Source organism: Maylandia zebra, linkage group LG6 (assembly GCF_041146795.1).
Source record: "Maylandia zebra isolate NMK-2024a linkage group LG6, Mzebra_GT3a, whole genome shotgun sequence".
Lineage (NCBI taxonomy): Eukaryota > Metazoa > Chordata > Actinopteri > Cichliformes > Cichlidae > Maylandia > Maylandia zebra.
This window is the reverse complement of record NC_135172.1, coordinates 26,930,555-27,507,270: the sequence shown is the minus strand read 5'-3', so window position 1 is coordinate 27,507,270 and position 576,716 is coordinate 26,930,555. Positions and strand designations below refer to the sequence as shown.

Sequence of the window (576,716 nt, the reverse complement as noted above, 5' to 3'; positions counted from 1 at the left end):
TGAATCTACAGATGTAAACTGCAAACTGCTAGTGTGCAGTGAACCTGACAATGCAACAAAATTTAGCCTCTAAATGCCCTGAAGCATGGACAAAGACCACCATATGCAATATGATGCATTTGGCACTAATGGGCAAACCTGAAAGTGTCTGCTGCATCAATTTATTTGATATATGCAACAAAAATATGAACGATTCTCACTGCTGCAAGATCATATACCTGAGCCACAACCCTGTCAGTCAAACTGCTGCCTACTTCTTCCACAAAACTGAAAGGAGGAGCATTGTATCCAGAAATGTCCCCAAATTTCTAGTTTTTGAGTGCTACAGGCAACTGTTGGAAGCAATAGTTTGCGAGTGTATTAAGAAGCAAATCTGTCACAAACTGCAACCTGTACATCCAAGAATCACCCCCACTCCCCCAACTCTATATGTATACTGTTAAGTTATTGAAATGACACAGTCTCAAATCCAGCCTCAAGGGGTCACAAGCTGGTGTGCTCCCAGTGCCGGGAGTACAGGAAGGGCATCCAGCATAAAAATCTGTGCCAAATCACAGATCCATCCACTGTGGTGACCCCTTAGACATGCTGTTTGCATGTTCTCCTGTTTCCATGTTGTTTCTCTCCAGTTGCCTCCCGGATGCGCTATGATAGCTGAGATGGGCTTCAGCTCCCCCACGAACCTGAGTTGGGTAAGCAGAAGAAAATGGATGGGTGGGTGGATGAACCACATGAAAAGCAGGGACTATTGTGGAGGCAGTTATCTTAAACACTTTGTTTCTTCCCAAATTTGATCTGCAGGGCTGGAATGCAGAAGGTAAGAACAAGTGCAGTGAAAAACCTGGAACCTCTCAGGTGATTCATGCTATGTACTAATCAGCAGTTCCCCGTTTGTCACTTTGTTCTTTGGTCTGGCATGAAGGCGTGACTCTTCACTCTGTGACCAGACGAGCTGGCAGCTTTCGTGGCTGTAACGAGATTGGAGCTCGTCCATGTGGGTCAGAGGTTTGTGGCCAAAGCTTTTTACAAGCAACACATTCATGTAAAAACTGGGACTTTTTCACTTAAATTAAGGTTTTTATGTATTAATATTCTGGACACATGCCAACACACATTTTTCTCAACCCTCAATTTGATTAAAGTTCCAAATCTGAAGAGCACATTTGAAAGGATTTGCACCTAATACAACACATACGATTAATATCAGTAAGAACAGAACAGGACAGGAAGCAGAGAAAGAGCAAAAGGAGTTTGGGATCAAATTGGCAGCCTGCATGTAAATGTCAAGATGTTGCTCTTCCTTGGTAGCCATGTTCTATATTGATCTATATTTGATGGGAGGAATTTTAAATTAGTAATAAGATTATGAGTCAGGCAAACAGGTTCAGGTTCACTTTCAGGTTCTGATTTACGATGGAAAGGCAACAGTCTGGCAGAGAGCAGGTGGAAGTGAGCAGTATAAGTACTGAGGGAGTGAGTGGTGATCAAGGATCAGCTGAGCAGATCAGACAGTCTGTAAGTTGTTCACAACCCACCCAAGAAATCTACACAACAAAGACTCTGTCAGCGCTCACACAGCAACCATGACCAGACCAAACATGACACTAAGAAAGAAATCAGCAGCAGTTGGAATAATAATTCAAATAATTTAGCTCTGCATCATTTTAAATAATAACAATGTTGCCAGTATACTACTGTTTCATACATACAGTTAATATAGTTCTTTTTAATCACATTCTTTTTGATGTTTGCGAGGTCGGTTTTGTCTTCATCTTTCTGTTACAGGTAATTTCTGGCCTTCATCAACATCAAAAAAGGGGAAAAAGCTTATAAGAATTTTTCAAGACCTCCAATAATAAGTGGTTATTTTTCATGCAGACATTTTCAGGGAACTGTATGTTGCATATTGTGATTTATTTATGAAATTTGCCCCTTTTACAGCTTTTTCATGCAACCTCATTCATTCTTTATTCTCATAATTATGTGTAGGAGAAAAATGCAAAAAGGGACTCCGGGCTTTTAAGTCATAATTTCAGCTCCTCTTTTTTTATAATTTTAAGTGCTTCTTCTTTTCTCCGCTTGATGTTTCTTCTTCCTCATGACAAACATGTGCAAATTGCATAAGTGAGCCACCAGCAGATGCAAGAAGAAGCTCAACAGCAGGGTCTGGGGATTAGTCAGTTCGCATACACCGAGGATATAACAAAGCCTAACAGGTTTACAAGTTGTGTAACTGATGATTGAGATAAAGTGGCAGCTTTTATCTAACCACAGTCTAAATACCTGAAAGCCATCTGCCTCAGGTGTGTGTGCATTATATCACCGCCACGCCACTAAAATTTCATCTCTGTCTGCAAGTAAACTCATACAAGGAAACTTTACAAAGCAAATTACTGAGTGAAAGAAATAAAGTGTATTTAATTTTGACTCATTTTAAAATTCTAGGTTTATAAACACCATAAAAAAGGGCCTTTTTATGGTGTTTCATGTATTTTGCATATTTTCATGATTATTTTTGCTTTTTTTAAATTTAGTTTTTAGGTTTACTTGGAGTCAACCTTTAAACGTGCTATTTAAATAAAAGTAACTTGAGCGTTTCAGCTCTGTATTAAGAATATGTACAAAGAAACAAAATCACACTATTATAAAATCTTCATGGAGTGTATACATGTAAATTATGAGCTAAATGTACTTTAGATTCATTTTGTACCATGAGAACATCATGTAAAATCTTTATGAACTCTGGTTTTCTTCACTTTATGCATCAGATTTGATCCAAACCCTAAAAGCCAGTGTGATAGTCACACATGTAACAAATGATGCTGTGAAAACTACAATATTCAGTATGTCTACTTCTGTCCTCTGGTGATCATGTGACCTGTTATTCCATTACACGTCTATAAAGAAGTGATGACAGATTGAGGACACAGGGCTCTTGCCAAGTGCCATGATAGCCTTTAATTGCTACAGGAGTATCCTGATCCTTATAGTCTAAAATGCGATTAACTTCTTTGATTTAATAACTGTACAAGAGAGGTTGTCGTATATTCAGTGATGGAAATTCAAAAATTATCTGGTGTAGCGGTTATAGTCATGCATTTGCAGATCTCCGAGCATTTTTCATCATGCTTTTACTGACAAAGTCATCTCGAAATAGGAAAACACACAGTGTCTGTGAAGGAAGTCTCAAGTTTTAATTTCTGCCTCTGTTTATAATGTAATCATTACTTCTGCTTTGTTTATTTGCAGCACCGGCTATATGAGCGCCGGGGTCTGTAATTTTAACCTAAACTGCATCCTCTTAGAGTCTGTTGAACATTTTACACCAGTCCAAAAGGAATAAAAAATGTTCTCTTTATTCCGGTCTGTTCTTTTTCTGACTTTCTTTAGTTGTTTTTTTTTTTCTTTTTACCATCCTTCTTTCCTTTTCATATTCTCTGGCATGCTTTTGTGTCAGGAATGCTGTAAACACTGACTTTACTGACAAGCATATGGGTCTCTGTCGCAATGACTTAAAGAACATCGTGAAAATCCTGCTGGAAACATGAAGTCTTTGAGGATAACGATGAAATACGTTTCTGAATTCATGCAGATATAAAGATGTGATTAAAGCACAATAGATCGTGGCAAGTGAACTGATTTCAGAAGGTTTTTATATCAGTTCTTACATTAAATCTCCCAGAGCTGCACAACAATATGACTCTTACACTTTAGGCTATAGCACACAAGTTGGAGCGTTAGTCTTTTTGCATGCAGGATACAGAGAACCTGCTAATAACAGAAAGCGAGGAAGTACAAAAAACAAGAGGTTCAATTCTGAGTCTCACAATTCTTACTGCAAGTTAAAATTGAGGTTACAAACAGGGTACCTGCACATGCACGTCATACAAAGCAACTAACTTTATGTAACTGTAAAAAATAAACAGAAAATAAGGATGTGCAAAAGATGAGCATTGTACCCCATTATATTTAAAGAGGTAACCACAGTTTCCCCTTGTGCTGTCAGGACACCTTTCGTCACACTGTTGGCACACTAAATAATCGCACAGTGATTTGTGGGCTGTAATCTGAGGTGTTGCCTTTAGCTCTGAAGTGACAGAATAAGTATTTGTAAGAGGCTTTATTCTTACTTCTTCTTACAGTCGCCTGCTCATGCTGCGAGTGTCATGTCGCTCGTGACGTATGGATTCGCGCTATTCTCTGAAGTCATCGGTCTTTACCGGTAACTGCTGCCCTGATTTGCAGTATTAGTCTTTCCCTGCTGATCTCGAGCTCCTGTGTAAACACACATCACATACACCAGCTCGAAAACAAGCAGAGACTTTCCACAGCGCACCTTAGTTTCAGACAATTTCAGAAATTTATCCACATCTGAGTCTAATAAGTTTCCATATTATTCAAGACTTTTTACGATTACTGGTGGAAGCCTGTCCACCACTCTGGTTCAGACTGAAACATCTCAACATTGTCAGATTAAATATTTTACAGACGTCACACAGTTCATGCCTACAGGACCTGCGAGCCTCTAACTTTACCTCTGATGCAGCAGCAGATCAAAATGTCATGTGTCTTGTGAAACATCTCACTAAAATACTCCAAAGAGAATTACATTAGACCTGTGGGGATGGGGCCTAACAAAGCTTTATGCTACTTTGTTAATATTTTCTGATTGTCTGATCTGACTTTTTGGGCATTTAGCTTTCAGCTTACATGTTTGATTCTTTGTTGCTTTTTTAAGATTAATTTTTGGCGCCTTAAACAGCAACTGTCTGACTAAATTTGAACTTTTAGAAAACGCTTTTAGGAGAACTCAAAGTTTCAGCAGGAATGTGTTGGGTTCCCAGTTAGAAGAAACCTTTTAGATTTAATATTTTTAGACTTAAATGTGTTCACGTAATATTGAAGCAAAAAGAGGAAGTTTATAGGGTTCAGCCTAAACCCGCCAAACTCTGTTCCTCAAGAGTTCATTGTATTTTGGGGTTTTGAGTTTTTTCCCCCCTCGCGGTCAACCAAACTGTAGCATTCATGCAATTTTTGGCAGATTTCTCTTTAGAGGAACAAAGCCACTTGTTGAAATGTCAAGCGTCATATAAATCGTGCTTTCTTTGTTTTGTTAGATAATAGCTTTGGTGCTGTTATGAATAAATCTGTCCGTCAGAAGTATTTTGATTTTGGTTTAACATCAAATGTGAAGCAGCATTTCTGAGGTTGGTTGAGCTGCTCTGGCAATGTGGGCCTTTTTGTTTTTTTAAGGTGACAAAACGCTTCATGTGTTTTTATGTATTTTGAATTTGAATTTGAGTTTTCAAATTTTGAATTTTAATGACAATCATCAAAGCACTTCCTTATTTAGTGCACCTACTTTGCTTCTCATGGATTAGTGGTGACTGGTTTCTTCATGCAGCAGAAGTACCCTTGTAGGATTTCCTTAACTTTCTAATGCTCTGTGAGTTTTAGAGATTATGACAAATCCTTGCTGTCTTTAAAGTGTGTTTTTAAAGTAACTTAAAAAAAAGAGTTACAATTAGAAAAGAAAATTTGTTCTTCTTTATATTACTGGTTAACAAAATGCCTGATTTCAGTGTTTTTCAAATACCCCCAAAAGTATGAGGCCAAAACTGCCGTCTTCATGATCCATTAACAAGTAGGAGTTGTGTCCCTCCTGTGGCGATTCATCCAAACTGCCGCCGGTTCTCTGAACCTCTCCTGCTCACACAGGCCTGCATACACACTATTTGCAGCCTCCCTGGTTAAATTATAAGCACTAACCAAACTGTTATATTTTCATACACACAGCAGGTGTAGATGATACTTACATGTGAAGGGTGGAGTGGTTAAAGGCTGCTGCTAAACACAGGTCAAGACACAAGAAAGGGTGATGTGGGTGATGTAGCACAAACGTCTCTCTCTCTCTCTCTCTCACACACACACACACACACACACACACACACACACACACACACACACACACCTTTCACTGAATGACACGTAACTCAAAAGCCACCCGCCAAACTTATCAGGAGCACCTGGCTGATTCCCATAAAACTTCCAATCACAACTCAGAGAAGTCACAGTGGCCACACTGGGCTGCCATGTGGCGACCATCAGAGACAGAGCAGAGGTGACAAAGCTCTTTTTAAAGAGTCAAACAGCTACAGGTTCTCCTACACTTTCCTTGGTTCGCTCCTTGATCACCCACCTCACCCGTGTGAGTTGAATCACCCAAAAACATGCCGGGCGCCCTGTTTCTCTGCCTCCTAGTGTCTTCTGTAATCGCTGCAGAAAAAGGTAAACTCTTTAAGAATTCTCTTGACTCTCTTTAGTTCTCGTCACTGCTCTAAATGTCAAATATTGCAATGGGAATGTCTTCCTCTAAGTTCATAACAGTGTTGCAGATTTACTGATGTCCTGTACACGTTTGAGCTACTCTTTCACAACTGTGCTCCAGACTAGAAGACCTGTATGTTTTATGGATGGTTTACCCATTTAAAGAAAAAAATAAATAAATTCCCGTTTCCTAAAAAACTTTCCAGCTCATTTTGGTGATTTCCTGACTTCCCAGTGATGGGGATCTCGCTTGTGAGAGAGAAAGGCGTCTACAGGGTGAAAGTAGTTAAAACTGGGACACTTTTTCACAAAATGTTAAGAAAGAATCATAACAATTACAGATACTCATGTATTTATCCTTGTATCCTTGTAAGTGTATCATATTTTAACAGTTTGGGTTAGTTTTTTGAGACTTTAGCATCATCACTGTGATTTCCCCTGGAAAAAAAAGTAAAACTGGCACGATACATTTTTAAGCATTACATTGAAAAAAAACTCAGATGTCGCAAATAGGGATGGGTACCGGTGTCCGGTGCCATGATGGCACCGGTTCTGACATAAACGGTAGTAACCAGACCGAAAAGCAGCGCACATTTCGGTGCTTTATTTCGGTGCTTTTTTTCCCTGAGCTGTGATACACTTCTAGCCAATCATTTTACATTTCCGAGGATAGTAGGCGGGTCCAGGTACGTACGTTCTGTTAGAGCAGAGCTACAGATTAAAAATGCCCAAGGCAAAGCGGTCAAAAGTCTGGCTGTACTTCACAGCAAAAGATGCAAACTCAGCAGCCTGCAACAAGTGCTTTAAGCTGATACTGTGATACTGTCAAAGGAGGTAACACCAAGAATCCGATTAAACAGCTGGCGACGCATAGCGTTTTTTTTAAAAGCCGAGAAATGGCAGTATTTGATAGCTTGCTGCGAGACCTCACACCGTGCACGTCGGGTGTGGTGCCAGTTATCGGACCGGAGCAACATCCCCCAAAAACCCGAAGAATAGAGTCCTGGCCCCTAGCCCTGCCAGTGTAGCAGAAATGATGAGGATGATGATGCAGCAGCAGCTGTTCTTCTCTGCATGAGTAGCTTAATGTTGTTAGTGTGTAATTTACGTTGAGTAGGCTAACCACGTTATTACATTAATGCAGGTAAGGTGAACTAGGAAACATCATCATAGCTACATGCAGCTGTCTTCTTGTTTGATGGCAGATACTCCCTTCACCCTGGCCAAAAAGGCTAAAATGACCAAAGAAAAAGTGGAAAACAGTTAAACATGAGAGGTTTTTGGACAAAGTTTGTGTTCTTTCCATTCTTTAAGCACCGGTTTGAGCACCGTTTAAGCACCGGCACCGTTTCAAAAGTACCGATTTGGCACCGGTATCGGATAAAACCTAAACGATACCCATCCCTAGTCGCAAATATGAGAAAAAGTAAAACTCTTATATACAAAGTACTATTTCATTTATTTTATTTCATCAGAAGGTTCAATAACCTCTACATTTAAAAAAAAAACTTGACTTTTCTTGAATTATTTGATGATTTGGGGTTTAAAGGGTTAAAAAATATGCTATGCCACTTCTCTAATTCTTTTGTGTCAGATGCCATCTTCTGGGTTAAACAAACCCTAAAAATAGCCCATCACTGAAAAGATCAGATCAAACTGTACAAAGTGTTGTTTCTTTGCATTTTAGTAACACATAAAATTGCATTTCATTGTAAACAAATAGGTCACATTCTATAGCAGTTAATAAATCCACAAAGATTTATTGAATAGGTTAAACTTCAAATACAAAAATACTTTACAAAGTCTTTAGTAGAAGTAAAAGCATTATGATGAAGACTCAATTTATTATGTTTTGGTTTTTTTTCTCTGAGACTCAATTACTAAAATTCTTTATGCCTCCTAAAATCTAGCACAAAGCAAAATCAGTTTCCATCGACAAGACTCCTTTTTGGTGCCTCGTTTTTTTCTTATAATTCTCATGCAGACGCAGATTTATTGTTTCCAATTTGGAATATTGGTGGACTACCAATAAGAAGGAAAGTCCAGGACTAGCAGTCGTGGTAGTGCAGTCAGCAGGTTAAAGGTCAACCACTATGGCCTTCGACAGTCCTACTAGAGATGACACAAGCCTGTAAGGACATTTTTCTTTATAGTATAAGCACTGACATCCTATATCGGGGGTCTCCAACTCCAGGCCTCGAGGGCCGGTGTCCTGCAGGTTTTAGATCTAACCGTGGGTCAACACACCTGAGTCACATTTTTAGTTCGTTACCAGGCCTCTGGAGAACTTCAGGACATGTTGAGGAGGTCATTTAGCTATTTGAATCAGCTGTGTTGGACCAAGGACACATCTACAACCTGCAGGACACCGGCCCTTGAGGCCTGGAATTGGAGACCCCTGTCCTATATACTGTATATGTGTGTGTGTCACTAAGCGAGTGCAGACTTTGTTTCCTGGTCTTATTGAGACACTGAAAAAAGGAAGTAAAATCTCTCTGCACAGTTGAGTGTTTAGTGTGTCTCCTGTCTTCCTGCCTCAGACAGCGCCCTTCCTGGACTGAATAACACCAAAGATGTTGAAGCCTTCATCGACTCTGCTGAAGTGGTGGTCATCGGATTCCTGGAGGTCAGACAAGAAAATTGCATGTGAATAAAAAAAGGTCTCAATCATAGGCTCAGATAAGTTTGGGGATTTTTTTTAAAGCAAAGCCCACAGTAGCTGTTTTGCGGCTTAGTTTATTATGTTAACATGCATGTGGAAACCCAGACACGATGAGACAAATTAGCTGAGAGTGAGACCGTGAGGTCTCCAGAAATACAGCCTTTGTTTGCACCCTGGCCTTGGTGATGCTGCTGTCACGAATACGTTTTGAAAAAGGATCTGCTTCCCGTGACCACACCTTTGGCAGTGCTGGTGCTGTAAGGACACAGGGTGGCTGGCTGTCCCACGGTGGCGAGCTCTTTGGCCAGACTTTGTGTGCGGGGGAAGATGGCAGACTTGACAGGAAATACATAGGCATCTGAAGATCTGTGGGATTGGCTCCATTGCTCCTCTCATAAACAAGTGCAGAGACGAGGGGATGGTTCAAGAGAGGATAAAGGAGGAGAAAGACAGAGAGCACACAAGGATAGTTCATAGCCGGACCATGATGCTGAAGGCAATAAGAGACAAAAATATTGGTGCTGTGACTCACTGAGAATGAACACATATTACAGGCTGCGAAATGAGAAAACGGACTGCCAGAGCTCATGCAACAGACTCTCAGAAATAGACATGATTCACCTTCCTTTGAGTCAGCCTCATCTGTCTTTTCTCCCTGGCAGCTGCACCTTCCAAATTGTTGAGGGTTTCTAGTGTCCCCCTGGAGACACTGGTGTTCTCGCTCAAATTTTACATAAGATAGGACAAACAGTAACAAACAAATAGTGAGGGGGAGAAAAAGAAGGGAAAAAAAAGAATTTACATGGTAAGTTATGAGAGGAGGTTGAAACGGTCTCCCTCTTTGTTCCAGGGAGAGGAGAGTTATGGCTATAAAGAACTGGTGGAGGCTGTGAAGCAAGTCAGCTCTGTCCCCGCAGCCATTTGCTCCGTGAAGGAGGTGTGGGCTGAGTACAACCTCTCCTCGGATGCCATCACTCTCTTCAGAAAAGTACTGCACATATTTTCAGTAATAAACGATGTACGATGTCTGTTTTCATGAATGCGATGGTGATGCTGTGTGTGATGCTTGCAGGCAGATAACCACCAGGAGAACATTGATCTTTCTGAGGCCAAGGACTTAAAAGCTGACGGTCTTGTAAACTTTATTTCTGTGAACGAGATCCGATACATCACAGAGTACAGCCAAGTGGTAGGTCCCACTCATGTCTTCTTCACGGTCCTCTCCTTCTATCTAATATTATCTGTTAAGTTAACATTTCAAATACTTTTAATTAATTGAAAAATTAATGAATAAAAAGCAAAGATCCATCACACAAAATCCCCGGAAAAAGGTGGATTGTTAGAATTTTATTTCTCACATTTTGAACCCCACTCTTTTCTATGTCCTCATCACTCTCTTTTCTCTTCTGTTCCTCTCAGACAGCAGTGGGTCTGTTCAATTCAGAGGTGAAGACACATCTCCTGCTCCTTGCCAACAGGGGGAGCAAAGATTTTGTTGAGCTCAAGGAGCGACTGGGAGCCCTGGCACCCGAGTACACAGGCAAAGTGAGAATGTTCCTTAGTGTAATTCAGGTGTAAAAGAGCAGCTTTGAATAAATCTGAGTGCTATATGCATCGATCAGCTTCACTCTGGAGTGTGGAAATAGAAAGGGCTCATGAGAATACAATAAGGTTTGGCTTTTTTGCTTCAGTACATCATCATAGTGGATTGAAAATCAAACAATCCATAAGTGACTGAAGTGCAGACTTTCAGCTTTAATTAAAGAGGTTTAACAAAAAAAAGTATTGACTGTTTAGGAATTACTTTCATTTTTAGACAGTCTTTAATTCTCGCTTTAATTTCAAGGTAACTGGGTAAGCATAAGAGCATAACACGTTATCAAGTCAAACATGGCAATGTTATGGCATTATGGCTACTAATGGAACCGGCTTAGGTGTGCATTGCTCATGCCAAGTCAGTCACCTGATCTGAATCCAATAGGCATTCCTGTTCAGTTACTGAAGACAGTGAGGTGTCTGCAGCTCATGGCAGGAATAAATATGAATTTATGAGGTTTAAATATCAATTTCCTGCCTTTAGGTGAGAGGCAGGTTACATCTTGGACAGGTCACCAATCTATCGCAGGGCTAACATATAGACAGACAACCATTCACACATGTGGTCAATTCAGAATCCCCTATTAGCCTAATCCCATACAGTGAGAGGAAACCAAACACAGGGAGAACATGCAAACACCACACAGGTGGGAACTTGGAAACTGCTTGTTGTGAGGCCTCAGTGCTAACAAACAGCTTTAATATAAAATCGTGTTAATTTGTCCAATTACTAAATCCTAAACAGTAAATGAAATACTTTTGTTAAACCTCTTAAGCTAAAGCTCAGAGTCTGCACTTCAGTCACATCTTGATTGTTTGATTTAAAATGCGCTGTGGTGGAACACACACAAAACTGTGTGGCCTGTTTCTATACTAGTTGATCATTAGACTGCAAACCACGTGCATCCTTCATACAGCACTTTATTCTACATCCTTTTATCTATCTCACATCTACACTTACAGACCCTTTTTGAATAAGCAATTAAGCTAACACGCAAGACTTTGGACCAAGTAGAACTTATTCAATCTGGCCAACGAAAGTATAGACAGGGATACAAAATTCTTTAATTACATTCTGCCAAAAATCAAATAACTTGATCTAATCTAATTATGTAAAATGAACCGCCTGTGTTCCAGTTCTTGTTCGTGCTGCTTAATGGAGCGCTGAAGTCCAACTTAAAGCCACTCGAGTACTTTGGCCTCAAGCCGAAGGACCTCCCACGAGTTGGCATCTACGATGGTAACTCTGACACGAAGTGGCTTCTACCGGAAGGAGAAATTTCTACAGAGCGAGTGCGGGAGTTCTGTGAGTCTTTCTTACGAGGAGAACTGAAGGTGAGCAGCTGTTACTAAAGCTTAGTCACTGCTCTTGACCGAACACATCTATGGTTGCGGTGTATACAAATCCAGTTTGAAGATTTTAATTTATTATGGCAAAATGATCATTCTCTTGAACAAACAGAGGTCAGTATCCTCCAGGAAAAATTGCAATTGCATTAGCCCACACTAGTAATGTACCATGAGCCATCTTCCATATATGAGCCACACAAAAGACAGGAAACCCCCCCCCCTCTGTGTATACCAGTTTGCTCTGTTACACCCCACAGAGCTCCAGCTGGCTGTGAGTTTCCACATCACTAAACTGTGGCATTAGAAATCTGAATTCAACTGACATCATATTCATTAAATGAATCAGCCCTAAAAAAAAAAAAAGAGAGAGAAGCAAAAATAACAGCAAAACACAAGAAAGCATAATCTGCTTAAAGGTTTAATCATAATAATCTTTTAGAGAGCACAATTGCTGATGAACCTATCGATGAGTTAATGCTTCTTTCTCTACTTCAGATTATAGTTGTTATAGTCTAATCCAAAATGTGTCATCAAAAGATGTATTAAGACAGAAAGAAAACCTGCCACTGCTATTTGCTTGCTTTTTATTTTGCGTTCAGTTTCTGGTGGGCTTTTTTTAAGCTCTCAGCTGCAGATATACTTTAAAAGGAAAAGCTTTGACTCTCATCTTCCTTTTATAAATGGTTCAATCACATATTTACTTGAATAAAGGAATCCATTTAGCTTATAAATATGTTGCTTCCCCCAGACGCTGTCTTCTAAAATGCTAAAAGATGAATACATTTATAATGTTCAGGATTAAATTACTTAAAAAAAACAAACAGATGTGGCCAGCGTAAATGAAAGTGCTCATAATGCATCCGTGTAGCTGCCATGATTGTAGTTTATTCATGAATTGCAAGACTTTGAACTTTCCTCTGAATAATGCTGAATTGATAAGCTGTCTTCTGTATTTCACTTATTGCACCTTTATTTATTTATTTATTTATTTATTTATTTATTTATTTATTTATTTTCAGGGGATGAAAGAGGCTGAAGAAAAGCCTAAAACAGAGCTGTAGGACTCGAGAAGAAAATGAAAATGAGCTTCTTATTTACAAAATAAAATGAGTAAATTTGAATGAAAAAACTAGATTGATGTCTCTTTTCTCATAGGACTTATACCCTTTGAGCAGACAGGGAATTGTTTATATTTATGAGTGTCCATAAGTATATTATGTGTCCTTATTTATTTTCCAGTATTTGTTATGTTTTGCCTGTTTACACGAGTGTGAGTCCGTCTGCAGTCTGGTTAGTTGACCACAAGTCACTGGCCGCAAGTCGCAGTGATCTGGCGGAGTTTGTTAGTCTTGTCCACTAATGTTATTGTCAGAGCCACAACACACCAACCTCAGAGAGACTGACAGAAAGCATGCTGGGAAGATGTGGATGGAAGCACTGTAGTAAGTGGTAGTTTCTCGAATGATTCATTCTGGGGAACAGTGTTCAAATAAAGTGAAAAACACCATCTGTACAATATAAACTAACATGAAAATCACACACAGCCCTAAAGCGGGGCATCTAATTCAAGATTAACGTAAAGTTTCACTACAAGACATATCAGGATCTAAAAAAACGGAGCATATTTTGCTACAGAGGCTGTAAAAGTTCTATAAAAGAACAACAGATGGGCTGTAGACATCAAGAGTGAAAAAGGTTTGGGCTGTTCCCAAAAATATTCTCTCAAGCAAGAAGGGAATTTCAAGGCCCAGACTGGGATCAGTATAATTAGTGGTGCTGCGCTGCCAAGCGGATACATCCGGCGGAATCGGGAAAGCCTGGCAGGTGAACATTTCTCCAAGACCAGATGGAATATACAGTATGTGTCCCCCGCCATCTGAGTTTGTTTACGGCTACAAGTGAGACGGCTGACAGATGAGGCAGTGTTACATAAAGTGCTGGGGGCGGACAGACATGACAGCGTTTTCATCAAAAGGGCAAATTGTAAGTTAAAGCCTCTGTAGGGTTCACGTTTCCTTACGTCTGATATTAAATATTGCTGCCCCTCTCGTGCTCTTCTTAAATAAACAAGATGTTGTATCACCAGAAATTAAAGTATGATTTTATTTGCATTTATTGTGTTTATATTACTGTCATTTTTAATCAAGGTTCCTTCTGTCATCACATCAAAATACAAAGAACACATGATTTAATACAGAATCGCATGGCCTCCTGTGGTTTACAGATGATTTTCTTAGAAATTCTGCCAAGGCTGTTTTTAAATTGAAACTTTGGCGGCTGTTAATTTTAATAATTTGGTAATTTAGTTCTGGATGCAGGTGGGACAAGCTGACGAACATTTGGAGAGTATGGGTATGGGAAGGAAAAAAAACACAAATAATTCCATCATTTCCTCTTAAAAACAAGCAAAAACTGTTATTTGCTTTGTTTTCCTCAGAGCATAGAGTTTAAGTACATGTAGTTTCTGTTGCTCTTTACCTTATATGTCTTCAGTGCAGCAGACAGACTGCAGCCATGCCAACTGCAGATGTTCTGCTCAACAAAACTCACTCCCAACCAGTCGTGGCAGATGGCCGCCTGTCCATGAGCCTGGTTCTGCTTTAGGTTTCTTCCTGTTAAAAGGAGTTTTTCCTTTCCAATGTTGCCAAAGTGCTTGCTCCTAGGAGCTCCTATATGAGGAGCTCTTTTTTTCTCGAATTATTGTAACATCTTTACAATATGAAGCACGTTGAGGCTACTGTTGTTGTGATAAAACTGAATTAATTTTAATTGAATGTGTCCTTCAGTGTGCACATTAAACATGTAGAAGTGTTTTCTTTCATTTGTGCTGTGTTTATTTGTAAAATTAGAAACAGTCTAATGTATTACTTTATGGATGGACTATTGTTATTCATTTTTATGTTCTTAAAGCTTCCTGAAAATTCAGTTCAATTCAATTTTATTTAAATAACACCAAATAATAACAACAGCCTTACAATAATACAGAGAGAACCCCAACAATTATTCAACCCCCAATGAGCAAGCACTAAGGCTACGTCCACACTCATTGTTAGTCCATTTAAAAATCTCTGTGCTTTTCCTGAACATTTTGCCGCAACGTTTCAACGAACCGGAAAGTAAATAAACGGCAGACAGAAATGAGACAGGCCGAATCTTCTTGCGTTTCATGCATGCGCAGTACTGGAACGTAAGCGTTTTGGGCCTTTTCAATGTGGACGCACAGCTCTGTAAAAACGACTGAAAACGCTAGTGTGGACGCGGAGCGTTTTCAGACGAAAACACCGTTTTCAAATCTATCCGGGCTAGTGTGGACGTAGCCTAAGTGACTGTGGGAAGGAAAATGTCCCTTTTTGCTGGAAGCAAACTCCGACAGGAAGAAGACAGGACAAAGGACACACTGTGGGAGGGGGGCAGGTATTAATAATTACTAATGATTAAATACAGTGTGGTGTATAAATTGACTGAAAAAGAAATAGTCATGGGATTACCCCAGAAACCTAAACCTATTACAGCATAACTAAGGGAGGATCAGGATACCCTGATCCAGCCCAAACTATGAGCTTTATCAAAAAGTAAAGTTTTAAACGTAATTTTAAAAGTAAAGAGGGTGGCTGTCTCCCACATCCAACCTGGGAGATGGTTTCACAGAAGAGGGGCCTGAAGGCTCTGCCTCCCATTCCCAAAGGGAGTTTTTGGCAAATTTTTCTTACAACTGATTATATGATTATTGTGGTTTTCTCTCTAATATTACTGAATTGGTGCTTCATAAATATCACTGACCTGAGTTGAATCCACTGGATGTAGAAACTCTTAAAAAAAAGAATATGACACCACCTATATTACTGTAGCTGGTGATCATGGACAAGATAAGGCCACAGCTTCAGCTGCTTGATTCTGTAGTTTCCACTATTGTAGGTATTAGATTCATGAGTGAGCTCATGAGCTTGTGGGATTGATGGTATAAGCCTCAGGGCCATCTTTCATGACATCTGACATGTGAAGCAACAATCTCTTCCTCCTGCTGCTGAACCCAAACATGATCCTCTCTGTTCTCTGGCTCTCACGGTCCTGTTGGGCTAAACTAAGCAGTAACTTGGCTCTTACAGCCCAAAGTAAACCTCATAAATCTGCATCTAAAACTGGCCTCTCAGTAAGACAAGTCTCTAATAAGTAAGCAATAAGTATACTGTAGGTAACCGTCTTTAGCCAAGTGTGTAACTGGTGTTCCCCAGTTTTTCAGAAAAAAGGCATAAAATGTCACATGATGCTGTTTGTTTATTCTTCTGAAAAGAAGTGGTAATGTATTTAACAGAAAACAAAAATTCTTTACTGCACATTTTTTGATTTGATTTTGATTTTATTGATTAGGATTCAAATATCTCAATGAATACAGAACAAAGATCTACCACAAAGCAAGAAAGCATGAGACAAGGCTAATCAAAAGGTACTGGCTGAAGCATTTGCTTATTACGCCAACCCTTTTAACAAAAGATCTTTTTGCATGCAGCTCCTGTACACAGGGCAGAAAGAAAAAGACTTTCCCTCCATATATTTATAGTGTGCAATGCTCTGAAACCACATCGATGTACTTTACAGATTTAGATTACTGTGTGTATGTGTGTTTACTGCTTGTATAACAAAACTTTTATTACTCCCTTACTTTGTGCGGCACACAAAAAGCAAAAAAGCACAAGTGTTTTTCATTTTTATTATCAGTATGAAGTTATAGCTTCATATGCTTATTAAATAGATGGTATGTGTGTGAGGTTGTGTAGTAGTAGTAGTGTGTGTGTGTGTAGTGGGGTGGTGGGGGGCAGCAGTTTAATATCGATGGGTTTTTTTTAGGAAATGTGTTTTGCTGGCTTGATGAAAGGTTTTGTGGTAAGTGTGAAGACCCATCCATCCAATTTACAAAAATAGCCTTTATTTTGAAAGATGCAGATGGCATCTAAACATGCAGAAAAAAATGTAGATAGCTATAATGTATTATTAGAGCTTCCTGCAGGAGAGCTCAACCTAATACATTTTTTTTGTTCTTCCTCCTGAATGCCACAAAAAACCTTCTGTTTGTCGAAACATGACGTCACACAAGTGTCTTGTGGTGGTTTGATGGATCAGGTGACGAGAAAGAGGACCGGCTTCAGCACCATACAGACCTCGTGTGCCAAAATGTGCAGTGAGGATGTGCTAGAAGTCCATGAGATGTCCAACACCACTGCTGTGTTGGGTGAGGCTGATTTAGCTGACAGGCACCTTGAGATCAAACAGAGCCCTACTCTGGCAGTTGCTGAAGTTTCGTGATGCCATGAAATAAAAGCTCCATCCTCTGCACAACTCTTACAAATTTTTAGTCAGTGAAGGGGAAAGCATCTTCCCACCCACTCTGTATGCAGAGGGGGCAGACTGCTGTCAACCTTAACTGAGGATACAGTCAGGTGGTGGAAAAAATACTTTGAGGATCTCCTCAATCCCACTGGCACACCTTCCATAGAGGAAGCAGGGTATGGAGACAAGGGGTATGCCTGTGGCTGGGGTCACTGAGTTTTATATAAACTCTGGTGACAGGGGCCCTAAGACCTAGAGTCCCTTTGCCCTTGGATTGGTGGTGGCCCCTATTTTTAAGAAGGTGTGTACAAAGTTCAGGGAGATCACACTTCTCACCCTCCCTTGGAAGCCTCAGCCTCCCCTTGTAGACATGAGAGAGGAGGTGTAAATTTAGTTTTTATTGCTAACAATAAATTAAACTCATTCATGATGGCAGCTGGACTACTACCTAGAAAAGAATTTCTAGGTGTAACTGAGATGGATGTGGTCTCAGGATCTCATTTTGCACTGGGGCACTTTACAGCCAAGTGTGAAGCAATCTAAGGCCATAGTTCTCCCCCAAACACGGTGAAGAATCCACTTTGGGTGGGGAATAAATTGCTGCCTAAAGTGAAAGAGTGCAAGTGTCTCAGGTGGTTGTTCATGAGGGAGGAAACAAGGGATCTGGAGATTGACATTCAGATAGTTGCAGCATCAGCAGTGATGCAAGTACTGCCATCTGTTATGGTGAAAGCGAGCTGAGCATGAAAGGAAAGCTGATGACTTAGCAGTTGATCTATGTTTGTACCCTTAGTTATGGAAACAAGCACTGTATGCCAGAAAGAATGAGATCACAGATACAGGTAGCAGAAACAAGCTTCCCTCAAAAGGTTTCAGGCCATCTGTTAGACATAGGGTGAGGTGCTCAGTCAGTAGCGCCTCAGAATAGAGACACTTCTTCTCCACATCAAACGAAGGAAGCTGAGGCATTTTAGCATCTAAGATGCCTGCAGGATTATCTCCTGGGCAGAACTGTTTGAAGGGGCTTGAAACTGGGGGTGCTGAATATATGAGTGTTTGTGCGCGCACGCTTAGTGCAACACATGTGAGGCAGAAACACAGGTGAGCAAATTGATTATGAAACACTTAAAAAGTATACCAGTCTTTCAACTACGAGTTTTCTTTAGACACAGCAGTCAAGATGTGCATACACACACAATAACCTATGTGTGTGCAGCTAACCAAAACCTAAACCTAACCCTAAATAATGACACGAATCATTTTTGAAATTTAAAATACATTTATCTGTTTTTTTGCATTTGCAGGGGTTACTGTACTGTACTTCCCGCAGCATTGCTCTTAAGGTTTTTCAGCCATGTCCAAATAGGAAGAGAAACCCAATAAATGCAGGCGAGATATATCTCTATATCTTTACAGCTAGCTTGGGAATGCTTCACTGTTCTCCCATGACAGTTTGAGGAGGTGACAGGGGAGAAAGAAGGCCTCTGTTTAGACTGCTGCCCCCCCCACCCCCCCACCCCCCCAAGCCAAACTCCCATAAGTGGCAGAAAATGATGGATGGATGGATGGATGTAATAACATAGCTGCTTCATTATAAATCCATGTCCAGTATTATAATGTAATTTTAAATTTTGTGTCTAAGCACAACTAAAATTTAACTGCTAAAAATCAAAAAACTTGTTTTGCTTTTATTTAAGCTGGATAATTTTTACTGCTAATTGTTTGTTGTTTTTTGTTTGTTTAATATACTAAAGGAACAGCTAGAACTGGCTCTTGCGGTAACACTGTTGTATAACAGCACCGTGTCCGACAGTTCCTTACTCTTTTCAGATGTTACACTGTAATATTTAAATGTTGCTGAAATATATTATGGGTATTTTAGGTACCTTACTGCAGACACAACACGAACAAAAGGAAATGTCATGCTTTTCTCCGAGCTTCCACACGCAGCCTGAGGTAATGGTTTTAAAAAATGCTGAATACAGTCCTCTAACTGGTCATTTGAAAGTTGTTTGTTGCAAAGATATGAGGCATGTGCATCATGCAACAGGAATAAAGCTGGTATGGATAAGAGTTCCAGTAAGAATGGCTCTGCTTACCCATCACCCATGAGGCCATCTGTCTGATGGATATAGACGTCTTTACTAGATACTGATTCTGTGTAAACTACACAAAGCTCAAAGAGAAGCAAATGATGGTTAGCCAAGAAAAGAAATTCCAGATTTCAACCCCACTGAAGTGTCGTGGAAGTATTTACAAGAACAAAAACTGACCGTCTTGTAGTTAGAGATATTTTCCTTTGAAAGGTGAAACAAAATTTCAGCAAACTGACAATAACGAGAAATTGTCCCTGCTTAAAAAAGGGAAATGATAACTTCTCAGGAATTTATTTCTCTACGTGAGAGCATATCTTCAGACCAAATGTGAAGAGGTCATTTTCTGATTGAGATCTTTGTGCTTTTTTAAATTTGTTTTGTTTTTAAATTTAGCCCCACAGGCTGAAAATTAATTTACCTTTTTTTTTACTTAATACTTATTGCTTATTACTATTTACATACTTAATGAATCACTTTGTAATTCAACTATTGTTTCTTTGACTTTTCTTTTAGTTGTTTGTTGATATTGTAATTCACTGCTAACTATTAGCAGTAAAATGTGTTTGCGATAAAGTCAATATGCAACAGCATATGCTCTATGTCGTTTTCTCAAAAGAGTTTCTTTGTAAGTTTTTTTTTTTGTATTTTTACTGGTTATGATATGACTAAATATACTGATAATCATACATGTGCAAATAGACAATGGAAAAGTACAATGAAACAGAGAAAAATCATTGGATTTATCAAAAAAGTTCCAATAACAACAACGTAACGGATCATTTACTAAATAAAATTTTAGTGATAAGACGATGTAATCAAAAGCCAGGGTGAGGAAGTGCTTCATAGTTCGGCCTCAGATCATTTGATAGATTGTTCCAGTAGCTCGGAGCATGAAAACTGAATGAAAAAATCTTTGGAATGCCGAAATCATTCCCTGAAACATTATGTATCTCAGGGGATGTGATTTAAAAATACATTTGTAGGAAGTTCTTAAATTAAAGAAAAATATGAAAAAAGGGAAAAATGATGACATTTGACTTGTGAGGATATTACATCATCTGCTTTAGAAAAAGATGCTCATCACTGATATGACTTGACTGCTGTGATCATACACAGTACAGTCGCTATCACATGTTTTAGTTGTATTTAAATCTGCTAGATGCACAAGAGCTGGGACAACTGTGAAAAACTGAGAGCGTTACCTGATGTCTACATGATATTAATTAAAAGCCAGGATGCGGCAGCAACGAGGAACTGTGTCTGCTGCATTTCCTGCCTCCTCGGGGATGTTATCACAATTGTTTTCTCCAACTGTGTCCCCCGAGTACTAAATCCACAAAAATCCACAAAAATGGACACTGGACGAGACACTGAAATTACATGGCATGAAGTCCAAAACAAATCCTAGACACCAGGAATAACGCTAGACTACGAAGCACAAAGGACAACAAGGTCACTCTGCACCACTGGATCTGGCTCACTACATGACAAATGAAGCCATTCGGGGCTCTTTGAGATAAATATGTATATACACGAGTCAAGTGATATGTGTGTGTGAAAGTTTGGTTATCTACACAGTATTTAAGATGCAATATGGTTTAGGTCAAAGCTGCAAACTCCAATACCTTTTTTAAAAATATACAAGCCACCAAAGCCGCACTCGAATATATCGCACAAACAGAAAACTGCATCCAAACCCGCGTGCATAACGCTGTGCGTCCAACACATGGGGGTTGTCTAAATTTATCTCTCTATATGCTGAAATACGCTGACTGACACTGTGCATTGGGCCGCTGGTTGGTGTTGGTAAGCCATAGCCGTGCACTGGATCTCTCCAGGACCTGGGCCGAGATGGATCTGTAAATAGCGTTTGACTGCGGTTTCGAGTGGGACTCTGCAACACTCTAATTAAGCTCTGTCGCATAATGAGGCTCACTGCTGTTCCGTGTCACTCGATTAGTAGGTTGTGGTAGGCTCAGACTATAGTTTGGGGTTTGTGTGGGTGGGAGATCACATCTGGGGCAAGGAATATAGAAACATAACAGCAATGGCAGACCTGGCAACCTTGATGTTAAAGAGGCAGCCCTGCAGTGGGTCGTCTGGATTAAAATCCAATTAAATGTTAAGGATATTTTATAGAAATCTTGTAATAGCACCAGTTTGGACTTTCAGGGTTTGTTGTATTATTTATACTTCAGCGATGACGGATCAGGACTTAAAGGAATTTGAAGGGGATGTATAAGACTGGTAAACAAGACAAGTATATAAAAAATGATTAGTTTTGCCTTAAAAAAAAATTGCATTTTTTGTTGGAGAAAATATTACTAAATATATATATATATATATATATATATTGTGGAGTTTATCCAAAAGCAAGAGAAAGGAAGTATTTTGAGATCTCTATTCAGACATTTAACTCAAAATTGATCTACAGGTCGTTCAAGTTCTTCAAAAGTTATCTTTAACTATTTCTGATGAGTTTTTTTCTTTGTATGTGAAAAATGCATATTTGCACACGCGCACGTTGTGGAGAAAACAGCACTTCCACAAAGAGTGTAGGGAATAATTCATCCATCATTCTGTCAACATATGCTCGTACTCACAGGTTTACATGTGTTGCCATGTACTGTACGTAATGTCAAATGCCAGAAATGTTTGTGGCTGTGGCTGTTGGATGAGTTTTTGGACTCTGTGCCAGGAGCTGTTTGGATGTTTATGTGAGTTTTCATGATAAGTGGAAGCGGAAACGGTGACATTTGATTCCCCAGCCAATCAGAGGATTATCTCATTGTGTGGGTCTGGTCTGACAAGAGAGGTGGACTACAGTATATATTGACCTCGACTTGGGAGAAAGAAACAGAACAAGCCGTCAGAGGAAAGCAAAGAAGAAGAAGAAGAAGCTGTAAAAGAATCGAGTTGTCTACAAGGAGACACTAACTACAAGACATCATGAAGGCTCTAACTCTCCTCTCCATCTGCGCTCTTCTCTCAGTGTGCTGGTCCATGGGAGGTAAGGACAAACTCTTGTTAATGCTGTGAAGCTGAGAATCGTTCTCGACCTTTTTAGGGGCGAAGTGAGCACCTACAGTACGATTAACGTATGCCATTGTTTGTTTTCATCAGCGGTGGAACCCGAGGTTGTCGTGGACCCCGATGCCGACACAGCTGCTGATGTTGCACCTGCTGACCCTGCCGCTTCTGATTCCTCCTCCGCTTCCGACTCCTCTTCCTCCTCTGAGTCCGATTCCGCCTCATCTGACTCTTCCTCAGACTCTTCAGCATCCGATTCATCATCCTCAGAGTCCTCTGAATCCTCTGAGTCCTCACAGTCTTCAGAGTCCTCTGAATCTTCCGAGTCCTCTGAGTCCGACTCCTCTGCATCAGACTCTGGCTCTGACTCTTCTTCATCATCATCGTCATCCTCATCTTCCTCAGAGTCAGCCAGTTCTGAGGGTGGGTAGCAGATTTGTTTGATAGAAGCTTTGCATAGTTTTAGAATTTAAACGTGAAAAAAGTAAAAGTCTAAAGTTGCAATGTTTGACTCTTCAGCCAATCCAGTGGTGATGAAGAGAGATCTGGCCGCTGTTCTTCTGAGAAGCCGAAGAGCCGCTCCAGCTGGTAACCTCTCCCCTCTGCAGCTGGAAAGGTACAGCCGTTTTCTTTCACTTTGCAGTTTCTTGCTACAAAAGTCAATATTCATAAGTAAAATGCGGTACATACATGCACCATCTAAAACCATTTCTCTCCACCACCCTTCAGCCTCAGAGAGGTGTGTGAGCTGAACGTTGCCTGCGACGAGATGGCCGACACTTCCGGCATTGTGGCCGCGTACACCGCCTACTATGGTCCCGTCCCTTTCTAAGTTAAAAAAGATCTCTGTCATTCATATGTGTACTGTTTTTCTGTCATTTTCTTATGCAACAGTGCAACAACTCCCCTAAATCAGAAGCAGAACACAAAAACCATGGTTCAGAACCATGCTATGATGCTACACAGAGAATTTCTTTAGGCACAAATTATTGCACAAGTGGCCAGCTATAGTGGTCCTGAAAGAAACTGCCTCTTCCAGGCTTTCAGAGAGAGGCACATGGAAACACAAGCCTGTGAAGTATGTTATAGTAGCCCACACAAGTTTTAAATTATTCTTTTCATCTGTAGTGTAATGCAGTGAATGGTGCTACAAGTGCAAATGTATTGTTTCGTTTTTCTTTTTTTTTCTTTTGATGTACTGATGTTTTGATATTATGGATAGTCTTACTTTAAGTGGTAGTTCAAGTGAGTAATGGATGTAGTCGTAGAGGTAGTGTAGTGTTAGCATTGTGTTGATAGTGGTAGTGTACACTATGTGTAAAATGCACATCAGTTATCTGTTATGACTGTAACCACAAATTGCCTCTGGGTTTGAAAATAATAAATTATTTTGGTTTTTGTCAAATTGTTGCATTGTCCTCATGAATTTTTAATTTTAGTTCCTGATCTAAGAAAACAGAATGTTTGGGGGGATACTCAAGGTTTGGCACTAAAGGGCACTGAACACATGCTCCACACTGATATATGTCAGATTGTTTAATATGCTAACTTGTGAGCTAACAGCAGTGGTTCTAGTCAGATAAAGCACTGTGAGATCCCAGCTGCAGCTTGAAGATGAGCAGCCAGAGCCGTCAGTTGTCAGAGGTAGTTAGGAAACCTTATGAGACAGATTCTCTATTGTCATTATGCAGTCACATAATGTAATTCTGTATGCTAGTTCTCACCTTAAAACAGACCGCATTACAACATACATACAAATACACAAATAGTACATACAGTAGACAAATAATTGGAACTGAACAATTGAGGTGATTCAGATGGATTTGCGCTGAACTATTACACATAGACATGCGTTGTGTCTTCAGTATCCTCTTCCTCTTCTGCTTTTCCTCAAATGCCTTGTGCTTCCTCTGATTACCATTAGATGGCAGTGTTGGTCAATCAGTCACCTTAGCCTGTAGAAGTCAGGACTTTTATACTCACCGGCCACTTGTTTAGGTCGACCTGTTCAAAACCTCATTAGTGCAAATATTTAACCAGCCAGGGCATTTAAGCAGGTAGAGTTGGTCAAGACTTGACAGTAACACCTGTAAAGGCTTGCTACAACCAAGGTGTGCAGGGTAGTCTATCTGAATACGGCTGCTGATTATGTCCTTCCTTTGATGTTGAGATGGTTTTTGGAAAGGATAGTGCATCATGTCACAAAGCTCAAATCATCTCAAACTTGTTTCTTCAACATGACAGTGAGTTCACTGCACAGAGTCACCAGATAACAGTGGAACACCTCTGGGATTTATTGTAAAGGCTCACATCATAGATGTGCAGCTGACACATCTGCAGCGACTGTGTGATACTATCATGTCAATGTGGATTTTCTATAATAGCGTGTTCAATATGTACAACAAAGAATAAAGGCAGGTATGAAGGCAAAATGGGGGTCAAAACAGTACTAGCACAGTGTACCTAATAAAGTGGCTGCTGAGTGTAATTCTGTACTAGTTTTATAGGTGATTTAAGAGTTTCCAAAGATACAAGATATGTTATTCTGAATTTGGGATTAATTATGTTCAAGACATCTAAACTATTTTTCTTCTGATGGACTAAAAATACAACAAACACACGCCGTCACACAGATGTCATAATATTAGTATGTCTATCAAAATTAATCTGATCTGCTGTCACCCAATGAAATGGGTGCCAGCAGTGTGTGTGTGTGTGTGTGTGAGAGAGAGAGAGAGAGAGAGAGAGAGAGAGACATTTCCATGGCATTACAGTTTTTTACAGACGCTAGGACACATTTCTCAATACTTAGATCACTTTTGCAAAACTCCTCACACAGTGAGCACAACAGAAGTCTATGTGGGCTAAACTGAGGATCAGTTATCATTGTTTTGGCACAAAATGCATTCAATGACTACATCTCTCAAATTTCATGAATTATTTTCTCACTCAGATACAACAACTGCCAAAAATCTTTGTACAGGACATTTTGCATGTGCTTACATACTGTTTTCAAAACTGTTAAACTTATGGCCAAAACAATAACACAATGCAAAACTTGAAAAGACAGCAAAATTCAACAGCAATATTTTATTGAAACATATTTTAAATCTAAAAATGCAGTTTAACCAGCCACAGCTGATTCCCATTGTAGATGAACCTCTACACAGGTGTTACTCCTTCAATTTCATTACAAAAGGAGACAACTGCTGAATAGGTTTGTTTTGTGACGTAAACATGGACCCAGCCAGAAATGGAGAAGTGGCTGAAAGAGGAAGAAGAGTGGCTGGGAGGGGGCGAGGAATACGTATGCGTGGTGGAAGAAGAATAAGAGGAAGATCAAGAGCTGTAGTCTCAGATGAGATCAGAGCTACTGTAATTGATCATGTAGTAAATCATGGTCACTCAATGAGAGAGGCTGGTCAGAGAGTGCAGCCAAATCTGCAATGCTCTACAGTGGCATCTATTGCTAGAGCAAATCAACAGGTAACTTGTATTCTGCAGGGGCATTTGCACATTTCAGAAGTAAATAAGCTTTTGTGTAATTGTTGTTGCATTTCTGCTTAGGACTCAACGGTCACCTCACACAGGAGGGAGAGGACGGATGTTCACTGATGTGCAGGAAACTGCCATTGTTGATATGGTCATCAGAAACAATGGGATAAAACTCACTGAAATTAGACAGAGTCTTGGCAGACAACGTTACTTTTGCAAATATTCACAGTGTAAGCATAACAACAATTTCTAGAGTCCTGAAAAAACATCAGGTCAGGATGAAACAGTTGTACACTGTGCCTTTTGAGAGGAACTCTGAACATGTCAAGCAACTCAGGAACCAGTATGTCCAAGTAAGATCAGAATAAAATACAGATCTGTTTTTGAACAAAACCAAACACACAAAGACAATTATACAAATTTACTACTGTAACAGCTTATGTTGCCATGTGGATTTATGTTAGAGAGTCATGGAGATTGAAGGCAGGCAAACACACCACATTTTCATCTTTGTGGATGAGGCAGGTTTCAACTTGGCCAAAGCACGGCGACGAGGGAGGAATGTGATTGGGAAGAGAGCCACAGTGAATGTCTCGGGCCAGAGGGGTGCCAACATCACAATGTGCGCAGCAATATCCACTGATGGACTGCTGCTACACAGACCACTAATTGGGCCATACAACACTGAACGGCTCCTTGCGTTCCTGCATGATCTCTATGGAAGGGTTGTGCTAGGTGAGGAAAGGGATGCGGAGAGAAGGAATCAGCCAACATTTATGATTGTATGGGACAATGTGGCATTTCATCACTCCCGTGCAGTCAGAGTGGTTTGCAGCCCATCCCAGAATGGAGTCTCTTTTCCTCCCACCTTACTCTCATTCCTCAACCCCATAGAGGAATTCTTTTCCTCATGGCGGTGGAAGGTTTACGACCATCATCCACATGATCAAATGTCCCTCCTGGATGCAATGAATGCTGGATGCCTGGACATATCAGCAGAAGATTGCCAGGGATGCCTAGGTGTATTGCTCTAGATGACATTAGATGTGATGTGGATGAGAACCTGTGGCCAAATGGAGAAGACAGAGTAGATTAGCATTACTATTGTATGTGCATCAGTGGATGGTGTGTATACAAATTCTTGTATTTTGGGATTACTTGGTGCAAAAAAATAATACATAAACAAATATTAACGAATTCTGCATGATGTCTGATTCATTCCAGTAACATACATTGAAATTATAAACAGATGTGTCCTTGTTTTACACAAGAAAACACTGTAATGCTACATGTTGTTAGTGTTTTTTAGGTCATTGTTTTGTGGGTGACAAAGTGTGTTTGTCGGCTGTCAACCTTTGCTAGTGTTCTGGAAGAATGAGTTTATTTGAGACCTGGATAAAGTGTTTTGGTAGTTGTAGTGCATTTTGAATGTGAAATGAACTGCTTTGCCAAGCTGACGGTCAGTTAGGAGGATTGTGTGAAGAGTTTTGCAAAAGTGACCTAAGTATTGTGAAATGTGTCCTAGCAGCTGTAAAAAACTGTAATGTCAGTTGACCATGTGGAAACTGTCGTGATTCCCGTGTTGTGCTTTGACACAGTTGCACACCCTCTTTATTGATATATTGATGGTGCATCTCATGTTCCCTGCACATGGCTCACTGACACGTGACAGTGAAGGTTTCCCAGATACCGGGTGTGATGGTACAACTCTACTCTAATTTTTTTAAAAAGCACATTTAGGAGAAAAATTACTGTTGACCTAAATTCTGTGCAAAACGTAGAATGTAAAGAAAATAATCAAGGAAATAGGTAAGAAATAACTAAACACATACAATCTTGTAGATGTAGATGATGTCTAGAAAAAAAATAAATAACAAAACATCAATAATTAAAACTTCACAGATCTAACAATACAGTGAACGTACAATGAGAGGACCGTTGGACAGTCATTTTAAAAAGTATGAAAGAATAATTCAATAATACTAACAAAGTTTATGATATTTTTAGACTCTATACATGTGTGTGTGTGTGTGTGTGTGTGTGTGTGTGTGTGTGTGTGTGTGTGTGTGTGTGTGTGTGTGTGTGTGTGTGTGTGTGTAGATAAATGCATTTATTGACTGCTAGTTCTGGAGAAACAGTGCTCTGTCTCTCTGTATTCACTTATTATGCACTTCCTGGAACTAGCTAAAGCCTACATGAACCACGTGATGACCTTGTATTCTGGACCCCTGCTGATGTGTCTCTTACCACTGCAGGGCTCTGTCTTTATCTCTCTTAACACTTTGAACACCCTCCTTATACTTTGGTTAGCTCAGAAACAAATAACACAGATAACAGGGCTATATAGAAATGATCAGCATATAAACGGGTCAGGAAACCATACCAATTGATGAATCTAGCATTATTTTATTCTTTTTCCTTTTTAACACAGTTTTTTTTGGGAGGGACAACTCACAATTAAACAAACAAAAACAAATTGTTAGATGTGCATTCATCTAATTCCGGACTATATATTCCTTGAATACAATTACCTCTTCAATTACAAAGTTATACTACACCTTAAAACGATGTTTTAAAGATCTGAATGTGTCTTTTATACACAGTGATTTTTTTTGTCTCTGTATAAAAATACAAAAATGGGAAAATGATGAAACTAGGTAAACATGACAGGTTGGTGTGTCAATGAAACTGCAAAAAAACAAACAAACAACAACAAAAAACAAAAAAACAAGCACTACATCTCAGACTCCACAGTTAGCACGTTAAATGTTATGTTATGTTAGTTCATGACAATACAGTTACTCAAATGTCAAAAGGATAAGACTGGTGATATTCTGCATTTTTATATCCACACACAAATTGATTTAAAAGACCAAAGTCAACATGATTGAGTCTAGCTTTGTCTGTGTAGCTAAAAATTGTCACATCATGCACCACTTTATAGCGATGCTACCAGTTCTGAGGCTATACACATGAGCTAAATGTTCATCAGCAAACAATGAGCAGGCAGAAAATCATGATGGCATACTGACACAATGACACAACACAAAGTTTAGTTGAAGCCTTTGGGTTTTTCAAGTGTTTAATCATGAACCAGGGAACTATTAAAATTTAAATTCACCAACTCAGCAGGACTCATAAATAAAAAAAGCATTTTTATAGCAAAATTTCAAACAGCGAAAATCAACATGTCTGGGTGAAAGTATTTGACTGGCACTGTCACAGTTCCCTGTCTTGTGCCCTGATTTACAGCAGAAAAATAGTCAAATAAAAATTTCCCTTCATTTAAATAATGAAGGTAAAAACAATTAAAGTAGCAAGCTGCTTTAAGAAATGATGATGTCCTTTATAAGGTTAATAGAATTGCACTGATGTTTGCTGCATTTATGTCTTCAGCAAGGCCAAACGGATTTGATGTTAAAATCATAAACTTGCTAAATTATGAAGTATTAGTACTCCGAGATCTAAGTCATCATAGTTAATAACCCTAACCCCACTCTAATAGTATGCTGTGGAAAAAGTAAAGGAGGATCTTTCAGGAGAAAAAAATTTAAAAAAGACCCAAAACAAATATTACATATTCTGTGAAAAAAACACACATACACACATTCTGATTGGCTAGCCTTAGTGTTAGGGTTAGGTTTGGGGCCGCGATATGATGACTCTGAGAAACTAAAGTGGTTGGTTTTCATCCTTTCATAGGATTTGCTGACATTAATATAATTATAGATTTCCACTAGTATTTCAAGGTCACTTCAGTTAACGATGTAACGTTTTAGTGCATTCGTCTACGCAGTCATTTCCTATGTTACACTACAGTATGTCCATTAGTATGTTTCTTTGCATCACACACAGTCACACACATACAGTTGTGGTAGGAACTTTAAATACATCGTGGAGATTTTTGGATTTTTAATGATTTCTTGGAACTGCTTTTTCCATGGTGGAATGACAGCATACATCTTTAATGACAGTAAAAAATATCAATAGGGTGCACATGTTTGAATTTATTTTGGAATTTCTTCATCCACAAAGCGTCAAAATGACATATTTGATTAAATGTCCCTTATCAAGTTGCAGTCCGACCAGATACTTTTGGCATCCATCAGTCTTGGCAGAGTTTGGTTTAAATTGGCTGGTCTCCTGGCAAAAACCTGGCTTTTAAGCATAATCCATAAATTTGTGTTCTTAGGTTTGAAAGCCTCACCTTTAACCATCCAAACATACCTCTTGTCATTGTGATCAAACAGCTCAATCTTTGTGTCACCTGACCATAAAATTTGGCATTTGGCTTGTCCACGTGGGCAGCTGAAAATTGTAGATCAGTTGTTTAAGGTGTCGATTTTGGAGCAAGGACTTCTGTCTTGGTCAGCGCCGTCTCAGTCCATGGCAATGTAAAACATGCTTCAATTGTTCAGTTCCTACTGCTGGTTTTCCAGCAGTTTCCAGTTCATGGCAGGCTTGAGCCTTTGTGGTTTCTCAACATGTTCCTGAACAATTCCCTGTCATCTAAGGGGTGAGAGTTGGGGTCTTCTTCGAGAAGTTGGCAAAGTGGTGACAAATAACTTGTACTTACAGAGAATTGTTTGAATTGAAGAATTGAAAAAAGGCGTTTTAATAACATTGTACAACTATCAGCACAACCTAAATGAGTTTATGTATAATTTCGATCATGTGTGGATTAGAGAAAATTCAAAATACATTCAAACTTGCACCCAGTTCTTGCTTTTTAAAGTCCTGTAAGTTGGCTTAATTCCCCCCTGGAAAAACAACAGTTAAAGAAATCATTAGAACTCCAACATCACAGTTACGTTCATGGCCATGACGAGTGCATGTAAACTTCTGACCACAACTGCACTTAAAATATCAAATCTCAAAGCGTGGTCATTTTCAGGATATTTAACTCTATTTTCATCCCATCTTCCGCTTCATTCTCTACACTCATTGCATGATTGTCATATACTGCTGTGTGTGTTGTCTTGTTATTTTCCAATTGTTCTGCTCTGTCTTCTTGGTCGTCGGATGCAGCTTGGCAGCATTTGCAGCAGCAACAGCATTTTGCGATTAAAACCCCAACTGCTTTGTCGCAGGGAGCCAGGGAGTGTGCCCATAGTGGGAGGAAGTCCCAGGATCGCAGGACTGCAGGCAGCCACCCAGGTTTCTGCTTTTGTAGTATGTTGATCACAATGATTATGATCAACATGATGAGTAGAGGAACACCCACGCCCACCAGTACCTTCCAGCCAGCCAGCGACAGGGCGAAAATGAGAAGCGGTAAAACGAAGAAGCAGCAGATGATGTAGACTACAGCAAACCAGCGGTACTTGCCCGTGATGTTGCCCAGACCTTTAGCCAACCGGATAGGGACGCGGGTAAATGGAATGGGATACCACAGAATGATGCCAGAGATGTTGAACAGGAAGTGCACGAGGGCAATCTGAATTGTTAACAAACAACAAGCATCAGTGTAAGTGCAAAGAGGTAGCTTGCTACAAATTCAGAGTAAAAAATGTAATCTTTTACAGGTTGATAATTTCCTGATAAGTTTCTTTTTTATTGAAAATAAATGATTTGGCACGAGATGTCAGAGCCACAAAGATACTGGTCACTTTATTAGGTACACCTTGCTTGGACTTCAATTCTTCCTGACATGGATTCAACAAGATTCAGAGATTTTGGTCTATATTGACGAAAGCATCGTACAACCTCTGCAGATAGGTCAGCTCCACATCCATGATATGAATTTCTCATTCTGCCACATCCTAAAGGTGCTCTATTTGATTGATATCGGGTAACTGAGGAGGCTGGGATGAGTACAGTGAACTCATTGTCACGTTCAAGAAACCAGTTTGACATAGTTTGAGCTTTATGACATGGTGTGTTATCCTGCTGGATGCAGCCAGCAGAAGATGCTCAGTTGGTACTAGGGGGTCAAAATGTGCCAAATATCTCCCACCCCATTTCAACACTACGACCAGCCTTACTCTTTGATGTAAAGCACAATGGAGCCATGTATGTTGTTTACAGCTAATTCTGTCCCAACCATCTGAATGTCGCAGAACCTGTGTGAACTGTAATCTCAGTTTCCTGTTCTTAGCGGACAGGAGGGGCATCTGGTGTGGTCCTCTGCTGCTGTAGCCAATCTGCTTCAAGGTTCGATGTGGTGTGCATTGAGAGTCGTTAATTGGTGGTTATTTAAATTGTACCTATCAGCTTGAAGCAGTATGGCTATTCTCCTCTGACCTATTTTTTATGTAGTTGTTGGGAAAATCCCAGTAGTTTCTCAAATATGCAGACCAGCTCATCTGGCACCAACAAGTCGAGATTACTGAAATCACCCATAATTGAAATGAGCTCATTTTGTTAATCAATTATAAGATTTCTCAGTTTTAACATTTGTTATCTTATCTATGCTTGGAGTTGTGAATAAAATACTGGCTCATGCGATTTGAAAGTCTTTTAGTTTTCATTTTGTTCAAATTTAAAGAACGGCCTTTTCTGGATAGTATTAACAAGTAGTTGATAAGGTGTACCTAATGAAGTGTCCAGTAAGTTTATATTTCCAACAGCTGTTTCCACAACGATTTGTCCCAAATTTTCATGGAGGCACCCAATTTCTCCCTCAAACCACAAATTTAAAGTTCAGCTAAATGTCACAGTTGAATAAAAATTAAATTAGTTGGATAAAATATTATTATTATTAGGGTAAAATTAGTCATTTGGATTTTTGCAGACCTTAATATGTAGGTAACCATAGGAAATATGTTAAATAGCAAATATGACATAATTTCTCATGAGAAGATGTACCTGCAATGATATTTAAATTATTATAAATTAAGAAAATGATTTTTTAGTACAGTATAAAACCTTAGAAAGGCTTGTAGTGGTTCTAAACAATTACAATTACTGACACATTTAATGTTAACCAGGACAGGAGAGTGTTTTTGTGGGAATGACTGACCTGTAGAGCGTCAGCCAGAGTTTCTCCGGGACTAGCCATGGCTGCCAGAATGGCTGTGGTGGTTGTGCCGATATTTGAACCAAGACACAGTGGGTACGCTCTCTCTATACTGATGACACCAATGCCTATTGAATTAAAAACGACATGGTTGGAATACATATTTTCACCATGTGTCTGACAACCATCACTATCTGCTTCACCATGATATTACAGTCATTAGATTTAGGTCCTGGTCATTATGGATAAACAAAAATATCAAGAAAAGAACAATACTCCTTTCAGACAGATTCTGTCCTTTACTGCCTAAAAAGTCACATAAAGAAGACAAACAAGATATAGAAATCTTTAGAAAAAAATATTCAGAAGGAAACAAATATTTTCAATCGTGCATCAATGCTGTTTTTAATAATAAATACATGGAGGTGATAGAAGTAATGGATGAATGCATAATTAACCTCACCAACTAGTGGCGTAATGGCAGAAGTGAACACTGAGCTGCTCTGCACGATGAAGGTCATTCCAGCACCGACTAAAATGGCGATGTAGCCCGTGACCCAACCGAAGGGAAATGGGAAATCTGTGCAGATACAAGAACATTCATGTATTATTCTACACATCACATCCAGTTTTTTTTTACAGAATTTATAGAGTGCAGTGATGCTCACTGGTGTTGAGGACTTTCTTGATGACAACAGCCACCTGTCCCTTCAGCATAGAGTTGAGCAGCTTGACTATGAGGATCAGGCAGGAGCAGAGCACGAGCAGAGAGAGAGCCAGCAGAATCAGACCCACCGCCATATCAGACAGATTCACATCCACAAAGAGGTGTGTACCTGGCAACACACAGAAACACGCACATAATTACAAGAAAGAAATACACAATGTGGACAAAACTACTGGCCTACATGTCTTAACATGTCTTTGAATTCAAGTGTTTCATTCAGCCTCATTGCCACAGGAGTGTAAAAATGTTTATAGGTCTACCATTATAAACATTTGTAAAAGAATGGGCCCACTGAATTTGAGTAAGGTACTGCAATGCAATGCAACAAGTCAGTTTGTAACATTTTTTTTTCCCACGATCAAGTCGAAGTAGTTTTGTTGCAAAGTGGAAGCATTCGGGAAACACAGCAACTCAGCCTTAAAGAGGTAGACCTGATAAACTGAGTGCTGAGGAGCGTGGTGCATAAAAGTCACCGGTGCTCTACTGATGCAATAACTGAACAGCTCATTACCTCTGGCATTAACATCAGCACAAAAACTGTGTGCTGGAAGCTTCATGGCATGAGTCTCCAAGCTGAAGCAGCTCCTGTAGGTATAATGTGTAGGTGTCCCACTACTTTTGTTCATATAATGTTGTAGTAACTTTTGTATGCAATTTACTGATAGACTCACAGTGCTATTAGTAAATTGCACTATTATTATGATGACATCTGATGTATATCTAATGTATATATATGTATATGAGATGCTTAATCTGGGCAGACTACTGTCCCACAAGGACAATGAAAAGTACACAGTTCAATCCAAATGTCTCTACAAGGAGACTGTCTATCATATTGTGATGGAAACATTATTCCTTTATTTACATAATTAAATTAAAGTAAATAGTGGTCTTACATTTCTTTATATTGTATGTCTGAGAAATGTTCTTTAGCGTGAAGGTATAATTGCCATCAACCCAGCACAGAGAAGGAGAGGTACAGTTCTCTGGACCAGGAACTGTGACATTCATTAAGGTCTGAAACAGGGTGGAAAACATATATTCAGCATTTAATTCTTAGTTCTTTGGAGTATATTTGGATATATTTGACATGCTTTGGTCTTACTGTGTTGGTGAAGGTTTGGCACCATCTCTTTATGAGGCTCTTGTTTTTAGCTTCTGGATCGTTGGTGGCAATCCCACTAATCACAGATGCATCCAGCTGAGTCAGAAGGAAAAAGGGAGGAGGAAATAAACTGTGAACTATAAACCATGAGAGATAACAGTCTTATATATGAGCATCTTATCTGTCTGATAATGTTAAGAGTGTGAAAAAAAGCAATAGACTACAGACATTCATGTCAGCATTCATCTTTCAGGAAATGAATCGTGCTACTTAATACTTTGTGTTCTCAATATCATTTTAGATAGAGGTGAAATTCTGCTGTTATATATAGATGTTATGCATGGCCACTCTTACTGTATCATCCAGGCCTGTCAAGCATGTTTTTTCACCTTATTGATGACCAAAAACTGAATAAGGCAGCTGCATGTTTGTTTGTTATTTGGAAAATTAAGATAATAATGACATCTTACCTCTATGATTGATTCAGTGAGGGGGTCAGTGATCACATTTAACAGATCTGGGGCCTCTCCACTCTGGATTTCGAATGAATCAGTGATGAGCTTGGTGACCACAAACAAGTAACCACTGGCTACCTCCAGAGGCAGCAGCACCAACACTGAGAGCCAGTTAAAGAAGTCGTGCACTGTGGCCCCTGCGAAAGCTCTAAGTGTATAATGAAACACAAAAGCAAGACAACAATGACCTTTGATCTTTTTGATGAAAGCGTGATATCACTGCTTTCCAGGTAAAGAATTCTAGGAAATGTGTACCATTTATCTTTTCTCTGAACCTGAGAGTCATAAAATAAAAATTAATTAACTATTTTGTTTGTTGATTTATTTATTTTTTATTAAATATTACATGGTTAATTTTGTATTTATTTTATTTCCCGGAGGCCTAAGAATCTCAGGTTGAAAAGAAGGCTGTTTGTCAGTTACATAGTAGCAGGTTATTGGAGTTCAAAGAGCTTCAGAGGTAAGATAATAATACAGATAATAAGAGAGTAATAAAACAGACCGATTAATATTCATTTACAGCTAAGTAAACAAGTCAAGAAAAGAACAAAACATTTTTAGGACAGATCATCACATCTTGCAAAAGTTTTGCGAGATCTCGCAAAACAAACTCGGGATCTCGCAAAAGTTTTGCGAGATCTCGCAAAACTTTTAGCCGCATTCTTCGGACGCCGGCTCGAAGCCGACGGGGAGGTCGAGGCACGATGTGCCGGGAAAGCGGTGTTCCTCCCGGCTGTAGTGGGTCTCGACCTCCCGTTAGCTCGAAGCTAACGGGAAGAATGCGGCTAAAACTTTTGCGAGATCTCGCAAAACTTTTGCGAGATCCCGAGATAGTTTTGCGAGATCTCGCAAAAGTCTGTCTTAATTTTTTTTTCTCCCATGTCCCCTGCGGGGCTCCGTAAAAAATAAACAAAACCGCTCAATTACTTTTAGAAATATTAGGAGCATTGATCTATCAGCTCTTTCCCATGGCATTAACAACTTACCTACCATTGATGCCTCAGCTTCCATAGACTATAACACTATAACAATGAACTTATCAACCTCTTAGATACCTTGGCTCCCCAAAAAACTCGGACTGTTTCTTTCTGATACTCATCTGAACTTCGCCAACTTAAAGCTACTGGACGCTGCCTGGAACGTCTATCCAGGAAAACAGGACTTACTATTCACAAAGACATGTATCTCAGTCATATACAACACTATAAAGAAGCTATTCATCATGCTAAATCTGCTTACTACACCTCTGTTATTGAATCCGCTGAAGGAAACACTCGCACTTTGTTTTCTACATTGCATAATATTGTTAAACCCCAGATACCTTTGCCATACATACACACTCTGCCACAGTTTGCAACAAATTTATGGACTTTTTTTAAACCAAGATTGAGACTATTCATCAGCAATTGCCCTCGTCCTGTGAAATGGTCAATTGTTCTATCTGCATTTTTTGTCCTTCTCAGCTGTCATCCTCTCTATCCAATTTTGAACTTCCCACAATAACTCAGCTATCTTCCATAATTACTAACTTAAAGTCATCATCATGTAAACTTGATCCACTGCCAACAAATCTTGTTAAACTCTCATTCCCGTCTCTTGCCCCACTGATTGCTAATATCGCACACTCCTCTCTTATATCTGGTTCTGTTCCTTCTTCTCTTAAAACTGCAATAATAACTCCAATACTGAAAAAGAATGGTTCAGATCTCTCCAATCTAAAAAATTTCAGGCCAAGTTCAAATCTCCCTTTCCTAGCAAAAATTCTTGAAAAGATAGTGGCTGCACAGGTTCATCATCATCTCATTGGAAATAACTTGTATGAACAGTTTCAGTCCGGCTTCCGTTCATGTCACAGTACAGAAACAGCCCTAGTAAAAATCACCAATGATCTTTTGCTTGTAGCTGATTCTGGACTTATATCCATTCTCATTCTCCTTGACCTTACAGCAGCTTTTGTCCCACCGCATCCTCCTTCACAGATTAGCATCTATTGGCATCAATGGTACAGTACTCACCTGGTTTACTTCTTATCTCTCTGGCCGCTCACAGTTTGTTCAATTACAGTTCAGTATCTACTCCAGTTAATTCCGGTGTACCCCAAGGCTCTGTCCTGGGTCCTTTACTTTTTTATCATCTATCTCCTACCCCTAGGTAATATTTTTAGGAAGCATAACATCCAGTTTCACTGCTACGCAGATGACACCCAGCTCTACCTATCCTCCAAACCCACAGCTACTCTCCCACCCACATCCATTTCTGACGGTTTAAGTGAAATCAAGGTCTGGTTTACTCACAACTTTCTTAAACTTAATGGCAATAAAACAGAATTAATTTTAATAGGCACCAGATCAAAACAGTTCCAACCAGTCTTTCGTTATCCATTGATAACTCTGTTGTCACACCCTCCCCTCGGGTTAAGAGTCTTGGTGTCATCCTCGATAGCACTCTGTCCTTCACAGCACATATAAATAATATCAGTACCGCCATACTTGTCAATGCTCTTGTCACATCTCGTCTGGATTACTGTAATTCTCTTCTCTATGGTTTACCTCATAAATCCCTCCATAAACTGCAGTTGGTTCAAAATACAGCTGCTCGTATTATTTCCAGAACTAGATCCACTGAACATATAACACCTGTTCTTAAACAGCTCCATTGGCTTCCAATTTACCTCGGTGTCAATTTCAAGATCCTGCTTCTCACTTTCAAAGCGCTTCATAACCTTGCTCCTCCATATCTATCCGATCTTCTCCATACATACTCACCCCTCCGTACACTCCGCTCTTCTTCAGCTTCCCTTCTGTCAGTTCCACCTGCTCGCCTGACTACCATTAGACTCAGAGCCTTTAGTTGTTCTGCCCCGAGACTTTGGAATGCACTTCCACTTGCTCTCCAGACCACACACTGTCTCACCACTTTTCAATCACGTCTCAAGACTCATCTATTTAGAATTGCATACACCTGATCTGTCTGAGTCCATTTTTACCTTGCCCAGTTTTTATATTTGCCTTTATACTTTTATGACTGTTTATGTCTAAATTTTATCTACCATGTTTGCTATATATACATTTTTCTTATCTTTTTTTATGGTATTGTTTACGTGTTACTGTAAGGTGACCTTGAGGGTCTGAAAGGTGCCTATATATAAAATTTATTGTTATTATTATTATTATTATTATTATTATTATTATTATTATTATTATTACATGTATTTATCATTGGCATGAATGCCATGGTAATTTTTGGCTTTAATGACTTCATTGAACTGTTCTTCTTTCAGGGTGGAATGATTGTACAGAATACATTTTACTGACTTTAAATGTTAAAAAAAAAATAAAAGCAAGAATTTTTTGATCATGAGAGACTACGGCTGATAATTTCTCTTTGCCAGCAAAGAAGAAGAACTGTAGAGTTCTGGAGGAAGTCCCAAACTGTTACCCGGGATGAGAAGACATTGCTTAAGATATTCTGGAAAAAGCCTGCCATGAACTAGAAACTTCTGAAATACCACATAACGGTCAGTGAAGTGAGTATTATGTCGCCATGGACTGAGACCTTCAACACCACCCCCATATGGTGAAGCAAAGGAGAAGCTAAAGGTCCTACACATTCTCTAACTTCATCTCAAAGCAACAGCTAGATGGTTGAAACTTGGAAACAGTTGGACGTTCACACATCAAAACTAGTTTTGGAGTGGATAAAGTATATATTTGATCCTGCGTATATAGTTTTGACCATGTGTAGATCACAGAAAATTCAAATTTATGCACTCAATCCTTTTTTTAAGTCAGTAAAGATGTATTCTGTACAATAAGTTCACTCTGGAAAAAGAGCAGTTAAAAGAAAACATGGAAATCCCCGAATAACCATACATCGATGCCCATGATGAGTGCATGTAAACGTCTGAACAGAGCTATAATTCATCAGGGTGTTCCTCTAGATACCGTGGGAGAATGCCCACAAGATTCGCAAGGTATATATTTCTGTATATTACTACAATATAATGAAGAACACACACATATTTTCTCCTGGGTTACTTTTTTCTGTTTAGCAGAAGGAAAGGAAGCTTCCATGATGCACAAATTCATTACCTCCGAAAAGTGTTGCGTTCACCAGCCTGCGTCATGGCGACTAGAGTGTTTGTGACCGAGGTGCCGATGTTGGTGCCCATGATGATAGGAACGGCTACCTGAACTGTTAACACTGTGGAGACACAAAGACCTCCTTCAATATCATCCTCACTCATGATGAGTTTTCTATGCATGGATGTGTCTCTGTATGTGCTGGTAGAGGGGAGAAGTTCATACTCACAACCAGACGAGACCATGCTGACAACTATGGAGGAGGAAGTGGATGAGCTCTGGACCAGCAGGGTGACCAGAACACCAATGACTAAACCAGCCAGAGGGTTGGACAAAATTTCGTTGTCCTGAAAGATGTCACCTGCCGTTTTACCTGGACCAGGTGAAAAGTAGAGAGTGAACATTTTCACATTCATACCATATTTTATTTTTGAATATAAAAATATTATATATTATGCTTGGGATTGGTGATCGGGTACATTTTAAACAGTAGTAGAACTGAGTACTGCTAAAGGTGACTTGCACAGTGTCTTAAAAACAAGATGTCTGCTGTGGTAAAAGGACTATAGCTTGCAAGTTTATTGCTCAATATTACATTAACTCACAGCTTCTGATAAGTTTAAGAGTGAGTACCTCCCACAAGCTGGAAAGCTGAGCTCAGGATGTCAAGAGAACAGACGAACATATAGAGGAAACCTAAAAGCAGAATCAGCTTCCCCACTGATATCAGCACTCTGAGGACCTTCCCTTTGGTATCCAGAGCTGAAACAAAGAGAAAGAGACAAAGCAAAATATACAAGATCAACATGTCTGAAATAACTGACTGAAAAAAAGCACTATTACACAAAAATACACCTTACCCCCCCCCCTTCTTCTTCTTTATTGTAAACTCTATAGTCCAGTGGCGCTGGATTCAAAGAGGAGGGTAACAACTAAGTGAATATAGTAATTCATGTATATTTTTTAGTGCTGTCAGCGTTAATCTCGTGGGGCTGCACGGCGTTAATGCCACGTTAATGCGGTTATGGCGTTAACATCATTTTAACAAGACTAGCGCTGACAGCACTAATAATTTTATATACTAGTAGTATTATGTTCTATAATTTTAGAGTTCATCTTAACCTCTATTGCAGTCAAAGCAAATTTACCTAATTTATCTTATCTGAACAGGACGTTTGTTCACTGCTATCACTAACACTACCATTTATTACTGGTACACTGTTCAAGTAATCAGATCAATGTTTGAACTTCTTAAAATGAGGTAATGATGATCCAGAAGCAAACTAGAGTTTGTATTAATGTTTTAAAACATGAAAACCTTTTATGTCTTATTCTTTTAGTTTTATACAGATCAACACTTAAAGCTGTTTTTAAATAAATATTTACAAAATCATCAAACTTACAGACAAACTCGAAATATGAAACAAGTGTTTGCAAAAGCATTTACACCTTTAATAGGACACACTGAATATTAACACACTGAAAATTAATATGGTGTACATGAGGAAAAACTCCTAAACACATAAACTTATTGGGGGGGGGGGGTTCACTTTGTTTAAAAATCAAATATAAAAGCTTCTCAGTGACTATTTTAATTATCACTGTAACAAACAGTAACTCTTTAGCTGCAGGACTTTGTGTTTTACTGCAGCTCTTTATGGTGTGATGTACAGGTAATGTTCTTAATCACTAGGCCTGATTTGTAAATGCAATAGTTATTAACAATGTGCTCATCTTATCAGGACTGTCTTATCACAGTCCTTGATGAGACATTGCTTGTACTATTAGAAACAACGAGTCTACACCTGACCACGGGACACCCGCGTCCTTCAGTTCTGGCAGGTCCCATGGATCTGTCTCCTCCGGCTCATCCACGATCAGAGCCGCAGTGGAATGTGCAGGGCTCGCTTTGATTTCTATAAACATGAGAAAAAAGACCATTTTTGTCCTGCTGCACACACACATGTAATTCTGATTAAATCAATCAGTAGCTTTTCCTTACACACCTTTACTTTTATATCCATTTTTCTCATCGTTGTCTTCCTTACATTTGTTTTTTGTAGCCATTTGCTGAAAAAAAATCAGATTCATTTTCACTCATTTAGCTTTAGTCATTCTCAAACTATTCTTTAGCATAAATAATACTTAAATTATATCAACGCTATTGTAATATTTAGATAACACAAAGAAAAAACTCCATATTATACATAAACTGTAAAGTAGCTTGCTGTTATCCCTAAATGCAGCAAGCTTTTACACAGAATGATGCATTGCTATGTAAAATTTCCTCTATTTTTGCTGCAATTTGTTAGAGTGATGATTGCCGTTAACTAACAATGCAGCAAACTAAGCATAGATACAGAAAACCTCATTCAGCTGTATCGGCTCCTCGCTTTTAAACTAATTTTCTCTAGCAGGTATTGGCTTCAGGAATAACACACACACACACACATCTTGTCTCATGCCATGTATTGATACATGTATTGATCTTTGTGTCACATTTGTCTAAGCTGTGCCCTGTTTTCTATCATTACTTGTTCATAAGAGGATTACTGCACAGCTAATATTGAACGTCAGTTTTAGTTTTCACATGCTGGGCTTCAGTGGACCACATCCAATCATTTTCAGACTTAATTTCAGTGTTTTCTGTTCTGAATTCCAGCTCAGTAACAATAAACGTGTTTTTTTTCCACATGAATTAAGAGCCACATGCATACACAGCAGTATGTATGTTAAAACATATTTTAAGAATTTATAAATAAATATAATTTAAAAATCTCCACACATCCTCGTGTTACCATACAAATGTTGCAGTTCATGAACTCTTGACCCATACTGATTCTCCCAATCCATCATATAATTTTATTAACTTAAATACTCCAGTTTTGCATTCAGTTTTCAGTTAACAGCAGCAAAAATAATTAGACGATTGACTGAGACATGTCTGTCCTCACCTGTGGCGGGTGTAGTGTGTCCATCCTTCCCGTGCACTTTTTACTTCAGCCTCCGGTTTAAAAATGCTGCCTTTGTGCAGATAAAAAAATGTGATGTGCAGTGTTCACATCACTGGGAACACTTCCGTCACGATGATAAGATAAACACACCTTCCAAACTTTGATTATTCTTACCTGACTCGGCTTTAATCTTTTTGTCAGTGGTGTTGCAATCCAACTCACATTGTACCTGATAAGTCTCAGGCTGGTGGCGTCAGCTTTCAACTGCACCTCCACACCTGCTGCTAAACTTACCCTACCGATGTACTTTGTACATTTTGCACGCAAAACTCATAATCAGTTCTGTTTGCGTGTCCCGTTTGGAAATATGATCATCCATTTAAAACATGAACTCTTAAAGCAAAAACTCTGTGCTTAATTTAGCTGTTAAAAAAAATAATTCTTCGTTGCATGTCTCATGCACAGCTCTCAGAGTGAGGATATCTCCAGCTGGTGGACCCTGAGATTAACATGGGAAAGAGGTGACAGACACAATGGATGCCCTGACAAAGATTTATTTATACCACACAGGGCAGTGGGGTGTGATCATTGACTGTATTGGGGATGGGGTGGGTCTATAATGTCATACAAGTCCAACTTGAGTGTATTTTTGGAGCATTTTTGGATAGAAATTATTGATTTTCCTAATCCAGCTACCCATTGGTCAATATTTCAAACTGCCAGTGAATTAAGTTTAGCTCCATAAAACTCTTCATAACAAACAAAAAAAGTCAATCTGCGCCAGAGTGATGCGCTGAATCTCCATGGTAGCTGCGCCAGCATGGGAACCCAGAATCCACTGCTCTAGTGCACAACAAGCCCCTGTGGGACATTTCCATGTATCCTTCCCATCTGACCAAATGCTCTGTTGCTAATTTATTAGGTTCAGCTTGTCAATGTGGATGTACATGAAATAAATATGAACTCATAATTTTCCATTTTAAAGAAGTGCTAATTTGATTTTTTTGAAGCACTTTCAACAAATACTGAACACCTTAACTTTCATAAAGGAATTCTGTGTAAGAGGACTGCTTTAGTAGACATAATTGATTTTAGATAGATTAACCAAGCAAATGTGTAACTGTTTTTTTTTTGTTTTGTTTTTTTTTGTTTTGTTTTTTTGCTTTTTTTTTGGGGGGGGGGGGGGGGGGGGGGGGGGTGAAATGGGGGTAGTTAATATGAATCCAAAAAACAAACCAAAGTGCCACAGTTAACTCAGCAAGTAATTTGTACCTATACCACAGCTTAGAGCTACTTGGGTGGCCCAGTTATGTAACAGTGTGGTTAGCTCAAGTAACTCTGCAGTGACCTAATGAAACCGTTGCCAGTATTGATTGTCCCAGAAGCCACGCTGTGCCCCTCTGCAACCCAGTGCACTGAGGTGCCCGTCTGGTTGTCCCAAAAGCCCACAAATTACAACTCCCCAGCTACAGTTCTAATTGGCTGATTATGCCTTAGCATTCCAGTTTGGCCTTACCCCTAAACAGGAGCACCTCCATCGCACACCAACACAGTTAAGGCACATATACCCTTTAGCCTTGCATCTCCTGCCATGCAGTAAAACCAAATGGAAGATAACTAAGGTGACAAAGGATACAACTGACATTGTCTTTTAGTTTTCTTTTACTTTTATTGATTGTGGTCTCTCTTCTGCTGTACTTATTTTGAACATGCTTAGGATAAAAAGATTCACAGGCTTGATCTTCTCCTTAATAGAAGCATTAAAAGACCTTTGATGCATATATGTGCCTCTACATGGCATGTCCTTCTGAAAACCAAGTAAACAATTATGTTTTAGTTGAACTTCTTTTGTGATGTCCCGCCTATTTGGAGATGAAAGAGGCCACCCAAACACATGAGATATCATTGGAAAAGCCAGGATGTTCTCTTTTGAACACAACGGGGCTTATTATGGTAGCTCAAATATGTCCAAAGACATAGAACAAAAACAATTGTCCATTAAAGAGGACATAAATTAATAGGCTGGTTCTCAGGAGGATGTGAGGCAAAGTCTTTTTCAGTTTACAAGTGCAACAGCATCATCTAGGCACTATACCATGATATTACAGCACTGCACAATTTGGCTCTTATCACCCATTTGTGGCCCTGTATATTATTTTTAATGAAAATCAAGTTGCCATTAATGGTTCCTAAACTGATACATCACTAACGAAGTACAGAAAAATTAGTTGTGCAACTCTGGAAAGTATTTTGCTGTCTGTAAAGTCTAAATAATCAGCACAACATGGACAAAATTATAGTAAAATGTAATGTGTTATTCAATTGAAATATTACGTAGCATGCATAATGTATATTATAAAAGTTGCAGTATTGTAAAATGTAATATGATGAGACATATATGATTATGTGACAAACTGTGCAAACATCTTGAGTCACCCCTCATTTTGCTTTCTAGCAGCCAGACTTTCCTGTCATGTTTTTAAAATGTTCTTGAGAAATGCTTCTTCAGTTTTATCAAGGTCTTTTAAAAGACAATGGCTGTTTTTTTGTTTATATTAAATCAAAGTACTTGCACCTGGCTATTTTCACAGGAATGCTTTTTGTTTCTTAAGTCACTTAATACTGACCTATGAATGATTTGTTCATGAAAAGGCTGTGCAATTTAAGAGATGGAACAGTGTTGTGTCTACACATAACAGACAACTTAGCAAAGAACCCTTTTTAAATTGTATCTTCAGCTACTTTATTACTAGTAGTCTGATTACTACTTTATTACTAGTAATCAGACTACTAGTAATAAAGTAGAGTCATAGAGTCTTTAGCCGTCTTTAACCGACTCTATGACAAATGTCCAAGATTACACTATTTGACAGGCAAGAAACTATTGTTCTAATAATTCTCATTAGTATCGGATCTCTTTGGGCGTGTGGCTCTAAAAAAATGTATTCTTCTTACCAGCAAACCAATACCCACACAATAAGGCAGTTATGATTATGAAAACAATTAAATAGTTTGCATAATATGAAGATGTGAACCGGAAAGTGACAGAAAATAGTTCACCTCCACTAGAGGGAGCGGGTTGACAACATTAGTACCGCTCTAACAGCCTTTTTTTTTCCAAAATAAAAGACCCAGTTGAGAGCGCTTTCTGATGTTTTAAAGTAATACAATTGCAACGATGTTTATTTTTTATTATTTGGAATCATGTTCATGGGAGATTACATTCCAGCAGTAAAACTGAGATTAACAGGCTTTCTTTTCTCCTTTTTTGTTAGCTAAACAAATGCAACTTTCCTTTAACTTCCGGGTTAATGTCAACCAATCTGTAGCAATGACATTGTACCAAACTCTAGACAAGTCAGTACGCCGAGTGGCTTATACTATGTTAGTTCACATGCTTTGAGGTGTCAGGAAGCTTGGACATTATCGTCAGTATGTCGTCCTCCACTACAGGTTTCCCGGGCGAGCGGCAGCACCAACCGGCGCAGGTAAAACATGGAGATAAACACGCACTAATTTAGATGCTAACACGTTAGCTTACGGTAGCTGGCAGTGACTTTGGATGAACTGCACGCGCAGTTTTATGGAGAGGGGTGTGTGCTTTGTTGCCCTCCGTTTTAATTTCAGTAATTTGAAGATGGATACGTTTGCATGGATTTCTATGACTTCTAGCGGCTGTTAACTAACAGTAAGGTGTTTGCGTTAACCTGCAGACGCCGCTGAACATTGACTACATCCCCACAGAAGAAGAGAGGAGAGTGTTGAGAGAGTGCAACCAGGAGAGCTTTTTTTACAGGTGTAAGTTTCCCGTGCACGCCAGCTTGATGGTTTAGGATGTGAAAATGTTGTTTGTTGTGACTCCGTCGTGTTTACACTGACATCATTATGATTTCTCCACAGCGGTGCCCTTCTCTGTGATCAGCATGGCTATTACCCAAGCCCTAGTGGCCAGAGGTAATGTTGTTCATACTGTGGAGCAGGGGTGTCAAACTCATTTTACACAGTGGGCCACATTCAGAGCAGTCCAATCTGGTTTTCAATAGGACAGATCAGTCATACGTATTATAAAGTGTTCCTCTTTCTTTCACTCTGAAGACGTAAGAGAAGTCTTATGAAAACAATTTATAAAGAAAATATGTGGGAGTGAATTGGCGTGTCACTTTGGTCTTAAATGTTTAGAAAGAAATGTAGCTTTGTTTTTTATTTTACAGATAAATTTGATCGAATTTTACCACAAAACATTGATTTCTAAAGAACATAGTGAAAAACTTGAACTTCTGCTAATTAATGGAGTATTAACAATAATTTTAAAAAAAAATCTATAATTATAGATACTTTACTAATTCCACACTGTGGAAATTCCCTTGTTACAAGGGTCAGAAAGAAAAAGTAAATTAGACATTATATTTATACACAAGTATTTTTAGATGGTGTTTTTTCTGTGTCTACATTGTACACTCTGACTGCTGTTGGGATGAAGGACTTGCGATAGTGCTCGTTCCTACACAGTGTCTGTAACAGTCTACTGCTGAAGGACCTGCTCAGGGCATCCACAGTCTCATGCAGGGGGTAAGAGACTGTGGATGTGGACCATGCTAATGTCCATAATGAACATTAGCATGGTTAACATCCTGCTCTCACCCACTTCCTCTATGGAGTCTTGGGGACTGGCAAGGACAGAGCTGTTGATGGGTTGCTGATATTTCTGTTTGTAAGATGGCTCTAAAACTGACAGAAAGCACAGTGAAATGTTGAAATTTATGCTCTCCTTTGTAATTTTCACATTTTCTAAAGCATCCAGAGGGACGAGATCATTCTGGCCCCAGGGCCATGTGTTTAACATCCCTGCTGTACTGGAATCGGCACAATATCAGTTAAATGAACATTGTCACATGTTGATACTCAAGTTGACATGAATGTGTTAAATTTGCAGGGGCTCTGTCTGCATCTCCAAGATTTGGATCTTTACCCAAAGTTGCCTGTAAGTTTATAAGTGTTAAATATGTGGGATACACACATACACACACTTGCCCTGTATTTACTGAGTAGAATAAGAAAAACCTCTCTGTTAAACTCAGTTTGTGTTGTTTTCTCGTTTCTTTTTTTTTTTGACTGTGTTTGACCCTACAGTTGCTGGTTTCTGTGGCTACCTGGCTGGAAAACTGTCATATATGAAAACATGTCAGGAAAAATTCAAGAGGCTGGAGAACTCTCCTCTTGGCGAGATTATCAGACAGAAGTCAGGCCTGCCTCCACTGAAGTGAGTATCACATACACTTAATTAAATGCTGGCCTGTTGAGATTAACTGTCAGCAGCATTGCCTTTAGCATTTTGTCCCCTTCTTTACAGATCCCAGGGTCCTCAGTCAGAGTTGGGTGACCCAGACTCTCAGTCTTTTGAACCCATATTCCAGCCTGCAGAAGCCTCGAGCCACACCTACAGCAAAGATTATGGATATGGCTACAGTCCAGACCCACCAGCACAGATGGACAGAGGAGATGACTTTACTGCTCCAGGTATTCCAAACGGGCAATATGTGGGTTATTCACAATTGAGTTCTCCACAGTAGCTCACCAAAAGAAAGTCCTGGGGCCAAAGCTTCCTGTTCTCTTTTTTTGCAAGGAGTTTGCGGCTCCCACTAGCCGTCTTCAGTTAATTTTCCACGAGTGTTAATATTGTATTGATAAAGTGCTCTCTGAATTTTGCTTGCAGCAAGAATAGAAAAGTGCTACCAGTGAAAAGGAAAGACCTTTTCTATCCTTTTCACTTGTTACAGTTAGGTGGTCATCAAAGTCCAGCATTTACTAGTTTTTCTTGTTCGGCATACATCTGAAATTACTTTTTTTTTAAAAACAAAACAAAACAAGAGTTGGTTGCACAAATTTGAATTTACTTTGGATGTTCTCTAATCCACACAGGCTCAAAAATAGATACACATATCTCCCTTGATATTTTGTTATATGTCCCTTAGCAAGTTGCACCTTAGCCATATGCTTCTGGTAGTCATCAACAAGCTTCTGGCATAGTGCTGGCTGGATTTCTTGGTTAATTTAAATCTGTTGATTTTGTGGTACAGGTCTGACTTTTTGAGCATACTCCAAAATTTTTTAATAGACTTTAAGGTCTAAGCTTTCTGAAGGCAACTCCAGCTTAATGGCAACCTGCTTTATCTATTGCAAAGTCAGTTTTAAAGTACTGAGATCATTGTCCTGTTGGAACACTCAGTTGTGTCCAAGTTTCAATCGTTCGTCTGCTGATTTTAGGTGAATTTGAAGAATTAGGAAGTAGCTGCGTCCAGATGAACAAAATCAACTTTTTTGAGATTTCAGATTTCCTTACGTGGATTATTGAGCATGCATTAAGACGTGGCCCTTCTTCATTATTCTTTCCACTTTGTATAATGTACCACTGGCACCAAAACAGCTGCAGATCATAAACTACCACCCCCATGCTTGATGATACAGTGTTCTTGGGTTTAAAAGTCTCCCCTTCACACCTCCAAACATACCTCTTTGCAAAATACTATTTTTAATTTTTAATCCTCTCATTCTAAAAAGTAATCAGTGTATAAAGCATCAAACTACTTTTTTGCAAATGTTATATTGTAACTTGTATTCTTACTGAGATTAAACATGTAAGTTGCAAAAGGTGTCCACTGAATTCACAGACTGAGTTAATTTAATCATCCAAACATTTCAACAAAACTTTCCAGTAGAAATGAACTTTTTTTTTTTTAAATCCCATCTTTTGCCCTGTAAATTTCAGTCCAGTCATATGTGGAAGAGGAGGAGCCCAAGAGGAAGTCTATCCTCTATGAGGACCTGAGGCTCAAAAACAGAGAGAACTATGAGGTCACACTCACTCAGAAAGCTGACGCATTGCTCAAAACACCACCTGCAAAAGAGCCAGAAAGACCCAAGAAAGATGGTAGGTGGTTACTGCTAAGGCATATATAGAACTTGATATATACTTTTTTTTTCCTTCCTTGGCCAAACTAGATGGAAGATAACCAACATTATAGAACTGTATATTTGTGTCTCTAAAGTGGTGTCTTACAGAGGTTCAAAGTTAGCTGTTAAAGGAGTTGCTTCATAGTCTATAATTCTGACAATGTCTGTAAGTTAGCATTAAATGACACAATAATTAAATTATAGCAACAGCTGAGAGAAAAAAAAATCTTATAGAATTCAAGGAAGTAAAATGTACAAAACCAAATGTCTGGAAGTCCATCAAAGAAGAAAACCTTATTTAGTCGTAGCAGCAGAATCCTATTCTTGTGATGCGCCTGCATCTATATCGTGAACAAGCAGAGGAGCAACTGGCATGGAAACAAATAGTAGGGAGGGAGAAATTTGACCTCATTACTGCCTTTTATTATAATTCAAGATGCAGTGTGGATTGCACCTTACAGGAGGACTAGGATAATTTCCTTAAAAAATGGTGGTGGATAGATAGAGGTCGATTTGCAAGTACAGCCTGTCTTTTAAGTAATTTGTAAAATAATTTGCATTTCTCCTTCTGTCTCTGTACAGTGAAGAAGAACATCTATGGAGACGCTTGGGAGGAATGAGTCCTTTGGTGAAAATAAGATGTGATCAGTATTCGAGTGTCACTTATTGTACAGGACACGGGCTTTTCAGTGGTCACTTTTCATGATGTACAAGATTATGATAATTTTGTCTTTTAAGTATTAATAAAACCAAACAGTTTCAGGTCTTGGTGCTCTGTGTTTTCACACTAATGTGACTTTATCAAAAAAATTTCTATTAACTAGGATAAAGGCAAAGGTTCAAAACAAAAAACCCTGGAGGTGCATTTGACTTGTTTGAACTTGCATCCAGAGTTTAAGACGCTTTCCTAACCTGCAGTTGTTACAATGATTTAAGCACTGTTGTAATTGCATCATGTTTAATACCATGGTGCAAGTACAACAGGGAGTTTAATAGTGAAAGAGAAACTTCTGTTTTACTCATCACAGAGGCCTTTAATTTAGGCGTAAATATGACAATTTAACTTGCAGAGAAATGGACCAAAACCACCAAGGAAACCACTCTCTAAACCTAATCAGTGAAATTTGTTTGGACTGTTTGTCTAGATGCAACACAGAAAGTGGAGTACATCCTGCTGACACCAAATTCAGATAATCAGACAAAAAAAGAAAAATAGAAAGATACAGTGCTTAGCAATTTTACTAGATCACCAACTAGCGTAAGGATTACGCAGCAGCTCCCATAAATTAATAGCACTGGCATAAAAATCATATTTGGTGTTATTTGGTTATTCCACCAGTATGTGCAAACACTTTTAATCAAAATATATTTAATGCTAAAATAGTTATCCATGAATTTTCAGATGTACTTTTACAAAAACTGGTAAAGCACATTATTGCTTTCTTGATGCCAAGTTGCAATTATTTACATGCATTTCTTACCAGGAACATAAATAGTTGAATTTGGTGGTCTAATAAAATAAGTTTTTTAATACTACCATAAAAAGATTGGAATATTTTAAGAAATACTGGGAAAACATGACTGCTCCAACAACACTGCACACTGGTTATTAGTTATACTTGATTGTCATTTTTCTTATGGGTTGACCATGCAGTTAATACAGCCCTATTAGGGTCTGTATTAACTGCATGGTCTGTATTGTTACTTCTGTGCATCAATTCTGGTTTCCAATTTGTAAGAAAGAGATTAGAAGGTTTTTATTTAATTTTTAATTAGTAGGAATAAAAATATAGAAAATTGGAATTTTTAAAAATGACAAGTCACCAGAAATATTTGAACTTTCAAAAAAAAAAAAAAACTACAATTAATTATACAAGCAGGCAGAAACAATCAGTGCTGAGATGCTGCAGGATCTTATAGATGATAAAAACTGAGTAGCTTTTATATAGGATAAGCCTTCATAAGTGGATCCTTGCCAAGGCAAACTCATCTGAAAATATCTACTCTTGTAACAGTGATCCTCCACTCTTATGGCCATGGCTATGGCTATGACCATGACTGTGACCGTGGCCATGGCTGTGACTGTGGTTGCAGCTGTGGTCGAAACTCTGTGGTGAAAAGTGTCCAGAGCTGTGTCCTGCAACATGTCCATGAAGACTAAGAGGTGGTGTGGGACTCGCCTGGTGTGGCCAGCCTTCATAAGTCATGGCAGCAGTGTTGGCAGTGGGTAATGGAGCATAAGCTTGCACTGGGTAAGACCCAGGTGTGGGATTGATCTGTGGAAGCAAGGTCTTCTTCCTGTCCTCGGAGGAAGCTGGGATGAACATATCACCGCTGACGGTCCTGAACAGCCTGAAAGGCAACAACTTCTCCAGAACTCCAGCCTTTGCCTCAGACATGTCCAGAAAAGAGACCCATCCTTTACCGTACATCACCCCAACCAGGATGGCAATCACATTACAGGGCAGCACACAGTGAGGGACCAGAGCAGTGGTGATGACAAGGAACACCCAAGGAAGGGCCATAGTGGGAAAACTCACTCCACATAGAAAGGCTTTAGTCATCTTTGTGTGCATGGTAGTTATAGCCACAGAGGCAAGAGTGACGGGAACCAACCCCTCAGTGTGACCCTGGAAGCCGTCCTCCTGCAGGAGATCCATGAAGCTGTAAAACAAGCCTATGATCGAGGACAGCAGGAGGAACAGAAAGAGGAAACGGACCGTCCCCACACCTTTCTCCAAGCTCCCGCTGAGAAACACCAAAGTTGTGATGTTCAGAAGAAGCTGAGCAAAGGTTCGGTGGTAAAAGGGAAACATCAGGATGCAGTATAGGTGTCCGTTTTGAAAAACACTTGCGCCGATGCTGAAGATGCCTTGTTTTAAGCTCAAACATGTTTGGATTGCAAATAAAACACACGATATGATGCTCACTGTGACAATCCCGCTGGTGAAAGCTGGAACAATATCTTTGATAATTTTGCAGATCATCTTAATATGCTCAGTGAGAGCCATTTTATCATCCAACTCAGGATATCCACGATTAATGAGCTAAATAGAAGTTGAGCAAGACTTGCCGAACTGCTTCATCGATGTCTTCACTTCCTAAAGAGGAAGAAGTGCCATTTCCGGGATGTTTCGAGCCGAAGGCTTCTGTGACTTTCTCAGGATGTTTCCTTTTTGATGGATAGAAATGGCGTGCAGTCTGTGATGCAATATATCGATAGAAAGCACACCAAATTAACTTACTGTACAAACATCTAGCTAGGTATGAATCAGGGCGGCTAGCATGGGTAATAAGAAAACTTCTCGGTAAAACTTTCAAAATAAGTTTCCCTCTAATTTATTTTAGTAAAAACATGTATGTTCTAAGATTTAACCAACGACATTCAAGTCATATTTTGAAAAAGACTTTGCTCAGCTTCCGGTTTTAACTGCCCATCCTCTAGCTATCATTCACACCTCTGCGCCTTCTGCTCAAAGTGAAGAGATGCACTTTTTTCTTTCCCACAAGTATTTGTACAAGTTTAAGATACTTGAATAATCTTCATATAACAACATGCAAGACTCCTAAATAGTTGGTGAAGGAAATTGCCTTCCCGGGTTTCCTCCGTGGCGTGAGCGATAAGCAGAGTTTGTCCTTTCCTTATAAGACTCCTAATTATTCAAAGTAACACTCAGGTATGCCGTTCAGCGGGGTTAGTTACGATATCGGGAGCAGTTAGGAGAACAAAGTGATACAGAAACTGTTCAGATTGCTTTCCCAGAATCAACTCAAAGGTTTATTTGATACACAGCAGTTTATATAGAGAAAAAAAGGTTCGTGTGTCAGCTTTCCCAGTTCAAACCGGTACAGACTAAATAAGGAAACGTCTTCCTGCCTTCTGAGCAAAGTATCCCTTGTGTAGTTTATCAGTTCAGCTATAATTTATGATCATCCCAGCAAAATACACTCCTAGACATAAAATACAGAGTTCTTTCATTAGTGAATTCTGAAACAAACCACCTAGCCTTTAACGAGCCTTTTCCAGGAGATAAAGAAAAAGGGAGGATGGGAGTAAGGAAGTGGTCTCATCTCTGTGGTGTTTTCGACCTTGAGGTACCAGCTTGTGAGTCCTACACATTAATTCTTGGGTCACAGAGAAAGAGAAAAACAACTAGTAGATCGGCCTTATTGAGTAACAGTTTTCCTGTATAAAACAATATCCTGTAAATGCTTACCGTGGTATCAAAATATCATAACAGTTGGGAGATTGAGTATGCATCAAGACACCATATTAGACTGTGAAACACCGACTGAAAAGCTCAATAGTTTATAAAGGTTTTTAAAATGACATAAAACTGCCAGTGATTAAATGCTACAGTCAATAATTATGAAAACTATAAATAATAATAACTCAGCTCAAAGAGCATGAAGGAAACTTAATGCAATACTTCAGTTCTCCCTTTGTTTTACTGAGCAAATGAGACAAATATTTTTTGCCATTTGAACCTCTCACACGCATCAGTGCGTCAAATTGTGATAACTCTGATTTTTTAAATAAAATGTGCTGTGGAATATCAGTATCACTAGAGAGCAGTGAATGTCATTCCACAGATAGATGCCTTCAAAAACATCTATCTGTGGAATGACCTGGGATTTTTACAGATATCCATCTTCCTGGGTTAGTACATTGCAGAGAGCTGTAATTGAATACTTGTTTACAAATATTTCTCGAATTAGTTTTACATATTTTATATATTGTTATTTCATATAGTGGCCTTCGTTGTTTAACTGTGAATTGTGCTGTTCTTGGTGTTTTTCTGTACATCTGTCCATTCCTCAATTACACCTCTATGAAAAGTGCATCCAAACAAAATGGGTTGCTATCATATTTTATTTTATTTTATTTAACAAACAGTACATATAAGAATTACACGCGACACCAAAGCCTTGTTTTGTGAATCGGCTTGTTAAAAAAAAAGTCTGAAAAGAAGTCTGTCCCTCTTCCGGTGTCGTACGGTTACTGCGGCGGATGTTGATGTTTTGTTTCAGAGATCTCAGAACGATGTGAAACTGTATCGTCTCCGGGACTGCTCGATATTTTTGTGGCCGTCTTCCCCGATACTTTTTGTCCTATTTCTCTTTAAGGTTTCGCTGTTTGTCGGCATCGTGTCTCTCCCGGTGTCTGTCCCGGGAAGCGCGAGGCCGAGTCGTGCGATGATGGAGGACTTTGATGAGATCTACGAAGAGGAGGAGGAGGAAGAGGAGGACGAGGACAGGGCCGCGGAAGAACAGCTCCTTAAGTACGCTCCGGACCCGGTAGTGGTGCGAGGGTCCGGTCACGTAACTGTGTAAGGAACTGACAGAGCTCACGGGGGTCTACAAAACAGTTTAACGTTACTGTAAAATGCGGCGGCTAACACAGCTTTCCGTGGGTAACCGGTGGCTAGCTGCGTTAGCTGCCGCTGTCTGGCTTAGCCTAGCTAGTTAGCTTCTAACTTAGCAGCAAGCTAACTAACCGAGAAGTGAATGATCGGGTCTAGCTACAGATAAATTTGACCTTTCTTGATATTTTTTTATTGTAGCTATTGTCAAGTTGTGACAACGTGTTCCCATCACTGGTTTCATTTTTCTGAAGTTAAGTACAGACTTCCAGAGCTGTTTATACCGATCATTACAACACAAGACAGTACTGTGTCCGTAAATAGGTATTCTCACAATTAAAGCTAGTAATAACCTACCATATCTTGAGTAAAGAAATTGTATTCTTAAGTAGTTGACTGTACTGAGAGTAGAGCTTTTTTCCAAACAAGTATACGCTTAACTTGTTTTTTCCGCTTATCTTACCTTGTCTCTTCAAAAAAAAAAAAAAAAAGGAAGAGTATCAAGCGTACAAATACTAAGAATAAAGACGGGAAAGGGATAAAGGTTGCAGTTTGTTAAAGTTTTGTGCCTTGAATGGATGAATATACCTCCGTATTTCAGCCAATTTACATTTGTGGATTTAAAAGTTGGGTTTTTTTTTTTAAATGTCCAGTTTAGTTGGGTGGAAATGAGCTTACAGTTGAGTTACCTCCAAACATAAATCTGTGTCCTTACTGTTTTGGGGAGTTTAACCTACTGGTACTGTTTCTTTAATTTAACAGTGCCTCACATTCATTCTCACAGTGTTTTACACTACGCTGCTCTTTGCGTTGAACATTAGATTTGTTTGTGTAATTCAAAATTAACAGTGACAGAAGCTAAATAAGCAGGTCTGTGTGATAGTACACAGATGTATGGGATGTTTGAACTGTGTATTATACATTATCTTTGAATGTTTTAGATGAATTATAAAATAATTATTTTTGTTCTGATAAAGTAAATAGCTTCTCTTTGCTGTGGGTCTCAGAAAGATGTTGTGATGTGATTTTTAATTTCTGCACTAAAAGTATATTAAATCTCTAATAGTGGTTCATGTCTGATACAGTTTCATCTTTAATGTTGTAAGTAAAAATGTAATTTTTTACCTACTTTCAGGTTTGGACTCAGTAACAAATTCGAGTCAGAATTTCCTTCAGCACTTACAGGAAAGGTGAGTGTGTTGTTTTTATTGAAAGCAAACCATGACCGTGGGATTTAGATCAGAATCAACATGTAGTGCGTCATTTAAATTAATTTCTTTCCTCTTTTTTTTTTTTTTTTTTTTTTTTTTGTACGAAATACAGATATTTGATCCACATTTAATGGTGCTAAAAGTGTGAATATACATACTTTTAATAATAAAAGTAATACTGTGTGCTTCCCTTAGGTGGCGCCAGAGGAATTCAAAGCCAGTATCAATCGTGTGAACAGCTGCCTAAGAAAGACGCTCCCGGTGAATGTGCGGTGGCTTCTGTGTGGTTGTCTTTGCTGCTGTTGCACACTGGGCTTCAGTTTGTGGCCCGTCATCTGCCTCAGCAAAAGGGTGAGATGCCCATTCACTTCGTCCCACAGTTTGAAAATGTTACGCATTTGTTGCAGCATCACAGTGAACACAACAAAAAATGTTGTGCCCTAAGTTGATATGAGGCCGTTTTTTCACAACAGTATCATCTAATATCTTTTTCCAGACAAGAAGATCTATAGAGAAACTTTTGGAGTGGGAAAACAGCAGACTTTACCACAAGGTAAGCAATGAAGGCATCATTTGAAATGTGTGGGTTGATGAAACTTATCTAATCTTCTATAATCACTGTTTCTGTGTAGTTGTGTTTGCATTGGAGACTAAGCAAAAGGAAGTGTGAAACCAACAACATGATGGAATATGTAAGTATTAGCTCTTTTCAGTGGTGCAATTATCCCAGTACAGTTAAAGAAAGTATACTAGGTGTTACACCCACTACCAGATTGCGTTAAAAAGCTGCTGATTTTAACTCAAGAGGTACTATTTCAGATGATAAATTGTGCCGAGGGTTGGTTTGTGGTTGTTCATGTAGTTACAGGTTTATCGCTGCACCATGGAAAAGTATCATATCTCCAACCTTTTTGAGCGCAGATGTTAGGCAGTTATTGTATCTGCAGTGTATGCTTGCGTGTCTTTGATCGATTAGTGTAGCGCATTGTTGCTCAGTCCAAAAGAAAGGGGTAGAAAAAAAACAACAACTTTTTAATTGAGTATATTTAGTTGTCGAGTAAATGGGGCTCCTGCAATCCACAGCCCTGGCTAGTGGTTGTGTACCACCTTGTCTTTTGTTGTGCATTAACAAAATATTACAAATTAGTTTAACCTACTAGTATTAGCGTTTCTTATTACTAACATTAGCAATTTTGTGTCATGGTGTCTGGGCTTTTATATACAGATGTTGTTTATCCAGCCAGCTTTCAGCTACTTCATCTGATTCTGTGCCAGTTTAATTGTGTTTAGAAGAGGCTGACATGCTCCTCTAAATATAAACGCAGCATATTGATTCTTGTAAAGATACACAAAATGTAATATTCTGTGGTTGTTATCTGTTAATATATCTGGCTTCCTCATAATGGTAACACAATAGCCATTTATCCATCAGCCAGTTCCTCTTTTTCATAGTTTTGCGTAGGCAAAAATGATAATCACGATTATTTTCACTGAAATTGAGATCTCGATTATTTGACGATATTTATTTAACCCTTTAAGACCTACTATAGAACCAAGTCCGCCAGAGCTTATATTATTTTTTTACATGTTGTAGTGCCATTTGTGGGAGCATTTCAAGTTGCTATACAACTATTATAGCCCATATTTTAATAATATGTATGCATTAAGTCCATAGTAACTACATTAATTGCAAAAAAGTGCAATAAACTACAAAAAAAATTGAAAATCGTTTTTGTTTTTTTTACATATATTTCTGCTTGGAGAAATTTAAGAGGCTTATCCCTCAAAACTTTAAATACAAAAAAGTTGCAAAAAATACTTTACAACAACAGGAAATTTATTTTGAGTGTCTTCATAGTTTTATTTTGGAGATACACCAATTTTTATATACTGCAGGAAAAACGAAAAAACAATCCTATGATGCAAATTTGCAAAGAAAACAGCAGTTGCATCAAAATAAACTATTTCCAGCAGTGCAATTCGAGTTCTAAGCATCTCAGAAACTATTCAGAAAAGTCAAACATGACCAGTATAGGCTTTTAAGGCCTACAAGTAAAAAACTACAATTTCCGCGAAAATGACATCACTTCCGGTTTCGGGCAGGAAATGGCGGACATGTGATAGTTCGCGCTGACGTCTGTTTCACTGTGGGAAGTGTTACGAACAGCTGATCGGATTGGCAAAGCTGTTTCTGGAATATTATGTTTTTGTTCCTGCAACCGCTTTTTATGCAATTTTTGCAAAGCTTTATGTGGAAGGAAACCGTGACCGAGGACAAGCTGATGGCATCAGATGTAAGTACAACTCCTCCGGGTTATTGCGCTAGCTTACACGGTTCTGGTTCTACAGGGATTTAAAAATAGTTACACAGAACGGAGCGTGCTGCTCTGACCGGCTTTAAAGGGTTAACAATGACTTTAAAAAATAATATAAAATAGTGTGCAACACCACTGAAGTTGTTTTTAACCTCTCTTTTCAACCAACGGCAGTCACTCTCCTCTCCAAATAACTTCTGCTTAGCTTTCCGAGCTTCCCTCGGGTCCTCTTAATCAGCGGTCTCCAACCTTTTTTGCGCCACGGACCGGTTTATGCCCGACAATATTTTCACGGACCGGCCTTTAAGGTGTCGCGGATAAATGAGGGAGGGGCTAATAATCGGCTCCGTCATTTTTAATGATCGTTGAAAGCCCAGATCGTAATCGTGATTAAAATTCGATTAATTGAGCAGCCCTAGTTTTGCGTATAGCCACGGGCAGCCTGCTTGTTTTTTGGGGGTTTTTTTGTATTTCAGAAAAAGTAACTTTAGCACGATCTGCTTAGTTAAGTTGGCACTCAGAAGTAAACAAATAGGCTTGCACAGGTTTGCATCTGTGACCCAGTTAGATGTGAGATGGTGGCTGTTTTGATATAAACGCTGTGGCCAAACCTCTCCAAGTGAAGTGAGTTTTTTTTTCCATCAATACCTACTCGGGTCGGCTCAGCACAGCCTAAATCTTAAGACTTAAATCTTGTTGAAACATCCCTGACTCACTACTGAGAGCCTTTTGTTCTATTCCCTGCAGGTAATCCTAATAGAATTCCTACCTAAGGTCCCGATCTTCAGACCGGACTAGCCTGACTACAGCTGATCTGAAACTTCTTCTGCTGCCTGCCGCTGTCACAGAATCACGATGGCTGTAAAGTTCCCAAATTATTACAGTTCCTTAAATACTCCAGCATTTATGTTGACATTTATTCTCCCTGTTTTCTCTTGGATCCATTCCCTATAACATATCTACAGCCTTGTTTACAAATCCAGCAGCCCCATACTTTTTTTTTTTTTTTTTTTGGGGGGGGGGGGGTGACATCACCATTGAACCTTGGCCAGCTGGGCAAACCTATATCAGCCTATGGGATGTGAGGGGAGAACCAGCCGTGGACAATTTTCTTGATCTTTGGAACTATACCTGGAGACTAGACTCTCAAATTGAGTTCTGGGAGCCACGACTGGAAATTTGTCATTTTTATGTTTCCTAACCGAAGCACATGGCACAGACAGACCATGATTAAAAAATATATCAATCAATAAAACACTTTCATATGTTACACCACCAACTTCACCTGCAAAAAGTACACGCCAGTGCATTTGTAATAGTTGGTTTGGTGCTTTCGATTTGTTAAAGGCAGAGGAAGCAACGCAACACTGAACTTCAAAAGAGCCTTCATCCAAATCGACGCTGTAGCGGAACGTGGGGGTCCTGCGGGAACATGTTGGGCCAGTGGCAAAAACAGCTGAACTCAATGTCACTATTCAAATACCAGGCATCCTCTGGCCTCTTTTCACGTCACTTCACTGTGCATCAACCTAACCCAGTGACAATCACACACTTTGACTGTACTGTATGAATGGGTCTTTATGCTACACAGGCTACGTGGAGCAGTTTGTTTTAAACATGTGTCCAGGTGGTGGGCTGACTCTTGAAGAGACGGCCACCGGTGTTAAAGAAAAGCTTTTTTTTTTTTTTTTTTTTTTCTTCTTCTTCTTCTTCTTCTTTGTTTTTATTATTTGAAGGTTTGTTTTCTGTTTTGTTGAAAGAAAAGACGGACAATGCTTGCAAAACTTTTATGTGTGTCAAACATAAGCAAAAAAAATAACCGAAATTGGACAAATCAAACAGAGGATACTCTTCTTTGGTAATGAAAAAAAAATACTTCAATCTTTTAGTTTAAGTAATTTATAAATGTGAGCGTGCATTGATGAAATAAGCATCTTTTGTGTAACTGCAAAGGAATGCCTTGGTTGTTTTATTTCTCTCTGGGGTCTTGTGTCGTGACTAAAGCACACAATCGCTTTGTACATAAGAGAGGCCAAGTAAAGGTGTTGATTATCTGCTGACCTTGGCTTACTCGTGTCTAGAGGATGTGGATGTGTACAAGGCAGATATTCTGTTTTAGATGTAAACTTACTCGAGATGAGCATAAAGAATAAGAGTTCACCTTGTGAGGTGTTATGTGGTACAAGTGATCTGTGTCATGAAGCAGGATTTGGGCGTTCAATATAGTATGGGGAAACTCAAACAATCAACAAGGAAATGAAGCAGGTCTAATATGTGTAAAGAAGTTTTCAGCCCTACTCTGTTCTATGAGGCGTTTTTGTCTTCCAGTTTGAACCAGTTGTTTTCAGAAAAAAAGCTCAGACTCTCCACAGTCTGCTAATATGTAAACATGCCGCTCTTTCCAGCAGAAGTTAGTGAACACCGGTAACAGACCTCAAAGGGAAGTAACAAAATGCACTCCGTATAGTAGTAAAGTGTGTCTAATTTGATTGCAGTTTTTCCAAAGACTTCTATAGAACCTGAACTCTTTTTTTGTTTGTTTTTTGGGGTTTTTTTTTATCACAACTGAGTGCAAGTATTGGCTCTTCCACATTGGCTTCATTTTTTTTTCAGGTCTTGGAGCCATGTCCATTTTTTATATCATCTATAGTTATCAGCTAGCCTGACAAGCAAGGGGCATTTATAGGCCATATTTAGCAGAAAGAACTGCTAAATAATAGGCAGTTATTATTTTTCGCGTAAATCCATTAAAAGCAACCTAAAAAGGTTTGAGTGCCGCAAACATGGTTAAAAGGTCTTTTGGAGCCTGCCTCAGGTGGTCACATGAGGAGCTGCAGCCGGTGGCAGTTCGATGTTAGCAGGATTTTTCAGCTCCAGAGAAGTCCACTTTGTTATAAAATGTTGATTATGAAGCCTTGTTTCTGAGTGAGTTATTTAGCCTGTAATCCTACTTCATGATGGTTACTTCAACAAATGTTTCCATGTCACAGATCAAAACGTGAAGCACATCACAAATCTTGCATATGTTTGACATTGACAAAGAGAGGAACAGATGGAAATCTGAAAGAAGGCCTTTTTGAGTAGATTGTATAATTGTCTTTCCCTGCTCCACACACCTTTGTGAAAGCATAAGAAGACTATGAGGTTATGTATGTCAAGAATTTGAGCTAAGCCACTTAGTTTTTGTTCACTGAGGTCTGGTGATTGCATGGATCACACTCAGGGGATTGCACTAGATTTTGAAAAGCCCTAAAATGTAGCAAAATCTCACTGTTACACCAGGGTGTCGCATATAGTACACGCGTCACACGTTACTTTGAGTAATTGCTAAACGATGCATTTAAAGATTTGGAAATATCCCTGAGAAAAAAAAGAATAACCTTTATAACATTTCTGTGGTCTTCCTATTTAGAAAGTGAAGGAAGCACATGCACCAACAAAAAACAGATTTAGCCTTTTTATGTTAAAAGACCCAAATTCACTTGATTACTGCTGGTTTGCCTGTCGGTTCATCTGTCACTTTTCTATACTTTGAACTGTTCTGTGTAAAGCGAGGCATAGGGCCGTATGCATATTTGTGGTGTGTGTGCATGATGTTTGCAGAAGCAAATGTTCCGATGTAGATCTGACTGTGATGAAATCCTGCACAAAAAATGAGTCCTTTTTATATAATCTTGAGTGGTCGTATGTGTGCGTGTGTGTCTGAGAGACAGAAAATGTATATACATGACTCATGAGCAGATGTATGTAAAGGAATAAACTTAATTAAACAAAGGTATGGACATTCTTCTCTTCAACTCATTTTTTTATTAACTGCTTCCTTGGCTGCTATTATTTGCTAGATAATAAGCGCTGACAGGCATCTTTGTAAGGTACACCTGTCCACCTGCTCTTTCATTCTAATCAGCCAATCAAATGACAGCAACTCCGTTTATTTAAGCATGAAGACGCAAGATAACCTGCTGAAGCTCAAATCGGAACATCAGAATGGGTAAGACAGTTGATTTGAGTAACATTTAACATAGCATGGATCTAGGGTTTACAGAGAGTGGTCGGACAAAGAGATCAAGTAGGCTTTAGATTTAGAAAATGTGTTAACACCAGAGGTCAGAGAAGAATGGCTTAGTGACATTTATGACTACTTCAGTCTTCCTTGAATAGATCCAGACTACTTTGGACCATGTCTAAAATGGTCTTCATTCCACTCTCAGTGAAAAGCTTCTCAAATGGGTTGAAATCATCGGGCGTTATGCTGCTCAAGGTCAGATCAATAGTGTTTGTTCCTGGGCTGAGCGCTGGATCTGGGCAAAACCCTGCAAGAAGACATTTGTAAATAAAGTTCATTCATAAATTTGATTAATCTATGACCTTATCAAACATGGTGGTTACAAAAATATAAAGAGTATAAAGATAATATTAGATTGAAGAAGTAACATTCAGTTGCTAGGTTTTAATATTATATAAAGGTTTATACCTTTTTCTGAATCCATGATAGCAGGTGGTTGTAGGTTCAGACACTCTGCCTGCTTTGTAAACTCTTCCAGCTCAGCAGCAGACACTTTAGTTCTCCTACCTGAGAGACAGAAAAAGTGTTAGCACGGCACCAAGTAAAGAGATTAAAACACAAAGAAACAACTGCTGCTGCTATTTCAGGACCTGGACCACTTGCTGCAATTGAAGGAACCATGATATTGAAGGAGAATTTGTGGCCATGAGCACATGAGCAAGGCCACCTCTGAATGGCTTTCAAAATCTGTTCATGCTTGAAAATCCAATCCAGTGCGGCTGAATTGAACGGACTCTACATAGTAGAGTTTTGAAAAATTCTTCCACAGCGATGTGAAAGACTCATTGCTAATGATTGCAAATGCTTGATTTCAGTTCTTGCTAACCAGTTATTAGGTTTAGGGACAATTTCCTTTTCACACAGTGCCATGTAAAGGAAATATTCCTTTAAGAACTGTGTTTTCTATTTGCTTGGGTTATCTTTGTCTAATCTAAAAATGTATTTGATGATCTGAAATATCTAAGTGTGACTAATATATAAAATAGAGAGAAACCAGGAAGGGTGCAAATACATTCTCACAGCACTGCACATTTTTAGATGTTTTATTCTTTTAAAAAAAAAAAAAAAAAAGAAACATTTCTAAATATGCCTTTAACTGGCAAGTGTTATTTGTAACTGGTATTTCAAAGGGCAGTGTTCCAGTTTATCAAGCCGTAGAACAGTGGAAACCACTGTTCAATGATTAGTCATTGTTTTATTTTGGAAATTAGTGGCCAGTGTCTCATAAAAAATACTTAAGTACTTTGACATTACATTATTTAGTGTGTCATTGTTCTTACTCAGGAGATTGAGTTTGCTTGTGGTTCTTCCAATGGTGTCATTTGCGAAGATAACAAGGCAGTCAGGACAGCCAGTATTCAGCAGGACAGCAGAAGATTGGTTATTGAGCTCTGTGGACAGATGACAGATGATGGCCATACTTCATATTCTTTTAGCATTGGTAAGGGTGCAGTGTGCAAATACACACCAATCGATATATACTAAAAGTGTTGTGGCAATGCTAGGTCCAAAGTCTAAATCAAAGTCTAAATCTGGTCATCGAATGTTTGTTCCCTCACTAATACTCACCCAAACTGTTGTTAACCAAAGTCATGGTGGTTTTCAGTGCGAAACACTTGCCCATCCTTTTAAAAGATAAAATTAAAGAGATTTCTAAATTCACATTACTTGAAAACAGTATCAGTTCAGGCAAGGCTTTATCATTTTTATTACATTTTTTGAATGTAGAGATTATTGAACTTATTAGCCTCAGTGGCAGCAGTGGTGTTCATCCAGGCGGACACCACAAGCATCTTCATCAGCATTTTGGATCCAGGTATGCCTGTGCTCGCTGCTATTTGTGTCCATTTTCCCACCAGCTGAAACAGATGGTGTATAATATACAGGGGGTAAAATAAGTATTGAAAACATCACCAGATTTCTCAGTACATACATTTCTAAAGGTGCTATTGACATAAAATTCTCACCAAATGTCAGTAACAATCCAGCCAGTCCACACATGCAAAGAAATCAAACTATAGATGTCATGTGTAATAATGAGAAATGAAAGAAGGAAAAAGTATTGAACATGCTTACTGAAATTGTATTTAATACTTCATGCAAAAGCTTTTGTTGGTAATGACAACTTCATCGCTCAGGTGTGATTTTGGTTCATTCTTCTACACAAATGGTCTTCAAATTCTGAACGTTCTGTGAGCCCTGCTATGAACTCTAAACTCTATTATATCTATAGATTTTCAATTAAATTCAGGACAGGTGATTGGCTGTCATTCTAGCAGCTTCTTTGGCTTTGTGTTTGGGATCATCGTCTTGCTGAAAGGTCCGTCCTCATTTCATCTTCAACATCCTGGTAGATGCTAGCAGAACATTTTTCTATTCATCTTCCTCCATTTATATGAACCATTCCAGTGCCACATGACGAAAAACAGCCCCATACTTTGATGTTCCCAACTCCAAACTTCACTGCTGGTATAGTGTTTTTGGGGTGATATGCAGTGCCTTTTGACCTCCAGACATGGCATGTATTATAGCATCAGTTCAGTTTTGGTCTCTTGTGACGGACCGAGCAGTGAAGGAAACTTAGGCACAGGTTAAAGTCCAAAAAAATGATTTTTTATTTAACCCAAAAAACATATTTGGTTAACTCATGCAAAAAGAATCAAAATCTTGGGCCCATAAAAGAGGTCAAAATAACAAAACTCTACTCAAAGTCGACAACACAACCGATAACTCAAACAAACTGACCTAACTTAATGAGACAAAGGGGAAACTTAAATAGTGGCTGATCAGCCCACAAAAACAGGAGAAGGGGTAAAACACACAAAACCTAACTAAACCAAACATAATGAACTTCAATTCCCCCCCATGGTCCTGAGTTATGGCATGAACCAATTTGTAGTCTTCCTTTAAAGCTCGCTCTGCCCCTTTTCCACCTCTTGGCTCCTTAATCAAGGGACTGGAACAGCTGCAACTAAGGTAACTCAGAAAACAAAAAATTAATCATACATAACAGTGTAAACTAAAATGTGTGCACTTATTTTAGAATGCAGTGTTATGTGGATATGTAAATTAACTCTAAACCAAAACCAGTTATTTATTGTCCTGTAAACAAATTCCTATATTTAAAGAAAGAAATGTGACTGCAATGTTACTTATAAGCCTCTACACTAACATGGTGGGTATTACCACTGTGTGGCTGTAAGTGCAGCCATCACATCTCTACTGACCAGAGTATATTCTGCTAGTATCTCTTGTCTAAATTTTGTTCAGCAAACTTTAAACGTGCTTTAGCATGCTTTTTCTTCAGCAATGGAGTCTTGTATGGTGAGCGTGCATACAGGCCACAGCAGTTGAGCTGATTCCAAGTCTTTTTGTAGCTCTTCGCAAGTGCTCCTTTGCTTTTGACAACTCTTCTGATAATTCTTTTCACTCCCCTGTCTGAAAACTGGTGGGGAGCAGCTGGTCCTGGCCAGTTTATGGTGAAATGATGTTCTCTCCTGCCCCAACAGTGCTCACTGGAACCTTCAGATCCAACACAACCGTTCTGGTTATGTTGGATCTGAAAAGTACTAGGTTTAAAACACATGGGGATCGGGCTTTTCAGGCACTGGCACTGGCACAGAGGCTGTGGAAGTCCCTGCTGTTGTCTTTACGCTCTCTAGACTCCACTGACTCCTTTAAAAAGCAGCTGAAGACATTTTTATACAAACGAGCTCTTAATTAAATTTTTCACTGTTTCACTATTGATAGGTTTGTAGCATAAACCTATTCGCTGGAACGTTAAGACAATATAATTACACTGCTAAGCAAGACACAAGTAGGCAAAGTTCTTCATGTTACTCGTGCACGGGAGAGAACCGGACAACCGCTTGACTCCAGTTGGTCTCGTCCGTTCTCCCATATCACTGTCCTTTTATTGAGGTTACATGAATATGCATAAGTTCATTAACATATGACATCTACATACACAAAGAGTACCTTGCCTGTGTGTGTGTGTGTGTGTGTGTGTGTGTGTGTGTGTGTGTGTGTGTGTGTGTGTGTGTGTGGGGAGACTGCTGATCAAAGGGTCAAACATCCTTGGTCAGGAAGAGGGTAGCCTCCCCCTCACCCTAGATGGTTCATCCTAGATAACACGGTGAGGAAGTCCTGCAGTTCATCTAAACAAAGAGCACTTAGACTAGAACAGACGCAACTACGTTAATCCTACCATAAAACAATAAGACACGGTATGACCTCTCATGCTCCCAAAGTGCTGTCTAATACACACAAAGTTTGCAGACTATCAAGGATCAAAACCTCTACCAATCTACAACTAATTACAAAACTCTAAGCATATATAAGTAAATATTTCTAAGCATAAATGACAATCAACAATACAAATCTAACAACTATATAAATTAAAATTTATTTACTTGCTACTTACTAGTTTAGTAATTCTGATGGATTGGTTTTATCCATCATGAGATGTTTCTTGTGTGACACATTGGTAATGAGACAACTTTTTATAGGCCATCAGTTAGAACAGAACCAGCTAACATTAATTTGCACTAGGGGGCAGGGTTGCTTTGTAATTGCTGATAGATTTCAGCTGGTGTCATGACTTTCCATGCCTTTTTGCACCTTCCTTTCTATATATTCAATACTTTTCCTCTTATTATAACACAGCTTAATTTATGGATATCAATGGTTTGATTTCTTTGTATGTGTGGACTGGATGGGTGGTTATCCACATCGGGTGTGAATTTCATGTAAATTTGGTGGCATGTTCAAAACTTATTTTACTCAGCGTATATGTGCAGAAAGTCATAAGTGAAAGGTGAGATAAGAGAGAGTCTGACCTGATTGCCGTGGATTTCAAGAGGCTGGATTAGATTCTCACAGCTTGTCACAGGAGCTGAGTGTCCAAGAGACAGAAGACCGAGCACAGCTACAGCAACGTGAACAAACTCCATCATGGCTCATCTGCTGATAGTGTGGCTTCAGACTCTGAAGTGTGTTCTGGACATTCGAGACTCAGCCCAGTTTAGGTGAAGTATTGCTCAATTGTTTACTTATGTGTTGTAATTGTACTTAACAGAAATATTGACTCTGTGGCAGTACAGTCAGGGGGTTATTTAAATGTGTTGCGACAATGGTAGAGCAGGTCATCTACTGATCGGAAGGTTGGAGGTTCGATTCCTGGCTTCCCCCAGTCTGCATGCCAAATATCCTTGGGCAAGATACTAACCCCAAATTACTCTCCGATGCATCCATCTGAGAATGAACGGGTGTGTGAATGTTAGTTAGAAAGCACCAAGAAAATGTGCTTGTGCGAATGGGTATGAATGCACAAGTTGTGTAAAGCGCTTTGAGTGCTCAGAAGATTAGAAAAGCGCTATATAAGAACCAGTCCATTTACCAATCCCACCTAAGGGAATTTCACCCTCTGGGAAATAAAAAGATTGACATGTAAATGTAACAAATTAAATTAAAAGCTACCTGGGTTTGAAAACACATCCCGGCAAGAGAGGCAAGGCAAGGCAAGTTTATTTGTATAGCACAATTCAACAACAAGGTGATTCAAAGTGCTTTACAGAGACATTAGAAACAAGAACAAATAAAAAGCATGATTTAAAATTGAATAAAACAAGCAAATAAACTAACTAACTAATTAACAAACAAACAAACAAACAAACAACAGTATATAAAATCAGAACAGATAAAATCAGAACAGTAGATAAAATCAGTAGTTAAATGTAAGTTTTGAAATTTAAGCTTAAAGTGTGGATTTGGTGCTTTATTCAAATGCAGCTGAGAACAGGTGAGTCTTCAACCTGGATTTAAATAAACTGAGTGTTTCAGCTGATCTGAGGCTTTCTGGGAGTTTGTTCCAGATATAAGGAGCATAAAAGCTGAATGCAGCTTCTCCGTGTCTGGTTCTGACTCTGGGAACTGATAAAAGACCGGATCCAGATGACCTGAGGGATCTGGATGGTTCATACTGGGTCAGGAGGTCATTGATGTATTTTGGTCCTAAACCATTCAGAGCTTTATAGGCCAGCATCAGAACTTTAAAGTCTATCCTCTGACGGACAGGCAGCCAGTGTAAGGACCTCAGAGCTGGACTGATGTGGTCCACTTTTTTGGTCTTAGTGAGGACTCGAGCAGCAGAGTTCTGAATGAGCTGTAGTTGTCTGACTGATTTTTTAGGTAGACCTGTAAAGATGCTGTTACAGTAATCAAGCCTACTAAAGATGAATGCATGGACTAGTTTTTCCAGGTCCTGTTGAGACATCAGATCTTTTATCCTTGATATATTCTTGAGGTGATAGTAAGCTGACTTTGTTATTGTCTTAATGTGTTTTTCTAAGTTTAGGTCTGCATCCATCACTACACCCAAATTTCTCGCCTGGTTTGTGGTTTTTAGATGTATAGATTGAAGTTCTCTGGTGACCTGTAATCGTTTTTCTTTGGCGCCAAAGACTATTACTTCAGTTTTGTTTTTGTTTAGCTGGAGAAAATTGTGGCACAACCAGTCATTGATTTCCTCAATGCATTTACCAAGAGCCTGTACAGGGCCTCGGTCTCCTGGTGACATTGTGATATATATTTGTGTGTCATCTGCATAGCTGTGATAGTTTATTTTGTTGTTGTTTATAATCTGTGCCAGTGGGAGCATGTAGATGTTAAACAGAAGGGGTCCCAAGATGGAACCTTGGGGAACTCCACATGTGATACTTGTCTGCTCAGATGTGAAGTTACCTATTGATACAAAGTATTTCCTGTTTTCTACGTATGTTTTGAACCAGTTTAGTACAGTTCCTGAAAGACCTGCCCAGTTCTCCAGTCATTTGAGTAATATGTTGTGGTCAACTGTATCAAATGCTGCACTGAGATCCAGTAAAACTAGGACTGACATTTTTCCACTGTCTGTATTCAGACATATGTCATTAAACACTTTGGTCAGAGCGGTTTCAGTGCTGTGGTTCTGTCTAAAACCTGACTGGAAGGCATCGTAGCAATTATTCTGTTTTAAGAAGTAACTGAGCTGTTGAGAAACTGCTTTTTCAATGATCTTACTTAAAAACGGGAGATTTGAGATCGGCCTGTAGTTGTTCATTTGTGTCTTGTCAAGATTGTCCTTTTTCAGTATAGGTTTGATTACAGCAGTTTTTAGTGATTCTGGAAACACACCTGATAATAAAGAAAAGTTGACGATCTGTAACAGGTCTGACTCTAAAGTCTTTGAGACCTTTTTGAAAAAACTTGTTGGCAGGACATCTAAACAGCAGGAGGAGGAGTTCAGTTGACCTAAGATGTCCTCCAGGTCTTTGCTGTTAATAGGTTGAAACTGTTTCATGGTGTTTAAACAGTTTTTTGGTGGACACAGTACATATCCTGGATCTGCTGTTGATGTACCAATTGCTTGTCTAATTTTTTGGATTTTTTCAGTGAAGAATTTGGCAAAGTCATTGCAGGCCATGGTCGAATGAAGTTCAGCTGCCACTGACACAGGAGGGTTTGTTAGCCTGTCAACTGTAGAAAATAAGACCCGAGCATTATGGCTGTTTTTAGTGATGATGTCAGAGAAGTAGGACCTCCTTGCATTCCTCAGTTGTAAATTATAATTGTGAAGTTTCTCTTTATAAATGTCATAATGAACCTGGAGGTTTGTTTTTCTCCATCTGCGCTCAGCTTTCCTACACTCTCTTTTTTCATTTTTCACCAGTGTGGAGTTTCTCCATGGAGACTTTTTCCTTCCAGAGATAACCTTCACCTTAATGGGAGCAATAGTGTCCATTACATTTAACATGTTAGCATTGAAGCTATTGACGAGCTCATTGACTGACCCTCTGGGCAGGTCAGGTGTTAATGGGAAGACCTGGTTAAAAATTGCACTACTGTGTTCAGTTATACACCGTTTTGTGATCACTGTTGTTGATATATTTGTGTGGGCTGAGATTTTACTTTCAAAGAAAACACAGTAATGATCAGACAGGCCCACATCAGACACAGTAACCTTTGAAATGCTCAGGCCTTTGGAGATCAGTAGGTCAAGAGTGTGTCCTCTATTATGTGTGGCCTCTGTTATATGCTGAGTCAGCCCAAAGTTGCCCAGAGTGTTACTCAGGTCTTTAGTCCCTTTGTCCTGAGGGTCGTCCACATGAATGTTAAAATCCCCAGCAATAATTACACAGTCAAAATCAACACAGATCACAGACAGCAGTTCACTGAGGTCATTAAAAAAGTCTGTGCAGTATTTGGGAGGCCTATAAACATTAAGAAACACAACTTTGGATGGGGCCTTCAGCTGTAAAGCCACATATTCAAAAGACTGAAAACTTCCAGGAGATAGCTGCTTACATTGAAATGATTCATTAAATAAGACAGCAACCCCTCCTCCTCTCCTGCTCGCCCTGACCTCACTGATAAAACTGTAGTTAGGAGGGGTTGTCTCGATGAGAACAGCTCCACTGTTACTTTGGTCCAACCAAGTTTCAGTTAAAAACATAAAATCAAGGCTGTGCTCAGTGATTAAATCATTAATTAAAAATGTTTTCCCAGCTAGAGATCTAATGTTTAATAAAGCCAACTTAAGTGTTTTAGAGGTATTACTTGTCCCCTCGTGTTTGGGAGCAGTCTGTGGCACACAAGGTATGTTTACTATGTTTAAAGATCTTTTAGAGTGCAGCTCTCTGTGTTTTGACCAGGCCACATGTCTCCTGTCACCTAAAAGTACAGAAATTTTAAAACCTTCTAGTAAACAGGGTCCCAGCTTCTCCTGGGAAAAGTCATCACTGCCATAATCCTCACAGCCCGGACCCTTCACACATCACGCATCAGACTGCGGAGACAGGGCATGAAGAGGAACTAAGGGGGGCGAGGCTGGGCAATGTGACTTCGATTGCTCTGTTGAGGGTGGGGCTCGATGGCGAACCTTTGGCCGCTCTGGTGGGGGGTTTATGGGGGACAAAAAGGGATTGGGACGGGGGGTAGATCTGAGCCCAGCATTGACCCGCTCCATCATCTCCTCAGTGAATTTCAGGTGTGGGGAGGAGGGAGAAAGGGAGGGGGAGGAGGGTGATGGCCTGTCAGGGGTTTGGGGGACTGGGGAAGGTCGTGGTCCCTTGTCCTGGTCGTTGGTGTTGTTGAGAGAGTTGGGACCCCTCTTCTTGCCTTAGATGTCTCTCCTTTCTGAGGCTCTTCCTCAGATGCCATGGATGTCTCTCCTTTCTGAGGCTCTTCCCGGGTGGGGGCAAATGGAGCTCCTCCTCAAGGTTTCTGCTGGGCTTTGTCTGTTCTTGGAGTACTGTTTGTTCCTCTTTATGAGATAACTCCTCGTTTATCTCAGCCTTGGCACCAAGCACGGATGGATGACGTATGGAATAAAACAAGTTGGAGGTGAACAGTTTCACCCCTGACTTGTTAAAATTAAATCCATTTGCTTTGAACAGATGCCTGCGTTCCCAAAAAATATTAAAGTTGTCGATAAAGTGCACTGAGTGGTCAGCACATGCTGATATAAGCCATTTATTCAGTGTAAACAACCTACTGAATCTCTCGTCTCCTCCTCTGACCGGCGGTACAGGTCCACTGATGAATACAGCTGCATTCAGAGAGTTTACAGTATTTAATAATCCAGTAAAGTCCCGTTTCAGAACCTCCTACTGTTGTTTGGACACATCGTTTGACCCTGTATGCAGAACAATGTTTGTCACAGTTGGATATTCATCTGCAATTTGAAGAATTCTCTCCTTCAGGTTGTTGACCATATCGTTAGGAAAGCAGAGGACTTTAGTGTTCTTACCGCACATCCTTTGTACATCCTTTATGGCAGAGTCACCCACAATCAGAGTTTCAGGCCTAGCCTTTAGCTTTCCCTGTGGCCTTTCACTTTTCAACAGATTTTCAGACCTTATTTCGCTGCTTTTAGATGGATGGTTGTCCGATATAGATACAGGGTCCTTTGATAGTGGAGCAAATCTGTTCTGCAGTTTCACATTCAGTTGTTTTGGAGGTTTGTTGTTAACCTTCCTATTCACGGTTGTCCAGTCCTGTTTCCTCCCGTATACAGGGGTAGAAGAGCTTCTCTGTCTCGTAGGAAGTGAAGGCCAGTCGGTTTCAGAGATTTCAGCTCGCTGTGCCCTGCCTGTGATACGTCCTCCCCCTTCCAGGAGACATGATTTATGTCTTGGTTTTGCACCAAGACAGTCTAAGGGGGGATTATCACTTGAGGATTTATAATAATGCACAGAGTCTACTTTCTTGGTCATGTTATCTGTGCTCCTTAGCTGTGTACTAGCTTGCTCATCGCCATTGTTTTGAATCAAAGGCAAGGTTGTTTCATTTCCACACAGTCCATTTACCTCCACGTTTAATTCTAAGCGAGGAATTTTTGTCTCCAGTACTGCAATCTTCTGCAGGAGGCTGTGGTAGTCATCTGTGGAGAGGGAAGGCATCTTGTTGCTAGTTAGCCTAGCGGTTAGCACCTTTCCAGGTTATTGAGGCTGCTCGGTGCCCAGACGCTGTAATCAGGCTTCAGCTGTGTCTAGGCCACAGACACACGGAGCGCTGAGGATAAGGTAACCATAAAATGTTGCTGTTTCTGTTAAGAACACTCTAGTCCTAATGATCTACAAGTGTCCAGAAGTTATCGCAAGTAAGCTCACACGGAAAAAAGGGAAAAAATCAGCATAAAAATCAATAAAAATCAATATAAGAAGCAAAGCATTCAAGAGCAAAGAGATGAAGCGTCCACACTCACAAAGGGGAGGAGCAAGCAAGAGATGGTTTCAATGACAAAAAACAACACTTTATTGAAAGTTATACAATAAAAACATAAATGGAATAAAAATAATAGAATAAGCCTAATAGTGTCCTCATATCAGTACCAATAAATGTCTTGATGCATGCTCAGTCATCCAGGTAAGTAAATCCCAAAAGGTTCAATTCAATTCAATTCAATTTTATTTATATAGCGCCAAATCACAACAAAAGTCGCCTCAAGGCGCTTCATAGATACAGAGAAAAACCCAACAATCATATCACCCCCCTATGAGCAAGCACTTTGGCGACAGTGGGAAGGAAAAACTCCCTTTTAACAGGAAGAAACCTCCGGCAGAACCAGGCTCAGGGAGGGGCGGCCATCTGCTGCGACCGGTTGGGGTGAGAGAAGGAAGACAGGATAAAAGACATGCTGTGGAAGAGAGACAGAGGTTAATAACAGATATGATTCAATGCAGAGGTGTCTATTAATACATAGTGAGTGAGAAAGGTGACTGGAAAGGAAAAACTCAATGCATCATGGGAATCCCCCGGCAGCCTACATCTATTGCAGCATAACTAAGGGAGGATTCAGGGTCACCTGGTCCAGCCCTAACTATATGCTTTAGCAAAAAGGAAAGTTTTAAGCCTAATCTTAAAAGTAGAGATAGTGTCTGTCTCCCGAATCCAAACTGGAAGCTGGTTCCACAGAAGAGGGGCCTGAAAACTGAAGGCTCTCCCTCCCATTCTACTTTTAAATACTCTAGGAACAACAAGTAGGCCTGCAGAGCGAGAGCGAAGTGCTCTAATAGGGTGATATGGTACTACAAGGTCATTAAGATAAGATGGGGCCTGATTATTTAAGACCTTGTATGTGAGGAGCAGGATTTTGAATTCAATTCTGGACTTAACAGGAAGCCAATGAAGGGAAGCCAAAACAGGAGAAATATGCTCTCTCTTTCTAGTCCCTGTCAGGACTCTGGCTGCAGCATTTTGGATTAGCTGAAGGCTTTTCAGCGAGTTTTTTGGACATCCTGATAATAATGAATTACAGTAGTCCAGCCTGGAAGTAATAAATGCATGAACTAGTTTTTCAGCGTCACTCTGAGACAGGATATTTCTAATTTTAGAGATGTTGCGCAAATGGAAGAAAGCAGTCTTACATATTTGTTTAATATGTGCGTTGAAGGACATGTCCTGGTCAAAAATGACTCCAAGGTTCCTCACAGCGTTACTGGAGGCCAAGGTAATGCCATCCAGGGTAAGAATCTGGTTAGATACCATATTTCTAAGATTTTCAGGGCAGAGTACAATAACCTCAGTTTTATCTGAATTAAGAAGCAGAAAGTTAGCGGCCATCCAGGTCTTTATGTCTTTAAGACATTCCTGCAGTTTAACTAATTGGTGTGTGTTATCTGGCTTCATGGACAGATAGAGCTGGGTGTCATCAGCATAGCAGTGAAAATGTATGCTATGTCTTCTAATGATACTGCCTAAGGGAAGCATGTATAATGTAAACAGAATTGGTCCTAGCACTGAACCCTGTGGAACTCCATAATTAACCTCAGTGTGTGAAGAGGACTCTCCATTTACATGCACAAATTGGAGTCTATTAGATAGATATGATACAAACCACTGCAGTGCAGTACCTGAAATACCTACAGCATGTTCTAATCGCTCTAATAGGATATTATGGTCAACAGTATCGAATGCTGCGCTAAGGTCTAGCAGGACAAGCACAGAGATGAGTCCACTGTCAGAGGCCATAAGAAGATCATTTGTAACCTTCACTAAAGCTGTTTCTGTGCTGTGATGAGCTCTGAAACCTGACTGAAACTCTTCAAATAAACCATTCCTCTGCAGATGATCTGTTAGCTGTTTGACAACTACTCTTTCAAGGATTTTTGATATGAAAGGAAGGTTGGAGATTGGCCTATAATTAGCTAAGACTGCTGGGTCTAGAGATGGCTTTTTGAGTAAAGGTTTAACTACAGCCAGCTTGAAGGCCTGTGGTACATAGCCGATTATTAGAGATAGGTTGATCATATTTAAGATCGAAGAATTAATTAATGGCAGGACTTCTTTGAGCAGTTTTGTAGGAATGGGGTCTAAAAGACACGTTAATGGTTTGGAGGAAGTAATTATTGAAGTTAACTCAGAAAGATCAATTGGAGAAAAAGAGTCTAACTTAACATCAATGGTACTAAGAGTAGCTGTAGATAATATTACATCTGTGGGATGATTATTGGTAATTTTTTCTCTAATGATAAAAATTTTATTTGTGAAGAAGTTCATGAAGTCATTACTAGTTAACGTTAAAGGGATGGTTGGCTCAAAAGAGCTCTGACTTTTTGTCAGCCTGGCTACAGTACTGAAGAGAAACCTGGGGTTGTTCTTATTTTCTTCAATCAGTGATGAATAGTAAGATGTTCTGGCTTTGCGGAGGGCTTTCTTATAAAGCAGCAAACTATTTCTCCAGGCTAAATGATGATCCTCTAGATTTGTGACACGCCATTTCCTCTCCAGATTACGAGTCATCTGCTTTAGGGTACATGTTTGAGAATTATACCACGGAGTCAGGTACTTCTGATTAGAGACCTTAGTTTTCACTGGAGCTACAGTATCCAGAGTCGTACGTAGTGAGGAGGTGAAATTATTAACAAGATAATCGACCTCTGTTGGGGTAGCGTTCAGATAGCTGCTCTGCTCTGTGTTGGTACAGGGCATTGGAGATGATAACAGTGGGTGGATTATATTCTTAAACTTAGTTACAGCACTTTCAGAAAGACATCTACTTTGATAAAGTCTACTCTCCACCGCTGTGTAATCAATTATTGTAAATGTAAATGTTATCAGGAAATGATCAGACAGGAGAGAGTTTTCAGGAAACACTGTTAAATGTTCAGTTTCTATGCCATATGTTAAAACAAGATCTAGAGTGTGATTAAAGTGGTGGGTGGGTTCTTTTACATTTTGAGAGAAACCAATTGAGTCTAATAACAGATTAAATGCCATGTTGAGGCTGTCATTTTTAGCATCTACATGGATGTTAAAATCACCCACAATAATTATTTTATCTGAGCTCAGAACTAAATTAGATATAAAGTCTGAGAAATCAGACAGAAACTCTGTGTAAGGCCCAGGTGGACGATAGATGATAACAAGTAAGACTGGTTTCTGAGTTTCACAGCTGGGGTGGACAATGTTAAGCATCAGGCTTTCAAATGAATTAAAAGTCTGTCTTAGTCTTTCACTAATTAATAGGCTGGTGTGAAAAATTGCTGCCACACCGCCCCCTCGGCCTGTGCTTCGAGATTTCTGGTAGTTAGAATGCTGCAACCAGGTTTCTGTAAGGCAGAGTAAATCGATTTGTTGATCAATTATTAAGTCATGTACTAACAGAGACTTGGAGGAGAGAGACCTAATATTTAATAATCCACATTTCACTGTTTTACTCTTTGGTTCAGATGTGGATACTGTATTGTTCTTTCTTTGTGATTGTTTATGTTTAAGTTGTTTGTTGCTGGTTTTTAGTTTGTTTTGTCTTTTTGGAAGCTGACACAGTCTCTATGGAGATGGGTTTTTGGGGGGGGTAGCAGGAGGAGAGAAGCTGCAGAGAGGCGTGTAAGACTGCAACTCTGCTTCCTGGTCCCAACTCTGGATAGTCATATTTTGGGGGGTTTAATAAATTTGTCCATATTTCTAGAAATGAGAGCTGCTCCATCCAAAGTGGGATGGATGCCGTCTCTCCTAACAAGACCAGGTTTCCTCCAGAAGGTTTGCCAATTATCTATGAAGCCCACATCGTTTCTGGGACGCCACTCAGACAGCCAGCAATTTAAGGAGAACATGCGGCTAAACATGTCACTCCTGGTCTGATTGGGGAGGGGACCAGAGAAAACTACAGAGTCCGACATTGTTTTAGCAAAGTTGCACACCGATTCAATATTGATTTTAGTGACCTCCGATTGGCGTAACCGGGTGTCATTACTGCCAACGTGAATTATGATTTTACTGAATTTACGTTTACCCTTAGCCGGCAGTTTTAAATTTCCTTCAATGTCGCCTGCTCTGGCCCCTGGGAGACAATTGACTATGGTTGCCGGTGTCTCTAGCTTCACATGTCTGAGAACAGAATCGCCAATTACCAGAGTTTGACCCCCGGCGGGTGTGTCGCCGAGTGGGGAAAAACGGTTAGACACATGAACGGGTTGATGGTGTACCTGGGGCTTCTGTTTAGGACTATGCTTCCTCCTCACCGTGACCCAGCCGCCCTCTTTCCCCAGCTGCTTGGGGTCTGCCGGGGAACAGCTAGCGGGGCCTACGCTATCTTCGGCTGCACCAGCTACAGGGGCCTGGCTAGCTACGGGTGAATGAAGGGTGCGAAGCAGAGTCTCCAATTCAGTAATCCTGGCCTCCATCGCTGCAAATATGCTACATTTGTTACAGATATCATTACTGCTAAAGGTGGCCGAGGAGTAACTAAACATCTGACACAATGAGCAAGAAAGTGCAGGAGGAACAGGTGAAGTAGCCATGGTGCTAACGAGTCGGCTACGAGCTAAGCTAAGCTAGCGAGACAGTACAGAGACAGTGAGTGAATACTTTGGCTATAAATTAGGTAGTGAGTACACAGAATGTGTGCTTCGGATGAAGCACGTGAAGATTATACTATGAAAAAGAATGTATTTAAAAGTTGTTAATTAAATTGCTAAGCAAATAAGCTACTCAGAAACACCACTGTGTTTGAGCAGGAACAGGAAGTGATACTCTACCACAGAGCGAGCGAACACCAAGTGCCACCAAGGTTGATCCTGTTCATCTGGACGTAGCATTTTTAATGATCAAGGAACTGACCTCACAGCCTACTGTTCATTCAGTGGGCTAGTTTCATGCAAACCTGCAGTCAGCTGAGACTGAAGAAGTCACTTGGATGAGTGACGAAACGTTTCTCCCACTGAAAGCGCTAAATCCAGATGAACAGACTCTACCTTTTGGGAGTACCAATGAAGAAAAATAATAGATGTTGGGATGGACTTGGTAGCTAGAGGCTCAAACAAAAGGGAATGAAAAGAAATACAGACACTATAAGTCACTTCAAACCCAGAGTGCTGGTCAATAAAAGAAGTGTGAAAAAGCAGGGCCACAACCAGAAAGGCCACACTGCCACTGGCTCGATCTTCTGTAGTAAAATCCAGCAACTACACTCAACAAAAATATAAACGCAACACCTTTGTTACTGCTCCCATTCCCCATGGGATGGACGTAGAGACCTAAAATTCATTCCAGATACACAATATAACCATCCCTCCCAAACAGTGGTCACAAATCAGTCCAATTGTGTGGTAGTGGGCACATCTGCTATATTGAGATAATCCATCCCACCTCACAGGTGTGCCACATCAGGATGCTGATCTGACATCATGAGTAGTGCACAGGTGTACCTCAGACTGCCCACAACAAAAGGCCACCCTGGAATGTGCAGTTTTGTCTCACAGCAAAATGCCACAGATGCCACAAGCAATGAGGGAGCGTGCAATTGGCATGCTGACAGCAGGAATGTCAACCAGATCTGTCGCCCGTGCATTGAATGTTCATTTCTCAACCATAAGCCGTCTCCACAGGCGTTTCAGAGAATATGGCAGCACATCCAACCGGCCTCACAACCGCAGACCTCGTGTAACCACACCAGCCCAGGACCTCCACATCCAGCAGGTTCACCTCCAAGATCGTCTGAGACCAGCCACCCAGACAGCTGCTGGAACAATTGGTTTGCACAACCAAACAATTTCTGCACAAACTGTCAGAAACCGTCTCAGGGACGCTCAACTGCATGCCCGTCGTCCTCATCGGGGTCTTGACCTGACTCCAGCTCGTCGCCGTGACAGACTTGTGTGGGCAAATGCTCACATTCGATGGCGTCTGGCACGTTGGAGAGGTGTGCGCTTCACGGATGAATCATGGTTCACATTGTTCAGGGCAGATGGCAGCTGAGAATGTCCCAGTTCTTGCATGGCCAGCATACTCACCGGACATGTCACCCATTGAGCATGTTCGGGATGTGCTTGACCGGCGTATACAACAGCGTGTACCAGTTCCCACGAATATCCAACAACCTCGCACAGCCATTGAAGTGGAGTGGACCAACATTCCACAGGCCACAATTGACAATCTGATAGACTCCATGCGACGATGTGTTGCACTGCATGAGGCAAATGGTGGTCACACCAGATACTGACCGGTTCTGGGTCCCCAGACCCCCAATAGTGCAAAAAACTGCACATTCCAGGGTGGCCTCTTGTTGTGGGCAGTTTGAGGTACACCTGTGCACTACTCATGATGTCAGATCAGCATCCTGATGTGGCACACCTGTGAGGTGGGATGGATTATCTCAATATAGCAGATGTGCCCACTACCACACATTTGGACTGATTTGTGACCACTGTTTGGGAGGGATGGTTATATTGTGTATCTGGAATGAATTTTAGGTCTCTACGTCCATCCCATGGGGAATGGGAGCAGTAACAAAGGTGTTGCGTTTATATTTTTGTTGAGTGTAAAAAGGATCAAACAAGATGATTAGTAGTCACAAGAGCTGGACTTTATAGTTTTACAGTGTCCATAATGCTTTGTCCAACCATCAGCAGACTGAGCCCAACCGGAGCAACATGAACAAACTTTATCATGGTTTGTTGATTGTTTTTAGTACATGGTGCATTAAAGTGACAAAACTAAGTAATCTTTTCTTCTTAAAGCAGGTTCACATTGTCATTTTTATGTCAGTTCAATGAAACTAAATCTAAATTACACTGATGACATAGAACAAATTGCCACAGAGGAAAAAACAGTCACGCATCTTTATTTTAAGTGGCAATATTCTTCACAGGCATAGCCGTCAGTCTTGCTTGACTGAAGCCATACTTCTTTGGATCATATCGAAAAGGGTCTTCACTCCATCTTCACTACTGAGAAGTTCTTCTAGAAGGCTGAGCTCATCAGAGCTTATGGTGTGTGTGGTTACATCAGTGAAATTTGTTTCTGGGGTAAGAGATGGATCTGGGCACAAACCTGTGAAGATGACATTTGTGAATGCCTTTAATTTATGAGAGGAGAAATTAATTGAATCTACAGTTGTTCAAACCATGGTGGTATACAAATAATGACAACATTAAACTGAAGGTGTAACATTTAGTTCAGCTGCAGTTTCTTTGTGTAACTGAACTCATTTGAAAAATTGTAATCTGCTACTGTCTATTGTGTTTTGTTTATTTTTCAGGGCACATACAGACGTGGCTTTAAGACTTTCATATTAAGTAGAAGTTCATACCCTTTTCTAAGTCCATGATAGCAGGTGGTTGTAGGTTCAGACACTCTGCCTGCTTTGTAAACTCTTCCAGCTCAGCAGCAGACACTTTAGTTCTCCTACCTGAGAGACAGAAAAAGTGTTAGCACGGCACCAAGTAAGTAAAGAGATTAAAACACAAAGAAACAACTGCTGCTGCTATTTCAGGACCTGGACCACTTGCTGCAATTGAAGGAACCATGATATTGAAGGAGAATTTGTGGCCATGAGCAAGGCCACCTCTGAATGGCTTTCAAAATCTGTTCATGCTTGAAAATCCAATCCAGTGCGGCTGAATTGAACGGACTCTACATAGTAGAGTTTTGAAAAATTCTTCCACAGCGATGTGAAAGACTCATTGCTAATGATTGCAAATGCTTGATTTCAGTTCTTGATAACCAATTATTAGGTTTAGGGACAATTTCCTTTTCACACAGTGCCATGTAAAGGAAATATTCCTTTAAGAACTGTGTTTTCTATTTGCTTGGGTTATTTTTGTCTAATCTAAAATTGTATTTGATGATCTGAAATATCTAAGTGTGACTAATATGTAAAATAGAGAGAAACCAGGAAGGGTGCAAATACATTCTCACAGCACTGCATGTTTTTAGATGTTTTATTCTTTTTTTTTTTTTTTTTTTTTTTTTTTTTTTTAAAGAAATATTTCTAAATATGCCTTTAACTGGCAAGTGTTATTTGTAACTGGTATTTCAAAGGGCAGTGTTCCGATTTATTAAGCTGTAGAACAGTGGAAACCACTGTTCAATTATTAGTCATTGTTTTATTTTGGAAATTAGTGGCCGGCGTCTCATAAAAAATACTTAAAATAAGTACTTTGACATTACATTATTTAGGTGTGTCATTGTTCTTACTCAGGAGCTGGAGATCTTTAACTGTGGTTCTTCCAACGGTGTTATTTGCGAAGATAACAAGGCAGTCAGGGCAGCCAGTATTCAGCAGGACAGCAGAATATTGGAAAGGGAGCTCTGTGGACAGATGACAGATGATGGCCATACTTCATATTCTTTTAGCATTGGTAAGGGTAAAGCTGCAGTGTGCAAATACACACCAATCGATATATACTGAAAGTGTTATGGCAATGCTAGGCACAAAGTCTAAATCAAATGTTTGTTCCCTCAGTAATACTCACCCACAGTGAGAGTGTTGTTAACCAAAGTCATGTTGGTTTTCCGTGTGAAGCACTTGCCCATCCTTTTAGAAAATACAATTATTGAGATTTTTACATTAATATTATTTGAAAACAGGGTCAGTTCAGGAAAAACATCCTTTTTATTACGTTTTTTTTAATTTGGAGGTTGTTAAATGTATCGGCTTCACTGGCAGCGGTGATCTTCACCCAGGTATTTTCCATAACCATCTGTACCAGAATTTTGGATCCAGGTATGCTTGTGCTCTCTCCTTGTAGTACCCATTTGCCCAGCAGCTGAAACAGATGGTATTAGCTGTATAAGACAACAAACATTTCATATCGAAAATAAAAAAACAAATAAACAAGTGAGAAATGATGTAAGAGAGAGTCTGACCTGACTTCTGTAGATTTCAAGAGGCTGGATTAGATTCTCACAGCTTGTCACAGGAGCTGAGTGTCCAAGAGACAGAAGACCGAGCACAGCTACAGCAACGTGAACAAACTCCATCATGGCTCATCTGCTGATAGTGTGGCTTCAGACTCTGAAGTGTGTTCTGGACATTCGAGACTCAGCCCAGTTTAGGTGAAGTATTGCTCAATTGTTTACTTATGTGTTGTAATTGTACTTGACAGAAATATTGACTCTGTGGCAGTACAGTCAGGGGGTTATTTAAATGTGTTGCAACAATGTTAGAGCAGGTCATCTACTGATCGGAAGGTTAGAGGTTCGATTCCTGGCTTCCCCCAGTCTGCATGCCAAATATCCTTGGGCAAGATACTAACCCCAAATTACTCTCCGATGCATCCATCGGAGAATGAACGGGTGTGTTGAATGTGCTTGTGCGACTGGGTGTGAATGCACAAGTTGTGTAAAGCACTTTGAGTGCTCCAGTGTTGCCAGCTCCTCAGTTAGGAAAATCGCTATTGGCTGTCCTAAAAATCGCTAGAAGTCGCTAAATGATGTCATCGCCTAATTTGCATAATTGGTCATGCTAATGTAATTGTAACCTAAGTTGTTGGAGAGAGAAATAACATCGTGGAAGACACATAAAGTGAGTAAAAAAAAAAAAAAACATCTTAAATGCATTTAGAATTTATTTAGAACTATAAATTAAATTTCTTTTAGCAATTATTGTTTTTTAATGTCACAATTCCAACCCTGCTCCTTTACCCAGGCTTGCACCGGCAAAAGTGACCTGAAATAGGCACTCTGGTGGAGTTACTTTGTGTGTGTGTTTATTAGTAATGGCCTATATTTGTATAGCGCTTTACTAGTCCCTAAGGACCCTAAAGCGCTTTACACATCCAGTCATCCACCCATTCCCACACACATTCACACACTGGTGGTGGCAAGCTACACTCAACAAAAATATAAACGCAACACCTTTGTTACTGCTCCCATTCCCCATGGGATGGACGTAGAGACCTAAAATTCATTCCAGATACACAATATAACCATCCCTCCCAAACAGTGGTCACAAATCAGTCCAATTGTGTGGTAGTGGGCACATCTGCTATATTGAGATAATCCATCCCACCTCACAGGTGTGCCACATCAGGATGCTGATCTGACATCATGAGTAGTGCACAGGTGTACCTCAGACTGCCCACAACAAAAGGCCACCCTGGAATGTGCAGTTTTTTGCGCTATTGGGGGTCTGGGGACCCAGAACCGGTCAGTATCTGGTGTGACCACCATTTGCCTCATGCAGTGCAACACATCGTCGCATGGAGTCTATCAGATTGTCAATTGTGGCCTGTGGAATGTTGGTCCACTCCACTTCAATGGCTGTGCGAGGTTGTTGGATATTCGTGGGAACTGGTACACGCTGTTGTATACGCCGGTCAAGCACATCCCGAACATGCTCAATGGGTGACATGTCCGGTGAGTATGCTGGCCATGCAAGAACTGGGACATTCTCAGCTGCCATCTGCCCTGAACAATGTGAACCATGATTCATCCGTGAAGCGCACACCTCTCCAACGTGCCAGACGCCATCGAATGTGAGCATTTGCCCACACAAGTCTGTCACGGCGACGAGCTGGAGTCAGGTCAAGACCCCGATGAGGACGACGGGCATGCAGTTGAGCGTCCCTGAGACGGTTTCTGACAGTTTGTGCAGAAATTGTTTGGTTGTGCAAACCAATTGTTCCAGCAGCTGTCTGGGTGGCTGGTCTCAGACGATCTTGGAGGTGAACCTGCTGGATGTGGAGGTCCTGGGCTGGTGTGGTTACACGAGGTCTGCGGTTGTGAGGCCGGTTGGATGTGCTGCCATATTCTCTGAAACGCCTGTGGAGACGGCTTATGGTAGAGAAATGAACATTCAATGCACGGGCGACAGATCTGGTTGACATTCCTGCTGTCAGCATGCCAATTGCACGCTCCCTCATTGCTTGTGGCATCTGTGGCATTTTGCTGTGAGACAAAACTGCACATTCCAGGGTGGCCTTTTGTTGTGGGCAGTCTGAGGTACACCTGTGCACTACTCATGATGTCAGATCAGCATCCTGATGTGGCACACCTGTGAGGTGGGATGGATTATCTCAATATAGCAGATGTGCCCACTACCACACATTTGGACTGATTTGTGACCACTGTTTGGGAGGGATGGTTATATTGTGTATCTGGAATGAATTTTAGGTCTCTACGTCCATCCCATGGGGAATGGGAGCAGTAACAAAGGTGTTGCGTTTATATTTTTGTTGAGTGTACATGGGGCGCACTGACAGAGGCGAGGGTGCCGAACACTGGCGCCACCGGGCCCTCTGACCACTACCAGTAGGCAATGGGTGAAGTGTCTTGCCCAAGGACACAACGACCGAGACTGTCCAAGCCGGGGCTCGAACCACCTTCCAATTACAAGGCGCACTCCCAACTCTTGAGCCACGAGATCACAAGGTTTAAAACTACTAAACCACAAAACAGCATAACAGTAAAAGAAGAACTGACTGCGTTACAGTCAGTGCAGGAGCAGCGGCTTCGCTACAATAGCTCGTCTGGACATAGTGCCAGACGAAGCTTCTGACCCTCAATTAACTGAGCTTCAACTCTTTAAAAGCACAAACTGCAAGGTGTGTATAAAAATAGTTATAACTGCACCTGGAATAAAGGTTAATATGGTGCCTGCATGTTTAAACATCTTAAGGCCCTCTCAAAGCTATCTGTTATATTGTTAATGCAATGCGAAGGCGGTCGCACTTTTTCTCCTCTCCTCCTTCCCCTTATCTTCCCTGCTTAGCCTCTTGTGTCCTTGTCTTGTCTCGTGTGTATTACTCTCCCTCGAACAGTCTCTCACTGTCGTTCTCTAAAACCTAAAGAGAATTATGGATTTGATCAACTGGTCTCTGAATGCTATTGACACCCTTTTCTCAACGAGAAGTCTGGGCTCGGGAGAGCCTGAGTGCCCTGGAGGGACTTTCCCTGCCGGATACACAATGGACGGGTGGCAGAACTGGAGGGTCATGTGCCTGGCGGGACTGTCGAAGATATCTACCTATTCGGAACCATGATAACAGGGTTCTTGCTGATCGGAGCTGGCTTGGCCCTGACTTATTGGAGAAATAAGAGAGCGAAACCAGCTGTTCAAACCCCCCCCCCTCCCAAGGCTGACCGCTGGAATTGAAGTGATGGAACGAGGCGCGATCTCTCACAACGAACGCAGCATGGTTAACACCTTGGAGACGCTTACGGCTGCCATGAAAACTCAAAGTAACAGCATTGAGCGTATGATGGGATACATCAGAGAGGGGCCTGCTCAAAATGACACCCTTGAGCGAAAGTTGGATCACATCGCAGAACGGATCACTGCAGTTGTGGGGTCTCAGAACCAAAAGAATGACAACACCACGGAACAGAAGTTTGATACCATCATGGGGAGGCTCGCGGCTCTCCAACAGGAGATCGAGAGACCAGTGTCAGAGTGCTAAATTCAGAGCTGCTCGCATAAAGGAGAAATCAACAATATTCAACATATGGACACCACGGCGCCAGCTGCTCAGGCCCAAGGCTGGAGCCGATCAACGACTCCCTGATAACGACTGTGTGATGACTATTCTTCCCATCCCATGCAAGGCCACCTGGGTTGGCTGGCAGACTGTTTACTTAGCCTGATAGAGCGAAGGACACTGTCTCAGCTGAACTCTGGACACGCACACACATACACTTACACTGATAAGCACGCACTCATCCCCCTCCCTTTCCAAACGCCTTTGATGCTTGTTTCCTGTGGGGGACGACGGCGGGTCTGTGTGCCGCGCTGTTCATTCAGTGGGCTAGTTTCATGCAAACCTGCAGTCAGCTGAGACTGAAGAAGTCACTTGGATGAGTGACGAAACGTTTCTCCCACTGAAAGCGCTAAATCCAGATGAACAGAATCAACCTTTTGGGAGTACCAATGAAGAAAAATAATAGATGTTGGGATGGACTTGGTAGCTGGAGGTTCTAACAAAAGGGAATGAAAAGAAACACAGACACTATAAGTCACTTCAAACCCAGAGTGCTGGTCAATAAAAGAACTGAATCTACAATTGTTCAAACCATGGTGGTATACAAATAATGACAACATTAAACTGAAGGTGTAACATTTAGTTCAGCTGCAGTTTCTTTGTTTAACTGAACTTATTTGACAAACCGTAATCTGCTACTGACTATTGCGTTTTGTTTATTCTTCAGGGCATGTACAGATGTGGCTTTAAGGCTTTTATATTAAGTAGAAGTTCATACCCTTTTCTGAATCCATGATAGCAGGTGGTTGTAGGTTCAGACACTCTGCCTGCTTTGTAAACTCTTCCAGCTCAGCAGCAGACACTTTAACTCTCCTACCTGAGAAACAGGAAAAGTGTTAGCAGGGGATTGCTGCAGGCTCATGTCAGGGCACTACGATGGTACAGAAGTATTTAAGTTATCAAAATAGTCGTTGCCCAGTAAGGAAATACAGTAAAAAACAAAAATATGCAGAATGCCCATGGATTACAAAAGGATTGCAAAATGCATGTAAGAAGAAAAATACCTTATACAGAGAATTTATAATGAACCGAAGTACAGAAGCTGAAAATAAATATAAGAAATATAAAAATAAATTAACGAGTATTTTGAGGTCATGTAAAAAGGAATACTATGAGAAATTATTGATTATGAATAAAAATAATATTAAGGGGATTTGGAAAACATTAAATACCATCATTAAAAAGGGCTCTGGACAGTCAGACTATCCTTCGTATTTCACAAATAATAATAGAAACATTACTAATATGAGCGATGTGGTAAATGATTTCAACAAATTCTTTGTAAGTGTTGGGCCAGACTTGGCTGAAACAATTCCTGATATGACAGATTCGGTAGAGAAAGAAACCAGACTCATTGATCGCAATCCTCATTCAATGTTCTTAACGGCAGTAGAAGAAAAGGAAATCATTGATATTGTTGGGAAATTACAAACAAAAAACTCTACAGACTCTGATGACATAGATATGGAAATAGTCAAGAAAGTGATAGAGGGCATTTCCAAACCCTTAACACATATCTGCAATTTGTCCATACAAACTGGTACATTCCCGACACAAATGAAAATAGCTAAAGTAACACCATTGTTCAAAAATGGTGTTAAACACCAATTCACAAATTATAGGCCTGTCTCTCTACTTTCTCAATTTTCAAAAATACTGGAAAAGGTTTTTATTAATCGACTTGACAAATTTGTAGATAAACACAAAATAATAACGGATAGTCAGTATGGTTTCAGATCAAATAGATCAACATCATTGGCATTAATAGAATTGATTGAAAATATCACTAACAATATAGATAAAAGACAATGTATAGCTAGTATATTCATCGACCTAAAAAAAGCTTTTGATACAATTAATCATGAAATATTACTCGATAAATCGGAGTATTATGGCATTAGAGGAGTGGTGTTAGAGTGGGTAAAGAGTTATTTGAGAGACAGGAAACAATTTGTGAAAATTGGGGAACATCAATCAGAGTGTATGGACATTGTTTGTGGAGTTCCGCAGGGGTCAGTATTGGGACCAAAGCTGTTTATCCTCTATATCAACGATATATGTAGAACATCAGATATATTACAGTTTATTCTATTTGCAGATGATACAAATATTTTTTGTGCTGGAGAGAACTTACAGCAGCTTTTGGAAATTGTCACACAAGAAATGACTAAACTGAAAACATGGTTTGATAGAAATAAGTTATCATTAAATTTGGAAAAAACGACATTTATGTTATTCGGAAACTATAAAAAAGATGCCGAAGCAAAGTTATTAGTAAATAATGTCGAATTAGAGCAAGTTTCGGATACAAAATTTCTGGGTGTGATAATAGATAACAAAATCTGCTGGAAACCTCATATAAAGTATGTACAAGCTAAACTGTCAAGAAGTGTCTCCATACTGAGTAAAGTTAAATATTTTTTGCCTTCCAAATCACTCCAGGTACTTTACTGTTCACTCATATTGCCATATTTGGAATACTGTGCGGAAATTTGGGGAAACACATATAAAACTTCACTTCAACCAATATGTAAAATTTAAAAAAAAAAGCAATCAGGATTATTAGTAAAGCTGGATATAGAGACCATACTAACACCATGTTTTTGAAATTAAAAATATTGAAGTTTATGGATCTTATAAAATACAAAACGGCAAAAATTATGTATAAAGCTAGATACAATATGTTACCAGGAAATATACAGAGGATGTTCTATGACAGAGAAGGAGACTATGAACTAAGGGGTAAGTTGAATCTGAGGATTCTTAAAGCACGGTCAAATGTTAAAACCTTTTGCGTAACTATTTATGGAGTAAAACTGTGGAATAGCTTTACTGCAGAATTACAGCAATGCTCAGGAATTGGCAAGTTCATAAAGACACTTCGAAAATTACTCTTGGAAGGATATGATATTGAAAAAGACAATCACCCATTGTATGTATAAATATGTCAACTCGTATTTAAATTATAAACATCGTGCCAGCCTTGTTGATATAAGTTTTCTTGTGTATTGTGTGGAGTATGTGATGAGGAGATTTAGATAAATATGTGGGATTAATAAGATGTTGAGCAGGGGTAGGAGTTAATAAGTATGTGCATACTTCTTCCTACTCCTTTTCAGACCAAACAACTGTTATCTCATGTTAGACGAATGTGTTTTATTTTATTATATTTCTTTCTTGTTTGTCTGTACAAATACGTGTGTGTGTGTATATCTACACATATATTCGTATTCGTAAATGAAAATACATGTAGACGAGTATATATTGTTTTTTTTTGTTTGTTTTTATTATGTCTGAAATAAATAAAGATACAATACAATACAAAAATGAAAATTACCACACAGACTTTTCCTATTTTCAAACATCAGTGCATCTGTGCATGTCTTTAAGACGCAGCTGTAGTTTAACTAGTTGATTTTTTTTTCATATTGGAGTTTTGTCTTATTATTAATAAGTAAAGCTGGGTGTCATCTGCATAGCAATAAATATGTGTAGTGTTTTCTAATAACATCGCCTAATGTATAATATAAAAAGCATTGCAACTGTGACTAGTTCTTGTGTGTGAAGAAGATACCCCATTTACTTGCACATATGAGAATTTATCAGATACATATTATTCATACCAGTGACCCAACAAACATCCAACCACTGGGGTGAACAACCTCACCTGACTTATTTTGATATTTAGTGATAATAGTGGTAAACTATGAGTCCCTCCCAAATGGCCCTGCTCCTCACTCTATCACTAAGAAAGACCATCCGCCACCATCTGGAGGAAGCTCATTTTAGCTGCCAATTAGTCCTCCAAGTAAAGGAGTTTTAAAATGTTGCTTAGATATCACCGCATTAGTGATACTCATCTAGTAATTGAACTGGACTTGTCCTTTGTTCCAGTAAAGACATACAGTAACAACATAAAAGTGATTGTTCATCCAAATAAAGCAGAAGAAATCAGAAGCTACATTTAGGCATTTTTATTTGTTTGTTTTATTTGTTATGCTTTTTCCATAGTTTCACACATAATTTTTAAGAAGTCTTTAATTTAATTCAGTATTACAATGGACAGTTTTGTTTTGGCACAAATACAAACCTGTTAATGTAGAAAAATCATGTCCTTCTCTTAGCAACTGGATGTTTATGCTATTTCAGACTTGATGACCATTTATATAGAGTGAGATGATCTTTGGTATTTTGCTGGCTCGGAGTAAAAATGGTCACAAGAAGTTAATACAAAGGGTTTTTTTTAACTGATCACTTTTATCCTATAAGACATTTCTGTCCTGTTTGGAGTTTTCAGTTTTATACAGTTTTCAAAGATTCAGTTCAAAACTTCAGATCCTTCACTAGATATGTGTTTACCTTTCTCCAAATATGCTCATTCATACACGTCAGACAGAAAAATTATGTTGCTTTCAAATTAAAGCCTTTGATTTTAAAACCACTTACTGTGGACTGCAAGATTGTGTACAGAGTTTGCTAAGAGGCACACTCATGTAACAGACTACAGATCCGTTTCAATCCCAGTGTCAAGTGAAATCATTTTAAAGGTTTTATTAGTAACAGGTTTACATCATAGGAAACGTTAGGCAGTAAAATAAAAGGATCTTTAATGTCATCTTAGAGATGAACAACAATCTTTGCACAGAGGTGGAAGAAAAAACAAACAAACACGCGATAATAAGACACAGAAGCACTCAAAAAGGAGGGTGATAAAAGTAAATGTCCACATGATACAATGACCTTTAAAATAAAACTGTCAGCTACTAAAGAAGAGACCAGAAATAAAAACAAACAAACAAAAATAAGTAAATAAAAACAGAATAACATGTGAACAGAGAAAGAACAGGAAAAACAAAGAAAATAATGGATTATTAAAACACAGACTATGACAAAATTTCATAATTTTGACATAGCATGTTTTCTATTTTGTGTTCTAACACGTATAAATGTGTCTAAATATGTTTTAGAGATGTGAAATAAACAAGAAGAAAAGCTGATTTGGACTATCTTTGCAATATATTATACGTGCAATATTATAGCAATAATTTTAACTTTTACTATTTCCCCACTAACAATATAAAAATAATAATGCAGTTCCATCATATTAAAATGAGCTACAATCTCCTTTTATCTTAAAGTAAAAAAAAAACTGGCCAAACTCTCCCATTTGAAGGGACTATAATACATGGGGTTTACATCAGATTCAACAAGTGCGTTTACATTAATTCTTTCCTTTTTTTCGTACAAAATACAGATACTTGATGCACATTTAATGGTGCTAAAATGTGAATAGACCCACCGTTAATAATAAAAGTAATACTGTGTGCTTCCCTTAGGTGGCACCAGAGGAATTCAAAGCCAGTACCAATCGTGTGAACAGCTGCCTGAGAAAGACGCTCCCGGTGAATGTGCGGTGGCTTCTGTGTGGTTGTCTGAATTGCTGTTGCACACTGGGCTTCAGTTTGTGGCCCGTCATCTGCCTCAGCAAAAGGGTGAGATGCCCATTCACTTCGTCCCACAGTTAGAAAATGTTACACAGAGAATCTGCGATATTTGCTGCAGCATCACAGTGAGCAAGACAAAAAATGTTGTGCACTAAGTTGATATGAGACCGTTTTTTCACAACAGTATTATTCTTATTACTGACATTAGCAATTTTGTATCGTGGTGTCTGGGCTTTTATATACAGATGTTGTTTATCCAGCCGGCTTTCAGAGAAAGGTGGGAACAGATGGAAATCTAAAAGAAGGCCTTTTTGAGTAGATTGCATAATTGTCTTTCCCTGCTCTGCACACCTTTGTGAAAGCATAAGAAGGCTATGAGATCATGTATGTCAAGAATTTGAGCTAAGCCACTTAGTTTATGTCCACTGAGGTCTGGTGATTGCATGGGCCACACTCAGGGGATTGCACTAGATTTTAAAAAACCCAATAATGTAGCAAAATCTCACTGTTACACCAGAGTGTTGCATATAGTACACACATCACACGTTACTTTGACACACGCTAAATGGTGCATTTGAAGATTTGGAAATATCCCTGAGAAAGAAAAAAAAAAAAACCTTTCTAACATTTCTGTGGTCTTCCTATTTAGAATGTGAAGGAAGCACATGCACCAAGAAAAAACAGATTTCAGGGCTCTAGACTAACTTTTTGCCATGGGCACAAAAAAGTTAGGCGCAAACTTTTTTTCAACCGCATCGCTTAACACCGCAGTTTTACATGTGCACTTTTCTTTGGGGGGGGGGGGGATATTAATTAATATAGATAATATATAATATAGAAATATTAATTTCTAAATTATTAACTAACAATCTTGTGCTTAAAGTGCTTTGTCAATATTGTAGAAAATGTTAAAGCGTCTGGACTTCTTTAAGTTGCTAGAAGACGTTTCACCTCTCATCCGAGAAGCTTCTTCAGTTCTAAGGTCAAATGGCGGAAAGTAGGGCTGTTCAATATAACGATATACAGGGAGTGCAGAATTATTAGGCAAATGAGTATTTTGTCCACATCATCCTCTTCATGCATGTTGTCTTACTCCAAGCTGTATAGGCTCGAAAGCCTACTACCAATTAAGCATATTAGGTGATGTGCATCTCTGTAATGAGAAGGGGTGTGGTCTAATGACATCAACACCCTATATCAGGTGTGCATAATTATTAGGCAACATCCTTTCCTTTGGCAAAATGGGTGAAAAGAAGGACTTGACAGGCTCAGAAAAGTCAAAAATAGTGAGATATCTTGCAGAGGGATGCAGCAGTCTCAAAATTGCAAAGCTTCTGAACCGTGATCATCGAACAATCAAGCGTTTCATTCAAAATAGTCATCAGGGTCGCAAGAAGCATGTGGAAAAACCAAGGCGCCAAATAACTGCCCATGAACTGAGAAAAGTCAAGCGTGCAGCTGCCAAGATGCCACTTGCCACCAGTTTGGCCATATTTCAGAGCTGCAACATCACTGGAGTGCCCAAAAGCACAAGGTGTGCAATACTCAGAGACATGGCCAAGGTAAGAAAGGCTGAAAGACGACCACCACTGAACAAGACACACAAGCTGAAACGTCAAGACTGGGCCAAGAAATATCTCAAGACTGGTTTTTCTAAGGTTTTATGGACTGATGAAATGAGAGTGAGTCTTGATGGGCCAGATGGATGGGCCCGCGGCTGGATTGGTAAAGGGCAGAGAGCTCCAGTCCGACTCAGACGCCAGCAAGGTGGAGGTGGAGTACTGGTTTGGGCTGGTATCATCAAAGATGAGCTTGTGGGGCCTTTTCGGGTTGAGGATGGAGTCAAGCTCAACTCCCAGTCCTACTGCCAGTTTCTGGAAGACACCTTCTTCAAGCAGTGGTACAGGAAGAAGTCTGCATCCTTCAAGAAAAACATGATTTTCATGCAGGACTCCATCCTGTATGCTCCATCACACGTGTCCAAGTACTCCACAGCGTGGCTGGCAAGAAAGGGTATAAACGAAGAAAAACTAATGACATGGCCACCTTCCTGATCTGAACCCCATTGAGAACCTGTGGTCCATCATCAAATGTGAGATTTACAAGAACGGAAAACAGTACACCTCTCTGAACAGTGTCTGGGAGGCTGTGGTTGCTGCTGCACGCAATGTTGATGGTGAACAGATCAAAACACTGACAGAATCCATGGATGGCAGGCTTTTGAGTGTCCTTGCAAAGAAAGGTGGCTATATTGGTCGCTGATTTGTTTTTGAATGTCAGAAATGTATATTTGTGAATGTGGAGATGTTATATTGGTTTCACTGGTAAAAATAAATAATTGAAATGGGTATATATTTGTTTTTTGTTAAGTTGCCTAATAATTATGCACAGTAATAGTCACATGCACACACAGATATCCCCCTAAAATAGCTAAAACTAAAAACAAACTAAAAACTACTTCCAAAAACATTCAGCTTTGATATTAATGAGTTTTTTGGGTTCATTGAGAACATGGTTGTTGTTCAATAATAAAATTATTCCTCAAAAATACAACTTGCCTAATAATTCTGCACTCCCTGTATATCTGATGACGATATAAAAACGTCTATCGTTTCATTTTACGCTATAGTTTGTTTCGTGGTGTCGCAAAATACACTGTTTACGGCAATATTTTTTCATCGTTTTGATGGTCACTGTAGTGGCTATATTAATTTCTTAAAGTTCTCTCTTTCTCTTATATTTAATATAACCACACTAGGGACAAGTGCCTGTTTTTATGGGTTGTCGTTAGCAACAACGACGGTAAAACCATCGCATGTCCGCTTGTTTATTTTCCACATAAACCTTTCACAATAAAGCTCAAGATCCTGTTGAGACTTTTCAAAATAAACAGAATCACGTGAAAAAGTATGCAGAGTGTTTACAGATGAGAAGGAAAAAAGAGCCGTCAGGTGCTAAAAAATAAACCTTAGACTCAAACGTTGGAACAGGCTTTTCCCCAGAGCCCGCCGTGTAATAAATACTCACGAAGAAAACGGCGGCCATTACAACTTATGTCTAAAAATGTGAAGTTTCATGCATCAGTTAAAACACTCGACTCCAGGTACACGACACCCAGCTGGAAACACTTCACCTACCCGAGATTTACAGAATTTACAGAAAATATTAAATTTTTTGTGATTTATATCGTTATCGGACGATACATGTTTTATATCGGGATATGAGATTTTGGTCCTATCGCACAGCCCTAGCGGAGAGTCCCAGATTTAAACCCAGTGGGAGTATTCCCCCAAAGAGGGACAAAAGGACCCCCTGATGATCTTCTAATCACCTGAGCCAAGGTGTGAAAACGGGTGTAGGTCGCAATCAGCCAGGGTTTCGGGTGAGCTCATTGTGAAACCTGGCCCCACCTTGTCATGCGATTTCCTGAGGTCAGATGGCCCAGGATGTGAGTGGGCGTTAAGGCGTCTGGGGAGGAAACTCAAAACTGGATTATAGATGGCAGACAGTTGGTGTCGTAAACCACCGCCTCTGTTCAAAGATGGCCGCTCACAGTGGACATAGATGGCTTCTTTCACTCCTCTTTCAAACCATCTGTCCTCTCTGTCCAAAATGTGAACATTGGCATCCTCGAAAGAGTGTCCTTTATCCTTAAGATGCAGATGGACCGCTGAGTCTTGTCCTGTGGAGGTGGCTCTTCTATGTTGTGCCATGCGCTTGTGAAGTGGCTGTTTGGTCTCTCCAATGTAGAGGTCTGGGCATTCCTCGCTGCACTGTACAGCATACACCACATTGTTAAGTCTGTGTTTTGGAGTTTTGTCTTTCGGGTGAACCAGTTTTTGTCTGAGTGTGTTGCTAGGTCTGAAATGCACCGGGATGTCATGCTTGGAGAAAACTCTCCTGAGTTTTTCTGATACACCGGCTACATAGGGGATGACAATGTTGTTGCATCTGTCTTTCTTTTCCTCCCTCGCTGGTGTTGGATCTTCTTTTCTGTGCCTCTTTGCTGACTTTATGAATGCCCAATTAGGATAACGGCATGTTTTGAGTGCTTCCTTTATATGTGTGTGTTCCTTCTTTTTTTCTTCAGGCTTAGAGGGAACATGTTCTGCCCGGTGGTGTAGGGTGCTAATCACTCCAAGTTAGCCAATCACCCTCTGGTGGTGCTAATCACCAGAGGGTGATGGGAGTCAAAGAGGAGGTATTGGTCTGTGTGTGTGGGCTTCCAGTAAACTTCAATGTTGAGGTTGCCATTCTCTTCAATGTGCTCAGCGCAGTCCAGGAAAGGCAAACAGTTATCCTTTGTGTCTTCCCTGGTGAACTTGATGTTTTTATCCACAGCGTTAATGTGCGCAGTGAAAGATTCCACTTCTTGTGTCTTGATTTTGACCCAGGTGTCGTCTACATATCTGTACCAGTGGCTGGGTACTCTTTCTTTGAAAGAGTACATATCTGTACCAGTGGCTGGGTACTCTTTCTTTGAAAGAGCCAAGAGCCTTCCTTTCCACTTCCTCCATGTAAAGGTTGGCTACAATAGGTGACACGGGGGAGCCCATGGCACAGCCATGTTTTTGTCTGTAGAAGCCTTTGTTGTATTTGAAATATGTTGTGGTAAGGCAGAGGTCTAACAGTGTGCAGATCTGATTGGGTGTGAAGTTGGTCCTGTCTTCCAAGGAGCTGTCTTCTTGTAGTCGTTTTCTGACAGTCTCCACGGCCTCCGTGGTGGGTATGCAAGTGAAGAGAGAGACTACATCAAAGGACACCATGGTTTCATCTGGATCCAGGGTAAGTTTCTGGACCTTGTCGGTGAAGTCGGTGGAGTTCTTGATGTGGTGTGGGGTGTTCCCCACGAGAGGAGCAAGGATGGTAGCAAGGTGTTTAGCAATGTTATAAGTGGCTGAGTTTATGGTACTGACTATGGGTCTGAGTGGGACAGCTTCCTTGTGGATTTTAGGAAGTCCGTAAATGCAGGGTATGGCATCCCCTGGATAAAGGCGGTGATATGTGAGATGGTCAATGATTTTGTCCTTTTCAAAGTCTTGAAGGCAAGCTATAACTTTCTTTTTGTAGCTGCTTGTGGGGTCTCGCTTTAAGGCTTTGTAGGTATTGTTGTCACTGAGGAGTGTAGTGATCTTTGTGTGGTAATCTGTAGTGTTTAAGACCACGGTGCATCTTCCCTTATCAGCTGGTAAAATAGTGATGTTGTGGTCTTTGCTCAGGGAAGCGACAGCCTTCTTTTCTTGTATTGTGAGGTTGGACGGAGGGACTTTGGCACTGGAGAGGGTGGCTGAGACTTTCATCCTGATTTGCTCTGCTTCTGTCTGTGATAATTTGTTAATCCGTATGGCGGTTTCTGTGGCTGTGATGAGGTCCACTATGGGCAACTGTTGCAGGGAAATGGTAAAATTGAGTCCTTTGGCTAATACTCTCTTTTCAGTGAGATTCTGGTCTGAAAAGTTCTTTACCCATTTCTCCTGACTGTCTTCAGGTGTGTTTTCTTCTCTGAGTTATGTAGGTTCAGAATGAGGAGTGTGTGTTTTTGAAAGCAAGGTGTGAAATTTCCTGCGTTGTCTTTCTTTTCCCTTAGAGTGTTGGGCCCGCTGAGCCTTGTCCACAAACTTGTAAACCTCTTCTAAGATTGGAGAGGGTAGAAGGGTTTCCAGTTCCTGCAGAGTCTGGCTGATCTTGATCTGGAGGGCATCTATAGTGAAATGGGCCTGTCTTATCCTTTCACTTAAAAGCTGATTTTGTGCTCTCTGTAGAATCAAGTCTGCTCTGTATCCCCTGACAGCAGATCCAAGGCGCAAGCTCTTAGGAACAACTCTGCTTTGTCTGCATCTTAGGTTGAAACAGAGATGGTTCCTATAATCCACTAGTTTCCTTGATTCCCTTTCATACTCCAGCACCAGTTGAAGGGTGTTCCTCCCAAAATGTACGGCAATATGTCTGTGAAGGTTCTCAGTCATCCAGGTCATCGTAGTCAAAGGAGCTTGCAAAGAAAAGCATCTGGACTTCTTTAAGTTGCTAGAAGACGTTTCACCTCTCATCCAAGAAGCTTCTTCAGTTCTAAGGACCTTAGAACTGTGTGTGTGTGTGTGTGTGTGTGTGTGTGTGTGTGTGTGTGTGTGTGTGTGTGTGTGTGTGTGTGTGTGTGTGTGTGTGTGTGTGTGTGTGTGTGTGTGTGTGCGTGCGTGCGTGCGTGCGTCTGAGAGACAGAAAATGTATATACATGGCTCATGAGCAGATGTATGTACAGTAATAAACTTACCAATAAACAAAGGTATGGACATTCTTCTCTCATTTTTTATTAACTGCTTCCTTCGCTGCTATTATTTGCTAGATAATGATGAGCACTGACAGGTGTCTTTGTAAGGTCCACCTGTCCACCTGCTCTTTCATTCTAATCAGCCAATCAAATGACAGCAACTCTGTTTATTCAAGTGAGCTTTAGTTTTAGAAAATGTGTTGTTAACACCAGAGGTCAGAGAAGAATGGTACACTACTGGAAGCTGATAGGAAGCCGACGGTAAATCAAATAACCCCTCATTGCAATCAATGTATGCAGAACAGCATCTTTACAGAAACAGAAGACCACACCAGGCGCCAAACTTGTCAGTTAAGAACAGGAAACTGAGACTACTGTTCAAATGGGCTCACCAAAATCGGACAATAGAAGACTGGAAAATGTTGCCTGGCCTCATGAGTCACAACTTCTGCTGCTGTATTCACTTGGTAGAGTTAAAATCTGGTGTAACAACATGAATGCATTGATTACTCCTGCCTCGATGAAGACTGGGAGAGGATCATTCTCACCTACCTCCGACCTCTGGTGAGCGCGCTGCTGGGCCCCCTGCAGTTTGCTTACCATCCTGATTTTGGGGTGGATGATGCAGTCATCTGCCTCCTGCACAGATCACTTTCACACCTGAAGAGTACTGGAAGCAGTGTGAGAGTCATGTTTTTTCTAATTTTCCACTGCATTCAATACAATCAAACCAGCGCTGAGGGAGAAGCTGGAAGGAGCAGGAGTCGAACATTACCCAATTTCAGGGACAGTCGACCATGTAAGGTTTCAGTGCTGTATGTCTGAGGTGGTGGTTTATAGCACATGGGCCCCTCATAAATAAAACTGAGTTAAATTGAAAATGAGGCTTTCAACACTGAGCATATAGCAATTTTTTTAAACATAACAATACAAACTTGTATGTTGTCTGTATGCTATTTCAATTTTTTTATTGCATTCTGGTTTTGTTTATATTCTACTCAGTGTCCCAATTGTTTCTGTAAACTATAAATATTTTTCTGTACATAAAAGTTTTGCTGGTTTGTCTTTGCCCCACCTGAGTGTGAGCCCAGTTGACACCAGCTCAGCCTTCAATGAGAAGCATACAGTACCAAAGAAATTCATAGCCCAGCACAAGAGGTCAAAGTACCAGAGAAATAAAAAAAACTCTCAAGCTCAGTTTGTTAGAAAAACAGAGTCAAGCCATCCTTAAATACAGCTGCTTTATTTCCCCCTCATACAAGTTGTGGCTTTAATCATTCTCACCTATAATAATTCTTGAGTATTTTTCTCTTTTGCATCAGTCTCTGTTAAAGGTCCATAAAAATTCAACAAATATGCTGCGAACTTACAGTATATCTGTTCTACCTTGTTCCTTGAAGTAATCGCACATCTACACCACCAATTACATTAAAATAATATAAACATATACATGAAAATAACTTTAATTTTTATTTAGTTTTGCATTCTGTCTGGTATTGATATGCTCAATGCAATTTTTACCAAGAAGTTTCACATTTTAAGTTTTCATTATAAGTAGTAGTAATTTGGCATTTAGCTAAGGTCAGTGTTTTTACTTGTTATATGAGGCAATACCTGGATCCTACAGAGCTTGCACAGATAATCCAGCTGCTCCAGGATGGCACATCGATATGTGCCACTGTATGGAGCCAATTACATGGAAAATCTTGGAATAATCATCTGGTAACGCTCTGGGGCCACATTTCAACCACAATGAACATCAAAGAAGGACTCCTCCGCAGCTGCCTTGCTTCCTGCATCCATTTAGTGGATGCAGGAAGCAAGGAAACAGGTGTGGGAGGAGAAGGGCATATTGGCCCGCAGAAAGCAGAACGATGGAGCTAACTTGGAGACTATTCCGAACAACCTGTAACCTATTTTTCACCGTTCCTGCCAACTGCTCAGACTAACAAAACTGACGGGTTAAACTTTTTTTACAAAGGAGATTATCAGGTGATTCTGATGCTGAGTCTAATTTTTAGCAGAGCGAGAACATTCACATTTCAATTTATTATTATTACTGGTATTGTTATTGGTTTTGCATTTGGCTAAGGTCAGTGTTTCCACTGGTTATATGAGGCAATACCTGGACCCTTCAGAGGTTGCACAGCTAGCATAGCTCCTCTAGGATGGCACATCAATACGAGCCATTGCAAGAAGGTATGCTCTGTCTCCTAGCACAGACTCAGGAGGATGGAGCAGACACTAGGGGACACACAGTTACTCTAGGTGAGCTGGACAGGGTCGTAGAAGGTCCTTAACCGATCAGTAGGATCGATATCTCCTCTCTTATGCAAGGAGGAAGAAAATGAGAGCTGCCAGCAGGCCACTGGTGTGAATGTGTCTGACCAATCAATCAGAAACAGACTTCATGAGGGTGGCCTGAGGGCACAATCTCCTCTAGCAGGCCGTGCTCGCTGCCTGGCACTATGGAGCCTGATCGGCATTTACTCATGCACTATAATGTCCTTAAAATAGAGAAAGTAGAAATGTTTTGGTGCCATTTATTCAGAAAGCAAATGAATATTTTCATTTTTATGTCAGTTCAGTGAAGCTAAATCTAAATTGCTTTGAAGAGAGATGACGGCCACTCATATGTTTTTAGCATGTTTAATTTTAGTGGTAATGCTCTTGACAGACATGGCTTCTTCATCAACACTTAGTGACATTTATGACCACGTCAGTCTTCCTTGAATAGATCCACACTAGTTTGGACCATTTCCAAAATGGTCTTCATTCCACTCTCAGTGAAAAGCTTCTCCGATAGGTTGAGATCATCAGGCATTATGTTGCTCAAGGACAGATCAATAGTCTTTGTTCCTGGGGTGAGTGCTGGATCTGGGCAAAACCCTGCAAGAAGACATTTGTAAATAAAGTTCATTCATGTGAGAAAGAATACATTTGATTAATCTATGAACTTATCAAACATGGCGGTTACAAAAATATAAAGAGTACAGTGGCTTGCAAAAGTATTTGGCCCCCTTGAACTTTCCCACATTTTGTCACATTACAGCCACAAACATGAATCAGTTTTACTGGAATTCCACATGAAAGACAAAGTGGTGTACATGTGAGGAGTGGAACGAAAATCATACATGATTCCAAACATTTTTTATAAATAAATAACTAAAAAGTGGATTTCAGTCTCTAAATGTGCAAAGCTGGTAGAGACATACCCTAAAAGACTGGCAGCTGTAATTGGAGCAAAAGGTGGTTCCACAAAGTATCCGGTTGTTCAGTCTGACGTCACTAGCCGTGTCTGGGTCTAAACTCCGCTGCAGGTCCATATATCAAACGATCACTATGGCATTACTGAGAGTTGAAAAACTGTCTAAAGTCTTTCATCTTTAATAAAATGATCAGTGTTCTGCTCTACCAGGTGTAACAATTGAGTTTAACATCCAGGCATCCATGAAAACGGAATTTATGACATTTAACGGAGTTAGAAGTTAGCAGGGAGTTAGCTCGCTAGCTTCTATCTAAATACAATATAGCATGTCCTGACTGCGGGGTTTTGGAAACAAATTAAAACGTACAGCTCTGTTATCACTTCCAGCATAAATGAAGACAGAAAACTAAACAGCAGTGACGTTTGTAGGGTTACTGAAGTTGGGCTACCTGGTATATAATGATGTGCTACGTGACCGCTAGCGACACAGCTATGTTAGCATAATATAAACAAGCTAACTTTTTTTCCACTCAATAAAAGTTAGCGTGAGTGCTCTCGGTGGTCAGGAACAAATGTAATCGCATGGCAGGATGCTGTAAAAGGACCAAACTTCAGCCAGGAGAACAACTGAGATAATCCATCCACAATACGAGGTTAGTCATTCATATACTGCTGCATGGGCTGGGCTGTAGTTACATCCTAAGGTTTTAAAAACTGAGCTTAAATAAATGATTAGCGGTAATAAAAGCTGAGGGAGGTCAGTGATCACTGACTGTTTTAGGAGCTTTTTGAGATCAAATAGAAGAAAATACATAACATTAAACATGTTAACAACACAAAAGCCATATTAAACGCAGACTACTTTAGACCCAGAAGTAGGATTCGTCGCGTCATCACTGAACAACCGGATAGACTCAGGGGGCTTAATAATTATGCACACCCCACTTTGCAGTTATTTATTTGTAAAAAAATGTTTGGAATCATGTATGATTTTCCTTCCACTTCTCACATGTACAACACTTTATATTGGTCTTTCACGTGGAATTCCAATAAAATTGATTCATGTTTGTGGCTGTGGAAATGTGGAAAAGTTCAAGGGGGCCGAATACTTTTGCAAGCCACTTTATAAAGATAATATTAGACTGAAGAAGTAATATTCAGTTCAACTGCAGTTTCTAAGCTTTCATATTATATAAAGGTTCATACCCTTTTCTGAATCCAAGATAGCAGGGGATTCTAGGTTCAGACACTCTGCCTGCTTTGTAAACTCTTCCAACTCAGCAGCAGACACTTTAACTCTCCTACCTGAGAGACAGAAAAGTGTTAGCACGGGGCCTACACAGTGACACCAAGTAAATAAAAAGATTAAAACACAAAGAAACAACTGTTGCTGTTACTACTTCAGGACCTGGACCACTTGCTGTAATTGAAGCAACCATGATATTGAAGGAGAATTTGTGGCCGTGAGCACATGAGCAAAGCCACGTCTAAATGGCTTTTAAAATCCGTTCATGCTTGAAAATCCAATCCAGTACGGCTCAATTGAAGGGATTCTACATAGTAGAGTTTTGAAAAAAATACTCATTGCCAATCACTGCAAATGCTTGATTTCAGTTCTTGCTAACCAGTTGTTAGATTTAGAGACAATTACAATTTCACACAGTAAATGAAATATTTCTTTAAGAACTGTGTTTTGTATTTTCTTGGGTTATCTTTGTCAAATATACAAATTTATTTGATGATCTGAAACATGTAAGTGTGCCTAGTACACAAAATAGAGAGAAACCAGGAAGAGGGCAAATACATTCACATCACTGCACTTTATTCTTGATGCTTTATTCTTTTTAAATTTGTTTTCTGAAAAAATGCCTTTAGTGGGCAACTATTATTTGTAACTGGTATTTCAAAGGGCAGTGTTTGGATTTGATTCATTAATGCAGGGGAAACCACTGTTCAATGATTAATCACTGTTTTAACTTGGAAATTAGTCACCAGCATTTCTTTCAGCTATAATAAATTAAATGCATGAAGCTGGACCATAAAAAATACTTAAGTACTTTGACATTACATTATTTAGGTGTGTCATTGTTCTTACTCAGGAGCTGGAGAGCTTTAACTGTGGTTCTTCCAATGGTGTTATTTGAGTAGATAACAAGGCAGTCAGGGCAGCCAGTATTCAGCAGGAAAGCAGAATATTGGTAATTGTGCACTGTGGACAGATGACAGATGATGGCCACGCTTCATATCCTTTTAGCATTGGTAAGGGTGCAGTGTGCAAATACACACCAATCGATATAATGAAAGTGTTGTGGCAATGCTAGGCACAAAGTCTAAATCTGCCCATATGGAAAAGAAATAGTAAAAACATATATGATTTACTCATGAAAGTGGCCACTTTCTCATTACTTTCATATTTTTTTTTAGTAAGTATACAAAACATACAAGTTTCATTGTATAATTTTTCAAGGGATCTTATATGTGTTTTCACTCTTATATTCTTTTCATACAAGTTTCATACAAGACAGATAAAAACTTTATAAGATTTATATATATCTTTTCCATATGGGTGGTCATCCAAATGTTTGTTCCCTCAGTAATACTCACCCATATTGAAAGTGTTGTTAACCAAAGTCATGTTGGTTTTCAATGTGAAGCACATGCCCATCCTTTTAGAAGATAAAGAGATTTCTAAATTCGGATTATTTGAAAACAGTATCAGTTCAGGCAAGGTTTTATCATTTTTATTACATTTTTTGAATATGAAGATTATTGAACGTATTCGCCTCATTGGCAGCAGTGATGTTCATCCAGGCGGTCTCCACAAGCATCTTCGTCAGCATTTTGGATCCAGGTATGCCTGTGCTCTCTGCTATTTGTGTCCATTTTCCCACCAGCTGAAACAGATGGTGTATAATATACAGGGGGTAAAATAAGTATTGAAAACATCACCAGATTTCTCAGTACATACATTTCTAAAGGTGCTATTGACGTAAAATTCTATCCAGATGTCAGTAACAATCCAGCCAGTCCACACATGCAAATGTAACCCGGTGTTAAAAATGGGATTAAAAGTATAAATATTCATACTCTCACAATGGGAATAAATATTGATAAAAACAAAGTTAATTATAATAAATACTGATAAAAAGCATGTAAACATAAGTTTAATTAATATGTACATATGTATATGTAATATATAAATGGTGTGGGGGCAGTCCTTTAGAGTGTGTTTGTTAGATCCACTGAGCGACCAATCATTGGCCGGTCTGACCCTCCCCCAGTCTGTGTGTGCTGCTCAGACACCTGTGTGTGCCTTCGTGTGCCAGTCAGATACACCAGAGACACAGACGGTAAAAGATCCGCTTACTCGTGCAGCAAAGAAGCTAGCTGGATAGTGAAAGTCCTTTTTCGGTGAGAATAATAAGAGTGATACTGTATTCCAGAGGCCGTGAGCCAGCGTGAGCACTGTGAAGCCCCGTGTAGCATTTGTTGCTTCACATGGTCAAGTTTTTTCCCTTTGCTTATTTGGATTGGATTGGTTTTGAGGACCTGAGAAGAATCGAGGATCCCTTTTCCAGTACTGGATGGCGAGCCCAGCCCAAAGAGCCAGATGAACTGGTAGATTGTAACCCGACTGGTTACAAACACACTGAGTGACTAGTGAACACTGAAAGACTGAAATTGACTTTTAAAAAAAAGACACAAAAGAAAATATATCCTTGGGTCGACCATTTGTGGGGTTTATTTTATTTTATTTTGTTCTCAAGAAGCGCGCTCTACTTTTGTTAAATGTGCACAACCTGCTGAACTTTAATAATTGCTAATAAATGCAATTGTGTTTTCTACACCTATTGCGTACAAGTCCTCTGTTGTCATACACCCTTGGCTCCTACAAATCTAGAACCTGTCTGATCTGGCCCATATTCCCCTTCTGTCCTCGTACTAAGGTTAAAGGTAACTATACTGCCCGTACTACATGCAAAGAAGGCAAGAAGTAGCACTAACAGGTCTTACATGCCCACTACTAGTATTGCACCACCAGTGTTACACAAAGAAATCAAACCATAGATGTTATGTGTAAGAATGAGAAATGAAAGAAGGAAAAAGTATTGAACACGTTTACTGAAATTGTATTTGATACTTCATGTAAAAGCTTTTGTTGGTAATGACAACCTCAAGACGCCTCCTAGCCGCAGGCATCGATCAGGTGTGATTTTGGTTCATTCTTCTACACAAACAGTCTTCAAATTTTGTTTTTGGATCATCGTCTTGCTGTAAGGTCCGTCAGCTTTTCATCTTCAACATCCTGGTAGATGGCAGCAGAACATTTTTCCATTCATCTTCCTCCATTTATATGAAACATTCCAGTGCCACATGATGAAAAACAGCCCCATACAACTCCAAACTTCACTTTTGGTATAATGTTTTTGGGGTGAGGCCTTTTGACCTCCAGACATGGCGTGTATTAAGGCATCAGTTCAGTTTTGGTCTCAACTGACCAGAGTATATTTTTCCCAGTATTTCACAGGCTTGTCTAAATGTTGTTCAGCAAACCTTAAACGTGCTTTAGTATGTTTTTTTTCTTCAGCAATTGAGTCTTGCATGGTGAGCGTGCATACAGGCCATGGCAGTTGAGAGGATTTCAAGTCTTTTTGTAGCTCTTCGCAAGTGCTCCTTGGCTCTTGGACAACTCTTCAGATAATTCTTTTCACTCCCCTGTCTGAAAACTGGTGGGGAGCAGCTGGTTCTGGATGCTTTATGGTGAAATTATGTTCTGTCCTGCCCCAACAGTGCTCACTGGAACCTTCAGTAATTTAGAAATTCTGCTGTAACCAATGCCATCAATTTGTTTTGCAACAATAAGATTATGAAGGTCATGATATGTTTTTTGTGTGACACCTTCTTCTTCTTGTAAGTATTATTGGCAGTTGGCAAACAACTGCATGGTGCATTTCCACCACCACTGGTATGGAGTGTGGACAGGATTAAAAATAAATAAATAAAATTAAAAAAAAAAATTTTTAAAAGCAACCTACTTCATATCCTTCCAAAGAATATTCCTTCTCTCAAAAACTGAAACAAAGCCTGATAACTTTTATTCCCCGACTCCTTTTGTAATAACTTAATAAGATCCAATTTCATGTTAATGTTACTGAGACTTCAAACCAGTTGTGTCCTCTCTACCTTCCGACACTGCAAAATAACATGCTCCAAAGTTTCCTCCTCTCCACAACAATCACATTTCCCTGAATTATGTTTCCCTATCAAGAATAGTATAGAATTCAATCCTGTATGTCCAAATCTCAGTCTTGACACCACCACCTCCTCTCGCCTACTCCTTCCTGTGGCTCTCCTTACTCCCACCCCCCTTTGAATTTTATATAACCACCTTCCCCACCTTTCTTCTTACCACTGTTTCTGCCATCTACCCCTCATTTCTAGCTTAATAATACTCTTAACTTCCACCTGACCAAAACTCACTGCCAGATCAACTATCCTATGATTAGTGGCTTCTTTTGCTAACCTATCCTCTGCTTCATTCCCCCTTACCCCATAGTGAGCTGGGACCCATACAAACACTACTGACAGACAGATATGTATTCTGAAAAGAGTTTGCTGAATCTCTATTAAAATATCTGATCTACCTTCCGAATGACCTTTCTGTAGACTGACCAAGGCTGCTCTTGAATCTGAACAAATAATTGCTTTCAACGGCCTCAACTCTTCCACCCATTGAACCGCTAATAGAATTGCTATCATTTCTCCTGTAAACACAGACAATCCATCATTAATCCTCTTCCTAATTACTACTGCTACCCCCACATGACTTAGCTGGATTCTTTGAAGCATCTGTATATACTTGCACATACCCACAATACTGTTCAGTGTAACCGTGAACTGAATTTGAGTGTAGACCGCCTGCCCTATCCTGACTCTTCTGGTGCAATAAAGCAAAATCTACAGTTGCTTCAGGAAGTATCCGTGGAGTGATTGCAGGCCACGGCACTCGCTGGCATATGTCTAACTGATCTAATTTAAGTTCTCTAGCTCTTCCCCCACCACCCATCCAAAGCTCTTTAACTTCCTCCTGCCTTTCTCCCAGCAAGGTTTAAGTACTTCTAGTGTAGGGTGATCCTTCCGCTGACCCTGTAAGTTTGCCCAATAAATCAATCTAAGCTGTTCCCTCCTCAGCCCTAGTGTCATTTTCTCCATCTCCACCTGCAAAGTTACAGTAGGAGTTTGTGTGACACCTTGGTAATGAGACATCTTTTTATAGGCCATCAGTTAGAATAGAACCAACTGATATTAATTTGCACTAGGGGGCAGGATTGCTTTCTAATTGCTGATAGATTTCAGCTGGTGTCATGACGTTCCATGCCTTTTTGCAACTTCCTTTCTTCATGTGTTCAATAGTTTTCCTTGTGTCATCTTATTATAACACATAGCTTAATTTATGGACATTGATGATTTTACTTCTTTGTATGTGTGGACTGGATGGGTGGTTACCCACATCTGGTGTAAATTTCATGTAAATTTGGTGACATGTTCAAAACTTATTTTACTCAGCGGAAAGTGATAAGTGAAAGGTGAGATAAGAGAGAGTCTGACCTGATTTCCGTGGATTTCACGAGGCTGGATTAGATTCTCACAGCTTGTCACAGGAGCTGAGTGTCCAAGAGACAGAAGACCGAGCACAGCTACAGCAACGTGAACAAACTCCATCATGGCTCATCTGCTGATAGTGTGGGTTCAGACTTTGAAGTGTGTTTTAGACATACGAGACTCAGCCCAGTTTAGGTGACGTATTGCTCAATTGTTTACTTATGTGTTGTAATCGTACTTAAAAGAACATAACAGACATATTTACTCTGTGGCAGTACAGTCAGGGGGGTTATTTAAATGTGTTGCGGCAATGCCACCTAAGGGATTTTCACCCCTAGGAAATAAAAAGATTGAAAATGTAACAAATTAAATTAAAAGCTACCTGGATTTGAAAGCACATCCTGGCAAGAGAGATGGATTCAATGATAAAAAGAACACTTTATTGAAAGTAATACAATAAAAAGTTAAATGGAATGGAAAGACTGTCTTTCAGCCTAATAGTGTCCTCAAATCAGTGCCAAGAAATGTCTTGATGAATGCTCAATCATCCAGGTAAGTAAATCCCAAAACGTTGATTCTGTTCATCTGGACATGTTTTTATGTTTTTATAAATAAAGGAACTGACCTCACAGCCCATTGCTCATTCAGTGGACTATAGTTTCATGCAAATGTGTTTATAAGCAGGGGTGCACATAAGTGGTCCGCAGGTGCGCATTCGCTGTCAAAATAAAAGACATGCACCAGATAAGAAGTTGCAACGTGCATTTGCGTACATAAGATGTTCTGGAGGAGGACAGTCATTTGTTCAGAACTCTTAAAGATGTCGAAGAAGCAAGCTCCGTAAGCAATTACTTTGGTGTTACTCCACCAAAGTAATTGCAAAGTAATTGTGGTTCGAACTCATTCTGACATTTCTTTGGAGGTGGAGGAACACCAAGGAATAAGTCTGAATTAGTGGGCCTGCTGAAGCGCAGACCCAACATTATTTGGTCATTCGAGCCGGAGTCCAACAAATGGCTTTCCACCGAGGAGGGGGAGACGACACACCGAAATTGTGAAATTTGCACAAAGCAGATGAAAAAGTGAGTGTGAATGTGCCTGACGTCAGTGTGTGTGCGCGCTCCAGAGGAGTGTGAAAGTGTGTGAAGCAGTCTCCAGCTGGGAAGAGGGTGACTCTGCAGGTCACCAACTACCCTAGTGGACGCAAAAGAAATAAAATTTGTGTTGTTGATGAAAATAAGCAACAATAATATGAAGAGTGTTTGGTGTCTCTCAGCCTAAAAACAACTACCATCTCACTTTCAGTTCACTTTCAAACCAGAGAGAGGAGATATGTGTTGTTTAAGTAGTGATGAGAATGTCCCTCAGACAGGTGAAGAGCAGACCTGGATCAATTTTCCACATGCAGCAGTTGGAAGAAAATTATAGGTTAAAAATCATTAGAAACACTCAGGCCGAGTTTTGGCCAAATTGTGTTAACAGCTTAACTCCCATGTGTTTGTCACCTGAGAAAGCAAGCTCCCTGAAGACAAGAAATGCAGTTGCAAAGAGCAACAACATGGCAGTCCAAGACACAACAGCAGAGTCCTGAGCAGAGAGACCCAGCAAGCAGCAGTATGTGCAAACGGCATCAGAGAGAGAAAAACCATCACTTTGACTGGATGGAGTGCGTTTCCAGCAAGCTGCAACTTCACTGTGTGTGAAGAGGACCTGTGAAAAGACTGTCTGAGTTGACATTTGCCACGTTTGGAGTTAAATGGCAATGAAAGAGACAGTGGGAGAATACACAGGACGAAGCTGAAAAGAAGAACTACCATTGGACTGTTGAAGTGGGAGAGGAGAGCAGGTGAGGACATAGAGGAATGCTGTTGTTTAGAGTGGGAAATCAAATTTGGGTTAGCAAACCTGGGAAAAGGGAAACTGACTGCTGTAAGTGGGTAAACTGAGAAGGAGTCTGGACCACAAAATGAGAGAGGTACATAAAATCACACAAACAGAAAATGCATTAACCCTACTAACACATATATACCGGTACACATAGAATGAAACTCATGAAGACCAGACAACATCTTAAGCATGTGTTTCTGTTTATCATCTTGTCCAGTTCACTTAGTAAGATGAAAAGTGATACATAGACTAGTGGACTAGTATTGTTTTGGGGAAAGATGATTGCATTATAGCTGGGGGGAAAACAGAATGCTGATGAGAGATGAGATGAGATAGCCTTTATTTGTCAGTTGCAGGTCTTTTGCCCACAACCGAGATGACAGACCTTGCAGACCGTACATACAATACACAAACATCACATTGGGGAGACAGGTCAGGCTAGGTAGCGAGGAAAAAAACATTGAAATGTGTAACACAAAAGGATAATACAGGAATGCACAGATATCAACACACCATAGCACAATAAACACAGACAAGCAACATGGGAAAGAGTTCCAGTGTGTACATCTGATCTGGGACCGCTGCTATCTTTCGACTGCGCCTCCAGCTGACCCGATGTCCACATCAGAGGGGAGGTAAGCGTTGGAGGTGGCATTGGATCCGGGGTAGGGAGGGTGATGCGTCGGTGAGTGCTTATCAGTATCAGTATATGTATGTGTGTGCGTCTCCATAGTTCAGCTGAGACAGTGTCCTTCGCCCTGCCAGGCTAAGTAAACAGTCTTCCAGCCAACCCAGGTGGCCTTGCATGGAATGGGAAGGAACAGACTCAACACAGTCATTATCAGGGTGTTGTTGTTCAGCTCCGGCCTTGCAGCTGGCGCCAAAGGGGTATCAGCATAAGTGATGGTATTTTTTACTTTAGTGCAAACAGCTCATATGAATTTCAAAGCAGTTCTACAGTCCAACACTGGTCTCTCAATCTCCCGTTGGAGAGCCGCGGGCTTCGCCATACTTGCGTTCTGTGATGTTGTCATTTCTTTTTTTTTCTTTTTTTTTTTCTTTTTTTTTTTTGCCTGTCCCGTTTGGCTCTTTTGCCATCAGAATTGTTGTCTAAAGGCAAAGAAAGATGCCCTACGGATTTACTTTACCAAATTGACCATCCCAGCCTTGCCGTAATGGTCCATTTGATTCACCTTTTATTGTTTATTTTATTTTCACTTACTGAATACGGGACAGACTTGACTGGGGGAAAGAAGGGGAGAAAGAAAGAGGGAAAGAGAAACAGCTGAGAAGAGGGACGGGGGAGAAGGGCAAAAGACAAAAACCAACAGAATGGGCAGAGAAAAAAAATGCATATATCAATCACCTGGGTCACCTGCTGAGAAAGAAAAAAGAAAACAAGCAGAAGAGAACAAGAGTAATAGAATAAACAACATCACGATGATATATGGGAATATGACAGTAAATACTAAATATTAAACATTATTGTGCAGCACATAAGATCAACAGAACACAGTGTGCTTTGAGGTAGGAGCCAAAAAGGGTGTAGTTTGTGGGTGTGATCACCCGTGTGTACACCTGTGAGCATGGACGCGCTTGTTTTTTGTTTTTTAAAAGGTTCCTTCATGTAATAATCTGCTAGAGGGTGTGGGGGGGCCACAGCCCCGTCCTTCAGGGCATGAAGCAGGTATGGAGGAGATCAAAACTCCAGACATCCAGAGGCCCCCAGAACACAAGAGACCAAGGAAGACCAACAGAGGGGCAGCTGCGCCACTGTCCCAGAAAGAGCTGAGGAGAGTCCCAGATGAGGGCTCACCCAGCAGCCGCGGAGCAGAAGCCAGGGGGAGTTGCAGTGACGCGCCCGTGAGCTCCGCCGGCAGCCAGCCGCGCCTGAGTGACCGAGCCCCAGGCCGAGAGGCCGGGGGCACCCCACCTCCGAAGTGGCCCGAGCGAGCCCCAGGCTCCAGGCCCCGACAAGCGGCCGCCAAGGAGTGAGCCGGTGTGTACCTGGACGCCCACCCCCGGACACAAAGAACCACCAACGCACCGATGTCCGAGGGGGACCGCCACTGGCAGGGGAAGTGGTGGTAGGGGGAGATAGGCCTCCATACCTTGGAGGGCCTGAGATGTCCCCAGAGAGGTGGCGTCTGACACCCAACCTGACATATAGACACAGACATACAGGCACACACAGATACAAACATCCATTCCCACCCTCATGCTCTCATATGCACTTACTCCACACTCAACCAACGTGGAGACAGACATAAAGAGACATTGTACACACGATCACACTCCCCAAGCGTACTCTACAAACCGGGTCTAGGTGCCCTTGCCCCTGGAGGGGGGAACTGCACCCAGACCCAGGTGGTGTTACCCTTTTCCCTACGGTGGGGGGACGTAGACCGCCCCGACTCTGCAGCAGCAGGAAGGCCCCACACTCCAGACCGCAGTCGGACGGCCAACTCCTCCTCCTAGCCCCCCCGCTCCAGCAGGTCGCAGAGAATGGGGGTGAGAGAAGACTCCAAACCTCCCTCCACCCGCTCATTGTAGTGTTGATGCATGTGTGTTCTAAGGTGCATTTAAAACCCAGGAGGGCTTGGAGCTACCTGCCAGAGAGCAGCAGGTAAGCGCATGGTCCCTCCTGCTAGCCCTCAATGTCTACGTGTATTTAAAATTGAGAGGTGGGCAACGATGCCAGGGGTGGGGTGTACACCCTGATGGTACTTTGGACTCCGTGTATCGTGCCCACCCCCAAGATCCTATATGTATGTGTAATGAGAGTGTGAGTAATGTGAATGTCTAAGTTGTGGGATAAAATTGAGGCAGAGGCAGCCAGAAGGGGACAGAGGGGGGGGTAGCCTCCTCTGCACCCTGGTGACATACCCCTACTCCAAGGTCCTGCATGTGTGGGTGGTTGTGGTGGAGCGGGAAGAGGGAGGCAGCTGGAGATGGGGAGGGAAGGAAGGGAGGGGCAAGTGACCCTTCCCTGGGGCCAGCTCCCCCGCTGACCCCAGTAGGCACCCCCATACTCCGCGACCCGCCAGGGATAGGGGGCCCAGGCCCATCCAGACCGGGGCCCAGCGCAGCAGCGCCTCCCGGCCCCACAGAGCCCGGGACAGTCCTCCCAACCCCACCACAGAGAAAACTGCACCCACCCCACCATCCACTCATCTTCCAGACTACATAAGACAATAAACACCCAGGCTGTGATCTTCCTCCACCTCTCCTGTATCTCCCCCTCCTGCAGAGGGAGCTCCTGAAGAGAGGAAAGCTCCTGCAAGATGTGACAATCTCCCCCACCAGTTGAAGAGCCCCCCAGGTGGCTCGATGCACCGGTGGCACCCCGCTCCAGGGCTGGGCCCCCATGCACCCACCCGCCCACAACCCCGGCAACACACCAACCAGGACCCAAGCCCCCGAGGCCCGGTCCGGGTCCCAGCCCAGAGACGGAGCGCCCCCAGAACCTCACGCCCATCCCGGACCCACCCAGGGGCAGCCAGGCTACCAGGTCAGTAACCCACGTCCGTCAGCACAGACCCTCCCCTAGCCCCGCTGCACGCAGCCGCGAGGAAACAGTCACCTGAGAGCCAACAGAGCCCCTAACCGGACATGACCGCTACCCCGGGTTGAGCCCCCCAAGGAAGATGCCTCCGGGGAACCCCCCGACGCCCTAAGCCTGTCCCTACCCCCACACCAATCACAACAGTGAAGGCGGGACCAGACTATGACCCCCCACCCCCACTAGGTGATGGAGCTGATCAAAGGAGTCCAGAGCAATTGATCTGATGTGGTGGCAGAGGCTGTATCAAGACTAATGTAATCTAATAGATAATTTCTATATTGGTTAGAATTAAGATTATTTTTATTTTTCCAGTTCATGAGGACTGTTTTCTTGGCTATGCATAGGGCAGTGAAAACCATATGGGCGATATTCTTTTCTGAAGTGACATTATCTAAACTGCCCAACAAACACACTAAGGGGGAAGTTGGAATGTTACATTTCAGACACTTCGATAAGTCTTCACATATCTCGCGCCAAAACTTCTGAACTGGTGGACAGAACCAAAGAGCGTGGATATAATTGTCCGGTGAATTGGTTTGGCAGTGTGAGCAGTTGTTGGTAGACGTAAAGCCCATCTTGAACATCCGATGACCTGTATAGTGCACTCTATGTAATATTTTGTATTGAATTAATTGAAGACTGGGATTTCTAATTAGATTAAAGGTTTTTAAGCAAATCTGAGACCAGAAGTTTAGGTCTAAGTTAACTGATAAATCCGCTTCCCATTTTGCAATAGGAAGTGATATTGATTCATCTGTTTTAGAAAGCATTCTGTATATTTTGGATAGTAATTTGGGGGTTTTAAGAGTAAGAAATTGAACCACACTTGACCCGGTTTAAATTTCTTTTTTACTATGGATTTAATTTGTTGATATTCTAAAAATCTTTTCTTGTTGATCCCATATTGTGTAACTAGTCCGTCAAATGAAATAAATTCTGTTCCTTCTAGTATATGTTCTAAATATTTGATTCCTTTACCACTCCAATCTGAAAAGTTTATCATATTATTGTTTTGTAATATGTCAGGGTTGTTCCAGATAGGTGTACGTTTGCATGGGATTAATGAAGACGCTGTCAATTTTAGAAACTCCCACCATGCTGTCAGAGAAGCACTGATGTTGATGCTTTTAAAGCATTCATGTCGTTGGATGTTTGAGCTGATAAATGGTAGGTCTGAGATGTCTAGATTATTGCAAAGTGCTTGTTCTACATCTAGCCAAGGTTCATCTAAGAGGGTATGTTTTAGCCATCCTGAGCCCACATGAGGAGGAGAGGAGGTAAGTGACGGAAGTGACGGACAACGTAAGCGACTCATGTTGTAACTGACGTCAGACGCCGGAGATTTTGGCGGAAAATTAAAGCAAATGGTAGTTTAGATTTGAACAAATTCATTTAAGCTTCAGCATTACCAAATACACTTATCAATTGTCTTATAACTAACACTATTTGTCTAAATAATCTCCAACACCCTGGAGAACAACGAGGAGAGTTTAGAGACTCTCCAAGATTATATTGATCAGTGCTTTCAGGATCTCGTGATGAAGAAGACCCCGTGTGCAGCTTCCCCGGCCAAACCTGAGACGCCGTCGTCGAAAAGACAACGCCCGGCAGATTCCCCCGGCTCAACATCGCCAGCCGGCAAAGATATTGCCGACATATTGGAGTCAATCGACAAGCAATTGTCCAGTTTCGACGCAAGGCTGTCCTTGGTGGAGATTCTTAACCGAGAATTTAAATGCTTGCGAGAATCCCTGGAGTACAGCCAGCAGCAGGTGGAAACGCTTGCTGCTGAAAATGCCACGCTAAGTGAGTCGGTGAAATGTCTCACAGATAATGTTACCCAGCTCAATAGAGAAAATAAAAAAATAAAAGAAACAGTTATCGATCTACAAGCTCGTAGCATGCGTGATAATCTTGTATTTTCTGGTATTCCAGAAGCCGCTGGAGAGGACGCGGAGACCACGGTAAAAAGCTTCATCAAAACCCACCTGAAGCTGCCGGAGGACACTGTGAAGAACATCGTCTTCGATCGGGTACATCGCCTCGGCCCCATTCGGGCTACGACAGGGAGACCACGTCCTATCGTGGCCAAATTCGGCCACTTCAAACAAAAGCAACACGTGAAAAGCCGCGGCAGGGAATTAAAAGGAACGGACTTCAGCGTGAACGACCAGTTCCCCAAAGAGATCTTGGAACGACGCAGGGTCCTCTTCCCAATCCGACGCGGCTTCATCCAGAAGGGCTCCCGCGCTGTCATCGCTGTGGACCGGCTGTACGTGGACGGACAGCTCCACCGCGACCCCAACATCACTCCGTGGCTGTATTAACCTCACACCAGATAAGAATCAGCTACACCATTTCCCTATCCACACACACTAACTTGCATTAACATCTGTTTAACTTACCAGTATCAAATCGCATCTTAAAGTGTGATTTCATAGCAGAATTAACACCGTCACTCTCCGTCAGTGATTTAATTGTAATGTTTACGTTTTGTTTTGTTTTTTTTCTTCTCGTTTTTTTTTCTCCTCTCTTTCCCCCCCCTCTTGGTTTTATGCTGCTCACCCCTGTCCTTGGTTTCTTTCTTTATTCCTTTCACTGCCTCGATCACCTGCTTCGACACTCATCCACAAACATTCTTTATTTCGACACATACGCACCATGCGCTCAACGGCAGCACATTTACATCAGTCAGACAGCGCACACAGTCGTTTAGGATACACACACTTAAGCCAAGCCTACTCATATTAGTAACTATGCATACACAAAGTCAGACCCACGGAGCATCTCGCCACACATTTTTTCTCTCTCTCCTTCTCTTTATGTATGAACAAGTGACGTATTCTCTCCACCTGGCTAAGCGACGCACACAGCATACATCCCTAGTTATACACAAACATCTATGGGTACACTGAGGTTCATTACATGGAATATAAATGGAGCTGGCTCCAGAGTAAAGAGGTTAAAAATATTTAACCAACTCAAAAAACTACAGGCAGATGTTGTCCTTTTACAAGAGACCCACAGACCTCTTAGAGGTTCGAATGAACTTAAAACACCTGAGTTTCCTAATGTGTTCTCAGCTTGTTATAATTCTAGACAAAGGGGAGTAGCAATTTTAATACATAAAAATATTAATTTCACAGTACTCGATACAGTTATAGATCCAGAGGGCAGATTCTTAATCATTAAACTATCTATACTTGATAAAAAGCTATGTATTGCAAGTGTATATGGTCCAAATGTTGATGATCCCTCATTCTTTTTTCAGTGCACTCTCTGAACACTTAGATGGCACACTTGTTCTTGGAGGCGACCTCAACCTTGGACTAAATGAAGACATGGATAGGCTCAATACAGCGGGAACTCAGCGTAATTGGCAGTCCACAAATATAATCAAACAGTATATGAGCGACTTTGGTCTTTGCGATGCATGGCGCTCCCTTCACCCCACCAGTAAGGAATATACTTTTTTCTCACATGTCCATCACTCCTACTCTCGTCTGGATTATTTTTTGGTCAGCAGCTCACTGCTGAACGACATTTCAGACACTGAGATTCATCCTATAGTTGTCAGCGATCATGGTCCTGTATCTTTAACACTAATGCACAAGAATAATACTACGCCAAGAAAAAACTGGAGATTTAATATATCACTACTTAAAGATGAAGACTTTATTAAATATTTTAAAAAAGAGTGGACTTCATATTTGGACTATAATGACACTCCCGAAACATCAGCTTCTGTTCTATGGGAAGCAGGGAAAGCTGTGATGAGAGGTAAAATAATTTCTTTCTCATCACGTAAAAAGAAAAAAGAAAACAAAAATATTCAGGAATTAGAAAAAAACATCAAATCACTAGAAGAAGCCTACGCGTCCCACCAAGATCAGGAAACATTGAACAAAATACGCAAAACAAAACTAGAATTAAATGAGATAATTGATAAAAAAACAAAATTCTTAGTACAAAGACTACGCCTACAAAATTATGAACATGGTAATAAATCCGGTCAATTTCTAGCAAACCAGCTAAAAATAAATAAAGAAAAAACAACTATATGTGCTGTTCAAGATTCATCTGGGAACACAATATATGATCCGATACAAATAAACAACATTTTCAGGGATTTCTATAAAACGTTGTATTCACCACAAATAAACCCATCTAAAAAAGAAATTGATCAGTTTTTGGACAACATAACTCTTCCAAAATTATTGGACACTCAAGCAATGGCACTGGATTCACCACTGACATCAGGTGAACTCCAAGAAGCCCTGATAAGTATGCCCAATAATAAGGCTCCAGGTCCAGACGGCTTTCCTGCAGAATTCTACAAAGAATTCTGGTCGATTCTAGCACCAGTTTTCTACAGAACGTTGTTGGAAATTAAAGAAAAGGGCAGACTTCCATCAAATATGAATTCTGCAAACATTAATCTCCTGCTAAAACCAGGCAAAGACCCTGTATATCCCTCAAGCTATCGTCCAATATCCCTTATAAACGTAGACCTTAAAATAATCTGCAAAGCTCTCTCAAAGAGACTGGAGAAAATAACCCCCCTCTTAATTCATCCTGACCAAACTGGTTTCATAAAAGGTAGGCACTCATCAACAAATACACGTAGATTACTTAATTTGATAGACTACTCATACAGTAAAAACCTAGAAACTACAATATTCTCTTTAGACGCAGAAAAAGCATTTGACAGAGTTAACTGGAAATTTCTATTTGCAACTTTACACAAATTTGGTTTTGGATCCTCTTTCATAAACTGGTTAAAAATATTATATAATTCCCCAACAGCTTGTGTTAGAACAAATGACCAGACATCCTCCAGCTTCTGTCTCTTGAGGGGCACCAGGCAGGGATGCCCACTCTCCCCTTCACTGTTTGCAATTTTTATTGAACCACTAGCAGCAGCAATTAGACAGAATTCAGTAATTAAGGGCATAAAATGCAAGAACATGGAACATAAAATCAGCCTTTATGCGGATGATGTGTTACTCTTTCTCCAAAATTCACAAACCAATATCTCTGGGGTGATTGAATTGATAAACTCTTTTGCAAGAATATCAGATTACTCAATTAACTGGTCAAAATCTACAGTTCTACCGATTAATTGCTCCCTCCATAATTCCTCTTCTACACCACTGCAATCGGGAAATATAAAATATTTAGGTATTAATGTTTCTCCCAAGCTTGCAGATCTAACTAAATTAAACCATATCCCACTTTTAAAGAAGGTAGAAGATGATCTGGCTAGATGGAAATGTCTACCCATATCACTCATGGGAAGGGTTGCCGCTATAAAAATGATGGTCTTACCAAAAATAAATTATTTATTCTCAATGATCCCAACTAAACCGCCACAAGATTAGTTCAGATCTCTAGATTCATGTATGTCCAAATTCCTTTGGAAAAATAAACCCCCACGTATAAGCTTAAAAACACTACAAAAGACCAAGGATAAAGGAGGACTAGAACTGCCTAACTTTCAGCACTACTTCTTAGCCAACAGGCTTCAGTTTATCTCAGGATGTTGTCATTTCTTGTGCTCAAGGAGCCAATTTCTGAGAACTCACGGCAGTGTGCCTCCTCGAGATGTCATCCAATTTTGCGCCCAGAGATGTTATTCCGGGCTAACGCTTCCGAGATGTATCCAGTCTGCAGTCAGAGATCTTATTCTGAGTATTCACAGCAGCCGTAGCCTCTCCAAGATCTCATCCGTGCTGACTCAATGAGCCCATTTTGAGAAACTCACGCTTCTCCCATCGTTTCAATCCCAGCAGGCAGCCTTGTGGGGGTTTGAACAGCCGGTTCCGCTTTCTTAATTCTTCGATAAGTCAGGGCCAAGCCAGCTCCGATCCGCCAGAACCCTGTTACCATGGTTCCGAATAGGTAGATATCTTCAGCACTCAGGCTCACCCGAGCCCAAACTTCTCGTTGAGAAAGGGGTGTCAATTGCATTTAGGGACCAGTTGAGCCAATCCATAATTCCTCTTTTAGGTTTTAGAGAACAGAGTGTGAGAGAAGTTAATTTGCTTAAAATCACAAAAACAATCGATTAATAGTAACTTAAAGTTATTACAATACAATTGGATCATGCAAACATATGTAACACCGGTGAAATTGAATAAATATAATAACAGAATTCCAGATACATGTTTTAAATGTGGAGAAGCCCGTGGAACATTTTTCCACTGTATATGGGAATGCAGAATTGTCCGTGCATTTTGGCAGGAGGTGATGAACAAAATAAACCAAATTTTGAATAAAAAGATTGCTTTAGATGTAGAAATGTTGCTATTACAAGTGTATTCTAAAAATCTTAAACTAAGAGCCCATCAAATTAAGTTTATGGATTATTGTACATTACAGGCAAAACGTATGATTGCATTAAATTGGAAAACATCAGATCCTCCTGCTATTGGTGCTTGGATAAATTCTTTGGCACAGTGTATGGCAATGGAAAGGATAACGTACTTTCTCAAAAACAAGTTAACATATTTTGATGAAATTTGGAAGCCATTTAAAAACTTTATAAAAGAAGTAAACATCGGACAACTCCTGCAGGAGTGTGGATGAGGAGAAAATTGTTTAGTATGTGCTAGCTATTTCTATTGTCTACTTTTTTTCTCTCCTTTCTTTTTTGTTTCCTTGAATATGTATAAATGCCACATATTGTACAAATGTATACATATTCTATGTGGGGTTTTTTTTGTTTTTGTTTTTTTTGTTGTAGGTTTGGAAGAGAGCAGGGTGGGAGGTGAGGGCGGGGAAAAAGGGTTCCTATTACAGCAGCATATAATTGGGAAAACAAACCTTTGTATGTTGTTGCAAAAAGCAATAAAATTTATATTTAAAAAAAACTTACAGGATTTGTCTTCTAGGATGCAGGCTCCAGGTGGAGCTGGGAGTTAAACAAGCTTAACATTTAACCGCTGGCTGATGTTTTTTCTTTAACGCAGGGTTAAAGCCAAGCCAGCTCCGATCCGCCAGAACCCTGTTACCATGGTTCCGAATAGGTAGATATCTTCAGCACTCAGGCTCACCCGAGCCCAAACTTCTCGTTGAGAAAGGGGTGTCAATTGCATTTAGGGACCAGTTGAGCCAATCCATAATTCCTCTTTTAGGTTTTAGAGAACAGACTGCGAGAGAATGTTCCAGGGAAAATACAAAAAAAAAACACGAGACTAGACAAGGACATAAGCAGGGAAGATAAGGGAGAGGAGAAAAAGTGCGTCCGCCTCCTCCGACAGCCAAAGAAGAAGAGGGGTGAAATATGAGTCACTGTATTCCATTACAGTTACCGTTTAAAAAGGCAGGCCTCGAGCAGCAGAGTTCTGAATGAGCTGTAGTTGTCTGACTGATTTTTTAGGTAGACCTGTAAAGATGCTGTTACAGTAATCAAGCCTACTAAAGATGAATGCATGGACTAGTTTTTCCAGGTCCTGTTGAGACATCATATCTTTTATCCTTGAAATATTCTTGAGGTGATAGTAAGCTGATTTTGTTATTGTCTTAATGTGTTTTTCTAAGTTTGGGTCTGCATCCATCACTACACCCAAATTTCTCGCCTGGTTTGTGGTTTTTAGGTGTTTAGATTGAAGTTCTCTGGTGACCTGTAATTGTTTTTCTTTGGCTTCAAATTACTTCAGTTTTGTTTTTGTTTAGCTGGAGAAAATTGTGGCACAACCAGTCATTAATTTTCTCAATGCATTTACCAAGAGCCTGTACAGGGCCTCGGTCTCCTGGTGACATTGTGATATATACTTGTGTGTCATCTGCATAGCTGTGGTAGTTTATTTTGTTGTTCTTTATAATCTGTGTCAGTGGGAGCATGTAAATGTTAAACAGAAGAGGTCCCAAGATGGAACCTTGGGGAACTCCACATGTGATACTTGTCTGCTCAGATGTGAAGTTACCTATTGATACAAAGTATTTCCTGTTTTCTAAGTATGTTTTGAACCAGTTTAGTACAGTTCCTGAGAGACCTGCCCAGTTTTCTAGAAGTTTGAGTAATATGTTGTGGTAAACTGTATCAAATGCTGCACTGAGATCCAGTAAAACTAAGACTGATATTTTTCCACTGTCTGTATTCAGACATATGTCATTAAACACTTTGGTCAGAGCGGTTTCAGTGCTGTGGTTCTGTCTAAAACCTGACTGGAAGGCATAATAACAGTTGTTCTGTGTTAAGAAGTAACTGAGCTGTTGAGAAACTGCTTTTTCAATTATCTTACTTAAAAATGGGAGATTTGAGATCGGCCTGTAGTTGTTCATTTGTGTCTTGTCAAGATTGTCCTTTTTCAGTATAGGTTTAAGTACAGCAGTTTTTAGTGGTTCTGGAAACACACCTGACATTAAAGAAAAGTTGACGATCTGTAACAGGTCTGACTCCAAAGTCTTTGAGACCTTTTTGAAAAAACTTGTTGGCAGGACATCTAAACAGCAAGAGGAGGAGTTCAGTTGACCTAAGATGTCCTCCAGGTCTTTGCTGTTAATAGGGTGAAACTGTTTCATGGTGTTTAAACAGTTTTTCAGTGGACATGGTACATATCCTGAATCTGCTGTTGATGTACCAATTGCTTGTCTAATCTTTTGGATTTTGTCTGTGAAGAATTTGGTAAAGTCGTTGCAGGCCATGGTCGAATGAAGTTCAGCTGCGACTGGCACAGGAGGGTTTGTTAGCCTGTCAACTGTAGCAAATAAGACCCGAGCATTATGACTGTTTTTGGTGATGATGTCAGAGAAGTAGGACCTCCTCAACAGGAGGATGACAGAGGCCAGAGTGAGAGACTTTACACATGAGTGTGTGGGCCCTGCAAATTTAACCTTTTAGCTGTAATTTTTCTGGGTTGCTGGGTTTATGCGTGCAGGAAACTGTGTTTACAGGCTATACAGGGAGTGCAGAATTATTAGGCAAGTTGTATTTTTGAGGAATAATTTTATTATTGAACAACAACCATGTTCTCAATGAACCCAAAAAACTCATTAATACCAAAGCTGAATGTTTTTGGAAGTAGTTTTTAGTTTGTTTTTAGTTTTAGCTATTTTAGGGGGATATCTGTGTGTGCAGGTGACTATTACTGTGCATAATTATTAGGCAACTTAACAAAAAACAAATATATACCCATTTCAATTATTTATTTTTACCAGTGACACCAATATAACATCTCCACATTCACAAATATACATTTCTGACATTCAAAAACAAAACAAAAACAAATCAGCGACCAATATAGCCACCTTTCTTTGCAAGGACACTCAAAAGCCTGCCATCCATGGATTCTGTCAGTGTTTTGATCTGTTCACCATCAACATTGCGTGCAGCAGCAACCACAGCCTCCCAGACACTGTTCAGACAGGTGTACTGTTTTCCCTCCTTGTAAATCTCACATTTGATGATGGACCACAGGTTCTCAATGGGGTTCAGATCAGGTGAACAAGGAGGCCATGTCATTAGTTTTTCTTCTTTTATACCCTTTCTTGCCAGCCACGCTGTGGCGTACTTGGACGCGTGTGATGGAGCATTGTCCTGCATGAAAATCATGTTTTTCTTGAAGGATGCAGACTTCTTCCTGTACCACTGCTTGAAGAAGGTGTCTTCCAGAAACTGGCAGTAGGACTGGGAGTTGAGCTTGACTCGATCCTCAACCTGAAAAGGCCCCACAAGCTCATCTTTGATGATACCAGCCCAAACCAGTACTCCACCTCCACCTTGCTGGCGTCTGAGTCGGGCTGGAGCTCTCTGCCCTTACCAATCCAGCCACGGGCCCATCCATCTGGCCCATCAAGACTCACTCTCATTTCATCAGTCCATAAAACCTTAGAAAAATCAGTCTTGAGATATTTCTTGGCCCAGTCTTGACGTTTCAGCTTGTAGGTCTTGTTCAGTGGTGGTCGTCTTTCAGCCTTTCTTACCTTGGCCATGTCTCTGAGTATTGCACACCTTGTGCTTTTGGGCACTCCAGTGATGTTGCAGCTCTGAAATATGGCTAAACTGGTGGCAAGTGGCATCTTGGAAGCTGCACGCTTGACTTTTCTCAGTTCATGGGCAGTTATTTTGCGCCTTGGTTTTTCCACACGCTTCTTGCGACCCTGTTGACTATTTTGAATGAAACGCTTGATTGTTCGATGATCACGCTTCAGAAGCTTTGCAATTTTGAGACTGCTGCATCCCTCTGCAAGATATCTCACTATTTTTGACTTTTCTGAGCCTGTCAAGTCCTTCTTTTGACCCATTTTGCCAAAGGAAAGGAAGTTGCCTAATAATTATGCACACCTGATCAGAGGTGGGACCAAGTCATTGTTTTGCAAGTCTCAAGTAAGTCTCAAGTCTTTATCCTCAAGTCTCAAGTCAAGTCTCAAATAATGTCAGGCAAGTCAGAGTCGAGTCTCAAGTCACTGGTGTAAAAGTCCGAGTAAAGTCACAAGTCTGAAATTTTGAATTTCAAGTCCTTTCGAGTCTTTAAAAAAAAAAACGAAAAAAGAATGTTGCAGTTATGCTAAATGTAAATATTAGACCATGTAATTTTTAAATCTGTGTTTTTCTCAACACATGACAAAATAGTGAACTTGCAGCTCAATTAAACTTAGCTCCAAGAATAATTTTCACCGACAGTTCTGAGATAAGCTGCATGTTATTCTTGGATGCGGTTGTAGGACCGGTGTTGTGCCAAAAAGTGATTGTCTGCCAAAAACTGATTTCCGGTATTTGCCAAAATTGATTGCTCGTATTTAAACTGCATAAGTAACTTGTTGGGCTATAATACACTCAACAAAAATATAAACGCAACACCTTTGTTACTGCTCCCATTCCCCATGGGATGGACGTAGAGACCTAAAATTCATTCCAGATACACAATATAACCATCCCTCCCAAACAGTGGTCACAAATCAGTCCAAATGTGTGGTAGTGGGCACATCTGCTATATTGAGATAATCCATCCCACCTCACAGGTGTGCCACATCAGGATGCTGATCTGACATCATGAGTAGTGCACAGGTGTACCTCAGACTGCCCACAACAAAAGGCCACCCTGGAATGTGCAGTTTTGTCTCACAGCAAAATGCCACAGATGCCACAAGCAATGAGGGAGCGTGCAATTGGCATGCTGACAGCAGGAATGTCAACCAGATCTGTCGCCCGTGCATTGAATGTTCATTTCTCAACCATAAGCCGTCTCCACAGGCGTTTCAGAGAATATGGCAGCACATCCAACCGGCCTCACAACCGCAGACCTCGTGTAACCACACCAGCCCAGGACCTCCACATCCAGCAGGTTCACCTCCAAGATCGTCTGAGACCAGCCACCCAGACAGCTGCTGGAACAATTGGTTTGCACAACCAAACAATTTCTGCACAAACTGTCAGAAACCGTCTCAGGGACGCTCAACTGCATGCCCGTTGTCCTCATCGGGGTCTTGACCTGACTCCAGCTCGTCGCCGTAACAGACTTGTGTGGGCAAATGCTCACATTCGATGGCATCTGGCACGTTGGAGAGGTGTGCGCTTCACGGATGAATCATGGTTCACATTGTTCAGGGCAGATGGCAGCTGAGAATGTCCCAGTTCTTGCATGGCCAGCATACTCATCAGACATGTCACCCATTGAGCATGTTCGGGATGTGCTTGACCGGCGTATACGACAGCGTGTACCAGTTCCCACGAATATCCAACAACCTCGCACAGCCATTGAAGTGGAGTGGACCAACATTCCACAGGCCACAATTGACAATCTGATAGACTCCATGCGACGATGTGTTGCACTGCATGAGGCAAATGGTGGTCACACCAGATACTGACCGGTTCTGGGTCCCCAGACCCCCAATAGCGCAAAAAACTGCACATTCCAGGGTGGCCTTTTGTTGTGGGCAGTCTGAGGTACACCTGTGCACTACTCATGATGTCAGATCAGCATCCTGATGTGGCACACCTGTGAGGTGGGATGGATTATCTCAATATAGCAGATGTGCCCACTACCACACATTTGGACTGATTTGTGACCACTGTTTGGGAGGGATGGTTATATTGTGTATCTGGAATGAATTTTAGGTCTCTACGTCCATCCCATGGGGAATGGGAGCAGTAACAAAGGTGTTGCGTTTATATTTTTGTTGAGTGTATATGAAACAGATGTCAAATGCATCCCTCGTGGATGACATATAGTCATCTTGAGCCACAAACAACATCCGTGTAACAAGGTAGAAGCCACAATCAGTTTTTGGTAGTGACTTTTATATAACCTTTATTTTTGCAGTTAAAAACAATCTCATTAACATTAAAAATGTCTTTTGTAAGAGTAAGTTGGCCAAGAGGACAGCAGAAATGGCAGCAAATATTACAATAGTTCTTTAAAAATATTTTAAGTAGGGATAAAGGACCGGATTGGTTATAATGTAAGTACAATAACACAGAGTTGTGAAGATACTTGAAAAACTGATAATTTTTTAATTCTCTATATAACCCCTTTGTAAACCCTGTTCACCGAAGTCTATTTACGAACATACATAAAGATATTACACATAAAAAAAATACACGGAAACATTGGAAATCACTTTTTGGCAGACACTCACTTTTTGGCACAACACCGGCTTTAAAATCGCATGACAAAAATATCATACACATAAAAAAAAACTGCATCACCAACGTAGCCTGGACAACATTTGCTAGTTAGATGAAGTCAGCTATCTCATCGTAGCATGTTTATTTGCATATTTATAATTATACGGTTCTTGGAGTGAGTGCATACACTCATGAAGTTTAGTAACTTCAGGTCACTGCAACAAGCCCAGGTACAGTTTACCGACGGATGGGTGCAGGACCTTGAAATGCACCGTGTAGAAAGTAAAGACCATCGTACGTATCATAAGTTTACCAGTCTCACAAATCGTCTTCATAAATACACATTCGTTAACTGTTTATTAATAGGACCTTTGAGCTCAACGGTAATTAATTAGTAGTGGAAATAATTTCAGGTACGCATCACAGAAATGTAGCAGTGACAATAATATTGTATGTTGTAATCGCACTGGGCAATTAGTGATACAAAAAACCTGTTTTATCCTGTGAATAAAAGTATGTGTTTTTGTCAATGTACCATAATAACAGAAGCGAAACGCAATATTGTGTCAGGACAATTCACTGTTTATACACAATAAACAAAGGAGCATAGCGCGACAATTTCTGTTCAGCGCCAGACTTGCTTGTAACCTATATCACCAATTATGTTAAGAAAAATGACGCATTAACTACAACAGCAGACTGACCTTTGTGGAAATGCTTGGAGCAGACTAACATGTGAGCTGGAGTGTTCTGGGACGTTATATTTGGTCTTTGAATGGCTGCAATCCAGTCCATCCGTCACCTCTTTGTTACTTCGGAAACACGGCTTGAACAATTTCTTTTCAACGACGTAATCCGATAACAACCGATCTCTTTACCCGTCGGCTTCCCGTGGCTGTCATGCGACCGGCTATTGCAGTTAATAATACAACAGCTTCTTGCCATTTTTTGTGTTTCTTTTTATCGCTGTGTAACTGATTTCAATTGAAAGCCTGCGTGCGCTAGTACCTCTTGCCACGAGTTCCCAGAATCCTTTGCGGTTCTACCCCGGAATGACGTCACATTTTCAATCTCTATATAATATACATGTTAAATTTTATATTTGGGGTGAAATATCAAGTCTTTTCAAGTAAACCGGTTCAAGTCCAATTCAAGTCCCAAGTCTTAGAACGTTTTTTCAAGTCAAGTCTAAAGTCATAAAATTAATGACTCGAGTCTGACTCGAGTCCAAGTCATGTGACTCGAGTCCACACCTCTGCACCTGATATAGGGTGTTGATGTCATTAGACCACACCCCTTCTCATTACAGAGATGCACATCACCTAATATGCTTAAATGGTAGTAGGCTTTCGAGCCTATACAGCTTGGAGTAAGACAACATGCATGAAGAGGATGATGTGGACAAAATACTCATTTGCCAATAATTCTGCACTCCCTGTATGTTGATTAGGCTATTACGCTGTGTTATTGGGAAAATGGTGAATATTACAGTGGGAAAATGAGCATACAGTGTGAGACACATATTGTGTTAAAACCAGTATTGCTTCTTTTACAGCAGAGTGTTAACTTTATGACCTTTTACAGCACCTCTGGAGTCTGTTGATCTAGGTTTGACCTCCAAGATGCTACTGCTAACATTTGTTTTCTCTCTAAGAGTGCTTGTAAAGGATTCAGCACAGACAGACAAGTGACAGAAGAAAAGCAAGAGATACAGTGATTACAGAATGGTTTAAAGGTGGGCTCATTATTTGACCACTATTGAGCTCATAGACATAAATTAAGTGGAGTGACAAACTTAAGGAAAGTCACTGATTACAATGTGGAATGAACACGTGGGATGATCCATGATTTGAGGCGAATTACGGTGATAGTAGTGGTTTAATGATTTGGAGAAAACTGCATTGACACTTGTCTCTATGGTGCTGAATACTTTATTACTCTTATGATACAGTTGTTTGCAAATGTGAAGTTTGTTTCAACTTACAGGATTTGTCTTCTAGGATACAGGCTCCAGGTGGAGCTGGGAGTTAAACAATCTTAACATTTAACCGCTGGCTGATGTTTTTTCTTTAACGCAGGGTTACAGGTTTGGAGTAGAGCTACTCTAAGGGACAAGCCCTGGGGAATTTTTAAAAGAGAATGTGCAACTTTCTCGTGCATGTCTCATTGAGTTTAGTTGACATATGGAAAGGACCATGTGGCAAAAGAGGGTTTTCTGGAGAGCTGTCATGTTTGAAATTGCAAGTGTCGTGAGGTGAAGTGACTGAGGAGATCGTCCACAAGATGGAAGCTGAGGCCAGGAGAGAGGTTTCAAGAGGACCAGTGAGGAGCAGAGATCACCTCCAGCACAGCTGACAACCCACAGAGGGCTGTGCCACTTGATCAAGACTGGATTGTGGACAACAGTGAAATCCAAAAGAAAGACATTGGACGTTGACGTTGAGGAAGACAAGTACGGTGTAAGACTTGCTCTGCCCGAAATCTTCAGCAGCGTTGGAACGGGAAACTGAAGGATGAAGGGCGTGTGCTAAGCTCCAATCGACAGTGCACAGAGGGATTTCAGCGATGGAATTGTGATTCTGTGAACAGCACAGACACCAGGAGACTGGGAATGACTGACAGGAGTTTCCGAAGGATGAATGACCACTTAATGTTGCGTCACTGTGACATGCGTACTTTGGCACTCTGAAGAGGGTCTTCCTGTGTTTCATTCGCATCATGAATACTTCTTCAAGCAGGCTGAAATTTTGAGCCATGGGCCTGCCATGACTCAACAAGAGGGAGAAGAGCATAACAGCCATAAAACAAAATAACTGGATCCAGTTTCCTTCTCAAAAAAGATTTTCTGCAGAGATGAAAGGAGGAGTTGTAAATGCAGATGATCTGCCAGGTGGCTTTGTTCCCCAAACAGGAAGAATGCTTGAAGTGAGAAGATTTGGGGGTTGATGGTTGATGGACCAGGGTCTGCTCCTGCACACCAAATCTGGAACTACTGTCCATCATGTGTCGTCCTTTTTATCTACCTCGGGAATTTACATCGGTCATTATAAGTGCCGTTTATATTCCACCACAAGCGGACACGGTCACCGCCTTATGCGAGCTGCATGAGGCACTCACACAGCACCAGACACAACACCGGGACGCTGCGCTTATTGTGACGGGGGACTTTAATAGCGCCAACCTCAAACGCGCAGCACCGAACTTTTATCAACACATCACCTGCCCCACCAGAGGTGAAAGGACACTGGACCACTGCTACACTACGGTCAAGGACGGCTACAAGGCACAACCCCGCCCTCCGTTTGGCAAATCTGATCACGCTGCCATCTTCCTCATGCCAAAATACAAACAAAGGCTGAAACAGGAAGTTCCGGTTCAGAGGAAGGTCGCGCGCTGGACGGATCAATCGGTGGCCGCGTTACAGGACGCACTCGATGACGCAGACTGGGGCATGTTCAGAAACAGCTCCGATGATGATGTCAACGTGTTTACGGAAGCGGTTGTGGGATTCATCGGGAAACTAGCGGATGATACCGTGGAGACAAAGACTATCACAACGTTTCCCAACCAGAAGCCGTGGGTGGATAAAACCATCCGCGACGCTCTGAGATCCCGCACCACTGCCTACAACACGGGACTCACGACGGGGGACATGGACCCGTACAAAGCCACGTCATATAACGTGCGGAGGGCGGTGAAAGAGGCGAAGCAGCGCTACGGGAGGAAACTAGAGTCACAACTCCAACAGAGTAACTCTAGGAGCCTGTGGCGGGGACTAAGGACAATAACGGACTATAAAGCACCAACAACCGGTATGACGAACGCGGCCGTGACTCTGGCAGACGAGCTGAACACTTTCTATGCTCGCTTCGAGGCTGCAGCTAAGGACTCCAACGATGCTAGTGCTAGCGGCGCTAACGGCTGCAGACAGGAAGATACTGCCAGCACCGGAAACGTGCTCGTCATCTCCGAGCATGAAGTAAGGAGAGCCTTCAAGAGAGTGAACACCAGGAAAGCAGCAGGACCAGACGGCATCCCAGGTCGTATCCTCAGAGACTGCGCATACCAGCTAGCTCCTGTGTTCACTGAGATATTCAACATCTCTTTATCTCAGTCGGTCATCCCCACATGCTTTAAAGAGTCCATCATTGTTCCTGTCCCGAAGAAACCCCACCCTGCTTCTCTCAATGACTATCGCCCTGTAGCCGTCACCTCAGTAGTGATGAAGTGTTTTGAACGCCTGGTCAGAGACTTCATCATTTCTTCACTACCAGACACACTGGACCCATTACAGTTTGCTTACCGTCCAAATCGTTCCACAGACGATGCCATCTCTCATCTCCTCCACACATCACTCACTCACTTGGACACTAGAAGGGGGAATTATGTTAAAATGCTCTTCATAGACTACAGCTCTGCATTTAATACCATAATTCCCTCCACACTCACCACCAAGCTGGAGCATCTGGGACTCAGCTCATCTATGTGTCAGTGGATCTCCACCTTCCTAACTGGCAGACCACAGGCAGTAAGGATGGGCGGACATGTCTCAGCCTCCACCACTCTCAGCCCCCCAGGGGTGTGTTCTGAGCCCCCTGCTGTACTCTCTGTACACATATGACTGTGTGGCCACTACCAGCTCCACCACCATCATCAAGTTTGCTGACGACACCGTCGTGGTGGGCCTGATCTCTGATAACAACGAGACGGCCTACCTGAAGGAGATTAGGAATCTGGAGAACTGGTGCCAGAGGAACAACCTCCTTCTAAACGTCAGTAAGACAAAGGAGCTGATAGTGGACTTCAGCACTAAGCAGGAGAGGAACTACCAGACCCCTGTCATCAACGAGTGCCCAGTGGAGAGAGTGGACAGCTTCAAATACCTCGGAGTTCACATCACGCAGGACCTGTCATGGTCCTGTCACATCAACACCGTGGTGAAAAAGGCCCGTCAGCGTCTCTACCACCTCAGACGCTTGAGAGACTTCCAACTGCCCTCCAAGGTGCTCAGGAACTTTTACTCGTGCACCATAGAGAGCATCCTGACGGGAAACATCTTAACCTGGTTCGGGAACAGCACCATGCAGGACAGACGAGCTCTACAGAGGGTTGTGCAATCAGCTGAGCGCACCATCCGCTCCGAGCTCCCTGACCTGCACTCAATCTACAGCCGACGGTGCTGGACCAAGGCCAGGAAGATCGCGAAGGACCTCAGCCATCCCAACAACGGACTGTTCTCTCTGTTGAGGTCAGGAAAGCGATTCCGCTCCCTGAAGACCAACACAGAGAGACTGAGGAGGAGCTTCTTCCCGCAGGCGATACGGTCTCTCAATCACACCACCACACAGTACTGACCCACACATATAGTTCTTACACACACACTGGACATTCTGGACATTGTTTTTCACTTCATCACTTAAATCACTTTAAGCATATTTGCACTGCACAAGACATAATGTGGATTGCACAACACTGGTCACTATATTCTTCATTTCCAGTTAATACTTGTACAGCTGCTGTTATTGTGTATATATTTATTTATATTTCTTCATACATTCTTATATAGTTCTATACTGTGTATTGTGTATTTTGTTGTACAGTTATTTTATTTTCAACTTTAATTTATATATTTTATCTTATTCTTTCCCAGTTAAATTTACCCTTCATTCTAATTTGTGTTGTACAGTTATTTCATTTTTAACCTTAATTTATATTTTATCTTATTCATAGCCTTTTCCTTTTTTGTTTTCTTTAGGTCACGAGCAGTTGTCCAAGCATTTCACTACATATCGTACTGTGTATGACTGTGTACGTGACAAATAAAATTTGAATTTGAATTTGAATGGAGACCATAAAAAAATGGGGCTGCTGATCAGGCCCAAAGCTTTGAAGATAGCCGGAAGCCGTATGGACAAACAACAAAACCAACTGGTGTGTTTGAATGCTCATTTCTACATACATTTAGACAAGGAAACATCTGGAAGAGACACTTATGGAGCACTGCTGGTCATGATGTCGGTTTGGTTATCTGGTGAGAGGGAAACATGAAGATGAAACCAGGAGATGTCCTTACTGAATCATCAGAGCTGAACAGGTGATGGAGAAACAAGTTTACCTTTTAGGTGACATGAATGAGTTAAAGGGAAGTTATGAACTGTTTATGAGAGACAAATAATACCAGGATGCTTTTCTAAGTAGCTGACAGCTGGTAACTGTGCAGGGGCGGGTCTAGCAGAGTGTTGCCAGGGGGCCAGGTAGGGCATTAACAGGGAAAGGTGGGCACAAAGAAATACTTTTCTTTCTTATTCTCATTTAAAATGTCTGGCTTTTAAAAAATAATTATCTGGATCTTAAAACAAATGATTGATAGATTGATAAATATATACCATCAAAACTATGTACATCACTGTCACAACAGCATTTGTTTTCATTCAAAGGCTTTATGATTTTTCCTATAATGGCGGGCCGGTCTATAGTCAAAATGCCCGGGCCGATTTTTTGTCCCAGTCCAGCCCTGTCGTTACTTACCCTGAACAGCGTTTCGTGGAGTGGAGCTAGCTGTGATAGCGTTAGCATTTGCTAACGTCAACACTGTGCGGTTGTGATGAGAACTTGGACCAGGATCCGCTTCATCTCCAGTACACTGCTGCAATACTCTCTCAAACTGAGGTGAAGACGTACAATCTAAGCGGTTAGCAAACTTGTCTCCTGCAGCCATGTCCTTCACAAGAATTGATACACCTGTAACGTTATTCGCGCCCAGTGTTTTGCATTTGTCGGTGCCTTAACTTTATTTTGAGCTGCATACTGCCACCGGCTGCATAGGAGACGCATTGCACCATTGAACCTAAATCGACACTTCATGAGCTATTACTTATGTCTGAGTAAAGGAGCAACCAATCACACAACTGGCTCCGCCCTGTCTCTCTTGATTGACAGACAAAGTCATTCTGCTGAAAAGTCGCATTATGAAATAAATAGACCATTGAGAAAAACGGGATTTTGAAATAAAGACTGACTTTGAAAAAAGGACATTTTGGAATAAAAACGGCTGGAAATAAATAAAATGCCTCAGCGATAATCTCTGTTATTGGGAAAGATAATGGCCATGAAATAATATTTCACAATAATAAGTAAATTTATAAAGCAGAACGTAATATATTTCACAATAATGAGCATTTTTTTCAAAATGTGTTCCATTATTTCACAATATCATTCTCACATTACATATCTGTGTCTTATTTATTCACATAGTTATTTATTTCATCATGACCTATTTATTTATTTAATTTTGAACACTTTGGAGTTCCATAGTTGATACCCTTTTCCAAGTCCATGATAGCAGGTGGTTGTAGGTTCAGACACTCTGCCTGCTTTGTAAACTCCTTCAGCTCAGCAGCAGACAACCTAACTCTCCTACCTGAGAGACAGAAAAAGTGTTAGCACTGGGGGCTCATGTGAGGGCACTACGATGGCACAGAAGTATTTAAGTTATCAAGAATAAAATTATATCGGGGACAATTTTCAAACGTTACTGCATCCATTTGTAATCAGCAATATTTTGTAAGGTATTTTAGTACAATTATGTACAGTGAAAAAATATTTGGCTTCTTTCTGATTTCTTAGTTTTTTGCATATTTGTCACATTTAAACGTTTCAGATCATCGACCGCATCTGAATATTAATCAAAGAAACATAATTACAAAATGCAAATACAAAATGCCGTTTTTAAATTATGGTTTTACTTTGTTAAGAGAAAAAGGCATGCACAGGTCCTGTGGGGAAAAAGCAATTCCAACCCAACTTTCTCACAGCAATGTACATCTTGATACTTTTTTTTTTTCTTTTCTCATTGAGTTTAAAATTTTGCCTTTTACTGTTATTTGGTTGTCCTCATCCTGACGACAGTATTTGGAACCTTCAGTTATTTATTTAATGGCCGGAAAAGTGGAAACGACTGTTAATCATTGTTTTAATGTTGTTAATGTTGTTGTAATTTGGAAATTAGTCACCAGCATCTCTTTCAGCTTTCATAAATTAAATGCATGAAGTTGGACCATAAGAAAAATTACTGAGTACTTCAACATTACAGTATTTAGCTGTGTCATTGTTTTTACTCAGGAGCTGAAGAGCTCTGACTGTGGTTCTTCCGATGGTGTTATTTGAGTAGATAACAAGGCAGTCAGGGCAGCCAGTATTCAGCAGGACAGCAGAAATTTGGTAAGTGTGCACTGTGGACATGTGCAAATACACACCAATCGATATATACTGAAAGTGTTGTGGCAACGCTCGGCACCAAGTCTAAATCCGATCATCCAAATGTTTGTTCCCTCAGTAATACTCACCCAGAGTGAGAGTGTTGTTAACCAAAGTTATGTTGGTTTTCAATGTTAAGCACATGCCCATCCTTTTAGAAGATAAAATTAGAGAGATTTTTACATTATTATTTGAAAACAGTGTCAGTTCAGGCGAAACATGAATTACACATCCAGTCTTTCAGGAGGTCTCACCACTCGACCAGATCTGGTAATAGTCCCTGTTGGTCTGAGGTGGCTCCTATTTCTCCTCAGAAAACCCCTGTCTGTCTCTACCACATATGATCTGGGAGCACTGGCAGGTCCAACTACTGCTCCGGTAGTTCCTTCAGTGGTAATCCACACTTTCTGTCCTGACGATAGTTCCAGAAGCGGTCTGACTCTATGCCTGCGGTTGTAGTGTTTTGCCTGCTCACGCCTCCCCTCCTCATCTTTTTTGCGAAAAGCCTGTAGGTCAGGCCACTTTGGCACTAGCTTTGCCACAGCTTGTGGCAGCGTGGTCCGCAGGTGTCTCCCCATAAGCAACTGCGCCGGCGAGAGCCCATGTTCCAGTGGGGTGGCCCTGTACGCTAGCAGTGCTCTGGTGTAGTCACAGTCCTTTTTCCACAAGTCTTTAATAGTACAAACAGCGCGTTCTGCCTCCCCGTTGGCTTGGGGGTAGCTGGGGCTGCTCGTTTCATGTGTGAACTGGTACTCTTTGGCAAAGTGCTTCAACTGTTCTGATGAAAATTGCGGCCCATTATCCGATACCACAGTCTCGGCAATACCATGTCTTGCAAAGGCTTCTTTTACAGCATTAATAGTGACCTCTGCAGTTGTGTGTCTCAGTTCAGCTATCTCAATGTACCTTGAGAAAAAATCAATAATCAGCAGGAAGTGTTTCTTTGAACAGATCCATGCCGACTTTTTGCCACGGGCGGTCGGGAACAGGAGTTGCCAGCATTGGTTCACGGCACTATAACCTATGTTTTTGACATGTTTCGCACCTGTCTACCATTTGACGTATTTGGGTTCAGATGCCCGGACACCACACCGACTCTTTTGCTCTGGCCCTGCATTTTGAAACGCCCTGGTGGCCTTCATGCAAATGTGACAAAACCTCCGCTCTCATTTGAGGTGGTATCACAAGTCTCTCCCCTTTCATGAGAAGACCATGGACTAGATTGAAGTCCATTCTGTATTCCCAGTACCCCTTTAACTCTGGATCTAGTTTACCTTTTTCTGGCCAGCCTGTCGCACATTGATTCACCACCCTTCTACACAGGTCATCCATTTCCTGCGCCAACTTAATCTCCTCCAGCCTTTTATCTGTTGCTGGGAGATGGGAAACTACACCGTCCACGAAAACCTCCACCTCTTTTTCCAGCTGAAGATCCCCAGCAGAAGGAGGCCCCGCCAGCGGTGCTCGTGAGAGAGCATCAGCAGTGACGAGGTTCTTCCCTGGAACATGGACAATGGTGAAAGTAAAGCGCAGCAGCCTGAGGCGGAATCTCAGGATGCGTGGAGGCAGGTCGTCCAGGCCTCTTGTGCTCAGAAGAGGGACCAGGAATTTGTGATCTGTGATTAGAGTGAACTGTAAGCCCATGAGGTAAGATGACAGTCGTTCACACGCCCACGTTACAGCGAGCGCCTCCTTTTCTATCTGCGCGTAGCGTTTCTCTGTGTCTGTGAGACCTCTTGAGATATATGTGACCGGTCGCCAGGAGTTGTCAGACTGTTTCTGAGTGAGAACAGCCCCGATACCGTATGGCGATGCATCTGCAGCGACTCGTGTATCTGCTGAGTTGGAGTACTGAGTGAGCACTTCTGGAGAGCTTAATATCCCTTTTAGTCTCCTAAATGCTGTTTCCTGTGGCTCCGCCCATATCCACTCGTTTCTGTCTTTTAGCAGTTCCTTTAATGGTGTGATGATTGTGGCTAGTTGTGGCATAAACTTCGCAAGATAGTTGGCCATGCCCATGAGACGGCGCACATCTTCCACACTCTGAGGCTGCGGCAGCTGCTGGATTGCTGTTATCTTGTTGGGATCAGCCTCAATGCCTTTTGCTGACACTTTGCGTCCCACAAAGATTATTTGACTTTTAGCAAACTCACACTTCTCATTCAGAGCGAGACCCTCCTTCTGAAACATTTGGAGCACACAGTGCAACCTCTGGTCGTGCTCCTGCCTGTCTCTGCCATATACAAGCACATCATTGGCGTGACAAATCACCCCTTCAAAATCTTCCAGCATCTGTAACATTCGCCTTTGGAAATGTTCCGGCGCCGATGCAATGCCAAAAGGAAGGCGGTTGAACTGAAACCTTCCAAAAGGCGTGATGAAGGTAGTGAGTGGCCTTGACTCTGGCGTGAGTGGAATTTGCCAGAATCCATACCAGGCGTCGAGCTTTGTGAACACTTTAGCATCTTTCATCATCGCTAGTGTTTGATCTACTGCTGGGAGGATGTGTCTTTCTCTTTTGACTACTGTGTTCAGGGGGGTGTGAGGTCCACACATATTCTGGGGGGCTTTCCTGCTGGTCTGGGGACCACTACCATGCCAGAACACCACTCTGTAGGCTCAGTGACTTTGGAGATAACACCCATTTCTTCCATTCTGTGCAGTTCATTTCTCACTGCATCTCTGAGGGGAAGAGGAACGCGTCTTGGGGCAGATAGGGCTATTGGTACAGCTCCTTGCTCTATCTCAATGTGATAAGGCTCCCTCAGCACGCCGAAATCTTTAAAAACGTCTGGGTATGCTGCCCTGAAATCTGTCACCGATTCCGTTACTGTGCTTACTCTGTACACAAGACCCAGAGCCTCACATGCTGGCCTGCTTAGCAGTGGCTGTACTAGACCTGACACAAGGTAGACGTCTTCAGAAACACTGCGCCCTTTCACTGCTAGCTGTGCCTCGAAGCAGCCTTTAACATTGAGTGGGTTACTGCCCGGCCCTAGTAACTTCTTTCTGGGTCTCTGCAGCTTACCATCCCTGTCTGGACTGTACAAACCCTCTGGAATAAATGTAACATCCGCCCCTGTGTCAAGTTTAAAATATACATTTTCCCCATTTAACTTGACCTTTTGCACCCAGGGCTGTGACCTCCCAGTCTCTACTTCACCCAAGAACACACAATCCTCGCTGTCTGTATCTTTCTGATTTTCTGTCACTTTGCGTAGCGCTGTAGCTTCGCTACTGCGACAGACCGCAGCAAAGTGCCCTTTTTTCTGACATTTTCGACACTGTACCTCTTTGGCTGGACATTCTGTCCATGAGTGTTTGTTCTTGCGACCACATTCCTTTACGCTTTGCTTGATTGGGTTTTGTTCTTTCTTCTGCCACGTCTGCGTTTTCCCGCGTGTTGTATTTGTCCGTATTGTGTCCATGTTCAGTGTTTTCTCCACTGCCGCGCTGCTGTGAAGTATTGATTGTTGTTTCTTTACCGTTTCGCTCTGCCTAACTTTCTCAATGGCTTTAGCAAGAGTCAACTCTGAGTCCATTTGCAGCAGCTCCCTTATGAGTTTGTCTTTGAGTGCTCCAAATGCACAGTTTTCTGCAAGGTTGTGCACAGCAGTGATGAACGACTCTGTACTTTCCCCATCCTGTTGCCGTCTGGAGTTAAACTGTGCTCTTTCAAAAATTACGTTGTGTTTTCCTACGTAATGTTTGTCAAATGCCTCTTTGACAGTAGCATATTTCTTTTTATCTGCATCGCACAGTGGTAAAACTGCCAAAACATCAGCAGCAGCGTCTCCCATAGCATACAGGAGTGCGTTAACTTGATACTCGTCTGATTTGTTATCAAGAGCGGTTGCAATGCGAAATCTTTCGAACCTTCTGATCCACTTTGGCCATTCGGCAGGATGAGAAAAGTCAAATGTTTCTGGGGGTGTTATTTGTACCGTGGTCGCCATCGTGACGTGTGGATCCCTGGCTTCCTCGCGTTCAGAATCCAAGCTTTCCGACCTCGTCTCCTCCCTCCGACATGTGAGGCTCGTGCTCGACCGCGCCCTGTTGCTAGCGCCGGTCACAGCCTCGGCTGCGCTTCACCTGCATGCCGGTCTTGTTCGGGTTACCGATGCGAAAACTTCTCTCGAAGTTAACTGCACCGTACTGTACTCGGGGGGGAAAAAAAAACTGTGGAGACCGCCGTTCGCACTTCTGACACCACGTATAAATGATGACACTGGACGCAGCGTGTTCGGGTGATGTTTTCCAACTTTTCTCGTAACCCCGGAAGCTCCCCCCACACACAGCCTTATGGGAACAGTAGTCTACCGCTACAATTCTCACAGCTTGTCACAGGAGCTGAGCACCCAAGAGGGAGAAGGCTGAGAACAGCGACAGCAACATGAATCATCTTGGCTCATCTGCTGATGGGTTCAGACTTTGAAGTGTGTTCTCTAGTTATGAGGCTCAGCCCAGTTTAGGTGATGTATTCGTCTGTTTTTGTGTCGTAATCTGAGGAAAGGAAGATGACAGAAAAACTGCATCAACCTAAGTAGTGAAAAAATGCTGAAGTATTGTGCCAGCAATCCATAATGACACTAGCCACCTCCCTTACACTATTTCTATTGAATTGAACTAAAATGCTTTCCTGGTAATTCAGTTTTTTTAATATAGTGCCAATTCACAGCAACAATTAACTAAAGGCGCTTTATATTGAAAGGTAAAGACCCTTACTTCCAGCAGAAACATGCTCATCAGGTAATAGTCATGTGCTGCGAACAGTTAGGTGTGAGGGGAAAAAAGCAAACAGCAGAGTGTGACAGGTCAAAGGCAAGGAGAAAGATCCAGATCCAAGAAGAACTACTACCTATCACTGCCTACTGCAGCATAATGGAGGGTTCAGGGTCATGTGATCCAGCCCTAACTATAAGCTTTATCCAAAATACAAATTTTAAGACTAATCTTAAAAGTAGAGAGAGTGTCTGTCCCTCAAATCCAAACTGGGAACTTTTTCCACAGAAGAGGGGCCTGCTTTGCATTCTAGGAACTCTGGGAACCACAAGTAAGCCTGCAGTCTGAAAGTGAAGTGCTCTCACAAGGAACTGTGAGGTCTTATGAGAAGGCGGATTTTAAATTTGATTCTGAATTTAAAAGAAAGCAAATTGCTACAGCATTCTGGATTGACCAAAGGTTTTCCGAGGGGGTTTTAGAGCAACTTGATAATACTAATTCACAAAAATCATGTCCTTAACTTCTCTTAGCAAGGGGATGTCTACGTTATTTCAGACTGGATGACCCATAGAGTAAGATGATCTTTGGTATTTTGCTGGCACGGAGTAAAAATGGTCACTAGAAATTAATACATTTCTCCATATATGCTCATTAATACACGTCAGGCAGAAAAATTGTCTCACTTTCTAATTAAAGACTTTGATTTTAAAACCACTTACTGTGGACTGCAATATTGTATTCTGAATTCACTAAGAGGTACATTGATGTTACAGACTTCCTACAGATAGTTTTTAATCCAAGTGTCAAGTGACATGGTTTTCAAGGTTTTGTTCATCATAGCAAACCTTAGGTTTCATATGATGAACTGTCAGCAACTAAAAGAGAGACCAAAAATAAAAACAAGCAAAAATAAATAAATAAAACCAAAATAACATGTGAACAGGGAAAGAAAAGGAAAACAAAAAATAATGAACTATTAAAACAGACAAAATTTCATAATTTCCTCACCTTTAATGGTTGTTTTGACATAGTTTGTTTTCTGCTTTGTGTTCTAACACGTATAACTTGGTCTAAATATGTTTTACAGATGTGAAAAAAACTGGCCAATCTCTCAGATTTAAAGGGACATTTAGCAGAGATTAAAAGTGCTAAACTACCAGTTCACAAACACATCAAAAAGAACATCCAGGACTCTCGCAACTCGATGTGCCATCTTGTTTTCTAATAAGCTGTTGAGGATACTGAGCCCCTCTGAGGGCGGGAGGTTGTCAGGGCAGATTTCTGTGTATGCAAAGAATACAAATAAAAAAACAAACAAACAACTTTTATGACATAATAGTGACACAGTTTGTTGAGAAATGTGCTGAAACTCTCACCGTTGTTTGGGTCCATCATAATGGGTGATGGCATCCGGAGACATTCTGCTTCTTTCTTTAACGTCTCCACAACGTCAGGAGAGACACTCATTTTCCTGCCTGGAAATAAAGAGCAAAAAAAAAAAAAAAGGGGGGGGGGGGGGGGGGGGGTAGCTAAAGGTTTTTCTACAGATTTTCATGCTTCAAAAAACAATAGTAAGAAGAAAAAAGAGTTCTGGATTCACACATGGTATAGTGGGATGTGTGTTTCTTACTGAATAGAAGAAGGCTGGTAAAAGTATCATTCCCAGAGATGACTTCTTCATAAGCAAGCACACAGTCAGAGCAGCCAATTGGCAGGTAGACCTCCTTTAGGTAAAAAGGCTCCTCTGTATAAAACAAACAAAAAAACAAACAGTTTCGTGAGATTGAAAATCACAAGAAACTACGTGATTGCAGGTTTCCTCTGCATGTAAAACCTCCGTGGCCATTCTTTACTCACTGATTAACATTGTGCTGTTTTCAAAGACCACATCATACGTCATGCTCGAACAGTCACCATTTCTGTGAGGAAGAAAATAAAAGCATCAGAGCTCCAGAGATATCAAAATAAACATAGAAAATAAATATGTATAAATGACTTCAGCTATTGTGTTAAAATTGCTTAAGGGAGCATTTACATTCTCTGAGTCTGCAGGATATTGAGGACGTTACTGTTGGCAGTTGTAGTAATATTCACCCAGGCGCTGGTCAGCAGGAAGGCCAGGGAACGGCTTCCCGGGAGGTCAGAGCTTCCCCCAACATACATCCATTTTCCCAATATCTGGAGCACACAGGCACAAGTTGAATTAAGTATGTTTAAAATACAAAACCCTATATTTTATTCAGAACAAAACATCAAAAAACATCAAAAAACTTGTTTAAATTGATTGGGTATAAAAAGAGCATCTTAGGTAGAGTTTGAGAGACACAAAGATGGAACTGTGGAACTATTTCAGAATAAAGGTCTGCCTGCAGTCCAGAGCTTTCACCAGTTGGAAACATTTTGATGTCTACAAACTGTTGTTAAATGAAAGGGGGATGCTGCAGAGTGGTAAACAGGAGCTCGTCCCAACTTTTTTGAGATGTTTCTGCCAGAAAATTTGAAATGAGCCAATATGTTTCTTTAAATAGGACATTTATTCACTTTAAACATTTTATGTGTTTTCTGTGTTCTATTGTGAATAGCATCCCAGCAGTCACATCACAAAAGGTGGGGTAAACCCTGGAAAGGTGACCAGTTTGTCGCAGGGCTAATATAGAGAGACAACCGTTTATACCCACATGTACACCTACAGCCAATTTACAATCAGCACTGCATGTCTTTAGACTGTGGGAGGAAGCCGGAGTACTTCGAGAGCGCCCGTGTAAACACGTTGAGAACATGGAAACTCCACACAGACCAACCAGCCAGGTGCTGGATGCAATCCCAGGACTTCACTACCCCTAAATTTCAATATGAAGTCTTTAATTGTATTGTAATTCTGACAATGGATTGGTTTTTTTTCTAAATTTTCTCCCTCCAAGAGCCAATATCAGGACAAGTTTGCTCCAAAGCAACTTACCTCATCCGTGTTGACAGTTATTGGGTTTATCAGAGTGTCACAGCTGCTCACGGGAGCTGAGCGTCCCACCGAGAGCAGACTCAGCAACAGAACAACACACTTCATCTTTTAAATGTCTCCTTTGTGCTTTTCAAGATTTCCTCCTTCTTCTTTTGTTACTGCCTCCCTGTTTGCCTCCAAGCTCTATTTTGACTTCACAGCCTCACAGATTTCTCTGGATGCAGGATTTATTCACTTGTGCTGTTAACCTTTGCAGCAAAGGCAAACAGCAGGGGATGATCGAAGGAAGACTTTGACCTCTTTGAGGAATATCGATCCAATCACATGCAACAGGGAGCATTGTGTGGGCTGTAATAAAGTGCATTTGATGTTTTCTTTATTCACTGAGATAATCTTCCCCGATTAGTCACTGATACTCATGGATACATGAGATCACAAATTTATCCTTTTATGTTAGTAAAATTAGGACTATTGCAAGTGTTACTCGGGTATCTGTAACACCCTCTATTTGCATTCAACTGACTCTAAGGTAACTGAAAACAGGGAAGTTTATTGTTGTCAGAACTCATAGGGTAGTCATCTCTAATTGGACCCATAACAAATGACAAATTAAAGAAAAAAAATGTGACTCCTTCATCCAAATACAGACTCTATAAAAGCACAAACCTTTAGCAGTTTGCAGCATTCAGGACAAAAACACCAAAGAGGAAAGACATCAGCAATGATCTTAGAGATGCAACTGTTGATGCACATCGATCTAGGAAGGGTTATTCATTTCCAAACAATTTTAAGTATTCTACAAAAAACAAGATTATTCACAAAAAAGCAGTGGATATCCTGGCAAATTCAGTTAAGGGTCAGAGAAAATGCAAAAAACCCAAGAGCTACAGGCCTTAGCATACCAAATGTTAAAGTTCATATAGGTATAATTAGAAAATGGACAAACAAGTATGGCTTGTTTGAAATGGTTACCAGCAGAAAGCTTTTGTCTTAGGTTTGCAACAAACCAGAAGACTTCAGAGACAATGTGAGATAAGATCAAAGTAGAGAGGTTTGCAACCCAACAGTTTAAAAGTAAATTCAGAAAAAAAATGTCACATTTTGAAGAGTCGTTTTAAGATGCGGAAAATGCTTGGAAAGACAAAAAGAACACAATGTTTTCATTCAATATTTTAGCTCCTGGACACAAGATGCTTCCAACTTAACTGACAAGCCCAGTCTTAAATTGATAATGAGGGGATTTTAATATTTGAAGGCTTTCTGGTGTAAAACTCTGTACATATATTATTCTACACCACATCTCAAGGGTTGGTGTCCTTGATCTAACACAGCTGATTTAAATGGCTAAATGACCTCCTCAACATGTCTTGAAGTTCCTCAGAGGCCTGGTAATAAACGGACGATCTGATTTCCTCGTGTCAGCGTTGTTCCCACATCATCATAATTAATGTTGTTCCAGGTTCAACATTGCAAGTGACCAATCACCTCTTGTGACGTCATTCCTTTGCGACTTCGAAATACCCGCCTTCGAGTATTTCGAAATACAAGTGAAGAAGCGAGAAACCGCCGCCTGTCCGCCGAATTTGAAGTCAATTCGCCTGTCCGCCGAATTTGAAGTCAATTTAGGATACTTTCCTTTAATAAATGGTAAGCATTATACATATGTTCCTCACTTGGCTTGCTGTTTGTTTGCTAGCGATAGGCTACTTGACGACAGCATTAGCTAACCAGTGTTCTCTAGACCAGCGTTCCCCAACTTTTTGGGTGTTTCGTGGCCCGGGGGTTGGGTCAGGCAAAATTGCAGTAGCTTCCCTGATCATTTTACAAACATAAGTGAAGAGAATCTGGACTAAAAGGCCTAGACTTATGGTTGTGTACAGTGGCCCCTAGAGAGAAAGCACGTACAAACTCCAAAACACATGCAAATTCCAAAACACATGCAAACTCCAAAACACTTGCAAACTAAAGAACACATGCAAACTCCAAAACACGTACAAACTCCAAAACACTTGCAAAATCCAAAACACTTGCAAACTAAAAAACACATGCAAATTCCAAAACACGTACAAATTCCAAAACACTTGCAAAATCCAAAACACAACGGAAGTGCTCCAGGACGCTAGGGGCAGTGTTGAGCTCGATTTGCAAAATAAACGGCAAGTTTGTCTGTATGGGACGGTCTAGTCTCCGTCGCGCTTCCCAGGTTGCCTAGCAACCATGATACTAACCGCTGGAAACAACTTGGTTTGACAGAAATGAGGGAGAACATATTTTGTTCATTTGTTTGTTTGTTTCTACAAGAGCTTTGTGTGATTTGATAAGTATCTGAGGCTGAGACCACAGGACAGTAAAACATGATTTTTGGGCTTCATTTCTGTACTGAACAGTTATTTCAAGATTAATTAGTAAATAAGAATTAGCTGATGTTGTTCATGAGACTAAAGTCATATCACTTTGGTAATGTAAATATAATATGTAAATGTCCAGTTTTGTTTATTGATCTAAGCCTGAACAGCTACGCGTAGTGTCCAGTAGAGGGCTCTGTTGTTTAGTTAGCGGCAAGCTGCACTTCCAGCTCAGACCGGTTTTTGTGGCGCACATGTCCCAGTAGGCAGCTCTCAATGAAGCGTGAAGCAGCGTGATACCGGACTCTAGCAAAATTAACAATTTGCAGCCCTTGGAATGCGGAGCGAGGTACATGTTTTAAGTTGTATTTGTTTGCTTAACTGATATTTTGTTGTATTTTCTGCATTATTTGAGTTCATATTTGTAATAAGCGTCTAAGAAAATGTATTTTGTGTTTCTGTTTAGTTTTCACGGTGCATTGGTGCACCTCAGCACTGTTAGATTCTGAATGAATCTCAAAGTAAAAATTACTGCACCCGTCGAGGCTCTCTCTATTTCTTCCTTGGTCCGAGGGACTGCTACAGTGAAAACTCGATCGCTGAGTGAAGGCTACTTGCTAGCTCCCATGCCAGATGAGTGCAGCCCGTGCCACGAGGTGGGTCCGTGTGTCAGCTGTGAGATATTTCTACACCAGTCAAGATCATCTTTGCTTCGTCGCCTACCTCCCCTTTGAACTCTGATGGTTACTTTACGAAGGTGCAGGTATTATGCCCATTAAGGACTTTGCTGATAACAAAGTTAAAATGTCTGCACACTAATTCAGAGTTACTTGCCTTAAATATTTTTGTGGTTACAGCCTTAAAGGTATACTGCATTGCACTGAGTAATTACAATCTTTAAATTGTATGGGTTTATTCTTCTTGAAAGTAACGTATATCAGCGGTATTTACAGTTACATTTTGTCTAATATGTGGGTGCTAATCTGTTTATTTATGTGATGTAAACGTCTGATGTGAGCATTGTTTCCAAAAGTAACACTCACGTAAGTTTAAGTCCAGACGTTATCGCATAGAGCAACATACACATTACAGTAACAAAATGTTGAACGCTGCTGAAGAAGCCGACGACTCAGAGCAACAAGGAGTAAGATCCAGCAATCGTGAAAGGCATTTAACTGAAAAGGGTAAAGAAATGCAGGAATATGAGGCAAAGAAAAATGAGAAGGCATTTAACAAAGCTTATGACACTTGGAAGAAGGCAGCTAAAGAAATCAGAACAAAGCTGAAAACTTTCTGCTCACCTGAAGAGCTAAACAATGCCAGTCATGACATAAGAGACAAGCACGCTGTAGTACAACAGCATTATGAACCCATTCGCCGCAGCCAATCCATGACGCCCGACATTGTTAAGCGAATGGATGCTTGTGCAGTGCTTACAACTGACATTTGTGAAGTTGTTGCTAAACGACAGGAAAATATCGATCAGCTCTTTAACGATCGCCTTGAAAAGGAAAGAGTACGAGTGATGTTAAACAAAAGGGACTATGGTTCTGTGTTTGGTGATACAAAAACTGAAACGTCGTTCCCAGAGGGTTCAGTTGCACGCTCAAAGGCAGATTCTACTGGCAGTCGTGAGGTGGAAGCAGAAGCTGAACTTGCAGCCAAAGTGGAACAAGCAAAGGCCACACAAGAAATATTGGCACAGGAAACCAAGATCAGCCAAATGGAAAATGAGTGGAAAATAAAGGAAGTGGAAACAAAGGCAAAGTTGGAGGAGGAAAAGACTAAACTTCAACAGTTAAAGGCAGACAGCGAAGTGAAAGTAGCAGCTGCACGAGTAAGAGCCCTTAGCGCTCAAAATGACATTGAAAGCCATGATCAAGTGTCCTGCTACAACTTAGAAAATTCCGCAAATCTCCCCAACATCGCACCACGGCTCTCTTTAAATCCACAAGCACCAACATTTAGACCTCACAATACTACTCCAGAACGTGAAGAACTTAGCTTAGTTCAAGCCCTCGCCAGCTCTCTTACCCTAAACAGGCTTCCTGTACCTGAGCCCACCATCTTTAGTGGCGACCCCCTAAAGTTTATGGATTGGAAGGTATCCTTTATGGCACTAATTGGTGACAAACCTTTACCTGTGTGTGAGAAAATGTTGTATCTAAAGAGCTATCTTGCAGGTGAAGCACGAAAGGCAGTAGAGGGATATTTTTTCCGCAACAGTGAGCAGGCATACGCAGGCATTTGGAGCGTTTTAGAGGAAAGGTATGGCAGCCCATTTGTTATTCAAAGAGCCTTTAGGGCTAAACTCACAAAATGGCCTAAAATAGCTGCCAATGATCCTAAAGCACTGAGGGAGTTTGCAGATTTTCTCCAAAGCTGTGCAGAGGCTATCCCTCAAGTCAAAGGCCTAGAGATCCTTAATGATTGTGAGGAAAATCACAAGCTTCTAAGAAAACTGCCTGAGTGGATAGTGCAGAGATGGAGCCGCATTGTGGTGGAGGAGCTAGACAAAAGCCAAGACTACCCCAACTTCGCTCGCTTTACAAAGTTCATACAAAATGAAGCTAAAGTAGTTTGCAATCCTGTTGCCTCACCATTCCTAATAAACGAAAGGGCATCAGAAGAGCGGCACGTTAAAAGAGCGAAGGCACTCAGTACTACCATCCAACCAAAGTCTCCACCAATCCCAGTATCTACTTCTAGACCTAAACCCCCATGTTTGTTTTGCAAAGAAGAATCGCACGGCATAGCTAAGTGTCCTGCTTTTGCAGCGAAAACTAGTGATGACAAGAAAGTTTTCATTCAAGAAAATCGTCTCTGCTTCGGGTGTTTGAGAAGGGGTCATGTAACCAAAGAATGCAGAGGACGTCACTCCTGTAGTAAGTGTGGTCGGCGTCACCCCACCTGTCTACACACAGAAAGAGTGAATGAACCTAAAGAAAAGAAAACTGAGGATTCTAAATCCCCAGATGAAGGTGCAAACAAGGAAGTGCATAATGTTATGACTCATGTACTAACAAGGAAACTATCTTCCACATCCAGCATAGTACCAGTATTTGTGTCAGTTGCATCTGAGCCTGAGAAAGAAATACTTACATATGCCCTGCTTGACACCCAGAGTGACTCATCCTTTATTTTAGAGGATTTGGCCTCAGAACTAAATGTAGACGCCCAACCAGTGCAGTTAAAGCTTAGCACCATGACTTCCGTCGACACAGTCGTTGCAAGTAAACTTGCCAACAACTTGCAGGTGCGTGGGTTTGATTCTGAGACTCGTGTCCCAATAGAACACATCTACTCTCGTGACTTTATCCCAGTTGACAAGTCTCATATCCCTACCAAGGAAACGGCACTTCAGTGGCCACACCTTGAAGGCTTAGCTAACAAGTTACAGCCATTACAGAACTGTGAAGTAGGTCTATTGATTGGTTATGACTGCCCATCAGCACTAGCCCCCCTAGAGATCGTCACAGGCAAAATAAACGAACCTTTCGCACAAAGAACCCTACTAGGATGGAGTATTATTGGTTCTGGTAATCCTCACCTAGACAGAGAAGGTAACCAGAGTTATGTGCACAGGATCACAGTCAAAGAAATGCCCATACCATCAGCCACAGAAGTACTCAAAGTCCTAGAGACTGACTTTAATGAGAGAAACTATGAGGATAAGTATGTATCACAGGATGATGTTCGCTTCATACAAATCCTCAGTGATACAATAAAACAAAGACCAGATGGGCACTATGAGATGCCGCTCCCCTTCAAGGGCAATGATCCACCAGCGCTTCCCAACAATAAGAAGTTAGCCACAGTCCGACTGCAACACCTGAAGAAAAGGCTAAAGGCTGATAAACAGTATCATGAACATTACTGTTCCTTTATGAGAGACATTATCAGCAGTGGTGATGCAGAATTAGCCCCCCCTTTGTCTGAAGGCAAGACTGCATGGTACATCCCACACCATGGGGTATATCACCCGAAAAAACCAGCCAAGCTAAGAGTTGTCTTTGACTGTTCAGCAAAATTTCTCGGTGTCTCATTAAACGACACTCTTCTCACAGGTCCAGATATGATCAACTCATTGGTGGGGGTACTCTGTCGTTTCAGAAAGGAAAATGTAGCCATAATCTGTGATATCGAGAGAATGTTCCACCAGTTCTCTGTTTGTCCAGACATGCGCAACTATCTGAGATTTCTGTGGTGGCAGGATGGACAATTAGACAAAGAACCCAGAGAGTACAGAATGGCTGTACATCTATTCGGTGCCAGTTCATCCCCTGGATGTGCTAATTTCGGCCTGAAATATTTGGCACAACAGTGCAGAGCAGACTATCCTAAGGCCTCAGAGTTTGTTGAACAGAACTTTTATGTAGACGATGGTCTAACTAGTGTCCCATCAGTTAAAGAGGCACAAGAACTCATCACCGAAACACAAGCACTTTGTAGACTTGGCGGTCTACATCTGCACAAGTTCAACTCAAACCAAAGTGATGCGCTTTCCCAGCTGGAACCCTCAGACAGAGCAGACACCACAGAACCGCTCGATTTCAAACCTGACACAACAGCTGAAGGCCATGTGCTCGGCATCCAGTGGTCAATCAAAAATGACACTTTCAGTTTCAAAATAAACACTAAGGACCAACCTCCTACTCGCCGGAGCATACTGTCAGTGATCTCATCCCTGTACGACCCACTAGGGTTCGTAGCTCCCTTCACCTTAAGAGGCAAAGGTATCCTACAGGAACTGTGTCGCAGAGGCATTGAATGGGATGACCCCCTTCCTGACAACTTACGCTCACGGTGGGAGGACTGGAAAGATGGGTTGGAAAGACTAAAATCGGTTGCAGTGCCTAGATGTTACCACCCACCAGAACTAACAGACATTGTAAAGGTGGAACTGCACCACTTTTGTGATGCTAGTGATTTAGGATATGGTGCATGCTCCTATATTAGGTACCTCAGCAACGAGAAGGTCCACTGTAGTCTTGTTATGGCTAAGGCAAGAGTCGCACCTACCAAGGTGACAAGTATCCCACGATTAGAACTCTCAGCCGCAGTCACATCAGCCAGAATGAGCAGCATGCTAAAAGCAGAGCTTCAGATGTGCATTAATGAAGAGTTCTTTTGGACTGACTCCCAAGTAGTCTTAGCCTATATTAACAATGAGGCACGACGGTTCCACGTCTTCGTTGCCAACCGTGTTCAGTTAATTAGGCAAACTACGGATCCCAGACAGTGGCACTACATTGACACAGCTCAGAATCCTGCAGATTACGCCTCTAGAGGGCTCAGTGCATCAGAAATCATGTCAACATGTTGGTTGTCTGGTCCAAAGTTTCTGTGGGAACATGACATTTCATATGCACCCAGCCCTTCAGCTGTGTTGTTAGTAGGGGATCCAGAAGTCAAAGCAGTCAAAGCTCTCACAACTCAAACAAGTGAACAAGACAATATTCTCAGCCGTTTGTCAAGGTTTTCAAGCTGGTCAATGCTCCTTAAAGTGGTTGCAAGGATAAAAAGATTGAGATCCAGCAAAGCCCAGTATGGAAACTTTGTAACAGTAGATGAACGGAGAACAGCTGCTGACACAATAATAAAGCTCCTTCAGCAGCAGGCCTTTTCTCAAGAGATGGAAGTGTTGAAGGTGGGAGATAACCTTCCGAGTTCAAGTCCCCTCTTTAGAGTAGATCCAGTGCTAGATCAAGGACTTCTCCGTGTTGGAGGAAGACTGAAGAAGTCAACACTCTGTCAGGGACTTAAGCACCCCATCATCCTCCCAAAAGACCATCACATTACAAAGTTGATCATTGCTCATTTTCATGCACAGATTTGTCATCAAGGTAGAAGCCAAACTCTCATGGAAATCAGATCGAACGGATTTTGGGTGATTGGTGGGAGCAAGGAAGTTGCAAAACTAATAAGTAAATGTGCTCAATGTCGAAAACTAAGACGTTCGCCAGAAGAACAACGCATGTCTGAACTTCCAAAGGAACGAGTTGAAATCTCAGATCCTTTCATGTATTGTGGAATGGACTGTTTCGGACCATTTGTCACAAAACAAGGTCGCAAAGAGCATAAAAGATACGGACTCCTCTTTACATGTCTTTCCTCACGTGCAGTCCACATTGAGATGCTTGAGGATCTTTCTACTGACTCTTTCATCAACGCTCTGAGATGTTTCATCAGCTTAAGAGGAGCTGTTTGTAAGTTGTACAGTGACCAGGGTACAAACTTTATTGGAGCCAAAAATGAGCTAAGCGAGTCTCTTAAACAATGTGACATGGATGCCTTAGAAGCATTCCTTGCCAATAAACAGTGTGAGTTCGTCTTCAATGCCCCATCTGCTAGCCATGCCGGAGGTGTGTGGGAACGACAGATTCGAACCATCCGCAATGTTCTCAATGCCACCATTGCTCAATGCCAAGGCAGGCTGGATGACAGCTCTCTAAGAACTCTATTCTATGAGGCGATGTTTATAGTTAATGGTCGACCACTGAGCGTCGATGGAATCAATGATCCTAAATCTCCTGAACCTCTAACTCCAAATCACCTCATATTGATGAAATCAAAGGTTGCACTGCCTCCACCAGGAAAGTTTGTGAAAGAGGACTTATATGCAAGGAAACGTTGGCGCAGAGTCCAGTATCTCACTGAGCAGTTTTGGAGTAGATGGAAAAGAGAGTACCTTCTGAACATATCTATGAGACAGAAATGGCACGTACCACGTCGAAATCTTAAAGTCAATGACATAGTCATTATCAAAGAAGACATGCTTCCCAGAAATCAGTGGCAACTGGCTCGAGTGGTTGAAGCACCAGAAGAAGATGACGGTTTGGTCCGCAGAGTCAAGCTTCAAGTTGGCGATCGAGGCTTAATAAAGAAGCAGAGAACAGCACACAAACCTCACGTAGTTGAGCGACCTGTTCAAAAGCTTGTAGTTCTATTAGAAAATAACTAATTGATGTTTCAATCAATACTTTCACATCAGGCGTATTTTGCGAAAGTTTATTGATGATGTATTTGAAATTGTGTTCGTTCTTGTAGTAATGTCCATATGTTAAAGCTGGAAATCATGTAAAGAATGTTGTTTGTTATACATGATTTGGTGGGAGTGTAAATGTCCAGTTTTGTTTATTGATCTAAGCCTGAACAGCTACGCGTAGTGTCCAGTAGAGGGCTCTGTTGTTTAGTTAGCGGCAAGCTGCACTTCCAGCTCAGACCGGTTTTTGTGGCGCACATGTCCCAGTAGGCAGCTCTCAATGAAGCGTGAAGCAGCGTGATACCGGACTCTAGCAAAATTAACAATTTGCAGCCCTTGGAATGCGGAGCGAGGTACATGTTTTAAGTTGTATTTGTTTGCTTAACTGATATTTTGTTGTATTTTCTGCATTATTTGAGTTCATATTTGTAATAAGCGTCTAAGAAAATGTATTTTGTGTTTCTGTTTAGTTTTCACGGTGCATTGGTGCACCTCAGCACTGTTAGATTCTGAATGAATCTCAAAGTAAAAATTACTGCACCCGTCGAGGCTCTCTCTATTTCTTCCTTGGTCCGAGGGACTGCTACATAATATGGCCAATATTCTAGTTATTATATTAATCATTATTAGCTATTACAGCAGTGAACATGAACTCTGTGTCAAATACTGAGCTTCAGTACAGATTCAAGTTGCAGCTATTTATATGTCTTATCACCTTAAATCTTCACTCAAAGACAAGTATCTTTGACAGTGCATATATACGTGTATCATATATAAGAGACAAATGTTGTTCCTTCATGTTGGCATTACTAAATTTGGCTCATTGCTTACATATATTTATAAAAAGAAAATGTACAAGCTGTGATAACTGTTTCTGATAAAATGAAGAGTAGACTGATATATGAAATATTCCTTTATTGGGTGAGAAAATCAGACCATGTCATAACTGCTTTAAGTCATACAGAATAGATATCAGAGCCTTAAACAGGCTGGCTTCTGCTAAATGGGTCAAACTGGGCAGAAAGTCTACAAACACATAACATCCTTATAGAATATGATGTAACACTATAGATCAACTTACCTCAGAATATATAAAGCATATAAACAATTACAGCAATATGATGCAACAAACACAGCAGTGCTACTGATCCAAAATACTCAAAGCTTCATAGAACTGGAACAAACATTTATTTTTAGGTCCATTCTGCTGCTGATACATACTTTAGGTTTCTGAATATTACACTTGTTGCTGCCTTTCATAGTGTGTAACTTGAAGGCCCTGAGTACTTTCTCCCACATTGAAAACACTGGAATGATAAAATTATTTGAACATTACCTAATAAGACTGATTCAGGACAGACAATTAGTTATTTTAAACTTTTCTAGCAGTCCTTCACAAACAGGGAACAGTCTGTCTATTCTCTCCATCTGTCAGCTGCTGCTGGTGGATCATCAGGGGTGCAAAGCCTCACAGATGATGTGCAGCAGTGTGTCCCTCAGTCTGTCCTCACTCTGGACACTTGCAGTTGTCACACATGGAAATCAAATGTGTGATAAGCTGCAGGATTCAAACACAAGTGTGACTTATAAACACATGTTCATACTTTTATTCCACAATCAGAGAGAAAGAAACAGAGAGAGAGTGCAGGACAGACAGATAGGTGACAGTCTCAGGTGTATACACTGCTACAAAACAGCACAAAAGAAGGAGGATTTAGTGTTTGTGTTATTACGAAACAAGAGGAGTTCCCAGATGGTACAGTGAACACATGTGTGACTCCTGCGATTAAAGCATCTTTCTTTCAGCTTAACAAGTGAACCGTCAGCTCGTTCAAACACACGTTAAAGTCCGTTTGGCTCGACACCACCGAACAGAGGCAGCAATATAACATAGCTAACATTAACATTGCAGTGAATCCTGCTTGTGCCGTGATATTCAGGACTGCAAACCGAGCAGCATCACTGACTTTCAGCTTGTTGTGTTTGTGGATATATGACTGACTTTAATTATCCACAAAATCATCACAATCTCTGTAAGATTAAGGTCGACTATATATATATTTTTTAAAGTAAAGGCTTTAAAACCAAGTTAATTCTGAAAGTACAGTCATGACTAATGTCACATAACTTTCCCGACATGTGGCCAACAATAATGGTTTAATGTTCTTCATTAAAAAAATATTTGCGCATAAATAAGTGACATAATATTCAGTACTTACTTCTGAAAGTTTACTCTTCCTCCGCTCCGCTTCCACCGTTTTTTTTCGGCAAAATTATCCACACCACCACCGCACTATGAAGTCTGGGATATGTTGGGCCATGAAGGCTACACCGACCCATCCTTAAAATTCAGGGAAATTATGGACGCATTTGAGGGCCGCATTTCGAGCAGCCTTTGAATTGGGAAAGCCTTCTCTTGTCGCTGTGACGTAATCGGCCTTAAAATGCGGCCTTTAAGGCTGCAAACCCCAAATCCGGTCATTGGTACTTCCTGGCTTGTGTAGTTACTAGGTAACAAAAGCTCAACACTGCCCCTAGCGTCCTGGAGCACTTCCGTTGTGTTTTGGAATTTGCATGTGTTTTTGAGTTTGCAAGTGTTTTGGAATTTGTACGTGTTTTGGAATTTGCACGTGTTTTGGAATTTGCATGTGTTTTTTAGTTTGCAAGTGTTTTGGATTTTGCATGTGTTTTGGAGTTTGTACGTGTTTTGGAGTTTGCATGTGTTTTTTAGTTTGCAAGTGTTTTGGAATTTGCATGTGTTTTTGAGTTTGCAAGTGTTTTGGAATTTGTACGTGTTTTGGAATTTGCACGTGTTTTGGAATTTGCATGTGTTTTTTAGTTTGCAAGTGTTTTGGAATTTGCATGTGTTTTTTAGTTTGCAAGTGTTTTGGAATTTGCATGTGTTTTTGAGTTTGCAAGTGTTTTGGAATTTGTACGTGTTTTGGAATTTGCACGTGTTTTGGAATTTGCATGTGTTTTTTAGTTTGCAAGTGTTTTGGATTTTGCATGTGTTTTGGAGTTTGTACGTGTTTTGGAGTTTGCATGTGTTTTTTAGTTTGCAAGTGTTTTGGAGTTTGCATGTGTTTTGGAATTTGCATGTGTTTTGGAGTTTGCAAGTGTTTTGGAGTTTGTACGTGCTTTGTCTCTAGGGGCCACCGTAGGGTCCATAGCTGTGACACTGGACACGAGTTCTTGATTCTATGGAGATTAACAGTAATCCAGAAATCTACAAATTTGTCCTGGTACATTGCGTAAATGTTGTCCCAGGGACATCGCGTAAATGTTGTCCCTGGTACATTGCGTAAATGTTGTCCCAGGGACATCGCGTAAATGTTGTCCCTGGGACATCGTGTAAATGTTGTCCCAGGGACATCGTGTAAATGTTGTCCCTGGGACATCGTGTAAATGTTGTCCCTGGGACATCGCGTAGATGTTGTCCCTGGGACATTGTGTAAATGTTGTCCCAGGGACATCGTGTAAATGTTGTCCCAGGGACATCGTGTAAATGTTGTCCCTGGGACATTGCGTAGATGTTGTCCCTGGGACATCGTGTAAATGTTGTCCCTGGGACATCGTGTAAATGTTGTCCCAGGGACATCGTGTAAATGTTGGCCCTGGGACATCATGTAGAAGTTGCCCTGGGACATCATGTTAAAGTTGCCAGAGACATACCATATGAAAGTTTAGCTTCTTTTAGCCCCTGTTTGTTTTATATATATATATATATATATATATATATATATATAATTTTTTTTTTTTTTTTTAATATTATATTTAATATTTACATTGTATTGCAAAAAACCCCAAAACAAGTTAAAATGAATTAATGAATATTGACTAATTAAACCTTCGTTATTTTTCCACCAGAAATGGACGATATAATTAGAAGAAGTGTTCTGAATGACGAAAAAAAAAGAACTGGAAAAGACACACAACTTTGTGTGCATGTGTCACAATGCCAGGAGGACCCATTCAGTGTTGTGTTAGAAAAATTGAACTCATTAACCCTTCATGGACATTATAAATGTTTAAATGTTGCCTCAGGTAAAGACAGGAAAAGAGACTATTACAAATTCAACTGCATCAGAGCTGGGAAAAAAAGTCGAAACAGCTACAGAGCAGTGGGCTGTAAGGCCTATGTTTCATTTAAAGTACTCAAATGTTGGAAAGACCACACAGTCATCGTGCAGCGTACATATGATAAGCATGATGGGCATGATCCTTCGGACCCAAAAGACACACATTTCAACAATATTTCCAGTGATTTGAGGAGGAAGATTGAGGAACTGCTTTCCCTTGGAACTAAGCCAGCCATCATACTAACCGAAGGTCATAAATGGGCCAAAGAACATGGACACAGAGATCTTCACAACAGAGAGCATTTTGTCACACCACGTGACATTGACAGTGTTAGAACCTGCATGATGAGGAAGAAGCACTTTAACTGTGGAGACAGTCAAAGTGTACATACCTTACTTAATGGAAAACATCAAGAACATGTTCTCTTCTATCAACCATACACATCTGACCAAGAACTAATGATTGTTTTGCAGACACCTGTAATGAAATCAAACATGGAGAACTATGCAAAACAGTTAGTATTTGTTGACACCACGCACTGCGTTAACCAGTATTCATTTCCCTTATTCACACTTGTTGTAAGAGATGATCATGGGCATGGAGTCCCTGTGGCCTATGCTATTGTCAGCAACGAAAGTCAGAAAACCCTGGAAACTGTTCTTGGAATAGTTTGTGAGCATTTCCCAACTTCCCCGAGGTAAATAATACATTGACAGCTATTAATTTTGAAATAATTCCTTTTCAAAAAAGTTATAACATGCCAGAATGTAATGCTATAGCTGCAGCATGGGCTGCAAAAAACTTTCCTTTCCAGTTGTTAAAGTTATTCTTATAGGCTGTATGCAGTATTTTATATATCTACTTGTGAGTTGAAATGTTTAATTTGGCATTGAAGTGGTGCTTTGAGATAGCAAAAACATTTTCATACTGTTTAATCTCATTTAGTGTTTTCTTTTTTTCTGTAGAGCATTTATGGTTGACAAAGACTTTGCGGAAATAAATGCTTTGCAGAAGGTTTTTCCAGAGTCAGCTATCCTTCTATGCTGGTACCATGTCTTGCAGGTAAACCACATTGTTTTCTTTTCACGTTGTCTAAGATGCACCTGAAACACATTTTTACAACAGGGTCCTATTGTTATGATTTGCCTCATTGTGATATTCACCTACTCAGGTTAATGAATATAAAGGGATAAAATGTTGAGTGACTATGTCCATCCATTTAAGACCACAGTGCACTCATCTTCTGGTGGCTGCTTCCCAAAGCTCTTTTTGACATTTAAAAATATGTTTGCCTGGTTGATTTCTGTAATGCACAGGTCCCCTTGTCCAGTGAGTGACAAAGTTATTTTTGGACGTCAGCTTTCTTTTATGCTTTTTGTACAGCTGCTCCTCTGTCTCTCTCTCCAGATTAACTTTTTTTCTCTTACATTCACAGGCTGTTAATCGATGGCTTTCAAAATCAGAGTCCAGGGTCCATGGGCTTTCTAACACCCAAAAGAGAAATGAAATCATTTCTTTCTTTTGTAAGCTGAAAGCTTGCACATCTGTAAGTGTAATTTGTCTATTTCACATTTTGATTTCTTGATTACACTAAGAGCATAATAACTTTCAGTTGCTAAAAAAAGTTACAGAGAGATACAAAATAGATTTTTGAAACAATTTCTAAAACTGGCTTCTTATCTTGCTTATCAAAACAAGTACTTAAGCTGTGCAGACCATCATTGTGTCACCCACTGTGCAGTAGAACTTGTGAGTGGGATTCTTTCACAGACAGATGCTGAAACCAAATATGCTTATAGGTTTAGTGTTCCTTCTTAGCCATTGTAAGGGAAGAAATAATTGCTTCTTAATACAAAAACACGACCTATTATTAATAACTTAAAATTCTTAATGTTATTCAATAAAAGGAAAAGGGCTTCAATACATAATATTAAAGATTTCAATAGGTCTGTTAAATGGATTGAAATATATTCTGTTGCATCCAATTCTCTTAGGAGGACAACTTTAAAGCCACATCAGCAGAGTTCTGCCAGACATTTAAGCAATACCCTTTGGTGTGCCAGTATTTTCAGAAGCACTGGGAAGGCATTGGCCACATGTGGTGTGACTACGGCCGTCGCTTCAGTCACGCTCGTTCTGAAACAAACAATGTGATTGAAAGGTATGATTTATTATTTTGACCTCATTCGATTGTATTGCTGAAAAAAAGATATTATGCTTTAATCCAAGAGGCTAAACTGAGTAGGTTCTTCATGTCATTGCCAGAACAGGTTTTAGGCAAATCCTTTAAATTCTAGCAGCGTTTTTTATGTTATCACAACAAAAAACAGAGTAGGTGGATTTGCCTAAATCAGCTAAACCGGCACAGAGCATTCCTTTATAAAAGACGTGTGCAATAGGTATTCCAATTTTTAAAAAAATAATACAGTCTTGATTAAAACTTTAAATTCCTTCAATTACAGTTACTAATCATTTCAAATAACTGTTTTTCAGATTTTTCCACCGCCTGAAATACCAGTTTTTATCTGGGTACAAGAATAGGCGTCTGGATGATCTGATTGAAGTGCTCCTAGGGAAGGCCGACGACTACTTCTCAGTCATAAAAACCCTGCAAGATGTGGGCCGCATGAAAAACAGGTTTGCTGACACCTTGTCTCAAGTTTCAGACTCTGCTTCAAGACTGATGGAAAGTGGTTGGGCTCTTAAAATTACAGTCAAGAACAGCCATGGAGTTAATGCATATCAAGTCCCATCTGAGTCAAGAGAAGACATAGTGTATGAAGTCTGCCCTGTTGAGTCCTACTGCAACTGTACATATGGCTTACGAGGACTTCTTTGCAAGCATCTAGTGTTACTTGCAAAATTAGCAGAGGTTGACAATGACATCTATCCAAACATGGAAACAGACATTTCTACCTTGGCAAGAATTGCAGTGAAAGAAAGGCATTACTTTGTACACTGTGAGGACTTGAAAGTGATAAAAATGCCAAGTTTGTTTGGAAATCTGTGTTTTTTTGCATCGGCTGAAACACTTCAGTGCACTTGTTGTACGTTCTCTCACTATAACACATGTGCTTGCTTGTAGCCATTTTAAACAAATGAAAAACTCTCTGAAAAGTCCTCTATCAACTTTGAATGACACTCCTGTAGTTGAAAGCACAGACAAAAAATGCACAGAAGATGCGGTTGGAAAACTAAACGCTGTTTTAGACACAGTTAAACAGTGGGCATTCATTCCAGAGGGTATTACTGCAATAATAGATGAACTGCATACAAATGTCTTAAAAACAAAACAAGTAGGCAAAAGTATATGCCAGTACGAAATAAAGACGACAGATAATGCACGCAAAATTAGGCCATTGTATTCTAGCAAGAAACGTTCGGCCAGCATCGACATTCCAACAGTCTGTGAAAATGAATGTGAACAGTCGATAACCACTGAAAGAGAGACATCCTCTGGAGAAAATGAAAACCTTTTGGAATACAAAACAAAAAAGAGAAGAGTTAAAGCTAAGTATATGCACAAGTAGACTTTTGTGTGACATTTCAAAGGGACTGCATCCATTACTTCTGTTTATTGAAACCTAAAGCTGAATAGCTGTCTTAACTTTCTGCCAAGGAACAGTTGAAAAGAAATTGTTTGCTCTCTCAAGCAGTTGTTATTTATGTGTGTTATTCATTACTTTGGCTTGGTTGCTGTTTTTGATACAAATTCATCTGTGCCCATTGTAATATTTTCATATGTTACTATTTTTATATTGCTATGCATTATAAATAAAGGATTACTTATTACTATTAAAGGTCTGCATTTGTAATTGTTGGTATTATTTATAAAATATGCGCTCTTAAGTTTTTTGCTCCATAAAACGATACCTGTCACTTTTTGGACATAGAGTATCAGCTGTTGAGAACCCCCGGCTCATACAAAATAGAAGTAAGAGGTTTCAACATCCAGCCTTTTTATGATTAAATACAAAGTGTAATAACAGAGTTATTGGGGTGTGATTTTGTCTTAAGTATAAGTTTAATAGTAATGAGTAAGAAAATATAGCCAGAATAATGGAATGAGACTAACACCTGACCTCACACTGAGATTTGGTATGAAGTGGCATGTTTGTGCTAATGCTGACATTGGGGCTCAGAGTTCCTCCGTGTGTATATATTTGTGAACGTTAACTTGGCTAATGTCCAAGGGTTTGACTGCTTTCCTGTTGGATTGTATCACAAAGAACAGGGATAAGAGCACCAGTGGCCGTGCACACCCTCATCTCTCTCCTTCACCCGATCATTAGTGTTGGAAACCGGCATTAGCTCAGAGTAGATTAGACTTCAGTATAGTGCAAGTGATTTGATTTTATGATTATTTGATTCAGTTTTTTCTGTGTTCAAGCTCAATTACTTTAATAAAATATGTTGAATTCAAACAAATAAATAAACAAATAAACTGTGGACATTACCCTTTTAAACCTTTCTGAAACAAGACAGGTAAAAACCAGCGTATAAAAGTTTACATAGGTATAAATAGCTCTAACACTTTACTCCAGCCTGGCGTCCACACATGTGGACATCACATTTTGGGTTATTTAGACCAAAATACTAAATCTTGATCAACAAGTGCCTGATATACAGTTACGAGGACATTATACTGCAACTGTTCTATCGAAATTTCAAATGAATGTCCTCATATGTGGCTCTCATTTTTCTCAGAAACAAAAATTAGGTAAAAAAACAAAACAAAAAAAAAACCTGGTAATTCTTTCTTTTTACATTCATCGGGTTCCAATCGGCCCAAATATCAAAGAGAAATTAAAAATGCATGCCATGGAAGATTTCGGGTCTTAGGGGGTTAAAATGACCAGACCCCTCCGGCCTGTTTTCCAGGCCACTAAATTAAACCCAGTCAATTACCAATTGCACAGAATAAAAACCTACGAGGTCCACTAATAGTCCAAAAGTCCAAATCTTTAATAGAAAAGACAGGCAGAACTCAAACAATAATCCAAACGAGGAGCATATACACACACTGGAAAGTAAATAATTATAAGTTATTAAATCAGACTAATTAAATACAGTAAAACTAATAAGGGAAGACGAACACACGGGAAATAAAAATAACAGTGTAAACATACCAAAACTCAAAATAAAACAGGAAAGCTACTACAAACCGAGTGTGACACAATTACATTCATATTGAAACATATGTGATAATTTTCTTTCTTTGTAGCATTTTTAAGATATGTGCTAGAACAGTCATTATGCTGTTTGGATTAGGAACCAATCATTTTTGCCAAATAGTTAACACAAACTTAGAACAACAATGAACAATTTTCAAGATTCTGATTTACAGAACAAACAAAAGTCACAAAAGGTTTCATTATTTAAGAGACAAGATCAAGTTTTTCCACACAGGAATGAAATGACAGAATCCAGTGCAGCGGGGCCAAAGGTGTGTGTCAGCAAACTGAAGGTTGAGGAATCAGTCAGCTCATGTTTAAGATTGTGTTGGATTTTGAGAAGAGTCTGTCTGTTATTAGAAAGTAAGATTAACAATGTTACACCAATAACCCAAATACGGGGAAATGACAAATAATACCAAAAAAGATACAACTTTCATATTGTTTTACTAACTTACTTTGTCATATCAGCACTTGAATGGTCGATGCCTTTACAGACCATGTCTGTTGTGACATCGCAGGCCAATCTTCCGGCAAACCCGAGGGCTAGCTCCCCAGCCTCCTCTTCACTCAGAACACTAAACACTGTTACTTTAGTTTTGGCCTTCTTAGGCCTGTCAAGAATCATTGCGGGCAGTTTGGCTTTACGACCCTAAAAAAGAAAAAGTGCAAACACCAAAAGAGCAGAGAGAGACACACACACACACGCGCACAAAGTTAAATGCTTTTGTTTACATGGTGTAATTGTGTATATGTTGCAGCAAAGGCACAATTTCCAGCCACATTGTCACTTCATTGATACGAGTAACCCGGATTTATTTCAGGTGACATCAAAATCACGAAATGTATACCTACCCCAATCAAACCTCTGAAAACATGAACTGACATGTTCTCTGCGTTGATTCTGCGCTTGATCTCGTCTTCTGTTATTGTGTAGGTTTTCTTTTTTGAGCTTGGTACAGATAAGCGACCATGCACTCTGTAAACTGTACTAGTTCCTTCTGAATCAGTTTGGAATTCTGTATCTGCATCGATCCTGTCAACATCATCAGCAGCAGCATTATCTGTACTCAGACTTGTGCCGTATACTTCTGCTTCTTTTTCGTTGTCTTCAGTCTGTGTACCTTCATCTCTTTCAGTCTGTGTACCTTCATCTCTGACTGTCAGTCTTCCTATCTCACTGTTACTTGTCGATTTGCTGCAGATGTTCTCTCCCTTAGGAACTTTTCCTTTGTCATTCGCTGCCTGATGCTTTCCCTGATGACATTCTTCACTGGCTACTTCTATTGCTCCTCCTGTATAGCCACCTACTATGGTGCACAACTCCTTTCCCTCTGCTGTGCTGCACTGTGCTGTTACATAAAGAAGAATGATATAAACAGCACTATATCAATTTAATTGTGAAGAGAAATCCCCACAATATGACACAGTTATGTCTAAAATAGTTTTGTGTAAAAAATGGATCTTGAAACGTCCACTTTAATTACACAGTCCTGGTGTGCAAAGGCAAAATTACGAAAACAAATTTCACTTTAAACATTTTTGGACATTGTTTAGTTATATTGTGACTTACTCTCACAGAAGATACAGATGCCACAAACAGACTTTGAACAACGCATGTGCTTGTATGCACCACATTTCTGGCACTGCACCTGTGAATTAAAAAAAAAGAAAGAAGAAGAAATAAACAAACAAAAAACAAATGAACAAAGTCCATTATATAAACAATCTATATGGCTAAGGACATGTCATAGTGTACCCGGTCTTTGGCTGCAATCACACACCAGCACTGACTGCACTTCCTAGTTCGATCTGCAAAATATAATTTGTTTAAGTACAAGTTACATTTTCCAATGTTAGAGAAAAAGAAGGCAGCTAATTGTATCTTTACCTATTGAGGAAAATAAGTAGTGGCAAAGTCGGGACCTGAGCTTTGTGATTTCAGTGTTGTACTCCTCCACTTGTGTTTTACCGTCAATGAGAGATTGGGCAAACTAATAATTGACGAAGAGGAGAAAAAAAAAAAAAGAACAAAAAGAATTAGATTAACAAAGAAATGTTTGTTTGTTTTTAACCCCCCCCCCCCCCGAGGAGAAAAAAAAACAAACAAAAAAAACAAAAAAAAAACAAAACAGAGCAACCAAAGCAAAGCATTGCTGCTGAAATGGTTCAATCTACAAAAAAAATTGAGATTTTACCATCCTGCCTCTAAGGCTTTAAAAACTGAATAGGCAAAAATGTAAACATTACTTATATAGGTTAAAGCTATAGTTTTCAGTACCATTATGACATGCACTCCACATGAGTTCCCATCCTGTTGATGTGGGTGGCTCACATGTGACAAGGTCCACTCTCCAGCGCAGCCTCTTGCTGAAGCAAATGAGCTGAGAGATCGCAGTTATTACAAATAAAAAGCATATAGAGAAATCAATAACCACGTTCGGTAATGATTTCAATTAAATTAAATATGTTATGTTAAATATGTTAATTAATTACCTCCAGTTTTTCAACACCGCACTTTTTCTGACCTCCGACTCGCCAAATGAATTCATATAGACTATGGTCCTCTTGGGTATGTCACAAAACTGTTTTGTAAAAAGATGGATATGGTAGGCTTGGGCCTTGAGCTTTCCTAATGAGGGACACTGAAAAGTATCATGCACTAGAGAGAGTGCAAAATCTGTGCAACTTACAAACAAGGTCCAGTGGCTGCCGTTTTCCCAGACAGGCTCCAATCAATTTCTCATACATCTGAAAGATGTTTTTCTGGAAATAAAAAGAATGTGACAAGTATGTTTTTCTGTCAAGAATGACACTGCAAAACTGCGAAAGCTTGTCAGGTGAGACTTGTAATTAATTCTGCAGATACACAAACATATAGAAAGTGTCATTTTTTGTTTACATTAATTAATTTCTATAGTGTGTACAAAACAAATCAAGACCACAGACTCAACACGCACCACTCAATTTTTGGTGTTCTTTATCAGTTGGCCAAGACAGAAATGTTTTAATCTGTGTGCATTGCTTTTGAACAAGTCTTTACACAGAAAAGGTTTCAGAAAGGTATTTTTCAGGTTCTTCTGACAAGGCTTCAATTTTGGAAAATGCTGTTTGTTTATAGTGGCAACTTATAAACCCTTTGTGATAAGAACATAGTTACCACAGTCCAAGTCATACCTTCAAAAAGTATGCACTTTGTGCTCTTGTGGACCCATCCAAAATTTTTCCAGTGATTTGGCTTGGTATTGGATAAATGTGAGGGAAATTCTATAAAAATAACATAAATACACCTATGTTTTCAAATACATTACAAAAAACGTAAACATGCTATGTCATTATGATCAAACAAGCTTTTCAACATACCTCACACTGCAAATAGATTAGGCCATCTATTACCTTATAAAACAAATAAATAAATACATATAAATAAAAACAGAACTAAGGAATACGATTCATTAAGTAAATTGTACAATAAAGTGTATTTAAAGCAGAATTTAACATTAGTTTTATGACAACATAAAAGGATTTTTATGTCAAGAGGTACCTCATCTGAAATGTTAGTCTGGTCAAACAGGGATTTCAAACTTGAAATACCAATAGAGTTTGGTCCAGCTACTCCCACAAGGTAATCTGTGAGAAAGCATATGCTGTAGTCAACAGATATCATTTTCTTTTTGCATGCTGCAACCATCATCCATTTCAGTCTTCTAGGAGCTTTGTCTGGTTGTAGTTCTTTTTTCTCCTCCTCTCCCCTCATCTATTAATTAAATTGTTTTCTGACCTTCCTAACTGTTTCCGACCTGTCTTCCCAATGTGATGTTTAAGCAATATATGTATGGTCAGAATCACATTGCATGTGATAATAAAAGGCTTGATTGGTTGATTATTCAACATGAGTTGACATTTACCTGACATTGTGAAGGAGTCACAGTTTCTGTAAGGGTGTAAGAACATAACATGTGGATTTGTTACACTTCTTTTTCACAAGTTAATAACAATCAATAATTTTCATTCCATTATTAACAAGCTATCACACGATGTCCCAGGGACAACATCTACGCGATGTCGTCCCAGGGACAACATCTAAGGTGATTGGTCACTTGCAATGTTGAACCTGGAACAACATTAATTATGATGATGTGGGAACAATGCTGACACGAGGAAATCAGATCGTCCGTAATGGACTAATCACTTGATTCAGGTGTGTTGACCCAGGACACCGGCCCTTGAGGCCTGGAATTAGCGCCTGTTCTACACGAACTCAATGATTGAAGTCAAAGAGGGTCCACTGTGATTTTTATTTTGTCATGTACTTTTTCAATGGTTGATCCTCACATTAAAGTTTCCTTTTTTTAAATAAAGTTTGTGTGCATAGGGTACACATCAACTTCAAAATGCTCAGCTTAAGACATTTTTTTCTCCTTATAGCTTCTTTATGAGCAGAGAAAAACCAACCCACCTGACCTCCGTCTTTTATGATGCAGTCCGTCAGAAGAAAGATGTCTAAAGGCCCAAGTCTGGATTCAGGTGATGGATGAACTGAGGGACTACTCCAAAGTTCATCGTTACATAAATAAGCATTATTTTTAGACTGAATCACGCAAAGTTTTTTATATAAAAAAAAAAAAGTCCAGGAATAAAAATATAGAAAAGTGTGTATGAAGTCCTCTTTAATTAATCTGAAAAGAACCATACATATTTTCTACTTCATAAATTTGTGAGCTAAAGATGCATAATGGGGAGACTATAAAATTAAAAATGACAAACATTATTAGGCTCTGGAGAAATGAAAACAGTAGACAAGTATTTATTCCAAGAAAGTCACAAAAAGACATCTTATCAAAAAGTGTTTAATTGAACTTAACTGACAGCTTTCTAAGGAAGTCTTCATTGGGGACAAGAACAAATGGACAACATACAAACAACAGAAGAAGAGCAAATTCTGCTGATCATAGCGACTATACAGTGAAATCTTTGAGCCTGATTTACAGCAGTGCTCTGAAAGAAGGGGCAGAGAGAAAAATGAGGTGGTTAAAGACCAAATGATGTTTTGCCTGATCAGATGGAAAAGATGGGTTAGGAGAATGACCATTCCTCCTTCACCTCCTCCTTTGCTCCATTTATTCTGAAGTGATGGTGAGGGTGAATGACAGCAGGGTGGAGGAGAATGGAGACTGATGGAGAGGAGAGTGACAGGTCCATCTGTCACTCAGCCACTTTCTGGTTTTCTTGGTCTCTCGTTCATTTTCTCCCTTTCTGGTCAGCATGGAGACAAATGAAGGGATGAAAGATGGGAAGTGGTCATCGCTACTCCATGGCTTCCTGATTCTCTTGGTCTGCGCTGATCTCCTCGCTGGCCTCTTTGCCCTCCTTGCTCCTCTTGCTCTTCTTGTGTTTGTGCCGTCTGTGGCTGTCCCCCTCCTCACTGTCGTGCCTCCTCCTGCTACTGCTGCTAATGAAAGGTGAAGAGAACAGGAGAGAGAAAAAAATGATCGGAAGAGAAGGGCAGGTGTAAGGAGATGGGAAGGAAGAGGAGGTGAAAAAGAGACACGGACAAAAAAAGGTTGAGATCAATACAGATGAAAGGTGAGAAGAAGAGAAATAGAGAAGAGAGGGCAAAGACAACGGAGAATGAAGAGAGGAACCGTGGGTTAGACAGGGCGGAGAGGTGGAAAGAAAATAAAGTATTAAAAACCTTCATATTTTCAGGGTTTGTCAGTTGAGCAATTTTGTTCCTCTGATATTTCGATCCTCATATCACACATATGACATTTTTAATGACATCAGCAAATTGTCTGAAAATTCTTGGGGGGGATTGTTGTTGCTGTAAACTGTGACTTCAGTTTACAGCTGACTTTTTAATTGTTTAAAAACACTGAATCTCAACGTTTTAGAAGGACAGATCTCGATAAAACTAACACTTCGTGAGCTGCTACTGCTTTTAGTTTAAACTCTACTTTCATATGGAACAACTGAAAATTCGTAAAAGCTAAAATATTTCTGTTTAACTCACATGTTTACATTTCATTTCACAGCATAAGCTTAGCTCTAGAACACCAACGCTACGTGATTAAAAGTCCAATCATCTTGGAACCCTGTGTGTGTTGTCTACGCAATAACAGCCAATATTTTAGGGCTTCTGGTTTAGTTCAAGTTCAAGTTCAAGGTTCTTTATTTGTCACATGCATAGTTATACAAGTATAACACACAGTGAAATGTAGCCTGACACGCTCCTCGACATGTGCAAAAATTGGGGGGGGGTGTGTAGAGGAAGAACATTATATATATACAGACATATAGTGTATATACACTGGGTGAATGTGCAGTAGTAGCAGCAAGCAGGTGAATTCTGTACATTAATATGAATAGACATCTGACTTGTTGGTGTGTATCAGGACTAATACTTCCTGTTCCTCCCAGTGATCAGTGTTTAAGGATACAGATATTATTCATTAGTTCTAAAAATAAAAAATTGCAATAGAGTTTATTTAATGCAATCCCTTTTTTGCCTGCTCATATATGATTGCCCTGAACAGGAAACCACAGAACCTCCAGAATCAAAATTTGTTGTCTGCAGAAATGCATGAATATTTACATAAAGTATCCATTTATAGTATTCACAGGAGTTAAACTAAGCCCAATAAATAAAACAGAGAGCAACTTTCATCAGCGTTAACTATGTGACAGGCTTTCACTTTTAAAAGACCAGAAAACTAACCAAATAAATAAAATGTTCCAGTTTGGCAAATAAACTAGTTACACAACAGGGGTGAAAGAAAAACTCTGGGTTCATTTACCTGCGTGAGGATTTGTGGCGCCCCTCTTCTTTCTCTCTGTGCCGCCTCTCTCTGTGTCTTTCCTCTTTCTCCCGGCTTGCACGGTCACGGTGGCGTTCTGCGTAACCACGCTCTTGATAATCACGGTACCGATACCGCTCCTCGTCGCTGTAGAAGACGAAAAGGAAAGAAGAATTTACTTCATTTACATATAAAACAACTCAGTCTCTGTTTAAAGCAGCGTCTTAACATCGATTGTTCACTTTTCTTTTATTTTATTACTCTTAATTTGCTCGCGGTAACATTTGTGATGAGTTTGACGACCGCGTGACGACTATATGTATGATCACTGATACACCAATACCCACGAACAGCTGAAAAGAAACTGCTCAAATTATTTGTTTATCCCTTTCTGTGGCTTTACAGATGCCATTCAAATCCCCCAGCAGCCCATTCACTACTCTGTTTTTGTCCCGCTGGTGTACCTGGTGTAGCTCATAGCTGAAGGGCTGTGCTCCCTCTCTCGTTCCCGCTCATGTGTCCTCTCTCTGGGTCTTTCTCTGTCCTTGTCTCTTTTGTCATCTCGGCGGGAATAATAGTCCCAAGGTTTGGAGTTATCTATCATCGGAGGCCAAGGAGGAGGCACACCTCCAACCATGGGGGGAGGGTAAGCACCTGAAAACAAATAAGAGGGAAAGCTGGAGTTCATTTAAATAAAAATATGTAACGACAAATGGTGATGGTGCAAATGTATGCATCAAAATGCATTTTCGTAACGTTTGCCACATCTGTCACTGACAGCACCAGATTACATTGGTCTGTACCTTGAGGAAACGGATACGGAGGAACAGAGCGTCCATCATAACCTCCTGGATGGCTGCTTCGAAAACACACAGAAACGAAACATTACTTCAGTGTGTATGTGTGTGCGCGTGTTGTCCTTTTCACTGACGCAACGATTACTGTTCATATAGTCATATAGCATCCAATGGCATTGTTATGTTTCATTATATAGTCATCATACCTTTTCTCAAGTTTTAGAACTGAATGAAAACACATTAAAAAACATGAGGCTGTGTTTCCTTAGACATTAACCCAAGGTTGCACAGCTTGAATAACTATGTGTGTGTGTTTAAACTTTGCACCAAAAAAAGAAAAAAAAGAAAGAAAAAGGCCAAAACAAACCTTTTATATAATACCTATACAGTGTCACTGAATTGCAGGTCAGTGCCCCAGTGCACGTTTGGGGTAGTACAAAGAAGTAAATGGACTTAAAGTGTGTGCACAGGTGTAAAATGCAGCTGAAAACACTTGTGAATACATGTCTATATTTATGTTATGTCAAGTTGTTTTCAAGCTATACATTATGATGTTGCACTAGCTTTAAAAACATCCATATTTAAAGTGCTAGAGTTGAACTGCAACTGTGTGTATGTGTGTACAGACGCATTACCTGTCCATAGTGGGGATGATAGAAGGAGGAGGCCCACTAGTTGGTGGAGGAAAACTAGGAGGAGGGACAGTAATGGGCAACCCTACAAAGAAACAGAAGGAGTGAAGAGAGTAAACATGCTGAAAATATTGCATAACAATAATAATGATAATAATGATAATAACGATAAACAGTAAACTGAACTTACTGGGTGGGGGGATGAGTGGAGGTGCAGTACTGACGTTTGGTGGCGGAGGGAGAAATGGCGGTGGGGGAATGTTTGGAGGAAGTGGTCCGGGAGGGAAGAATGTGGGAATCTTAGCAGGAGCAGGTTCAGCCTCTGATGTCGAGTGCTCAGAGATCACCTGCACAACAACAGAGAGGTGAGGAGGAACACAGAGAGAGCAAACATCACACAGTTTTAATGTCTGTCGACATACTAAAAACAGCTGACTGATGCTATCAGAAGTTGAGTTTGCCATACTGTGTAACCACAAAGCCTTCTAAAATCCTGAGGCGTAACCCAGTGTACACCTCACTAGAAACATGTCAGGTGGACAAAGTGCCGAACTACTGTCAGTACTGTCGATTCCTCCCCTTTGCATTTCCAGTTACTTTTTCCCTGCTGTTTTTGAGTTCATCAGTGAGAGAATAACAATCACTGCTCAGTATAAGGAATACGATTCATAGAAGGACTCACAAATGTCAGCAAATTCCTAGAGGGAGATTGCTGAAACCATCCTAATGGATGTGAGGTAGGGCTGGGCGATATGACCCAAAATTCATATCTCGATATTTTTTAGCTGGATGGCGATATAAGATATATATCTCGATTTTTCTTTTTAAAGCCATAAGTTAAGAACAAAAAGAGAGTTCTTAGTCACACTGTGTCCCAGATGTCACATGGGCACTTTTATTTACATACAGCGTAGATATTACTCAAAAATAAATTATCAGCATATATTAAATAATCATGGTCCATAAATAAAAGAAAACAATGTTGTTTTTGTGCATAACAAAAAGCTCACAATTGTGCAGTCAAAATGTAAACTAATAGACGCTGAGCATAATAACAAAGAGACAGATTTCACAGCTGCTCCACGTCTCTGAACAGGTGCCATTTGTGGTCCTTATACACACACTGTACGTATCACTCCGCGAGGCTCCTCCTCTGTAGCCGTAATTCTCCGACAATCCATCAAGCGGTGCACCTCCGTAGCTTAGCAAAGTCATATTAAAACATTTTTTGACAGATTGCCGAGCGCTGTGTACCACATAAAATCGGTTCGCGGTCAGTAAGCACAACCAGAATTCATACATAAGGCGCACTGTCGATTTTTGAGAAAAGGAAAGGATTTTAGGCCGTGCAGCCCCTCTGGGCTGCATGTCGTTAGCGTGGTTAGCTCGCTAACACGTTGACGCCATCCAGCCCCACGCACGGTAACTCGCTAACGGAGATTTTCCGCTTTCATTTTGTCATTGCCTGCAGGTGAAGCTATGGGGGAGGGGGAGTTGTGTTCAGTGAAGGAGAGGCGAGGCCGAGTAACGTTGCGTAGAGACAAAAGTGGACGAAAGAGGCAAACCTGTGGCTCCACAAGTATAATTATAACGTAACATAGACTATATCGATATAAACGATATTGTCACATCTTATATCTCATATGAAAATATATCGATATTTTTAAAAAACTCGATATATCGCCCAGCCCTAATGTGAGGGAACATACAAAGAAGAAAAAATGTTTGCCTCTAAAAATGAAAAACAAAACCCACAACAAAGAGTGGGAATCCATGAAGGAAAAAAAGTCCAAGCATTTTATTTGTTTCTATCGGCTGGGTGTGCATATAAAACACTGGGGCGCGACCACAAGATAATTAACACACCAGCACGAGCATAAATGCCAACAACAATGCTGGCCACTTATGTAGGTTACATCATAAGCTACAAAAAGACTCCCCACAGAAATCTAAATCAGGCCTTATGTTCACTGTGAAAGACGCATAAACAAACTATAACTGGAGGTTTTTCTTGCGAGTTTCTGTTTTTGCTTGTACCTGAATATTGTTGCCCTCTAGATTATGTCGGCGACGACCCTCAACTCTGCTGATAGTTGCCAACTGTCCACCAATCACATCGATTGTGCCGCTCGATTTCCTAAAAAAAAAAATAAAAAAAAATAAAATAAAATAAAAAAAGGACAATTTTTTAAAAATTTACATTATGGTACCGAGCAGGATCCAAAGAAAATGGGCTCCAGCTACTTTCAAATGTACTACAGTCAAAAATAATGAGCAAATAAATTACAAGCCAAATTCACCAAAAAGTGTCAGTTTCTGTCTGGTAATTTAGTAAACCAGGGGTACGTATGGTTATTTATGCTGTTTTACCAGCATACATAACGACAGTACTCATTAACTATGGCAAAAACAACAACACTGAGATAAAGGCTACTTACCATGAATACTCACACTTTCTTCTTAAATTTAGAGATAAACACTATTAATTTAATTTTTACGTTAAATTATAAGTAAATTTGAATTTGCCAAGAAGTGATGTAGGACTTTTAGAGCATTACAACACAACAAAATTTGGCACAATTATTGTTTTATTTCGATTATCTTGTTTTGATAAATCAGCAGAAGCCATCACTCTAACTGAAATTAAAATTCAATTAGCTGCAGAGCCACCATGACACCATCATATCTGCAACAATCAGCCAAAGTTTAGATCTAAAACAATTTGTAACTTTCTTTTTACGCTTGGTTAAATCAGCCTTTTGGGTCTCAGATAAAAACTATGACACCATTAAAGAACACACTTAAGAAAATAGCGGTTTAAAAAGAGAAGCCATCTTTAAATGGATTTTCCACCTATTTGTGTTGAAAGTATTTGTCATTTTTATTAGCTTTAACCTCCTAAGACCCGAACTCTTCCATGCATGCATTTTCAATTTCTCTTTGCTATTTGGGCTGATTGGGACCCGATGAATGTAAAACAAAGAATTACCTGATTTTTGTTTATGACAAAAATGAGATCCACAAATGAGGACACTTGTTTTAAATTTTGATAGAACAGTGGCAAGATAATGTCCCCGTAAGTGGATATCAGGCCCTTGTAGAGCACAATTTAGTATTTTTGTCTAGACAACCCAAAATGTGATGTCCACATACACCAGGTCCTAGGAGGTTTAGTTTAATTTTATATTTTAAAGTTAGTTTCTGATACTGTTACAATACAACTAAAATAAATATCATTATTAATGAAACTAATAACTTTTTTAATATGATATGAGAACCTCACATAGTTAACTGGCCTGCTGTTAGCATTTCTTCTCTTTTGCTTAAGCTGTAAAGCTGCAAAGACACATGCAAGTCAACTACACAAACAGAAAGAAACAAGAATGAAAATCAAGCTGTCTTTGAGGCTTCAAAAGCACCCAGAGAAGCCCATTCCTTAAACATCTATGCATTTCCCATCAGGCCCCCTTAACCTCGGAGGGACAAGGCCATGCCCACTTACGTATAATAAGACATGTCCTGAGGAGGCGGGCCAGTCCACTGAGGGGGAGAGATCCTACCATTTTGAGACAAAGGACAGGGGTAATGAGAGTAACACACATAATAAAAACCATGGGAAGGCGCCTCATTTTAACCACAGGCACACTGGTGATTATTCTGGAAGTGGCCCAGTGTGTTTGTGTCTCCTTATGACCCAAGATGGTGCCTGCGAATGTTGGATTTAAAAACTGTTAACACAATAAACTGATGAAATTTTAACTTTCTTGTACCAAAACCATCAACAATTTACTCCTCGTCCTTCCGTTAAAGATGGCCAGTTAACTGTATGTGGTTGTTTTAAGCATCTTCATCCAACCCTCCCTAGCCCCATAACTGGATTATGTATTTCACTGTGCGCTTAACCTCTACTGAAAAACTGTAAGTGTGTTTCTCTACCAAATATTAAACATGTGAATGTAGAGGCAGGAGTCTTACCTGGTGACCTGACTGACAGCAGACTTATACAAGCTGACAGGAGATGTGAAGTCTGGCTTTGAGGTGTGAACTGGCAAACTGGGTATGTCTTTTTCATTACCAGTTCTGCCCTGCTGAACCTGGAAAAGAGCCACACAAAAAAATTCATGCATCTTCTGAAGGAGAACAAGGGTGCTGATTTTAAAGTAGATACGGTCAAGCAATGGTCATGCAGCAGTACACGAAATTCTAAATTTGTCATCGTGGTTTTGAAGTCACTGTGTAGCTGCATGTTTTTGGAAACACATTGGCTATATTTTTTACAATTAAAATTCAGATGCTGGTAGATTTCCAGGAAAATACCTAGATACAAAAATAACATGACATAAATGTCTTTATTCTTTCCCCTGTAGGTCAACTGACATCAAAGCATGTCACTGACTCTGGTTGCTACCACATTGCTAATCGCTTCCTGTGTGAACACCCTGTAGAACCTGCCTCCTAAAAATGCAAGCCTTTACTCATTTAGCCACATTACCACATGCTCTGTGTTGGTGGTTAACTGAAGACAAAAGCTAAAACATGTAGTGAGGTCAGACAGCTTTCCCCTTTAAGTTACATAGCCCTGTGACCTGTATGGAACAGCTATGAAACATTTAGCCGTTAGATCTGCTAACGTTTAGGCATTTACACGTTGTATAAAGTCAAATAAAATGCTCAAAAAGAAACTGAGGGTTGGTGGAAGCAGGAGCTGAAGTACAAAAACAAACAAAGACAGAGCCAGCAGTGGTGCAGTGATATCTTACAGTGATCTTGCTTGTCACTGAGCCAACTGTAGAGACCTCCAGGCCCATACGCAGCCTCTTCTGTTTTTCACAGTAAGCCTTCCATGTGTCTTCATTGAAGCCATAGTTGAAGTAGTCTGACAGATCGGCTCCTACAAAAACATGCACATTTTATGAAATTCTGTAAAAAAATCAGATGTGCTCTGATTTTCTTTTTCTTTTCTTTTTTTTTTTTTTACTGAGGAGCAAATATGGATTTACAGATTTAGCTAAGACTGGATCCACGATGTCAACCTTGCAATTTTCAAAAAGGAAGGAATAGCAACCAGTTTAAAAAATTAATACCATATTTCTGTTGACTAACAATTATGGACTATGGAATGGAATTAGAGACACATGGTCATATTTGTGTACTAAACAGCAAACATCGTGCAACTTGCACACTGTAGTGTCTAAAATATTAAGAAAATCTCTACTACATTCTTGATGCAAAAGATAAAAGGAGCAGTGACTTCTGCTTGTCACAGACCGTGACATTAAGCAGATACAAAATGTAGACAATGGTCTGCAGAGCTGTGCATAGGACTAATGCACAACCACGCTAGTCATTTTAGGCTCTGATTAGAGGGTGTTAATGACCACAAAGCAAGAGTGCCTCCACCATGTAGCGTTTTGTTAAGGCTGGCAATACTTGGAAGACCAACCATGAGTCGTACAGCTACAGAAAGTGGAAAGATGATGGCTCCATAGACAAACACCACAGCAGGCTACTGTTTACAATCTTTTCATAGATTCACCTACAGAAATCTTGCAAGTTTTAATTCTTCTACCTAGATCTCGTAGACTCAATGTTTTTCTTTCGGTCAGTTTAGCTGGAGCTGTTCTACTATAGAAGATTTTTTTGGGAAGGGGGAACACTAGAGTAAAATAAATAAATAAATAAATTGTGTGTTTGATTTCTAACACAATAAAAAGCATTTAAAAAGAGAGAGATCGGTAGTAAAAATGAAATCTGTAAGACATTTATTTTTTCTCCATATGATATAAAATGCTTATTTACTCACCTTTGGAGGCAGCCTCTGGCTTTTAAATATTTTGTCTATAAAAGCAAAGACACAGACACAAGCACACACGCACCTGGTTTCCTCCATGGTTTCTCTTCAAAAGACTCCATGTCCACCTCTAGCACTGGAACACCGTTAATGTTTCCAGGTGCATCGAGATCCACTCCCTTCAGCTTTGCGGAAACTGAAAATAAACAATACAACAAGTTACAAGATGACATTACAGTAATGAAACAGACAAACTGTCTTTATTGTATGTTTTTATTCAGGGGAAAAAGAGATTAAGCCAGTAGAGAACGACACCTTGTCCATAAGGTCTGGAGCCTGTTGATTTGATGTTGAGGTTGACAGGTGGGGCTCCATAAGTTCTGGGAGGAAAGCAACAGTATTAAGACTCTGAATGAAACATCCCAACATAAACTTCAAATTACAATTACCATATTCACATTACCCTTTCAGTTTTTCAGCAAATTCATTTATTTAGCTGTTGATAGCTCACTTGAACTTATGTGTTCACTGAAGCATCCTGTTTTATAAGTGGATCAAAAAGTCCATTAACTCCGTCATGTCAAAGCATTAAGAAGCTTGTAGTACAAACAGCTAGTGTTGACTCACTCATTAGGATCCCATATCAAGTCATTATGACATTTGAGATTCTTCCTGGCAGATCCTCTCAGGAGGAGCTTACAGATCTCTTCACAAATGTTCAATTGGGATCTCTGTTTATTTCAGAGACTCAAGGACAGTCAGAATTTTCCTGAAGCGACTCCACGTTCGTAGTTTCCTTACATTTACTGTGGCACTGATAGTCTAAAGTTGCTGCATTGTGAGGTTTGCTTCGAGGTTCTTTTTGAAATATTATTTGTTAAATTCTAAATAGTTTTCCTGCTCCTGAGAAGCACCCCACAGAGCACGATGCTGACACCACCACGCTACATCACAAGGAAGGTACAAGCAAGGTGATGAGCCATATCCGAATCAGAAACCTCACCCAGCAGCTTTTATATAAACCAGCCACAAACTGTAAAAATATGTACAACAACACAATTTGCCTCAAACGTACGTGTACTGTGGCGCTCCGGTTTTTATGTCTCCAATCGTGACACGGACATCATCGTCGTCATCATCGCTGTCGCTGTCGCTCTCCACATCCTCGCCTGCAGCCTCACCTGTGGGCTGAAAATCCAGAAGTAAAAACAACACAAGAAACATTCATTGAGTTGGAAATAAGTTTGTAATAAAAACAAACAAAAATTATTGAAACTGTGCATGTAAGCTACACACCTCAGAGGCAACTCCATTTCCTGTAGCGTGCGCAGCAGCATCATCTGTTGAAGCATCAGCAGGGGCACTGAAAAAAAACATTAGACACAACAGACCAAATATAAAATTTATTCTCAGTCCAAAGTTTCTGGGTCCAAAATCTCACAAAGTTTTTCACCTGGGTGGAGATCTGGTGACTGTGAAGGCCACAACACCTGATTTACATCATTTTCATACTCTTTAAACTATTCAGTCATCAGAGTACTGACATCCTAACAGAGGCCATTCTAATAAGGAAGAAATTTTTAATCAAAGGATAACTTATTATCACTATACTATACACTATATTTACTTGCAGTGACCCTTATCTTAAAGAAAACAAGTATTAGAAAAACAAAACATGCCACCAAAATGTCACTTAAAACAAAGCTGCCACAGCATGACCTCACTGTAGAGTTCAAGGTGTTACATTTTGTCCTATTATCTATCTGTATGTAAAAAAGAAAAAAAAAATAGGAGAAAATTGTTTCAAAAGACTATTCGTTTGTTTTTAAGTCTCCCTTAGTAGCTTTTAATTAAACTAGATATGTACACATACTCATGTGATCTGTTGCCTTTTTTGTTTTGGTTTTTTTTAATATGTTTAACCACTTTTGTTATTCAAAGTTAAGCACATAATGTAACTGTAAGATGTCTGTATGTTAGGTGGAGCCCAAGTGATGATATAGCAGTAAGCCAAAATTATTTTTGGCCTGTCACAGATATGTTCGATAAATCTGTCTAAGGCTGGGTATAATTTAATAATGGTGTCATTATAAAGCATTCACTATGAGCCAGAGGTACCTTTACTAAACAAGATTAGATTAAATTACACTAATTTTATTCTTTGTGCTGCTGCTGTAACAGAGTTTCCCCCTGTAGGATCAATGAATCTATGACAGCAGCAATAGTGCCATCAGCATCTGCAGCACATGTAGCAGAGTATAAATGAAGAGATGATGTGTAGCTTTAACGACTGACAAACAACATCCTCATAATTTTCTCTTTTCAATAATATTCTAACATACTAGATGTAAAGCAATCTAATCAGCCAATCACATAACAGTAAATGCATCTAGCATGTGATTTTAGTTTGGGAGCATGACATGGCTGATTTCAGAAATCCACTGGGATTTTCCCATACAACCATTTCTAGGGTTTACAGAGAATGGACTTGGGAAAATAAAGAAAGAAAAACTATCCAGTTCTCTCAATGCCAAAGGTCAAAGGTAAATGGTCAGGTTGATTCAAGCTGAGGACAGCAGCAGTAGATCATATAACCAAATAACCAACCAAAGAATTGGTTTCTGCTGCAACATTCAGATGGTAGGCAGGAATATCATGACAGCATTGACAAATCCTGCCTTGTAGCTGCCACTTAGCATTGTTAGTGATGTAATGGAGTGGGAGATATTTTTAGTTTGGCTCCCATAACACCAACTGAGCATTATTTAAACACCATATCCTACCTGAGGTTCTCAGGTAGGATACAGCCTACCTATATCTCATCAGATTCTCATGGATGTACAGCGATTCATCAGTAACAACTGTGTGATGTCATGAAGTCAACATGGACCAAAATCTCAGATGAAATCATCCATCACTTTGCTGAATCTACGCCACAAAGAATTAAAGCAGTTCTGACAGCAAAAGGCGGTCCAACCCAGTTACTTGCAAGGTGCAGCTAATAAAGTGACCTCTGAGTGTCTATTAATAGTGCCTTTTGTCCCTCCCCAGGGATACAGCATCAGCTGAAATCCACCTCAATAAATCTAAAAATTATTAAAAATTTAAATACTCCTAGAGTTCGTGAGAAGTGATAGCTGTACTGAACTATATTACCTTTGCTAGTTACTTTGCCAACGCTCGTTGACCCTGAAATGTGTTACACACAGAGGGTTTTTGTTTTAAATCCAGGCTAAGATTGAATTATAGTTACCTGACAGCAGCGTTCAGCTTGGCTTCCTCATCCTCGTCTTTGCTCTCCGACTCATCTGGAATAGAAATTAAAAGCAACTGAGTTCATTTATCGTTATCTAATATATATTTAACTAAAGTTTTGTTTTAAAACTAACAAGGTGAGCTGCAGAAAATACATACGCCACTTCATAGTCCAGTTAAAAGTTATAACAAGCCAGAGTAACACTCAAATGATTTGACTCGAGCGGTGCAGCCACAACAGGCCGACCAAAAACCCGCTGCTAGCTTAGCTTCCAGGCTAACGCTCGTGATTAACGGGATAGCGCACAGTGATATCTGTTGGTTAGCAGTTAATTAGGAACATAGCGAGAGAGATCGTGTTCCACGTCTCTGTCGGTTCGAAGGAACCGTTTCTGCGGACGTCAGGTGGTTGTTTTTACCTCCATACAGCCATTCCTCCTCCTCGTCTCCGGCGCTAGCATCAGTGGTGGCTGTTTTGTCCGCTTCCTCCGCAGACATGTTCAACTTACACGGAGAGCTAAACCAGCAGCGGCTTCAATAAAGCTCACAGGTCCAAAAATAACAGTACAACTTCTCCCTTTATCGGGGAAACGTGGTTATGTACATAAATTATGTCTTCATAGGTTCATTTCCAACCTTTGCGAGTCGGAGTGAACCCGGAAGAGATTGGTGGCACCCCGCTAATGTCAAGAGTGATAGGAGAAAACACAGCGCCCCCAGCGGGCAGAATAAAGGCTCCTTTTTTTATGTCGCTTTTTTTTTAAATACGTGAACAGTGAAAGAAAATCTAAAATTCAGTAACAGGAATGATGGCGGTTTAACTTTCAGGAGAATTAAATAAAACGTTATTTTGTGCTGTGACAATTAGTTCGATTATTTTTCAAAGTAACCACCAAATGTATGACCAAAAGTGCTTCTTCAATCTCTTTTCCAGCTCTGCTTTTCTTTTAGGAGAAAGTGAAACTTTGCTATGATAAACTTTATTACTCAGTACAACCTGAAGGGCATTTAAAGCTCTTCTGCAGATGTTGGCTGCCTTTTTATTCTGTTCTCCGAGGTTTGGGTTCTGGGGAGGCCAATCCATGACTGATCATGATCCTTCTGTGTTTTTGAATCCAGGTATACTGTTACTGCGTTGGCACTGTACTTGGGAGCATCGTTATTATGAGAAATGAAGCCGATGCCAGTCAGACAGACAGAGCCTCCATCATGTTTTATAGTTGGCCCTAGAGACTCACTGCTGTACGCTCTCTCCTGACCTCCTCTGTACATAGTGAGAATTCCAATCAAAATTTTCAAATTTGGATTCATCACTCCAAAAGATCTGTTGCCACTAATTTTCAGTCCAGTTCTCATGTAATCTGGCATACCCCAGCCTTTTGTCCCTGTTTCTCTTCCCTTCCTTCACTAAGAAAGGCTTCTTGCTATCCGCCCTTCCACTGAGAACATTTCTGAAGAGGCCAGATGCAACTCTTAGCTCCTGGGTCTGTTCTTTGTGAGATTTTCTTCTAGTTCTTAAGGACATGGCGTTCGGATACTGTTCATCTGCTGTAGAGAGTTTTTTAGGCCTGCCACTTATTCCACTTATTATTTTTTTACTGTTTTATTCCAGTTTCCTCAAATGGTTTTAATGGATACCCTGCACATATCCTGAGTTATGTCAAGTTTTTCGCTCCGCAGTCTAGACTCTCATGGTGGTGAAGATAAGATGGAGGCTTGGATGAGTGGTTTGCATGAGGCGGAATTGGGGAGGAGGTGGGTTGCATGAAGGAGTCTGCAAGGAAGAATGAAAGATGCCCAGTGCGATGTAAAGTACATAGAGTGGAGGCTGATTGGTAGAAAGATGACTGGACTAAAGCAATGATGTCAGCATTGAGTTTTACAGCGTGGGAAAATGGAAGTGATGTAAAGAATAGACTGACAGCCAACCACGTAGGAAAGCAGACAGATGAGTCAATACTAATCTTCCTTATTGAACTTACATACTTGCGCTTCATAAATGGGAACAAATTTTGTGGTTTTTGACAGGCTTCAAGTTACCAAAGTGCCAAAGCATACGGCTTATTATCTGATCTTAGCTTCTCTGTGAAGATTTCGTTATGTGTTGACAACACATTTACCTGATAAAGGTCAGACACAAAGACTGGACTGAATATTGGTGAAAAAGCAGCCAATGTCCACAGAAACCCCCCCGGAAAGCGCAGTGGTGAACAAAAATATTGAACAACACCACTTTAAAGAATAAGAAGAAAGTCTGGCACCTTGGAAGCAAACATTTACAAAACTTGGGTTGGCATAAGACTTGTGCAATGTGCTTTACATTTTTCATCTTATTAAAGAAAGTATAAGTGTTGTTATTGATTGAAACCCTGGCAGCAAATTTTCTCATATTCCTATCTCCACAAGCATTGGGGAAAATGAAGCCCCTCAGGGCCTCACCACATGCGAAGCATAGCAGAGCAGGATAAGCACATGTCCAGATGATTTAAAAAAAACACTGTGTACTCCATTTAGCTGAGCGAGTTTCAAGCTCCTTGTCCTGCACGAAGGCTCAGTGTCACGTCTTATCATGGTGCTTTCATCGTTCATTAAATTAGCTCCCCCCTGCACTTATGCTGTAAATCATCAAAGTGCCTGATCTGTTTAAGAAAGTTGTGTCTGAGTCTGAAGGCAGTACAGCCAATGGCCTGGGGAACACACTGTACCTCATGTAAAAGGCCATGTAGACGCTTCAGCCTCCCATTTGTTTGCATTACCGCCTGGTAAATTGACATAAATAAATCTACTTTTGTTTTTAGTATATCATGGGATGCCACACTTAATATAGTGTAATGTGTTTTCAGCTGAACTATTCAGTCCTTCGAAATGTTTTGATGTTTCTCATAATCTGTTGGCTTCTGTCTATCCATGGAAAAATGTGTAGCCAGAGGTAAAGGTGGTACTGGCTTCCACTGAAATATGTTTAGACCTTTATTATTTTGAAGATTTGAATATATAAGCCAACTAATGTATTACACAGTTTTATTATAAATAAAGTTATACACTTCTAAGGATACCTTTTACCTACAAAAAGCCAGGTAAGCACCCCTGAATATATTTTACAAAAGTGCATGGACATGTAGATATTCTTTGTGAAGATGAGCACTCTTCCATTTGTAGAACAGCCTCCACTCTTTTTTTTTTTTTTTTTTTTTTTTTTTTTTTTTTCCTAAATGACATCAGAAACAGCAGTATGCGACATTACGTGATGGCAGAGCTTCAGTTCATCCTTTGTCATTTTTTTTTTTTTTTTTTTTAAATAAATAGGACAGGGGGAATGAATGAGAGAGAGAGGGGGAGAGAAAGAAAGAAAACCAAAGGGGAGAAGAGACGGTGAGAAGGGGGGGGAAGAGAGAGAAAAAATAAAAAAAATAAAAAAACTCCTGGGTCACCTGTATGGAGAAAAAAAAACAAACAAACAAACAAAAACAAACAGAGGAGACAGCAAACAACAAAGAGCAACATAATAATAGAGAAAACAAAGCACCATCACAATAAACTAGCTAGTCATAGATATCAGTACTTACTAAGTAATAAACGATATTGTGCAGCACGCAAGATAGACAGCGCACAGTGTGCTTTGAGGCAGCAGCCAAGAAAGCTTTAGTCCGCGTCTGTGAATACCCATGTGTGCATACCTGTGTGGATCAGCATGCTTGCATTCCAAAGGTTTCTCCATGTAATGATCTGCTAGGGAGTGTGGGGGGGCCACAGCCCCGTCCTCCAGGGTGTGAAGCGGGTATGGAGGAGATCAAAACTCCAGACATCCAGAGGCCCCCAGAACACAAGAGACCATGGAAGACCAACAGAGGGGCAGCCGCGCCACTGTCCCAGTAAGAGCTGAGGAGAGTCCCAGATGAGGGCTCGCCCAGCAGCCGCGGAGCAGAAGTCAGGGGGAGTTGCAGTGACGCGCCCGTGAGCTCCGCCGGCCCCCAGCTGCGCCTGAGTGACCGAGCCCTAGGCCGAGAGGCCGGGGGCACCCCACCTCCAAAGGGGCCCGAGCGAGCCCCAGGCCCCAGGCCCCGACAAGCGGCCGCCAAGGAGTGAGCCGGTGTGTACCTGGACGCCCACCCCCAGACACAAAGAACCACCAACACACCGACACCTGAGGGAGTCCGCCACCGGCAGGGGAAGTGGTGGTGGGTGGAGATAGGCCTCCAAACCTTGGAGGGCCTGAGGTGTCCCCAGAGAGGTGGCGTCTGATACCCAACCTGACATATAGACACAGACATACAGAACAGCCTCCACTCTTTTGGAAATGTTTCTGCAAGACTGTAGAATCTCACTGCAGGAGTTTGCTTCCATTCAGACATTCAGCAAGGCTGAATGTTCAGCTTATACTACTTGGATATGCTGCAAAAATGAATAAAGATAGCAGCTATACCAAAGTATTTCAAAGACTATTCTGGACAGTAAGTTGTTCATGCATTTCCCTGCATCTAGCTGGCTTTGATAGAAGTGAAACTTCACTGGACAAGGTAATCATAAAAAACTAAAACACAAAGAAGTTGTGAGGGCAAAATTGCAGCTTTTCCAAGGACAATGCTAGTTTTACAGCTAAGCCATCTCTGGAACAGCAGTAGAAGCAACTAAGTACATTTCCTTATGCAGACTACTTCAATAAAGCACAATTTTAACGTTATTATTTCTTAGTTTTGGACTATTTTATCTGTATTCTTTATTTTTTGGTTTATAGCAAGTAAGTTGTTACTAATGCAAATTATAAGCAATAAATAAATGATGTTAAACAATGTTATGTGTAAGCCAGAGGTTCTAAAAACACAAGAGCTATTCACCAAAGCCAATGTACTATATTGTAATTTTAAGAAAAGTAAACCAGATTCACAACAAAATTTATTGAGGTATTTCTCTGGTCGCTATCCACTTCTCCACCAGGTTTCATGAAGTTCAGCTGGGTGGTTTTTGTGTAATCTTGCCGACAAACAAATGTCACTAGAAACATACCTCCACATCAGCTCCTTCCTTAGAAAAGGAATAAAGACTTAAACTTTGCCTCTCTCAAAGAGCTTTTATAAGTTTATAACCTCAAGAAGCAGCTGCAGACTCATCAGCAGCAAAATGACTTCTCATGATTGCTGTTGTGGTTGTTTGCACAAGAAGTTGCCTGCTAATGCAAAGAAAACTCTTAATGCATTTATGGCCTCTGACCAGTTAAGTGGAGCCACTTTAGCTTTGTCAGTAAAGGACAAGGAAATCTGTGGATTCTCTCACTCTCCCTCAGTTTTTACAGTGGAAATTACACAGAGGCGTGGCCTGAGTTCTGACACTCACTGGTTTATCTGAGGCTGAAATGAAATTAATTTTTATGTAGTGCGTGCTCTCTCTCACAGGGAGAGTGAAAAATGGGATGGTAACACTATAGTTGTGATTATATTGATTTTTTTCCCCCCATACCGTATGTGAGAACCACACAGGGGTTCATATCACGGGAATCTACTGTATCACATCATATGTGTGGGCTTTTGTGTGGCTCCCCCAAGTTTACGGTGTATTCACACACACACCACACAAACACACACACACACACGTACAGGGACTAATGGTCTCAAACTTAAACTGATCATGGAAATTGCATTTATTTCATTCACTCTCTCTCCCTCTCACGCGTCTCTCTTCCAGTCTGTTACTCCTCTGTGTTTTCTGATCACATTCCCTCCCTTTGTTTCCTTTATACCCCCACCTACTTTTCACGCTCTTTTCTCCCTTTTCTCTTTTCCCTTCCATTTACTCAAGAGCTATTTCAAGTCAAATTTACTTAACTGAGATGACCGTAATTAGATAAAGTCTTGCAAAGCATCTTTTGAGACGAAAAGACAACAAAGCAGCTTTTAAACTAGAAAAGCACATCTTCCCCGAGGTTCAGTGCCAGGGTCCTGTTTCTTGAGAGAAAGGATACAGATCTAACAGTCTGCTCCTCTGCCATTCCCACCTGTCCATCTGTTCATTAACTTTAGCTTAGTGGTTTTTGTGTAATCTTGCTGATAGACAGTGTTAATCACATACCACCAACTTAATTCTCACCTTGCCACTCTCAAGGTAAACCCTGCTTCAGCATTTACAGGTGCCATCAAAGACCTGGGCCTTTTTTTCTTACAGACTTACAAACTTATTCTGGTAACCGGGCATGGATCTCTGTGTTTTTCTGCTTAAGTAGCTGCCCCTGTGACCCGATAAACTTACAAACTGGACTTTATTATGCAGCCAGAGGAGGAGGAGTCAGCACTTAGACACTTTGCATTCCAGCTTCTACCTACAGTCTGTGCATACAGCAACCATGCACAGAGATCTGCAGAATATAATGAAAATTAAAGACAAAAAAAAATTTTTGCAAACAGAGCAGGAACGTGATTTAAAATAAAATGTGGTTGAACTCTCGGATGCAATGGCAAAGGTCAAAACCACAGTGGAAGGAGATAAAAGCGGTTTGGAGGGAGTTCAGTTTGCTGTGTTGTTGCCTGTTTTTCCTGCGGGCAGTGATCTGCTTTGACACACTGTGCAGCTTCTCTTCGCCTGTTTTTTTCTCTGCCTTCTCTCTCCTCTCTCTCTGTCTTGTTCCTGTCTGCTTTTCATCCTCTTGCACCTTGTTTATCTTTATTTCCCTTTCTCCCCTTCACCCTATGTGCCACCCTGTCTCTCTCTGAGTTTCCTCCCTCCCTGCATCCATACCTCTCTCCTTACGGTGGATTAGAGAGGCTTACAGCCTAGTCGATCCTAATCGGGTTTATCCAAGCAGAGGGCGATCGTTGGGCTATCAGTAATTACACACGCTGATATTAGCTTCCCCTGATATGCACCCTGGCACATTTTCAATCCACATCATCTCTTTGGATCAAACAAATGGTTATATCAACAGTATGATGCAATGCCAGCTTAACATGGCATTTTCTCCTTCTTTGTTTTGCAATACAAAGATCCATCTGTTCTTTAATTACGGACATTTCATTCAAGCCAAGGCCTTGCAAAATAAAAGATCTGAGATTGTTTTAAACTGTTTTAAAGCCATTGCGGGGGGGAGGGGGGGCGGTATGAGAAGGGGAAAAAAACGCTTGGACACTGCTAGCACACAAATGCAAAGCAGGAGATGAAGCATACACTGTTCCAAAATAGAGTAATGTCAAACTATCTTACTGTATATTTTACAGTTTTGTACTGTCTTTCTAGAATATCATGAAATTTACATAAGTAGACTGTGATTTTACATGTCAAAGGTAAAATTACATAACATCACTGTACATATAGTAAAACACAATTTACTTGTTTTTTAAATATATTTTTTTGTACATATGCATATTTAGATTGTAAAAATACATTCAGAAATGTATCATAATTTCACAAATATTTGTCTGTTATGTGAGGGAATGATCTGTTAAATCCAAATGTAATACTATGGAAAAATATATAAAATGATCGAAAATTAATGAGAATAATCAATAATTAAAGAAGTATTTGAATTATAATTGTGCTGAAAATTTCATGTCATCTAGGTCTGATTCAATAATTCATAGGTAACAAGTGAAAATATAATTAATAGGAATAAAAACTAAAAAAAAAAAAAAAAACATTGCACGGCCACGCTGTGCTAATTATATATTTTAAAAAATAAATGTAGAGGTAGGAATTGCAATTAATATAAATCTCAAAGTATTCACAACATTCCTGAACAGAAATAGGCCTCTGCACCTGGGTGAGGGTGTGGCCATGAAAACAATGTGACATGCCATTGGATGTTGGGACACATAATAACATGACGCTAAGCATCGGCCAATGAATGTGAACTAACAACCACAAGGTCGCGGGTATGGCAGCACTGTAGGAAAAAATCCTAATATAAAAGTATTTTACTGCATTTTACAGTTTTGTTCTTCTAGAATATCATTAAAGTTACGTAAATAGACTGTGATTTCACATTTCAAATGTAAATTAACATTAAATCACTGTAATGTAATAAAACAGAATTTTCATGATTATTAAATGTATCTGTCTGTACATATGCATATTTAGATTGTTAAAATACATTGACAAATGTATCATGATTGAAAGATTGAACTGTTGAATTCAAATTTGATGCTATGGAAAAGTATATAACGTGATTCCTATAAGCTTGTGTTACATCACATAAGTATTATTATCATTGCTATTTCGGGCGATCGTGGCTCAAGAGTTGGCAATTCGCCTTGTGATCAGAAGGTTGCCAGTTCGAGCCCCGGCTCGGGCACTCTTGGTATTGTGTCCGTGGTCAAGACTCTTCACCTACTGGTGATGGCCAGAGGGGCCAATGGTGCGATATGGCATGCAATCCATTATTATTTAACTGTATATTTCTGTACATTTCCGTATTATGATTCATATTGCCACATTCATTGACCTTGTTTATAGGTAATTTCATTGTTTGATCACGTTAAAATGTTCCTAATTTAATGTCTAAAAGCACTTGGAAAAGGCAGAATCCCATGTAAAATTAGTGCAACAAACTCTATTTTCATTACTGGAAATGACTGTATTTTCATGAGAAAGTTATTTTCTGTTATTTTAAGGTAGTATTTTGGCGCCCCAGCTGCCGGAATATTACCGTTTTTTTAAGATGTTTTTTGTAACAGTGTAGCTGAATATGTTTCCAAACCAACTTCATTCTAAGCCAAAGACGAGAAAATATGGTGAAGCATATCTGCCCTTTGGTTTCACCTGCACAAGTGCCAAGGTAGGTCTCCCCTGACACAGGGAAATTGTTTTTCCCTGCGTCAGGAGCACGCGCTGGGCTCTTGGTTTTTAGTTCACAAACACTTGTTGTAATGACTAACTACTCCTGACATTTTGGAGATGTTAGGTCTTTATACAGTAAAGTTACAGTGGGATACAAATAACATCAGGCTGTTCCTGCCACCATTTGTTCCCCCAGTTCAAATCACAGACTAACAGTATCCTACAGTTGTTTATGTTTTTGAACCCATTTTGCACAGAGAGGCAAGACTAAGAAGTCTATGCTGCAGTTCTAGTGATTGTTCCAGTATTTATTTGGAAGATATTTGGCACTAATTGTTGTTTAGAATGTTGTCATTATCTATCTTTGAGACAGAGTACGGTTGTCCACCAGTGCACTGTGCACTGATGGAATGATACAGAACTTTGCTACTCAAACTTAGCAGTCAAAGTGCTTTTTACTACAAGCCACATTCATTAGTGCTTTCTAACAAACAGAGCATAAAGTTGCACTGCAATGGATGGATTGTGGGCACTTTGGAGTTCACTATCTTGTCCAAGGCCAAGGAGGAACCAGGGATCAAACCACCAATTTTCTGATTGGTAGATGCCTACCTCTATCTCCTGAACCACAGCACCACAATGCATACAGCAAGATTGCTTTGATTTTAGTCACTATATAATGAACAAATGCACAGACTAAAAATTCAAACATTAATTAAAGACACGATGTATGTGCAGAAAACTGGGAGTGACTGACTTCGTATATAGTCCAGACCAATACACAACCTCTCCTATTTTTCCACACACACAACAGATATGGCTATGATATCAATTGCATTCAAGGATTTAAGGGTTGTACTGCCGTGCAGAGATGCTCTCTGACAGCTGCACACACCAAGGACAAGTGGTTCTTCACATTACCCCAGCAGCATGTTTTCTGTCTCAGTGAGTACAAAAAGGTCCACGAGTGTTTCAGTGCACATTTATTTATGCAGCCACAACTACAAGGGCACCCACTGAGCATGCTTCCTCCAAGCTGTCTCCATGTGAACTAGAAAGCAGTAAAACAAAAACAAGTGAGTATAATCCTGGTCTTGTGCTACTCTCTGCATGGAGAACTCGTGTGTAATTTTAGTGCAGTGGCTGTGCAGACAAATATATGGTGACCATAAAATTCAGGGTACACAAACATCCTCGTGAACAACCTCTGAAGACAAAACTTATTTAGATGGACAAAGTTTAACAAAGGCTTAATTCACCACCAAAATACTTTTTTAAAAACATGATGCTACCTATTCATAGTTATAGTGTTTACTCAATGTCATAACCAAGGAAAATCATCTAAACTGTAAAATACATCAGTGTATCCAATCAGTTATATGAAAATAAATCTAAGACAGTGTTTTCTTCTTAAAAGTGTTTTTTAAATACTCTTAAATGTGTCTTTTTGATAATGTTTTTACTTAGCTTTTTGTCTGATCTGTTCAGTGGTCATAATTGATATACAAAACACCACAATTGAACCATGGATGGACACTTGACAACCACACAGAGGGGGTAAAAACAAAATGGACACAGATATCAGGTTTATAATGCCCAGTCAGCAGACAGAGAAGAGTGTTGGATTGCATTGGAAAAAAAGATTATACTGAGCTTTTAGTCCATCATCAGAAGGAGAAATGATGAGGTATTCTTTGGGCTTAAATGTCTGCGTGTGTGTGTGTGTGTGTGTGTGTGTGTGTGTGTGTGTGTGTGTGTGTGTGTGTGTGTGTGTGTGCCCGTTTGCCTGTTTGTGCCAACAGGCAAAGGTGTACATAGACACCTGCCTGAGGGCGTGAAGATAGCTCCATTTGTAGGTGATTGAGTTTGGGCGAAGGTGTGTGTTTGTGTATGTGTGTGTGTGCACCATGTTTGCATATATTTGTGGGGACCAAAAATTGGAAGTTTACTATATTTGTGGGGACCAGCAGCCCTTATGGGGACAAAATGCCCATCCCCATGAGTTTGAAGGCATTTTTGAGACTCAAAATGTGGTTTTAGTGTCAGGGTTACAATTAGTGGGAAAGCATTATGTCAATGAAGGTCCTCACTAAGATAGCTGAACGTGTGTGTGTGTGTGTGTGTGTGTGTGTGTGTGTGTGTGTGTGTGTGTGTGTGTGTGTGTGTGTGTGTGTGTTCACTAAAAAGAAGAGAGAGAGAGCGAGAGAGAGGCAGGGGGAAAGGTGAAAGAGAAAGAAGGAGGAGAGAGAAGAATGTATCACGTAATCTAATCTAAGTGGCTATTTTTCTTGTATAAAACCTGGGCTGCCCTCAATGAGACCGCTGTCCTCATCTGTCTAAAAGCAGTGAGTGAGTCATGCTGTAGGGCTATACACACTCACAACACACACACACATACACGCCAAGTCACAGTGAGTCAGCCCAGATCTGCTATAGATGCTCACCTCAATAATGAATAATGAAATAGGGAAAGGCATATAAACTGCTCAAATAACATGTGAACACAGTGGATAGTAGACATATGGATGATCCTGATGGACGCACACACAGGCACACAGTGACATCTTCACAGAGCACATGAGCAGCTGGACTATGGGCAGGTGAACAGGTGGATTGTACACCAGCACCTTGAGGTTTGTGTTTGTCCACAGGTGGAGAACATTCAACCGAAGGTCGTCACTGCCAGCTGGATGGAGTCGTCTCGAAAACAAAGGTTTTGTCAGCATTTCAGGGGATTTCAGTTTCCAGTTTCTAGTCAATGAATCAAAAGTTCCGGCCAACAGTTGGATAGCTTAGCTTCTAACAGAGCCTAGAATTAGCAGGACTTTAGATAACCAAATGCATCCATTTCCGACTGCTGCTGGTCTACTGCCCATTCCCATTCTCCCACTCCATCCCCACTCCCCACAGGCTGCAGGTCTCAGACTGATCATTCATCGTCCCAGATTTGAACTACCCCCTAACCCCATCTGACACAACAAATGTATGACTGCTGCTGGTCTTCTGCTCTGGCCCTTCTTCATACATGTCAGGAAAGGCTGCACAACCAAATGGATTTGCCCTGCAGTGATTTTTCTGCCTTAATAATATTCAACTGATACCACCATCACTAGTCGCATTTTCTAGAAACATATAACACAAACAGATAAATCATTTCTTTAAAAAAGTCTATAAAAAGCAATGTTATGCCTCTGTTCCAGTTTGTTTAGCCTCATCCCGCCATCATGTGCTATAAAAGGCACAAACAGCTGCAGGGAGATGCAGTGAGGTTAGAGATAATCATGTGTATAAGAATTTAACACAAACAATCCCAGTGTCTTCTCAAATATTACTCTTGAGCACCAGGAAACACGCACACGTACAGAAAAAAACATAATATTCAATAATTTCCCTTGTGGGATCAATAAAGTATCTATCTATTGATTTAAGAGGCACGTGAAACCAACACATAACCACACACACTTAAACACGCAGAGCTAGCCGAAAGGCATAAAACAAATTAAACACCTATTTATGGTCTCTCAGCCACCAGGAGGCCCTAAAAACAAATTAGAAGGGCAAATTTCTTTTCAGCATTCCCTGCTAAATGTTTTGTGATACCATTGAATAAAATGAGCCTCATTTAGCCTTTTAGGCTTTGTTCTTGCAAAAAACTCACATTTATTTATGATGAGCGTAGATACATTTAATGTCCAGATGTGAGGAGCAAGATTTCCAGGACTTTCACTGTTTTAGATGATGCTTTTGGGGTTTAGGGGGTTTGTGTTTACACGTTGTTTTTTAAAATGAAACCCAAAATGAAGACCACACGATTCCAGGAAAAGCTCAAATTTCATTCCCCGCCCCCCCCCCCCCCCCCCCCCCCCCCCAAAAAAAGCGCACACAGAACAAACTGTTCAGGTGGAAGCAATAAAACCCAATAATTGTGCTTGAAAGTGTGAAAGTGGGGGGAAAGACAAAGATAGGCAGCAAAACTACAAAAGGCACACAGAGAAAGTAAGAGAGGAAGCGACTAGAAGCGAGGCTTAACGGGGAGTAAGAACAGGAGCAGAAACTGCGCCAAAATCCAAAAACCACGACCATGACTTGAACATCTGTCAATAAGACTTCTTCTGCACAAGAAAGGCACATTTTAAGGTGCATCGTGCAAATCTCAGATTATAACAAAACGAAGTGAATGCACTTGATGATGTCTACAAACTTAAAGAGATTTTCTAAGAATAAGGTCACATTTTATAAATCTGTGTTAGAATAGTCAGGAGACCACACGAGCCTTCAAGCAATTCATGCTTGCTGTAATCATTCCTGCTGTTCTCGAGCATTAAAAGATCAGTTATTTCTAATGATGTTGGTGGTAAACAGTGTGTATAATTACAGCGCCCATTAACTCAGACCTGTGTCTGTGTTCCTACTGGCATCTAAAGATCTAATGTGGAAAAGTGACCATGTCAACCTCCGTCATATTCTGGTTAAAAACGTTTGCCTGACCTTGCACATTGCCAAATTAAGATTGTTTATTGGCTCTTTCTGGGCTATAGAGTTGATTAAATCTGGGAAAAGTGAAACCGCCATAATGCTGATTAGAGTTGGGAAATGTGACACTATGAAGTGCATCACAAACTGAAAGAGCTCCTGCGGGGAAACTCCTGCCAAGCGAGAGCTGTCATCACAACAGGACACGCTGGCCCAGTCGAAGTGTGAGGACAGGCTGCCGCCATAATAATACTTTATTACAATGTCTGTAATATAAAAGAATCACGTTATTTAACAGAACAGTTGATCCTCTGTATCCCTGCACCACCAGGACTTTTATTGATGGAAAATTTACTTATTCTTCCAAACGACTGAGTGAAGATGATTTTTATGGGGGGGGGGGGTTCAGTAATAACAGACTCATCACCTTGGCCAGACTCCAACCAATGCGGGACAGCAAGGAGTGGCAATGATCCAGAGCAGGGGGGAGGGAGAGAGGCGATGCACTGTGTCTTTAAGCTCCAATGAAATCCATCAGGGGGAGCCAGGCTGCTGGATCATTGTGTCCGTGCGCTCATTACGTTGGAGGAACCTGTGCCGCGTTATCACGCTGGACGAGGTCTCGTTGTTTTAGACACAGGATGGTTTTGTCTGCGCTTGAAACGCATGGAGTAGAGTGAAAGACTTGAAAATCACCCGACAATGAGGTTCCGCTGGGTTCTTTGTGCCTCGTATTTTATTTTGCTGCCACTAACCGGTAAGAAAACCACTTGCGATGTTATTTCAGCGCGGCGTGTGGATATCTTTTTTTTTCTCAGTGTTGACTTTATTGCTTTGTTGTGTTTTTTTTCTCCCAACTCTTTGAGTGGGTAGTTTCAGATATTCTTACGTTTTATTGCTGTTATAGTGGTGGAATTTCTATGACGGCATCCTTAATGCTTTTCACCCTATGGTAATAATTCAAATCATTTATTTCTGTACTTTGTTCGTGCATTATTTTAGAGTCAGTGCTTCTTCGGGTCTTATTCCGTCTCCCACTTGTGCGACATGTGCTGCTGTCACCATTAAAGAGTCTTTTTTTTGCCTATATCTTAGAGTATAGACGTAAACAGCCGAGGAAAAACAGCGTGTATCTTTGCGCATGTTTAGCGCAACCTCCTGTCCGTTTACTGTTTTTCCGGACTGTTTCAAGTCAGTCATTTAGTGCTAAAGGTAAATGTAAAGCTCTTGCCAACCCGCCAGCTTAAGTCTACAAATCATTTGTATGCATAACTGTTTAGTGGTGCGCTGGAAATACCTTTGGCGGGCAACAAGTGTGTGTGTGTTTGTGTGTTTGTGTGTCCCTGTGTGTGCCTGAGTGTTTTGTTTGAAGAGAATTAATTATTTATTCTACCCAAACGAAGAGGATAAGGTTGAGCATCCTACCAGAACAGCAAAAGAAACAAAGAAGAAGAAAGAGGAGAAGAAGAAGAAGGGGAAAAAAGATACGCATCTTCTACCACAAAGCACCCGCAGCATCTTGACATCTAACAGCTCTGGATGTTAGGATCAAAGCTTCGTGTTTAGTCACATAACTGCCTCGGGTTTTGTTTTGTTTTTTTGTTTTTTACTACTGAAACCGTTCGCTTGTTCAAATAGTTCAAATCACTGGTTGCCAAACTCATATTCTGAGAGATGCAGCATTAAAAACATGCCCTCACACCCCGCGCAAACACAGATGTGGATATTTTGGAAGGGAGGGGGGATTCACATCCTTCTCCTTTTTGCTTTCTGAGCTCTGCTTGAGCCTGGAGGCACAACAGTCACATGAAAATCCTGTTTTTGAAATGGCTCTTATCATGTGCAAATCTAAGTGGGGGAAAAGGAGAGAAAGAAAGTGGGAGGAAGACTGGTGGAGCTTAAACTAAAATGTCAGCTGGGTTTACTCATCTTAAGGGAATAGGTTTAGGGACCTTGATGCATGATTACTCAGCGGCTGTATAACTCATAATTATTGATTCTCCAATTGAGCTGTCGTGGTTAGATAGCACTCTCTCTTCAGGGAGTCTCTGTCAATCATGCCATCCTGTTTAACCACCACACTGGGCACTCTGATCTTAAACGATCAATCAACAGAAAAATAACAGCAATTATTTTGATATTTTCAGTCCTAGTCAAGCCAGGATACTGTGCTGCTTTCTTACAGCATTTCAGCTATGAGGAATTGTTTGCTTTTTAGTCTCATGTGGTAGTATTTTTAGATCTCTGGAGTGGCAGTCTGCTAACACAACAAACAGAAAATGCTGTTTTTTGTTACAACATGTACTTCAGGATTTCTGACTCCTGGTAGCTATTTTCACAATTTTCTGACCCTTTAGAAACCAAGCTACGAATGGAATAATCAGAAAAATAAAATCTACATCAGCTTTAATCTGTACACCTGCTCACCTGCTTGTTAATGCAGATACCTAATTAAGTAATCACTTGGCAGCAGCTCACTGCATTTTGCCGTGTAGCAGCGATTGAGACAATCTACTTAATTTGAAACAGAGTATGAGAATGGGGAAGGACAGCGGTGTAAGTGATTTGGACCTGGCGTGGTTGTTGGTGCCAGGCGGTCTGGTCTGAGTGTTTCAGAAACTGCTGATCTACTGGAATTTTCTCTGCGAATGCCTTGTTGATGCCAGAGGTCAGATGAGAATGGCCAGACTGCTTTGAGCTAAGGGAACAGTAAGTCACATAACTGTTTGTTAGAACTCTCGTATGCAGAAGATCGTCTCCGATTGCATAAGATATTAAACCTTGAAGCAGAGGGACTACAGCAGAAGACCACGCCGGGTGCCATTGCTGTCAGCTAAGAACAGGAAACTGTGGCTACAATCCACAGGCTAATTAAACTTGACATTAGAAGATTAGTAAAATGTTGTTGGGTCCGATCAGTATAAATGTCTGCAGCAAAATTCAGATTGCAGAATTTTACATAAAACAGCATGAATGCATACATCCATCCCGCCTTGTATCAATAGTTATGACAGCAGTGCACCCGTCTTCTAATTGCTGCTCCTATAAAGCTAAAGCAATCTCAAACTGTTCACTGTTCACTGTACTTAAATGGCCTCCATAGTCACCAGATAGCAATCCAATAGAGCACCTTTGGGATTTGGTGGAACAGCAAATTTATACCATGCATGTGTAGCTGACAAATCTGTGATGCTATCATTTCAACATGGACCAGAATCTCTGAGGAACGCTTCCAGCGCCTTGCTGAATCTGTACCAAAAGCAATGAAAGCAGTTTTAAATGAGGCTATATGTTGAAAAAAATGTTTCGATTAAGAACAACATCTCCGCTATGTCTTCACTGGGTTTTTTTCTTCAGAGGTTGTATTTAATTATATTATTATTATATTAATGCACCAGAAAGCAGCAGCATTTCTTTCCCTTCTGGTGTGGATTTTTATCCAAGCCGAACCCATTCAAAATTAGCAACAGGTCCAACATCCATCATCCTTAATGTTCTTCCTCTCTACCAGTGTGGTCAGAGCCACTCATCTCCCCCGGTGGGCCTCACATCGTAGTTCCCAAGAAGGGGAAGCTAGAGCTGCGCTGCTATGACAATGCCACAACGTCTGGCGCCCCGCCCAGGTTAAGGTGGTACAGGGACAAGTCTCGCAAGCTGGATGGAGAGGTGCAGGAGGGCAACGTGGCTTTCGTCAGGCTATCAGCCGCCCAGCTTAACCACATGGGTCGCTATATATGTGTGAATAACATCACACTGGAACAGAGCTCTATCTACGTATACGTGAAAGGTGGGTGTTTAACGGGGGGGGGGGGGGGGCATTTGGATGTTTGTCTTCACAACATTAATCCAAATCTTTACCTGTCTGTCATCTCCCTAGACCCCTACAATGCTTTCCTGCACATCATGATAAACATCAAACTGGTGCGAGAAGGCGATAGCTGCACCATTCCCTGCCTTGTTACTGACCCCGAGGTCACCCACCTGGGTTTGGAGACCTGTGATGGACGACCTCTGCCCTCTGGTATGAGTTATAAGAGTGACCTTCAGGAAGGCATCACCATCAACAACATTCAGAAGGAATACGATGGCTGCTACGTATGTGTGGGACTTCTTCACGGAGTCAAAGTGATGTCAAGTAAATACAATCTGGAAGTACGACTCGGTAAGTAAAAGTCAAAAAGCGATATGTATTATTCGTGTTTCCTGAAATTACCATTCATGTTAATGAGAGATTAGTCACTTTTGTCCAGAGTAATTAATTACTGGTGATATATTCCCTTCAGTGTGCATATATAGAAAATATAAGGTCTTGTTACAGAACAGAGCAAGCATCAGTGACAACAGGCAGGAGCCTAATTAAGTCAGACACAGCTTGAACAAGAGGACTGAGGAAGGAAGTGGGATTCAGAGCAGCTGGAAGATGTCCAGCAGCTGCCTGATGTATGGAAGAGTACCAGCTGAGCCATCAGCTGATGTGGGCTGGCACTCAGATGTTGTTGTTATCACCTAATCTATCCGGGTTGTGATCGGAGCTTGATTTTTGCAGCGTGACTAAATGAACACCATGTTTAAGTTGTTTCATGGGTGTTAATGAAGCTAAATGTGGAGGAAGAAAACAATGGGTTTACTGCCACATTCATATTTCTCTTCATACCTGAAATACAAAAACATCCATCTATGAGCAGCTGCTGAGAGCACAGAAGCATCTTTAGAGGAACTGTTTGAATTAGGAAAAGGGAAAACTGCAAAGTCACTAGCAGGCGAGGCGATGGTGAAGTGGAAAAACGTCCATACTTTACCCGTAATTAGTAATTGGAAGTTAAAACCACAGCATTTGCTTTCACTGATGCCTCTAAAAGCATAATGGCATGTCATTAGTTCTGCAGGAATTTGGTTTGATGCAAAATGAAGGATTTTAATTTATGAAATTCATAGCTGCCTAGACTTTGGCAGCTATTGACATTTTGCTCAATATCACCAATAAGCGAAATTGTAGCATCGTAAAAAGCCAAAGCATGAGCAGATGCAATATGCATTCATCCTATGGGAAATCCATCCAGTCTTGGTTAAGACTGGAACATGATAGCGGACCAACACTGGCAAATGCAGAGCAGCTAGCATGGCTAATAATAGACAGTCCAAAAGCCTTCTGTTCACTTTCTTTTTTAGCCACAAAGAGATATTACATTTTTACGAGCTACGTGCATCTTAATAAAATAAAATCGATCATAGATACAATTTAAGTTTGTGCTTCTGTCCTCTGCATTACATCAGCACTCTTTATGCGGACCAGCTGAGGGGCAGTACGGCATGGTGTCCTTTTGAATGATGGGAAGAGGGAGAAAGCGAGAAGTACGTTGAGGAAGGGAGGAGCCGAGGGATTTGATTCCCCCAGTGAACAAAGCTCTGTAACAGAGCATGAAGGCTGTGTTTGGGTTAAATAGAATTAGTCCAGCACAAACACAGCAACCGAAGCGGCGTCTGCAGGCATTTAATGCTGGAAATTAATCGTCCTGCCTACGTGGGGACAAGTGTCTGCATTTGGTCATGCTGCTCACGTCAGTATAAAGCTGCACAGTACAAACCGCATTGGGGTATTTTATTATGGCGTTTAAATAAGCAATTTACTTATTTTTATTACATTTTAGCACAAAACCACCACATTTTTTGTTTCAGGTCAGATGAAAAGCCGCCGTTTGGGATTCATGATTTCAGATCATACCAGTCCAGAGTTATTACAGTGCAGCAGAATGATTTCAGGCTCACATATGTCGTGCTGTTAGAAGTGTCTGTGTGACAATGCACAGGTGAAAAAAATGATATGATGCTGGTTTAGATGAACTCACAAATACAGCAGTTTGCTACAGTTGCTTTTTGAATCCCTTGATTCAGTGCCAGAGTTACGCCCAGTGATCACGCTGTCCCAGAAAGACAAAGTCATCTTGAGGACAGGAGAGCAGTTCGAGCTTACCTGCAGCTCCTCCAATGTCAACGCAGACGTCATTCTCAAGTGGGACTTCCCGTCAACAGCGGTGAGAATGATTCAGGGATTTATTTGCAGTTCTTTGTCAGGGATGTTTGGCTGCCTACTTGTCAAACAGTTTGCAACGTCCTTTAGAAATGATTTCATTTTGCACAAAGCTAACATGGAGAAAAGTGAGCTCATATCCCAAGTAATGCTTTAGAGACTTTTTCGTTCAAGAAACATGTTTCCAAAAGATTTGTGATGCTGTTTAACATGTAAACAAAAAGCAGAACTATATTTTCTGTGAAAAATTATACCCAATATTTTAATATTGAAAAAAAAGTTTGAAAAAAGACAAAAAAAAAAGGAGAGAAATTCGTAAAAGTTTTGGAAACAGGTTGTAACTTCGCCTACTTTCAAGGTGCACGGTGAAGGGCAAACATGTGAAGAGGCTGATGGTCCAGCAACATTTGAAGCATGAAGAGCAACTTTCTGGTTCTGCCAGCATATTTCAGCAGCCTGTTCCCGTCATCACTGACAAAGGGTATAGGCTGAAGTAACAAAGTTGCTCTTCATACTGCAAGTGTTGCTGGAGGTTTGACCTTTGACGTGCAGAGGAGTGTCCAGACGGGGGGCTGGGGTGGCAGCTTGTGAATAGCAAATAGTTACATTGTGCTTTTTATTCATATTTGGCACAAATTCCACACTTTGTATATGGTTGTTACTTACAATTTCTTAGTTACCAGTATAGACATTTTATATACTAGTATGTGCCACTGCTACAGTATTGTTTGATCTGTGATTTTAACCCATTGTTAGGTGGTTGCTAGGCAACATGATGGCATCATGATGTGCTAAATGCAAAATTGAGCCTTGTGGATATAAATGAGATGCTACTGTCATTAGATTAAAATGATACTATTATTTGAAGTGTTGCAGGCGCATAAATGTTACACATAGGTCATTTTAACTCCTTGGTAGGTGATGTCATAACATCTGATCTAGATAAGAAACTTAAGAAGGCTAAGACGTCACTGTGTACTGAGCTTGGTCGCTCAACTTTTGATCATAGGGAGGAGGTGCTGACAGCCAGACTTTGTATGTTACAGTAAGACTACAGTTGCTGGATTATGTAGAAAACAACAGATCTGTGTCATGTTACACCTGTAAAGCATGCTTCTTTGCCTCCTCTTTGCCACTTTGCAGCATCCTTTTGAAACACAAACCTCACACATCCTGTCCGGGGGTTTGGGTTACGAGCGTTCAACCTCACTCTTGATCCCAGCTGTTAACCAATCAGACTCAGGGACTTACCGTTGCCATGCTCACAACGAAAGAGGCCGCAGTGACGAAGCGATGGAGCTCAAAGTTTACGGTAAGAATTGGGGGCTTTGTATTTATACTCAAAAATATATTTTCAAGTTGCCCCAGTAATGTTATAGTTATTTCTGAGGCCACACATACCTGGATGTGTGCAGAATGTTATCAACCTTTTGTTCATAAAACATATTAAACTTACACATTTCTGCTCTTCAGATCAGGGGTTCATTAAAATGTTAGTAAGTCAAAGTCCAGTCCAGGAAGAGGTTAAAGAGGGAGAGAGCCTGAGCCTAAAAGTTGAATTCGATGCCTATCCTGCACCAAGCTTCATGTCCTGGTCTTACAATGGGAAGATTCTCCACAACACCACAGAGCACGTCATCACTCTCCACCGAAACAAATACAGGTACAGTTAGTTAAAAGTGAGTACTTCAAGTAACCAGTACGCTAGTATGTCACTGTGGGTTAAAGGATTTTACAAATACACTTGTTCTATCAGATACAGCAGCAAGCTGAGACTAGTGAGGGTTCTTGGCTCCGAGGGCGGGATCTACAACTTCTCAGCCAGTCACAAAGACGCATCTGTCGATCACTCGTTTCATGTGTATGTCAACAGTAAGTAGCTCTCACATTTGTTCCTTTGGGTTGTATACTTAGAACACAGTTAGTAGCTGAAATAACAATCTGTACAGAAGAGTAGCTAGATAAATCAGAGTTTTACAAACTTTTCGCCTGCATTGATTTTAGTTAAAGGAAACCTCATTTTGATCAGCTGGTACTTTTCTGTAGTAATACCACAGGTAGCCAGTATACTGGGAGTCAACAGGAGATGCTTTGTACATGTGCTGTATACGACTTTCTTTTTTCTCCGTAAGGTAAGCCTGTCATTACAGCTCAGGAAGGGCCTGTTGATGGACAAGTGCGGTGCATTGCTGCAGGATACCCCGTCCCTAAGATCAGCTGGTACTTCTGTGAGCTGCCGCGCACAAGGTATCCCGAAAACGCAGCTTATATCAAGATCTTACAAAAGAGGATTAGGCCCACTGAAATTAAAATCTTAATTCTGAAAAAATGATCATGAAACAGGAAATCAGTTTGCCTTTGAAATTTGATTTATTAGTAACATATTATTAAGTAAATATCTAACCAAGCCTTCCGTTCTCAGGTTAGCGACTAAGATACAAATAGTGATTTGGCCCCACTGACGAGAAGCAGCTGTATTAAAGGTCCACATGAAGATATGTATATGTAAAAAAAAAAAAAAAAAAGAAAGAAAAGAAAACAACAACAATTGGCTACAAATATAAATGGCTAGGTTTTAGGATCGTAGGAACAGAAAGGATCATTTTATTCTATTAGAACAGAAGTAATGGAGACGATTGCTAGAAGGAGCTGCAGAAACAGCACCCGGTTTCCACTGGGTGATCTACATCAGCGACACCACCTCTGATGTGTTTGTTGGCTGGTTCATCTGTAACTCAGATGCAGAACTGTGCTCTAGTTTCACATCTATTAGACTTAAAATTGCTTTAATTTTTCCATCTTTTTAAATTTGTTTTAGACAATTTAGCAATTGATGGAAAAGCTTTTAACGCACTTACAGTAAGGAGCTGTAAGTTTAGTATGTCTTATTTTTCCTACCTCTCCTACTGGAGTGGATCCAAAGGCACTGAATCAATAAATTGATTTGTAAAGGCTGAAACCTGCTCTTGCACGGAGTGATCGTAAGCAACCTTAATGTCTCAACAGGTGCTCACAATTGCCCAATGCCACCCAGTGGGAGACCTCAGAGGTCACTGTCCTTTCAGAGTCAACCTTTGGTAGGAGTCAAGTGGAAAGCCGACTGAATGTCAGCAAAGAGTTCACTCAGTACCACACACTGGAGTGTGTCGCTTCTACAGAGGAGGCAGAGGCCTACACCCTGTTCTCCATCAGTGGTAAGACACTGTACGGACCGCAAATAGAGCTGCAAGGAGAGTAACACAGGTGAAGCGTCAGTGTCTGCGTGGTGGGGATTTGTCTTATATAGCGCGCCACAAATACGTTGTGCAAGAATTCAAAAAGACACACAAACCCATTGACCCTTTGTCTGCACAGGCCAGGTGTGTGGTTACTGGGTACAGATTGAATGAGATTAGTGTATGCTGACTATGCAAGCTGGGATTATATGGCGCAGACTCACTAATCCTTGTCACACAAACAAACACCACTGCTGCAGCTGTCTGTTTTAACGGTAGAGGATGTCACTCCGTGTGTGTGTGTGTGTGTGTGTGTGTGTGTGTGTGTGTGTGTGTGTGTGTGTGTGTGTGTGTGTGTGTGTGTGTGTGTGTGTGTGTGTGTAACTACCAAAACTTGGCTACTTCAATGCTCCATGAGATTTCTCACTCTGGGTTTGTTGGTGTTCATTCTCAGAGCGTGTGGTCCCCCATAAACTCTTCACGCCTCTTCTAACCGGCATGGTGGCTACTGGGGTCTTACTCAGCCTCGTGTTAGTGGTGCTGCTTTATAAGTACTTGCAGGTAAGGTAAAAGGAAATAAACTGTGCATGCCTTATGATTATTGTGATTTTAAGCCCGGGTTTAAGTAGGGTCACAGATTTAACGTAAATCACAAAACTCTTTGGCCATCAGCCCCTTTCAAACCCATGAATCAGTTTCAAAGATTATAAACATCAATCTCAAATCAGGATCATCAAGCAGCATTGACATACACTTTGCATCCCAGGAAAGTAAATGGCTTTGGGAGTTTCTGGCAAAGGGCCCATTCTCATTTACTAATGACTCATGCCTCCATCGTGTTTAGAGTACGTTAAAGTTAGAAGCATCTTTCTTTCGTTCTGCATTTGGCAGTGATGTTTTGCACGCAAGAGTGACGGTAAATTCTTTTAATCAACATGAATGTGTCCTAATGAATTTCAGTTGAATCAGTCAACCATTTGAAGTGCAGACATGCTGTAGTTAAAGGATTTTTGACACTGCGATCACGCCTCCAGCCATTAATTTGCCCCCCTGAGCATGCTGTGCTTATTGCTCTCAGATGAGTCAGACTCCTTGAGAAGTATCTCACGCATCTGCAGTGGGATCGTCAGGGGGAAAGTCTAGACTCGGGCTGACAACTAAAGTGCATCTTTGTAAAAGAGCAACGTGAAAGGGAATATGAGCTATACAGTCGAACACAACAAACAGTCCCGGGAAGCTGATCTGACGTCACTTTTTCTCTCCCCTCCAAACTTTAACAGAAACCAAAGTTCCAGATTCAGTGGAAGGTCATCGAGACTGTCCATGGAAACAACCATATATATATTGACCCCACCCAGCTGCCATATGACTCCAAATGGGAGTTCCCCAGGCAGAAACTGCGCTTTGGTAGGACAGTGTGTGTAAGAGTGCAAATGTACAGCGACTGTTATCATTTTTAGAGCATGAATGAAGTGTTAAAGTTTGTTTTTTGTGTTTATTTGAAGGTAAGACCCTGGGCTCTGGGGCGTTTGGAAAGGTAGTGAGGGCCACGGCATACGGATTGTGTTCTGCAGACGCTGTGACAACCGTCGCTGTTAAGATGCTGAAACGTAAGTCTATATTTTCCCCATCACCGTCTCTGTGTTGTAACAATATTATATAAAGTGGTACAAAGTACTCAGTACTGTACTTAAAGAGTGAAAACACCAAAATTCAAAGTGTTTGACTGCAATCCCATGTTTAAAATTGAATGAAAAATGATGAAAAATAAATCTAACCTGGAAGTGACAGAAATTGCAGTTCCTTAAGTGGCTCCGAAAGCAAGTCAGTGCACACAGACTCTGTGTTAATGAATACAGTGGGGCCTTTTGTTTTTTATTTTTAATAACTCATTTTGATACTTGCAAGAAGTAAAGTTAGTTATATGGAAGCTGCCTGCCCGTCCTAACCTTCGCTAATTAAAATCAGTAAACTAGATCGCTCACTTTTGGTCTTTTGGAGCATTTTAAAGGAATTACATGACAAATATTACGGCTTGCTGCTTGGTACAGCTTGTATAAGAAGACTGTGGCTCTGTTTTTACTCCACACTAATTAGGAGGCATGTGTGTCCGAGCTACTCACCCCTACAGTCTATGGGGCCTGCTTGCTGACAGAGCTTGCTTGGGTTAGCTGATAACTTAGCACTCCAACCAATTGTCCAAATATTCTGACTCGAAAAAAACAAACACTCAAACAATAACAACAACATAAACAAGTTTCAGAGTAGAGACGAATATGAAGTTGTTTTTTCTCTTTTTACAATTCTTTTAATCCCCCACATTTATGTTAGATTGGAAAACACTGGGCTGAAAACCAAATAACTGTTACACCGCCACTAGTGTCACTACTGGTACTGTTTCTTCTGTATTTCTGATTGCCGTTAGGCTTTTAAATATGAGAATACGCCAGTCACAAAGGAATACTTTCACTTTACGGCCTTTGATTTTGTGCTTATACGTCTTCCACTTTAATGTTGTGATGATGTCATCTCAGCCAACGCTCACTCCACGGAGAAGGAGGCGCTGATGTCTGAGCTGAAGGTTCTCATTTACCTTGGAAACCACGTTAACATCGTTAACCTGCTGGGAGCCTGCACCGTCGGAGGTGAGAGGAGTCACTACGAGCACAATTAGTTCACTCAGAATCAGATTTGCATGTGAGATATTTTTGGATTGGTTTTGTCGTGTCGGGGGCACATAAACCTTACACATCTGCACTCTTGTTTTATTGTTGACTGTCATGATTTATGATTATGAATATTGTCTGGGAGACACATTTGCCATATCCTCATGTGGTGACTCACTGCTGTACCCGGCCATTATCAGCATCTGCCTTCGATATGAAGACGTGATTCATTTTACCTTGCCACAAATCTGCTGTGTGTGTGTTCAATATTATTTAGCTGTCTAGACCTCAGTATTGATTATAATTTAGTTTGGTGTTTTTTTCCACAGATGTATGCATAAGCACTTATTGTGAGAGAAACAAGGAATAGTGACATTGTTTCCTCTGTTTAAACATGATCAGCTTTTAAACACCCTTGTTGTCAAGCCTCATCACTGTGTCAGAACTGCTTGCCGTTTCTTCTCATTTTCATTGTGCTGTCATGGTTTAAAAATCAGTGACTGATGGTTGTCGTTTTTGTATTGTTTTGGTTTTTGTCCCTGTATTCTGCCAGGACCAATTTTGGTAATTACAGAGTACTGTTGCTATGGGGACCTCCTCAACTTCCTCAGAAGGAAAAGAGAGTCCTTCCTAAACTCCAGAGCTGGGGATGGTTACTACCACAATGTCTCGAACCCAACAGAGTCCACAAGGTGCGTATGTGCAGGAATGCTTCATGGCGATGACAGCTGAAAGTGGCTAGTTTCTCTACTTACGTGTTTGTATCTGTGTGTATTTCTTTAGCAGTGAGGCTACTGGTGCAGGATATATGCCCATGCGTCCCTCTGAGAAAGAAAGGTCCTCTGAGTCAGGTACAACGTCGCTCTCTCTTTACATTTCTAATTACAATACACTGCATAACCAATAGCATGCCTCCACAAAGGATGAAAATTCCCTACAAATGAATCAAAACTGGAATTCTCGCATATAACTGAAGTGCATTGTGTGCCTAGATGACATAGATGAGCTGTCCTTGGATGCTGAAGATCTCCTCAGCTTTTCCTACCAGGTGGCCAAAGGAATGGAGTACATTACTTCCAGGAATGTAAGGCTTTTACAGACTGTTAATAAACAGTATATAGACTCGTCATGGGAGAGATTTAAAAGTGCTGTTCCTAGTTCATAAATCATGGCATGGCTCAGGGCCAATATTCGTGCAGAACTTTTTCTTTCAGCTAATGGCATCATTATAGTAGGAAACCACGGCATTGCTGCATTTCAAACGTATACTGCACACAAGCAGATTAAACAATTAGGCGTCTCTATTTAATGCTGTCAATTCAGCAATGAAAAAAATGCCAAATGTAACGATGAAGTTACAGAGAATTTGTTCAGTTATCACATAACTGCATCTTCCCCCAGGCTGTGTGGAGCATTTTAGCCATTAAGGCACTGCTTTGTTTTATGCCATATTTAGATTCAACGCACAAAGTCGACTAGGCGTATAAATCAAGTCGAGATAATGTCACATATCTGGATTGCATCTCAGGACCAGTGTTGTCTTTACAAACTTCTGTATTTGCTGACACACCCATACAACCATAAAACACTCAAGCTGCAAGCTGCACAATCCAAACATTGATGTTTTGCACACTGCATTAGTGCTTGCTGATTTACAGCATTTCTCACAGCGACTTTCAAACAATCAGGTAGAAGCAGAACTCTTACATGCGCTACCTTGTCAATGCTAGTTACCAAAAACAACGAAGTGCACTTGGTAGTTGTAGGACTACACAAACGTAGACGCAGCAGAAATTAAATCCTACAAGAGTGATCTGGTGGACAGGAACATGATTCCAAATGAAAGGAAATTAAATGAATTAAAGTTTGAAGAAGCTCCACCTTAGTTACATACAAACAGTCAGCCTTAAACCGCTTCAATTGCTCAGACTGTACTTTTATTTATTTATTTAATTTATGCATAGTTTGTTGGCTTATTTCTACTAATTTATCCATTTGGATTGCATTCCCTACCATATTTTTTCATGATTTCAGTAGAAACATGGCTTCTGTGCCCAGGTTACCTGAACAGTTAAAAGAAAATATGACATGAATTACAAAAAAGTCCAAAAAAGTTGGCCACCGTTTTGCCCCCAGTACCATCCGAGGCTTTTGAATTGAGTGCTGGATGATTCCTCTCTTCTTTAGTCCACAGGACTTGGCGTCCAAGTTTTCCAAAGAGAATTTCAAATTTCGATTCATCTGCCCTCAGATCAGTTTCCCCCTTTGCCTCAGTCCACTTTAAACGAGCTTTGGCCCAGAGAAGACAGCAGGGTCTCTGTATCATGTGCATGATAGAGCTTTAACCTGTATTTGTGGAGTGCACGGTGAACTGTGTTCACAGTGCTCACGAGCCCATGGAGGGATTTCCATGACAGGATTATGCCTGTTTTAAATGTAGTGCTGCCTGAGTTTCATATGATTTTCAGCCTTGTCCATTGCGCATACAGATTTCTCCACATTCTGTGGAATTGAAGATCATTACTCTGAAATTGTTCCACAGTTTGCAGATTCATTTTTTTGCCGATTGGTGAACCACTCCCCATCTTTACTTCATGTTACTGATCTGTTGCAATCAAATTCGAAATGAGCTAGATTTTTCTTAAATGCATTTTCTTTGTTTAAACGTTTGATGTTTTTCCTATATTGTGTTGTCATTCAAATATGGACTCAAGAGATTTGCAAATGCATGCATTTTGTTTTTACATAGCAGCCCAGCTTTTTTAAAATTATGATCGTAATAACACAATTCCCCTTTTGTTGTGTAAAGAAACTGTGCTCAAACACAGCTTTAACGGTGTCTTTCGCCACAGCTGATTCGTTTCTCACAGACACAAACTGGTGGCAGGCCAACAGAGAGCCCAAGCTGGTGACACTTTTTCTTTGTAACATAAAGATGAAAAAAAGTGTTTTACTTCCCTCTACGATGCAATCTTAAAACCGTTTTATTAACCAGTTACACTCTTAAATAAGACAAAAGTAACTGTTTAGAATGATCGTGTAAAACGTGGCACCCGTTTACCCACACATGCTTTCTTGAATTTTGTTTGGTCATATTGAGTCATTGTTTCTCCTTCTTCTACTTCTTCTTCTTTTGTAAACACGTCAGTTCGCCTTTTGTGTTTGCCACAAGCTTTACCGGCCTCGCCTCCTTTGTAAGCGTGCCCTGTCATTCACTGCAGAAACCGGTTGCTGTGTCAATGCTCATCGCTGTGTTTGTTTCTGCTGCCGCGTTTGTGTGCGCAGTGCATCCACAGGGATCTTGCAGCTAGAAACATTCTGCTGACTCACGGCAGGGTGGCGAAGATCTGCGACTTTGGCTTGGCACGAGACATCACCACCGATGCCAGCTATGTGCTCCGTGGAAACGTGAGTCTGTCTTTCCGTCTGTCAGTCTTTCGCTCCCTCCTCCTTTGTTCTTTGTTCCCGCTCCGTCTCCGCAAACCAAGACAGGAAAACTCCCACGCTCGCTTCTCTTTACTGAGTCTGAACTGCTCTATGAAACAATACATGTAGAATTTTTGTGAAGAAAGTTGGACAGCAAGCTAAAAAGGAAAAGATGAAAAGTTTGCAGTTACACTGGCCAAACAAGAAGAAAGTTCTGTTCATTTTGTACACGAAGGCATTATTTATTGAATTGTATTTTATAAAACTTTCATATAACTTTTTTCACACTGAAAATTTAGATTCTTTTTGATGGGCTATATTATATTCTTATAAATGAGGACACGAGTTCATGGCTCTCTCCCTCCTTCAGGCTCGTCTGCCGGTCAAGTGGATGTCACCTGAGAGTATTTTTGACTGCGTCTACACGATTGAGAGTGACGTGTGGTCCTACGGCATCCTGCTCTGGGAAATATTCTCCCTCGGTAACATTTCCATTTTATGCTTTACTTTCCTTTTACTGTTTCAAATCATCATTGTCATCCATTTGACTGGGGGCTTTAGTACAGGCTTATTAATGCTCACAAGCAGCAACATAGCTTAGGGCACGCACGCAAAGTGGTATTGATTGAGAAGCCAACAGTACCGTGCAAATCAATATTTTTTTCCTTTAAAAATGATGTAAAGTTGTTGTTGCAGGTAACAGCCCGTACCCTGGGATGCAGGTGGGATCTGCATTTTATAGGATGATTCAGGAAGGCCACAGGATGAGCAGGCCTGAGTATGCCCCCACTGAGATGTAAGTGCATGTTTGTGAGAATGAGTCTGTTTCATATACTGCCATCACAAAGGTTGCAGGAAGTCGTGTGTTTGTTTTTTTTTACTATCAGGTGATAAACAGATTATTTTTTCAATTAATAAAATATGTGTTTTAGGCCTTGGTCAAGCACTTACTTCATCCCAACCTTTTTCTTTGATGATATAAGCAGGGCAGAACCAACAACGCCAACAGTGTAGAAGCTAAAAGCAGAGAACTGTTTTATTCAAAACAAATTATCACTCTGTTTTGTGGTGATCAATTAATAATTCTTTGTTTTTATTTATAACCTGGACTTCTTTTATTATAATTTTACATGATCAGTTATTTAAATAAATTATTTGGATCTAATTTATATGTTGTTTTCCATCAGTGGGTACTTGAACTAAATCAGCAGCAGTTAAGGTGTAAAAGCCAAATATGTTATTATTTGTTCGATGCTGCCTTATATCCATGACTAAAGTCATTTTCTACAACGTGACTGATGCAATATGAGCTGTTACAGGCTATGAACCTGTCAGCCTGTAGTTTAGATGTATAAAATAGCTAGATTGTTTTTGTGTTCTGGCTGTTTTTCTGTATCCCAGACATATAAACTAATGCCAGTGTGACCTGCGTTGTAGGTATGACATGATGCTGTCCTGCTGGAACCACGATCCTCTGAAAAGGCCTTCCTTCAAAAAGCTGGTGGAGAAAACAGAGCTGCTGCTGTCAGAAAATACCAAGAATGTGAGTGCAAGAACGACTCTTAGTCTTACTTTTGTAATCTGTCTTTTTTGTTTTTCACTCATTTCCCTACATTTTATCTCCAAAGCACAAAAATTATGTTGTTTTTTTTTCTTTCTTTCTTTCTTTCGTAAAACACAAGTCTGTGTTACTCCTCAGGTGTACCTGACCCTGAGTAATGCTTCAGGTCCTCCAGAGCAGCAGAGGGCGCCATCACGGAGACTGAGCTCAGTCTGCAGCACAACAGCCCCCAACCAACCTTTACTGCAGAACACAGCTGACGTCTTCCTGGACTATGTCTGACACACCAATTGGACACATACATAAATCCCCACCTTCCTGACCTTCCTCACCTCATACCACACAAACTACACTCCACTCTACTACAACTAACAGCTGATCATTTTAAACAAACTCTCAAATGCTGGCCTTCCTGCATCTTCCATACACACACACACTCACACATACAGAAACACACACACATATAGATATTGTACATACTGAGGGCTGCACTTGGCTCTCAGCCTCTATCTACTCTTGCCCTTGCAATATTGATCTCCATGGTAGGTATTTCAGGTGCACGTCTAAATAAAGCAGACCTCAGCACTAACCGGCCATCAGATACATCACCCATCAGCAGTGGGAAGAGTCTTGGCTCACATTCAGCCTTAGATTACATCTTAAGATGCTTTGGAGAAAACAAAAGGCTGCCAGTACATGTACATACCTGCACAGGGGAGATGATAGTGAACTGATAAATAAATAAACAGAGTTGATGCTGTGACTAGAGGACCTCTTTGTATCAGACTTGTCTGCCATTTCATAGAAATATTTTTGACATTTTGGGACTTTCTTGTTGAGAGATAGATGAGAAGAATTATACCATCCTCGTGTCGCCGCATGCAAATGAGGAAGTAAAGCTTAAAAACTGTAGTTTCTAGTTTAGGAGACACAATACACAGGTAATCAGCTTGTCTGGCTTGGTCCAATGGTAACAAAATCTGCACACCAGCATTTCTAAAGCTTGGACACTTGTGCAGTTGCTAAACATTGAGTAAAAGATATGTAAGATAGTAGAATAGCCCCTGAGCTGCATGCCTGTGGTAGTTTTGCCTTTTTAGAGTGTACAGCTTTGAGTTGTGCTTACGTAACTGTCACCATGCTGCTGTTGTAGGTGTTGAATGGTGTGGTTCATACAAAATTATCAGTCTGTGCAGTCTTTAACTCGTCTCCATATGTTCTTTATTGCTGTCTATCAGTATTTACCAGTGAAAGCCGATAAAACCAATCAGTTGAACTACAAGTTTGTCTTAAAGACGTTAAGGCCTGTAAGAGTTTGGCCCAAGAAACAAGGCATCTAACCAGATACTTGCTTTGGATGGCATCACTTTGGCCTTCATTATTAATGTGAAGATCTAAGATAGATATTTTAACACAGACATTGAAGAAATGTTTAGGAGTGCCTTCTCTAATCTGCACAAGATTGTCAAAGTTAGGAGACCCTGCCTTAGAGGGATGCTGAAAAACTAGTCCACACATTTGCTAATTCTAGTCTGGACTGATATATAATTGTGATATATGCCTAAAAAAAGCATCCATTTGATCAGAATTCCTGGAGGAAGGAACTTAAAACAAGATCCTACTATGTGTTTGGTTGGCTGACGCCATCTCTGCCATTAAGATTAGACTAAAATGATAGAGCTTATATTAAAGGCTACCATTAGAAGTGCCTTCTCATTCTCTGTGACTCCAATGCTATGTGAGCAAAGATGATGGCACTGCAGCACTCATTAGAAGTTGCCATGGTAGTTAATGAAGTCTCAGTAATGGATTTTTGCACATTAGAGGCACCAGATTGTACAGAAGCTATTCGGTGGCTTCTAGCTGGTATTCAGTGGTGACTTGGGGCAGATCCTTCTTATGAGACATGGTAGCTGCACTGTGATGGCGCTTGAAGAGCTTAATCTTGTGGAGGAATGTTGGGATTGAAGAAGATTTTTGACAAAATCCTGCTGGACTTCGGTGAGGGAAAGATTCTTGTTTTTCTAGAGGAGGTTGATTCTGCTGTTGAACTCACTGGGGAGAGATGAGGTCATTCAGAGCAACACTGCCAACCCAGAGTGGCTCGGTGCCTGAAGAACTCTGACAAAGATCCTTCCAGGAGTTTTTGCTGCTTGTGCGTGAGCATCATTTGTATCCTTCCTGAAGTTCCTACATACCCTCTGCCTCTCCGGAAATACCTCTGCATTACCGAGTAATGTAGGAATCATGTGATTTAGAAACCAGGACACTGCCATTGTTTAAGGTATTCCATCAATCACATGCTGCCCCATCCGCTGGCTACACACGTGCCGAGCCCGTCTGACCCATTTCCTTTCCTTCTTTCACAAACCCAAGAATAGGTCTCAGGGTTCTTCCATGGTTGACAGTGCATCACTGACGTCGTGAAATCGCCCGTGGTGGCGCTGGAGGGTTGAAATGGGGAACATGTCATGTGTCGCTGCTGTGTTTAGGAGGCATAGCCTTTCAATCCAGACATCTTGCTTAAAACATTCTGCCTAAGAGGGCAGACTGGATGTTGGAAAGGTTAATTGTTCTTATGTCACTCAGCAAAAATATTTTCCCAAAATGTCAAATCCTAAAACCTTAAAACTTGTTTTCAGCAGGCCTTTAAATAAACACGTTTCTCTAAGGTAGTACAAAGTGTCTTTGAAGAGGAAACAAAAAGAAGAAGAGAAGCCATAGCAGAGTGGCATGCAAGCGATAATTCCTAATGAAAAAGATAAAGCCATAAAAGTTACATAAACACGAATTTCCACCTGTGCGTTGTAGCTTTGAAAACTGTGACTTATAAACAACAATTGCTGTATGTTTTTATGGATAACTTTAGTCTCTTTAGCAAAGCCAGTGTGGCCAAGGATTTAGGACTGATTGTGTGCTTTTTACTGTATGTCAAACCTGTATGCAATGTAAATATCTTAGAGATGTGCCTTTAGACTTTTTTTTTTTTTAAGTGAATGCATTTGTTTGTGACAGTTATTGGTGAGAGAGCAGAAAAATGTTTCTGCACTCTGGCTTTCGGGTTCTTGCAGTTTTGATACAGTTGGTTGACTTGTAATAATAAAGAATGTACCTGTGATGGTCAAACTAACTGCAATAAGTCTTTTATTGTTTTCTGTGAAACAACATGGAGTCGTAAAAGAAACTCTTGTGAAATGTTGCCTCAGGTTGCCAACATGGTCCAACCATCATGTGTCGCATGATGCTTCTTGATGAAAGGTTGCCATCCCTGTTCCATGGATGCATTTTAATGGCAGTAATTACTGTAGGAGTAATAGCACTTTTCAGTCAAACTTCTAATGTGAACCTCAGATGGGCACTAGGATTGCCAGCCAGATACACTATGTTGTCAAAAGTATTCACTCACCCATACTGACTTCAGGTGTTTCAGTCACTCGCATGGCCACAAGTGTAAAGAATTAAGCACCTAGGCATGCAGACAACTTTTACAAACATTTGTGAATGAATGGGTCACCTTAGGAGCTCAGTGAATTCCAGCAACTCTGTGCAACAACTCCAGTGGTGAAATTTTCTCACTACTAAATATTCCAGCTATTAGTGGTGTTATAGCAAAGTGGAAGCGATCGGGAACAAGACCAACTCAGCTATGAAGTGGTAGATCGCATAAAATCACAGTATAGCACGGCGCCACTGAACTCTAAACAAGTGCAGACGTGCTCTCTGGGGGATTCATGCTTCTCCATCTAGTAATCTGATGACCAAGTCTGGGCTTGGCAGTTGCCAGGAGAATGGTACTTGTCTCAGTGCAATTTGCCAATTGTGGGTAGGGATGGGGGTTTTTGGAGGAGGGGGGGGGGGGGGGGGTTAGGAGTTGGGCTCAACCCCTTGGTTTCAGTGAAATGAACTCTTAATGCTTGAGAATACCAAGATACCAAGAAATTTTGGACATCTTGGTCCCAACTTTGTGGGAACAGCTTGGGAGTGACCCCTTCCTATTCCAACATGACTGCACAGCTTTGCACAAAGCAGAGGTCTATATAGACATGGATGTGTGAGTTTGGTGTGAAAGAACTTGACTGGCCTGAGTCCTGACCTCAACTCTATAGATCACCTTTGGGATGAATTAGAACAGACTGTGAGCCAGGTCTTCTCGTTCAACATTCATTTTCTGACCTCACAAATGCGCTTCTGAAAGAAAGGCCAAAAATTCCCATAGACGAACTCCTAAACCTTGTAAAAAGCCTTTCCAGAAGACATAAAGCTATTAGAGCTGCAAAGGGTGGGCTGACATCATATTTAAACCTTATGGATTAAGAAGTTCATATGCATGTGAAGGTAAACGACCGGCAATAAGTGTACTTTACTGTGGGTCAAAAGGAAGGCCATCACTGGCTTAAAAACTGAGTACAACACACATGTCACATTTAATATTTGCAACTGTTTTTATTTTCAAATTGACCAAGATGGGAGAAGAGGGGATTATAATAATAATGTTAGCAAACATTTTGCTTCAAAATATTGATTACATCTGACTTTGGGGTAGATAAAGGAGCACAGTTCAAGAGCAGAAGAAGGGATAGAAATACATACAGTACAGGTTAGCATAGCACCGTTTTTACACTGAATACTGGTGTTTTTAACTTTGTGTATGTGTACAGTATTATACTAGATCTAGAACTGTTTAGAACCAAACGGTGTAGTGGAAAGGTGACCTGTGTATCTGTGTGGAAGGGGGAGCTCGCCGTCTTGTCAATGGCGTCCCGTATCAAATATCCTAGACCTCAACTTTGAAGAGATTTTGAACCCTTTTCCCAACCAAGATGTTGTCAGAAACATATTGCTGCAAACCAATAAAGTCTGTAATGGTGAAACATTCAGAGGTTCTTTTACGATAGACTGAAATTCAGATTGTAAGTTCTGGATTCTTGCAGTGAATTGTGAGTTTCGTTCACACCCCTCCATTTCCTTCATCATAAAGCCTGTCAAACAGGCGCACAGTTACAACATCCATTAGTCTCTTTAAAACACCATTACATTCTTTGGGCTGGGTATCAGTGACACAAACTATAAACATTTCATTACCCTTTAGAGATGCCTTAAAACGCACGCACGCACACACAAACACACTAATCTATACAGGACAAACAATTAATGTGAGACGAGTGGAAGACCTGATTCAAATATTAAAGCCCTCACTGTGTAATCTCGCCACTATTCCTTATTTGTATGGGGGAAAACAAGAAATGAGGTTTTATCCCCGCTAACAGCAATTTAGTCTAAATTAAGCTTATGTCCAAGGGTTAACATTTGAGACTTGTCAGATAGTACTAGAGTCACTGTGAGCAGTCTGTTATTGCAGAACAATAATAGTACCCATCTTCTTTAGCCTGGCAGGTGACCAGTGCTCTGCAATGCCTAATAACCACTTTCCAGTCACACTTCTGTGCATGAAAATATACTGGGATAAAGCGACAGCTAACATGCACACAGACTCATTCACACAAACATATTCAAGTTGAGCCGTCCCACACACGGGCTCGCACAATATTGCGCCCAACGAGAGCAGACGTTCCTTGAAAATTACAATTCCTTTATACTGCAACGCAAGAACTGATTGGCTATCGCCAGGGGAAAGAAATACTGACCCCCAAGTGATATAAGAAGTAGGATCAAGGACAGGAGATGTTATATTCACACAAACCCACATGCACACTTTTACTACACTCTGAGACAAAACACATTCTAAATGCTCCTTTGCCAACATTTCACTTCCTCCAAACCAAGGCTTTTCTGTATGATATGGCTTAATCACTGAAGTACACAGGCTGAGCCCAAACCATTTAAAGTGGAGCGGGACCCTGTCCTGGTTTTTGACTGCTATTTGAGAACCGAGAGTCAAGTGAACTGGACTGCATGAGGTTTTCTGAGGCCTAGGAAGAAGGACGAAACACTGATGATACAGGAGACCTTAAGATAGTCAGCTGAAATTCAGATGCTTGGGTAGCGTGAGGTTAGCGTATTCCAATAAGAGTGACAACAGAAGGATTTCTCTGCAATTCTGCTCTACTGCGTCTCAACATCTACCCCCACAAAAACAACAAAAAAAAAAACCCACCAGCATATTTTTATATGCTTTGATAAATAAACAACGAAGGCTCTAAAGAAATCTGGGGCAAATTTGATTCAGTCACCACTTCCTTTATGAATCTTCTTCCTATGGTCTTTGCAGCATCACTGTCTAATCCTTCTGGTCTGGTTCCAGACTGAGGCAGAAGCAAAAACTTTCCACATTCCTGAGAATACAAGTACCATCCAACAACTTCAAACCCTTTACTAAGTCAATTATTGTAAGACACAAGGGGCAACACACACACACACCAGCCACAGACACTCTTGTTCACTCATTCACACAAAGATTGTTTTCTCAGAAACACTCATTAGCTCAAAGAATCACACAACAGATTACAAACAACAGGGTCGACAGTGATTTATCGTACACAACCACGTTAAGTGCTAAAGTTGAGGAGCTTGAGGATATACTGTTTTGTTACATATAGGGCTCTTTAACTTTTAAAAAATAATCCCTACTATATACACACGCATTAATTTTAATAGGGGTAATATCTTGTTGGAAAATATATGCCTTTGAATAGTCTGTTTGAAATTTAAAGTAAAAAAAAATTTTGACTATGTTATTGGCACTTGGAATCACTAAACCCGTCATATGTACAGTAATTATCCTGTAAATAATACAGTTAAACTGTAATCTAGTTTCTTGCCAAACATGATCTGGAATTAGAAAGAGAGCCTTTTTTTGTCTCAGAGACACAGTGTTCAAAAAACAACTTCCACAAAAAACACCCAAGCCCAGCCATTTTTTTTAAAACACTCAGAACTTTAAAACCTTGTTCTGGACTTAATTTTTTTTTTCCTGGGAGGGGTGGTGGTGGTGGTGGTGGTGGTAGGGCGGGGAGGTCTAAGAGGAGTCAGTGCTCCATCTTTGACCACACTTGACCAAAGTAAAAAGTTATGTTGTTTTTTTTTTTGTTTTTTTTAAAGCAACTAATAAAAGCTTACACAGTTATTTTTTCCATGCAATCATATAAAATACTACATTTCTGTTTTCTGTTAGGCTATGGTGGATATTTACAAGTTTTTGTTTGTATCATACAGTAAATCTGTACAAGGCCAGTTCGCTTTGACACGCTTCTCAGAAAAAAAAACAAAAAACAAAAAAAGTGACCATAAAGTGATTAATTCAGGTTTTCACGGAAACTGAAGCTTCCCTCACAACACCGCTTCTCATGAGAGGAAATGGGGATTTGAATCCATCCTGTTGCCATGGTGACAGTCTTTTGGTGAGTTCCTTGTGGACTCATTTTCCTCTTTCCTATGATTTGTTTCTTTCAGATGAAGGAACGATTTCGGGGGGGAAAAACAAACAAACAAAAAAAACAAACGTATGCAACAATCCCTTAAGAGTTCCAATTCCCCACATGTTCTCGCTGTACACACTCCCCTCCTCGCTTCACTGCTGTTGGCTGCTGACAGCGTCAGTCCTGTGCGATGACGGGGCTTTCTGCTGTTTCTGGGGCTGTGGTTTAAGCTGCTGCTGGTGCCTCTGGTGGTGAGATTGTTGTTGCTGCTGTTGCTGCGGTTGTTGTTGCTGCTGCAGTTGCTGTTGCTGCTGTGGATGTGTTGCCTGGGTGAAGGTTCCCTGCTGTTGGAGTGGGAAAGCTGCCTGCAGGATCAGCTGCGTAGACTGGTTGTTGTGGAGAAGACGAGGGCCCTGGCAGCAAGACAATGCAATGATATTAGACAATGAAGGAAATTCTTCTCCCTCTGCTCATTCTCTAGTGTCACTGAAAGTCTTAAACATTTACAAGTGTAAATGACACTCCGTACACTTAAGACACACTTTATATAATTTCATAATTATTCGCAATATCATAAAAATGAAATATCTGTACAGTAAAATTAAACATGAATGCTATCCTATCATACCATGCCTCTACAATATTTTAAATCAATGACATCTTCTGCCCTCTAGTGATACCTGTAGGAATTGCTGTTGTTGCTGCTGCCCCTGCTGGTTGCTTTGTGCCACTACAGCTGTCTGGTTTTGGCCGTCTGGTTGTCCTTGAGGTGCTTGGGCCGGCTGCAGAGTCAGCGTTTGGGTCTGCCCCCCTTGCTGAAGTGGTACAGAGGGTTAACAAAGGGAATATGTTGAGGTAAAGGAATAAAAATGAATTAAAAAGTTCACTCACTCACTGCTTTCAGGGTGAATGAGCAGCTACTCTTAGTTTTATCGTTATCAATTATTAAGATGTGTGCCATTTTTTCACTATTTAAGTAATTACCCAACAACCTGCAAGTCTTTGATTTTTCAAGCGTGCTTTTGGGTTTCATTTAATTATTAAAAGGGTTATGCTGTTTTTTTTAAACCCAAAATACTTTTTCTATCATCCTGAATCTCTTCGTTAACTACTTCCAGAACCACACTGTTGCGTTAACTAGTCTTTTTTTCCCCCTCCCCTTTTCATTTCAGTTACAAACACCTAGAAAATTATTGCTAACGAGCATTTTCAAAGCTACTGTGCCAGAATCATTACACCAAGCGTTAAAGAACACACATTTTACTATGCCAGGAGCAGTTTGTCAGCCCTGAGTGGCTCAGATATAATCATTTAAATGGGCTTCACTCCAAATAGTTTTGATCTTAGACAGAGAGAGGCAAAACAAAAGAAACAGACATCATTCAAACTGTGTTTACCTGCTGGCTCCCAAATGGGTTGTATGCGGTAACCACCTGCCCCATAAACATAGAAGTGGGAACCATGACTGCACCACATGCATGCATTGGAGCTGTCACAAGCTTGGTCACAAGCTGCTGCCCTGCTGGGAAGCTGGAGAAAGAACTAGATATATTTATCCATCATAGTAAATATCAGCTTTTCAAATGTACAAACTGTCAGATTGTCATTATAATGGGAATCAGGTTCGATTGTTCTGCACTAACCGGATCTGTCGGTCCTGGGTGAAAGTGGCCACAGCTGTGCCTTGCTGGGTGTTATTCTGCGGCAGGCTGGTGCTGATCTGCAGCACATTTGGCTGTCCTGGCTGGGAAATCATCATTGTGTTGTATAAAGGAGCAGATACAGAGCCCTGGGTCTGGGGTTGAGGTTGGGGCTGAGGCTGAGAAGCTTGCTGAGTCTGACGCTGGGGCTACAGAGGAGCAACAGCAAAGGCCATGACATTGTCTTTTAAATTAACGAAGCATTAACAAGATTATTTAAAGATTTTCTGTGGATTCGTTCTCCAGTTTCACTTTCCCCACTTTTACGCTGTCATGTGTGAAATTTACACATAACACAAAATAAATCAGCATGTAAGTCAAAGTGGTTTTTCGTAAGTTTTCTGTCTTCTAACTTTGAGACACAAAAATGAAATCGGTGAAATGTCTTGCTGCTGTCACACTCACCATTTTGAGCTGACTTCAAAATTGCATGAGATAATCAATAATTCACAACATGGAAATTTAAACTGTGTCTATTCAGAGGAAAGGCGGGGTTTAATGAAAGCCTCCACTATCACTGAGTGACCCCTAAAGTGTCACATTATTAAAAATGCAAACAGCATGAGATTTTAACATTTTATCCTCACAGCATAGCACTGTAATATCTGCATAAAAGTGACTAATACTGTCCCAAATTTAGGTAAGATTATTGTTCACAGAGAAAGCTGAAAGAAGACTACATGCACACACAGGCAACTTCTGAGATTAAAAGGAAATGACAAAATCATGGACATGCAAAGGAAACAGACAAACATTTTCATCTGATCTGAACTTTCAAAACCATTTTCATAGTATTTCCATAGCCTGTCTGCTTGCGTGTGTCTGCCGGTATCGCACCTGCATAAGGGTGTTGGTCTGCTGTTGTAAGCTCTGTTGAGTGGGAGGAGCCTGCTGCTGGATGGTGAGCTGCTGTGTTCCCGAATGGACGGGGTTAATTGTTGTTTGCTGGACCTGATTGGTCAACGTAGTTGTCTGCTGGACTGATCCTACTTGAGGAAGCTGTACATTCATGGGTCCACCCTGCTGCTGCAGCAACATCTGTTAGAATGGACACATGAAACGTCAGGCCACATTCAGATAGTAAGGAGATTTACAATGTGTGCGTGTTACTTTTACCAGATCTGTGCGTGACAACAGAATAATCAACAGAAATAAATTATCTTTACACAATCAGGAGATGGCAGTTTACTGTTTTCTATGAATAGAAGAAATATATAATGCATGCAGGATTCCAGTCCTGATCTAGGTCAAGCAAAACCAGGTACAGGACAATTCACCTACTTGGTCTGAACAGAGGTCACATTTCTTGTTCGATTAATTGATTTTTTTTTTCCACATGTGGAAAATATTACATCAACACTACTTCTTGGCTCTATCTGTATCCTGTGAACAGAATCCACCCTGTTGGTTTATTTTTATAATTAATTTTATTTTGCTGTAAACACTAGGTGCAGTCATACACACCATTTTCTCAATATACAGATGTTAACTTCGACATGAAGACAGAGAAAGAGTTATGAATAGAGAGAAATAAAGCAAAGTAATAGAGGATGACACAAGGTAAGTTACACTAGAGATATAAATAGACACTGAGTAAAGTGGATTTAAACACACCTACTGTAAGAAAAGGCTTTTATGTCATAAAGCAGTGCTGACCTAAAAGTAATCTTGCATACGCATCTACAGCCTACCTGTATACCCTGCCCCTGGACTCTCTGCAGCTGCTCCTGGATGTGTCTGAGCTCCTCCTGCTGCCGCTGAATGTTAGCCTGGATCATTCTGGTCCTCTGCTCCAGCTGCTCCTTTAAGTGCTGCATGGCATTCACCTGCGCTGAGAACTCCATCACTGGCTGCAGACGGAGAGAAAAAGAACAAGCTGTGCAATGTGTATGCAATTAGGATACACTGGCTAATCGAACTCCATAGTTGGGTTGCACAGTTAATTAAATGCCACAAGGTCCAAGACCTCAGAGTCCACATTATACAAGCATTTGAAAAAAAACGTTTGTCACCAATTAACCTGTTGTCAACAAACCATTTGAGCTCTTCTCCACATAATTATGTCTCACCTGCACATTTGTCTGGAGCTGCTGTTGTTGTTGTTGTTGCTGCTGCTGCTGTTGCTGTTGTTGTTGTTGTTGTTGCTGATTGATCATACCAGGAGCTACACTCTGCCCTGTAGTCTGAGAGCTCATAGACTGCAAATATAATGAAAACAAAAACTATGATTACAGGCATGAATTTTTCATTGTATTACACCACTTTATATGCACATGTTCAAGACTTAAAACTGAAATACACTTGCATTTATATAGTGTTTTTCTAATTTTACAGATACATACATACATCTACACAGGAAAATTTAGAATAACAGTTAACCTAGTATTCATGTTTTTGGACTGTGAGAGGAAGCCAGACTACCCGGAGGAAACCCACACAGGAACAGAGAAAATATGCACACTCCACACAGAAAGTCCCTAGCTGAGGTTTAAACCAGGAACTTTCTTGCTGTGAGGCAACAGTGCGACGCACATCTCTGAGTTTTGACGCCGCTTAACGCCCATTCAAAGCACAACAACTTTAGTACGTAAGTTGAAAAACACAGATTTTATGGTAATTATGTATTTTTGATTGAAAGATTGTTGAAGTGAAGATGCAAAACAATGAACCTCTCACCATCCCAGCTAACACTGCAGTACTGTCTTGATGCTAACCGCTGGCCTACTGAAACCTCATCAGCATATTAACCTTGCCCGTTGCTCTCCATTGAAGTTTGAAATCAAAACTGTAGCTGAGAAATTTGATTACATGTATTGAAAATTATGGTGGTAAAATCAGGTCACATTCAACATAATGTGATATAATGGAAATTTAAACTCGCGTACAGGTTTTATGTACAGCCCATACTTTAAGCAGCTGAAAAGATGCTTTATAATTTCCCCAGTGATGCTCTTTCAGGCCTTCACTGTAACTCTGGTTTAGCTCTCTGTCTTTAACAAGTGTTTTTGTGACAGCAATTTTTTTTTGAATTTTTGCCTGAAGAGTCATTTAGTTTTAGTTATAATTTAGGGATCTAAGTTTAGGGTCAACTACATATCACAAGATTATCAAAACCTAAATGTGAAGTTGATTTATTTGCCTAAAATATAAAGTGTAAAAGTTTGTGTTTTTACTCCACAAGGTTTGCAAAGCATCTTATTTTCCCAGACTTAAAAAGCGAAATATGTCCATATGTCTGCTCTAAATTTTGTCATGTTTTCATGAGAAACAGAGGCATGGGAGCTTCCTCCACACCCTGTTTGCTGAGGGCAGATCAAATTCTGTGCATCCAACCTTGATGTACACAGAGAATACTGACAGGATCACTTCCAAAACTCGCACCGCCTCTCAGAACATTTTCATCTTGTTTTTATTCGTTGGTACAAGTGTCCGTAGATTTCATCGCAGTTTTTATCCTCATGCATTCGTTTTTATTTTAGTGATTTTGTTTTCGTCAGGGAGAAACAGGTTGTTGACAAAAACTATGATGAAAATTATTAAAATAGTAAATGGCCTGCATTTGTATAGCACTTTACTTATTATTTATTAGTCAGCAGAATTAACACTGTTCTTGAAGTCGGAAGCGTTTGTCTGCGCTTAGTGCTCAGATTACGTAAGAAAGCTTCAGGAAATAGTCAAGCACAAAAGTTCCACCAGGAACCAGATATGCCAATCCATAAAACAAAAAAGAAAACAGTGTTTTCTTGACCAATTTCTGTGTTAGTTATGGCCAGAAGTAGTTTTGTAAGGATTTTCTATGCATTAGCCAGCTGTGTCCTGTCTCACCTGGCTGCTGATAGATGACCGGCGCTGTGATGTCATCTCCATGGTAGATGCTAATGATTGCCGAGGGGGCGTGGCCGTGTCCATGTGTAACTTGGGAGCTGTCGCTGCAGAGAAAGTAATTGGTGGTCAATGGTTATTTTTAGATGATATCATTTTACTACAGGAGTTAGCCACTGAATTTTAATACAGAGAGGATATGTCACCACCTCCCCTTAACAGTATGTCAGTGTATGTCACATTACTTGTGCAACTGTGGGTGTCCTTACAAGTGCAGGTGTTGTCAGACACATGCGATGAGGACTTGCGGGAACTCCGCGAGGAAGTCGAAGGTGTTCTACTGTGGTCAAATCGCTCCAGTGCCTCCTTCAGGCTGGACGTATTGAGCTGTGACTCTGAGCCAGAGTCTTGACTCTGGAAAAATAAGAAAATACCAAAGATTTAAAAAACAAGAAAGCCTATCCATTGTATCTAATGGAGTGCATACAAGTGGAAATTACAGGCCTAAAAGGTAATTGAGGTACCAGCAGAAAATCTGAAGCATAAATTTCATAATCTAACATTGTAACAGCTCCTAATGAAGCTGAATATTGTACTTCAACATGTAATATATTTCTGGTATTTTTGCTTTCATCTGTTTCAGTTAGTCTTACGCAACAACTTCTACCACAACATTGTTTTTAGACTCAATTTTACTCCTGTGCTTGACATGTTTGTAATTATAAGGACCGTGCTACATGTTTTATTTATTTCTCACCTTATCTGCAGTGACTTCTGGATTTGCCTCCTCGATGCCGAGCTCTCTGCGCTGTTCTGCCCTCACCTCTGCATAGCTGCATTTTAGACCAAAAACAAAAACAAACAAAAAAAAAAGGGGGGGGGGGGGGGGGGGGGGTTTGAGAAGATGGTTGACCAATAAAAACATTATAAAAATAGAGACATAAAGAGTCTTTTGTTAACACAAACTCAACATCGTTCCTGAAAAAGTCCAGTGATCAGCAATCTTCTGGAAAAGGGGAATAAAATAAACATACTTGTACCTGACTACTGTGTGCGTGCAGACAATAAACTCAGGTCGAGAGTTCCATTGATGGTAGGTGATGTAGTAGTGTGTCTGCAGCCAGATCCACTGTTGACCTTTCGTCAGGAAACGGTAGTAGCATGACTTCCCTTTACCATATTGCATTACTGAACAGAAGCGGGGCAGAAACAGCCAAAGATGTTACCAAAAACACTCAGAAAAAGGCTTTTACAAAAGATTTTTGCTAGTTTGACTTAAAGTAAGTGCTCACAGTGTTCGTGACATTTCGCTAGCGTCTCCAGGTCGTCCACATGGTAATAGTCGTACCCTGATGTCCCCAAAACCTCAAAAGGCAGGTAGCCTATAATTGGTGGCGCTCTGTAAAAGGTAAAAGAATTTTCTTACTCTGATGTAAAATTGCTGAACGGATACTTTTTCTAGAGAAATGCTTTATTTTCATGTACATTTATTTATTTTATTTATCCATCCATTCGCTTCCGCTTATCCTTTCCAGGGTCGCGGAGGGTGCTGGAGCCTATCCCAGCTTTCATAGGGCAAGAGGCGGGGTACACCCTGGACAGGTCGCCAGTCTGTCGCAGGGCTAACACATAGAGACACAGACAACCAGTCGCATTCACATTCACTCACAGATTCACACCTATGGGCAATTTAGATTGACCAATTAACCTATCCCCACTAACTGCATGTTTTTGGACTGTGGGAGGAAGCCAGAGTACCCGGAGAGAACCCACGCAAACACGAGGAGGACATGCAAACTCCACACAGAAAGACCCCGGCCTGATGGTGGAATTGAACTCAGGACCTTCTTGCTGTGCAGCAACGCTGCTAACCACCGTGCCGCCCTCATTTATTTTATTTATGATTTGTTTATTTATTTTCTATGATTTCTTAACTTCTGGTGTCCTGAAAAGTGAAACTAGAAGTGTGGAGGAAAATCTCAATGGAGAAATAAATTGAAGAACAAGAACACAGTTTGTGAAGAACTGAAATGAAACATATTTGAACTATGACCTGGAAAAAGACCGTACTATCCTCTAGTTCACATTTAAATTTGTCAATAATGAATGAAGACAGAACTTAAGAGGTTAGATGCATGAATAAAGTCTCACATTTGCTAAACTGACCAATCATAATGTGTGTGAATGTGTGTTTCAGCCATCTATATAAGACAGCAGCCATGTGGGTGCAACTCAACCACCCAACAACCTGTTGTGATTGAGTATACAGGAGAAGAACTAGATCTGCCTACCGATGGTCTAAAAAGAGGAATTTCCATTCTAGACTGTGTCTTGATGTGAACTCTTCATTGGGCTCCTCCACCGTACACATTTCCTATGAAAATAAAATTGTGAAAATTAGATGTTTTGAGAGATAATTAATAGCTAATTGACAAATAAATACTTGACAGTCTAATGAGTAAAGTCAGTTCATGTCTGAATAATACCTTGATAAACTGAGGCTTAGCTAGCCGGACCGTGGCTACAAAGCACACCTGGTCATCAAAGGCAGGTTGTAGCGACCGCTGTAACACCCCTGCCAGACCGTTCCTAGTCACATTGGGAACTGCACAACAGTGTTACTTACTCAGCATGTCAAAGAATATAAAATGTGGTTCACAGAGCAGTACACAGAATAATATCTTTCTAGGCTAGTAAATGATATCTTAAAATTATGCTTATTTTCCACTTTTTGACTTTAACATTTAATGGGTTTAACACACAAGTTTAATGCTAGTTTGTATCTATACATGCAAGCTTGTTTGGAAAATAGTATTTAAAAAAAAACAAAAAAACAAAAAACAAAAACATCTTCTGAAATTCCTCACATGCAGTGCGAGGGACATACCGTTACTGAGAGACTTGAAGTTGCCGATGAACTTAACATATTCATAAACAGGGGATTCTTTGGGGTCAATGGCCCCTCGCAGCATATGACAGCAGAACTCCATGTGATTCTTAGCTGGAGACAAAAAAGAAAAAGAGATTATAATTACCAAGGAAAAAAAATACAACTGCTTGTAAAAACATGCTGTTCATGTGCTCCACAAAGGTCATGTCCAGTCCAGCAGCTTCACTCTGACAAGCCGTGTGTTCACACTATGGTGACGTTTTTGAAATTTGAATCCTTTTTAACATTATTTATTTATCAATTTATTTGAGAAATACTTTTACTTGTGAGCATTTTTAATCTGATAATAATAAATAATCCTGTTTAATCATCAGACATACAAAAAAAAAATAAATTGTAAACCATATCATTTCAAATAAGCAGGTTTTATGGTACAAGATGACGGTGTGTTACTCACACTTTAGGTAATCAGTGCTAAGGTTCTCTAGCTCAGAGGGGTGTGTGGACAGAGCCTTGTACACTTCGGAGTGTTCCCCAACCGGCAGGAAGTTTAACAGGTTCTGGTCCACCAAATCCGCCTGATAAAACACCCACACACAGGCACACACACACATTCAAGAGGAATACAAATTAAGACAAGCCCTTTTCAATACACACTGGTCAGCCTGACATGTTTAATCTGAACCACACAAAAGATCCTATGAAAGCTTTTGTTATAATAAAGTGTATGACTAATACAGACACGGTTGCAGGGGGAGGTGATTTACCGGGAGGTGTTCTAGTAGTGAAGTGACACTCTCAGACACGTAGAGGATGTTGCCATCAGTCATTATTGCTATAAAGAACCCATCAAGAGCCTGTTAAAAAAAAAAAAAAAAACAGTGTCAAATCCCATAAGGACAAACTTAAAATTGTAAATTTAACTTCAGATATAACTATACTGTACAAAATGAGGTGACACTGACCACTGCATTAATACAACTGTGGGTCAAGTGCCTGTGTTTTTACACAACAAACAAGATTACAGAACGAAACCTAAGATTTCTGACCTCCAGCATGAGCTGGGTGAATTCCTCATTGCTAAGAAATGGAGGCTTCCAATCTTGCCTGATCTCACTCGACTCAGACTGAGCTGCAATCTCTGGTGAAGGACAGAGAATTCAGTCAGAACTTAATACAGACATAGTGGAAAACGTCGAGGAAGAATAAGAGCACGAGAGGTGAGGGCATGTAAAAAGACAACAAAAACAGCATAAAGTTAACAGTAAACAACTGGGTGGAAAAATGTTTTGAGACTGCTATGTCCAGTATGAAAACAAGACAGTTAAAAACATACTAGGCGGAAGCTGGTATTTTATTATCTTGCAAGTCAATGACACTAGATAAAAACAAAAGGATCACTGACCTATAAACAGTGATGAAATAATTTAACATAAACACAATATCAGTATTCATAAAAAGTTAAAACTGCTGAAACCCTTATAATTATTAAAAGACATAAAGGTAGATTTACTTTAAGAATAACTTGTTAGGTCAAAAATACACAACTGGTTCAAATAGTTACCATTTTGTAATGTAAAATTACAGCACCAATGTCTCATAAAAAGGCAATAAAAACATACTTTCGCTTTCTAGTGATGAAGGTAAGCAAACCCTGATAAGTGTGGCTAAATCGGAATGATCAAGCTAAATATACAAAAAACATCCACCCTGTGAGGTGTTTAGCAAAAACAGGAAGTGAGACGAGCACGGCAGAAAGCTCTGACCTTTGTGTTTACACAGGAAGTCGATGCTTTTCTGCAGGATGGTGGACTTGTCCATCTTTCTAGTGTTGCCAGGCAACATTGTGCCGAGTTCCTTGATGAGGACATTGAACTGGTCTCGCCGTCTCTTCTCAGACTTGTTACGGGACACGCTGCAAGCAAAAATAGTTTTGAAATAGAAGGTTTAAGACATTTTATTTGGTTCTGTTTTCATCCAGTGTTTTGACTGGGCTTTAAAAACACAACCTTTAAAAAAACAGTAATGTAACTTTATCATAAGTGACCCTGGTTATGTGAAAGTCAAGGCAGAATGACTGTTGTGTGAATGGCATTAGGACAAAGTCAGCTCTGACACTGTGTATTAACAAAAATGTACTAACTCATGTTTAATCAATATTCTATGACTTTTTTAAGTCCATACTAGACTAATCTCCTCTCCAGCATGTTTATCTTACCGTTTTGCTTTGTCCTTTTCATCTTCTTCCATCAACCCATCAAAGATGCTACAATCATCCCTAAAGAAGGAAGAAAGCAAACATATTTACAGCCATTCACAGCTTTCAAGACTTACTTGTTTACGTTTTCCTGCATGTGCGGTGGCCTTGAAGGCAGGTATGCATTGTTAATAATAACCAATGACTGATGTTGGCTAATGAGAGAATTCCTATTGTACATGCCAGCAGCAGGTTTATTTTTGGGTCACACAGAAAACGGGTGAGAGAGAGAGAGCGAGAGAGAAAGAGAGAGAGAGAGCAGTAGAAGGAATGCGTTTTGTTTGCCAAGAAGATTAAGCGCATTTGTGTACTACGTTTCAATTAATATAGGTCAAAAAAAATCATTTGATGGGGACTCATAGATGCTATCCATAACTTTCTTTCTTTAAATGAAAAAATATTCTTTCAAAAGTAAAGAAATATAAAGAGTTAAAATAATGAGTTTTAATTTTTGAGCCAGATGTTACATACATATATTTTGTGATTTTGTACATGTGACTATGAACATATTCTGTATACAGCAGACAACATTTTGAGGTGTTGTGTGCAGCATTATACCCCATGCTTGATGTCATGGTGGCTGCTAATCAGGGCTGTGGCTGCAGTGATTTGTTCTTTAGGCGTGAGGTAGGCATTTGGAAGACCACCTGTTGAGACAAAAAGAGCAGGTAGTTTATTAGTTTAACTCCTAGTTATTTTTCATATTGTATATGAAGGCACTAAATGGGGCTTTGAAGTGAAAGCCTGAAAGGGTAGTCCCTTTTCTAACCATAACATTTGCAGATCATATCTTTTCTCTTAACTAGTTCCTTTCTTTTTAAAAAACACAGTTACATCTCCATACATGCATGCACACACTAAATAATAAAAATTTCTGACATTTAATAAACACTTTTCCATGCACCAGATTAAATCTGTGTGTCTGTGTATTAACTTCTCACCTCACTGCAGCCTATGCACGTGCTCAGTTAACGTATTTTCTCAGGGGGTTGTAGAAGGGGTTTGGGGTCAATAGTGGAGCTGATGTCATTGGGGTCATGAGAGGGCACCAGGCCACAGGAAGGACATGGTGGTCAAGCAAACCTGCTGGAGAAATCAGAGCAGAAACTAATGGTCATGGGGAGACCAACCAGAGAGTTTGGAAACATAATAACCATCTCCTAGTGCACTGTCTGCCATTTCTTAAACCAAGATTTATTTTTATTTATTCTTTTTTCCCCCTTTAAAATCAGTTTCTTCCTTTTAATTTTGGTACAATATACATTATGGACATAAATGTATTTTATGAATTAAGATTATTAAATTACAGTATAACATGCGGCAGCATCTTCAAAGTGTGAATAACATAAATCAATACAAAAAAAATACCCTGAAATGAAATTTACTTCTGCACTTACAATAGTTTTACATCATGTAACTTACATTCTGGAATGTCACTTGTTGGTATAATTAGCTGTTTGAGATCGCAGCCTTTGAGTTGCTGACAAATCTTGTGTGTGCAAACCACACCTCACCTGCAACACAAACATACACCCACTGTTTACCATGCACAGAAATTCTAGAAGTCACCCGAAAAATGCAGATGTTAGTTGCTAAGTACAAAAGTACAAAACAGGAAACCTGAGCTGCAAGTAATCAGCTTTTACACATAGATTTGTCATACCACTAAAACGCCAAAAACAAGTATGCTCTGTCTAAGAAACGGTTAAAAGTAAAAGGGATTTAATACTACTTTCATATAAAAAAAATTAACAACAAATACCCCATTATCTCAGCAACAGTCCAATCATTTTACAGAGATATATGATCACAATTGAGGTGCTGGACCCAATATAACCTTGGCATTTTGCCATGAAAAATGACTGGTGATGACTTAGAGTAGTTGCTGATTGTTTTCCTGTTAATCAACAGTTCTGTTGTTTTGATTCTCAAACTGTTATGACCAATCTAGTCTTCGCATCAATGCTCAGTGTGCGTTTTCTTTTTTTATTAAAAACAACAGTCTAAAGATTTACTCTTTACATTAACACCAACCAGCACCACAACTGAACAGCAATAACTTGTGAGTGTTAGTGCTTTTTTCAACAAGCAAACTCATGCACAAGAGTCGAATAATCAATTTCAGCATTTGCTAAAGGCTTAAAAGATTAGTCTATAGGAGTCGCTTCCAAACTCGTCAAGTAGTCCCACCGGCACAGGGACAACAGACCACCACTTAATCAACGCCTTCTAAGAGGATTTTGCTGTATATAAGTGTGGGCAGAGAGGTCACGAAGACTACACTAACAACTGTGGACAGCATACTAGAGGAGATGCCCTCTCATATCTCCCTCATGTGTATAAAACCATCATAAGGAGATCACACTGGTGGTCCCAAGGCTATATTTCGGGATGCTGACCTGCACTTGGTGTTCTTGGTGAAGAAGCCTCGTTAAACTGAGCTTCTTCATTGGACGAAGACGTTGTAAACCATTCCCAATGAATTAACTCTCATATGAGCAACATGACCGAATGTTTTTCCGTCTCCCAAAACAGCAACGAGCCATAAGATAAGGCAATCTAGCGTTTAACATATACAATTTAATGCCACAGGTGTTAGTTATACAACCTAAAAGAGAGCAACCCATATAGCTAGCTAGCAGGCTAACTAAGCTTGCTACCGAAAACTGCCAATTTAACTCAGAGATTTAATGCTCTTACTGCCCCAGTTTCCTCATGCTCACACTCCGAAAACACTGAATGACACTCACGGGTAAAGCATTTCACATTTGTCAAAAATAAACAAGAGGAAAAATATGTCTATCATAGCAAGCTGGCGCCGAGCCCGAAGCTGTCACGCAACAACTGACACTGAAGATGAAATAATCTAAAATATTACCGTCGGGTCCTCAAACGCCGCGCATGAACATCCGCGCGGGGCAAGGTCCTCGCGTAAGCCGACAAAAACATGCCTATCCACCGCGGAGACACATCTATAAAACCAACGACGGTGGAAACATTTTCGCGGCAGATGTACATACACACATACATACACTGTTCCCGGGCACACGCGCGCGGGCTCTCACACACACACACACACACACACTGGCAAGGATACGCGCACGCGCTCGCCCACTCTTACACATAGACACTGGCTGCTCCAAATGTGGGTCACTGGGCCTTGCTCTCCCTCATGCGTGCGGAAACAGTCCCGAAGCCTGCTCTGCAGTCCGACCGCTTCCGCACGCCGAAAACACCGTCTACAAACCACGGCTGCCGTGCTATTTCACGATCGGTAACCGCCACCAGCTTCGCGTATGCATTAAAAACCCTTACCTTGACGAATAATCGAGAGCAGCCTCCGTGTTTTGCTTACTTGTGAGCGTTGCAGCGAGGTGGTGGGGGCCAGGAGGACTTCGTGTTGGGGAGAAAAACAGGAGGCCTACTTCATATTACGACGTACAGTCATGCGCAATAGAGACAGCAGGGCGCACTATTTTGCAAGTACAGTAGCCGAGGGAAAACTGAGGGAATCGCTGAGTGATCTTCGAAAGGGGAAATGACTCCGCGTTTTTTTATGTGGCTTTTCCACACAAACTACTCCACTGTCCGAGCGACCGAGGTAGCGATTAAAAATTAAGGCATTTAAAATGTTTAAAAATGGCTGACGCCAGTCTGGATAATAGTGATATATAAAAATAGATACACAGTTTACTCGCGTTTTAAAAGCACCTCAATAGCAATATTTAAATAATATATTTAGATAAACTAATAATATCTCTACTGGCTGTAATTTGGGTTGCACGGTATTAACTGTGAATGTGACATTGGACGGTCGCCACAGGGGTGTAGAAGCAGGTTAAAGACAGCCCTCCTGATGACAAGGGGTTCCCCTTTTATCGACATTCAATCGCAGGCATTCACGGCCATGACGTTGTCCGTATTTTGTGTCGAGGTTCCCCCTAACTTTTTCTAAAGGTGCTTTTAGGCTTTAGAGATTCTTTTTATGAGGCATAATCTGGAATTCTACATCAATTTCATGTGTTTGCAGTGATAGATATCTACACTATACTGGTTACTGTCTTTATGGACAAGATGCTATCAAGACAGTACAAATCATATAAAAGTGTCACACCATAAATTGAACAATATCACCAAACTGGGAGACATTTTATTTCACTAGTCCAGCGGCCCTCAACATTTTTTGCACCACGGACCGGTTTATGCCCGACAATATCGGCCTTTAAGGTGTCGCGGATAAATACAACAAAATAAAACTAGTACCGGTACTGAAAAAAAGAAGATTTATTCATAACACACGTGAAAAGACCCAGGAAAACCAAGTTAATGATAAAAACGATAACAAAATAACGCTGAAAACCGATAAAAAACCCTGAGAACCATACATTTCACACCGGAGCCTCTACTCTTGTTGGCCGGTACCAAACGACTCACGGACCGATACCGGTCCGAGGCCCGGGGGTTGGGGACCGCTGCACTAGTCTACTTCCTTCTCTGTTCCTCTGATGTGAGCTGTAAATATTGCTCATACGTGGGGGAAGGATTTAGGCACAGAATAAATAGAGGATGACTGGCAGGAAGCTATAACCCTGATCAAATCTACCTTCATGTGCAAGAGACTCAGTATAATAGTGTTCACAGATTGCATATCACCGCTGATGTTTTGCACAAGAGTCTAAATTGATTTCCAGGTTCTGGAAAGTTATGTCTAAGGAAATTAGTGGAATGTTTAAAATAAGCTTCTTTATTATTATTATTTTTTTAAAGATCCTGGTGTTTTCCTCTTAGGTCTACCCTCTAGCGAGTTGCACCTAGCACACTACAGATTTCTGGAGAAGCTTCTTCTACAGGGAGTGCATAATTATTAGGCAAGTTGTATTTTTGAGGAATAATTTTATTATTGAACAACAACCATGTTCTCAATGAACCCAAAAAACTCATTAATATCGAAGCTGCATGTTTTTGGAAGTAGTTTTTAGTTTTAGCCATTTTAGGGGTGTACTGTTTTCCCTCCTTGTAAATCTCACATTTGATGATGGACCACAGGTTCTCAATGGGGTTCAGATCAGGTGAACAAGGTGGCCATGTCATTAGTTTGTCTTCTTTTATACCCTTTCTTGCCAGCCACGCTGTGGAGTACTTGGACGCGTGTGATGGAGCATTGTCCTGCATGAAAATCATGTTTTTCTTGAAGGATGCAGACTTCTTCCTGTACCACTGCTTGAAGAAGGTGTCTTCCAGAAACTGGCAGTAGGACTGGGAGTTGAGCTTGACTCCATCCTCAACCCGAAAAGGTCCCACAAGCTCATCTTTGATGATACCAGCCCAAACCAGTACTCCACCTCCACCTTGCTGGCGTCTGAGTCAGACTGGAGCTCTCTGCCCATTACCAATCCAGCCACGGGCCCATCAAGACTCACTCTCATTTCATCAGTCCATAAAACCTTAGAAAAACCAGTCTTGAGATATTTCTTGGCCCAGTCTTGACGTTTCAGCTTGTGTGTCTTGTTCAGTGGTGGTCGTCTTTCAGCCTTTCTTACCTTGGCCATGTCTCTGAGTATTGCACACCTTGTGCTTTTGGGCACTCCAGTGATGTTGCAGCTCTGAAATATGGCCAAACTGGTGGCAAGTGGCATCTTGGCAGCTGCACGCTTGACTTTTCTCAGTTCATGGGCAGTTATTTGGCGCCTTGGTTTTTCCACACGCTTCTTGCGACCCTGTTGACTATTTTGAATGAAACGCTTGATTGTTTGATGATCACGCTTCAGAAGCTTTGCAATTTTGAGACTGGTGCATCCCTCTGCAAGATATCTCACTATTTTTGACTTTTCTGAGCCTGTCAAGTCCTTCTTTTCACCCATTTTGCCAAAGGAAAGGATGTTGCCTAATAATTATGCACACCTGATATAGGGTGTTGATGTCATTAGACCACACCCCTTCTCATTACAGAGATGCACATCACCTAATATGCTTAATTGGTAGTAGGCTTTCGAGCCTATACAGCTTGGAGTAAGACAACATGCATGAAGAGGATGATGTGGACAAAATACTCATTTGCCTAATAATTCTGCACTCCCTGTAATTGCCAGAAAGTGTATTTCACTCAACTGGATTAAAGGTTCTAGTGTTACCATTGGGAACTGGGAAATCTTTAATGCTCTTCCACATGAAAGACTACAAGCGACTATAAAGAGTCATGACAAATTGTTTTTGAGGGTCTGGTCACTCTGTCTACACTATCCACCTTCTGGCTTTAAATACTTGCTTCTGGAGTACTCGGTAATATCCCAGAATCTCTGATTGTTAGCTTGATGGCTGTTGATGACAAGTTAACTTATTTATTTATTTATGTTTGTGAATTTGTTAACTATGTAATAGGACTGCAGTGGGATGTTGGGTGGGCTGGTCATTCTTTTGGATGTGTGTCAGACTCTTTGTTACTTGCTAAAACTTAATAAAGTATTTTTTTTAATCCAACAGTACCATAAGGTCATTCACTCATATATAACTTTCATACAGTGCTATGTTCTGTGCATTTATTTCGCTGTTTCTTTCTTTCTTATTCAGCTGCTCCCTTTAGGGTTCACCACAGCAGATCATCTGCCTCCCTATCTATAGCAGTCTTCTCTGTCACACCAGCCCTCTGCATGTCCTCCTTCATTACATCCACGAACTTTCTCTGTGGTCTTCCTCCTTTACTTTCGCCTCGCAGCTCCATATTTTACATCCACTATCCCTCCTCTGCACATGTGGAAACAATCTGAGCCTTTTCTCTAACTGTGTCTCCAACCCACTCAAACTGAGCTGTCCCAATGATCAATTCTGCCGTGTCTGCTCACCCTCCTGATTTTCTTTCTGTGCCACAGTCTACAAACCATAAACCATAGAAGGTCTCACTATCACCTTGTAAACCTTCCCTTTCACTTATGCTCCTCTTGGTTTGTTACAAATCACCCATACAATCACAATCTCCATCCTGCCTGCACTTTCTTCTTCACCTCTGTTATACACTGTCCATTGCCTTGAATCATTTATCCCAGGTATTTAAACCCTTCCCGTTCACTTCAAGCACATTATCATCCACGCCGACACAGGGAGAGCTTGCAAACCCCACACAATTTCATGAAAGCCATTATTTGAGTTTCCAACCTGGCTGAGGTGACAGTGCTAACCACTCCATCACTGTGTCACCCATAATTTACATACATGCAATATTTTCTTTAAACTAAAAAAGAAAACCAAAAAGAAATTATGAAATAAACCTGTGAAAACCTTTCTATGAGCAACTCTATGACAGGAGTAAAGATTTCAATTGTGAGACATGAAAAAAACAGAGGAACATTTTTTTTTATAACTTGAATAATTTTACAACCAAAAGTACCTCTAAATTAAACAATTATCATGTTCCCTTCCTGCAAGTCTCTGCTAGTCCACCTGCCCTTTTCTTCCATATGAGCAATGCACCAGTTTGATGGTCTCTTAATCACGCTGACTTCATTCAGCGTAACTGTGTCCATTACTCATTCCTCACTAATGCCTCCGGGTGAAAACGACATGCTATGATAAGACATAACATAAAAACAATCATCCATTAATGGTTTTCACAGCGCAAACAATCATAAAATCAATCAATCTGAGGCCATGGTCCTGAGCTGGAAAAGGCTGGAGTGCCCACCCCAGGTCAGGGATGAGCTCCTGCCCCAAGTGGAGGAGTTTAAGTATCTCGGGATCTTGTTCACAAGTGAAAGAAGAAGGGAGTGGGAGATCGCCAGACGGATTGATGCTGCGGCTGTACCAGTCCGTTGTGGTGAAGAGGGAGCTGAGTGTAAAAGCAAAGCTCTCAATTTAGCGGTCGATCTACGTCCCTACCTTCGCCCATGGTCACGAGCTGTGGGTACTGACTGAAAGAATGAGATCACGGATACAAGCGGCAGAAATGCGCTTCCTCCGAAGGGTGGTTGGCCTCTTTCTCAGAGATAGGTCAAGCAATTCAGCCCATCCAGGAGGGGCTCAGAGTAGAGCTGCTGCTCCTCCACATTGAAAGGAGCCAGTTGACGTAGTTCGGGCATCTGATAAGGATGCTTCCTGGGCGCTTCCTTGGTGAGGTGTTCCGGGCATGTGCCACCATGAGGACGCCCCGGGGGAGACCCAGGACACGTTGGAGAGATTATATCTCTCCCCCGCAACTTGGATAAGCAAAAGATGATGATGATGGATGGATGGAATTTTATATTTGACAATGGTGACGTTAAACCGAACTGATGAAAAAGCCAAATGACAAAAAATAATGAGCTAAACTGAGTTACCTTCTATTTATGCAAAATAAATGCTTTATTAATCCCAAATTTAAGAATTTTTTATGTTACAACTGTTGAAATAATAATACTTATTCTCCCCTCGAAGGCAGGGAGTATGTAATTGTATGTTTGCAGCGTAGCATCCACAGTTTGCAAGATATCATTTTTTCAAATTTTGCGTAGTGGTAGATACCAGTAACAGCTCAAGCTGATATCATTTTTTTGAAAATTCTGTAAAGATCAGAGCAAAGGAGGAAATAAGGAATAACATTTTTATGGGTCAAACCTCACAATAATATATGAAGCCTTTCGGAGACATGAGTACTTGGGTTGACCTTCATTAGCATTTTAGGTCAAAGTTGACCTTGTAAAACAAATTTGAAGAATCCATATTGAGTAATGTGTCATATGAAAGGGCATGGGGAGAGCTGTGCAACACACTTTTTATTTGATCAATGCGACGCCCTGGGGCGTCACAATGAAGCCATAATCAGCCGTTGTCATCGTACTGTAATCAAAACATCATAAAACGAAAGACATCATAAAAGAGTTTTAGTATAGCCCTTGCTATTCCGGGGGTGTTGCATTCTCTGAGTGCTCTTGTTGTTATTATGATTATAATTCATAGAATGTGGTATGTATATTGGACTATTTCTTGAGCTCTCTTATATCTCATTAATTCATTCCTCCTGCCTGGGCTCATTTTTCTCAGTCTCTCAGCTTCTTATTCCCGCTGTCAAGCTCCTTCTTCTGAACTCGAACTTCTCCTCCACTTTCCTCTCTGTCATCACTTTCACTTTCCTCACTGTACGTTGAGATTAGTCCTTATCTGCTTTTTAAAGGATTATCCACATTTTCCTATCTATTATTTTCTCTCCTTTCTGCTTTTTCCCTCACACAGCACCCCTGCATATTATGCACGATTCAGTCATTCTGTAATTGATCTCTTCTTGTCGCGTTCACATTCTGGGTTTCCTTTACTCAACGTGTTCTGTTCCTTCTTTCTTTCTTGCTTTTGTCTTCCTTCTTGCTTCCTGCTTTCTCCAGCGTTCCACTTTAACACTTGTTCTGCACCCTTCGTGTCAATCACCTTGTGGGTTCCTCAGTAACTTTATTGCATCTCATTCCTTGCGTCTTCAGCTGATTCCTTCTTCTTTTCATTTCCCCCAAGCCTTCATTATTTAGGATTCCAGCATCACATAGTTGATTTCCTCATCCTTGTTGCTATATGTTCCATTCTATTCATTATCTCTTTGTCTTGTTCAATTAAGCATACCTGCATTTCCAAACTCCCCCCATGTTACCTTCTAACAGTAATATAGCTGTTTTATCCCAATGATTTCCATTTCTTACGTGCACTTGTGTATTCCAGCACATGCTGCACCCCCCCCCCCCCCCCAAAAAAAAACAAAACAAAACTCTAAACCTTGGATTACCCCAGCAAATGTGCAAATATGAATCTTTTCAATGTATGTGTCATATATACTGGGATAAATCAATGATAAGTAAGTACAAAAAAACCTCATGTGTTATTCATAAGATTCAACACTTGTATGTATTTGCTTTCCTCCCTATACTTCCTGCCTCTCCGCTCATTTTTCCATCTCAGAGGCAAAAAGCCTTTCAAGCGAACACCCACAAAAACCATCAACAACAACAACAATAAAGCACTTAGCAGAGGAGCGACCCATTTTTGTTTTCATAAATGTGACAAATCCAATGGAGCCACACTTTTTAGTGCTAACAAATTGGATCAGAGCTCCGGTCTGGTTCATTCTGGGGTGGTTTTGGCCTGTAGAGAAGTCCTCCCACAACGTTTTGACAAATCTGTCAACAGCTGGGATTCGTTCATAGGTGCAAAATGATGTCCTCCACAGACTGGCATGTCTAGTAAATTACCTTGTGGAGCCATGATCACTAGAGCAGCTTCCTTTATATGCTTATAAAAATCACCCCCACCTCCCCACCCCTCATCTCCCCATTTAAGTGCTTCACTGTACTTGTACATATTGTCAGAGATTGAATTACTACACGGTAATGGAAACCATGCAGAGTGCTGTGGGACATCCGTTTCCCACACAACAACCGTTTAATCACGGACAAACACTGGGCTGTTTGCCACAATATGTATCAGTGTCTATATGTGAGTGAGTGGAGAAGAGGCCAAAAGACCACAAAAAAAAAAAAGTGAGACCGTCTGTTACATGTGCGCTGCAATGGAGCCATGCAACCACATGGAACCGCAGTTAGTTAATATTCCATCTGCCAGGGAACATGCACAAAAAAACATTGATCTTATATGAGAAGAGCTGCCCCCCCCCCCCCCCACACCCCCCTAGTTACTGATCATATATAATTAATGCTAAATATACATTTCAAATGCTTATCCAACCATGATATACAAACAGTATCTAAGATATTTTTGTCAGCTACAAATGCAAGAGTGAAATCCATATTTGCAGGAAACCGTCATAACATAATGGATCTTAATTGAAGCAATAAAAACGCAAATGATGAAGAGCTTGGCCTTTTATTGCCCCCTTTCTACTCACTCCCTCCTGGGCAAGTTGGTATGAATGCAGCACTTCAATCAAAGATTAACATACATCATCAGACCATGCCGATCCAGAGTGGACGGTGTGTGTGTGCGTGCATTTGTGGGTAGAGTAAGAGCTTATTTCACACAGAACCAACCCACAAACCCTGCATGCTTTCAGAAGGTCTGGGCACGGGGAGCATCACCACTTCCCTCCCCTCCCGCCACTGCTGGATTCCAGGGTTCTCCAGTGTCACAGTATTTTTGGGGGGGATATCTCATTCCTTTCTTTTGAGTTTCTCTCGCTCTCTTTGGTCCCCCTTCTTGCCGTTGCTGTTTTTTGGGACACTCCGATTCTTCTCCCCCTCTCTCCAGTGATGTCGTCTCTTCTGAGGGAGGAGATGCAGAGAGTTTTGTTTCGACCTGCAAAAGAGAGACTGGTGGAGTTCATTGAAATTGAAGAGCCATCGCACGGAAGACATTTTTTCTGTGCCTCAGGTAAACAGCTTGATTGTTGACTCAGAAATGTGCGTTTGATTTTTACACAGGAGTAAATATCTTCCTCCTTAAAATGTACATTTTTAATGTGTTTAATAACTTACTTCCTTAAAAGCTGTGTATACCTGCACCACACAGGGTGTGTTAAATCTATAAGGCTGGCTTGCTGATGAAAAGCCCGGTGCTGCAGTGCACCTGTTTGTGATGTTTTTCCATTTTTCCGCAGTTGCAAAAAACAAAGAAGTCCAGCTATGTATAGTGCACTGTCAGATGTCTGTGCCCCTAAAGTCTACATCCAAGAGATCCTTCACCAAACGCTCCTGCATACAAGAGTGCTACCGGAGGGCAGAGATCTGGTCCCTGAAAGACCTTACCCTGATTGATGGAAGAAATCCTGATGTGGTAATTAGCCAAATTCTTCTGTAACTTCCATTGTTCTTAACTGGCTAAAATAGAGACAAACTGTCTTTTGGGTAACTGTATGTGGATGGCATTCTTGATGACCACATAGACCGCATAATAATAATTCTGTGGACATTTTGCTTTATCAGTACCTATTAACTAAGTAATTAAAATGTATTTATAAAGTGCATTTAAACACAGTTTTCACCAACCAAACTGGTGCACCAAGTCACTGCACTTTGACCACCACCATAATGTTCTGTTTATGCCACAGCTGCACTAAATTAACAATATTTGTAATTATCCATGTCATTTTTTATGTTTCTGGAATGTTTAATCTACCAGTAAGTACCAAGCTCCTTAATGAAAATGATATTTTTAATGCTAAAATTGCTGTTGTTATTATTATTTTCATCCGTGATTTATATTAAAGCACACTAATTTTTTATTTTATTTTATTAAGATGGCAAATTACAGTGATTGCATTCCTAAACAGAAAAGGTTTAGTGATTGAATGTTATGCAGAAGTCCAGTGTACCGGCATTTTTCAAATATAAAAATGTGAAAACAAATTTTGTGTTTGCTTAATAAATAATAATATAACTTTTAGTTTTAAACACGTTTTTGACAGATTTCTAAAATACTGGTGCTTTCTTGTTTTTATGACAAGTGGTCTAATAAATTTGTTAAGCACTGTATGTATCCCATATACACACAGGGGTGTAAATACATTAAGATAAAATCATAAATGAATTTAAGATAATTCCAAGCTCCTTAGCTATTAAATTCTAGATGAGTTATGTTATTAAAATCTTTACTCCTGCTCTGGCACCCTCCCGTGACTCATCAGCAATAAATTTGACATTGTTATTTATCTATTTTTCACATTTTAATTAATCGTTTGGAAAATTTCTACAGTTGCTTAAACACATAATGTTTGTGGGCTAACAAGGGACAAGGTAAAGATGAATGGTCTATGGTCATTTGGCTTTAGTTGCCCTATAATAATGTAAGCTTTCTACAGAACAAACACAATAAAAAAAATGCAGTGATTCTTAAAGGTGCTCCATAAATATAATTTTCTTTGGTTTCAGGATGACCCTTGTTTCCTGCTGCACTTCGACGAGGTGCGTACAGTGACGGCCATCAGCTGCTCAGCCAAATATGCTATGGTGCGTGCCCTGGTTGCCCTCAGTGACCGGTACTGTCAAAGGTCACTGAACCTGAGGAACTTTGACTGGCCTTACATCAAGCCCACCTCCTTCTACTCAAACAAAGGGGACTGCGCTGTTCTGTCACAGATATGCTTCTATGCAATCAATTTGGTTTGTCTCTCCATGTGTCATGTGCCTCTGGATGGATAATAAAAGTACGCAGTTGTTGTGAGAGTGCCAGTTAAGGTGGGTGTTTGTATTACAAAGTTGTAGCAAATACTGTACGTGTATATTGCTTATATCAGTTAGTGTGAAGCAAATGTAGGCTCGTAGCTTCAGTTAGCTGGGCTTTGAAGAACTCATATTTACAATGAAATATGTTTTGCATTAATGCTCTGCTAAATGTATCTTCATGGCAAATGCTAGCTATGTGCCATATTTATCATCTAATTTTGTTAACTTTTAATTATATAACCCTGGAAGTTATTATATTATATTCCATGTGCTGAATTTCAAAATAAATGTAGCACAAAAGAAATAAAGCAACTGCAAATTCCTTGCGCTTTTTTCTCCCTTTATCTTCTTAAACACAGGGTACGAATCATGTATTCTGTCCTCTTTATGCAGTGCACAGTACTGTTAACAGCACATGTCACAGGGAGCTGCGCTGCAAAAATCTCATTTAGTTTAATGAACCTTAAAATGTATTTGGTGGATATTTCAGTGTCTGATTCTGATTCCAGTATACTCTATGCCATTTCTAGATAAATAAATGATTAGGTATTTCCTCAATAGATGTATTACTCCAATGATGAGAGGCTTTCAACCAACATTGGTGTACATGAACTGCTGTGCAAAACTCTTGAGCCACCTCTCATTTCTTTACATTTTGCTGGGAAAATAGATGCAACAAATTTTTAAACATCTGCAAACACGCACAGAAATACAATAAACAGTGAAAAAAAACGAGTTTGTACAATTCCAGTAAGCCTGAGTTAAGTTAGTTAATACTAAATACTAAGTTAGTATTCTGTATGACCAGCTTTTCTCTTTAACATAGCCTGAATTATTTTTGGAAAACTTGTAATTCCTGTAAGTAGTCTTTAGGAATAGCTCTCTGGGCTTCTTGAAGGACATCCAAAACTCTTCTTTGTATGTTGGCAGCCGGAAGAAAAGGAAATGGAAGAAAAGGCCTTTTCTTCCATTCTCTGTCAAGATGATTCCACACTGCTTCAATAATGTTGAGGGGCAGACTCCAGGGAGGTTGCGCCATAGCTGATAGTGTTCCACTGTATGTTTTTCTATCCAGATATGCTTTTAGTGCATTGGCAGTGTGTTTGAAATGACTGTCATGGTGAAGCCCCTACAAATCAGATGTTTTCAAGATGCCTTATGGCACTTTTCTGTGTTAATAAGTCCATTAATTTTGACATGATCACAACACCAGTGGCTGAATTGTAGTCCCAAACCATGACAGAGTCTCTATAATGTTTTACAGATGGCTGTACACGCTGTTGCACCTTTTTCCTGACTTCTTCTCTACATATTAACAATGATTTATTAAAAAAAAATTGGTTTCATCACTTCATAAGACCTCTTACCACTGATTTTCAGTCCAGTTCTTATGTAATTTAGCATACCTCAGCGTTTTCTCCGTTTTCCTTCCTTAAGAATTGCTTCTTGAAATTCACCCCTCCACTGAGACCATTTCTGATGAGGGCTCAGCCAGATATCTGGCACACACACACACACACACACACACACACACACACACACACACACACACACACACACGCACGCCAAGACCTGCAAAGGTTTCAGTTAATAGGTGAATCAGAAAATATTACTTCATGCCTGTTCAACTGTGTTATCTTTGGCATTTTATTACAATTACAAGAAGTTCCGGCAGCTTGGAAGCAAAAGATAAAGAAATTAGGGGTGGGTCAAGACTTTTGCACAATAGGTTACATAGGTTAAATAACCGTGGGTGTAATTAGTATTTGAATTCAAGGCTATAACTTCTAGTCAATGCTTTTAGCAAGAGGAGCTACTTTTCGTTATTTAAGTCATACCTCATAGCGCTTCTAAGTGACAGGTTTTTCAATTTCATTTAATATTTCAGATTTTATATAAAGAAACATTTAATATCTAGCATAATTAAATTATCTTTATTAATTAAAACTATTTTTAGTATAATGCAGTATTTTCTCGACCGGCCAGGTTGACTCGGGACGATTTTACTAAATGCACTTGTACTTCATATCTACAGGTGGCGCCAACAAACACACGCGCGCGCGAGCGCGTGCGTCTAAGAGTTTTAGTTGCCTTGGAAGTTGCCTGACGAAAATAAATATATATCGCAATAAATATTTAAGAATCGTTGTTTCTTTGATTTTACATTGACGTTTATTTATTTTAAAATTGGATCATTATAATATACTTGTTGTGTGTCTGCATATTTTTAATGTAGTTAGGTTTCTTTGTTTTGTTTCCGGCACACAACGGACGCACGCACTCGCGGCTCAGGGTCTGCACGCCTGCCGCCAAAATTCAAGTTAGAAGAGAGAAGCTGTTTCCCAGTTGTCGGTTGTAAACACGGGGCTAATATTTGGTGCTTTCTGTTTAAGGTGGTGGTTTGTCACCTGGCTGTAACAAATCTTGCCTCCGGAATCAGCTGAGAGAGGAAACCCGAAAGATGTACATCAAGTCTATTATTATCGAAGGATTCAAGTCCTACGCGCAAAGGACGGAGATCAACGGCTTTGACCCACTCTTCAACGCCATCACAGGATTGAACGGCAGCGGCAAGTCCAATATTTTGGACTCGATATGTTTCCTTTTGGGTATTTCAAATCTCACCCATGTAAGTGTGCTGTTGTCCGTAAGCTAGCTTAAAAGCTATCAAATCCAGTGTTCCAGTTGTTTATATTTGATTACTTAAGAGTTTTTGTTGAGTTTGATAATGGCAGTGGTTGTATTCCTCTCAGTAACAAGCGAAAGTCACAAATTGTTATAGTGCTGAAAACTACTGTATTTTGCGAAACAAATTTAAAAATAAAATGAAGTATGAATACAAGAAATACATCTAGTTGTAGTTTCGTAGAAGCTGTCAATAGAGTAAGCATAAGAAGGCATCGACACTTTGAGACTGCGGTCGCTTCATGACTGGAAGTAAATAGCCGTCACGATTTGTTTATAACAATATTGTTCTCTCATAGCAAGTGACAAAAAATAATAAAATAAACATATCCTTTCTGAAAACTGACTCAGGTCAAACTGAACTGCCACAAAAGTGAGAAACAAAATATGAAGAACAACTGTTGAATAATACGAAAGTGCAGTGACCCTGAACTGAGGTTAACTAAGTAAGAAGCATGTGTAGTTGTTTCTCATTCAAAATTTGCATCCTTTTTTGTTTCATCTCACCTGACAGGTGCGAGCCTCCAACCTCCAGGACTTGGTGTACAAGAACGGACAGGGTGGCATCACAAAGGCCACTGTGTCCATTACCTTTGACAACTCCAACAAAAGCCAGAGTCCTCTGGGGTTCGAAACACATGATGAGATCACTGTTACGAGACAGGTGGGGAAAGAAATAAAGGAGGAAACTCTCTGACTTTAGGATTATTATGCAGTCCTTGTATTAACACGCATATACTTTTTTTTTTTTAGGTGGTAATTGGTGGCAGGAACAAGTATCTCATCAATGGAGTCAATGCCAACAACACTCGCGTGCAGGACTTATTCTGCTCTGTTGGTCTTAATGTCAACAACCCACATTTCCTCATCATGCAGGTCAGTCTTGTTTCAGCGGTGTAGTTGTGGTTGTAAATGGATATGATCTGTCACCCCATTCAAAGATTTTCCTTTTGTTTTAATACATTAGGGGAGGATCACCAAAGTTCTGAATATGAAACCACCAGAGGTAAGACAAACACTTTGCCCATTAGGAGGACACTTATTTCCCTCCCTTCTTAGGACTTATAATATTGAATACTTCTCTTCTTTCAGATCCTTGCCATGATCGAGGAAGCAGCAGGTACCAGGATGTATGAATGTAAAAAGATTAGTGCTCAGAAGACCATTGAGAAGAAAGAGGCCAAGCTGAAGGAGATTCAGACTGTATGTTAATTCACTCTGACTGTATCACTATCTATACTTGTTCGTCAGCAAACTGCTGCTGAAGCAAACCATTTGTTGTGTTTGCTCTTTCAGATTTTGGATGAGGAAATCACTCCAACCATGCAGAAACTGCAGGAGGTAGTTTGGCATTAAGATTTGAACCGACTATCTCTCTCCACAGGTTCAACCCGTGAAGCCTGTGTTCTTTTTGTTTTTACTGTTGTAATATCCATTTCTGAACCTTCCTCTGTCCACAGGAACGATCATCATATCTGGAATACCAGAAGCTGATGCGTGAGATCCAGCACTTGTCGCGGCTGTATGTGGCCTGGCTGTTTGTGTGTGCAGAGGAGACCAAGCTGAAGTCAGCAGAGAATCTAAAAGTGATGCAGGACAACATCGCCAAGATGCAAGCCAGCATGGCAGAGAACGAGAGCAAAGTCCAGGAGCTCACAGCCCAGATTCAGGAGCTGCAAAAGAAAAAAGACCAGGTACTTTACACTGGGGAAGAAAGGGAGCGATTTTTCACAATTTGATTTTCTTTTTCTGTAATAGTGGGCAGATTTTTTCAGTACCTTTGTTGAAGTCTTTAAAATAATTTGTATGCTATAGGTCCATCCTCTGTATGTTTTAATCAAACTGCAGCAAAGTAATCCGTATCAATCTGCTCGTCTGTAGGAAGTAAATGGAGTATTAAAGTCTCTTGAGGAGGCTCTAGCTGATGTTCAGCGTGTGGACGCCAAAGCTCAGAGTGCACTTGACTTAAAAAAATCAAATCTCAAAGATGAAACCAAGAAGAGGAAGGAGCTTGTAAAGAACATGGAAGAGGTAATGGATTAATAAAAATCTTGCTATTCTATGACTTGCAAACAAGGGCAATGTGTACATCTGAATCATTTATTCAAACTGTTGTTTTCCTTGATCTGCAGGACAAGAAAATGCTTGTGGTGAAGGAAAAGGAGGTTTCTGTGTTGACCAAGCAGCTTCAGGCTCTGCAGGAGGAGGGAAAGAATGACAGCGCTGCCCTCGAGGCAGCTGAGCAGCATTTCAAAGCTGTGTCTGCAGGTCTTTCTACCAACGAGGATGGAGAGGAAGCCACACTCGCAGGCCAGATGATGGCCTGCAAGAATGACATAAGCAAAGCAGATACAGAGGCCAAGCAGGTGAGTCTTGCTTTTAGAATAAATATTTTTGCAGAAGGCTGATTATGCTTCTGTGACTGGAAAACGTTTTTTTCACTGACCTTATTCCCTGGGTTCTTATTTTATCATGAATTTCCAACCATCTATTTTTTTTCTTCCTTATTTATGCTCAGGCCCAAATGACGCTTAAGCATGCCCAGGCTGAGCTGAAGACCAAACAAGCAGAGGTGAAAAAGATGGACAGTGGCTACAAAAAAGACCAGGACACTCTGAAAGCTGTCAAAAACAGCAGGGAGAAACTAGAGGCTGAGCTAGCCAAGCTCAACTACGAAGGTACTAATTCATGATTATTTATGTATTTGTTTAAACAGGAGTCACATGCACTCACGTATGAGGTGCCTTTTCTGTATAAACCTGTGTACTAACTGGAGGGTTTTTTATGTCCTTCTGCAGATGGGAAGGAAGAAAGTCTGCTGGAAAAAAGAAGGCAGCTGTCCAGAGAGATAACTAAACTTAAAGAGACGCATGAGCGTCTTATGTCACGTTTCCCCAACCTGCGCTTTGATTACAAGTAAGAACTCAGATCTCATCAAATTATACCACATCTAATGTTATAAAGACATTTAATGATTTTCTAATTAGGGAAGTATTAAAAAAAATTAAAAAGGAGCACTGAGAAACTTTCATGTTAAAAATGTAGAGGTGTGTAAATTTATTTATTTATTTATTTTTATAAACTTGTATTCCTTTGCACACTTGGCTGACAGTTCCCTCACCTTTTAGCTTTGTTGTATTGTACCTGTGAAGGGGAGTCTTAGCCATTTGTTAATATATTGATATGATGGCAGATATATATGGGTTTTTATGTGGTGCCAGAGGACACAAGCTAATAAAATGCTAGGACATTTCTTTTCCTTCCTGGGTCCCCACTCTCTGTGGTCAGTTGTTGTTGTTGGGGGGTGTGTGTGTGTGTGTGTGTGTGTGTGTGTGTGCGTGTGCGTGTGCGTGTGCGCGTGTGCCCACAGTACTGAACAGTCCAATGATAATAGTTCTGGAGTGTGTCAACACAACATGTAGTTACATTTCTGGGTCGTAGGGTTTGAAAGCGGTTTGCAGTTATGATGTTGGGATAAATCCCCAATAAAGCCCAAAATTTAATTTATAAGAATAAACGAACAAATGAATCACATCCTCTCTTTTGAAAGGCAGGAAAGAGACACTGTGTGGAAAATTTAAAAATAAAAAAACATAAGAAATATGTATTTCAATAATCTCTTAGCTACCTCAGAATATCTTCGATAATTATAATTTCCAATTATTCCAACTCTGTTAATTGATAACTTCATCAAATTTCTTCAGTATACTTATCTTAAAGACTTTGGCCAAACAAAATATGAAAAAATCAATGCTCGAAAACGGGATTTAAAAAAAATCATTAGAGATTAAATCATTCCTTGAAAAACAGGGTTTATGTGTTTTTAGAGGGAGTGAACACTACTTAATGAACTCAGGTGTGCTAACCTCCTAAGACCTGAACTCTTCCATGGCATGCATTTTTAATTTCTCATTGATATTTGGGCATATTGGGACCCAATGAATGTAAAAACAAAGAAATACCTGATGATTTTTTATTTATTTTTTTACCTGATTTTTGTTTCTAAGAACAATGAGAGCCACATTTGAGGACATTCGTTTTAAATTTTGATAGAACTGTGGCAGTATAATGTCCTTGTAAGTGGATATCAGGCCCTTTAGAGCAAAATTTAGTATTTTGCTCTAGACAACCCAAAATGTGATGTCCACATATGTGGACGCCAGGTCCTAGGAGGTTAATGTTGTTTTTAATGTCCCTCTTTAGGGACCCTGAGCGAGGGTGGGACCGCAGCAAAGTGAAGGGGCTTCTAGCTAACCTGATCACAGTCAGCGACATCTCCTATTCAACAGCGCTGGAGGTCGTGGCAGGAGGACGGCTTTATAACATTGTTGTTGACACAGAGGTAGGTGTGTGTGACCAGTCTGTGTGTTGTTTATTTATTTATTTTCATTCACAGATCAGTGGGATGGCATAACTGAAGTTATTGATTTTTGTTTTTTTGTAGGTGACAGGCAAAAAGTTGCTAGAGAAGGGAGAGCTGCAGCGAAGGTACACCATCATTCCCCTGAACAAGATCTCTGCAAAGACACTTAATGACAGAGTGATCAACGCTGCCAAGAACCTGGTGAGAGAATCTTCTGAGTGTTTGGGTTTGAAAATGTTTGGAGAAGTTGTAAAAGTGCACTTAATTTTTTTTTTTCCCCCCCGTTTACTGAAACTTACCATTGACTCTTATTGCATTCTTTCTGTCTTATCTTCATCCAGGTTGGAGTGGACAATGTTCACACAGCTCTGTCCTTAGTCGGTTATGAGTCTGACCTACGTAAAGCCATGGAGTATGTGTTTGGCGCCACACTGGTGTGCGACACTCTGGACAATGCCAAAAAAGTGGCTTTCGATAAGCAGGTGATGACCAAGACAGTCACACTCGGTGGAGACATCTTTGACCCACAGGGAACCCTGAGTGGAGGTGAGAGCAAGGAGGACGTGTGTGCTCTGTCATGTGTTATTTATTGGATTTTGTTGCCACTGTTTTATGATGACTTTGAACATTTTACCTGCAGCGATGGTTTTATTTGAACTCACTCAAGCACTCAAAAAGTAAACTGGCTTTTTTTCCTCCTCTCAGGTGCTCGCTCCCAGTCTGCATCAGTTCTGTCCAGCCTGAAGGAGGTGAAGGAGGTTCAGGACAACCTGAATGAAAAGGAGGCCCAACTTCAGGATACTGAACGGCAACTGGCCAGCCTGAAGGGAACCGCTGAGAAGTATGTACATGCAAACACACAAAATATGCCCATGTTTTAACTGTTTACAGCAAAACTCTTAAAAACCTTGTTTTTAAGACTTAATGCACCACAACGCCGTTTAGTATTTAAAAGCAGTGGGAAAAAAACACAACAGAAACACACTGTGATGTAGCTGCCAGCATGTTTTCTCACCTACCCTGGTACATTTCCTTGTTCTTTTCACCACACTTCTCTCTCTCTCTTGCAGGTATCGTCAGCTGAAGCAGCAGTATGAACTGAAGGTGGAGGAAGAACAGATTCTGCAGGCCAAGGTGCAGCAGAGCTCCTTCCACCAGCAGCAAGAGGAGCTGGAGAGGCTGCGCAAAGCAATTGGTCAGAGAAATCAAAATACGTGGGGCAACAAAAAACCATCCAGTCTGCACTTTGTGTTTTCTAACTTGATCAAATGTGCTGTTTGTTAATCCAGAGGAGAGTGAGGAGACGTTGCGTGTTACTAAGGAGGTGCAAAAGCGGGCTGAAGAGAAATACAAGGTGCTGGAGAACAAGATGAAGAATGCTGAAGCTGAGAGGGAGAAGGAGCTGAAAGCTGCCCAGCAGAAACTCAATACAGCCAAGGCCAAAGCCGATGCCTTCAACAAGAAGCTGAAGCAGAAGCAGCAGGTTAAATGAACTTTTGACTGCTTTGAATAATTGCTACAATATACAATAATATATTTTTAATTTTAGCCAGAATTTTAGTCAGCCAGTGTGTGTCTGTCTGTTTTGTGTTTTATTTATTATTTATTTAACTCTTTCTTTGCTCATGTTTGCAGGAGGCTGATGCTGTGGCCCTGGAGCTGGAGGAGCTGCAGAGGGAGCAGGCTGGCTACGAGCAGCAGATTCAGGCTGTAGACGAGGCGATGAAGGCCATCCAGGAGCAGATTGACAGCATGGCTTGCACTGTATCCCAAAACAAGGTATTTGGGCCATTTTGAACATGCAAAGTAGCTCCCAGAAGTCTTTTGGCAAATAGACTTAGATGAGTTTATTACTGCTCCACTCCAGGGGTGGAACTCGTTCACGTGAACTTAAAAAGTGTTATGATTTATCACAATCAATTTGTCTGTGTGGGTTCTCAGTCATCCAGGTCATGACAGTCTTAAGAGGTTGAAAAAGAGGGCGACTGGACTCTCCTTCTTTTGTTAAGCTCTTACGAATCCCAGTCGATTATTAACTCAGATCTTTTAAGTAAAAGTCTGACAACTTTAATTAGGCTGTTACAGGGTTTCCACGTAGTTGTTTTGGTCCTCATTATGAATTATATAGTTTTTCTCTTGTGGATTATTGGGCTGAGCATGTGCCATCTTTCTATGTAAAAAAAACAAAACAAAAAACACCATCAAATGTGATGTTTATAAAGTTAAGTATCCAAATGCTTTCCTAATTTATTTTTTCTGTTGTAATGTAGGAGGCAGTGCGTAAAGCCCAGGAGGAGCTGGCCAAACAGAAGGAAGTGATTGTGTCACAAGACAAAGCGCTCAAGGTATATCTATCTATACATCTATATATATTTATTAATTAAATAATGTTACAAGCCTTCCACAGGAGGATTGTTGTTGTAACTGCAACAGTTTCAGTTTCTGACTCAAACATTTTAAAACATTTCACACTCCTCAGCACTGAGAGCTTCACAACTGGTTAGAACTTTCAGATATGACTGATTAACTGAATTGTTTGTCCATCTCAACCCTCCAGACAAAGTCCACTGAGGCCAATAAGCTCAGAGAACAAAACAATGAGGTCCAGCTGAAGATCAAGGAGCTGGAACATAACATCAGCAAACACCGCAAAGACAGCCAGGATGCTGCTGACAAGGTACACGCAAACTCTCATTAGCCCACAGTCCTCCCACTGCAGTAACACTTAATGTTGTCTTGATCCAGAAGATTGGAGTGAGTTTCATCTTTTCTCGTATGACTTGAGCATCATAAACACGTTTCCATCTCTCAGGTGACTCGGATGCTGGAGGAGCACGACTGGATCAATTCAGAGCGCCACTTTTTCGGTCAGCCGAACACTTCTTATGATTTCAAGACCAACAACCCGCGTGAAGCAGGCCAGCGGCTCAAGAAGCTGGAGGAGACCACCAGCAAGCTAGAGAGGAACGTTAACAAGAGGGCTATGAATATGCTGAACGAGGCAGAGGAAAGGGTGAGGAGGGACGAAAAAGTATATTTGTAACTCAAAGGCCTCAGCTACTGTCTGTTCCTCCATGTAACATCATTCCCTTCTGCAGTACAATGATCTGATGAAGAAGAAGAGGATTGTGGAGAACGACAAGGCAAAGATTTTGCAGACCATTGAGGAGCTGGACCAAAAGAAAAACGAGGCTCTTAACGTGGCGTGGCAGAAGGTATACTTCTCAGCACCTTTATTTATTCTTTCTCCTTTACTTATACTTATTGTCACCTTGCTTTGTTTTAAACTTACCATTGCAGGATTTTCAATAAATCTAATATCTGTGGATGTTATAAATCAGTAATGTCAGTGAACAGGACTTATTTTGTGCAGCAGCCACTTCTGCGTCTTTCTCTAACAGGTTTGAGTCACTATGAATATAAAAAGGTGTTAGGATCATAGGCTGTATGAAGAGTGTCACCACCCCATCTTTAAAATGAGGTCAGACAGTGAAACTGTACATATGTTAGGTAATCCTCCTTTCTTACACTCAGGTCATTTTTGTATATTTAGTCATCCTAACATTTTATTCAGTCTGATCCAAAACGGGTGACTGAGCCAAGAATCACATCAGGCTTCTGTAGGTTTTGCCCCCTAGTGGCCATTAAGAAGAAAGCAGGTTGGCTGCCTGTTTTACAGGAGTCACATGCACTTCTTAGTTTCTTTTTCTGCCTCCATACGACACATATATCATTGCCTCCTTCCTGTCTTGTTGTAGTTTTCTTTGTTTGTTTCTTAGTATCCTGTAGTTGTGGCATTTCAGATACTGGCTTTTGGTTGTTCCTTTTTTGTTTAACTTTAGAATAATTAATTTATTGCCCATTATCTCTCACTGTAGGTAAACAAGGACTTTGGCTCCATCTTCTCCACCCTGTTGCCAGGAGCCACAGCAAAGCTGGCTCCTCCGCAGGGCTGCGGTGTCCTGGAGGGCCTCGAGTTCAAAGTGGCCTTGGGTAACACCTGGAAGGAGAACCTCACAGAGCTCAGTGGTGGGCAAAGGTGAGTAACCTCATTCAGTATGGCCTTTTAGTGTCACTTCGATTGCACCTAAACAATACTGTAAATAAGTTGTGTCTGTTTTCAGATCACTGGTGGCCCTGTCTCTCATCTTGGCCATGCTGCTGTTCAAACCCGCTCCCATCTACATCTTAGATGAAGTGGACGCTGCTCTGGATCTGTCTCACACACAAAATATTGGACAGATGCTGCGGACGCATTTTAGACACTCTCAGGTAAGTTAAAGCATGAAGGTTTTCACTTTATTTCGCAGAATACACTTCCTGTCGTGAAATACCGTAAACCATTATTCCTCTTTTAAACCAAGTTAATGGGTAAAGTTTTTCCAAACCTTGTAATTTTTATTGTCTTTGCAGTTTGTGGTCGTGTCACTAAAGGACGGCATGTTCACAAACGCCAACGTCCTATTCAAGACGAAGTTTGTCGACGGCATGTCCACAGTGACGCGGACCGCGCTCAGCCAGAGCGACCCCAAGAAAATCCAAGAAAAGCCATCACAGAAAGAGAAGAAGAGCAAACAGCTCATCAGCTAATCATTGCACTGAAATTTCATCGCACATTATGTCATCTAAAAACCTTGTAACATAACCTAAGGAGGTATCGGTTAATAAGAGTTTTGTCTTTATCTCATGTATTCTTCTTTGTTTACATCTTTGCATTTCAAACAATAACGAGCTTTATTTTGTCTGAACTGTCCTTATTTATCCTTTCTCTTTTGTGGTTCACGTTCCCCTGCTTCCTGTCATCTGATTTATGTGCAGTTTATATTTTAGTAAATAAAGGAATAAATGCATTTTTGTCTGGTCTTGTTAGTTCTCCCATTGAAAGGGGGGGGGGGGAGTACATAATTCAATTTGTTACTCAAACATATCGAGTAATATGTGATATAAAAGGGCACAGAGAAAACTGTACGACACACTTTAATCTTTTTCGATACAAAACCCTACGACAGGGGACGGGAACTCCAGGCCTCAAGGTGACCTGCACGTGTTAGATATCACCCTGGGTCAACATAACTGAATCAAATGATTAGTTCATTACCAGGCCTCTTCAGGACATGTTAAGGGGCAAATTTAGCCATTTAAATAAACTGTTTTGGATCAAGGTCACATTTACAACCTGCAGGACACTCGGCCCTTGAGACCTGGCGTTCCCCCACCCCTGCCCTAGACATTAGTGACACCATAGCAGGCTGATATCAGCATTAAAAAAAAGCTAATCGTAAGGTGTTTTGCCTTACGAGGAGTTACACTCATTGAGTGCATTTGTTCCTAGTGCCTTCCACTGAGGCTGAAAGCGCTTAAACATGTGGTTTTAATACAGAGCCTATTTGGAATTAAGTGAAGAGTAATTGGTGCAAATTATTAAGGGGATTTTATTTATTCAGGGACAAATTCAAACAACTATAGCATCTCTTTGAAGTTGACAGCAGGTTTTTGTTTTTAAAAGACTTCACAAAATAGCCTTACATCTTGCTCATCCATCAGGCAAAAAACCTTAATTTTTTTAAGATCCCAAGAGTTCTCCAGTAGCCCCCGTCCTTTCACCACTAAGCAGTGATGGTGTTCACAACCCCTGAAAAGCCCCCCCCCCTCCATCCTTGTCGACTAAGGTGCGCAACCTTCTGTAGTTTCCAATGTTAGGCAAACCCACGACAGCAGTAAAGCTCCCAAAATTGGGGCTACAGGAAAACAGTGTCCACAAACCTAACACACTGGTTTATATATCATTTATCGTCAGCTTACTGTCCATTTAAACAAATAAATCTCAACAAGTTACGATAACAGCCTCGCCCTTCAACATGTCACTGAGTGCAGATGTAGAGCAAGGTTTGTTAGTCTCTTCAAGCTTTGCCAGCCATAAACATGAAACAGTCTGCATAAACAGGTGGGAGTCTCTTGGGCAACCCAGCATCGCAGCTCATGGGAATTATTATTATTATAGAGTGGGATATTTGTGAATCTCAGAGCATCAAAGAGGTCGGGGAAGTGTGCTAATGTATGGTCACTGATGAAGAAGGAAAAAAAGAGACACCGATGCTGTATGTTCTTGCCGCTGTGCGCTCAAGGTTGGCTTTGGATGTGTCTGCGCAGCTCCTGGGCCTTATCCCGCAAATCAGGCCTGCTGTCGGACTGCAGCGTCGACAGGGAGCGCTGCAGCTGCTCCCGGCTCTTCACAGACACACAATCCCACTGTTCACTCTCTGTTCATATCAGAGAAAGCACAGAAATATCATCAGTCAATCGATCAAATCTTTATTTCAACATATGAGTAATAAATGTAATCACACATTAAAAAAATCAAAACATGAAATCACTCAAACACGAATATGTACACACGATCTACAATTCTTTAACTACAGCAATCCAAAAGTGTTCCTTTTTATAATATGTAATTATCAATTTTTAATGTATAATACAACCACATCAATTTTTAATACTCTGCTTGATCCATATAGTGCTTTAAGACTACACATGCTCCTCATTGCTGTCTATACTTTTTTTTTTTTTACACTTAGCTCTTCCCTCACCACACAATCTTTCTTTTGTTTAAATTTAGTGACTATTTGTTCATATCAAAGAACATTTGAACTTATTCTTTTCTGTTATGATTCCCTCTAAAAGCTGCTGTAAACTCTGACCTGAACAAAACACGTTCATATCATCTGCAAATAATACAAGTTTCAGGGTGTTTGAGGCTTTACAAATGTCATTTATGCATATGTGGAACAAGTCTGAACCTTAATTCAGAGCAAACCTCACTACTGTAAAACCTTATGATCAAATGGAGATGCTAGAAAAAGAATAACGCTACATCGCCCAAGAATAAAACTGAAAAACAAAATACATGCTTGTATATAAGCAGGAATCGATATTTACCTCCAGTTCTCTTGACGATCACATCCACGACTGACAGGGCCTCGGTCCTCACAGAGGAGTAACTCTTGTTTTCTGGATAGAAAAGCAGCACAGTTGGGCATGAAACGCATGCGTATAAACTATAAAACAAAGTACCAGGACGTAGTGAAGGGCTTACCTAAAGGATATGTGAGAGCAGCACAGGTCTCTGTGAGAATCTCTGACAATGAATTCAAGTCGTCATTACCCTTTTCTAGCAGCAGTAACCTGCAACGAAAAAACAGCTCAATGCCTTTTAATCATTTTTTTTTCTTCACAGCCAGTCGAACACCTTCTCTTTGTTTCGCTGCTTACCCCTGGAAGTATGCCTTCATAGACTGAAGAACAGCCAGCTGCACTTTCCAGGTGCTCAGCTTAAGCTTCTCGCACATCAGATTGCACACCTCTGCCTGGAAACGTGCTACACACACACACACACACACACACACACACACACACACACACACACACACACACACACACACACACACACAGAGTTGAGAACATTACTTGCAGATCTTTCAATCAGCTCAAACACATTTCTTGCCCATTCTGTGGTAAGAAATTTGTGGAAGTTCTGCCAGATAACTTAAAAATCCAAGATACATGTAGTGGCTTATAATACGTCTAAAAAGTAGACAAAGGGAAAGAATGGTGTCAATTAAGGGGACAACATTTTTGAGCTGGTCCTACATTCCCATTTCTTTAAATGCCATATACAATATGTCAAAACAAATTTGGGGTTCAGTTTTGTCTCTTGTGAGAATAAACTTACTCTGAGTCTCGGGCTTTCTTGGCCAACCTTTTCCAAGAGTCTCAAAAGCACAAATAATAGCTTCGGTCTGCAGCTCTTTCTCCTTCACATCTTTATCATCATCGTCGTCGTCGTCTTCCAGTGATCTTGGGGATCCAACACCACTCTCTGGACTGCTCTGTTGTAAAATTATTAAGACAGGTTGAGTTCATTAAAAGACTTTTGCAAAATATGGCATCAATATTTTAATATTCATATTCAAGAGGCAGTAGGGAGGTTTCAACCTTCTTGATTAGAGAGAAAAGGATCTCTGCCATGTCGGCGAAACGGTCCTCCTGGCTGCTGTGGAGCACGTCCCCAGCACAGCGCAGAGAAGCAATTTTGTACACGAGATTCTCCTTACGACATTCCTTCAGCACAACCTCCAACACCTCAGAGATGGTGGGCTGGCCGCTGCAAGGCTTCTGTAGCTCCGTGCTGAAATGGAAGAAGTGTGACAAGAAATGTTGTGATGTACTTGGAAGAAAACATACAAAGAAAAGGCTGTGAGAGACTTTTTACCTGCATTTGGACACTACAGATCCAATGGCTTTCAAAAGCTCCTCCTGGAACAAAAATAGTTTAAAATAGAAAAATAAAATGAACACTTTCTTGTTTTCTTCAGGTATATTACATATCATTACCTTGCCAGCCCACGTGCGCCCAGATAGACCCTGCATTAAAGCTGTCAGCACCAATCCGAGGTGTGGCGCCACCAGTGAGCCTGTCTGTTCCTTGGCAACAGTTGCCATGGCAGCTGCACCCTGAGCCTTCATCTTCCAGGACTGGGACTGCAGCGCTTTCTGTGTGATGGCAATCAGCTCGGTCATGTACAGTCTGATGCCTCCAAAGCTTCCTGATTAGAAAAAAGTTTAAAGAAGTGGAAACAGAATTAAATCTTTATGTCATCACAAAAAGACACCATCACAAATATACAGCACATCTGAAGCTGAAAGGATTAGTTGGTAAAACAGAAACCTTGTAAAACAGGAAGATTTGCTTTGTTTCCTTTATATGTTCAGTGTATTGCAGCAGATTAATCAGTAATGCATAATTTTCATTAATGCTGTCTAGATTTTCCTCACCTGGAACGTTCTCCTGCCACACCTCAGACCACAGCGTGGCATCATGGCTCTCTCCTTTGTCCTCATCAGGACCCGGTGCCTGATGCATGCCCAGGAAAGCCAGTGGCAGGGCCACTCCCGCATGCCCTTTCAGCACATCTGGACTGTAGTGGCTGATTGCATGTACTGTCAGTGCACAGGATGACTTGTACACATTCTCTGGGAGCAAGAAAACACAAAGAGCAGAGTCTGAAAGCTAGCACTGAATTTAGTAAACCAACTTCTTGTGTTTTCAAATATAGAGCAGCTGGGAGAAATATAGACATATTTTACTTTCTCACCTTCTTTCTCCAAGTACCAGGTGTTGAGTTTCAGCAGTAGTTTTTCTACACTGCTGTCTTTTGCTGACTGATGGGAGAAAACAGATGTCCTTATGACTTTAACAAATCATTATTTCTAAATCATCAACAAGATTACTTATCACAATTGCTGCTCACCCTGACCAGGTGTCCCAAAGCAAAGGCATAAGCTTTCTGTACTACAGTGCTTCTGTCATGGATGCCATTCAGCAGGGAGCTCATAAGTTTACCTGAGGAAACAAAAACAGTTATCACAGTTAACACCACACTTCCATCATCCAATACACAAACTAGATGAACAGATTCAAACTTGTCCTGTACCTGAGTGTGGGGTCAGATCCTGTGGACACTGCACTGTGAGGGAAACAATTACACTAGCACAGCCACCCTGTGAGGAGAGACAAAGAGTAGCAGGTAAACTTGGAACACCTTGGTAGAAAAAAAAGAAAAGAAAGGAAAGAGCCACTGTGTGGAAAAAAGGCAAATGTACGAAAGATCGGTATGATGATGCAAAGAAAGCTAAATAACTGTGTTTTTTACCTTGGTGCCCAAACCTACTCCACTCTTAAGCAGCTCACAGAGTCTGGGAACCAGTTCTCCCAGAACAGCAACATCCAGGTGCTGCAGACACTGAATACAAAGACAGCAAAATATATGTCACATGCTTTTGTAACACTTTAAATAAGGCACCTCTTTGTGACACATCTACTTAATTAATTAGTAAGGTTGTTTTGTTTTTTACCATGTTAACAGTCTCCATCATTGGAGAGGATTTGGCAGCACTTAGTCTGGCAGCATCCATGGCACTCTAGAAGTAGAGTAATAATAACTCATGACAACTTTTAATAAACTTATAGGCTTCGATTTTTTTATGGAGGCGAGTGCTGAGGTTACCTTTTCCTGCTCTGTGGCTCGGAGACTCAGGTAGTTGAGGACCTGAGGCTCCAGAGTGCTGAGGGACTCCAACAGAGCTGGGATTAACCGGGAAGCATGGGGCCTTAGTCTGGCACCGGCAGTCTTACTGATCTTCACCAGGGTCTGGATACTGATTTGGAAAAAAAGAGATTGTTGAGAGAACAGAACACACAATTATACAGCAAAAAATTACGACCTGGTAACGTGATGACCGAATGATGAATTAAAGTTAGCATCGTGCCATGTTGGAAAAGCGGAAAGGTACTACTACTAAAACATTTTACTAGAATTAAAACTAGAATTAAAGCACAAGTTTACATTAAAAGACTGCCACAGAGGAAAAACCAAACCAAGATATTACCTGAGTGAGCGAACCTCTGCGACATTGCTAACAATGCCTTTTTCCAGTAGGGTGGGTAAAATCACCGCCACAGTTCTCTGGGCTCCAGAGCCTGTAGACTCACACATACGGGTGCACACCTGGAGAGAGAAAAGGTACTCAGACAAGCACACATGTACACACAAACACATACACAGGCCAGAGTTGTGGCAAACAGCTTTACCTTACTGAGTGTTTTCAGTGTTAGGTCTGCAGCCTTCCTCACAGACTCCTAAACAGAAAATTTTTTTACTTTGTAATAATGTACATTTTATTTTTTTTGTTATGCATCAGTGAACGAATTCAAACCTTTGTGCCACATCAATGAAAGAAACACTGATCTCTGATCACTTCCTTCCTACCTTGATGTCATCAAGGACTCTAAACAGGGTCTCCCATATTTCTGCCAGGTGATCAATAAGGTCATCAGCCTGACGGCCTCGAATCAGGTCATTTAAGGCCAGGCAGCTGAAAGAAAAATTCACATAAACGTTTAGCCTTTAAATCTTATTCTAAACAAACTGCAAACATTATTAACAAAGCATCCATTCTAATGCAAGTTAACAAAGTCAAAAGCCAAGGCTGATGATCTTATTTTTTTTTAATATAAGTGTACATGCACCTGGACTCTCGCACTCGCCAGGCGTTGTTGGTCAAATTAGAAATCACATCCTGAAGGATCTCTTTGAGATACTTATCCACCTGTAATAAATCAGAACAAGCAAGCAAGCAGGCACATGTAACTAAACAACTATGTCTACAACCATTTTTTTTCTAAAGACAAATAATGTTCTGTAGTTTGTTTTTTTAATGGATGCAAATGTACAACAATCAGCTCTTACCAGGGTCTTATCAGTGACCAAAGCATCCCAGATGCTTGTCATGGCCTGGCGAATGCTAAGGTTGGGATCAAACTGGTAGCGGTACAGACGAGGAATTATCTGAGGCAGGAATGGAGCCAGCTGTTCCCCGGCTTTAGCTGCAATCATGTGGAAACCAAAAGCTGCTCCCTGAAAGGAGGATAGGCATGATCAGGTTGGAAGGGGCATGGATGTCACGGATGTAAAAACTGGTGAATACAAACATGATACCTTGCGAGAGTTCCACATGGCATGATGATTGGCTAGGTTCATAAATTTGTACACAAGATCTGGTTGGTTCAGGTCGCTGGCCAATGAACACAGCTCCTTGTATGTGGACAAACCGTGACTGCCAGAAACCATGAATACAGATTATGTACAGAAGTAGGCCAAGAAGGGTGAATGTGTGCAAACTGAGCACAAAGATTAAATACATTTTAAAAAGCATGAATATATTTATTACACTTTCACTGAAATAGGAGCTAAAAATGCCAGTAGAGGTGATATGCCTTACCCATCAGGTGTTTTCCCCAAACCTTCTCCTTGGAACACCTCTGTATCCCCTGAGACTGCATGTTTCACTCTGTTTACAAAAAAAAATAAATAATGATTTAACAATTAGCCCAATGCAAGACACGATTGTAAGCTTGTTACAATCTTTGTCCTTCAGTTTAACACTGGTTTCAATCACAATTTCAAGTTTCCCTGACAAACCACTGGAGACCAACAAACCTGCCTGGATCGAGCACAACTTTAGGTGAAAACTGAAGGACACCCACAACAATATATTGCTTTTGTTCTATTTTTAAAAGCGCAAAATTTGACAGAAGCTCGATGCATGTGTTCATCCTGCCCATGGTGCACATTAGCTAATCATTAGTCCTCCCACAGTGCTTAATGGACCATTTAAATTATTTATTTTTAGACTGGGTCTTTTTTAAACATTTTGTGAATCCACTGCTTTATGATCCAAGTCGAGTCAGTCAGCTCTGTGAAACAGATACATTCAGAGGTCTTAACCCTTTAAGACCTACCATAGAACAAAGCCCGCCAGAGCTTATATTATATTTTTACATGCTGTGGAGCCATTTTTGGGAGCATTTCAAGTTGCTATACATCATTACAACCATTACAGCCTAAATTTTAATAATATGTATGCATTAAGTGCATAGTAATTACATAAATTGCAAAAAAGTGCAATAAACTACAAAAAAATTGAAAATCGTTTTGTTTTTTTTTAACATATATTTCTAGTTAGAGAAATTTAAGACGCTTATCCCTCAAAACTGTAAATACAGAAAAGTTGCACAAAATAGTTTCCTACCACAGGAAATTTATTTTGAGTGTCTTCATAGTTTTATTTTTGAAAAACACCAATTTTTATACACTGCAGAAAAAACGAAAATAAATATTATAGTGCAAAAACAGCATATATATCAAAATAAAATATTTCCAGCAGTGCAATATGAGTCCTAAGCATCCCAGAAACAACACAGAAAGTCATAAAGTCAAACATAACTTTTAAAAACACCAGTATAGGCTCATGAGGCCCTGACGGTAATAAAAACTACATTTCCGCAAAAATTACGTCACTTCCGGTTTCGGGCAGGTCATGGCGGACATGCGATAGTTCGCGCTGACGTCTATTCCAACGTAGGAAGTGTTATGAACAGCTGATCGGATCGGCAAGGCGTGTTTCTGGAATATTATGTTTTTGTTGCTGCAAGCGCTTTGTATGCAGTTTTTGCAAAGCTTTATGTGGAAGGAAACTGTGACCGAGGACAAGCTGATGGCATAAGATGTAAGTACAACTCCTCCAGTTTCATATGCAAAAAAAATTATTGCGCTAGCTCACATGGTTGCAGAGCTACCGGGATTTTAAAATAGTTGCACAAAACGGAGCGTGCCCGCTCCGATCGGTTTTAAAAGGTTAACCCAGGAAACTGAGCAGCATCTTTGTGAGTCCATAATATTCCATTCCCATTTCTTCTAATTTTTTATTCTGTACACAAACTTATCAACACTTGCAGTAAAAAAAATAAAATTAACTGTATCTTTAGACCATTTTAGCTTTCAGCTGGGTATGTGGAGGACCTCATTCAACATGCACTACGGTCTAACAGTTTGTTTCAAAACAATAAACCTGTTTCTAGATTTTTCCCTCATTCATGCACAAGCTTGAAGCTGTTGAATCTGTACTCAACCCAACCATCCACTCACCTTTTACCAGTCATGAGCGTTTCAACAAGAGTGGACACCAGTTCCTGCTGGTCACCCTCTCCCCCCATCTCATAGACCAGACCAAGGCCTTTAGATGCCACATCCTGACTCAACTCTGAATGAAAGAGGAAGAGTGAAGCGTGAGGAAGTGCACAGGCACAAAGCTAGCAAGTAATGAGCTGATCAAACAGTTCACTTAGACTTGACTCTGATCTTACCGTCAGGGTCTGAGAGAACAGAGATAAAGGCCCCCTGAATCTCTTTCAAATGTGACTGTAAGAGTTAAAGAAGAGAAACAAAATTACGGGTATTTGACATACGTGCATAAAGAAATTAAATTTGCACACTAAAGACTTTGGCACATGAATATTTTTCCCAGAAAGGTACAATTTCACATTTCAAACATCTGATATGTTTTCTACGGTCTCACAAGATCTGCAAATCATTGCATTCTGTTTTTAATTTACATTTCACCCCGAGTCTCAATTTTGGGGTTAAAAATACACACCGTAATCTCCTTGTGCTGGCTGAGCTTCTTGACAAGGGAAAGCAGCCAGATGCAGGCTGCCTGCCGGACGTGGGGGTTCTGGCTGGTTATATACTTGGTCAGGATGGCGTTAAGGACCCAGGGAACCACATCATTGTTTTTTACATCTGTCAGCAGAAAGGAAAAAGTGGAAATTAAAACTTTTGTGGATAAAACATTCAGCTTTTAGATAAAAATGGACTGCTGCAGGTGAATTTATGCTCAGAAAATTCAAAATAATGTCAGACAGAAAAGATAACCATGGATTTCATTAGGACGACTGCTGGTATAAAGCTGAATATGGTCATGCAGAGTGGACAGTAAGTGTGCCACTATACTGGAGAACCAAATCAGAGTAGTGTGAACTTCAGAAATGGCAAAATTCATTAACAGATAAAAAAAAAATGTTAAAAGCACAATACAAGCTGGGACTACATTTTAGAAATGTACTCTGTGGTGGAGTGTAATGGTCCTCGGTGCAGGTCCATGGATCTCTGGCAGCTCCAGAACTGGTCCCTACTGCACCACTTGTTATGGCCTCTCCTACTGTGAATTGTAGCTCCACCTGCTTGGCCTTGGAAAGATTGAGAATGTAAAAAAAAAAAAACTTGAGTACTGCTGCCAGCAACGAGTTGTTAAGCCGAGTGACAGCTCAAGTAGAAATGTTTAGAGACAATACCAGCATATCTGTGCAAAAATAACCACCTCAATACAGCCCGATTCATTACCCTGACCTCAAAAAGTAAAATGTTAAAAAACAAACAAACCTTAAGCTACCAATTACACCTGTTCATTTGAACCTAGTCTTTTAAAAATGTACTATCCATCAGTATGTTTCATACCTCTACAGAGTCCATAAGTCCCTGCAGCAGCTTCTTCTGATGAGGGAAATCTTCATCTCCCACTGGCAGATAACCCAAGGTCATGATGGCTCGTTCCTTCATCTGGAACAAAGACACAAACATGATGATCAAGATAAAAAAGTAGGCAAGAAAATCTAAGGACCCGACATATCATTAATTTATACAGTGCAAATAAACCACTGATATAATGTGTGCCAGTAACGATCACTGGAAAGTGCCTCTCAGTAGCCATTTTTTCGATTACATTTCTAGAATACCTTTGTACTCTCCTTGCCAGAGGGAATGCGGGCCAGCAGGTTTTCTACAACAGAGAGTTTAGTCAAGCCCTCTCCCTCTGCAGGGATCAGCAGGTGGCCATTACGCCCAATTTCCCCCAGAGCTGTACAGGCTGCTATAGCCAGCATTGCACTGCTGTTGTCCAGGAAGGAACCTTGACGAACATGAACAAAAATGGATCAAACAGCATACAAAGAAGCGAATCATTATTTATGATATAAACTTTAAAACTGTCAACTAAAAACTAAGGAATTAAAAAAAAAATACTGTATAATCATTACAGTATAGGCAAAATAAAATTTAGCATCAGTTTTTGGTACTCTAACAGTTACCAAATCAGTAAATGAATGAAGCTGATGTGAAATAATTACATACCAATTGTCTTTGTTGCCATGGCAGCAAGTTCATCATCTTCCTGGGAAGAGATGTTCATTTGCTGCCCCATGTTTTCTGTCGAATCAATGGATGTGGCAGCTTTTTTCCTGCTCATGTTCCTTCCGACCATATAGCCAAGAGCCAAGATGGCACCATGCTGAGTTTCAGGGCTCTGTGATTTGACAAAGCAAGTAAACATTAATGCAAGGTAAATTTTCACAGCTATAAAATAAATGAAGCTACGAACGGCTGTGTAGCAACAAAGTGGCATTACGTGGTTGTCTTTGGTGATTTTGACGAGGTTCTGCACGGCCTTCTGCAACTCGTTGCCAGTCATAGTCGAAACCACAACAGCATACAGCTGGGCTGCCAGCTCCCTCATGTCCTCCTTGTTTGTGTTCATCAGACTCTGGGGGGAAAAAAAACATCTGCTATTACAGCGATGAGATCTGTAAAATGTGCACTAGGCTGATGGTTTTACAATATCACAACACAGCTGAGCAGCTGGATTATCTGGTATCTGTCTCATTTGTGAAATAGTAAATACCCATATTGGCACTAACATCCCACATATTTATGATACTCACTTTAATCCAGTCGATTTTATCAGCAAATCTGGGAGCCAGTTTCTCCGGGCACACAGACACAACCTCCAGTAAACAGTACATGACAGGGATTCCTGTTAAGAGATTATTACATTAAGTACAATTTCCTGACAAACATAAATACCTGGAAATGCACATGGATTCTTAAAGGAACACAACTTATTTACATGAAGCACAAACTGAATTTTGCAGTCTTTTATCAAAGAGACAGTCTTCTTGAACAGAAGATACTTGCAATTTTTAAGAGTCAAGAGATTTTTTGGTTACTTAAATATTCACTGCACATTTTCAGAGCAAAAAAAAAAAAAAGTTCCAAAACCTGCTTGATTGTTTAATAACTAAGTGCTTCCTCACCTCCTACAGCAGAGAGCAGCTGCTGCAGAAGATCCATGTAGACATGTACAGGATTTGCTTCAGAGCCCTTTGACCCTGAGGGCTGAGAGTCAGAAAACAGCAGCGTGTGGACATAGCGGCCAATGGCAGGGGCATCATCCTGCATGTCTGACAAGCGTGTGGACATGGGCATGGCCCCGGCACTGTGGGCTAAACACATCCTCAGGTAGAGCATGATCTGGGACAACAGGAAACGGAAATGAGACGGATTAGAAGACAAGCATCTAGCACAGGTATAAGAGGTATAAGACTATAAGATGGGCCAGTGTCACGATTAATAGATGCCGTGAGGTCATAACAAATTCATATTTACCTCGCCAAATGCAGAGGGGTTGAAAGGAATTGTGGAAGTTCCCACAATGTACTTAGCTGGAGTCTTGATTCGCTGAGCGGCCTAATAAAGACAAAAGTGCAGAGATTTAAGATTTAAAACGTCTTAGTAAAAACACCATCATGAGAAACTTGGAGAACATGCTCAGAGCCTCACTTTCTCCTGGATATAAGCCACCATATCAGGAAAGGAGGGCATAGGTTTTGGTCCCTCCTTCTCTGAGCTCTTGGTATGGAAAGCCCTCAGCACCCTCTGGGCCTCCCCAGACACCTCTTCTCTTCTACAACACAGAAAAATAAGACACTTCAAGCTTTTCTGCAGGTAAGTACACCTAGGACACATTTTAGTTTAAGCTCAAAGCTTCTTCTTTGTACTATCAATAATTTCATGACCCAGTAAAATGTTTACTGTGTGTTCTTGTCATTTATTTACCACCACACGAAAGATTACTGTGTTTTTCAAACTTACGGGTCTCCAGCAGCCAGCAGCAGTAGGTATCTTGATGGCACATGATCAGGAGCAAAGACCGTGCTGGCAAACTTCATGGCCACCTGGCGAACCTGCACCTCCGGCTGTTACAAAACAAAACAAAAAACAACAAAGAACTATACGAGTGTTTGATTTGCCTCATTTCTACTTATTAAACCCACCAAGATTAAAGTTTATTCTACCAGTTCTGCCTCTCACCTTTCCAATATATGCAGCCACCAGGGCCTCCATTAGGTTGAGCAGTGCTCCTTGGAGGTTAGCGTAAGCTCCAACCATCATAGACAAAGCCTCCTGAATAGCTAGACGGACATCAGCTTCTTCCTGAAGAGGAATTTTAGAAATTTCAATACCAGATGCACAAGAATAGAGTTTAAGGCAATAATTTTATATGGACTGTGAGTGCCAATATCTTGTAATGCATTAGTTGCTTGGTACTCAGTTTTCACTGCAACGTCTTTCCCCTACCTTACACATGGACTCAAAGAACTGCTGCACAAGTGCAATGTCCTTTGTGAAGAGCTGAGGCATACGACTAGAACAGAGGACCGAGATATTTTGTATTACATCATTTGAAATACAATGCAAAACTGGAAATGTTTAAATAAAGAAATAGTTCATTATTTCCTTATACCTTGACAGCTTTCCAACAGCAGAGTAAGCAACACACAGTAACTTAGGATCCTGCAAAGACAAGTGTTTCCCAGTAAGTATATTTCAAATTAAAGTGCGCGACCCTGTATGAACTTCACATTATTTATGTCTTGCATTTTACCTCCTTGTATTCATTGATGAGCTTGGTAAGACCATTAAGCAACATTAGCCCTAAAGGCTTATTAGTGTCAGGGCATCTAATGAAAAATCAGAGAGACAGAATCAGCTTTTAATTACTTGAAACACACTGATGAAGACAGATGTATCTGTAGGAAGACGAAGAAAAGACTTACACCATGCAGATATGATGGACAAACTGTAGGGTGAGAGACAGCAGTTTGTTGTTTGTGCTGGCCCCAAACAGACCGTCATAAACAACCTACAGAGGACAGAAAGCAAACTAGTGAGAAAATCTGGAAAGTTTACTGTTTTGCATGGCAGTACCTGAAAAATACCCATATATCAGAGTTATCTGGATACACTAAAACAAACTTCACACTGAATAAAAAAAGAAAACATGGCCAGAAGCATCACAGATCGTACCTGGATATTAGCTGGAAAGCACTCTGCAGCCAGACGTGAGCGTAGAAGATGCGGCAGGATCTTCAGCTTAACTCTTGTGCTTACTGGCTCATGTTTCAGCTCTTGCTTCATGCCGCCCCCCTACAGTATACATATAAAGGGATTTTACATTTCTACGGGTCAAGAAAATACTTATGTTCACAGGTTATGTTAAAAAAAAGAGAGTTTAAATGTTGAGTTTGAGTTGACAAACCTTTGTTTTAAGAGGGACATCCCCCAGATACACTTTGAACATCTTGTTGATAATTAGAGGATTGTTCCAGTCGATGATGCTGAAACATTACAAAACAAGTGCATTACTAATGATAGGAATGACAGTTTGACAGTTTATTCAGCTCCTCAGAAATACTTGAAAAAGTCTGACTTTTTAAAAATTATTTTTACAAAATCTAGGAAACTGTTAAGTTGTATAAACTACCGGACAAAAGGAGCACTTAAAAGTGGAGGACTTGGTGATGCAAATACAAACACAGACATAAATCAAGTTTCATGGCCTACCTTTGTTTGCTCTTCAGCTCCAGATCAGCTGCAGTGGCCACACTGTGTCTGGTGTCACTTGACGCCACCACCAGGTGGACCACCGTCTCCACTTCTGGGACTTGCTTTGCCTCAATGAACTTCACTATTCCCAGTTTACACTGTTGGAACCAAGTACACAACAAGGAACTATTTAGTCATAGTAAACATGCCACATGGTGCTTCACCGTCCACATTTATATTAAAAAATATACATTACAGAAGAAATTGCTCTGAAGAAATTATACCAAACAGTCAAATTAGGGGTGAAGGTGGAAAATTTATAGACATAACTGATTCTAACCTGAATGTTTAGAAGCTATTCAAAGATTTGCCTTACAAAAAAAACCCCTCCATATCAGTGTTTCCCGCAGATTTGAATATTTTTGTGCCGATAACCTGTATGCATCCACAAGCGGAGGCACAAGCACTGCATGTGTACAGCAATAATCATCTCCAGTTACTCTTTACGCCTGCAGATGGACTTCAAATGCACAGTGCTGAACTGCAGCTGGTCGTTTTTGTCATTCTCTGCATCATCTGTGATCTCAGTATAGTTATCCACCTACTGCATGTTTTGATGAACATGAAACTCAGTTACAATGAAACCCAGGGATTGTCTTTGTTAACTGCAGTGCACAATGGTATAGTTGGGCACTATTCCAATGAATGACAGTGAATGATATTCAGGATTGTCATTAAAGTCACCTGACTAGCAAAAGACTGGGATGGCCTAGATTAGTTGGTAAACAACTGAACTTTCAAAACATTGGCAAGGGGGACCAAATCTACCAAATCAACAGGACATTGAGCTATCCACACAGACAGACAAAAACAATACAGGTGCAAGATACACAAAATTCACGGTTCGGTTCGATACTTTGGTGTCACGGTTCAATATTTTTTCGATACAAAAAAAATGTTCATGCCTTTTTAATTTGTCATTTATTAAAATTATAAATATATATTTTAACTCAAAAGTACAGTTTTTAAACTTAATGTTGCTGAAACAACAAAATAAATCTATCTGATGGAGAAATCACTCATCTTTGGAAAAGAGAGTTTATTACAGAGAAATGGCTCTTTCCAAAATAAAAGCTATACTATACGCTTCTTCTGGGCTATATTCTCAGCAGCATATTAAACATATCAGGTCCCCATAAGGAGAATCATGTGCTAACGGCTGTCTAAATGACTCGGGTAAAGTTTGTAGCATGCATGCTTGTTGTTTTTGTCTGCTTCCACTTGTCTTTGCACTAGGATGATGTCGGTGTAAATGTGCAGTCATATTTGTTGTGTTCCCACTAGTGCTGTCAGCGTTAATCTCGTTAAAATGACATTAACGCCATAACGCGGCAAATCTCCGTTAACGAGTTACCGCGGATCGCCCCCCGTGCGTGGGGCTGGACGGCGTCAACACGTTAACGAGCTAACTGCGCTAACGCACTAGTTCCCACAAATTGAGCATTGCTTGGCACATCTGACATACTGTTTTACTTTTGTTTTCATGTGAAGCTTACCATCAGGGTCATGCTTCACATGAAAACCAAGATAGTTCCAAACGCCAGATCTGAATGAGGGTGGGGGAGGTTCAATTTCAGGTAGCGTTGAGGCAGTTGCCATGTTGCAAGCTTAGCTTCTGTCTTGCTAGCTTGCGTTGCGCTCAGTGGAACTGCACTCAACAGTGCAGCCTAGGCAGAGTAGTCGAACGCAGATCCACTGAAGAAAAGTTGATAAAATAAATAAAAAATGTTGTATTGTTCGATACATATGCGTACCGAACCAAAAGCACTGTATCGAACGGTTCAATATCTATACGAGTATCGTTGCACCCCTAAAAAACAAGTCACCAAACATACTCAGATGGGCATAAATATACTTGGCCGGCCTGCCCAAACACTGAGCATATTACCTTTCCAAACAGATAAACATATAAAGCCAGTTCTCATCCTCCCAGTTCAGTTTGTATACCTGCTCCAGCTGTTCAGCATTCCACTGGGCTTCTCCAATCACCCTCTTGGCAGCATATACACTCATCCCTGGAGGAGGCTGTGGGAGACCCTGACTACTCGCAGCCACTGTCCCATCTCCAGAAGTACCCTGGGAGGAGGAGGGAGCGGGGCGAGTTGGAGATTCATTCAGCACAAACCTAGGAGGAGAAGGACACTACACGTCAACAATTTGTGGTAAAAATACTTCTCGCAAGGAATTAATTTCACCAGAGGTAGGTCTGCAACCCTTATTCGCTTATGAATCGTCAACTCACCCATAAGGCATCAGTAAAACATCTAACATGAACTCCAACAGCAGGTGCATTGTCTTTGGCCGCTCAGTTAGGTTAAACAGAGAAGCACTCTTGGAGGTGTCAGTAGGATACTTTATGTGGTAAAGAGTAGGGATCAGCAGGTGCATCAGACTAAGAGAGAACATAGAGTATAGACAAATTAAATTAAAAATAATAAGCTGATATCTCAAGATTGCTTAACACACATGTCACACAACCATATCCAAAATGGGTGTTTGGATACATCCCCTTACCTGTCCTGCTGTGGCTGTGGTTTTCCTTCCATGGCAGTGATGAGGGTCGGGGCTAGCTCACACTGTTTTACCACCTCCAGACGAGGGTAGCCCATTTTAATGTAGATGATGGTGAAATTCTGCGTATAAATGTGACCATCAAAACTCTGCTCTCAATAATAGGCCAATTTTTAAAAACACAAGTCAATCTAGGATCACTAACTAGATTTTAAAAAAACCCCACATAAACGTCAATTCAATCATGTGTATTAAATTGTGTTTTTAAAACAAAACAAAACAAAGGGACAAAAACACTGATCTGATTAAATCCCATGTGGTAACTGTGTGATACCTTACCAACGATGTTCATTGGCCCATAAGGCAATCACGCCCACAAGGCAAACACGAGATCCTCCACTATATGGCAAACATCCTAATATGAGATTCTTACCGTAACGAAAGAGGCAGCTGCAGGGTCTTGGTACTGCACAAGCAAAGTTTCTACTGGAAGTTGAATCTTAGGCCGGCTTTTTATCCTCTTATTCAGGTGGACCAACAACTCCATTACCTAGCAGAGAATACGCAGTTTCCACATTTTATTATGTAGTTAAATAAGACAGATGCATAAACAAAGTAAAAGGGATCTAAGCTCCTTGAAGAACCTTTGCATCTAGAGAACTGAGTCTATATCTCTGCTATACCTTCAAATAATTTTTTTCTGGGCTGAACTTTGAAGTAATGATACTGCAGTTTATAAACACATCTCCCTTGTAATGCAGTCATTATAATCTCTTAAGTAACAGAGACAGGCTACACCCTTCTTACTTTCTTCCGCACCCCCTCTTGAACGCTGGAGAGCTTGAGGAGAACAGGGGGTAGGAACTTGGAGATAATGTCCTGCAGCTGTTCATCTGTCTCTGCATGGCCCAGGCGAAGGAACACACGTTCCAGTTGATCTGTCAAAAATACATATAACACCCTTGTTAACTCATTTTCCAGGCGGTATTTGTCACACGCTAATTATTGGCCCCATCATGGCTAATTTCGCAATATCTTTCTACTCAAGTATCTCACCCAGTAGTAAGGTATCTGCAACACAAAGACTACGACCTTCAGTTTAACATAGAGCAACATGCATGCTTAAAACGGTCTCACGGGCATGTTGCTGCAGTTCTGCTGATAAGTTCGTCCTGTCAGCTGCTGTGCTGGTGCGACCATCACCCAGCCCTGCCTTCCTTCTCCTGGCATGGCTCACCAAGCACCCAGCTAGCTACAACAACTGACAAGACTATTCACGCATTTGATCGTTTCTGTATTATTCAACTAGCTTTTCACTTAAGGTCACATCCTGCAGGTCAAATCCCCAATACCCCGAATATCCTAGCAGTTACTGCGCACTTTCAAAGTTTCATAAATGGATATATATTAATAGCCTACGTGATAGTTTCTTTTTGACCATGACTGGGCAAACGGCCTCCTGACGATAGCATTCTGGTTAGCTTAGTAGCTAGCTATCGCACCTACCCCTGGTTTTTAACTACAAGAAGCTTTAGCGTTACACCAAAAAACACCCCAACTGTCAGGGCGGATCAGGCATTTTCCTGGATACGTTTTTAGAAACCACGAGTGCGACATTTGACAAAATATATGAATCGCCAATAACCCAAAAAGAAACTTACTGAGTTCATCCTGGGCAGCCATGTTTGCAGAAAGTCAATCAGCGACCCCCACAGTTTAGAGAGTGTTACTGCATCCACCGACGCCACTCCTAAGCCACTGCTTCATCACCCCAGACACCAAAAATTATTAAATGACACACAAGGAATCACAAGGAAGTTTTGTACATTTAAATTGTGCAGCACAGATCCTACATGCTCTTATTCTACAGGCTCTCACGACAAATACAACTAGATAGATAGATAGATAGATAGATAGATAGATAGATAGATAGATAGATAGATAGATAGATAGATAGATAGATAGATAGATAGATAGATAGATAGATAGATAGATAGATATTATTAGTATTAATTTCCCAGATTTTATTGATTAGATTCATATGGGGACAGGTAGTACTTCAATCTTCTTCCCTTCTTCTGCTCCTCCCATCAGCTGCTCATTTGACTCAGTATTGCCCTATCACTGGCATTCTTTTCTGTCACACCAACTGTCTGCATGTCCCCTTCATTACATTCATGAATCTTCTCTGTGGTCTTCCTTTTTTCCTCCTACCTGGCACCTTGTTATTCGGCATCCTTTGTCAAATATATTGCTCCTCTGCACATGTCCTCTCTGACTTTGTCTCCAAACTGCTCAACTTGAGTTGTCCTTCTGATCTACTCACTTCCATTGAAATGCTTAACCTCTTTAGCTCCACCCATCTCTTTTTTTGTCAGCACCATCATCTCCAAACCATACATCATAGCATGTCTCACATTTCATCCATCAGCTCCTCCTTCCATCGTCCTAGCACACTCATTAGCAGCTCTGTCCTTAATCACGCTAACCAGCTTCTTTGCCAGTCAACCTGTACAAGTTCTCTATTCTTTAGTGTCCAGCCTTGCATACAACTCACTATAAGCTGTGTCCTTTGCTTTTGTTCCAGTACTGCTGCCCCTTTTTTCTTTGTCATCCTCTTCCTTCAAATGCGTTCTTGTACCTTTTCCTTCCACCACCAAAATCTCATTGTCTACTCTCCTCAGTCCAGGGGATACACGAAATAACTTTTTTTTGTACAATTATTCATAAATGACTAATTCCGTACTAATTCTGGAGCATTAAATCCCAACCTAACAAACCTCTCACAACCAGGCAACCCAAAACTTATTTTCATCAGATGCCTAAAAGAGCCTCGGCTAAGTTAAGCTACTATTAAAAAATCCTTTGGGATTTAACTTAAGCTTAATTGTTTTAGCCCTTGATATTACAAATTGCACAATTAACTCCAGATTTTTTTTAAATTTATTTATAGCTTTAAAAACAAAAATAACTTTCACCTCTGGGCCTCAAGGTGCAGCTATAGAAATGACAAAATATTAGACCAGCACTTTTTGACTTTTTAGCGCTGGGGATGCAGGTGCACTTACTACCTACGTCTCTGGCTGCGTTCCAGTTGACGGGCTCGCCTCCCGATCCGCAGATCTCACAGCGCCTGGATAGGTTACTGCACCACGGCCGTGCCTGTGGAGGCGGTGTGGGACACCGCCGTTCTGCACGGCACGAATCAGCAGCAGCTGTCATGTGAATCAGCTGTACGAACAAGGAAGGGGATAAACAACAACACGACCCGAGTCTTTCTAAATCAAGGTAAAACAAAACAAAACAAAACCCTGTACACTTTAATGCGGACATGATGTGAAATACCGGCGAAAATTGTGCAGAGGAAGCTAGCTTTGCGCCAGTTTGTGTGAAAGCAGGGTGCATTTCGTGACTCCTGTGCAGAATTAGCCGAGCTATCAACAGCTAAGCGTTAGCACTGCCACAAACACAAGTTGGCACGCTCTCATGCCACTGGACTTCTCGCGGTGTATGTTTTGGCTTTGTTTGTTGGTCTGTTGCTAAACTTGCATAACACATAACAGTAGAGAAGTGCTAGATGAAATGTTCTGCACTACATAAAGTGGCGAAGGGGGTAGCTACAGGCCTGTGTGCAGCCTTCTTGTGAGGGGCATTTAAATCTCATTGACTCGTGCAGTAAGAAGTTAGCTAACGCGATAGGTGGCTTAACTTAACACTTTGTAATGCTTTGCCCTCTCTAACTGTTAGCACCAAATACTGTTGAGCCGCAATGCCCCACGAGCACACATTAAATTAAAGCCGGTGGGTATCATTTAAATATAAGCGAGCTAGTCAGCCGAGCTAGCAAGCTGCGCTGTTTGTTCAGCCATTATTTGGCATCCTAACAAAACGTAGGCTAGTTGGCTAGTTAGCTTGTTGGCAGACAACAAAGATCAGCAAAGCCAGAAGCGTTCATGCAGTGTTATTAATACGTAAGTACAATTCTGCTGTGATTTAATGGAGATATGTATCCCTATATATATATATATATATATATATATATATATATATATATATACATTATGCCAGACAGAGGTTATGCAGGGTTTTAAAACGATTGTTTTAACACCCCGACAAAGAGTAAGGATGTAAACATTGTGCTTAAGCATTTTTTAACTCCCCTCCCAGAAAACTTGCTCCAGCCTGTGATTGCCTATTACATAATTAGGTTGCATACCACTAATTGGGTCGCATATAATGTAGATTGCAGTGAAGTAGCCTTATAAAGAAGTATAAGGCCAAACAAACACAACAGCTTCACCCGTTGATCCTTTGTCTGGATACACAGGAACCTCAGAGTTGGGAGTGGGATGGGTGGAAGGGACAAAAATCTGAAAAGGGTTGTTGGCATGAGCAAAAGGATCACTAGATCACATCCACAGTTGTCGAATCTCTATCTCCATCTAGTGGCGAACCTGTCGGTTACACGCAAGTCAGTTACCCTGCTAATGAGCACAAGATCTTCTAGTAATGCGATTTGTATTTTTTGCAATCGTCAGAAAAACTAAAGAATTTCTAACATTATAACTATAGTGAAGCTGTTTGAAATTATATATCATTGTGATGAGTGTGGAAAAAGTGAAATAGGAGGTGAACAATTGTTAAATGGCATTTTGCATTGTATTTTGCATTTGTAACAAGACTTGGTGCTGGGGGTGCAAAACCATCTGTCCTCTTGTTGCGCCACTCTTGAAATTCACTCTAAATAACTAACTAATACCCTGCATTTTCACTAACCATAGACAGTATAGGGGTAAAGTATTTTGACAGATACTTTTTATGTGAATTTTAAAATTCATACAAAATTCACATTAATGTTGGAACATCATCAATATCTTCTGTTTTTCTTTCTCCTCAGGTTTTACCTGGTAAGGTGGCAGGATGGCGGGAGCAGAGGTGCATACCGCTGCAAACCCCACCTGCAAGATTATGACCTTCAGGCCCACTATGGAAGAGTTCAAGGACTTCAACAAGTATCTGGTTTATATGGAGTCTCAGGGTGCACATCGGGCAGGCCTGGCTAAGGTAAGTAGTGAGTTGAATCAGACCTTGGACAGTTATTTTTTTTTAAACTTATCATATTGTTACCTTATCTTAGTGAGTGGGTTTACATTTTATACGTAGTTTGAACCGAAGTTGGATTTAGTCAATCAAAAGAAGAAAAGGAAGAATGATGTATAGTGTGACATGTAAATGCACAAGGAACTGACTTTTTCTTTTGAATAAATTTCCTACATCGTTGTTTTTGATTCCTCTGTTTATCCTTCAGGTAATTCCTCCTAAAGGCTGGAAGCCCCGTCGCACCTATGATGACATAGATGATTTGGTCATCGATGCTCCAATTCAGCAGATGGTGGCTGGCCAATCAGGGCTCTTCATTCAATACAACATCCAGAAAAAACCTCTGACGGTGCAGGAGTTCAGACGATTGGCCAACAGTGACATGTGAGTTTTAACTAACTGGTTTACATGCTTCGTTAACTCTAATAATCAGGAGGAATAGTTCTTAATTTCACACAAATGTTTCATTTTGATGTTGTCACAGCCAAAACCCAATTTCTTCAGAGTTTGAGTATTTACAAACCTTTGTAAAAGGCCTGTAAGGTTTTGTCTTATACTAATAAAGAGAAATTGACCACAAGCTGGCAAAACAGTATTAAACATGACCATTAACAAAATAGAATAAAGGAGAATGAAATGAAATGAATGAAAGCTTAATAAGGTTAAAATTACATAAAAAGGAGGTCAAGTAAACAGAAAGAGCAGTAAATAAACACGAATCAAACAAAGAAGCTCAATATGTAAAAAATTACGCACATACCATAGAAAGCAATGTGAAAAGCTTAATATACAAAAAGCCATAAATAAAAATCAAAAATACAATAAAAGTGAATTTTTAAAAAAGGTAAATGTTTAAATTAAAGACTATGTAAAAACTGAATAGAGAAGTAAGCATGATGTAAAGAAGCTCACATCAGTAAAGTAAAATAAAAATAGGATACTAAATCTAGCGAAAAAACGCAAGCATAGCAAATATTATTAAAACAAAGTTAAGAGTAGAAATAAGTTGCTTTGGTGTTGGTGTCAGTAGCTCTGATTCTGCGTCTCCGGTTTAGACCACAGCAAAGTACTTGTACAAGGATCGCTGTCTAATGTCAAATGAAATTTCTTTCTTTTTCTCACAGGTACTGTACGCCTCGCTACCTGAATTATGAAGACCTTGAGAGGAAGTATTGGAAGAACCTCACTTTTGTTTCACCCATATATGGTGCTGATGTCAGTGGCAGCCTCTACGATGAGGTAGATGGATCTTTCTTCTCTCTGTTTTTGCTTCTTCTTCTTTTTTTTTTTTTAAATGCATGCTGATGCTAAAGCCAACCTTTCTAGTTTAGCTTTCTCTTATTACATTCCCTGCTGAGTTTTTACAATTCGTTTTATCATAAGCAAAATAATAACAAAATTAAATTGACTGACGATCAGGTTCATGGCCTGTTCCTTTGTTATTTCATGACGAATGAAGCAGATAATATTTGAACTTGATGAGTGTGGAACATGTATTTAGTGACTTGTGAAACAAGTGTCAAAGTCTACCTTCATGAATGGAAATACAGAGAGTTACAACAAGGTGCAAATCACTGGTTACACTCAAAAACAAGAAGTCTGGATTAAACTTTGACAGAAAACATCTAAAATAGCCAGAACAGTCCTGGAAAAATCATTTGGACACATGAAATGAAAATTCACTTTTACCACAATGATGGATAGAGAAGAGTATTGAGAAAGGAAGAAACAGATTCAGGCAAATACTGCAAAGCTGATTAGACAGCACTTCACAGTACACGTCAGGGGTGTCAAACTCAAATACACAGTGGGACAAAATTCAAAACTGGAACAAAGTCGCGGGCTAACGTTAATATTTATTGAAATATATTTATTCCTCCAGATATAAGAATGAATCTTTTCTTATGGACTCAAACACGTTTTGCTGAAAAACTGAATATGGAACAAGCAAAGCTTAATACTAAACAATATATATATTAGCTGTATAATACCAGTAGGCCAGCTCTAATAGTAATTTGGTATGGCTTCGCGGGCCAAATGTAATTAGGCTGACGCCTATGGTCCACGTGGATAATGACAAAGCATACTGCAAAAGCAATGGAAAGAAATGGGACATCATTCAATGCACAAGAAAGTCAATTAACCCCAGCACAATAGAGCAGCTTTTCACTTATTAAATACACAACTGAATGCGGAAATACCCAGAAACAGGTAGTAAAGGCTCAGCAGAGCACCTCAGTGGAGGAAGCGCAGTATTTGGTGACGTCTGTCAGATCAAGATTTCGGGCAATGATTGACTCCAAAGGATTTTTGGCCAAGTGTTAAAACCAATCCTTATATTTAATAATGGTTAGCTTTTTTTCACCGATTAGTTCTGAGCCTTTAAAAATGAGGGAGTATGTATACAAATAGCTGCAATTCCTAGTTTGGTAATGCAAATAGTTTTGTTAAATAAAAGCTGAAAGTCTGCACTTTGATCATATCTCGATTGCTTGATTTAAAATCCACTGTGGTGGAGTACAAAGGGAAAATTGACATTTTAAACGTGTCACTGTCCAACAACTCACACTTTACTGTATATCAATATTGGAACTGTTTGACATTTCTACATGCACACAAATACACCAGAATAATGAAAGTAATCAGAAGGATCTTCTACACAGGGACTTCAATAGTCATTACAAATCCTCCAGTTTTGCACTGCATTGTTGACCCCCAGTAAAATCAGTGAATAGTGCGGTTTCTATTAATATAGAGTGATTGGAAGCCTGAGTAGCATTTCTTCATTGCTGGCTTGAACAACTGAAGGTCAAAACATGTCGAGCAGCACTTTAGCGACACAGCGCACTTGTCTCTTTGTGTAGCTGAGCTGATAGTGATTGGATTTAAAATGCCATCATCAACTGCGGTACCAATCTGTAACCCAGGTCTAAAGCCTGTTTCTCATTTTCTAGGATGTGGATGAGTGGAACATTGCCCACCTGAACTCTATCCTGGATGTTATAGAGGAGGACTGCGGTGTTTCCATTCAGGGTGTCAACACTCCATATCTATACTTTGGTATGTGGAAGACTACCTTCTCCTGGCACACTGAAGATATGGACCTTTACAGCATCAACTACCTTCACTTTGGAGAGCCCAAATCTTGGTGAGTAAGGAACAGTGATTAGTAGGAGATGGAATCATTTTTGTGTTTTCTATTCGTCACTGAGTTATAATCTGACTCCTACAGCAAGAAGGTCTAATCTAACAATGTTTCACAGATTGTATCAGTCCTTTTTCTCTTTTCTATTAACCAGGCAGACAAATTAGACAAAAATGAGAAATTTGAAGCTAAAGGTGATTACAGCCCTTTAAAAGCATTATATCGAAGTCCTTAAATAATAAATGCAATCAAGGTTCAGAGCACAGAAGGCGTTGATCATTAAAGAATAGTCAAATTGGGGTTTTTTTCCAGTCGATCTTTGTTCCTACCTCCACTTATGGCCAAGGGCTGTGTCTTGTGAGACAAAAGGATGACCTCATGGTTACACTGAGCTTCCTTTGAGTGGTGGCTGGGTTACTTTCGAGACAGGGTAAGGACACTTGGTCATTCAGGAGGAACTTGGAGTCTTTACTCTTCCACACTGAAAAGCAGCCAGTTGAGGAGAAAGCATCTAATTAGGATACAGGCGAGGTGTTTCAGGCACTTCCTACCTGGAGGAGGCCCTGGGGCAGACCCAGGACTGGTTGGAGAGATGATATCTCTCAACTGTCTTGGAAGCATCTCAGCATCCCTCTGGATGAGCTGGAGGCTGTCCAGATAGAGCGGGGTCTTGGCTTCTCTGCTTAGACTGCTTGCTCCATGAACCCAAACCCAGATAAGTGGTTGAAGGTGGATGGTAGATGGTTTGGAAAGCCAAATTCTAGATTTCAGTAGAGGAACCAAATGCAAAAAGAATAGAGAATTCTGCTGTGCAATAATACAATACATTGAACACTTCAACTCTGTTAACAAGTCTCTCCTTTAAGTTAGAGGACACTATTATAAATACTATTCACAAAAAAAGAGGGAAGTTTTCCTCCACTGAAAAGTGGCTGGTTTGCAGATAATTGTCTATACTTTTTTTTTTCAAGGTAAAGAGTTAACTCAAGTTTTGTGGATTTGTGAATAGTCAAAGAAACAATTTTATGTGACATGTTTAAACAAATACAGGGCATAGTGGGGACTATTTTAAGGCTGAGAAAGTATAGAAGAGATGCATATCCTTTACATTTCTAGCAGAGCTGGAAAATAGCTTTTATCATGTCCAAAGTGGATTTAAATAGCAAGTATTTACAGTGTTACAGGTTTAATTTGATTTACATGCCAATTCAAATGCATAGAGACCCCAGAGGATTCTCCCTGTGGTTGTTTTTGGCACACAAAGAAATAAATGAGTGTTGAGTCTCTAAGTAGTGGTGAGAGCTGTAAAGGAACAACAGATGAAGCAATTAGGCTACATGTGCAGGCAGGGGGGAATGTGTGGCAGCTGTGCTATTCTCCACGGGTGCAAGCATTTAAATTGACTTCTCGAAAGCTGTCTTTCCTGTATGTACAACAGACCAAGGTGAAATTTGGCATTTTAGCAAGTCAATCAATACGGTACACAGTTAGCACAAACGCTTAACACAGATCAAAACCATAAACTCTTAGTAGTAGTAGTTTGTTAAGCCTGAGATTTCTCATTGTCTTTGAATTGAACGGAACTGCATTAGTACGGACAATTAGAGCTCCAAATCGTCCGTGTTGGAGGGTTTTGTCTTATACTTTGAAAGTGTGGCATCCCAGCAAGCATCATTGATTTTTTTTCTTACAGATTAATTGGGGTCTGGGGATATAATTACTGGAATTTTCTCTGTTGTTACTCTTTCATTGAGCCAGCTTAATGAACAGATTTTTCTTTTTTTCAATTCATCAAACTATCTTCTTCATTTTAGAGGACGTACTGTATTGACCGCAGTGAAAGGTATCATGATCCATCACAGAGTGCCTATTGCACAGGTCTGATTGGTATTTGCGAAAGGAATTATCAGAGCTTAGTCATTAGGAGGTTAGGACTAGAGTAATAAAGGTAAAGAAGAAGTGGAAATGCAGGTAGATCAGAATGAAGTTTGCTTTTCATTTCTTTGTCAGCTTGGTTGTTCCATTTCTCTCTCTTGCCCTGGAGGGAGTTTTGCTCATTAGAGCAGTGAGCCCTGCAACCCCACAGGGATCAGTGTCACAGCCAGACACACAGAAACAGTCATACACACTCAGAAAGAGCAGCCTGGTGTACCAAATATTCACACACATGCATACCCTTATCATCTAGTACTCTCTCATACACACACACTCACTGACGTAGACTCTTTCATCTCACTGATGTGTTGACATCTTGTCCCTGGAGGGGAGCAGCTTAAAAGATGCACTTCTCTCACCTCTTCTCAATCCTGTATACCCTCCCCCTCCTCTCCCAAACTCCCCGTGTCACCTCTACCTGAGGTTTGCTTCCTTTTCTCACCCTGTCTCTCACTGCCGTGTTAAACTGACAGGTGGTATGATGATAGAAATTCCACACACCTGAGGGTGGATGGTACTAGTCAAATGGAATGCCTAGTCAAACCTAGAGGGAATCTTGTCACGCTTCATGGATTTCTTGCAGGGAAGTTTGAGAAGATTATATATTCAGGTTGCGTCAGCAGCATGAACGAGAAGACACAGAATAAGGTCATCTTGAAATTCTGCAAACTCATAACTCAGCAGCAATCACCGATGGTTACTGTGTCCTTATCGGACACATAACTGGGCTTGAATTTTGAAATATTATAGTGGCCAAGATTTAATATAATATGAAGACCAAACCTTAAATGGTCACATATGCTGGAAAAATATGGGTAATTGTAAAGGAGTGTGAGCACAGCTGGGGGATTAATGATAGGATCATGCTGTATGTTGTTAAGATTACATATAAAATAACAGTGCAGTGTATTAAAAGCTTGATCCACCTTTCTGAAGTTTTTCACTTGTCCACCACTTGATGGCAGTCTTGAAACTGCAAATGCTCATTGAAAGTTTGTTTGCAACTGTCAACACATGGTGCCCCGTAGACATAATTAACAGAGCATGTTCATACACAGTCAAAAATAACTCTCTGCTCCATATCTCTGTCTTTAACAGGTATGCCATCCCCCCCGAGCATGGGAAGAGACTGGAGCGCCTGGCTACAGGTAAAAGATTAAAAGGAGTTGGGTTGGGTAATTTAACAAATATTGAATCGTGATCGCAGCATACAGAGGCAGGTCTGCATTAAACAACAACATCCACTTCATAATTAATCTGAGTGCGCTCGAGAGAACAACCTAGATGTAGCATGCTAATGAACTCTGGCTGCAAAGAGATGTAACCTGACAAATCCATAAACACATAAGCCCATGTAAAATAGATGTAAAATGCAGTCGAAATGCCGATTGGCTCGCTCAGTAAGTTGAAAGACAACTAATTTGAGAAGAAAGACAAATACATATAATTCAGGGTTCTCCAGCCTCCTTTAAACTGAAAGCTGTATTACAAAATGAAAGCTGCTGATAGATACTCCTGTCCTACATTTGTTTTTTTGTGTTTATTCATGTGTCACATCAAGACATTCAAACAAATCTCTGAACCAATCCAACCAATGTTGGATAGTTTTAATGAAAAACCACACAATATTTGGTTTAGCCGTATGTCCATGCCTATACATTTCGGTTTCAGTATGGCATTTAAATGACTTAATATTAGTTTCCAATTAATTATTACTGATGGTTTTTGTTATGTTTTTCTTTGTCTGCATATCTCACTTTATCTATTTCATAAATCGTTGAGAGTACTGATGTTGCTTGGGGTCTCAGCGACTTATAAAGCTGGATTGTATCCTGGATTGTATTGTATGTATTAAGGTCACCCTTACAAATCAGATGAGCTCAATTTTAATCTGTTAGTCTTTTTTTTTTTCTGCTGAAATGGTGTCTGAATAATTAAACTTGAAGTCATTGTCTAGTTTACCATCCTTGCTTTGTCAGACTATATAGACCACTGTAAACAAAGTACTGGTTGTTGCAATGATCTTCTTTTTTGAGTAGATGAACAGAGACAGAGATCTTTTTGTCTTATTGTTCCGTTAAAGCCTGCTATCCCCAAGACACCTCCATACAGCATTTTCATGGACGTTAGTAAAACTAAAAACTGTCTTTTAGTAGAATGTATTGCATGTGTTTGTTTTGCAGCTGGAACAGCTTTTCTAAGAGAAACTGTGTCATTTAGTATTTGCACATTACAGCCATGGTTTGCACATGAAACTGCAAATCCAAAAGTGGTTTATGACCCAAAATAATTTTTTGTTACAAACAGCCATTTCCAATTTCTTATATATGAGAGTCCAGTCCACTATGCTAAATTGTAAAAAAGAACATAAATAATTGCAGTTCTTTCTCTAGGATAGATGGTACTGACGTGACTGCACAATGCATCAGTGAATTGACAGATACAAAATTAATTGCTGACTGTTGTTTAAGTTTAAGTACAATGTTTTAGGGTTTTTTCTGGCTGTAGTTGAATTCATTCTAAACAGAATACTGCTGTATTTCTTTCACCATTTATCAGGGAAAGTAATTATGTTTAAGATAAGCTAATAATTGAAATAATCTTTGGTTTCCATTATGGAAAAAAATGTCACTCTACTCGATAAAAATGTAGCAGTCGATAATAAGCCAGTTCTCACACAGCTTTTCGATTTGGCTTTTTCATTCACCTGTTTTTGTTTTGTTTTTTCTCTCTGACAGATTAAGTCTCTCTAATGGTTTTTTTTGTGTATGTGTGTGTTTCTGTCAGGTTTTTTTCCCAGTAGCATCAAGGGGTGTGAAGCTTTCCTTCGTCATAAGATGACTCTAATCTCCCCTTCTGTACTGAAGAAGTATGGTATTCCCTTTGATAAGGTAGGTTCTCTGTCCCTTTGAAGAATTACTCTCAGTCTTAGTTCCTTTATTTACCACCTGTTTGAAAACAGCTTTTGCTGCTTCTAAAATAGGCAGTGTTAATTTTTATTGGTTGCAGAAATCCTCAGTGGTTTATTTTAAACTTTTCATTTCTTTTCTGTGTTATTATTTTTTTTAAACCACGAGGACATTTAAAGGTCAATCACTCACATACACACATATAAACCAATCTTTTGCTCCTCTTTCTTTCCTTCTTATATGACAAATTGCCAGATTACTCAGGAAGCCGGAGAGTTTATGATCACCTTTCCTTACGGTTACCATGCTGGGTTCAATCATGGATTCAACTGTGCAGAGTCAACCAACTTTGCCACTTTACGTTGGATCGACTATGGAAAGGTTGCTACACAGGTAAGAGTGCACTTAATTCAGTATAATCATAATTTAGATCTCAAATATATGGATTTAAGATCTAAATTATTTACATTTTGAATAGCATCCCAAGTTTTTTGGTAATGTTGTTGTAAAGTTTTGGCCAAAGATCATCACAAAAAACGAATATCTTGCTATTTAGCCTTGAGTCTATTGTGGAGTCTTATGCTGAAAGAAATCTCTTTAATATAAATCTAAACTAGAGATCTCTTTTTTTTTTTTTCCTCCTGTAGTGCACGTGTAGCAAAGACATGGTAAAGATATCAATGGAGCCTTTTGTGAAGCGTTTTCAGCCTGACAGATATGCTTATTGGATGCTGGGTAAAGATTCAACGTCAATTGACCACACACTTGCCACTCCCAGTACAACACCAGAGCTGCAGAGCTGGTTGCAGAGGCGCCGCAAGACCAATTCTGGAAACAAAGGGTACTTTGGTTATATTCATGCAATGTTTATTCTCTTTTCTTTAGTTATTTTCACACCTTCACTGAAAACCTGAACTTTTCTAGATATTAACAACAGGAGGTACACGTGAGTTTCTAACGTTCCAGCTCAGTAGTAGAAAATCCGTGTAGTGTCTTATTGTACATATGTCAGATAGCATTCACAGCGTCGGTGGCGTGTGTCCTGTCTGCTGCAAATACTATCCATGCTACACGCTTGTCTTAGCCAAATGGGCTATTTTCAGTAGTGATAATGTGGCTGACAATTTCAGACAATGTCCCAACATTCTTCACCCAATATTGTCCTCTTGAATTCATGCGTAAACAGCTTGTGGCACATTATTACATCGAGTAGGGTTAATGGTGGTAGTGGGCACTTCATTTGGAGTAGGAAAGAGAGAGTGCATATATGCATTGGATTGTGATAATTTAACGACTGGTAGCTTTGGTGCAGTCATTGGTGATCTAGTATTTGCCCTCTCAAAAGGCAAATCTTTCTACATTCGCTTTTAATGCTTTCATTGCTTTTCGGTTTCGTTCAGGGTTTTGAGTTTTAATCTTCTTTGATCTCTTCACCTTCTGACAGCAGCCACTCTCGTATGCGCTCCAAGCGCCTCAGGACCACAGAAGAGCCCGTTGACTTGGATGGCACCTCAGCGCTGAAAAGCAAGAGGAAAAGTTCGGCAGGTCCTCCCAGCCCGAAGGTACGAAGGTCTGTGGCTGGGACAACCGGCAAAAAAGAGCAGAAAGAGAAGAAAAAGGAAGCTGAGTCAAAGCACAACCAGAGTCAAAACTCTGTTCAGCTCTCTGGTAAGAAACTGACAGATGATAAAGAAGATATTTGAGATATTACTTAATTTTTTTTTATGTACATAGCTGTCTGTGTTCCTGGTTTCTTATATTTGTAAACTCCTTCATGTGAGGTCTGTAAAAACTTTTGGCAGTGACTTTTTTTCATATTTTAGCCAGCCATTCTTTTATTCTCAACAGGTCCTTGCAGACAGATGTGTGTGGTCAAGGTAAATCGTGTAGAGAGTAAAAGTTTGGGGGTTTCTAAAGACCACTCTCGTGACTCTCACGATAGTCCCCCTGCCTCACCTTTGAAGGATGACCTTAAGGCAGAAACAGACACTCATATTGACCCACAATACCTCTCAGGGCCAGGTCTCACAAGCAGAACTGCTGAAAGTCTCAGACAAAGGCCCGAGGCTACTCAGGCAGATCCAGGAATTAACGAGCCAAGGTGTCCCACTTCTGAACAAAGAGACCTCTCATCTCGTAAAGACTGCTCAATCAGGATGCCTCCTGTGGAAGCCAGTGAACACAACTCAACTTCCCACACAAGCACTGCTGATGAGACTGTGGTGAACTTGTGTTCCCCTGTTTCTAAAGCTCACACATCTGCTTCAGTATGCAGAGAAGACACTTTAAGTGAAATATTCAACACTGATTGCAGCATGGACACAGGTACAGAGAGTTACTCTAACAACAGCTTTAAAGCAGAGAGAACGGACGCAGTTGTTGATTTGAAGCCTATCAATCCACACTCCACTACAGAAGCACTTTATGATCTAAAAAGTGAGCCAGTAGAGGGGGGTAGCTGCACATCATGTAGCTCCCCTTCTACACACAATCGCATTTTAAAAAGTAACACTGAGGAAAATCTCCCCCCCCCTCTCCTGCAGAGGAATGCAGTGGATATGCCACAACTCACTCCAGAGCCTGCAGATAAGGTTGGAATTTGCCCTTTGCCACCTGAACTGACCCAAGAGATGCCCTCGCTTACGCCTGCTGATGATGGCCTGACTGATTTTTCAAAATCTCGATCGTGTAGTCACCAGATTGCACCTGTGCTTCAAAGGGAGATGCCAACTGGCTCTTCATCCTCACATGGAGCCAGACAAGAAGAGAAAGAGGCTGATTTAGTGATGTCAGCAGAACTTCATACAGGAGAACATGCCAACAACTGGCATTTAAATTCCCCATATAATTGTGAAGGGGCAGCGGTGTCTGGTTCAGAAGGAAAAACGGCTCATTTAACTGCCAGTGGTATGCACAAAATAACATCTGGTGGTGTCCATGAAATGATGATAATGCCTGCAGTTGCTGCTGACAAGGATCACGCAAAGCTGGAAAATCTTACTGCACCGAACAATGCCTCCCTTGGGCAGCTTGTTCAGAGCACTGCACCTCAAAGAGAACAGAAACCCAACTTACAAGAGTTTGCAAATAAAGATAATTCCAAAGATCCATTTCAAAGACAAGGCGGATTCAGTACCTCGAACAAAAACATCCCAGCCCCTGCCCCTCCATTATGCACTCAAAGTGACAGCCACTCAGCATTACAACTACAGCATCACACTACATACTCCTCTTCCTTTTGTACACCCCAGCACACATACACAGAGCCTAAAACATTTTCCAGTAGTATCTGGAAAAACTTTAATTCCCAAAATCCTGCAGTCCTCATCCAAAGTCTGCACCCAGAGCTCCCTTCTGACTTTACCCACGACCCTCTACCTTACACCATGTGGACTGAACCTCAGTGCAAAGAGGTCACTGACCTGGAAAACCCTGAGCAAGAACTACGTGAGTCTGAAAACCAGGAAGGAGAAAGTGGGCCTCTCACCTGGGCTCAACTCGAGCCCACTTCTCTAGTTTCAGTTGGTGCTATGGAGCCTTTGGGGCTTTGTGGAGAGTACGAGTTGCAAAGAGATGATGGGGCTGACGCGCTGTCCCTATGCAGGGAGCTGGGGAGACAAAGGGAAGCTGAGGAGAGACTCCATTCGGATACTGCTGTTTCACCTCTCAGAACGGGAGATGGAGAACAGGATAGGGTGTCTGATATGGAAGAAGGAGGATCTGATGACGATGAGGCAGAGCAGCACAGTGCCAAGAGAGAGAGCAGTAGTGACTCCTCTGATGACGACGATGATGATGAAGAAGAAGAAATAAATGATACAAATAATTATAAGTGCAATGAATCAGGCCTGGAACCTGGGGAGGTTTGTGCTGTGAGTGTTTTTTTTAAATAGTCAATTATAATAGTTTACACATTACAGAAACTAAAAAATAATGTTTAACACCTTCAATCAATCCCTGTCCATGCCAGTATCCTGCCCTGTCAATGAAGAGGACCACTAAGAGCTGGCGTCACCCACTCAGGAAACCCACCGCAAGGGCTGTACCAACTGCTGTCAAACAACAGGTTGCCAGTGACGACGGTGGGCACACTGAAAAAACACACGCATATATACAGTTAACACAGTTCGATGAAAGGTATTGCTATGGTTGAGCCTTAAAAAAGACATTTAGACAGCGACACATGCACACAGTATAAGCCAAGAGTCAAGCTTATTTCAATAAAAAACCCAGGGACATTTCCTGTTGTGGTTAGTACTGCATGGTGGGTGGCACCGGGCCAGAACCCATGATCGTTAGACTTCTTTTTGGTTGCACTGGAGCGAACAAGAATGCAATCATCACAACATTTAGATGTTAATCCGTTTTGTAGTCCAAAAACAATAACGCATACTTTGTAAAAGTTTGTATTTCTAACACAATATACTCAGAAGTAATAGAACTGACTCTGTTAGCAGCATGAACAACAGTCTTGACAAATATAAAGTACACTCAGGTAAAATTTGTGTTTTTCCACAGTGAGCCATTCCACCCTGTGGTCCATACTTCCCCTCCTCATTTTTCAAATTTTATGTCCCTCCGAAATGATTCTTTTGACGTCAATGCACACATAAACCAAACACATTTAATTCTCGGGCCTACCACAGTAAAATGATCTAGTGATAGATATTCTATTTGTTTTCATGGTTTTAATGGGGTGGGGGGAGGGGGGCCTCCATTAACAACCACTAATGTGCATATACACACACAGTCACATTTATCATCTCTGTAGTTGTGAGAAAGGATGAATAATTCAGCAGCCGTTGTAGTTGTTTATCTGCGAGTAAGAAATGACCATGGCTGTGAGAAGCCTGTTTTATGATCATGAGAGTGCTTAATTATTTTTGAGTAAATTTGGAAACTGACAGGCGTCTATTCCGTGAAAATGTTTTTAAAGTCACTGGAGGAAATTGTCACCACAGCGGCCGGATTAGCTCTGACTTCTGCAGCGATTCTGTGCAGAAAATGCTGCAGAATTCACTTTGTGTTGCGTTTTTTGATATTCTGGCCAGATGATTATTTCACATTCAGAAAAGGCTTAATTAACAAACTACCAGGCAAGAGATTCGTGGTTGGAATTGCATGAATCATTGTCCGCGCCCCAGTAAAAGAAACCACCGTTTGAATAGATGAGTGATTACAGAGTAAGTAAGGCTTTATTTCGTCTCCATTTAGAGCCACCTGAAGCAAGCTTGGCAGAAGAAGAGGGGCAGGAAATGGAAGCGTGGGCAAAGCCGCTTGTCTACCTGTGGCAGAACAAAAAGAGCTGCTTCTCAACAGAGAGGGAGTACAATGCTCATGCAGCCACCATGCAGCCGTACTGTGCAGTGTGCACACTTTTCATGCCCTACTATCAGGTAAAGGGGAGGTCAGCACAAATTGGGAGATGATTGTCTTTAAAACATGCACAGTTCCACTGGTGTAAATTGAGTGCGCATTGCAACTTTCTTCTCTTGAGAATGTTGAAAGATCACATTTCATTCTGTGTTTACATCATTTGCCTCATTTGGCTAGCATTTTTGCTACTCCAATTAGAGGTTGTTTCAGTATTGCACTGGTCAGTGGTTCTTATCCTGTGTTGAGCTCATATGTCTTTTTTTTTCTTTTTTTTCTTTTTTTTTAAATCCAACCGCTTTACTGATAATTGCAGCTTTTCAGCACATTTCCAGCTCTAAATGTAGTTAAAGTTCAGTCTGGAGAGACAATTTTGAGTTTTTCGTCTGTCAGAGGTTTTTATACATGAAAATTACAGTCTCTTCCTCCCCTAGGCGGAAGACAAAGCAGAGGATAATAAGCCTATGGTAGCTAAAGACACCTTCCAATCTTCATCTCCAATGGAGGGTCCCTCACCTCATGGTGGAGGGTTTAGGAGAAGCAAGCCCCTGATCCCAGAGATCTGCTTTTCTTTTCGGGAGGAGAATTGCCCCCCTACTCCCACTAACCCACTGCTGCAGGAAGACGGCACCTCCCCTCTGCTCTACTGCCAGAGCTGTTGCTTGCAGGTCCATGCAAGTATGTATGCACAAGGCAACAGTAGCACATATATTTGAGTTTTTTTGTGTGAGAGGAGGGGGGTAGAAGATACAAACTGATGTGTATAGTTTTTAAACTTCATGCCATCTGTTTACCACTTACCACCAGGCGACATTCTTCGTTTTCACATGTTGTGCTTGTGTTACTGATGTCATTATTAGAGGGTCAGTGGGTTTAAATCCTGACTCATTTCTTCTGTATGTTCCACCCTCTCTCTGTTTCCCTTTCTCCCCCCTTTCTTTGTGGTTTGGAGTATTTTATTTCCCTCGTCAGACTGGGGGTGAATCCTCTGTTTCCACCACACACAGTTCCTGTTCAAAATCCCCAAGCCAGTAACAAGCTCTCACACATTTTCTTAAAAAAGGGAAGAAAAAATCCCTGGAGCTTTTCTTTTCCAGGCTACTCAGACACGACACATTGTGCATTGTCGTAATCCCTCATTCACACGGATCTCTGTCCCAATCATGCACATTTCGATATCTTAAGCCTCCAGCCGGCCTTACGCGCACGCGTACACAGACACGCGCGCGCAAACGCAGCTACTTTTAAAAGACTTAGACAGCAGTATGCCCAGCTTTCAGTCAGTTTGAGTCACTCTTACTAACGTTCACTTTGCCATATTTTTAGTCTGCTTGGTCTAGGATGTTGTGCATTTATTGTGTGTGTGTCTGTAAGTCTGGTGGGGTGGGAGTTAGAGATGAAGTGTATGTCATTTGACACTGATGAAAAAGCCACAAGTTCGGTTTCGAGCCCCAACAATAAGTACATGTTGATGTAGCTTTCTGCCCGTTCTGTTATTTGAACTCTGGAAAGGAAACAGAGGTGGGCTTAGATTTTGTTTTTGGTTTTCTGATGGATAATGCAGGAAAAGAATAGTGACATGCACACATATACAGACTTCAAGTGTGTTTTTTCAAATAAAAATTCCCAACCTACGTGTCTAAAGCCTCTAGCTCATGGATTGTAATCAGCTGCCAGCTTTGAATAAGATCACGTTTGTTTTACTAAATGAAATCCCAGTGTTTTTCTGTTCAAGGCCATTTTTTATTTTGGAAAAACATTTGGACGCGAGGACTCAGACCAAAAAGCAAAGTTGCTGCTGTGAAGTGTCTAAAATGACAGCGTGCTATGACACACGTTAATATGAGATAAACCCACACAGACGGACGCCTTCGTAAACAACGATGAATTGTACACCAACTCTGTCTTTTGTTGTGACATTTTGTTTCCTTAATAACATAAAATTATCTTGCCATTTACTGTCAAGTCTGCTGTTTCTCTCCCAACCCATTGACACAACAGTTTAATAGCATTTGAGGAGTCAGTGAGTATTTTTGCTACAGATTTTTGATCCATCCCTTCTTACTTTAGGTTGTTACGGTGTTTCTGCAGACGACATCAGTGAACAATGGTCATGTGATCGCTGTACCGAGGGAAACTTTACAGCAGTAAGACAATTTTATACCTTTGATTCAAGTATGACTGTGGTGTATAAGGAGAATAGCAGTGCTATCCTAAAATTTTAATGTGAACTAGTGTTAAAATGATTATACGTTATAGCTGATGATGATGGCTCACCCAAAGATCTGACCCTAGTCAGAACAGTCAGTAATATCTTAAAAATATAGATGACCATATTCATATGTGGTAGTTGACACACTGCAGTGTGATCACTGTATACAATAAAGACAACTAATTTTTTCTTCTTTCTGACTATTTAATAAGCAGAAATATCTTCCTCTGTGGCACGTGTATAGATTTTGGTGACTAGAAGAAAAATATCTGCATTTCGTCTTTCTCACTCATTTTTCTCTTTTCCCAGGAATGCTGTCTCTGCAACCTCAGAGGTGGCGCTCTAAAGAAAACCCAAAACGACAAGTGAGACGAGCTTTTGTTCTGCGATTAGCTCTGCACACTTATCCCTCATCTCTAGAGCTCAGCCAAGTGAATTGTCTGGGTATCTTAATCATCACAATGTATTAATTTGTTTGTGTGTATAGATGGGCTCACGTGATGTGTGCAGTAGCATTGCCAGAGGCGAGGTTCAGCAATGAATCCAAGAGGAGTCCCATCGACACCAGCAGGATCCCCATGCAGCGATATAAACTGGTGAGAACACACAGACACACACCCGCACACCACACACACTCCTTGAGGACTGTCCTGGTCTAATTAATGAAGTGTTCACAGTTCTAATTAACAATGTGAGACGAACATGCCCGCAATCAAAGCTAGATAATTAACCACTGGTGGGTGGGAGTGGGGGGGTTTGTGTGTGTGTGTGTGTGTGTAAGTGTGTAAGACTCTGTGTGCTGATGTTTGTCTATATGTATGCAGGTGTATGTCTGCCTCCCTGAGTGCATGTGCATGTGCTTGTGCATTTATTAAGTGTGTATGTGTTTGTTTAATGAGGGAGCTGCAGTGCGTCTCAGCAGACCTGACATGTTGCCACTATACTTAGCTTTCTGCTGCAGGCACTGTGATAAGTCAGCAGAAAGCAAAGTGTTGGAGAAGCACATCCTCACATAAGATGGATCACAGAGATGGGATAAGTTCAATTCTTCTTAGAAGCATATGTAATAAATCACAGTTTAGGACTCCTTAAAACAGCTCATGACAAAAGATACATTAATAAATCAGTTTATTGTTCAAAATGGGTTGCGTGAGCTGAAAGTAACAATGATGTGAATACATCATTAATGTATATGAGCTGAGATTACAAAGTTATACAACAAAAATTAAAAGCCATGCTCAATTTAACACTGGCCGTTGTCCCTTCCAAAGTTGTGTTTGAATGCAGTGATGCGCCACTTCCAGCCCTGCTGCTGTTTTTAGAAGTCTTGTTTTGAGCTTTCGTTACAGCACAGCTGCGATGGCCTGAGGATGTTACAGTAAAAGTCCATGCCTTCACAGTCACAAAAAAGGAAGAATATACAACACCATGAATGGTATTTAGAAGAAAAAAAGGAAGATGAATCAGGTCTCAGGGGTTTCTAGCTCATAGCCAGAGAACTAGATCTCATTTGTCCCCCGACATAAAATGAAGTTCATTTTTGTCCATAGTCAAACTGCAAATGCACAGATGAACTGGACAGATCTGGGCTTCTAAGAAGGGTTGTGAAAAAGGTAGTATAGGCCTCGGATACAAAGGCCTGGAGACCTGTCAGCAACCATCTGGCAACCTCTGGTCATGAGGGAAAAAGAGGTATTCCCTGATAACATTGCACATGGTTGCTGGAGGTTGCTGGCAGCTACATTGAAATTGATTCCTAAAGCCTCGGCCATGCCAGCCTAGAAACGCGTCAGTGACCCCCTGCTAACCACCAGTCACTTGGGAAAGGTGTGTTTTCTATACCTGGTTGCTGGAGGTTGCAATCAGGGGAAATTTGGAAGTACCTCCACTTCCAAATTAAAGAAATGGTAAGAAGACTTTTCAGCGTAACACAATGATATCCAGTTTGAGTTTAGTTATCAGTCCCTCAGAAAACGACATCTGAGTGAATAGACTTCAGTTATAACTAAAATGTCATACTTCACCACAGGGAACCAGCATATTTAGGTTTATACATGACTGCTTACCCAAAAATAGTTCAAGGAATATTGCTGCACTGACACTGAATGGGATGCTAACTCTGTGGACACAGTGACATTACCCATAGGGTATTTACAGGGATATGGTTCATATCTTCTCACACCACATTGAAATTAAGCTCATTTGGATATGAAAGCACAAACCACAAAGTCAGTTTCCATATCCGCAGGCTGAAATCTGAACAAAATGAAAATTATAGTCCAGACGGGGAAGAGGCAGGGTGCTCATAAAAGCCTCTGACATGACCTACGTGATGGCCAAAATATAAGTATATGAAGGACCTAAATTCCTTTTAGAGGAAGTGGCACTTCCTTGCTTTAGATGTTAAATGCTTTATCACACAGTGTGCATGAATAACCAATATGTCCTTCACATGTACACCAGTAGAAAGTGTGCGCCTGTGATGCAGACTTTCTCTCAAAGTTTCGAGGATGGCGTACAGACTACCTTTCTGTTTTGTCTGCGTTGTCATTTGTAGATTCAATCCCCGAGCCACGTGTTCTGAAGTTCGCATTGGACCCGTTGCCCCTGCAGCAGCTCAGTACATTCATAATTTACTATCATACAACACACGCACACCGATGTGCACACATACACATTCATAATTTACTGTGGGAATGTTCTTAACGCATGGCTCAACACAGGCACCTGAATACACACTGCAGAAGTCACAGGGGAGAAATTGGCGAAGTTCACACACACATTAAAACATACAATTATTCTTACATGTTTATATTACTTTGTGATCTAATTGGCATTATTTTATTTTGTCCCCTCCCCTGCCAATATATGTACATAAGTGCTCATTTGCAGAAATACGAACACAGATTTTGCACACAGTGCATGCCAGCTAGAATCTTGTTATGCTGGCCTCAATAAGTGGACTAGACAGTCGGGCCAGTTCATCTGTGCAGTGCTGTCCATAATGTAGGAGGTATGGGAAAAGGCTTTACGAAATGTAGGCCAAGTTAGTCACCGAGAAAAGCACTGACTGCTTCTCCCTCAGCTCAGGAACAGAAAGGACAAGAAACTTCATTATTAGGGGGGTGGGGGAGGATAAACTTAGGATTTTCATCCCGTTTTAAAAACAGCATTTATATTGCCTTTTGGTTTTCTTCACAAGAGGAAAAGAGGGTAGTCTCTCACTATACACAATACCTACTGATCCCCAACTGATATCTGCATTAAGAGGGCTAAGCTGATAATTGTAAAGACGAAGCCAGCCCTGCTGTAGAGGTTAAATTTAATTAACACTGAGCCAACTAATTAGATCAGTTATTGATTTGTTCAAATAAATGAACAAAGGGCAGTGGCTTAGCTGATAAGGACAGAGACTTTAAGAAAGGTTCGTACTTGCGCAGCGTCACCTTCTTATTTACCTCTCAGATGCCTTCTCTTGTTTCTGGGCATCATCACATCCTATTATATAGAAATATACACAGGGGAATTAAACTGTCATAAGGTGCTTTTGATATTGTATTTTCTTAATATTTCAACACGTGCTGTTTAAACAATATGTAAACAACAATATTATGCACAAGATATAGCAATGATATGGTAATTTGGAACCTTTTATAGAAATAGATATTAAAAAACCAGCTAATTCCCACTTAAACTCACTGAGGCACTGGAACGTGTCTGCATATAGACGTATTACATGTCGATATTATAGCATGGATTTCCGAGGAATTAGATTAATGAATAAATTACTTTCAGTAAGATGTGAAACCAAGCTGCAAAGACAGAAGCCAGGGCAGGGAAGCGAAGAAGAGAGCGTAGATGGGTGTTTTATTAAGAGCAGACTAGAGAAAATGGAGTGAGATGGAAGGCATGCAAAGGGGGTGAAAGAGGAAGAGGGAGCGAGTGGGGTTATAATGGGAGGCATGTCGTCATATTTTCCCTTTCGTTGGAGAGGACAGACAAGAGAGATGCCACAGTAGAGGGAACTGACTTGATGGGCTGTTTAGTGCAGAAACCCGAGAGATAGTCTTTTACAAAATTTCGCTTCAAGTGTGTTTGTGCATGGATGCATGGCAGTGTTTGTGTGTAGGATGTGTATGTGTATTATGCTCGCCAGTGTGCAGTTGTGTACTCTTCACAGAGCTTAAACGAGGAAAGAAAATACCACAACATACAGATTGAAGCACTTTTTATTTGTGGAAAGCGTAAATGATGTCATCTGATTGGCTTAAGTTGAGGGTTTCTTTGTATTGCAGCAGTCCAATAACATGTTTCTGTTGACTATTAAACTGGGGTCTCTCATTTTATTTTCTGCTATCAATGACTTGTTTACACTACCGTATCCAATAACAGCAGATTTCACAGATATAATTTTTTTGGAGCACATATTGGCTTTAAATTATGTTAGAGGTTCACGGCACAGCTGAGCGGTGATTCACTTAGCGGTCTATTGTCACTAATTTGCTGTTTTTCCTAGCCAACCTTTAAAGTCTGGAGTGGAAATGCAAATGTTAAATTACTTTATTTTATTTTTTTTATTTTACACCAGACATGGGTGCTTTAGTGAGTAAGGTCAGGTTTCCTCCACAGCAATAAAGGCAGTCACTGGGAGTAGGTGTATTGTGCAGTAGTTTGCATTTGAAATTTAAAAAGGAGAACATCCGACTGAAGGGCTTCCATTTACAGTGTGAATTTTTATTTATTTATTACCCTTGGGGTAAAATGATTTTCCCTTTGTGTAAATAATATCTTCAGTCTGCCCTTTTTGTTATACAGAGCAAATCAGCCACTCTAAGTGTGTGTAGGATGTTGCTGTCCATCACAACTTCCTCCTTTCATCTCTGGAAGCACAGTATTTCATGTTTTCTATCAGTGTCTTTTGATTTTCTATATAAAAACAACAACAACAAATGTACTAATTAACCAAAAAGTTTGATCGTTGTTCATCGTTCATCAAACTGATGTCAGCAGTGCCAAGATCCAAAAGTGGTGTCGTGGAGATATCCGATATGACGGTCCAGTATGAGTCAGCAGCTGCTGTTGGAAACTACTGTTATATAGATGATATGTTACTTGTCCTGGGTACTGATCAAGAAATCTTTGTTAATATAAAGCAACACAGAGCTGTTTTGGTCTTTTCATTCATTTCTTCAAAGTAACTTTGGTCAGGATGGTGATAAAGCAACAGGAAGATGGAGTAAGTCTGGTGCCAGACTGCGACTGAATGGCTGTTACATCCAGTCTGTCATGGATAATACAGCATTTTAATGATACACTGGTGAAAATCGCAAATCTATTGCTGTCTGTTGCAAATCTGTCGCTGTCTACATATACAGAAATGAACTATTTAAATTCAGAGTCCAGCTAGAACATCAGTTTTGACACTGTTTCAGTAATTCTTTCACAAATAGTGACATTAATTTGCAAAATGATATAAAGATACTCAGTGACATTGCTTTTATATAAGAATATAACTAGAAAATAAATCAGCTGGCAACCAGTTGAGTTGAGTCCCCATCTGCAATTATAAATTAGATGGTAGTTTTTTGGAATCCTTTGCTAATCTGTCTGAGAGTGATTGCAGTCAGTCTGAGCTGTACTGGGATTGTTGCCTCCCACAATGCGACCTGTGCAGTTATCTTGTGTTGTCCACAAGTTGAGGGTGTTGCATCCTTGACCTCTGGGCAACAAGTTTTTCACAACATGTACTTGCAATCAGTTTCCAACAGCAAAAAAATTCAATGCAATCACTGCAACCATCAAGTTTTCTTGGTCACGATGAGCTTGGCCATCTTATTCATACTTTAGTGTTATTAAACTGTTAGCAACATGCTTTTAAAAAGACCATATATTCTAAAAGCCAAGAGTGGCGGCCCAGCTGTTGTTTTTATGTGTCTTTAGAACGCAAGCCATAACGATATAGAGGACAAATACTCCTGTTGTAACGATAAGGCTAGAGATTTTATTTATTCGTTGTGTATATTGTTTTGGATAATTTCCAGTAAGGCTTGAAAACATTTTGGTAAAGACGTACTTAAAGAACATGCTTATTGTTTAAAAAATGTTTTTTGAAGAACACTTTGACAGCATTTTAAATCTAGTTATATTGAAACAAAACAAGCTGGATACAGTCTAAAAACACCTTTGGTTTGTCTAAAAGCAGCTGCTGATCGTTCTAGACCACTGGCCATTTTTTGGTTCTTGGCGTCTCTCAATTGTTTTTATAATTCCTTTGCAGTAATAACATTTTCCCAGCTTTTCGTGTGCAACCTAAGTTAATTCAGGCCTATTGACAGTTTGGTCTGGTCCTTATGTGTTTACAGAAGTGCATCTATTGTCGTAAACGCTGTGCGGGAAAGCGGCACTCAGGGGCTTGTATCCAGTGCTCATGTGGCCGGTGTCCCACCTCCTTTCATGTGACCTGTGCCCATGCTGCCGGTGTTATCATGGAGCCCGATGATTGGCCGTATGTTGTGTCAATCACCTGCCATAGACACCAGTCGCGGAGTTCGTCAGCTGTAAGTTATAGGACAGGTGTTTGCTACAGCTGATCTGAACCAGTGCCCGGAATAAATAGACATATTATTGTTTTTGACACGCTTGAAATAACTGACTCAATTATAAGCACTTAATAATTTGTGTTAATGTAATTAAGGAAGTGGCACAAATGACTACTCGCCAGATAATTGAAAACAGCTTGTTAAAGGGGCCCCTTTATGTTATGCCTTTGTCTCTGTTTTACCTGTTGCAAATACTACAGCTGAACTGCCTGAATCACCTTGTTTGTAGTCGAGTCTTTCTTCCATAACTTATACAGGGCACTGTGTAACAACACATCGGCGTGATGCGTGCACAGTGGCTTGTTTGCACTCAAACAAAGAATGAACAACTACTATTTCCCTGCTAGAGCCTTTTTCTGCCAACTCTAACTCTATATTCTATTAATGAAGCACACCAAATGTTCTGTTGTTGGCTGCAAGAATGAACATAAGCATGTTCATTTACTCTTGGCATAAAAGAAGATGAAGATCCAATGGATTACTTTTATTTCTGATGTGAATGTCTCTGCAACACCAGGAAAATCCTTACACTTTATACTGTGTTAGCGTGGGATCTCCTCCTTCTCTAATGTACATGTTCTGTATTTTAATACAAACAAGCTCATAATAAATCATTCAATATTTTGTTTCAGTTAAAACAAATAAAGCGTAAGATAGTAAACTAATGTCCCCACTTTACAAACTGCTGCTCTGCACAACATATTCTCATTTGACCCCAAATAAAATTGAACTTGTGGAATTCCCCCAAAATTGGGATGCTGTGTAAAATGTAAATAAAAACAGAATGAAGTGATTAAAAAAAACTCAAAAGTTTATATTTCGTTCACAATAGAATAAAGAAAACATATGAAATGTTAAAACTTAAGACATGGTAATATTTCATGAAAAATAGCAGCTCATTTTGAATTTGAGAGCAGCAGCACTCTAAACAATCTCTTAAAACTGGGGCAAGGGGCAACAAAAGGTTGGAAAAGTAAAAGGTGCTGAAAAGAAGGAGCTGGATGAACAATTTGCAACTAATTACGTCAATTGGCAGCTGGTTAGCCGCATGATGGGGAATAAAAAGAGCATTGCTAAAAACGATGTTTATAATTTGTGGAACAATTACAGAATAATCCTCTATAGTTCATAATACCAAAATATTTAAAGAATCTGGAGAAATCTCTGTGGACAATGGACAGGGCTGAAAAATCAGATTATGTTGGATGCCGCTGATGTTTGGTCCCTCAGATGGCACTTCATTTAAAACACAAATGTTTCTGTCATGGAAACACTGCTGTCAGAAATCATTGTCTGTGAACACAGTCATTGGGCCATCTATAAATGCACGCTAAAGCTCTATCATGCAAGAAGAAGCCGTATGTGAACATGAGCCACGTGACATTTGGTAAATCATTCTGGTTATAGTCACATTTTAAACGGCGTTCCAGCAGCATTTTTTGTTTTTGGGGGGAATTGCGGTAGTTAATGTAGTTTGACGTTAAGTATTTACTGCAGTCACTTGTAGGTTCAAGTTCAGCTCGTTGCTTTGTTCACTTGCATCATCTATAATAATGCTGGTAACTGAATTAAACGTATAAACTGAAACATTGTCCATGACAGTGCGGTTAGTAGTGCAACATTATGCTAGAAAAGGAGGAGAAAAGTGTGCAGTAAGTCTGTTTTGTTTTGGGTTTTTGTTTTTTGTTTTGTTTTTTGTTTTTTGTTTTAGTTTTGGGCATTTTTTTTATTTTTATGGATAAACCAGCTTAAGACACAAAAGATCATTATTACTGAGTTCAGTTATTTAACAGTTATTCTACTGGAACAGCCGTACAGAATTAACTGCTCGTTTAGAAGACTAATTGCTGTTTTAGAAAGTTCCCGCTTTAAGTGAGCGCAGCATACATTTGCACTGTGGTGCCACAGTGGTGTGAGTGAATGCCAGTATCTAAAATGTCAAGGATGTACTTTCACAAATGAGTTCTTTGTGCTGGTACTGAAGAAAAGTTTTCTTTGGGGTCTTGTTAGAGCTGATGCCCAACTTACACTTAAACTCACACTAATTTAAGGTTTGTCTTCACTATGCTGCAACTAACTTGCATGGTGCAATTTCTTCCCTTCTAAATGCAAAGATAACAACCATACTCTGTTCGTACTGAGCTTAATTAAAAGTAAAAGTTGTACCTCGGTACAAGAAGCTGTCAAGATGACTTGAGAGACAGATCTATAAACCTGATTGTATTAAAAGCAGAGATTTGGGTATCAGAGCCTTTTATAATGCAAATAAATCTAACAGAACATTTCAGTTGTCACTTATTATATAACATTGCTGTACCCCAGTGGAATTTAGTTTGACTTTACTCTGTATTGCCATACATTAGTCTAATTGCTACTCTCTGTCTACACTAGAAGCAGCAAGCAAACCAAGCTTCTATCTCACTTGGCCAGACGGTGATCTCCAAACACAAGAACCTGCGCTACTACAGCTCCAAGGTCACGCAGATCACCTCCCAGACGTTCTACGAGGTCATGTTTGATGATGGCTCTTTCTCTAATGACACGTACCCCGAGGACATAGTGGTGAGGATATGTTTAATTAGACGCACACTCAAGAGGTCACTGCGTAGTTGTATGAGGTCAAACCAGTTGTTTAAATCCCCCTCGTTAAGAGGAACTTCTTTTTCTCCTTTGAAAATATGCTCTAGTGTTTCTCATTGTAAATCTTTCAGCGGGTTTCTGAAAGGGCCTTTCAGAGAAAAATACAATATCACACACCAGGGGTTTCGATGGGAGTATGGAAACTGACAGCTAAACGTGTGTTTCTATATTTAAGAGCACATTAAAGTTAAGAGCATTCAGTCCTGAGCCTCAGCTAGCTACCAAAGATATTGTATATTACACCAAAATAACTGAATGTGTATGTTTTGAAGCCTTGTGCTTGTTTTGTTAAAAAGCTATGTACACCTTAAAGCTTGTTGATTGTCTAGTGTTGAAGCCCCTTACATAGAAGACAAGAAAACAAGTTTCTCGGGGATATTCAGTGTGTCACGGTAGCACAAAGCATTCACGAGGTCCTGCTGTCTGAACACTGAAACAAAACCATTTGCTCTTTACATTACCATAGTGTCTCAACCATTTTGGGCTGAGAAGTTTTGTATGCAGCTTTGAGTTTAGATCTCAACAGCACTCGACTGTCAAATTCTCGACTATAGCAAAAGCTGTTGTCAGTCCACTTGAGTTTTTTTTAGCAGGTAAATATATCAAAGGGAATTACTCTCTTTAGCAGTTATCCTGACACCCACTTTGAATGACTTCTTCTGTCTTTTTGAAATTGTTTTGAAACACTTAGACACTTACAGACCATCTACTACTCTCTTGTATTTCAGAGCAGAGATTGTGTGAACCTGGGTGCTCCTGAAGTGGGGGAAGCTGTTCAAGTAAAATGGCCTGATGGGCTGTTCTACAGTGCCAAATACCTGGGATCCAACGTCTCCTACATGTACCAGGTACCTGAACATGCGATCCATCTGTAAACTACTCAGTCACGGCAGCAGTGAGTGAGCATGGGAGAGAAAAACAAATGGCCACGTTGTGCTGAATAGACTTTCAGGCATAGTTGCAGGTCAAAGCGGCATAGCAGTAAATTTGTTGAACTCCCTCAACGCTGACGTTGTCAATGTCCCCTGGTCTACGTGTGGACAGAAAAGACAGGGGGATTGAGGGAAGCGCTGAAGTCACGATGATCAAGAGGAGATTAAAGATGACGGGAGGGTAAAAGACAGACGTAGGAAGCAAAAGCTGTTTGGACATAGAGATAGAAAATGGGGAGAGGGGGAAAAAGACGGAGAGTGAGCAAGTGAAAAGTGACGGAAGAAGAGAAGGAGGTGACAATCTGCATTATTCAAACTCACTGAAATATTAACTAAGCTAAGACTCATGCAGCTTCCATTTAAGCTTTATTTAGGCGAGCTGGGCGTTAACCATTACTTATGCACAAATGCACCTGTGACGCAAAGACGGTTTAATATAGGTCAGATTAAGATGGGAAAAAATGGCTGGACAAGAACTTTCCATTGTCAAGGTGTATTTTAGAGATGAAGCCCCTGCTTTTTTCCAAGAACTCCAGCGTTAATGTTTAAAGAGCAGAGGTAACATGAAGATGGTCTTTATTTGATCTTTTTTTATTAGAGCTAAGGGGTGGAACGGCACACTTGTGCATTCTGGCAAAAATGTTGTTAAAGTGAGGGGAAAGAAATTCTTTGTGGCCTCTTATAGTCTGTAATAATGGTAGCCTGAAAAACACACAGAAAAAAGCCTGTGTTATATAAATGCCTGTGTAGGTTCTCAGCTATCCAGGTCATGGTACTCTAAGGAGCTTGGATAGAAAGCAACTGGACTCCCACTGTGAATGACCATCATTGAGCAGAGGGGGTGGCTTATGACACCACATTCAATTTTAAATTCAATTTCATTTATATAGCACCAGTTGCCTGAGGGTGCTTTTTATTGTAAGGTAAAGACCTACAATAATACAAAGAAAAGAGAAAATCTCAAAAATCATATGACTCCCTTTGAGCTAGCGCTTTGTTGACAGTGGGAAGGAAAAACTCCTTTTAACAGGAAGAAAATGCCAGCAGAAACAGCCTCTCTGAGATGCGGCCATCTGCCGCAACCAAAAGCCACTAGCATCTGCTCTCTTTTGGATTTTCTATTAGGTGTTTTTAGTACCTGCTTGGCCAGAGTTCCAGCTGAGCTGAGCTGGAATCCAAACTCGGACTCCTTCACAAGAATCAAAACCGCCATTTTTGAAGCTCGGCAATGAGGGAAATGCTATTTTGACACCTGGGCTCATGTGACAAGGCGTATGATTAATAGTAGGGTTTAAATACCGGGGAGACTCCAGCATTGGGTTTTAGATCTGAAGAAGCCTCTTGGATGAGAGGTGTAATTTCTTCAAGAAACTTTAAGAAGTCCAGTTGCCTTCTTTCCCAGCTCCTTAGACTGTTCTGCATTATTAATGCAACAAACCTACAGATACCACCATATGTAACTGCAGTATCAAAGATGATTAAGTAAAAAATATTTAGAAGACAGTTAAATGTAAATAGGAGGGGGGTTTTTTTGGCTTTTTTTTAAGCAAAAATGTTCAGTAAATTTGGTGGCAAGATTTTGAGTGTGCATGTGCATGAAAACTGTATAAATGCAACACATTTCTTTAAAACCTCTTGGATAGCTGCTGATTGGTTTCACCTTATCTCAGGTGGAGTTTGAAGACGGCTCTCAGGTGCTGGCCAAAAGAGAAGATGTCTACACCTTAGACGAAGACCTCCCCAAAAAGGTGAAGCGCAGACTTGTAAGTATTAGATTTACAAGATTTACACATAAACTTTAAAAGCATAAGTTTCAAACTTCATTGGCATAAACAAACAGAATATTCTCATGCCATGTGGAACATTTTGCTATTACTCATTGGTGCTTTCTGATGTCTTGTTTTCTAGTCAACGGCCTCGAGCATGCGTTTCCAGGATGCTTTCTTCACCACGCAGGGGGAGAGGAAACGACAGAGAACGCCAAATTCACGCTTCCAGAAAGACTATGTGGCCCTGCCAGGCCTCCGTACAACTGCCAAAAGCACATGGGAGCAACGCAGCCACAAAGGGAAATGAAGTCATGGAGAAGCATCAATGACAAATGAATGCACTGAGTTAACAGTGGATGTAGAGGGGAGCTTGTTTGTGTGTGTGTGTGTGTGTGTGTGTGTGTGTGTGTGCTTGTAAGTTTTGGGGATTTGGGGATTGCTATTTACATCTTAACTCTTGCCCACACAAGTTTCCTGTGAAAAGTTCTGAGGAAATGATGTAAAGGGGGGTTGAATGAGGTGATGTGGATTAGGTGGATGTTGACTTGCGTGTGCTTCTACATTTTACATCAGTGACTGGATGGTGTAACAGGCAGGGGAGGAATTTTGATTGGACTCTTACAGAATGGGTTAACAGAGGGCATTGTTGCCTCAGTTGCCTAATGCTCTCACAACCGTCAGGGAAATTAATTGTGACTTATAATGGTCACATCACCCTTTTTTGGAATAACATTTTTTGCTTTGTACATGAAAACTTCAAAAAGCGATTTTTCTAATTAGCCCACATACGGTAGCCTTTTGGGTGATCTTTTAAGTTTTGATTTTCAATGTTTACGTTCTTTGCCTGTAGTATTTTCCTCATGTCTTACTGCATGTTCAGCATCGTCTCTTAACTGCTTCTGCCGGGCCGAGTCCAGTTACGCAAGAATGGCTTCCTCTCTGCCCATTTTTTAAAAAAAAAAAAATTCCCTTACAGATAAAAAATAAATAAATACATATGTGAATTGTGTAATTTCAAGTTTAAAAGCATTAAGAAAAATGACCACGTGCTCATAACTTCCTGTGGGGAAAAACAGACAGGAAGCCATAGCTTTGTGTTGGACTTTTCGTCCAATTAACGTGAAATGCTACTGTTGCCCTCTTGAATGAAACACATTGTTGAAATTATTTAAAATTTGTATTTATTTTTGGCTTGCTATAGTTAAGCTATTGCTAACTGCTGTAAGGAAAACAATAAAACATTACATATGTTTTTCTATTCAGTTTTCAGTTATTTTAACTCCAAAAGAAATGATAGTTTAGGAGCCACTGAAAAGCTTTTCAAAGCTATTATGAACACAAATACTGAAACAATACCTGGGTGTTTAATAGTATATGCATTAGAGTATACAATGTAAGGTTTTAAAACTAGTGATAGATTACGGGTTTGTGGGCATTGCCACTAGGTACTGACATTAAATCATCTACAGTTGGGGAAAAATAAAAAGCCCACCTCTTGATTCATATGTGTGTAGAAGCACCTTTAGCAACAATAACCTGCAGCAGTTGTTTCCTGTATCACTTTGTCAGTCTCTCACATTGTTGTTGAGGAATTCTGGTCCACTCTTCTTTACAGTGTTGCTTCACTTCATTGAGGTTTGTGTGCATTTGTCTATGACAGCTCTGTTAAGGTTCCACCACAGCATTTCAGTTGGGCTGAGCTCTGGACTGCAACACCTTGATTCTTTTCTTTCAACTCTGTTGTACATTTGCCGCTGTGCTTGGCATCCTCCCCTATTGCATGACCCACTTCTGGCCAGACTATCAGACAGCTGGCCTCACATTTGATTCTAGAATACTTTGGTATACAGAGGAGTTTATGGTTAATTTGGAGACTGCAGGGTGCCCAGGTCGTGTGACTCAAAACAAGCCAGATGCAACTTTGCAAACATAAGCTGTGCTGCCGTGTTCTTCTTAAAGAGAAGAAGCCTTGTCCTGGCATCCCTTCCAAACAAGCCATACTTCTTTAATCTTTTATACTGCTAACTGAGGGCTGTACACTCTGAGATGTACTTCTGGTGTTTTTTGCAATTTTTCTGAGCAATGCACTGTCTGACCTTGGGATTTATTCCCAGGAAGACTGGCGAGTGCCTCGAATGTTTTCCATTTGGAAATAATCTTTTTCCTAGTAGAATGATCATCTTGAAATTGTTCGGAAATGGCATTATAACCTGTCCAGATTGATCCGCAAACTTCTGCTTTGCAGAGGTGCTCACACTTGCTGACAGTCAATTAAGTGCTGCTACTTACCCTTTTAATTCCAGCACATGACTGCAAAGAACCATGTGAAACTTTCTTTTTCACACAACTGCAGAGTAGATGAAAAGAGGCTGATGTCAGGAAGTCATCACATGATCAATTATTGTCTTCAGTAATATCACTGAATTTATTTCAAACCATTATTTTTGTCATGCTCTCACCTCTTGGCACAGTGGTTTAAATTTGTTATGCTTTCAAAGATATAACAGTAAATTATGTTTAAATATTAAACTTTTCTGATGTGTTCAGGTTTTCATAAATGCTTTTAGAAACCAAAGCTTCAAGTGCAAGTCAGAAGTACCGGTTACATATGTTTAATCTGGGATACTCTGAACTATGGGGTCAGCCCTTGCAGGTACATACTGTATAAGGGCGCCTCACACTGAGCGATAAGGAGCAGAGTGTTCCCAGCAGCTTGGCAGAGCAAACGGAAAGTGAAATCCATGCGGTATCTTAACTGGCTTCAAAAAGCTTTGTACTCCGATGGAAACCACGTCACAGCCAGCTTCAGATGGCTCTTTGTGATACTGAAGCCAAAGCAAGAAGACAAGTCAGCTTTGATGAAAAATGCCAAAAAAGAGAGCTAAACATCCTTTTAACACCGTTCTTTTGTGCGCCCATAATACCCAATCACGCTACCCCTGCTGTTCTTTCAAGTCCTGTAGGACTTTTTTTCTAAACCTTTGACAAAAACATATCTGAGCAGGCCTTTTAGCTGCTGGTAAATATTCAAAGTTATGCACTGGGTGCTGTGCTATTGAAAAGGTTTACTCCTTTTACCAGGGTAGACTTTGTTAGGAGTCTAATGTTTTGGCCAGCTATATTAGAATTTTTGGATCCTTCTTGAGAATAAAGAGGAAAAGTTAAACTGAAGGTTTGAACAGAGAATTCAAATCTAATTGAAGATACATTTCTTATTTGCATAGTTTGAGTTGTAAGCCAGTTATCGTTGTCGTTGTCACTATAAAGCTTTAAAAAAAAATTAGTGCATCATATGTCAATCTGTCACACTTAATGACTCGATTATTTATTGTTTTAACTAATCTGTCAGAACTCACAGGTCAGCTCAAACTTTAAGCTATAACCACAGCTGGACTGGCCATTGGGCATACCAGTGGGCCGATGGTGATTTTTCATTTTTATGTTTGCTTGTTTTTGTAACGTATAAACAATGAAAGGTGGTGGATTAGCCAACAATAAAAGACACAAAGCTGGAGTTATTCTGTCTTTGCTGCACAGCTGCCTCTTCTTCTCTCATTCTCTCCCCCTCCCTCTCCTGTTGCTACTTCAATCATGAAACTGATCAATGATCAGCTGATCGTCTCTTTTGTCTGTTTATTGCCCACTTTGCGCCAGAAAGAGGAAACCAGCAGATGTCGCGCTAAACAACAGCAGCACGTTTAATCCTGATCAGCTGTTGTTTGAATTTATTTAATATTACTTTCTAATATCAGCTGATGTTCGTTGGAGCCACAGCTGTAAAAGCTGCTGGTCATGATATCGGTTTGGATATCTGGTGAGAGGGAAGCATGAAGATGATACACTGTATACAAATCATACATATATATCAACATGACAGTGTACATCACTGTCACAACAACGTTTGTTTTTGTTCAAAGGCTTTATGTTTTTTTTCTATAATACCTGGTGGTCTGGTCAATACTCGGGCCGATCTTTTGTCCCAGTCCAGCCCTGGCTATAACTTATTTAGGAATTTCAGTAACATGCATTAATAAAATTTATGCACTCAGTGCTTTCTCTTTACAATACGTTTCACAGTCAGTCAGGAAGTGCTGAATTACTTTTCCTCTATTATCACACTATCAAGTGTGACAGGATAATGGGCAGAGTTATTTAGGTAAGCCAGACCTCTATTTGCACTTGCTTAACCTCTCACAAAAATGGAAGTTTATTTTAGCTAGACTGCTTGGTTTGAGTATTTCATAAATTGCTGGGATTTTCCCACACAACCGTCTCCAGGGTTTAGAGAGAATGGTCAGAGGAAGATGAAAGACAAAATAAATGGCCGTTCTCTTGGTGAAAAATGCCTTGTTGGTGTTAGAGGCCAGTGGAGAATGACCTTTGAGCTCATAGGAAGGCAACAATAACTTAAAATAAATGCCCAAGGTAGGCAGAAGCACATCTGCAAATGCACAACATGTTTTTGTTACAGCAGCAAAGACCACATGTGGTGCCACTCCTGTCAGCCAAAAACAGGAAACTGACCTACAACTCACACCAGCTCATCAAAGTTGGACAATAGATGATAAAAAGAATATTCCCAGGTCTACAGAGTTTCTGTCTTGAAATTCAGATACTGGGGTCCGAATTTGCACGGTGCAACAAACAATGTGAAAGTATGGATCCTTTCTTGTATCTTGTATCCATCCAGTTCAGGCTGGTAGTTGGGGTGTAATGGGATGGGGCATATTTTCTTTTGCCTATCAGTTGAACAATGTTTAAACAACACAGAAAAAATTAAGGCAGTTCTGAAGGCAAAACCCAGTACAAAAGAGGCAAAACAGAGAGCACGGGGATAAGTGTAATGATGTAAAAGGCCAAACAAGGGGAAGTGAGATGATAGTTCATAGCACAGGCAAACATTAAAACATTGGTGATTTAGCAAAAGACAGCTCTCAAATGTTCCCTCAGAAAAAAAAAGGCTCATTTATTTTCTGTGCCTATACTGAAGTACGAGCCACACATGAATAAGCATCAGCTTCAGCTCTTTCCACTTATTGCCTGAATCTGTTTTCTAATATGACTTTAACAAGACTAAAAGAATAGCACAAAGTCCCGTGAGGCTGCAGTGCTCATTGCACATCCAAACACATTATTGCTGATAAACTGCTGGATCTAAAGCACGGAGATGAAAAAAGAGAGAAAAAAGGAGAAAAAATGTTGCTATTCTGAACATTTTTCCATTAACTGGGGAGTAAAATGTTTTTGGTATGACCAGAGGGTGGCATGAAAGGCTGTCTGTCTGTACAATGACCATATTAGTACACCAGACTCAGCTCTGCAGTCAGAATAAGTTAAGCTGCTGTAAAATATTGTGATTTAATTACTATATTATTATTATCTTGGTTTTAGAAACGCCTCAACAGTGGCTTATGGCTGATAAGGCCTTCGTGCCATTCACATAATAAGAAACACATTAGTTTAAAGAGGAAATAAGAAAGGAATCATTTCAAAGAAGTAGTTAATTAACCAGCAGTAAATGAAGCTTTCACAACAACCACAGTAACTACCACACCACAGTTGGCCTAGCAAAATGTAACATCTCAAAAGGAATCAAATAAATCAAACTTAGAGAAAGAGAATCGTTACAAGAGCTGAGCAAATTACAACACTAGAAGAGATAATCGCCCATGTTTTCGTCTTGGATCAGTATTTTTCATCAGTCACAGGTCGAATAACTCACAGGGAAATCCCCCCCCCCCCCCCCCCCACACACACACACACACAGACACAGGAATGGGTCTGAATCCAGAGGTGGAATATTGGAGTGAGGGGGTGCTGTCCAGTGGTTATTTCAGTTACTGCTGCCTTCCTCTCACTTTTGGCATCGACGAGGCATTTTGGCCCAGAGAACTGCTGCTTGCCAGATATTTTGCCTTTTTCGGCTTTTTTCTTTATGAACCCCAGAGAGATGCTTGTCCAGGAAAATCGTGGGTGGGTAGATCAGCAATTCCTGTAATACTCAGGCCAGGCCATCTGGCACCGCTTAAATCACCTTTCTTCCCCATTCTGAAGCATGGTTTGAACTTCAACAGGTGGTCTAAACCATGTCTTCATGCCTAAATGAACAGATGTATTGCCATGTGATTGGCTGATTGTAGATTTTTGTTGGCAAACAGTAGAGCAGGTGTACCTAATAAAGTGGTGTATTAACATGAAATGTAATTGTCTCCACGTACGATGATATTATTGTTTTGACTGCTGCCAGCGTAAAGATGCTTTGAAGGGAAAAACTGTGGAAAATCACGTTTGTTATGAGCTGTAAAGGCACCTTTGTTTGCCCTTTTGTGGAGATTGAGTTGCTATTAGCGTTGCTGTTTTGCTGAAAATGTGTACAAGAAAATACTCACCTGCATCTATTTCCTGCCTGCTTTTGCTGGAGCCCATTTGAAGGTGCTCACATTTATAAAAAATAATAATAGTTTTACTGTTTGTTAATTTAGTTTTTATGACTTAGCTTGCTAAGTCTTGTCGGTGGAGTTTGTCTGAATTTGGTTTTCTGTTGCTCCTGGAATAACAGCCTGTAAGCAATATTTTATTTTCTTGTAGCCCATAGACAGTACTGACAACAGTTCTCAACAGTTACACAGTGTATTATTAATTTTTTATACAGACATCTCATAAAATCTACACATTATGCATGAATTACTGAAAAGAATGGGACTTAACGCTGCATATTCACATTGCTCAAAATAATTAAAGGAACACTTTCAAAGCACATCAGCCTTCAATGGGGAAAAAATCATGCTGGATATCTATGGTAAATGGCCTGTATTTATATAGCGCTTTACTAGTCCCTAAGGACCCCAAAGCACTTTACATATCCAGTTATCCACCCATTCACACACACTGGTGATGGCAAACTACATTGTAGCCACAGCCACCCTTGGGCGCACTGACAGAGGCGAGGCTGCCGGACACTGGCGCCACCGGGCCCTCTGACCGCCACCAGTAGGCAATGGGTGAAGTGTCTTGCCGAGACCGAGACTGTCCAAGCCGGGGCTCGAACCGGCAACCTTCCGATTACAAGGCGAACTCCCAACTCTTGAGCCACGATCACCCCACAGCCCATATCTACACTGATATGGGCTGGGTACATCGTCAGATGGAAATGAAAATGGAGGATCTCCTACCTGACTGAGGTCCTGGGCAGTCTGAGGTCCAACCTGGCTGGTGGTTGAACCGAAACATAACATCCCACAGCCACAGGTTTTCTATTGGATTTATGACAGGCGAGAGTGGGGGCTGGTCAGTGGTACCAAGGCACTGACTGTCAGCACCGCCATGGGGTCTGTTAATGTGTCTGAGGATTTCATCCCAATACCTAATGCCTAGCCTATAGAGGTCTGTGTGCCCCATGATGAATATGCCTCCCCATCCCATCAATCGATCATGCTGAACATTATTCACAGTCATGTGTCACATGTGCTCAGGGTGAACTTGCTGTAAACAGCACAGGACAACATTCAGGGTGCCAGGCACAGGCCTCACTAGAGGTCATCCGATCCTTAGGTCACCCTCATGAACTTCCTATTGCACTGTTGTGTTCGTATTGTTTTGTTCAGTCTGCTGTTTTTTTGCACACTTGCACTTTATGTAGTCCTGTGTTGATCGTCTGTTATATGTAACACCATGGTCTTGGAGGAACACTGTCTTGTTTCCCTGTGTGAGGTACCACTGTACCACTGATTGAAATGACAATAAAAGCACTTGACTTGACTTGAAGTCTGATTGTTTGGTCAAACACATTCCCACTTGTGGCCTGCTGGAGATCTTCGTGTCATTTTTCACTAAAATCACCATCCTGCAGTAGCTACGTAAATCTATAGATAATATCAATCCCTGTTTCAGGTCTCGGCAGTTCTGACTAGATTCTGTATGTAAGTGGTTAATTAAAATTTCCATGTACATAGACACCAACAGATTTGGTGTTTTTGCTGATTTATCACAGATAACCTTCATTTGTAGCCCAAATTTTGAATTCAAAGGTTGACTCAACATTTAAAAATGACAGCGGTAACAGTCATTTTCACTTGAGTTTATTTGTAACAAATGAAACTTGTGTCGATAAAGAACAGAAATCCATACAGACCTGTTTTTCAGTTTTCACGCGCTCCGAGAACCAATGTAAGAAAATAAAAAGCACTTGTTGACTCGGAGCAGAAAACGGAAACAAAAAGGTTTACATGTACAGACCAATTGGAGGTAACTGATCCCAATAACACATCATATTTTCATTTTTTTATACAATTTATAAACTCCAGTTTAATCCATCTACATGATACATCAGGGTAAAATAGAACACTTCGTTTTGTGAAACTTCTCTTTTGTGGTACAACAAATCCACAATGTGATGTATTGCACATACTGCTGTGCCATAAAAACTGTGACTTGTGGTGCATCCTTTTATTATATCGCTCTGTATATCTGATAAATCTCTATTCATTCTTTGCCGTTATCATCAGTTAATTCATTTACTTTTACGTAGTCATCTATTTATGCATTTCAATTACTCTCTGTGTTTTGTGTTATTTACATATACACAACCGTGTGAGCATTGCAGGGTCCATCTTTGCTGAGTTCAAGTAAGACTCCTTTTTTTGAGGGGGGGAGGCCGGGGCTATCGGAGTTAACAGGATACTAAATATTAGTGCATAGTACAAAGAGAGAAAGTGCAAGTCTTCCCGTAACAGGTGCGACCAAAGGGGCATCTCGAAAGTGGTACCATGCATACAAACAACAACAAGGTTACTTTAAGATGGTGGAAAACTGTCAACAATCCCTCATATGGCCGAGAGTTAATGGGCTTACAAAAAAATGAGTATATACTGTAGGTTCTGTGTCAGCGGAGACGTAGCACCTGAACTTCTCTCAGCCTTCGTTTTTGAAAGAAAAGGAAAAATGCGGAACAGCAGAATGAGGAACACAGATGACCCACTGTGACTGATTTTAGGTAAATGGCTTCAGCTGGGATACTTAAGCATCCTCTTACGGGCTGATGCTCCTCCTTTCAAACAGACTGACAAAGAGCCATTCAGCTTTTACAGATTTCTATACAGCCGAGCAAGTATGACTTGTTCGAGCCAGCTCAAAGTCTGCACCAAAATTTCATGGCGGGTAAAAGAAAAGTGTCCGTAATGACAGTATATCCACAAAGCCTGTGTAAGGAAAAGATGGAAAGCTTGACGTAGAACCTTAAAAAAACGATCAGTCTGTCTTGCTAATAACCTACTTTAAAACCACATTTTTTCTGCAGTCGAGTCTCTTGTAACATATGCTTATTTTCTTTTGAATGAAAAGAGATATGATGATGCAGTTGCTGGGTTTAAAATGTGAGTACGACTGTCCAGCCTACACAAACCCTTCCATTCAAAATTTCACAGCCAAAAACAACAAAACAACAACAAAGAACAAAGAAAAAAAAGAACAAAACAAAACAAAAAAAATCCCATAAAATACTTTTTCACATACTGTAACATAACAAAAACACACACACACACACACACACACACATTCGGTTCACACAAGCATACATAAAATACACAAAAACCCTTTAAAGTAACTTTATCAAAATAGGCGTGTAATATAAGGCACTAGAAATCTAAAATTAAAATACTTATTAGATGCAGTTTGTAATATGACTTCGATCATTCGTTGCTCGCCGTGACACAAAGAAGGATGACATCATCTACTGGACATGTGACTTGATTAAAAAAAAAAAATCGACTTCCTAAGAGGTCAGAGGTTATTTCTCTAACACTTTTATATGGTGGAGGGAACATCAAGTGTAACATCCTTGTGTCTGGAAAATGATGCACCATCATCAGTATTATCGTCGTCATCATCACCGTCATCATCATCATGGCATATAACTGCAGTTAGTGACTTGACACAAAAATATATAATACATCTACTTATTGCACACTGAATCAGACACAGAGAAAAGTCAACGGTGAGCATTCCAGTAAGAAAATTGTTCTCCTTTTCCCATCCCTTTCCTGCTCGCTCGTCTCGCTTTCTGCTTAGGAAATCTTAATGAAGCTTATTTGGACACCTAATATTTTGTCTGCTCTCTGCGCTTACTAGCTTCAGTCGTGGTCCGCCCAGCTTTCTTTCGGGCTACGCGCAGAACAACGTGGCGGGATTATTCTGGGGACTTTCTGGTAGCAGCAGTGCTAATACTGTACCCCGGCGGGCCCTCGGGAATTGAGAAATTACCGTCTTCGTGTCTTTAAACGTCGCAAGTGAGACAGTAATGAGGCTGAGAGTCCTGTGTGCATGCGAAACGTGTGGGTGGAGAATACAGGAGAGTGACACTCGATTTTTTTTCATAGAACTGTGAACATTTTCCACACTAGATTTGATTGTACACTTTAAAACAGTACCGTATCACTTTAACAAAAGAAAAAGAAAATGGCTACAGTTCATTGGATTACACAGAAAAAAAAATGCAACTTTGCCCATGTATGGGCAACGGTGACAAAATCATAAACCTATAAGAATGGAAAAACAGAACGTGCCATATGGAATATCCAGTTTTTAAAAAACAATATAGTCACATATTTTTTCTAGAAAACTAAATTAATGTTTTACTTTGCAGTATGCATTTTTAGACCTCAGTAAACCTTCCCTTATCTTAAATCGTGAAGCATAAGGTTGAACTGGTGGTGTTTATTACTGTATGGTAGAAATGTCTTCTTTTTCATTCACAGGAAACAAGAGTCTGTTTCCAAAATAAGACAGAAAAAAACAACCCCCACTTCTTGTGTCTTTTTTTTTTTTAAGTTGCGTGTTCTTGGTCTTTTTAATACTCTGTGCTCTGTGTTTTCAGGCTCCTGTTGGCAATTCTCTGGTGCTTGATATCCCAGTTCTTTCTTGTCCACGAGGTTTCCATAAGATGGATTTGTAGCTTCCTTCTGAACTGTCCTCGAGATAGAAAAATCGAAATTTCCTGTGACAGAAAAAAATGCTGTAGCTGGGTCCCGTATTTAGGTTGGTGATGCTACACTGGTGGAGTTCCACACCCAAACAACAAAAAACGCAATCTGGGTGCTCGGAAAAGCACTGAAACAAATAAAAAAAGAAAAAATCTATATTTGATCAAGTATTCTGATTGGAACAGTGGTTGAAGTTGCTGCTTCAGACTGACCAATGGGTGTGTTTGGGCTGAGGGTGGCAGGAAAACACCCTTGTCAAGCAGGTTGCTATGGCTCAGTTAGAGGTGCTGTTTCTAGGTACGGATAAGCCGATGGTCCCCCTTCACTCTGCATGCAGTGGCAAAGTCTTCATACCTGCACATCGCAACCTAGTGCATTTATTCTGGCTGTGCATAACATGAGAAAAATGCACTCGGTTGAACGTGCGCATGATCGACAGCCACTGGGTTTATGTTGCATAGTGATCAAAGCTTCCCAGGTACTCCAGACTGGCGCGGTAGCAGAACTGGTACTGGTCCTAGAGGGAAGCAGAAGAATTGTGAAGAAGAGAAGAAAGACTAAACGAACATTCAAGTGTTCTTTGAAGACGTGAAGTGGTTTAGAAAGCTCACCTCTGTCTGAACGGTGGCTGGTCTCTGGGTGCGCAGCATCTTGACAGTCTGGAAAATATCCACCACTCCCTCGTACCTCATCCTCTCTAGCACGATGCTGAGGGTGATGAACACACCGGTCCTTCCTACACCAGCACTGTTGGAGCACAGGTGGAAACGTATTCAGAGCTGGAAATACATCTCCTTATGTATGCATCATGCACTAGCTCAGTTTGCTACTAGTCGTGCCAAACCGTTATTCTGAATATTTGCTCACACGTGGTGCAGCAAGCGGTGGTGGTGCTTTATTAGCGTATCAGCAAGAAAAAAAGTCCAGTGCTGTGAAAAACTATTTCCCTCTTCCTGATTTCATATTTTTTCCAATATCGGTCACAGCTAGGTGTTTCAACCATCAAAGAAGTTTTAATATTAGACAAAGAAAACCAAGTAAATACAAAATGGACTTTAAAAAAAAGGTTTTTGCCCAGTCTCTTTCTTATTTTTGAATCATGAACTCTGACCTTAACTAAGGCAAGTGAGGCTTACAGTTGTTTAGATGTTTTTCTGGGTTCTTTTGTGACCTCTAGGTAATCAGCATGGTAATTCTGTTAGCCCTGTCATTCCTAGGATGGTTCACTACTGCTCTGAGTTTTCTCCATTTATGGCCTTCACTGTGGTTCCCTGGAGTCCCTAAGCCTTAGAAATGGCTTTGTAATCCTTTTCAGACTGATAGATGTTAGTGACTTTATATCTCAGCTGTTTCTTTAGATCGTGGCATCATCTGTTGTTTTTTTTGGGGGGTTTTTTGGGAGATCTTTTAGCAACATCACTTTGTCCGAAAGGCTCTATTCAAGTGATTTTGTCATGGTCCTGGGCCATGTTGGCCCAGTGTTCTTAGTTTTCTTGTATGTTTGTATTTTGTTCCTTGCTTAGGCCATGTTTTCTGAGTTGCCCTGTTGTGTTGTTCCCTAAGTGTTTTCCCTTCATGGCTTTTACCCCCTGTGTGCCCCTCTGTGTACCTGTGAGCCCTCGTCTCTCCTTATGTTTTATTCCATGTTTCCCCTGCCCATTATGTCTAAGTTCTCCCCGTGCTCTCTCTTCCCCCTGTGTGCCCTCTATGTATTTATGAGCCCTCGTCTCCCTTTGTGGTTGTTTCATGTTTTCCCAGCCCGTTATGTCTGTGTTTTCCCCGTGCTCTCTCTCTCCTCCTGTCTGAACCTCTGTGCACTTCCTGTTTACTTTGTGACTCTCACGCCCGTACATGTCATGTTCAGTTCACCCCGCCCTGTCTCGTTATGATTATCAGTGTCACCTGTGTTCCCCGTGTGTTCCCACTTTCCTCGTTAACCCTCTGTGTATTTCTGTCTGCGTCTCCCTCTGTTCAGCGTGACGTCGTCCCTCATGTTGTGTGGATCTCCCTGTGTCTCGCTGCGTATGTTAGTTTACTTTTCCCAGTTTAGTTTTGTATTTCCTATGTTCTGCCATTCCAGCATTAAAGCTGTGATTTTGAGTTCATCCCCGTGTCTGTGAGTTTTGCGTTTGGGTCCTCCTCCTGCCTGCCACACAGCCGAGCCTTGACAGATTTCTTGATTCAACTGGTTTGGGAGTAATCAGGCCAGAGTGTGGTATTGAAATTTAACTCAACTTAGCTTCCCAAAAAATGGATTTTTTCACAGTTAATCTATCATTTAACTACTTTTTCACATAGAAGCAGGAAGGTTTGTTTTTTTCCCTTATTAAATGAAATCATTATTTAAAAACTGCATTTTTCATTTATCTTTGTCTGATATTAAAGCACTGTATATATTTAACAGAGAAGTGGAATAAATTTAACGTAAAAGATTCCCCAAGTCTTTACTCAAGCAGAAACAAAATGTTCCAAGAATCTCTCACAGGTCATCTGGTGAATTTGTAGGTATTCTTTTTTATCGAGTCTGCACAACTTAATGAACAATATGTGAAATGTTGAGGTATTTGTAGGCAGCCTAGACCTTACCTGCAGTGCACAGTAATTGGCCCGTCCTGGCCAAACTGTTCTTTAGTTTTATGCACTTGGCCAATAAAATCAATAAATCCTTCTCCTGACTTTGGCACTCCTTGCTCGGGCCAGTCTGTGAACTGGAACTGACGAACTGTCCGTGACTGGCCATCCTGGGTGAAAGAAAATATGGTAATTTGAAACTCAGAAAATTCTGGAAGCCAGTACAAATTAGTCTGTCTTGCTCACAGGCTGACGACTCACCCTGGCATCAGTGACTTTGAACTCTCTCAAGATGTACTGGGGCATGTTGTACTCAGCCATGGGATCCACCACAAAGTACTGGTACCTGGCTGAGCGCTCTGCAGGCCAGTACTGGTGACACTTCTCCTGTAGAGTACAAAGGCTTCTCTTCAGAGCGCTGCATCATATTTAAAGTACTCAGTGTGTGAGGAGAACCATTTCTAGGCAATTTATAACGGAAATGTCACCATAACTTGTGATATTCATTATTCATTTCAAGACCATCTCAATGCAGATGAGATATTATGTTCACTGAATTAATACTGAAAGTCATATCACTCTCACTGTGCCATGCATAATGCTTCATAACGCCCAAACATTTATTATATTTAATTCATTATATTAAATTTTTGATAGATTTCCCCCCCCCCAAAATTGCAAATTCTTAATCACGAAACATTCGCTTTTCCCCTATTGCAGGCATCAAAAGCTATTCTGCTGCCCATTTTAAGAGGACATTGTTATTCACAGTTCCGTCCTCTCCTGATGTAAACTTCTGCAACAACAACACATGGAGCTGCTCATTATGCTGCTATTCAGTCAGCCCTTCAATATATTCTTTTACTGAAAATAATTAGCTCAAATGACAATATATTGTGTGATACTGCATGTTATAGTACACGCTTCCGACCGGTGGCACTGACGTCACATCTTATGAAGACTCTAGAGCGGCTCTTCCTCAACCTCCTCCGACCACAGGTACAACATGCCCAGGACCCACTACAGTTTGCATACAAGGTGGGTGTCGGAGTGGAGGATGCCATCCTGTACCTCCTACACAGAGCCCACTCACACCTGGATGGGGGAAAAGGCACGGTCAGGATCCTGTTTCTTGACTTTTCCAGTGCCTTTAATACCATCCGGCCCTGTATGCTTCAGGAAAAACTGAACAGGATGGAGGTGGACCCCTGCCTGGTGGCTTGGATCTCCGACTACCTCACCGACAGACCACAGTACGTCAGGCTGAAGGACATCACGTCTGACACTGTGGTCAGCAGCACAGGAGCACCACAGGGAACTGTGCTGTCCCCTCTTCTCTTCACCCTGTACACCTCTGACTTCTGCTACAACTCTGAATTATGCCACATTCAGAAGTTTGCAGATGACACGGCCATCATGGGGTGTATCTGGGATGATCAGGAAGAGGAGTACAGAAGTCTGGTGAGGAACTTTGTCGCATGGAGTCACACAAACCACCTGCAACTCAACACCTCAAAGACTAAGGAACTGGTTGTGGACTTCGGGAGGTCCAGAGAAGGTCCACTGCCAGTTCAGATAGAGGGGGAGGAGGTGGAGGTGGTCAACAAGTACAAGTACCTCGGGCTGTGGGTGGACAATAAACTGGACTGGTCATGCAACACAGAGCACCTGTATAAAAAAGCCCAAAGCCGACTGTACTTCCTCAGGAGGCTGAGGTCTTTTAACATCTGCAGGAAGCTCCTGAGGATGTTTTACCAGTCAGTGGTTGCTGGAGTACTTTTCTATGCTGTGGTGTGCTGGGGGAGCAGCACAGCAAAGAAGGACTCATCCAGGCTGGAGAAACTGATCAGGAGGGCTAGCTCTGTGGTCGGCATGAAGCTGGACACTCTGGTGACAGTGGCAGAGAAAAGGACATTAAAGAAACTGATGGACATTATGGACAATGCTGGGCATCCTCTGCACACGGCCATAAACAACCAGAAGAGTCTGTTCAGTGACAGGTTGCTTCTCCCCAAGACAAGAACTAACAGACTTAAAAACTCCTTTGTCCCACACGCCATCAGACTGTTTAACTCCTCTCTGGAGGGGAGAGGGAGGGGAAACAGGAGGACAAAGGAGGGGGGAACAACTAAGCTGTAGTGCCTCTTCACCTCACTGTGCAATACCTTGTGCAATACTTTTTGTAAATAGTCAACAGTGCAATAGACTCAATACTTGAAATGTGCAATTCACTTGTATTTTTATTTTTTATTCCTATTTATTCTATTTATCCCCTTTGTATATTTTATTTATATTTGTCTCTGTATTTATATATGTGTGTGTGTGTGTGTGTATATATATATATAACAGTTCTGTAACTGTAACTTTGGTCGTTGCTGTGCTTTTTTTGGAAGTCGAATTTCCCAGAGGAACCCACCCGAGGGATTAATAAAGTTCTATCTTATCTTATCTTATCTTAGGCACTTAATCAAGGGAAAAATGTGGGTCTATTGTTTAAAAGCTGCAGCTAGCCCAAACACATTTAATTAATGTGAGTTTCAAAGGATTTGTAAATTCTTTGTCTAGTTTTTAGTTAAGAGCTTGTACAGCTACACACATCTCCATACTGGTAATTCTCTGGGCTCTGAATAGCCGAATAGGATGGTCTGCTTTCCTTCTGTGAAGTGACATGCTTTTTTGTTGTTAACTGAAGTTATTTGTAACCTCTTCAGGTTCCTTTGGTCTAAAATATAAGACTTTATAGAGCCTAACAATGGGAGTGGAAATCAGTCTATATGTTGTTGTTGTTTTTATCTTTAACCATTCTATCGCGTGTGAAAATCAATATTTGTAATTACCACCTTTATTCTTCAACACAGACTACTAGGCAAGCTTTGTTGTTATTTCTTTATTTCTACTTTAGTCTTCAGGAATGGATCTCTGAGACTCTTTGGCATATCACAGTCTTTTCTTTCTCTTTTCCTTCCTTAAGAGGAACTTCTTGACAGCAACCCTTTCACTGAGACCATCCTGATGAAGCTTCAGGTAACAGTGGGTGGGTCGTCTGTAGGGCCAGATGCGTCTCTCAGGCCCTGTGTCAGGTCTTTGCAGCATTTTTTTCCTATTTCTCCAGGACATGACTGTCAGGTGCTAACAGGTTTTCAGTTAATAGCCCTTTGAAAGCTGCCTTGTTAGTGCAAAAAAAAGCTATTTTATGATAATGGGCTGTGTAATTTTTTGGCATTTTCTGTAATTTCAACTAAAGAAATTGGAACAAACTGTGTTTTTGTGATGGGTTGTTAGTAACAAAGTGCCTAAAGCGACAATTTAAAATTGCTTCTTTGCTAAGCTGCTTTGTGTAGACCCAACACTGGTTCATCTCTTGAGTTCAGTTCCTTTTTATCCTTGAACGGTTCATAGGTCAGTGTTAAGTAGCTCAACATTCCTCTGAAATGGTCAAGCACTGGACTGAAAATGAGTAGAAAAGCTGCCAATGTCCAAAGGAAAAAAACCAACATGTAGCTCAAGACTTTTGCACAGTACTGTGATACGCTAATTAAAAAGACATTCAACCAGTGCAGCTATATGTTTTTATCCTGCAGGACCAATGCATGTATCACATTTGAGTGTGTTTGAGTGCATTTATCCGTACCCGTCCCATTTCTCTCAGTTTGGTTAGCATGACAACAATGGTGGAGTTATGTTCCCACAGCATCCTCCAGTAGTCCTCTGTGGTCTCAGCCAGTGGGCCCTGGGTTGCTATATAGGCCTTCTGCTGCCTATAAACACATGGATAAGTATAAATGAAAATAAATTTCTCCCCATGCGTGAGAACATTGTAAAGTGACTGATGTTAAACTGACCTGTATCCATCAATGAAGCTGGCATTGATGTAGTCGGATCCTTCCACTCCTCTGATTGGCTGCAGACACACACGCGTGGTCTCGTAGGGCATGATATTCACCAGCCGGTTTTTGAACTTGTTGCACGGCAGATTGGCACTCACAAACCGTGATGTGTGGGCCTTGGCACTGGCCAGACGCTGAAATATAAGAAATAAAGGAAATATGCTGTAATATTGTGCAGATGAAAATTACAGAAAAAGAATTACAAGCAGCACTGATGAGAGCACTGAAATGATGGCGAAATAAAAAAGGACGGATAAGCAAGGAAGTAAAAGAAAAAAAAAGTACTCTTTTAAAAAGCACAAGGTTTGGTTTTTTATTGGACAAGTGGAATTAGAAAACCATCTTTAATCTGCAGGCCTCAGGATATTTAGTCAGACATCTTCAACTGAATCAACACAGCAGGGCCGATATAGGGGACGAGGGCAGCGGTAGGGAATGGAACAGGGAGAGGAAGGAGAAAATCAAAAGTCAGGGGGCAGGAAACCACAAGGCCCCACACTGTCTCAACACACACATGTGAACCACAGTTGATCCAGTCAAAAAAAAAAAGAAAAAGAAAAACTGGAACACACACATTCATATGTGGATATGTGCAGACAGGCAGCCGTAAGTACATGCAGTACACTCGCTCACACTCGACCACTGGATGACACGGTTTAAAAAGAAACACAGAGAAACAGAGAATAGGCAGAGGGAAACCGCAGACTCAGGGGGAAACAATGGGGTCTCATGAACCCAACGTCTACCATCAGCGGCTACCGGAGTGCTGTGGGAGAAACAGCAGTACCTTATTTTCTTACAGACAGACTGAGCTGGAAAATCCCCACTAATCACAAGTTCACCAGTTCATTCTGGGTACTCTGAACCCAGTTTCCAGCATCAACAATAGTAATTCTTCATGTCATTTGGTTTGAATTTGACGCGGTCTTATCAATAAAGCCTGGCAAAAACAAAGCTTTTCACCGCTTCGATACATGCCAATATTTTTCACCAAGGAGAAAATCATGCCCTCCTGGCAAGCTCCGAGAACTCCACCAATAAACTCTCTGTGAAAAGAAACAAAAACACGGCGTATTAAGGTGTTGGATTACCAAAAGCAGCCAGAAAACATTCACCTCTCCCTTTTCCTCACACGCTTGCTTCAACTTTGTGATTTTATTTGAGGGACATGACGCCTCTTACACGAGAAGTTCCAACCTTTTGGTGTTTTGTTGACGGAGGTGGAAAGTAATCTTTCAGACGGTGGGCTGTGATATACCACGCGAGTTCAAGTGAGATGAAATATGGTGAGTGGGACAACCCCGCCATGTGTTTCACATCAATCTAAGGCTGTGAAAACAATACAGCGAGCGCTCAGTTCATTGTCATTCTGAGGGGAGCGCTCCTATTAGAGGGAGGGAGGAAAGCTGGGGCATAGGATGAGGGAGATTGCTCAGAGTCACTTTGTGTTTACCTTGCCCTCTGATTGTCTGAGCAGACACAAGCCATTCCTGGGAAAAATTAAGCCACCTGCTTTCAACGTATACCTGTAAAGCTACAACCGATTCTCTCTTTTTCACCCAGCCAGGCCAGTCAGGTCTGCAGAGAACTCATCTGGCATGAGGTAAACAACACAGTAAACAAAATAACAACTAGAATATAATGAAAATAACACTTCCCAGCAAGACTTTGAATCCCTTATGTTCTCACTGCGATTGTTTATGATGCCTACATTTGCTGTTCTCACTTTATATTCTAATCAGCTCCCTAAAGTTTTGAAAAAGCTGTTATAACTTCCAACCCCCTAAGATTTTATTACAAACTTCAACTATCTGGCCTACATTATTTGGTCTTTACGTGCATGCCTATCAAACTTCCCAAACTGCGATGCTTTCAGAAACCCTCAGAAAAGCTGCAATCCCATAATCCCCTTCAAATCCAACCATCTATATGAATCTCTCAGAGGGGGATTGAAACTGTAAGAACCACTAACAGCCCTGGGAAAGATGCTCAGGGGCTATCAAAGTCAAAGCTTCCTGAATTAAACATTCTGTATGTCATTTTAGACAACGTTCTTCCCAAGCTTTGGTGGTAAGAACCATCTTCCTATGAAAACCCTCAGCATGGGACCTGAAGTGCAACTTTGTTTTTTGGTCAATTATGGCTTTCAAGGTCAAGAATTAAATATGAAATATGAACGTTTGCTCTATTCTTTATATGGACAGAATGGCCAGTAGGTAAAGTCTTCAGACAGTGATTTATCCCGCTGGATATCTCTGAGCAGGCCCTGAAGATCTGCAGTGCTTCAAAGATGCTTTCACTGGCTCTTACTGTTAACCTTTTAGGTGGCGAAGGGCAAGAAAAAGACAACTCGGCCTTACAGAAACCAGTGAAGTGTTACATTATTATCATGAATCGGTTTTATGAACCACCATAAATCTGTAGGGCTTAATTTTATAGCCTTCGGAGGAACAAAGTGAATCCTCCTCACCTTGAACTCCAGCTCCATGCCGGTGACATTTTCTCCTGGTTCAATCTGCGTCAGCCTCTGGATGTAGGAGTACAGGTTCCTCGCAGGGACTTCGGTGTTCCCGCAGGTCACCGCCTCCAGCAGTGCATCGTGAATGAAGATGTACTGGTCTTCCGTCTGCACCATGTAGTTCCTCTCGGAGCGCATCAGCGTGACATGACCGTAGATGTCGATGGTCTTCTCATGCTTGATTCGCTCTGTCATGGCATCAATCACAATGAAACAGCCAGTGCGGCCCACTCCAGCACTGGAAATAGGAAAAGAGAACCAGATAGTGAGGTTATTTTCTCACATAAACTGCAGTGTGTGCGCTGTGTCCTAATACCTGGTGCAAATCTGTCCCCGCAGAGCTCAAACATAACATGCTTTGCCTAAATCAGCTAACTATCATCGAGATCCCAGCCAGCAATATTTCCGTCAAAGCAGGTAAAAATTGACATCAGCGATGAGTCAGCAACACTGTCTCGCTGGCATTAAGAAGATATCCTCCCTATCGACACACGATCCGGAAATATAATACCGTTAGCTGCCCACCCAAACACTTCACATTTTTGCTGTGCTAGTAAACGGTGAGACAACCTGACCAAGCAAGTTTGTGCAAGTGAATAGAAAATTCTTTATGTGGTTAAATGAATATCGGTGTGCATGCGCGGGAGCGTTGTCGAGGTGGAATGAGATTTGGTCCGTTGTTTGATACAGAGGTTGGTTGAAATGTAAAAGCACATTATGATGGAGTCTTGCCAGGATAATTAAATTTGACTGATAATCCTGTTAGATACTCCATCTGACTGCTACGGAAGATTAGGAAGAGCTGCTCTCCTGCCAACCTTCTCCGCTGCGTCCCGCCCCCGTCGCTCTGCCTCTTTTTCTCCTCGATAAGTACCCTCTCACGCCAGCCCCGACACTTTTTCACACTCACATTTGTCCTTTTCTTCTTCTTGGAAACCATTTTCTCTCCATCTTTCCTTTTCTTTAATTCATCACTTTCATTCACTGTGTCCTGGATTTGACCTCACCTTCTTTTTTCTCACTCTGCACACATCTCCTCCTCTAACTCCCAGTCCCTCGCTACCTTTCCCTCTCCATCATTGTCTCAGCCTTACCCCCTTCCCCTCCTTCATTCTCCTCCACATCCATACCTCACTAATTCTTCCTCCCGAGAGTTTCTGCTCCATATTCCCACTGCCCTGCTCTATCTTCTTTTCTCTGCGATTGCCGGTAAGAGCAAACAGAAGCTTCATTCGAGCTCTGGAGCTAAACGCTGTGCCAAGCCCGTAATGACAAGCTCCCAGAGTCTCTTCTCCATCCAACACATTGGCCTCCTGGTGCTCAGACAGCAGCTCATTTGAATATAAACTTGTGAACCCAGATGTACCCCCAGCCTAAATGGTATATTGTCAACTGTGAAAGCTAATTATGGAAAATAGGGTCAGCATGGTAGCTGATGATGGAGATGAAGGAGGTTGTTGTGGGAGGAATGTGGGTGTCTAAGCCAGCCAGGATGTTTGGGGTTTGCATAATCGCAGGTCAATCTTATTTTACTTCAGCGCCTCTGAACTATTTTATACAAGCACCCTTGGACTCTTGTTGATTTTCGCCGACTGCCAGGCTTTTGAAAATGTTGTTAACTCATAAATGCCAAAATAACGCATAAGTGTTTCATGCAGACTCACAAACACACAGTCACGGAGCAGACCTGTTTCCTTTATGGTTGTGGATGGATATCATAAATAATTCTGGTTCAGTGAATAATAAGAATGGATGAGCCGAACTGAAAATACACAGACACATACCTGCAATGGACAACCATGGGTCCCGCATCTGGAGGATTGCAGGCCTTGACCCGGCGAAGGAAGGCCAGGAAGGGGGTGGGATGTTCAGGCACCCCGTGGTCTGGCCAGGCTGTAAACTGGAAGTGACGGACTTCACGCTTCTCATTTGAGCCGCTCTGGTTGAGCAGATTAGACGTGGGGTTAAATATAAAGACTTAGTTATTCTGTAATTTTTGTAAATGTCCACAAATCCCATTAAAAAAACGTAAACAAGCATGTCATGAGCTGCCCAGGCTATCAGGTTTAGTCTAGTTTATTTTAAAAGAAATCTGCAGGGCACTATAGTTTTTGGCAAACACTGCTCAAATATAAAGAAAGTGTATTAGTTGGCACTCTCTTCAGCCACTGATTAATACGCTGATGTGGTTTGATCACTCATTACAGCAGCAGGATGGTTTATAGTGTGAGCTCTCAGAGCTAGCTCTAAAAATATGCTATCCAACCATGCTGGGAATGAAATTTTGTTTATAGACCTGCAACGAAGTATGTATAAATATTTGAACAGATCAATTACGCACACTCCATTATACATGCCATGTTTCAGTACCTTGTAAAGAGCGAAGGTCCTGACAGAGTAGGTGGCCAGCTCCACTGTGTCAAGCAGAGTGACCTGGATCAGGCCGTAGGTCTCTGTGCCACGTGTTGGCCAGTACTGATCGCACTTCACCTAAAATGGAAGAGGGGAGAAGCTGTGAGAGACGAAGAGCAGGTTGAATAATTCTTTGCAAAGATTTTGGTGAAAGAAAAGAGAAAGAAAAGAGCTGACGTGACTTTGAGTGCATGTGTAGAGGGAACAAAAAAAAAGAAAAGAAGGGGGAGAGGAGTGCTAAAGCAGATCAGTGAGAGAATTTGAGAGAATCAGACAGTAATGTACATACAGAGACAATCCAGCATATGAAAAGGGGTTTTAGTAAGTGTGTGTCTGTGTCGGGTGGGGTGGGCGTTTGATCATGCTAGTTAACTGCTATAGGTTGGTGGGCTCTCTCAAAGATCCACACCAGTGCTCAGAAAAGCCAAGAGATACCGAAAACTCATCCTTCACATATTCGATGCTGTACGTTGCTAATACATCGCAGCCCCACAAATCCCTACATAACCAATCGTAGCACACACAAAATCCCAGCATCCCTATCAAGCAAAACACTTTGATTTCCCCTGCACCCGGCAGTCATATTTGTAGTTCTTCGATTCGGCTTCGGAGACCACAGAGGAGGGAGGAAAAAAAAATCCCAGAGGAGATGAGGGGGGGCTTGGCAGAATCAGGCCAAACCAAACGTTATGTGCTGATCCCTCCAGTCCTCACATCAAAGACTGCAGGGAGCTCAGCTCAGCTTGCTCTGCATTCCACTGCTCCAGACTGGGGATTATGCGTTTTGGCCCGTGATGTTCAGGCTGTAATTACAGCTTTTCAACTGTTGTTTTCCCACCAGACCTTGAGAGACTGTGGGGACAGGAACGGTTGCCTGTGTAAGGAGGAGGGGGGGCTCACACTGACAGAGCATAAACAGGATCGCAAAAAAAATAAAATCCCTGGTGTGAAGACTATATTATCCATTGATTTATGAGGCTAGCAGCATAACTGTGCCCTGTTCTAGCGTGGTTTGATTGGTGCTAAAAGGAAGGATGCTGGCATCGTTCCCACAGTGGGACCATCTGTGATCATCTGTGCGCTTAATGCGTAAACACATAATGGTATAATGTTGAGAGGTGTTAAATGAGATTAAATAATTTTCTCCAACAAGCAGCCCACTACTCACTCAAACAGTACGTGCAGAGCTAGTGGGCTGATAATAAACAGCTAAGTATCTTCAAATTGAATGTTTTCATTTCATAACGCTGTTTATTGAATTTTGACAATTTACAGCTTCACAAGCTCAACACAAACTTGCTCTGCAGTGGAAAAAAACCCAAAAAACCCAACCGAAAAACAACCAAAAAATAAACCTTATGACAATGTGGCCAGAAAACAAGGACTACTTAATATACTACACAGTCACAAGACAGGAAGTGGAGGAAAATGCCCATTGTGGGTGCGATCATGCAAACCATAAACACTTATGTGCACTCTTTATGAACTGTATTAAAAGCAAAAAATAACATTTTTAACTAGTTAACTATGTGGTCAGTTTACAATACAATTTTTGCATTATCATCCAATGCATTATTTGCTATTGCTTGGAGAAAAAAAAGAGGAGGTGGGGAGGGAGCAGAAAAACTATAACAAAACGGGGGATAAAGGTAAGGAGAAAACCATGAGAAGTGAGTTTGTACTTATAAAGGGATTTTAGCAAAGGAGAGAAAGAGAGATCTTGCCTTAGAGAAGAAATAAGAGGGCATCTGAGGGTCAAACAGACACAACAGAGACAGTTGGAAAAAGTTGAAAAGGAAACAGTGTTTTAACACAAGGCACAGGTTAATAGGAAAAGAAGCACAAATGGGAAGAAAGGATAATTTTCTGAAAAGGTCTTTGGACATAATTGGTTAACACTTCAGTCATGATTCATACCTCAAGCCATTCATGTTCATTTTACTCTGACATGACATTCTCATTACACTGAATTTTTACTCAAGTGCACATTCTGTTAACAATAGCAAATGCCTCGAAGCCAGATTATTTTCTAATTCATTACTTACCCCAATTTAGCTGTACTTGTAATTCCTCCAGGTCTGGTTCATCAATCCACGCTATTTTTTTTGCCTTCTACTCTGATACACTACACGCCCATTCTGACTTCCCAAGAACATTTAGCTTGATCGTCATGCACTAAATGTTGTATTCCAGCGATTCCTCGCGTGTCCTCTTTTAGCCTATTCTGTTCACTCCACCTACAATCTATTGTCCTCGTGCATTCAAATAAAATAAAATGAAATAAAATAAAACTCATGTCTTTTTCTAGTCTCTCTGTATCTCCTCACAACATGCCACAACACCTTAGCTGTAATTTAGCTGTTTTGCACTTCTCACTCATTATGTCACTCTAACCATCAGTTATATATACACGCCTCCATCATGACAGCTTATGCATTAGTCGCACGTTGCACATAACTTGCTTTCTAATGTAAAGAAAAAATACTGACGATACCGATGATGAAAAATGTTTGTCCGTCAGCATGCCTGCTAATGCTGAAAAATATTTAGGAGCTCACTAACAATATTTCAGTACTAATTACCAACAAAACGACTCTTTTCCCCACAAACTTTAAAAGTTAATTCAGCCACAGAACATTAGCTTCCAGTTCGGAGTGACTGGACAGCATTGCATATGGTATAAAACAGCAGCTTTTGTTGGCCTACACATTCTCACTAACAAAAAGTTTAATTTAAGTTTCAATGATTGTGATTTTGTGGATACCAATTTAGACACAATTTTCATTTGAAGCTATCCAATGAAAACACCAGCCAATATTACCGTATTATTATCAGCTTATTGCCACAATAATGTAATAATAGTAGAAGTTTTAAGCCAAAACATTTTCTTGTTACCACCTTAACACATGGCGACCACAACGCTACCAAATAGTTCTACCTCACTGGCATCCTTGGTTTATAAATGTAAATATTAAGTTTACAAATTGTTAATACCTTTGTATTACTTGCTTAATATCTTGGTTATTATATTATTATCTGATTATGTTGTTATTATGAAACTATTACCCTACTATAAGAACATTACTGAGCTGTAATGGAGGCTGCGATAATATATTTATTGTTGCAGATGAACTCTATATATCATATTCTTTTCAGCTTGTGAAAAAGTAGATGCTTCATAATCAAAGACAAATAGATAACCTCATTAATTTTAACCAAACGTGTAACTTTTCTCCTATTTTATGCAGTGGACCTCACAATAGAGCTTACCCAGTTCTTATACTACATTTGATACATTTAATCTAATAATAAAACCACAATTTTTCTCATCTAGCCTTATGCTTTATCATGTCCTGCTCTAGTCTTTGGCTTCGTCTGTAATATTGTATTTGTACTCATTCTCTGTGATGCTCTCTCTATTCAGCTCTGCAGTCGTGCACACTCCCACCTTATTCCATTTCCTTACCCGTGATTTCTCTTCCAGCTTGGTCATCATGATGATGTTGGCTGTGTGCTGCTCCCAGACCATCCTCCAGAAGTCCCCGAAGGTCTCGGGAAGGGCGCCCTGAGTGGCAATATAGGCATTCTGACGGCGGTAGCCATCAATATAGTTAGCGTTGATGTAGTCACTGCCCAGGACACCTGAGTAATAAGAGAAAAAGTGGATGTTATTTAAGGTGGAGAAAAGAATAGAAACACATGTGTGCAAGTTGAATTGGAGAATGGATTAGATGGAAAAAGCAAATAAGGGAAAAGACAGAAAAACAGATGGGAGCAAAAGATACAGGCGGTGATGAAACACTCAATTCTAAGTCTGTATGCTGAGAGTATGGGAATGATGCATGGCACCGATTGCATCAAATTACTGTCTGCAGATGAACCTGATTTTTATTCTGTTCCATGTTGAAATAATCCAAGTCTACTACTATAAAGGCAGGTTTATGTGCAAGTAATAAAGGGTGAGGATCATGTGAGGTCATGGCAGGGAGATTAATGTTTTCACAGGGCCCAGAGGCCTTTGGTGTTGGATTGTTCAGCCGTCTTGTTTTATAATACATGCTAAGACGATCACGGGCCTAATCTGAGTATACTCTGGATGTGTCGCTTTGAATGGCAATATGACTGTAAGGCCGTCTCTGTGTAAGACTCGGCTGACACTGCTTGTCCTGGAAGGGATTGTGTGTGTGTGTGTGAGAGAGATGTGAAAGACTGTCTGTGTGTGTTTGATTTAGGATCAGGCCTGCTCATCTAGGGCCTAATACCATAATCCCAAAAATCACTGAGTCACAGCTCAAACATGCACACATACGCCAAAAACACCAAAGTACACACACACACACATACACTCAGGCACACATGCGTATGTTCAGCTGTGACCCGATTCTGCCGAAATGGGACCTAAAACTCCTTTTGAGCCTTCAGATGGCAGTTTACGTTTAAACAGATTGAAATCAATGAACAAACAGCAGGATGCTGACAGGAAGAAACTCCTGCAGCCGAGTCTCCTCCCGCAGCTTATTTTACGAGCACGAATCAGTCCCATACAGTTGTAAAATCCCACGCCAACATCGCAAACACACACACACACACAGCAGACACACACACTCAAATGACAGAGGAGCAAGAGGAATGCTTATACAACTTACTTTAAATGGGATGTGGACAGACGGTAAGAAGAGCTTCTAACATATGTTTATCAACCCCAGTCTTTAAAAGACAGCTTGCCTAAATTCTTTGCGCTACAACTTTACTGCAATGGACTACAACAGAAGCAATCTGCAGATAAAACACACACTCGCACTTTCCAGTCACTTGGTGGGAATGCTGGCTTGGCAGAAGGTCTGCGTTCAGCAACGCATGGAAGCGGCTGCGAGGAGAGTATATGTTTGTGCTCGTCCACATCTGGGCATATATGTTTTTTTGTGTGTGTTTATGCGTGCATGAAAGCGCTCGTGTGTGTGTGTTTGGACATGCTCAACAGTATTTGCATTTTCTTAGCTGGAAGAAAGACAGACAGCCAGGGCTCCAGGACAGGCGGGGGCGGAGGGGCTGCTCACACATGCTCTGCCCAGATAAGGCTCATCTGTTTGGGCTTGGCCTCCCACTGCCTCCCTCTCTCCACATTGGAGCTGCCAGTTTCTCTGCCTCGGGTCTTTCCCAGCTGAGGTGGGTGAGTGCTCTTCAAAATGCACACTGAGTACAGAACTATTTGTTTCTTCTCATTTTAAACCATTCAGAAAGCCCAAATCCAGGAAAATGGGCACACCATGAATAAATCGGTAAACAGTCTAAATAAAGCACGATCACACGCTATCTCCTCAGATATTAAATTGGTCAGGCCGGGTCCAAACCAGTCATATGACGTGGTAAAACAGTGGGGTAAGACACAGCAGTTGGTTAGATGGGAAAAAATGATTGTTTTCATTGTGTTTACGTAGGCTCAGCACTTGGTTTGTGATGCATGGGAACAGCCAGTGCAGAACAGCTTCGAACTATTAACATCCCATCTTTCACGGATAGAAGCTCTCACGCAAAAGTTCACACAGTCATATACACACATGCACAGTATGACATAACGCACTACTTTGCCTCCACACCCAAACTCAAGAATCACAACTTCATGCCCAATTTAAAGCCTAGCCCAAACCATAACTCTGCAACCAAATCGTAAACCTTAAATGGCCCTGAGAAAGTGACCAGAGTGGCCTCATTTCCTGAAACCATTACCGTAGCCATATAAAGACGGAGGTAACAGGTCATGCACACCCACACACGCACACAAACACAGCGGAAGCGTGTCCTACCCTCGATGCTGGAGAGTATAACTCTGGAGTGATCGTAGGCAATGACGTTCGCGTAGCGGTTCTTTGGTTTGTTGACCTCCAAGTTGGAGTTCTCCCACGTGAACTGTTGACCAGGATCGACTGACTGCAAGACATGCAAGCGAAGGTCAAACAAAGAACAAACATCAACGAGAAGCTGTTGCAGTTATATCGTTTCATGTGGCTTACCACAGTTGTTCTGTGCTCAATCATGTTTTTGTTACCAGAAATATTTTGGCGTTATTAAAGCAAGTGGGTTTCAGACAGTGAGACTAGCATGCAGTCTGTCAAAAACATTAGATTAAGATAAATGGCCGTGGCACGAATGATTCACAGGACTTGCAATGAGGAAAAAACAATCTTGCTACATACCACTTTTAATCCCCGTATGATTGTAAGGTACGATATGCTGCTTATGCGTGCACAGCATTGGCTGATTCTCTAAAATCACACATAAGCACCAAGCATTAGCACTTAAAATTTACTGCTGGCATCGATATCGCTATCTCTTAAACTGAACCTCAACGTGCAAGAAATTGGCATCCAGAACAGGAAGATTTTAACAGTTCCAAGAATCTGAGCTCACAGGCACCGGGGCAGGATCGTTGCAGCAAAACCCACTGTTAAAACCAACAACAAACTGAAAATTAAGAAGGTATTATTGATACTGTATAGGAACGTGGGCAACCATGATATCCCTTTTCAAGAAAGACTTTCCACTTTCAAAACTAGCTAAAAGAGAAAGACGATAAAAGCGCAACCAATAACCCTGGGAGAGAGGGGATGGTTGTGTTAGAGCAACACATTAAGTTCCTAGAGGGTAATTACAGCAACCATTGCTGTTAGCTGGGAGAGGCAGACATGAGGTCATTATAGGGCTGTCAATGGAGAGGGACGAAGAGGAGAGAGCCAGAGCAATTTAGCAATTCTGAATATTTTACGACACATAATTATGGTTTGGTTGAGGAAAAAGTGGACAGGAGCGGTACTGGATACGTGCACGTATCTGTGTGTGTGTGTGTTTAAGGCTGCTTTCCATGAGCAGCCGACATCATGTGTGCCTGATTATTACACCGCAATCATTTCTGGCCTCTCTCTCGCTCTCAGTCCCTCTTCCATCCATCTCTCTTGTTCCTTCGTTAAAGCTTCAGTACCGAACAAAGCACACAGTCATGCAGAGAGAATGTGAGGCTCAACAGAGTGGTTCCAGCTCACACCACAATTGCATACAGCTTCTCCCTCAATGTCTCCTCCATCCTCCTTTATCCTCTCTCCCAACACTCTCCGCCCCCCAAAAAACATTCTTGCTCTGTTTTTCTACTTTTTGCATAATGTGTCCTTGTCTTTCTCTATATACGTACTATATATCTGTCACACACAATTTGTCTCTCTTTTGCGGCAACCAATTAGTGCCTTATGCAGTCTCCTCCACCCAGAAGCCCTTGGCCTAAACACATTTTTTATGCAGGGAAAAGAAAACATTTTTACTCTTTTAACAGCTCTCCGTGGAGCTCATTGTAGCGCTATTTGCGACACAGCCATAATATTTCTGCTAATGTCTTTTTTTTGAGGGCCACAGTTCAGCACGACAAGTTCAGCCACACTGTTATCTCCAAGCAAATGGCTTTTCTGTTGTTGTTCCACATTAACTCTTCTGTAAGTTGAAGGAAACTAATCAAGAAGCGTCTATTTTACAGAGAACATTTGCCTCTTGCATCTCTTGGCGAGTCTGCTCTCTGTGGCTGCCGCTTTATTTCTAGCTCCCCTTTTCTCCACCAGAGTGTAGAAATGAGGGGTTGATAACCATCTGGCTGTAAGCAAACTCTCTTTGAGCTTGCAATTTCAATTTTCCTCTTATATTTGTATAGATAACAACAAGACAGCAGAGAGAGGGAGATGCGCTCGATTTTGTATCGTTCGACAGAGACGAATCCAAACGTAACTTAACTGTATAGTCAATGCGAGGCTTTAAATCTACTCGCGCTCGCTATCAGAACTGGAACTGAGCAAGAGCAAGAAACGGCAGGTCAATGATAAATATGCGAGTGTGTGCGTGTGTTTATGTGCATCAGATAATCAGCATTCGTACCTCGTACTCTTGAGAGAACTTGAGATTGTCATTTGCCTTGAGGCGCTCAATGTGATCTGCCAGCTCAGAGATGGGGACGGGCGGGTGACTTGCCATGCCTGCCGAGCACAGAAACAGAAAAAGAGGCGGTTTTGATACACACACAATTGAACTCCTTTGGAGGAAAACGTTAAGAGTTAGGATTCTCAAAGGAGGTGTTGTTTAGTGCTCGGTCCATGGACAGTGGAGGAAGCAAATGGAAGTGTTGTCTTTTTTTTTTTTTTTGGTTAAGTGACCGTTTTCTCTCCAGGCAGACAGAAGGAACAATGTGCATGTTCAGAAAGTTACTGAGCCACAATAACATGTCTTCAGAGGATACGCACACTGCTGGTGAAGATTTAAAAAAAGGCTATGACACAGGCAATAAAAAATTTAGCATGATTTTAATTTTGTTTTTTTTCAGTAGAAGTATTCCGGAGGCGTTTGATGAAATGTCAAGCAGCTTCATCCTATACGGGATGGATGGTTAGTTAGCATGGATATGGAGAAGGAAAAGAGTAGAAAAAATGGAAAGACAGAAAAAGAAAGAGAAAGAAAGAAAGAAAGAGGGGGACAAGGACCAACTAACTTGACAGACGCCGATAACCGCGGTACACTGATACACGGTAGGCTGAAAAGGGAAACAACACCACAGTTAATCTCATCAACACTGGCCACATATAGCATATTTTGCATGTGGATATTTCTCCCCAATCTACCTGGAGTCTGGAAGTTGATTCTGCGTAGCTCCACAGGATCAGTGGGATGGTGGGAGGACATCGCTTTGCTGCAGGGAAAACTGCCCTTTCTTCCTTCAGCCTCGGCTCTTTTCCTGGAAGAACAAACATAATTTACCTCAACCTGATCTACTTAAAATGCACTTAAAATGATGGACATAAACCAGCCGATGCAGTGCAGCTGTCACTCTTCCCATACATATCTTTATCCAACACACTGAATAAAGTGAGCTTGGGGGATTACAAATGTACAATTCAGCCAGTATACTTCTAGTTAATATATTGTCAATAAAGGCACACGGCAATAATCCTGACTCTTCTGGGTTCAATTTTCTAAATGATTCTTTGCAAGGAAATTGTCCCCGTAGGACAGAGGAAATGGTAATAAGCAGTGTTTGTTTACCTGTCAGGTTTGCTGGATCCACGTAGGCAGACGTGTAGATAAAAGCAGAGACAAGGATGAATAACATTAGTGTCCAATCAACAAACATCAGGGACTAAAGCATTGCTGAACTCATCATTCTCTTCCTCTCATTTAAATGGATAGGAATAATAATATGATCTTAAATATGCAAAACAGCACCTCCTGTAGCTATAAAGATCAACAGTAAATCTAAACACAAAAGCTTTTTCACACAAGGACACTACATACATATCAACACCTAGCAACTCTGCCCTGGAATGGTACAGCTTAAGAACAAGTGTGAAATGAATAGCTAGAAATCACCAGGAGTTGCACTCTAGGGCTGTACTGAGTATTAGATTATGACCATCAAGGTTAATAATTTTGCTGAGCTGCATCAGTCACACTAATTATTCATGTGCATTAACTAACCTCTAGCTAGAAGATTGGCTGGCGAGCTTATCGTGAATAGTGCTAATGGGTGATAATGTTATCTTTCACTTTTCTCTCATGCTAGCTAACACTGCTCCCTATATTTGGCTTTAAATGGGCGTTACTGTGCAAATACTTTATTTATTTTTATTTGCAGTTTTCTTCAAAAATGGGAAATTGGTGCAACAATTTATTGGAAGTATATAAACTCAGTATATAAGACAAAAACAGACTTTGCTTCTAATGAGCTTGAAAGTCATTATTTGGTGTTGCCATCTCTTTTCCTCAAAACACACTCTTAGGCAGCTTTCTTGTAGTTTCATTAAGTAGTCGTCAGGAATAGTTCTCCAGGCTTCTTGAAGGGCTTTCAAGTCTCTTGTTTGGATGTTGGCTTTATTTTTGTTCCATTCTCTGTCAAGAGGATCCCGCGCTGCTTCAATATTGTCAATAATGACGTTCGGGCTCCGGGGAGGCCAATCCATGACTCATAGTGCTCTGTTGTCTGTTTTTCTCTCCAGGTTTGTTTTTGTTGCACTGGCAGTGTGTTTGGGCGTCATTGTCACGCTGATGGTAGTTTTCATGATTCCATCAATTTTGACATCACCAGCGGAAATGAAGCTCCGAACCATGACAGAGGCTGTTTATAACGAAAGATGGCTGAAAACAGTCATTCCTGTCACTCCAGAAGACCCGTTGCCACTGATTTTAGGTCCAGTTCTTTTCTCCACTTTTCCTTCCTTACGAGTGGCTTCTTGACAGCCACTCTTCAACTGAAGCCATTTCTCATAAGGCTTCAGCAAACAGTAGATGGATCGCGTGAAGGACCAGATGCATCTCTGAGGTCCTGGAAATGTTCTTATTTCTTAAAGACATCATTTCAGATGTTTTTAAACCTGTGCACTCGTCCAGTTTTCTCAGTTTTTTTAAGGGCAGCTCGTACACCATTATGAGATATGAAAAATGTTCAGCTAATAGCTCTTTGGGAATCACCTTAGAGGTGAATGACCTTCAGAAAGCCTGAAGAAGCATTGCTCATGACTTTTGCACAGTACTGATGATGACAGAAAAAAATACATATCTATGAAAACCTCAAATTTAAGCTTAGCTATTATTAGTATAAATAATTATAAATATTTCACCATACATTTAACCCACTGGTTTAACCTTTAAAGCAACAAGGAAATGCTGATTTTTTTATTCATTTAGAAATATAAATGATGTTCACACAAAATGATAGATCTGACAACTGATGTAAACGATAATAATCTGTATGCACATCTCTGAAAGAAAACTGACACTGTCTGCTGATTAGGATCTTTTTCTGTCACACACTGCTTGATAACTTGTAGGAAATATTCATGAAATGAACAAAAAAGATACATTAAGTGATGGAAATGGATAAACCCCTGCAGAATAACTGTTGTCCCTACTATAAAGACTTATGTGAAGCTTTAAATTCTTTTCTCCATATTCAGCAAAACTCAAAATCTCTTTTGTTTACAGCTTTCTTTGTGTCAGCATTCAAATGTACTACTGAACAGCGTTTATTTCTGTTTTCCTCCATCGTGCTGATCTTACCTCTTGAAGAGGAGAATGGCAATGACGATGCAGACAATGAAGATCACAGCCAGCACAGGCCCCACCACCCACAAAAGACCCTCCTCCTCATCAACAATTGGTTGAGGATCCACATATGATGATGTCACAGGATCAGAGTAAGGGCTGGTTGAATACATAGTCTGCAAGAGACCAAGGGTTTAAGCAGTTACACGTATAAATTAAACACCAGTGTACCCAGACGGTAGATTTGTTCGGGCGTGTTTGCATCTGCACTCACATTCTCGGAGAGGTCGAGCAGCGCCAGCACAAAGAAAACATAGTCTTGTCCGTTCTGCAGTGGACGGTTGCGAAAGTCGCCGTAGTTTCGGCCGTCCCCTAATGTGAATTCAATGGGCAGAGTCTTGAAGTGAGCGGTGACATAAGCCCTGGGATCTGACTGGCTAGCCTGTCTGCGGATGCGAAGGGCTCGGCTGACGCTGGTTCTGTTGATCTCTCTGAGGAGCTATGAGGAAAAACAAAACAGAGAAAATGAGCAGGCAGGTTCAGAGTTTAGAGGAGATGGGGAAAATTGACAGAAAGGAAACAAAGAAACAAAAAAACGTCTGACACAAATACGTGACATAAAAATAGGACAACAACCTGCAAATGCTGGTTGCACCAAGTTCAAACAAAGGGCATGACCAGATCATCAGTCTGCTTCAAACTCCCCCCTCCCATCCCAACCCACATACAAAAAAACCTTCAGAAAAAAAGGTCAGTTTTGACAATTTTACCCCAAACAAAACCCTCATTATTGTAGAAACAATGGACTGTACAGTGCAATATCACCTTAGCCCAAATTTGTTCATCAACTGAATTGCTGCCACATTTATCCACTGAGACAGTAGGCGCCATAAAACTCTATTGACTCAATTGCTTTCAGAGCAGAATAATGAGGTGGTGAAGTCTTTAGAAAAAGGCAGGGAGTGGAATTAGATGGGAAATGGCATGTGAAAGCATTGTTTAGAGTGAGCAAGGAATGGATGGTTAGGCCGTTTGCCTTCACGTAACAAGGCACAGTCTGATAAGTCTGATACAACAGACAAAAAATCTGCATCGCATTTAACAGTTATTACCCCCATCATCCTGATTAACATAATCATTCCCCCCCAGCATCGGTATTACCTTATAACAAGTGTGACCATTATTTAGCTTTTTATTTTTCCTGCCTGCTGCACGTCTCACCTCATCCAGGTTCATTTGGTCAGGGTCCTCCCAAGGATTCAAGAATTTTCCCCCTCTCTGCTTCTTCAGCGGCACCACTACCACAAAATAACCCCTGAAACACAACATGCAACTGGGATCAGGCCTGAGGAAGCACACTCCAAACTGCACAGTTTCTTAAGAACCGTCAGTGTTCTGACATTTAACAGAATACTTTAAAAGGATTTCAGACACAAAAGTATGGAGGCATTTGATGTTACACTTTATTTATTCTCGATGTGTATGGAACATGATGGACACACCTGTCTATATAAAGACCCATAATTCACAAAAACAAGCCATTAAGTTAAGAAACTCTAAAGCCAGCAATTATAATATTGTTTTAAAGCACAGAAAAGGATAGGGGCATAAAACTTTCTAACGCTATCAGTGGTACCACGGGCACAAAGGCCATGTACAAGGATAATCATAAGGATGGTTGTCAGGTCAAGTGGAATAACTGAGCAGGAATAGTCTTGGTCTGGAAAGTGACTTAAAACCACAAGATCATTAAACGGAACTTCAAAGGTGCTCTTCAAAGATGAAGGAAACTCCCTGGAAGTAGAACTCCATTAAACTGGCCTTCATGGTAGAGAAGCAAGACAGAAGTCACTTCTGAAAAATGCATATCAGAGCCTACTTGGAGTTTGCCAAATGGTGCACTGTGAAGTCAGATCTCCAAGCATCTGGCAAACACAATGCACTGACTCATTTCATCTCTATAGTAAAGCATAGTGGAGGCAACATTATGACATTGCTTCTCTGTAGAAGGAAAAAGGAGAGAGGACAGAACTGTGGGGAAGACGCATGCAGCCAAATTCAAAAGTACAAATGTGTTGTTCACAAGAGCAGTCGTAACTTTAATTGCATAACAGGGCTAAATACATGACCTGGACCTAAATTGTAGCCATTTAAATTTTTTCATAGATTTTTTATCCATTTAATTCTTTGAAAATTAATTTTATGAAAAGTTAAAAAAAATTGTAGTTACTTTCTGAGCATAAGAAAAAGTGGTTGGCAATTTCTATTACAAACAGACTCAGGCTGTTTCAAGTGCTTAGCTAAGCTAAGTGGCTGCTGGTGACAGAAAAGTGCTATTGATCCTCTCATCTAACTCTGGGTGTTATCTCTACTTTAAAAGAGTATGCAGTATCTGACCATCAATATGATATACATTATACTAATATACATTAGTATGTTGCTGTAGTTGTAGCTGCTGTGAAACAGTATAGTACGTTGAAAGTGTGTGGCATCTGCTGGGAGAGAACTACTAATACAGTATGCGGCCTCATGTTGAATCTGACAATAAGAATTTGTAAAGAGGGAATAGTATCCAAATCGATACGTATTTAAATCCAGTTTGTGTTTTTGGATTATTTTGACATTTTGAGTGACCATCTTGTAAACAATAAAAGAGTGGAAAACCCCCCCACCCCAAAACACTACTGAAGTGACAGAGAAAGACAGACTTCTGGAAAATAGCTGTGAGAAGCAGTATGCATATTTAAACATGTATGGCTATTTGGACTTTGTATCTATATTTATTATTGGTGCCAAAAAGCAGATAAAATGTTCAGTAGTGGGGATTCGTTTGGTCTGTTGAGGGAGTTCTCAGACTTGTTGTAAGCTCCGAGACATAGTAAAATGACCTCACAGGGTCCGTAGATATATTGATACAAAGTAATAATTTAAAGCTTTCACAGTTGGTATTTAGGATAACAAATCCACTCTGTCTACATGCTTTAAGTCTTTCCTACCTGACTTTAGCTGTGGTCTGTACAGTCGGTAGCTGCACAGTCACCATGCCATCTGCATTAGTCTTTCCTACTACAATAGGTTTGGTTTTCAGGATGTCTGGAGCGGTGGTAGTAGTGACACGGTGCTGCAGGCCCCCAGCGCTGTTGGCTCGGTTGGTTAGCAGAAAAGAGTACTGAGTGTCTGGCTCCAAACCAGTGATCAGCTTCTGAGTTTGTTTGCCATCCACTTCCACAGACTGGCCCTTCCCATACAGGATCTGAAAACACCACAAATGCACATACAGTAGAGGTCTAAATAGGAAGCCTAGTTTTGCCTTACACTTAGCTGATTAGAATAAAATTATGCTTATATTGTGCAGTTCCTCCAATGGAAGTAGAAACCACAAAGGATGGATTGCACTGACAATGAAGAAAATCAAGTTGTGATGCTATTTTGTTATAAAAAATACCAGTTCATGAATATTTGTTTACCACAGACGTGAGAGGTTTTGATGTTCTATGAATTTTCTCTTCATATTTAATCTGTAAATATGTATCAAATGTCTGTGTATTTACATTTAACTACGTTATGACTCCAAGATGGAGTGAAAAGATTTTGACATAAATTGTGGCAATTGTGAGATAAAAGTAACAGTATCTTCCTTTGTCTGTTAAGGAGCCAGACTTCATTATCTTTTCTTGACAGGAAGAGTGAAGTTTCATAGATAATGAGTGGTTGGAAATATGATTCCTCATAATTAATCTGCCATATACAACTGCAAAACATGCAATTCTGAATTTAATCTCAGGCTTTTATCAAGGTCCTGCTTTTTCAGCTTATAAACGTTAAACTGCATGAGGCACGGCTAATTTTTATACCTACTAACAAACAAATATACATCTCCTTACAGTGAACGGCTGGACAGGGTTCTTATCACGGATCTCCCAGGACAGCAGGACAGAGTTCTTCATGGATGCTTTTACTCTGAAGTTGGTGGCAAAAACTACGGGACAGAAAAAGAAAAAAAAGAAAGGAGTATTAATGTGGCCCAGCATTCGCAGTTACGGTCTCTACTGTCCAGTCCTACTGGTCTTACCTGCGTATCATTCTCTAGTACCAGCCTCATGCTAGCTATTTGCTCTTATTAACACACAGGACTGTGATTCCTGCCCAAGACCCAAAACTCTTACCTTGCTTTAGGAAAAGGATGTTGGGTCTAAGGCTACAGTGACAAGACAACGAAAAAGGACACTTAGGATGCAGCCACAAGATGTCTCATGTTCATGTGGGACTTTGCTTGATTTACTCTCAAATGTGCTGTTTGGAAGTGTGTCTAGCATCCTGAGCCTGGTGAAGATGGGTCGTTAGAATGTGAGTGTGAGCCTACCTTGGTCTAGCCGTTGGGTCCTAAATTGGACACTGGGGCTGTAAGGCCCAGGACCGACAGCTGTGAACGCACACACCCTGACATCATACACAGTATCGGCACTCAGACCCTCCAACAAAACACTCGACCTTTGAGTGGGCACCACAACCTCTGTAGCGTTTCCCCGACTGTTTATATCCTTGTATAGCACCGAGTATTTCAAAATTTTCCCATTTTGCTCAATCAGCGGGACTGTTTTCCACGCCAGCCGAAGCGAGGTGGCAGACGCCTCTTCTGAGATAATATTTTCTGGATATCCACTCGGGACGTCTTCTGGAGTAGTCACCTCTTTTACAGCCTCTTCTCCATAGCCCATCTTGTTGCGGGCTGACAGTCTGAACACATAGTTAGCACCCTTGTGGATATCCTGGGCAGTGTAGCGGTTTTCCTTGGGGGTAAACCCAACCACTGTAAAAGGGAGAACGTCAACGCGGCCGAAGGTGAGGCGGTACCCCAGGAGCGGGGTGGCTGGACTGGGAGGGGGGTACCACTGAAGCAGGGCCGTACCCGAGTCAGTGGCACTCACTAGCAGTTTGGGCTTCTCGGGCACTACGAGGGAAAGGAAAGAAACAGGAGAGAGGGAGAGAATAATGAAAAGAAAATTAGACGGTAATTACAAAGCACATTATTCATTACCTCGAGCAAAACTGCACAGTACGATTAATACAGCACCCGTGGCTTCTTGTGGCACAGCAAGGTGTGAGACCATTTCAATGGGCAATAATTATCATTAGTGATGCCAAACTCTCAAAGACAATCAACTACGTGTGTCATTTATTTCAACCTCTGTGTCTTTGTGTATGGTTGGGTCTGTGCAGACACACTTACATGGCGGGGCGGTGCACACAGTAACAGGTTTGCTGCGAGCGCCATCGCCCTTGGCAGTGTAAGCCCCTACTGATACAGAGTAGGCAGTATCTGCCTTCAGGTCCCCAAGCACCACTTCCTGCAGAACAACAAAAAGCATTGTCAGCGACAAAAGGCCACTAATTTTTGTTTGTCCTCGGGATAATGAGCAGTCACTGCTCAACAAAAAGAGACTCAAGGAGGGTGCGGTTAAAGCAACACAAAGAGGTACAGCAAAAGCGTACAGTCTTTGTGCCTGACAGTGTGACTGTGCAGTTATTCAGCTCACTTCTGCACAAACAATATCAAGACGTGTACGGATACTCTTGTTTAAATCATTTTTTAAACTCAAAATATCGTTTACCTACAAAGAAATTAAAAACTGATTTGTCTCCATATAAACACATATATTTTGTTAATTTCTTAGTATGTGTGTAAATCGTATATATAACAAGAATATTTTGGTGATACAAAAAATGACTCATATTATCAGTCATCTGTGGGGGTTTTTTTAGGTCCCTTTATTAAATATATTCTCTTTTCTATGTTCCTGGTGAACACGCAATACAGAAATAGAAATGTGTTCTTGCACGACGTTTAAAGACTTAATTTTAAAGCTCCAGTCTCATAAATATGACTCATCTACTTTTTTTTCTTTTTCTAACATCAAATAATATGCACAAATAAATGTTTACTCACATATACTGTTGAGTCATCGTATTCCCACTGAATGATGAAGCAGCAGGAGGAAAAAAAAGAAGAGAGAAACACATTATGAGTAATAGTCAAAAGGACTTTTTTTTTTATCTGCATTTAACAAAATCTCCAGTTTAATTTAAATAAAACGTAATAACACACATTAAGGCTGTTTAACCTTATCAGATTGTAAATCTTATTTTAGGAATTCTGTGAGTCAGGCTGTGTTCACATTACTTTTAGAGTTGCGATGGGAAAAATTCTCACATTTACCAGAAAACAAAACAAGAAGAAACAAATGCTAGCTCCACTTACTCGAAAGAGTAAGAGTCAGAAAATAGTTTACCCTTACTGAAAAAAGCGCATTTTTAATGTTGAGTTTAGATGTTAAAGATGTAAAGTACGATACTTAACACTGTGGTATTTTCTTTACCAACGGACTTTGGCTGACATGACATTTGCTTGCTTTTGCTGGCACATAACATGAGTTACTAGCTGTTATTACTACTTGGACATTAGTGGAGTTACATAACATGTGATGAGAATAATGATTTTGTTCTCACGTCTGTTCGCTAAGTGTTTAGCTACGGGTTGCGGACTGTTGACTTAGCACAATCAGGAGAAAACACTGATTCTCAAATACAAGTAAGCCCACAGCTGGGTGAAGAGATTTAGACAACAGAGAGGGTGCATTTAAGCAAAATTTAATTTGGATCCTTTTTAGTTGATGTCTCTATAACTGTTGATTCTTTAAAATTGTGGTGAGGGTTTGAAGGTTCTTTCATTTCTAAAGGGTAGAAAAAGTCTGACATTCGCCGACCTGCACAAAGATGGACCAGCTTGTTTCCCGTATTCATGCAAAACTAAGCGTACTGGTTGCAGGTATGAGATATTATACAGACAAATAAGAGAGTTAGCTTCTTATTTAGCAAATGTGTAGTCACTAATTCTGTTGTCATAGTGTTGTTTCCTGCTATTTTAGTAATATTTCCTGCTTTGTTGGGTTAATTTTGCTTCCTTTGCCTCTGTCTTGTTGTCCTTCTTGGCGCTTCTTTTTTTTTTTTAAACTAACAGTTGTTACACATTTCCTGTTTTACTTTAAAAAGTTGGTCCTCTCATGTGTTCTTTTTCCTCCCTACTTGATTGTCCTCACCTGTGCTGATTATACACATCTGAGTCTAATCCCTAGTTAGTCCTCACTGACCTTTCTTCTGTTTGCTCTTTGCTGTTTCTTATGGTTCTCTTTGTGTTTCTGAACTTGTGTTAATGTATTTTGGACTTAAATAAAAAGCCTATATTGTCCTATATTTGGGTCCTAATTCCAGCACAACACCTTCTATGACAGATGGTGTTTGCACAATTGAAATAAGATACTTTATTGTCTTAATGGCCACATCGTGGTTTTTGACATCTGTATAATATGTCCAAGGAAACCTACGTGCTGCTGAACTGAGCTGACTGTGCTAATAATCAGCATTACCATGTAATATAATTTATCTCATAATGTTTTATATTGCATTTATAGATTACTTATTTACAGATTACCCATTAAGGTAATATTCTCGGGTTACCTGTGAGTCATCTATGAGGATGTCCTTGATGAATGGCTGACCCTGAGGTTCTCCGTAGTTCATCCTCACATAATGGACTTGGTAGCCTCGGATCAGACCGTGCTGTCTTTCAGGTGCAGGGGCTCGCCATTTCACCCTAACAGCCGAGGCGTTCACAGTTTCTGCCTCCACCCCTCGTGGAGGACCACTTGGAACTACAAATGCATTTTTGGATAGAAGTCAAGGGTCACAGATGATGGGCAGTTAAACCTCTCAGTTAAAGGCCTTCACTTTAGTGAAGTTTCTTTCTAGTAAAAAAAAAAAAATGCTTTCAGGGGCAAAAACAGCCAAAAGCTAAAAAAAGGTGAAAAACTACAACCCTACAAAAAGTCTAAAACAGCTCTGATGTCAGGGAAAAAAAGTCAAAATAGTAAAAAAAATGAGAGCGCTTGAGGAAAAACATGGAGGAAAAAAGCAGTGGAGGATAAGAAGCAAATGTAGAAAAGATAAGAATGGCAGATAGAAAAGGATTTGTTGCCAGGGGCAGATAAATAGTGGCAGGCAGTCAAAGAGAAAATACTGTTATCAAGAAAAACCTCTCCCGTACTGCCAAGAACTACACTTCTTTCCCCAAAAAGCAAAAATATACAAAAAGAAGGAAAAAACTCCAGCCACCTTTATCTATTTGACAGACCCACCCACAAGCACAAAGAGTACTGGAATCAAAAATATAACAAATTACTCTAGATACAATAAGACACTGCACTGGTTTACATTAGATGTATCAAAATAATTGTAAAGGTACTGGAAATGATTTGGTAGGACAGATTACTGGTGAGAAAAGCCAAGGTGAGGAAAGATTGAGGTACACCGACAGCCTTGTTATTGTTAGAGGGGACTATTGCTAGCTTTCGACAGGAAAATCTCAGCAATCCTTTTAGTAAAAAGAGGGGCTTTTAGAAGAAAGGGAAAGGTGAGGAAAAAAGATGCTGGTTCAAAAAAATAAAAGCGGATAATGCCAGCTGCTGCAGGAAAAAAGGGGACTGCTGCTGACAAGAGAAAGCAGTGGTGAGGGAGATTCTGTATGTTGGCAGATTCTGGTGGTTACAAAGGAAAAATAAAGAGGAGGTTTTCACTGGAGGGTCTGACAGTGGTTCACAAATGCATTGTCCGTTTAAATTGCAGCTCAAGAACAGAATAAATGAGTTTACTGGCCAGTAGAACAAGCTTGCTGTTAGTTTAGGGTGCTGCTTGGTTAGTAAGTTAGAGGTAGCGACTATTAGTAGGGAGGACCATCCTATTTTTATTTGTATCTTTTGTTGGAAACATACCATCTTCCTCAGTGCGGATAAGAAGCTGTAAACTTTCTGGTCCATCCCCAGCTTCCGTCTGTGCCCTCACGGTTATGCCGTACTCAGTCCATTTCTCTAGGTTTTCCAGGAGATACGGAGAACTTTCCGGAGAAATTCCATCAATTCTTTTTGATGTTTTGTTGCCCTCTGTAGTGGCATACTGGATGGAGTATCCTGTAATGATGCCGTTCTGAAACTCCACAGGTGGTGGTGCCCAACTTACCAGGACGCTGGTAGAACTGGGACTGGTGCATTTGATGTCCTGGGGAGGTGCTGAAGGAACTGATTGGCCAGTTTTGAGGAGGCACAATAGGGGTTGTTTGGGTAAATGTTATTTGGTTGTGTGTACAAGTTGTTATTGGTGGGTGGAGAGGTGAGTGGAGAAGTGAGGTTTGCCATGGGGGTGAAATTGAGCAGATGAGAGACAGAGAGCAAAAGACAAAGAAACACAAAATGAAAAAGAAACTCTGGAGAACTGAAGCTCTTTTGAAAAATGACCATAGAAATTAAAAGATGGTTGAACAGAGATACTGAAATGATGGGTGTCAACTTCTGTTTGGTAGCAATGTTTGATTAATGAAAACGAGTGAATGACAAAAACACTGACTAGAGCTTGAAACACACATACCTTCCCATAATTTGTCCTTACAGCCTACAAGCCTCTGTGGTCCATGTTGGACTTCTCATGTCTATCTGCCAACCTCGTCTTACCTTGTTTTACTGAGTCTCTTACGGACCTCAGATTGGTAGCCAACAAATGAAGTTTTTCTGGCAATCTTAAAAGAATTGCTTAGTACTGTATGCAAAATACATCAACTAAAGCTAAGTTCTTGAAATAATTATTGGTCTTTTATATATTTGTTGAAATATCAATTCTGAGGTCAGCTCCAGCTATGGTCTTGATTCATGATGGCCCCTTTTTGACAATGCAACAATGCCACATATGTGTCTAATTAAAATTGCAGCAGAGAAACCTACGTGATTTAGCATTACATGTATTTGCTTTTGCATTGTCAAAACTGGATCTTGTTTCTCTTTCGCTCTCACAAACACCTTCACACTTTCACACACTGCAGTCTGTGCAGGTAGACCTACGTGTCTGTGGTGTGTCAATGGACACTTCATTGGTATATGCCCCAATTCCATTTTTGCTTTTGGCAGCTAGCTGGAAGGTGTAGGTGGAAAAGGGCTTCAAGTTCTTGAGCAGGTAGGATGTGGCGGGCTCAAAGCTCACTTTTTTCTGAAGGGACAAAAAGACAAGAGTTAACTTTTTATAACTAGATCAATAATGATATCAAATTAGTATCACTTTACACAATCGTATTTGAATTTGTTATTGTCTATCCACCTACCAATGTGATCAGAATTTTAGGGACACTCATTAAGGGCATGGATGTCATGGTATCTTGGAGCTTTTAATGATTTCTTTCAACTTTTCATTTTTTCAGGTGACTGATTTTACAGCATACATCTTTAGTGACTGTTTGCTGAACTGGCAGAATTAGCAGAGTTTGTTTGAAATGGTTGGTTTCCTGAGACAGAACTGGCTGATCCACAAATTTTCAATAGAGTTGATGTTGGGGCTTTGGGAAGCCCTTCCAAAAACGTAACATCAAACATTTCAAAAATGGTTTTGATGTGTGTTTGGGATCATTGTTCTGTTTCTTTACTCATTTTTCCCATTGTTTTAAAAAATTGGTCAATCCAACAACTGCTGTGAAACTAATCCATGTTATGCGGGAAAAGAGAAACTACCAGTTGTAACCAGTCACGATCACCAATGATTAAAAGAATCAAGATTCAAATTGAGCCTGTTTGCGTGCCCTGTTGAGCCTGTGTGGACTCGAGAAATAAATAAATCATTAAATTCAAACTTGTGCACTCAATTCATGTTTTTTAAAGTCATTAAAGTTTTCTTTTCTGTACAATCATACCACCCTGAAAACTGAACAGTTCAAAGAAAACATTCAACGTCCAAAATGATCATGACATTCATACCAATGATGGGTTTAGGTAAACTTCTGACCACAACTTTACCTATAAAATTATACATTTATGAAAACAGCCCATTTAGTGACAATTTTTTTTATCTCCCCATCTTTACCTCTTCTGTGTTGTCAGCTCGTCGGTAAACAAGTTCATATCCTGTAATCTGGTTATCTGGGCCACCCTGGGTCGTTGGAGCCACCCAGGACAACAGGATACTGGTTTCAGACTTTGCCTCACCCTTAAAATCTAATGGTTGAGAAGGAACTAAAGGGGAAGAGGATTGTTTAAAGAACACTAAGACTACATAATCTTAACCATTATATGCCATTTGCTTCTCTTATTTTACCTCCAGTCTTGGCTATAATCTGCAGGTCCTGGGACAAGGGGCCATCTCCTACAGAGGTAAAGGCCAGCACTCGGATGTAATAAGTCTTGTTAGGAGTCAAATCCTGGATGGTGATGAAGCTGGATCCACGCACCATCTGCTTCTCCCACTGCACAACACAATGCATGAATGCAAGCAGGCACACAGATACACTCTCATACCTTATACATCTTGGCAACACAAGTTATCATCTGTTATGCATAAATAGTAACAATAACAATAAGCCAAACCACACACACAGGAATACACACCTGGTTCACTGGCAGCGAATTGTCAGAGGTGTAGTACACTCTGTAACCAACCACCTGTCCATTAGGTTCCTCAGGCTCATCCCAGTGGATCATTGCTGTTGTGGCGCTCAGCATCCGACCTATGACCTACAAATAAAAAGAGTAAAATTAAACACCAAGTGCAAAAGTGACACAAATGTGGAGAAAGTTTAAACCTGGATTCTGCTAATAGGCAACAGGGGACAGTTTATGTGGTTGCCAAACGGACAATGATCGCATTTAAGTCTAGGGGGAAAAGACCCTTCATCTATAGAAGGTGTACGTTTTGGTTGACATGTCAATATTGCGCGTGTGAAAGTGCCATCGCACTACCACCACCATGTTTGACTATTGGTAAGTTCTTTGTATTGAAATGCTGTGTTAGTTTTACACCAGCTGTAAGAAGATTCAGGTCTTCAAAAATCCAACTTTTGTCTCATCAGTCCACAGAATACTTTTCCAAAAGTCTAGGAGACCAATAAGATTTATTTATTTATTTATTTATTAACCTTTATTTAACCAGGAAGATCCCATTGAGATTAAAAACCTCTTTTTCAAGGGAGACCTGGCAACTGGCAACTTTTTGGCAACTGGGAAACGTTTGTGTTCTTTTTGGTCAGCAGTGTTTTTTCCTTGGAACTCCTCCATGGATGCTTCCCCCCCCCCAATCTCTTTCCATGTTGAATCTTGAAGACTGACCTTAACTGAGACAAGTGAGCTGGCAGTTCTTTAGATGTTATTCTGGGTTCTTTTGCGCCCTCCTGGATAAGTCACCGATGTACTCTTGGAGTAATTTCGGTAGGCTGGCCAATCCTGGGAAGGTTCACCACTGTTCCAAGTTTTCTCAATTTGTAAATAATGGTTTACATCAGGGTTCAATGGGGTCCTAAAGCCTTACAAATGGCTTTGTAACATCTTCCAGACTGATAGATGTCAGTGTCTTTGTTTGTCAGCTATTATTGAGTTGTTTGTAGATTGTGGCACAATGTGTTACTTTAAAAAAAGATCTTTTGGCCTACTTCATTTTGTCAGACAGGTGTCAGATATGCAAGGGGTTTCTTGATTCAGCAGTCCTAGAAGTAATCAGGTCTGGATGTGGCTAGTTCAACTGAACTCTTTGCAAAAACATGATTAATCACAATTAATTAATAATTGAAAAAGGAGGACTGATTACTTTTTTGATGCAGAACCTGGGAAGTTTGGCATGTTTTTTTCCATAAAGAAATGAAACCATTGTGTAAAAACTGCATTTTGTATTTACTTATCTTTGTCTAATATTAAAAGTTGTTTGATGATTGGAGAGATGTAAACATGACAAATATGCAAAAACAAAACAAAAATAAAACTAAGAAATCAAGAAGGGGGAAAAAAGTTTGTCACAGCACTGGAAAACAGCACACACTGAAATGCATTAAAATAGAGGTTACATAAATGCATCCTCATATTGAACCAGAAATACCAATTTGTATTTATATGCCTAACTAGTCAAGTTGCATATTACATCCATATCTCTCTACATGTAATATGAAATGTTATGATATGTAAAATGTATAATATGTGAGGTGAAGCCTTAGAAAAATTTGGTCTCTGACCAAATGTAAACCCTATATAAATATAAGAAACATGTATTTTATAGAAAATTATGATGATTTATTTTGGCTAAAATGCCATCACTGTGATATTTTATCCAATTCCACATTTTTGTATACCATAGTTTGCAATAATTAGTGAAATAAATCCTGGTATATGGCCCTTTGAACAAATTCTAATCATTCCAGTATGTATGCTTGTACCAAATTTGAAATTCCCTCAAAGCTTTTATGAGAATAGAACAGGATGGACAGACAGCTCCAGCAACAGCTGTCTCAGAGTCAAAAATAGCCTCGATCCATATTTGGAAAGAACATTTTTATCGCTGTAAAAACTGCTTTCCACTTTGTCAAATAAAGGCATCATCCTGACCTGGCGAGGAGGCGAGGAGGGGGCCTGCTCAGCTGTGCGAGCCTCCACCACCTCGCTGGAGGGGCCCTGACCAATGGTGTTGACAGCTGCCACCCGAAAGTCATAGTGAGAGTAAGGACTCAGGCCGCCCACACTATAGCGTGTTGTAGCAATGCCATCAATCTCTTTATAGGGGTCCTCTGAGCCTTTGGCGCGATGCTAGATGAAACAAGAGATGAAAAGGGGAAGAAGAAGAAGTACAGACTGAATTCAAGCTGCAATAAACAACTTTGTATTGAGTTAACAGCTACAGCTGTGTCTGTATACATAAATACATCAAAACTATGTAAAACCATACCTGCATCTACTCATCTAGATTTACATTGAAATGTACAGAGTGAAATTTGGCAATTCATGTTTCATGCAGGAGTCCTGCAATTTAGAAAGTGAGTATTTCAATACTACTGTTAACCATAGTACTGTTAATTCATTCTCTTTTATGAATTTACCACTGTCAGTAGGGAGTATTCACAGGACACCAGATTTACTTTGAACACTTCGAGGGAGGTTATTAGTATTGGGAGAAACAGGGATTCCTGCCTTCGCAGCCATACTAAGTAGGCTTGAGGCCAACATAATAACAGTTTATATTGATAAATCCTAGTGCTAAGACTCTGGGTATGCAGAGAATGCAATAATTCATAAATAGCATTTTTTATTTACAACAGAACATAGAAAACATGACATTTTCTAAATCCTTTAACGATATTATTTATTCTCGATAACGAGTCTTTACACGTTTACATTGAGGAACATTATTGCGAAATTGTTCCACGTTTTGTATTTTTAATAAAATGATAAAATGCCTCAATTCAAGCTTTCTGTGCATTGTTCTGAAAATATTGGTTTATGAGATCTGGAATTCACTGGATTGTGTTTTATGTATACAGCATTATACATCCCAAGTTTCTTGGAATTCGAGTTGTATAATGTGTGTCTCAGCAATTTGTGTACATATAGTGCTGTGAGGGAGGTAATGTTTACGTGCTTACAAGTCTGTTATACCTGTATGATATAGTAGGAGACGGGTTCAGGGTTTCCAGAATCCCAGGTGAGAGTGATGCTTGTTGCAGTTCTCTCTGTCACCACAGGCATGCCAGGAGCCTTTGGCAAAGCTGAAGTGTGGAAAAAAGACGAGACATATTTTATTGTTTATTGTAATAGACAGCTGGGCAGAGACACGTTTAGCACTCTAGTGCATCACCTCTTTTTTAAGCGCCCCAAGCAACATTTTCTCAGTGTTTCTTGATAGGATTTAAGCTGCTCAGCAGATCAGGGCCTTCTTTGTCATATATATTTTTTTTAATTAATTCTCTAAATATTTTGTCTTGAAGAGAAACACGCAATGAATTTAAGACCACTTAACAGCATTTTACTGCAAAGCTGTGCTAGTTTAATGTATAGACATGGCTTGGTATTGTCTTGCTGACAGAAGTAAGACTAGTTTACTGGTAGCCCACAGGATGCAGTTCTTGATTTTTTTTAAAGTAGAATTTCATATTTTTGACTGAGTCTTACAATCTTACATGAGTTCAGGCCCAGAACTCATACAGTGTAACTCGTGCAACTCTTTCTGGATTTTTGTCTTACACTTTTCATGTTTATTTATTCATTGCATGGTGAAGTCTTTACAGTAGAAACCATGACAAACATTGTTCATTGAGCTCAAAGAGAGATTTTCACAAACCCATTAGGTCAGTTTTTAATGTAGTGCCACTTGAGGCCATGAAGATCATAGTAATTCAATATTGTTCTAGGTCTTGTCCTTTGAGTACATAGATTTACCACAAGCTCTTTAAATTTCAACATTTCTTTTTAATTTTTGTGATGACAATCCCCATTTTTCCTTCTGAAAGACTTTAAAAGTCTCTATGGATGCTCTTTTCATACAGTATATCATTACGTTAGCTACCTGTTACCCATTTGCCTAAATAGCTGAAAGATACTCCAACAGGCGTTATTCCTAAGAACTTTCTTAAAACACAAATTTTCTTTCTTACCCCTGTTCCAACTTTTCTGAGAGTTACAGGAACTCAATTCAAAATCAGCACATTCTTCACAAAGTAACTACAACAGTAAAATCTCAGCTTCAGTATTTAACACGTTTTTCATACAATACTGAGTTTAGATTTGCACATCACTACACTGTCTTTTGATTTCCATTTGCTTAAAGCAGCTCCCCAAGGAATAGAGTTGCATTTGAAACCAAATTAACCCTCTTGAAATAATTAAGTATTCAAACTGATACAGCTGTTACAGCAATAAAAAAGAGCCTTTTCCAATCTAAACCATAACAAAACAAATCTAACTAAATCTCATAAGTCCATGTTACGGCCCTAGCAGGGCCTCCTCCTGAAGTTGCCTGTGTGGGCGTGTCCTACCATCTCTCCTGCCTTAGGTGCCACCTTTTTCTATCGTACAGCTGACTCACGTCAGCAATTAAAGGTATTTAAGGGCAGAGAAAGGTGAGCTCTGGCGCCAGAGTGCCATGTGAGTGGTTGCAGCTAGTTAGCTGTGTGTTTGCACTAAGTTAGCTGTGTGAGTGTTTGGAGGTTGCAGCTAGTGACATTGTTTTTTTGTGATTGTTTGCTTGGTGGAGAGTGTTTGGTTACTAACCTTTTTTCTGGCTTCCATTATAATAGTTTCTTCTTAATTTTAATTAACTGTAAAACATGTAGTTGTCTTTGTATCTGCTTCAAATGTATTCAGTGACTATTTGTCTGCGTCCATATAGTACAGAACTGCATCTTTAGTGTGTTCATTAGATGCACTCATTACTTTCCTCTTCAATACATATTTTTAACATCTGTATATAAAGGAGCTCTCATCCAAATAAGTTTCTTTACTGTCTTACTTTTTAATTCTTTTGTAATAAAAATACATGTTAAACAGAGAGAAAGAGAGTACTGCAGTTCTGCCTTATTACAAAGTCATAAGCAAAATCGCCCTTGATTAAGGTTGGTGTATAACTCTTTTGTTCCTATCCTTTCCACTACTCACCTTTAACTATAATCTGTGCCACTGCCTCAATCACACCTAGCGTTGACATGGCAACGCACGTGTAATTGTTGGACTGGCGTACGTCAGTCAGTTCTAGTACATTGCGGCCAATGGGCATGTCGTCCTCTGGCGTCAGGTCTTCTGCCCCCAGCATCCATTTCACATATGGCATGGGTGAGCCTACCGCCACGCAGGTGATGTTGACGTTCCCTCCTGGCATGATTTCGCTATCCGCCGGAGGAATGGAAAAGCGAGGGGGGACACGGCGCACTGGACCAAACGGCAAAGAAGGCAAGAGAAGACAAACAATTACGATTTAATGATTGTGCAGAGCGGCGGAGAACAATCAGGAGGTTTGAGCTCTGAGATAAAGTTTTATGACATTCAAGTTAGAGTACAAGCATTTGAACAGTCTGGTACACTACCATTAGGGTGCATGTGATATCAAGATGTTTTATTAATGTGAATTTTAAAATTTTATGAACATAAAAGACAGAAAAAAGGAGAACAAAAATCACAACACACACACACATGCATTCACATGGAAAAACAGCACATGGTATATTACTCTGGAGTAAAATGTACAGGCGGGTTTAGACTTTCAGTATTGCACACAGCCCACAGCTGAGCCACACAAACAGAAAGTGTCAGTTTAATGGAAGAAAAAAGGCAAAAAACAACAACTCAGGACTCGAGAGAACCACTCGGTCGTTACAGTACCAACCTTCTCGCAGCTCTGCAGTGGGAGATATGACATGGCGGGAGGAGGAAGAAAAGACAGGAAAATGCAAAATATCAGAAAGAGAATACAAGACAAAGAGAGATATGTTAGACAAAAAGAGCTTTGCAAGGTGGCAAAATACAGAAAGGACAAGAGAACGAGCAAGGAAGGGCAAGAACGTGTGAGGGGAGGACAGGAAAGAAAAGGAGGCCATACATGGCCAACGTTGGTGAAAGCGTTCCTGTTTAAGGCAGGCTCCTCTGCCAGCTGTCTCCATAGACTGCCTGTCAAACACTCACTGAGCAGCTCTGCAAGATTTCCCTGGCCCTGCAAGCACTGTTAGACACACATCACTGACTGTATGCTGTTTGTGTTTATGTGTACGTGCATGTGGATTTTATATATGACATAGGTGTGTATCCTAATGTGTGTGAATTCAGTGTTTGCTATGTATCCCCATGAGCCATGTTGGAGTCAGAAAAAAAGAAAAAAAAAGATGCTCCACTGTTTAAGACCTTTTTTAAGGGGTGGGTTGAAGGCAGACAACAGAGCAAAAGGCCCCAGGAATAAAAATGTCTCCGAGATTCAAACATTTCGTGGGTATGCGTGTGAACGTGCGTGTGCTGAAGGAGCAGAGGGGAAGACAGCGCCTGAGGAGGTGAGATGGCTGTCAGATTTGGAGAGAAATACAAGTTTTAACCAGACAATGATTTGGTTTTTCTCTGAGGTCTAAAGGCTAAGAAGGCAGGGCAAAGAGATAAGTGACTCGAGTGAAACATTTAGGCCAGCCTTAAGAGCGCTCATTCTTAAACCATCCAGTTTCATTGCTCGATAGCTAAAAACTATAAAATATAGTCTACTTAAAAGCATTGTATCATGTTAATAAATTAGATATATTCCTAATATAGGTCTATCTACTGATACGTGTGTGTAAATTTCATCTCATCCACACATAATCATTAGAATTGTTGCATCATCATAAAAAAAGTGTTCAAACTCTTACCTCTTACATAAAGGTTAGCTGGGGTGGAATAACGTGTCCCATCCCTGTTGGTAGCAACACACTCATACTTCCCCTGGTCTGACTCCTCACTCATCTCTATCTGGAGGGCACCTGGATGCATGGAGGGACGGAGAGGAAGAGCAAAAAGATAAAGAGAGGACAGAGAGTCACACAGACAGACAGACAGAAGAAAGAGCAACCACACAGACGTGGAAGACATTAGGAATTTTGATATAGTAAGTATATACATTAACATATAAATGGTAAAAAAAAAAACTGCAGAAAGAATAAGAATAAATGAGTCTGTGGGCATTTTCAGAAAACAAACAGGCTGAACTCATTCTGAGGAAAGTAGGGGTACAAACAGAGCCAAATCTATAGAGCGACTTTAACAAGTTTCTACCACTTTCAGCAAGAATCTGCCCAAAACAAGGGTCAGCTTCCTGATTTCAAAATATGAAAAAAAGAAAAAAAGAGAAAAACAACCCAAAAGACCAAAACAAAACCTACAAAAAAGGAGAATGCGGTCTTCATGCAAAGCAAATGAAACAAACAGCTAGAATGCGCAGAAATCCGTCACTGTATTTTGAGAAGAAAAAAAAATGCTGAAAATTGAGATGCAGTTACATTAAGCAACAAATCATGTTTCATTTTCCAAGGATAACGTCTGACAAAAGATATTGCCATGGCAATAAGATTTCCCCAACCCTTTCGGATCCACCAATGGGATCAGGAGTGTGATGTCAATTTAAAACACACCCAATAAGGAGGTAAAGACATCAACCGACCTCCGTCAAGGCCAACAGATGGGAAAAAAAAAAAGAACGACATACGCAAAGCCTTGGGAAGGGACCGATGTTTTCTCGCTCCCTGAAAATAGAAAAACTGTCAAAAAAAGAGTCAACCAGAGGTTCTTTAAAGATGGTGTGGTAAGGCAAAAAAGCGCCCATAAAAACTTTATCAAAAAAGTGGTTGTTTGGGGCTTTTTATCGGTAATGAGAGAGGTAAAGAGAGAGGTAATGGTAAAAACCATGAAAGTATGTGTGTTTCTGTGTGTGTGCGTGTGGAGATTTGAGAATTTATGTGTGCGTGTGAGCGCACTCATGTTTGCAAGTGTGTGTCTGAGTCTTTGCCATCTGGACTTTTCAGCCTGAGCGAATAACAGCTGGGAGGAAAAACAAAACTGGGACGTTTGATTGGGCAAATAGAGACAAGGTAGAAGGAGAGGCCAGGCCAAGCTTAGGTCAAGACCTCTGAGAAAAAGAGAGAAAAAAAAAAAAAGAAATTCAGGTCACAAAAATTTAAAAAGCAACAAACAAACAAACAGAGGTAGAAGTGAGTACGCTTTTTCACCTCAAACTAAGCAACAAAGAAAGAAAACCAAGTTGTAAACATATCATGCGTTTGATTGGAAACACGGTCGATGTGAACGGTGGTTAAACTGATGGGTACGAAAGAGAGATCACAACATGACGAGGAAGGAAGCAATGGACTTCTTTGTTACAGAGTGAACGCTGAGGCTGAGATGGAAAAATTAAAGTGTGAAGAGGGGATGAAGGATGAGAAGAGGGGAGGTGACAGTCATAGTATAATGAGTTGCTTGCTCAACTCCAATTCCTCCTCTTGCACCTACTGCAGATCTGAAGCAGTTGGATGAGTTTTACCAATGTCACAGAGTCTTGAGTCTTTTGGACTAAACCCCATATTGATTAACCCACCCGGGGCTGCTTTTCAGATCTGTGAGACAAGTAGGAACCAGGGGTTGAAAAGGAATCAGGCCACTGTGTCATGTTGGTCCTCCCAGCAGTCTTACCTCGTATGGGCGTGCCACCTGAGTGGGCAATGAATGCACGAGATTAGAGAAGGAGAAGAAGAAGAAAATGTTAGTACCACAGAAGGAGAAGGGGATAAGGGAGGGAGGGACTGGGGGAAGGGGGTGGGGGTGGGGAGTAACTTGGCAAGGAGAAGAATCAAATTAGAGAGAAAGACTCAAAATATAGATCCTTACAGAGCGAGAGGAAGAAGAGGCATAAAGGAAATAGAATAAACTAAGACAGAATAAGCCTGAGAAGAGGAAAAACTGACCTGAGATAGAGCGATAGACAGTGACAGAGCTATAAGGAGATGGGTTATTGATTGGACTTTATTGACTTGTAGCAGGGGTGGATGTGGCTATAGGAGAAGGGTGTCTGCACTACACTCATCTGGGTGTCTAAAAAGTGTACAGGCGAACTCTAAGTCCATTAACTACTATGAGCTTTTAACTGCTCTTGTCCTCTAAATGGCTCGAAACCAGGTTTAATCCTGCTAGTTGCAAAGTGTGTTAAAACCTCTATTAGATAATGCGATATTTGCCCCATGCAAGGCAAGCACCCGCTATTTTAGTTCGTGGCTTCTGAGTTCATCTGAGCAGTGACTTCCTAGTAAATTCACTCTTAGCCAGTCACATCACAGGTCTCTATTCTCTGAAACAGCTGTGCCAATTACAGTGATGCATGATGACAACAGCTCCAAAAACAGCAAGAGGCTGATTAAAAAATGTTATTATTGTCTGGGTGGTGCCGAAAGGCACATCCTAAACACACAACACATCAAATTTTCAGCCAAAGGCAGATGGTGTGGGTTTTTATTCAAGTTGTGGAATAATACCAGAAACAAACAATAAAAACGTGGCAGAAGCCTTTGATGTGCCCTAATCTCTCAGAACTACCTTAAATGATAAATGCTGACATGCAGCTTTGCACAAAATAAACATTTTTTATGGTGATTTAAAAGACTCAACTGTCTGGAGAGCGATTAATTAAGGTGATGTATTTGCATAAATCATAAATACATATTTTCATACTCTGTCATACTTCATTTGCTCTCGCTGATGAAATCACAACAGCGTGGTTCTCAGATAACTTTTCCCAGCACGTCTATACATATTTTCCACCAAAAATGCAGACACCCCACGCGGCGCTGACTTATTGGAATGAACTCACACCTGTTTGTGTGACGTGCGCACAGTGTGGTCGCAAAGTAAAGTCATTTAAAGGTCAGGAAATTACCAAACCGATAAAGCGCAAGCTTTTGTGCCACCACTAAAATAGGGCTTATCACATCAGAGCGCTTTCAGCAGGGCATCAACTGTCAGCCAAGAAATGCTCAACTGAAATCAGACGCATGTGTCGAGCTGATGTCTCTTAGGCTCATCTTAAGGTATCTAAACTGAAAATGTATTTTAAAAAAAGTATAGCAAAGTTTTTTAAGGTAATACTACCTATGAGAAATGAAAGCTAAAGCCAGCCTCTACTTCCCCCCCCTCAGTCTTATAATGAAATTTTAAAATTTATAAACTAACATGACAAAAAACATCAGTTTTAATCAGATTAAACTATATATCAGAAAGTAGATTTGCAATTTAACAGATACAACTCTGCCTTTAAAGGTGTAACATGAGGAAAAGCTAAGGTCTGAGTCCTCACATTACAGGAAAATTTAAGCTGTAGTAATCGCATATTTGGCCCACTGTGCATTTATATGCCAAAGAAGTTTTTCTAAATCAAGTAAATGATTCAAATGTCTAAAACATTTCACGTGATTGTTGGAAAATTAGTGGAAATTACAGCATCACTAAATTTTCAACTATCCATAAACTGAGCAGACGAGATTGTTTCTTCTTCTTTCTAAAACAGTTAATCCTTACTAAGCTCTTTTTTACACTAATGCAGTGTAACGTCTGACCACTACTTTTACACCACAGCAGCTAGACTTATATGTTTTCATATATGCCTATCACAATGCACAGCTAATGTCTAGAAGGCTGAAACGTGGTCTCGATTGATTTCTTTATCCTGGCTCCACCAGTGGCCATCTAGAGCTCATAGCTATTGACTGGTAACTTTATACAGCAGACTGGAGATAGTAAGTGGATGAGTGAAAGGCAGGGTGAGTGAGTGAGTGAGGGAAAGAATATTTGAATTAGCAAAGGAGTGGAAAAGTAAATAGGTGAGTGTGAGGAGAAAAAATATTATTCTCTGGGCGTGGAAGGGCTGCAGGTGCACAGATGAGGGTGAGGTCAGCTACATCTAGGTTGACAGAGTGTGTGTGTGTCTTTCTATGTGCATGTCTGTGTGTGTGTGTGTTTGTACGTCCTCTTTGTGGCATCTACCTTTAGCCAGTACAATGTACAGGTGCTTTGAGAGACAAGTGCGTGTATTACAGTGGGTGTGTTCACATCTATGCTTTGTGCTGTGTAAAAACTGTTAGTATGCCATGCATTTTAATAACACTGCAATAGTTGTAAAAGTGAGCAGCAGCAAAATCAGTAGCAACATTAGTGAACAGTATATAGAAAAGTGGACAGTGAGGGTGTGGGCCTTGGAACAGAAGCACTTACCAAAGGACTCTGTGGTTAAAAAGATACAAAGAGAAAAGAAACAGCATAGACATTGCATTACAATCGGACCATTAGTTACACAGAGGAGTTGACTTAGTAGAAACACCTTGAAAACTCCACAAAAAAAAGTAATGACATGGAAATTTATACTTTAAAGAATCATACAAGTCACGCTATTTTTCATCATAATAATAACCACTTAAAAAAGCTAACATGGCTAACTACCAAGTATTTTACATTTAAGTTGTAACAATTTTTCTACATCCTTTAAATGTTTTTTTTTTTATTTCTTTATAAATTAAGATAATAAAGAATCCAGTGCAGGGTCTTGGGGGTTGAGCCAGATAATAATAATAATAATAAAAAAAGCAGGGACACAAACAAATAGGTTGGTATATCCACACAGAAGCCAGAGACTTGGGTGTCCAATCACAAGAAAGGGGGTTTTAGGTCCAGAGTCGGTCCCTGAAAGCAGAAGGAGGACTGAGGAGGGAGCGGACTTACACACTACTGTGGCTCAAGAAAAAAACAAAAATATAAAAAAAAATCTCGATTGAAATGGATTAATGATTTGACTGGAACAGAATAAACTGTCCTCGTATTATTCAATTTTGGTTTTTGAAATTCTGTTATCAGATTTTCTCAGATAACACGAATACATGTTCTTGGGCTCAGTGTCACATCCACCCAGGACGCTCAAATCAGGAAAAACAAAATGTTATTCAAGTAAGTCACAGCAGTGAGCTCTATGTTAGAGAGGCCATTCAGTCAGTACATGCCACCACCACTTGGTTTTGCTAAATCTTGTCTGTAGATACAGTTTTTACTAGAGATGTAGCCCACTGATGTCTCTTAGGGACATTTTTAGTATTCTTTTACAGAAACTTTAACTGTCTGTGATGGTGACTTGCACAGGAAGACCTCAGAATTAGGAGAAAAGTCGGGAGTCCACTTTTAAAAAGGCTTAGAAGAGTTTAGAAGGGTTGGCAACCGTATACAGTCAACTCATAACAACAGCAGCAACAGCAGCAGCAGCAGAAAGAGAGGCAGCTGAGAAATACAGCCAGTATCCATAGCAGGAGGAGAGTGGAGTAAGAAAAAGGGTTAACAAGGGCAAGAAAAACAGAAACTTTGTAGGAATGGGAAATAAATAATGGGTTTAAGGGGCAGATATTAAGAAGGGGACATAAAACAAAATGGTGGAGGAAAAACCCTTAAGGTGGAAATAAAATCTGGGATTGAAGAGAAGGCAAAAGAATGGAGGGATAAAAGCACTGGTTACCTGAGCGGAGCTGCTTGATTCTTCCATTGTTATTGGACGTGTTGACCGGGAGGAAATCCTTGAACCAGGTAATTTCTGGGTCAGGGTTGCCACTAGCGGCGCATAACATAGTGGCAGTCCGAGAACGCTCCACCACTTTCAGCTGGGGGCCCATGTCAATGGTGGGAAACCCTGAGGGCAGCTGATCCTCTGGAAGGATTAGGTACACAAGTAAAATATTTAACCTAGTAAGACAGAGAAGCAGTTTTCTTCTAACATCTTCCTGCAGTCTTTTCACCCTCACTTACACGTTTGTCATGTTTTGATTGTACTGAATAGATTTGAGTCCATCGTTCCATGAGACAGGTTGTCTCTGATTTTTGTCCAGTTCTTCTGTAATTTGGAATACCTTGACTATTTCTCCCAGTTTCCTCAACTCCTTAAAAAACACCCTCCCACTGAGAGCCACTTTGTTTGTCCTCAGCTGTCCAGTTTGCTCAATTCTTCCAGCCCACACTGCAGACCACACAGAGATATGCCTAGTTTGTACTAATAACTCTTTGGGAATGACCTTGTTGGCGCAAAAATAAAAGTTTATGCCTGTAAAATTGTGTTATCTTTGGCATTTTTTGTGGATTCAGCTAAAGAAATTGGAACAAATTATGTGTTTTTGTTACAGGCTGTTAGGCAAAAAGCCTAAAGATTCAATTTAAAACAGTTTCTTTCCTAAGTTGTCTGTTATGTGTAGACACAACACTACTTCATCCCTTGAGTTAGGCATCGTTTTATGCTTAAATGAGATCAGTGTTAAGTGGCTCAAGAAACAGACAAACAAACAAACAATCCTCTTAAAATTGTCAGGTACAAGGATGTGAAGTGAAAAGCAGCCAATCACCCCCCCTTACTTAAATCTTTGGGAGTAGATCTCACCAAGAATTCAGCATGAAAACAAATAACTGTGTTTCCCCAAATGTCAAACTAATACTTGAGATTGTCCCGCCTGTCTGCGAGCAGTGCAATTTAGGCTATTAAGAAAGCTCTCACACAGTGATCAGTCTGTGCTCAATGTAAGAAATTCCTGAGGCCTGAAGACACACAGCTTAAGCACCGAAATGACATCAGGGAGGTTCAAATGCTAGTCCAGTCTCAGAGGAACTTTCAGGGGAAAACTTGCGAGCTAAATGGTAAAAGACTAATTTGGATTCAGTTTAAGTCAAAATATGTTTCATCAGCCTTGAGTCCAGAGGCAAGACTTTTGAAGAATCCAATAGTGAGGTCAAATAGCATAAGTAACATTTCATCCTACCTGACAAATTCACTAATGCTTTAGGCAACAGCTTTTTGAACAGGAATCAGGTGAGCTACAGTTTCTGTAGCGCCGCGTTTTCTACAGCATGAGCAGGTTGCATAAAGTCAAATGTGTGAGCCCTATAAAGACTTATCTACTGGGACTTGCACTCTTTTGGGATGGAAAATCAAATGTAATTTCATTAAATCAATTAAATCAAAAATAGAGAGTCATTTCACTGTGAGAGAGGAAATCAAAGGCAGCGAACCAACTTCATTCAACTGAAGTAGGAGATTTAACAGAAGGGGGGGACAATGGCTTCGAGGAAGTAGGGGATCAAAGACGAGTGAACCCAGCTCACTAAAAACTGAAATGATACGGTATCCCCCCTTTGAATCAAAAAGCTACAGAGCAAACCAGGTTTTTAAAACTTTGTTCAAGGCTACACAATGAATGCCACATTTGTGAGTCATCTATAATACAGGGAATAAAATCGTTAAATAAAGTCAGACGAACAAGGAATATTTATATAGAAGACAAGTTTATTTTAAGCCCTCAACCCTCCACAATCCCACACACACAAACACTCGCATACATATATTTTTTGTTTTACCCAGAATCCCTTGTGACTTTATCCCTCTACGCCAAACAGAACCTCATTAACGGGAAATCCTAGCGCTGAACCTCGCCAAGGAGATGCTAATTCTGGTACCAGCCCATCGAACCATGGCTGATAGGTCGTGAGACGCCGGTTTCATGAGTGCGTGTGTGGCCTTTTAACAGCTCCGGTTTCAATCAATCACCACGCCCGACAAATGGAAACACGGACATAATAAACCAAGAGAACAAGATGAGAAGGTGTTTGTGTGTACGAGCGTGCCAGCGAGCACGGGTGGCGAAGAGGGCGAAAGTGTGAAGAAGAAAAAAGAGAGAAGGAGAATAGACCAGAATAGATTCAAACAGACTGGGAAAAAGAAAGAGTGACAGAAAGGAAAACACAGCGAGAGAGAACAAGAGAGAGAAATAGAGAAATAGAGAGGGAGAGAGAGCACAAGGGACCTATACAGCATAACAATCATGATTCTCTCTGCTTTCATTATGCAAACGCTTACTTCAAAGCCAGCCCCTTGTAGGCAGGAATAATGCATTCTATTTCATCTACCTGGGGTGGGACACTGCACTGAACATTGAGGATGCACAGTCAGAATGCTACTCCCTGAGAACGTGCATCTTTCTCTGCCCCTTTCCTACAACCACTTAGCATGTGCGCAAAGAAAACAAAGTTGGAAATGTACCACTGCTGGTTGAAGCGTTTAAAGCCTTGCAAAACACACAAGTATGCTCATGTAATAGCTGAAAATATTTGCACACACATAGAAGTATATGTACAAAGAAACACCACAAAGACAAACACATACACACAAATTTAAAGTTGACAAGGTGGAAAGTGATGTAAATGAAAGGTTGAGGGAGGTTTCAATTGGCTAAAGCACACACACAAGTTAACGTGCGCACACAATCAGCATTCCGCCATCCATGATGGCGACAGGTGTAAGCAACACCGCAGTGTGTTTGGGTCAAAGCCGCTGCAGCATGTGTATTTGAGACTGGGCTGCTGAATGGTAACAGCTAAGAACCCCCTGAGGTCAGGGTAGATTAGTAACCCTACACTCCCTTGTTGGCGTGGCCTTGCACACATCACATTGTTTCATTTGGATGTGCTCCCTACTTCACCATTTCCACTGAGAGCCACCCAGATAATTTCACAGCTCATAGAAAAAGCCCCGCTCTCGCAATCATGGGAACCACTGCGCGAACACTGTCCCCTTTATATAAGACCTCCAAAATGAATTCTGCACGCATTGCTTTCTGGGTTTGTCATCTGTAAATTTGGAAGTCAAGCCTGGTTTTATAATCATGGGAAGAATGAGCTGGCTGCTGTATCAGAACCCAGAGTGCACCTGCAAACAAACCTGTTTCTGCCATTCACAACTGCTGCACAGTATAAACAGTGAATGCTTATAAAACAGATGACTTTAGATTTCCTAATAAAATGTTGTGTTTCTGACGTGTTAACCTCTTCCTTCTGTCTGTGATGGGTTTGTCAGGTGTGCCTGCAACACTCTAGCACTGTTACAAGTCATTTATTGTTGCAAAAAGCACCACATGACAACAAGAAGTTGTCACTGAACACAAACAGAAGAAAGTAAATAAGTTGGAACTACAAAACTCCATCATTAACTTTATTTTTTTGGGCTCAAGTACCTAAAATAACGCACAAGCTTTGTCTTCAACCACTAGTTATACAATACCTGATTGTGCCACGGATACTAAAGCACATAATTGCTCTCAGCTTCATTATTATTTCAACCACTGCCAATCACAGCCATTTACTGGAAGCCCAGATTTCAATTAGCCTGGTTCTAATCCTCAGTAATTAAGCCAGCTGACCTTAACACCGGATCCCTCCTGTCAGAGAGTGAGTCAGTCAGTCAGTCACCGGAGCTGTGTCTTTAGAGAGCCAGAGGGGAGGCATGGAGACATGACTGACAAGACTGCATGTGTGTTTGAGTGCTTTTGTTTAAGTGTGTATGTGTGTGTGTGTTCGTGTGTGTGTATTTGTGTGGGTACATTTGGACTGACAGTCTATCAGGGACTATTAGCTGCTCCCAGGTGGCCTTTTATTCATCCACAACACAATGAGTCCTCAGAGGAACAGAAAGAGGCTAATCACTACATAAAGGCGGACTGTTTTAGATTGAGGATACGTTTGTATGTCTCTATGTGAGTGTGTGTGTGCTTGAGTGGTTATGGTCTTGATAAGGAAAAAAAACCTGGAAATGAGTGTATTCATCCATCAAGAGTAAAACAAAAATCAAAAATAGACGCAGACACACACAAAAGTAAGCATGCCTGCTTGCACTCAGATGGACAAGTGCACAAACACGCACAAAGACGACCATGTGAGACAGGAAAAATTCTGGATGGATGGAGCGGAACAGCACAGAAGATGCAAAGAGTGGTCTGATGTGAATAATTTAGAGGCTGCTGTGTAGTAGACCTAAGAGCATGAGGAGAGACAGAATGAGCGAGAGTTTGGGAAAAGGAGGAATGTTTGAAAAGATAAAGAGAGGAAAGGGAAAGAGTAAAAGTAGGAGGGATGGACTTGGAAACAAACAAAAACAAGTATAAGAGAAACAGGAAGAACTGAAAACTATGCTATCACCCATCAGACAGACAAGAGGGACACAGAGAGAAAGAGAAAGACAGAAGGGGAGAGAAAGCATGAGAAGACAGAACAATAGGCTGCATGTCCGTTCCCCATGAGCATGTACTGTAAAGGCAGGCAATGTGATTATCCACACTTGAGCAACTTCACTCACTAAGACACTCTTGAGCTTCAAACAACTGGTACATAATGTTCTCCTAATGGACTCCACTAACACTAACATCACTATCTGCATTAATGGACTCTTGCGAACACTAAACCGTCTACTGCAGCGGATCCAGGCTCACACTTGAATATATAGCCGCTTGCGAAGAATCCCCCAAGCCTCCAATTTCCATCCATTCACTCAGCCATCCATTAGTTACACCCACTTTATCCTGTTATTCTGGGTTACAAACAGGAATAGTCATTTGCAAATCATTGTCACTAAATTATCAGAGGAGCAGTTAACCATTGCAACTATTTCTTTTTAAATATTGCTTCAGTTAGTTAGTTAAGAAAACCTGCAAAAACAATGATTGTTTAATGTGTGTATACATATATATATATATATATATATATATATATATATATATATATATATATATATATATATATATATATTTCTGTACTATTGGAGGGTCTTGGAGGGTCTTTACCTTACAATATAAAGTGCATTGAGGCAACTCACCTTTAAGGTCTAAAGGTGAGGTGATGTATATACTGTATACGTATATACAAATATACTACATGGACAAAACAGGCGCACTACTTAATCTTTGCATGTACATATTGTCAGCCTTATTGCCACAGTTGTACAAAATCAAGCACATGGGCATGGAACCAGCCTTTATAACGAGATTGCAACAGACTGGCGACCTGTCCAGTGTGTACCCCGCCTCTCGCTCTCTGGCAGCTGGGGGGACTGGAGCCTCTCCCAGCTACCAGGTTGGATGAATGGATGGAGAATTTTTTGGCATAGAAGTATTACTAGGAACAAAAGGATGGGGTTTTAAACAGGGCCAATCCATCCAGTAAAAAGCCACTGAAAAGCTGTTGAAAAGATGACTTTTGCAGAAGTCTAAATGACACTGACATTTAGTTAAAAAATGAAACCCTTGTTTCTTTGGGTTATTGAAGAATTTTGGTTGAAAAGTGAAAAGAGCATTTCCTTTCATCTTTTGAAAGATGAGGAGCAGGAGATTCAGACCCACACGCCTCTCACTGTGAGGCAAACTTCTTAACCACTGAAGTCTCGCTCGCTCTCTCTCTCTCTCTCTCTCTCTCTCTCACACACACACACACACACACACACACACACGTATGTAAATTGCATAATATACTTCAGCATTCCCCTTCCTGCAACCCTGAAATGGATAAACAGAAGAGAATGGATGGATGGATGGATGAACTACTAGTCTGCATACCTAGAGTGGATGGCGTGTTGCTGCCTGATCAATTCACAATCAAATGAAATGGCACAGCTAGGTGTGATGCAGACGCTTACTAGACTACTTTACTTCGTTTTTAGAGGTCTTTCTAAACTCCTGAAAAGACAAATGCTTTTGTTTTTCGTCAATAAAAATTCTCATGTTACCCTCAGAGTGAACCCTCAAAGGTTCACTCTGAGCCAGGAAAACCCCATTTGTTATAAAATGAAGTGTGTCATAAACAATTTATTAGCTGTTTATGTACAGATTATAAACGCCACCTAAGATGTGAGACAGCTGGATGGAAAAACTGTGTGGGGGAGTTCACACTGACCTCGTAACACAGTGAGTCTGGCAGTGGCAGTAATCTCTCCTGCAGAGCTGGAGGCGTGACATTCATAAACTGCCTCGTCTCTGGGGGTCCTCAGCGGCTGGATCCTCAGGACTGAGCCGGATCCATCATCAAACTCTATAACCTGTTAGTGGGGGAATATGTTAAAGCAGCTAAAATTTCTATTTCTATTATAGATTGGAGAATGCGCAAGGTCAAAGATTTCCTTGATGAAGGAGTGCATAACGTGCAGTTCCCAAAATTCAGTGGCAGCATATTTGTTTGGATCATTTGTATTTGCAAAGGAAAAGGTTTTTAAGGCTTTCCCCCCATTTTTTTTTTTACTATGGAAAGCTGAATCCAAAGTATGACATCATTGAAAACACAGCTTAAAACAGATCTCAGGTTTGGAGAAAAGCAAAGACCTTACACTTGAATATCTCTCATGTTCTTTTTCACATGTAATGACCAGATTTTTCAGATCTGCTGGACTGCACATTATAACTGCTGTTGCATAAGTCTAATACATGCATGTAATTTATCTGGATTCTGAATTCTGGGAATGTTTCCACTGACTGAAATCCAATAAAAATAAATCCCACAACAAGTCCTAACCTACAGGACGTCAATGGGAAATATACAGCAGGTAGCCCAAATGTTATATAGTCTGGATTAAAAATAAAATATCTCCTCGAGTGATTTAATCATGAACAGGAAGATACTGAGGTGAACTTGAACCTGGAAGGAAACTCCACTTATTAAAGTGGAAAAGCACCCTAAGCTGAGGGTGACACTGGCTGAGCAGGACCAAGGCTGATTCAACATCTCCATCTAAGAGTGACTTGTGGGGTGGGGAAATAAAGCAAAGGTTAGAGCCTACGGGAAACCAATAAGGCTGATCACATAAGAATCTCATATAGTGTAGCCCCAGGCATCAACTGACATATGAAAAAGTTGAAGCATTCCAGACATCTGTATGGCAGTATAAAAAACTGTTCAAATTGACAGTTTTTGTTGTTGTATGCAAACAGATGCATTGGATTATATATATATATACATATATATATATATATATATACATATATATACACATATATATATATATACACATATACATATATATACATATATATATATATATATATATATATATATATATATATATATATATATATATATATATATATACATACATATACACACACATATATATATATATATATATATATATATATATATATATATATATATATATATATATATATATATATATATATATATATATATATATATATATATATATATATATATATACCTACATATGTATGTATACATATATACACACAATTCCAATTTATTTATTCTTAATAGGGACAGACGACAACAACAGTTGCCTCAGGGTACTTTATGCTGCAAGACCCTACATTATTAGAGAGAAAACCCCACCAATCAGATGATCCCATAATAATAGTGATGGGCACTCATTATACAGCTACATGTCAATTTTTGTACAAACAGCACACCTTTCTCCCAGTGGGGAATCTAATGTGTCAAGAACTAGTCCTGTTATATTTAGACAATGATTGAGTCAGTAGCTTTTACAATAGCTCTGACGCTCTGGAATAATCCTTGTTCATGAATACGTTTCATGAATACGTTTCTTAAATAATTGATCGTTTGCTCTGTTAAAATGTCAGGAAATTTAAAGAATGTTTAGACAGTTTTCAGGAGGCCGGTTTGACTTCATCAGCTATTATTTTTTGTTCTCAACGTCAAAGGGTTTTGTTTCATAAGACAAAAAAAGAACATCCTCGCTGTCAGCCGGCTGGGACTATAATGTTCGGCATCTGTTCTTAAAAAGTTTTTTTTAGACGAATAGTTTTGGGAATATCCTTTTTCACTTTCATGCTATGTTGTATGACAGCATAAACAGTTAACCTGGCATTATCCAAAGATTATAAACTGAACCTATTAATATTTGACATCTCAGTATGAACAATAAACTATAAAAATTACACATTATCTTCGGCTTCCTCTTTTGTTTTCCACAATTCTCATTAGTACTTTGAACAATTAAGTGATTACAATAACAGCTGAAAATGATTTCAGCTGATTGCCAATTATATCGGTGCTTTTAACAGCTATATTTAAGGAGCAGAAGTAGCGAGGGTAGATCAGTTGAAATACCTGGCGTCAGAGAGGTGAAGGGGTGAGTGCAGGAAGAGTGGGTGGAGATGAGTTTTGGGGATGATTTGTGACAGAGGGATAACAGCATGAGTGAATCGGAAGGATTACAAGATGGTGGTGAGACCTGCTGTGATGTATGTTTGACAAAAAGACAGGAGGTCGAGCCAGAGGTGGCAAAATTGAAGATGCAAAGATTTTCGATGGGAGTGACTAGAATGGACAAAGTTAGAAATGATGAATATATCAGAGGGACAGTTATGTAGAGGAAGGATTTTGGTGAATATTAGACACACGGTGTTGAAGATGGAGCTCTCAGGCAGGAGGAAAAGAGGTAAACCACAGAGAAGCTTCATGGATGTAGTGAAGGAGGATGCTAGAGATGGGGTGAGATGGAGGCAGATGGTCTGCCATGGTGAACATCCCAAAGCAGTCTTTTTACTAAAAAATAAATAAATAAATCGTGGGCTGTGGGAAAAATTATAAAGAAAACAAGACAGGAAAATGCTAACAAGAACTGACAGTAGCAGCAGTCATCTTGCCTCAGTGCTCTGTGTGGCCACTCACTGCAAACACAGCTGCTTCCAAGTAGCCAATAAATCTCTGTTGTTGGACACTAATCTATTTTCTTTCACAGCACTTCACCACGGGAAAAAGTTAGTTAATGTTACAGGAGACACAACGTTTCAAATCCCATTAGTATCTCAGCTTCTTTACCTCAAATCGCTGATTGCTGACTTTTTTGCCTTTCTTGTTCCAGACAATCTTGGGCTGTGGATCTCCTGTGGCCTGGCACACAAAGGACGCGACTCCCCCCTGGACGCCTGTCTGGTCCTCTGGGGTTCGTGTGAATCTAGGGGGTGCTGCATGAAAAAAACATAAATCAAACATCAGGTTCACACTGAGCGTGTTACTCTGTGTGGATGCACATCCACATGCCGCAAAGCAAAACGATAAGTTGTGACATACAGTTACAATCTTGATAGAATTTCCACCACTACTATTTACAGGCACTCCTACAAATATTCTCTAATAGATTATTATGTTTTTCCGTTCTCTGCTTTGTTGTTTCGCACCCAAATATCACTTCATATAAAACCACAAACTTCTGCTTACACATCAGTAACAGTTAAAGTGTGATTGTGATCTGTGCTGCACTTACACAGAGTGGGAAAGAGGGACGCCAGCTGTGTATGTGTTATGCAGTTTAAGTAGGAAAAATTAAGGACAATGATGCAGCCTGGAAACGATTTCAACAATCCAAATGTGTGTAAGTGTGTGTGTGTGAGTGTGTGTGGTATAATGTCAGCTACTTCTTGAAGTAGCTCTACACCTTCAGCACATCTTTCTGTTGGATGTTCACGAGGTTGGCTTTGTCTGTGTGTCTGTGTGTGTCCTTTTTTCTCTGTACATGTGTCTGTGTATGTTCCGCCATGTTTTTCCCTCTGTCCCTGTACCACCAAAGAAGCTTAATATTTATATGCCATAAAGGATTTATGAAGACTTACTCCTGACATGACCACTAAAGCCCCTCGTTCCAGGGACGCCAACAATATCATAACCGCAGCCTCCGCTGGATTGTGACATCATGACATCAAATAGATTCGGCACGTCAGTCACGGCACGTCACCACCAGCTTGCCTAATGGCATTCCAGCCAAACCAGAAAATCCCTACTTAAGGGCTTACCGCCAACCGCCCTGACAAAGGGAGAGAAATTGCTTTTTGCTGTTTAAAAGGAGGGAGGGAGTAAGGGAGAAAAGCTAAGCTCTTCAGAAAAGGGAAGGAAACAGAGAGCGAGAGAGAGTGAGTGTGTGTGTGAAAGAGTGGGAAGAAATGAACAGAGGAGTGAATGAGATAAAAGGAACGAGTGAGAGAGACAGATGGAGAGCAGTAGAGGGAGCGAGCAAGACACCGAGGGGTGAGATGGAGCGCGAGCGAGCCAGATGTACTGGCAAACATAGCCGGAGAGCCCCAAGCTGCCCAATCACCTCTACACCTCACTGGCTCGCAGCCAAATCTACCTCAATGACTGACTAAAACAATGTGTGTGTGTGCGCGTCTGTGTCAGAGAGCCAGAAAAAGGTAACGTGTGCATGTTTCCGGGTTCTTCTCCATCCTCCGTGCCACATTACATGCAAACCGCATGTTTCGGGTTACGACTAGACTACTAAATGCTTATCGACAGGCTCGCGGTGACTGCCAAAAAAAAATTGACAACTTATTAGTCGTGTATTTATTTCAGTCAGCTGCGAGGCAAGAAATACCTTCATCAGGCCAAGCTTTTAAAATAAGAAAACTCGCAGATCCTCCTGGTAAACATGTATACAAAACAAAAATATAAGCAAAAAAAGTATCTTAGTATCTTAGTTAACAAATCAGTCAAGCAGAAAAGCAGTCTGCAGATTAACAGAGAACAGAAATAATGACCTGCCTGCAGCTATAACATGTAAAGTATGTGCAACATTTTTTGCGTGTGTCATTATAATGCATGTGTGTGTGTGTGATGCATGAGCGAGTAGATGGGTGTGTCCCTCTGAGAGAGAGAGAGAGAGAGAGAGGGAGAGAGAGCATGAGAGAAAGAGAAAGAATGAAGAGCAGGAGAATCTCTCTCTTAATCCTCTTGCTAATCTCTCCCCCACAAAACAAATGAAAAGTGTAAAGGCAGCAGGGCCATACTAACGGTAGATCTTTCCAATTGCTTTTTTTTTTTTATCTATCCCCCTCTTCTTTTTTACCCACCCTAACCCTGATCATTCTCTTCATACATCTCGTGTTTAATTGTCTTACGTTAAGCTTTGCCTCTCTATCTCTCTACCCCATCCCAGTTTTTTTAACCACTGAATCCCTTCTTTCTCCTGCTTCACAGCTGCTCTCCTTCCTCCATCTTTCACCCTCCTCCTTGTTACTCTTTCCCCATCTCCTCCCTCCATCTCTGGGGTGTTACATAAGTCTTCCTGTCACATTGACTGACTTTATGAAGGGAGGTGGGGTTCCAACCGTATGCTCCACACTTCTCCCAACTCTCTCCTCGCAATTCCCCATCTCTTCTCTCCTCCCCTCTCTTTATTGGCTCTCATCCTTATTCTCTTTTCTTTGATTTCCCTTTCAGTTACTTCACTGTATTTTCTCTGAATTCATCTTCACTGTTCTCCGCCTCTGGTTTCCTCCCTCTGGGTGTCCTAACTGGTCTGTCTTTTGCCTTGATCATCAGGGTTTTTTTTGTGACTGTGCCACTTGGTGGGATTAAGCATTGACATCTGGGCCAAAGGAGAGAAGCTGAAACTCAAAAGAAAACCTAAATATTTGTACATGTTTTCAGGAGGGACGGAATATGTACAGGTTCATTGTTTTGCTGATGTAGATGGACTCGGAAAAATGAAGAACAATTACAGTGAGAAGGTGCTCATGAATGTTACCATATGTTACCACATTTCCTCACACCATCCTTCAATGTGATCCAAGATGGAAGTGAAGGAAAACTACTAAGTGGTCCACAGAGAGAGATTTAGAGGGAATTAGACGGTGCCAATCTTTCCACTCTGGTGTGAGTGTGTGTGGGGGGGTGGAAGAAGGGTGGCCTACATAGCAATCCATATAGTGGGACCTAATCTACACAACAGATTGCAGAAATTATTCGGTCAGCTCCTGTCCCTGCACCACTTCTGAGTCATGGCTAAAGATCTACGGTAAACAAAAAGATAATCTTCAGATCTTCCCTGTAATTAAAAATAAAAGAAACATAAGAATTTGGTTACCACCAAGTAGCACTGAGGATCTATAACCTGAATAATTTTGACTTCTTCACACATGCTTTCACATTTAGACATTGTCTTTTCCGTCCAATTTTTAGTTTTAATTTTGTAAATGGTGACAAATATTATGCCATTTCGGAATTAACCGCAATGGGGTGATGGGGGCTCAGTGAAGAAGCACTTTGAAAAGACAAATAGCCAGACTAAAGGAAGCTAATGGCACCGTGTAGGAGACTATGGGGGCATATTATAGCTGGCAGATGCTGTCTTAACCTAGAGGGAGGGAGAGAGAGATCGGGTTTGTAAGAACAGATGCTAGAACAAACCTTCAGGGAGCATGATTTACGGATATAGTGTACTAGGATTGGGAATGTGATTAGATATAAGAATGGAGAGCTGATGTTTGGTAGGGAAAACAGATGGAAAGTAGTGGAACTTTAAAGGTTTGATAAATAAAAGTCTACTTTTAATGCGCAGAGAAATTCATGAATATGTGCCGAGTAATGAACAACGACTGAAATGTATATTTTATTCTCAAGACTCATGCATTTGATTACAGAAACCTAGGATGACTTTTTCATTCATTTGATTACATTTTCTACTAAAAGTAACCCTTAAATAGCAATATATTTTGGACAGGCTAAGGGCTCTGAACTCATTCCTACACATCTTTTAAAATGCTGCAAATTATGTGCCCTCATATCTCATCTTGTGTGCCCGCAATCACTTAGCTGATCCAATACGAAAAAGCCATAAAGCAGACAGGCGGATCCGAACAAATCAAATCAACAAAAAGCAATGGATTGAGCAACACGAAATGGGACTATTCTGCCTGATACTGCAGATATCAATTGGAAAAGAAAAACTAATATAAACAATATAAAAATATAGCGGGAGTAAGCTGAGTTTTCATTAGTGAAAGACTAAGGTTTCAGCTAAAAGGAGCAGATACTGAGGTCAGCTTTTCCTATGTGCTGGCTAATGTTTGGAAATGAGGATCAAATTGTTTTTAACCTTTATGATCACATCAAAATCAGGGTCATCTTCATCTACGTACTCATAGATAATCCTGGGTGTGGACGTGTAATCATGCGTATGAACAGGTTATGTGAGTACTTGTGTTGGAAGTTTTGATCATGTCTAAAAACGCTGACTAGATCTTACCAAACATCTGTGCTGCACCTGAGATTCATTAGTATGTTAGGGATAGAGAAAAGATCTAAATGTGGCTGGCCGATCAGTACTCAAAAGAGCACTGAATCAGGCTTGTCAGACAAGTTGAGGAACGAGGCCAATATAGAAGACTGAGCCAGGGCCATGATAGTCAGGCGAGAATGGGTGGGCAGCTGGCCAGAACCATAACTTAAAACACATTAACATCAAACGGACACATTAAGAGCAAATTATCAGCTGCTCGCTTTCGTCCTGGTAATGAAATTGGATTGCTTGGGCCAATAAACACAGAAACACAGAGCTATCATCCTTCTGCAGAACACAGAAGCATTAATTGGAAATTATTTGGCAAAATGAGCAATTTCAACTTAGCAAAATTAAATTTTACACAATAAAGTGCCGTAACATTTGGAACAATTTCACATTAAAATATGATGTTATTCAGGTTGCACAAAGTTTAAGTGTCTATTTGAACCAAGCCAAAGCAAAGTATTACATCCTTCTTTAAACTCAAAGCCCTGCAGTTTTTTGGGTGAATTTATTATTTGACTTATTTGACATAGATTAGGAGTTTCTGAGCAACTGCCAGCTGATGTTAACAAGCATTAACGAAACATTGTGATTTTTACACTAATGCAGGGAAAGACAAAATGCACTTTTATTGCTGATAGTTAACGCACATCCAATTAGCATGACACTTACCCACCCAAGCTGCCGCAGGGTTTGGCTAGTGCCGAGTTAATCAGGGTTAATTTGTTAGAAACACAAGGGGAGGAATTAATCAAACAGGATCTCTTTTTATACACAGGTCATTAGAAGCACATGGGCTTCCCACTGGGTATACTACTTTACTGGGTCAGAGCTGGCTTCCCATAAAGAGGAACAGAGGGTTTTCAGTGCTGGTCGCACTGCATTAGTTACAGACCACTGGTCAGTTACGTTACAGCAAAGCTAACATTATCCAGGCCTCAACACAGATGAGTGCACCTGCTAAGCTAATGCTAAGACAAGGTAGTCAGATTCTGTTACTCACAGATGAGCGCACAGCTATGCTAGCTGCTAATAGCTACAGTGCCTGTGATAGCACAAAACTGAGAAGCTTCATATTTCTTCAGTTTCACATGCACTGTCCTGCTCTCAGCCTATCACCTTACTCAGGGTTGGACATTAATAACAATAAAGAACAAATTGAGGGATCACAAATAGTCAATTTAACAATAATTTAACAGGCTAATTTCCCAGAAAGTTAATAGTAAGGCCCTTAATCCTAGCGTGAGCTAGTTAAAATAAAGTAACACAACTTTGATTGCCATTTTAGTTTCGTGTGTTAATGACTTTGGAAATTGTTTGTGATGTGGCCCATTTCTGTCACCTTCTGCTGCACAGATCAAAGATTTAAAATGAGCAGATGAGCATGAGGTGACACATCATCACTGAAAATGAATTTTAATACAATATAATGAATTATTTCAGAAAACATACCATGAATTATTTGGATAATGACTAAAATTACTTAAGTTGATGGATGGCATTTTCATTTAATAATGAGCTGCACACATTTCTTATAACCAATCCTTTTCTCCACTATCGGAGCAGATTTCTGAAAACTGTTAACCCTTCTACTCTCCATGTGTCCATAAATTCATAAATCCTTTACTTGCCTAAAAAAAAATGTTTATATTGCCTTTTTCATTTTTAAGATACAGGAGCAGAGGACCTAATGTAAACAGATCGCCTATTGGTCTATACTCATTTTCATTTTTAAAAAATGTATTATATATAAATGTAGGTATTAGTAAAGAATTGAAGTCAGTTCTAAAGCAAAGACTTTATCCATTAAATAACCTGTTTTACACTTTGCTTCCTTTGATAGCTCTGAAGTAGAGCGGAGGACTGGAGGGGCATGTACTTTTTTGATTTCATGTGGAGACCAACAGTGTCAACTCAAAAGCAATGAAAGATCTTTTTAAATTTTTTTTACAAAAGCTCAAATGTAAAACTAAACCATTGTGATTGTACAGAGAAGGGTTACTCACAACGAAGATAAAATTAAAAAGATATATAATGTGTTAGATCTGCCTGTTCAGTTTATGCAAAACAACTGCTGGATCTTGCTTAATACTGAATAGGGAGCTGTTATATTTATTTCTACAAAAATCTTTGTATACAGTACAAAAAAGTGTCATTGAAGGCAATGAATTCACACAAAAACTGTATGTTAATAACAAACTACAGAGAGTTTCACAAGTGTGATCATACCAACTTAATTTCTTGGACCTCACCCAATAATGAATGACATCACTCATTCATATGTCAGCTACATACCTAAATAGGTACAAAGTTTAAATACATACATAAAGTTTGGGGCTATACTTTGAACAGTTGGACACTGTTATTGATCACTAGTGCGCCAGTCATTTGAAAATCTGAGCCTACAGAGGAATTCAGCAACTGTCTGCATCATGGCCCAAACTGCGTTGGGCAGGTGCTGACGTTATAACCAGTCATGTCAACCAGGTTCGGGGCTTTACTCTCCTCTTTCAGTGAGCAAAGTGATACAAATCACAAAAGAAACAAAATCCCTTAAAGTAAATTGCTTGTATATCTTTCACGCACTTAACAAATTCTTTGGGCTCAACCCGCTGACCCTGACCTTTAGGCTAACCTGACCTCTGTGACCCTGTTTCTTCACCCTGATCCAATGAATCCTGACTATGGCTGCATCCACACGTATTGGAATTTTCCATGTTAGTTTTCTAAAATATCTCTGACTATTTCCATGAAAATGAAAATGCAAAAAATGATGTCAGTTGTCATCAAGTGCATGCCAAAGCAACAGGTGGCAAAATAACCTCAACTGTGTCGAAATGTCAGCGATTCGGGAGCCTGAAAAAATACTGAACACGCAGTCTGCCAATAAAAAAGGAGAGAAAGGCACAAACATTTGATGTTGGAAAACAAAATCTTCACTCTGGTTTTTCAAAATCTCCTTTCAAAGTGACCTAAAATAAAATTTATGTGGATGAAATGTCAAATAGGAAAAGCTACATTTACTTATTTTCTTTATGTGTGCATGTGTGTGTGTGTGTGTGTGAAAGTAAGAAAAGCTAGCTCCACTGTCACTGTAGCATTCTGAGCCAACCATCTCTCACTTTAAGCTCGTCCAAAAGGCCAAGTAAATACTGGCAATGGCAATGTGTTCAGAGGGTGACAGGTCAATCGGTCACCACATGAGCAAGTTCTTTGTTTCTAGTGTTGTGCGCTTGTCTAATATGAATGAAAAGATTATTTTTTCTAGTAAAAAACAACAAGAACAAAAAGACTAAGGAGTTTATTGAATCTCCTGTGTTTTTTCCCTTTATACAAAAACCTTTCAAAATAGATAAATCGGAGCTGCCCAGTTTTTACAACACATTAATGAAGTGACGAAGCTGAGGGAAAGTTTCACATTACTGAAATCTTCCTCAGGCAAAATGTTAAAAAACTCTTGCTTGGTTTCAAAATGTACAGTCCCCTTACGAAAGCACATGGCTGCGACTCGATAATGCCATCCCTACTGTAAGCCTCTGAAACATGAGCTGTTTCTTTGTGTTGTGTTTCACATACTGTGGGCTGGAGTTTTCACTGATACATCCAAGCCACATGGGGAAGCATGGCAACCCAGTGGTTTTTGGGGGCAAATGCAGGCCAGCAGAAAGAAACCCTGTTGTTGTTTTGTTCCCGCTCACCCTGAATGATACGCAGAGAGATGGAGTTTCTCGTATCTTGATGCGTACGTGTGGCAGTGGCCTAGATTGTGACAGGATCAGGGCATTACTCTTAATCCACCAGATAGATGTCATATACATGCACGCGCACAGAAACACAGAGAAAGAAAAGTGTGTGGGGGGAGAGGTGGAGAGTAAAAGAGGGTGAATTAAAAAAATAAAAACGTGAAATCACATATGCAAGCTCAGTGCACTGCTTGCACAGTCGTACCAGCGCTTGTGTGCAGAATGCACATATGGTGAAGTCATGCAAGGTTTCCAGCTATGCACATGGGATACTGTTCCATTTGATTGCGTCATAATACTCTAGTGTAACTATACGAGTAACTTGGGTGTCGAGCAAGGGCGTCGATGTCGTCGGGATTTCTAGAATTTAGTAACATTTTATGCCACATACACATAAAAAAATCAAATGTGGCCTCTTTTTCTAGAAAACCCTATTATCCTTCAAATGTGTTTTATTCCTTCTGCATTAAGTTTAAGGAGAGATAAGCACAACTGAAAGCAATTTTTAGAATGAATTTAACATTTCAAAACATGTCGCCACATTTTGAAGACCAAAGATGCCAGTGTGTCCCAGCACCCCTGTTTGAATCCTCAGTATTCAAATCTCAGAGTCCCTACTGTTGATATTAAAAGAAGCTCTGAATGTCATACACAATGAGATAAAAAGGGGAAGAAACATCCCACCGCCCCCTTTCAAGCCCTCTGTCCCTTCTTTCTCACCAGATTACATGGATGTGCTGAGAGGAGGCAGAGAGCGAGCGCCAAAAGAGCAATGGAGAAAGTCACAACGAATGAGATGAGGGCAGGAGAAAAGAAAAACATAGACAGAGAAGGCAAAGTATGAATCCTTTCCCCCCTTGTCGCATCTGTGCTGCTCCCCGAACTCTCATAGAGGAACTGTGGGAGCATCATTGTTTTGATGGATGACTGGGGCTTAACTGGCCGACCCTGGAACTTACACGTGGGACAAGAGGGCAGGAGGCTGAAAGGAAAACAAGAGTGGTTTGCGAATATGTGTGCGTGTGTGTGCTATAACTGTGCTCTGGGTGACTGTGTACTTTTAAAACATTGCAGGATGGAAATGGCTGACTGAAGCCTGCACTTGTGTGTCATTACAGCAGCTTTGTGCATATGTATGCCTGCTTTAGAAGGTGATGATGAAAAATGTGCTCTATTCTATAACCACAAACAGCTACGCATGCTTCATGTATTATATACTTATGCAACAAGCATTTCAAAACAAATACACGGAATGAAATTTCCACTAGATACCATTTTGACTGAAAAAGTATAACTCCTGGATGTTTAAAAGACTCATAAAGCTTGACTAGCAGCCTTTTCCTCTTACATTACTCCCTTTCTGAGTATCAAGTCTTTTAGTACTCCCACATTCCTCTTATGCCTTAATGTCTTTTATGCTTAGTCTCAACTCAGACCGGAGCATTTCATCATCTCTGCTATAAGATCCTCATTGCTAATTGTCAACCTGAATAGTCAGACCTGGCCATGTCTCTCTCTCAAAAAGTCTGGATATGTTTCCAAGCACATCAACTCAACACGACGTTTTTGGTTTCCAAAATCTCCAGAGCCACGTTTGTCCCTCTCAGCAGCTCCCGGCGGTCTGTCAATCTATACAGTCTCCAGTTATTTAAAAAAGTGTTCTATTCTATTCTGTTCTATTTATTATCAGAGAAAGCTGCTTTAATTTTTTTTCATTGGCACAAATAGATAGAACTGACCTTCCTCCATATCACAAATATTCCGTTTTGTTGATAATGAAAAAAATCACAACACTGAAATGTAGCTTTTTTGTTTCCACAGTTTCATAAATGCAGATGAAAATGCAAATTTAAAATACCAAAAATTTTGTGGACAATTACTGGAGACAAGAAACACCTGGTAAAGATTTTAATTCTTTACACTTATTAATAATGTTGGTAGGACACGTAGGACACATGTTCTTCATGAGATCAAAAATGTGTCTCAATACAGATTTTTGTACAGATTTGATCTTGTAAATTAATTCAGTTAAACAAGCTAAGCTTAAACTATTGGTAAACTAGCTTATGCTTAAGAAAACGAATCACCAACTATCTTGTAATCATTAGAGCACAAATTAAAAAAAAAATCAAAATTTTAAAATTCCAAAATGGACTATTAATAAACTAATTGTCTTTCAGTTTTAATTTAGCCAGTGGTTACACATATTGAGCATTTTGATGACATCAACTTAGGCTGTGGGAAAATCCATCCTTTCATAAACAAACAAACAAAAAATACATAAATAAATGAATAAATTCTTTTTTTGTTCAGTAACATTAAAAGTAACGATTTGCAGTAATTGCAGCTATAGTTTCGTCCAGGATGTGACTATACCAGTATGCTAATGTGCATGTAAATTTCCTTGACAAATATATCGGATGAGGATTGGATGATGTGATGAGCCACATGGATACACACACACACACACACACACACACACACACGCACACACACACACACACACACACGCACACACACACACACACACACACACACACACATGCACATGGTATAATCACAATTACACAAGCAGTAGGGAAATTATCTGATTTGCCATATGTGGTCTGTCTATCCATGCCAAGTAATACTGGGATGGACAAAAACATCTGGCCTTGTATCAAACCTGCTACCAAACATACACTCATGCACAGATGTATAAACTCACACAAACACACACACATATAGTAGGGATGTGATATCTGGAATAGTGGTCTATGAAACACAAACTGCTACAGTGGGGCAAAAAAGTATTTAGTCAGCCACCAATTGTGCAAGTTCCCCCACTTAAAATGATGACAGAGGTCAGTAATTTGCACCAGAGGTACACTTCAACTGTGAGAGACAGAATGTGAAAAAAAAATCCATGAATTCACATGGTAGGATTTGTAAAGAATTTGTAAACAATCGGTGGCTGACTAAATACTTTTTTGCCCCACTGTATATATAACATATAATATATACAATTAGCTTTAGCAATGAAGCAATGAATCACAATGTACAATAAATTACAGCAACAGTTTATAAAAAAGCATTTTATTATATTTTTTACACCTTACATACTTTGGAGGTTTGTTGTCATGTGCATCTTGAAGAACTTCATGTAATCTCAGAGTAGCTAAATGTTAATGAGATCAGGGCTCTGTTGAGTCCATGGCATCTACTGCAGATCTGTTTGTTCTGCTTTCATGACTCTGGCTGTTTGTTTGGTTTGATTTCATCAGAATAAACCAAATTAAATTCAGACTCCTCAATGTACACAAATCCAAACATATAAGGGTCACAAACCTCTGCACAATATTATATGCGTGCATGTGTGTGTGTGTGTGGCTGTGTCTGCACTAGTGCAGAGTGTGAAAGCACTCACTGTCAGCATCAGCGAGGAAGAGGAAGCTGAGGAGGAGCAGGCCTGGACAGGAGTGCATCATGGGATATGTCGACACTTGCATGCTGTATCAGCCGTGAGCTCACTGCCTCACTGTACAACAGGACAATAGAAACAGGCTCTCACAACCTAGGGAGGGAATCAGGGAGTCAGAGAAAGAAAGAAAAGGAAACACAGTTATTAGTCCACTTTTTAGAGAATTTCAGACATTATATCAACTGTGGCTACACACACACACACACACACACGGGCACACACAGACTTGAAGTGTGTGAGTTCCCTCTGGGCCTCACACTCCAGTTATGCAGCTGCCTCTCCCCTTCTCGCTTCATTAAGACCATACACTCATTGCCAGAGGTGTGTTTTGATGTGTGTGCACTTGTGTGTGTGTTTGAGAGAGAGAGAGTTGACTAAGTAGCTGATGAATTTCAACTTATGGCAAACATTTGGCATTAAAAAAAATCAGCAACTTCTGAAGTTCAGTTATGCTTTTCTTTCTTTTTTTTCCAATCTGCCAAGCAAGCAATGGTCTGAGTTTTTCTGCTTTATTTTTTTTGCCCATTATATAATCTACAAAGCTTTTAAGTACTACAAAGTACTTCAGTAATGGATTTCTTCCAAATGTGCGTCATATCGTCATGATTTCAAATTGATAAAAAAGGAATGACTGGCTTTAAGATGGAGGGGTGGAAGGCTAGAGCAAGGGATTGATGGATGATGGGCAGATTAAAGTGGGAGGAGACTGACTAGTTTTATCTGCTGGCTATGTTGCACAGTGTTGGATCAACATACAGCTCAATGTCTCTATCCCTTCATCTTAAGCCTCCTTCCTTCCTTACACTCTGTCAGGTCCTTTCCTGCTTTTAAAGTCTTTACTCTCCAAAACGTTCCCTCGTCACTTCCTCATATCCTTTCTCTTTAACTTACGTTCCTTCCCTTTTCCTGTCATTTGTTGTTACTCTCTCCATTGCATCATTCTTTCTCCTTTCCATCAGTCAATTCTTTTTGTATTATTCCTAACTCTCTGTCCCTCTAACTGTCTGTCTGTCTGTCTTTGTGCCATCTGCAGTGCCTGGTGTGAGTGTTTGGCATTAGAAGAGACAGGCGTCAGTCTGTGTGTCAGAAATCTCACAGCTCAAATCACATGACACAATGAGACATGGCAGATCACTGCTGCTGTCCAGAAGCTGACAGTGTTGAATGAGAGACACTGAAAGTGAGCAGAGGCAGGAGAGGGATGCGTCTGGGCCTATGCTGTAACGTACATGCGAGCATATGCGCGGGTTCATGCTCATGCTGCTTTACGTGAATTCCTGTGTTCGCTAACTCTGATTGCAAGTACCTGTAACTGAACTGTTTCTGTGTGTGCATCTACATATGCATCTGTGCGTGCCTGCAGCTGTGTCACTGAGAGGGTATGTGCATGTGTTTGTGTGCCTTCCAAAACTGGACAGATTCATCAGCGACGGCAGCAGTCTTAATCCCCTCCACTCGTGAACAAGCCATCTGATTAAAAAAAGACAAGGGGGGTGGGGTGGAAGAACACTGGAACCCAGAGCTCTTTGCATCTCTGCAGCTAAGGCAGCAAACAACTAAAACCCTCGCTGGATTTTCCACTTGGTTAGGTTTGGAACAATTGCTTTGGGATAACCTAGATCTCTCCGTGCACAAATTAAGTCCTGCACTGATTTACACTACTCTAGTACAGTATGGCCAGGCACAATACTTATTGTGTTTCTTGAGGATCTACCCAAAAGAAAAACACGTTTTTTTTGTGTGTGTTCTTACTAACTAATTCACAAGTTATTTTGTTATTAGCTGTAAAAACTGCTCTCAATTACACAAACTCTACTTATTGTACTAACTACAGGGTGACTGCTATTGTCATTCTAAATGCATACTCATAACAGACAGAGCATTCTTCACAGAGCATTCATATGCACATTTGTGTAATTAAGTCTAATTTGCAGAAAATTCAATATTGGTAAGAATGGATCTTTTTTTTTTATGTGTGTGTGTGTGCTGTGTATGCCCACTAATCACTGCAGCTTATTCACTGTCACTGGAAAAGCCTGCATTATTTAGTAACTCACTTCACAGCGTGTCACGTTAATTAAAGAGCTAACTCAGGGTGGTTTAGGGGATGGCAGTGATGGAGGTAGTGATAAATAAAAAGATATGAGAAAAGGTGTGTGGAGAGAGGAGAAATATAATAACGTGTAATGGAAAAAAGACTAAAAGAAGCCCAAAATACAAACTTACACACACAAACGGACAATCACACACACACAGCCAGGTAGTCACCAGATTGTCATCTGCTGGCTGTTGTTGCTAGTATTACTGACGGCCTAACAGAAAGCCTCCCTCTATGCCCGAGCTTCTGCTGCTGCTGTAGATCACAGTCGGCCCTAAGCCATTCACTTACATTAGTCCCTATCACTCAATTATACACTGTCTGTCTGCCTGGGCCTGCAGCTATCTGTTACACTTATCGCTGGAATAGCTTCTGGCAGAACAAAGACTAACTGAAGAGTGGGAGACCAGCTTATGCTTCTACGTCCTGGACAGACAGACGGACGTAGAAAAGTGAACAGGATTAGAAAATATGTCCGGAGCCTTGTTTCAGTAATAATAATAATAATAATAATAATAATAATAATAATAATGATCAAGAAAACATAGAAAAAAACAAGGTTAAATTCATTTAAGTGCTATTTATAGTATTTATTTTAATCTATTGCATTCTTCCAGTTGTTACAGTCAATTTAGAACAGAAACAATTCATTAAGAGATCAAAAGTTGAGAGCTGAGGAAGTACAAGTCAAAAGGAAAAAAAAAAACAAATTAAAAGAAAGTGAAAATCTGATCCAAAAACGGAAAGAAAAGGAAAAGAAAGTGTGGGCGGATGATGAGAGAGAGGAGGGGAGACTACAAAGCGAGAGCCTAGTACAGCTGGAAGGGATGTTGAGAAAGATAGAGACAAAGACAAAAGACAGATCCTAAAAAGCATAGCTTAAGGCAAACCGTGTGCCATGGAAGAGAACACTGAGAATCCTAATTTGATTTGATATTCCAAAAGCTGAGCCACCAAATGCAATTAGACATACTAATTAACTTATTCTATTTGCCCTGTTGAAATGGTGGCAGACTGACAGAAATGTCAATGAAGAGACAATTTGTGTTTGTTGCATCATAGCGCCGCACGAGAAAAAACAAGATAAGCTAAGTGGCAACAACAAGGTTTTTGTTGCACTCCTCAGCAGCGAGCTCAAGTTTTCTCAAAGACCATATTTTGATTATCTCGGGCCGCTTTCACACATGCAGCAAGTTTTATGGATCAGCTCATACGAACTCTGGAGTGAAAGCTGTCAGCTCATCTCTGGTGCTGTTATTTTATGAAGAAAGTCATCTTACAAATGACCTGTATGAGATCATTTAGTAACCACGGTAACACCTGGTGGTTCCTTGAAAGCACTCGTGTGGCAAAACTGGCTTTTTTTCTTCTTCTCAAGATGACTAACTTAATTCCTAAAGGACTTCAATTCTCAGCTTTTCCTCCTTCTCGGTGTAGGTGGTTTTGACGGCAACATGTCGTTTGATTATTTAACAGCTCCTTAAACTAATACCACGGCTTAACGGCGAAGTTGAAGATGCTGCCTTGTCACTAACACACGATCTGAAAGCACTCACTGACGTAACGGATAGATAACAAGCAGTATACGATAAGAAAAAGAAGAAAAAGGAGCAAATTGTCAAACTGTCTCCTAACACAACAAAGAAAACACAGCTGGATATGGCTTGAAGGGAGAGTGTTTGTTTGATGTATATGACTACTGAGCATGTGCGTGCACATAAACTCATACACATGCTGATTACCAGTTATCCATCATCTTCCCAAGTGTACACAAACAAACTCAAACAGACTCCAGAAGTAAGCCCTCAGCATTTATTTAAGAGAAATTATGATCTTTAAAGGCACAAAACTTAACGTTGCGCTGGCACATTTTAATTGCCTCTGCAGAGGATAACTCACCCACCTTTGAGCGTTCAAGAGCAGCCGCTGTATGCAGGTAGATACATCATATGCCCATGTGTTATTATTTGTCAGTGTGAGAAAAACACAAGACAAGAGACACAGAGAAAGTGCTCTGCCGAGCCACCTCGCTGGCCTTTTCAAAAGTGACTCAGAGGGTGGTATCGTGTGGGCGCTGAGACGCACGTAAACTGTATACATCAGCTGCATATCCCAAAGATTCAAATGCTTATATTCAATTATTGTTTTTCATTACTGATGACATTTTCAAAAAATTAAGGCCATCTGTGCCTCAACTTTTTTCAATGTTTTCCACATTAGCCATGCATGACAGATCAAAAACCACATACATTTGTGAACTTGCTGCACCTCTTGCACCAACATTTTAAACCTGTAAATCCAAATTGGAGCAATACACTTGAAACTTGACTGCTGCGTGACTTATTGACCTCACCGAGTACAATGACGGAGAAGTGAAGAGCAATAGATTTTAGATGATGAATTGAAATCACATGTATTTGTGATATTAATCTCCACATTTTCAAAATAAGCAAGCTTTACATCTCCATTTGTTTAAGAGGACATATGATTTACTTGCTCTTAAAGATAAAAAGAGACGCCCCAATTTCCTCAGTTCACACCATAACACACGTCAAGCACTTTAATGTGAGTGCAATGTGGAACAGTGAGCTGCTGCACATATAGCTATATATAGCTATGAGAACAAATGACCAAATACCAGTTTTCACTGGGAAATGGAGCCCCCCAAAACTCTGAAAAGTCATTTGAGCTGGCTTTCAGGACACTGGCAGCAACAAGAAATCAATAAGACAAACTGAGAAGGGAGGAAGAGAAAATGTGATTGATTGAGATGAGGATTTAGGCTATCTGGCTGTACTCAATTTATCACTTCCCCCGGTTCACCAAACACTCTGTCCTCCTCCCCTCACGACATGCCTCTTATCCTTTCTTTCTGCCTCCCTTTATATCTTTCTTCAGCCTGGCTGCTTCTCTCTCTGCCTCCCCTTTTCGTTTTTTCTCTCTCCCTTCGCTACCCCGAACTTTCATCCAATCCCAAACTCTCAAGCAAACTATCATTTTCTTTTTTGCCTTTGTAAGATGGTTTCACCAACATCTTACCTCTCTTAAGGAGCACTGCAATGTCAATCAAGTGTCTTATCAGGTGATAACAGGGGATTTTGGATTTTCTTGAATAAAAATAAGAGCAAATTTCATACTCAAAGAGGCAAAGAGTACCTATTTCAGATTGCGAGACGGGCTTCTATTTCATTTCAGAACACATTTTTATTTTAATTTGCAGACATTACCCATTTTTCCTTCCTCCTCAGTTCTGTTTCCTTGATGTTAGAATAAAAGCTTTTGAGTTGGTTCTCCCTTTTCAGCAGCTCCTTGCGTGAAAGCAGTCTGTTCTTAACACCTGAAAGATGAAAATCCATACTGCTGTGACATTGCTGAATAATGTGGAAACCTCGAGAATGGCAAACTTCACAAGCCTGACTGGCTCAATACTGTTTAATAGCCATTTATGTATTATGGTAAACACTGTTATCACTGATGTAACAGATGACAACTCAAAGACAACATGGTTGCAATTATTTATTTCAGTCGCTCTGAAGCTGATGAATAGTTTGTTTCTATTTTTTTTTGGGCCTCGGCACAATAATACATCCCACTAGCTTCACCGACTGCCTGTGGACTGTTGCCTTCAGGCAGGCGATTTGATTGCTTTAATAGCCGTTAGAGTGCTGAGCCAAAGCGAGTGCTTTTCTGATTGTCAGTCTCACAAAAACTGCAACTATTGCTCTCCACTGCTGACCATTTATGGCACCTCTTTCTGACAGACCAAAATACCCCGGACTGCATACAGTCTATTAGCAGGCAAGATAGTGTCATCATTTAGCCAGTGGGTGGTTCCAGTTTTCCCATTATGATTATACATTTCACCAAATAACAGGGAGGAAAAAAAGGGTGGGAAACTGTGCACTAAGCAGACTGCTGAATATGGCCAGTTCACTGGTTAAGCCAGCTGTGACTAACAGACCCACTCTTGAGTTTCTATTGGACCATCTCTGGCAGCCACCCATGATATCGAGAGAGCAAGAGGGAAAGAGAAGTAGACAGAGAGGAGTGGAGTGAAGTTGAGTGGATTAGCAAGAGGTGGGGGGATGACAACATGTAATTACCTATTTATCCAGCCTTTAGTGGAAGCCTCATCGAAGGCTAATTGAGCGGTGCATTAGTAAGAGGGCTGTAAAGATAGCAGCAGGGAGGGATGGAGGGAGGAACTGGGAAGAAGATGAGAGATGAGCACCAGCTGAGGGCCATGAAGGTTAAAGAGAGGGATTTCAGTGGCACACAAACCAAGAGCTGGAAAGAGACAGAGAAAGTACAGCAATGCGGTTACTTCGCTGTGGTAATTTTATGTCTGTGCCCGTGTAACTGGAGCTCAGATGCCTTATTTTAAGTAGCGGCAACACAGTGGAAACATTTTCAGCCATGTTTTACACGTATCCTGTTTTCATTAAATGTCTTTTTTTTTTAAAAAAGCGCAGCAGGAGCTGTAAAAAAGAAAAAATCTTGTGATTTAAAATTCACATTAGAGCAGAAACTATAAGCCAATTAACTCATTAATCAACCGAAAGAACTGGCAACGTCCCAGCAATGTAGCAACTTACCAGGGCACTGCACCACCGTCACCTCGGTTATAGTGTAAACTGCACACACCATCTCTGAATTACACCACTTCTCATTTTCTCAATCAAGTCTGGTAAACAACAACAAAATTGTGCCGCAGTGTACTGGACAGTGATAAATCTGCAATGAGCCTCAGAAACAGTAGAAACAGCACTCGTGTACAGTACTTCAAAATCTAGTTATGTCATATTTTTCGTATTCTCGTGCTTCCAAGTGTGCTTCCTCCGGCGGCATTCACTGTACAGCGGAAAGCCTTTATCGCTGGAGGTAAAGTGTCACATCAGAGGCAGTCATCTCTGTAATGTGTTTTAGTATATGGATGGACGGAGAGAGGATAGATCTATGGATCGATGGGCCCGCAGTATGGTTATGGTGTGACTGCTGCTGCAGCCCTGTGACATGCTACACATGTCTAGCAGAACTGGATACACATCAGGGGGAACATGAGCGCTAACACAGGCACACATCCACAAACACACATACAAATATCTATCTAGCTGCCAGGGTGACCTCTAAAAGCAGGAATATGGCAGTAATAATTTACAGCCCTTTGAACGGCTCTCACATCAAATAAAATATGGATTTCCTCCAGAAGCGGGCTAACCCTTATGTAACTGGACCTGTTATCTACAGCTATAACCTATCTCCCAAATCCTCTTCTTTTATATACTATCTAACCTGGGTGCTCAATAGGTTCATCAACCTGAGAGCTCACTCAGCGCAGTCCTTTGCATTCTGCTCACTTTCCCTGAGAGTCCACTGAATGCACTTACAGTACCTGTGGTCTCAAAACATGCAACCATTCACAGAAACAGCCACTCACATGTCCAGTGGTGCTCAACAACTGAGCGAACCTCCTGTTTTCTTTTGACACTGAGGAGGACGAGGCGGCGGCAGTGGAACCACGCAGCAGCTCATAAACTCTACTTCACACATTCACTGAATTCCACGGTGCACCACAAGTCAAGAGATGGCCTTCCTATTGTGAGAGAAAACCACTTTCTTCGTCAATGAGAGGAGTGACTGCTGACTAGATAAAAGCGAGCTCCATTTGAAAGTAAAAAGTCATGCTTTTTCCACGCTTCCCTCCGGCTGATTTCATGCAAAGTGGGCAAATTAAATCAATCTAATCTCTCCTTTTCAACTATTCATCTGTACAAGCTCAGGGAAAACTTTGAAGAAGGCTGAAACCTACTGATTACTGGAAAAACACAGACACACAAATATTCCTAGCAACAACGAAACAGAGACAAAGGGGATTTTAAAAAGTCGTAAAGAGTAACTACCCTCAAGGTTAAAGGGAGTCCAAAAATACATTTCTAGATCAATCTTCTCCAATGTCATGTTACAACGTCTGAACGAGAAGGATGGGGTTACCAAAGCTTTTTTCCTCAGATTGATTTTGGCTAGCAGAGTAGTGGGAGTACATGGGTACGACTCAAAATAACATGCAGGGAAAAGCAACGATGTGAACACCATGCGTGGATTTTTAAATGTGTTTTTTTAGCACGTGGCAGCATCTTGAAGGATTCTTTCCAACTATATAATCAACCATAACTATTATAATTAGGAAGGAAACGTGCCAGAATCTTGATTATGTCTTGCATATGCTGCTGCCAGTTTAAAGAAGGTAAAGAAGAGCAGAAAGACCAAGTTGTACACATGCAAAATTGCTTAATGAGGTGTATGTATAAACTGAGAAATAAGAAATAGCTTTGCTTCGAGCTGTGACACATGCAACATCACACACTTGTCACATGTGCCAGTTCCATTGGTTTTCTGCAGGAAAATTCAAACATGCTGGGTAACTTTCCAAAACACAAGCTGCTGAGACTACAGTTTACACAAAACCTCATATTTTCCATTGGTGGTTACTTTATATGGATATGAAGTTACATAGTTTGAAAGGACAGAGGTCTGACAAATGGAGAGATGGGAGAGCAAAAAAAGACAGGAGAAAGAAGATCTGATCGCTACGAGTTAAAAAGAAAGACAGGAGAGCGAGACAGAGAGAGAGAGAGAGCCTGGCTATATATCCTTTGGCTCAATAATTAAGAGTGGGGACAATAAATATGTAATGGGGACTTTTTCCACCAAGTGCGGCTGCCTCTCCTTCTTGGAGATGGGACCGCTGGGAGACAAGCCTGGGAAGAGCAACTAAGCACATTGGCCATTAAAAATGGATGCAAGGAACCCTGACTGGCCCTGTCGACCAACCACCCTGAATGTTGTGATGAGAGTTGCCGTGGTTACAGGGTTCCCAAATGGTCCTTGGTTGTCAGGGTGAATCAAATCAGACATCACAGCACCTCCGCCCTTCGTTGGGCTGCTGCCGCTGGGGGCACCGCAACACAATGATGTCACCAAGGAAGGAAGTTTGGACCTGCAGTGTGTATGTGTGTGTGTGGTTTGAAGAGCAAGAAATCCAAGAGGCAGAGAGATTAACATGATTTCCCAACCAGCCCTTAAAAAGTTCTGCTTGTTAGTATCAGTGCTCCATTTGTCTCAACTGGATCCAGGGTTTTATATAACAGCAGGCTTGCTTGTTTGAGTTCCTAGAGTAAGATGAATACAGTGGAGTGTTAAACAGATAAGGATCTTATTGCGCCATGACTTCAAAATATGACTTGCGTCCCAGATCTATCAGTGATGCATGTTTATCCAAACTCATTGAGACTTTTCAGAGAAAGAAAAGAATATTTTGTTTTAGAGAGAGCGACAGGAGAGAGGGAGCAGTGGTGGAACTCGGAGACTTTCCTAAAAGAACTAGGAGGTTTGCTTATTGGCTTTCTGGTGGACATTTTGAGAAGATTGAAACCGCCCTCATATCTGACCATTAAATATGAAGTAACACCCAGCGGCCAGTTAGCTTAGCAATACGACTGGATGGAGGGGAAGAAGAAGGAGGGGCCTTAAGGGTGCTGTTAGCTCGATTTTGTTATCTTTCTTCAGAGACAGGTGAACTGTTTACTGTTGTTTTCACCTTTAGCGATAAACTAGCTTATCATGGGAGTCATAGTGAGCAGTAATAAAGTGCTTGAGTGTATTAATTAACATCACCTTTTACATACAGACTGACTGTGTTGTTCCACAAAGCAGAAAATTTGCACCCATGATGCACCCATAAAACAAGCAGCATCACTAAAAAAAAAATCTGTATGATGTAGCATAAGCAAAAATACTCAAGTAAAGGTCCTCAAAACTGTGCACACATCTATACAACATTAGAAAAAAATGTACTTAGATACTTTTAACAATTGTTTTGGAGGCAAAATTAGAAAAGGACATGCAGAGGGTTGGTGTGACAGAGGAGGATGCTGGGGATAAGAATACAGGGAGGAAGATGAGCTGCTGTAGTGACTCCTAAATGGAGCAGCTGAAAAAAGAATAAGATACTACTGCTTGTATGTGAGAGTGGATAAAAACTGCAAGATGTGAGCACAAACAAGAGCAAGAATCTATGATGCGTGTGATGCTGTGCACGTATAAAATGTGGAGAATATATGCATGTGCTTCCTTCTGTGTGTTTATGTGTGTGTGAGTGTTGGCCTGTGAGGAGAAAAGACCTGTAAGGTGGTGTACACTTTATAATGGCTAGTGACAGCAGTGCAGAGGTTGTCTTACAGCAGAGGAGACTAGGCACCATGAAGAGAATACTGCAGGTGCACAGATATGTGACCTGCAGTGCTTTCTCACAGGCATTAACACAGCAATATTCTTGGTTGTTTGGTGATAACGATGAAGGCAGCAATGGAAAATCTTGCATGTTGCAATCTTGCAGCTTCAGGCTTGTTAAATGGACCCTAACACCTCCACATGCTAGGGAAAGATGAATGTGAAAAGCCTGCTGTCTGTCAAGGCATGTCCTAGTTTCTATGAGCCATTGATGCTCAGAGTGACATACAACTGGAGAGGATTCAGAAGTCAGGGGTCAGGGAGAAAGCATTTGGCTGAATGAAACGAACACTCACAGAGTAAACATGTACAGTACATACTCTCTACTATATAAACTGTAAAACAAAACCTTTGCTTGTGATTGCTGGAGACACGCATCACTCGATGAATTAATTGCAGGGTTGGTTTACCTAAAACAGGGCTCATGGGGAATGCTGTTCAAGTGCTGAATCTGAGAGCACAATAATCTGACACTGAGTGCTTTTTTTTATTGCTAGCACTAGTTTTTCAGGGCTAGAGCTGAAAGAAAACCCCATATATGTATAATATTTTATGCTGCTGAATGTTGTACCATAAGTTAAGGGAGCAAGCTGTCTGATGTGACGGTTATATAAAGTTGTCGTCAGAAGATGTTGTAGAACCTTCAGCACTGCTTATTAAAAGATTTTGTACACTTTGGTTCCATATGAGCACAAAGCAGGTAGAAGTACATACTTGAGCACATATTGCTCCTTTCACAATGTGGTTATAAACTACACACATCCAATGCATTCAATCTCAACTAACTCTTCTTATTCAAATGTGAACTACAAATCACAAATTGAGGGTACAGAAGTTTTCCAAATATAGACTACTTGGCATTGGACCGACAGCATAATCAAGGTTTATTACAGAATGTTTTGTTTCCATATAAAATCAATGTTGTCCTTAAGATTCAAAGAGGAAGAGCTTCCCTCTAGAACAACGAGCATTCTGCACTGATTTCTGCCTAATGCGCTGGAGGGAAATCACTTTGAAATAGTCACCGATACCAAATTTCTCTACTGCTTAGATTGGTTGTGAAATTTCGAGTCCACACACAGAGCATAGACTGCAAGACTTTAAGGTGTTTTCCTTGAAAGGCTTTTCTTTAGAAGAAATCCTGTTTCTTGTGCACTGGCTTCTTCCACTACAGTCCACCTTCATAAACACCCAGCTCATCTCATCTCCTTCTTTTCACCCTCCTTGAAAAGTCTACAGTGAAAAAATGAATCTCATATAACACAACGCAAACTGGCACTGGATAAACACCAACGTATAGAAAACAATAACAACAACGCTCATATAATCATAAAGAGGCATAATGATCTAATCTGTCATTTCCTCAAAGGCTGATAGGCTCATACATCAGCACGTGAAAAGTAATTCATCACGGGGCAGCGGCAGATTATGGCAGTGTGCTGATGGATAGGAGCTGTGGATGGAGAGGATGGCTGAGTTGCCCTTGTCGAAGTTATGAAAAGGAGAGGTACGGGCGGAGGGGGGATAGGATGCAACGAGACCTAAATGTGTTCTGAACAGACTCATTTGTCACGCGTTGCCATCGAGGGACGTCACGGCAGTCAACAGCTTCTGCACCTATACAGTAGTAACTGTGTGCGAGAGGGTCATCTAATGCTCTGCTACATATGTGACACTGTGCAAGTGCACTTAATTACTACACTGACTGATCACCGGGGAATAAATTTTGCCCTTAACAAAGAAAAACACAATGCTTTATGTGATCTGCGAAATGTGCGCACGTATGTGCATAAGCATCCATTCAGCGATATGTGTTGTGGAATCCAAAGCATTTGACCCCAATCTCTGTCTCTGCATTATTTATAGTCTGAAGCCAGCTTCCCTTTGTTTGTTTTTCAAAGCTTGTATAAGGAGCTGAAGTGGTGGAAGAAAGTGAGGAAAAGGGAGGTGAGATGACAGTGAAATATTGCAGAAAGCAGCACTTTTCGGGTAAATCTGTTCTCTGAGTAAACACAAGAAATCACATCAAAAATATTCCTGCTAATTGATCACTTTGGACTTTCCTATAGTTTCCCAAAGGGATTTAAACAGTTCAGACCATATAGTTACTGCAGCCTTGCTGCAGAATGGGATTTAGGAGAGTTGTCGTCACAAACTGCACCAATGTACACTTGAAAATCCCTTTTCCCTTTATATCTGACACACACACACACACACACACACACACACACACACACACACACACACACACACACACGTACAAACACTAGAGTTCCCTTCCCTGGGCCTAGCCGGCAGGGCAACAGTGTGCATCCACAGAGACCTGCTGGGCCAAATCAATAGCAGCCAGCAGCCTTCCACAATGAGCGCCACCATTTTACTGGCTGCCACCCAGGGCAGCAGAGAGGCAGCTAAATTGTCTGTGAGGAGAGTAGAACGGCATAGCTAGGCTGCTTAAAATGAGCACACGTCACAACAGGAAAACAAAACAAAAAAGAAAAGAAAATATCTCTGTGATGCAGTGTGTGTCTGTGCTAGGCAGCCAATTTGAGCAAGCTTAATGTATGCTGCTTGTGCAGATGGAGTTGTGTGCGCATGGGCGGGGAAGCCCATTTGGGGTAAGCAAGCTTATCATAACTCGCTCGCTTGTATGTGAGCATGTGTGAGAATGACAGAGTGCGTTTTGCCCGAGTGAGTTGATGACAATACAGAGGTTTCTAGTTCTAATCAAAGAGGGATGTAGTTTTACAATTGTCTTTTGGATGATCGCTCTCTTTCATATCATCTAGCCAAAAAAGCATGCCTACAAACACCGCATACCCATGCACACACTTTATCTGTTATTATGTCTCTGTTTTTACACACAAACACACACACTCACCCCTGGCATGGCAGACTGGTTTCTAATCGGTGAATCAGCATATCAGCCAAGAAATGTCAGATTATATTATAATCCCGCGTTTTAGTGCCTTTAACTCCATACACATATATATTTGCGTGTGTGTTTGTGCCATAGTTTTTACACTGGCCTATTATGTCTGCCTTTCTGTGAAAAGGGAGGCAACACAGATGCCGACACAGAGACTCGCACACACTTGGACATGCACACACCCGCTGGGGAGCACAGACAGTCTCAGGCTCAGGCGGTGACAGAGCTGTGCAGGAGGAAGGGGATCAATCTGTGACGTGACTGATTTCTGAAGTGTCCCTGTGTTGCTTTAAAAAAACCACACTGCTGAAACAACTGAAGACCAGTTGTGCAATTAACCTATGTGATGATCAGCAGCTGCTTGTAGATATATATAAATTATCTTATCCAATGCTTTGAGAGTTTGAGTATCAACACAAATAGATGGTATTCATATAGAGAGGTATGTTTCATAGCTTCTTATACACAAACGATTAAGAAAAACTCTGAATAAAACTGCTTCCCCATTCAACTTTGTGCTTTGTTCTATGGGTTGTTTCGTGCCCTTTTATGAACAATCTCAGGACGCTCACATTTCTCAGCATTAGGCTGGATACCTTGGTAAGCAGTCGAAACGCGCCTAAAAAAAAAAAAAAAATCACTCCATTGAAAAAAAAAAACGCTCCACAGTTTATTGATGTTCGAGCCGAGACAGCGGCAGAGCCCCGTCTGTAACTCTAGAAGACAACCTTGTTATTTTCAATAAACCTATTACAGGAGCTTTTTATGAAAGGCCGCAGTAGGTTAGGTGTCTCTTTGCTTTGGCCGAGAGATTCAGAGTATGCACAGGGAAAATGATGCCAATCTGTACACCAAGGGATGTATTAAATGACCAGTCTAATTTAATATCGAGATATTGAGAAACCTGCTAAGGCACTTCCTGTGTCTAAAGGGCATCCAGGAATGGAGTAGTTGGGGATTGCTGAGTAGGTGGTTTGGGATACATTAGAGAGGAAAGGCAATGATTTCATAGCACATGTTTATAAGAAGAATGATGAGCACAGTATGCAAACCTTTTCTGTTGGTTCAGTGTTGAGCTAGAACAGTGGTTCTTAACCTGGGTTCGATCGAACCCTAGGGGTTCGGTGAGTCAGTCTCAGGGGTTCGGCAGAGCCTCCGCCGTGACATGCACGGCTCATTTTGTGCACCAGAAAAAAACATATGAATGTCTTGAATTTGAAAAAAAATCATATTTTATTTTTCACTAAAGAGGGGTTCAGTGACTCCACATATGAAACTGGTGGGGTTCGGTACCTCCAACAAGGTTAAGAACCCCTGATCTACACTCAACAAAAATATAAACGCAACACCTTTGTTACTGCTCCCATTCCCCATGGGATGGATGTAGAGACCTAAAATTCATTCCAGATACACAATATAACCATCCCTCCCAAACAGTGGTCACAAATCAGTCCAAATGTGTGGTAGTGGGCACATCTGCTATATTGAGATAATCCATCCCACCTCACAGGTGTGCCACATCAGGATGCTGATCTGACATCATGAGTAGTGCACAGGTGTACCTCAGACTGCCCACAACAAAAGGCCACCCTGGAATGTGCAGTTTTGTCTCACAGCAAAATGCCACAGATGCCACAAGCAATGAGGGAGCGTGCAATTGGCATGCTGACAGCAGGAATGTCAACCAGATCTGTCGCCCGTGCATTGAATGTTCATTTCTCAACCATAAGCCGTCTCCACAGGCGTTTCAGAGAATATGGCAGCACATCCAACCGGCCTCACAACCGCAGACCTCGTGTAACCACACCAGCCCAGGACCTCCACATCCAGCAGGTTCACCTCCAAGATCGTCTGAGACCAGCCACCCAGACAGCTGCTGGAACAATTGGTTTGCACAACCAAACAATTTCTGCACAAACTGTCAGAAACCGTCTCAGGGACGCTCAACTGCATGCCCGTCGTCCTCATCGGGGTCTTGACCTGACTCCAGCTCGTCGCCGTAACAGACTTGTGTGGGCAAATGCTCACATTCGATGGCGTCTGGCACGTTGGAGAGGTGTGCGCTTCACGGATGAATCATGGTTCACATTGTTCAGGGCAGATGGCAGCTGAGAATGTCCCAGTTCTTGCATGGCCAGCATACTCACCGGACATGTCACCCATTGAGCATGTTCGGGATGTGCTTGACCGGCGTATACGACAGCATGTACCAGTTCCCATGAATATCCAACAACCTCGCACAGCCATTGAAGTGGAGTGGACCAACATTCCACAATTGACAATCTGATAGACTCCATGCGACGATGTGTTGCACTGCATGAGGCAAATGGTGGTCACACCAGATACTGACCGGTTCTGGGTCCCCAGACCCCCAATAGCGCAAAAAACTGCACATTCCAGGGTGGCCTTTTGTTGTGGGCAGTCTGAGGTACACCTGTGCACTACTCATGATGTCAGATCAGCATCCTGATGTGGCACACCTGTGAGGTGGGATGGATTATCTCAATATAGCAGATGTGCCCACTACCACACATTTGGACTGATTTGTGACCACTGTTTGGGAGGGATGGTTATATTGTGTATCTGGAATGAATTTTAGGTCTCTACGTCCATCCCATGGGGAATGGGAGCAGTAACAAAGGTGTTGCGTTTATATTTTTGTTGAGTGTAGAATATATTTAGAGATAGCATCTCCTAATGTTGATATTGATATTAGTGTTATAGCTATTATATATATTTAAGGTATCACACGGCTAACTTTATGTTATCCAATAGACACTACATTTTGAAGACTTGTACATATGCTGTGTCATTCAGATAATCCAAGCCGTAACCTCTGAGGCTGAGAACTGACTTGGAAGTGCAAAAAACTGCAGTTCCTCAGGTCTCCACTAGAGGCAGGCTCATAAAGCGAGTCGATCAGCATAGAGCCCCGTATTAAAAACACATATGGCTGCTTCTTGGTTTCTTTAATCCAAATATCAAAAATGGGTATTGTCACTATCTATAATATGCATAATAAAAAATGCATTCTGAAATAAATGAAACACTTATTGTGAACTAAGTCCATCTGATATGGCAAAATCTTAGGCCATGCCTGCAACATTTGCTCCCTGGTGTCTAAGGTCTTCTAAGGACAAAAAATGCCACGTAATTTCAAATGTTTGGTGCATGTAAAGAGATTATTCATCCCCATGCACACACACACACACACACACACACACACACGCCCAGACTTACACATGCTCCCACACACTCAACGAATCCACAGTCTACAAACCCCGAGTCTTTTAGAGCACCAAAGGTGAGTCTTACTGTGGCTGTTACACACAGAAAACCCACACATCACATATCACGCATCATTTAATCCCAGGTGCCTTAGGGAGTCTGAGGGAAATAGCACGGCTGAATGTAATTCCTGAACATGAACAACAAGAAATAGGATTTGTGTTGGACTTTCAGCCCCCCAGAGAGAAGCCGAGAGAAAATGAAAGACAACAGGATGAAGAATGATCATGAGAACAAAAGAAAAAGCTCAACTCAAAAGACCTCTTCTGATTCAATTGGCAAAAACAAACAACGAAGACAATCAAAGTTATTAATTATAAATCAACAGACAAGCAGCGATGAAGGCTAATCCTGGACAGGCAGAAGAATTAGGAGCTAAGAGAGACTAATAGAATTAATGAGCTGTGGGTGATTGGTGGAAACCAATTTTAGGTTCCTAGTTGCGGTTTGGACTTTTGTTTGAGAATGGAGAGGTTGTGAAAGTAGGTAAAGTACTGAAACCCTGTCATTGTGGTTAGAACAACAGACTCCAGAGGACAGAGCAAAGACTACGCCTTCATATTTGTAATGACCTGGATAATTACTCACTGTAGAATGGAATAGTCATCTGTGAGACGTTCGTGTCCAGTGTGGACTTTGCAGCTCTATTTCTGATTTATATAAAACAGCAGTAACGTGTATCGGGTTGACATTAAAAACATATGATGGGAAACATCTGCTTGCAAGGGGAAAAAAATGAGAAAAAAAGTGTGTAACTTACAGAAAATGTAAAATAGACATAGCCACTGTCACCTCACAAATTGGTTTGTGCCATCCTGAAATCTTGACTTGAGCATTTTTTTAAACATGACATGACACTGTAGCCTCATGTGCTGGTAACATGTCAGTACCAATGATAGTCACACCCAAGTTTACCCTACTTTCGTTTTTAGTTTGCTCCAGCCAGATGCGGCGCCTCCTGCTGGCCATTAGAAAGAATGTATGTTTAAGGCAATCCATCGCTGACTTCACTTTTCAGACTCAGGGCCGTGCCCATCTTTTATTTACAATCAGTGGATAAATTCCAAGACAGAGAGGTGCCAACACTGTCTGACTGACAAGTAATCTCTGGGAAAATACCACAGCGGTAATGGATGACTGCCAAAGAAAAATAAAGGAAGAAAGAACAAATGTTTAGATGACAATCAGTCGTCAAAGTTATATATTCAAAAGTGGATCAAGCAGTGGTTGGAAGCCCTGTCTTTGCAGCTATATGTGGTGCAAAAACTCATAGCAGTGATTTCACAGACATCACCTGAGTTTTACCGCTGTGTCAACTGAATAGTGGCTAAAGATAGAATAATGTTCTAATGCAAATGCGTGTCACTCAAGCACTGCTGTGAAGACAATTTCTGAGGAAATCTAAAAATGAATAAATGATTAAATAAATTCATAGCTTTAGAGGACCTAAGGCAAAGAGGGCAATAGGGAAAAAACAGAAGTAGATTCTCTGGCAGCAAAAAAACGAAGTGATGTGGAAGTCCTGCAGCCGTGCCACTAAGCCCCCACTGCAGATTAAACTGTACAGTAGTAAGCAGGGGAGGGAAGGAAAGGAGGGGAGAGACAGATAAAGAGAGAGCCAAAAAAGAGAAAGAACTGTAAAGAGAGAATAAAGCTTTGTGGTCTGGCACCAGTTTGCTATGTTAAACCATCATGCGCACCACAGGGATAGAAGATGAGGAAGAAAGAGCACAACACACACACACACACGGAGGAGACAATAAGTGAAGTAGAGGGCAGGGAAAAGAAGACAGAAAAAATAAATGTGAACCTGAAAAGAGTGCGTAAGAAACACATAAGTCGTGACTGTGGCCGTTTGGCTCGGATTGTGCGCTCATGTGATTTTGTGTGTGCAAGTGTGGTTGGAAAACAGAATTGTTGTGGTTGTGCCTGGCTCCTTCAGGGTGTCTCCCTGCCTCCCTGGGATTGGTACATGAAGGGGATCTGTAAAGGGACAACCCCAAACACAATCTCTTTCGGTCTCTTTCACACACTCTGAATCTCTCCTTTATTTTTCTTTATTCCATGCACTCCATATCTCATACCCCTTTCCTCCTGGAAAATCCAACACAGATACTCAGCCTCCCTCTCTCTCTCGCTCACAGACACACACACATAGGGAATACACAATCCATGTAATAAATATGGAAATCTGATGCCAGTGCTTCTCTATTATGGAATAATAAGCAGAGCACTGCTAAAAATGTCCATGAGCAGAAAAAAAATCTTTGCTTGCTTTGATTTAAAAAAAAAATCCAAGTAAAAACAGGATACAACCAAACAGTTTTGTTTTTCAGTAATACAGAAGCACGAAAAGAAGAGACATGAAGAACACGCCCACCTGAGTGGAGAACAGATGAAGCTAGGAAAGTCTTAAGTTAAATTTTTAATACCTTGCCATATGCTCATCTCCACAGGTGACGACATCTTCGCTATTAATTAACAATTCACAGCCTGTATGTGGGTGTGATTGCGTGATGGACGGATAAACACAAAAATAACGAGGCAAAGTGAAGGATGAGTGAGCATGGAAAAGAAAAGGGGCGATGAAAAGACAAAAATTAGGTGTAACATGAACAAGCAGATCAAGCAGAGAACAAACCAATTAAACAGAGACATGACACGTAGAGTATCGATTAGCCTCAGATGCTGGGAGGAGTGTGGGAAAGTGAAAGCAGGGGGCAATCTAGATATCAGACATAGAAAAAGAAGGGAAGGCTGAGACAGAGGGGTGAACCGATGGACAGATGATAGGGAAAGCCGATATAGATTGGAAGCTGTCCCCTCCAACTGCAAAGTAAATCAATAGCATCGCTATGCCTCTTCCACTTGTCTCAGCTGCTCGTCCACCTATTCCACTCCTCTCGGCTCGTCATCTTATCACTGTTGCAAGCAGCGGCACAGCTGGATGCTGACTAACTGTAGCTGAAGCGAGTGCCTCCTGCTCATCCCTTTAGACTTACGGCTTCCTTTCACCACAAGCGTGTCTCTCAAAATAGCCTCTTCTAAAACATTTACAGATCATGAGTGAAGGGGAATATAATTGTAGGCACGCTTACTTTTTCACTCTTCCACCACGCCAGGCAATAAATATAAGAAATATCTAGGCAGATATTTTTAACAAGAACCTTTTTTTCCTTATAATAAGGCCAGCCTGTCGTCTTCTTCCTTTGTATAACTTTTTTTTTCTTGACTCTGTCTTTTGTTATCAGCAGAACAGCTTGACTCGAGCAGCAATCTGGCACTGTTGACCCGCTCATGTTTTCCTGGTTTAAACTGTGTAGGCTGGGGTGTGGGGACCAATAGCACAGCCACTATAATTACCAGCCCAACTCATGAGTTCCCTGACCTTAACGTCACCCAATCTGGCCCAACATTTACTGCATGTATAGGCAATCATGTCACAGCTTAGTGCATATGTGTACACAGAAAAGTGCTGACAAGCATGCAAGATACACACGCAAACACATGCACACACACACCTGGCTCTGCAGACACTGGCATCCATCACATCTTGTGAAACTTAATCTCTCCACAAGGTGGAACAGCTGCAGAGCCACGCATGTACACGTGCACGCGTGCCCACATGTGCGCACAATCACACACAGCTCAGGAAAACAGCAGAAGATCAGCTGGAGTAAACTTGTTCATCTGCAGACTGGCATGTCACAGGGCACCTCTGACCCGTCAGTAGCAGCCTGTGGTCGTAAAAGCGGTAGCAGTCACTGCTTAATGTGCCCGAAAAGTATCTGCAGAGAGCAGCGAAAGCAGGTCTTGTGATGCATGTATGTGTGTATTCCTTTTCTTTTTAACAGTTCAAATCAAACAGGCAGCTAATCATAGGCATCACAGTGTTCATCAGTGTTTCGGGAAGGGAATTATTTGGTTTCAGCTTTCAGTTTTAAGATACACATTAGGAAGTGCTCACACTTAGTGTTAAAAAAACCTTTCACAAGTTCTTTGCATAGAATATTAATGCGATGAACACCTGGTCATTAAATTAAATATAACTTGGATGAATAGTTAAAAAAAAGTAAGTGTAGTTTTTTTTCTCATAGCATGCTAAATGTAGATTCAAGCATAGTGGGGTTAGAGAAACAACTGCATATGTGATATCCGTCAAGCACATGCAGGCACCTCTCCTACTTACCTTCTCTATGTACATCTCTCTCTCACATCCTCAAACCTAATTGCTGTAAAAGTACTTGCATGATTGATTTGTAAGCTAGTGAGGTCTGTAATGCTGCCATAGACAGTGTTTGAGCAAGACTGCTGACTGCTGTCAAACACGCATACACAAAAACACACAGCCATCAGCACATTACAGCACATTAGAGTCTTTGAGTTATGGCATAAATACAGGAATATAGCAGCAAAACTGTATGCGGTCATTACATCTCTCACAGGTGAGAGCATATTGCAGACTTGATAACCTGGACATGCTTCACGAAGATCAGCTGTGTTTCGAATTACCTCTTATATGTGTCCAATGGACTGGATGCAGGCTGGCAGTGAAATCCACAGGCAGAAATTCGCCCTCTATAATCCACTGTAGCCTGCTAGAGTCTAAAATGTTCACGCAATTTTGCATAAATTCGCAAGGAGCCAACTCAATACAGGTTGAGGTGACTGACAGCCATTAACAAGTCCTGTTGCTTTGAGTCTACACCATTAGCAGTCCATCCAGTCTCCTCTGTGCCGGTGGCATCGGTCCAGTCATGGGAAAATACCTCTGAGCATGTTTAGAGGGGGAGCACCAAACCCCAGGCAGCATCAACCCCGGTGGAAACCAAGCGGTTTACAGCCTCCTTAATCTCTAATCAGCATTAAAAACCTCATTTCATGGGCCGCTCTAAAGCGAAAAGAACTGTGGTCATCTCGCAGCAAAACAGACAGAAATGCAATTCTGATTAACAATCTATTAAGTGTATATTTATATGGCTGTGACATAAAATAAAGAGCACAAAGATCAATGGGCAACAGTCATCTTGTCCTGTAAAGCCCCAGTAGGAATAACACAACGAGAGAATAGCCTCCCACAGAAAAGGACAGGCTCTAATAAACCGATCACAATTAATAAAATTGATCAGGACAAATTAAGATGAGCACTAACTCTCCATTGACTCTCCACGACAAGCTCCAAGTCCTAAATATAACAGAAATATCACAATGATTTCCCAAATGGTGTGAATTCAAAGCCAGGGCTTGCACCTGAAACACCCATAAAACAAGTACCTGCTCATGCTGGACAGGACGGATCCGCCAAAATAGTCTGATTATATCGCCGGTCATACGTGTTTAACGCCGGAGGACGGACGCGCACGCATGCACCCACACGCGCACACACCACGAGCGGAAAGATGCGAATGGACGCTTTGCAAAGGGAAGGCTTAATGACAAGAAGTTAAGGCTCGGCTGTGCACAACAAAAAGAACAACAAGAAAAAGCAACTACGGGCAAAATGACGAGAGGCGCGCTCACCATATCAGCGTCCTGCCAGGCGCCGTCGTTGGGAAAAACTCACAGTCTGAATAGATTGAAGCTCTCCGTCACTCGTCTCCCTGTGTAACATCCACCGTGGCTGCAGCCGCTTTGCCCAAATAATCCAGCGCCGTGCGTCTGCTCTCTCTCTCTCTCTCTCTCTCTCTCGCTCCAATAATTTCCTACCCGGTGTGTGTGACTCGGTAAGGTAGCTGCTTAAGTCCCCCGGTGTGGTGGCTGGAGTGAAGTTGGGGCATATTTAAAGCCGCAGGCGCCGCTCATAATGTTTGCGACGCTATTTCTGGGGAGTCCGTTGCATAGTTCCATACAGCGATTTGGAATCGCCAAAAGGCTTCAACTCCCGTTATCGTCACTCCCTCCCCCGGCAAGAGATGAGATCGTCCAGGCAAACGAGTGGCGAGAAAGGGCTGGTGGATAAGGAGCTCGGCAGTAGTCACATATTCAGTTTCGGTGTCTTATCAAATTGACAGGAGTGAAATAAGCAGTGAGCTGACTTTTAATGCAGTTTGTGCGTTACGTGTTATATCACAACAGAATGAAGAGATATGGCATCCATCATCTCCTCTGCCTGGGGGTGGAGGGGGGGTCAAACACTGACAATGTCAGTCTTCTCAATTATTTTGGGAAAATTAAAACTTCATGTTTAGATTAAATTTTTTTTTCTTCTTTTGTCAAAAGGCTCTCTGGGATAAAATGCAGAATTTTAGAGGGAGGGGTGCAATCACAGGAGCAATTTATCTGTGGACAAGTGGTGTTGATCTTATCTGCAGCTAGGAGCAGTTCCCAGATAAACTCGGGCTATTGCCTGAACATTTCATGGTATTAGGCCAACAGTCGTCAAATTGTGCTATTATACAGACACAGAAAAGGGAGTCCAACAGGGTGATAGCAGAAACAAAATCATTTTCACCTTAATTTTGCCAAACAGATGAACTGCTCTGACTACAGCTTAGTTAACTGTATGATGAGTGCAAGATCAAATCCAAAATCTTACCAGATGGAACTGCTTACAGCGATTACATGCTTCTAACAAGATTATGCCAGTATGGATGTTAGTGATTTAGTTTGGTGTTAATTTAATGCATTGCTGTTTATTCATATGCCAGAATGGTCATAAAAGAAGTCATCCTCGCAGGCAACAACGTGTTCTGAGCAGCTTCAACAATTCACTCTAATAAGGAGATCAAATCAATAATTACGTATAGGCCTATAACAGCGTGTGAGGTTAAACACAGTGTGGCTTACAGTGTTTCTACATTTCATTTTTATGATGAGCTGCAGAGCAAGTTTTGTGTGAAAATAAATATAGATGGCGTGTAAAAAGCTAACAGTGTCAGGGCTGACAAAGATAAAGAAAGTCAGCAAAGTCAGCCGGCGAGACGGGCCTTAAGACACGCGTGCGCCACTCACACACATAGGGAAACACTTAGATGCACACAGACTTATCTGTGTGTGCTGACCTAGAACACCAAACACAATCAGTCGTTCAGCAGATTCCCATCAGCACAATGTAAATGAGATGGAGAGCCGTAAACGTGCTTTTGTTGCAGAAACTCCTCAGCTCACTGGGTGAAAGAAAACACAACCTCAGGCAGGGCTGGGACATACACGGACACACACCCACACAGATGCAAAGCTCTGTTTCTCTCGCAGACGCACACGGGAGAACGATGTGAATGCCCATACGTGCATGATGATGCACATGCACATGCAAGGACACTCAAAAGATAACCACTCAGCACATAGGAGATAAGGGGTTTGCCATCAAGATAGCGTCACTGGCTAAAATAGAATTCAGAGCTCTGTTTTGATAAGCTTCAAGACACAGCACCACGTTTGCACAATACACATGTGCTAATGTGTCAGTTTGTTTCCTATACTATTCTTTGCAACTATTGTTGCTATTGTTTTGCTTCATTTCACCCCGCGCTCTCTATCAAGTCCACAGTACAAACAGCTCTTGATAAAATAGTCAGCTGATCCTCTAATAAATATGTATGGATTTGTGCGCTCAACGTTCAGTGTGTGTTTATGCATGGATGCTTTCTGTATGTGAAAACGCAAGATTGTGTACACACACACACACACACACATGCACTGTGGTTCACATGCTCCCCGCAGGCACTGTGCACACTTTGAGCCAATTTATCTATCAGCTTTAAAGCCATGCATGAACTTGAGTACTGTTTAAATGCACTTATTAACCCCTATGAACATATCAGTGCTCCACTGTGGCAAAAGCTGGAACAATAATATTCTCTGCGAAACTGTTAACAAGCAGATAGAACAAATTAAAATCCCATTTTCCAAAAATTGGGGACTGTGAAATGCAAATAAGAACAAAATTCAAAGTGAGGATAAGAACAATAATAGTTTAGTTTCCGACATTTCATATCTTGTCTCTGTACCATTTCCAAATAAATATGGGGCTTAAATGATGTGCAAATTGTTCCAATATGTTTTACGAAAAGTCCCGACAGTTCTGGGAAAGCTGGTTGTACTCCAGGCTGTAAGGGCGGCAAATTTTCTTTTTTAAATAAGTGATTGTAATACAAAGTGTCCTGCTCACTTATGGATTTACTCCTGTGGTGTAGAGATAGTAGCGAGGTCCATAAATATCGGGATGGTAGCACAATTTTTGTACGTTTCACTCTGTGCGACGCCATGGGATTTAAAACAAAGTAATTCAAAAGAAGTGTGAGACTTTCAGCTTTAATTCAAGATGTTTAACAGAAATATTTCTTTTGCCATTCAAGAATTAAAGCCATGTTTTCCTTTTAACATCATCCCTCCATTTTCACAAGCTTATTAATAATAAGTTCACTGACAAAAAGTCTCATGGTCAGGTGCGGCCTGCTGCCTCATTACTTCATGATAAATTAAGCCGATAAAGGTCTCGAGTTCATTATTATTGTGTAATTTGCATTTGGTAGCAGCTTAATGAGAAATCTCAATAAGCTGTACAAAGAATAGCAAGTGCAAGTGGGCGTAATTAGGCTGTAAAAATAACAACAACAAAAAAAACCTATCAGAAAGATAACAGGAGCTTTAGGACTGGTCAAAACAACAATGTGGTCCACACTTTAATAATTCCTTGACTACTTCGTTTCAAGTCCAAGCTAAAGAGGCAAAATGAGAAAAAGTATCAATCTAAAGAAGCCGATTGCATCACGCCACCTGCGGCATGTGGTGCTTTCATCTTCTAAAAGATAACATAAATGGGATTATTTCATTAATTATATTTAGAAAGCAGTCATCATTAATTCTGTTGCTGACACGCACGCTTGACGGGTTGAAAAGTTTTGCCAGAACACAGCCTGCGAGAGAAAGAAAACCACATAAATGAAGGTAAAAGGAGGCTACAAAGGAACGATAGAGTATGCTAAACAAAAAAGCATTTAATAAACAGACAGCGTCGCAGCATACGGGCTCTTGTTTCATCACTTTGAGAGTTCAAGTCATGACTTATGAGAGGGGAACAGAGCAGAAGCCCATTAAAGCCATGACATTTCGAATAATTGCCTCCAATCTCAGCATCACAGAGAGTCACAGTACCACCCACTTGCACTACTCGCACAGACACACACTCACACATTCTTTAACCTTAATGATCTTAATGATTAATGTCCCCCTCCCAACACACTCGACTCCCACATACACACACACACACGCTGCACAGCGTGTACATGCTATGCAAACTGGACGACTCTAGATACTGAGAAGAATAGTTTTCAAAAATTGAGATTTTGACACTTTTACATCATCAGGTTGATTTTTTTCAATTTTTCAAAATTGCTTGATACATTTTAAAGGAGTGATCTGCAAGAAAATGCCTGATGATATATGCAAATTTATATTTAATTGATTATTTCTTTAATTTCATGGAGGTTCACTAAACACAGGAAAATGTTACAAGGTTCAGGCTTGAACTTGCTCAAGGAAAGCCTTCCACTTGTGTAGTGGATTCTTGGTCGCTCCTGTCTCTTTCTGTACTCCCAGATTCACTCTGTGATGTTGAGATCAGAGCTCTGTGCTCAGGATATTTATTATCTGTTGCAGGAATCCCAGTCCTTGTAGCTTAAGATTGTGTTTTTATGACTCCAGCTGCGTGTTTTAGGTCGTTTTTAGTACGGTGGGATTGCCAGATGGATCAGAAGCTAAACACTGACAAGTCAGTGACACGCACGGGCATCTTTCTCTTAGTGCACGTGAAAAATTTGTTTTGTATAATTTGCACATCTATGACTGCATAACACATCATTATCTCTTCCTTCCTTTAGGCACCAACTTGACATTTGCTAGTGCTCCCGTCATTTGTTTTCTGCACAGACATTAGAGGCTGCAGTTGCTAACCGTTAGCGACTTTGGCTGGTATTGGAGATGGCACCTTCTCTAGTTGCACCTGGACAATTACAACTATAATTTCATAGCGGGAGACACTAATGCAACTAATAAGGCAGGCATAAACAGTCAGGGGGATGTCAGGGGAAAAGCTGTTGACTTGTTTATTGTAGTGTATGAAAGCTGTATTCTTTTCTGCAGTCATATATCGGAATCACGCTAAAAGGATAAACAAGGATAACAACACATTTGTATTGTCCAATTCACTCTACACCTACCATTTTCTTTTATGAATTCTTTGTTATCAGTCTTAAAGGGATTGAGTATTTTTTCTTTTTCACTACTGTAAACATGTTGATTTAGCTCTGACGATGTCAATCCCCTCTGAAATAGCTGCTGGAAAAGGCATTTCAGAGCTTTCGCAACGGGAATTGATCGATTTCTGAAATGTGTTTTCATTTATATATAAATGTTAAAACCTCCATAACTAGAATTGATTTTTGCAAACACATTGCAGATGAGCTTAGGTGGTCTCAATGACATGTTACAGGCTCAGAATGTTGAGCAGAATTACAAAGAAGCATTCAGGCAACATGCTATGATACACATTGTAACCGTGCACCTGAGACAGATCTGTTTAACAAAGGCCACAAAGGTATGACACTTCAAAGTGTGCGTGCGTGCACATGTGCTTGACTGTGCACGGTGAGAAAGACTGAAAATGAAGGCGTGACAAAATAGGAAGAGCCACAGAGCGAGCAGCCTGGCAGTTCTAAAGAAGCTTTTATTGAACACTAAGAAGGGAGTATAGAATGATGAACACCCAGCCTGAGCTTTTCACATTGAGGAAATTGCATTTGGGAATATTGAGCTGGCTGGCATGATGAAGTACACAACTCCTCCCCCACACGCGCACACAAATGCTCACATTTTTATGGTACAGTGTATTAGCAATACAGAAACAATCATGCTCACAGAGCTACATGCACACGTTGCACGCGCACACGCACACAGGATCTCATTTAGTCTGTGTGCATGGGTTGGATCAGCACTTCCTACTATTGAATGAGCGGAAATGAGAATCGGTGCAAACAGGGAGAGAGATAAAAGAGTGAAGAGACAGCAAGAGAAGAGGAAGTGGTAGAGAAAGAGAGACAGAAAGCAGGTTTGAGGAATAGATGAGCGAATCACGAAAAAAGAGCAAGATATCCTTCATCAGCACCACTGTAGGAGCTAAAAGTGTTGCTGTTGATGTGGTGACAATTCAACACATCAGAATTGTTTTTCACCCCCCCCCCCCCCCAAAAAAACGAAAAAGAAAAAAGAAAATCATTATTCTACTGTTAGGAACAGCTGGATTCAACAGGTTCTATACAAATGTCAAGCAGACAGACCATTACCCATGGATGCTGACTCAAAATGAGTGGCAAATGATCACAGTACTGATGGTTGTTGGCAAGGCTGCACTGTGTTAGGCTGTAGATTCTCAAGTTGGGTGTATAAACCCTGAAAATGTAAAACGAGGAGCAAAAGAAATTTGTGCTATATAAGGAGGCTGTACCTGCATATTCACACTCGCACAATCGCGCTCCCGCACACACACACTCACACTGTCACACAAACTGCTGCCGCCGAACAGCTTATTTATGTTTACATAAATGCATTACTGTGAACTATAAAGAGAGCTGTCAGTTACTTGCTGTACACACTCGACAAGCAATTACTTCTATGCACGGAGCAACAAAAGCAGACAGCAAAATAAAATACTATCAGCACTTTGCACACACAGAGACTCACACTTGCATGAACGCACACGCTCACTCGCGCATGCACGGGTCACAGAGAAGTGGCTGTCACTGTGATTGGTTCCTGCTGCCGAGGGCAAACCCACAATAGCCAATTATCTGTCATTATACACCACAGAAGCTCTTGCGGTCTGGATAACTGCATGTGTCTGTGTGTGCATGAGCGTCTGCGCGAGCGTGCATGTGTGTCATAGGGGGAGAGATTGGCAAATTGCTAGTTATATATTTCAGCATGCTGAAAGAAGAGAGGAGAAATGTGGAGGAGGAGAAAGAGGAGGAGGGTAAGAGGGGAGAGTTTGAGTAGACCAGGCAGAAATATGCAGAGTGAATATAAAAGGAAGCAAAGAAGAGATTGATTATTATATTTGACAGTAGTAGAGAAGATGGGATCACGGAGGAGCCACAGACCTCCGCTGAGCTGCATGCTGATGACAGATGTCTGGTGACCGACATGCCTGATGCGGCAGGGCTAAAGTTTAGATGGCCGCAGATTGAGGCTCTCAGTCAGCATATGACTGGTGCTTCATCATATATGAAGTGTGTGACTGAGCTCTGACTAGTGCGGACAGAAGGTACCATCGCAATATTAGGATGAGTACAGACCTGCCTAACTGGAAGCTCTATGCTTCAATCACCATATCAGAGTGCCCTTGGGCAAGATCCTGAACCCCAAAGCTGCCCTTGATATGTCACTGTGTGTGACAAAGCTTTGTATGTATTCAATAAAGCGCTGTATGAAAGTGTGTGGTATTTGTTGAATGTGGCTTAAAGTGAAAAGCACTTTCAGTAGTCGATAAGACTAGAAAAGATAAATGCAGCCCATTTACCATTTACTTTGAAATTCATCAGAAACAGCACAAAGTATAAAGCTCATATGCACTCTGATTCACAGCAGTGCACAGAATCAGAGACTGTTACAAACTAACAAGGTGAGTGGTTGAGAGCTCTCATTTTCTGATAATGTGAGTTTGTGTCTTCCACGCTCAGCATGACAACTTAGGTCAAGATTGGTTACAAAGTCCACCAGCCACCATTAAAGATGCAGCAATCAGCCTGCTGAAGACCAGAATTGAACACATTTTCAGTGAACTAAGCTCAGACCGTGGTCGCTCTCACCTATATCCAATAATGCGCCAGTCTGTTTTATGCATATGCAATACACGCACAGTGGCGCAGGCAAACAGTCCCAATATGCTGTCATGTGGTTTGAATGCAGCCATTGGCTATTAGCAAAGTTTTCCCTGTTAGTGAGCCTGGGTATCAGCAGTGAAAGGACAAAAGCAGATATAAGCAAAATTATGGAGACAAGAGAAAAAGGTTGATGTCCTGTTATCTGGTGAAGTATAAAACGTACTCTAAAATTATGTAAGTGACTGAGGCTTGTTTTGTTGCATAAATCGGCTGCACCCGCTTTTGTTTAGTAAGGTGAAATCATCAGATAAGTACAGCAGCTCTTTTATCTGTACCTCTTTCGAGAAGCAGAGAACTTTGCTTTCTGTTATTTTAGTAAGAGGAGAAAATTTCATTTTTGTTTGTACATTATGGCAGTTATAGTTCTTTGGAAGAAAAGCAGGTCAGGCTCTCAGAAAAATCAAAATCAACCATGAAAATTACAATGATTGTATGTCTAGCTGTTATAGATGTTAATCAGACCACAGTGACACAGAAAGCATTTATGTCTTTAGATATAGGGAAAAGATTTTTTTCTACTAAGAATTAACAAAGTGACTAATTAGATGACAATCGTAATAGCCTGTACAGCTATAAAGGTAGTGATTAGGGACTTGAAGAAGACATATCTCGTTTTGACATTCCAGTTTAAAGGTAACCATGATCCTTTCTACCCAGAGGGTCAAATATTATCTGCTTGGCATTCATTGACTTTTTGTCAGACTTTAGCTGCATCACAGCTCATCATCTGAGGTTTTATCTTTTTCTTTTTATGGATGTAATAGAAACATATAAAGCTCTCAAATGTGTGCTTCACTGTAATTTTTCACTTTGGTCATTTAGTAGAAAGTAAAAACACACATTGTAAAATGCTTCAAGACCCAGACAGGAAATATCTGCAGCTTTATGTTCCTTCCATTCGAGCTCTATAGCTCCATAATTGATTGCTAAAGCTTCTCTACTGTTAAACCGAACTGTCCTCCTATTTAAGCTTGAATGGTGCTCAGTCATGATGCGTGAACCAAAGTCATCATACCATCCACCTCAAAATAAATCCATCTTACTGTACACTCTTAATACACACTCAATGTGTGTGTGCGAGTGCTTATGAAGTATGACACTGATCTGTCTCTGCCTGTTTTACAGCTATGCTTTGATAATCCCCATCCTAATCCACTGCCTGTGTGTCTGCCTGTGTGTGTGTGTCTGTGCTGTCCTTTTATGTTTGTGCATGTTATGCATGGTATTTAAGCTCGTGGCTTTCAGAGGGTCTCTCTTTCCCATGACTTCAACACTATATGTAACATCACAGATAGATAGCCCTCCAGTCATCCACTCCACTCCATCGAACCACTCAGCACAATGGCCTAGACACAATCGCTCTGCAGTCAATATCTCCATTACCATTTCTGTCAACAGAATAAACACAGTGGAAATTGAATGGTTATGGGTTATATTACTTTTAAATGAGCTGATGAAATGGGTGCAGTGGCGATGGGAGAGAGGGCCGAGAGTGGCTCAGATGAGGAGAGGTTAATATGTCATTTTAACTAAAAGATACATGAACAGACCAACAAATCAGTATTACTTTTCCTCACAGTCATATCTTTTCTGTTTTGGTTTCATATTCTTATTCAAATGTAAGGATTTTTTTCATGCATCACTTTGAGTAGGACAACCTGTTCAAGTGCCTGTACACTTTTGCACAGACTATATTATGCAAGCTTACTCTAAGTTTAATTAATTTCATTATGACACACATGACTATAAACCAGTAATTCCTAGTCTGGTGTTCAGACTGTCCAGGTGGGTTTATGGCAATAAAGCATAAAACTATTTCTTGCACAAAACACTTTCCTCTTCCTATGTTTTCTGGTAAAATACTGGATTGTTTCAATTCTCAGTGCCTCTAAACAGATTCAGATACACAGAAAAAACAAACAAAACAGTCTGGTTTAAGTGGTCAGAACTGCATATGCAATCTGAGATAAGGGTTTGTACAAAAGACTCTTTGTTTGCATGGAGTCACTGACCAAAATGCTTGGAAAATACTACTATATAGTCATAGATAGAAACTAATTTAGATCTTATTTTGGTGTTTTAGATATTTTGTTTAAACCCAACAGCAGAAACAGACAGGGAATAATGAGAAAAATAATGGAAAAAACAGAATTCAATCATTGAGAACCATATTTCTTTAAAAAATGTAAGGTCATTTTAATCTGATCCCAGGAACACTTTTCAAAAAGCAGAGATGGGGTAAAAAAAAGACTGAAAAAGTTGTGTAACTCTAACAATAAAAAAATAAATAAACAAAAAAACCTACTTGATCACAATTCAGTAATGGTGCATCAGCTTAAAAGATCATCTCAGAGAAGCTCAGCCTTTCAAAATAAGAATTAAAGATGGGTGCATGGAAAAGCAGTTCAAAAATTTAAAATAAAATTATTACGACTTGGAGACTTCAGTATATGCTGTACATTAAACAGTAACACAGACAATCAGCTAATGCAGGCTGTAAAAGCGCTTCTATTTCTCTCTCAAACACTCGCTCTCTTCTGGTGGGCCAAGAAAAGCTCTTGCATGGACTCCCTGCTTGTCAGTTTGTTAGTACAAGTTTTAGATAAATGGGGGTTTGTCCGGGACAATCAAACCTATCTGGTTATGTTGAAGCTTCCTGTTATGAGTGATTTATAGTGACTACCAATGAGCCACGTGGCATTTGCAAAAAATGACTGTAATAAAGTGCCTAGTAGAAAGTCAATGCAATAGATTTGGTTAAGTCAATAGGAATTAATCTCAGAAGAAGTCAGTAACATCAGTGATACAAGCATCGATTGTGTGTCATACTTCCTGCGAACCTGTTGATGGTACAAACAAAAAATAAAAAGGTGAGATTTAGGTGGATGGAAGCCAGAGGGAATTTGAACATGCACACACTGTTTGTGATTCATGTCAGCCAGCTGCCCTTCAAAGTAGGCCAAGGCTGCCAAAGACACTGGGAATGATGTCACAATATTATTGAATGATTATGAGCTGGATAAATCTTGGACACGGCTGAAAAACAATATTTAGGTGGCTGTGATTTTTAATATTTCAACTAAAACCAGATGAAATTCTGTTGTGGAAATCAGAGAATGGGGTCAATAGCTTTAGAAAATCCTTATGAACAAAAACTGTCCCTGCAATAACAAATACAAGTTAAAACTGCTATTCAAAGAAAATCCATGCATAAAAATGAAAAGGGCATGGTCTGGGCTCAAGTTCATTTAAGATGGAGACCAGAGTGAATTAGAAAATGATTTTGTTCCCTGACAAATCACGACTTGAGATTCTTTTTGGAAATTATGAAGGCTGCGTCCTTCAGGCTAAAGAGGAGAGGGACCATAAATTTTTTTCCAGTGCGCAATTGAAAAGCCAGTATTTGTGATGCTGTGGATGTGCATTAGTGCTCTTGGCATGAGTAGCGTGCACATCTGTGAAGGCCCCTGTGCTGCCATCCATCCATAGAATCCATTGAATGAACTTTCATTAAAATGTCCTTAAAGGTAATGAAGAAAGAAACACGAAAAAGAGAAAGAATTACATTGCATAGAAAGCACTGAGTCTTCTCATTTTTTGAGAATCCTGCTTGATGATGAGTAGAGAGAGGAGTGAGAGCTTGATGAGTGGAACCCTTAGCAATGATAATCCCATTAGTACTGTACTGCATGTTAAGCTCTCCACTAATAACTCACACGTATGAGCATGAAGGGTGTGTATGCGCATGTATGGCCGAGTCCCGCTTGGACCATCCTAATTATCAGACGAGGCTCACGTGAGGGTAATTACCGCATCTGAGACAGTGGGAACAAGGCTATGACTGACCCAGAAATCCACAGGCTAATGAAGCGATAAGACACACACACACACACACACACACACACACACACACACACACACACACACACACACACACACACACACACACTGTTTCTCTCTATGTGTTGGTATTACCTCACATAGAGACACAAGGACAGAGCAAAAGAAAGAGAGAAAGCCAAAAGACAGAAAGGGGAACAATGTTTCCCTCAGCCTGCATTAGAGAGAGCAGAGTGATTTGGGAGGAGCTGTCAAGAGACGCTCTGTCAGGCAGCTTCAAGCTCAGCCCTTTTCCTAGTATGAACTAATCTGGCTGCTCTCTGTTCTTTGTCATATCTGGCCATGGCTCCACAGCACTGTGGTCTGCTTCCACAGCCGCGGATTAAGCTCGGCTGCCCGAGACTAAATTCTCTATTGAAGAATCATCTAGGTGTAATCCCTGTGTGAAGCCAGCCCTGTATGGTACAGCACATTATATCTCTCACAATGACTATTATTCACATCAGGCTGTGCACTCTGGAGATTCTGGAGACAAGCACAAGGGCGGTTTGCTGTGCATAGGCAAGGGACCTTAAGGGTTTGTTATGTGAAGTGAGATTGGCTCACTTAAGGTGGGCCCTCCTGGGAAGAGATCAGCTAATTCTGGCAAGTTGTTTTTCCACACCTAGGTGATTAAAATATTAACATTTTAATACACTCTGTCACATATTTCTTTAGTAATCCTGTCTCCCATTTTCTACATTTGCATGAACATTTAACATTTGCATTTTTCCATTTCCCTTTCTGTTGAATGTGCAGGGAGAAAAAAAAATCAAGAAAGAAATAAAGTAATAAGGGCAAATAAACCGAATGTGCCTATAAATCAAAAACAAACAGTTGAATAACAGAAATAATGACAAACTTTACAGACAATCAGATATTTATAGAAGGAACTAATATGTATAAGCCAAATTCCATCTATATATGAATTAAATTGCATTAAGTAGTTAAATATAATGATAGCTTATCCCAGGTGTCCTAGGGTGAGGGTTGGGGAACAACATGATCACCCTTCCTTCATAAGGGGTTATCACCAACCAAAGGAAGTCTATTGAGGTAAGAGGAGAATGTGCAAACTCATAAAAGAAACAAGACAGAACCTTCTTTCTGTGAGGAGACAGTGGTAACCATCAAAAATCTGCTCTGACAGTGGAGGGTATGTGAATTCCCCTGGGTAATGTCAGACTGGAGTACAGGTGAGAAAATGCTTTATGATGTGACAATGACCTTTGACCTTGAAGATAAACATCAGCAGTTTATTATATTAGACAATGGTGTGGAATTGTCTTGAGTTATCCCCAAACTCAGCTCTGTAAGGTCATAGTGACCTTGATCTTTGACTACAAATTTCTAATCCGTTCATCCTTTGATTAAAGTCATGATGAATGCTACAAAGTATGGAAGTAGTGATGTACAGATAAAAACATTTTGTATTCATCTACTGCTCGAGTAGTGAGCAGCTGAGTCAGTTTTTATTACCAGAGAAATCCCTCATGTCATGACACCTTACATACAGGAATACAGATTTTAAGATATTTTAACATGCTTCCCTACTCATATTTTAGACAAATCTCCTATATGGGAGTATGTTTGGTTTTGAATATCAGATGTTAAATTATTCACTTACTCTTTATTTATTTTCAAAATCAAGAAATCTGGGATCAGAGATTGTGCACCCCATAAACCTACAGTGCATTTTAAAAGGGGCAAAGATTTAGTGGTTTATTCCAAACCAGAACTGTATTTGTATTGATAAGTGCACTGTAGCTGACAGAAATACCACTAATTTCTTTTGGTTGCTCCCTTATTTCCCAAGTGGTCGCCACAGCGGATGGATCCACATGTTTGATTTGGCACAGATTTTATGCCAGATGCCCTTCCTAACACAACCCTCTCAACTGTCTTGGGACTGGCACTAATAGGACACTAGCTGAGGCTGAGTTTGTGTGTCCTTCTGGAATCAAACGGGGGAACCTTCATATGTACCACCACAACAGTTTATTTATAAAGCGCTTTCACAGACAAGCAATCACAAAGCGCTGTACAACAAGACAGAGTAAAATAAACAAGAAAATCAAGAGCTGTAATAGCAATACAAAACGGGAGACTTGGTGCCACAGGCTGTCTATTGCCCTAGTTTTTAATCTTATACAAGAAACAACTAACAAATTCTGAGCCTGTGATCGAATACTGCGAGGACAGGTTTGTTTAGTAAAAAGTTTATATAAATACTATGGATCCTGGCCATTTAGTGCTCTGTATCTAAGTACAAGAATTTTAAAACAGATCTTAAAATCTACTGGTAAAGAAATAAAATAAAATAATAAATAAATAATAAATATTATATTATATATATTATAAACATTAATAGTCTGACTGCAGCGTTTTGTGCCTGTTTGAGGCCCCCAAAACATAATTTATCTGAGTCAGTAAACGGGGAATTACAATAATCTAAGCATGATAACACAAACGCATGAACAATTATGTGTGGTTTGGCCAAAGAGACCATATGTTACATTTTAAAATGTTCCTGATATGAAAGAAACAGGAACAATAAATAGAGAGGAATCAAATATTATGCCAATATTTCAAATGCCGGACCTAGCAGATGAACAAATAGAAGCATGAGCCTGACTGATTTTCATATATAATAGAGGAGAAGCTACAATCATAGCCTCAGTCTTGCGCTGTTTAGAACAAAATAATAGCTTGAGAGCCAGACACTAATGGGGGTTAAAGAGGAGACTAGAGCGAACAGACAATTCAGCTGGTGAGGTTTTAAAGACATATCCAGCTAAACGTCATCTGCATAGAAATGTTAAGAAACATCAGAAAAATACTTAATGGTGCCAGCTAGGAGAAGAATGTAGAAAGAAAATAATAATGGACCCATTACTGAACCTTGTGGAACCCCCACAGGTTAGGGAGGCATAATCAGAGAAGAACTTGTTCACCCTAACAGAGAAAGTCTTGTCAGAGGAATATATAAATAGGAAGAAAACCAATGTAACACAGAGCCAGAGAGACCAGCCAGAAACTTAAGCCTATTAAGTAAAATTTTATGATCAACAGTATCAAAGGCTGAACTGAGGTCAAGTAGAATGAGTACAGAACAAATCCCTGCATTAGAAGCCATCAAAAGACTGTTATAGAATTTCAAAAGCGCAGTCTCAGCGCGATGCTGCTTTTGAAAGCTAGACTGTAATAGGTTGGGAAAAATGTAATTAGCATAATAAGGATCTGAATAGACTTTCTACAGCTTTTTCTAAGAATTCCTGTCACGGTCCCCGTGTCTCTCTGGTTGGCCCACGCTGGCTACAGGTTTTGTTGTTGTTAGTTTTAGTTTTTTGTCTCTCCTCCTCCTCTCTGCCTGGGTGGAGCTCATTACGGGCTCTCACTCTTGGCCCACGCACCCCTGTGGATGGTGTCCACCTGCGGCTGATCTGGCTGATTTCCCCAGCTGCTATTTAAGGCAGTGGCACAGAGCAGCTCACCGCTGGAACGTCGAACCACCTGAGTTCGTGCTCGCGGCATATTCAAAGAAGAATCGCTTACACGTGTTTTATGTTGTGGAACTAACCTTTGACCTTCTGTCTGTAGATTCTGGACCGAATCACCGGACCTGTCCAAGTGGGGCAGTGTGTCGAGTGTTGGAGCGAGTGCAGCTGAAGAGGAGTGCGCGTGTGCGGAGGAGCGGTGGCGGTGACTGAGTGGAAGAGGAAGTGTGTGTGTGGATCCCCCCCCCCCCCCCCCCCCTTCTCTCCCTGGAGCCCTGGACCCCCTCCCAACTCACTGTACATATATTTTGCACTAAGGTGATCCCTATTGTAAATAAATCCCCTTTTTGTTTCCTTGAAAGAACTGTCTGCGCGTGGGTCCGTTCAGTAGCCATGACAATTCCCTAACAAATGGCAATTTCAAAATAAGACGAAAAATTACCAATGCAGAAAAAAGAAGAAACTAATCATGAATTCTTTCTTCATATGTTGTAATTGAAGATAAGATAACATTACTCAACCTTTAAATATACTCTGTAAATTATTGCTTCTCCACCAGATCAGTAAACAGGAGCGCAACAAAACCGTGAACCTCAAACAAGGGTTAGGAATGCACAGGTTGTGGGTCAGTACTCAGAATCAACATCAAACACAGCGAGAGCTCAAGTACTTGAAAGTGTATCAAGTAATAAAAAGTTGATCTCGCTATTGTTATCCCTACAGATAACAATAGAAACACAAAATTAATGAAAGAGTTCACAATCATCTCTATGTCTATAGGTGGCTTTTGAGCTCCCCTTAAAACAAACCTGTAAATCATGTCTGAGTTTTATGCAGTTCAACCAACAAGATATGTTTCAGAACTCCCAAACTGTCTCTTACTTCACAAAAGGAAACGAAAAGGTTACAAAACATCTAAAAGTCAATCTCAGGGATCCCCACTTTGGTCTGACAAAGCCTCATGGAAGATGATACCCTCAGGGTAATACTGTTGATACTGTCCTACTCTGGAGCCTTACATTTAAGTGCTTCAGACTAGTGTTGTACAATCTCTGTGCTCACAGAAGCAGAGGGCATTTCTTTTGCTTGTACCAGTTTGCTAAACAGCTTCATTGACGTGGCAGTTTAAGTGATAAGTATGACCCACTCATAGTGTTGGTCTGTGAGGCAGAACAGGTTACCCCAAGCCCACGCTCCAGCCATCACAGGATCCCTGTCTCTGTCGCTCCTACGCAGAAAGAAAATGTGTGTGCGCACATGATCGACTGTGTATTCGAGTGAGTTATCTTGATCAAATTCCCAATTACACAGACGAGTGTCTCTTCAATGCTGTGCTCTTTATACAGATACACAAACAAACAGACATAAACATCACACAAACACTCCCACTCTCACATACAAAACAAGAAAAAGAAACACACGCAGGCCAGAGGCAACAAGCACTTCATTTCCTATTCCACCCCCTCTTCTCATCCTCAGCACCCCTTCTATTCCACTCTGGCCTCCCCAACACTCAACCCACAGTCACTATAGCAACCTCACACACAGAGGACTAATCATGCCATTGCAACATCTGTCAGACAACGGAGACACACGCCCTTAAAATGTGCATGCCACTGCATACACTAATGAAGCACACAAGCACAGAAACAGTTAAAGAAAGCAAACTTTATTACCTTTGCTCATGGTTCATCCTGTCACATGAAGTTTGAAAGTGGGAGCTGCAAGAGAAGATTATTGAAGAATATTGGTTTTCTAGGACCGGAAGAATGATCTGTTTGAAAACTTGCAATGATGCCACAGAGGTTTATGAAGACCCTACTGTACAAAAGCCTTAGCCGCTTAAAATGAGCAAATAAAGTCTGCTCCAGAAACATTTCTGCTGGGTATGCTGCTCTGCTGCCACCTGTAGATTACACCTGGTACTCCACAATATAAACATATAAGTCTCAGGACTCTGGCCTTGCAACATCCACGGAAATTCACCATATTAAATATTAGAAAAAAAGGAACTAAGAAAAATGAGGTGTCTTAGATCTGCCGTATTCCACCTGCTGTTAAGCAGCAAAATCAATCCCCTTCCTTCAGCAAACAGTACATACGAGTCCCAGTGAAGCACTCATCGTGCTTCAGCATACTCTATGCACCATCTAGCCAGCTTTCAAGCAGTTTGATGATATCTATTTTGGTTTTTGTAAAGTTTGCTGAGGCTTGGTACCAAAATGAGTCACACACAAACTCAACTCAAACTCCAGCTATAGCCTCAGAAAAGGAAAGTGGCTCTCAGAGCAACACACAGCCTACGTGCAGCCTCTGCATCTTTTAGCAAAAAATAAAAGGGGGTGAGCGAATGCTTTATATTTAGAATGGTGACGCTATACAAACTTGAGCACTAACATGAGAGGAAAGCTCAGCGATGCGTTAGAGAGCCGCATATTCAATAATGTATCAGAGGCAGGATTTTAAAAACAGCTGGGGTTCGCCGCTCTGTCTTGTCCTGTCTGTCAGTCTGTCTCTTTGCATGTCTTTCTCCCGGTCCGTCCACTGCGACGGCAGCAGATTTGCTACTCCTGTGGGGAGCTGATGTTTGGTTAAACTTTCATCCTATCAACGTCTTCACTTGATTTTTCTCTGGGCCTTATGATGAATCTCCATCTGAGTTTTCTTCACTCTCTCAGAAGAAAGGTTCCATTCCTTTCTTTATCTTTGTGTGCTCCCTTGCTGTTTCTTCCTTAGTGGTCATGGTGCAGCCTTTTAGCAAAATAGATCATACACAAAACACCTGGGGAAAAGGGGGCTTCTGACGGTAAATGTTCATGTGCGTGCATGTGTCTGTCTGACGTTCACTGTGGTAATCAATGCCTACCTGTTTCAGTGCACAGACACACTGCGCTGCTTCATCCTTGAGGAATGAAAGAGTAAGAAATCTCCCCAGAATTCTCCTGCAAGAGAGAAGAGAGGATACAGTGAGAAAGCAAAGAGGTTGGGGAAGGAAAGAGAAGAGAAAGAAGGAGAAGGAAAGGAATTAAGAGCAGAGCTTTAGCTTTATAGAAGTCACTGATCTTAAAGACAACTCTGACTTTCAGCTAACTTCTCCATGTTCTTCTTGCACTCATTTGTTTATATCATTGCATTCAGATCAAAGCTTCCAATCTGAAACCCGAGTTCAGCTAGTGCAGCTCAGTCGTTCCAAAAGCAGTCTGGGTCAAATGGACAGCCGCGGCTCAACTTCTACACTGGGAGCTTTTAAGGCTTTTAAGGCTTCCATGCCAGCAAGATGTACAGGCTTGTGAGTGGAACAGGGGCTGAAATGCCCAAGTGGGAAAAGCATGCAGCACCTCGGCATGAAAAGTACACACTCGCAGATCAAAGGTTCATGTGAGAATACTAGCAAGGAGGCATGTTTAATGTAACAGACCATACATGCATGTGCACACACAGACCTGCACACAGATATACAGATGTCACTCTTCTATGTTTTGTGACTCCAGTGACATCAAGATGTAGCAAAGAAGCAATCACTGGTGGAGGGAAATCAGTGTGGATCTGAAAGGATTACAGGGTTGTTTCCAGAACTGCTTGCGTTGATGATGATATTTGTCTTTTATTGAAGTTATATATTTTGACCAAAAGTCCTCTACACACATGCTGTGAATCAGCCACTTAAAAAAAAGAACATTTTGAACATTTTCAACTTAAATCTATAATTCTTCTTCTTCTTCTTCTTCTTCTTCTTCTTCTTTTTATTATTTTCTACTACTTCTGGTGTATCTGATGGGATGGCCACTCTAAGCACTGTGGTGGCTAGCCTATAAATTTTTTATATCACCAAATAAATAATATAATGTGCAATAAATATATTAAAATCAAATTGAAAGAATGTAATAGAAAAGCCTATTAATAATATCAAGATGATTAGAATAAATCAGTCCCTGCCAAAAGATGCCATAACAAAGAGTCACCACTGGTCTGTGCTATTATACCACTCCTGTGTTTGTGCTGCTGACCGACTTACCAAACAAGGGCAAAGACGGTGATGGCAGCATACATTAACTGCAGAATCTGGTGATGTAAATATCAAGATTGATTTGTTTGCAAATCATAACCAGGTCATGCTGTGCGTTCCTTGGCCTGTAATCACCTGTTGTTTTTAGGTTATAAAGGTGAGATCTTCAATGATGCAAAATTCAAAGAATGTGTTTCTTTGTCTGACTTTGACAACCTAAGCGTGTGATCTGAGTTCAGGCTTGTGTTCGCACAATTGCAAATGACCGTGCATCACGTGTGGAGGCAAGCTAACATTTTATTTTCAGTCGATGACACATTCCTCCCTCGATTCCCATCCACTCGCAACATGTTTCCTCTGTAATGATCTTACAGTGCTGGTGAAATGAGTTGTGCAGAGGATTATTATAAGCATCGGTTACCCTCTATTGCGGGAACTGGTTTCCCCCTCAATCATGTTGTTTTCCTGTTGGGTTTCAGTACTCCCTGGTTGGAAACCACCTTGTTAGTGAGAATGTGCTTCACCTGTGCTGGCCCAGCAGAAGTAATTAAAGCCTCAGCAGCTTTGTGCAGGAAAGGGAGAGTCTGGAAACTAGATCAGTGAGAAAGCTCGTGTTGGTGCAAGCAATTCAGTTTACAGATCTTGCATAGCGACATAGGACAAGTTATGTTTGTCCTGCATTGGTGGACACGGCGTTACTTTAGATTCTTCTGTGACTTTTATGCAATAAAGTGGCACCCACTGGTGAAAGCCTGTCTGCAAACCTTTTTTGCTGCTTTGAAACTCTGAGAGGACTCCCATGGGAACCCTTCAGAGCAGCCTTTGAAGCCCTTTTATGTTAATGGCTGAAAGTGATTATTCAGAGAGAGTGAAAATGTTGATAGTAATTTGAAGGGAATTCATCTCTAGGTGCTACGTCTGGACGTCACCTTAAAGGTTTCTGCTGGTGGTGGAAATGGTTCTGGGCATGGTAGCATATTATTTAGGTCACTGAAGTGCTTTCACATGGCCCTTTCACACCATGAACCAAACTATTTCTGCACTGATCTGCACAGCAATGGCCCAGATAATTTTTTGATGTCTAACCCTAACCAGGGCAGCTCAGTGGAACTCCGCTTACTTTGGTTTGGCTTCACTCAGCATGTATGAAACACTCTTCATAGGCTTCTGTCACTCAGACTCAAAATCAAGGCAAGTGGGGAAGCGGGGCAGCAGAGTGGGCATCAGATGTCTCTTAAGCCTATTTTAAATGCAGTGTCACAGTTAAGCCACGGACAACACTGACATGATTACCTACAAACTTTATCTGCAGACGCAACCGTCCTCAAGCTGCACCATCTTTTTACAGTGTCAGTAAAGTGTGAAATGTTTCAAGATCATATGTTCACCAGAAGTGTCATTCCCTTTTAGAGAAATATATTTCAGCAGCATATTTCAGTTTGTAAACATGTTTACTCTTTCGAAGTGTATGTGCGGCACTGATCAAAATTGGCCCAGAACGTTAAGGAGGTTGTTGCAGGTCAAGCTGGCAACAGGGACTCTCAGAGTGGAATGGCACAGTCTTGCTTCAACAACTTCTCCAACTTGTTTACAACTTGCATACTTGTGTGTGTGTGTGTGTGTGTGTGTGTGTGTGTGTGTGTGTGTGTGTGTGTGTGTGTGTGTGTGCATCTCTAGCGTTTAAGAGTTTACACAAAGGGAATAAACTGGGTGAGGATTAAATCTGACCCCACAAGGATGATCAAACATCTTGAGAGGATTCAAGATGCCTGCATAATTCAAATGAAACTTCAAAACTGACCTGCTGCTCTTGAACCTTTTAAGCTGAAAAGATATACAGTATAATAATACAACTACATTCAAAACCCAATTGTTCCTCCACCCATTGAAAAAGCTGTATAAGAAGAAGCAAGTTGACAGGTAGGCAGTTCAGACACACACTCACTTTAATCCTAAACTACATAAAATTACCACTTCTGAAAAATCAAAAGTAAGTACAGCTGTCTGGCGTTTCAAGTTTGATCGGATTACAGAGCTCTGGTGTTCCTTCACGTCTCGGTTTATTATAGCAAATGCAGCTGGGTCTCTTGGGATTTGATTCAAAACAGTGAGTTAAAATTCGATTCCTCTATTGGCATTCTCAGACATTTATCCCCACCGTACATCCAGAACAATGAGTAAAATCTTTAAGCATTTGCTTTAAAGTGAGGATATTTTTAGTAAGAGCTGATCATTATTCAATAAAAATGCAGAAAGGGAAAAACATAATCTCTATCAACTGCAATTAATTCTTTTGTGACCATGGTTTTTAAAAAAAAAACAAAAAAACATGATTTTTCCCCAGGTCCATCAGGGTACAGTTTTTTAGCATCCCTGAGAACCTGCTACAGTTTTTGCATCTGTTTAGGGACTCTAAGTCACTTCTTCCTCTTTGTGAATCCCCAGACTGACTCACTGATGTTGACTGAAGGGTTCTGTGTTGGGCAAACAATCTGTTACACGACTTGGCTCTTTTTCATGCCACTAAAATAATTCTTTATGACTCATTTTTAAGGTTGGGGACAAACAGATGCCTCTTTGGTGGTATTGGACGACAAATGAGATTTTGTCTATATTTCTTATTAATGAGAAGGTCACTAATTCTGACCAAGCCCCTCACTCCATTTGCAGCAATGCAGTCCTAAAGCAGCAGAGAACCTCTACTGTGTTTCCTGGTTAAAGCATGATTCTTCAGCACTTTGCCAACGAAATTTGCACTTTGCCAACGAATAACAACACCTATGCCAGAATGCTGTTTAAAGACTTCAGTTCAGCGTTCAATACAATCCTCCCCTCACAACTCATCAGGAAATTGACAGACCTAGGCATCAGTTCCCTCATGTGTAAATGGTTACTGGACTTCCTGACCAACCGGCCCCAACATGTCCGGCTGGATAACCACTGCTCATCTACAATCACAATGAACACTGGTGTACCACAAGGCTGTGTGATGAGCCCTTTCCTCTACTCCCTCTTCACCCACGACTGCAGACCTACCGATGGTTCCAACACCATCATTAAGTTTGCAGATGACACCACGGTGATTGGCCTCATCCATGACAACGATGAGGCCGCCTACAAGGAGGAGGTGGATCGTCTGGCTGAGTGGTGCGACAGAAACAACCTGCTGTGAGCAGCTTCAAGTTCCTGGGTGTCCTCATCTCCAAGGATCTCATCTGGACGACCGACTTCTCCAAGCTGGTCAAGAAGGCTCACCAGCACCTCTTCTTCCTGAGGACTCCTGTCCTCAGACATCCTGGTGAACTTCTATCGCTGCACCATCGAGAGCATCCTGACCAACTGTATAACAGTCTAGTACGAGAACTGCTCTGCCTCGGACCGGAAGGCGTTGCAGAGGGTCGTGAAAACTGCCCAGCGCATCGCCGGAGCACCACTTCCTGCCATAAATGACATCTACAGGAAGCAGTGTCTGAAAAGGGCTGGGAAAATCATCAAAGACCCCAGTCACCCATCACATGGACTCTTCACCCTCCTGCGTTCTGGGAGGCGCTACAGGAGCCTCCGGACTAAGACCACCAGGTACCGGAACAGCTTCTTCCCCACAGCTGTCAGACTCCTGAACTCTGCCTCCTGACATCTGACCCACGTTAAACTCATGGACTGAACATACAGACATCCACAACCACTAGCACTTTATATAGCCTCTGTAGAAAGTAGCCACATATTTCTCTTCTCTTAACTGCACTACTGTATGATTCTGTATAAACAATCATTCTGCACAATAAGATAATTATAATTCTACAACTGTTTATAACTTGCATATTTCTGTATAGCTCTATATTTCATATTTCTGTATAGTTTCATATGTATATCCTGTTCATAGCCTGTACATGGCTTGTATACCCACTACAGCCTGTACATACTTATAGCATATTCATAACATACCTTCATACCATGTACATTGTAACATACCCATAATAGACCCATTTTTGTACCCTCATACCTATAACAGACCCATTTCTGTAAAATATGTATATATATTATTGCTAATATATATTTTGTAATATATCTATATCATGGCTAAAGCACTTCTGGATGGATGCAAACTGCATTTTGTTGCCTTGTACTTGTGACATGTGCAATGACAATAAAGTTGAATTCTATTCTATTCTATTCTATTCTAAATTGCCTTCAGTTAGACCCAGTTTTTATATTTTCAAGCATCACTTTTCTTTGTTTCCACATTTATAGATACTTCCATAAATACAACTTTAATAAGCACTGATTCAGTAAAGTCTACTTATGACCAGACTGTACACATTAGATGGATGTACCCACTTGTTTCTGCCAGTTCTTTGCTGATGGTGCTGCCGGGCATCTTTTAGATTCAGAGAACAGTAAGTCAGCTTTTTGTATTTTTCATCTGCCATACTCACTTTCATTGAACAACGCTTTCTGCCTGTCAGAGACCTTGCTGATGCAAGAAGCCCAGCTTAAGTTTTCTTCTTATATAAACTCTTTCCATACGCTTTAGATGAAACTGTCATTGGCTGTTATTCACCCAGTTTAAATCTCATATCTGTATGACTATTTCTATTTCAGCAAATGATCTGGTTCAAGCATTACATTGTGGGTTATAAGCACCCCTTCGCAATACTTGTTTAATTTTCCACTCGGCTCAATGCATACAAATGATTTCCTTTTCTTCTATAAAGTGCTCTGTTACTTCATTTTCTTCAACAGGATGCAGATATTGTAGTTTAGTATTTCACTCAAAAAATGGCTTGGAATTTGAGGTCAATTTCAAACTGTCACTTTAATAGAGACGATGCAGAATAACCTTAGACAAATGACAAGTTATTGTGAAGCACACAGAGAAACAATAAAAAAATGATATACAGCTGCCTTTATGTTAGATCACAGTAAAGGGGTTCCACATATAAAGCTTTTCATTATATGGTGAAAGGTTTTTTTTGTCCATTTTAACTGGATTTTCTGTGCTAATATTTATTTTTAATTAACAGAAGTGGTAGTGCCTGTGTACTTAAGCAGCAACCAACCTTTCTCAGTTCTACAGCATATTTTATTATATTTTTCTGCTTTTTAGATTTTCAGTTTTAGATTAATCATGGGACTTTTATAAACAGCCTGTGTAAAATTTTGTGACTAAAGCGTTCCATCAAAAGACCAGCAAGAGCTCAATCTACATTTCACGTGTCAGGCTGCACAGCCTGTGTGGACACTTTTATTGACTGAAACAGGAGCACATCTTTCAATCAAATGCACCTGACAACTGAAAAAAAAAACCCAATAACAACAAAAAAGCAGACAAACTAGGCTTTGTTTGTGGTTCCGTCTCACAACGTTCATCAACCTTCTTTCAGATCATCAGGATTAGTATAAATTAGTGTCCAGTTCAAGCCTTCACACATAAGCCTAAGTTTGTCATCCAGACAACTTCAAAAGCGATCTGATCTTACGTGAACCCAACCAGAGACTCACATGCCCAAAGACCACTTAACGAAAAGCTTTAGGTTCAAACCAGTAGCTTTCATTAATAATGTAATTAATAGCTGTGTGCTGTCTGCCACACAAACTAAAATAATTAGTTCATATGCTTCAAAAAGTTATATACAAAAAGTTAAATCTTACTTCCACCTCCTACAACAAAAAACATCAATACAGGAAATTAATAAAGAAGATTATACTGCACAGATTTTGGTCCAGTTGTATTACAACGTGGGTATGAACAGACTGAAAAAAACAAAGAACAAAACAAAAAACATACCTGACCTGGGGCCTGTACTACTGTGAAGTGAACTGAACATATGCTGGGTACCTTTCCCTTATCTGAATTCAGTTACACCAACACTGGCAATCAGAAGAAGCAGGCACATGAAGCTGATTATCAGTTCCCTAAATTAACCCGGGGTTTCCTTTGCGCATTCACACAAAAGAGGTGACGCTGGAAGCATCAGCCCAATCACATATATGAATAAGTGCACTGGCAGCCTACGCTATGGAAAACTAGTAAGAGGTCAAACACATAATACAGACTGAAAGTAGCACTGCTGCTGCAGACAAAGTCTGTAAAGTCTGAGAGCACAAACACTAAACAGTATGATAAAAAAAAACAAAAACTGAAGCGTTGTGTGTGTGGTTGAAAAGTTTTTGATTAGTGAGACTGGAAAAGACCTCAGATCAATAAAATGTAGCCTATTTGAAACCTCGAAAGAAGTCTGGCAAAAGTGCAAACTTTGTACTGCAAGTAAAAAACAACAACTTTATCTGAAAGACGCAAGAGAATCTGACAGTAAATTAATGTTTAAAATACAGTTTTAGTTTTTATTTTTTCAATTCAAGCACAGACTGTCTCCAATTTGATGTAAGGTCAGAAAGTACATCATTTATTAATGCATACAAAAAGTAAAATAGTTTAAAAGTAATTGTTTGCAGCCACCAGGGAAAAAATAAAGCCGCGTCTACGAATCTGTATTTATTACTGAAGCTCATCATGGAAACACAAAAACTTTAGACAGTCCTACTATCCACCAGCAAAAGTTCAATCTTTCATGAATTTTGATCATATTTTGATTGAACTGACTGGCAAATAGGTGTTAATTTCACACATGTTGATCTCTAATGTGCTTCAGAGCAGTAACCAGGGTGATGCAAGCAAGTTGAAACCTGGTGATCTTAAAAAAGACGCGAAAGAGAGATAAAATCTTTTTTTTTTTTTTTGCCTGTCCCATGTGGTTCTTTAGACGTCAGAATTGTTGTCTAAACACCAGCAAGGATACCCAATGGATTTACTTTGCCAAATGGATCATCACGGCCTTGGCGTATTGGTCCATTTGATCGACATTTGTTGTTATTATTTATTTTATTTTATTTTCAGTTGTTACAGACGGGACAGACATGACTCAGGGATAGGAAAGGGAGAAAGAAAGATGAAGGAAAAGAAAAACAGAAGGGAAGAGGGACAGTGAGAAAGGGCACTTAAAACGAGAAAGAAGAGAAAAAGAAATCTCCTGGATCACCTGTTGAGAGAAAAAGAAGAGAAAACAAGCCAAAAAAAACCAAACAGAGCAACATACTAAACACAGCACCATCACGTTAATCTAGCTAAGTGTAAACAGCAGTAAATACTAAATATTGAATGTTGTTGTGTAGCAAGCAGGACCGACAGCGCACAATGTGCTTGGATATAGCAGCCAATAAAGGTTTGTGTCTATGAACAGTGAACACCCGTGTGCACACCTGTGTGGATCAGCGCACTTGTATTCAAAAGGTTTCCCCATGTAATGGTCTGCTAGAGGATGTAGAGAGCCATGGCTCTGTCCTCCAGGGCATGAAGCAGGCATGGAGGAGATCCAGGCTCCAGACATCCAGAGGCCCCAGAGTGCGAGAGCCCAAGGAGGACCACCGGAGGGGCATCCGTGCCACCCTTCTGGGAAGAGCTGAGGAGAGCCCCAGATGAGGGGTCACCCAGTAGCCACTGAGCAGAAGCCAGAGGGGGCTGCCGGCAGCCAGCTGTGCCAGAGTGAACTAAGCCACAGGCCCAGAGGCCAGAGGCCAGAGGCCCGAGGGCCCCCTTTGCCCCGGAAGAGGCCTAACCGAGCAACAGGCACCAGGCACCAGGCCCCGCCAAGTAGTCACCGGGAGTGAGCTGGTACATACCTGAGCGCCCAGCACTGGACACCAAGAACCACCAACGCACCGACCCCTGAGGGCATCAGTTACCAGCAGGGAGTGTGGTGAGGGGAGATAGGCCTTTGGAGGGCCTGGGAGTTCCCAGAGAGGTGGAGTGTAAGACCCGACCTGTCACTAATCTGAAGGTCGGTGGTTCGATCCCAGGCTGCCTCCTGGCTGCATGCCAAATATCCTTGGGCAAGATACTAACCCCATGTTTGCCTACTGGTGGTGGTCAGAGGGCCCGGTGGCGCCAGTGTCCGGCAGCCTCGCCTCTGTCAGTGCGCCCCAGGGCAGCTGTGGCTACAATGTAGCTTGCTATCGCCAGTGTGTGAATGGGTGAATGTCTGAATGTAGTGTAAAGCGCTTTGGGGTCCTTAAGGACTAGAAAAGCACTATACAAATGCAGGCTATTTACCATATAGACACAGACACAAACATGCATTCCCACCCTCATGCACACATATACAAATACTCAGCACTCACCCAACGTAGGGATAGACATACATGGACACTGTACACACAATCACACACAATTTTATCTCACACACAAAGAGATAAAATCTTACTTCACAGTACAGGCCTTTGATTGTTTAACACACCACATTATGTGGTCTTCCTAGAAAGCAGTATAGACAAGGGATCAAGAATAGCTTGAACACAGTGGAGTGTTTAGCCATTAAAGATGAAGATATGTCCATTTAGGGAAAAGAGCTGGTACGGAACAAAGCACATCATAAATAGTGCTGGGTGTGATGGCGTGTTACTATAATCACACACTTTCCAGTTACTGTACTACAGTAAATGCATTTCATTTCATATAGAATAGAATAGAATTAGAATTCAACTTTTTTGTCATTGCACATGTCACAGGTACAGGGCAACGAAATGCAGTTTGCATCCATCCAGAAGTGCTTTAGCCACGATATAGATATATTACAATATACATTAGCAATAATATAGATATGTAAGTATATTACAGAAATGGGTCTATTATGGTATGTTATAATGTACACGGTATGAAGTATGTTATGAATATTCTATAACTATAAGTATGCACAGGCTGTAGTGAGTACAAGCTATGTACAGGATATAAATATGAAAAACTATACAGAATATGAAATAAAAAAACTATACAGAAATCTGAGATATACAGTTATACAGAAATGTGAACTATGCAGGTTATAAACAGTTGTTGGATTAAAAATTATTGTATGTACAGAATGATTATTTACACAGAACTATACAGTAGTGCAAGATAAGTGAGATATGTGGATAGTTTCTACAGAGGCTATATAAAGTGTAAGTGGTTGTGAGTGGTGGTTCAGTCCATGTTATTATTGTGTGTTTGAGGGTACAGTTGTCCATTGTGTGTGTGTAGGTGGTTGTGGGTCAGTCCATGAGTTTAATGTGGGTCATATGACGGAATAAGCAGAAATAATGTAACGAGTAGCATAGTACCATATATATATATATACTTTATATGGGGAGTAATAAATATTATATAACAGACTGTATTACCTGTAGGAAATGTGCAATACATGGCTTTCTTTGGGTAATAATGGATTGACAGTGTCAACTTTTGTTGGGCGAGAACATGCCAGCCTTATGTTGACAGCCTGTTGTGCTGCATCTTGGAAAAAACGTATTTAAATCTAAATGTATGAATGTGAGCTTAAGTGCAATCCTGTGTTTCAGAAGCTGTAACAGTAGGAACACTCCATTTATAGATTTCCATAAGACTAAGACGGCAGACTGAAAAGCTTTTACTTTTACAACTGCTACTATGGGTCAAGGCGACCACAAATGCTATTGACCTGCATCTGTATTTGACTTGTAAATGTCTTTTTCACCCCCTTTAAACTGTACACTAACAAAGAACCACCGGAACCATAAAACTGACAGTTAAATAATATAAGTAACATTACTGCTTACATATTGCTGATACTAATACTAATGTTGGCATTCAGTCTCTTGAGAGGCCAAACCTTGTGAAACTGCTTTCACTACGCCTTCAACATTTCATTCATTCATTTCATTCATTTATTTATTCATTTTCAGGCACAACAAATACCTATATTGAACATAAAATACACAAAACAAAAAACAAAACTTGCCTGAAAAAGGAGTGGGACGAAGAAAACTTATTAAATCCCACCCCACTCATCAACAAAAAAAACCAATAAACTTCCCGCAGCTACGCCCATCATTGCATACAGACCCATCAACAGCCCCGGGCAGATACAAGCATCTAAGCGGCAGCTCGCAACCAACAATTAGAGCCTTCATAACTGAATACAGAATATATAAATTATAAATTGCATTACCACAGGTAACAGGCAGTAATAACTACAAGTAACAGACACACATACATATACATACATATATATCTACACACACAAGTACATATATGTACATACATACGCACACTTTATTTTTTATTTTTTATTTTGGAATCCATACCAGCAATGGTAAGAGGACAGACATTACAGAGCACACTAAAACCCATCATTGAGTATACTGTGACCAGACCAACTGTTTGTAGAGAAATTTAAATCTATGAATATTTTTGCGTTGTTTCAATTGTAAACTCAGACTGTTCCAGATTTTCACACCACATACAGACACACAAAAGCCTTTACGGGTTGTTCGAGTTCTGGGTAATTTGAATTCTCCAAAGCCTCTCACATTATAAACCTTTTCTCGAATTTCAAATCTAGTTTGTAAATTTGCCGGTAAAAGTTTAGTAAAAGCTTTATACAAAATTATGGATGTATTGTAATTAACCAGATCCTGGAATTTAAGTAACTTTGCCTGAAGAAAGAATTTGTGAGTATGATCTAGATAACCAGCCTTGTGAATAATACGCAGTGCTCGTTTCTGTACTGTGACTAATGGATTAGTTGTATTTTTATATGTATTTCCCCACACTTCCACACAATATGTAAGATATGGAAGAACCAGGGTACAGTACAGAGTACGAAGTGCATCTTTATCAAGGAATTGTTTCACTTTGTTCAAAACTGCGAGGCTTCTGGAAATTTTGGTTTTTTATGTGTCTGACGTGGGGTTTCCATGAAATTTTGTTATCAATTATAACTCCCAAAAATTGGTTTTCATTCACATTATCAATTGGTACACCTTCAATGATAATTGGTAATTCTATATTATATTTTAAATTACCAAAAAACATTGCTTTAGTTTTATTTATATTTAATGATAATTTATTTATGTCCATCCATTTTTTTTATTAATTTTAGCTCCCTGTTTACAGTCATTACAAGATCAGTATAATCATCGCTACTGAAAAATATGTTGGTGTCATCTGCGAACAGTATGAGTTTAAGTACTTGAGAAACATCAAAAATATCATTTATGTATACATTGAAAAGTTTTGGTCCCAACACTGACCCTTGGGGAACACCACATGTAATACCAAGTTTCTCTGAATGGTAATGCCCTATGCTAACATATTGTTCCCGACCTGTTAGGTAACTTTTTAACCAGTTACCAGCTTTCCCTCGAATACCATATCTTTCCAATTTATCCAGTAAAATTGAGTGATTGATTGTGTCGAAGGCCTTTTTGAGGTCAACAAAAATACCAACTGCATATTTATTTTTATCCAGTGTATCAGTAATTTCTTCTACTGCCTCAATTATCGCCATTGAAGTGGTTCTTTGCGTTCTGAAACCATACTGACCAACATTTATTATTTGATGTTTTTCAAGGAATTTTTCTAATCTTGAATTAAAAAGTTTTTCTAGAATTTTTGAGAATTCAGGCAGTAGAGAAATAGGCCTATAATTGGTAAAACTGTGTTTGTCATTACTTTTATATAGTGGTATTACTTTCGCAATTTTCATTTTTTTTGGAAAACAACCGGACTGAAATGATAAATTACAGATATATGTTAAGGGACTAGCAATATTCAGAATAACCTGTTTAACTACAGACATATTTATGTCATGATAATCCATTGAAGACTTACTTTTACATTTTAATGTGATATTTATTACTTCTTGCTCATTTGTAGCTGAGAGGAACAGTGAAAAGGGATTTGATTTTATATTACTGATATTTTCATTTTTATGACACGGGATGTCTGCTGCTAGTTCAGGGCCAACATTTATGAAGAATTTATTGAACCCATCGACAATATTACTCATGTTGTGATTTTCACCATTTGCATCAGTAAAATATTCAGGATATGATGTTCCAGAAGATCCTTGTTTAATTAAGTTGTTTAACACATCCCAAGTTCCTTTTATATTGTTTTTATTTTCATATAATCTTCTTCTATAATAAAGTTGTTTGCTCGTTCTTATAATATCAGTCAATTTATTTCTATATGCTTTATATCTTTGTTCCACTTCTTTTGTTTTTACTTTGATAAACTGTTTATACAGATTGTTTTTCTTTTTGCAAGCATTAATAATTCCTTTTGTGAGCCAAGGACTTTTTATCTTTTTTTTCTTTGTCATGTGTTCGTTTACAGGACAATGTTTATTGTACCACATAGTAAAAATATCTAGAAAATTATCATAAGCCTTGTCCACATCTGACTCTTCATACACCGAACTCCAATCTTGTTGTGCTAAATCGAAATTGAAGGCATGAATTGCTTCTTCATTTATTGTTCGCTTTGCTATCATGATCTTGGTATCTATTTTTTTTAAATCACAGTCACACAAAGTAAAAACTGGTAAGTGGTCAGTTATATCACAGACAAGCAGACCACTATTAATTTGGAAATCCATGACATTAGTAAAAATGTTGTCAATAATAGTGGCGCTATGTGAAGTTATTCTGCTTGGCTTTGTTATTGTTGGATATAGTGATAAGCTGTACATTGTGTCAGTAAAGTCATCAATGGCTTTTAACCTTGTTGGATTTAGCAAATCAATGTTAAAATCACCACAGATAAATAGTAATTTTTGGTTCACCGAAGCAAACGTTTTTTCTATCCATTCATTAAAAGTGTCAATACTTGAACATTTTAAGCATAAAAGCTTAAAATTAAGGCAGATATATTTTCACGCTTACTGCCAGGAAGAGCAGCTACAACAGAAGGTGGCTGTAAGCAATCGAGAACACAGCAAATTCCATGTAATGTCAGTGAAATGACGCAGCTTACACAAAGGGTACAAACATCCCTGCTGTGAAATGGTGTCATGCCTTTGTGAAATAATCCTATATTTTCAAATTCAATTCAGTAATACAATGACGGGAAAAAAAAGCACAATGGCTGTTCTCCTGAGAAGCAGATGCTATTGTGTGCTTGGGGTGGCCCTGTAGTCATGGATATATGGTGACAATTGTGAATTATCATTTGCTAGGTGCAACAAATTACTCAGTGGTGTCCTACTTTTAAAGACATATTAGAGTCTACTGCGCTCGGGGCCAAGAGAGCGCTGACTGAGGGAGTGAAACAAGTGAAAGGAAGCGTCTACAAGCGTCTATCGGGTGAAGAAGAGAGAGGGTGATACGGAGAATTATAGCTAATGAGAAAGTGCAAATGGTATGTGAGAGGGAGGAGGAACTTCTGAAGTGCAGAAACTTTGACAGAGCTTTGCCCTATTCCATCTGCTCAGCTATCATATTTGAAAGGCAAAATTACATGGTACATCTAATTCCCCTGCACAGTTAACATCAAATTGTCTCAGCGCTAACATCCTAATTCTTTCACTGACAAAGACAAAGGCTGCATTTTTTTTCATTTCACCGAGAACCTGCAAAGTTTTGGATTAGAAACAACCTGACATTTTTCTTTCCAAGGCAAGCGAGATGAAGTGCTAATTTAGGCAGAATAAATAGAAAGCGGTGGCAGGATGTCACAACTGTGGTGGTGGGTGAGACCGGCGTGACCTGACTCCTGGTTATTTCTTTGTTTTGACGAGGTCACAAATGTTAGGCAGATATTGGATTCCCACGAGCGCTGAATGGGAATGCTGAGGCAGAATTAGAATGACCACAGAATGACTGCAGCGGGTATCCTAATGAAGCATCTCAGTCCCTCTGTTTAGATGACCCATTTTCTCTTCCTCTCTCTTTTTCTTCCTTCTCTCACTAATACAGATGCCCCAAATTCTTCAGAGGGAAGAATATGCATAAATTTAATTAAAATTATTGGGTGAGATTCGTATAGCCTCCCTCTAAACCATTAGTTCTTGGGCTTGCTCGGACTATGGCAGGTGAGGAGTCTGATGGGGTCAGTCCTCCTTCTTGGGAGAAAATGTCACAGTGAAAATGGTAAATTACAATAACACAAATGAACTTTCACTTTAAAGGACAAGATGGGATTGAAAATGTGTGTTTTTTATGTATGGATGAATGAATTGATTTTTCCTTATGGGTTTCTGCAAAACTTTTAGAAATAAGAAACAGATTTTGGAGGGTTTATGAAGTAAAAGTGTGAGGACTAGTCCAAATTGCAAACCATTGCAAGATAGATGGGGATTTTGTTAAATATCTTGCAATTACAAAATTCCCGTGGGCAACTGATTATACAGTACTCAGACACCCAGTGTAAGTGAACACGGTTGTTAGTTCAATAAGAGATGCTCTATTTCCATGCTTGAGCTAGACTGTGCTCTACCAAGGGGCTTGGACAGCATGAAGAGGACGGTGTTTTTAACTAGTTTTATAATTTCCCCACCTTCTCAGATAAGAAATGATTCATAAACACTTTAAAACTGCCCCTTTTTAAAAAAAACATACACATACAAACAGGGGGAAATGAACAGGGAAAGAAAATCACATATTTAAAACATAAACAAACCAAAGGGAAAACACAGCTCGATTCACATAGTTTACCTTTTCTCCTATAAGTATTTTTAGCAATGAAGTTCAGTAATACGACTACTTTTTCAGTTATGAGTACTGAAGGTACTGTATTTTAAAATTCAATAATTAAGCCACGGTTTGCTAGTACCTATTTTCTTATGATAACTTCTTCAGCACTTGTACTCATTTGTCTTATCCAGGAGCATACTATATTTTTGTCACACTTTCGATTACAGCCCACAGTGTATTGCACAGTGCATTAATGCTGTAAGTAGGAGTGACTGAGGTTTAGTCATCACGGAAACATGTTATACATACAGTAAGGTTTAGTACCAAATTACTGATAACTACCTAAATCATTTTCATGTTTCTGAAATGGTTAGTGTTTTTTTTCTTCATAAGATTTATTTTCATTTTTAAATTGAAAAACAAACAAACAAAAAAAAGAAACAAACAAAAAGCTCACAAACATCTACAACTAACCACAACATGGCAGGCCATTGTGACCACAGGAGCACTCCTAGGTGCACACTGTTGTATCCATGCCATTCAAGGATAACCTCAGACATCCGAAAACCAAACACAAAAAGTAATAACATAATGAAAATAACAATAATAATAACATAATAACATTGGTAATTACAGAAAGAATTAGGACAAAAAAAACAACCCCAAAAAACAAAAACAAGAACTCAAAAAGCAAAACAAAAAGCACAGAACATCATACGAAACCCCTTCAGTCAATGAGCAACCTAATTAAGTTTTGTATTACACTAGGCAGAGTAATCCAAAATCTACAAATCATAAATAATCATAAGTAATGCCACTCTGCACAGTTGTTGTTGGTTTTTTTTTTGTTGTTTTTAAAAAAAAAAACGAACTTTCTCATCCCTGTCACTCGTCCATGATGTAACTATAATGATGGATGATGATGGTTCATGTCAATAAAGTTGTGCTTTAGGAGCTAGTTACCACTAAAGTGAGCCTAAACAATTGTGAGAACAAAACCATTTTAAAAAAATGTATTTATTTTTTAAGTAGAAGGTTTTTTTTTCAAATGCAACCTTTCACACAGCTCACCAAGTAGCACCAAACTGTTTCTATGCAGCTTGATAGTAATTCTGTCTGGTAGCTTAAACTGTATGTTACAGGAAGAAAGACAATGTTAAGGTGTGTTAATTCCACTCTCAGATTTGGAGCAAGATAAGAGAAAGAAAGGACACGAGAGAACGCAAGTTTAAGAACTGCTCAGCAAGTGACATGTCTGGCAGCTGGCGTTGTAGACACTGCAGAGGAGGTGTGGCTTTTTCCCAAACAGCAACACTGGCAATACCTGGGCCCAATGTGTCACTGCTCTAAAAAAGTCCTGGGAGCTCGGCTGCTGTGCACCTCTCCTTTATGAGGCACCCAATTAGACTGCATTTGCTGCTTCAGTTTTCAATTTATTGCATTACACGACACTGCATTTAACACTTCTCCACTCATACGTTCATTTACCCTGCTAACGTCACCCACCCTTGAGTGGAATGATTATGCAATAGTTAGTATTGTCACCTCACAGGAAGAAGGTTACAGATTTGAATCTCCTGGGTGGCTGGGACGTTTCTATGTGGACCCGTGCCCAGATGGGTCACCTAGATTTCTCTGGCTTCCAGAGAAGCACAGTATGAATGTATGATTAAATGCAACTTACAGTCTAAATCACTTTGAGGGATCAAATCGACTAGAAAAGCACTATATAAATACAAATAATAAAATATTTCTTAATTGCCATTTGCGTCTCCCTTATTGACATTTTTTAAACTTTTTAAATTAAACATTGGATTTGATCATGTCATGTTCCTGGAGTTCTCTGGTATTTTCATGCACAGAACTGTCAATCATGTTGTATTGTTTAAATTGTCTATTTTACGGCAGTACTAGGTAGTGCAGTCCAGCGTAGTGCAGGCTAAATTTGTTAGCTTGCAGTGTTACCTTGCAGGTCTTGAAAGACGCCTACAAATAAAATGTATTATTATTATTGTTATTGCAGTTGTTTCTGTTATCTAAGATAATTCTTTTTATCCCCCCACCCCCACCCCGCCCACCGGCATAAGCTGTTTTTTCTCTGCACTGATGGCCTTCGCATCAGCAAGGAGGAGCAGATTTCACGTGTCACTGCTCCTGTAGCTGCACAATTCTGCTTGTGTGTATGTGCTTACATGTGTTTTTTTTCCCTCTTCTCAAGCATCTGCTGTCAACCAGTTGGTGAAAAACGAGGTGAATATAAGTCATCTGGTGAGAAGTAGTCACTAATAGGATCGAGCCTGCTCCTTCTTCGCAACATAAGCACACAGACACATAACTTCAGCACACATAGACTGTTGGAGACATTCACACTCTCAGACACCTCCACAGGAATGAGCTATGGCCTTATTACCCACCTCACTTCCTAGCAGCCGGTGTCCTCCCGTAAAAGCACAACAGTGTTCCTATCCTCTCTCCTACACATCATCCATCCATCCATCCATGCTCCCTCCTCTTTTCAACATTGCCCTAATGTTTTCCTGGGACTTTTTTGCCTTCACATTCTGCTTTCTTTCTACTATTCTCCCTTCCTCCGCTCTTATTTTCTCTTTACCTCATTTACTCTTTTGCTCCACATCTCCCCTCCTACCTCTTTTCTTTGGCATCCCACCTCAAGCACCTGATTTCTACCCTGAATTAAAATAGCCTCTTCCGCACCTCTTTCTTCAGCATGGCACCTACCTGATTTAGTCAAAGCTCTTCTTTCCCTTTACACCTCCACTCTTGCCTCCCTGCTCCAATCCTATCTTAACCCATTCCTTTCCTTTCCATCATATACCTCTGTGGCTGATCTACTTACCTTTCTGCTCTCGATCACTCTTCCCTATTCCCTTGACTCCTCTCCTGCTTTCTCCTAGCCTCCTTTCTTCCCTGCCCCCCTCTTTTCTCACCCCATTTTTTTCCTCCCAGCCCTAACACCTGCTGCTGAAGATGTCTAGACCAGGAATGAAATGAGGATGGAGAGAGGGGCGAGGACGTGGTGCATGTGTGCACAAATAGGACGATAAAAGACAGGAAAAGCATGGAGAGAGAATATAAGGGGCGAAAATGTTTGAGTAAAAACAGAAAATGGTTTGAAGAATGAGTAGATGTCATGAGGAATGCAGATATGTTGTAAATAGGTTCGCAAATTTAAACCGAACTGATTGTTGTCCATTTTTAGAAGAAAAAAGATTTACTACTTCTCGGTGGTTTCTTTTCAGCTGTCACTTTCAGATTTTTCTTTTCATTCTAAATTGTTTGGCTTCTTCCAGACAACACAGCAGCAATCATTTTTTATGGTTCACTGCTTCACACCCACTGAACACCTCTGTCTACCCATCTGTAATTTCATTTTTGATCTGAGAAACCTACCCAAGTCACACATTGTATCAAAGCGAAGGAGCGTGATCTAAGAGGACTTTTCTCCGTTTCTTCCTTATGAACAACATGAATGAAATTTGTGCCATCAGTCCAGGCATATCACCACGCATAGAGTCCGTGTGGTGGGATTAGAAGAAAGGATGAAAAATAAAGAAAAATACAAAAAAAAAGGGCCTCGACTAAATGATGAAGGAAATGAGGACAAACAGATGCTGGATTACATCTTTATATGGCAGTTACACACTGAGAGAGAGTTTTGTTTGATGGCTCGCTTGTTTGTGTGGTTCAGAGTGTTATGTGTGTGTGCTTGACAGGAGGAGGTGTCCTGTCTGTAGCAGGATGTGATAATTAACCTTTCTCCTGCTGAGCGCTGCTATTAAAGCTAGGGCTGTAAATGAATCTTATCACGAAAACAACATATTACACAACTTCACTTGTTTAGAGCTGTTGTACATTCAGAGTGAAATTGTAAATTGGACTGGTTCATGCAGAGGCCATTCTGTCTGCTCATGTCTATCTGTGCTTATCTTTATGTGCGCTTACTTACCTGTCACTTCAAATTCATGGCCAGACCCACTGGAGAAACCTTTTACTTTAAAATCAAATAGAATTATTCAAATTTCTGTATTATCTGTTGACATCCAAATTTATGATTTGGCTTTTCTTTCTTTTTTTCCCTCTTACCTGCTGCTTGGAGGGATGAAAACTACTAGATTTACTGGCAGCAGTTTCACAACATAACGCAATCATGTGCTTAGATTTAAATTGCTGTGGTCAAAGTTAATATAGAAATGTTTTGATTAGTTTCAAAATTACTTTTTTCTGTAGAAAATAATTATTTTTATCAATGCGTACAACTTTAGTTAGGGGAATATGTCTGTGTAGGTTCTCAGTCATTCAGGTCATGGTATTCTAAGCAGCTTGGAAAGAAAGCGACTAGACTTCTTTGAGTTTCATGAAGACCTCTCGGATGAGAGGTCAAACATCTTCAAGAAACCAGTTGCTTTCTCTCCAAGCTCCTTCGACTTCTGTTAGGGGAGTTGAACAGTCCTCCTGGTCACAACACAAGAAAACTAAATACGAGGGATTTTTGGAAATAACAGGGTCACTACTCTTCCTCCCTTAGCAGATTTAATGGCAGCAGACAGCAGTGGGTTTAAGTTAAAATGCTAGCTTGCATTTTGCCCTCTCTGATATTTCTGGTTTGCTAGTCTAGCTGGGAAGTGGATCTCTTTGCCTCCCTGAATCTGACTTAAACTTCCAGAGCTTTAAGTCACAGTATAAGTGACAGTGAAATATAACATGGGTTTTATAGATTGGTGCTCAGAAAACTACATAAATATGCATACAACTGACACAAATCAAAGTCGGAAAGTGGCAAACCACGTAAGGTTGCAGAGTTTCAGAATTAAAGTACATTGTGGAGACTCTGGAGAGTCTCCAATGCTCTACAGAGCTCCTAATGCTCTGCCGAGTTTTTAACCCCCTCTAGCATTAACATCAGCATAAAACTCATAAAACTGTGAACCAGGAGCTTGATGGCACGGGTTTCCATGGCAGCACAGCTCCTGCAGGTGTAATGTTTAGGTGGCGCTGTACATTTGTCCATATTGTGTATGTTCTCAAACACATGCATAATATTAACAACCTGTGCGTGAATTAATTTAATCAATATACCAACATGATTGTGCTCCTGAAAGACAGATAATTTTGAAACAAAATATTGATTGTACACTGTCTCTGCCAATGTTTAGCTACAACTCTATGCAACTAAATGCAGGTGGAAATTAATGGATAGATTTTATTGATTCTGGGTATACTGGGCAATCCAGAGATGCATCTGGATTGCCCAGTATACCCAGAACTGTATATACGCATAACTGTCAGGTTCTTAGATGTAGTCTATTTTATATTTAATGCTAATTGTAAATGATTTCAGTGTGCTAGAAAAAACATTATGCCTCCATAAATTCTACATTAATATGATGATTTTACAGTTGAATATTGCTGGGTACAAGTTTCTGTCTGAAGAATAAAAACACAAATGAGATTATGAAGCGATGAATTACTGATGACAGAGAAAAAAAAAACAGGCGAAAACTTGATATGACAGCAGAGATACAAATCGAGAAATATGGAGAAAATAAATGAGGAAGGAGGAAAGAGACAAAAACACACTTCAAAAGCGTTGGTTAGGCATGACACATAAAACTTAGAGGTTAAGGTCTAAGCACTGGTTTTGACCCAGGACTGTGACCTTCCAAAATCATTGATTTGGCTCAAATACAGTATCTGGATCGCCTACCCAACGTCACTGTAAATTAATTTTTTTATTGGTTGTATCATTTAACACAAAGGCAAAGACTCATTTGGATCAAATTGATTGTAGCCCTCAGAGATTTTTTTTCCTTAAAAAAAAAACAAAAGCTGTAAATAGAATATTTAACAGGTGTTGTGTGTAGGTACATGAACGATCACAAATTCAAAAATGCCTTAATGTATGAAAAGCCATTCATTATTTCATGAAAACCTCATTAACTGCCAGGAGTCTCATTCTCTCAAGGACCACTTAAATTCTAATATACTGAAAGGTTAACATAGATATTTTTTATAGCCAATGAGGCAAAACATGTTGTCTACTTCACCTTTAATTATTTTTTTAATGCATGAAGTCATGGATGTTTGTGTCTGTGTGTGCCCGTATGTCTGTGTCTATATGTCAGGTTGGGTATCAGACGCCACCTCTCTGGGGACACCTCAGGCCCTCCAAGGTTTGGAGGCCTATCTCCACCCACCACCACTTCCCCTGCCGGTGGCGGACTCCCTCAGGTGTCGGTGTGTTGGTGGTTCTTTGTATCTGGGGGTGGGCGTCCGGGTACACACCGGCTCACTCCTTGGCGGCCGCTTGTCGGGGCCTGGGGCCTGGGGCTCGCTCGGGCCCCTTTGGAGGTGGGGTGCCCCCGGCCTCTCGGCCTGGGGCTTGGTCACTCAGGCACAGCTGGGGGCCGGCGGACCTCACGGGCGCGTCACTGCAACTCCCCCTGACTTCTGCTCCGCGGCTGCTGGGCGAGCCCTCATCTGGGACTCTCCTCAGCTCTTACTGGAACAGTGGCGCGGCTGCCCCTCTGTTGGTCTTCCTTGGTCTCTTGTATTCTGGGGGCCTCTGGATGTCTGGAGTTTTGATCTCCTCCATACCCACTTCACACCCTGGAGGACGGGGCTGTGGCCCCCCCACACTCCCTAGCAGATCATTACATGGAGAAACCTTTGGAATGCAAGCATGCTGATCCACACAGGTATGCACACATGGGTATTCACAGACGCGGACTAAAGCTTTCTTGGCTGCTGCCTCAAAGCACACTGTGCGCTGTCTATCTTGCGTGCTGCACAATATCGTTTATTATTTAGTAAATATTGATATCTATGACTAGCTAGTTTATTGTGATGGTGCTTTGTTTTCTCTATTATTATGTTGCTCTTTGTTGTTTGCTGTCTCCTCTGTTTTTTTTTTTTTGTTTGTTTCTTTTTTTCTCCATACAGGTGACCCAGGAGTTCTTTTTTTTTTCTCTCTCTTCCCCCCCCTTCTCACCGTCTCTTCTCCCCTTTGGTTTTCTTTCTTTCTCTCCCCCTCTTTCTCTCATTCATTCCCCCTGTCCTATTTATTAAAAAAAAAAAAAAAAAAAAAAAAATGACAAAGGATGAACTGAAGCTCTGCCATCACGTAATGTCGCATACTGCTGTTTCTGATGTCATTTAGAAAAAAAGAAAAAAAAAAAAAAAAAAAAAAAAAAAGAAGTCATGGATAAATTCATTATGATTCAACTTCCCTTATCATGCAGTGTAACCTTTTGTCTCAATAGACAAATTGTTTCCATTCAGTATCAGTTCTGATCAACTGAGAAAAACTAAATAATGGTTTTCCATTAGTATTACAGATCATTTAACCCTTTAAATATATTTTAAACAACACAATTTACATCATTAACAATGATTCTAGCTGGTGAGTGCTTGGAGACAAGTCACCATCTTCCACAAATTATGTAACTACTGTAATTTGCTAGTGACCAAAGACCAAACCTTCTCTATTTCACAGAAAAGTCAAAATCCTGTTTCAGCATAATACTGAAAACTATTCCATGGATTTGTTACTTCTAGGCTGGACTATTGTAATTCCTTATTATGAGGTTTTTCTAAGATGAAAAAAACTTGAGTTAATCCAAAATACTGCAGCGAGTGTACTATCCAGAAAGAGAGATTATATTTGACTCATATTAACTTATTTTCATAGGTTCCCTGCAGACCATGTCATTTTCAAACTGCAAGCTTACTCATGGTTCCTAGAGTTTCCTCATGTAGAATGAGAGGCTCCTCACCTGTGAAACCAGCTCCCATTTTGGGTTCAGGACACAAATACCCTTTGTTTTTAAGAATAGGTAAAAATGTTCCTTTTTGGATCAGATGACCTTAGCATAAACCTTAGTTATGCTGCTGTGGGCTCAGGCTGGGGGGGGGGGGACTTCCCATGATACACTGAGCACTTCTCTTTTCACTCAACATGCCATTATTGAATGTCACTAACTTTAGTCTACTCTCTCCTTTAGCTTGATGTTGATGGTCTAGCTAAGCTCCTCCTTTTCTCTTGTCTTGGTAAATGGTTGATGCTTACTAGGCCCGATTTTGCTGTGGGTCATCCTTATGAATATAGTGCAATACCTTTCCTATTGATTAGGGAGGACAGGGTATTCAGCTGACCCAAAGCCGTTGATTTTGAACATAAAAGCAATGTTAAATAGAAATACTGTAAAAAAAACACCTTTATGAAAAATGCAAACAAATATCTATATAATTATGTCTACACTTAAAAGAAAAAATCATTTGCATGATGTCTATTAGTCTATCATCAAAGTAATCCTATCATAATTATTTACACTTCAGTGCATGTATGGCATATAATAGTTAATAGTTTAATTTTAAAGGTGCTAGGTTACTGAAAATACCGAAAACAAACACTGATTTAAGAAATACAGCAGTGTTATAATATGCTTCCTAGCAGGACAATGAATTATTAACACAGATTTTTATTATCTTACTTTTTAAACTAGAAGGGCTGACATAGCAGAGGGGTACATTGTTGTTCCAGTTTTGTTTTAGGAAACCCAGTATCAAATGTTCAAAACATTTGTTCCATAATAATCATATTTTATTACATTTTTTACATTTAATATTGCATAAGGAGCACTTTTTCCTTTTGGACTGTATTTTTTTTTAAATACATGTAAAGCACCAATACCTCATAACTGTACTTAAGTACAGTGCCTGGTGAATTTTTGCTTACAAAGATTTACGTGCACAAAAAAATTAAACAAACCTCAAGAGTATCAAGTGAGGGCCAATGTGGCAGATGGGCCAGCAGTAGAGTAACATATGACTTTGTGCCCCGAGTATCTTCAGTAGCAGCACGCCAGCCAAACCTTAGCCACTAATGAGGCTCCACACAAAGTCCCAGCAGAGCCCACTCAAAACACTGAACCAGACACAAACACAAGGAAGACACAGAGACTAAGATGTAGGCATATGCCCTCCCAAGCGCACATGCACACACACACACATGCTTTTTCACACTACCTCGGGTAACAATAAAACGCAAGCACACACACACACACACACACACACACACACACACACACACACACACACACACACACACACACACAAATAATTGAGGTTTGTACCAAAGGTTAACATTGCACCTTTGGTAAAAAAACCTTCTTAAATTCTTTGTTGGACCGGCATCCCTCTCAGCTTGTCCTTCTGAAGTAGATGTGACATAGCCTGCCATGATTATTAGTATTTTATTCCACTGTTACTGACACGTTCCAGTGTTAAGCATTCAAAATCAAAGATTAAACCTTTAACAACCTTTTGCTCCTTTCACTGTTAAATCTAAAAATTCTTTCAACATCTTTCAAATAATGTTTTTTTTTTTGGTAAAACGCTGCTTTGTCCATTTTCTGTAACTATGAATAACTTTCCAAAAATGATTTCTGCTTTATCACAGAGAAAGAATACCTGTGAACTGTAGTTTACCCAACACACGCTGCTTACTTTAGCTGAATATGAATGTACATGTGCACTCTGTACAGAACTCTGCACTGATGCATCGTGACTTTATTTTAGTTAACCTATTATTACCTATTTTTACCATGTTGTTCAACAGAGTGAAAAAAGGAGAAATAACTAAACTTTTACCCTGAACTTTAGTGAGTCATTAGATCTTCTCTCACTTAAACAGCTGAAAAATAAGTTTTCTGCTCTTAGAACAGGGGTAGAAATATTGGAGTTGTTGTACAATCATCTTTACCTGTATTTTATCCTACCAAACAGGAGCATCATTTACTTGCATCATTTTTTGGTATGGTTATGAGTTAGAGTTATGAGTATGGTTATAGTGCAATAATAAGTGCAATAATCCTTTCTGTCATCGTTGTATTTTTACTCAGTTGTATATAGTATTTGTATTTGTATTCTATTTTTATCTTATTGTATATTTATTTTATTTTATTCTACTGTATATAGTATTTTATTTTATTCTATTCTGTACAGTTGTGTACTGTATTTATTCTTATTGTATTCTAATTTTTGCCTCATAACTTTTGCACTGTCCACTTCCTGCTGTGACAAAACAAATTTCCCACGTGTGGGACTAATAAAGGTTATCTTATCTTATCTTATCTTATCTTATAGGTTCAAAAGATAACAGAATATTAACCATTTTGTCTTTTTCACCTGTTCCATCATCTCTGCTTTCATCCTTTCACTGTTCAGACTGAGGCTGCTGGCTGAGCTCTGGGTAGCTTTAGCTTTAGCAACTTTGCCTTTGTTAGCATCTTTAAAATATACATATTCAGCTGGATGATAGTCATTTCAGTGTCTTATTAAGTTTGTTATTACAAACATTTTCATGGTAGTCCCCCAATGGTTTATTTGGCAAACATTCCATACTGTCTCCACCAGAGATGGGCAGTAACGCGTTACTGTAATCTGATTACTTTTTTCAAGTAACGAGTAAAGTAAGGGATTACTATTGCAAAAACGGTAATTAGATTACCGTTACTTTCCCGTAGGAACGCTGCGTTACTGCGTTACTAAAACCGTGATTTTTTGCGAGAATGTCTCACGACAGTGACGTAAGCGAGTGCGCCGTTAGTGACAACAGCTGTCTGCAGATCAACAATGGATCACATATCGATTGTGGGAGAGAGTATGAGCGTGCAGCGTTTAAAGCGTGGAAGTACTGACCTTACTTTGAGTTTGATTCCATAAAAAGTGACAAAAACATTAGCGTCCATTGTGCGTGGGAAGAAAACTTCTTTTTACAGCGGAAAAAAACCCTAAACTTCCAAGCAAGCACCGAGTGCGCCATGACGTAATGGGAAACTCACAGAGAAAGTTGCGGATTCTTCAACTGACCGCAGCACACCTGCACCAGGGTAAACCTCCGCCTACCGCAGTCCTGCTTTACAGGTGAAAATAGAGCAACAGCACCGCTGAGTGTTTGACTTTATTTATTTTCAGCTGTGTTTTACTTGCATCTATTTGAAAGAGTGAGTGTAAACACAAAAATATTTTATTTTATGTGCTGGAATGTGCAGAAAATAGCTTTAAATGTTAAACTAATTTATTCAAGTCAGAGAATGTTGCATATAATTAAATTTTTGCTTGATGCATAAAGTTAAAAGATTAAAACTGATAAAACAAGTTTAAAAAAAGAGACTTTTCCATTTGATTACATTTTGTATGATGGATTATGCAGTAAAAGTAGAAAGATCTATCGCTTTATCACCTATTCAGGTTGTAAATCGTGTTTTTAAAAAGTAACTAAGTAACTAAGTAATTAATTACTTTTGAAAATAAGTAATCAGTAAAGTAACGGGATTACTTTTTGGGGGAAGTAATCAGTAATTAGTTACTGATTACTTTTTTCAAGTAACTTGACCAACACTGGTCTCCACTCAAAGTGAGGGGCTTCTACTCTAACAACATGTTAGCATGTAGCTGTGGCGCTGCTGTTCCCGTGTTGTGCATACATGAAAAGGTAATGTAATGTGACCTTCCAGGCCAAGAACACTGGAAACTGTCTGATTCCAGTTGCATCCCAGTTGAGCGTTGCATCTCCAGTCTTCTGATTACTTTGCCATTTGCCTTTTTTATCAGCGTTGTCTGGACTTTACAGCTTTTGTTGCTTTTGCTAGTTAGTTTATTAAAGTTACTTTTCCTATTCATGCTGCCTGAGTGCCTGTGCTTGGTGTCCTCTTACCAGAACTCCACATAACAGTGACATTGCAGATATTACAGAGACATCTTTTATGCCCAAACACAAGGTCAAACCCAGCTGTATGGCATTGAAGCACATTTAATTTTCTTTTGAAAGTATTGTGAGTCTGCTAATATTATTACAGAAAATTGCAGCCTGAAAGTAATAAGTTTGAGATTTACTAAAGCTGAAACCTGTAGTCTACAAATAAACAACAATATTGGCATTGCTTTTTAAAAACTGTAAGGTATTTTTATTTTTTTTGCTCTTGTTGATTTGCAGACGGGTTCAGATTCAGTCGTAAGATGCCACAGAAGAGGACTTACTGTGTTTTATTATAGTTTGTGTACGGAATTGCCAAACAGCTTCTCATTATATGTTGATTTAAAAATATTTATTGCCTAATACAAGGATGAAAATATATCACACGTGCTATAAAATCCCAATGGAAAGTGTAATACTGGCTGCTGATTCTGCTCTGTACATTTCAGACCATGGCTATACCAGCTGAGTGCAGTGGGAGTGCTACCCAGAGTGTCTCTTTGTTATCTTAACACAATTTCATTGTGTTTCAGTGAGCAGAATACTGAGCCAAATAAATTTTGAGGACGCAGACTGTTCCGTGAAACACACACTGTGCCAAGTGCTGATGGCATGCTGTGTTTTATGGGTAGAAAATCAGACGAAGAAAAGTACTGAACAAGAAAAGGAAAACATGAAATGAGACACTCTTACCTTAAGAAGCACTTCAGCACTTCAAACTGCAAAGAAAAGGAGCGAAACAGGGGAGAGGCAGAAGGAGAGAGGGAGGGACAAGAGGGGAGACGAGAGGGGGAAAAAGAGAGACTGAAATTAGATTACCATAGGGTGCAACAACTTTCCACTTTACAGGAAAATATCTGAGATAAAACTAGAGACATTTTTTGAAGGAGTGATTTAATTTCACAAGCAGTGCTGTTGTGCATTTCTCTGCAATTTCATTCCCTTGCCTTCGGCAACACATACAGTACTGAGCATTTATAGTTGACTGGCCTGCATGCATTTTGAAAAATAATTCTTTGTGAGGATGTAAAGAGTCATTTCAACAATTTTCAAGAAGTCCAGTAAAATTGATTTGGACGTAGTTATCAAAAGCACAATTACCTCTTGAGTTCAGTTTTGAGTATTTTTAATGACATCACTTAATCAGTGTTTTACACTGATAGATTACATGAAATTAAAAAAACGATAAAATGACTGTGATTTTATTTAAAGTTTTAAATGTCGAGCAGGTGTGCTTTGACAGGTTTGACTAAGAATATGGAGAAGATTTACAAGAGGAAACAAAGTGAAACCATTTCTCCTGCTCCGAATGTCACTTGACAGTTGTTTTCTTCAAAAAATAGAAAATAAAAGAAGCTGCTCTTAAGTTTAGTTTTGATGGGGCTGCTCAAATGTAAACAGAATTTAAACAAAGAAAAAAATTGTAAGGCATTATAAATAAAAAAAAATCTCTGTACAGTATGTATTCTTCAAACCTGAGTTTAAAGCAGAAAATACTACTTTGCTAGGTATTGTTCTTCTCTCTTATCCGTTGCCAACTACTGACTTTCTCTACTTCACACTGTCACATTCTCCTGGCTGCAATTCATGAAGCTTTGGAGAGAGATAGCACACACATTCACACTGCTAAAACACACTGACATGCCTAAAAAAAAGAAGAAAAAAAAACAAAATAAACAAAGACTGACCAAGAAAACTGCTTCCTAATTAAAAAACTGTAACAAGCAGATGCTAAAGTAAGAAATGCTGACATAGACATTATAAAGGTTGACCAAACTTTAAAAATCATGTCTGTGCCTTCTAGCTGAGTTCGCAACATTAAAATAGATTACTAAAATAGAACCCAGGTTTCATTTTACTCACTTAATATGAAGAGAAGTTGTGTAATGAATCGTTAGCCCAACTGTACAAAAGAGTATATATATATATATATATATATATATATATATATATATATATATATATATATATATTAGGGGTGCAACGATACTCGTATCGATATTGAACCGTTTGATACAGTGCTTTCGGTTCGGTATGCATATGTATCGAACAATACAAAATTTGTAATTTATTTTATCAACTTTCCTTCTGACGATGCTGTCTGTGTTGAGCGCTCAGTGAATCTGCGTTCGACTACTCCGCCTAGGCTGCACTGTTGAGCGCAGATCCACTGAGCGTTCAACACAGACAATATCGTCAGAAGGAAGAGCGCAGGGCAAGCTAGCGAGACAGAAGTTAAGCTCTCCTTGCAACATGGCAAATTGAACCTCCCCCACCCTCATTCAGATCTGGCGTTTGGAATTATTTTGGTTTTCATGTGACGTATGACCCTGAAGGTAAGCGCGTCATGGACTAAAGTAAAACAGTATGTTGGATGTGCCACGCAATGCTCAATTACATGGGTGGGAACTAGTGTGTTAGCGCAGTTAGCTCGTTAACGTGTTGGCCGTCTAGCCCCCCCCCGTTTATTGACATCTGCAGACGAACACTGCCGCTAGCTAACTGCTCAGCACGGCAACCGCACAGTAACAACAACACACAGAGCGCCCTCTGACCCCGGAAGGACACACCGTCGCAGCGAGAAGGTGTCACCCGTCACTATGGCAACATAAACAAAACATAACTGTACAAACAGAACCCCGAACAGCCCTGACCCGCTACATAGCCCCCACCTAAGGGGTCAGTCGTCCCCGACGACCCCATTACCCCACACAAAGTCCTGCAAATGTCCAAGTGCCTTCTTTTGGCGCACCGGCCGGTCACGACCGGCAGGGAAAAGTCACTCGGGTCAGAACATGAGGTGCCACCATCATCCCACTTCTGACACCAATGTGGCGAGCTCAGACAACGAGGAAACGGAGGTGTCGTTTGGTCTTGCTTCCCGTGAGCTAGCCAGGGAGCACAGCCGTTTATTGACATCTGCAGAAGAACACTGCCGCTAGCTAACTGCTCAGCGCGGCAACCGCACAGCAACAACAACAACAACAACACACAGGGCGCCCTCTGACCCGGAAGGACACACCGTCGCAACGAGAGGGCGTCACCCGTCACTATGGCAACATAAACAAAACATAGCTGTACAAACAGAACCCCGAACAGCCCTGACCCGCTACAATATGCTACTGAGAATATAGCCCAGAAGAAGCGTATAGTATAGCTTTTATTTTGGAAAGAGCCATTTCTCTGTAATAAACTCTCTTTTCCAAAGATGAGTGATTCCTCAATCAGATACAGGGCTCGCAAAATCGCTAGCCCGACGTCCCGGAGCTAGCGATTTTTCCAGTCGGGCTACCAAAATCTATCTCTGCCCTGCCCGTCGGGCTATTGTAGGAAGGAAAAATATATGTCAATGCTTTTGCATTCTTTCGGAAATGTAGCTGGGCAATTATGTCATTGGCATCAGTGAGCCACTGTCAATATGTGACATATTGAAATCGCGTTTGAATTTGCGCTTGTTTTTTGCTTTCACTTTGCAATCGCGCGAAATGTGTATAGAGAGCGACAGTACTGATTGGTGAGTGATGATAATTTGCACACCAATTCCTCTGACATCGTCTTATCAATCTTAGCTTACTATGCAAACATGACAAGTGAAATCTCCCGCAGCAAGCTTAAACATATGAGAGGTTGATCGCGCAGAGAATCGCTGACCGTTATGTGTGTGTGTGTAAAAGCAGTAGGATTTATATTTTAGTTCTGCTGAGCCAAATAAAGAGTGGTCAGGGTGAAGAAGTGACAGCCAAAGAAAAGCTTACCACAAAACAGAAAAGTTATGACAAATCAGACTATAAGGCAAAAAGAAAGTGCAGCTTTATGGTTTCATGGACAAAAGAATTTCTGTGGCTGCAATATGACGAGCTATATAACCAGGGCTGCACATAAGTGGTCCGCAGGTGCGCATTCGCTGTCAAAAAAAAAAAAACGCGCACAAGATATGAAGTTGCAACGCGTGTTTGCATACATAAGATTTTCTGGAGGAGGACAGACATTTGTTTAAAACTCTTAAAGATGTCGAAGAAGCTTCTTTAAGCAATTACTTTGGTGTTCCTCTACCTCCAAAGAAATGTCAGAAGGAGTCCGAACCACAAAAGAAGCGCGTATTCTCGGAAAAGTGGTTGCAGGAGGTGAGCTGGCTTCAAATAAATGATGAACACACAGAGATGTGGTGCGGAATGTGCCCACTCTAGCGGACAAAAACAGTGCTTTTTATATGGACGCAAACGCGCGTTGCAACTTCTTATCTGGTGCGCGTCTTTTATTTTGACAGCGAATGTGCACATGCGGACCACTTATGTGCACCCGTGTAAATAACATAATGTTCTGCCGGGTGTGTTGTTGGTTTTCTCTCGATTTCTGAGTCGACAAGCGCCTTTGTTACTGGGACCAGTCATTTTAAGAAAGGCCCCCATTAGAACCCATGAGAAATGCAAGAAATGCATTATTGCTCAGTCTGCAATATCTTTCCCAGAACAAACACCAATTGCAAATAACATACCGGTATTAAAAATAAACCTGAAAAATCTGTTTAGAACAGCGTACTATGTTGCAAAGAGTGAACTACCACTGGCAAAATTTAGCAGTCTTTGCAAACTTCAAGAAGCAAATGGCCTCGATCTTGGTTCCACTTGCCTCTTACCCGTGACTTCAGCGGAAATTTCAAATTCAGGCTCTGACACAGACTGATTCATGTCCTACACAGTTCTTACAAGTTCATAGAAATTTCTGTTCAATTAGAACCAAGTATTTGAGTTGATGATTGTAATTTTTATACAATGTTGTAATTTGTTTTTCAACAATTTTTTGATTAATGTTTTGTTTCCTTTACAATATTATACTTTAATGTATAATATTGTAAAGGAAACAAAACAGGAAACAAAACATCAATCAAAAAATTGCTCTCTTTTTTATTCGGGCTACTTACATTTATTTTGGGCTACCAAAAACTGAAGAGTCCCTGCCCGAAGGGCTACCAGGGATTTTGAAATTTTGAGAGCCCTGAGATATATTTGTTTTTTTAATTACTTTTGTTTCAGCAACATTAAATTTAAAAACTGTACTTTTGAGTTAAAATATATATTTATAATTTTAATGAATGACAAATTAAAAAAGGCATGAACATTTTTTGTATCGAAAAAATATCGAACTGTGACACCAAAGTATCGAACCGAACCGAACCGTGAATTTTGTGTATCGTTGCACCCCTAATATATATATATATATACACAGTCACTTTATTACAGTAGGTGCTTTGAACGTGGCATGGCTGTTGCTGTGAGACCAGCTGATCTGAATACTTCAGAAACTGCTTTTCTACTGGGATTTTCCCACACTAACATCTCTGGGGTTTGCAGGAAAAACAGAAAATATCCAGTGGGCAGGAGTTCTTTGGGTGAAAATGCCTTGTAGATGCCAGAGGTCAGAGGAGAATGGCCAGACTGCTTTGAGCTCATAGGAAGACCTTAATTCAAATAACCACAACAAAAGTATGCAGAAGATCATCTCTGCATCAAACGTTGAAGCAGATAACCTAAGCATCAGAAGACCACACTGGGGGTCTGTCAGCTAAGAGTAAGAAGTTGAGCCTACAATTCACATGAATTCACCAAAATTGGGCAGTAGAAACCTGGAAAAATGTTACCTGGACTGATTTCTGTAGCAAAATTCAGATGTTAGGGTCAAAAAATGGCATCAACAACATGAAAGCAGGCATTCATCCCGCCCTGTACCAAAGATTCAGGGTTATGGCAGTGGTGTAACCGTGTCAGGGATATTTTCTTTGCACACGTTGTGCCTTTTAGTACCAAATGAACAGCCATTGTTGCTGACCATGTATGACTATGTGCATTATTCTACTGGTAGTAACGATCAAAACGGGGTACACTTCTTGAATAGGACACAGTTCACCATACTCAAATGGCCTCCAAAGACACCAGATCTCAATTCAGCAGGAGACTTGTATCATGGATGTGCAGCCAACAAATCAACAGCAACTGTGTGATGCTATCATGTCAGCATGGACCAACTGTTTCCAGCACGTTGCTGAATCTCTGTCACAGAGAATTAAGGACGTTCTGAAGGCAAAAGGGAGTCTAACCAGGTAGCAGCATGACATATTTAAAACATGGCCACTGAGTGAAGAGTAACAAAAAAAGAAGTGTGGCTGGAATGTAAACCGTAAGAAATAGTTCTTATATTTGCATATTATAGTTTTCAAAACCCGGTTTTATATTGAGTGCTTACCAGTGAAACAGAGTTAGCAAATCAAAGGCAATTTTACGTTGGTACGCGTACTAATGTTGTTTTCCTTAAATTAAATTAAATATTCATAAGAACATTGACAACATACACACATATACATGATGGTGCACTCTGTAATTAACCTAAGACTAAGCTACATGACTCCATATCCATATAATTTAAAATCAATCTTACCAATGAGTGCATGCAGACATTCAAACCCACACATACACACTCACGATCAGAGTGTTTCATTAGTGAGGAGCAGATAGATAACCCTCCCTAAGGAGACATTGACCAAGGGGCCATTGATCTACTGAGCTAAGCCATTCTGTGTGTCTGTGTGTCTGTGTGTGTGTGTGCGTGTGTGTGTGTGTGTGCGTGTGCGTGTGTGTGCGTGCAGAAAGTGGCCTACTGATGGAGTCTTTAAGTTGTTAGAGTAAGCACAGTAAATCTAATCCAGTTGTGTTTAATGGAAAGAGAAAGAAACAGTCTGTTGACATGTTCATTAGGACCAATTACTCTGTCCAATCACTGCCATATCACTCACTCACCAGAGAGGGTAGAGACACAAAGAGAGAGAGAGACCATCAGCAATATTTATGTCTTGGCAGACGACCATGAGAAAAGATTGATAGTACTTGAATGATAAATAAAAAACATATTTATTCCACTTACTGAGTGACAACATGGTGCATTTTGAGGCATCTAATTTCATTTGATCCCATTCAAGCCTGGCAGGGTACTGAAGTGTAAATCAATCTGACTAAAACTGGAATCACTAAATTATACAGTCTTATTGATGATTCAATAAAGCTAGTTGGGCTCAGAGGTTGTATCATGACTTATGCTAATGATCCAATGTCACAAACATATTTCCCATAACAAGCTAACAACCACAGACGAAAACAAGAAAATGCTATTGCTGGTCACATATCACGGGCCTAAGTGTGTGTGTCTGTGTGTGTGTTAGAGAGAGCTTGAACGGTTTCCATCTACATGTGGGGGACTTATAATTAGCTTTCCAGCTTGTTCTCTTACATTGGATGTGAAGGTAATTGGCGCTTTTAGACACTCCCTCTCAATCTCTGTCAATGCAAGCGTGCGTGTGTGTTTGTGTGTGTCTGAGTGTATGTGTGCGCTGTAGTGTCTAAATTCTGGAGGATGGCCAAACCATTACTGTGTGCTCAGCCTGCTCTAAAGCTGCTTGTGATTCATTAGTAATGAGTCCATTTGCAAACTAAATGAGTGTCTGAGTGTCCGAACGGCGACGTGTGCAATGATTGTGTCCACTTCATCTAGTCAACACTGCGCTGCTATTTTGTAGTAAAACACACATTCTCTCACACTACTGTACATTCAGAAGCATGTTGTAATGTTTCTGTATTTGTGCGTGCACGCGCGCGCGTGTGTGTGTGTTGAGCCAGGATGAGAAGCTCATGTGGAGATAATGAAGTCAGTCAGTTGTGCCATTAATTACTGTTTTACACCTGCATGTCTCAGCTAATTAGACATGCTGACACACACACATGCTGTATACACATACATTCTCTTGTTTTCTCAACTTGCACACACACGCAAACGCACACACTTAATAGAATTACACATGTCTGAGTGCACAGAAAACACATATTTTGTAACACTCACTCCCAAACACAAACTTCTAGACTTTTTTTTTTTTTTTCCACCGACGAGTCAAAAATACATTCTCATTTTCACTTTCTGGAAGGTGAGATGGCACTGCTAAACACAGCGTGGTTCGGGGATCTCTCTCTCCCCCCTTTCCCTCTTTTAGTCTCACTTACGAACACATCTCTGCACACCTCCGTCTCCCTTTCTCACTGTCATTCTCTCGTCCTCACACTCTTCCTTCCTGCAAGCGTTCAGTTCCCACTGTCTCTCGGTACAGTGTATAGTCTATTCACTTCTTCACATCCAGTCTTTAAACTTCGCCTCGGTGTGTGTGTGTGTGTGTGAGACAGAGACAGAGAGTGTGTCTCTCTCCTCCTAGCCCATTTCCTCAACAAAGGCCACAGCTGCTGCCGGTTTGCTGAATAAAAGATGACAGAGCCATAATATCAGGAGATTACCAGCTAACGAAACAATGATTTTGTCCAATTTAAATAGTGACATCAGTTGCATCACAACCACTTTGCATGTCAACTGTGATATGATAATGTTTGCTACCAAATGAAAACAGCTTCATCTGCACACACGGAGACTCCCTGATTTCATCTCCTCCTTTTGTTCTCTCACTCCCGATCCCCACACATTTGCTCTGGCTCTCTGACACACACACACACACACACACACACACACACACACACACACACACACACACACACACACACACACACACACACACACACACACACACACACACACAGCAACACGAAGAGCATATGGCTATTTCTCTCCTCTTTGAAGGGTTGCTTTGAAGCTATGGCACCCGTATCGATTGGCGCTCAGATGAGCTCGCTTCACCAGAGCCCTGCGATTATCTGTCGCTTTATTTCAAACAGAGCGCAAGAGAGGGAGGCTTACACACCCATCACTCACTCACACTCTCACAGTCAGTTATACACTCATACATGAAGTGCACGCGCACACACACACACAAACACATACACACATACACAAACGGGGATAATGAGATGAGCTTACATGCTGAACCCCGATACTTAAGGCAAGCTGTGCTTCAGAACTGACAAGTGAGTGGTGAATGTTAAGAAAGTGAGGACATAGTGAGAGAAAAAAAGACTATAAAGTCTGGCAAAGTGATGAAACTTAAGAGAAAAAAATTCTTCCTACGGTTCTACGCTGATTAAAAAAAAAACACACCTCTTTTTCCATAGGCATTATGCAAATCAGTTTGGCAAAATGAGCATTTACTGGAGTGCAGTCGGTGTAAAAAAGATTGTGCTTGGGGTCAATGCTTAACACTGATTGTCATCTTTTTAAAAAAAAAAACTGGAAAAAACACAGCTGAGGTCCGATAATAAAAGTGTGGTCAAGTCTGTAGGGATTATACAAAGAGGGAATTTCTGCCACATGCCCATGGGAGAAACACAGGGAGTGAGCCAGGGTGATATGAAATGTTAATGGTCTGCTCAGGGCAGCAGAACTTCATAAAAGTCTTGATTTAGAAAGAGAGGCTTTCAGGAACAACGAAAATTGCCGTAGCACACAGAGAGAGGCACACATGTGGCCATGGCTTGGGAGATGGAGGGAGTTGTCTACCAATTGGAAGGCCGGTGGCTCAATCCCCGACTCCTCTAGTCTGCATATTGAATTATCCTTGGGCAAGTACTGACTTCTTAGTTTCTTCTGGAGTGTGAGTTGGGTTAAACGTGCTCAGGCATAGAGGAATAGGTGAATGAACCCTATAAGTGCTCAAACATTTATGTTTATATGCTCCTAAAAAAATTAAGGGTACAATTGAAACTTTATTTTTGGTGGGATTTTGAACTCTGCTCTCGACTCCGCTGACTACTCTTACATCATTTTGTTCTCAAAAGGTTACACAATGCACGCCGGTAAAGATTTTCAGGTTGAATATTTCATTCACAATCCAATGTATGATGTAAGTGTTCCCTTAATGTTTTGAGCAGTATATTTGAGGGTGAGGTTTGAGTCAAGATTATCACTCTTGGATTGACACCAATACTCAAGCATTTAGCAGAGTCTTTTCACAACATCTCACTTCCTTTTCTTTAAGAATATACATACAAAGGGGGCATCCACAATCTCATATTTCATGCATGATATTGCAAACAGTTACCAAACCATAAAACTTAAAGATATCCTCTAACCACACCGCTGAACTCTACACAACAAGTGCTCTCATTTGATTTTGTTCACATTCTTCATAGTAATGATTTTTTCTTTCTTTCGTTTTTTTTCCTGCACCGCTCCAATTCTCTGAGATTAAATTTTTCATCTCAAATCTTACACCCATTACCTGCACACGGTTAACTGTCACAGCATATCTGCCGGGGCACACTTAACAGAGTGGACATTACACGCAGCTGTTTGGTAACAAACAGAGTTTTCTTTCGGCTACACTGTATGTTAGAGTATGCACAGAATGGGGCTGAGTATGGATATTGCACTTGGAAAACTAGGAAAAATAATGAAGTGACTGATTAGTGCACAAAACACTTGCTGCCTGTCTGGTTATGCAGAGCGTGATGCGCATGTCTAAATGTGTAAGCATGCGAATATTTGTATGCATGTGTGTGCAAGAACAAAGGGGGTCTCGAGAGGTTGCGAGGGGGATGTCTGGGTGAGTAAGTTTATTAGCTGAGGTGGAAGGTTTATGTGCATAAGTGCACCTCCGAGAACCTGAAAAAATGAAAATGTGGGTGTGAGTTTGTGTGTGTTCGTATGTGAGCAAGAGGCAGAGGGAGGGAACTGTGTGTGTGTGTGCATTTATGTGTGTATTTATATACTCGTTAGGTCGGTATCCAACCATTGCTATCAGCAGTAATCTTGACTCAGCATCAATAATGACCCCATTAGTCACAAACCCCTACTGGTGCACACTCATACACACAAACTTAAACGCACACATACACAGACTGCCAGATGGACACGTCCTCTTATTACTGTTTGTGTGTATGTGCATGTAAATTACATGTGACATTTTCTAAAGGGACACAAAAGCTATACAGACACAAAATTCAACGTATAACACTTGGTTCGTCTCATTTTTACCCATGAACCAAATGACGCTTGGAGAAATCAGTCGTTTTCACACCATCGACAATGCAGCCAGACAGATTTTTTTTAAAAACGTGTCATGTCATTTCAGCAGAGTTATGTCACTGAATTTCAGCAAGGTCGGAGTCCGTGGTAAAACTTATCCACCATTAGGTTTTAAGTTCTCAGTTCTTATTCAAATTTGACCTTGAACCTTTTTTCAATTTGATTGTGGGGTTTTTTTAATCTATAGCCGTGTGCATCTCATTAAATATGCATAAATGTGTCTTTTGTTTTGATAATATCTTTTATGTATGCAATTAATTGTATGCATGCACAAAATAAAGTTTCCATTTGACTTTCACGCTGTAAGAAAGGACAAAAACACAGGACAAAAAAGAAAACACCCTGAGTGTACTTGGAAGGACGTGCAGAATCATATTCAAATGTACAGCAATTTCACCCAGTTTGACACCTTGTTATCTTCTTCGTACTACGGTGCAAGTAGTTAAAGTACAGTTTCATGCATGTTAATAGATTCGTCGTTTGCTGGCATGAAAGAGAGAGAGAGAAGGATAATGTGAGAGAAAGTAAGGCAGAAGGAAAACACAAGGGCAGGAAGCTGAATAATAAATAACATAATGGCTGTATAATGATCTTAAATCTAAAAACACAAATAGAGCCTGGCTAAATGCACACAGACAATCTGGTGAAAAGAGAGAGATCTGGAGAAAAGCTGCGTTGCTGACGGTGTAAAGGTCAGAGGTCATGTGTCAAGAGTTAAGACCCAGTCAGCGAGACCGAACCTCGCAGGAGACCTCACCTCTGCCAGCCCTCCGCCTGCAAGGGTATGTGTGTGTGTGTGTATGCTGGAAGTGCATGCGTGTCACAGTCATACATATGCACATTTACATCACATTTCAGTTACGGATGTGTGTGTGTGTGTGTTTGTGTGTGTGCCAATCACAAAGCTCACAGTAAGTATGTGATCCTTCCTTTATATGTCGCATGTGTGCGCGTGACCCCATGCCCTACATCCTGACAGGAAGAGCCAGCAGGCTACGTGGGGAATGTTGGACCCCGAGGTGTCAATCACAGATTTAGATTGACAGACGAGTTAGCTAGCGCTGCTCTCACATTCACCCACACACTCTCCCTCTCAGGACTGCACTCTGTCACTCTCTCAGGCTGACTGTCTTTCACTCCCTCTTCCTGTCTCTGTCTCCTCTCCATCTCTTCATTTCTCCTTGTCTCTCTTTTTTTGTCTGTCTCACAGTCCACGTCTGTACACTCACATGCTGTTTTTCAGTTTGTGAACCCCCCTTCCTGCCCTACCACCACCACCATTCGCAGTCACTGCCTGTCTCTCAGCTTGCCTCTCCTCTTTTTCTATGACAGATGGGTGCCTCAGAGGATTTCTGTTTCTGTTTTCTCTCTATCGCAGTGCATGTCCTTTCTTTGGTTTTCTAGTTTTCTTCAAAGCACACGATGGTGGTCATTCATGCATGCACACATTTGTGATGAATGTGTGTCAAACATCTGTCTGTTTAAATGTGGCTTCATGACTGTTATTGTTTTGCTGTTTTAAATGTTAAAATGAGTTTTAAGATGTTAAAAAGAAACCTAAAATTACTGCTTAACAAGTAATGCTATTTGTTCAGTTATTCAAATTGGTGCTGGATTAAACCTCCTCGTATGTGGATGCCAAGCTTGGGTTGAAGTTTTTTTAGGTAACGTGTTTATAAGTGGAGTCAAATATAACATATGTGATTGAAACTAAGCAGAAAGTAAGTGTCTCTCTAACTATTATTCCACAGTTTTAAAGAAAGTGATCTGGATCTACGCGAAAATGTAACAGGTTTCCTTTTTTGCCTATCCTCCACGTCTCTAAACCATTTTCATCAGAGTGATAGTTTTTGAATCATCTTGCTAACAGACAAATGGTATCAGTCGTACCAGTGCCTCTGCACAGGAATTAAAGTAACAACAATGGCACACAGAGAGTGATCCAAGGACACTGTCCTGCTTCCTAATGTTCACATAAAGGATTTGGAGGTGTACCAAAAGTTAACGAGTACTTCAGTGCCCGAGTTCCACCTTTTCACCAAGATTTTTGAAATTTGGCTGTGTAGTTTATTCTTATCCTGCTGACAAGCAGGCAAACAGCACTGGACACTTTATTATTTTGGAAAAGGAATAAAAAAGCAAGCAGGTCATAATCTTAAGGAATTGTGCTTTCAACCACTTTTAAGAAAGCAGTGCTGGGCTAATGCAGCTCCAGTCTTGAGATGACATCACAGAAGAGAAAAAGTCCTTGAGCTCCAAGGACCATTAGATAACTATATTATCCAAGCTAGAAATATGGATAATTATATAATATTGTATAACTCAATCCTGTCTGGTTCTTTATATACAGACGAGATCTGAACACTTGGTATGCATTTTTTTTAGTAAATCAAGTAATTCCATAATAGGTGAATTACTACTATTACTCTTTGGAAAATAGTTCTCAGTGTAAGCAGAGTGTAACAGGTCTAAATAGTGCAAACATCACTCCAAGTCAGTGAACACACTTTACAATAAATGCGTCCAGGTGTGATCGCAGATTAAGTCACCTGAAAACACAACTATTAGCACTGGTGCACAAATAATCACGTGTTTCCAATGTACTGAAGACTCAGTTCTATAGAGTGATGTATGATCTGCAAATCTGTTGCACTGAGCTAATAGCTGTATAATAATCCTACTGCTTATCTCTACAAACATCCAGAAGGAGCAAATATCTTCTGATGTTTTACCTTTGCAGAGATGTCAAATCTGTCCTCAAAACAGGATAAATTGCCTGCCTTGTTGTATAATCAGGCGTCAGTGGTGACTTCCTTGTTTGCATCTCATTTTCTCACTAGTACCTGTAGCCGCTCGCCCATTCCTCGCAGCCCGTTGTGCTGTTATGATGTAGTTATTTTTGGATTTGCAGGATAAGTTGCACTATATGAGAATTTTTTTCATGGCACACTTGTAATATATTTATATATCTGAAAAATAATTACTGTATGTTTAAAATAAAATGTATCTGTGAATATATGTTCTGTTTTTCACTATGGCACTCAGCCAGATCTTTAATGATGTATCCGTGTTTCCTCTTTGGGGTCAGTATAGTGTGTAACTAGTCTATTAGTGGGTGAAAAACATTCACAGTGACCATTTAGCCTCAACTTTTGCCCCTCACAAGGCCCTCGGGGCTTGACTGTTGAGAGAGTTGGTTTTAAATAAAAATGAGACATGGGGAAATCTTTATGCTTATCAAAGAACACAAATTGGTTTCTGGTCAGCATGCAAATACATGTTTCACCTGAAACTGACAGAATGAATTCCGGTGTCTGCGATGTGTTAATGTGAGAAAGTGAGAAAAGGAGGGAAAGTAAGGGAAAACTACGTTCAGTTACATCTGAGCACAGGGCTGATCTGTCAAACTATATTCAGAGACTCTTTTAAAAAACATAGTGTAGCCTCTCCTTCTATTCTATACTCTGTTCACATTTTTCTTATTCTATCTCATTCTATGCTCCCCTGCATAATCTTCTCTGTCTCATCCTTTTCTTTGCCGTCATCCTCTGATTCCATTTCCCTCCCTTCTCGGCCTTCTTCATCTCCCTGTGTACTGCTCTATCTTCCATCTGCTCCCCCCCACCAACCCACCCGGCCCCCTCAGCCCCCCCCTCGTCATCGCTTTCCTTTCGTCTCGACACCTGACAGAGAGAGGATCCAGCAGTAAATCTCCTAAAGCACAGTCATCCACCATTGTTCACACCACAAAGCTGGAGAGGTAGAGAGAGAGTGAAGAAAGATAGTGAGATGGGCGAGGGAGACATTGAACGGTAGTTTGTTGAGAAGGAGAACAAAAGATACAAGATAACAAAAAGACAAACAGACACAAAATGGCCTGAGACGCAGGCGGTGGTGAGGGGGAAACAGACACTGATGGAAGTGCTAAAAGAATGATGGAAGGGAAGAGACAGTGCGGGAGGGAGATAAAGACACAAGCTTTCACTTACTGTAACTCACACAGAGCAGACAGTAGTCCATCCTTACACACACACACACACACACACACACACACACACACACACACACACACACACACACACACACACACACACACACACGCAGAGTGTGGCACTTAGCAAAATGATTAAAATTCCCTTTGGGTCAGAAGACATCCTTCCTGCCCAAGCAGAGAGGAATGTCTTGGACTAAGCTCCTTGGGCAAAAAGCTCAAACTTATGGAGGCCCACCACTCAGCTCTCGATGATTCACTTAAAGCTGCGAGTCTGCGCATGTATGTGTCAGCATGTACAGATTTGCGTACATGCATCTCTCGTCTGTGTGCTTTCATTTCTGTTTACGCACACAGATCTGTCCTTGTGCATGAGTCTACACTTGCATTCGTTTCTGTGTACTTGAGATTGTGTTTCTATGCGTGTGAGTGTGTGTGACAGCGGGCTGGGCAGAGTGTCCATAGCCGGTGGTTTATGGCTGTTGAGGTCTGATTACATTGGTGTGACTGGAGGGGTGAGCAGACTGGTAGTTCTATCTGTCTTCTGTGTGGCTGACTGAACAGACATACAGCGAATGGAGGCGACTCAGCCAGAGACACTTGGCCTGCCTCCCAGAGATCTCGCAGAGTTACAGCCACATAATGGATTCACACAAGAAAACACATCTGATTCATACTTGATTTGCAGGTTCTGTGTCTGTCTATGAATTTGATAATTATTTAAGTTGAAAGTGTTGACCCATAGTGACTAGGGAGTTCGACGCTTGTGTTTCACACATGCAAATCCAACAATATTAAAATAACTACCTTTTCTTTAATGCTTCACACTTGAGTGGCTCCAGTGATCTCTCACAATCAAGTTGGGGTCAAGTTAGAGAAAATATTTTTATACAATAATAATAATTCATCATTCTGCTCTTACCTGACTGTGTTAGCAGGCAGGCAGCACTACCAGAAGCAGATAACCCCTGATTTATGACACTGAATCGTATGAATAAGATCTGAATATATTTACTGGTGAATAAAATTTCACAAGTGAGTTCTATGGGCAAGCACACAATATAATTCAAACAAGCAAATGAAAGAAACACTTGATTATCTTTCCTCTTCTGCACACGCAGAACATCTCTATTCTATTCTAGATGATACTTGCTTGTCATAGATATATGGTTATAAATGTTTAGTCGAATGATCATCTTACCTAATAATCTCTCATTTACTGAAACAGTTCTAATGTATAAAAGCAGCAAATAAGTGCTTTATTGAAGATGGAGATGGGAAATGCATGCAAATGTACACTAACTTTTAACTAACTTATTAAACGCGCCTAATATTTTGTTTTCACAGATTTTTTTTTTTACTTTTCAGAATTGCTCTCGCTACATTCAGTATATCATTTTTAATTAACAGCCAAATTTTTGTGCCAGCAACTGCTTAAGTAAGCTCTTCTGTAGCAACTTGTATTACTGACTCAACGATGTGAGCCTCCACTCTCCTTTTAAGTCTTATGTTAGATTTTGGACCAGGGAGTTTGGTTCACTTTCACTTTAGAGCAGCCTGAATGTTAAATTCAGTGCAGTTAAATTTTAGTTAGAAAAAAAAAAAGACTGAAACATTCTCAGGATCGCAGCGAGCCAACCTAAGCTGTATTAATGACTGCTAAAGCAAAATGTTGGCAAGGTTGTACAGGTACCTGGAACATTCCAACTATGATTTTAATTAAGTTTCAGAGTACTGATGTGCGGGTCGGTCTGTTTTAACTTTGCTTAAAATAAAGGCAAGAAGTTGAAATTCCCTGCAGCTGTTAGTTTCTTTTACATTTTTAGCGCATTAGCTGGAGCATCACTGGATCCCAGCGGTCATACATGAACCTTAAGTGTTAGTTGTTGCTACTGCAATAAACCTATTCCTACTTGTTAAGTAAACATGATCTAAAAATATATATATTTTTGTGTTATTCTTAAAAAAAAAATTCTATTCTATTCTATTCTAATTAAGCCACTTCAAGTCAATTTAGTCCAAAGAGTCTGAGCTTTATATGGAATGAGGTACTGTTTGGAGGTGGCCTTGCTTAATGATACCCATGGTGGATTTATGTAATACACAGAGGGATAAGGCAGAGGTAGCATGTTTTATCTTGCGACTATAAGTGTGCACTAGCAGACTGCTGAGAGAGGTAGAAGTGACAGAAAGAGGAGAGAGGGGCTGGTAGAGATTGTGAAAAGGGGGAAGGGGGGTGGAGGGTTGGGGGAGTGTTGAACAGAACAGAAGGCAAGATGTTGTTACATTTACTGAAAAACAGCTAAAAACCCTCTGTGCTCCGGAACTTTGAAGAAGAGAGAGGAGAAGGGACAAAGATTGGGCTAATAGATAGGCGTGCATGAGAGAGCGAAGGTGAGAAATGAGAAGAGAAAAGAAGGAAAATAGATAGACACGAAACCAAGAGCAATTGAGATGGAGGGAGGGGGTGAAAGGTGGGAAGATGGACAGTGATGTATAGGTGTGCCGAGCGGTTGAAGCGCAGGTTTACTCCCAAGTGTGTGCAATGTATGAAATTAGAAAGAACAATGTGACGTAAAGTGATGAGGGAGACTCGGATGCCTGATGTTGTTTCTGTTCGCTTCCACTGCATCGGAAGGGAACACCTTCCACTAGTGTGTTTGTGTTTGACAGAGCGAGAGAGGAGAAAAAAAGACAAGTAGAGAGGGTAATAAAAGGAAGATAATGAGAAGGGAAACTTGTGTGTGCATGCGTTTTGCGCGTGTTAATGTGCAATCGCATGTGCACGTGTGTATAAGTGAGTGCACGTGAGTGTGTATATTCGATTTCATGTGAATCCTAAATGTGGATGAAAACCAAGGCTTTAGGATTTTAATCAGCCCCATCTGAACGCTTTATGGCGAGTCTGAAAAGCTTTCATGTAGTTTCTCTCACGCTCACACACATACACACGTAGGCACACACAAACACACATAGCATTCCCTCATGCCTTCTGTTCTAAATTTACACCTAACACGAGCAGGAGAATGGGGGAAGAGGAGAAGCAAGGTAAGAGAGCGAAGAAAGAGAGTGGAGGAAGAGTGGTGGACGAAAGAAGTATGGGGGAGGGAAAAGGACACGAGCGAAGAGAAAGTGCACAGGGGAGGTAAAAGAAGTGTAGACAGAAATAAGGGGGGAAGCAAATCTAAAAGGAGAGCAGAGGGGGGAAAAGAGAAAAGGAGAAGAGCCAAATTTGATTTAGACAGCGGCCAGGAGACATGGAGAAAGGGAGGGATGGAGAAGTTCGATAGACTCGGGAAGAGAGGAAGGGAGAAGGACAGCGGTATATTAGTCAAGGTGTCCAGTCTATGTATTGCCTGCTGTGCAATACCACCCCTCTGATTTACTCTGCCGGGTGACTGATGAGAGGGAGGAAGAGAAGGAGGGATACAGAGATGAAGGGATGAGAGTGGAGGGAGGTCTCGCAACGAGCGTTTAGGCCAAATTAACGGCACCTCATAAATTAGACTAACAGCCAAATCGGAGGGGCTGAATGGGAGGGGCTGTGTTTGCGTGTGTGTGTGTGTGCAAGCGTGTTTTTGTATACACAACTAAGTATGCTTTGTGCATGTATAGTATGTGAATGATGACATGTCAAGAGGGAACAATTTGAACCAGTGCAAACAGATTACTCTGATAAAGCAGTGATATCCAGCCGCTTACTCATGCAAACACAATCTTCCCTTGATTACTGAACACACTGAAGCCTTTTCTCCTGCACGGTGCGCTCGTAAACTGAAACACTGTTACACATCGAGGATGCTGAATTTAAGTTGCCCACCTTTTTCACTAATAGTACGTTTTACCGTAAAGCAGAATGAATGTGAGACTAGAAAAAGACTAAAAAAAACAAATTAACTGAATTACATGAATTACGTTTCGTTAATAAAATAGCAAGGACATATTAAATGTAAACGAAACTCACTGCCTGCGCAAAATGTTCAGAGACAATTCAGTTTGGTTTTATTTATATGGCGCCATATTGTAAGGTAAAGATAATAATGTACAATAAAACAGAGAAACATAGAAAACCCAACGATCAAGCGACCTCATTTGAGCAAACACTTGGCAACAGTAGGAAGGAAAAACTCCCTTTTAACAGGAAGAAACCTCTGACAGAACCAGGCTCAGGGAGGGGGTGGCCATCTGTCGCGACCGGTTGGGGGTGATGGGAGGAAGACATGATGAAAAACACTCTGAGGGAGAGAGCCAGAGATTAATAATAACTAATGATTGAACGCAGAGTGGTGTGTAAGCACATAGTGAATACGTAAAGATGAATACATCAGTTAGATGTTCACCTTTTCATGTCGTATAACACCTTCGCTCCAAGCAGCTGAAGAATAAAAAATGCTTTCACAGGCTTGTTAAGGTACTCGATCAGGGGGAAGTCGAGTTCTGGGTTGAATGTCGAATTTCTCGAGAAATCAACATTAAAATCAACGTTAACCATGAACCCAGACTGTGCTCTCAGGTCTTTTCTGTGTCTAGTTATCTCCCCCCTGCCTACTTTTTCTTATATAGTAGTACGACATCACACTCCAACGTTGTTATGACTCCAGTGAATCAAATAAAGACAACAGATACATTTAGTCATTTTCAAAGCTGTTAGAAGTATATTTTATGGGTGATGGGGATTACAGCTGGGGATGTTCACCTCATATAAGGCTTGGTGCAATTTTTACCCCCCGTTATATAATATATGTTTTATCCTACCTTTCAAGCTACACACAGCATAAATACCACCTCGTATATGTTATTTATGTCACTCCCTTTACATTCTAAAGAAATGTTAACTCTGTCAGAAGTGCAAGCACTTGCCGATCGTTGTGTGATTACAGCACTGCTGGACAGAGTGAGATACTAATACAAAAACACACACACACACGCACTTATGCACGCACACTAACCCACCCACACACCAATCTTGGCAGTGTAGAGTTGATGTTCAGAGTGATTAAAGTGGCATGCTTCTGAGTGTGTCACCTGGGTGCTGCTGTATCTTAAATCAGGACAGTGGGGCTCAGATTGGGTATTGACTGGCCTGCAGAAGTCTCCATCCATCACGCTGAGAAACGATAGCAGCGAGGCCGCCCTGATGTAGCCATATACCACTGATGTTGCTCGCTGGCTGGCTAAGGTGACGTAAGGTTAGGGTTATGGCACAGACCCTTATTTATACTGCGTGGTGCGCAGGCAGAGAAGTGAAGCACACGGCCAGATGTGGACTGACAGGCAATGCGTCTGCCGTCAAGATACGGATAAGCACATGTTCACAAGCTAACGCGAAGGCAAGCGTACCTGTGACAAGCACAGGCTGACAAACACATGCTCAGACATGCAGCAGTTATAAGAGATAAGGCTTCCTGTTCTGTCTCCATCCTGTTGTCTCTCACTCTCAGTGACATAAACATACACGCACAGACGAGCACATGCACACACAGATGTAACTCTCTGTCTTGAGGGTCTGAGCAGCATCTTTTGACTGTGTGCCTAATGATAATAAATGAGCCATCATGGGTGGGGAGGGAGGCACTAAGTCATCCCCTTCATCGACAGGAGGAAGACTGGGAGCCCCAAGGTCACCCCACTGTCAGCATCACTCTCCCTAATGACTTCTCCTGCTCCAGCACATACACACATGCATGTGCACATACATCGGCACACACAAAGTGCACCCCACCATGTTCACAGTCATATACCTCTCACCTACACATGTGCATATAAATAGAGATGTGCACACACAAAGAGTGTTATAGTAGCAGGAGTTGTATAGCAGAGCTGAATATCGCAAGGAAGGGTATTAAGCATGCAAGTCCGACATGAGGCTTTTATTTTGAAAATGTTATTTTTCTTTCATTACTTTCATTTGGGATTAAAAATATCATTTAACTTAAACAAAGTTAATGTTTTGATACTAGACGTACCTGGGGCATAGTGTCAGGCAGGGCAATCATTTCACCCAGTGAGTATATGTTAAAGGAGAGTCTGAAGAGTTTTAAAGATGTGAAAAGTTCATATGGTCGCATGTGGCGAATAAAATTTTGAACTTGAACTTGAAACAGGTTAGATTAGAACATTTCTGAGAAGTCAGAAAAGGTCAGCTGAATTTGCAATATCAAAATGTGTGTTACTAATCTTGTAATCTTGTTAATTACCTAACACTAAGCCCCCCTACCCCTGATATTTATCTTCTGACCTTTTGGATTGTGAATCCCCAGGCTGCAAAACACTCCTCTAATTTTCTATAATTTCCTTAGAATGCACAAATAGCCTTCTCTTTCTACTCAAAAACATTTTTAACAGTCTATCAGTCCATTACCGTGTTAAGTGAGGCACACTGTACCACTGCCCTCATGGTGCAATGTGTGCAGAATATCACCAAGCAGCTTTCCCCTTTAGCAAAACAGCGCTCGATCAGATCAGGAAAGAGGAAGACAAGCAGTGGATAACTGAAACATGTCTCTATAACCTTCCTGACCCTCCTGACTTCCATCCCTCTCCCTAATGAGCTGCCATGCACTGTCATCTCTCAGAGGCACAGATCAGAATTCAAATCCATAGAGGGTGGCCAAGTGAATTCTTCCAGCCAAAAGAGACGAACTAAAGCATTCCAAACCAGCGAACGTTATTAGCGCTGTACTAAAAATGTAAATTTGTGGGAGAGATGAGGCATCAGTAGACACAATGGAGAAATGAATAGGAACGTATAACGCCTTCACTTTTAACCGTGGGAATTTTTTTCACACACACGCACGCGCACATGTACATGCATGCAAACATGCACGGGCACACGCTTACATACGTTGCAAGTTTAGGCTGGAGCTGTAGAAAGCTAATTTGCACCACACTGAAATGCATCTCAATTAAAGAGAAACACATCGAGGTGCCAGGGGAGGAGAGAGATGTGAGAGAACGGGAGGGAGGAACGGGGTGTGAAACAGATAGTGTGTGAGAGTATGAGAGTAATAGAAGGCTGGGTGGATTGGGGGGTGGGGGGTGGATGAGCTCAACTGGCAAGGGAAGAAGAGAGGGAGAGGAAAAACAGAGGAAGAGAGAGTATTTTCATCTCCTTCTCTTGGAAAAACATCTCATTTTGGGATGAATCAGATTTAGAAAGGGTGTTAGGAGGTTCAGGCGCAGCTAAAATCCTAACTAACTTCAGCCTCGTTATCACCACCTCTTTGGTTTGGTGCCAGCACGCCAGGGCTGTCCCTGCAAAAACTGTGTGTGTCCGTGTGAGTATGACTGTGTTTGTACTCAGATATTTTTAAGCCCAAGGCCATGTTCTGTTTGACAGAATGGGTGGAGGATAAGCAAAAGACACAATGAGGTTTTACCTAAGTATGTAACCAAATGTGACTGTGGGCCTGCATCAATGAGTTTTTGGTGTTAAATTCTTCATTCCTCATTGTCATATTTGTCCACGCTGAAAATTAGATAATGCGCAAAAGTACATGTGTGTGTGCGCTGTTATGTGTGATTTAGTAAGTGTGCATCCGAGAGAACAAACAACATCCGGAGGAAAGGAAAAAAAGAAAAACATACCCAATCTGTCACATGGAAAAAATCAGGATTTGCTTCGTATGCCTCTACCATTTTGCATGGGTTGTCATGTTCTAAAAAACTGTGGTGATGCTCTCAGCCCACCATCTTAATAACGCCACCAAATACAAGCAGGGACATTTGTCCTGCTGTCAAGATACTTAACTTCTTCCTTTAACCTGGTGTTTGCCTCCGCTCAAAGACACTAGAACTTGCACATATCTCAAAATGAAAAGCACTGTGGGAAATGAAGTGCTTTTAATCTTCTTCTGTTTTAAGATGTAGTGCATTACCATCACAGCATCATAACCATGATGTAATATACCTACCTCCTTCAGCGTGAGCGATAATCAACTGGTCAGCATTATAGCTACCACAATAGGACTGCCATCATCATCATCATCTTGACTGCCATCAGCAGCAGCATATCAGCACATCATCTGAGACTACATCTCATTTTCACCTGACGAAAAAAAAAACTGATGGGGGTTATAAAGGCTAAATGTTTGGCTCGTTGCATGATTGCCTGTCCACGTCTACAATGAGGTTCAAATTCTCCACTGAAACATCTGTGTGAATCCCAGAACTGAAACTCATCTAAACAGAGTGCAGGAGGCAAATTGAGGAGGTACGACAGAGGACAATTTCCCACTGAAATGAATTTTCTTTGATACATTATTACTGTTACGGTAAATGTAGCTAGACAACACGAAATAAATTCTGATTATTGAATATCCTGAGCCCGCCGACCGGCGGCAAGACGGTGGCCTTCGTGCGTTTTCACCTCGGCTTTTCGGCCAGTAAGTGCAAGTGAACCCCGGCACTTTCCACTCACGTCACCTAAGTTACAAGCTGCCTTCATATGTGTTTAAATCTATGCTCTTGTTTGGTCAGTCCTCTTAGCCTCTTCTTGTTTATGCTCGCAGGTTGTATAGCTAAAATAAGCAGTGGCCTTCTTTCATATACACCTCAAGCTGGTGACAAGCATGTCAAAGCCAAAAGAACCAAGTGTGTTTCAGTGAAGACCCTGACAGCTAAATATATAAATATATAGGCTAAAAAGAAAAACTGCTTACATGGGTTTTCCTTTTTCCTTCAATACTTTGAGTTAGCATAATCTCTCCCCCTCTCTCTCCTTCTCTCTGTCCCTCTTTTCTTTATGCTCACTTATTCTTTCCTTGCACACACATGACTGAGCAGATCCGGCTCACACAAACAGCCACTAAGACGCACACACATCAGGGCACACACATTCTGGGTCGCATGCTTCACAATGACAGCCCCATACTGTACTTGGACAATAAACCACATCAGAAAACTACTCAGACAACCTCTGAAGGCACTTTGTCTTGTCTTCTGTGTCTTTATGACCTCTCAATCTGGCCTTGATGACACCGCTTATGAGCCTTTAAGCAGCCCTCTGTTGTGCATGGCCTGACAGATAGAGTTGTCATTACATTAAGTAGGGACTCTCTATTAGTGCAAATGGTGGCACATAACCAGATAATCGGCTGTGGACAGCAAGTGTGGCTATGTGGGAGGTGAGATGCTAACGGATGGTGTGTGGGAGAGTAATGTTTTATGTTGGAGGAAGTGTGATATTTCCATTATAGACAAGCTTAATTGATAAACAGGACAATAAAAGCAGAAAATGGCCTCATAGATTTGTGCCTACAGCACAGGCAGTTGTACTGTAGGATGTCACTATGTATATAATGAGTAGTAATGGCACTGACAATAAAAGCATATTAAGTAGAGGCTTTAGAACACTATCAGATAATGTCATCATTGTAGGGAATAAAAAGACTAATAAAATCCCCCTCATAAAAAGGAGGGAAGCAGCGCTTTCCCTGAGGGATCCCTGCGTCCTTTCTTCTCACACTCCTCACTCATCTCACCTAATCTGCCCCCCCCCCCCCCCCCCCCCCCCCCCCCCCCCCCCCCCCCCCCCACCCCCCAACTCCCTCACCCGGCCGGCTGTATTTTACTCTCACCGCCGTCCGTGAGTGGAATACTGACACCACTTCTAATTGTCACAAATAGCCACGTTTAAGTCCCATGCATAATAAGCGAGAAGTTAAAATGTAGAGGGAGCAGCGGAGGAGCTGCGCTGCACACGCTCGTTTTCCGCTTTTGGCACAAAAAGACAATTCATAAAACACTTCTTGAAGTGTCTGATGGTGATTATTAAAAGAATAAACCAAAAAGAAAAAGACAAAAGTACTCGGTGTTTCAACACACTGCCGATATGGACCATTACAGCGAACCAGAATGGGGCACTTTGGGATGTTTTCCGCAAAAAATGAGGAAGGAAAAAAACATCAAGCAACAATTCCGGTCAAAGTGTACTCACCACAATATCCAGATCAGCGCACGGTGTATGGAGAATCCCGAGGAGTTTCCCGTGTCTTTCTTCGCCCCAAGTTGAAGACAGCGATCAGATGCGGTCCCACAGTCCCGACTGAACTGCAAAGAGAAAAGGTAAGACCACATTGACAAAAAAGCACGTCAGCCAGATTCCCACATCTCGGGCGGCAATCGAGGTCAATCTCCCCCCACCTACCCACCCGAAAAGTAGATCAATAATTACACACGTATATCTTTGTAATCCGGGGCTGTACCTCTTAAATGAGGCGGGATGACCACCAGAGAGTAAAAGAGACCGTTAAAGGACCGGGAAAGGCAGCGGCTGTCAGATTTGACTTCAAACTGATGCTGACGATGCGCACAGAGATAAGCTCCGGAGGGGAGAGAGCGAGAGAGGGAGAGAGAGAGAGAACGAGAGAGAGAGGGAGAGAGAGAGGGAGAGAGAGACGAGCCCACGGAAGTGAATTATAAAAATTCACCACTTGAAAGTTTCTCTAGTAGGTCGAAATATGAGCACAGAACATCTTTGCTCCAGAAATGATATCACAGGAGCCGATGGGAGGTCTTAAAACATTATTTCCAATTCGACTCGGGCATGTTTAGGGTTGCACTAAAAATGCTACAAGAATAATAATAGTAATAATAATAATAATAGTAATAGTCAATATGCACGCTCTAACCACAAGGGGCTGATGGTCTTGCCAAACACACACACAGAGACACACACACAGATTAGCAATAATTATACAGCTTGCCAGTTATTTCCCTTACACAGAAAGTCTGACTTGGATAACACAAAAAGGGAGAACGACAGAGAGAGATAAAGAGTAGTAATAACTATATTTTATACACAATTCATGTTCTACAAGGTACAAATGTTTCTTTAGAGGAATCTGGGATCTTTCAGCAAACCTTTTGTACCTCAGTTGATGAAAGTTCTGGTGTCAAAAAAAGTTTTAAAAAAGTAAAACACAAATCACAAATGCACTGTTTCAAATATTTACATATACATTATGTAATCATGTGAAACAGACAGTACACCCTCTTTCTGTTCTAAGACTTTATCTATCAGGACACAAAAGGGAAAAAATGATCTGAGTCTTATCAGGTTATCACACATTACGTTTATTCAACAAAAACTAAGCCAAAATTCAGAAGCAGTGTGGGGGGAAACAGAGTGCATGCTATGGTTTGTAGAACCACCTTTAGCAGCAATAACTTGAAATAATGGGTTTCTGTATGACTTTATCAATCTATCACATTGCTGTGGAGAAATTTTGGCCGACACGTCTTGACAACATTGCTTGAGTTTATTGAGGCTTGTGGACATTCATCTATGCACAGCTCTCATAGGGCCCTGCCACCGCTTGTCAATGAGGTCGAGTTCTGGACTTTGACTGGGCCATTGAAACACCTTGATGCTTTTGCAGCTGTCACTGATTTGCTGCTGTGCTTGGAACCATTGTCCTGTTTTGTGACCCACTTTCCGCCAAGTTTTATCTGTCAGGCAGATGGCCTCACATCTGTGGAGCTGTGCACTATGGCCAAGCATCTCCACTTTGGTCTCGTCTATCCAAAGGACATTGTTCCAGAAGTTTAGTGGTTTGTTCACATGCATCTTTGCAAACGTAAGCCATGCTGCTGCATTTTGTTTAGACAGAAGAGTCTTTCTCCTGGCAGCCTCTCCAAACAAACCATACGTGCATAATCTTTCTAATTGTACTGTCATGAACTTTGACATTTCACTTGCTAACTGAGACCTGTAGAGTCTGAGATGTAGCGTTTGGATTTTTGCAATTTCTCTGAGCATTGCTGCGTAAGACCTTGGGGTGAATTTGCTGGGATGTCCACTCCTGGGAAGATTGTCAGCTATACTGAATGTTTTGTGAACAGTCACTCTCACTGTAGAATGATGGACTTGAAATTGTTTGGAAATGGCCTTATAACCCTTCTCAGATCGATGGACAGCAACAATTTGTTGGATCATTGCTGATGTTTTTCATCCTTGGCATTGTGTTAACACACAGTCGAATGCTCCAGACCAGCAAACTACTCAAACTTTGCTGGTGATCAGTTCAGATGATCAGTACAGCATCTGACTGCTGCTTACCCTCTTAAATCCACCAAAATCTATAACAGGGGCTCTTCATTTTAAACACCATTTTGCCCTAATTTTCACTAAATAAATAATAACACAGTGTAATATATCATGTGTTGATGTTCATCAGAGGTTGTATTTACCCAGTTCTAAGACCAGCTGAGGGCCAGATGATTTTAAGACAGCTTGAGGGCCACAACTACACATTTTACATGAAGGAAATCCCGTGTGTACATGACAAATGCAAGAAAACAAACATATGGTGTCACAGCCACAATGTATATCAAATGCTATATATGCTTAAATTATTCACACTCATTATTCACACCTTCATGCAAGCTTAAAGTGATTACTTCCAAAAATGCCCCATGTAAAAATGTGTTTCATTTATCTGACTGTCATCCCCACCCCACAGGTGACACTTTATATCTCCCTCTGGGCTTGACTGTTGTTCCACAGCCAAAGGCGGGATCCCCAGAGAACAAACAGATCTTTGTACTGTGGTCAAAAACTGCAGAATTATTACAGGGGTATAACAATGATAGCAGGATGTAAAAGCTACAAAAATATGTGTAGGTGTATTATTTCATTTTCAAACAGATTCTTTTTTGGTGTGAGACAACAGTACCAACTGCTGTTATGTATTTTATTGTACTAGCACTATTTTTTTTTTATTTGACTTTTGAATTACACTTTCATATATTTCATATATTTGTGCCCGCAGATGATTTGTCTCCTGCTATATCTCGTGAACATTCTTTTTTTTTCTGTTTCTTTTTATAAGAATGCACTGTGACAGCTGCTAGTCACAGTAGTAGAGTGGCAATGTAAATAAGGATGAAATGAATAAAAAAAAGAAAAAGGAGAGAGAGAGAGGATGGAGAGGAAATGGAAAGAAGAAGAGGAAGAGGAAGAGTTGGGTCCAGGATGAGATCCATGACCCTCTCATCCTACTTTTCCTGTCTAAAGAAAGAATGGGAGAGGAGAAATGAGGAGGAGGGGAATTATTCCAAGTGCTGATTCTTGTTCTTTTCATATCTCATTCCTGACTCACCACTTCATCTGTCCACCTACCCCAGCTCGCTTTTCCTGTTTCTCTCTCTGTCTTGATTCTGTGTGCCTCTCTACCACTCGCTCTCATCTGTCCTTCCTTCCTTGCGTTCTTACTCTCTTACAAGGAGCATCACTTGTTTGTTCATACACCCAAATGTCTGCAACATCCTGTTCTCTATTTACAGAGCATGTGGGATGAAATGTGCGTGTTTGTGTGTGCGCGCGCACATGTGTTTGTGTATGTGCGAGTCAGCTTTGTACTTGTATAACTCTCTGTATTCTTACGTATAGGTTCAGTATGTGGATACATTGTACTGTTGTTTTTATTTATCTTTGCCTTAACAGTATGGCCCATCCATCCATCCATCCATCCATCCATCCATCCATCCATCCATCCATCCATCCATCCATCCATCCATCCATCCATCCATCCATCCATCAACACCAACAGTAGAGTATGAAATCCAATTAATAACAATTTGGTTCCTTTTATTCAAGCTCAATCCATGTAATTTCAATTCAGTCGTACTTTACTGTTCATTCAACATCCCTGAGGGTCTAGCGTGTGGATGCATACCTACATATATATGTGCAAGAAGATATGAGGCTCCATTAGAAGTATTTAAACTTTTGAGACTTCAGCTGTTTGAAATCTAAAGTCACAGTTGAACTTGTTAATAAAAGTGTTCTTTGAGCAGAAATTGTATCCGTGTCTCCACTTTACCTGTCTGACTGTGACATATTTCTATTGGTTGTCATGATGTTTTTGGCTTTGCTATTGCCAAATTGTGCTCACTGAGCCGGCACTTGTTCAGGAGCTGTCTCTGTTGTTTGCATTTTTTTCATCCCGGGTAGTGGAGAGATGTTCTGCCAATTTATAATGTTTTTTGGGGCAGATAACATTGTGATCTGCTTTGCCTCTTAGTTTCTTCTTCCGACTATTCTACTTATAGTATTTCTTTACATTACCCTGTAATTTGGTTTCATTCTGATAGGTGTTTTTTTAAAAGCAGTATTGTGAGATGATTCAAAGGGGAGAAGTAGCTGAGATAAGGGACTCTCCTGGGCTCAGCTCTTGGGTTAGGAGGGGTTTTGAAAGGGATGTGTGTGTATAAGGTGATTAAAACATCCGAGTGCTCTCTTTTGAATGAAAACTGTCAGTGTATGACTGCATTATTCTGCTTTTTTAAACATGTTTTTTGCATTGTACAATAAGCAGGAGTGTGAAAATGATTATATTCTGTAATTAGAGCTCTGTAGGTTCCACAGCATATGTACAGCTTTCTGTTTTTAATTAAATTAAACTTTACCAAGAGAGACAATAGTGTTAAGATATATTCACTTACAGTGAAGTCAAGTGATTGATTACATACTTGGCTAATCAATGAAGTCATCTTAATTTCTCCTTGAAAGGACACACAATGGAAGTCGTACAGAAGGGCAGAAGTGCACATTAAAAGCTTTTACTTTTTGGATTTAGAGTCTAAGACTCCTTCTTTTCCTTGATAAAGCTGTGTTGGCTTCAGAGCGGTTTATTTAAGACACTCTGGGACTCAACTCTTCAGTAGATTTAGGTCTAAACCTGTATTTCAAGGTGAAGAATCTTATTGTTATGCGCCTACTGTTGCACTCCAATCCATCAGTCCATCTTCTTTCTCTTTCATGAAATACCCAAATAATAAGCGGTAATTCGTTGCCCATGTTTCAGGTTTAGTTGAGTATGTAATGAGTGTGCGTGTGCTATATGTTTTGTATAAAAATAGGACAAGAGCAATTTCACCTTTTGGGTTACATAAACCAGTATGTGCGTTTTGTACATACAAAACAGTCTTAAAACAATTTAATCTGCTCAGTGAAGAATATTCTGTTATAGATTGTTTTTTTTTTCTATAAAGTAGCATAAATAGGGTCAAAATTTCAATTTTCTCCACAATACCTTTGAATAGGACTCATTGGAAGACTATTAAAGCTGTATAGAGACAAACTCCCCATCCCTCTGCCTTAATTATCCATCCCCTGGGCTTCCATCATTAAGGCAAGCCAGACACTGGGACATATTTGGCATTATATTTTTAATGCTACAACAACCGGCTCAGCAAAAACCCACCACAGATTATTCACAGTGTGTGTCTTGGCTCGGCTCCATATACTGTGACACATTATTATACTTTATTCCCCTTTTCTTCCTTCTCCTTTTTCTTCCCTCCTCATCTCCTCCCCTTCCTCTACATTCACCTGCTCCCTTCCTCCATCTTCCCGTTCCCTCTTCAGATGCTTTTCTTGTCCTCCGTGGAATCCAAAAAGGAAAGAACAAAGCCCTGTCATACATGTTCTGTCGATTCACTTACAACGTCTGTATTGCTGTGTGCGTGTATCTGTGCTGTGCGAGTGGGGCTGACGGTGCATTGTATGTGTGCCAGTTGTTTGTGTACCTCTCCGTGTGCAGCAGGAAATTCAAAAACTAGGCCATATCGACCACCCAGGGGTTTGAAAGCTCAGGGGGTACCAAAGCAACATGGTTTAAGTAAGAAAAAAAGGTTTCAAACGCCATAAAAGGGGAAAAGAGACAACGCATGTGCACATTCTCACGCACGCGAGCAAATATGCGCGCGCGCACACACACACACACACACACACACACACACACACACACACACACACACACACACACACACACACACAAAGAAACAGGCACCCCTCCCATCTGATAGACCTCTGGCTTATGTTGTATTCACAGTAACATCAAGCATGTTATCACATACATATCGAGATAAGCTATATATATATAAGATATATATTTATACGTTACCCTTCCAGCTTACACTGGTGGCCAGCCATTTTTTGTATAGATTAGGGTCTCTCCTGTTGACAGCCTTTGAGGAATAAGCAGCAGATCCTGTCACTATTGATCCGATTCAGAGTGTATGGGATATGAATGGGACCAAGCCTTTTGTGGTTGGATGGGTTAAGTAAAAAGTTTTCGTTGTGTGTTTGCAAAAGTTTTATAGGTATAAAATTCAGGCATATTTTTCTTCTTCTGAAATATTTGGTGGGAGGAAATTTTGCTTTGGCAAACATTTAATCTCTCAGACAATTAGTCCAAACCTATAATGCCAGAGGTTGTTTATGTGTAAGAAGGTGAAGTGGGGGTGAGTTTTAAGAACATCTCTAGATGAATCTGAAAATCGATAATGCCATTAATATGAGCCCGTATCCTGTGCTGCCACTACAGTTCATCACCTCCCAACTGCTACTCCATTTAGATATTGATTATGTCATTTCACTGTTGACCTTAAGACCTTAGTTACTGAGTCAGCAGAAAATAAAAGCCTAATGTGACCTTAAACTGTAAGGCCAAGTCAATCTGTTGGATATAGAAGATTAAAGTAAATATTTACAATACCGTCTTTCAGCTGAGGAAGAGGAGGGAGCACCTTAACACCATAAGTAATCCTGAAGATTGCAGACTGTACTTTCTTTTCAACTAAACCAAAGATTACTAAGATTTAAAGTATTTTGTTTCTTGTGTACTGAAATTTACTGCAAAGAACTTGATTAATAAATCCAAAAATACTGATTGCTTTCTTGATTTCCAACCATACATACTTATCGGGTCAAATCTGACCAATTTTAGCATTTGATTTGAAAATTAATTTTGATTCACCAACTGTGTGTGTGTGTGTGTGTGGAGCACATGAAATATAACTAAATAATCTAACAATAAGCAAGTTAAAATTATTACAATTTATTAGAAGCTAACTGAGTTTAAACTAACTGAGATTCAAACAGAAATAAAAAATAGGGTTTGGGGAAGGTTATAAGAGTATAAAGGCAACTGAGCTGCCATTTAAATGAGTGTGGTAAATACAGATACACGTCTAATTTCCACACATGCAAGGTTTCTTAACAAAGCTTTCATTGCACATACTAGTTAGAAATATTTATTTTATGTTTTATATTTTAGGTGTAAACTAATGTAAGAGTAATAAATGTATATGTAGTTCTGAGGATTTCTGGTAACAATAGTATTCATCCATGTCAGAAAGGCTATTTAAATGTTCTTAAGTGATATGTAGCTTAGAGTGGCAGCAATTTGTCTTCTGTACTTGTTATCATAAGCAATACAAGCCTTTAGTCTATATCTTTTAATGGTCCTAAAACCCCAATGCACATGCTACAGTATTATTTTATGGAAGCCCGCTTCCGCCACTAAAAAAAATTTCAACTTATTAACTCAAAATCTTGAGAAAAGCAACTCAAAATTTCCAATCAGTAATGAATGACGTCATTTCCTTCCTTCCTCAGCTACAACTGCTACAGCTAAGCTACCAGTATTACAGCCGCTCATGAATGCACAAATTGCTGAGTATTTTCAGGGTGGCTTCACAAATGACGAAATCCTTGTATTATAAGCTGAATCACATGGCGTTACAATGTGCATTCCTCTGCACCATATCCTTCTGGGTAACAAGAAAACGACATCGTTCACGTCATTCATTGGCACTTGAAATTTTGAGTTACTACAAAAAGTCAAAATTTCAAGGTGCTTTTCTCAAAATTTTGACTTATTAACTCAAAATTTAGAGAAAGATAACTCGAAATTTCAAATTATGGATACTTTTTTTTTTTTTTGTGGTGGAAACAGGTTTACATATTATTTGGCCTATTTCTTGCAGTGTGGCCATGAAATTAAAATTATATTATGCTTTTATAAGGTGAAGTAGGTGCATAAGATTTTAGCCCATTAAGTGGTTTCTAGACAATATGATGACATTATATAATATATAATTCAGCTTTTGTGGATATAAATTAGGTGTTATTGTTGTGAAATTAAAAGAATGATAAGAGTGCTTTTATAAGGTCTAAAGCTCTATAAATGCTAAGAAACGGGCAATTTTGACTTGTTGCTAAGTGGCTGCTATTCAACCTGACAATGTCATAATATCTCATATATGTAAGAAGCTTCAGGGCCCTAAGATGTACCTGGGTGCCAAACTTGGTTTCTCAACTCCTGATTGTGTAGGAGTTGGTGTCATAATCACAAGAATGGTTGAACTCAATAGTAAAACCATGAAGACCAACACAAGTTTAACTCTTCTACCGACACAAGCAAGGAATAGTGTCTGTATATAGGCGAGTATAATGCAGGTGAGCGTTTGCAGCACAGGAAGGGGCTGAGCAGCGTAGCAGCAGAGCTCTGTGACAGAGGAGATCACGGGTTAGTGATGTTTCAGTAAGTCTGGGGATTGAATTGTGTATTTTGGAATTGGCTCGAGTTCTTACTCGAGTCCTTTTATTGAATTGCTCATAGGGGAGTCAGGTGACTGTTCGGGAAGACTGAAGTGGCAGAGAATGGTCGTACGGGTGAGCTTTCCAAGGTGAGTATTGATGAGGGATTGCAAGGTTTTGGTCTGCAGGTAAGTCCAACTTGAAGCAGAGGGTTTTGAAGGATTTCTTCAAGTTGCAAAAAACTTGAATCCAGCCAAAGCCCACACACTGGAGAAAAACATGACAATGGTGACAATGATGTGGCAAAGAGTGAAGGTTTCAGCTGGCTTTTCATCCAGAGGAGTGATGAGTATACGGGAAGCACGTCTTTAGACTAGATCAGATCGTAAGGGAGCCCTGCCCAAGGATGGAATATCCCGAAACTAGAACTGAGAGCGACAGGTAGAGTGGGAGAAAAAAGCAGGAGAGTGGGAATTAAAAGAACAGGGACAGACACCCAGAGATTTCATGTATTGAGAAGATGGCCAGTTAGCTTAGATCAAAAAGATGCATCTTTAGCAATGATAAAATTATATTGCCTAAACAAACTATGACTCATTTTTCATAGATTTTTTGTTTCTTTTGTTTTTTAATTTGTAAAAAGATAATCAAAAATGTCACTCCAAGATGCAGGGGTATTCTAGGCCTTGTCCTGTAGAGTTGCAATCTTCTGCAGCTAGCTCTTCTTCCCCTGAATGAACACTGGGGAACTTCCCAGTATTAGGCAGGTGGTTTTAATGTTGTGCTTGGCTGTTATAGATAATATCTTTTTTGGTCCCAAAGACAAAACAAAGGCCAGTAATACTGAGTTTTAGCTATCTAGCTTCAAAATAAGTTGGTAGCTAGCTTATGTAAACAACGTGACAAAGTGCTTACTCAGAAAGTAGTCCACCTCAGTGCTAAAGCATTTGTCCACTGCCTGTTCTGTGTCTTAACTTGAGGTCACAACACAAATCAAACTGACAGACATGTCACAGGACAAGATTCACGGGAGTAAATAATACATTTCATCAGCTGCTTCAGTTCCATGGCCCTCATATGGAAATTTATCACAGCAGACATTTTGACTTGTCACAGCAGGAAAAGCGCGGGTGGAATTAATAACACTACTGCTGACTCAGTTCCATTAAGGATCGCAGTACGGCATGGCAGTAAACCAGCATGCATGAATGCAGGATCTTCCTTAACTGAAATACTGTAAAATACACCTTCGACTTCCCTGCTATGACATGTCGACATGTCTGCAAGTAAAGAAAAAAAAAAAGCTGGCACGGTGTGACACTACCGTATCTTCCTGGGAGTCACCTAAAGAATATTTTTATCTGTTTTCACCCGCTTCTGTCATCATAATACCCGGTGAGAACAAATGTAAAGTTTGAGGGTGGTTTCATGTCACGGTGACTTATTAATTTATTTAGTTAGGTTGTTACTTTCCCAGCAGATGCACAGCAGACAGAATGTGGTGTTTGTGTAAAGTCTTGGTGCGAAGGCCCGGGTTTATGGTGGGTTCCAGAGCATGGTTTCTTCATACCACGAGCCTCCTTCTTTTACAGGAATAATTAATCATAATGTACATGGCCTGGGATAAACCAACATTTTACGGCAATGTTATCTTTGGGGCAATTGACCCCCCCCCCCCCCCCCCACCAGAGAACAAAACAAAAAAAACAACCCTCCCCAAATTACCTTACAAACTTACCTTTTATTTAAAATTGCACATTCCATTCTCATCGATCATTCATCACATACTATCTTCTTCAGGATCCTGTTCTCGCTATTTTAATGCCAGGCCCTTAGAGTCATTTTCCGATGCACCAAGACAGCGCTTTAGCATAATTTTCCGGCACGAGGAAGAATATCAACCTGCAAACCTTGTTTTTACTTTGACCTATCTCTTACCTTTTCTGTCACTGTATTGTTAGGTGTAAGCACTAAAATGAAGTGGTTAAATTGAAGAAAATAACATGGTTTGGTTTAAAACAAACTAGTTCATTAATGTGACCATGCAAAGAGAAACAGGATCTGCAACTTTAATCTGCAACAAGCTTCTCAGATCATTTTTGATCATCTATTTCTTTGGCATCTATTTCAGCAGTTAAAGAAATCCTACTGAACTCTGTCAGACTGGATCTATTATCTTGAAAGCTTCCCATTCAGCCTTACATTGCATTACATTTTAAGCTATAGATCACTATATATAGCTGATTCTCACATGTGTAAAACTGAAATCTGAGACCCTGGTCAGACAAGCCTAGACAAGGGTCAGTGACCATCTAGCAACCACCATTCGCTAGGAAAATGTAGCAACACATTGATGAATGGTTGCCAGAGGTTTCTGGCAGTCACGAGGTGAAACTATTTCCAAAGAGACATATGGTTCTGCACCAAAAATATCCTTGTGATTGCTTGGGTTGCTAGCAGAGTGCAGCTAGTCCTGTAGTTTTCATAGGAGACGTCTGCAAACACCTGTCAACCACTCTCCAAGTGGGAGTGAAACTGTGAAGTGTGACTACTATCTGCCAACAACCAAACCATTCAAAAGGTGTTTTTGTTTTTTGTGGAGCACCCTCTTTGCAGCTAATTTCACTTTGTGACAACCAGCAGCCTCTCTACAATCGTGTGATTGAAGCCTAAGCTATTTTGTTCAACTCAGGAGTATTTCTACCATGTGTGTTTACATCCGCAGGGGAAATGGCCTCGGTAAAAAAGAAAAAAAATCATAAACATCTTAAATTAAACTTTGTATCAATGCAGTCCTACTAGGAACAAAATGGAAATATTTATTCTGTTTTTCAAGTAATTTTATATTAAAAATATAATTATAAAATATTTTTGCCTTCACTGCACTCATGCATTCTAGGCCATTACCTTAGTTCAATTTCAACACCTGCCATGTTGTTGAAACACAGTATAGGTTTGCAACACACTGAGATAGGTGTTCCATCTTGCTCGCCGACCCCTGCCAAATGATGAAAATGTGACACGAAACTTTCAGCTACTGTATAAACAAGCCCAGAATGAGTGCTCGCAGAAATATTATTTCTTTTGCAGAAGCAAAGCATCATATAAAAAATGGAAAGAAGGGGGGGAAAAAAGAAAATGTGCAGGAGAGCAAGCGCTTTGGAGCCTGTCTCTGTGGTTTAAGATGTTATGCATTAATTCTCTAAGGGGCCTTGAGGTCCCAGTTTCCAGTGTTAATTGATATCCCCATTAAAGAGATAAGTAGGCTTGGGGAAAAGAAGAGAGCCAGAGAGCAGAGAAGTTACTGCAAGGTGTAGCCGAAAAGAGAACGGAGATGAAGAGGAAGATGAGAAAGAAGATGACAGGAAGTTTAGGGGAAAAAGAGAGAGCAGGAAAACAATGCACCAGTCAGCTGCTGGGAGATGACCCCAGATGATTAGTTCTGGCGATGGCTGTGCAAGTGTCCAATAAATGAATAATACTTTGCATTGTGAGTTTATGTGTCGCTGCATGTGAGAAAGCGAGAGTGACATAAAGAAGAGAGCACAGAGAGGGAAAAAGAATGCGCTTATTGGCTGACAGAGCTGCTCTCACCTAGTTCGGGATGAGTCACAGTTCGCAGAGCTGTTAATTACGCCAACGGCTGAATCAAAACTCGGGGAATGAGAGCAGCTGTCTGCGCATTTACATATCACAGCCTACAAGGAGTGGAAGGGAAGGAGGGATGAAAGATAGAGAACAGAGGAAGGTAGAGAAAGTGGAAGATGGAAGGGGAGTTGATTCAGAGATAGAAAACGAATGGAGGAGTAAAAAGCTCTCAAAAAGAAAGTGAAAGGTAAAGAATTGGGACAGGGAGGAAGGTAACGTAAGGAAGTGTGAGATGCAAAGAAAAAGTGACAGAACTCACTTGATTAGAGAAAAATGCAGTGACGATCACTTCATCTGCATCAGCCGTCATGGGATTTTGTCATTATTTTTGTTTTGGAGTCTTATGCTCTAAATGTCTTGTTTGTGCATGATGTACTCACTTTGCCAAAACATTTATGACTGGAACCTCTGTACCTGAATTAAACACAAGGCTTTAGCATATACCTGGCATACAGTTTCCCGAGTGTTGCCAGAAATCTCCATTTTGTTAGCAACTGCATTTGTTTTATTCTGTTTGCTTCTTTTTCCACTAGATTCGTAAAACTGACAGCCTTAAGGCCAGCACTGACCAGAATAAGACTTGCTTTGATTTCAAAGTCACAAACAAGGCAAGCCATTAGCATACAGCTGCCAACAGGCCAGCCTGCAGCTGCACTTAAAGCCTTTAGTTTCCTTCCAAAAATAAAGCAACAAAACAACGCAAGAAACACAAAACCAAGTGACTGCTTTGCATTGCTTTACCACTTGAATACCAAATACATAGCCTAATACAAATGACCTGGGTATGTGGTAATAATACGTACATCTACACACCTACAAGTACTATACTGCAACCGTCTGAATTACTAACACTAAGAAAAAACTGGATTTTAATAAAAAGTACAACCAGGAAGATACAGTATGCTTTATTTCTAATATTTATTAGTAGGAAAGGTTGAAAATGTCAAGCATACAGAGTATTAATTATTGTCAGTTAAATCAAATGAACTGGTTCCTTTATTCCTGCACAATATGCACATGATGATGAACAATATGAGAAGCTTATGATGTTTTTGTTAATATTGGTTTGAAGCTATATCTCACACCTTGTCATTGTGGCGTGATACTTTGTGATGCACGGTGCATAGCTTGACATATAGCTTATTGGTGTGTTTGTAATTCTGTATCCTGTTTGAGAGAGTAAAATACACGGTGTTGTTGCCAAGTACAGAATAGAAGCTTTCAAAGAAGGACAAGGGCGTGAAAATGACTTTGAGATATTTCCCATGTTTTCAAGGAGAACTGTGAGTCAATGACAGCAGTTGTAATTTGCCAATTTAATTGAGATGATTTCTAGCTCAAAATGAAAATGAAAATGCCATCCCTGGAAACACTTTACTATCAAGTTTATCATCTGCTTTCATCAAAGAGACTAGGTCACTGCTTTTTGGCCACGGTGTTTACCGGACGTGAGGAGAAGGCAGATGAGGGAGTTGTGTCAATCACAAAGACTTCGTTCATGACAAGCAGGTGGCTGTGGTGGTGGTAGTGGTGGTGGTGGTGGTGGTGGTGGTAGTGGTGGTGGAGGGTTGTGAGCAGGGTCTCGAGTGAACAGTCTCTCTCAGTCTTAGTCATCAGAAACTGCACTCAGCTGAGTTACAGAGAAAGAACCAGGCAGCTCTCTGTAATAACAGACCGGCGGCTTTGAATGTGTCCTTCATGTGACAACAGATTTACAGTAGCATCTTTTCATTAGCTTGTAACAACATAACAGTCACATAATCACAATCAACTGATCTATGTCTTAACATCTGTAAACCTTTAACACTGTGACAGAAGTATATTTAATCCACTCTTTTAAGATGCAAACCTCACACGTAATATGTATTATAAAAACGCATCGTCATACATAAATGACAGAATTGGTTGATTGCTAATGACTCTTCAAATGACATTCATTCAGAAATTCATTATACTGCATGCAGTAATGAATGTAATGTCAGTATAATGTGTAATGTCAGTGATGTCGCTGAGCGGTTTTTCCTCCCACTTTAAGTTGCAAAGGGCTATTTTCTCAAATTGTTATATTGTTTTAAGTGTTCATGTAATGAAATGATCAGTTGTGAATGTGTTGCTCATACAGCTAACATGATTCATCCAGTCTTAAAACTAAACAAGGCTCAAGTTGTAGAACCATTCAAAATGCAAAATGAAGTGATGAGAAAAAGTAAAGTAGAATAAAATGGCATTGTATAGAATGGTAAAATGGTATTTGTATAGCACTTTACTGTGGCGATCGTGGCTCAAGAGTTGGGCGTTCGTCTTGTAATCAGAAGGTTGCCGGTTTGAGCCCCGGCTTCAACAGTCTCGGTCGTTGTCTACTTGGGCAAGACACTTCACCCGTTGCCTACTGGTGGTGGTCAGAGGGCCCGGTGGCGGCAGTGTCCGGCAGTCTCGCCTCTGTCAGTGCGCCCCAGGGCGGCTGTGGCTACACTGTAGCTTGCCATCAGTGTGTGAATGTGTGTGTGAATGGGTGGATGATTGTGTATAGTGTAAAGCGCTTTGGGGTCCTTAGGACCAAGTAAAGCGCTATATAAATACAGACCATTTACCATTTACTAGTCCCTAAGGAACCCAAACATTCAGTCATCCACCCAACTGCATCACATATGACATCTGCACTGGGTTATACAAGTCACCTAGAAGTTACACCTCTGCTGAAAATGGAATAATCAGAAGCCAACAGCCAGTTTGGTTCATTCTACTTTTCCTGTCATTGCCGCTCACAGTTGGTTACTGGACACCATCTTTTAGGGACCAAAAACGAACTCCCTGTGATTACAGCTCTTTCCAGTTGCTCTCTGATTGAAGTTTTAAAGAGGACTTCTTTGACTCCATGTCCTGCCTCTGTCCAGACATGTGAAAAGCATATGGGAAATGCTTGTAAAAGAGGAAATCCAACTTTATAGTTATGTGCAACCAGCTTGTGCCTACCACGGACTCAGAAGGGAATATCTTTCTTTTCAAGTCACAGTGGTGCCAGTTTGTGTCTGTTTTGATAATATTCTCCGGTTAATTCATTCAAGTTCTGGAAGAAATACATTTTTGATAAAAAGTAAATAAAGCACAGTACCACAAAAATCATCATAAAATTGCTATTGGAGAGTGTTTCCTACAGCTGTTTTACAATGAGATCTGATTTTTCGTGGGTGACATGAAGATGAAACCTTTGAGAAGAGTTAAATCTTTGCTGCTTTCCACTGAAAACGGGATACTCAGGTTTAATGCACAGCAGAAATTACGAGACAGGAGCAGTTGAACTAAATGGAGTGAGAGGAGGTACGTTTTAGTAGCAAACACTGCATGGTCTAGCTGTTAAAAATCTCACATCTGACACCAAATACATGAACAATAATTTATGTAGACCAACACACAAGCCTTGCTTATGCTTAATGAATAATAAACACCATGCAAGTATTTGAATCAGTAATGTTTTAAACGTTTTGGCTCACAGTTACTGTAGATGTGGTGAAAAATCTGAAAGAATCAGTCTGTGGCAGTTTAGATTAATGTAGAGACTCAAGAGACTGTTGTTGATAAATTCATTGAAACAATTTTAAAATGATGGGTTTGAATTTGCACACCTGGAAAAGTGGAAAAATCTATTTAACAACCACACCTCTGCAGTACTGGGGTCACTACTCAATAAAAGTAACATATTACACATTACTTGTTACTTTTCTTATAAGTACTGCTACAGGCATTAGCAGTACATTACTTAATTACTTAATTACTCATTGGCGAAAGTCATTGGTTACACTTCTCATGACTACCTTCACGCTGGTCCCTAACATGTTGTGAAATGCACTGTCACATAATTACCAGTTAACAACTTAAATCTTGGGCTACAACACAAACCTGTAACCTAATGAAGACACACAACATCTGTCTTTTAATGTTAAAGTTTGAAAACAAAAGTGTATAAAACCAGCCCAAAGAGATGTCAAAGTGATCGCTATCATGATTCTATTTTAGAAACATGAAGAGGTAGAAATGGGGGCTTCAGTGCCACAAATCTGACTGCTCATCATTGCTTTGGTTACCTGTTGAAGTTCAGTGTCTCACTGCTTGGATTAAGTCAGCAAACACTGAGCTTTAAGAGCTCTGGGTTCTTTGCTAGCTTTGTCTTAGCATGCCATCTGCACAGATGCTTGCAAAGAGCCAAAGCTGCATTAGCAGTATATTGCAGTTGTTCTGTCCTGGTCAAAGTTTGTACTTTACCATCATGCACTTGTCCTGCATAATATTACTACGTTACTGAAAAATACACAACTTTTGCTGTTGTGTAGCTTTTGTGTTGGTATGTGGGACTGGAGCCTATGTTTTTATTGTTAAGTGGTGTTTATAAGACAATGCATTTCATGTCATTTTATGGAGTAATACAAATAACTTTCGCTGGAAAGTAATTCCTTTTATGAAAAGTCATTACTTGTAAGAGAAGCAACTTTTTAAAGTAATGACAGCAGCACTGATTATAGTAATGTGTTATACTGGAATGTGGGACACCTAGCAATGCACCTGTGTTTACAAATTTCATCCATGAAAATTCAAATGTAAATTGTTCAGTAAGAATTTGCAAGAACAATGACTTGCACTTTAGTGCACATGGTCTTCAAAGGGAGCAAAAAACAAACACTCTGTGTATAGCTCTGGTCAGAAGTTTACATACACTCATCATGAGCACGGATAAAGATAATGTGTGGCTTTTTTTGTTTGTTTGTTTGCTTGCTTTTGGTGCACAAGTTTAAATTCATGTTAGATTTTCTATGATCCAAACGGTCAAAAGTATGCACACAGGCTTAATATTTTATTCCCAGTAATATTTGGTTAAATGTCACTTATAGGGCTGCACCTTGACCAAATTTTTAAAAGGGTTGAGATTGGGCCTTTGGGAAGGCCATTCCACAAGCTTTACCCATGTTGATGTTCCCTCTGTTCCACTAGCCAGTCATGTCTCCATGTCTCATTGTCAGGTCTGCGTCTTTGTGAATGTGTTATGTTCCTGTTTTATTTTGATAGTTCCTTGTCCTGTGTTCAGTATATTCAGTTTTGCTTCGTTATGCCAGATTACTCCCAGCTGTGTCTGATTCCCTTGTTATCCCTCTGTGTATTTAAGCCCTGTGTTTTCCTCTGTCCATTGCGTTGTACCATCATACTACCCTATGTAGCTATTTGCTATTTGAGTGTCTCTGTGTTTCTGTGTTTCTGTGTTTCTGGCTTCTCAGTCTTCCAGTTTCTAGTTTGAGTTATATTTTTCTTGTATCTGGTGTTATTTCATACGGCAAAATAAGGCTGGCTTTCTTAGTTTTTGAGTCCTGCATTTGGGTACTCATCGTGCCTGCCACACAGCCGTACTATGGCAGTTTGGAATTAGTATAAAATCTTTCTCCAGAAGGCATTTGGCTTGTCCATGCGGCCAGCGATAAATTTTATTTGAAGGTGTCAATTTTTGAGCGGGGTCTTCTTTCTTGGTGAATGGATATATAAAATTAGCTTCACTGTGGACAGTGACTCTGGTGTTCCAGTTAATGATAGGTTAGCGGCTTTTCTTCCAGATGTTGACAGTTGTTCTCAGTATTGTTCAGTCCAATGAGTAGCGTCAAGCAATTTTGTTTTTGTAGTCAGTCACGCTCACTAAGTTAATATGCCTCAGCTTGGTCAACATTAGATATTGTAGAACTTCAGCAATTACCACGACAGCCATGTCCATAATGAGTGTGTGTAAACTTCTGACCAAAACTGTAGTTTCAGATTTGCATGTATACATAACTACTAGAAAGCTCAAGCAAGAAGAGAAGAAGAAGAAGATAGGAGACACAACTTTAGATGAGTAGCGCAGCATTCGCTAACATTTACAAACCCACTTGTTTGGCTTAATGGATGAACAAAACCTTTGGGACTTTGAAGAAGAAGGCTTACTCTTTTTAGGCCTCACTGATCACAGTGATAGAGAATGGTTTTCCAGCCGTTATGAGGTAGAGGAGAAAATACTCAGTATAATAAATGTAGGGAGTAAGTCTCTTGAAATTAATGTCCCCATAAGAGAACGAGTGATCACAATGTATGGAATGTAATTAATCAGTGCAACAAGGGTTATTGAAAAAATGAAATTGACAAAACTGTTGTTAATCACACCTGTCCTAACTGCCAGAGCAGAAACGTTTGAAAGCTCTTTCAACAACAAGGCACCCGCAAACTTATAGAACAGTAATTAATACAACAAATATGATCAGCCATAACAATAAACCCCCCTCCCTAATATTGTGTAGCTACATGCCACAAAAAGCTGCATCTATCTACTTATCTATCTTAGAAAGTGCACCTGTTGTATGAGGGGTAAAAGTTTTCATGAGTATACTGACAAAAAACAGACATCCAAGGTCCATTTTGGCAGCTTGCAACATCTCCAACTTCACCATGCACCTAAACATCAACATCTGGGTCCCACTGACTCAGTGCGTATGTCAAAGATTATCAGTGTTTAAGTGAAAGAGCCTACATTGTTTTGCAGCCTGTGGCCAGTGCTTGCTTAATTTTCTTGTGCATTACCATTGGCACATTTCTCCCAGGTCGGACCTTCAACACAGGGTTCAGTATCAGTGGCAGGAGCATTCCAGAGGTGCACGAGGAGACACTCTTTAAGGGGAATTTTAGCAGTGAAGAAAACCAGCTTACTCCATTTACTATACGGGAAAATGAGCTTGATTAAAAGCCACAAACAGAAGTTGATGACACTCAGTGCTGCTGTTTGTTTTTTAGTTTTTTTTTATTTGTGCTAGTAAATAAATTAAAAAAAGATTAATGATCTGTGTTTACTTCTTACTTCTGTACGCCATAATAATCACATTGCAACTGTGTTGAAGCATTTCCTGCCAAATAATTTATGCACGTATCACTGCTGATGTGTGAAAGCACGTTTTTAACATCTCCAGTTTTGGTGTACTGTGCTGGCATTACTTTTCAAGGATTACAAGCATTACAAGCTTTTTATCTTAGCTACTGTCACTTCTGCAGCCACGATGTAGCTGAATTCATTGCTGAATATGCCTAACGCGGATTAGTTTAGCAGTCCTACATTACAGCTGCCATTAAATCTTCGATTAGTTAAATGGTCTTGGATTGCCAACAGCAAAGTTGTACTAAAATTATAATCCCATTGCATTGAAGAGGGAAAAGATAATATGAGCGCTGATATGCTTGTGAAAAATATGGTTAGCAGTATGACATATAATTCCTGCTCTATGCAGATAACTACAAAAATACAGAATCACGCAATGCTTTACTTTTAATAGTCTACTGATGTGATTTAATGTTTAATATTGTTTTCAGGCCTCAATTTTTATGCTCTGAGGAAATCCAAGAGGATTTGTTTTTCCCAAATCTGGCACAGATTTACAAAACAATACATGACACAGTAATAGTTTGGCAGATAAAGTCAGAATGAGTGTGAACTCATGCTTCACACATCTTTGTCAAATAAGAAAATTGTTCTTTACACTACAAGTGATGCTGAATATTTAACCACATCAGACTTTAACCTCTCCTCTGTGCATTTTGAAAGTAGGTGACGTACCAGTAACATCTAGTCTTTTTCTAAAGATCTGACTTTGGATTGAATGGAAGGAAATGTTTTAAACATTACATCACTAAAAGTGTGAAACACAGGCCAGACACCAGGATTTTGCTATCAAATAGTAAAGGATACATTTAAAATAACCAAATATAGTGTATAAACATGCAAATGTTTCGTGTGGTTGCCAAGTTGAAGAAGCAAATCAACACACGCATGCTGAGTGGGAAGAATGTGAAAGGCTTTCTCTTGAGGACAGCAAGTTTCACTGTGTTCACTATGTTCATGATTATTATTATCTTGTCATGATTAGTTACCCTCTCATCTTTTTTCAAATGTCACCAGTAATTTATTGCTATTGCAAAGCTGTTAGTAAAATTCTATTTGATATTTTGCCTTTAAATTTCTCCAAAAACCTGCAATGTAATAACATAATAGGAGGATTGCAGATATTTAATTAATGCCCTCTAATTAAAACCAGAAAGGATTCCCTCAGAATAGCAAAGGATCACAGTCAAAGTCGAACTAAAGTGAACTCTGATCTGCAAGACTGTCTGGACATTGCACAACAATTGCAGACTTGAAATTTTCCTCTGAATGGGCTGTAATAGAAGGCGAAAGGGAATTCAGAAATTCATGGCAAACCTGGACCTTGAAGCAAGAAAACCACAACCAATTTACCTTCAGTTGAGTTGATCCCATCTTTTCTCACGTCACTCCTCTCATTGCTCTCAATTTTATAAGCTAAAGATGCTACAATATTAAAGACATGCAACGAGTATGCATAGAAAGCATAAACAAAAGTTAAAGAGCTGCATCAGGTGACATGAGGAGTGTAAAGGAGGGGAGTGCAGTGTGCTCAGTACATTACTGCAGGTCCCCCAGAAGACTGAGCCTATAGCAGTAGAATTAAGGGATGGTTAATTGTCACCCGATTCAGCATTAACTAAAAAGGAAAGTTTTAGCCTAATCCTAAAATTAGAGGGGGAGAGACTGTCTCTTGCAAACCAAACTGAGCGCCGGTTTTGCAGGATAGGAGCCTGATAGCTGAAGGCTCATCCTACACTGTACCTTTGGATACAGCACAATTAAGCCTGCACTCTTAGAGCCAAAAGCTCAATGGGGATAATGAGGGTTTAAGATAAGATGGGGCAAGCAGTCTCTGTTTGTGAAATAGTCACAACCACTAATCCACTGATTTGTGTTTCTGGGCACAAATGTAACATGTTCCTAAACATGAATTTTCCAATGTCATTTTCATGTCCCTGAACAAGATTTTTCATCTGTCCAGTCTCATTTGTACTGATTCGTGTCCATGTACACGAAATCAATATCTTCCACTGTAAAAAGGCAAAAAAGTTCACATTTTCTGGGATGGAGGGGTCAGTGGTGGAGCAAATCATTTCACCACTCACACCCGAGACAAGTTTGACCCGTACATGTTACAGATATTCACACATCATTTATATTATCTTATTTTTAGCTATTAAAAAGACATTTGATTAGGTTTAGGACTAAACATGACTTGGTTATGATAGGTATAAATACTGGGTAAGTAAAGACTACAGCTGCTTTGTTTGTGGTTGCCATGGTGACACAGTCCCAATTTTGTCTAGCCAACATAGTATGCATGAACTATTTCCTGGTGTATTTGGTTAAAATTTGACTCGTGAAGCCATAACTACTGAGTTGAAGGAATGCAAGGCTCAACAGAGCCTAGAAAGAAGCCAGGGTTTATTTTTGTTTACCCCCATCAATAATAGGACATTTAGACATAGCAACAACATTATTATTATTTTTAATTATTCGTCTATCATTCTAATAAACAAATGAGTAGTAGTCTTAGCTTGAGAGAGGATTGTTTTGATGTAAATAATTTAAATAGTGTATTTGGAAAATCACGTGCTTTCATGGTGTCATCTTTAGATTTTCATTGGTGACTTGCACCACGAGTCAGACTTCTCTGATAATTGCTTTATTTCTCAGACAAGATAATCAAGCTGTGTGGGCTTAACATTTACTGAGAGTAGCTGCTCTCTGAAAGAAGTAATGATTTCTTTCAATTTTGGTTAATTCTAGGATAATTTTAAAAAAATCGAAATTATGGTTTTTCAGGAAATACCACTAAACGGGAACAAGATCAAGGGTATGATTAAAACAGTCAGTGTTTTGTTTTTTTAATTTTGAGAGAAGCCGCTCGGGTCTAATAATGAATAAAATTCAGGGTTGTGGCTCCTTTTGTCAACATAAACATGAATGTAATTTTATCTGAATTTTGCACTAAATTATATATATAAAAAAAACAATCAGAATCAGTCAGACAGTTCAGATAAAAACTAGACAACAACAAATTTTGAAAAACACACATAGCTCTTTATAAGAGATGACAGATTCATCTGAGTCTGATTCTATGAATGTAGTTCATTTATTTTAAAAAACCAACTCTTTTTTTATTGTTTTGGGAGATAACGTTGTGTTTCTCCTCTATAAATCAGGAAGACTGTCTCTAAACAAACCTTTCTGGTTAGAATCCTGTGTATAGCACTTGCTCTGGCTGCTGAACAGACCTCATACCTCTTGTGGTAAGACTCAGAAGTCTGTCGTTGCTATTTACTTGATAGAGATGCCTCTTCGAACTAAGTCTAAAATGTGTCAGCCACAAGGATGTCACACCAAATGTTCTGTTGGTGGCTACAAGACCCCTTTTGCAGAAGAGAATATTTAGCCTTAACAGATATGGCCAAAGTTATTATCATCAGCTTATTTACATATTTGTCTTCTGTTGCCTGACAACAGTATGTTGGACTGAAACACAACCAGTGAAGGCTGCATGTTCCTGCCACAGCTCTGTGATGGTAAAATCCAATATAATCACTATACAGTGAAAGAAATGTATAATATTTACAAAGGTAAGCACACCATTGTTTTTCTTGTGACATTACCAATAAGTTTGATGTGTCACATGGCCCTCTTCCTATTGGAAAAACAAAAGTTGTATCCAAGATGGCCGACTTCTAAATGGCCACCATGGTCACCACCCATCTTGAGGAGTTTGTCCCCTCACGTATACTAATGTGCCACAAACAGGACTTTAATATCACCAACCATTCCCATGTTATTACGGTGTATCCATATAAATGGCCCACCCTGTAGAATAGTTGTATTGTTGCAAACCAAAAATTATAGCGCATAAAAGATGATCTCTGCCAAGGATAATAATGATGCCAACATTATAAACATGGCCTATTAGCCACATGTCTATTTTTGGTGTATATTATGTAGTTTTTGGTTTTAGCTTCTAAAAATTAATGACCACAAAAAAAAGTATTAAACTTAATGGGAAGAATTTCTAAAAGCAACTGCCATGATGCTGTGGTAAGGATGCCTGTGTAATGTGTTGCAGAAATATCTACTGTAGTTAGCAGCATGTACTTGTACCCTGTTTGTAGCTCAAGATGAGATACAGCGAGTCACTGCAGTGTCTGCCCTCAGTCTAACATGAGAGGAAGAACAAGCAGAGCAGAGCAGTCTTTGATTTTGATCTCTTGTTAATCTTTTTGAAGGACAGGCAATTAATGAATGAAACAGGACAGCAGGATTAGCAGAGCCAACAAGCTAGAGGGCTTATTTTTAGCATGTGTACTCCCTTGCACACTGGCTAACGGCATTAAACAATGTGAAATGCTTCGACTCTCCAGCAGATCATCAGTAGATCAAGTTTGTTGTTGTTTAATTGCTTCTGTGCTGTTGCTGTCTGAGTTTTTATGCACAGTAAAAATCAGTGAAAGTTGGGCTAAAAAGCAAAAGCAGCACCACTGAGGATCTCAAGTGATTGATCTGTGTTATCACTTTTTAAGAGTAAATTATGCTATGTTTTGCATATTTTCAGTGTCTCCAACTTTCTTTTACTGGAATTGAGCATGCCGTCATTTCCAGCAGATCAGAAAGAGAAACTAAAAAAGTGCCAACAGAGAGAAAGTTAGCAGCTGTGCTTTAGCAGATATCATATGGAATAAAGCACATGCACAAAGCGCTGTAGGGGTGCCAGTGTAACAGGCACCATTATGAGGCCATAAGTGTCCAGATTAAATAAAAAAAAAAATGCATGCGAGTGGATTAGCAGAAATGACTGAAGAAATGGGAAACTCCTTTGGAAAACAACAACCTTCTGCAGATGGGGGAGGACACCTGCTGTGTAGCAAATGTGATTTTAGCAGTTAAGATATGACGACTGTATGTGACAGCTCACCTATATACCAACCTTGTCCTCCATGCTAGGACTCATTAATGGCTTTCAATAAACAATTCAGTTACTAGTATTGTTTCTTATTTGTAAATGAGATTGTGCACCTCAGCTTACACGTGTAAACTGTGTGTATTGCGGCCAGTTTGATATCACTGGTGGTGAAATATGGAATACAGAAAATTCTACTTTTAGCTATGTAACGTTTTTGTAAATGAAGGAAGGGCTTTTAGGTTTTTTACTGTTTGGAGTCTTCTCTCACCCCCATTCTCTGCGACCTGCTGGAGCGGGGGGGCTAGGAGGAGGAGTTGGCCGTCCGACTGTGGTCTGGAGTGTGGGGCCTCCCTGCTGCTGCGGAGTCGGGGCGGTCTGCCTCCCCCCACCGCAGGGAAAAGGGTAACATCACCTGGGTCTGGGTGCAGTTCTCCCCTCCAGGGGCAAGGGTACCTAGACCCGGTTTGTAGAGGACGCTTGGGGAGTGTGATCGTGTGTACAGCGTCTCTTTATGTCTGTCTCCACGTTGGTTGAGTGTGGAGTAAGTGCATATGAGAGCATGAGGGTGGGAATGGATGTTTGTATCTGTGTGTGCCTGTATTTCTGTGTCTATATGTCAGGTTGGGTATCAGACGCCACCTCTCTGGGGACATCTTAGGCCCTCCAAGGTTTGGAGGCCTATCTCCCCCTACCACCACTTCCCCTGCCAGTGGCGGACTCCCTCAGACGTCGGTGCGTTGGTGGTTCTTTGTGTCCGGGGATGGGCGTCCAGGTACACACCGGCTCACTCCTTGGCGGCCGCTTATCGGGGCCTGGAGCCTGGGGCTCGCTCGGGCCACTTCGGAGGTGGGGTGCCCCCGGCCTCTCGGCCTGGGGCTCGGTTACTCAGGCACGGCTGGCTGCCGGCGGAGCTCACGGGCGCGTCACTGCAACTCCCCCTGGCTTCTGCTCCGCGGCTGCTGAGTGAGCCCTCATCTGGGACTCTTCTCAGCTCTTACTGGGACAGTGGCGCGGCTGCCCCTCTGTTGGTCTTCCTTGGTCTCTTGTGTTCTGGGGGCCTCTGGATGTCTGGAGTTTTGATCTCCTCCATACCTGCTTCAAGCCCTGGAGGACGGGGCTGTGGCCCCCCCACACCCTCTAGCGGATCATTACATGAAGGAACCTTTTAAAAAAAAAAAAAACAAGCGCGTCCATGCTCACAGGTGTACACATGGGTGATCACACCCACAAACTACACCCTTAAGTTTTTTTACTGTTATAGTATGTGTGTTGCAGTTAGTAGTGTTTTGTTGATAAGTGTTAGGTGACCAATATCTCACTCATGCCATGTGCACGCACTGTTGCTAAGCTAAGGTTACATATTGAAGAATTCATGGCTATTGATCCCAACTCATTGGAGCGATTAATGCAACAGAAATGTTTGAAGATCTGTATGGAGACGTGTGTAAAAATATTTCAGTTTATTTCTGTGAAATATGATTTACAAATGTGTACTGAGATTTGTAAATTGGGAGTTCGCTTTGTAATCGGAAGGTTGCCGGTTTGAGCCCCGGCTTGGGCAGTCTCGGTCGTTGTGTCCTTGGGGAAGACACTTCACCTGTTGCCTACTGGTGGTGGTCAGAGGGCCTGGTAGCGCCAGTGTCCGGCAGCCTCGCCTCTCCCCAGAGTGTCTCACCAGTGTGTGAATGTGTGTGTGGATGACTGGATGTGTAAAGGGCTTTGGGGTCCTGAGGGACTAGTAAAGCGCTATATAAATACAGGCCATTTACCTCTTCACCTTTGTCTCTCTTAGTATGCATAGAGCTATGTCAACCAGCCACAATGTTACAACTACTAAAAGGTGAAGATAGAAGTATTTATCATCTAGTTAATATGCAAAGTTTCGCACTATAACCTTGGTTCCTGGCATTCATGAGGCTGTACTGTCCACATATAGTACCCTTTCCATTTTTATTACTATAACTTGTGTGTAATTTTAATAGTTTTGGTCAGTAATGTTATTATAAGGTACAGTGTGAAGTTACAGTAATTATGTCTGTTTTCAATTGTAAAAAGTAGATTTCCACAGTTTGTTGTTGGCTTTAGATGTTATACACTTGTTAAAAATGTATTTAACATCTTGTTTGTAAACTTCAAAATTAGACAAGATATGTGTTATCTAACAAACACATTTACATAAAATTACAGAACCTATACTTATTTTACTTTTTGTTTAAAGTTTTTTTTTCCACTTCTTTAATGCCTGTAGATTGACATAATCTCCATAGGGATTATCAAATTGTTCTGATTCTGATTTACTTATTAAATAAAAATCACATAGTTATAAAATTATGCCATATTTTCTGATTTTGTTTTTACAGTTTTTTTTATGTGAGAAAACATTTTACGGTTATTGTATATTTATTGGAAAGCCATGCTATAAAAACATCTCAGGAAAATGGCCTCAAGACTTGTAGATCTCAGTCCTGATTGAACATCACTGTGGCACACACCACGGATGTCCCCAGAGACTCCATCTATATGCCCCAGTGGGTTGCAATTGCCTTCGGCTGCACAAGGTGAACCAGCATAATATTAGATTAAGGTTATTGTACCAAGGCTAATAGGTGTATATGCAAATGGGCCCTTGCCTCTAACGCTACATCTAACAACTCTAACATCTCCAACATTTGCTGGAGGCTTAAGTATACTTGTTCATCTATGTCTCCACTCAGATGCTATAAAGCTATGCTACACCACAATGACATTATTTAGCCAATCATGTTTAATACTACAGGGATGTCTGCATGACCAGAGGGGTTCTTTCATGTTTGTAGTTTTGAAAGAGGACACTCTCTAACAATATTATTTCAGGCTACTTTCTAAGCTGTATGTACACTATACTGCATTACTGCCTCTACGGTGAAGGGTCTATAAGAAGTATAAAACACCACAAAACCCTAAAGATAATTAAGCAGCAGACGGTCTTTGAGGTAGTTCCAATGAGAAGAACTCCCAGCTCTTCTCCACTTACTATTAAGACAGGATGTGGGCATCGGTGGAAGGACTGTGCATGAAACAAAGAGAGTAAGCAACAGCGAAGAAGTACTTGGTGGTTTGGAGGTAATGCTCCAGGAAAGTTACTGAGTGGGAGAAAGTTGAGTTGTTGCCTAAAGAAATGCTCATTTTGCACCCATTAAAATCCCCCTCAGGGTCTGTGATCTTTAAGTCTACAGAGCTCCTCAAGGGGAGATAGAGCGAGAGAACTTAACAGTTAGGGAGCCCAGAGGCAAAGCAACAACCAGAAAACAGCGTAATTAAATTAATCCCATTATATGAGGATGTGTTACACTCAATGGCCGGAAAATCATTATTAATTGTTGTAACTGTTGCAGAGATTATTCTTCTTGAATTTTTCTTTTCATTTGCCTTAGAAGAGGTCCAGTCAAAACTAATAGGAACATTGTATAAATTAGTAGAAAAACAAGTTAAAAGAATTTAATGTGTGAATAATATTATCAAGAATGTGATTTTTTATCAAGAATGCCACCTGTACATAATGTTTTACATAATACTGATATGCTGATATCTAGTTGAAATGTAATTTTAGCCATAAAAAAAACATGTCTTAAGTACAGTGAAGGAGCTGTCAACAAAGCCTTCTTATTCAGTCATGTACAATCATAGCTATAGGAACTATGTTATCAAGTAACGATAGGTTTCGATACCCCAGTGCCTCCACTCCCTTGACATTTAGTAAAGCAAGGACTAGGTCCCAAGTATGGATAACCCCAGCAAGGGAGGAATGATTCTTAAGTGGTTTAATGAAAAATGCAATAAACAGAAGCACTATGAAAGTCCAGAAAATTAGCAGGCAAGTAGAGAACAGTATATAAACAGGGGAGGTAATTGGGGGAATTGGGTTCCCCATGTGAGGGGGCTGTGCCAGGTAGGTAAGGACAACTGAGGTGAGGACATATGTAGGTGGAAGGGATGATATACAGTACAAAGCTGAACTGTGACACCTACCACATTTTAAGAAGCACTCGGTACAAGGACTTTTGCAACAGGCTACTCTTGGTTTGTGCTCATGGAAGTGTTTGTATCTGTGACCCTTCAGCTTCAAAATAAAACAGTGAAAGCACACATTTTCCTAAAATTACATTATCTTTAGCTATACCGTCTTATCAGCAGGGTATGTATTTGAAAAGATGCAGAGATACTGGTAAAACCTGTAGCCAACATAATTTTTTGTAATGTACCAATTTAAAAAAAATGTCTTTCTTTATACAGTGGCCTATTATTTTTTTCAGGGAGGAACACTGCAGAAAAAGTCAGCCACCTGTCAGACTATATATTTCTGTCCTCTTTTCTGTCCTCACTTCGCTGTTTCCTCCTTTGAGCCTCTGTGTTTCCCCACCCTTCTTAGCATAACAGCAGAATTGCTACTTTAATCCTCCTCACGCCTAGTGTCTCAGAAAGCACTCATTTTGTTAGCCAATATTATTCTAATGACACTTTATTTGAAATGTAATGTCAAACATGCATTTGTGTATTTCACAAAGTTACATGTGTGATCTGCCTTTGATATGCTGAAGTTGTCATCCAAGTAGAACACACACAGACACACACACGCACATTTACAAGCGCAGATACAACACGCGCACTGACACGCGCGTCGTGCCAACGCTACGCAACAGCGAGGGCTGTTGTGAGGAAAGAAAGTGACTGATTACTTTTTTTATCAGAGGAATTTTAGAGAGAAAGAAAGCAGCAAATGAGAGCGCTGTCATCTTTCCTCTGCTCGTGACGGGATATAAATAGCAAGTAGGTTCTCTTAAAAGTCGAGATGAAAACATTTGCTTTGTTTCCAGTGCATAGCTGTAACACTTCTTTGAAACCTGAAGCAGGGAGAAGATGCTCCTTCATGTCTCCCTCAGTAAGCTGGAGAATAAGGAAAAACAAGAAGGCTCCTCTGAAATGCCTGACCTAATATTTGACAGATAGTCAAGAGATATGTATCCAGGGACCAAAAACAGATTTGCAGGAAAGATGAGCTCATATTGTATTTTATTGTACAATTTTATTAGGTTGCTGTGACTGAGCCGCTGTTGCAGAAAGGAAACTATTTTCTTTCTTCTTCTCCTACGAGAGGAAATTTCAGTAAGCAATTATAATGCTTTGAGAATTTGATTGCGAGAAACCTTGTTTTGATTAATAATAATAATAATAATAATAATGCAACTAAGGAGCATTGAAAGGTGCTGCTGTCCGGGTTATACCTTTCATACATGTTTATAATTTACCTATATTTTGTCAGTCTTTTTGCCCGTGCTGTCATATTACTACACTGTTAATTGCAAAGCCGCCTGGGGCAAGTTTGTTAATTGTGATGTTGGACTACATGCTTAAATAAAGCATGAACTTGACACTTACACTACTATCCAAACACAGGTTGTACTGTGTAAAAGTATGGGAAACCCTCTGAAGAGAAACAGTTGGTAGAGGATATAATGAGGCATTATATTCATGAGATCCACCAGAGTTTTCTTATCATGCTCCCTGTTGTGTAATTGACTAATCAACATCACCCAAAGTACACAGTCTTTGTTCTCTGGCTAATGCATTCTGATGGGTTCAAAGGCATGGAAAACAGAATGAGCAAGTTAAAGACCAAGCATATGTGTGTTTGTATGCAATTGTGTGTGTCGGGAGACCAATTACATTTCCAAGTTGTACTTCAAATGAGGCACATCGAAATACTGCCCTTCCCTGATTTGGCTCTTGCAGAAATGAGAGCAAACCTTGGCGATATGCATGCGAGCACATGCATATACACACACACACACACACACACACACACACACACACACACACACACACACACACGTAAACACAAATATGTTTTTGTCTACAGTAACTCATCTGTTCATTTTGGCGGACTCCATGAGTGGTTACATAAGGTCTTTTCCCGGTGATGGCAGCTGCTTTGCTTAGCAGGTGAGGATGTAACAAAAATATTGATTCTGGACAAACAAATAGCCACCGACTCACTGACTGGGCAGAACTTACAAGTAAACAGAATAAAAAATAGCAGTATTGATTCTAACAAACAAATAGCCACAAACTGACTGACATGGGCACAACCTGTGAGTAAACAAAATAGCACAACTCAAATAAGGAACGGAGGAGCGATATCGCAGCGGTTTGTCATGTGTCGATTTAGATTTGCTGACTAATCCTCCTGCCATTAGTTTCCACACTGGAAAGGCTCTAAGTACCCCACCTCTCTGCTGGGGTAATCTCAGTGCAAGTAAGCAGCATGAACATGAAGGGAGAAGGCCCTTGCTTTGAGAGTATATAAATTTCATAACATAAAATGCATGCATCCATTAATCCTTGGTAGTGAGTAATCCCAGAATGTTTACGTGCTGGGCTAATCTCCTTCTCTTCTGCTGAGGAACTGAGCACTAGGCTCCAACTTGCAGGTAAGCCTCATTCCCATACCTCACCCAGAAGTGCTAATACCAATTCCAGATACAGAGACTAGGGAAAGAAAGAGAGGGGGTTTGGCACTGTCTGTGCGTTTGTGTTAGTTTGCCTGTGTCGGACCAGTAGACACCACATTAAAACCACGATATAACTGTTGTTGACTAATGTCGCTGACTTCTTTCAGCAGGTCGAAATGTGGGTGTTACAGAAATTCTTGTGTAAACAGAGTGTTGTTGATTATTTTGAAATTAAAAGCTGAATTTGGTGAACATCGGTACACTTTTGAATTGTTTTCTGTATAAGTAGTGATTAAATCACAATTTAATCCTTTAAAGCTTGAACCATCAAGCATTTAAAAGGAATGTTTCTTGCATTATTGCATGTTTTTAATTTGCATCATGTTTGATACATCTGCCTTTTTTGCAATTTATTATTAAAAAAAACAATAAATTTTATTATTACTATTACTATTATTATTATTATTGCTTAAAAATGTCTTTAAAACTCCCACGGATGATATACAAGTCACAATAACTCACAAAAACTTTTTCTATCAAATATGATACACTTGAAATTAAGGGGTTAAGTTTCTAAAATTATCATTTTAAACTGCCACAAAACCACAAGTCATTGACTTAAAGTTAAAAATGTATTTTTGGATAAGATAATTACATGAAAGCATGATAATGTGTTGCAGTGGTTACCATTGGTGAGCCGGCACACTGGACTTCTCAGAGAAGTCGGAAACTAACCAAGCGCAATATTCAACCAAAAAAATACATTTTTCTCTTCAAGAAGGCAAGCAAACAACTATAATTTTGCATTTTAATAAGCAACAACACCACCAACAACAATGTGCTTCATTTTTGTATTTTGATTTTTTGTTTTTTTCAACTGCAAAGTTTATAGAAAAACAACAATAAATATATTTTAACATTAACATGTTTGATTTAAGTGCTTATAAAAACTTATTTTGTTAATTGTCAGTGCTGTTAATTCCAGAGTGCCTCTCTAGGTTAGGCTTGTGATAGACTGGTGACCTGTCCAGGCCGATCTGTCCCTACCTCTTTCTAGTTAATGGTTAAAAAATGGATGGATGGATGCAAAAATACATAAGGATAAAAACAAAAGATTGCAACCAACATATTATACTTGATACACTTGCAATTTGTCTGTTCACGGGTATTTTCAAATATGAACCCTGACACCGAGAAGAGTTGTTTTCTTCCAGGTTTCATGATTTTTTACTTTATCAGTACACATGCTGATAAGAAAGTCACATTTTTATCATTTTGTATTGTTTTATTTTCATTCAGCCATTCTGTAGGCTGTCAGGTTTAAATGGTTGTTCCAAAGCATGGGAGTGTTTGCCCCACTGCGAGTTTGCATGGCTAGATTCTTTTCACTCATATACTTGCATGCAAATTGTATACTTACACGTGTCATTAGTTTGTATAACCACAATCTTTAATGCAAATCATTGCAAACCAGGTCTCCTGATGTGACGTATTATTTAACATGTTTAATAATAACACAGTATTTTTATGTTAATTGTATTTTTTAACTGCCAATTTCAAGCCAAAAGTCTGTAATTAAGCACAACAAATCCTTCTCCCACTGGAATATTAATAAGTAATAATATTATGTTTGCAGCAGTGACAGGTACTTGACAGGTAAGGGGCTGTGCTTATATGTTTTGTATTGCCTTGTGATTAAATTGTCACAGTACTTACTGTATTTGTACTTACATTTAGACCTGACAGGTGGCAAGCAAATAGTAAATGCACGCTGTTATACACAGGCGTGCGTGTGTGTGTGTGTGCAGATGACGAGGATTCCTTATCCGGCTGCAGAGACAGTGATGGAGACAGTGAAAGGACACAAGGACAGCATGAGTGCAGTTATGGATTTTGCATCCAAATGAGGGAGCAAGTTAATTTTGTATACTTGTAAGCTGAGTATAATTTACACTTTGAGCATCCTGATGTAACGTGTGTGGGAGCGTGCATGATGTGGACAGAGCTGCAGAAAGGGCCAGCTTTCCTTACTCTAGAGGCCTTGAGGCTGTCTGACCTATTTTTGCCTGGGAGTAGATGGTTCATCACAAGCAGACACCAGCCACTGCACCTGGACTGAGAATGTAGGTGTATGTGTATTCATGTGTGCCTGTGGAACGATGCACCATATGTAACTCAAGCATTACCGCACAGCTCTGTTAGGTTCTCAGTGGTGAATGCACTCTCATTCCCTTCTCCTATCCTCTTTCCCCACCCATCACCTTTTCATAAAGCAGCCCTTTCCAACCACACGCACTCACACACATGCATCCACACACTTTCTCAATCTCTCTCAGGTGCTGCCTGCTGTGATGTCCAGTGCTGAGTGCTGCTGTACTTGCGTTCACAGCAGGACCTTCACACATGTGCGCACTCACTCAAACCCACATACACACACACACACACACACACAGAGAGATCCTGTTACACTAAATGTGTTCACAGCAGGGTAAACTTGATTCAAACAGCCAGTGAGAAAGTCTAATGATTGATGATAAGACCGGAATATCCGCAGCCACAGCAAAAAACACACAAACAGGTTATCTGGGACCTCCAGGCACTAAGCTCCTTTCACAAAGGAAGAGTGTTTGGAATCATTAGCTCACACATACGGGGGCTGTATCCCCCAACCACATTTACATGTATGTGTCACACCTGTGCTCATAATAATACCTATATGTGCCATCACGTTCCCCTTTGCATATCAACTCTCACTTGTGCACTCTGGTGCTGCCTCTTTTTTTCCTCTCCCCTTCTCTCTGGTACTTTGAGACAAGTTTTTGCTGAACTGCTGAGGAGGCAGGCAGGTAAGCAGGCACATCAGCAGTGGGGCAGAGGTGCTGTTAGTCTGATGAGCAGTAAAGCTGTCAACACCAGAATAGCTATGAGGAGCTGCATTTGCTCTTATGTTTACCAACCCCGCTTAATGCAGTCCTTTAAGCGACACTATCCTTAACATCTTTATGGATTTTGAATGCCAAAGCACGAAATCTCACAAGCATAGAAGGTGTGCCATACATCTCCTCCACTGTTAGGTCTGTAGCTTCAGCAGTCTAGGACTGGATTTGTGACATGATGAAGGTGTTGCTCCTGTACCAGAAGTGTGATTGGAGTCTTTCCCACTGACGTAAGCTAGAGAGGAGTATTCTCATAGAGAACAGTGATGTAATGGACTGTGAAGGTACTAGTCAGTCTCCTTTTTGCTTCCTCTCCCTCTCTGTCTCACTGTTTCTCCCTCCCTCCCTTCTCTGTTCCCATCTCTGTTTTTTTTTCTTTTCCTTTTTGTCTTGGCAGGCTAGTCCTGCTATTCCTTTGGGATATCTGAAATCAAACCCAACAGCTCCCTCGCTTGGTGACAAAAGGGAATTACATCTAGATACGTCTGCCGTTACTTGCACACATAATAACGCAGCACAGTGCTCCTCCCTCACCCTTTTCCTTCTGATATTTCATTCGGTTGCCAGCCACCACTCGGTGTTACGCTGTACCTAGATCAGTCCTTAAATGGTTTGTCAGATACTTTCTAAACACAGACAGTTCTTTTGTCACATTAGCTGTCAAGATTGTGAAACATTAATTAGACTCAAGTTCCCACTAAGGAGTCCCATGCTAGTGCTTCTCCTCCTCTTCTCCTCCCCCTTTTTTTCTTCTGTCCTTGTTCTCTGTCTTCATCAAAGAAGAACAACCAGCTTTCTCTGCCCCCGGGAGACATCACAGTGAGACAGACAAACCTCCCAGTCCTCTCCTCTACTTGACCATCCCACCGTGAGCAGAAAAAAACAAAATACACACACACGCACATGCACACACACACACACACACACACACACAGATAGAGAGAGAGGCACGCTCTCTCGCAGGCTTTGCTTTGTCTTGCCGGGTGGCCTCCTTGACTTTACCTGTCTAAAATTACAGAGAGTTCAGAGTGCCATAGAAACAGATGCACAAACATCTGTACCCACACGCACTTTGCAGTTGTTCTTTCCAATGAATTCACCACTAAGTCAACCTTCTTTCCAAGAAAACTCCAAAAGCAAAAGGAGGAAACAACACGCATGCACACGCCCACACACAACAACAACAACAAATATATGCTTGCTGGTGCATGTTGGCATGCAGACGCACACATGCATTATACATGAAAACAAACACACACCTATACAGTGCAGCTAGAGATGTACTATACATACACGCATGTGCACAAATACCAAAGTGCAATGGGGAGTTTGAGAGAGGAAGCCCACAACATAAATATCCAATTACTAAACACATCAAACGCACAGAGGATGAAATATTGATAACTTTGAGATATTTATGTAATCCACAATGGTGCCTTATATAAGTGTTCCATTTAGAAGGAGAAGCAGAAGTGTGCAGGGAGGTATTGTTTTTCTTTTTTTAACATCACAGAAAGAGAAAGAAACTCTGTTGTATGTTGGCAGACAATGGTGTGAGCATATGAGAGCACTGGCTGAAAGCAGTTGAAAATGAACTCCCTCTTCCTCCCTGCAGTTCTCTCTTACCCAAAGTGCTCGCACTGAAGATACATGTGTGAGCACTTTGGGTGAGATGTCTTAACCACGAGTGTAAACCACATTCGAGTGAGCTCCAGTCAGAGATCCCCCTCTCAGAAATAAGACAACAATTGAAAATGAAAGCAAAATGAGTGATGACTTAATCACTAGTGGGGCTCTACTCTGCTGTTGGGTGTACATTTATGAGGGGGAGTGACTGGGATGTTTTATTTGGCAGTTCATATTGGGTTGTCAATCTTTGGGTGATAAAGCACGTTCCAAGCATATGGAGCTGACGGGGGAAGGTTTTGGGCTTCTGTCTTCGCTGCTCTGCTTTGAGCTGCAGATCATAGAGTGTTTGCAAAAGCATAAACAAGCAAGAAAATATGGATTCTCTAATTAATTGTAAATTGTCACCGCTTGAAGTGGGGATGCTGAGTGATGTGTGCATGTAGAGTGTGTGCTTGTGTTTTCATGAGTGAGAGAAAACGAGAGGGGGAAAAAACAGAGGGGACAGCTGAATAATTTGACTTAACTTTCGTGCCTTATCAACAAGGCACTCTTCATGGTTTTTCCTTTGAAACTGCTGTTCCCCACTAAGGCCGAATAAATTAGAACTCTAAATAGGAATAATAATGAGAGCATACATTATTTCTGTTGTTGGTACTGGTTGATGTTGTTGTTGTTTGTGTCGGCAGGAAGGCTCAGATCTCCATATATGCAAAAAGGAAAAAAAAAGGTAACTTCCCCACATGCTTTACAAGTTTGGAGGATCATTTTAATGGTGACCCAAAAAGATGTCCTAGATATTTGGTGAACATCCTTTTGAAAAATTCCTGAAACTACAGACAGCGAAACAGAGGGAAGAGACGGAGAGAGAGAGAATGGAGAAAAGGCAGAGAAAAGATAGAAGAGGAAAAGATTTGATGAAATGGAACGCCTCCCTGTGTCGGGAATGACTTAGAAATTCAAACAATTCCCTGCAATGTCAGTCAAAAGCATTGTTCTATTTAGACGACAAAATGTTTGTTTATCTCCAGATCTGTACTCGGTATGGTAAGTACTTCCAGACCGAGTGAAAAATCATACGGAAGATTAACTATGACTAACCTGTGATACACTAACCTATGATTCAAGCATGATGCCCTGCTCTGAATGAGCATCTAGTCTCGGTGTGATCCTGCTGGCACTCCGCTTCAGGGAATTCCCTGATGTAATGTGGAAAATATATTCACACAAGAAAGCAAATCAAAGCTTACATTCCCCAAACATCTTGAGTCTTTTTAAGTTCAGCATATTGTTGTCTTTTGTATAACTGGTGTTTTTTACTACTTAAGATCAACTTTAACGTTACTTACTTGAACCGTTTATGACATGCAAAAGCAACTGTAAATATTCTGATAATATAACAATTCAGATTTATTTCATACTAGTCATTTCACATGTTATCCATTTCTTTGTTGTTTAGTTTGTCTTCCATGGGCTGGGAGAGATGATGCAGGAGTCAACTACATGCTTAGACTGTGTAGCTTAATGGTGTAATAAATGAAGTACTGTGAAAAATCATGGGCTCGTTTTTTGTCTTAATTTCACTTCATTGTTTTCAGTTATTCTACCTGCTTAAGGGCAAGTGCATACCATTTTAGAAAAATATTTTCTTTGACCCTGACCACATATTTTGAAGAAGTGCATCACTCCAGGAAATAAGGGAGGACAAATCCTTTCCCACAATGACATAAAATATTTGTAAAACACACACACACACACACACACACACACACACACACACACACACACACACACACACACACACACACACAAAAGAAAGACACAAATTTAAAAAATTGATCGTGGCTCGCCTACATGTGGCAAATGTCTCAAAACTAGTAAATTCATTGTTTTCCTTCTATGTGCATGACACTCATTAGGGAGTCTACAGTGCTGCTGTTGTTTTCTTGCATAAAAATGATACAGCCTAGAGTGGAGCTACATCTATCTGAAAATGTAGACCTGACAATAATGACCTTATGTTCTGATCGGTTTTTTAAGTGTCAATGACTCAAGCCTAAAACACTGTTTTCTTAAAGAAAAAGCTTCTTGAGCATTTTTGTTAACGTTTTTGATGCGAAATTAATATACATCTGTGAATGATTGAAATCTGTAAGTCTTTTCTGTTCAAATCAACAATATAGAACCACATAAAACTGCGTGCTATGTGCTTAAAGTGATTGTTTTCTAGTACTTCTGCTGCTAACAAATGGGTCATTTTAGTGTAGGTAGAGGCTAATGTTGGTTTCCTCACCTCCACTGCCCTTTCTTCATAGAGACCGCCTCTGAAATTCCAACACTGACATGCAAAATACAGATAGCAGCTCTTATGCACTCACAGCACTGCACAAGGTGCTGCTGCCCTCAGCCCTAAACACAGAGCAGCTTCAGAGGCTGTGCACTTTCTAGAGTTTCCCTTTGGTAAGATGACAGGAATAAGATAAAATAATAGAATAAGGTCTATTTTATTCACCTTCGGGGAAATCCGTTGCATAAATAGGGACAGTGTCAACTATGGGTCACTGACCATTCACATTAATAAAGATCTAATTTCATTTTTTGCCTTGTCATGGTTTTCTTGTGGTTTAGTAAGACAAGTTTGTGTTCCTCCTGTTTCATGTGTGAGTTAGCTTTTGCTTGTTATCCTTTTCTACATCGTTTGGTTTGATTTTAGGTGATTGCTTTCACCTGTGTCTTGCCCACATTTATTTGTCTTATTTTAAGCTATCATCAAACTTATCAGACATATGTGTTAGGATGCATACAGTATGCATCTTGGTAATAATCCCCCTCTCCCAGACTTAGTCACAAGCTAAGTATGAGGTGCTACTGCCTGGTAGCACAAAGCACAGTGTGAAGCTCATGTGACTGTATTAACCTTTCAGACCAAATCTCCTGGAGTCACGAATGAGAGCGAGCGAGATCAGAAAGTAAAAGTTGAAGAGACTTTAAAAGCATTAAACAAAGAAAGCAGAGAACAAAACAATTGAGTTATGTCTTGTTGCTCCTCTGAAGCAACCAAGTCTCAGTTTCTATCTCTGGTTTGTTTTGACACAGAGTGTCTTTAATATGCAGAAGTGCAGATTTGGCAGTGAATTGTCAAGAAAATCAAAATGAAGCAGGGAGCACTGCACAGCACTACATGTGGCTTCAAAAGCAACACAAAGAACTACAGAGAATTCCACTGACACATTCTTATCATAAAATGATGTTTTGTTTTGTTTTTTAAAAAAAAAACATGATTATATCCATATTTGGTTTCATAACTCAGAACAGACCAATAGACTGATGAGTCTGAAAGATAATAAACTTGTAGATGAAGGAATCTTGCTGGTTCGATGACAGGAATTTATCATTTTGCCATGCTGGTCCTGTGGTGAAAGAATCAGTGTAGCCTTTGGTGAGGATCAGATGATTCATTGAAAAGCAAGATACATTAAAGCTTCCCAGAAGTCTTACTATTATTAGGCAGATCACAATGCAGCTACGGTATGAGCTATCAAAGGCACTACTTTTTCTTACAGAGGTCGAGGAATGGGGGTGGTGGTGGTGTGTGTTCTTGTGTCGCGGTGGGGTAAAAAAAATGTTACATTCCAGTACACACTGACGTGGGGGTGAATGAATAGAGGTATTTATGTTTAGTGAATGGCTCTAGTCATGCTACCAAAGTTGAGATGATAGCGAAAATCTAGCATGACGATAAATTGTGCTAATGAAATTACTCAGCTTATTTTAAAGTGTAAAGATGGAAAGTGCATACGATGTCATATAATCCAAACCACACTGAATATGCTCCATAGTGTGGTGTTTACACATTTGCCTGGAAAGCAAACGTTGCTGGTTCAATTCCAGCCAGAGATGCAAATCCCCTTTCGGGTTGTGTAAGCAAGGAGATCTGGTGTAAAACTGCTGTGGTGACCCTTCTCACTGGGTCAAGAGAGCAGCAGAAGGTTTCTTCATCAAAATCTCATTGACTTGGATTTGCTGGGTTTTTTTTGGTCATGTTTCTGTCTTCTTAGGCAGTACATTGGTCTTATTTCTTCAGCTAAGATTACTATTTACTAATGATTGATCTCAGTTTGAAACTAACAAACTTCACAGACATAGTGCTGTGTGCTGTTTTTTGAGCTATGGCACTGACATCAGCATGCTACAATCAGAAAGTTTGACCGTTTTGCATTTATAGTTTGCAAAGCACAGTGAACAAATTCAAGCATTAGCAAAATTTGATGGTCATCCGATAAATTAGTTGGTCACTGTAGATTATTTGTCTCTTTACTCAAAGACATAAATCTGAATCTCCTAATGTCAATAGAGAACATCAGAGGCAAGCAAAGTCATTAGGATGCATGCATGAATAGAAAGACACAAATGGCTGTTGATCACCACAGTCAAGCTTTACATGCATCCAACCATCCAAAAAGTCCTGAGATATTGCTGTCTGTAACATAGAGGTGGACAACCTAAGCAGCCCTAGATATATGGAGGTAGCATGTGATAAACTAGGTGTAGTAACAGAACAATGTTTGGTTACTTTATTCGGCTGTTGTACTTTTACAATATGGATATGCATGCTTACTTCAATGACTGTATGCATATAAAAAACAAAACTATCCAAGTGGGTGTTTGGTGCTCTTGGAGTGCCTCTGTGATGCTAACCTAGACATGAATATAAATAAACTGCATAAAAAAAACCCACCTAGGGATTTTTCATTGCCTCTAGCCATACACTATGTGCATTCACAGAAACAACCCAATTAATGAAACACCTGCTTCCAATTTCCTTGGATTTCCACACTAATCATGCAATCAAGAGACTGAATAGAAACACCCTAGATGCAACAATAGGAAACCATAAGGCATCACTGTGCTGTTCGACATCCTAGCTGTGCACATCGGACTGATAACAGAGAACTGGGCATCTTAGTAGAAACAAATGCTTTATATAATAAAAAACCTGGTAACATAAGGGATTTTTTTCACTCTGTAAACTAACTCATTAAATATTTTTAAATATTGTGAAATTTTGTTTGTAGTCTTTTGGGCTCCAACTCAGCTCTGCTTTCTCTAGCACTGTTTCAGGCCTAAATGGTTGCATCACTCACACTCTCCTTATAATTGCTCCTCCAGAGTTCACTGTGTGTGTGACATGCCGTCCATGCTTCACCACAACCCTTGTAAGAGCCTCAAAACCATTTAGCGCTGCGGTGCTACTTCACCTAACGACACCATAGGGACACCTGGTGGTACAGAGAAACCTTGAGGTGACAATATTTAACATGGCAATGTTTGTTTTCCACCCTCCCTCATTTCTTCGTCACCTGCTGGGATCACACTCCATTTGGGTATTTGCAGTCCAACCATCCGGAGTCTCAGTGTATGTCTTGTGATGGTGTACACACTCACACTTGGCATTTTGAGCAAGATTTCTAGAAACAAAAGACATTAAAAGGATCTTCCTGGAAATTACTGTGATTGCTTTGGAGTACACATTTGGAGTACACATGGAGTACTGCGCTTTGAAAGGATTCCTAGTGGTTTTAATAATACAAGGTAGGGAGGTAGTAGATAGGTGTGATTATGTATACAGAGATGTTCTGATGAATGAGTCACAACTGCTTACTGATTCCAAACCACTAGTTTAATTAACTATAATCTACAAAATGAATAAATAATAGTATGACAAAGTGAAGGAACAAGTATAAATAGATGTGTTTAGATTTGATTCACTGGCAATCTGAGATAATGCTACCACATATACTTTATATGTTCATTACATGTGAAAATGTCATGCATATTATATACAAAGATGTAGTAACTAGTCCTTAGGTATATTAAATTATCAATATTCATCACTATCAAAAAAAAAATTAAATGTCATTAAACGTACTATATTCCCGTTTGTTCACTGTGTCCTTAGGTCTGATGACCTCTATCCAGTCCTCCACTGAGGGCACCCACTATGGACGGACCTCACCACAGGAACCAGAGCTAACCTCTGCAGGGGTGGCACCAGCAGTACTGTCCCCTCCTAGCCTGAAGGAGGTGCAGCAAGCTGTGCAGGAAGCCTCAGAGCAAGTGGAGGGTCGTAGGACAGAGGAAGTGCTGAAACAACTGCTGGAGAAGGTGGTGGAGGTCGCTCTCGGACAAGCGGATGGAGGGAGTGATGCAAAAGTGGATCCGGGCACAGTCCAGAAAGCAGCTGAGGAAGAAGCTGACTTTGAGGCAGAAGTGCTGGAGCAGAAAGTGGAGGATGAAAATATGGGCATCAGTGAAGAAGATGCTGGTGTTGAAGAGAAGCAAGATGAAGCAGGGGTGGATGCATCTGAAGATGTAACTGATAGAGGAGTTGTCATGGAAGAGCATGAAACAGCAGCTGGATCTGTGGAGAAAACCACAGCAGGTGTAGAAACTGGAGTCAGAGAAGCAGACACTGTGAGGGTTATTGATGAGACTCTAGGAACTGAATTCAGTGATGAGGTTGTAGAAGGAGTTGGAGCCACTTTAGACGAGACAGGAGAGGATTCAGCTGTAATGGCAAAAGTTCAGGAGGACAACAAAGATCAGGCTGTGCTGTCAGAAGAAAAAGGTGCAACACTAACAGAAATACAGGAGACAAAGGAAACTCTGGATGTTGAGGAGGTGGCAGTACACAGAGAGCCTGAACTCAATCTTGGAGAGGCTGATGTGGAACAAATAGGAGATAAGAAAGAAACTTGGCTAGACAAAACAGCAGGTGAGACAATAGCGCTGCTTTTGGACAATTATCAGATAGAAGCCACACAAACTGCAGTCAGAGAGCCAATACTTGAGGAGGAAGATGTAAACATAGCTAAAGAGCCAGATGGACCAGAAGAAAAACAAGAACAAGGTCATTTAGTGGAGGAAGGAGCTTCAGTAGAGGTAGAATTAGGAGGTACAACTGTGGGGGAAGCAAAAGTAGATGACAGAGATGGAGAGAGCGTGATCAAGAGGAAATCAGTGGTGCTCGTGAATAAAAGAGATGGCCAAAAAGAAGAAGCAGAAGAGGAGCAGCTTGCTTCGGAGACTTCAATTGACAGTACAAAAAAGGATCAAGGTGAGGTGGAGTTGCAAAAATGTAGAAAATGCACAGGAACTGAAGTGTAACCTACACTAAGAAATAAGGTTTCAGTCTATAATCTTTCATCTTTTAGACAGAGTAAGTTTTATCTGTCATATTAACTTTAATCTTAGTTCATCTGTCTCTGTTAAATATCTGAAATGCAGAATATCTAGAACCAGCTCATAATTTGGGTCACAAAAACTTAAAACTGCCATGGTCTTTAAAATTGCATTTGCATAAGACTCAGCAGATTTGGTTGAGCATTGCATTGTGTGCATCATAACATACTTAAAGACCTTAAATTAGGACTATAACAGCTTTTAGTGCAACAAAAAAGGCTGGTTACTAGACTATGTCCGAAAACCCCTATAATGTAAATAAGAATATTTAACACTGGCTAGTCCTGCTCTGTTTACTCAGAAAATCTGACATTTCTACTCTGAGTACATTGATACAAACATGAATCCTTTACCAGTTTAATCCTCCATTCCTCTACGGTCATTGGTCATTGAGACCTATGCAAAAAAGAAAAGACACTTTCTGCTACAAATGCATACAAATCACGACCCACCAGGGTCTTTTAGCTATGGCACATCTGTACTTTATTCTACATTCCACTGCTCCACTTGACAAAACCTTAGTCTAGGCCTCTACTCTTCATTTTCATGTGTGTGTCACATACTAAACCTCACTTCTAGATGTGGTGGGGATCTCTGGCCCAGAACCTGATGGTGGTGCTGAAACCACCATATTGCAGAGCTCTGAGAACCAGGCTTCCACTGTGGATTTATTCCTCATTGATGTGGAGACTGAAGAAAGAAACCTAGATGATGAGAAATTTAACAGCAATGAGATCATCACCCCGACCAATGACCTTTCCCTGTATGACCCAGCTGATGCCCATCCTACACTGGATAATTTTATGAATGATGATCTAGCCGAACACCCGAGGACTGAAGGAGAGGCATTGGGGGAGACCAATGAGCTAGTTAAAGATCCAGGTAAAAGCTAAACTTACAGTATAGATAACTATGTATTTTACATAGCCCAAAGACATGCATGGTAGATTGATTGGTGATTGCAATGTGGTCTTTGCGTTTGCCCTGGGACTGACCTCTCTAGGCTTTGTTGCACCTTTTTGTCTGTGTGTGTGTGTGTGTGTGTGTGTGTGTGTGTGTGTGTGTGTGTGTGTTTTTACAGCAGTCTTACAATAGCAGCTGTAACTTTTCCCTCCAAAAGTCATATATTAGATTTGCTGTAGTTCTCAAACACTTTTAGAAACACATCCTAGGCTATAAATAGTTTGGGAAATATTCAACAGGAGATTTGTTTTTTTCCACATTAAAAACTTGGGCAGAATAAAGAAGAAGAAAACAGATCATTATCATGATTCTGCCAGCAAAATATGCAGATGGCCAGCTTGATGTTTTTCCATTCCACTGAGCAATTGTGCAGGCTAACTATACCCTAACTGGTGGGGGAAGACCAGAAAGTTTGGACCCTCCTGTCACACAGGCTACAACATGCTGTTTTCTGCCTCTTGTATTTGCTTCATATTTTTTGTAGGAGCCAGTGCCATTAGACACATGCCAGTTTGGGCTGGCACAATTTTACTGGCAGATTGTTTAAAATGACGTAGCGGTGGCAAAAAACAAAAGGTCTTTTCTTCTATGAAAAACCATCATGTATAATTAGACTGCACATATCCATATAAGAGCTTCCTGTTTGTACATTTGCTGGACACTTTGACATACTTGTGGCTGCCCATCAGCCACAAGTATGTCAAACTTTGTATTAAATCTAATGCTTCCACCTGCTCTGCCCTGCAATTTATCTCTCTCTGCCTTATTGTATCTGTTTAGAATCAACTGAATTAGGCTTGGAACCATGGAAAATCGGAGCTGTTACTGCTGCAGTTTTCCTGGTTTTGCAGACTGCTGTCATCATTATCTATATCGTCAAACGTAGTCACAAAAACAAGTAAGTTGCACCAGCTTCTGTGTACTTGATCTACAGGAACATTGATTCAAAACAGTTCTTTTATAGCCCCTGAGTTCCTAAAATTACAGCTCTAATCTTTGCTTGTTAGCAAAAATGCTTTTCTTGTTAATCTCTGGCCAGCAGTATTCCTTTAAAGCCTGCCTTCCATTATTATGCTTTGATTAGGTTAGACTACACATCAAACAGCCTCATTTTAGAGTACATTTCTTTTACAACACAAATTTGTACAATACCATTGCATGAATATCTGTCTGACTCAGTATTTGTAAAGCAGACTCCCCTCCTTTTTTAATTACTTTTGTGAACGTGAATGCAACTAACATTTGTTGCATTTGCACTAGTGTCAGCCACCTTCCACTTCTTTTTCTCTGATATCCGAAACAAACCATTTGATTGCTACCTGTAACAACAAAAGTGCTACAATCACAGATGGGACTCAGAGCAGAACTGGCACATGATTGCTTTAGATGTTGCCTGAGCTCAAGGTAACATTTCAACACTGATACATGATGAAATCAGACCACTGTATCCAGTGTTGGGTCAGAATTTCCTCCTCTGTTCACAAAAGAGAATGGTCTTGCTTCAGTTATATACTTGGCTACTTTTTTATTTCTCTACATGACTCATTGCAACGTGCAGTTAATTTGTAGAAGGTCAAGAGTAAGCAAGAAGAGCAATAATAGTGATAAAGGGATATTGTTTATGTGTTTGTGTGCGTGCAGCAGCCTGCCCCGACAGCGTGCATGTGAGGAAGAGTGTGTTGAACCAGAGGCAACTACAGGAGATGACTACAGTGATGATACACTGCCTGCGGGCAATGGTGACCCTCAACAGTATGTTCTCACCAGTGTTTCTTGCAGTGTTATAGATGCGTACAGCACACATGAGAGTATCTGCAAAAATAAAGGAAAGGGACAACATTAAGAGTCATAAAATGCTGCCAGAATTGTGTCATTTTGCAATCTAACACAACCTAACACACAATCTTCCACAGGTGTTTATTTGACTTGAGATCTGCTGACTGCAAAGTCGCATTCAAAACATTTAATATACAGTGTTCACATTCTTCTTTAAGCCTGGCCTTTTTCTCTCTTCCCAACCTTTTTATTTTTTCTTACACTGCTCAAAAGAAAATTAAGGTAATGCTTCCTTTTCACAGTATAACACAGAGCCAGTTAAACTTCAGGGACATCAATCTGTCTTGTTAGAAATCATAAACCATTGTGAATCCAATTCACTTGCTTTGGTGCAAATGAAAATGACAACAGGCGTACTGCAGAGGCAATAACAAGACTCCCTAAAAACAGAATGGTTTTCTTATCCCCCCCTCCTCCCTTTTTCCTAGTTTTTCTATTTGTTAGTGTCCTTGTTACTGCTAGTAACATGAGACAGTACCAGCAGTCAATTCAGGACACATCCATGCTTTCCACCATAAGAAGGTTCACTGTGTCTCCCTGTACAGTCTCAGAACTGAGAAAGAGATACTGACCATTACACAAGAACAGCTTTGCAGGGCTTCGACCCAGTAGCATGACTGGTATCAGCTCTTTTGCATGATAGGACCACTGCAAGAGCCCTACAAAATGATCTCCAGTGGGCTACTGACCAGACTCCATGGACATGGCATGCATTAAGTGATCCCTTAACTTTTTTGAGCTGTGCATTTATACAAAGTGACATCTCTTAAACTATTTTAGGACTGACAAGCAAGCAGAAGGTGCAAACAACCTTCACAGATGCGGAATTAAAATGGAATCTTAACTTTAAACTTTAAAAATAATCGAATGCAACAAAGCTTAAATTTTATTGGCAGCCTTCGCTAGGCTTCATCACAGATTACAAGATACAAGATTTCACTGATTTCTTTCCTCAGCTACACTTACTTACTTTTCCATTGTGACCTGCCTAAATATCATGTACTGACCTGCATAGGAGGTCAGGAGCCACCAGTTGTGTGCTTCTCAGCTGATTCCCTCTTGGCGCTTTTATAGTGTAATAGCCCCGGGATTCTGCTCAAAATGTCACATGAGAATGTGAGTCCCGTGAACCAAGAGCATTACTGGCTAATACCACTGCTTTTGCTAATCAGACCGGTGGGCTTGGCTCAGTAATTAAGCTACAGTTGTGCGCTTGCAGTGAGAGACCATGTGAAAAATATGCATGTGGTGACAATCAACTGTAAACAAAAAATACTAAAAATTCAGAGATTTTAGAGATTGAGAGTCTGTGTATTTGTGTGTTGCTTCAGCGAGTGAATGTGTATAAGACACAAGTAGAAATGTGATGCCTGCCTTGCACAGACAATAACAAAGCAACACTGAATTATTAAACAGTCGACACAGTAATTTTGAAATGTGTCCTTGTTAAGAGACTTTGCAGCAGCAGTGACAATCCAGTCGTCATCAGAAGAACCTAAATTCCTGTTAATAGAAAACAAAATTTGCTTTTTAAATACTTTTTTGGTTTTTAAACTCTTTAGCAATAAATGTTTCCCCCAAAAAAACTATTTCAAGAGTCAAGGTGGCTGTAAACAACTGTACCTGAACAAAAGATGCTGGGACAAAGTCTTTGGTATTGCATTGAACTTGGTGTCCATGAGGTTTCACTTGAAAGGACGGCATCTGTCTTTGACGCACAATTCAGTGGGTGCTTGGCTGAAATCATAGCCGCAGAAAAAAGATCGTACTTCATTATCCTTGGAACTTCAAGCAAACAGCTCAACAAAAAACAAAAACAAACAAACAAAAAACTCCACAGTGCTCTAAAATTATTTTTCAGTGAGCTTTAAACTGTAACCCAAATCCAGCTCCTGTCTGAGTGACTGGTAGTTTCAACACGATCACCTTTAGCCTAGCTATTTCGGCCTAACAGGCCCCACTCTCTTATTAAGTCTTCCCATCCATATTGAATGTTTGCCTGCCACACTTGAATGCATGATGCACATCACCTTGAAAGTCAGAGACAAGAGGACAGAAATGTCTTAATATCCATTTGACAATAACCAACGTAAACCTCACCCGAGCCCAACACAAAACCCAAAGCAGCTGTGTGAACATTAAACTCATCAGGCATTCTGGGTAACGTGCAAATATTCAGCACCCAGGCAACATAATGGAAATGCTCTTAGGACAGCCGCATTGTTGCCCTTGAGGGGTAGTCTACTAGGACGTATTAAAAATTTCAGCCAGGACGGTATCCCCTGCAATTATTCAATAATGTCAAGTGATCTGTTTGTATCTAGGTGTGTCATTAGCTCCCAGGTATCTCATTTCAGCACAGTTTGTAAGCTTCTCCATCTGGTGTGGAAATCATTAAATAAACAGACCTTCCAGTGAGAATATTAGCATTCGCTTAGAGCGGCATACTTAACAGCAGTTTGACAACCATTACGAACAAGCCATTTGAAAGTGTGTTCCGATTTCATCGCTTGAAAGGTGCCTGTCTTTGTTTTTGCGTGAAGCAAAATAGATTTTCTCATTTGTGTGAAATTTATCCCATTTTCCTGCTAGCACTAACCTAATATTATACCATTGTACAACAATGTGAGTTGTTCCTGTTATCAGACGGCTGTATATTTTCTCCTTTTTTCCTGTTTCAACTGGTCTAATCACTGCCAACTGCTCTTTTGTCCTTTCCACCAGGATGGCTGCAGTTGACCCAGCTAATATGGCTTCAACCCTGGCCAAAATAAATGACCAGCAAGGAGATGAGCATGCAATAGCTATGTCAGACCTCCCACCCAGCTCTACAGATGAGTGGGCCAATATTGGACCAGGACCAAATTCCTCACAAGACCTCAGGACTTCCTTTCTCTAGGGGGTCCAACTGTTTCCTCATTCATGCTATATCTAAATTAAGCTCAGTGAGCACAAAAATTTCATACCCTAACCAAACCCAGTAGTGACTGTCTCACATTCCCAAGTGTATTAACTACTGTATAATCATCTTACACTTAGTGCATATGACTTTATTTGTGTTTTTGCATGTGTAAATAAAATAAAAAAAAGCCTAACAATTTTGGATTTTGGCATATATGACTGTGTGACTGAGTGAACAGAGAAACGTGTGTTTGAAAATACTGTGTACATGTGCAAGTGTGCAAATGTGATAAACCTTTTATGTATCTACTGCTGTCTAGTAGTTTGATGTCTATAAACACTTTAGGCTGCACTGGAATTGTTGAGCAATGGTTTTCAAAGTGGCCACATCGCTCATGCTGTACAAAGCTGCTGAACTGCCACGAGCAATCATCCCATTTTATCAGCAAGTCTGAAGTCTGAGAATGCTGGCTGCAACATGAAGTGCCTCATCTGAAAAGTCTTTAAAATGTAAAACGATTTTTAAAAAATGGATTTGTTTTTTATTCTGCGTCAGTCTTGACTTGTGTATTATAAGTTTTGCTTTGAGTAGAACAAAATTAAGTGTCCAAAGAAGCAACTAGATCCATAAACTCCAGTGCCGAGTTCCACTGGCCACCACACACCACAACCCTGCCCCTATCATAATTTTCTCTTCCCGTCATTCTTCTGCAAGTTTATCATCTGACCTTTTTTTTCTCAGAACTGTGCAGGCTCTTTCAGAGGATTTCTAAAAAACACTCATCTGACCTTCATGTTCTTGAGTGTAACCGGTGGTTTGAACCTTGTTGTAAACCCTCTGCGTTTCATGTTTGTAGACGTTAACAATGATATCACTAATATTTTGAGAGTGTTCCCAGCTTGGTTAGATTTTTTTAAGTTGTTTTTCTTAACAGTTGAAATAATTCTGTCATCATCCACTTTATGCATGGTCTTTCAGGCCTCTTGGGTTAGCTGTGTTGGCAAATGCAGAAATCCTTTTTAGAATGCACCAGATTGTTGATTTGGCCACTCCTAAAGTTTTTGCTGTCTCTCTGTTAGATTTATTTAGATTTTTTTCAGAGTGATAAGTACCTCCTTGTCTACAGAGAAAAGTGACAAAAATACAAACTTAGGACTTTGAATCAACTTCAGATATTATGTTTGCTTCATTTATCATGAAATAACAACAAGCGACCAGGCCTCGTGTCACCATGAAACCGCTTGTCAGTCAATTGTCCAATTATTTTTAAGCCTTTGAAAACGAGGGACTGTGCATAAAATTTGCTGCATCTCCTAAAGTGCTAGTGTAAAAATACTGTAAAACTGCTGGAATTAAAGCTAACAGTCTGTACTCAATCACGTCTTGATTGCTTAATTTGAAAATCGTCTTTTGGAGTGTACAGAAACAAAGTGAAAACAAACAAAAACAAAACAAAATTATGGAACTAACTTCTACTTACGTACATGATTTACATAAATGTAGAACTTGGCTAAAACCCCAGAAATTTTCTCTTGTAAGACTTCAGCATGAATGTCATCAAATATTTGTGTGAGTATCCACAGTCTGGCGTCATTTGGTCCATGATCACAAGGTTCATGAATGAGTTTTTGAAAAAACTCAAGTACCCTCAAGTGTACACGTGTGTACGGTATGTGTGTGTGTGTGTGTGTGTTTCTCCTTGCACAAGCTCCACAAAGGCCTGCTCATGTGCTCAATAGCTATTTAAGACAGAGAAGGGCAACGGGCTGATTCTTGGGGGGGACTTCAGTTCTGCAAACAGAGGAGCAGCATGTACAGTCAGAGGTAGGGGAACAAATGATACTGATTCCTTTTTCACCAAATGAACTGTAGAATCCAAAAAGTCATACAACTCGGCGGTATGACTGACTGCTTTAGCGCCTTTACAAATTAAAAGTGCATATTGGACTAATGCGCTACATCTTTGCAGATGAAGTGAAGTTTTGTCTCATATGATGTTACAGAGCAGATTTTCACAGAACCCAGCAGGTGATGCCGACTAGTTAAGTCGTGCATTCAAATATTTGTAATATGCTCAAACATGTGGAGCTATTCCCCCTTTTATATTGGTAACATTTCTTAGGTGCTGTTTTGTTGTTAAATAATTGCTCATAATAATTACAAATTATTAGCCACTCCTTCATTCATTTCTAATCAACAAACTTCAAAAGGCACAAAAGGCATGCAAATCTAACTGCAAAAAAAAGGAAGAAAAAAGAAAAAAGGTTCAAGCAAATCATTGCCTGCTGTCTATTGTTGAAAGCATTTCTGAACTTGTAAGAGTTGAAAGCTAATGGCTTTGTGAATTATAAATAATGACTTGTGCTGCCTGCAGGGATGTGTAAGAACTGAAGTTTTGGAATAATGTTAAGACAATTGGCTTTAACAAGAGAACACGTACTGAGTAAGTTGTTCTAGAGCTTAATTTCAGTGGATGTGGCGTGTATGTGGGGATGTTTTTTTTTTAATCTTCATCTTGCTAAATGTGTTCTGGGACGGTCACTGGTCCTTCACAACCGTGAACAAGACAAGTCCTTTCAAAAAGAAGGAGGCCTGTATAACAGCAATTCTCAACATGTAAAAGATTTCCACGCACTTTGTTCCAACCTTGTTCTCACATCTAAATTACTGCATGGCCCTAAAAAACTCCTTACTTCACCTCATTCTCTACTTTATCAGCTTGTGGAGTGTGGGTTTGGTGGGGACCTTGTGTGCCACGCTCACCTTGGCCCAGTTCCCAAGGGAGTGTGTCACTCCTGAGGGGCTGCAGAGCGGCCAGTGCTGCCCATCCCCTGCAGGGGTAGCAGGAGACGAGTGTGGCTCCAGCACAGGAAGAGGCCAGTGTGTGACCATTGAGGCTGACAGTCGGCGCCATGGACCTCAGTACCCTTATGCCGGGCGCGATGACAGAGAGAGGTGGCCGCTGAGATTCTTCAATCGCACTTGCCGGTGTAATGGGAATTTCACCGGCTACAACTGTGGGCGATGCAGACACGGGCTAACTGGACCAAACTGTGATCAGAGGATCTCTGTGGGTAAGAGAGCAGATGCTTTTTTACGACCTAAAAATTCACGACGACTTAAAATTTCTATCTTCTACCGTGTCCTTCAAGATTTCACAGGTCTACATCAGCCTGGGGAATGAAGGCAGCATTTATTGCTAGGAGCAGGAAAAAAGTGTTAATTTTTAATAGCACTTTCTTTTCTCTACTCTTCCTTCGTTTCCCCCACACTTTAACAACACTTCATTCTCTCTCTTCACCCCATTAACTTCTCCCCAGTAAGGAGAAACATCATGCAGATGAGCACAGCTGAGAAGCAGGCGTTTGTAAATGCTCTGGATCAAGCTAAGAGGACTGTCCACCCTGACCTCGTCATCTGTACAAGACGGTATATTGAAAAAATAACATGATAATCAAGCTGAATACAATTAGATGATTTTAAAGGGTTGATTTTTACCTTGTAATTCTCTGGTCAACAGTGATTCTAAACACAGTATGTTTTGCCCAAGGACCTGCACGCTCAGACTCAGCTGAGTCGGTTGAAAGAAATATATGTGCAGTATCTGTGGCTGAGCCACATGCTGTGTTTTTGAAATTATTTGTAAAATCAGAGGATTTCTCATGGCAGCTTTCTTTAAAAGCTGTAGAAAGTTGAGCAAATGATCACTTTTGGCACGAGTAAAGGGAATTACAGTCTTCTGAATCTGTGAATAACCTCCTTCTAAATCAGCTGAGGACTGCAATTGGTTAATTTTTGAAGCCATTCTTGACTGCAGCTCAAAGAAAATCTCTTAACCTCTGGATCAGACAATTAAAATTCCCCTTGTTATTAATGGTCATGCTCAAGATTCTTAGTTACATGCCACATAATGCATTGCAGCTACAGAGAATAAAATATGTATTAATATCTATATATCCATTAGTGAGTTATTCACCAGTACCATCCCCAAGTTCTGAAGCCGTGTTTGAATGGATCAGTGAAAACAAAATTGTGAAAAACACTTTGTAGAGCTACTAAGATTACAAAGCTTTATGCAACAGCAGAGCATTTAACACATGCATAGTTCATCTAAGGCCACGCATTCTCTTACTTCAAATCAATCAGGGTGAATTTGGAGGATTCAGGCAGGGCAATGTGGAGGAAAAAATACAACGTGACATTCATCCTTTATCTTTAGGTACCAGGAGTTGTTTGGGCCTGATGGCAACACCCCACAGTTTGAGAACATCACCATTTATAATTACTTTGTTTGGAGTCACTACTACTCTGTCAGTAAGACGTACCTGGGGCCAGGCCAGACCAGCTTTGGAGGTGTAGACTTCTCCCACGAGGGCCCAGGTTTTGTCACCTGGCATCGTTTTCATCTGCTGCAACTGGAGAGAGACATGCAGGTGAGCAGAGAGAAGGCAGGGAGAAAGAGGGGTGGTAGTGGAAAAGAGGAGAGACAGCAAGCTTCTGGGCTGATAAAGAAATGGATGAGGAGGTTAGGATAGGAGGAGTGGTGATGGAAAAATAAAAGATCTGACACTGAGTGAAAAGCTAGCCGGAAGGAGAATGGGTTAATGCAAGGAGGAAATAAAAAAGGCAAAACAAAAGCAGGAATATATAGGAAGGGGACAAAAAAATAGGGTGCATAAAGGACAAAAAGAAAAAGGACCAACCTGCATATTTTTCTAATAAACAATTCAAGAAAGCAGTTTGTTTACAGACAGTCCTTCCCTGAACACCTGCCTCCTTCCCCTGTTCGATCTTCACAGGACATGCTGGGCAACCCCACCTTTGCCCTGCCCTACTGGAACTTCGCCATTGGAGGCAGCGAATGCGACATCTGCACAGATGACCTGCTGGGAGCCAGGAGCACATTTGATATGAGCTCCATCAGCCCCAACTCTGTGTTCTCACAGTGGAGGGTCATCTGCGAGAGTGTGGATGACTACGACACTCTGGGCACCATCTGCAACAGTAAAGACAGTCACGGAAACACACACTATACCTCGCCGTGCAGCCGAGCGCTGCTGACATACAGCATCGTCTCAGCTGCATCAGAAAAGAGGGCAAAGAGCTCATAAAGAGAGCATGTAGAACATAGGCTGCTATAAATAATAGCTCACAGCTGTTGTGCTAAATTCGATATTGCTCGCTATTACTTCAGTTTGTTTGAAACTGCTCTAGTTGTTAAACATCGCCTTCTCTGTTGCCGTGTGTAACTGGAGTACTACACACTGCATCTCTAAATACTGCGGTTTGAAAGATTTTTTTGTTTTTATTCAATCAGCCTAGTTTTTCAGTGTTAATTCCTGATTGGTCACAAGATTTAACCTAGAATAAGAGAATTGTTATTCAGTATTAAGATAACGCTGCGTAACCTAGACTTTAGGTGATCAGATTTGCAGGGATTGGCTCTCATTCCGTACTGGCACCAGATTACAAGCCTAATTCACTACCTTTCTTTCAGTGTTCAAATGCACCTAATTTATAAAGGATTTGGTTTTCATTCGGAATAGGCAATCATCTTTCCCCGTGGAGCCTCAACAACAAACTTATAAAAAGAGGTCATAAGAAAAAAAAGTGTTTGGTAACAGGTTGAACACGTGAGTGGCCAACATGTGAGTGATCTATCTTGTTATTCCCCCCAGAGAGTCATGACAGGCCTGGTATTTCCTGCGTCAACAAGCAACATCTCCTTAAATGGGTTAAGGGGGTTGCCTCATTTGTGCATGCGCTTGTTGAAGACAGGAATCTAACAGTCTACTGGTTCCTTTGATCTGAGGGAATAATCTTCAAACAGACAGACAACTCGGTTATGTAGCCTTCTGTTTATGTGCTTGTGTGTAGGAGAGAAAGCCTGAAAAAAGAGAAAGACATCATACATGCAAGAGAGACAAAAAAAGAAAAAAAAAACTTCTGTTCAGTCACAAAGCTCCCACTCACTACTGTTGACTTTTATTGAATAATTAAAAAAGAAAACTGCCATCCTGTCATGTTTAAGGCTGATCAAACTAGTAGAGTCTCCCACACAGAGTTAGAAGGTGGTTAAATAATACATTTTCAATCAATCCATATCTGTAGGGACCTCTGGCTTGTGCCTGATCTTAGGTCTTAGTGTGCCAGTAATCAGAAGTTATCTTTATTATTTTAAACTAATTATATTTCACTCAACCTAGTTTTATTGAGTCCTTTCTTCATCTCCAAGGCACAGAGAGCAGTCCCATCAGGAGGAACCCAGCAGGCAACGTGGCGCGGCCCATGGTGCAGAGGCTGCCGGAGCCCAAAGATGTGCTGGACTGTCTGGAGATCAACACCTTTGATACCCCTCCTTACTACTCCACCTCCTCCGAGAGCTTCAGGAACACCATCGAAGGTGATCCACATTCAACATGACTCATAGGTTAGAGCCAAAGCAGTAGTTGAGATTTAGCATTCTCCCATCAACCCAATCCAAGGAAATATTCAGTTTCACTTGGGCTCAGCTCAGAAAATAAAGCTGCTGAATACTGTGTGAGTGTATAGATGAAACACAAAGCCAGAAAAACACTCACTCAATCCTCCACCCACATGCACATATGGTTAGCTCCAACACAACATTTGTTGTTCCTAATTTTGGTCAATCAGAGTCTTCATTAAACGTTTTCCTTTTTTCTCTCCTTTTTTGTTCCATAATTTCAAGGCTACAGCGCCCCCCAGGGGATGTACGACCCAGTGATCCGCAGTCTTCACAATCTGGCCCACCTCTTCCTCAACGGGACGGGTGGACAGACTCACCTGTCGCCCAATGATCCCATCTTTGTCTTGCTTCACACCTTTACCGATGCAGTCTTTGACGAGTGGCTCCGCAGGCATCAACCGGGTACACCTTTGCGAATATTCAAACAACAAAATTCACTTTGGAGAATGAATGGATGGATTGACATATTCTTCACTCTCTCAGGTGACACTGTTTACCCCGATGAGAACGCTCCCATTGGACACAACCGCAGGTTCAACATGGTTCCTTTCTGGCCGCCTGTCACCAATGCTGAGATGTTTGTGCCTGCCCCAGAAAACCTGGGATACTCATATGAGGTCCAGTGGCCGGGTGAGAAGCAGAGAACGTGTAAGCATGTGCAGATCCACAAAATCCAGGAATTGCTCATAACCGTCCGCTCTTTTCCCTCATAGCTCGTACCTTCACTCTCTCTGAGATCATCAGCGTAGCCGTTATTGCTGCAGTGCTGGTTGTGGTGGTGGTTGGTATCGTCATAGCCTGCGCCATGCGTTCTCACTCTTACAGCTCTGCCGAGGCCCTGGAGCCGCTGTTGGCAGAAATTTACCGACGCTACTCAGAGGAAGACCGCAGGCTGGACAAATCACAGTCCGTTGTCTAACATTTTTGATCATCTTGAGAGGACCCAACATTTACATACATAAATTTGCCTTGTTTTCCTTTTTTTAATTATTCCTCCATTTCTTCTAATAAAGGTGAACTGGTTTTGAGCCCAGGCATAATTGTGTGTCTGCATTTATGAATTGAAAAGCGGAGAGGGTCTGGCAGATCTTTTGTTGAGCACATCCAGTAGATTTTCAGACTGCAGCCAAGATTATAATAACTGCAAGAGCTGATATCCAGTGCTCAGATAAGTACACAGCAAGCATAGGAGCAGCTACTGGGACTGAACCTTCCAAAGCTACATGTCAGAGCTACACTATTTAGTGACTCCACCTCGCTGCCCATTTTCAGCTGACAAATATAAGTTTATCCGTGCAGATGAAATGATGTCTTTCTATAGGAATATGCTTCTATTCCTTTTCATTTTTTTAAACTTTTAACTCACTCTGTTTTTGTGTGAACAAGCAGTATTTTATGAAAACACCACAGGCCTTTTTTGCCGCAGGCATAAATTTGCTTGTCTCAAGCCTCAGGCCAACTGGCAAATCACACCACTTAGACGTAATGTTACTTCTCAAATCAAGCCCATGCAAATTTCCATGTGTTCAAAACAGCAGATGTACCGCCCTCAAGTGGATCTAAAGGATTACTGCGAAAGGAGGAAATCGTTTTTCTTTTCTTCATTTACACTCGTATCCTAATTTTTTAAACTGCATGTAGGGAATATCAAAGACAAAACTTAATATGACTTTAAGCGCACCGTGGAATTTTAAATCTCCATGACACCATAAAACTGCTACACTGTCCACACCTATAAGCTATTAAAAAAAACAAAGCAGCGGTCGAGTACCCTCGAGTTGTAAGACTAGTTTGCCCTTTTGGCGCAGATTTATTACTTTTAATTTTTATAACTGTGGCTTTTTTGGGTGTGTGTGATAGTTTTACATACATAATATCGTTTGCCTTGAATAAATAAATAATCCTGTCCTGTCTGTCACAAAAGGCGGCCACCTGTCACTGCATGCCTAATTACCACGAAGGCGCACAGTATGCACAATTTATGATCCTACGTTGCAACTTTGGAGGCTTACAGCAAGTCTTCAAGCTCGTACCTACAGCAAGGGCGTCATGGAGGTGGAGGGTGGAGATGCTGTCTGATCTTTTTGATGTGAAGCTGCATTTTCAGCAGAAACTCCCCATCCCAAAACAAACACTTACTTAACCACAGTGTCCCCAAATTTGAAGATTTTTAAGCCGAGGGTGATCAACGGACATTTAAAAACGGACATGTTTTTTTTATTCAGAGTATCTAAAAAATTTTCAGAAATAAGCTTTTGTGAACCGTGAGAAATTCAGTGGTTTATTGAATAAGCGTTAAAAAGATTTCTGTAAAAACTACACAGTAGACTACGGAACTTTCATCACTTGAAATTTACTTTCTTTCTGTAGTACAGGTGTGTGTAGATATGATATGTAGAGGAAACCCTTATATTTTAACATCCGTATGTAAAATTAACTAACTAATTAATTAATTAGCATTGTTCGGTCGGTTTTCAAACTCATAATCGGATGACGTCATCCAGTGTTTGCCTGCTGTTTCATGATTAGGTCTAACTATTTCTTGCTAGGCTATGTCACTGAATATAAGCCACACCACCGTGCACGCTTTTTTGTGTCTGTGTGCCAAATGCCAACTCAGCCCTGCTCATTCGCTCATTTAATGGGAATGACGTGGACTTAGTGGCACCTAACTCTTCCTTTTGGGATATTTTGGGACATTTTGCTTTATGGGAATCAAGATTTTAACACTCAGCACTGACTGGAGTGAATTTCAAAGGATATTTTTGCAGTGCATGCTGATATCTTGAAAAAGGACCTCATGGGAAAGGATGGAGAAGAAGACTTTTTGGACCCGTTGGCTGTACTTTCTGTATCACCAGGTTACACTGACAGCAAAAAGACACGGTCCCCTATGTTTATGAATATGGATCGATGTGACAGTCACACATAGAACAATCATTTGGCCACTGCTATCCTCCAGAGAGAGAGGCTCATTAGTGCCTTTCAAGCATGCTCTCATGAAAGTCATCTGCAGAAAAAATGCATAGCAGTTTCTGCAGCCAAAGAAGTTACTGTGCTACATGGTGTATGACTAAGGGTAGGAAAAAAAGTCCTGTTCCCTGTGGCTGGAGCTCTTCCCCTTAAAAATGTTTGTCATGAAATTTGAGGCTGGTTTTGAAAAACAACAACAACAAAAACGGCAGATAAGTCCTTTTGCTTCCTCTTAAAGAAAAAAGAAGAAAAAATAGATGTAATTTCATCTGCTTCCCTGTCAGTTATTTGTATGAAACTGGAAATCCACAGGGGTCAAATGTTTGTGGATGTGAAAAAAATACCAAATATGATGTTTATCATTCTTATATTATAGCAAAGATCCAAGTGAAATGCAAAAAAAAAAAGAAAAAAAAAAGCATTACACCGTTTCTCCATTTCTCCTTGGGCCAGCAGGGAAGCAATTGTTCATCTGGAGAAGGATAAAGCAGACCGCGATGGCTGGGTTTCAATAAAGCTTGCAATGTGAACAGATGGCTTTGATTAATGCCGAGGCTCCAGACAGGATCTCCCTAGATGCCTCCTATTTCCTAAATGAGACATTTGTGTGCAAATGTATTGTTTATCAAGTTGTCACCAGTAACTCTGGTAATTAAAGTGAAAGTACTGAGGATTTTCCTTTAAAAAAGTCACAGGTTTCCTCTTCCTCTGTGATTGTCGGACCTCAGGTTTAAAACGTCTTTGTCCAAACTTTAGACTGATCTTCTCCGCCTTCTATAAAATGTTGCCTTTTCTCTAATCTAGCTCATCCCCCTTCTTCTCTCCTCTCCTCACGACTCCTCCGTAATAGTTGGGTTGCGGTCACGTGGTTCTGATGACGTGCGGAGGCAGCGCGATTTTTGAGTGGAGGGCGGAAGTAAACATGGAGGACACTGTGGAGAGTCAGGAGAGCAGCTATTGTGCAACTTTAGACCCCGTTTCTCGGGAGAGATATAAACAGATAGTTAAAAAATATATCGGACGTGATCCGTATTCTTTGAAAATGTCCGAATACACCACAGAAGTAAAGGATTTGCCTACTATCGAGGCTGTGGATATCACCAACTACTTGGTCCTCCAGACTTCTTACTACACTAGGCAGCAAATGAAAGCTTTCAAGAGTCTGGAGGCGTACAATTTTTTTGTCAGCGGGTGGGTCCACAACCTTGGAACAAAACGTCTCCGTGATGGATACAGTTTGGTGTTTGCAAGGGTGAGTGTTTGTTCTTATATTGCTTTATCTTAAACACGCTAACAGTTAGCGGTAGCGGCTTTAACGTCAACAAACATGCCACATCCTTAGGACTTCGTTAGAGTGACAGTTGTTTGTTTCAAGGTAAACCATTCTCAGAGGTCTAACGAGACACCTCTGAAGACTTGGGTAATTGCAAAGGAGGATGGAGAAGTGATTGCAGCTCATTGCAATTGTATGGCAGGGTTAGTAGCCTAATTAAGTAGGCTCAAATCCGGGCTCTCAGCCGTCTGTTGCATATCCAAAATCGCCTCTGCACATCGATGCTGTTCTGCCTTAAGCTTCATTCTTTTCTCTCGTTTGAGAACTGATTCCGATCTGGGTTTTCGTTCGTAGCCGAGATTGACCGTCGGAGCCCAGTCCTCCGACTCTTCGTCATCCAAAGCACTTGGGCAGCCTATAGTCCCAATCAAGTCAATATTAGACTACTAACTTAAAAGCACTAAGTAAACGAGAATTTAACGACAACCTAATGCTAATAAGTTCGTTTGCAAACATAACATTACCTCTGACGAAGTGGTCGCTGCAGACACGGGCATTGGCAGACTCTGCTCCTCCCGACTGTAAACGTAAATTTAAAATCCATTTTTTTCTACGTTTTTCGGTTAGAATTTTCCATTTTTCTCCTCTTCGTTGGGCTATTTTTGGTACCCTAAAATACCGTTTATCAGTTTCTCGGGTCGACCTACTGGAGCATCCGTAAACACAACAGGACATAGGCATTTTGCGTACTGTCTGTCTGTGATTTTGCGCTTATCTTTTTCACTTCCGACCGCCAGTCAAATTTCGCGCTTTACGTCGACGTCACGTCTACGTCAAATGAAACCTAGCTATTCAGAGCTGCCTGTCATTCCAAGCACGACACGCACTTCATCCTGTCACCTTGACTAAACGTGAGTGATGCCGCATACGTACTCATGGCAGACAAAGGTGGAGAAAAAGTGCGAGAGAGGGATAAAGACATAGAGCATAACCGCTACAGGAAAACACCTCCAAGGCGAAATTCAGTTCACTGGTTTGGAAACATGCAAAAAATATGCAAAAAAATAACATAAAATAAAGAAAAAAGAAAAGAAGACTCTTGCTTCTTCTATCCATTAAAAATGTGACTTTCAGCTCAGTTGTCCTTGTTAAACAGTTCAGAGCTTTTCTCAGATACTGGTGTGTGGTGTGCATGTGTGAAATTTGAAAACTGAAAAAAAAAAAGAAAAAAAGGTTTATCCTACTCGGTGAGAGAAATCACAAAATATAACTTGTTGATATTCATTAATAAAAAAGATGAAAAAAAACCCCTCATAACATAAAACGTCTCTTTCACTGACACATTGCATCCGGAGATAAATCAGAAGGTAAGAAAAACAGAAACACAAGGTCCTGAACTTCAAAAGGTTTTGGATACAAAATTTTAACAAATAACATTTAATAAGATCACTTACAGAACATTTGGTTACACAATACCAGTGCGTGTGCACCATGTTTATATATCTTTGTGAGGACAAATACAAATGATGGTAAGGGTTAGGGTAAGCAGCTGGGGAAAACATTATGTCAATTAGATGTCCTCACTAAGATATGAAAACGAGTGTGTGCATCCATGTGTGTAAGTGTGAAGTGACTTCTTATATTAATGAAATTAATTACAGCGACAAAAACATAGGTATCACAGCCGTGTGAAGTCAGGTAAATAAATTTATATAAAACGGAGACGGTGTCTAATTTCACACTGAACTATTAACATCAAAAATCAAGTCCTAAAAAAAAACAGCTGCTAAAGTTGAAGACTATGAAAACACTGATTAATACTACACTGGTAAATAACAGTCGATACTCAGCAGCTGCTTCTAACAGATGCAGCAAAATGCATTTTTTCCTATTCTCTGTCCCGTTTAACATAAGGTGGTTATCATTGCTAATTATCAACATGCCACTTAAGACATTCAATATTCATGAAATCATGACACATTTTTAATTATTCGAACACAACAATGAAAAGAAAAGTACAACAGTCTTTCAAAGCAGACATCCTATTGCCATACAAAAGATTGGCAGAAGCAGTTGGCATATTTTGAGTCTTGGGAGTTGTTTGTTTGTTAAAGTAATAATCAAAATCCAGCACTAGGCTGCCGTCAATTGAGGCTTTAATTATATATATCAGTATGAACACGTAACGTATTGATGAGTGTGTTTACATGAAAAATAATGCACAACAATGCTAAACTATCCATCCAACCATTTTCTTCCACTCATCTGGGTCAGGGTCTCAGGTGCTCCTCAGCTATTTCCTTCTCCAGCTCTTGCTGGGGCTTTCCTAAGCCACCTGAGGCATAAAATCTCTCTAGTGTGTCCTGCGTCCACCCTGGGGGTCTCCTGCCAGTTAGACGTGCCACAAAAAGCCCCACCTAGATGGCATTCTAGGCCTTCTGGGCTGGAGGAGTAGCATCTCTACTCTGAGTCCCTCCAGAATGACTGAGCTTAGTGGTCATTCTGAAGGGACTCAGACTGGACTCAGGCATCCAATCCCCAAAGCCCAAGATGGAGGCCTTGGCGAACCCAATACCCGGCTCCTTAACTGGATTTAACTGGACATGCTCTGCTATATTTTTAAATACTGAGTGTAAATACAACAAAGCTGTGTTTGCAGTTGGAGGTAGAGTTCACAAATTAAATGCAATTTAATTTAGACTTAAAATAAATACTCTTCTTATAATTATATGTATTGTTTTGACATGTAGAGTGCCCTCTACAAGAGGAGAATCACTCTACAGCTTTATAGGAAACAACCACAGCCCTCCAGAGCTGTTTTAGGAAGATGTCATTAAATTGAGGTACAGTGGGCAGTTGTCTCATGAGAGCACGGTGAGGACGACAGTTCCTTTGGTCTTTTTCAGAATGTCCACAGCTTCAGCGTGGGTCACACCTTCCAGGCAGTGTCCATTAACAGCAATTATCTGATCGCCACGTTTCAGCCTGCCATCCTCAATGGCTGCACCCTGAAGTACAAAGTCAACAAGAGCTTTTAAACGCTAATATGGCAACACATATGTTAGGAGAAAAGAATGAATGTGAGGTTAAATGAATGTTTGTAATGATCACAAAGGAATTGGTCGCAACAGATGCTCAGAAATAGAATCAAGAAACAAAACAAAGGAAAGCAATCATGCAAAAACTGACATAATGCAGTTTACTAGAGCATGGCACTAAGAGTTTACCACCTGTTACAAAACAAAAGCTATTTAACAAGTTATAACTGTGGCCTTTTTGCTTTGTTTCTTACATTGAGCATTGCCGTTAGGGACAAATTGCTATTTTTGGTGTTGAATTACAAAAAAGGCACTATAACTTAAAACCACACAAGAATCTCTGTCTCTTATGTGGCTTACATAGGTAGTCACAAAACAACAACGCATATAAAGTAAAACCACACACGGTGAAACTGCCTGCTGCCTGCTTTTTTACCCGAATTGCTGATGATTGGAGAAAGTTTTGTTTTGAACAGAGAAAACGCTATGAGAAGATGTGAGGGAGTGACTCAGTGAGTGACATACAGACTGCTGCTAAACTGTCTTTCCCAACATTAAAACTCTTTGGTTTTCACAACAAAAGGAGACCTGGCAGATGCTTTCTCACCTTGTCAAAGACAGTTTTGATGTAGATAGGCAGGTCTCCGTGAGGGCTGCCAAAACCTCCTACAATGCTGAAGCCGAGACCTGAGGAGCCTCTCTCCAGAGTGATGGTCTTATACATGCGAGCGCTGTAAAGAATACGATGCGAAACAATGGATGTTGGCTTCTGAGCGCACCGATGTGCATGCATTTAAAAACAAGTGTTGCACCAACTGTTTAGTAAAGTTTGAGGCCTGCTTTTGTCTTTATTCATTAATTAAAGTGGAGAGAAGAACAACGAAATGACACTGTTAGCTGAACCACTTCTTACCAGAGGCTGTTGTGAAAGCAGGGCAGGCTGCTCGGCTGGCCTAATGACCATGCGCGCACATCGCTGTTACTCTGTGTGCTGCATCCCTGAGAAGCTGCTGCCACCTAGACAATCATAGATTCACACAAACAGCATGTTATGAGTGCAAAGTGTAAAGGTTTTAGCCATTTAGGACTACACGAAGAGACCAGGACAGCCTGAATCCAAGCAGGACAGGACAGCCTGAATCCAAGGAATAGCAAAACATCTACAAATAGTGACAGTAACATGTAATTAAAAATATATCTCATTATTTTATGCGATTACTCTGGAGAACAGTGAGTTTCTCCTGACTGACATCAGCAAGACAGGAGTGCTTTTCTTCACAGCTTTCTTTTAGGAGTATGCAGAGCATCACTTTGAAAATGCCTATTTGTGCTGAGTAGGCAATCTGGCAGACCACTCTACATGAGGTGCCAGTTTCACTTCAATAAAAGACAATGAAAGAACAATGAAACCAACACAGGAGAAGTCATTATAACAGAACACGTGTAACATTTGAGCTAGTGTATAGTACATGTCTACAAAAAATACAAGCTTCTCAAACAAATCTGCAAAACTGATGCATTGCAAATTTATCCAGAAGAAGTTGTGCTAACAACAGATTAATCAGGATTTCTGCAAAAAGTTAATATTTCTATAGTTGGACAATGATCAAATATCTTATTAATGCAACAGCGGTCTTATGCCTATCCAAATATTACCAGAGTAGGAGTGATACAAGTCTAAAACCTTTTGATGTTTATTTTAAACACAAAATACTTGCCAAAAACAAGCGACATGCGCTTCCATAGACACAAATATAGTTTTTTCCCTTACAGCAGAAGTCTTTTTAGAGGTGTGAAATCAATGTCATAAACACTGTTGTCTTGAAATTAACATACACTGACTGTGCAAAATGCTGATAATGAAGGGCCTCCTTTTTGTTAAAGACTTCTTTTTTTTTTAGTTGTCTGTATGTAAAATTATGTCTTGGGGAAATATGGAAGAAGATAAAAAGCCCTACGGGGAGCTGGCTGTGAACCATTTCTGTGTTTCTCTGACAAAACAGAACTAAAACCTGCTGACGTTATCACACAGAAACTTACTGCCTTTACAGGCATTACATATCAGTTACTGGATGTCTCACTGTGACAGTACCTGCAAAATGATGGTTCCAGTGGTGTTCTTGAGCAGGGCTTCAGCATGGACATGAGTCATTCCCTCAGTGGAAACATCATTGATACTGAGGATCCTGTCTCCCGTCTAGATGATGCACACACAAACACAAACACACATTTGTCCTAGACTTAACACTATCCCCCCTTTTCCTTTTTGCCTACAAAGTCTCCTTTTCTTTTCTGTCCCTATCTTTTTTCTTCAGGATTTCATAAAGGTTTACTTTTGGTATGTCACTTCATTTTCAATATTTATGTCTAAAATGCATTTTATGTTACATGTGTCTGTAATTTGATCATGGAGAAACATTTATGTCCTCTGCCCCTTGCATCCCGATCTATTCCAACCTTTATATTTGTTTTATGAGATGTATTTCAGGAAGAAAATGATGTAAAAATATCGACTTCTATTCCAATAAATATGTAACACAGTCAAGGCAGTCCATATATTTGTCTCAGTGTTGGAAAAGTTCATTTTGGTAACCTTTAGTTAACCAGGAAAAACGGCCTCTTCAGATTCTAAATGACTCCTGCACTCTGCGATTACAGAAGAATACACAGTAAAACAACAGTCACCTCTAAAGAAAAAGGTATCTTGTGCCTCCTTCACCTTATTTTTTATGATTCCCTTAAATTCATCAATGCATACCAGAGAGTCTAAGTTTACAGCTTTTTGCAGATGTTTCAGCCTCTAAGGGACACAGTAAGAGTAAGAAAGTGCAATTTTCCTTATTTAAGGCCCAGTCCACACTCGACTAGTCACAATGTGAAGCATACATGAGACACACATGCATGCACGCACTGGTGTATATACATGGTCACTCCCCACCTGTAATTTCTGTGTTTTGGCAGCAAGTCCATTGGTATCCATGGTAGCAATAAAAAGAGGAAGGTTGCCATGGGGACTGCCCACTCCTCCAGCTACGCTGATGCCCAAGGAGTCGTATGGACCCTGGAGTGATTGCGCACAGACACACAAACACACACATTTGCAACCTTTCCAAATGGCAGATTCGAGCATAAAATAAACACCCAACGTTACAGGAGCATGATATCCAGTCAGGAAGCAGGTTGTTTTCAGTATATAACTAATTTATACTAATTTGTAACTTCTAAAAATAAGTTAAATTATCACTACTCAGTTTCTCCAGTACAGTATGGGGTCCAAAAAGACAATGCTTTTATTACTATAAGAGTGTTTTACCTTTTTTATTATCACTTTTCTGATGTCAGAGTCTTTGAATGCTGCAAAAGAGAATGACACATAACTATGGATAAAAAGATGCAAGAGTATATTTTCCATTCAAAGCAAATTGTTGGACTCAACATTGTAACTCAGACGATACTCGAGAACTTAGTTGACACTCACTGTAGCTCTCTATTTTGTTATCTGTCTCCCTCTGGTGGCCAAAAGAACCATCGCATACACTTGAGGGTGTAAGCGTGGAGCAGTCAGAGTCTTCGCTCTGGATAAAACACAACTTAAGGTACTCCTACGTTCACAGAGTAATATCGTTAAAATAGGTGTATAAACGCAATAGTTGACCTACAAACTACAGTCTGAACTATAATTTCACTAGGAATCACTAAAGAAATACGTAGGCAAGATAAACAGTTTACCTGACTCCGCAGTGTGTACTGCACCCCGGCTTTAAAACGAGCCACCTCCAGGTGGACTCCTCCACTGCAACTCTGAGAGCAAAGTGACACATCTCACATAATGACGCTGGCCATGAAAATGCCTACCTATGTTCATTTATTTATAAACTGTGAATACGGCAGACCTGCAGAAGCGTGTGTGCACGCTCCTGTGATGCTGCACGCACGTCTTCCCCATTGATTGACAGAATCTGGTCGCCTAGCAACAACCTGCCATCCGAATCTGCTACACCTCCTCTGATGATATCTGACACAAAGATGCCAGTGTCATTACTGTTGGAAGAAAACAGAGGTCAAAAGCTGTGCCTGCCCCAGGCTTATAAATAATGTGACCTGTGCACCGGCTGTTTTGCATAATGTCACACCTGATTGTGCAAAAACATAAAGCTGCGAGAAAATTGGCACCCGAGCTCTTTGGAAAATGATGCGTCTTGCGACTTCTTTGCAGTGAGACCCTATCTAACCTTTATGGTAATTATCGAATGCTGGAGAGATCTGTGAAGTAGTTACAGAACACGTCAAAGGAGTTTGCCATGAAAACAGTCAATCTACTAGGGTCTATAAAGGGTTTTTTGTTTTTTTAGAATATAATTTTCGGAATTATATTTAAAAGGAACAGGTATTCTGCAATTTAAACTAACTAACCAGCCTAACTACAGCTTACAAACAAAAGTTGATTAAGAATAAAATTGTGGTAAAAATAGGCAACAAGACTAATCACTCACTAACAAAGTCACATTTATTTATTTTTAACCTATTTCTCATCTTCAGAAGTTGCGAGGAGGAGTACTCCCACTTGCCATATGTTATATTTGAAGCCGATATATTAACAACTTCATCAGCCTCTTAGACTTCAGGCTCTTTCAGCAGGTGACATCACCTAGGTTGCGAACACGATGGTTCTGAACAAAATTTGATTTTGTCTTTGTTGTACTTGAAAGCACAGTGTTAGATAACACAGGCTCAAACCTGCTGTGAACATACCAAGTTGGAGGTTTCTAACTTGATAAAAGCATCCTGACTGTACCTCTTCCCCACAGTAGTGAAGCCCAGTCCTTCTCCAGGACGAGGCCTCAGCTCCAGGCTGAACACATCCCACAGGTCCTCCTCCCTGTAGGATTCCTGGTGCCTGAAGACGCACAGCTGGACACGCTGGGTGGTGAGCCGTAGCACGGCAATAGCTTCGTCATGACTGGCCTGCCGCATATCTATGCCATTTACCTAGAAGACAGTGACAGTGAGAGAAACAGGGGAACAGATGCATGAAAATACATTCTGTTTGTTCAGGAAGTACAGGAACACATATTACAAAACAATAATATGATAAACTTTTCAGATTGGAGTGGTAAAGGAATCAAATATTTAGAACATATACTAGAAGGAACAGAATTTATTTCATTTGACGGACTAGTTACACAATATGGGATCAACAAGAAAAGATTTTTAGAATATCAACAAATTAAATCCATAGTAAAAAAGAAATTTAAACCGGGTCAAGTTGAACTACAAACACCACCAAGTGTGGTTCAATTTCTTACTCTTAAAACCCCCAAATTACTATCCAAAATATACAGAATGCTTTCTAAAACAGATGAATCAATATCACTTCCTATTGCAAAATGGGAAGCGGATTTATCAGTTAACTTAGACCAAAACTTCTGGTCTCAGGTTTGCTTAAAAACCTTTCACCTAATTAGAAATCCCAGTCTTCAATTAATTCAATACAAAATATTACATAGAGTGCACTATACAGGTCATCGGATGTTCAAGATGGGCTTTACGTCTACCAACAACTGCTCACACTGCCAAACCAATTCACCGGACAATTATATCCACGCTCTTTGGTTCTGTCCACCAGTTCAGACGTTTTGGCGCGAGATATGTGAAGACTTATCGAAGTTTCTGAAATGTAACATTCCAACTTCCCCCTTAGTGTGTTTGTTGGGCAGCTTAGATAATGTCACTTCAGAAAAGAATATAGCCCATATGGTTTTCACTGCCCTATGCATAGCCAAGAAAACTGTCCTCTTGAACTGGAAAAATAAAAACAATCTTAATTCTAACCAATATAGAAATTATCTATTAGATTACATTAGTCTTGACACAGCCTCTGCCACCACATCAGATCAATTGCTCTGGGCTCCTTTGATCAGCTCCATCACCTAGTGGGGGGTCATAGTTTGGTCCCGCCTTCACTGTTGTGATTGGTGTGGGGGTAGGGACAGGCTTAGGGCGTCGGGGGGTTCCCCGGAGGCATCTTCCTTGGGGGGCTCAACCCGGGGTAGCGGTCATGTCCGGTTGGGGGCTCTTTTGGCTCTCGGGTGACTGTTTCCACGTGGCTGCGTGCAGCGGGGCTAGGGGAGGGTCTGTGCTGACGGACGTGGGTTACTGACCTGGTAGCGTGGCTGCCCCTGGGTGGGTCCGGGATGGGCGTGAGGTTCTGGGGGCGCTCCGTCTCTGGGCTGGGGCCCAGGCCGGGCCTCGGGGGCTTGGGTCCTGGTTGGTGTGTTGCCGGGGTTGTGGGCGGGTGGGTGCATGGGGACCCAGCCCTGGAGCAGGGTGCCGCCGGTGCATCGAGCCACCTGGGGGCTCTTCAACTGGTGGGGGAGATTGTCACATCTTGCAGGAGCTTTCCTCTCCTCAGAAGCTCTCTCTGCAGGAGGGGGAGATACAGGAGAGGTGGAGGAAGATCTCAGCCTGGGTGTTTATTGTCTTATGTAGTCTGGAAGATGAGTGGATGGTGGGGTGGGTGCAGTTTTCTCTGTGGTGGGGTTGGGTGGACTGTCCCGGGCTCTGTGGGGCCGGGAGGCGCTGCTGCACTGGGCCCCGGTCTGGATGGGCCTGGGCCCCCTTTCCCTGGCGGGTCGCGGAGTATGGGGGTGCCTACTGGGGTCAGCGGGGGAGCTGGCCCCAGGGAGGGGTCACCTGCCACTCCCTTCCCCTCCTCCCCATCTCCAGCTGCCTCCCCCCTCCCGCTCCACCACAACCACCCACACATGCAGGACCTTGGAGTAGGGGTATGTCACCAGGGTGCAGAGGAGGCTACCCCCCCCCCCCCCCCCTGTCCCCCTCTGGCTGCCTCTGCCTCAATTTTATCCCACAACTTAGACATTCACATTACTCACACTCTCATTACACATACATATAGGATCTTGGGGGTGGGCACGATACATGGAATCCAAATTACCATCAGGGTGTACACCCCACCCCTGGCGTCGTTGCCCACCTCTCAATTTTAAATACACGTAGACATTGAGGGCTAGCAGGAGGGACCATGAGCTTACCTGCTGCTCTCTGGCAGGTAGCTCCAAGCCCTCCTGGGTTTTAAATGCACCTTAGAACACACATGCATCAACACTACAATGAGCGGGTGGAGGGAGGTTTGGAGTCTTCTCTCACCCCCATTCTCTGCGGCCTGCCGGAGCGAGGTTTGGAGGCCTATCTCCACCCACCACCACTTCCCCTGCCAGTGGCGGACTCCCTCAGACGTCGGTGCGTTGGTGGTTCTTTGTGTCCGGGGATGGGCGTCCAGGTACACACTGGCTCACTCCTTGGCGACCGCTTATCGGGGCCTGGAGCCTGGGGCTCGCTCGGGCCACTTTGGAGGTGGGGTGCCCCCGGCCTCTCGGCCTGGGGCTCGGTCACTCAGGCACGGCTGGCTGCCGGCGGAGCTCACGGGCGCGTCACTGCAACTCCCCCTGGCTTCTGCTCCGCGGCTGCTGGGTGAGCCCTCATCTGGGACTCTCCTCAGCTCTTTCTGGGACAGTGGCGCGGCTGCCCCTCTGTTGGTCTTCCTTGGTCTCTTGTGTTCTGGGGGCCTCTGGATGTCTGGAGTTTTGATCTCCTCCACACCTGCTTCATGCCCTGGAGGACGGGGCTGTGGCCCCCCAACACCCTCTAGCAGATCATTACATGAAGGAACCTTTTAAAAAAACAAGCGCGTCCATGCTCACAGGTGTACACACGGGTGATCACACCCACAAACTACACCCTTTTTGGCTCCTACCTCAAAGCACACTGTGTTCTGTTGATCTTATGTGCTGCACAATAATGTTTAACATTTAGTATTTACTGTCATATTCCCATATATCATTGTGATGTTGTTTATTCTATTACTCTTGTTCTGTTCTGCTCGTTTTCTTTTTTCTTTCTCAGCAGGTGATCCAGGTGATTGCTATATGCTTTTTTTTTCTTTCTTTTTTTTCTCTACTCATTCTGTTGGTTTTTGTCTTTTGCCCTTCTCCCCCGTCCCTCTTCTCAGCTGTTTCTCTTTCCCTCTTTCTTTCTCCCCTTCCTTCCCCCAGTCAAGTCTGTCCCGTATTCAGTAAGTGAAAATAAAATAAACAATAAAAGGTGAATCAAATGGACCATTACGGCAAGGCTGGGATGGTCAATTTGGTAAAGTAAATCCGTTGGGCATCTTTCTTTGCCTTTAGACAATAATTCTGATGGCAAAAGAGCCAAACGGGACAGGCAAAAAAAAAAAAAAAAAAAGAAGTACAGGAACAAGTCTTTCAGTGTATACAAATCAGGCTGTGCAGTAGTTAACACTGACGGTAGAAGGTCTGAGGTGTGGCATTTGTACCTATGTCAGTTTCTCTCTCACAGTTCAGAAATGATTGTTAAATTAACTGGTGATTGCGTAATTATCTGTAAGTGTGGAGATGAGAGTGTGTGGTTGTTTTTCTATTTCTAGCAGCTTCCGTTTCCTTACGCAGCTTACCCTAACACTGCCATTAGGCTAAGCAGTCACATGATGGTGGTTATGAACTCGACAAGCTAACCCGTGGTCTACCAATGTAAGTAAGGGTGTGTTATACTGGCAGTAATATATGACCAATATAAAATATTGAAGAGTCTGCTAGTAGAAAAGTAGAAAAGCAACTGATTTTACATAGTAAGATAAAACACACAATACAGACTGAAAGCAACAGAGCTGCTGCACTCAATATAGCGTTAGTGTGTGTGTGAGAAAAAGCACTGAATAGAAGTGCATCATTAAAAGCACTTCGTGAATGTGTGTGCTTTACTGTCTAGACTATTTGAAACTGAAAAGAATGCAGGAAAAATGCCAATTATGTAAGTGAACAGACGTATCAGTATGAGAGCTCTATCATTAAATCACACGCAAATCTGATGGATTACAGATATTATTATAGCGTATAGTTATAAAAATACAAATGCTCTAGGTGCTCTGCTTTAGTATCATATATTAATCTTTATATAACAATAAAATTGGTGTAAAATTGGAAGGAGGAATAAAGCTGCATAGAAATAAAGACTGCAATGCTTGTTAGTCTACATGGAAATTCCACGAATGCTGACACTATTTTCTTGGTGGTGACTTTATCGTGAACATAACCTAAACCGTAGCAGGTTAGGCCTGCAGCCATGGTGATGTGCCCAGGTAAAAACGTATACTTTTAATATGCACTTCGTATCTCTGTAGTTGCCTGGAGAAATCCTGCTTATCCTCTGTGTACTAACGCTTTAATTCTATGACAGCTGAGACCGGCTCAAGCCGCTCTGCAAATTCTAATTTGGATAAGTGGTAAGATAAATAGACGATTATTATTAGAATTTTGTATTTATTTATTTTATTTGCTCTATTTAACTAGGAGAGATGACAGAAGCTACCAGAGCTTTACAGTCTCTCAGTTCAACAAGTATCTCTGTAAGTGTTTCTCGAGTCGTACTGCAGTTTGTTTAGTAGTGATGCGTACAGGGCTGGAAGCCAGTTTTCCAATTCAGTGTTTGTGTGATGATCTCTCCAATGAGCTGTTATCAGGAAAATGACCTCTAAACAACAGCAAAGATGTTAAATATCTTTGCATAGATGTTATCTTTATAGTTATTCGTGCACAATATGCTGCACACTGAATATCATCATTTGTCTGTTTTTTGGTTTGTTTGTTTTTAAATAGTAGGTAGTGTAGTGGTATAAGAATCTAATTTATCCAGAATCCAGTTTTTGAGGAAGATGTTCATGTGTTTTGTAGGACAATCTGTTCTCTAACATTTGTACATACATTTTTTTTTTCATTTTGGAGTTTAGTACAAACTTCAAATTAAAGACTGATATTCTGAAGTGACTGAAAGCAGTCCCCTGGAGAAGGTTTTAGGGGGATCAGTAGCATCCAAGATGGTATTATTAGTGTAAAAGCATCACAGCCCAGTTTCATTTAGATAAGGAGCAAAAAGTAGTGGACCTTAAATAAAACCCTGAGGATAGGTCTTTATTTTTAACTCCTGGGAACCACATTTTCTATAAAAACAGGTTTTTGAGCTTGTAACCAGCAGTGTACCTTAAAACCCTTGCTTTTAAATCATGTGAGTAAACAATTTTTAAGGCAGATTTATTTTTTTCAGGTTTTCTTTGTTTGTTTGTTTCATTTCTGTGACTTTCTTGTTTTCACTATAAACTGAAGCTTGATTCTGTTATATCTGGCAAAGCAATCTGAGTTTGAATTCCCAAAAAATGAGTTTCTGAATTGGAAAAAAATAGTGCATGAATAAAAAAGAACACAGATACATCACGGCTGCGTTCTTCATACTGAAAAATATTGCAAAAACAAACAGAAATAAAAATAAATGCTGTGCGGTTAGAAATAACTTATTCACATGCACTGCTGCTTGTTCTGGTGTTTGTGTGCACATGTATCACTGCTATACCTCTAATATCTGATCTCCAGCCTGCAGTCTACCATCTCTCTGTGCTGCTCCTCCATCGTTCACTTCATGGATTATTACTGCCCCCTGGTGTAAAAACCAGAAACCACTTCCATCATTACACAACTCCACAACTGAATATTGAAACAACAAACAAACAAACAAATGCACAACTTTTTGGCCTAATTCGAGTACAAACTTTGCTTCCATCTGTGGATTTTTTATTTGCAAACATAAACAAAAATTATATAAAGTCACCTTCATGTCACAAGGACAAATAATAAATAACGAAATCTTTATGTTAAAAATCATTTAGCTGTTCTCACCAGCAGAGTGTCACATCCACCTACAATGCTGAGACCCAGGCCTAGGTTTCCTTTATAAATCTCTATGGTAGTTTCCTTTCCTGAAACAATTGGACAGCTGACAGGGTCGGAAGTTGTGGGAGCTGATCCTGGCCAATCAGACCGTTCCACTGGAGAGGTCTGCATGGGTTTTAGAGACGAAGAGGAGGAGGAGGCGACAGGAAGGCTTAGAGAGGACACTGGAGTGAGTGAGTGGGGACTGGAGAGTGATGTAGGGAGAGGGAGAGAAGAAGAGGAGGAGGAGGAGGAGAGACTCTTGGAACGGTTGATGGAGAGCTTGACAGTGACCCGGTGTTTGAGAATCAAACTGGACACCTGAATACGAAAAAGACAGCTGAGTCATAAATCATTAAATCAACTTGACCTTGAAGAGCATATATTTCACAGCCCGCATGTGTGCTTGCACCTTTTTTACTGACAGTCCAGCCACGGGTTCATCACCCACTGCTACGATTCTGTCTCCAACCTTTATCCTGCCATCCTGCATAAAGAGACATGAATAAAATATGTAAGATAAGCAAAATGTATGAAAGTGAGTGTGTAGAAGAAAGATGGTGGGCGAGTGTGATTAAAAATCAAGTACACCCTCTGGACAAATATATGAATAACTGTTCCCTTAGGCCGGACATGAAAACGTATTAGTACATGATGACATCACTTGAAAAAATAGCAACCATCATCTGTTTCACATAATATTCATAATGCCAAGATGGCAGAACCATCACATCAGACTTGTACAAACCCTTTATAATTCAAATATGTTATGAGACGAGTTCTGCCCTGGTGAAGGCCAAAATTGCAATTGATTCTACTTTTGTGGGTAAAAAAGGAATAATACATATTTATTAATAACAGCATTTTTATTCATTTAAAAATTACAGAGTAAATTTGCTCAGAGAGAACCAAAAAGAAAACTGAAAATGATTAAATTACTTAAAAGGCTTACATAGTATAGATACTTATAAATAGTATAGATGATATACGGGCATATGATCCTGTTGACGATGTCATACCTTGCTGGCAGTGCCGTGCTGGATCAGGGACGTGACCACCAGTCCTCCCTTAGAATTATCCTCTTCCAAGCAAAGGCCAAGACCTGCATAATCCTGGAATGAGAAGCAACTATGTAAGAAAACAAACTTAAACACAATAATACTCATATGTAAAAAATGACTGTGCCAGTTTTAAGAGGTGTGCTTTAAGATGGGATTTTTTGGCTTTATTAGACAGACAGTGAAGAGTGACAGGAAACCAGAGGAAAGGGGTCGGACAGGTCTGACTAGAACCCGGGCCAGCCGCTCTCAGCCATACAGCCTGCTCATCCAAATTTGCTAAACCGGCACACTTAAGATGGGATTTGAAAGTGTTAAGAGAGTCAGTGTTACAGATGTCTGGTGGGACGGGATTCCAGAGGTGAGGAGCAAAGAAACTGAAGGTTGTAGATCCCAGTGTAGTCAAAAGGGCAGAAGGGACAGTGAGGAGTTCAGAGAGGTACTGTGGAGGGAGGTTATGGATTGCCTTAAAGGTGAGGAGCAGAATCTTGAAATCAATACGACATTTAACCGGGAGCCGGTGAAGCTGCTGAAGGACAGGCGTGACATGACTAATGCAGGGAGGTCTGGTGATGCTCCAAGCGGCAGAATTCTGAACCAGTTGAAGTTTATGAATGAACTTGAGAAGGGAGTTAGAGGATGGCAGTACTATTGGGTATGAGAGATGGATGGAGGCGAATATTGGTACGGAGATGGAAATATGAGACTAGTGAAACCAATAAAAGCACGTCTGCAAAATGTGTTTATGTGATTAAAGTTACATGTTGTTCATTTTGTACAATTACACAGACACTCGTCTATCTATCAAGATTTTGATACAAAAGTACCTGCTATCAGGCTGCCTTTGACACACAAAAATGTGCAACTGCAGTACAGACAACTGACAGTGGTTAGCCAGAGACCTACTGGATGTATTGTACCTGAGGTAGAATAATGTGTTCAATGTCACTGGAGATTTGTCCACAGCCTCCAGTGTCAGTCTGGGAGTCGATCGTGTCCTCACAGTCTTTCCTGAGTCCCTGGACCGTTTCACCTAGAGCTGCTTTATTTCTGGTAAAACAACACCAATGATTCCAGAAGCAGGTTACAAAAACCTTTAGTGTGTAAAACCAAAAAGCAATCATGTTACCTGATGAGAATGATCTTGACTTTACATGGAGCATTACTGATGATGGCGGAGGCATTCTGGTGACTCCGGCCGTACAAAATCTGACCGTTAATCTAGAAGAAACACAGCGTCATGTAGTTCCTATCCAACAACGCCTTTCCCCCTCTATTCACCTCTACATTAATCTTCCTTTCTGTCATCTCCTTCTAACCTCTCCTCCCCCGCCGACTCATCAGCTGCTCCTCTCCCACTACTCTCCTCCTCATCTCTATTACACGGTTGTTCATTACAAAAATCCGGCCCAGCACCAACTATCATTCAAATGGTAATTTGCATGATAAATCTACTGTGCAGGTACTCAACGCTCTCATCCATGTCTCCAACTCCCTTCTATTCTTCTCCTGCTTTAATTTTTGACTTCACTATTTTGTCTCTCTCCAATGGCTCAACCCATTCTTGGAGTCTTCAATCTCACACCATTAATCTGTTAATCCCTACTCACTCATTCTTCCATATTGTTCCCATAGCCTGTCTTCCTTACCTCTAGAAGCTCATCCCCGATCTGTATCCTCCCATCTAAACCAGCGGGGCCTAGAGGGTCTATAGCTGCCACATAGACACCCATACGGGCCCTAGAGTCATCCTTGTTGCCCGTGAGGCTGATTCCCAGGCCGTGAGCTGCAGGGTCCTTCTCTAGCTCAATCATTTGGAGCTTTCCAGACAGACTGCCATAACGCTGAAGCATCTTTTCTAGGACACAGTTAGCAGACAGAAAATTGTTAGGAGAATGATATGATTGTTAAGCCAAAAAAAGTGTGGCAAACTACATGTAATGAGTGACACATGGAGACATGGGGAAAAGCATTACACCCTGGAGGGGAATGTGTGTGGGCTGCTGCATTATGCCTGGAAGGGACTTATTGAGGGTGTTTCTGACTATATACAGCATGATAGTATGCACCTTGCGTGCACAACTGTGCAAGGAAAAATGAATATAGAGCCACGACTGTGATTTATATATGCATACAAAGTGTTTCAAACCACTTGTAGCATCATGGGGCAACGCTTTAATGAATGGATTCATATTTTCTTTGCTTGTGTGCATGTGCAAGACACACACAGTTTCCTTCTAATAGTTTTACACTATTTTACTAATCAACAGTATAAAGCACCCTGAAGCTCAAACACACTAGAGCCAGCTCCAGAGTGGGATCCTGATAACCCTAATCCAGGCGAGGTAACATGTCTCATAGTTACGCTCGTAAGAAATAAAACAGTAGATGCAATTTGAATACAGTTTTTTTTCCTGCCAAAAAAGAGACAGAAAAAAAATTACTTAGAAACTAAAATGTATTCATACTGAGGAATATTGCTCTTTCAAATGATGCTATTCTTGAATAATATTTCTAAAACTTTTTTTTAGGCTTTAATTTATTCTTGGTACATTATTTATGCAAACTGGCTTGAAATGCAGGTGGTTTAAGTGTCATATGGCCTAAAGTATGTCCCAGAATTTGACAATTCAACTGTGAGTGTCAGAAAATGTTTATCAGTATTAAAATCTATAATGGATGGGGATGGCACATAGGCTTTTGAGGAGTCTTACTTCTGCCAGAGTCGTCAGCATCTTCAGCTGCTCCTGTGACTGCTGTTGTGAAATTCGTAGGGCTTCTCTGATCCATTCTATCGGATGCTGGTGAAGGTACCTTGGGACAAATTTTGCATTATTGAACAAGGAGAGTTTGAGATGCCTCAGGGGTCCTTCAGGCATAAGTTGGACTACCCCTGAGGCTTGTTCAGTGCGCTTGATAAAGCACTGGGAAATAACTGATGAAGAGGATGAATTAATGAACGCTGTTTTAATGTCAGCTAAAAATAACATGAAAGATGACCAGAATCATGCATTATTTTGCAACTAACTTACAAGTGGATGGAAAAATAACTTCAAAAGAATGCGCTGACTCTATTTAGAGGCATGCATCTCCATCAAAGGCAAAAAACAAAGGGTTTAAACAAACAAGGTAGCTGCGAGGGACTACAAGGGTTCTATGTACAAAAATGCATGTTAATTAAGTTTCTGGAAGTTGGTTTGATGTAAATGCAAGAGTGCTTTTACAGTGTGGCACACTTGTGGTAACACACACACACACACACACACTCACAGTGCACCAACCTTAAACGGGGTGGGAATGAAGGGGTTTGCAGGGGAAGGAGTAAGGAACAGACCACCAAGGTTCTCTGCTTCCTAGTATCATGTGGGGAAACACAGACATAGCTCTATATCTATGAAAAAAGAAATCCCTGTCTCAAAAAAAACCTCTTTGAAGCTTCCCCATTCCTTTTTGGATTGCTGTGTAGGTGTTAATGACTCATCTATCTATATATAATATAGTGTGCACGAAACATTTTCTATACACTACAGCAATACACAGCTAAATATCAGTAACTGTGTAGGAACACAAAGTGAGAACTTCACAGCTTGTGTTCTCTCCCAGTGAAAACTAAAGATGTGGTCGCAACCTTTAAAAAACATGAAAAGTAGCTACTGCTCTTTAGCTCCAACGAGCAGTACTTCATATTCTAATGGACACGATTGTCTATACTAGAAAAGTAGTGGAAAGCACTATTATATCAAGGCTGGTGTAAATTTGAAATAAGATTTACGTATGCCATTGAAACAGGAAAAACCTTAATGCGAAGCTTAAAATAGGAAGTAGAGCGGTGTTACCCTGCTGCTGTGTGAGTTGGGCAGCAGTGTTGGAGTTAGTCTTTCATGGTTGATGAGAGCAGGAGACTGTGGGCGAAACACAAGACGCAGAGTAGGCGTATTATTTTCTATAAAACTGTACACGTAATGCTGAATAATTACTTATTCTGTCAGTCAAATGCATTTTTACCTAATATGCATTGTGTCCACAAGACATAATAATGCAACGCCCATGCACAACGCTGCTGCAACTTCTGGTGGGGCTTTCCAATAGAATATGCATTGCACCTTCGCTTTACTGAGTGTTGAGATTCAATGTGAAAGAATCTGAAGCCTCAGGAGACTCAAATTCATGCATGCATGCCAGAATATACAGAGTCTGCAAGATGCATAAAGCTACCAAAAATCTGCTATTTTTGGTGCTGTACCTGAGATCCGTCTTGTCCAGACTGCACTAGAAAGGTCACAGTGTCTCCAGCTCTGCGGATGGCCTCCACTGCTTGCTCATGGCTGGCACTTCTCAGGTCCACACCACATACCTTAGCAACATCAACAAAATTGCACGTGAATACAATTTCAGATCAGATCAGTGTAGATCTGTTTTTAAAGAACACATTGATCATCTAAAATCCAAGTTGCCTTAAAATAGCCATGCCCATTTATTTGCAATGCTGTCGGCTGTCTTTTTCAAAGAGACAGCTAGTGAAAAATTATATATCAAAATTTCTGACAGTTGACAATTTCTTTTATCTTGCAGTGTTGTACACACAGCTCAAACCTAATACAGCAGAATGGCATGTTTTCCCAGTCTTCACTTCACTTTGGTGAGTGTGTGCCCGCCGCTGCAGCTTCAGATTTCTGTTCTTGGCTGACAGGAGTGGAACCTGACATTAGTCTTCTGCTGCTGCAGCCCATCTGCCTCAACATGACATGTTGTGAATTCTGATGCTATTGTGCTTACAATGTGTGTTTTTCTTTAAGGACAGAGAATTTTTATTTAAGCTACTTTTTTTCTGTCTTTCTGTTTCCTGCAATCAGTCTGACTGCTCTTTTCTGACCTCTCACATCAACAAAGCCTTTCAGTCCACAGAAGTGCTCACTGAATGCTTTTTCAGAAAAAAAATTTCACACCATTCGCGATGAACTCTAGAGACTGTCATCCACAGAAATCCCAGGAGATCAGCAGTTTCAGAAATATTCAAACCAGCCCATCTGGCACCATCAATCAAGCCACAGTCAAAGTCAATTTGACTGTGTTTCCCCATCTGATGTGCGACGTGAACATTAACTGAAGCTCCTGACCTCCATTTGCATGATTTTATGCATTGTACTGCTGCTACATGATTACCTGATTGGATAAATGCATGAATAACCAAGTATGTTATGGCGGAGGGGGGTATAACTGCATTTTATTGTGCAGTCCTGTATTATATAATGACAGTGGAGCTGAACCTTCAATCTTTGACCAATAACAAATAACGGGCTGCTGCGAATAACATTTTATGGGCATTTAAACAACAAATTGGCCATTAGTGTGTCATATTACAATCAAATTGGCACCTTTTAATACAGCAGAGACCACAAACAATATTGAATTCCAGTACCGCATACACAGTGTGTATTATATAAATGCATGCTCATGAAGTATGCACAATACATTCTCTCTCTACCACACACAAGCACCACTGGGTACCCAAACACACACACACACACACACACACACACACACACACACACACACACACACACACACACACACACACACACACACACACACACACACACCTCTTTCCTGCAATTTCTGATAACTGCGCCTCCTTCTCTGCTACACACCAACACACATGTCAGTTCCAGGCATTCGCATACCTCCAGTATCCTGTCTCCAGCCCGTAGGGTCCCATTACTTGCTGCCGGGCTGTCTGGGCTGATGTTCTTGATGAAGACTCCCCTCATCATCTCACCGCTGCTCAGTCTTCGGCCCATGCCTCTACCTCCCATTATGCTGATACCTAGGGACTGACCTGGTGCTCGCGTTAGTCGCACACTGAAACACAGAGTGTAACGCAAGAAACATTACCAAACACTGCAGAGAACACTGTTCTAACATTACTTTACGTATCTTAAAAACAGCGATGCATAATTTATCCAATGTGTATTTTTGCTTTTTTCAGTCTCTGCTGCTTAGTGTTGCAGATGGAGATTCAATGATTTAGTTAAATAAAACTTATAGGGAGACACAGAATAGTTGTTTTTTTTAATGAATTTCTTTCTTCTTCTTTTTTACGCAGTGCAATTTTTGTATCAACGCGGGACGCATTCTTTAATGCAATAAATGCAAGCTGAAAATGAAATTCTGTACTGTAGTCGCTTTCTCTAAACCCAAGAAATATGAGCATGTAGACTCTGTTGTGCACCATTAGCACTGCTGTTATCATGACCTGAAGTTGCCTGAATAATCTGAATAATATCTCATGATAATTATTAGATGACAAATTCACTAACCTTTTAGGCTGGTCCCAAGACACTGTAGAAAGAAGCTCCTCCTCCTTTCCTTCTTCTGCACCATCCACCTTTATCTCCACGTCTGGCTTTGATGCCATTCCACCTGTATTAACATTGTCCCTTTTCTCTGCTGTAATGTCTCCATCTTTGCTCTTCAGAGGTAGAGATTTTGCTATCTGCCCGCTGGGGATGAACAAAAAGATTACTTTATATAACAGGTTTTAATGTATGTTTTTGAATGATTATTTTTGTGCTACAATGACTTAAAGTATCTAAATTTACAGGCACCTTTCTGAATATAAAATACAATAGGAGAAGAACAAAATGCCCAACAAAGAAAGAATCCAAATCTGTGGTATAATTGACACGTTTGGGACTATTACCCATGCAGATTTAGACCTCTTAAACTACACACTGTGAATATTTATACACTCCATAATTCTTTTTTTCACATCCATGTGCCCAGTGTATAGCTCCATACCTTTTAAAAAGAGACATATTTTATTTACATACATTATACAACATTTTCTAATTGCAAATGTTTCTATTACATGTTGTTGTTATGTTTACTGTGACTGTATGCACACAAACACAGGCAACCAAATTATGTGACTTTTTGATAAGTGATCTATTGATATAACATGGATTTACAGAAAATGAATGAATTATTCAGTTTATTTATTCATAAAAAATGCCAACTGTTAAGTTGTTATAACTTTCAGAAGTGAGAATCAACATTTTTGTGTTGTGTTATATAAATTTAAATGTTATTTGCTTTTAGTCTGCTGGGAGAAAAACAAACTTTAAGCTTATGATAATTCCCAATCTAACAATCACAAATTAATAATCTAATAACATCACACAAGCAGAACTGGGGCGCACACTGGTGAGCTTTTTTTAATTAATGACACACTGAGGCATCTGGCCAATTGTCACTTGTGTTTGATGGCCTTGAGAAAATAAACTGATTTAGATGAGATCATGAGGTAGTGCCTCTATGTTTGCCATATGTGTGTGTGTATGTGTATGTGTATATATATATATATGCACACACACATATACTGCAAAAGTGGAAGAAAAAGGTACAAAAGCAGAGAATTTTTCATGAATATGTTTAACGGTGGAGGGCTGTAATAAGCACATGGATGTGAGTGATAGTGGTGCTATCTGCACAGCAGGAGCCTATAGCCAGTTAAGTTACAGAAGAGGGCAGAACAAATGGTTCGACCAGGGTTGAAAGAGGAGCGAGGAGAAGGGGGATAGATGCCAGGCAGGGAGGAGAGGGAAAATGAGGTGAAGAGAAAAACACCAGTGCAAGATGACTGAGAGTGCGAAAGAAATGAAAGACAGATGTAAGCACACACAGAGAAAGAAACAAAGACAACACATTGAAAGATAAGAGCGAAGAAAAGGCTGCAGAGAAAAATGGGAGTGAGGGAGGGAGGAGAAAGGCAGAGGTACGAAGACAGAGTGAAAGCAGGGACAGACAGAAGCGAAACAATTCATTTTCGCTGACAGTCAGCACTGAGATCCATAAGCGAACAGCTAAATATAACTCAGAGATTCAACAGTGAGAGAAGCTTTTGCCTTTACAACACAGAAGAATGGAGAAGAGAAAATACGTGCTGGAGGAGACTCACACTGAGCTGGCTGCATTCTGAAAACAATTGTTTCCTCATGGATACGGTTAATTAAAGTGTCAGATCATAATTCAGATCATTAGCATGACTTAAGCAGCTGGGTAACTGAATGATGTGTTACAGTAATAAAACCATAGCTGCTACAGCAATCAAAAGCCTATGGTTAAAGTGTTAAAGAATGTATAGCTATTTCTTAGTCTGAATTCCCTGCAGCAAATGTATCAACTTGTAATAAAACTGGAGCCTTGAAGTCTAATAAACCTTTAGACAGGTTTATCTTGCACTCTGGGAACTGGGAAGGGATTAGGTGACCGTAAATAATAGGCTAAGACCTCTGGCTCTTATATTACCTCGTGTCTGAGGCTGGGCTGATGGTTGGAACTGTGACCGGGTCTTTATGAGGAGTTCTGAAGGATGCAGAAGATCTGATTGAAGTTGGATCGGGAGTTGTGGCTTTAAACTTGAGTGAGGAAGAAAGCTTGAGCATAGACAAAGCCGGGTGACTCGAGGATCCAGCTGGGTCCGCTGCTGGCTCCGGAGAAGCAGTCGCTAGAGTGGGTGAGGAAGAGGGGCTTTCTGTTGCAACTGATGCCAGAGGGGGCAAACACAGTCGAGTACGGTGTTCATCCACCTGGTGGGCTGGGACGTAGGTTATACTGGGGGTAGGGGAATGTGGGAAAAGAAGTGTGGGAACGGGGTGAAAGCATTATAAACATTATTTACTTAAGTTTTATCAACACTGTTTTCTCAGCAGCACATTTGCTTTACTTCTTCACCAAAGAATGAGCAATGGGTTCTTAAGGAATGAAAAAACAGTCCCAGTAGTGAGAAATTTCTATAAATCATAAATTAAATATCAGTTGAATAAGACAATAATTGCATTTTATCCACTGAAGTAATGGCAAGTTTTTAAAATGACTCTTATTCACTGCCTTATCAAGATAAGATGAGTTTAGTAACATTTTCATTTCTATAAAGAGGATTTTTAAGCAACCTCCAGCTTAGCTAAGCATAAAGCTCATGCAGGGGGAAACAGTGTGTCCAAAATCCACACAAAAGATAACAGATAAAACAAAATGTGTCAATTAGTTAATTTATTAAAAGAGATTAAGTTATAGATTTTTTGTTTTAAGTTTATAAAGAAGCTAGATGTGGTGACTTCCAGAAGTCTTTAGTTTATTTTCCAGCGTTAATTCTTATGTGATTGCTCAGTGGTATCAAAGCAGGACACGCAAACCAGAGCCAATAAAACTGCAAAGAAATGTGTTACTCGCTGTTTCATTTTGCCAAACAGAAACTGACAAATCATGGCAGTCTTCATGAAATCACTCACTTCTCTCAGGATGCAAATTAACCGCTTCTGCTGTCAAGTAGCTTGGACTATTAGCCAGCTAGCTTGCCTACAAGCACGGAGACATGTCTGAGTCAATTTAGGCTAAAGAATATAGGGGAGAGAGGCTGTTCTCAGAAATTTTGCTTCCTTGTAAGGTGTCCATTTTGTCAAAAAACACTGTACATCCATCATTTTGCCTGGAGACTATCCTGGCTGTCATAGGGAAAAAGTGGGGTACCTCCTGGACAGGTCACCAGTTTATCATAGATAGAGGCTAACGTGGAAAGACGGACAAGCATTCACACTTGCAATCACCTGCAGAAGAATTGCCAATTAACCTAAACCCATGCATGGCTTTGGACTGTGGGAGGCAACTGGAGACAAGAAAACGCCCCACAAACAGGTCCTAGCTAGCCAGTGAATTCAAACCCCAGACCTGCTTTCTGTGAGGCAACAGCACTAACAACAAAAACCCCCACTATTATTCAGACAGTTTTACTTGTTGACAATTTAACATTGAACTGAAGACAAATTAAGCCATATTGATGGACAAATACCACATAATAGCTAAGCAACTAAAAACATACCCTTTTTGTATGTCATACATGAATTTTTTTTCTTTTACAAACTACCTCTAATCCACAACAAAAACTGAAGTTGTCGGTCAAACGATCTTTAGAGCTCTGAAAATACAGACGTGTCCCGTTCCATCTGAAAAATGGAAAAATCTTCTCAGCGTTTTTGTTTTTACATAATCCCAGATCTGCCTAAGCCATGCTGTAAAAGATGTCAAGGACATCATTCAGCCCCCTCCTCCCACTTTTATTTTTCTTCTTTTTACACGGTGTGATGCTACTAGCAGACATGCTTTTTGAATCTGCTGAAAAAGCCAATTTCTATGTTTCATTCAGGGTGGTAGATTGAACACGGTAGTCTACACTAAGCTGTTGTGACTGAGCCATGTGGACAGCCTGTCTTGTCTGAAAGGAGGCAGTTTGATGGTGACAAGCCCTCACCCGTCTATGTGTCTTATTCTGAGGCTGCCAAAGCAACTCATCTGCCTCCACTCGCTCTTAGTTTATCTGAAGTGCTGTTTAGGAGTAGGCAGTGTGAGCACACGGTATGTGTATACCGATGAGTGTTTTTGTGTGTATATGATAGAGAAAGCCAAAACGCGTGTGGGTATTCGTCCGCGTGTGTATTGTGTGCGCATCTATGAGAGGCTCTTTAAAACGTTCTTTTATTCAGAAGCACACTGTTCAAGGTGAGATGAGTGATGAATTATTCAGAGATATTTCCCATAGCAGGAAAAGGTGTTTTTGGAGGTTAGACCATTGAAAGGCTGGTATGTGTGTTAATGTTTGTATGTGTGTGCCCATAAATGCAACACAGAGCGGAAGAGAGAGAGGGAGGGAGAGAGAGAAAGAGAGACTGGGAGAAAGTGAGTGGGTGTTCTGCAGGGCAGTGGGGTGGTGGGGGTGGAGCACATCTCCAATCAGCCAAACAAGCATTGCCAATGTGGAGCCATAACTGCTGATGTTAGAACAAGTAATAATTTATCCAATTTCCCCTTAGGCAATCTTTAAAATTTCATCACCTAATCTAATCTAACATGACTGCACTGCCTCAGTCAGCTATGACTGCAGTGTCAAAAAAAAACAAGGTGGTAATGGAGATCCAAAGTGAGACGAGATCATTTATAGGTGATGATGCGGTCAAAGTCATGTGACTGCAGAGATGATGATATTGATGACATGCTTGTACACATTGCAGATGCAGGCTGTTACATTTTGCATGGGTAGATCTAACATATATGCATGGTAGTCAATTACTTTTTCAGCAGTTGTTCTCAACATTCCCAAAAGACCGTTCCACATTCTCTCCAAACTAATACCTTTGGTTTTCTTGTTTCTCAAAGAAAACTGTCTTTAAACTATGACAGCACGGAAAGTGCACATAAATGCAACGCAAATAATTGCATTAAGTAACTACTGTAACCCACTGGGGTCTCTTCAGTTGGGAAAAACACTCACTTTATAGTTTTGGTAATTGCCTGAGGCCTTGAACCACAAGTTTTAAGTAAACAAACAGTTTTCTTTTTTTAGTGGTGCCTGAAAAACTTTTGAAAATCCGAAAACCTAAATTGTGCATCTGCCTTGTTTAACGAATGTATTAAACCACCTATCACAAAACAAGAAAACACAAATAATTCAGAAAGTGCTTAAAACTAATAATTATATTGTTAGTTATTTGGCAAATAACCAGCTGAACGCACATTTTTATACCGAAATCTGAGAACACTGGACTTCAGTCAGAAACGTATCAATTCAAGCGTCACATGTTTTCTCTTTAGAAATGCAAGTAAATAAATGTAATGTGGCATCTTAATCAAAAATAATATTGAATGGTGGATTAAGCTTTACAGAAACATTATGGTAATTAAAAATACTGTTAATTACGGGCAGCTATGACATAAAACTTATATTGGATGGAGCATTGTTTATATCATTAATATACTCATGGGCATTAATAGGTGTTTGTTGATCAATGGTCATGACAATTTGCATATTAATGATCAAGGAACTGACCTCACAGCCCATTGTTCAGTCAGTAGGCTGGTTTCAGTTATTGTGCAAATGTACTGTTTATAAGGTTGGGGAAACCTGCAGTCAGTCACGAGTAACAAAACGTTTCTCCCATTGAAAACGTGAAAACACTACGTCCAGATGAACAGAATGGGATTTACTTACCTGGATGATTGAGCATGTATCAAGATATATTTTAGACATTTTTGCAAACTGAAAATCAAAAAGTGAAAAATATTAAAGCATTCTGATCTTTAATTTAGAACTATGAATATTCCCTTTGGCAGCAACTATAGCCTCAAGTGTTTTTGGGTAAGTCTTTAGTCAGCTAGTTTGCTACACAGCTTGATCTGGGCAGTTATCCCAATCTTCCTGACAGGGTTCTCAAGCTCTTTCAGTCATCTTCAATTTTCTACACAAATGCATATGTGGGCTGAGCCAGAACTTTGGTTTGATGATTCCACGACTGCCCTGTACTTGACCTGAAGCCATGCTAATGCTGCCTCGGCTGTATGCCTCCGTTCATTGTTGTGCAGAAAGGTAAGTCGTTGCACCAAACTAAGATCACTTACACTTGGAACCTCTCTGTTGTGTATGCATACACTACATACTCAATAACTGAGAATGATAAAACCATAAAACATATTTTAGACATTTTTGCAAATGGAAGATCAACAACTAAAATCTCGCACAAACATTTTCTGATCTTTAATTTAGAAATATGAAGGAATCCCTCTGGCAGCAGTTTATAGCCTCAAGTATTTCAGATTTTAGGGTAAGTCTAAGTTGTACGCTGGATTGCTACACAGCTGGGTCTGGGCAGTTATCCCATTTTTTCTGGCAGATTTCTCAAGCAACTTCAGTCGTCTTGAACTTTCTCCACAGATATTGAAGTGGTTTTAGGCTAAACTTAAAGACTGTCCTTGACCTGACCTGAAACCACACTAGTGCTATCATGGCTGTCTGTTTCAGATCATTGTTGAGCAGAAAGATGAATCACTGCCCTAAACTCAAGTCACTTACATTTGGAACATCTCTGTATTTAGCTGAGAAGCACACACAGCGTGTTGCCTTGTCACTGGTTTTAGACAGTTGATAAGTAATAAGCAGTGCTCAACAGAGATGGTGCTTAGAAATGTGCAGGAGAATCATCCCAGACAATCTTGTTCCTTTAGTCCTCTAAATACCCCTTGTGGGAGGTTGTATGCGTTTTAATCAAGAGTGCCTTCAATCTTGCTGCTGTATCATAAAAGCCTGTTCTCCACAAAGGACTTCTGAAGCTTTGTTTGAGTGACTTTGGGATTCCTTTTATCTGTATGACACTGACCCAACTTTGGATGAAGCAAAAATAATCTGCTGTACCTGACCACAATTTGGATGTGATAGTAAAGATTTTGTAAATGCAGAAAAATTCTAATGTAATTTAAAAAATGTACAGTTCTAAAAAAAATCCCTGTACATCCCAGAAAGATGATTCTGTTCATCTGGACGTATCAACTTTTTGATATTTCTTTACCTGGATGATTGAGCAAGCATCAAGACTTTTTTGTGCCTTTTACACTGTGCAAAAATATTAAAACATCAAAATAAGCAATTCAAAAAATACAGTTATTGTAATTTGGAGTAAAATGAAATAAAAAGTAATCTCAAAAAGCTGTACTGAATGTAATGTAAAAAAAAAAAAAGACAGCTAAATCAAGTGAAGCTAGCTGCCATGGGTAGCTTTAGGCTTTAAAATAAAGTGTAAAAAAGTGTGAAAAACTAAACATGTAGTTATTGATTTTTTTCCCCGTTTTTTTTATTATTTATAGACGTTATAAAACAACGATGTAGCTTCCAAACCTGACAAATGAAGCCTGTGTGAAAGTGTGTTAAACCTGCTACCTGAAGTCTACAAGATGACATCAGCTGTAGTTGCAATACACTTTCAGTCTTATTAAAGTCTGCAGAAAAAGTGTAGAAGCTTATTTCTGTTAGTGAAAGAAATAAGCAGAACAGCAATGTCTGTATTTCTTAGGTTTTGTGTATACTTTAGGTGAGTCGTTTTTAGGGGTAAAAAAAAAAAGAGTAGCACTGTCCACTCAGGTGTTTTTACTTCTCATGGATGACCTGCACTGGGGACTGTGTGGGCATGTGTACTAGAGCATGTGCTTGACTATCGTAATGATCTGACAGTTTTGCTACATTAAGGTTGAGAAGCTACATCTTCCTCAATTCCAGAGGTTCTTTTGCGGTGACTTAGCCCAGTTTTAACTTGAATAGAGGTCTAATTAGCCATATTGAATATATTTTTGTGAGTGCTCTTTAAAACGAGATAATTTGGCATTTCACAAGAACAATGGCTCTTTGTTTTTATGAAAATGTCCCAGTAGGTCACTGTACCACAAAATACCTAACACCCCACCTGGAGCAAGAAACTGAGACAGCTTGATACAAGTAGTTCATTTTTTCATTTGCACCTGGGATATTTCTGCTGTAAGATCAAGTCTTCTCTTTTTTTTGTCAAGAGACCTTCAGAAATGTAATTAGTTTCTTAATATACTTACTCTACTCGAGCCACAATCGTCAAAATAATTTTGCAAGCACAATTACTAAGTATAAGAAATCCAAAGGTTCAAGCAGCACTTGAAACACTGTAAAGGATGTAAACAATACTGCACAGCCAGTCAAACAGTGTGTTTGTTTAGGGATTAAGGATTCTTGAGAAAAAAGGGGTTCTGTTATGTACAGTAAAAAAAAAAAGCCCTAGAGTGCTTTAGCACTTTTGTTGAGCTTGACCATGTTTTCTGGTGGGCTGCGGGGATGTGACTGTCTCCTTACCTCATTTCTGGACCTATGACGGAGTGCCTGCGGAGCATGGCCCTGGCCTTGGCGCTGGTCAGGTTGGAGGTAGATTCTCCATTGATGGCCAAGATGGCGTCCCCCACCCCGAGCCTGCCATCCTGGCTAACAGCCCCCCCCTGGACCACACTGCGCACCAGCATGCCTGAACCGTCCTTGATAGCACTCACTGTCATCCCTGCCAACACGCACATTAACACACACACACACACAAGCACACAAAAGCACAGGTGAACGGAGGGCTGGCTAAGGCTGCTTTGAATGCATGCCAAACAGAGAGACAGTCGCCCAAACAAACACCTGACAGTGGTATAATCAGCATAATCAAGACAGACACTAGGCAGATTAGCACACAAACATGGCTACAAATGCTTGACATTTACACAGCATCATCCCTCACAGTCACACCCACAAAAGGTGCACAAAGACCGTCATGCGCACTCACATCCACAGAGGGCAGAGGGCACAGGTGACTGACGAGTAACACATGCCTGTCACATAAACACCCGACTTTGGCATTATCAGTTTGGACACTAGGAGGATTACACAAACACTTCATTAATGCAAACAGACAGAAGCAGGTAAATCAGGCGTCCACACACACGCACGCCCATGCACACACATACACAAACCACAGAAAGGGAAGCCAGCCAGCCTGCAACGAATTAGGCAGTCTGGTCTATAGCTGCTGGCGTACTACGTTGCTATCTAACTACAATCCACAACACTATGGTCGTACATAATTTGAAATTCGTCAAAGAAATGACTTTGTGTTTATTTTTCATCATATAAATAGTTTATTGTCTTTTTCTTATTACATTCAAATTACAATACAATCATAGTGCATGGAATACAGTCAACAGAAGACATAGCTACCGATTTTGACAGGACAAACAGAAGACACATGTTTTAAAGACATTCAAAGAAATTATGGTGAATGTTTTAAACGTGCTCAATACTATGACACTCTAACCAGACAGATTTAAACATTACAAACTCTGCCAAAACAATGCTTAAAATACGTTACGGTAAAATCCAAATGAAATATTCTACATGGAAATCTAAACCTCATCAAAAAGTAAGTCAAACAAATTCACACCAACTGGTTCACGCCAGGAATAAGCAACCACTAAATTGGCTGTTTATCGTCATGTTTTAGATGAGCAAGGCAAGAAAAAAACCCTTTTCACACCATCAAACCTTTTTCTTTGACAACCTGCTCTAAAGAATATCCAAACTCTAGCCCGAAGCAGCCATATACGGTATGTGCATGTCTCACTTGGGTAAAAAGTCATAGTCATGGATCGCATTGCACATGGCACCTATTGGAAAAGTTGGTAAAGTAGCACAAAAAATGTTGCACTACATTACCATTGCTCATAAAAATAAGTCCATATTCAAGCCTTATGGATAAACACTGTAACCCTGTCTATGCTGAGGCTTTTGCCTCAGATCAAACATATGTAAATTCACAAAACCAGAAACAAACTAAATATGCAAACCCTCCATACTTGGATATCCAGAAGACAGAACTTCAATAAATATCTCAGTAAGAGGATCTACAATATTTTTAAACAGGTAAAAACCAAAGAATACAGTGGTGCAACACACAGACACAGACTGTAGGTTATGACCTTGATATTCTCTACCTGTGAACATTTGCATAATTTCAAACTTTCACACACATACACACACACACATACTCACACACATAGTGTGGTGCCTTATTAGCACGTTTGGAGAATACAAATGACTTTGTTTCCTTATACTTTGCATAGAGCAGAACTGCTTTGCACTCTTTGTTCGCCTCCTGTGTTTGAAGAGCCAAACATCAGACTTTCTCTTGGAGCAGTTAAGACAATGCAGTCTCAAAACTGGAGTATAAAAAATATAATCATATATTAGGATCAACATTCAAATTAATATGTCATTTATTAAATCAATGTTACGTTTTCATTCTCTTTTACGCCACTTCATTGCTTCGTACCTCAAACACACACACACACATGCGGTACACACACGGATCATATTTTTCTCAGGAATGAGGAACACATTGCTTCATCATTCCTCTTCAGGGCAGTCGTCATCACCGCCTCCTATTAGTGTCATTATCGCCATGCCTGCGATGTACACACACCAAGACAGCACCACCATGAGAAAGACGGAGAACATACCAAGGCTACGATTGCCCCGCACAACAGTGATTGTCCTCTCAAAGCTGGTGCGGGGGGGCAGAGGTGGCGGCTGCTGCATGTCGTCATCGTCCATGTTGGTGAAGCGATGATGCAGCTGGTGTTCCAGAGAGAGAGAGAGAGAGAGAGAGAGAGAGAGAGAGAGAGAGAGAGAGAGAGAGAGAGAGTGACAAGGGGGCATGGGTGAGTGAGAGCATAAAAGTGTGTTTTCATGCTAGTGAACAATAATGCAGCACAGCTCCACGCTAACAACGACAGTGTTAACAGATTTATATTCATAAACTTTTCAGTGTTCAAGTTTGGCACACTAGCAGTCTAACATCTTTTAAAACAACTAAACACAAAGTGAAGTGGAGGCTGATCGAAAGGTCAATAATTTTGCAGGCGTTTGGTGAATGTTTTGTCCTAGACACCAAATTGTTTGGGTGATTCATCCAGTAAATGGGTGAAAAATGACCTGCTGGTGGTGTTAATGACATAGTCACACAATCATCAAATCATCTGAATCTGTCATGATTGTTGGTGTCAGACAGGTATTTAGGAAACTGCTACTACTGGGGTTTTCCCACATAGCATCTCTGGGGTTTATAGATAATGGTCAGACAATGAGAAAATATACATATATACATATACATACATATATATATATATATATATATATATTAGAATATAAGGAGATATAGGAGGAGTGGCAGTTCTCTGTGTGAAAATACCTTTTCAAACCAGAGGTCATAGGAGAATGGCCAAGCTCATAGGAAGGCCACAGCAACTCAAATAACCACCCATTACAACCAAAGTATGCAAAAGACAAGAATGGAGAACATTTTAAACCTTGGAGAAGATGGCCTTCTGCAGCAGAAGGCCACACTGGGTACCCCTCCTGTCAGCCAAGAACAGGAAACTGAGACTGCAGTTCACATAGGTTCACCAACAGAAGACTGGAAACATGTTTCCTGGTTTAAGGAGTCTCGATTTTTGCTTTGACATTCAGATGGCAGGGTCAGAATTTGGTGTAAACGTCACGAAAGGTCCACCCTGCCTTGATTAATTGAGATCTAACTGTATGGGGTATTTTTTAGTACCAATTAAGCATCATTTAAAACTCACATCCTTCCTTGAGTATTATCACTAATCATGTCCATCCCTTGATGATCACAGGGTAACTACCAATCCAACCTGGTGCTGGAAAGGTTTACCTAATCTAGTGTCCGTGAGTATATGCAGCATCTTTAATGGGACTCAGTTCAGTAAAGACACTTAATATCACTAAGAACCGATGTCAACCTGACAGTGGTGTCTGAGAAGAAATGAAATGGACCCTTCACAGCCAACACCATCAAGACTTCAACAAGGAATTGTGTTGTAAAGATAACCTGGCACTGAAATGTGAAATTATCATTACCACTACCAGCATTCTTGTATGACACAGTAATTATTTCAAAGAGCTATTACTGTAACTCTCTGTGGTTGAGGCCTTTGGAGTTACTCTTAAATGTAAAACACGCAGAAAGTTCGAGTTTTAATGTCCCCTTGGGCACTTCACAAAGAAAAACGGCAACAAAGACATCTTCTTTGAATCTTTACATAAAGTAAAAGCAGCACTGAAGTTCTGAGGCTACCTTTTGCAACAAGCCCATCTTTGATGAAAACACTGACACTTGCTCCAAGTCTCTTGTGTGTATGCGTGAGCCTGAGACAAAACTCTATGTCCTTGTGTTCGACCATGTGCCAAAGCTGTGCAAGCAGTAAGCACTTTTCATTGAGAGGCAATTGTTGGTAATTAAGCAAAGTAGAGTACAAAAGGCCAGCTCAATAGGACTGAGCTGCGGCCACAATGCAGGAACAACTCTGTGACACCGAGTACTTTTCTCTATCCCCAACCCAGTAATACTGATACAGCCAGGTCTAATGGTAAAATGGCCTGCATTTATATAGCGCCTTACTAGTCCCTAAGGACCCCAAAGCGCTTTACATATCCAGTCATCCACCCATTCACGCACACATTCACACACTGGTGATGGCAAGCTACATTGTAGCCACAGCCACCCTGGGGCGCACTGACAGAGGCGAGGCTGCCGGACACTGGTGCCACCGGGCCCTCTGACCACCACCAGTAGGCAACGGGTGAAGTGTCTTGCCCAAGGACACAACGACCGAGACTGTCCAAGCCGGGGCTCGAACCGGCAACCTTCCGATTACAAGGCGACCTCCCAACTCTTGAGCCACGACTCTTGACCCCACTATAGAATGTGAATGAAGCGAACACACACTGACATGGTAATCTCCTTCAGAGCAACTAAAATGGCTACCCACAGAATCTCAGGTTTGCATGGTAATGAGCAATGTTTCCTCTGTGACAGATTACAGATCCAGACCACCGCAGTTTCACTGTATGTGTCACTGCAAATATGCAAATACTATGCAAATACTGCAAGTATGCAAATACTTATTGACAAGCATCCTGAAAGGATTTTGCTTATGATTATACAAAATATTATTAAGATCAAGGACCAAATAACACATTTTAAACTTTATTTAAAATTGTATTTAATCCAGACACATAATAACCAGACAACCTCTTCTGCTTTCTGCTGACAAATAAATAAATGTGCAAATACCCCAAACATAGACAAACTCTACCTCTCTATTATTTTTCTACCCCATAAAGTGTGCAAAAAGCATTTATCAAGTACTGTCCAATGGCAGAAATATCATTTTATGACTGGTGCTAATTTTGTTTAGCTGAACATACCGTGTAACACAGCTGACTGGTGCTGTTGTCCTCTGAGTTTGAAGCAGTGGCGTTGACGTTAGCCTCGGCTGCTTCAGCTACCAGGCTGACCTGAGTGTTGCTGTCATTGTCGTCGCAGGAAGCCCGTGTGCTCCTCTCTGAGATGGGAGTTAAGCCACCGCACAGTTCCAGCTGAGAATACAATATTCAAAAGTTGAAATTTAGGACTTTGAAAAAATAAAGGCCAAAGTAGCTGTGTTGCTTTAAAAGTAAATTTGCATCGAAGCAAACAGGCTAAAAGGGGTGACTATAAATTAGACACCCTGTACTCCTCTCCCCTTCTGTCCATCTGTAGAGTGGTCGAGCATTGTGTTTATCTCTCAGCAGCATTAAAAATTCAGAAGGCCTGTAACTAGATTCTCTCTTCCTTGTTACTAAGCCACAGTCCACAACAAAAAGGAGAAGACATAAAGTGCTTATTAAGAGAAAACACACATGCAAGTAATGATCTTGCATATCTCTGTAAATTATAATACATTTTATTATACATTGCCAAACTGATAAAGATTTAATGAAGTCATAACAGTAAAATAAAATATCTTTTGAACTGAAAGTATGTTTTGAATGTGCAATGTGTGATAATGAATACGACTCAGAATACAAGCACCGAACCATGCAGCAGCCTTGCAAACATTTGAGAACGTAAAGAGCTCAATGAATTTGAGCGTGGAACTTTAATGAGATGCCACCATTGCAACAAGTCAGTTTGTGAATTTTGTGCTATCCTAGCTATTCCACAATCAACTGGAAGTGGTATTACTGCAAAGTGGAACACTGTATACAGTTACAGAGTTGCTTTGCCAGGTACTGAGACTCATATTGTGTAAAAGTCACCAAGGTTCAGCTGATTTAGAAATGTCAGACTTCCAAACCACCTTGTTCATTAACATCAGCACAAAAACTACGTGCTGGAAGCTTCATGGCATGGGTTTCCATGGTCAAGTGGCTCCTGTAGGTGTGATGCTTCTGTGTTTAATCTATGTAAGTACATCACAACCACAAACCTCCTAAAATCCTCTCTAAAAATGTAAATACACCATGCGTGGATGCAGCATGCAACGATTATGATTGGTACCTTCACTTAACGTATAATGGAAAATCATACACAAACATACAGCCACCTGTGTAGGCTACACTAAAGACTCTGAATATAAATTAGCCATAATGTGTAGATGGCCCAATACTTTTGTGTATATGCCATGTAAGATGTACCATACCATTTATTATGGAAGGCAACATCTTACATGGCACACTGTCTGGTAAACTTCCATATACTTGGACCATTATGATAAATAATGTATAATAAAGTATTTGCAGGATTAGCTGTAGGTGACGATCTAATAAGCCGTTTATTCATACACAGTTTGCTTTTGACTTTATCACAGCATACAAGTTAGCTCCAATGCAATATTACTAAACATTTTTAGCAATCAAAATTTTAAAATCTTCCAATATTGCTTCCAATATTACTACTTTGAGAGGCCCAACAGTAAAACATTAGTTAGGCGTTTTACTTATTTTGCATATTTTTATTTTTATTATGTTTGGTATATCGTCCTGGGCACAAACAACGCAAATATGTGGCAATCCTGAGAACAGACTATTTCTTTCCATGCAGTGTCATGTTGAACTGGACATTATAACCCAGGATTAAACTCAAAAAGCTTTAGTTTTGGCAGGTAGTATTTAACCTTGCTCCTGCTTTTAGCTTTATGTTTAAATCATATATATCAGCTTGCTCAAAATGATCACACTTTTCTTTCACTAAGTTTGCAGTTTGTAGTCTTTTCAGTTGGTTTGCTTTTAAATATACTTAAGATTAAAAAGCCTATATTTCATTAATCATTTACTGTTTTATAGGGCAAAGGGGTGTACTTGAATTTTTATGTATACTGTACAGTAATAAAAATCATAAATCCTCATGATTTATCTGCACATACCGGCAGAGGTTTGGCAACACCAATGTGGACAGGGCCATAGCCTGTGGACTTTAGGACATGCACAGCATAATCCAGGCTGGAGCCTTCTAGGTCAGTTTCATTGACAAACATGAGCCGGTCCCCAGGAAGGAGGCGACCGTCCCGATCGGCTACACCTTCAGGCACCAAAGACCGGATTACCAGAACTGTTTTAGAAGCATCTTCTGGATCCTAGATTTAAACCGAAAGAAGAAAGATTTGCTCAAATATGCATAGAAAATTAAAGTTAAACTAGAAAAATGAGAAGATGAGGCGTAAATGCAGGTAAACAAAGTGACGAGGGCTTAATTAACACATGAAAAGCAAAAGCATTGGTTAGCTTCACAGAAGGGAAACCAGCTACAGTTGCTTTTTCTTTATAGCTTGAAAGCTTTTGAAAGGATTGATTTTTTGTTGTGTAAAAAGGTTTCATTATCTAACATTTAAATAGAAACCGTCAGGGCACTTCAACGTGTTGGTGATTTAGAGCACAAAAACACAAAATACAAAAATCTTCCCTACAGAATACAGAAGTCAACTCCTCCATTTTCTTAGTATTCACTGAGAAACTCGAACACTGATATTCTTAGACTGCAGCCTATTACAGCCAGTTCTATTTGTAGAAAGGCTCAGAGGCATGTCTCTGACCTGATAGTCCAGGATACTGAAGCCCAGGCCCGACTCTCCTTTCTCCAGCTCGACCACCTGAGCCTCTCTCTCCCACATGGCCAAAGGAGGTGACATGGGGGGCACGCCACGCTTGGTGATGTCCTCAGCTGTAGGACAGGGAATGACACAACCCTGGTCCAACTGGAACAAACGGAAAGAAGAGAGACAGCAGAAAATGTAGAATGATTTACAGCTGTAGAGCACATCAGTTTCTTTTTCCATGCTGATCTACTGTTATTCATGCTGTTTTCAAGTTAAAGGATTTCAATATTAAATCTACTCCTCTCAGTTTACCGCCTCTTCAGGCTGTCCCTACCTTATCATTGAACCCAGCCAGCAGCTCTTTCAGGCTGAGACAGACATCATCATCGTCTTCCTCATCACTGTTGGGAACTGAAGGGGGTATAATGCGAGCGCACACAAGGTATACGTGCACTGGCAGCTCCTTCAAAATACTGACCACCTCCTTGTGCGTCTCTCCGATGAGAGGAATTCCATTCACCTGCCAGCAAGATACATAAAAATTACAAATTATTTCAAAAATACATGTTCTCGAAGTCAGGGATTGGTTGAGTCGTGTTTGTAGCTTTTAAAAAAATGTGCTCTTTACTGTGCTGTGTACCCAAGGTTAAAGATGCTGTGTGTGAAAATGTTTTCCCATAAAGTGCTGGCTGCAAATCATCTGACGTTTGTGTATATCCCTATCTGCGTTTCTCTGTGCATGTGTGTGAGCATACTTGGCTGAAATTTCTGTTTTGTGAATCAAGGAGAAATTGCTGGCTGCAGTACATCGAGTCACAGCAGAAACAATTAAAGCTGGAAGCAATAACCCAACCGGGTGAAGCTCATTTAAAAACAGAGATGAACAATGGCTTTGGCATCACTTAAGCCATGGGAAGGAGATCAAAGGGTCGAGCTGCGTCACAGATGTCGGTTTGTCCCCACAAACATATGAAAGACAATCTGGAGTGTGTCTATAAAGCAGCGTAAAGCAGCTATAATTCATCCAAGAGTTCATCCGACTCCTCATCATAATGAGTGATACATGTGAGGGGACCTGTCCCCTGAGAAGTGGATATGCCGTGTTTGGGTTTACATTTTCGTTTTAATTCCTAGATTCATTCCTTTTTTCTTTTTTTTAACGCGTTTGCCTTTCCCCCCAATTTGTTCCAGATTGCAGGTTTCCCCAAGTCGAAGTCTGAGTTAATTAACCCTGAGATGGGAAACGCAAAAGTTTCAGGCAGCTGATCAATCAACTCTGACTATGTTGATCCAGATTTATGTGGGTGTGTGAGTAATGAAAGACAAAAACAAAAAACCCTCATCAGTGAAGGTCTTATGGCATGTTTTACCATGGCAACATGTAGTAAATTTAGACTGTGAAATTTATCTTAAAGAGAAAGGAGTTAATAAGTTATATTTATTAGATTCTAGCCAGTGTAGGCCCGTCGTTTAAACATTTCTTCACTTTTCTTAACGGATGGCATTGCTGAAATCCTTCTTGACTACTGTAGCTTACATTTAATACATGCTTTTTTTAATTGATGTATTTTGCAATAACCTGATGAGGATAAAATGCAAGTGGCAGCAGCTGACAGTGAAAAACACTGTGGCACTGATACTAGTGTTGGTCTAGTGCCGGGCTGCACACGCTGCTGATTGGACAGGAGCCTGCCAGTCCAACCCAGCAATAAGGGGATTTACGTGGTTGCTGAAGTATTTGTTTTAGATTTGAAAAGCAGTATAATGTGAGCAGGTGGCCTTCAATGCCTTTTGATTTGGTTTATGTATGCTACAAGCAGAAACTCGAATGATACAGTTTAAGGTTGGATGTAGATACTAGTTACAGTTAATGTTCAAGGTGCTTGTTACTGCCTGAGGCTGAGACATGTTTCTCACACACACATACATACACACACGCACACACACACCTACACACACACTTTAGTTGTCCTTTTGTTTAGAGACATTAGCGAAAAAGATGTGGTTTTGGGCAGAGAGTTGATTGTGTTTACTTTCTATTTTCTTTTGCTGATCTGGAAACACCTACAGGCCATGTTGTCCCTGTAGTTTGTTTCCAAGTCATTTTTTGATTCTTATATCTTGTGGTTGAGCAATAAATATCCTTAGTGAAACTGACAACATCTGGTTCTGTGTCGCTTCTCTCCAATCTAGCTGAGCCATAGCGACCATATAAGAAGGTGGTGGTATTCCTAATTCAGAAAACACTTTTAAAAGTAATGCAATTCACTACACCCGTACTACACACCGTGACCTTATAAAACAGCTGGTGAGTGTATGTTATCGTTACCACTTTATTAATCTTTAAAAGGGAAGTCAAACTCTAAAGATTAAGAATTTCTTTTGTTAGTGCTTGGGCCCAAACGAGCAACACTAACCTAGCATGTGTTTGCATGGCAGGAGAAAATCTGTGCAAACAAGTGGAAAACATTCAAACTCCACAGAAAATGACATATACCTCTCACTCCAGGTATAAAGTCCAATAGTGCATGTGCACAACTAAAGCTAAAAACACTACGTTTACTGTCCTCTCTGTTCTGACTGGTGATTGGCTGGTCAGCCTCATGTATGTTTAATCACAAGCCCATCCATTTTATGTGCACTATGTCAACAGTAGCACATGTAAATGAGCGTGCACACTCACAGATGCACTCCAACATGTCATTAATGTAGCAGCTCTTCACAAAACAATTTGCCAACTTTGTGTCTTTGCAAAGTGGCAAACGAACTAATCAGACACTTGAATCACCTTCACCCAGCCGAACGTGGACATTTTAAAGAAATAACTGGCTAAAGCTATGCAGAGCTTAGAGACAATCACAAGCCAGAAGAACAGCCAGAAAAAACATGGACGTAGCTTACAGGTTTGAAAAATTAAACCATTGGAGAAGAGCCTAAAGCCTGCATTCTATATGAGGGTCACTAAGTGGTGATAGATGTGGTTTCAAAATACTTCCTGACCAACAGAAGTCAGTGGGAAAATGGTTGTCAAGATCAATCATTTGGTCATACTATATTTAAAAATGGAAGATTATCTGTGGTATGAAACCATATGATATGAAAACATATCAATGATGGAACCTTATATAATAAGTAATCCAGAAATAACTCACAGTCGTGACAAATCAATCAGTTCCACACAGATCGTACTATAACCTGGTTTGCATAATCTCATATTGTTATCAAATGAGAAAATGATGAGTTCCACATACGGAGGCTGAAAGGGCCTGAAGTATCAGAGTTACCTCTAATATCTGGTCTCCTATGAAGATCTTGCCACTTTGGCCGACGGGCCCCTCGGGTAAGATGGAACACAGATAGTGATGCCCTGCCCGAGCCTCCAGACTGATGCCCAGACCGCTTGTCTCACTGAATCGCTCCAGCTGGCAAACCTGGTGGAGATTGTGGAAAATAAATGGCAAGTAAACAAAAAACAAAGAAAGCTACGTTTAAAGCTAAGTCTGACGGAGAAGACGTTTGAGCATTGTTACGTCAAAAAACTGTGATTTTTCAATGGTTGTTTTTCTGTGTACTGATACACAAATATTCACAAATGTAAAAACACATGTTTATATATTAAATTTAGTCAGGTGACAGTTAGTCAGCATTACAGTGACACTTACAACCACTTCATATCGCGGTCCCACTGCTTGCTGCCACCTCTTTCTCAGGTTTTCCTCCTCAGCTGGAGTCAGTTTCACATCTGTAAAATGTGCACATACAGAAAATCTGCCTCACCCCACATATGTAGAGATATATGAACCCAGGCACATACACACCAATTCAAATCACCTCAAGCCCCCAGATGACCCAATCAATAAATAATGGGATCCTATATGAAAGAATCCACTTGGCTGTATTATAGAGAGATGACAGCATCCTTCTACTTGTGGCAAGGCAGGATGTCAACATACACCCACAGCTCAGGCACATAGGATGTGCATATTCACATCCACCATCTTGTGATTTCTTGGCAAACCAATGTTTTCTCATTCATCTAATAAAGCCTCACAGCAATCAGGGCTTATTTAACTGTGCTCTCTAATCAAGCCCAAAAATTCTTGTCTAAATAAAGCCATATATGCAGGCGGGGTGAGAGACAAATCATCTGGAATTAGCTGAATGAGTTGGATAAACACATGATTGCACAATACTATAAATAGACTCCCATCAAAGAGCACGCTTCACTGGCACATTGCTGTTCCCTGAGTCCAATCAGCATATCACACCAAGTCCCATGATCTAGTTCCAGACTGCAGTGCAGTATGGGAAGCGGAGCTTACCGTTTTTGGAATCGTGTCTGGGTCGTCTGCTGGCGTATGCTGCTCTCCTGGAGATTTCACGCAGAGAGCAAATGCCTGGGAGACGTTTGAGCACACGTGCAGGGATCCAAACAGACATAACACACAAACACACAAAAGAAAAGGTCGGTTTTTCCCCAGCAATCAAGCAAGCAAGCTCAACATCAGTACAGATATTCAATATCATACTCCGATCCAATATTACAAAGTTAATTAGGACACAGTTTAACTCAACTATGAAGGTAGCACCAGTGAATCAATGATCCTTTGAATTATAGATTAATAATCAACACGTTCTTGAGTTTCTCGGGTACAACAAAAATGACTTCACCGTGACACCGCTGAACCAATGTGTTTCCCCTTCACAAATCACCTGTCTCTTGAATCTTGTTGAGGCCCCATTTGTAGGGATTCCCTTCATGGAAGCTGTGGGAGTGTCGGAGGCGCTGCAGAGGAGGAACTGGAGGCAGGATGTTACTAAGACGGACGGCTTTTCTCAGCAACCTAAGTCTGACCAATGGACCTGTCCTCCTCAGCACTTCCATGGCACGCTGTTCACTGCAGCCCTGCAGGCTCACCCCATCGACCTGAGTCAGGTGACAAAAGATGTGGATGGAGTAGTATAGATGTACACAACTACAAGTAGATTTAATGGCAGTGTAGGTTAAAAGAGAGAGAAAGAGAAACTCACAGACAAGATGATGTCTCCAATGTGTATGCGTCCATCTTGATCAGCAGTGCTGCCTTTTACTATGCTCTTCACCATCACGCCAGCACTGTATACTGAGGAAAGAACAATATATGAAATATATCAAATCTGAAATGAAACTGAGAACTGATTGCATAAATGTGGCACTGTATTTTATTTTTTATTGGATAAAGATGAAACTTACCTGAGTTTAGGTCACCTACATAGCTAGAGATGCTGAATCCCAGGCCCCGATTATTCTTAGTGAACTGCACACTGAACTCATAGTCATCATTCAAGTCACTGACCTGGAAAGAAGTCCAGAAGAAAAAAAAACATAATTACCACCTTGCAGTTGTATGCCTTCACCAACCAGTCAAGATGACATTTGCAGCCACGTCTGTCCAGACTTATACAGCCTAATATATAGCGTGATATTTAAAGGAGTTTAATAGGTGGGCACCAAAGATTAGTGTCACGATACGGTCACAACCTCATCTTCTGTTCCTAAGTTACAGCACAGCAGAAAGGAAAAGTGTTTTCAAAGAACATTTTTATATCAAAGTGACATTCACTTGTGGTCCTTTGGTAATAAATTCTAATCTCATCATCATTTTACCCCATTGCACATGTGAGTGATATTTTGTCATAATTAGCATATGAATTTTTGAGCTATACCTATTTTAAATCGGTTCATAATTGAATAATAAAAATTTGTGCATGACGTAAGGAAATTACAGATTTTACGAACACATTACAATCATCAATTTGGGATGGACATGAGAAGACACGGAGAAACTGCCCTTTGACCATTGCATCTAATATATACCTATTCAGGTCTTCCTTGTACTAAAGGAAGATGGGACAGAATATCCAAAAAACACCAGCTTCGCTGGCACAGATGCATAAAGATATTTGACTCCCCATTTAAATCACTGAGTAATCAATTAGATTTGAATTACACTGTAATATTTTTTGATACCCCTCCCCTCCCACCCCTTCTCTTCCACAGGCACACATACACACACATATACACCCACCACGCCATCCAGGTTTTGCTGGTTGAAGACAGGGGAGGAACAGTGGTTGTCCTTAGGACCATCCCGGGCAATGAGCAATTTCACCCTGGTACCAGCATTTCGCAGCACCTATCCAGGCGAGCATAAATGAATAAGATGAACAGTTAAAAGCCACCTATTCTCAAACAGGGAAAACAGTGAAACCGCAAAAACAGATTAAGCAATGATTTAATCACCAATTTCACAAAGCGTTATTATAATTTGAAATCACGCCTCACCTGCGCCACCTGCTCGCTGTTCATGCCCGCCAAATCCGTATCGCCAATGCGCAGGATCTGATCTCCGCTGTGCAGGCGCTTATCCTGATGAGCAAAAGAAACTTGTTTTGATAACAATGCTTGGCTAAAAAACATCATTCCAACACTGCGCTGATTGAACCATTTTATTTGTGTACAAATTAGATAAACGAGAGGACTAATAATTCATTAATTGATCATAAGAGGATTCATTGTATTATCGAACAAGCTAGCATTCCCCTCTGCTTCTCGTCTTTCTAATCTTTTTATATTATATTTATGGTTCTTTCTGTGCTTCTTTCCAGTTCAGTGACTTGAATTATGAGTAGGCTAACCAAAGCTTGACTCTCCATTTGATTAGTCTTTTCATCTAAGTAATGGTGAAAATAAAAACAAGACAGGAAAGAAAAAGGATTTTTTGTGTGTAAACGGATATGTAAACTTTAGCTATGTGATTCAGTCGCAGGCACACTTACCCTTCCAGCAGCTCCTCCAGGGAGAATGGTCTTGACCATGACCCCTGTGCTCCGTCCTCCTATGATGCCAAAACCAAGTCCTTTCCCATCATTGGTCAGCTCTATCATCTCCACATGACGCCTCTAACAGGGCAAAGGTTACAATAAGTGGGAGGGAGACAGAAAAGGGGGAGTGAATAAATAATTTGTCATTAAATGCTTGAAAAAGGAGAAGAGTATTAGGTGTTATTTTTTAGTTATTTTTTACATACATAAGAGATACATAAATATTATATACAAGGCTTTCTGTACCTCGTGTGCAAAAGCAGAAAGGTTTCTCCCCATGGACATGGTACGGGAGATCCGAGGTGGAGTGCAGTACTAAAAGAAATGCCGTGTGTTAAATAAAAGCAAACTGGAATTATATTAAGTGAACTGATAAGTCTTCTTATGATCAGATAAGACTCTCATTTGATGATAGCCAACTGGGCCTGACTTACAAAATGCAAAGAGATATTCTGTAATGTGAAATGTGACATTTCAAATAGTAATGTGCTCCTTTTTACAACCGAATAAAAGAAATCATTTGATTGATTCGTAGTCTGTGCATGTTGAAAATAAAAGACTCCCTAATACTAAACTACTCCTGAATGACCTCTCTTTTATCGTGGCTATTTTTATATACCTGAGATTCAGTTGGAACATAGTTATCTGGGTAGATGTCTGAGAAGGACAGCTCCTGTGAGCCATGAGAGGAGATGCTGCCGTCCCTGGCAGAGCTGGACCTTCTGTTCTCCACGGCCCATGTGTACGAGTCGCTGTGGCTCAGCGTCTTTGTGCCCAGTGCTTCACCCTGGCATGGGCCACAGTTCATGGACACGGACTTGGAAATGCCCTTCCCCTGTTTAGATTTACACAACAGGAAGGAAGAGTTTAAATTGAATGCATGAAGCAACAGAAGAGATGGATTGGGTGGAGTGCATGGAGAGAGGATATATAAGAGAAGGATACAAGGGAAAGAAGGAAAAAAAGATGGGTGACAGGAAGATGGGTGACGGGGTTGACACAAATTGAAGAATGGAGACGTGCAGTCAGAGAGGAACAGGATGATGGTAAGAGAGCGATGGAGGCAAATCAAAAAGCATAGAGCAATTGAGAAAGGAGGCCAATGTGAGACAATGGAGAAAGATGTGAGAAGGAGAAGAGGGGAGAGAGAAGAATGGGTTGGGTGGGGGTGGGGTTAATGTGTGTTAACTGAAAGGGAAAAAATACAGAAAGATGTAAAATGGAGCAGAGAGGGAAAAGATTGCAGAGTGGAAACTTAAGGATCTGAGATAAAGGCTTCTTTTCAATACCACATAACCACAAAAGTGTTCTCTTTTGTCTGCAACGTTTTCTGTTTCAGAGTTTAAAAGCAAGTTTCAGTGGGTGCCTATTTGTGATTTGTATTCTATCCTAACAATTTTGACACCTGTTGAAATGGCAGAAAGAGCGTTAAAGAGAGAACGCTATAAAAAAACCATACCAACAGGAAACTTTACCCTCACATTCCAAATGCTATGCATAAAAAAAGAAATGTGCAAAGAATCTCAACTAATAAAAACCATGTCAGCGTCTGTCCTGTTAAAAATATCTAGAGATCTTTGACACACTCCAGTGCCGCGCTTCCCAGAATGCAAAGATGCCAGAACGCTACAAGCCCAAACCACATGGTAATCTAATATTCCCTGTGTGTTTAAACTTTGCCTATTAGAGGATGTCACAACTGGTAGACACCAAATGAGTACGCAGATACATGCGCCGTGGAAGTGCAGGATTGTACGCATAAAAACTCTTGGATGAGTGGCATCCAGAGCTGTATACCTCACAACTCAAACACACACACACACAAACAGACAGACACACACATCAGCTCAAAACTTATGACAATGTTACAGACGACTTCTGTAAACTCTTCAACCTGATATATCCACTTCTTCCCTCCTCCTCCCCTCTCTCCCTCTTTCTCAGGGCTTTAGTGGTAAGCTTAGGTAAGCTGATTACTCATCCAGTCTGGTTCCTGCATTCAGTATTTTGGGAATGATTCCGGGCTCCTTCCTCACCATTCAAATGTACCAAACGCCCACACATTCTGGCTTTTCGCTATACCTTCGCCGCAGGCTTCTGTTGAGCTTGCTGTAAGCTCAGTATATGAAGGAACAGTGGGCTCTGCAGGACAGTCTTCAGCAGGGATAGCTTCTCCTGAGTGGGGGCCTCTCCTCTTTCCTTCAATTTGGCTTGCAGTCTCTCCACCGCCGCCAAGGCACACTGGGTATCTGCGAAGAAATTGTAGATTATTTGTGTCATTCAGAAACAGGATTTATCCCATTTGGCTTTGTATTAGTTTTCGCATGCTGTGGCAGCTGCTGAGACCGTGACACAAAGCCAGGTATTTGATATTAAGCTATTAAATGTCAACACTTACTAGTACCGGTGGGAAAGCAAAAGAGTAAACAATAAAAACAACTGTGCTTTCGAGGTTCGAGTGCTTGTCTGAAAAGAAAAATCTATGAACCAAGGCTGCCTGTGTGAGTTATTTTGATTTAAAATCTGTGGCTTGATATGGAGGCAGAAACTGAATTAAAGTGGTTACACACGCACACACAAACAACAAAAACCTATACTTCATCATACTAAAGGAGGCGTTCGACTTCACCGCAGAGCGAACGATGAAGCGTTTCATCAGGTCATACTGCCCTTGTTTATTTAGCTGAGTAGCAGCTGATGACCACAAGCCACAACTGCAGTAATTGTACTTGGCAGAAGGTTAAAACCCCGTAACTCTTCACCGCAAAGTTTTGACTACTGACCAGATTGTGAGTTCTTTCGCCACCTGCACGTGTAACTGTTCCCTTACTGTCTGGCTGAGGCAGACATGCCTGACACCTTAATTGTAAGAGCTTAATGACGGCAGTGGTGTGCAGTCTGACAGCGGTAACTGAGAGTGCTCTACATTTTCAGCTGTTTGAATTCACTTACCTATGATTTCCATCGTTGCCTCACAGATCGGTATGAGTGAAGATTTCCTCCTGCTTCTTCCCTCAGTTAAATGTCATACTTGTCTGTTTGACAACTGCAAGATGAATAAAAACAAAGGTGATTGTGCAGATTTTTTTAATGTGTTCCTTTTCACATTTTTAATGAAACTGAAAGGGATGAAAACATAAGATGATTTCAATAAAGTTTAGAGAATTATGAATCCTGTAACAATGTAATATTACTTCATTGTGTCTTTTTACACCTGTTTAGCAGCATGTATCGTTTTTACCCTACGTCTTGTAGGCCCGTGCCATGCTTGCTTGCAAGCGCCTTGCTTGTCACCTAATGCTCTTTAGCGGGATTTAAATCTTTTCCAAAAGGCTTTATCAACCAATGATGCTAATTAACAGCGACACATAGCCTCCATCATTCTGACTTGAGGAGGGGAGGAGGGGGGCAGTCTGTATGGCTTCGAAGCATGATGCCAGTGGCATGATTTGATTTGCAAAACGATCGACTAGAAATGACAACGACTCATCTTAAATCTAATTAGAAGCCATTGATAGGCAAGAGAGGTATGCGCAGTAATACATACCCTTCACGGCAGGGTAATTAAATCTTTAGCTTGTCCCTGCTGATATTAAAGCAATGCTGACAGCTTCCAAATATTACTAAAATATATTAGAGATTAATGGTTTACAGTAGAATTACACGTCCCCATTAGCAGTTCACCTGATGTTTAATCGAGCACACTGGTAATTTCTATTTATTTATTTTTTTAAATTTCTTATCCATAGCACTGAAACGCCATGTGCAGAAAGGTTCATCTCACCTCCATTGCAGCGCCTGTGGACGATCAACAGGTCCCCACTGAGCTCCAAGCACAGCACACACACCACTTTCGAGAGTACACGGGACAGATTTGCCTTTGTCGAGTAGAAAAAAATTAGTCTGTCCTAATGGAATAAGTCATAACAGCTTATTGAGAGACGGGGAAATGTCAAGAAGCGAGCTCTGGGCTTTATTTTCCTGCATTGTGTCCGCAGCTTGTGAGCGCTCCGTGCAGTGCGCATGTCACACCCTCTGATCTTCAGGCGCAGAGGGCTCATCCCTACTGATAAAGAGCTAGCCATCAGTAATCCCGTAGCCACAGGTGGGAAATAATTAAGTTAGCCACTCAGTATAAATGTGAGTATTTATGGTTTCTGCTACTTTCTACGCTATTAGCTTTATTAGACTTTCTTTGACAGATTTAGCCTATAGTTACCTCTAAGATGAAGATTTTACACAAGCTAACACGTTTTAATTTTTTGTTTAATTATAAAGTCATGATTGACATTATATGACATAACAGGATTTTTAAATACAACACTGTGGTTTCCAACTTTTTTGGCATCGCAGAAACAAAGCGGTGTGTGGCCTCAGTTACATTTTTGGATGTATGTGAGGCTGTTTTTAAAAAGCCTTTACATTATTTCAATTTTTAACAGATCCAATTGGAGATCTCGCCAAAAATGACCGGAAACGGCGTTTTCCTCCTTTTGACTTCCTGTCATCATATCAAGACCCTCAGTATCTGTTTGCTGTCCCTGTAGGCTACGTGAAACTGTTTATGGGGAACTTGAAATCTTTATCACACGCTTATTAATAACATCATGATGTTACATACAGTACATTTGTTAGAAGAATCAAACCACAGGCTTTCCCCCAAACCTAGTATCTACTTTAATACTTTAACCACGCTTTCATCTCGTAGCTGTTCTGTCGCGCTTTTCATTCATATAGAAAAGTTACG

General features: G+C 40.5%; 23 protein-coding genes and 1 long non-coding RNA gene across 77 annotated transcripts; 12 read left to right on the top strand and 12 right to left on the bottom strand.

Moving 5' to 3' along the window:
• The first annotated feature begins 6,086 nt into the window (after positions 1-6,086).
• Positions 6,087-13,066, top strand: erp27 (endoplasmic reticulum protein 27). Of its 3 annotated transcripts, none has more exons than XM_004567911.4 (7): positions 6,087-6,288; positions 8,868-8,953; positions 9,840-9,977; positions 10,062-10,178; positions 10,409-10,534; positions 11,723-11,920; positions 12,955-13,066. In XM_004567911.4, exons 1-7 carry the CDS (start codon positions 6,231-6,233, stop codon positions 12,994-12,996), a joined length of 765 nt encoding a protein of 254 aa, XP_004567968.1. In that variant the 5' UTR covers positions 6,087-6,230; the 3' UTR covers positions 12,997-13,066. The 3 variants fall into 3 exon arrangements, with proteins under 3 accessions (XP_004567968.1, XP_076741589.1, XP_076741590.1); XM_076885474.1 differs by lacking the exon at positions 6,087-6,288 and adding an exon at positions 7,654-8,458; XM_076885475.1 differs by lacking the exon at positions 6,087-6,288 and adding an exon at positions 8,669-8,747.
• A 9,158-nt stretch (positions 13,067-22,224) lies between these two features.
• bglapl (bone gamma-carboxyglutamate (gla) protein, like) lies at positions 22,225-23,791 on the top strand. Its single transcript, XM_004567912.4, has 4 exons — positions 22,225-22,366; positions 22,480-22,809; positions 22,906-23,002; positions 23,116-23,791. The coding sequence occupies exons 1-4, from the start codon at positions 22,306-22,308 to the stop codon at positions 23,216-23,218; spliced, it is 591 nt and encodes a 196-aa protein (XP_004567969.1). The 5' UTR covers positions 22,225-22,305; the 3' UTR covers positions 23,219-23,791.
• A 4,484-nt stretch (positions 23,792-28,275) lies between these two features.
• On the bottom strand, positions 28,276-42,708 carry slc34a2a (solute carrier family 34 member 2a). The gene is made up of 14 exons (XM_004567913.4): positions 42,397-42,708; positions 42,223-42,292; positions 41,275-41,338; positions 41,074-41,184; positions 39,902-40,030; positions 39,498-39,641; positions 39,278-39,389; positions 35,142-35,334; positions 34,672-34,767; positions 34,463-34,583; positions 33,508-33,675; positions 33,303-33,419; positions 32,843-32,967; positions 28,276-31,318 (listed from the first exon to the last, which is right to left on the bottom strand). Exons 2-14 carry the CDS (start codon positions 42,244-42,246, stop codon positions 30,755-30,757), a joined length of 1,968 nt encoding a protein of 655 aa, XP_004567970.1. The 5' UTR covers positions 42,247-42,292; positions 42,397-42,708; the 3' UTR covers positions 28,276-30,754.
• A 2,814-nt stretch (positions 42,709-45,522) lies between these two features.
• On the top strand, positions 45,523-49,935 carry LOC101486081 (OCIA domain-containing protein 1). Its single transcript, XM_004567914.4, has 8 exons — positions 45,523-45,710; positions 45,936-46,020; positions 46,123-46,176; positions 47,156-47,203; positions 47,353-47,482; positions 47,573-47,739; positions 48,989-49,150; positions 49,756-49,935. The coding sequence occupies exons 1-8, from the start codon at positions 45,657-45,659 to the stop codon at positions 49,791-49,793; spliced, it is 738 nt and encodes a 245-aa protein (XP_004567971.1). The 5' UTR covers positions 45,523-45,656; the 3' UTR covers positions 49,794-49,935.
• Positions 49,936-50,060: 125 nt separating this feature from the next.
• Positions 50,061-52,487, bottom strand: rhbdd2 (rhomboid domain containing 2). Its single transcript, XM_004567915.4, has one exon. It carries the CDS (start codon positions 52,182-52,184, stop codon positions 51,174-51,176), a length of 1,011 nt encoding a protein of 336 aa, XP_004567972.1. The 5' UTR covers positions 52,185-52,487; the 3' UTR covers positions 50,061-51,173.
• A 1,673-nt stretch (positions 52,488-54,160) lies between these two features.
• On the top strand, positions 54,161-61,844 carry chic2 (cysteine-rich hydrophobic domain 2). 2 transcript variants are annotated; one of them, XM_004567918.3, is made up of 6 exons: positions 54,161-54,455; positions 55,672-55,726; positions 55,943-56,098; positions 56,244-56,300; positions 56,380-56,439; positions 58,810-61,844. In XM_004567918.3, the coding sequence occupies exons 1-6, from the start codon at positions 54,370-54,372 to the stop codon at positions 58,858-58,860; spliced, it is 465 nt and encodes a 154-aa protein (XP_004567975.1). In that variant the 5' UTR covers positions 54,161-54,369; the 3' UTR covers positions 58,861-61,844. The 2 variants fall into 2 exon arrangements, with proteins under 2 accessions (XP_004567975.1, XP_004567974.1); XM_004567917.3 differs by having other exon boundaries at positions 54,164-54,503.
• A 134-nt stretch (positions 61,845-61,978) lies between these two features.
• On the bottom strand, positions 61,979-67,130 carry LOC143419013 (uncharacterized). The gene is made up of 6 exons (XM_076884999.1): positions 66,967-67,130; positions 63,842-63,987; positions 63,698-63,753; positions 63,409-63,519; positions 62,537-62,635; positions 61,979-62,375 (listed from the first exon to the last, which is right to left on the bottom strand). The coding sequence occupies exons 1-6, from the start codon at positions 67,081-67,083 to the stop codon at positions 62,206-62,208; spliced, it is 699 nt and encodes a 232-aa protein (XP_076741114.1). The 5' UTR covers positions 67,084-67,130; the 3' UTR covers positions 61,979-62,205.
• A 12,320-nt stretch (positions 67,131-79,450) lies between these two features.
• On the bottom strand, positions 79,451-81,925 carry LOC112435047 (uncharacterized). 2 transcript variants are annotated; one of them, XM_076884998.1, is made up of 6 exons: positions 81,758-81,925; positions 81,511-81,676; positions 81,364-81,425; positions 81,086-81,199; positions 80,199-80,297; positions 79,451-79,939 (listed from the first exon to the last, which is right to left on the bottom strand). In XM_076884998.1, exons 3-6 carry the CDS (start codon positions 81,422-81,424, stop codon positions 79,767-79,769), a joined length of 447 nt encoding a protein of 148 aa, XP_076741113.1. In that variant the 5' UTR covers position 81,425; positions 81,511-81,676; positions 81,758-81,925; the 3' UTR covers positions 79,451-79,766. The 2 variants fall into 2 exon arrangements, with proteins under 2 accessions (XP_076741113.1, XP_076741112.1); XM_076884997.1 differs by having other exon boundaries at positions 81,511-81,657.
• Positions 81,926-99,710: 17,785 nt separating this feature from the next.
• Positions 99,711-107,054, bottom strand: LOC105940653 (uncharacterized). The gene is made up of 6 exons (XM_012916440.3): positions 106,895-107,054; positions 103,034-103,179; positions 102,890-102,951; positions 102,381-102,494; positions 101,492-101,590; positions 99,711-99,966 (listed from the first exon to the last, which is right to left on the bottom strand). Exons 1-6 carry the CDS (start codon positions 107,009-107,011, stop codon positions 99,797-99,799), a joined length of 708 nt encoding a protein of 235 aa, XP_012771894.3. The 5' UTR covers positions 107,012-107,054; the 3' UTR covers positions 99,711-99,796.
• Positions 107,055-143,324: 36,270 nt separating this feature from the next.
• Positions 143,325-150,157, top strand: LOC111500703 (uncharacterized). The gene is made up of 3 exons (XM_024802806.2): positions 143,325-143,542; positions 143,660-148,226; positions 149,319-150,157. The coding sequence occupies exons 2-3, from the start codon at positions 144,293-144,295 to the stop codon at positions 150,155-150,157; spliced, it is 4,773 nt and encodes a 1,590-aa protein (XP_024658574.2). The 5' UTR covers positions 143,325-143,542; positions 143,660-144,292.
• Positions 147,528-158,073, top strand: LOC106675086 (uncharacterized). Of its 2 annotated transcripts, XM_076884989.1 has the most exons (6): positions 147,528-150,531; positions 154,046-154,955; positions 155,224-155,320; positions 155,694-155,804; positions 156,253-156,419; positions 156,752-158,073. In XM_076884989.1, the coding sequence occupies exons 2-6, from the start codon at positions 154,048-154,050 to the stop codon at positions 157,341-157,343; spliced, it is 1,875 nt and encodes a 624-aa protein (XP_076741104.1). In that variant the 5' UTR covers positions 147,528-150,531; positions 154,046-154,047; the 3' UTR covers positions 157,344-158,073. The 2 variants fall into 2 exon arrangements, with proteins under 2 accessions (XP_076741104.1, XP_076741105.1); XM_076884990.1 differs by having other exon boundaries at positions 154,046-155,320.
• On the bottom strand, positions 156,333-163,447 carry LOC112435015 (uncharacterized). 5 transcript variants are annotated; one of them, XM_076884995.1, is made up of 12 exons: positions 163,341-163,447; positions 162,977-163,062; positions 162,796-162,828; positions 162,610-162,699; positions 162,126-162,198; positions 161,929-162,017; positions 161,714-161,816; positions 161,324-161,426; positions 161,192-161,244; positions 161,006-161,084; positions 159,891-160,084; positions 159,254-159,782 (listed from the first exon to the last, which is right to left on the bottom strand). In XM_076884995.1, exons 6-11 carry the CDS (start codon positions 161,982-161,984, stop codon positions 160,077-160,079), a joined length of 402 nt encoding a protein of 133 aa, XP_076741110.1. In that variant the 5' UTR covers positions 161,985-162,017; positions 162,126-162,198; positions 162,610-162,699; positions 162,796-162,828; positions 162,977-163,062; positions 163,341-163,447; the 3' UTR covers positions 159,254-159,782; positions 159,891-160,076. The 5 variants fall into 5 exon arrangements, with proteins under 5 accessions (XP_076741109.1, XP_076741110.1, XP_076741106.1 ...); XM_076884994.1 differs by lacking the exons at positions 159,254-159,782; positions 159,891-160,084 and adding an exon at positions 156,333-156,394; XM_076884991.1 differs by lacking the exons at positions 159,254-159,782; positions 159,891-160,084 and adding an exon at positions 160,182-160,784.
• Positions 163,448-164,266: 819 nt separating this feature from the next.
• On the bottom strand, positions 164,267-177,397 carry fip1l1b (FIP1 like 1b (S. cerevisiae)). Of its 5 annotated transcripts, none has more exons than XM_004564200.4 (16): positions 177,124-177,396; positions 176,703-176,757; positions 174,746-174,812; positions 174,525-174,637; positions 173,765-173,829; positions 173,535-173,645; positions 172,419-172,549; positions 171,634-171,752; positions 171,161-171,214; positions 169,696-169,795; positions 167,849-168,005; positions 167,662-167,743; positions 167,033-167,088; positions 166,694-166,883; positions 166,230-166,376; positions 164,267-164,881 (listed from the first exon to the last, which is right to left on the bottom strand). In XM_004564200.4, the coding sequence occupies exons 1-16, from the start codon at positions 177,200-177,202 to the stop codon at positions 164,740-164,742; spliced, it is 1,668 nt and encodes a 555-aa protein (XP_004564257.1). In that variant the 5' UTR covers positions 177,203-177,396; the 3' UTR covers positions 164,267-164,739. The 5 variants fall into 5 exon arrangements, with proteins under 5 accessions (XP_004564257.1, XP_014264565.1, XP_023008796.1 ...); XM_014409079.3 differs by having other exon boundaries at positions 164,267-164,884; positions 177,124-177,395; XM_023153028.2 differs by having other exon boundaries at positions 164,267-164,884; positions 167,033-167,085; positions 177,124-177,395.
• A 13,095-nt stretch (positions 177,398-190,492) lies between these two features.
• On the top strand, positions 190,493-209,963 carry kitb (KIT proto-oncogene, receptor tyrosine kinase b). Of its 4 annotated transcripts, none has more exons than XM_004564202.2 (21): positions 190,493-190,694; positions 193,449-193,724; positions 193,815-194,099; positions 195,830-195,969; positions 197,109-197,277; positions 197,439-197,628; positions 197,722-197,837; positions 198,098-198,212; positions 198,972-199,159; positions 199,635-199,741; positions 200,461-200,587; positions 200,686-200,790; positions 201,715-201,825; positions 202,400-202,538; positions 202,630-202,697; positions 202,839-202,930; positions 205,132-205,254; positions 205,643-205,754; positions 205,969-206,068; positions 206,710-206,815; positions 206,955-207,090. In XM_004564202.2, exons 1-21 carry the CDS (start codon positions 190,640-190,642, stop codon positions 206,979-206,981), a joined length of 2,751 nt encoding a protein of 916 aa, XP_004564259.1. In that variant the 5' UTR covers positions 190,493-190,639; the 3' UTR covers positions 206,982-207,090. The 4 variants fall into 4 exon arrangements, with proteins under 4 accessions (XP_004564259.1, XP_014264567.1, XP_004564258.1 ...); XM_014409081.3 differs by having other exon boundaries at positions 190,494-190,694; positions 202,633-202,697; positions 206,972-209,963; XM_004564201.3 differs by having other exon boundaries at positions 190,494-190,694; positions 206,972-209,963.
• A 1,288-nt stretch (positions 209,964-211,251) lies between these two features.
• clockb (clock circadian regulator b) lies at positions 211,252-228,366 on the bottom strand. Of its 5 annotated transcripts, none has more exons than XM_076884988.1 (24): positions 228,234-228,366; positions 226,301-226,392; positions 225,820-225,964; positions 225,437-225,525; positions 224,840-224,899; positions 224,388-224,536; positions 223,671-223,762; positions 223,389-223,478; positions 223,079-223,199; positions 222,619-222,732; positions 222,218-222,336; positions 222,023-222,105; positions 221,024-221,130; positions 220,772-220,919; positions 220,489-220,564; positions 219,977-220,145; positions 219,735-219,838; positions 217,979-218,107; positions 217,601-217,759; positions 216,747-216,947; positions 215,853-216,058; positions 215,607-215,739; positions 214,890-215,024; positions 211,252-214,622 (listed from the first exon to the last, which is right to left on the bottom strand). In XM_076884988.1, exons 4-24 carry the CDS (start codon positions 225,451-225,453, stop codon positions 214,362-214,364), a joined length of 2,673 nt encoding a protein of 890 aa, XP_076741103.1. In that variant the 5' UTR covers positions 225,454-225,525; positions 225,820-225,964; positions 226,301-226,392; positions 228,234-228,366; the 3' UTR covers positions 211,252-214,361. The 5 variants fall into 5 exon arrangements, with proteins under 5 accessions (XP_076741103.1, XP_076741099.1, XP_004564260.2 ...); XM_076884984.1 differs by having other exon boundaries at positions 228,194-228,343; XM_004564203.6 differs by having other exon boundaries at positions 220,001-220,145; positions 228,194-228,343.
• Positions 228,367-236,081: 7,715 nt separating this feature from the next.
• On the top strand, positions 236,082-238,393 carry exoc1l (exocyst complex component 1 like). The gene is made up of 3 exons (XM_012922755.5): positions 236,082-236,209; positions 236,436-236,611; positions 237,706-238,393. The coding sequence occupies exons 1-3, from the start codon at positions 236,089-236,091 to the stop codon at positions 237,973-237,975; spliced, it is 567 nt and encodes a 188-aa protein (XP_012778209.1). The 5' UTR covers positions 236,082-236,088; the 3' UTR covers positions 237,976-238,393.
• Positions 238,394-240,295: 1,902 nt separating this feature from the next.
• On the top strand, positions 240,296-249,897 carry smc2 (structural maintenance of chromosomes 2). The gene is made up of 25 exons (XM_004564208.6): positions 240,296-240,628; positions 241,199-241,348; positions 241,438-241,560; positions 241,652-241,690; positions 241,777-241,887; positions 241,981-242,025; positions 242,145-242,378; positions 242,566-242,715; positions 242,817-243,050; positions 243,203-243,362; positions 243,483-243,600; positions 244,888-245,026; positions 245,129-245,248; positions 245,389-245,593; positions 245,753-245,888; positions 246,118-246,242; positions 246,337-246,530; positions 246,683-246,826; positions 247,318-247,392; positions 247,605-247,724; positions 247,860-248,060; positions 248,146-248,262; positions 248,926-249,086; positions 249,172-249,319; positions 249,461-249,897. The coding sequence occupies exons 1-25, from the start codon at positions 240,461-240,463 to the stop codon at positions 249,635-249,637; spliced, it is 3,594 nt and encodes a 1,197-aa protein (XP_004564265.3). The 5' UTR covers positions 240,296-240,460; the 3' UTR covers positions 249,638-249,897.
• A 562-nt stretch (positions 249,898-250,459) lies between these two features.
• Positions 250,460-269,826, bottom strand: ecpas (Ecm29 proteasome adaptor and scaffold). 4 transcript variants are annotated; one of them, XM_023153026.3, is made up of 50 exons: positions 269,809-269,826; positions 268,395-268,491; positions 267,541-267,671; positions 267,167-267,283; positions 266,737-266,855; positions 266,465-266,614; positions 266,170-266,347; positions 264,181-264,320; positions 263,876-263,954; positions 263,644-263,763; positions 263,394-263,479; positions 263,222-263,297; positions 263,081-263,130; positions 262,915-262,981; positions 262,648-262,770; positions 262,429-262,532; positions 262,117-262,240; positions 261,943-262,023; positions 261,591-261,807; positions 261,219-261,310; positions 260,906-261,040; positions 260,632-260,803; positions 260,238-260,410; positions 259,960-260,061; positions 259,553-259,691; positions 259,100-259,245; positions 258,810-258,864; positions 258,592-258,706; positions 256,886-256,954; positions 256,603-256,720; positions 256,354-256,521; positions 256,134-256,213; positions 255,874-255,979; positions 255,696-255,743; positions 255,494-255,612; positions 255,112-255,262; positions 254,960-255,025; positions 254,758-254,847; positions 254,539-254,605; positions 254,356-254,447; positions 254,200-254,266; positions 253,880-254,077; positions 253,439-253,650; positions 253,317-253,360; positions 253,040-253,232; positions 252,777-252,933; positions 252,317-252,422; positions 252,141-252,229; positions 251,984-252,055; positions 250,460-251,307 (listed from the first exon to the last, which is right to left on the bottom strand). In XM_023153026.3, the coding sequence occupies exons 2-50, from the start codon at positions 268,414-268,416 to the stop codon at positions 251,168-251,170; spliced, it is 5,565 nt and encodes a 1,854-aa protein (XP_023008794.1). In that variant the 5' UTR covers positions 268,417-268,491; positions 269,809-269,826; the 3' UTR covers positions 250,460-251,167. The 4 variants fall into 4 exon arrangements, with proteins under 4 accessions (XP_023008794.1, XP_076741095.1, XP_012778212.1 ...); XM_076884980.1 differs by having other exon boundaries at positions 259,568-259,691; XM_012922758.3 differs by lacking the exons at positions 268,395-268,491; positions 269,809-269,826 and adding an exon at positions 268,153-268,189.
• A 51-nt stretch (positions 269,827-269,877) lies between these two features.
• On the top strand, positions 269,878-300,605 carry kdm4c (lysine (K)-specific demethylase 4C). 5 transcript variants are annotated; one of them, XM_014409063.4, is made up of 22 exons: positions 269,878-270,021; positions 271,631-271,797; positions 272,042-272,217; positions 272,958-273,072; positions 274,788-274,981; positions 278,012-278,061; positions 279,701-279,804; positions 280,078-280,215; positions 280,470-280,663; positions 281,270-281,490; positions 281,671-283,694; positions 283,793-283,904; positions 285,037-285,218; positions 285,630-285,873; positions 287,266-287,342; positions 287,717-287,772; positions 287,895-288,003; positions 293,770-293,964; positions 296,398-296,568; positions 297,375-297,494; positions 299,249-299,341; positions 299,487-300,605. In XM_014409063.4, the coding sequence occupies exons 2-22, from the start codon at positions 271,654-271,656 to the stop codon at positions 299,652-299,654; spliced, it is 4,887 nt and encodes a 1,628-aa protein (XP_014264549.2). In that variant the 5' UTR covers positions 269,878-270,021; positions 271,631-271,653; the 3' UTR covers positions 299,655-300,605. The 5 variants fall into 5 exon arrangements, with proteins under 5 accessions (XP_014264549.2, XP_004564268.2, XP_004564266.2 ...); XM_004564211.6 differs by having other exon boundaries at positions 281,267-281,490; positions 299,249-299,326; XM_004564209.6 differs by having other exon boundaries at positions 269,879-270,021; positions 281,267-281,490.
• Positions 300,606-307,409: 6,804 nt separating this feature from the next.
• Positions 307,410-469,678, bottom strand: ptprdb (protein tyrosine phosphatase receptor type Db). 25 transcript variants are annotated; one of them, XM_076884960.1, is made up of 46 exons: positions 469,560-469,678; positions 469,292-469,404; positions 445,053-445,078; positions 416,957-417,032; positions 415,767-415,811; positions 377,179-377,325; positions 365,790-365,935; positions 362,892-363,033; positions 356,653-356,841; positions 355,371-355,379; positions 352,803-352,820; positions 350,990-351,100; positions 349,990-350,001; positions 349,266-349,535; positions 347,271-347,380; positions 346,227-346,424; positions 344,247-344,372; positions 343,957-344,104; positions 343,726-343,874; positions 342,717-342,861; positions 341,601-341,903; positions 340,291-340,484; positions 338,723-338,749; positions 338,006-338,123; positions 337,139-337,726; positions 336,660-336,754; positions 335,772-336,028; positions 333,997-334,090; positions 333,050-333,274; positions 332,791-332,951; positions 330,781-330,792; positions 330,360-330,472; positions 330,230-330,271; positions 329,623-329,720; positions 327,516-327,639; positions 325,178-325,353; positions 323,436-323,459; positions 321,670-321,789; positions 321,084-321,238; positions 319,252-319,537; positions 316,737-316,915; positions 316,526-316,652; positions 313,156-313,281; positions 312,910-313,064; positions 310,935-311,070; positions 307,410-310,840 (listed from the first exon to the last, which is right to left on the bottom strand). In XM_076884960.1, the coding sequence occupies exons 6-46, from the start codon at positions 377,258-377,260 to the stop codon at positions 310,772-310,774; spliced, it is 5,859 nt and encodes a 1,952-aa protein (XP_076741075.1). In that variant the 5' UTR covers positions 377,261-377,325; positions 415,767-415,811; positions 416,957-417,032; positions 445,053-445,078; positions 469,292-469,404; positions 469,560-469,678; the 3' UTR covers positions 307,410-310,771. The 25 variants fall into 25 exon arrangements, with proteins under 25 accessions (XP_076741075.1, XP_024658548.2, XP_076741076.1 ...); XM_024802780.2 differs by having other exon boundaries at positions 469,506-469,651; XM_076884961.1 differs by having other exon boundaries at positions 469,533-469,642.
• On the top strand, positions 469,321-518,513 carry LOC101464648 (uncharacterized). 2 transcript variants are annotated; one of them, XM_076884979.1, is made up of 6 exons: positions 469,321-469,419; positions 510,189-511,346; positions 512,051-512,353; positions 513,215-513,332; positions 514,076-514,186; positions 516,995-518,513. In XM_076884979.1, the coding sequence occupies exons 2-6, from the start codon at positions 510,194-510,196 to the stop codon at positions 517,167-517,169; spliced, it is 1,860 nt and encodes a 619-aa protein (XP_076741094.1). In that variant the 5' UTR covers positions 469,321-469,419; positions 510,189-510,193; the 3' UTR covers positions 517,170-518,513. The 2 variants fall into 2 exon arrangements, with proteins under 2 accessions (XP_076741094.1, XP_004564409.1); XM_004564352.2 differs by lacking the exon at positions 469,321-469,419 and adding an exon at positions 508,917-509,821.
• On the bottom strand, positions 510,517-516,243 carry LOC143419012 (uncharacterized). The gene is made up of 5 exons (XR_013098975.1): positions 515,894-516,243; positions 515,278-515,773; positions 514,199-514,246; positions 512,045-512,175; positions 510,517-510,650 (listed from the first exon to the last, which is right to left on the bottom strand). It is a non-coding gene; the product is annotated as an uncharacterized LOC143419012 (long non-coding RNA).
• Positions 518,514-518,902: 389 nt separating the features above from the next.
• tyrp1b (tyrosinase-related protein 1b) lies at positions 518,903-524,699 on the top strand. The gene is made up of 9 exons (XM_004564224.3): positions 518,903-518,996; positions 519,891-520,246; positions 520,493-520,601; positions 521,392-521,605; positions 521,972-522,176; positions 523,408-523,575; positions 523,882-524,061; positions 524,143-524,289; positions 524,373-524,699. The coding sequence occupies exons 1-9, from the start codon at positions 518,983-518,985 to the stop codon at positions 524,576-524,578; spliced, it is 1,599 nt and encodes a 532-aa protein (XP_004564281.1). The 5' UTR covers positions 518,903-518,982; the 3' UTR covers positions 524,579-524,699.
• A 4,619-nt stretch (positions 524,700-529,318) lies between these two features.
• si:dkey-92j12.5 (multiple PDZ domain protein) lies at positions 529,319-576,015 on the bottom strand. Of its 2 annotated transcripts, XM_004564225.3 has the most exons (44): positions 575,754-576,015; positions 574,922-575,015; positions 574,052-574,218; positions 572,589-572,804; positions 572,216-572,284; positions 571,925-572,047; positions 571,431-571,514; positions 571,174-571,281; positions 570,339-570,441; positions 570,137-570,228; positions 569,819-570,032; positions 569,428-569,502; positions 568,768-568,847; positions 568,390-568,536; positions 565,440-565,625; positions 565,103-565,264; positions 564,437-564,646; positions 562,458-562,628; positions 559,688-559,802; positions 557,493-557,691; positions 551,105-551,410; positions 549,115-549,297; positions 548,479-548,656; positions 547,041-547,151; positions 546,634-546,699; positions 546,079-546,150; positions 545,512-545,611; positions 544,447-544,655; positions 543,927-544,018; positions 543,718-543,847; positions 542,759-542,851; positions 542,152-542,226; positions 541,707-542,060; positions 541,384-541,467; positions 535,739-535,932; positions 534,837-534,984; positions 534,673-534,744; positions 534,422-534,545; positions 534,257-534,297; positions 533,882-534,004; positions 533,036-533,140; positions 531,857-531,960; positions 531,551-531,674; positions 529,319-530,913 (listed from the first exon to the last, which is right to left on the bottom strand). In XM_004564225.3, exons 2-44 carry the CDS (start codon positions 574,932-574,934, stop codon positions 530,767-530,769), a joined length of 5,769 nt encoding a protein of 1,922 aa, XP_004564282.2. In that variant the 5' UTR covers positions 574,935-575,015; positions 575,754-576,015; the 3' UTR covers positions 529,319-530,766. The 2 variants fall into 2 exon arrangements, with proteins under 2 accessions (XP_004564282.2, XP_004564283.2); XM_004564226.3 differs by lacking the exon at positions 546,079-546,150 and having other exon boundaries at positions 575,754-576,014.
• Between the last annotated feature and the right edge of the window lie 701 nt (positions 576,016-576,716).

Excerpts from the sequence above, each read along its gene's own strand:
- erp27 (XM_004567911.4), top strand. The coding sequence starts at position 6,231 with ATGCCGGGCGCCCTGTTTCTCTGCCTCCTAGTGTCTTCTGTAATCGCT. Across the intron at positions 6,289-8,867 it reads TGTAATCGCTGCAGAAAAAG|ACAGCGCCCTTCCTGGACTG; the intron begins GTAAACTCTTTA and ends TTCCTGCCTCAG. Across the intron at positions 10,535-11,722 it reads CACCCGAGTACACAGGCAAA|TTCTTGTTCGTGCTGCTTAA; the intron begins GTGAGAATGTTC and ends CCTGTGTTCCAG.
- bglapl (XM_004567912.4), top strand. The coding sequence starts at position 22,306 with ATGAAGGCTCTAACTCTCCTCTCCATCTGCGCTCTTCTCTCAGTGTGC. Across the intron at positions 22,367-22,479 it reads AGTGTGCTGGTCCATGGGAG|CGGTGGAACCCGAGGTTGTC; the intron begins GTAAGGACAAAC and ends TGTTTTCATCAG. Across the intron at positions 23,003-23,115 it reads TCCCCTCTGCAGCTGGAAAG|CCTCAGAGAGGTGTGTGAGC; the intron begins GTACAGCCGTTT and ends ACCACCCTTCAG.
- slc34a2a (XM_004567913.4), bottom strand. The coding sequence starts at position 42,246 with ATGGACACACTACACCCGCCACAG. Across the intron at positions 39,642-39,901 it reads AGCTTTCCAGCTTGTGGGAG|GTAAAACGGCAGGTGACATC; the intron begins GTACTCACTCTT and ends CACCTGGTCCAG. Across the intron at positions 39,390-39,497 it reads CAGCATGGTCTCGTCTGGTT|TGTTAACAGTTCAGGTAGCC; the intron begins GTGAGTATGAAC and ends GTGTCTCCACAG.
- LOC101486081 (XM_004567914.4), top strand. The coding sequence starts at position 45,657 with ATGTCGTCCTCCACTACAGGTTTCCCGGGCGAGCGGCAGCACCAACCG. Across the intron at positions 46,021-46,122 it reads GGAGAGCTTTTTTTACAGGT|CGGTGCCCTTCTCTGTGATC; the intron begins GTAAGTTTCCCG and ends ATTTCTCCACAG. Across the intron at positions 47,204-47,352 it reads ATCTTTACCCAAAGTTGCCT|TTGCTGGTTTCTGTGGCTAC; the intron begins GTAAGTTTATAA and ends TTGACCCTACAG.
- rhbdd2 (XM_004567915.4), bottom strand. The coding sequence starts at position 52,184 with ATGGCTCTCACTGAGCATATTAAGATGATCTGCAAAATTATCAAAGAT.
- chic2 (XM_004567917.3), top strand. The coding sequence starts at position 54,370 with ATGATGGAGGACTTTGATGAGATCTACGAAGAGGAGGAGGAGGAAGAG. Across the intron at positions 54,504-55,671 it reads GGGTCCGGTCACGTAACTGT|GTTTGGACTCAGTAACAAAT; the intron begins GTAAGGAACTGA and ends ACCTACTTTCAG. Across the intron at positions 56,099-56,243 it reads TCATCTGCCTCAGCAAAAGG|ACAAGAAGATCTATAGAGAA; the intron begins GTGAGATGCCCA and ends ATCTTTTTCCAG.
- LOC143419013 (XM_076884999.1), bottom strand. The coding sequence starts at position 67,083 with ATGATGGAGTTTGTTCACGTTGCTGTAGCTGTGCTCGGTCTTCTGTCT. Across the intron at positions 63,520-63,697 it reads TTTGGTTAACAACAGTTTGG|AGCTCAATAACCAATCTTCT; the intron begins GTGAGTATTAGT and ends ATCTGTCCACAG. Across the intron at positions 62,636-63,408 it reads AAGCAAACTCAATCTCCTGA|GTAGGAGAACTAAAGTGTCT; the intron begins GTAAGAACAATG and ends TCTGTCTCTCAG.
- LOC112435047 (XM_076884998.1), bottom strand. The coding sequence starts at position 81,424 with ATGGGCAAGTGCTTCACACGGAAAACCAACATGACTTTGGTTAACAAC. Across the intron at positions 80,298-81,085 it reads TAAAGATCTCCAGCTCCTGA|GTAGGAGAACTAAAGTGTCT; the intron begins GTAAGAACAATG and ends TCTGTCTCTCAG. Across the intron at positions 79,940-80,198 it reads TATCATGGACTTAGAAAAGG|GTTTGTGCCCAGATCCATCT; the intron begins GTATGAACTTCT and ends TCATCTTCACAG.
- LOC105940653 (XM_012916440.3), bottom strand. The coding sequence starts at position 107,011 with ATGATGGAGTTTGTTCACGTTGCTGTAGCTGTGCTCGGTCTTCTGTCT. Across the intron at positions 102,952-103,033 it reads AATCTTCATATTCAAAAAAT|GATGGGCATGTGCTTCACAT; the intron begins GTAATAAAAATG and ends ATCTTCTAAAAG. Across the intron at positions 99,967-101,491 it reads TATCTTGGATTCAGAAAAGG|GGTTTTGCCCAGATCCAGCA; the intron begins GTATGAACCTTT and ends GTCTTCTTGCAG.
- LOC111500703 (XM_024802806.2), top strand. The coding sequence starts at position 144,293 with ATGTTGAACGCTGCTGAAGAAGCCGACGACTCAGAGCAACAAGGAGTA. Across the intron at positions 148,227-149,318 it reads CGCACCTACCAAGGTGACAA|TCCACATTGAGATGCTTGAG; the intron begins GTATCCCACGAT and ends CCTCACGTGCAG.
- LOC106675086 (XM_076884989.1), top strand. The coding sequence starts at position 154,048 with ATGGACGATATAATTAGAAGAAGTGTTCTGAATGACGAAAAAAAAAGA. Across the intron at positions 154,956-155,223 it reads CATTTCCCAACTTCCCCGAG|AGCATTTATGGTTGACAAAG; the intron begins GTAAATAATACA and ends TTTTTTCTGTAG. Across the intron at positions 156,420-156,751 it reads ACAAACAATGTGATTGAAAG|ATTTTTCCACCGCCTGAAAT; the intron begins GTATGATTTATT and ends ACTGTTTTTCAG.
- LOC112435015 (XM_076884991.1), bottom strand. The coding sequence starts at position 161,984 with ATGAATTCATTTGGCGAGTCGGAGGTCAGAAAAAGTGCGGTGTTGAAA. Across the intron at positions 161,427-161,713 it reads GTGGAGTGCATGTCATAATG|TTTGCCCAATCTCTCATTGA; the intron begins GTACTGAAAACT and ends GTCAATTATTAG. Across the intron at positions 160,785-161,005 it reads CATCTGTATCTTCTGTGAGA|CACAGTGCAGCACAGCAGAG; the intron begins GTAAGTCACAAT and ends TTTATGTAACAG.
- fip1l1b (XM_014409079.3), bottom strand. The coding sequence starts at position 177,202 with ATGTCTGCGGAGGAAGCGGACAAAACAGCCACCACTGATGCTAGCGCC. Across the intron at positions 167,744-167,848 it reads TCCACTCATCCCCCCACCCA|GGTTGCCCATTACTGTCCCT; the intron begins GTAAGTTCAGTT and ends GTTTCTTTGTAG. Across the intron at positions 167,089-167,661 it reads ATCATCCCCACTATGGACAG|CAGCCATCCAGGAGGTTATG; the intron begins GTAATGCGTCTG and ends GTGTTTTCGAAG.
- kitb (XM_004564201.3), top strand. The coding sequence starts at position 190,640 with ATGAGGTTCCGCTGGGTTCTTTGTGCCTCGTATTTTATTTTGCTGCCA. Across the intron at positions 190,695-193,448 it reads TATTTTGCTGCCACTAACCG|TGTGGTCAGAGCCACTCATC; the intron begins GTAAGAAAACCA and ends CCTCTCTACCAG. Across the intron at positions 197,278-197,438 it reads GATGGAGCTCAAAGTTTACG|ATCAGGGGTTCATTAAAATG; the intron begins GTAAGAATTGGG and ends TCTGCTCTTCAG.
- clockb (XM_076884988.1), bottom strand. Across the intron at positions 221,131-222,022 it reads TTCCTCTTTTTAGACCATCG|AGCGCCACCAATTATAGGCT; the intron begins GTAGGCAGATCT and ends TACCTTTTACAG. Across the intron at positions 215,025-215,606 it reads ACCCATTTGGGAGCCAGCAG|CAAGGGGGGCAGACCCAAAC; the intron begins GTAAACACAGTT and ends GTACCACTTCAG.
- exoc1l (XM_012922755.5), top strand. The coding sequence starts at position 236,089 with ATGTCGTCTCTTCTGAGGGAGGAGATGCAGAGAGTTTTGTTTCGACCT. Across the intron at positions 236,210-236,435 it reads ACATTTTTTCTGTGCCTCAG|TTGCAAAAAACAAAGAAGTC; the intron begins GTAAACAGCTTG and ends ATTTTTCCGCAG. Across the intron at positions 236,612-237,705 it reads ATGGAAGAAATCCTGATGTG|GATGACCCTTGTTTCCTGCT; the intron begins GTAATTAGCCAA and ends CTTTGGTTTCAG.
- smc2 (XM_004564208.6), top strand. The coding sequence starts at position 240,461 with ATGTACATCAAGTCTATTATTATCGAAGGATTCAAGTCCTACGCGCAA. Across the intron at positions 241,561-241,651 it reads CACATTTCCTCATCATGCAG|GGGAGGATCACCAAAGTTCT; the intron begins GTCAGTCTTGTT and ends TTAATACATTAG. Across the intron at positions 243,363-243,482 it reads AGCCAAGCTCAACTACGAAG|ATGGGAAGGAAGAAAGTCTG; the intron begins GTACTAATTCAT and ends GTCCTTCTGCAG.
- ecpas (XM_023153026.3), bottom strand. The coding sequence starts at position 268,416 with ATGGCTGCCCAGGATGAACTCA. Across the intron at positions 263,955-264,180 it reads GAGCTGAAGAGCAAACAAAG|CATCATCGACTGGAACAATC; the intron begins GTAGGCCATGAA and ends GTAATGTTTCAG. Across the intron at positions 254,848-254,959 it reads TGATGGAGACTGTTAACATG|TGTCTGCAGCACCTGGATGT; the intron begins GTAAAAAACAAA and ends CTTTGTATTCAG.
- kdm4c (XM_004564209.6), top strand. The coding sequence starts at position 271,654 with ATGGCGGGAGCAGAGGTGCATACCGCTGCAAACCCCACCTGCAAGATT. Across the intron at positions 279,805-280,077 it reads ATGGTATTCCCTTTGATAAG|ATTACTCAGGAAGCCGGAGA; the intron begins GTAGGTTCTCTG and ends ACAAATTGCCAG. Across the intron at positions 299,342-299,486 it reads AAAAGGTGAAGCGCAGACTT|TCAACGGCCTCGAGCATGCG; the intron begins GTAAGTATTAGA and ends CTTGTTTTCTAG.
- ptprdb (XM_076884960.1), bottom strand. The coding sequence starts at position 377,260 with ATGCAAGTGTCGACATATCCCATGATGCACTCCTGTCCAGGCCTGCTC. Across the intron at positions 344,373-346,226 it reads CCTCCTCGCCTCCTCGCCAG|GTCATAGGTCGGATGCTGAG; the intron begins GTCAGGATGATG and ends TTTTATTTGTAG. Across the intron at positions 338,750-340,290 it reads TCCTCATAGATGACTCACAG|TGGGAATACGATGACTCAAC; the intron begins GTAACCCGAGAA and ends TTCATCATTCAG.
- LOC101464648 (XM_004564352.2), top strand. The coding sequence starts at position 509,773 with ATGGAGTACTGCGCTTTGAAAGGATTCCTAGTGGTTTTAATAATACAA. Across the intron at positions 511,347-512,050 it reads CAGTACAAAAAAGGATCAAG|ATGTGGTGGGGATCTCTGGC; the intron begins GTGAGGTGGAGT and ends CCTCACTTCTAG. Across the intron at positions 512,354-513,214 it reads TGAGCTAGTTAAAGATCCAG|AATCAACTGAATTAGGCTTG; the intron begins GTAAAAGCTAAA and ends GTATCTGTTTAG.
- tyrp1b (XM_004564224.3), top strand. Across the intron at positions 521,606-521,971 it reads AACTGGAGAGAGACATGCAG|GACATGCTGGGCAACCCCAC; the intron begins GTGAGCAGAGAG and ends CGATCTTCACAG. Across the intron at positions 522,177-523,407 it reads TCTGGGCACCATCTGCAACA|GCACAGAGAGCAGTCCCATC; the intron begins GTAAAGACAGTC and ends TTCATCTCCAAG.
- si:dkey-92j12.5 (XM_004564225.3), bottom strand. Across the intron at positions 570,229-570,338 it reads TGTAGGTGACCTAAACTCAG|TATACAGTGCTGGCGTGATG; the intron begins GTAAGTTTCATC and ends TTCTTTCCTCAG. Across the intron at positions 570,033-570,136 it reads TTGGAGACATCATCTTGTCT|GTCGATGGGGTGAGCCTGCA; the intron begins GTGAGTTTCTCT and ends CACCTGACTCAG.